Below are 447,939 nucleotides of genomic sequence, written 5' to 3'. Positions count from 1 at the left end.
CCTGGCTTCTGTTTCTTGGTAATGCTAGAGAGAAATGGAAAGTTGGTTGCTTTTATATATACATGCAGCAGATACTATTTCAGGAACAGAATCAGACATGCAAGAGAAATGCTAGCCTACCTCCCAACTCCGCAAAAAAATCGAGAGAGAGAATGTCAGTAAGTAAACGGAGTAAAGATTTGTGTAATTAGACCTTTTTATAACACAGGTTGTAAAGTCCCCAATCAAAGGCTCCTGCAAAAGGTTAAGTAGTCGTGGCATAAGCAGAGACATCCTTTTGTAGATTAGCAAGTGGCTGAGTGATAGGAAATAGCAGGTAGGCATAAATGGTCAATTTGCACAGTGGAAAGAGAGAAACCGCAGGGAGCCTCAAGGATCTATAATGGGGCCGGTGCTTTTTAACATATTCATTAATGAGCTGGAAAAGGGATTGAACGGGGAAGCAGCAAAATTTGCAGATGATAAATTATTCAAGGTAGTTAAATCTAAAGCAGATTGTAAGGAGTTCCATGGGGATCTTATAGCAGTGGGAGAGTTGGGTAATGAAATGCAGTGTTGATAAGTGCAACAAAGTACATTTGGGAGAAAATAGCCTCAGCTTTACATACTTGACTCGCTAAGAGTACAGAATTCCATTTAAAAACAACAGTCAAGCAGACTGGCACTAGGCATGCCAACTGGCAAGTCTGTGGCTGGCTCCAGAAGGCAGCAAGGGAGGATTTTTGCCTGGGCCCCAAGACCAACAGGAGGCCACTGAGAAAGCTGGGCAGACCCTTCAAACAAAAGCACTGCTCAGTTTTTGCTCTCCATAAGGAGAGGGCAAGCAGGTGACGGAGTGGACAACAGCAGCTGCTGATCTCTTGGCTGGCGTTTCTGCCACCTCTGGTCATGATGAAGAGGATCCACCCCAAGCTGGGCTGGGGAAAGGGACACAGGCCCTCCAGAATCCTGGAGCTGGCCAGCTCACTATTTTAACATTACAAAGGTACAGAAAAAGCAACCGTGTGGGTCCTGTGTGAATTATGGAAGTCAAAATACATACCAGGGATAGCTAACCCATGACCCACCCACCCCTATCTCCCATCTTTCCTGACTATTAGCCATAGTGGTTGGGGCTGAGGAAAGTTGTAGTCCAACAATGTCTGAGAGGGTCACAGCTTCCACAGCACAGATAATATGTGGCACAGAGGCCTGCTGTCTGTCCACCTCCCCTGCCATCCTGCCCCAATGCTGTGTTGACTAGAGTAGGCCTGTTCTGCTTGTGACCAACCAAGGCAAACTTAGCCCATCTGGCATTGTACTGTGGCACACTCAGAATTTTAAGGAGAGGCAGGATGGCCATCTTTCAGGGCTGCTATAGTTCCAAGATTCATGATCTGCTCAGAGGGTTGATCTAATCCCCCTTCCAACTCAAATGCTTTGATTCTGAAATCAGGTGCTCAACAACCAGCTTTGCTTTTGCAGACTCAGGCAGGCAACCAAAACAGGAAATGCTGTGAGCCTCTGGTAGACGTTCAGCTTGGTGGGTTGCAAGTTGCACAGGACTGGACTAGCATCAAAACTACGCCAAAGATGTGGCTTTGATTTCTGGCACGATTTCCAAAAATGCCTGCCTGCCACCGCTTTCCAGTAATGACTGTGCTTTGAGATGGGACCTGCCCATGCCTGGGTGAGAGCTTCATCTTGTAAACTGCTCTGAACTTTATAATGAGAGGAACTGGGTGCAATTTTTAAAAAGTCAGTAGTTAATCATGGTTGTGGGTAAGGTGGACTGGACTGTGGCTTTGAACCGCAGTCTTCAAATACATTTTTAACTTCCTGCCGCATTCACAGGCCCCCTTTTTGTGGGCTGCCAAGTTATTTGTGTGTGCGTATCTGACCTTGTCAAGCCAGTTTTGTCAGTGTTTCTATGCCTATTCAGAGGCTGTTGTTGTTGTTTAGTCGTGTCCGACTCTTCGTGACCCCATGGACCAGAGCACGCCGGGCACTCCTGTCTTCCACTGCTTCTCGCAGTTTGGTCAGACTCATGCTGGTAGCTTCGAGAACACTATCCAACCATCTCGTCCTCTGTCGTCCCCTTCTCCTTGTGCCCTCCACCTTTCCCAACATCAGGGTCTTTTCCAGGGTGTCTTCTCTTCTCATGAGGTGGCCAAAGTATTGGAGCCTCAGCTTCAGGATCTGTCCTTCCAGTGAGCACTCAGGGCTGATTTCCTTAGGAATGGAGAGGTTTGATCTTTTTGCAGTCCATGGGACTCTCAAGAGTCTCCTCCAGCACCATAATTCAAAAGCATCAATTCTTCGGCGATCAGCCTTCTTTATGGTCCAGCTCTCAGAGGCTAGAGTTGCTCCAATAGTGTCTCGTGACTTGTTGTCATGTTTAAGTAAATCTAAATTAAAAGCTGGAGGTGGGATTTCCATAGCAAAGGGGATGTTTTTTCCATGTCAAATTCAAAGCAACTTTTAAGAATTCTGCCTCTTGGGAAGATAATATGGTGAAAATTGCAAGATTTGGAAAGAGGATGGCTGTGTTGTGGAAGGATTAGGACTAAAGGGCAAGACCAGAGTCTTCCAGTAGGGGGCACTATATGGATGAGTACAGAGGCATTGCTTGGGGAAGGTAGACCGGGCTCTTGATTTGGGTCTGCATGGAATAGGAGCTGCAGTGCCCAGCAGGCTGAGCCATTTATTTCCTCCTTTGCTGAACTTAAGATACAGTATTGGTTTTCCGCTTGTGCAAAGGGTGGAGCTGAGGGTGGGAGCAGTGGAGAAGAAATGCAGCCCGGAAATCACATTAGATGTGCAAGAATCCATTAGTCCAGCTCTGAGTCTGTGCCTGGCTCCTGGTACCATCGTCATGCTGGGAGCTGAGTGCCATAACATGATTTGCTGGTGCGTGACTGAATTGCCTTGCTGTGGCCTGAGAAGCTGCTGGAGATGGTTTGCAGGCAGAAATTCAATAGGTGAAGCTTTCCTCGTTGCTACTTCTCTGTGCCAGCAAAGATTGCGCTCTTGAATTCCTGTCTCTTGTGCAACTGTTAAAAGCACTGAGCGCTCTCGGTAAAGAGGCTGCAGGAGTCATGCTCAGAAAACTGCAATGACCTTTCATGTGAACTGGGTTTTGTTTGTGAATTTCTCCCTGCCACAAAATGGGAGAGTTGAATGGTGGACCTCACCAGTACCTTCCGGTGGTGTCAGTCTCACTTAGAGGAGTGCATAGACATGGTTTAAATACTTCTAGCAGAAAAAGAGCAAGGTGGAAAAGGCATGACTGCATGGGTTTCTCATGACTTCTGTTTCGCTTTATCCCATCAGAACTGGGGAGCTGGACTGTGAGATGGTGCTTCTTCATTTCATTCACTTTCCTCCAGCTTCAAGAGAAAGCAAGGAAGGGTATCATGTCACACTTGCCAAACACACCAAGTTTCAAGAGCCACCCTAATTTTTCTAATTGTAAGTTTAAAAAACTCTTTAATTATTGTCTCCTAAATTGTCATAACCCATCCTGGGACTTTAGGGTGAAAGGTGGCCTTAAAAAAATTAATTAAAAATAAATAAATAAATAAAATTATTTGTTAATGAAAAGCAGATTTCCTCCCAACTTAGGCTTTAACAGATCCATATGGGGTCTTATTCAATCAGTTAAAGCCTTCACTGGCTGCTAGGCACCACTGCCATCGCCATGTGCTAATGGCACAGGAGTGGGGAACCTCAGGCGCTGGAGCCCAGGGCTGCCCTCCAGCCCTCTCAGTCTGGTGCTTGAAACTCTCTTCGGGCCACACTGTTCCCTGGACCTGCTTTGCATCCTGTGGGTTTTTTTCTGGCCCGAGACTGAGAATGCCTGGATGGAGGACAGAAAAAAGCACGTGAAGAGGAAACTAGCTTAGAGTGCAAAGGTAATGTCTAAATGTGTTGCTTCACCTGCTTTTTGCCTCTGCCCACCTGTGGCAAGTTGCCCTTGAATGATTTTCCAGGAAGGAATGCGACTTTCAGGCTGGAAAAGGTCCTCCAAACAGCAAGGGGTGTACGGGAACAAGAAGAAAGAAGGCCCTTCGGCCTAAGATGCTCCCCAACCTGTGAATCCTGATAAAATTATTGCTGCCCCTTCAACCAGCCTGATTTAAGCCTGATCTTGTTCCCAGATCACGTGCCTTTGCTCAGAGGGGTTGTTTTCATGACCCCTGGCAAAGAGCTCCAGGCAAAATTAGGGCTTAAGCAACACAAGCCCCAACAGGCTTTGCCTTTATGGCTAGGTTACCAGATTTTTTTCAGTGAATCTGGGGACACTTTTGAACTTCAATTGATTTTGTATGGGGACTGATTTGTAAATCCGGGGACTGTCCCCAGGAACATCTGGTAACCTTACTTTATGGTTAGCTTGTTCCTAGCTATCTGCTCCTTGCCCCCTTAGGCTCAGTGCTAGCTCTGGGCTGGATTTGGGCTTCCAGGACTGCTCTGCACACCAGCAGAGGGCGCTGCCACCATAGCAAGCTCTTTCGCTGCCAATTTGCTAAACATTGGATTTCCTGTTGAGTATTGAATTTTACTTACACACTCGCCTGGCACAACCGCCCTTCTTCTCTCTCTCTCTCTCGCTCACGCATAGAACACACCTGCAGACAACCTTGCTGCTTCTTGACCCTCCCCCTGGTCATCCTCTGTGTGACAATTTTCTGGCCAGGGCCGCCACTGGAACATGCTGTCCAGAATGAGACAAGGACACACATCCTTCCTCAGGGACATAGTCCCAAATCTCAATACAGATTAGTCACCCCTTTACACACTTTAACCAGCCCATCATACCCACAATCGAGGTGAGTAAAAGAGTGCTAAAGGATTTTCCCATCCTTTGAGCATATGCTTTTCAGTAAAATTGGAGATTTCAAACTCATGTGAGTGATTGAGAGTATAAAGCCAGGGGGTGGAAGTTATTCTGGATTAATTATCATGGAGGGAAAAACCTGCCACTTTACGTGTATTGTGCTAGGATTTGGGGACAATGTACAGGGAGCTGTCCAGAGCAATTTGTTGCTTTGCTTCTTTGCAAACTCTTTCCACACTGTGATTGTTTGCAGGGGAAAGCATCAAGGTTCAGCGTAGCCTGGGAATGCCCAGCAGAGGCTGCAGGGGCAGTGAGGGGCACAAGTTGAGCCGGGAGGGAAGAAGCATGACGCCAACCCCAGAATCTCCCAGCAGAGGGCATTGCAGTGTGTAGGGGTGTTTCTTCCCCCACCTGGGTGCAATGTAAAGAGACAAATGCCCTTGCCTAGTGTCTGGAGGAGATGATGTCCTTGGAGCTGAGTGCTGCCTTGGCTGCTGCACAAAGACAGTGCGTGATGTCCCGTGTGAGGCTGGTGTCTCTGGGACAGGCACCCCTCTGCATGCTAAGTGGGCAGGTTGCGTGAAAGGATGGCAGGACAAGTATAATAGCTGTAGCAGTGGTGATTGGGGGGAGCTCAGCAAGGACCCTTCCATCAGATCCCTACTTCATTCTGCACATTGCAGGTTCCCCTTTCACTTCTCTGCCAAAACCTCATCCCGCTGAGGCCTGATAAGTACTTGCACCAGAATTTAGGAGGGGGTGTTGTCAAGCAAATAGAAGGCCACATGCATAGGCTTGCAGGCTTTGTGGGAAATTTAGAAGTGCAGGAGGTCATCACGACAGCTCCCATAGTCCAAAAGTTAAGTCAGCTGTGTGGGTCCAGAGAGAGAGAGAGAGTTTACAAAAGAGGAAAGAGGAGTTGTACACAGCATCATACACAATTTACTAGGATCAAGGTGACTGCAATTTTATGCACAGTTTCCAGGGTGCAAGCTCCATTGAACATGGTGGTGCTTATTTCTGTCTGCCTAGGTTCAATTTATAAAACACCGAGCTTTAACAAAAGGCATCAGCAAGCAGAAATGCAACCTTCAGCTTTTAACTCGAAATGCAAAACAATACTGCAAGGAAATTTACCATTTAAAACTGATAGCCTGAAATAGGAGCCCCAACAAAGAAAAGAAATATCCCAGCCTCTGCTTACTTTCCTTATGCTCCCTTTATGCTAATGCGTCATAAAATTGAAAGCCTTGTTATCGCCTCATTCATTTGCCAGAGCAAGGAAACACCGTTGGTTATCCTGACACGCCAGCATATGACATCACTGATCATGCTCTCAAAATGCCCCGTACTGCCCAGCATTCCCCCCCCCACTACACCACTTGGGGATATAAGTTGTGCAGGTCTATACTGTCTCCTGGATGACCATCTTTGACCCCAACTAGCCACGAAAGTTATATACTATTAGCAAGCATTCCTGCGGGCAGTAATCATGATCCCCGCTCCTCTGAGATATAAGTGATTCTGCCCTCCTTTCAGATCTTGCATGCCAGTTCTCTGTCTCTGCAATCAGACAGCAGGCTTCAATTCCCCCACCCGACTCCAGCTTCAAATGCACCTTCCTGTTTCTCTCTTTCTTTCCCCTTCTTTGGTTTCTCTTCAAGGGATGAACCCAGCCAACCCCCTCTGTTCAAGCCCCTTCTCAGTGATGGGCTCATCGGCTGCCTCTTGGCCTCAGTTCCCCAATTTGTAAAGCAAGGCTATTAATAGCCCACCTCCTAGGGATGCCATCAGTATGAACGAGATGAACGATCTCAAAGATCACAAAGCACACACCGCACAGTGACAAAAAATGATAGCCCAAGCTATAAATAACGTATCACCGGGTGGAGACTTCTGGAGTGAGCCCGAGGCAACAATCTGGAGACTGGTGCTCCAGTTGGGGTTGTCTGAACTTGAGGAGGGCTCTGATGCCTCCCATTGCCAGGAGGAGTCCTGGCTGCCTTATGGGATGTGGTCAGAGTGGGGCCTACAGGCAAGGGAACGGACTGTAGCAATATGACACAGGCTGGGGCAGAGGTATTTCTGCTCATGATAAAAGCTCTTGTCGGTCGGGGGGGTCTTCAGAATGTGAGAACTTGCTCGAAAGTGGGATTTCAGAAGATGGGACTTGAAAACCACTATATCCCTTTCCTCATCTCCCTCCTTTCCATCAGCTCACTTCGGCTCCAGGAGTACTCTAATAATATCCTCCTTAATATTGGGAGAGAGAGGAATTCATTATGACTCTGTCCCCCCTGGCAAAATATCTTTCCTGGGCTGGCGTTCCTTGTTGCTGCCTCTCAGAGCTATTTCACATGCTACACAATCCCTACAGATGTAGAACATCCTTTTCATAGGCGCTGCTGAGGAATGACTTAAGAGAACATCGGGTTACGGTGACCAGGCACCGTGACATGCTGCTTTCTCACCACTTTGCAGCTGGTAGGCGCATCCTGGCACACATGTTACAGTTAAGTAGGTGATGTGATAATGTTGACCTTGAGCCAGGAGGCATGATTTCAAAACTGGCCATGACCTTGGGCAAATCAGTCTCGCCTACCTTACAGGGCTGTCGTGAACATAAAACTGGGAATGATTCTAGGTTTTCAACCTTGAGTTCTGCAGAGGGTGCAAATGCCATACACAGACTTGAAGCAGATTTGCTAAGCACAACACATTGTAACATGTCGTAGGTGCCATTTCTCTAGGCTAAATACCACCACCAAAATTTCCTCTCTCATAACACTAGAACTTGTGGACATCCAATGCAGCTTAATGTTGGAAGATTTGGGCCAGACAAAAGAAAGTACTTCACACAGTGCATTGTTAAACTACGGAACTCACTCCCACAGGAGGCGATGACAGCCATCAGCTTGCATGGCTTTAAAAGAGGATCAGACAAATTTGTAGAGAAAGCGATTGATGGTTACCAGCCATAATGGCTATGCTCTGCCTCCGCAGTCTGAATACCAGTTGCTAGGAAGCACAGGAGTGGAGAGTGCTCTTGTGCTCGGATCCTGCCACATAGACATCTGGGTGGTCACTATGAAAACGGGATGCTGTATTAGATGGGCCCTTGGCCTGATCCAGCAGGCTCTCCTTTTGTTCTTTACAGGCAGTGAAACAGAAGTCTGCAACTGCCATGCATCTGGATTGCATGCTATTTCCTACACAGAATCTATGGAGTACAGAGGCAGAGAAAACTTCAGTCCAGGAGGACAGGGAGATGAAACACTTCTTCCAGCCCACAGGATTCAAGTAGCAACAGGAATCATACCCAGCAGCCTGCCCACCTGTGCCATACTAGGGTTTCCCCCAACAGCAGAAAAGGACCCAAAACCCCCAGCCTTCTGTCTCAAATCACAACAAACAGTGTGTGTCCTGAATCCTAGAAACTGCCATCAAATCCCCAAGAGATGCAAGAACTGAACATGGTCAGGAGCTCGCCTGTTGCAGCTCCAGAGAAGCCCAGGCCCTGGCACACGGCCTCCCTGCCTGCAGGCCCAGGGTGTTTCTCACACACACCAAACTCTGCAAGCTTGAATTTGAGTAGGAGTTTGGAGCGACTTTAATTACTGCCCGATCGATAGGCTCTGCTCAGCAAAGCAGAATCCAATAGGCAGCCCCAGAGGGTTGCCGAGGCTGCCGCTAACTGGAGTTGAAGGCTCTGGGGAGCCAAGGGGGGCCGTCCCTCCCCACGGCACAGGCCCTGCAGTGGCCGCTCATGCCAAGCGACAGGCCCTCGCAAGGGCTCCCAGGAGGAGGGACAGAATCGCCCCTCAGCCCCGTTTACTGCACCCACAGACAAATGTGCTCATGGTCAGGACTAAAATGTAACAGCACGGCCCACTGTTCTGAGTGATTCCCCAATGCCTCTAATACTTCTTCCTTCATCTGCTGCAGTGGCGAGAAGGCAGTGTGGTACAGTGGTTAGTGTTAGACATGGGCTGGGGAGAGCCAAGTCCAAACCCCACACTTGGCCATGAACCTCAAATGGGTGAGAATGGGTCAGTCACCATCTCTCAGCCTACCCTATCTCACAGGTTTGCTGTAGTGGGGGTAATGGAAAGTGAAGGCAGAAAATAAATTGCTAGAAGCCTTGGTCTTCCATTCCATTACTGATAAAGGTGTCGGGGTGAGCGCCCGTTGCTCGGTCCCAGCTCCTGCCAACCTAGCAGTTCGAAAGCACGCCAAAAATGCCAGTAGATAAATAGGGGGAAGGTAAACGGTGTTTTTGTGTGCTGCTCTGGTTTCACCAGAAGCGGCTTAGTCATGCTGGCCACATGACCCGGAAAAACTCTCGGCCTGTAAAGTGAGATGAGTGCTGCAATCCCAGTCGTCTGCAACTGGACTTAACTGTCAGGGGTCCTTTACCTTTACCTTTTTAAACTTCTAAGTAGACCAGGTTATTATTGTAGCCTAAATTCATCAGTGATAGTAGGAACCCTATCGATAGCGGGCCCATGTCCAAAGCAGAGTCCTGAGTGCCTCCCACCAATGGGTATATCTGCAGGCCGGTAACAATAGCAAACCAAACTTCCGCCTACTGGGGTGGGGAGGAGAGAGCGCTCCTTGTTTGTTCCGATTCCCCTCCACCATCTGGGCCAGGAAAAATGGCGGGGCCGCGGCCTGTTAAACAAGGAGGCAGCAGGCACGAGGTAAGTAGTTGAAGTGAGGGCCGTTGTTAAACTGCACTTGTTTTACCATCACTACAGACCGGATCGAGTCCGGATCAAGATAGGCGCGCGCGCCTCCAGGCACTCGTGCACCTCTTTGGCTGATCCGCCCTTGCGCGTGTACATATGCGTGCCCGCCCTGCTCGTGTGAACCCGATGCGGCCGGGCAGTGGGCGCGCGCGTGTGTGCCCGGCTCAATCCGTGCGGGCATGTTGCTTGCGCGCGTGTGTTTACATAGCACCGGGTGTAGCGAATGCTGCGTTTCCCAGCTGCTTTCTTTTATCAATACGCCGCACCAGCGAGCTCCGTCTAAGGCTGCCTGGGCTGGGGAATGTTAATGAGGCACCAGCCACTGCGTTTATCTCCCCAGGAATAATTGGGGCGCTCGCGCTCGCTCACAAATAGAGTTCCCAAGCCCAATTCAGCACTGCCGCCACCGCAGGCCGATAAAAGTGCAATTCCCGGCTGGCGCGCGGCACAGAATGCAAATGAGTTTAACCCTTTGGGGCCGGGCAGGGAGCAACCGGAATCCCTGCCCTGAGAGCTCTCTTGACACACCGAGGGGGTGGGTGCGTGAGGGGTCGGGGGCGTTGCAGAGGCCCCATGGCTCTGGAGTTACCAGGCCTCTCCGTGGAGAAGAAACTCGCGTGGGCTTTCCTCCCTTCGGCTCCCCCACCATCAGCAAGACGAGAGATTTGCAGATGTCTCTCGGTGCTGATGAAACAACGGGCCCTGCGGTGGAAGATCACCCAAAACTTGTTTACGGGAGGAGATGCTCGCTATGGCGCCCCCTGATCGATGGTCCTGCGTTGACCCCATTTGCTGGCAGAGGCCCGTTGCCATGACAGCAGGCCGGGGGCATCCGTCTCTGCCTGGACGAGCTGTGCTCACCAGGTGATTTAGCGCGAGTTGCAGCCGCCAATTTAGGTGCCAGGTCAAGGAGCCCAATTAATGAGAGACCGGAAGTGACAAGCACCCTCCCCCCCCCAAAAAAAAACCCTTGACAAAGGCGGGGGGCGGGGGTAGGTTGGTGTGAAACGAGAATCCATCCAGGGAATTGACACGTGTTTCTGGAGTTGCGCTGAGGCCATGACCTCCAGGAGACCTGGGAAGGGGAGCTATCTAGGAAGGAAGCCGAACGACTGGAGGTGCAGTCACAAAGAGCAAAGGCGCCACGGCTCGGGGTAGGAAGGAGGAGAGGCGCTTAGCAGAGACTGGAAAGGCGGTGCCCGCGGAGAGCCTGATCCCGGGAGGTTCCCGGAGCGCTTAATCAGTGGATCTGCGCGGGCTCTCCAAAAAGTTCTCGCCGCCCAGCTGCGCGCCAGCCCGCCTCTCGCCGCGCCAATGCGCCCGCGTGGCCCGTGCTCGCCGCTCGGCCGAAGTCGTTAAGTGAAGAGCTCTCGTTTAATGCTCGCCCGCCTGGTGCCTGCCTTCCTCCGCGCCGAGACTAGGCAACGGCCGTTGCCAGGGCTGGGCCGCGCAGCTGGAAGGCAAATGAGGGGGACGGTGATGAAGGGGCAGGATTAAAAGCGGGGGGGGGGTGGGGTGGGACGCGAAGCCTCGCTGGAAGGGAGGGACGGCTCCCCCCTCGGCGCGCGCCTCTTATTCGAGGCCGGCGCTGCTGCTGCTGCTGCGATTGCTGAGGACTTTCAACAGGCAGAGACTGAAATCAGTCGCTCCTGAGGGAGAGCGAGCTAAGGAGCAGAGGCGTTGCTAGGCCCTTAAAAAGACTAAGGGCACAGCGTGAAATTTGCACGTGCCTATTTACAATATGGGACGCAGGTGGCGCTGTGGGTTAAAGCCTCAGCGCCTAGGGCATGCCGATCGAAAGGTCGGTGGTTCGAATCCCTGCGGCGGGGTGTGCTCCCGCTGCTCGGTCCCAGCGCCTGCCAACCTAGCAGTTCGAAAGCACCTCCGGGTGCAAGTAGATAAATAGGGACCGCTTACCAGCGGGAAGGTAAACGGCGTTTCCGTGTGCGGCTCTGGCTCTGGCTCTGGCCAGAGCAGCGATGTCACGCTGGCCACGTGACCCGGAAGTGTCTCCGGACAGCGCTGGCCCCTGGCCTCTTAAGTGAGATGGGTACACAACCCCAGAGTCTGTCAAGACTGGCCCGTACAGGCAGGGGTACCTTTACCTTTACCTATTTACAATATGTATACAGTAGATGCAAAAAGCCACCCTGCAAGCAAAGCAAAGGAAAATTGTTCTATTTTAAGGGGTAAGAGAAAAGGAACAGGAGACCCAGAGTCTGGTGTAAGAGCTGGAAGATACATAATATTAAAAGCACCACCCTCCCTCAATAATCCTGGGAATTGTAGTCTACCAGTCACAGAGCTACAGTTCCCAGCACCCTTAACAAACGACATTACCAAGGGCTCTTAGGGTGGTTGTAGAAACAAAAGAACAATCCTTACAAGCTCTTGCTACCTGCAGCCAACAAAAAAACGCTGTCCCCCACAGCATTTGATTATCCCAATTTGTTTCCAGCTACTTGGACCATGCAGGATTAAAGGTGGGGAAAGGAGTAGCATACTGTACAGGTTAGTTAAGCCATCCTTGCCTGCAGCTCCTCATAAAGGTCACACCAGGAATTAAGGAAGGGTAAGCTTGAAATATATCCCATTCTGCCCCCCCTTTTTATGCAAGGCCCTTTAGCAGCTTAGAAAGCCTAAATATGCAATTCCATTAGCACACACAACTGCTAATACCGTACCTGCAGTGATTTAAGACCAGCATCAAATTAAAATGCAACATCCTCCATTTACGTAAATGTAATTAAAGTCTCCTGTGATAAAAATGTTTTTAAAATCTTTTTGCTGAAGATTTGCAACACTTTGCACAGACAGGCTTTCTAAGGGAATGGAGTTCCCATAGCAGGCACCACAATCTAGAAGGCCCTGCTCTGTATTCTCCAAGTTTCCCTTACAGGCTAGGTGGAATGTAGACCAAGTCCTCACCAGAAATTATTTGTGGGTAAAGGAATTCATGAGAGATTCTGTTCCCTTGTGCAAAGCCTTCTGAGCCATATTTAAGGTTTGTGCCTATATGCTGCTTGTTTCTTCTGCTCCTGGGAATTGGCTGTGAAGCAGGGATGAAGGATTTATGGCTCTCCAGTTATTGTTGGGCTCCAACTCTTGTCATTCCCCATCACTGGCCATACTGGCTGGGGCTGATGGGACTTGGAACCCAGCAACACCTGAAGGGCACCATGTTGGCTATTCTTAGGACAGAGGGTTGCAAATTTGTAGCAAAAGAGGGATTACGAGTGGGATTGGTTAAAGCGGGGGGGGGGGATTTTTCAGCTCAAGGGCCACATTCCCTTCCGGGGGCCACATGCCGGCGATGGACAGGGTCAGGGGCAAAAGAAGGCAGAGCAATAAATTGGCAATTTATCATTGTACAGTAGACTATTTTCTTCACACACATTCATACCTCACTCTCAATCCTCTTTCCAGGCAAGCAATAAGTATTAGCAAAGTTCGAAGACCTATCCCAGTCAGAGAAACACACCCAAGAAAGGTGCAACGAATCCAGAGGGCCAGATGGTGAGATACGGAGGGCCACATTTGGTCCCAAGCCTGAGGCACCATCTTCCCCGCTGCATGAAAGCATGAGAGGCAGGTACTGAGAGGGAAATTAAATGCCTTTTAAAATGGATATACTTTGTGAACTGAGTCATAAACTATCCAGAGGCAAAGAGAGGAGCTCAGTTATGCACTTTCCTTGCCTGCCAACCAGAAGAGGCGCTAGTCCCCATCCCTAATGCCTTGTTGAGATATAAGAGCCCAAAACTAGGTGTGGATTGTGGTATTATTGGTGAAGAGCTGGGCATGGCAGGGCTAGGTGGGTGGGGGATCAAGAAGGAGAGGCATCCACAAAGCCAGAGCCTGAGGAGCCACTGGTGGCAACAGTGAGGGAGAGGGAAGTGGATTAAGACATCAGTGTGTCTGCTGAAGGATTTTAGCTCCTGCCGTTTCTTCTCATTGCTTAACAGACAGGTTTCTTGGGGTTTTCTAGTCTGCCTTTTTGATGTGGCACCTGAGACTGTGATGAAACCATTTGAAAGGCAAACATTTCCAAAAGGAAAACATTTCCAGTGCCACAGCTGGAGCTGCTCATTGTTGTGTGGCCTAGGCCTCCCAAGGAGCATAGGAGAGCCGTTTTGTGCCCTTTTGGGACAGAGTTGTCTATTGAATGTCCCTTCAGCTATATAACAGACCACCTTAGCAGAGATAACATGCTTTCAGGGAGCGTGGGATGGGGAGAATGATGTAACTTCAGGCATATGAGTGATTTGCTGACAGCTGAGTGTGTTCATAGTGACTTAGGCAGATCCCCAGTCCTTTGGACACATCGGCTGGATCAAGCAGAGAGGGCTGGGGACCAGGACTCCACACCAAGCTTTCCTGAAGTCTCCTTGTCTGCAGAGCACTTTCAGCCAGAACCTGTGGCAGGAGGCCTATCCACCTTCGTAGAAGGGTGGAACGGCAAGTGTTCCCTGCGTGAATACAACACCCATCCCTGAGGTTGGTTCCTTTGGGGCTCCCCCCCCCCCCGGCCCCTGTGGCTCTGTCTCTGCATCAGGAACCGCGCTGGGAAATGTCAGCACTTGACCTTTGCAGCTTCTGGATTAGCCTTTCTAAACAGCGGGAATGCGTTTTAGCAGGGAACAATTACCGCTGCTATCGACTGATCCCAGCGGAGTTAATGGAGTGGCAGCCAGAGGCGGGGAGGGGAGGGGAGGAGGAAGAGAACGAGACGTGGGAGCTCCCTGCTTGTTGCCACACGTCACATGCTCCCTCGCGCTTGCATGACTAGAGCCCCTTTCACACGTAATAGCCGTGCCGAGGAAACCGCTTCCCCAGGGTCAAAAACAGAACTGTATAGGAGAGGCCAGTCACCCCACTTTACCCAGCTGCTTCTTAGGAACATATGATGCTGCCATATTTGGAGTAAGATCATTGGTTCCTCTAGCTCAGTATGGCCTACACTGACTGGCAGCTGCTCTCCAGGGTTTCAAAAGGGGTCTTTCCCTCCCTGCCTGGAAGTGCTGGGGATTGAACCTGGGATGCAAGGCAAATGCTCTGTCACTGAGCTATGGTCCTTCCTTATTCCTTATGCTCATGGATAGGAGAATATTTTACCTCAGGACCTGCCTCAGACCTCCTAGCGCACTCTGATGGATGTTAGAGCCACAAAGCATCTATGTGCGACAAAGCATTGAAACATTTTCAAATAAACTTGGTGCTGTTTCCCCAATATTTCCCCAAGTATTCTTAAGGGGGTCTCTTCTCCAGTCTTCAGAGAGTAGCTGGAAGTGGGGAGGCAGAAAAGGGTCCTCCTTTCCTTCCATTCCGCAGGTTTAAACTGAAATTTTAGGCGCAGTACTGCGCCCCGAGCTCAGAAACTGCTCGCGCTAATGAAATTCCCTGTCACAAAATGCACCTAGAACAACTGGAGTTTTGAACGCTGGGGGTGATCTGTTATTGTGGGAATGTGTGTGTGACTAAAGCAACCAAGTTTTTTGGTGGGGCAGTAAATCTGAATCTGTCCCTCCCCCACTGTCATTGGCTTGACATGCACTCACTTTGATGTGGAAACCGCTTCCATATAGTCCGGTACCCTTCCACCAGTGAATATTGAACCTGGGACACCCATTGCACATTGCGTTATCGGAACACTTACGGCTGCATCTGGTGGCTGGTCTGCAGTGGTCAAGGGATGCATACAGACAAGTTCTGCTCAAGTGGTTGCTCCCAACATGCCCGTTTCTGCAATGTGTGGCCTCCCAAGCCGTGAGCAGAAGCCTGCACACGCTCTCAGACTAGTGTGGGAGGAGCAGCTATGGAGGCAGTGACAGCCGCGCAGATAAAAGGAACACCAGGAAAAAGAGAGGTCCTTTCTGCTGACTTTCCCTCTTTCCTACATCAGAGGTAAGCTCACAGAAGCAGCCACGCACAAGGGGATTTTGCTGTGGGCAGAATGCAAAACCATTTGATCTAGCAGCTCTGGACAACATGGGTATTCTGTTTGATCCAAGGCACATAGGGGACAAGGGGCTTTGCAGGCATACAATCATATTGACTTTGAGTCCTGAAAGACCTGCTCCCTGCCTTGCAGGCCTTTTCCACCTGGCCTGGGAGAAGGGCAGGGCTCTGAATGACTCTTGGGCTAGGGTGTTTTTAGGGTTTTTTATAGCGGGAGTGGGATAGTTGCTGTTCTTGATATTATTTTGTGATCTCGTGATTTATGCTGAAAATGTTCCATCTGGTTGTGTTCTTTTTGATGTTTTGTTTATTGTTTATGTCTGTTTTGTTACATTTGCAATTATGTGGTTTTTATATCTTGTAAGACGCCTTGAGGATGGTTTTAACTTTGGAAAGGTGGCATACAAATAAAATGACTGATGGGTTGGTTGATTGATACAAAGCTGCCTTAAGATGGAGACAGCACTAATGATATCATTGGTCCTCTCAGAATGGGTACGGATGAAGGAATATGGGAATGATTTCTTGTTCCTGGATCTGGGCTGCCACTTCATGGCAGAACAAGGGCATCTGAAGCTCCAGAATCGCAGAGCTAGCTGTCACTCCTGGAAGAAAGAAACATTCCATGCAACAAGCAACTGAGAGCACAGAGGAGACATGCATGGCAAAATATGGAAGCTGGCCATGCCTATGAGATCACTGCAATAGTTTGCTATGCTCTTATTGTGTTGAACAGGTTCTCTGGACTCCTGGAGAGGAGGAGATCCATGTCTCACCTTTTAAAAGAGGGTTAAGAAAGAATGTATAGCAATGTAGCTTCCCATTCCAGCATAGTAAGGACAAACCCTGTAGGGGATTCTTCTGCCCTTGCCCTCTGAGACACTGTACCCAGCAGGAAAAGGCCACAAAGTGGTATAAAGGTGCGTGTTGGGCAGGAGGGAATGTCTCATCCATCTTTTCTAGTGTGATTTCTCTTTGGGGCCTGGAGTGTATCAATGTAGATGAGGCAACAGGGTCGATCCCTTTGGGCTTATTGCCTCTAGGAAACATGTTCTCCCTGCTCCACAGGGGCTGGCAGCTGGCCTAGGAAAGTGGCTGTATATCATGCCAGGCAGGGGTGGGAGGGATGTGTACAGGGAACTACAGCAGCAGGTTTGTTAAACAACTTGGCTACTGGTGCTTGGAGAATGAGAGCTCGAGCCTGGAAACGTTGAGGTGCCAAGGAGGCTGCTGATAGGGAATAATGGGTTTGGGAAAAGATAACCTTCTTAAAGGATAAGAGTTGAGTTTAGATTGGATGATGAAAACAGTGGTGGCTGGTGTCCATTGAGACTGGCAGGCCAGAAAGCAGGGAGACCAATAGGAGGTGGTGCCCGAGCCAAGGAGAGACAGAGCCTGCTCATTCTGGTTTTGTTCCCATTCTTCTCCCTGCTGAGTTCTACAGCAGCAACACTTAAGACTACGGGGAGGAAGCGGACAGGGAGCATCACTTCCTAAAATGCTTGTAAGTAAGAAAGCAGGCAGGTAGAGGCTGGCTGAGGGCAGACTGAAGTTGGTGGGACAGTGCCCCATTTGCCCAAACGGATCAGCTTCTACTGATGAAAAGGTGCCAGGGTGTGTGTGGCTGGCAGATCAGAAATGATTATTGTGACACACGTCCTGAGCATAGACAAGATTGGGTGCCAGCCAGTATCTGGGAATCTCCCAACTCTTTGTTGTAGGGTAGATCTCCATTCTTCTGTATACTGTTTGCAACCTGCTGGGTTGACCTGTGGAACATGTTACAATTGTGCTATGTTCTGTAGATCCTTGACCTCCCATTGGAAGGAGAGCCCATGGGCACATGACTTCCCCATAGAATCATGGAAACTGTAGTATGTTAAGGGTGCAGGAAATTGTAACTCTGTGTGGGGTAAATTACAGTTCCCCAAACTCTCTGAAGGAAGTCATGTGGTTTATGGCATGTATGCAGCCTTAGCTAGTTTGTCTCTGTTGTACTGGTTCTGTCCTTGCAGTATTCTAGTTTATCACCTACATAGACTATTTCAATTCTCCCTCCCTGCTTCATGGCCAGTCAGAAGAGTAGAGTCATGCAAAGTTTCCAGTTCCCCTAATTTATTAGATTTTTCTCCTCTACCCAACTTTTGTCCTTAAGTTTCATTTTCTCCTTCGCTACCAAATCAAGCCTTGGGCCCTACCGCCTCTAAAAACCACACAACCATTTTATAACAAAGAACAAAGCATAAAATGGTAAAACAGTTCCATTTCTTCACATCTGGATAATCGGAGAGAGAAAGAGAGGTGGGGGGGGGGAGAGACAGCAGAAACACTGCAAGTTTTTTAAAAAATTATAAAAACATTTTGACAAGTTTCATGAGAGCAAATAGAAAGAACACAGGAAATTTCATCCAGCTAAACTGAGAGTAGCCTCTTTCCCTGTTTCCTGTCAACACTTAACAGTTTCCAGCCATCTCAAGAGTTCTTCTGATTCCATTTGCACCCTTCTCTTCTTTTTCTACAGGGGCTCCGTCTGTGCTCTCCAAATGCTTTTAAAATAAGGATTGTGCTTTTTTAAAAGACAAAAAAACTCATTTTCACAAACATTTGTTACCTTATTGTTACCCTGCAAAAACCTTCAGTAAAAGTTAATCTCTAATTGCCTTACCACGCTTCCTGGTATATGGATGGTTGGGTGGGCCAGTTTAGAAGTTGCAGAGGTTAAAGCACTGCCTGGTGGCGGCCGTCCGGGAATTAGAAGATTGGTTTGGTGGCAATGGTGAAGGTGAGGATGGACTGGGTTTGCTACCCTTTCTTTCCTTCTCACCCTGTATGCTGCAGCAGCACACATCATCACGGTGTATAGGGACTTGGGGGGGGGGCAGCTTTAAAGAACGAATACTCAGATCTTTATGCTAGGTTAGACTAGCAAAGCTGATAACATGGCAGTCTTGGGCAACCTGTGCTGGCTGAGGCTGATGGGAGTTGTAGTCCAGAACATCAGGAGGGCACTAGGTTGGTATAGGCTAGGATATGGTGATGTTTTTATGGGAACCATTTTCTGGGGTGCAAAGAATTTTAAAAGTGAGGTGTGCCAGACTGCCAGCTCTCCTGGAGGCTTTTAAGATATCAAGGGCAGGCAGAGGATGGGAATGGGGGAAACCTAATGCTTCTATTTTTGAAAACCAATAAAAATATTTTTTTTAAAAAAAAAAGGTATCAGGGGCAATCAATTAGGGCGGCATAGGGTCCTAGTGCTAAAATGTTCCATTTGCCTGCCATTCTATTCCACCACTTCAGCTAGAACACCAGTTATGTCTGCAACTGGGAAAAATGTAAGGAAATGAGTATAAGGGACAGAGGTGGACAATCAAAGCACTAAAGAAGGTGGTGGTTTGCGCTGCACTGCCTTCTGAGTGACTGGTTTAATGTTTTATATATTTTATTTCGTACAATTTATATAGTGAAAAACCCCCACCTCAAGGGGCTTATAAAAATAAAATAAAAATGATAAATGCGGCTATTTAAAAGATTCAAATAATGAAATCAGCAATAAGCTAAGAAAAAGATTAAGACACATGTAATCATTCTACTTATCTGGGTAAGCTTGTCTAAACGAGCTTGTTTTTAGCAGGTGCTGAAAAGAGTATAGTGAAGCCGCCCACCTGATGTCAATAGGCAGGGAGTTATATTTATTTTATACAATGCAAACCCTACACAATTTTATATATTCATCTCTATCTGTCTAAACAATACAGACTGAAACCATCTGACAATTTAAGTTCCAACTTAAGAAACAAGGCAGGGAAAGGATGGAGATGGATTGCTGTTATACACGCACACGGACTCTTGGTGAACACGGTGCTTACAGAGCGGCATAGACAGAAAAAGGGGGAGTGGGAAAGCCGCGTCTCTTTCAAAGGAAAAGCAACAGGGGGAAAGGGAGAGCAGGAGGAGGAGCCCAGACAGTTGCAATTGTATGTCCTGTGAGGTACTTTAAACAGTGAAAATGGGAGAAGGAGCAATAAGCCTGGGACGAAGGGAGGAAGAAATCGAATACAGAGCAGCAGTTTCAGAACTGTGGGGGAAAGGGGGTGATGCAGGACTACGAAATGCGTGGCGCTGGCTTTTGTCTTGCAAGTGTCCTGCTTGTTTCGGGTGGAAGAATTCATCCGGTTCTCTCTCCCACCAGCGTTTTAGCAGGCTCCTTCGTTCACGTCACGGGCACATCGTTGCCCTGGGCCCACCCCCGCCCCACGTTCGCCTCGGGCCTTCCTCAGCCGCCTATTTCGCCTCATTGGCAAATCCCACCCCGCTACTAGGCTGGGGGGAGCGGGCATTGGGCCCCCATCTCTCTTTCCAGGAAACTGAGTGCCAGATGAGCCCGAGAAATGTTTGCAATAAGGAAAGCACTCGATAAAACCGGAGGCAGGTGAATTCGCATAGGAAACAGATGGAGTAATTAGCGGCCGAGCGAGCCCTTCTGCAGTTGAACCAGCCAGCCATACAGCCGGGCGGGCGGGCGGGCGGGCGGGCGGGCGACTGAGGTGAAAGCGGGCCCGGCTTCGCCTAGGGAAGCGGCGGGAGAGAGAAAAAGGCAACTGCGCTTCCCAAAGCAAAGCGGCGGCAAGACGCCCGGGAGCCCCGAGCACCTCCTGAGCAATGTGCAGCCAGCCGTCAGCACGAGAGAGCCGGGGAAGCCCCGGCGGGGAGAACATTTGTCTACAATAAACACGAACACGAGCAAAGCCCCCCGAGAAACCTCCCCCGGGAACTCCGCCGCTTCCATGGCGGCTCTGGCGCTGACAGGATCCTTGAAGCCCCACTGGAAGACGTCCGTAAGAAACCGCCCGGGGCCTCGGCCTCGGGCCCCAAGGACTGAACTTTTATTCTGTGTTTTTTTATTATTATTTCAAGCGTTTACGGCCCGCCCTGTAGCTGAAGGTCTCAGAGTGGGGGTATGCACAATATATTATAACGAAACAGGGAAGGTAATACAGTACCTACAACAAAACCAGTAATAACTTAAATCATCTGGGGGGAGCGTCAGGCCTAAGGGCAAAATGCGGCCCTCAAGACTCTTCCCAGGCCCGGCCCCTGGGCAGGCCTGATCCATACTTTCCTCCTCATGCCTCTCCTTTGCCTGAATGGAGGATAGACAGATGCCTGGGACTGCATGTTGAAACCTCTGGTTTTTGCCGTGCAAAGGTAAGAGCAGAGGCAGATTTAGAGAAATATGTCTGGTGCACCCGCACTGGGCGCTAAGCCAAGAGGGCGCTGCAACAATGAGGAACAACAAAAGGCGGGAATTGGGGGCACACTGGATTTTGGCTTGTTGCGGGATGCCGCTGGAATTTTACAGCGCAAAGTCTGCCACTGGTAAGAGTCATGCCAGTTCCTCCATCTACTTTTGCACCTGCCCATGCCTATCACTGGCATGTGGTCTCCTCTTGGGCTGAAGAAAGCCCCCGCACCCCACCCCACCCCTTCAGTTGTTATTGATGCTGCAGTCCAAATAGCAGGAACTGAGTTTAAACACACAAAGCCCAACATCTGGAACTGCAAGAGCGCAAACATCAGAGATGTTTGGTTTTTGAAAAATCAATAACTTAAGAAAACTCTATGCTCTTTCTAGGCACCTAACCCTGGTTTTACCTGCCAATCACAGCACGTGTTCAGCTTAAAGGCCTGCACATGTTAAGCTTGCAGGCGGGCAAGTGTGTTTTCACACAAGTCAAAGGCACTTTGAAGGAGGGCTCCCTGCTGCTGGGGGTGACGTGTTGAATGTACAGCCATCACTTTAAGTTAAAAGGTTTCAGTGTTGTTTTTAAAAGTGGCTTGCCCTGTTTAACTAGAAGTGACAGTAGTACAAAAGAAATGCGATGCCCATTTCAAAATCACTTGCAACTCTCTGAGGTGTACATGGCCACACCATTACATGCTTTTAAGTGGGCTGTATTTATTTCAGACTGCCTTCTCTTAAAGGAGGCCCCCTAGTACTGCTGGTCTAAAATGGAGCTGTTCTTAAAATGCTTTTAGTATCATTGCTTTTGGGGGGGAATACATTGCTGTTTTGGTAATGTTTTAATTAACTAAATTAAATATATCTTTCATTATTACATGAGCTAACTTGTAAGTGCTGTGCCTCCAAAGGTGGTCGGTCTCTCTCTCTCTCTCTCTCTCTCTCTATTTCTCTAAAACTGTTGTTGTCTTTCCATCCTTTTGTAGAGTACCTCCATTGAATTCAATAAGATAAATTCCCAAATAAATATGAAATGAATCTGGGAGCTGTTAATGTAGAAGGAAGTTTACATTCCATATCTTGTTCAGCTTTATAATGCAACTTTGAACTAGGCACAGTTCCTGTTTTATAAATGGGAAACGGGGGCTGAGAGCCAAGGCTCCCAGAGTGAGCTGGAATAAAAAGTCAGAGCACTTACTGGTTGAATGACTCTGCTCATCCAGTGTCACATCAGATGTATTGCAGGCCAGGTACAGGCCCAGGCCTTTGGGACTTAGGTTCCTCTATCTTCCTTTCTCATACTGAATTATAACTGATTGGGGCCTCGTGCCTCCGCATGCAGCCTAGGAATCTTTGTTTTGTATTTCAGCAATGCCAGCCCTGGATCCTACTCTCAATACTTAATTGATTGCTCACTGGGGAAAGATGCATTCATCTTGACAGGTGGAAGAAAAGTGGTGTAATGGGTCAGAGGTTTATGGGATGAGTGGGTGGAAACCAATCCTGGGACTTTTCTGTCGTTGCAGCAAAGAACAGAGAAGTCAAAATAGAGAACTGCCAAGCAGTTAGCCCAATGTTTCTTGAACTTTGTAAAATTACATCTCCCTTATAACTTTTCACAGAGTAATCTAGTACAAACATAAGAAGAGCCTGCTGGATTAGGCTAGTGGGCCACCTAGCCCAGCATTCTGTTCTCATAGTAGCTTCTTGTGGGGAGCCTGAAAGCAGGACCCAAGTGCAACAGTACTCTTCCTTCTTGTGAGTCCCAGGACCTGGTATCCAGATGCAAATTGCTTCCAACAGTGGAGGTAGAGCACATTTACTCAAATGTTAGCCCCACTGACTGCATTTGACTTACTCTCAGGTGTTTTATATGATTGCAGCTTTATTTGCTTTTACCTGCCCTGGGACTTTATGGTGAAGGGTAGATAAGGAATCAACTGAATCAGTCACCATTGTCATCATCTGTGCAACAATAATGCAAGCTGGAAGCTGCATAGAGGATATTCACTCCAGCTATTTCATAACATTTTCTACTTTGCCCAGTTCGTACACTTCAACATTTCCACCTCTCCCACCTGTAAATCTTGCTCCTTCCTTTCAGCAATCATCCATGCGTTATGACCCACCATTTGGAACCCCCAAGGACTGACTCTTTCAATACCTTTTGCCAATGAGACATCCAAAATGGTAAGTACTGTTTTGTTCCCACAACATGCCCAGCTGCTCTGGTTGTCCCTTGTCTTCCTGGGCTAGGGAGATTCCTTGCTTTGGGAAACAATGCAGTAGTCTGCACAAATCTCTGGGGAAAATGCACATTGAAGAATATGCAAGAACACATGTTTTTCTACAGAAAGACACTCCTTGATATGCTGATGAGAACCTGAGATTTTGCAATTTTTATGGGTAAGAACAGAAAGAAAGCCCAGCTTTCCCATGGTGTCTAACCAGATGCCTCTAGGAAGCCCAGGAACTGCATGTGTTCCCCAGTGACTGATATTCATTCAGATACATGATGTTTCTGAAGGTGGAATATAGCTATCATGACTAGTAGCTGTTGATAGCTTTATCCCCCATGAATGATCTAATCCCCTTTTAAAGGTATCTAAGAGACAAACTAGACTTGATCATTAAAATGTGTATTTGCATTTAATGTGCAGGTCCAAATAACCTCAGCTGGTAGGGGGTGATAATTGCTGAGATAACAGCAGACACTAGAGGGGAACCTGTGATCCTCAGGAAAACTCCTTTTCCAAAGCTAGTGGTTGTACTGGGAGGAAATCCCCCTCCCCCCAATTTGTGACAATGAGGAATTTCCTCCAAAAGTAAAATGAGGATTTCTGCCCCCCCCTCAGGACAGCAAGGGTGGAAAGGGTTAATGTCTTCCTCCATGCCTGCTGTGATGCTGCTAAATATCAGCCAACCCCAGTTGATGCTATTTGCATTTTAAAACAAACTCATACCTTAAATTTGGTGCCCTTCCCCAGGACTTGCTGAGACAACAAATTCTATAGTTTGTAGCTATGCACTGTATAAAGAAGCACTTTCTTTTGGTCTGTCTTGAAATCTCTCCCCACTCAGGTTAATTGGAAGACTCTTCAGGTTTTAGTATTATAAGGGAGAAATTCTTTACAGAGGAGTTGCTCCATCTTTTTGATCATTTTGGCTGCCCTTTTTTCTTCACTTTTCCCAATTCTATAATACTATTTTTTGAGTTGAAGCAACCAGAACTCTATGCAGTACTCCAAGTGTGGTCGCGCCATCGATTTGCATAATGGCATTTACAATATTGGCAGTTTTATTTTTCGATCCCTTTCCTAACGATCCCTAGTGTTTCACAGCTTTCACAGCTGCTGTACACTGGGTTGACATTTTCATTGAGAAATCTTCCATAGCTCTAATATCTTTTTCCTTATCAGCCACCACCAGCCCAGATCTTTGCCTCTCCCAAATCTACAGGAGGGTCAGAAGAGCCCCCAGTACAGCATGTGGGAGGTAGAGAGGAGATATTCTCTTTGGTGAGCAGAAGTGTGTTTGTTGATGGAATGATCTCCGTAGCATGACATTGGATTCTGCCCAGGTTTAGGAGTATCCATATTCCTAAACCCAGGGTGACCTTATGTGCTCTGTTTGAGGTGGCACAGGACTATTAGGCAGAGTATGGTAGCTGCCTGAGGCCATGGATGCTTGGGAAGGAGAAGTGGCAGCAAAATAGCATCAGAGAATTGTAGAATCATAGAACTGCAGAGTTAGAAGGGACCCTGAGGGTCATTTAGTCCATCCCATTGCAATGCAGGAATCTCAGCTAAAGCATCCATGACTGCCATTGAGGACAGGGCTCTGTGTGTGTGCATGTGCCACGTGGCCTGCCCTGCATTCTTTAAGTTGGCGTGCTGTCCTGTCACCAGTGTTGAAGGAAGATTCAGCTGCCAGTCTGGTCAGCTTCTGTGCATGGAATGAGGGAGGTTACTATCTTGCCCCTAAAACAGCCAGATATCTTACCAGTTCTTAGATGGGGGAAACCGGAGAACAAGTTCTAATCAATAAGGAATTCTTGGTGGTGTTCCTGGATGAAATTCAGCTGGTGGCCACAGTGCCCTCTCTGATTACAAATGTCCTCTGAGCTGTTGCCCAACTGGTCACCTAAATCAGCTCTCTGTGGTCTTTCTTTGCTTGTTGCCAGACTGTGCAAGCAATGCAACTGTGATCTTGGCTGCCAAATAACATCAGAATAGATGCAAATATGTTTGATGCAAAACCTGGGTTTTCTTTGCATGCAGTGCACACAGCCGTGATCAGAGGGCTCACCTTAATATCTGAAATCTCCTTCTGCAATATGTAGTGATAGCTTGGATGGCTTTAAAAAAGGACAGGATGTTGGATGAGATGAAGGTTTATCCTGCAGAGCTCTTTTATGTTCTCATTACAGCAGTGACTCCTCCTACCTTACAAGTCTTTTCCAAAGTACTTTATCCTGACCAGGCACACCAAGTATTGTTCTAAGGGCACTTTCACCTCTGCTTTCCCAAAGTCCCAGGGAGAATTCCAGATTTTCCTGTTATGGTGCCCCTTGAAGAATGCACACTGCATCTCACAGGCATGCATATATGAGACCTGGTATAGAGAAATAGCAGTCTCCAAACAGGACATGAGACGTGGGCTCTCTGGAATAGCTTTTGCACAGGCTCAGAGGTGAACTGGGGCCTGAAGCGACAAGTAGATGGTGGGGTGGGGCAGCTGCCTCAGCTCTTGTGGGCCCCCTGGGACAGGGCCTTATGTGTGCCTGGGCATTCCTCACCCCAGCAGGTGCTGGATTAGCTTTGACAGAGACATGCTGCCTCTCTTGTTCACTTTGGCAGCTCCAAGACAGGCAGCCTCACGGGGGAAAGAGTCCAGTTGTTTGTGTCTGCCTGATATGTCTCTTTGCGAAGGGCACCCGGCCTTGATTTGGAGCCTGTGAATCACAGCAAATCCTCCCCTCCTCCCACAATTGAAACAGCCTCCCTCTCTGTTGAACAGCCAGCAAAGTATGTGAATGTGTGTGCGTGGCATGTGGCGTGTGTGTGTGTGTGTGTGTGTTGAAATAGATTGTTTTTTAATGGAAATATCTTCAGCTTTTGGCATTCCCTTCCAACCACTGCACTTCCCTTTCTCCCTCCACCCAGAGCTACTAAGAGTTGGTGGTTGTAGATGCTGGTTAATCTGGGGATTTTAATGGATATATAAAAGCAGAATCAATGTTCCCCTTCCAACCTAATCAGTTGAAGCATCCTTCAAAGCCTGACTTTGTTGGCAATTCTAGCCTCTGCCAGCCACAAGGTATCCTACAAGCTCCCCCAGCTCAGAATTGTCAGGACGTGCTTCAAGGCTCTGAGTCTTTTGATTCAAGCAGAAGGGGCCCGACCCTTTATCCTTGGTGGCTCCATCTCTAGATCCCTGCCAGGTTGCCTCTGGGCTAAAGAGGAAGCAGGACCCTTTGATCTGCAAAGTCCCAGGGAGGATTTGCTCAGTGCTGTGGCTCCATTGCTGCCCAAGGAAATAGCATTTCTCAGTGCACAAATTTGCATCCCATAGTAGCAGTTTTACTTTTGCAGATTAGGATGCTGTATCTTTAACGTTTCAGGGTGTGTGTGTGTGTGTGTGTGTGTGCACAAACAAATGCAATAGAAGGAAGGTTTTGGATCCATGGGTTGCAAAAAAAGAAAAAGCATAGTGTTAATAGATAAACACAGGAGTAGTGCTAAGGAGAGCTGGAGTAATAGGAATGATCTACCCCAGTTCTACACAGTTTGACAACTCTATAGGTGCTTAAAATAGATGCTCTTGCAATTCCATCCCATGGTCTCAGAGATCCAACTCAATTACAGGGAAAGTGTAACCTTTTAATGCGCTATCTTTGCAGCAAAGCTTCCAACTCTAGGACAACAGCAGGATTTGGGCTGTAATACTGCACATACTAAAAGGGACGCAGGTGGCGCTGTGGGTTAAAGCCTCAGCGCCTAGGGCTTGCCGATCGAAAGGTCGGCGGTTCGAATCCCTGCGGCGGGGTGCGCTCCCGCTGCTTGGTCCCAGCGCCTGCCAACCTAGCAGTTCGAAAGCACCTCCGGGTGCAAGTAGATAAATAGGGACCGCTTACCAGCGGGAAGGTAAACGGCGTTTCCGTGTGCGGCTCTGGCTCTGGCTCTGGCTCTGGCTCTGGCCAGAGCAGCGATGTCACGCTGGCCACGTGACCCGGAAGTGTCTCCGGACAGCGCTGGCCCCTGGCCTCTTAAGTGAGATGGGCGCACAACCCCAGAGTCTGTCAAGACTGGCCCGTACGGGCAGGGGTACCTTTACCTTTACCTTTACTGCACATACTTACCTGGGAGTAATTCCCACTGAGCTCACTTCTAAGTAGGCTTGTACAGGATTGCACTGTAAATGGGTTTGGGTGTATATGGGTGTACCTCCACTTTGGCTGCATACAGACATACCTAACACTGTAGAAACATGCTTGCCCCATTTTGTTTAGATTAATGTAGTGTCTGTCTCCCCCGGAGGCAGTTCAGGGGAAGAGAATTTATTGAAATATATTTATTGAAATATTTTAAAATATGTATATGCTGCTTTTCTGGGCAAAGTCTATCCCAATAAAAACTGCAAGTACAAAAATCAGTATTTCTAAAAACAGAAATAAAATAGATTCACAAAGATAGAATAGATTCAGAACTATAACAACATAATAATATCACAGCTTCTATCCAGTGAGCAACATAAATAATATTGCACAGGGAAGGCCAGGTGAAACAGTGAGTCTTTAAGGCCCTCCAAAAAGCTGAAGTATAGCTGCCCAGTGCTGTTCTACTAGGAGGGAGTTCTAGGTGTGGAGCTGCCACAGAAAAGGCCTTCTGTCTTGTGGTCACCTATCCTACAGACCTAGAAGGCAGGCACACCAAGAGGGCCTCCAGTTATTTTAATTGATTGATTGATTGATTGATTGATTAAGTGTACCATGCTATACCGTCAGATCTCAAGGCAGTTCACAGGATAAAATCACAACATAAAAGTACAAAATACACAATCAAAATAAAAACAAAAAGAACTCAATAACACCCCCCAACACATTTTAAACAGGCATTAGGATGTCATTCAGCCAAACGCCTGGTTAAAGGGGAACGAGTTAAGATCTCAGTGTGTGGGCAGGATGGTACAGGAACTGGCAGGTAATTTGAAGGCAAACTGTTTAGGTTCCCAATTGGTTGTCTGCAGACCCCAGACGGTCCATGTAACTCACACATTGGGTCTGTGGGACCATTCTTTTGAAAAGTAGGGGGTTCTGCAGGCACTGGTTCAGGCTCTGAGAAGCCTCCCAGATTCCAGAAGGTGGGAAAGAACTGCATGTTATCAGCACACTGGCGATGCTGCATCCCTGACCTTTGGATGACTCTCCCCCCCCCCCCCAGCAGCGTCATGCAGATGACTAAAAGGCATGGGGGAGAATATAGAAACAACTCCTCCAGCCTCCATAAACCAAAGGCTATGCGGTAGAGCAAGAACCGCCCCCCAGCACCACCATCTGAGGATGCTCATATCAGAAGCACTGCCAAAAAAAATGTTCCCGAAGATCCAGATAGTTGGTATCAAAAGTTGCTGGGAGGTCCAGAATAGCCCTACCCCTGTTCATTTTTTTGGAATAAGGTCTCCATCGGTGCAATGGAGGCCATTTTTTTCAATGAATCCGGGGACACACTTCAACTTTAATGGATTTTGTATGGGGACTGATTTGTAAATCCGGAGACTGTCACTGGGAAACGGGTCATCTGGTAACTTTACCATAGCTGGGCTTGGATGAATTGAGATTAATCAGATAACCAACATTCTCCATTGTGAGGCCACAGCCCACTCTAAGCCCTTGCCGCCAAACAGCAGATTTTGCATGTTCATAGGAGAAGCTGGCTGCACACCATATTGATTTGCTTGGAGCTGGTGATGCCACTGACCAACAACTCCAGTCCCCCTTGAAGCTGTATTTTTATGCTAGTGGATAATGGTTCCCCTGGCTTTGCCAGTGTTATGATCCTAAGTCATGGAGCACTGCCCATGCACACTACTTACAAAATCATGTGTATGATTTTTGCATTTATTTATTCAAAACATTTTTATTCTGAAATTTGCGTAAAAGACCCTGATTAGTGACCTATAAAATATCAGTAGTAAGGTAGTCCTTGCTTACCAGTCAACAGACATGACACATAAGGAAGAAGGGAAGAGGAGGGAGGAGTGGGGGAAAACCAAGCTCATGCACCAGTTCTTGAAGTTGCAGTTTTTTGCAGCAACCAACTGGAATGCAGTGGCTGCAGCTACATCACAGTTGAGACAGGGCCAAAGTAAGTCTCTCCACAGAGGCAATGAAATAGCCCTGCTTCTCCTCTGTACCCAGATGGAAACAATATGAAATGGCAGTGTATAAATTCTTTATGTTCAATTTTAAAATGTGGCATTCATAAGGATTGCACTGGTAACACTGATAAAAGGTTTTCCCTCCTCATATGTGTATAACCAGCTGTCCATCAATACTCCCCATCATTCCTTTTGTTTACAGTGTAGCCTTTATTTGCTAGTGACTCTGATGGTACTATGGAGGAGCAGAATTGTTCAAGCCATCTGCTCCTTTGGAAGACCTTGCGAGGGCTGGCATGGAGGGGTCTTCCTTGCTGACTGAACATGGAAATGCTGGCATTGTGGTATTTTCTAATAGCAGTGAAGCCACTGCACCAGCTTCTGAAGCTGCCTCTCCTCTTCTGCTGCACCTAAGGGATTGGAGTGAATGGCTCTCTCTCTCTCTCACACTAATAATAATAATAATAATAATAATAATAATAATAATAAGTAAAGCTCTATGAGATTTGCATTGCTAGTCCTACTGTTCAGATAAGCTAATATACTCTTTGATCCTATGGAAATATGGCTAATTTCCATATGTTGCAAAGGCTTTAGGGAGGGAGAGAGCAAGCATAAAGCTGGCTTTAATACTTCAGTCAAATCATTCTTAGCAGGCTTGAATTTGCAGAAGCATAGATTAGGACAACATGTTTCTCTTTCTGCAACTTTTGTTCTCACTCCAATTACAGACAATGCACTTAATGATGTTGCTGCAGCTACAGCAGGCTGGCTTGCTTGAGTTCAGTGGAAGCTTGTTGCTTCTATACTACCTGGCCTGCCTCAGCTAAGGGAGGGGTGAATTTTTTTAGATCTCCAAAATACTTCAAAGAAAAGAAGAAAGGGCGGGAGAGTTGATGGCTCTGGTTCTGATCTATGCTTTCTCTTACAAACGAATCCTGTGGAAAATCAAGGCAGCTGAAATGAGCTCTTTTTATATTTTTAACATCTGTGGTGCACACTAAAGTCAAAGGAAGACAGCAATCCTAGCAATGCTTACTGGGAAGTAAGTCCAATTGAACCCAGTGGGGCTTTCGAATAAGTATGTTTAGAGTAGGACTGTAAATGCTGCTCACAACCAACACATCACACAGCCTGTCTCTTCTACAAAGTCCTCAAGTCCTTCTCTGTGAACTTAGGCAGACTACACTTGCCCATCTACCTCACATTTTTTAACTGCACACAGCTACTCTCAAGTTGCCCAGGTGCTGCACCCTTTGCTTAGTTTTTGGCTAATTACCTGCTTCTTATTTCATGAAATTGTTCCCTAAAAAACAGCAACAAGGAACAATCCATTTTAATTCTAAAAAGGGAACCATTTTTTAAAAGAAGGTAGAAACAGGTAGAAAGCCCAAGAGACTCTCCCACTCTTTAAAAGTCCTTCTGGATCAGGCCAAAGGCCCATCTAGTCCAACATTCTGTTCTCACAGTGGCTGACCAGATGCCTGCGGGAAGGAGACAAGCAGAACTTGCCTTTGCGTTTCAAGCAACTTGCTCAAGTTGCGAGCCAAAGAGAAGGTGGATGTCTGCACAAAGGAGGGATGATTCAACTGCTAGTGAAGTCGTTTCTGTAACATTGGAAGGTGGTGGCATCACCTTGTCCATCAAGCAGCAAAATGTCTTGACAGCCAACCCTGCTCAGAAGGCTGGAGTGCTCTATTTGCAGCTTCTGCTGTTTACAGTTTCTTCAAGCTCTGTGACTGGCATCAACCCAGTAGAACCTCCTTTATGTTCATTTTTATGTTCCCTCCAAGTGTCCCTATTTTCCAGGGATGTCCCTGATTTAGAGAAGCCATTCCAGTTTTTGGATTTGATCCCGGGATGTCCCACTTTTCTTTAGCACGTTCCTATTTTCATTAGAGAAATGTTGCAGGGTTTGGAGTTATCTGATCCGAGTCATTTGAAAGCAATCCTATATAGGGGTGTGTGTTTTTTAAAAAAAAAGTTTAATGTTTTATTACATTATTATATATGTTGAAAGCTGTCTAGAGTGGCTGGGGCAACCCACTAAGATGTGTGGGGTATAAATAGTAAAATTATCATTATGGAGGGTATGAGAACACAAGGCCCTATAAATGTTGTAGTACAACACTCATCATCCCCAACCACTGGTCATGCTGGCTGAGCCTGAGGGGAGCTGGAGTTAACAACATATTGTGTGTATCTGAAGAAGTGTGCATGCACACGAAAGCTCATACCAAGAACTGACTTAGTTGGTCTTTAAGGTGCTACTGGAAGGAAATTTTTTTGTTTTGAACATATTGTGGATCACCCCTCCTTTGTGCAGATGTCCACCTTTGCTTCTCTTTGAAATACTGGCAACAAGAGCGGGTGCTCCACCACACCTGAGTGAAGTTGGTTAGTTATGGGGCGAAGACCAAGCCACAAGGCACACAGCTGTGTCCTTCAACAGAAAGATACAGTGTGGCAGAGGGAGGGATTCAGGAGAAATCAACCAGGAGCTGCCCCTGCTGCCCCCACTCCCTGCCACCTGAGGAGGTTGCCATTGACTTACTCTGACTTCTGGTAGGGCTGGCCCTGCTTCTGGCAGGCTGTTGTTGTTTAGGGATCTGTTAAGAAGCTACTGAGGGCTAGGTCAAGGAGAGAGGGGGCCAGGAGCTTCATTTGGTTTGGGTCTCAAGCTCAAAAAAGACCTGAAATGTAGACAGGTTAGTTTGCTGGCATTTGATAAGTTTTGCAACTTACACACATCAGAACAAAATGTGACACACACTCTCAGCTTTGAGCTGCAAATTTGAGCAAACAAGATGTGCTTGGGTAAAAGACTTCTTTTGTTGTGGCGGTTCTGTTAACTGAGACTGTGTATGCATTGCTGTTTACTCTGGCTCCAGGGCGTTTTCACCGCTGGTGTTTGAAGCTGAGTGTGCATGATGTTAGCCACAATCCATATGTATGCTGTAGCTTCTTGAGAAATGCTCCTGTTTGACGTGTTTTTCCTCAAATCACCTTCCATCCAATTTAAAAACATAAGCCACAGTTAAGCTGAAGTGTGTACGTTTGGGACAGCTGTTGAACCTGTGCAGATGACAGCTTCACAAACAGAAGTTCTGTGGGAGGGTGCTTGCAGGTGTGGAGAAACAAACCAGGTGCTGTGTATCAGGTGATGACATCTTCGCCCAGACTGTGGTGTGTGTAGCAAAGTGCAAGTGTGACTTGAAACGCAACAGACAAGGAGGCGGGGGCTCACTGCATTTTAAGCTGCAGGTGTATACCCAGCAGCCTGATACAGGGTTGTATCCAATGAAGTCTTTCTGCAAGTACTTCCACCCTCAGGAGAGGGAGAGAAAGTCCTGTGGAGCAGGCAGAAGTCCTTGTGCTAACGGGACGGCTTTGTTAGATACAAGTCAACCAATTGATTTTGTCATATTAAAGAGTTTAAAATGTTCATAAATATTAATAAGAAATATTGATTCTGATGGCACAAGATTAGACCATGATTAACGTGTTCTCTCAGATCAGCTGATTATATAAACAAATCACTCACTCTTTTTTTCTTTTTCGGTGCCTTGTTTTTGGGTGTTGTCATTAAAATATACATATTATTATGGCTAAAGCCCTAGCTGGAAGTGGCCTGGGCTTCTCTGAACCTCTGAGAGGGCTTGCCTGAACAGCTTTAAAAATCCTCTACATTTTTGTGGTACTCTGGGGTTGTAGCCCATCCTGCACGGCTTTCTAACCACATGCAGGATTACAGCCTTTATGAACTCATTTATATTGCTGGCCTTCATCACTTTCAGGCTCTTTTCAGGCTTTCAGTTTCCAGCATGAAGAAATGCTAAACGTTTCCCATTTGTTGCAGAAAGTCCAGACATCTTCCCTCGAGGCGGCACTCCTGTTGCTGGAATATCACATTTCCCAAGCACTCAAGCCTTAATGTTTTTCAGTGGGAGCTTGTGGCTTTGTCCGCAGAGAGAGGACATCATTTGCAGCTACTGTATGGTGTGTTTCAGAGCAGAGGGTGGGGAAACCTGTGCCCCTCCCGGATGTTGCTATACTCTAACCCCCACCACCCGTAACCAGCATGGCCAATAGGCAGGGATTATGGAAACTGAAGCCCTGTAACTTCTGGAAGGCACCAGGTTCCCTACTGCTGTTTTAGCACATGAGAACTCCCTGTACAGGGCAGTAGCAGTCACCAAAAGGCCACACTCTGGCCTGGCCACTGCTGCAATGCCACATCATCTCATTACGCATTTGCTTTTATTTTATTTGAAGGTTGTGCATTCCTCTCTCCAGCATGGTGCACATTTGCCCTGATATATGTATATGCATATGCATATGTCAAGTAATGTGAGTGGCAATGAACTCTCCCCATCCATTACAACCAAACTGGATATTGGTCTATTGCCCTTGAAGGGGAAATAGCAGGACTACAGTGAAAGGACTAGTGCAGTTGAAACACACACTGATTAATGCAAGAAGAGGGCCCACCTAATTCATCATCCTGCTTCTACGCCAATGCCTCGGAAAAGCCTGTAAGTATGGCATGAAGGTAGCATACTTGTCATTTGGTATTCAGGGTTACACTACCTCTGGACCTGGAGGTTCCACTTAGCTAATAACTGTCATAGACCTGTGCTCCATTATTTTTAATAAGCCTTTTAAAAGCCCCCCGTTACCACTGTTTTCTGCTGTCACCATCAACAGTGATCATGGAGCCCAAGAAAGTAAAATCTCTCACTGCCTCCATTTCTTCCCCTTCTATTTGCCAGGAGATGATGGGACCAGTGGCCATGATCTTAGTTTTTTTGATGTTGAGCTTCAGACCATATTTTTCGCTCTCCTCTTTCATCCTCATTAAAAGGTTCTTTTATTCATCCTCACTTTCTGCCATCAAGGTTGTGTCATCGGCATATCTGAGGTTGTTGATATTTCTTCCGGCAATCTTAATTCCGGCTTGGGATTCATCCAGTCCAGCCTTTCGCATGATGAATTCTGCATATAAGTTTTATTACAGCAGTCTAATAGTACAAATGCAGCAACTGGTCCATGTGCTCTTACAAGGGAAAGAAGTAACAACAAAAAATGTAGTACAAGAGCAAGGGCACAAGGGTCAGGAATTCATGAGCAGCAGCTAAAAGATTGCACGGGCTCCCAACAAGTTTCCCTGCCTACCTGTCAAGGTTTTGAGCAGAGGCAGAGAAAGCTCAGTTATGTGCAAGAACTCCTATGGGAATTCCTGGTCTGCATTTCTCCTGGGATGATGAAGGGACAATCTCTCATCTCTTGATGCCCTGCCTCTCCCTGGGATCTTTGGGCACTCCTCCTGCCTTTCCCCAGCTGGCTGGACCCCTAAACCTCCCACAGAATCCATAGGATGGGAAGGCATGGCTTCTGGGTCTCAACCAACAGCCTTGGAGGAAATAACATATAATGGCTGAAAATTGCACTCCAGAGTTAAAACAGGTAGTTTTGATCATAGAATCATAGAGTTGGAAGAAAACATGATGGTTACCTAGTCCAACTCATTTCAGGAATCTTTTGCCCAATGTGGGGCTCAAACCCACCACCCTGAGATTAAGAATCTCATGCTGTACCGACTGAACTATCCCTTGAGACTATGATGGCGGCTCCCTGTTTTTCAACCCTTTTCCAAATAATTCCTAATGTTGTGTTTGCTTCCACCCCCAACACACACACATTAAAGCAACTAAAACCAGTAGGAGATGCACAATATTTGACAATCCTGCCCGCAGGCTTACAATCTAATTGAAGGTGGCACACATTAAGCGAAAGAACGCAAAAGGTAAAGAACGGTCAGCCCCAAGAAAAGATATTTGTCTTTGAGAGGTGCTGGGAAATTATATTAGAGGAAGGTAGTCCGATATAGGAAAGCTTTCTAATGGAAGGGTGCTGAGAGACAGGGGGGCATTGATGGGGCACAGAGGCAATAATGAGGCTTAAGTAAAAGATTGACATTTGGCTTGTCAGTAGAGCAAAGAACCCGGGCAGGAGCACAGAGCAGTGTTTGAATCATGGAGGAGAAGGCAGGGAGGCCTGTGCAAAAATCCTCAACACTCACCTTCCACCCAACCCCACATCATGTCCTCCTGTAGCCTTCTGAAAATAGGAGTTAACATGGTGGACTGGGGCCTCCTCTGCTCCCCACTTAATTCAAGCACTGGCAGAAGAAGAACCAGGGTGGGGTGGGGTTTGAAAAGTAGAGGGACGAGATCTCATTTGATCACCTGGACAAAGACTTAGAAGCGGAAAATTTCACAAACAAACTCTGTAAAAAAATGTTGCTTTTTGTTGGTTTCAGTCAATCTTGTGGCATGCATACTAATTTCACTAGGTACCCTCCTGTGCCAGCATTAAGTGGAAGGGCAACGATTCCCTCTTCATTATATAATTATGCATACTTCAATCATATCCCTTCCTTTTGGTCTGTTTACCAAGTTGCCATGCTAAATTACTTTGTTCTTGTGTGGATGGAAAATCGATTCATATACCACACTTGTCCATATGTCTGTGTTTGTGTGCTTGTGTACTCACCTTCCCCACCAGATTTTTGAAATGGGGTGACACAAGCTACACAGAACATTCAGTATGGATGCCTATAGATTTATATGCACCCCCCTCCCCAACTGTTTTGAATAGTTTTTTACCTTTTCCTACTATTTCTTACTAGTTCTGTTTCCACTTTCAATGGCAGAAGCATATTATGCTGACGTCTTGCAGGAGCTATCCATTAATAATAAGAACTCTCCCTACCCCATGGGCCCAAAAGCATCCTCCGCCATATGCCATTTTCAATTAAGGGTGCACTGATTTGTTTCCTAAGGATACAATTTTTGTTTTTGGCAGGTGGAGGGCATCCAGAAAACAATAGTAGTTTGAAGGGAGGGTGAACTATGCAAAAGTCAGTTAGGAAAGCACTGCTTCCATTAGCCGTTTTCTCCAGAATAGTTTGCTTACTCAGTTTTTACAAATAATCAAGATGAGATCATTGCCAAACTGTTGCACAATGCTTGCTTTCTGTGTTGACCAACCTTTTTTCAGACTCAGTGGGTTTTTAGAAAAATGTAAAATGCAATCACTGTGCCAGCCTGTCTGGGGACTGACACAGCACTAGTGAGGCTTCTCCCAGCTACTGGCCCTTTAATTGAGGAGTGGGAAACCTCAAGCCAAAGGCTTTTCTGTCTGGCCCTTGAGGTGTTCCCCAGGCAGCATTCATCACCCATGAGGCCACAATCCTTCTCCTCAGGCCACACGCTGTGCTGGCCCTGCTTTGCACCTTCTTTGACTGTGTTTGCCTAGCTGGTATGTGCCCTTGAGCCCCAATCATGCTTCTTGTTTGCCTAGGCCCTAGAAAAAGGAAAGAAGGTGTGTGTATAAAATAGCCAACTGCACAAATGTAAAATTCGCATTTGTTGCATCATTCCATTTGTTGTCTCTGGTTCCACCCACCACTGACATGTGGCCCCCATAAGGTTATCAGGAAGCGACTGAAAAAGTTCCGCACTCCTGCTGTCATTAATCAGTTCCTCATACCTTCCAGCCACAAGCTGCTCTTCAGTTTCTTACCTGTAGCCAGAGCAATCTCATTGGTTGGATGATGATGATGATGTTAATAAATTATTTATAAATAATACAAAATTATATATTATATATTCATATTAGTAGTTTAGTTTTATTTTATTTTATTTTACAAGCAAACAAAAATTGGGGTGGTGGTGATTATGCTTACTTCCAGACATTGGCCAGAGGAGGAGGAGGATCTGTGGGAAACCCTTGAGAGACTGCAGCCCTTCCCACCTGCACAAAACATAATGGGCAAGGGAAAGACCAGCCTGACCTCAGCCATTGGCTACAGAAGCAGCAGTTGCAGGGGAAAGAATACTTGCTGGCAACAGCCACTTACCCCTGGGACTTTAGGAATTTGAGGAAGCCTAATCTGCTTCCAGCCAGGGGGGTGAAGGGTCCTGGGTCAGGAACAACTGCCTTGCTCTGTCGTTGTCAAATCGGCCTCCCTCCCCGTCTTTCCTCTCCACCCTACTCTTTTGTATGCCTTCTTAAGTTTGTAATCTTGAGGGCACGACCTCTTTTTGTAGAAGGGAGAGAATTGCTGTGAACTGCTTGGGGAGATGATATCTGTCTGAAAAGTAGAGTATAATACAGTAAATAAGTAGATATTAAGGGCTGTGTAGAGCCACCATTATAATTCTGCTTCCAGCTGATTGCAGAAAAGCAACACCCTCAACCTCTCTGAAGAGCCTTAAGACTGTGTTCACCTTCCTGGATTACGATGCAACGAGGGCATTCTTTCTTTCAATTTGGATTGAAGCTGGTTTGGGGGGGAAAGCACATCCAAGTACAGTATTTCCTTTAAAAAGTGCAGGATAAATATGGATTGTGGCTAACATCACATGTACACTGCCTCCCGAACCAGTGCTGGGTGTGCACTGGTTGCAGAGTGCACTGAACAGGAGTGTAGAAGCACTGGAATATGATAATGGCAATTCAGGGGGAAGTCTTGAGGCTGTAAGAATAGAATGACACAATGATTTATTTGTTTTATGTAAAACATTTCTACACTGCCCTTCAGCAGTGTTTCCAGGGCAGTTTACGAAAATGAGATGAAATACAAATAAAACATGCGTCCCTCCTTAAAGCTGCAATCCTGAACGCATGTATTAGGGAGTCAGCCTCATTAACTTCAGTGGGACTTGCTTCTGAGAAAATATGCATAGGAGTGTGCTGCAGATCTACCGTACTTTCAAGATCAGCAAATGAGCACTGATCATTCTTTCTTGCACACTTTAGAGAAGCAGATACATTACGTGTTTAGTAGTTCCAACTATGTTATACTTTTGGTGAAATGATCACACAATACTTTTCTTTTAGCTGTTTTCAGAACTAACCATTAATTTGGATTCTGGAATTTGCACTGGGTTTAGTAGAGCCTTAGAGTTATAGGTCAGTTATGCCTATGTTATTTTGATTATCTTTCTACTTCTGTGCAAGCCAGCTGCCAATGGTTTGGGCAGCGTACCCATCAACCTCTGCTCTGCATGCACACATGCACACACTTTCACCCTACTCATTCATGCACACACACACACACTCCATAAGCATGTGCTTGCTTATCTTCTTAGTAAATAAACAAAAATAACCAACCTACACCTCTTGACCTCTTGTCAAGGTTATTTATTGTATTTTGTAACCCGCTGTGTCCTTCTGAGGAAGCAAGAAAGAGCTGGGACCTGCTGGAGAAGGGTGGGTTATAAGAATAATAATCAATGCTTTTTCCTGGGGGGGGGGGATGCAGGGGTATGCATACTCCTAAACATTTTTTGAATCTTTCTACTTTTGTCCATTTACTGTATTTATTTTTCCCAATGTGAACTTTAAATGGTGATTTTCTTGAGTCAAAATGAGAGTAACCCTAAACATTTTTTTAAAGAAAAAACTACTACTAATACTACTACTAATACTAATAATAATAATGAGTTCTGCATGAAGTGACTAGGAGACAGAGTAGGCTAGATGGCACTGACATGGTGAAAATCTGTACCTAACTGCCTGCACTGATTGTTTCTTGTGACTAGTGCTGCAACATGCATTCTTTCGATCCCTCAGTTGTCTAAGTCCCAACCAGTGGCTAAACGAGAAGGATGGAGCTAAGTTTGGGTTTGATTTGTATGTATGTGTTGAAAGAGAGGAAACCTTTAGAAGAATCCTTGTAACAAACAAGTTGCGCAGGTGCATCTCCCATCAGGGCTCTGCTGACCAAAGAACAAGAAAAGCTGCAGCGACGTGAGGACTGGGCTCCACTTTGCAGCACACAGTGCTGCAAAGTATCCCTGAATGGCCTATGCTAAAAGGACAGTGTGGAGGGCAAGAAGATTGCCTGAGTGTACTGATGGGAGCCTCTCACACTTTCTCCCATGTGTTGGTCTCCTGTGATTGCTCTATATCACTACCTCTAGGGTCAGAGGCAGTGGGCTGGGAATCACAAGTGGGGAGAGCTGTGTTGCACTCAGGTCCTTCCTGTGGGTTTCCCATATGCACTTGGTTGGCCACTGTGGAAATGGGCTTCTGGAATAGATAGGCCTGTGACCTGACCTGGTTCAGCAGGGCTCTTCTCATGTTTCTTAAGATAGTTAAGAGGAAGCCGTGCGGTGTGCCCAGGCAAAAGCCGTTCTTTCTTATCAGTCAAGTGCTAGGCCAAGGTGAGTGTCGGCTGCACAGTCTCTTCTGGTGGAGTCTCCTGGCTCGTCTGCCGGTGCCGACACTCTCACTGCTCCAGCGACACAACACAGCACCTGGCTCGTCTCCAAGTGCAATGATACCGGATTATGAGCTAGCTGTTACAAACGAGCCAGTAATTATCATAATCTGGTAATTGAGAAAAATCTAATTATGCAAAGCTAATGGATTTAAAGCCTTGCTTGAAAGTGTGTGCCTCTATGTGTGTGTGTGTGTGGAGAGAGAGAGAGATGGGGAGGTGGATCACGCTGAATCTGAGCATTGCTATCTGGGAGCCTGTGTCTAACGGAGGAGGCTCATTTCCCCATACCAAAGAAGTTACCATCTGCTCAGGGGTAACAATGGGTCTTCTTCATCAGCTTTCTCAAGCAGTCCTGGGGGGGGGGTCGAAGGATGGGAGGACATAATTCCTTTCAAAGGTGTATATGGGAAGCAATTCATAAGACAGCATGGTCAGTCCTAATCCTCTTGCAACCCCCCATAAGTTGTTAGTAATTGAATCACCCATCCACACCCTCATCCCCAGAACGTGAGTGTGACTGAGCAGCAGGTTAAACTGTGGCCAAAGGGAGTATGGGAAGGTGAGACACAGTTATTGAAAACAGCGTCTGTGAACAGTGGTACTGTATTAGGGCAGAAGTCCAGGCTACCACTCAGCCCACTCAGCAGGAGGGCTCCCAAACACAGCTGAATATTTGAACATTTGAAAGTGTGAAGTAGTAGACATTGCCATCTAAAAAAAGGGAAGCCCCTCTGCCCTCCAATACGACCATTGCATCCATTATCTAAAGCAGGCCCTTGGACTCCAACTCCCATCAGCCCCAGCCAGTAAGACCAATCACCAAGGATAATGGGAACTGAAGTCCCTCAACATCTGGAAGATCACAGGTTCCCCATCCCTGGTCTAAAATTCCCTCACTGAAGCACTGTCAGTGAAGTGGGTGTATGGTTGGCAGAACGGGCAAATGGTGTGGGGACAGTGACTGGCACCCTTGAGTGTGGGGGGGGGGGATGACTCCTGAAATTGCAGCCCTTGTCCAGCCCTGCCTCTCTCCCAGGAGACTGCATTAAAGGATCCAGGTAAATCTGGCTTTCTCCCTGATCAGCCTCAGCATGCCTGCACTGTATAATTCTATCTCTGTTTAAATACTTTTCCTCTCAAAAGCTTTTAGCCGTTCTTTCCCATCTCTCTCCTAGGAGACGTTCCTTTACCCCCCACCAGCTCCTAGTTCAAATCAATTACCTTTCACCCATCAAGTGAAAGCTTGTTTGTTCATTCAATTACGGTATATGTCTAGTCCACTGTGAACTAAATCAAATATTCATGCCTTCTACTTTCCTTTATAATCTCCATACTCTGAGTAAGATTCCCAGGTTCATACCCTCATTTCCTGGACCCTCTAATCTGATGCAGTGAGACATGTGTTTGGGGCTGTTGGCAACCCACCCTTTCACTTTTTAACCATCATCATATGCATAGTAGACTGTCCAGAGCAGACTTTGGCCTCTAGATGTTTTGGTGTGCAACTTCCATCAACCTGGGCTGGTGTAGAGGTCACATCTAGAGGGCACAGGGTTGGCAAACGCTGATCCAATGAATCTGGATTTCTCTCCGAAGCATTTTAAACCCTGCTGTGATTACTCCCAAACCCCTTCCCTCCCCTTTTTTTTTTAAGAGAGAGCCCTGCCCAGGCATTCCCTAGTCACCATAACTGTGGCTGTCAGTTTGAATGAGCATGCATTAATCTGCAACAGTTAGAAGGGATTTCTTCATGTCTAAAATTGAGGGACTGAATCTATTTCACCCCCAAGCTTGAAAGCATCTGTCCACAGCAGCCTATACTTACCCATATATGTTTTCATGCCTTTCTTAAACCTTAACACAGGCCACATATTGACCTCGGCCCCATCTGCACTATACATTAAAGAAATATGCTGCCACTTTAAACTGTCATGGCTTACCCCAAAAGAATCCTGGGAACTGTTGTTATGTAAGGGTGCTGAGAGTTGTTAGGAGACCCTTACCCCTCTCACAGAAGTACAGATTGCAGAGTTCCTTGGAAAGAGGGATTGACTGTTAAACCACTCTTGAGAATTGTAACTCTTTGTAGGGGGGAATAGGTGCCTTCTGACAATTCAGCAAACCACAGTTCCCAGGATTCTTCGTGTGTGTGGGTGTGTGAAACTATGACTTTTTAAAGGCAGGATTCAGCTTTAAATGTATAATGCAGCTGGGGCCCTAGAAAGGCTGCTCTCCTGACACTTTTCCACAGGGGCTGCTATGAACAGGGCTATAAGCTGCCTAAGTTCTGAAGAGGTCAGTGGGTGGGCATGGATGTGCTTAAGGGGACAACTTCAGAACTTCAGGGTGTAATTTGTAGAGTTGTGCCATTCACCTGAGTCCTGGCCTGCTCATTAGAATCCCTCAGGCTGATGCTCATAGCCCTAAGGGTAGGTAGGGCTCACACAGAAGTTTTATTTTTAGGTATTTATAACATTTCATTTACAAATTCCTTCCCAGGAAACATCCCAAAGTGATTTAGCAAAAACATGTATAAGAACAATTTGAAATGTTAGTTCAAAAGCAGACTGGAATAATAATAATAAAAACTCTACTTAAAATGCTTGTTGAAAAGACTAAGGTCTTCAGTGAGCCTAAGAGACAACAGAGGTGGTACATGTCTGGCATGTAACAGGAAGGAGTTTCAAAGGGCAGGTGTAGCCACACTAAAGGTCTAATTCTGACATCCTAGGGAGGGGACCTTCTGGTGAGATGGCATCAGCAGGAGGCCTTCTTTTGCAGAGCACAGTGATCATTTGGGTATCTAAGGGGTGAGACGATGTTTTGGGCATCCTCACCTCAAGCTGTATAAGGCTTTGTATATCAATACCAGAATCCTGAACTTTGTGTTGTAGCTGATTGACAGCCAGTGCAATCATTTCAGTTGCAGCACAACATGGTGGCGACATTCTGCCCCATGAGCTGCTGCATTTTGCCTGCAGGGCCACCTTGGTTGGTTGGTCCCAACTCCTTCCTGATTATGGGCATATGGCCCAGGAGGCCATTACCTTTCCCCCTTCCAACTCAAGTATTTATTTTCCATTATACACAACCACACTGAAAGAAGCAGAACGACCTAGCCCTCCATTCTCCCTGCTGGACTGTTCTTCAAGGGCTGGATATGTTTGCTTACCTGCCCTGTTCACTAAGTGCTGTAGTGAATCAATGATGCCTCAGGCTAATTAGCAGCCCCAGTCCCAGGAGACAGAGATGGACTCAGCCTGCGGTTTGCGAGGGACGCATTTGCTCCCCCTCATCTGGCACAGGCTCTTCCGGGATCCGGCAGTGCTAATTGCCCTGGATGAACATGTTTACTGTCTTTCAGCTCCCAGGAGGGGCCCTAGGCAAGGCATGAGGCCAAGCTCCTCCCCACCCCGTGGCTGTTAATACTACGCTGCTGTAAGTGAGCCCTGTTGTTAGACAGAGAGGGCCGCTTCAACACTCAACAGCCCATCCAAACTCCAGAGTTTTCTGATTCTTAACTGCATGCCTTTGAGGGGCTTGTACCTATCCTTTATTTTAAAGAGGGCACTGCAAGTATGCCAGGGCCTACATGGACAGAGGAGATACCCTCCTGGCACAGTTGCTCCCCTCTGCCCAAAGCAGTCCGGCATACTGAGGTGGTTTCCCATGTGGTACACCCACCCACTTCTGCCCCCAGCCTGGAAGAGTTTGCCAGGAGTTCAACGCTCCATGGCATCAGCCACATCTTCCGCCATGGGTGCAACACAGGCCGCAAATTTCTGTGGATCGTGGCCTTCCTGGGCTCCCTTGGCTTCCTCATCCACGTCTATGCAGACCGAGTGGATTTCTACTTTCAGTATCCTCACGACACCACGCTGGAAGAAGAGACCCTCCCCAGTCTGACTTTCCCAGCGATCACCATCTGCAATCTCAACCCTCTTCGCTTTTCCCAACTCTCTGGCCATGACCTCTACTGGGCTGGAGAGTACCTGGGCTTCCTGGATGGCGATGACAAGATTGCTGTGTCCAAGGGTGAGGACGGGGACATTCGGGAGGTGCTAAGTAAGAAGCTAATGCAGAGCAAGGGGGAAAGGAACCTCCCGTTCAACTTCACGGAGCTCCATGACCGCGCTGGGCACCAGATGGACCAGATGCTGGTTCTGTGCAGCTTCGGCAATGAGTCGTGCAATGCCAGTGACTTCGAAACAGTGAGTCTACTGCCACATCGCTGGTCTGTTGAGGATAGTGGGAACACCTCATGGTGATCATGGAATGGGTAGCATGGGTTCTTAGCTAAGCAAGGGACAAGCAAATAACTGGTAATTCTGTTCCTTCTCTTAAATCAGGGCTGAGGAACTTGTGGCCTGCCCAGTGTTGCCGTACAACAACTCCTATCATCCCTGACCATTGGCCGTGCAAGCTAGGGCAGGTGAGAGTTGGAAGGGCCACAGCTTCCTCATCACTGTATTGAGAGGAGAATTTGATCCACACCAAACCTTTCAAATGACTGAAATGCCATATTTAGGCCAAGCTCTTTTTAAAAAGCTCACTAGTCTCTCCTAGGCCAGTGCTCCTCTCACAAACCGGAACTAAGTTCTCTTGTTAACCCTTGTTTGTGTTCTCTGTAGCCTGTGGCCATTGCGGGGATCAGGCACATTTCCCTATAATCGCTAGCTAATGAAACATGCCGGACTCTAGTCACTCTGAGGTTGTATCTTTAAAGTGTTCTTCCAGTGCCAGGGGGTAATCATGCAGATCACTTCTGCCTCCCATTTCCTTTTGGCTACATAGATATTGCTGTTTAGGATTTCACTCAGAAAAGGCTTCAAAACCTCAGATTTCTACATCTCATCGGTGTCCCTGACCCTGGGCTTAGAGAGAACCTGCATTACTTTTCTCATCTCACTGGGAAACAATATTTGATGCTGCAAGTCATTCTTTGGGTAGGGGGTTGTGAAGAGTTGTTCTAGTATGACAATGAATCTGAACATTCTTGGATCCTGGTTCTGTTCACAGTGATAGGCAATAACAGCAGAGCGGCAGGGAGTGGGGTTTGTGTTTGGTTTTCAGTAATGGGCTTTGTAGTAGTGGGAAGAATAGACTGCTTTGGCTGGGATGAGCCAAGGGTCCTGTGTGTTGATGTGGGAAGAAACTTCATGGCATGCTTAGATACTCCAGGCTATACACTGTGAGCAAAGTCTTTTTTCAGAGTTTGGGCCCACAGATTGTGGGGAACCACTTCCTTTCATCCTAGCGAAACAATTAGCCACCCAGAGTCACTGGGAAAACCCAGCCAGATGGGTGGGGTATAAATAATAAATTCTTATTATTACATTATTATTATTAACTAAATCTGGAAAGGGTTCAAACTCATTTGGGATCCTAAAACTGAGAATCTTCAGCTCCATGACTTCGCAAGAGATCTAGGGAAGGGGATGCTGTGCTTCATGCCCTAGCATCAGCCTTCCAGCTACTAAGACAAGGGGTGGGAAACCTTTTTTCAGCTTAATGGCCACATTTAGGGGTATGATTTGCTGGTGATGCAAAGGGCCAGAGTAAAAAAACGGGCAGAACAATACATATGACTTCCTTTTGGACAGTAGACTACGGCTGTGTACACCCTATGCCTTAAAAACACATGCAAACGACGTTTCACCCCTCAAATTCTGGGCACTGTAGTTTACTGCTCACCATCCAAAGTGGCAGGTAAAAGGCAATATTATTCAAGCAATATTATTATTGCTGAGCCACCCGCTCCAGAAAGAAGGGCAAGAAGCCCAAGGAAGTAGTCCTGGGTGTGATCGGTCTCCTTGCCTTGTCCGCCTCTTCTACCTGGGTTGGCCCTGGGAGCTCCTCATTGCCACCTCCTCATTGCCACCCTTAGTGTTGACACTGGAGCGAGGAAGTGTCTGTGTTCCTTTGGATAAATGGTAGGTGTCTGCCTCCTGCTATCTTCCTTCCCATTTGGATGAGACTCTCCCCCCCCCCCATAAAATGGAATTAAGTTCTCTCTCTCTCTCTCTCTCTCTCTCTCTGTGTGTGTGTGTGTGTGTGTGTGTGTGGAGAAGGACTTGATCTGGCCCTGCAGGCAGCCACAGCCTGCTGCAAAACAGCCGTTTCATTATCTCTGCTTGCAAAATCAAGAATGCTTTGGAAGGTGCAAATCTCTGCCAGCATCCGCCAGCCCCCTTCCCAGCTTCCTGCCAATCAGCACTCCAGGTCAGTTAGGCACCACTGGTATGGATTGTGGCATAGCCTCCTTGGCCATTTCTATTGCACACCCCTTCATTTTGGGTTTGGTGTATATAGATACACCTTTAAAATGGGTTCACACTTTTTTCTTCTGTTACAACATAGTTAGTAGATGTGCTTAACTAATCAAATGAAAGTCTCTGACGTCCGTCTTGTGCTAACCCCCAGTCTTCAGGTGAATGTTCTACTTTTTTTCTTTAAAGCACAGCATGAACATTTAGTCAGGGAAACAATTTTTTGACGTTTTGCTGTTTGTTTGTTTGTTTGTTTGCTTGCTTGCTTGCTTGCTTGCTTGCTTGCTTGCTTGCTTCTAAGGAAAAATCAATTATAAAAAGAGTTTCAAAGCTGTTTCAGGGAGGAGGGGCAGTGGGTTTGTGACATCACAAGGCCAACCAATCCACTCTGTTCACGGCCAGATTCTTCTGGAAAGTGGCTGAGATCAATCCGAGTCAAGGAAATGTACTTTTATATTATACAATATGATATGCAAACTTCGACAGCAAGTTGACCACTCAAATATGCAGTTTTTGAGTTGGATGTGGACACTGGCTGGGTCAGATTGAGATAGCACCAGATCACCCTGGGTCAGCCCACCCAGGTCAATCCAGGGCTGTCAGAAGGTGGAACAGCTGGGCAGGGGGAGAGAGGAAGTAGAGGAAGGCAGCCTCTACAGTTTTAAAGAACAACATGGGACTGTTTGCAAAAGGGCTTTTAAAAAGCTCCACACTGTGCTTTGGCTGTGCATGGCTGTTCTCAGCAAGGGAACACACACACAACCCTAAAGTTTGACTATCCGCTTGTATTCTTCTTGCAAAGTACTGACAGTCTGGAGGCACCCTGAAGGGGTAGGAGACATTCTTAAGGGCAGGTAGAGGATGTGGTTCTCAGATCCTATCTACATATAGAATGGAACATCGTCTATCCTGACACTGGGGGCCAGTCGGGCTAGGGTGTGGTTGTGACTGTTTTGTGTGAATGTGTCTTTAAATGGTACATGCCAGTTGCCTCTTTTCTAGACATCAGGGTGCAATTGTTGTTCTTCAGGGTAACCTTTGTGAGCTACAAATCAGGGGCTTGAGCACTTGGCAAATGGCAGGGATCTGGCAGATCCTAGGAGGGCCTGGTGACATGGGTGCATATGAATGTGGCCAACTAAGTGTTGGAAATGTTGCAACTCAGCTTGTTGAGGGATTTGCATGGGATTGAAGCAGGAAGAAAAGTGATTATCTGAGATTCCTAAATTGCCTCACTGTCCTTTTATCTCTATGCTGACCTTTCCTTGATGCTAGACTGATATTTTCAGGTTGCAGCACTTGCTTCCTGCCTCTCTTACTCTTCTCTCTCTGACTTTCTTTGAGAGAGGTCATCTTGCGATGTATCTCTGCTAAGTGCAAGGACCAAGCAGGACTCCATTGCATCTCAAACTTAGCTGTAACTAATAACTCTTTTCTATTCTAGTATGCATATCCTGTAATAAACTTAAGCTTTCTTATTTTCCATACCAACTGTCTCTGTGTGTGATTGCAACTAAAGTAAGCCTGCTCTGCCAGCAAGGATTCAATACACAGACAGCTTTCAAGCTGTGTGCTAACTCTGCAAAGTAATTCAGCAGTGAGGGCAGGCAGAAATCTTCTCTTCTCTTCCCTCCCTCTCTCTCTCTCCCCCCCCCCCCCGCCTATCTCTTAAAGGGCTAATTTGGGGCTGGTACAGCACTTTCAACTGCATGGGGATTTTTTTTTACCCCTAAACAGAACAGGCATGTTATCTCTCCTCCCCTGCAGTCCATTCTACACTTTGCCTGAATTTAGGGCTGTTTTTTCTATATACTGACTCATTCATATCGAAATTTGGATCTCATTCAGGTATGGGTTTAAGCTGGGTTTGAAGGGTTAAGCTGGAATGGAAGCTTTGGTCACTTTTCCCTGTGAAGGGAGCTCTTGCTCCTCAGTCTTGGCGGCTGCGATGACTGTGAGCTTTCCTTGGGGCCATGATCTAGGGTCATCAAGTCCAGGATCTTGCACCTTTAAGAATGCCCCCAGCTCTGGCTTTCCTTCATCACACAGATCATGGGGTGGGGTGTGGGTGTGCGCAGTGTGTATGCATGAGAGCCCTGTTTCCCAGGTTCTGGGAAAGACATATGGCAAGACTCGTTGCTGGGTAGTGGAGACAGCGGCTGCTGCAAGCCGAAACTCAGAGCCCTTGTGGCTGGTGGCTGCTGTGTGCTCAGTGGCTCGGAGCTATGCACAGGAAGAGCCTTAATTCAGTGTGACGGCTCCACTCATTGCGATAATGAGAACAAAGTGAGGCTGCCGTGTGGTACAGTGCACAGGTGTCAGCCGGCTGGCGCTCATTGCATCCCAGTGCTTCAGAGGCAAAGCAAAGGCTGTGGTGTGTGTAAGGGGCGATCAGCAGTTATTTTGGGCGATCAGCATCTAAGGCAGGAATCATCCTCTGAAAAACAATTGGTCTTTAAGCCAGGAGGACCCCGGGATAACACCACCAGCTATAATGTTTTCCTAAGGGCTCAGCTACAAGGAATCTGGTGTGCTCAGGCTGACAGGCATGATTCAGCTGGCACTGACTCTGAGTCCTGGCACAAAAGGGAACAGTGCCATCAGACCCCTGACGCACAGCGTACCCCATGTTGCCACTTCAGCACTGACCCAGATGGAACCCCTCAGCACGTCGCAAACCTGTTGATGCCACATCCATATTCACGCATGCGGGTGCTGCCTTTCTCACAGCATTAGTCCAGGAACATTTCCGGGATGGAGCCGCAGAGAACTTGCCAGCTTGATGGTGCTACTGCCAAATATGAAAGAAAAGGGCACTGCCTGTTGCTTCCAAGTCTGACTTGGTGGGACACACATCAGAAGGTGGAAATTGGGGGGGGGGGGTTTGAACATGAAAGTGTCCTTATGAACTTCCAGTGCCTGTGGAAAGCAACACTTGCTTATACATCTTGCTGCCAGGAATGGTGTATTTTCATGTCAGCCCCTCTCCTGCCCCCTTTGCCCCACAACTAGGCACCTGTCAGGCTGCTAGGAAAGTGACCCTCTTCCCTTCACCACTGGCTTCCCAGAGAAGCTGCCAGGGCAGGAGGAAAAAGGAGGAAGGGCCCCTGCTCAAAGTGCGTAATAACCGAGAAAGGAGTCCCACATTCTGCCCCCTCCTCTGCCTGCCTTTCCAGAGTCAATGGGGCGAGGATTATGAGCCATAAAGCTAGTGATCAATGGATGCTGATGGGAATGTTTCCGGTGAATAAAGCTGGCACCTGGGAGAAAGGAATGGCTCTGTTTCTCTCTCTCTCTCTCTCTCTCTCTCTCTCTCTCTCTCACACACACACACACACACACACACACACACACAGAGCACCATTTCACTAAGGGAAGGTGGAATATGGCATGGCTGGTGGGTATTGCAGGGTTAGACCACAGGAGGGTAGAAGCATGGAAGGCCTTTGCAATGGAGACCTATGGAGGAAATGGAGGAAAGAATGTAAGTAATATGATTTATCCTGCTGAGGTGCTCTGGTACCACGGGTCAAAATAAAGGTGATTGCCACACAGCATAGGAAACCTGCCACACTGAATGCAATTTGCTAAAATAGATCCCTCTGGGACATTGTGCTTGAAGTGTCTTTGGAGCAACTTCCTAGAGAATGCCTGTGTGGGACATTCCTCATGCCCCAGGCCTGTATACCTCTGGCTAGCAGACAAAGAAGGTCTGATGTGGCAAGGGGATTCTCCACATCTGCTATGCAGAGAAGTGTGGAGGACATGATGGGTTGTGTGTGGCTAATGGCTGGGTAGTTGAAGTAAACTGGTCAGCTTTGTGGAGCCTTGGCCATGTAGAAACAGGGGTCCATATATCTTGGCCCACATGATCCTGAAAAACATTCCCTCCTGTTGACAGTTCAGAGGCGTGATTCCACATAATCCAGTCTATAGTCTGTGACATTGCTCTGTGTAAAACTTAAGCTGAAAAAAGTGAAGGCTTATGCCACAATAAATCTGCTATCCTTTAAGAGGGCACAAAACTCTTTGTCGGTTTGGTTCAGCTGGTGTTGAATGGGAAGCAAATCCCCAGCCACTTGGGCCTCACAGTCGTAAACGCAGTCCCCAGTTAGGGTGGTGGAGGTGATAGCAAGGCAAGCGGGAAGGCTGATTGAAGGGGGCTCTTTGAGGAAGGGTTTTATCTCAGGTTGGTGACAGTTAGATACCTTGGAGAGTGGTGACATGCTTTATGTCCTTCATAAAAGCAACAAGGGCACCTGTGTTTTTGTGTTTGTGACACCTTAAAAGCTAACAAATTTATTGTGTCAGAGGCTTTGGTAGTCCGGAGCCCATTTCAGCAGCTTCGTGAAGCACTACCTGCAGTGGACAGTTTTCACCTCTCTCTCTCTCTCCACACATTTACATGGATCCAGACAGATGCATTGGGACAGTGACATTACAGACTGAAGCTGGAAGGCCCAGCAGTGTTTGAGGGGGGTTGTCAATTCAGAGCAAACCCAAAATGGGATCCACAAACAGAGTGAAAAGAATTAGAAGAAGTAGGTGTGCCCCACTCCCAACTGGCATAGTGAGGTGAATGGTGTACTGCAAGTGTGGAGAGCTTTTCTATCTGTTGAAGGCTGCTTTCCCTCAGGGTCAGCCTGTTAGGGCTTTGCATTTGAGTGGTGGGCAGAGGCAGGGACAAAGGTGGATAGAGCCAGAGACAAAAGTGGACAGGAGAGAGCATAAACACCTTAAAGATTACAATCAGTTTGCATACACACCATACATTTAAAGCAACCCCCACCCCTGCCTGATAATCATGGGAACTGTACTTTACCCTTCACAGAGCTACAATTCCCAGCACCCTTAAACTACATTTCCCAGGATTCAGGGTGAGCGGGTGAGCTTTAAATGTATGGTGTATATGCAACCTTGCTTCCTGTAATGGGTTGGTCAACCCCATCTTTACTGAGCTAAGGTCTGATAGTATCAAATCAACAAACAAATGCCTACTGCTTTACTGCTGGAATCCTTTCTGTTGAATTAGTGACTTTCAAGGCTCTTGCAGAATGTCCAGGAAGACTGAAGTGTTCCACAACAAATTTCCTTCATGTTTATTCAAGTCCACTCTGCCTAACAAGCTTGGTGGGCGAATGAGGCCTCTAAGCCATTGCTGACCCAGAGATTGCTCCTCTCCTCCCTCCAGTACGCAGCAAATGAACAGAAAGGAGCTGGGTGGCACTCACAAATCCCCTGAAATCTGAACACAATCTTATTAAGAACCACTTAAGAGGTATCGCAGTGAGCTGTGATTCAAGCAATCGCAGGCTCATCACCTTGACAGAGCCTGCCTTCCACACAGCCCTAATGGTGCCAGCATGGTCCAAATAGCAGCTCATTCCCAAGGCCAACTCATGCCATCAGCATTGTCTCCAGCTCCATGCAGTTGATTACAACAATCATAAAGCTCTGGGGAGAGGAAGGTGGGAGAGAGGAATGACTCAGTGATGTTCCCCCCCCCCCGCCCCAGCAGTTTTCATAGAAAAATAATTTAAGAGAGGGGAAGTTAACAGGTTGCTCACCCATTTCTGGTTGTGTGAAGGGTGTGTGCTATACACTACTGGAGGAAGTTCCAATTTTTTCACTGCAAGGGCTGCATCTGTCCAAAGGCCTGTGTGGGAAAGCACATCAGTACTTCAGCTGCTAGGCACAGAGCTATGAATTCCTGTGTGAGCATAAGTGTCACAACATTTACGCATCTTTACTCAGGCACTGCTCAGGCATTGCTCAGTGGTGGCAGTTAGGAAATGCAGCATGCCCATTATCTGTGCCACAACTGGCCCCTTCCGCCTTGCTTAGCAACATAGGAGCATAGGTAGCTTAGTCAGGTCAAGGGTGCTGCTGTCCAAATCACCTGGCGAGCATCAAGTTGGGGGTGGTTGCTTATACATTGGCATAGAACAGCCTTCTCTAACTTGATGATCCTCAGCTGTTTTGGACCACAGTTCCCATCAGCACCAACCAACTCTGATACCAACTCAGACTCAGCTAGGAGTCTGGGTGGTGTGAAGAAATCTTGGTAATGAGCTGGCTGGTTTCAGAACACACAGGCACCATTCCCCTTCTTCCATACATTCTGAAGCCCCAAAATGGTGAGGAGTGGGAGGGACTTGCTTGAGAGCAGTTTGTAGCCCCATCCCATTCCTCAGAGTGCAGGCATTTGGCACTGACATGCTCCCAACATGCCACGGTGCTTTCTCCAGAGCATGTCCAGGCTCTGACAGGTAAATACCAGGCTATTTTTAGCCGCTCCCCCTGCTGCGTGCTGCAGCTGTTCCTTTCATTCAGATGAACAGATTTACCTCAATTTCACGTCCCACTGAGGCACAAGCCTAATCTCCCTGAAATTAACCTTTCCTGCTTCCCAGAATACCTGTCCCCTGGGCCAGGCCACTTGGGATCAGGGACTAATCTCCTAGTAATGAGCCAGAACCAAAGCTGACTGTCCCCATATTCGCTGGGGCATGCCTGACAGCTCTGCCAGGGGAGTCACTTCCTTGACCATTGCTGATCCCTGGGAGAAAGAGTCACTTTTTCTAGGAGGGTACAGAGCCTCCCCAGATCATGGGTGGCTGGGGGTTTGGAGGATAACAGCAGTGGGTGGGTGGGTGGGTGTATGTGTGGATGGGTGAGGGGGAAAGTGTTGGGTAGTTGCTGTGAGATTGGATCAAGCCTCAGTTCCACCCACCTTAACCCCCTGCTTTGTGCAATGCTGCAAGAATGTGAACTGAACCTGAAAACTTGTTTTTGTTGTTTAGTCGTTTAGTCGTGTCCGACTCTTCGTGACCCCATGGACCAGAGCACGCCAGTCACTCCTGTCTTCCACTGCCTCCCGCAGTTTGGTCAAACTCATGCTGGTAGTTTCGACAACACTGTCCAACCATTGCATCCTCTGTCGTCCCCTTCTCCTTGTGCCCTCAATCTTTCCCAAAATCAGGGTCTTTTCCAGGGAGTCTTCTCTTCTCATGAGGTGGCCAAAGTATTGGAGCCTCAGCTTCAGGATCTGTCCTTCCACATCTGTTCTGAAAACTGGAGGAACACAAGGGCTTTTTTATTAATTTTTGTCCGTGAAAATGTAGTCTCCTGTCAGAAGCAGAATGGTTTTGAACCTATCAAGACTTTGCTCACCATGCCTAGGCATCAAAGTGCCAAATATTAGGGACAGTGTTGGTCTTCTGGCCACCACCCACAGTGAACACAGAAACTGCTCCTCTGATAGCAGGGTGCAATGGTAATGACACCTTCAGGATGTGGCTGTGTATCCTTGTAACTATTTTAGGATGCTCATGAGCAATGCATTGTAATACATTCTGTAATTCAGTCTTGGAGACAGTATTATTCCACCCACTCTGCCACTGTAAGAATAGGTGGGTGACAAGTTTTGGATGACTACTTTGTGACATTTTAAGTTGGTCCTAATAAATGTATTTTTGGATACACCCCTTATTGGGTCAACCTATTTCTTTTGTTATGTCCAACTTTTTTAATTCCTTAAGCATATAGCTTAAGGCTTAACCATATAGCTTTATCATTCTGTAGCATATGGCTAATGTCGCTGGAGAGCACTGTGTTAATTTGGAGATATATACTGTATATATACTCCTTTTTCTGTTTTGACCCCAATGAAGCCAAGTTCTTTGTTATTTTATTTTATTTTAAATGAAATCAAAAGGTTAGCAATGGGCACCCATACTCATTTGGTCACTGGAGGACTATGTAAGTGGCATTCCCGTCACCAATCCATCATAGCGTCAGTGATTTATTGGGACTGCATACAGAATATGACACACTCAAGTGCTGAGAAAGGTAGGACAAGGCCTGCATGCAGCACGAAGCAAGGCTTCCATGTGAGATGTATCTATTCTCTAGAATACGCCCCTTGCATCAGTCTTAGATTGGAGAGAGGCACCTCTTTCATTGTTTGGAGCTGCATAATGGTGATTTCTGGGGCCTCCAAACCTAAAGTGAAGACAGGGGTGCTGGCCTTGGTGCTGGCCTTGTTTTGGTCTTCTGGTACTGTCCAAGGTTCTGAATCTCATCTCCTTTGGTGGTGCTAGCTAATCTATTTGTTAGCTATATGCATTGGATATAGGTGTAAGCCCGACTTTAATGCCCAGAAGAAAACTCATGGTGGATGATGATGAGAAGAAGAAGAAGAAGAAGAAGAAGAAGAAGAAGAAGAAGAAGAAGAAGAATGGACAGGATTAAATACCAATATTCCATTAAAACAACCAACAAACACATCTCAGTGACCTGCAGCATACTGTAAATAAACACATCCTGCCTGCGTGAAAGCTTGCTGAAATAGGGATTTTCTAAAGCTAAAGAACACCAGAGCCCAAGGGCCTCCCCTGGAAGGAACCTCACATTTACAGTGCTGCTACATATATATCAATCACTGACTTTTGTCTTCTGGGTTTCTGGGGGTTTTCCTGTTGTTATTCTGTCTCTCACAGCTACAATAAACCTACCATTAAAATTATGGACTGGTCATTTCTTCATCAGAGGGCAAACGGGCAAATTTAGCAGAGGATCAAATACTTCCCCCCCTCACTGTAGCAGTGGAGATACGATAGTCCCCTGTGACACCCCATAACGTAGCCACCAGGGGGCCAAAAGGCACTCTCCCAATACTACTCTCTGGTTTTGGTCCTGAAAGCAGGATTGCAACCACAGTAACGCAGTGTCCCCAGTTCCCATTCCCCAGAGTCAGTCCAGGGGGATATCATAGTCAATGGTATCAAATGCCAATGAGAGATCAAGAAGGAGGAGCAGGTTGCATATAAGGAATTGCTTCTTGACTGACACTGAGTATGGAGGCATTTTAAGATTAAGACTAGCATCTTGACTCTTACCTGGAAACTGCTAGCCAGTGCAATCTCATCGGCACTGAAGTAACATATTCTCCCTGGTAGCTAGCCAGGCAGCAGTTTTTTTGTACCAGCTGCAATTTCCAAACCATCTTAAAAGAGAGTCCCACAGAGAGGGCATTCAGTAATAGATCTGAGAAGTTCTGAAGGCATGGATGACTTGGGCCATATACCCATCCTTGTGGAGAGGGGAGAGGTTGTGGTTGGCATCTCACCTTAAACAGGTAAAAGAGATTTGGCCTCTTTGCTTTTTAGCATAGTCTAAGATGCTGGGCCATCTCTTGGGTGCTGTGTGAAGTGCTGGAGCTTGACTTTTGAATGCTGTCATGCTTCCCTACCTACTGTGCCAGCTGTGGCACTTGCTGGCTCTCTACCTTGCTGGAAGTTGGTGAGGTAGCGATGGATTTTTACAACAGTGTCATCACAGGGTAGGATAGATCAGGCTTCTGTATCACAGAAGAGCAGCAATAATTCATTACTAGCACCTGCTCCTCAAGTCTTCAGAACTGTTTCGCTCATTGAAACTTCCTCTCTCTGTATGTGATATTGGACTATGTGTGTAGGTACAATAGATGTTTCCTGCCAGTTTATATAGTGGCTGAGAAACTAATGTTATGAGTCAGAATCCTCTGGTTGAAATCTTGTATCTGCCATAAACCCACCACATAATTACTTGCTGAAAAGTGCTGTCCCAGTTTGCATTCTCCACATGTAATAGGAAAATGCATCTAGGTTATCTAGATCCACTCCAGTCTGGTTTCAGGCTCAGTTTTGGCACTGAAACAGCTTTGGCCATTCTGATTGATGAACTCTATCAGGAGAGAGACAGGCAAGTGTGACCCTAGTAGCTCTCCTTGATCCCTCCTTGGCTTTTTACACCATTGACCGTGGTGCTCTCCTGAAGCAACCTAGGGAAGTGGGAGTTGTAGGTACTGTATTAGGATGATTTTTATCCTATCCACAGGATCGCCACCAAAAAGTAGTACTTGGAGATTATTGTTTGGTTTCATGGCTTTGGAGCTGTGAGGTCCCACAATGGTCCATTCTGTCTCCTATGCCATTTAGCTTGGACGTTAAAAACAGCTGGGAACTGTTGTCCAGGAATCTGGAGCATAGTGGCATCAATATGCTGATGACATATTCCTTCTTAATCGAGAGAGGCTGTGGACCAGAGTCTGGAGGCAGTGATGAACTGGATGGGGGCTAATACAGTGAGGCTGCATCCTGATATGATCAAAGTACTGTGGGTGGTTGGTTCCTGTGTTTGGGAATTAGGTGTGCGATCTGTCCTGGCAGGGGTTGCACTCCCTTTGAAAGAACAGATTCATAGCTTGGGAGTACTCCTGGATTCCAGGTTGTCACTAGAATCCCACATGATTCCTGTGGCTAGGTGCACTTATGCCCAACTTAGGCTGATTTGCCAGCTATAGTCATTTGTGGGTCAGCATAGCCTGGCCTCACTTCTCCATGCCCTTGAAAATAATCAGGAGGCTGCAACTGGCACAGAATGCAACTGATAGTCTGGTAAGTGGGGCAGTGTAGTTGGGGCCTGTCTTGAAAGTGCTGCACTGGCTGCTTGTGAACTACTGGGCTATATTCAAGGCATTAATACTAGCATAAAGGTAAAGGTAAAGGGACCTCTGACAGTTAAGTCCAGTCGCGAATGACACTGGGGTTGCGGCACTCATCTCGCTTTACAGGCCAAGGGAGCCAGCTTTTGTCCACTCTGCAGACAGTTTTTCTGGGTCATGTGGCCAGCATGACTAAGCCACTTCTGGTGCAACGGAACACTGACACCAGAGCAGCACACAGAAACGCCGTTTACCTTCCCACTGGAGCGGAACCTATTAATCTACTTGCACTTTTTGGCGTGCTTTTGAACTGCTAGGTTGGCAGGAGCAGGGACTGAGCAACGGGAGCTCACCCTGTTGCGGGGATTTGAACTGCAGACCTTTTGATCGGCAAGCCCAAGGCTCAGTGGTTTAGACCACAATGCCACCCGCATCCCTAGTGCTAGCATATAAAGCCCTAAATGGCTTGGAACTCAATCACCTAAAAGAGCACCTTCCCCGATATCAACCATCTCAGACTCTATGATTGTGAGGCAAGTGAGGCCTCATTGGTGGTGCCCCCACTGGGGGCTGCCTTTTCAGTGGTGGCTCCCCATTTGTGGAATACTCTCCCTGGTGAAGTGCACTTGTTTCTCTCATTGTTGACTTTCAGAATAAATTTTAAAACATTCCTTGTTTACTCAACACTGAAAGACACTGTATGTGGGTTTTTTTTTGTTTTGTTTTTTTTTGCAACCTTGAGATCGCTGGTTGAGCTACTGTTGTTGAACTGTTTAAAGTGTTTTAAAACTGTTTAGATTAATTAAAAAAATTTTTTTTTAAGTTTCATCATGGCTCGTCTTCCATCCTTGGCTCCTTTGCGTTTAAAGGCATGGTATAATGTATGAATGAATACAATAAATAAATAAAACTAACCCACTTTGCATAGCTCTTATAAGGGTCCAGATAATGCAGACGTGGCATTTTGAACACTAATGAATATGGTGTAGTGGTTAGAGTGTTGAAACTAGAGCATGGGAGACCAGAGTTCAAATCCCCATTTAGACATGAAGCTAACTTGGTTACATTGGGCCAGTCACTGTCTCTCAACCCAGCCTGCGTCACAGGATTGTTGTGAGGAGAAAATGGGGAGAGGGAGAACCATGTATGCTACCTTGAGCTCCTTGGAGGAAAGGTGGGCTATCAGTGTAATAATAGTAATAACAATAGTAATAATAATAATAGATTATTATCACTATTATTTATCATGTTCACCATGCAAGTACTATCATCTACAATATTATTGGCATGCATTCAGCAGGGAAAGCGGCTCAGAGCCTCCCAAGAACCATAGCTCTACAAGATGTTCTCCTCTGTGTTGCTTCTCTTCCCCACCCCCCAGGCAACACCCCTCAGCTCCCCACCAGCTGGCAGCTCAGTAGAATTACCCCCATCCTTCATGCCACCCCAGGAACACAGCTGGCTGCAGAGTATTCTGGCACCCATCCACTCCTGCACCATTAATGTTCTCTTTCCTGAGTTTTCCCAGAAGCTTTCTTTCTCTCCCCCCCCCCCCCCCGCCATTGGCAGGCTCCTGGCAACCAGAGCTGCGTGTGGGGAGGGGAGGGGAAGAGGAGCAGGGCTTTCCCCCTTCAGCTTTAGCCACGGCAGGAAGAAGCTGCTATGCAGAGCTCCTGCCGGACACTGTTCCCAAATATAGCTGTCCTGACAGACGCTAGAGGCTAGAGCACAAAGGCCCACTTTGATCCGCTGTCAGCTGAGGCTCTTGTGGGGCTCTGTGGGTCACCTTCCTGTCACTCACATTCTGCGCAGGTGAGGCAGAGTTTAGATAGTTTGGGTTCTTCCCTCAAGGGGGAAAAAAGACAAGTAAGGGGTGCTTGATAGAGATGTACAAAATTATGCATGGCGTGGGGAAAGTGGATAGGGAGATGTTTTTCTCCCTCTCTCATAATGCTGGAACTGGGGGCCATCTTGATGTTGGGAGAGTCTGGACAAATGGAAGGACTTCTTCACACAGCACAAAGTTAAGTTGTAGAATTTGCTCCCACAGTCTCACCTGGGCAATTCTAACTGAACAAAGGAAACAATTGTCCTGTCCACCTTCCTCCAGCAGAGCAAGACACATCAGCAGCAAGGGCACCAATACTTTTAGATAGAGGCCAAGACACCAACCCCAGTGTTGTCCTGCGGCCAGACTCCTTGTTGGGCCCTGTGCCTGGAGCAGAGCTGGCTCCTTCTTCTGACATGTTAACCAACGACAAGGAGCCACTGGCCCATTTGCTGTGACTGCTGCCAGCAAGTGAGTGGACAGTCCCAGAGGCCGCCTCGTACAGGGCTGGAAATATAAAAGGCCGTGGCTAAGAGACGTATATGTCTGGCATTCTCTCCTAATCGCATTTAGTTGGGAATTAGCTCTGTTTCCTGAGGGCTGCAGTGGGGGCACTGTAGGGGGAGGCCATTGCTTGTGGCTTGTACGCTGACAAGGGGGTTGGCATGGCAGGCAGAAAATGCAACTGAGCGATCACATTTATAATTGCAGGGATTGCTGCGAGGGGAGTGTGGCCTGTCATTACAGCAGCACTGCCAGACCATCAATAACCCACTCCCCGGGCTCATAACACAGCCAACTTATTATTTACGCTAACATGTTCCATGCCAGCGACTGCTTGACTACCAGCACCGCTGCCCAAAAATGGTGTTATCACAAACAGCTGGCTTGGAACGTACCCTTCTCCATTCGGCACTGACTATGCCTCTGGGGGTTGCTGTCCTTTTAGGTGAGGGATGCTGCTGTTTCCCATGGTGCAAATGCCTTTCTCTTCTCTTTCTTCTGCTCTTTTCTTAGCACTTTTCAAACTGTGCTCCATGCAAGTTTATCAGGACGTCTTCCATGAACAAAATAGTAATGGCAGACAAGTGGCCCCACAGAACAGGTGGCCCACCACCACCATCTTCCCCCTGCCATGTGCAGCTGCAGGGACATGTTGGGTGTTTTCTAGAACACACTTTCAGTCAGCTGAGGTGACAGCGAGTCCCAGTAAGTCTGGCCAGGCCCAGTACTCCGAGCAAATTAAGTGTATGTACCAGACTAGAATATCTCCCAGGATCCTTTGCAGTATACAGTGCTTCTCAATGATACTTCAGCAGGCAGGCCCTGTGCAAAGGGTTCTTTCTGTGTTGAAAGTCTGAAAGCAACTGTCTCACCCAGAAGGCCCTTTCTAGCAGCATGGAATTCCTAGCTCTGCCTACAATGGAACCCTCACAAGCTCCAGCCTCCAGGATGTTGCCTCCTGTACTGGCTAACATGGAAATGGATGGAGCCATAAGGTTTTGTCTGCTGTGCTGCCACCACTCAGGCACAGCTCTCAGGCCCAAACCACAGAGCCTAGACAGAGCATACTCACACCTCGATTAGGGACAACAGATAACCCAACAACCCAAGACAACGGAAGCTCTTTGGTCTGTGGATGACCTACAAAGTGCCTGGCCATTCACTGAACCCACTCTCATTATATAGGGTTGAACCTTTCCCTTGATACCTACAGAGCAACCCCCAGTTCTTCCCCTCATCACACACCACTGATCATGTTCCAAGGTGACCTTGGCTGTGACTTCCCCATCTCTCCGGTGAACATGTTTTTTTTCTTTCCCCTGTTCTATTAATAGTTTTTACCCCCTTAAATTATTGATCTGTATTTACAGCCAGAGCAAGCACCAGGCGAATGGTGCTTTGTCTGGGAATAAATCTATTTTGACACAGGAAATACTTGAGGCTGAAGTGGTGGGGGCGGAAGGGTGCATTTCAGGGACAAGGAGCATCATCAGCCAAGCTGGGAGAGGAGGGGAAAGCCCCGGGCTGGGAGCAAGGAAGTTGTGTGTTTGGACTGGGCAGCATCAGGAGACCTGAGAAGGAACTTCCAGTTCAATAGCCCTGAGTATTTGGGAGGGGTGTGAGTCTATAAAACCCCTCATTTTTTCCTCCTGATCCAGAACGTGTCCTGAGCGCACACACCCACCCCTCTCACTTTCCTAGCTCCTATGTTTACATCTCCTATCAGGAGCTAGTAGTTATTGGAACCTCCAGTGATTCCATTTCAGGGCCTATGGACCATCAGTGCAAGGTGCCAGAAGGAAGCAGGTTGGTCCTGGGCAGGCATGAGTCAAGTCCCAGTAATGGCAGTCAAAGGGCCCAGAAAGGCAGGTAACATAGTCCAAGAAGGGCAAGAGGTCAGGTTCCAAAGGCAGCAGTGGAAGGTCTGGAGGCTGGCAGCACAAAATATGACAAGGGTCATATTTCAGAGGCAAGTGCCATAGGTCGAAATGGCCAGAGGCAGCTGATTTAGTCAGCGCAGAGACTAGGATCCAAAACAACATAAGGGAAGAGAGCAGAAACTTAGTCAGTTGAGCATTTATCTTGTGTCTTGTGAAAAAAGATATTCAGACTCGAGGAGCAACTTCTGAGAATCGGCCTTTGTGGGGCCTGGTGGACAGGGATTGGCCTGACAGAACACTTTTAGGTGATGGAACCAGTACTGGTGCCTATGTCGCACCCTTAGAGCACAGTGCTTACTCTGCAAGGCACAGGGCACTTGTGGTGTGGGAACCTGACTGCTGGGAGCACTATTTTGAGACGTCTTCTTTTGCTTCTCCACCAGCCAAGGCTCGTGCTTCTTCCTCCAACTCCCTTGGTCCTTGTATACCAAGGGTTTCTTCAAAAACAGCACCATCTCTCCACTACTCTCTTTCCCACTCAAGACAAATGTCTCTCTTTATCTTTTGATTGATTAGTCATTGCAGGACTCATGGTTGGCAACGTAGGGTAAGGAAAAGCTTGTGTTTGATGTTGGGAGCATTCAAGAGAGTTAAGGGTAGTCCGTATGGGTGCAACTCTAAGTCTGGACCCATGGGCTGGGTCTACATGCGTACATCTCGCCTAGATCTGAAGGCTACCTCTCCTTAGCCTCCTTTCCCAGGACATACAGAACCTCCCACTGCTTCCCACCAGAACACGTTTCTGTATCTCACTCTCTTTCCTTCTTCCTTTCCTTTACTCACTGCCAACTCCCAGCCTTCCATCTTACTGTCAGCAACATTGAGCCCCATTATTCCAGAGCAAATGTTCCATTCATTCATCCATCCAGTCAACAGGTTTGCCCTGAATGTATAGCTGGCTCATTAGTTTGAGAGGGAACAGGGGAGTTTGGATGGGGTGTGTGTGTTGTATTAGCACTAAGGGCTGTTGGAAGAGCTAAGGGAGCAGCGCTGAAACAGCCAAGGAAGGATTCTAGGACTTCTGCTTTGGCACCCCACCCTGGATTTGCAACCAATGATTTTGTGCAGCTCCAAACTCCACTTTTCTTCCCTGCTGAGATCTGTCGTCCCACAACCCCCCGCCCAACACACACACACTGGAACAGCCCCAGCTTCGTCAGCCGGCCCCAGGGAAGCTGCTATCTCAGCAGCTCAGACACAGCCTGGTCTCCACATCCAGCTGCCTCCGGGAACATCTGTGTCGGGTTCACGTTGGTGAATTATTTAAAGCTTTCTCTGGTGCGGCGTAAAGATAATAAAGCCGGAAATGAAAGAATCGATAGCAAGAACTGAGGCAGAGCTGGGGACTGCTTCCCTAGTGGCTCCAGGGGGAGGTGGATTTTTTGGCAGGAGGGGAGTGACTGGACTGGCACAGCCTTCTGTTTGGAGAAAACAGGAAACTCCCTCCTGTACCACACAGTGACCTCTCTCATACACTGAGATCTATCGAAGAGAGAACTTCTCCTTCTACTACTCCTCATCTAAACTGCCACTAGGACAGGGGAGGACAGACACGGCTTTATAAAGAGCAGTAGGGGCAGTCTGAAAGTGGTGGCACTGCCATCAGAGAAAAATATACCTTCTGTCATGGGGTGAACTGTGGGGAAAGAGGGGGACAGTTCTGCAGTGTTTCAGTATGAAAAGCGGGACTCCTATTGGCTAGTACCTATGTCAGCACCAACTTATCTTAGCAAATCTTATCTTGGATCCAGAGAAAGATCTGTGTGTATATAAAATCTAGGGATGAATACATAAAAAATGTTTATAAGTGGACAGGCAAGACTGATAGCTGAGTCAGGATTCTCTTTCTGGTGTGCAGATGTGTAAGGCAAGGTGTGGTGCTGGAATTATACCACAGCTAGGATTCACCTTGACCCTCAGGATCACATCACATTACGTCCATCTTCACCCTAAGAGAAGCCAGCATCATGTATCCTCATATCTTCCTGCCAGAAAGCCTTGGGTGGCAATGCTCATCCATTCCTACCATTGGAGGATTAAGGCTATCGGTGGCTATTAGCCATGATGAATATGCTCTATATCGCTGGAGGCAGTATGTCTCTGAATACCACTTTCTGGCAATTGCGTGGGCAGAGGGCTATTGCACTCAGGTCCTATCTGCAGACTTCCCGTGGTCATCTGATTTGCTTCTGTAAGAATTGAATGCTAGACTTGATGGGCCTTTGACCTGATCCACCAGGGCTCTTGTGTTCTTATTACTACCTCACAAGCTGTGTCTGGTGCTTTTTCCAGAGCATAACCTTATTGATCTGGGCCAATGTCATGACCCGATCAACAGCCTGCAGTGCCACAGAAGGAAGTTATGAAGGCTCTCACAGCACTAATCAGTGCTTTTGATTCCCAGCAGGCTGCTTTCCTCTGAGCCATCTAGACTTCCTTTTGCACAGCTCCAGGGCATCTTTGCAGCCAACACTCACAGTGCCTTTGAGCTTCCGGTGCACTATTTGTGTGCATGTGTGTCAATGCTGGGTACAAGCAGCAATTTTTGACAAGACAACATATTTTTGCCAGAGTGAGTATTATATTTGTGTTACATTGGCAGGAAATGAGAAAAGTGCTTTGGTGTCGTACTTGGGAACAACCACAGAAAGAGGAGCTCTGGTTCAGAAGTACACAGGAACATAGGAAGCTGCCTTATAGCAAGTCAGACCAATGATCCATACAGCTCAGCACTGTTTCCGGATAGTGGCTGGTAGCAGTTTCAGCCCTTCCTGGAAATACCGGTGATTGAACCTGAGATCTTCAGTATGCAAAGCAGATGCTCTAGCACTGAGCTACAGCCCTCCCCTGTAAAGTAAAACCAAGGGATGGATAAGAAGGTTCTGCAGCCTTTTCTTCTTGGGATGTATTATTCTCCCACTTGAATAGCAAGGGCCTAGGGTTTGGAACAGAGCCCAGAATCAGGGCCCAGAATGTGCACCTCTAGGTTCTCCTCCTAACCAGATGCCAGAAAAGGAGATTGGAAAGGCCCTTTCTCACCGCACCATGGGAGTGGAGAGCCTGACAGGAGATGTAGTGCTCTTTCATATACACATCAAGGTAAACTGTGGATGATGAAGTAGCTCTAATTCTCATGGGTTCACGGGGCAGTGGTTCCTGGATTTCTAATGACTTTGTGTCTGGAGTTAGTGTGCAGGCAAGGTGTCCAAAAGGAAGAAAACAAATAGTATACCAGAATCAGAAAATAGTGTCAGCTACTCAGCTGAGAAGGTGTCAGGTCACATGCTCCCTTTCTGGGGATGTGAGGGGGTAGTGGAGACAGATGTCAGAGCCACAAACCCACCTTTACAATAACCACCTACAGTACACTTTTCATAACAAAGAATTCCAAGCAGAAGCAACCTTCCCGTGTCAGACGCAGCACGTAGCCGACACTCCAGATGTCACTGTTGACACTCCAGATGCCACAATGGTAACTAGGCAGGTAAATCCAAATCATCATCTCTCTGAAGTCACTCAAATGAGGTCATACAAGAAAAGCATTATGTGTCTGAACAGCTTGTCACCCAGGAGTGAACTTTTCTCCTAATGTTGCTATTCTGCCTTAATGATGGGCACCGGGACTACATAGTTCTGCCCTGGAAAAGAGACAATGGACCCAGGCTTTTCATCTTGGATAACCACCAAACCTTCCGCCACCACCTTTCCATAATACATTTTGTACTCTGATAGCTCAAGGTCCACTTTCAGGTTTAGTATAATTGGTTTGTTTTGAGGGGAGGTGGGGGTCTGGTGACCAATTTGGTTTCCCACTGACTCAACTTCCTTACTGCATTTGTCCCCCCCCCCCAAAATAAAAATAAAAATCTGAATTCCCTTCCCTGGAAGAAATGCCCTGTTGAGTTGCTTTACCCCTAAACTGCTTCCCAAAGAATCTTGGAAACTGTAGTTTGTTAAGGGTGCTAAGAGTTTTTAGGAGGCTCCTCACAGAGCTACAGTATACAAAGTGGTATAAGAGTGCTTGAAATGGAGGGGGTGGAATTCAGTGACACACACTTCATTCCGTCTGCCCCAATGGGAACCATTCACCACTGGTAGCTTGCCTGCCAAAAAATAGGAACTGCACAGAGTGAGCTGCTGGGTGACCTGTGTTCCTTGCTGCAGCCTGCCTTCTGCCTGCTCCTGGGTTTTCTCCCTCCTTCCTATGAATGGGGTATGGCAGGCAGTGAACAGGTGGGGTGAGGGGCTGGAGGGAGAGGAGGCTCCACCTCTTGCTGTTGGTCGCAGTTCCATCTGGCAGGAGATGTAAAATCCTCATAAATATTATAATTTAATTATCGCTATGCAGGCAGCCTGGGATCCAACAACTGGGAGGAGGGGAGACTGCAGGACTTCACTACTCCCAAAAATGATAAGGGGAAAGGAGGCAGGGCATAAGCAGGGCGCTTCAGTATTTTGTGTTATCAAAAATAGTGTGTGACACCCTTCAGTTCTTCCCTCTGTTCCTCCCTCTCCCATCCGATAAACCTCCTCCCTCAAAGTCCAGGTTGCAAGAGCACTCAAAAAGGCATTGCTGGTTCTGCTGCTCTTTAATCTGCCAATGACCAACGCTTCTATTGAACATCCGGGAGTTGTGGTAAAACTAAAAATCTAAGTATATCGATGGAATGTTTTGGATTCAAAGTAGAAACAAGTGAGCTAAAAGGAGACAGAGATGGGTTACACAGACAACCGCAATGTAACAATGCCGTCTTTGGCCGACACTTCTGCTTTCCTATGGAGCTTCCAGATGACCTGGTTACTGAGCATTAGTCTTGATTTGTTTGCAGGGAGATTCAGCGATGTTGACTATTTAATGAGCATTCATTTTGATTTGTTTGCAGGGAGGCTAGATGGCTTTGTGTCAAAAAGTATTATCCTGCACTTTCCAGCACATTTCCCCATCACCTTCCTTATCATGAAAACATGTGCTTTTGAACACTTTTGTTGAGACACGAGCACATTTAAAACTATCTTGAGGTTTCCCATCCACACAATTGGGTGGTGCTTGATGGAATGCATTCCTGTTGTGTGTTGTTGCCCCTTCCCTTCAGTTACTACTTCCCAGCCTTCCAGAAGGTCCAGAAACCTGAGATCCATTGTGGGCATGCAAATAGGTATACTTGTTTACCTCTGCACACAGACTTTATTTTTTAAAAATGTTTTGTCCCTAGATTAGTGCAATACTGAGCTTTCACCAAAGTTCCACACATGTTTCACAATAGACAAATCTGCTGGATCTACACAAAACCTATTTTTGCATCATGCTTGGTACTGCTAAGGGGAGAGCCAGCACCTCATTAAGGACCATCTCAACAGTGTAAAGAACGGCTGGATAGTTGGAAGGCAAGGGCACCTCCAATCTTCAGATTCCCCCCACCAGCACAGAAAGCCACAGTTCAGCTTGGAGAAGAACATAAACAGTATGTTTCACACATAAGCACACATGGAAAGGCAGGATGGGGAGAGTGATTTGGGGGAGAGGAATTTGGAGATGTGTTTTTCTTTTTCCTTGCCTTAACCTCCTTATGTACCCGCAAGGGCCAATTTTAGTTTTGGATTTAATACAGATGTTTAGTGCAAGAGCAATTCCACACAAAACAGTTGTTTTAAAAAATTAAAAAAGATTGCTGTGAACATGCCTTAAGCAACAGCTGGTGGAAACAGGAAAGCTGCATCCTTTCCTGGATGGGTTGAGCTCAGATGACAAGTAAATGGAGTAGGGGATACAGTGGTTGATGGCACCCAGCAAAACATTGACATGCAAAAAAGACCCCACAATCCTGCCCAGACAATGTGCTTCAGTGTGTCCATACTTGGATAGCACACAGTTGTATGTTGGAGTTATGTTGTTGCATTATCCAGGGATTGGGAAAATAAGAATTCAATGGGGGGAAGTGCAGGCTGCCAGTTGGGTGCAGACAACATTGTGTGGACAACACAAAAACCAGTTGCATGCAGTTGCATGTAGTCTGTCCCCATGCTTTTTTTAAATTCCCTCTTCTCTCCAAAGCCATTAATAGTCCAGGAGTTCATTCCAACTCACCATTGGCTGGATTAATGCAGGATATTTTCTTTCTCTGATAAACTTCTTTGACAATACAGTTAAGCAAGATAACTGGCAAAGCAGATGGAGGGGGAGCAATTTTGTGTGTGTGTGTGTGTGTGTGTGTGTGTGTGAGAGAGAGAGAGCATCAGTCTTTGCCTGCTGTTTACAAATAGATCCTGCTTTCTTGCATGGCTTTTGCAAATCCGGAGCCAGAGTGGATCAGTTTGGGGAGGTGGGGCTGGCATGGGAATTTCTTCCAGATGGAGGGATTCTGAGGTTTAAGGATAAATGAAAGAACATTGAACTTTCCCATGGTCCACTCAGCAAGAATATCAGCATTTTGGCAAGGAACAGAGTATTCTGAAGGAGAAAGACGCCACCAGGTACAAGAAAGCAGCTATTGCATTTTTAGATTCTTGAATTAAAGATAGCTTGAAGTTACGCGCAGGCTTCCTTTGCAGCTGGTCCATATTCTCATTACTCTATCCAGCAGTTCTTAAACATTTATGTGCAGTTCTACAACAGGGTGCAAAGTGAGGTGCAGATACCAGGTAGAGAACTGATATGTGTAAGCTGATCAGGTATGAATTACTTCCTCAATATATAAACAATATAGAATATGTAAACAAGGCATAGTGGACATAGGGCTTGCCCACACCGGAGCAAAGTGTGTATTTGTGCTGGCCTGTCTCCCCATTAATGTAAAGGCATCCTCATCCCAATGGTGAACTGGCCATTCCCCTTTTAAATGTGGGTTTTTCGATCCTTGGAAAGTCCACATTGGGAAAACCTGTATTTAAAGTGGGAAAGGTCTGAGACAACAATGGAATGGGCGTCCAAATTTTGGTCCAGTGTGGAGAAGCCCTAACTCAGCACCGAACCAACCACCCATTGCAGGGATCAACAAATTACCCCGATAAATTACCCCTTTTAATGGTGGGTGGATGATGTCTCTATAAGAACCATGTGTTGGTTTCTGCTCTCTTCACTGTGCAGCGAAATGCTTGTCACAAGACAATGTTTACATTCCAGTCAGAGTTGCTGTTGGAGTTTCTCACGGGAAAGGAGACTGGATGTGACGTACACTGGTTTCCTGTTTTTCACTGTTCTCACAGTGTTCTCTCCGTGCTTCAGAGGAGAGAGGATGCTTTCTCTGCTCCGGCAGAGGCAAGATGTTTTTCTGTAATCTACCAGCTTTGAAGTGTAAATAAAGTAATATAGAGTATGTGGCACGTACTCCTCATCATTCCGCTGTGCTTGGGACACTGCAAATTTAACACCATGTGCCCTGGAATAGGAAGCTTGGAGAGACAAGGAATCCTATTCCCTAGTAGCCTTTCAAGTAGCATGTGTATATATACTGGTATATCTGTCCTGTGAAACACTGGAGCCTGCCTCTCTAATCTGAACATAATTGCACCTTTTTTTCACCACCAGTTGCTCCAACTTCCAGTCATTCAGGATCATGCATGCATGACAGTTGCTTGCTATGTCCTGGCTCAGAAAGGTACTTTCCATCAGGGTGGCACCCAGTATGCGATCACTACCTAGTGCAGGCAAATTGTGGAGTCAAGCCAGGCAAGAATGGGAGGAAACAGCTGAAATACAAGCACATTGTGCCTTGGAAGAGGCCATCACAATTGGCCTGCTTTCCCATTAATACTGTTACAGATGGTGAGGACCAGCCACATGTGTGTATGGATGAGGGAGAGAGGGAGAGAGAGAGAATGTTCCTGTTAAGCACACATATTTACACATCTATTATTCAACCAGAAATAGAAGACACTTCCTTCTTCCATGGGCAGAAAACTCCCTTTAGCTGTCAACCTCTCTGTCAGTCCCAGTGGATAATTAATGTATGCCCCACAGTGCAATCAAAGAGAAGGGGGGCATAAAGTTTGTGAGTACTAAGAAGGAGGAAATCTGGTTGAAGAAATAACTCGGAGGCTGGAATGTTGCTTGGAGGAGGAAAAGTCCAAGGTGTCGAGGAAAACCAAAGACCGCCAAGCCTGTAATCCCTCCACCCCCAGACTTGTACTCAGGCTTGCAGGAAGAAGGGCCTTAGCTCAATGGAAGGACATTCCCTGCAAGAGCTCCCAGGTTCAATCCCTGGCTGGGAAAAACTCCTACCTGAAACCATTAAGAGCCACAGCCAGTCAGTGTCAACAGTACTGAGCTAGATGGCTCAATGGCCTGAGTAATAAGGGAGCCCCTAATGTTCTCATGATAGTTTATGATGCTTTCTGACATTAACGTATTTGGGCATCTCAGTGCTCCTTGCTCTTCTGCATACCAGGGTGAGGCCACATAAGTACTTTGAGGGCCCTCTTTGGGACTAATGCATCCCACATATTTGTGTCAGATTGTTTGGGGCTCAAGGTGTAGCAAGGGGGAAATGCACAAGAGGAGCATCAGGTTTGCTGCTCAGAACATCTGGGATGAGCAGTTCTTGCCCAGGTGAATGACTGCAGATTTATTCTGAGCCTTTTATGGAGCTTTGATCTTCATTCATGCTGGTTGGGTGTTAAAGAAGGGGCCACCTGGGTCCAGGGAACCCCAAGGCAATGTTATCAAGTAAAAGTGCAAGAGAAGTTATGACCTGGTGCATGAAAGTCACCTGTTGAGAGAGAAAGTGAACTTGTGCTGATATTGTTACTAATATTTGTATTTCTCTGTGACTGAATGTGCAGCCATGTTAGGACATAACCTCCATTTTAAGTCAGGAGGAAAAACACAGCTTGCCTGCTAGAGTCAATGAGCTATCAGTCTCCTGATATGTTTTTCTTCCTTGGATATCAGGCAAAATCAACATCCTTTTGTTTTCTATTAGGGGGAAAACACCCTTCCAGACAGAGCAAATGTTTTGATTAATGAGTCCTTGAATTCCTCTCCTTCTATCCTGTAACTCCTGGGAAATCAATTAAAATGGTAATTTCCTTTGTCATAATGGGGAGTATGTCCAGCCCAACCACCTGCCTGTGACATCACTGTGGCACTTAGGACTGCTATTGGTCTGTAGACCCTGGAGGCGAGGTCCTCCTTTTCTTGTCCCTAGCCACATGATTTCTTCCCCCCAATAAAGCAGCTCTCTGGGCAGAATAATGGGTGTTGTTGTTTTTCTGCTTCCTGTTACTCTCTGGCTCTGTGGTGCTTTCTTTCTTCTTTTTAGAACAGAGAATTAGGAAGTGGGGGGTGCTGCTGGCCAAGCTCGCCTGGCATTGGTCTTGCACAATGGCCTTCGGAATTTCTAGGCACTGATAATTAATCTTTGCAGCAAAGCTTTCATTTTCAAACTGTCCTTTATCTTAGCCTGATTTCTTTTGACTAAATGTAAGCTTTTGATTAGGAAAGATACTCATTCTGCCTGGATGATTTATAACGTGCTCAGGCTCAAACCCCATGGAGCCTGCCCATTTAGCCTTTGGTGATATTAAAATATGGAGGGGGAGGCAACCGCTCCAGAAGGATACCATGGCCAATGGTACTGGAAACTGCTGAGAGGTCGAGGAGCAGTTTTTGGGTCAAGACCGGCCATAAACCCTGATGGTGATGGATCTAGAAAATTTGTTTCCTCCAAGAGTGCCAGGATCTGGTCCATGGGCGTAGCCAGGGTTTTGTGGGGGAAGCAGACCTTTTGTAGGGGGTGCAGAACCTCAGTTAGCTATGTGTTTTTATTGATTTAGGGGGGCAGCTGTCCCTCCTTGCCTCTCCTTGGCTATGCCCATGATCTGGTCTATGACCACCCACTCAGGAACCTTGCCCAAGAAGGACAGATTGGCAACTGGCTGGCAGGTACTTAGATTTTCCAAATCCAGGAAAGTGTTCTTGAGTAGTAGTTTTACCACCGCCTCCTTCAAGCAAGCAGGGACCACCTCCTCTTGCAGCGCGTCATTGATCACCTCCTAGGCTCAGCCAGCCAGTTTTTATCAGCCAAGAGAGGCAAGGATCCAGAGTGCAAGTGGTTGCCCTGACCAATCTAAGCACCCTACCTGTTCACACACTTATTCATCCTATTTGACACGTATAACAGTCAATTGGATCTTAAGTCCAACAGCATTTGCTATTCTGGGATCTAGGGAAAATGATGAGTATCTGCAGGACAAAAGCACTGGGATATGCTATGCAGAGAAGGAAATATGTGTGGGCTTAAATTCATCCAAAATGGGACAGGGCTGAGATGGCAGTAGAACGTGGGAGCTTATGCATGGGGATATTTCCAAGGTGTGCACTCAATTGCCCCTTCCCTAAATGGTTTTTAAGACTGCAGTGCAAATGCACGTGGACTGCATGAGCAAAACACTTGGATTACCTTCTAGGTAGCATAAAGACTCTACTTAGTTGTAAATCAACATTTTTAAAACGTTTATATCAGCCAATTAGTATGCATGTTTGTTTAGGAAATAGCCGGAGTATAAATGGGAAACTTGATTTAAATCAATGATTTAAGCCCATCTCTTCTCTTGGTGATTTAAATTACTGATTTAAATCGCCTTGATTTAAATCAGTGCGGCAAAGCAATAATGCTGGGACAGGAGAGCAGGGTGGATTAGAGCTTTGGGAGCAGAGCTGACTGGGAAGGTGAGAGGAACAGAAGAGGAGATACTGGGATCTTGAGACCAGGCAGAGGCCAACTCTACCAAGGAACATGTCATAAAGACAAGTGAAGTGGTTCCAGAATCTCTGCTACGTGGGAAGAACATGCTGAGCCCTCTAGTAGGGTGCCACTACAATTGATATGAGACAAAACAGAAAACAATGAATGTAAACACCTGTGTTCATTCAGGTGTCCCTACTGTGAGTTCGGACAGCTCCCTTTACCCAAACACATCTTATCCCACTTCTAAATAACTCAGAGAGAATGTTAGTTTCAGCTTTCTGGAGAATGCAGCATAGGTAGTATGAACCTGGAGATCTGCTAAGACTGGTGCCCCATGTTCTCTATGCCAAGTGCTGGCAATGCCATGGTGTGTTTCCCATCTCCTCATCTAGCTTGGGAAGAAGAGGAGCTCATCCTTCCATGTGAGGTGTCCTTTTTTCATAGTTATGGACAGGTAGCCCAAGGTCTACCTGGGAGCCAGGGGTGGTAAATGGAGCACTGGGACCAAGGACAGTTTGTCTACTAATGTCTTCCTCTAGCCACACTCAGCTGGTAGATGGAACCATCCACAGGGATTCTGTGGGGAACAGGCATTCATTCAGCCTTGTCCATCTACCTGTGGACCTTGGGATACTACCATAGAAAATTGCTTCGACTATGTTGCAGTGGTGTGTAAAGGGCATTCAAGATCCATGTACTGTACAGATTCTTGGCTGATAGACGGAGACATTGATAGGAACTAAAAGGAGTTGGATCACAAGTCCCTAGCACAAATTTGCATATCCTAGTTTATATTATAGGGATGATGATGATGAGTGGCTGGGGTCTCATCAGATGCCCACAAAAATCCTAGGGCTCAGGCCCTCTGGTTGAAAAATAACAAATATAAAAAGAGTTGGAAAATGTTAATACAACTAAACCTCATAGTAACCTAAAAAAGTCATCACAAAAACTATATACCCTACCAACATAAATTCAGCATGTTATCAACAACCTGCTCTTAACACCATATCTGAAGCCCAACTGGTTGTCCTGGGTACAGGTACTCCTTCAGGCAGGTAACCCCACCCCAAACCATTCAGGGCATTAAATATATTTACAAGCAGTTTAAACTGAGCTTTGAAATGCACCATTAAGTAATGCAACTGGTACCATATTGGCATAATATGTTCTGACTATCTGACACTGGCCAGAAACTGTGCAACCACTTCTTGTACCAGCTGCAGTTTCTGGCTGGTGGCTTGTTCCGAGCAAGCCTGGATCAGCCCAGGCAATTTCATCTGTGGAATTCTCCAGTGTCTTGTCAATCATCTCCAGTTTCCAGCAGGCTAATATTTAGTGAGCTAGCGTCCAGGGCCACAAGTGGAATGGGTTGTGTCACCCTCATGTGCACAAGCTCCTGAATTTTCCCTCCTGTCCGAGCCTCACTGCATGAATCCACGGGTATGGCTTGCTTAAGGGAGTCCTCCCTGCAGTCTCCCCCCTTCTGCTCTCAAAGCCCCTTCCCCCCAGCCCCCCACCCCACCCAGTGCCCCCCTTGGTCTCCTCTCACTCACTCCCCACCCCCCAACTCTGCCCGTGTTTCTTTAGAATAACATTCCTGCTAAAGACTTTAATCAGATTAGTAGCAGTGTCTGCAGTGCTGTTAAATCAATGTTCCCCAACACGGCTCGGCGGCTGGAAATCAATTACTGTTTAAGCCGTGCCTTGGTCCCTGGCCTGCGATCAATACGCCAGATGTATTACTCTCTCCGAGTCTTTCCGACTAAAAACCTTTCATTTGTGTAACAGGAGCTTAAGAAGGAAGACCGCCCCACTGCTGCTACCAGGGCCGGCCCCCACTATCTCACACTCGGGCAAAGGGAGAGCTGGGGCTAGGGCGTCCCTGGGCCAAACCACTTGGGAATGTCAGGCAGGAAGAGCAGTGAAGCCAAGACAGCCTCAGGTTCTGCCTCCTCCAAGATTCACTCCTTGACAAGTCTAAACCCTGCCCCTCTTTAGAAAATGGCATATTCCTTCAGGCACATATGTAGGCACAGAGAGAGTTCCAAATCTGCCTGTTCCCAATGGCTGCATACACACCATACATTAAAAACACGTTTTTCCCCCACCGCAAAGAATACTGGGAGCTGTACTTTGTTTATTTAACACAATTTATATACTGCTTGATTGTAATAAGGCCTCTTCTTCGGGTGTGGGGAACCTTTGGTCGTCCAGGTGGTGCTGAACTGCAAGACCCATCATCCCTGGCCATTGGCGATGCTTGCTGGGGTGAGGGGAGTTGTAGTGCAGCAACATCTGGTTGGGTTAAAGATTCCCCACACTGCTCTAAGTGGTTTACAAGGGTGACCTGTGCCTCCCAGCATCCTTTACAAACTACAGTTTACAGGATTATATTTGGGGGGGGGAGTGAGATTGAAATGTATTATGTGTATGCATCCACCTATCCCTAGTTCCTCTCTTTCTTTCAGGTTCAGTGGGCTGACTACACCTCATTTCACCTCTTGGCTCTCTTCCACTCACTCACTACCAGAATCACCAAGGTCCCCTCCACTGCCATGCCCTGGCCAGGACCAGCCCTATCATTAGGCAGGGTGAGGTGGGTGCCTCAAGCAGTAGATGCTGGGAAGTAGTCAGGTACTGAAGGCATGAGCCTGTATGTGCCATACACTGCCAGCCTTTTGCTTCCCAAGTTAGCCTTCCACCCTCAGATGTAGTGGACGATGCTGTCCCACTGTGGGTATTGGAAGTAAGATTCCACCTACCAGTCTGGTTGACTTTTGTACATCAAATGGAAGTCTTTGCAGGGTGCCTTCTTGTCTTTCATTTCAGGCAGTAAAATGCCTTTCTTGGACCAACCCAAAGCTTAGATCTGCCCACTGCATCCTTGCCCCAGACTCTCAGGCTGTGATCTCCATTCCCTCTTACTGTCCTCAGTTCCCAAGGGCCTGTGGTCTCTGATCCAAGTATGTAGAATAAGCTGAATTAGTCACGATAAGAATCTTTAATTAGCCGTGAATATTAATGGCTTGCTCTGTAATTAATCAGGCTCTGTGGGTCAGGGCTGGGAGGCTTCTGTACATACAGAGGGACAAGTTCACAAGCTCCTTCACCAGAGGCTGATACCAGCTCTGACATCTGGCCGTGTGAGTGGGGGTGGGGGTGGGGGTTGGAAATTTGCAAAGGGAGGAAGTGAGGGAGAATCTACCAATGGGTGCAAAGCCATTGTTGTACACGTTACAAGATGTGAATTCCTCTCTAGAACTAGACAAAGCTGTGAGGTGGTAGGGTTGCCAGGATGCAACTGTGCCCCCTTGCTCTGACTTCCCTTCTGTGGGTCCTTGCCTGGCAACCCAGGGGTGGTGCTCATAGCCTTTTCTATCCCTGCACCACTTGTCCAAATGTTACCCTCTGTATTGAGTCTGTTGTACAATACATTGACTAGCAAGAAGTTCTCTCTCAAAAAATCCAAGATCATTAACTCAAGGTGATTACAGCTGCCTGTAACCCTGGCTGATCAATGCATCATAATGCGTATGAAGTATACAAAGGTCATTCTTTACCTGAAATGATGGAAATTAATACCAACACTTTCCGTGATCCCAGAAGTATGTTTAGTTTTTAAAAACCACATCATATCTGATTCTGCATCGACTTGTGTAAATGGAAGACAACCCTCTTCTTTATTATAAAGTGCATGATGAATGCACAACAGAGCTGGAACAGGTTCAGATGGAAAGAAGCCTGTAAGGATAGCCAGGAACTGATCAGGTGCATGCAAATAGACTACAGATGCTGTTGGACTACAACACCCATCATCTTCTGCCATTCTGGCTGGGGCTGATGAGAGTTCAACAACATCTAGAGGGACCCATATTGACTACCCCTGGACTATAATACATAGAATAGCTGTATTCCTTTTGCTGTAGTCCAAGGTTCCAGCATAACCTACCTTGGCATAATTATTCCCTCTCTCAAAGAGCACTGAAGCAGGCCTCTAATGGGCTGTTTTGTTAAGTGGGGTGGGGTTCCCTGGAAGAGACAGGACACTGGTGAACCAATGTTACATGTTTTATTAGTAACTGATTTATGATCAAGACTATTGATTTTCCCAAGTGTAGACCCCATGAGGCTTGCCGAAAGGAGTGGGGTCATAAGTTACTTGTAGCAACAGGCCTGGTTATGAGAGCATCCTGAGTGGACTAGATTATAGGAGTCCAAGGGACAAGTGGCACAGGATCATGGTGGTGGTGAAGCTGAGCAAGAGCAAGGGGTAAGTAAAGGGCTGTGGGAACTTTCTCAGCTCAGAGGCTGAATTACCTTTTGGGAAGTCATGTGCCATTGGTGGGCAGGGCCAGAGGCAAAATTGGGCAGAGCAACAGAGATGAATTTTACCTTCGTACAGTTGACGAGTTTCTACTCACACTTCCATACCTTCCCCATCCAAGCAAGTGAGAAGCATCACCAGAGTTCAAGGGCACTTTCGGGCCAGGTGAAAACACTCAAGGAAGGTCTGAAGCAGGACTGGTGAGGGGGTGTGACCTGAGAAAGGGGGTGTGGCTCAGAAAGGGGAGTGGTCTGGAGAGAGCCCCCAAGGGCCAGATAAAGAGGTCTAGAGAGCTACATTTCGCCCCAAACTTGCGGTTCCCTAACCCTGTGTTAGTATATCCATAATGGTTTCTAGAGTGGGGGAGTGTGATATAGTGAAGTTAAAAAAGGAGCAGGATTTCATAAATTAGAGAAGTGCTTTTAGGAATTTTAATTGATTAAAGCACCCATTTTCCTTTTCAAGTCCTCACACCTCTGTCTCCAAGGACACACCTGCCTGTCTCCATTATGCCTCGAGCAGTGTGTGTGTGTGTGTGTGTTTGTTTGTTCTGCTTCCTTCTTTCTAGTCTGGTAAAGCTCTCGATTACAATCCATCCAACTAGCCTGCTGACCTTGACGTACATGTATCATGGTTCCCAGATCACAAAGATATTCACACGCATTGATTTCCCTCATGTCTCCTGCATGCTGTTGACAATTGTTAATCCACACTGTCAATCCTGGGCCCGTGGTGTGATTAGCAGTCTGGTGGTACCTCTCATGTGTCACAATGACTTTACACCATGAATCAGCATTTTATGGTCTGACAGAGTGCTAAGACATTCACTGTTACAACTGTCTATATAGAGGAGGCCTTTCTAGTCCCCACATCTATCACAGTGGACTGTTCCAGCTATATAAACTAAGGCAGAGCTGAGCAGACCTCAGACTTGCAAGTTCTGCTTGGTGTTATCTACACATACACACACACTCCTGAACCACAAGAACGACCCGCTGGAAGTGGGTGCGAAAGGCATCCACTTAGAATGAAATAAATCTGAGTCCAGGAATTTGTTTTGAATACCAGAATTGAGCAGAACTCGTGGTGTAGTTGCCAAACAGAAATCTGCTCCTGGTCAACACAATCACATTCCCTTGCTGGCTGGGCAGAAGAGAAAATTATTCCTGGTATGATTTTATGTAATGAGAAAAGCTATACTAGGTACAATTTTCCCTTCTGTGCATGCTTTAGGGCCAAACTACATGGTACATACGACATGTTTTCATTTTTAATAAAACTCACTCAGAGGGTGAGTGGACTTCAAATCCCATCATGCCTAGGTATTGGCCATGATGGCTGAGAATGATGTGAGTTATAATCCAAAATATTTGGAGGGCACCAGGTTGGAGAAGGCTATGCTAAAGATAACAGACAGTCACTGTGGAGATGTAGCATCTGTTCTGTGCCGACCCTAGGGAAGGGTACAGTCTGTGGGGCAAAGATTAATCAAACAAGAAGAAGAATTGGATAGTCTTTCTGCTGAAGCAGTCTACCAACATCGTAATTTTGCAGCAATCTGACTTGTAACTGCGTAACTGGTTAGACTTGTTTCCTCTCCCCTCCCCCTGCCATGATTTGTATACTTCTACATTGACAAATGTTAGTTCAATAAACAATATCACCTTGCCCATTTGGTCTCTCTGTGCTCTGGGACTACGACTTATTGTCTACACACCAAGCTATTTTAGTGGTTAGATTAGCAAATTGAGCATTACCTTGGATTTGATTGCTTGAATTAACTGCTCAGGGGGTCATTTAGCCAAGGAGTTGAGAATATGTAGGATGGTATTGTATTTTGATTTACTGTTCCAATCTCCAGTGCTTTGTGGTGCAGGAAACCTTGGATTTTCTTAAGGTAGCACCACAAGTAGCGTGTATTTTCTCTGTGTTGAATAACAGCAAGAACAAGTCCAGTTATGGCCTGTTTATGTTTTCATAAAAATAAAAAAGCAGCCTGCCTGCCTGCAAGAGAGTGGATGTCAAGGTTCTTCATAGATTTTCTCTCACCTGGTGCAATCACTTGGGATGGTTGGTCCACAAGATTTGTTCCACTAATATAGAGCATGGTGGGTAATATATTGGTTGTTCAGCCTGATCCTAAGCCTGTATACTTGCTATGTTTGTCTCCCCTTCCCGCCTCTTGGTTTAATATCTTCCCACTATCAACATTTAGACTCTAAGATCCCAGGAGGCAAAGAGAAGCAGCCACCTCAGGCAGTGAATGCTGTGGAACAGGGAGAGAAGAGAGCTTTTTGTGCCATGTGGCCTGCCCTGCACTCCCTAAGTTAGCCTGTGGCCTTTAGTGCCATGAAGGCCGCTGTCCCACCGCCGGTGCTGAAGCAAGAATCGACTGTCAGTCTTACCTTACAAAGCTCTGTGTACATCAGTGGTCCAGTATAAATAATACTTATGGACATAGGATTGCTGCCTTAATGGAGCAAGTGTGGAGGTGACTTCTGTATTCTGGACCCCTCTGGATTTTGTGCAGCACCCTGGGATAAGGTGAGGCAGATCTCACCAATTCCATATTACAAAATGCTGTCAGAACATCCTGTTTCACACCCAGTGAGCTAGAGCTTGTAATATAAGTGGGATAAATGCATTCTAATAAAGAGCTCTAAAGTATCTGCCAGAGCATAAGAGAACAGCATCTAATCCAGGAAGTGTTCAGATCCCATTGATGGCTCTGAATCGCCTTAGACAGCACATCTAGCCAAATATTCCAAAGAAATGGAGGAGAACACTCGTAGAATACTTTAGGGCACGTCGATCCCTCATTTTGGCCAAACAAGGGCAAGGACATGAGCAAGAAAAATGCCTAATTTAACAAAATTAGATTTTCTAGTAAAAGCAGCCACAAACCATTATGCTATCATCTAACCTCCTGCTTCAGCCTAACTACATTTATCTGTGTTCCTGAGATGCAAGAGGAATAATGTCTGTTCTCCTGGACAGACTCATCCTTCTGTTTATGTTTGCTTCAAAACAAGTGGTGATGCTCGAGTATTTTGCTTGGCCTGTGTTTTGAAACAAACCTACTTCCGATTTGCCCTTCCATGCTTCTCCAAATCTTGCAATATGGTTCTTTATTCAAAAATGTACTGACATTTGTATTTCATGATAACATAATACTAACATGCATATTTTCAGATAAAGTGCATGCAAAAATGTGTATTTTGTGAAAGATGTATGCAAACACAAAGCAAAATTTCATGCTGTCTAAAAAAAATGCAGATTGATATGTAAACAGGACAGGACAGGCTTTTGAACATACATGTGCCTGGAAAGAGAGGGGCAAAAGGTAAGTGTGGATAAGCCTACCTTAGCCTATTATTCTCTCCTCCGACTGGCAGCAGCTCTCTGGAGCCTTCTGCATGCAAATAATATGCGGTACCCATTAATCTAGGCTCCCTGCCATTCTTCACTCTGTAGAAAATTCAGGCTTCTGTGACTTGCCATCCTATGTGTAGATGTGTTTGTGTTACAGCTCAATTGCATAGCTGACACCTTGGTCACAACCAATGCCTACACAAACTTGCCTCCCTCTTCTCTCCTGACCACTTGGCATTTCCCAACATGGCATATGTGCTGCAGTGAGTTGTTGTTGTTGTTTCTTCATTTATATCCCACCTGACCTCCAAGAAGTCCAAGGAGGCATACATGGTTCTCCACTCCATTTTACGCTCCCAACAACTTTATGAAGTAGGTTAGACTTAGAAACAGTGGCTTGTCCCAGATCACTCAGTGAACATTGTGGTTGAGTAGGGATTGAACCCCGGTCTCTCAGCTCCTAGACCAAGACTCTACCCATCACACCATACTGGCTTCACTGCACCATAGCTGTGGAGGTATGATATAAGAGGAGCCTGTTGGATGGGGCCAGTGGCCCATCTACAGTCCAGCATCCTATTCTCACAGATGCCTGTGGAAAATCCACAAGTAGGACCTGAGAATTCTCTCCTCCTGCAGTTCCCAGCAACTGGCCATTTCAAAAAGAGAATTCTAGAAAAGGAAAAATAAGGGTCGCAGCGGGTAAGTCAGGGAAGCTGGAAAAGAGAAGAAGACCTAGTTTCAACATTTAGAAATATGTGATTCTGTCTGTATGGAGAGCAGCTACTGTCCCATGAGAGCTTGAAATGGTGTTATGAAAAAAATCATGTAATGTAAGCTGTTGTTTTTATGTTGCTCAGTGCCTGGCTAGTAGTCATCAGCAATGTCATTCGATTCACATCTAATAAAGACATTTGTGTGGCAATTTGTGCAGTATATCTTGGTTTTTATACACAGGTATGCTGTGCCTGACCTCCGGTTAAGTTTTGCCTTGGGCCTTCAGAACCTCTGGGCAGACATGCAGAGGAGAGGTTCTGACACTTCCTATGAATTGTGGATTGCTGCTTGCCAGGTTGGATAAGTATTGTGTGGACTGACCTGCTCTGTTTCTGCAATCACCGAGGGGAGAAATACTTTGTTAGATGGCAGGGCCTTTTTCTTTTGTACATCTCAGTAAATTCCACTGCTGGGGAAATCTGCCCTGCCCCAAAACTATTAGGGTGTTCAGTTGCTGGCCTGAAAGTTAGGGTGGGGAGGGGGGCAGAAGGAGTAACCCTGCTTGAAATGTTATTGTGGCCAAACAGCCAATTCAGCTATTTCCTCAGTATTACTTCCTTGCCTATAAAGTGCCTAAAATTGGTAACCACTGTGCAAAATTTGAAAGCAATGCGAGCTCTGTCCCCAGGCTTACAGTTGAGAAAAATGCCATCCAGTAAGCAAAAGGCACATACTTAAAATCATTTAACAAGGATTAGTTAACCCTGAACACTATTTAACTACCCTGTGGTTAATTAAATTACAACTACAATTAGATTTGTAACAGAATGTGGGTTATGGATGTGGTGGGGACTTTGCGTCAGCAATTATGGTTAAGGAAACTGGGAAAGGAAGCAACTCCCACATTGTTCACATAAGACTTCTTCCAGCTGTGGTGCTCAAAAGGGCATTACAGCACATAGATGTCTTTTCAGAAGTGAGGCCCACAGAGTTCAATGGGGCTTGCTGCTAGGTAAGTAGGTAGAAGAGTGCTCTGTTAGTTACTCTCCAGTCCTGGCCATGATTCTTTTTCTTAGATCAGGCCCAAAAATATATCTCAGTGCCGTGCTATATCCTCCCTGGGTGTGCTCATTGCACAGGACTACCTGCATAATCTCATCCAACACCATTCAGGCTGTGTGTACACTATGCTTTTAAAGCATATTTGAAGCCCATTCTTTCCCTCAAAGGATTCTGGGCACTGTAGTTTACCTTCACAGAGTTACAATTCCTAGCAACTAGGTTGCCCAGAATTCTTTGAGGGGAAAAAAATGTGCTTTGAACATGCTTTAAAGGTGCAGTGGGTACACAGCCTCTAAGAGTTACCACGATTTTGATTCTGAATGCAGAATCTGTGGTGAAAGTGAGTGAGAGAGTTGTGATGGTGTTGTCTCCCAGATATTGTTGGACTCGCAACTCCCACTGAGCCTGACCTTGGGCTATGCTGATTGGGACTAATGGGAGTTGGAGTCCAACAACACCTGGAAGGTGCCATGCCTTGGAATACAAAATGCAATTAGAGAATCACATCTTCTGCATAGCTCATAACATGATTTGTTTATTGCCATTTGATTTCTCTGTCTTCCTCTGCCCCACTCCCATACAACCATGTAAGAATATGGGGTAAGAGACGTTATTTGAATGCTTGTATTAAAGTGGTTGTTGTATATCCAGCAGATCCATAATGTAATACACGGCCCACTATTGAAATCTGTGAGGCTGTACAGTTGTGCAAAGCCAAGGTAAGGAGAGTGGGTGGGGAAGATACAAATCACAGATTAAAACAACTCCCCCTTGTGGGTTTTTCTTTTAAACTGGGGAATTGATCAGAAAAGAGAGGGAAGATCAAGGGCCAAAGGAAGTAACCCCAAGGGTCTCAACACAAAATAATTACAATTCCAGTTAATGGAATTGTCGACTGCATACACACCATCTGCTTAAAGCAAAGGACTTCCCCCAAATAATTCTGGGACGTATAGTTTGTTAAGAGTGCAGGGAATTGTGGTTTTGTAGGGTAAACTACAGTTCCCAAGATTCCGTGGAAGACGTTATGCGGTTTAAACATTTGGTGTGCATGTAGTCACTTGTCTCATCATGTTTGTTGCACAGTTACATCTAAATTAAGAAATTTGCCCATGCAAACTGCTACAGTTTCCAAAATCTTGCTGTGCAACAGCTAAGCACAGATGTATTCCATACAGGTCAGGTGCACATTACAAATGCCACAGCTTGGCATGGGCTTAGAGTGGCAGACGTGTGGGGATGCCAAGCTTTAACAAAACCATAACAGTGCCATGGGTGTGAATCAGGTGAATGGGGTCTTTGCCTCACTGAAGAAGCTGGAACTCCATAACCTGACTGGAGGCAGGGAAGCCCTTGGCCAGTACCTGCCTCCCTAGCTGAGAAATGGGTCTGACTGAAGAAAGCTGTGCCTATGTTGGCATCACAGGCTCCTGCAAGGAGAGTTTGCTTAAACTGCGCGACTTTAACAGCTCCCATTACCCTAACTGATGAGCCCCATAAAGTTTATGGCTCTGAGTGTGCGGGAGCCATGCTAACGGCCCTTGCCATCTGGAAAAGATGGCTCCGTAGGGGCCATATGCCCCCACCCCCCATTGCCCTGCTACAGCAGGGAGGAGAATGCTGAGCCAGCACCTTAGAGAGAAAAGCATCAGGCATTCAAACCCCCCTCTCCACATGCAGGGTGGTGGCGTCAGCATCCCCTCTCCTGGGGGTGGGGGAGAAAGAAAAGCAAAAGGGAGGAATTTGGCAAAGCTCAGGATCTGGAAGCTGGATGTTTTTCTCCCTGCCTAAATTGAGTGGGCCTCTTCACTGTAGGAGGTAGGGCCACCCCCCAGCTGCTTCTGTGTTTAGAACCAGACACAAGGACCATGCATGAGGATTGCCACTGGGCAGATTTTAAAGTACCGTAATAGATCAGCCTTTAGGCAGTGGGGACTTCTAACGTGTATAAATTGAGACAAACAAATGCACAACACATGACACACACACCCCGGACCTTTCATTAGGAGGACCGCCAATGGAGGGGTGGGGGGGGCAGATGACAAAGCTGGCCTGCTCCTGTGCCTTTAACAGCAGCTTGATCTGCTACAAATGAGCAGGTAAGGCTTTTGAAGGCATAGAGCTCAAGCAGATCAAACTTGATAAGGCTGTGTAGACACAAACCTTTTGCAGCACGAAAACACCATTTTTCTCCATCCAGAATCATCCATGCTTGTCCTTGGCTGTGTGCACACAACATTTTATTCTTGAAGCAATGGAGACTGAGTACTTGTTGTTGTTGGTGTTTTTTTTTTTTTTTTTTGGTTTTTTTGCGTAGTCCACACACAATCAAGATCTACTGCATGTTTCTGCCCTTGCAATGGGCCTCTTGAGGAATGGGTTTCATTCTAAAAATAAAAGCTCATTTCAGATGGGTTCTGCATTGTTCCTCAATGTGTCCATTTGAAAACAGGTAAGAATAGATGTAGGTGGTCCCAGTAATGGAGGGTGTGTCCACACCTGCCAATTAACATTGTGGGTAGGTGCATACCAAGAGCTACTTGTTCATTCAGCTGGGGCATGTGCAGGAAGGAAAAGACATAAATAATCTAATTTAGGGTTTCTGAAACTTGGGACTCCAGCTGTTTTGGACTACAGTTCCTGTCATCCCTGACCACCAGTCCTGCTAGCAAGGGATGATGGGACTAGTCCAACAACAGCTGGAGACCCAAGTTTGGGAAACCCTGATCTAATCAAAGGGAGGGGTTTCAAAGACCTCTCAAGTATAGTAATCACACTCACCTTTGTGGGTGGCAGGAACTAGAATAAATCTAGATTGAAAGAAGCGTGGTGAGGATGATCATGAACGATTCCAGATTGAGAAAAACTATGTTTTTGTGCTACAAGCACAAAACAACGTATCTATTCCTAACATTTACTAAATTTAAGATTTTAGGGGGATCTGTCCCCCCAAACTGGTAACACTTTTAGGGGGACCTAGCCCCCCCCCCCAGCCACTGCCAAAACTCATCCCAGGATGGTGCATACCCAGCAACAAATGGAGTGGTGCTGCTGGTGGTTGTTAGAGGGTGGAGGTTTTAGGCATATATATACAGAGGTATGTGTGTGTTTCCCCTCTGTACTATATCTTCTGGATGGCTGCTTTTTATAATTTTTGAAATGTTTGCAAATAAATATACTGTTGTCGTTTTATTAAAAAAAAAAACCCACACTGGTCTATACACTGTGAGCCATCTGACCTGCTATTATTCAGGGGCTATTCTGTAAAAAAGCAGAACGAATGTGCGCGTTTTTGCTTTAGACACAAATGTGCTTGAGTCTAGTGCAGGAGGACATCACTTTGGTCTTTTGCTTCAGGTGCCTTAAGTGCCAGCATTTTTAACTCCCCTTGCAAAGAAAGGCCTCTGCTTGCTGCCGTTTTTGAGTACATGCCCTCCAACAGTTCCAAGATGAAAACAGGGAGACTTGTAATCCCTCTTCTCAGTATCATTACGTGTTATACGTTGCTGAAGGCTCTTCCTTGCTTGCTGCCCATTGTATTCATTTTACTCTGCCACAGCCTGTCCTGCATCAGCTTCCGAAGCAAGGTCTGTGAGCAAACTGACCAGAACAGATTTCTTAGAATAGTGAATCTCACTGTGGATCTGGCTGCAACTGCAACTCAGACTCAGCAGCATTTATTACCTGGACAGGAACCAGGGGTAGGGAAATCAAAGACAAGCAAAGCTCGTTCTGCATGTATCTGCATGTATGTGCGCTGGAATAAAGTTGGATCATCACTCACTCAATATATTTAGCTTCTAGAGACAATTTAGAGCACAAATGGAGAAGCTGTCAGCCTCTGGCTGTTGCTGAACTCCAGGCTCTCATCACCCCAGTCAGGATGGTTAATGGTCAGGGATGATTGGAGTTATAGCCCATCAGTATATTGAGTGTGGGCACAGGTTAGTCACTCCTTATCTAGAGAGCCAACTTTAAACCTGCAAGAACTTTGGTGTTCCTTGGTGTCAATGGAAACTTCCTTCACAGAACTAACAACAGGCTTTTGGGGGCTGAGTGGTGGTCATCAGGATCATGGTACGGAAGGGAATGGTTAAACCTGTGCAAACCATGGCTATGATGCTAATCACCCATCCCTCTGCCTGCCTGCTGTTTATACTTTTAAAAAAAGGTTGTTTGCATCCATGTTGTTTGCAGAGATGCTTTAGTGCGATATGATGTTTGGCTTCAACATTTCTTAAAATTCATTCCTGGCAGGCAAAATAAGGACATCATTTTACAAGGGACATATACCAGATAAAAGGTGATCCCTGGAAAATAGGAACAGTGAATGGCCAAAACAGACCTGATGTTAAATGCATCTTCACATTTAATATGCACATTTTTAAAAAATGCAAATAGCTGCCATTTGCAGGAGAAGACAGTTGTCAGGATTCCAGCTGGTAGGGAGGGAGAGTTTAACCCTTCCCTCCCATACTGTGGTCCTGCAGAAAATAACTCCTTTGAAGTTGCTATTTGCACTAGGAAGAAATCCCTCCATCAGTACCCTTGGGTGCTTTTTTCCAATACAAATAGCAGCCTTTAAAGGAGTGGCTTTTTTTGTCAGGACTGCAGCAGGAGAGAAGAAAGGGTCAGAACTCCCACCCTCTACCTATTGTGATCTTGAGAATGACTATCCCCTCTCTCTGGCCACTACTATTTGCATTTTTAGCCAGCATGCACATTAAATGCAAAGAGGCATTTTGCATCTCTTAGTTTGGTCCAGAGTATAAGTGCCCATTTCCTGGACAAGGACCAGATTCTAAAGTGGTTCAAATACACTTTCCTTGTGAAGATGGAACCTGAAGTAGCCTGACCTTTAGGAATCGGTCAAGGGTATGGGCTTGGCACCTTGAAAGAGGAGTCAAAGCCTCTGCTTGAAACCAGATTGCCTTGGTCCATTGTTCATCCCAGGGTTCCTCCCCTTGCTGCTCGGTGGCACTTGCCCAGGGCAGGATTTTTGGGCTGGCTTCATGCTCAGTGTGGGCATGAGCAGTGCTCAAGCAGCCATCCAGAATTCATGCAGCTCTCCACGCTTCAATGCCCCTGAATAGCCTCCGCTCACGCTCCTCTATTGTGCCCAGGGAGGGGGCGGTGTGGGAGCTTGGCATAGCTATTAATCCCAACAATGGGCCTTTAATTGGACTCTCCATTGCTCGTACAGAAACGCTGGCACGTGCCAGTTAAGGAATGTCTGAGGCAGCGGCGAGTTCTGTGTATGCAAGGGGGAGTGGCTCCCCAGGGCTTTGGATGGCCTCTCCCTTGGGACGCAGCTGTACACCGATTCACGTCCCATTCATACATGCAGGCCGAGCACACGTGTACATGCAGCAGGCGTGCACTGGAGTACATCCCTTTCACATGGGATGCACATAGGCTTCTCTCCCTTTCAAGCATACATGCACATATGTGCAAACATGACATGGCCAGACAGGCACCTTGTAGGCCCATGCAAGATGTATCTGACTATTCCACTTAGCATGCAAATCGAAATTGCCACAGGAACCCCCTTGCACATACATTCAGCCTTGCAAGCAATGCCCCCACGTATTCAGCTGGATTGGGGGAGAAGCAGCAGTCATGAGTAAGGTATGTCTCTTTGGAGGTGGCTCCATAGTTTGGGGAAAACAGCAGATAAGGGCTTGGCAGGGTCTGTGTGTTCACTGGGCATAAAGTGCCACATTCTTCCAATGTGGGTGGATGCTTGTGGAGGGGCAATGACTCAAGGAGCCGAGAGGCCTCGGCTTAGTCCGCTTCTACTGGACTCCGCAGGGTTGTGAGTCAACATTCTCAGGCCCTTTGTTTAAAGGTATTTATACCAGTTCCCTTTCGGAAGAGGAATGAAAAATCCAGATAATGTGGAGGAAAGTGTTTGCGCACAGGCCCGTGGGCTGTTCTTGTTTATGTTCTCAAGGATTGTTTGGTTTCACCCACACGGTCTCAACAACGGGGATATTGTGCTAGGCACTTCATATGTGTTATGCTTGGCAAAAGTAGGTCCCTTGTAATTGAAGTTTGCTGCCTGAGATGTGGGTAATTTGCTTCAGTGGATATGGGAGTGTAGTTTTTTGCACTGGCTTTTCTGATAAGATCTTGTTCTGCTTTAAGCTGTTGTGTCCTGCTCTGCAGGGCATCTACTTTCGATAATTGGTTCAAGTAAGTTAGGAGGTCATTTTCTCTCTCTCTTCTCCCCCACCCCCACCCCAGTGTGTGTGAGAGAGGGGGGATTTATTTTAGGAACTGGCCTGACTACATGGAGTTGGTTTGTGTGCATCTGTTCCATGCTTACAGGATACACTGAACACAGTAACAAGCTGTCTCTACAAACGTTTAAGTGTTTGTGTGAAAGAGTGTACACTTGTTGATTTGTACAGTTGTATACACAGTTTCACACACTTCACACTCATCAAACATTCCATGTGAGTAACTGTATGAGTGTACAGATCATCTATTGTGTACACAGATTGCACACTCGTTAAACATAATGATGGGTAACAGCTAGGAATCTGTGGCTAGAGGAAATAATACCCATTTGAAACAAATTCTGCTATGGTATTTTTATGGCTTGTTTCATATGGTCATGATCCATGGTGGCTGCCGCCCATTGGGACTGGTAGGGTGGAAAGCAGGGAGCCCACAGTTTGTGGGTAAGAGCCAATGACAGGCAGAGCCAACTTAACTCTTGACTTGTCCCCATCCTCCTCCTCCTGATACCTACAAGCACTACTTGTAGAACTCGGCACTGCTGGGACTAAGGAGGAGGAAGCTGGCAGCCAAGGTCACACCAAGGACTGGTTGTAAGAGGAGGCAGACAGGTGGGACTGGCTGAGGACAGACCCAAGTGAGTGGGGCAGTGCCTCCTTCACTCTAATGGACTAGCTTTCACTAGTCATAATGGTCTGTGTTGCAGTATGCTTATTTAGTGTTTTGTTTTGTTTTTTGTTTTGTTGCCCAGGGCAATAAACAACCACAGCTAAAAATAAATAAAAATGTATTTGAAACAATTAAAAATAATTAAAAGCCTCTTAAAACAATAAAGACAGTAAAACGTTAATCAAGATGAAAAACAGATTTAAAAAGAGATATAGCCAAGGCAGGGAGTTCCAGAGCACTGTCACCCTAAAGCAATGACTCCTTGCAACCAAATGTGGAATGTACATGGTGCAGCATTTGTAGAAGTTCAAGTTCCACAGACTGAGTAGATTGAGTATGTATGTGGTAAGGTGATCCCTTCAGAAAACTAGTCACAAGCCATTAAGAGATTTACGTACTAATAGTAACACCTTGAAGTTGAACTTGGTAGCCAACTGGAATTCTGTGCAAATTCTTGAGCACAGATGTAGTATTCTGACAGACTTTTACACCTGTCAGCAATTGTGCTGCACTATTTTGCAGTTTCTGCATCAAGCACAAGGGAAACCCTGCTTAGAGTGTGTTGCAGCAACCCAGTGCCTGAACCACTGTGGTTAGACAGGATTCCACCAAAAATGTCTGCAGTTGGCCTGCCACTACTGTCTTCACAACCTTCCCTCAAAAGCAGGTATTGGTGACTGGTCGGTAGTTAGTCCAGACTGTCAGTTCCAGAGTTGGCTTCCTTAGGAGGGCCCTTACCACACCTTTTTTCAAGGCAGCAGGGATCACTCACTCACACAACTAAGAGTTTACCATGCTCTAGACCCAACCAATCAAACCCTGCTCTGTTAGATGCAATAAGCTGAATCTAATGTGTGGCATGATTGGGGGTGGCGGTGATATCAGAAGCTCATTTGTTAGCTACAGGGTGTGTGTTTTAGGAAGGTGCTGCATCTGTGTATTGGGCAATGTGTGTTTTGTTTCTGAGCACTGGCCTGCCTCTTTTCCCTTGTGAGCCTGCCACAAACCCTGTGATGCAGATGGATACTCTAAAGACAAGGCCAATTCCAGTTCATTGGCCAGCACAGTGTCCCTTTTGATGGGCTCTTCAGGGATAAAGTTGGTGCCTAGGAGCTCCAGGAGCCTGGAAGAACTCTGCCCGTCTCTCCCAGAGGGTTTGTCACCTTTCCCTTCTGATCAGAATGCTTGTCAGGCTGGCAGCATGATGGAGATCTCAGGCCCGACCTGGTGCTCCCCACCGTGGGAGAAGTCATCACCAAATGCTAATGCAAGCAGACGTTTGTTCCTAGCGGGACACAAAAGGACCTACCGGAGCCCGCCTGCGAGATTGATTTAATGGAGACCAACCTCAGTCGGGTGGAACAACTGAGACGGACCTGGCAGGGCTGTCAGGCACAGGAACTCCACATGTAAGCTTGGGGCATTCCCTGTCAAGACCATGTGAGGGATGCACATTCATGTGCATGTTTGCACGCTGCAGCGCACTCTGAGTGGCTAGCTGACATCATCAACTGGGTCTTTCTGCTACCATGTTCTCTGTGGTTGTCTGTTCTGGGGCACTTTTAGTTGCTGACTGATGGGCCTGTCAGCTTCTAGGGTGAGAACCAGCGCTTTAAGGCTGGAGCAGGTTATCTCCATTTGTGCTTACTTGGGCATCTCTGAAGAGCCAGTGCAGCATGTCAAACTGAGATCGGAGAGACCTGAGTTCAAGTCCCTGTTCATCCAAAAAGCTCCCTGGGTGCCCTTGGGTGCCCCCCCTCTCTCTTTTCCTCTCTTTCTCTTCACCTAAGGTATTTGGGTGAGGGTGAAATGGGATAGCCCCTTGAGCTCCTCAGAGGAAGGGCAAGATACATCCATGGTAAATAAGTAAATCTGCCACAACTCACATGAATGGCAAGCACTTCCTCTTGGACTATTGACCCGGCCTAGTCCTGATAGCCTGGACTAGCATATGAGCCCTTCCACTCCTCCAGCCTCTCAAGTAGAAATGCCTAATGCTTTTCACTGAAGATTATCACTGTGGCATGCAGAGGATTGGTAAATAGTGCCTTACAAAATATTATCGTCCCTCCTGTGGTGGTGCTTCAACCTGCCTGTCCCAGCTCCACTACACCACTGGTTTCTACTGGCAAACTGAGGGTATGGTCACATTGCCACTTACGCTGCATCCAGTGTGCTCCCACTGCTAATTTTAGAAGCATTAATGAGACATTTGCCACACTCCATATTGATCCTGTAGTTTCTTGACAAATGCTGCTGTTTGATGCACGCCCCCCCCCCTTTCTCAAACCGGCTTCCATCCAGCTAGAAAACTGGATGTGGAATAAGTGGTAATCTGAATGTCTGAGGTACATGAGTGTGCATGTACAGATCACAGCTTCATGGAGTTCCAGTAGTAGTAGTAGTAGTAGTAGTAATAATAATAATAATAATAATAATAATATTATTATTATTATTATTATTATTTATACCCCACCCATCTGGCTGGGTTTCCCTAGCCACTCTGGACGGCTTCCAACAAAATATTAAAATACAGTGGTCTGTTAAACATTAAAAGCTTTCCTAAACAGGGCTGCCTTCAGATGTCTTCTAAAAGTCTGGCAGTTGTTCTTCTCTTTGACATCTGGTGGGAGGGTGTTCCACAGGGCGGGTGCCACTACTGAGAAGGCCCTCTGCCTGATTCCCTGTAACTTGGCTTCTCACAGCAAGGGAACCGCCAGAAGGCCCTCAGTGTCTGGGCAGAACAATGGGGGTGGAGACGCTCCTTCAGGTATACTGGACCGAGGCCGTTTAGGGCTTTAAAGGTCAGCACCAACACTTTGAATTCTGCTCAGAAACGTACTGGGAGTCAATGTAGATATTTCAAGACCAGTGTTATGTGGTCTCAGTGGCTGCTCCCAGTCACCAGTCTAGCTGCCGTATTCTGGATTGGTTGTAGTTTCTGGGTCACCTTCAAAGGTAGCCCCACACAGAGCGCATTGCAGTAGTCCAAGCGAGAGATAACTAGAGCATGCACCACTCTGGCGAGACAGTCCGTGGGCAGATAGGGTCTCAGCCTGCATACCAGATGGAGCTGGTAAACAGCTGCCCTGGACACAGAATTGACCTGCGCCTCCATGGACAGCTGAGTCCAAAATGACTTCCAGGCTGCGCACCTGGTCCTTCGTGGCACAGTTACCCCATTCAGAACCAGGGAGTTCTCCACACCTGCCCGCCTCCTGTCCCCCCAAAACAGTACTTCTGTCTTGTCAGGATTCAACCTCAATCGGTTAGCCGCCATCCATCCTCCAAGTGTGTGGTTTGCAGGGGTGAGGAACCCCAAAGGATCCTGCACTTTGGGTGAAGACAGACCCACCCCTTGATGTGAACAACCCTGTGCAAATGCAGCTTGAAACACAGTGGGAGGAACTGACCTTGCTGTAGTATTTTAAGCTGCTAATGTGAACATACCCTGAGTTTTGCAGTAGCACTGCCCTACAGCCTGGAACTAGGGGATTCCAATGCTGGGATAAGATTATGCCTGCGTGACCGGTTTGACCCCAGTGGCTCAGCCTTGGGAGGTCTGTTTAGTCATAAGCATTTATATAGTGGAGGCTTGTGCTGAGAATTTTGGCCTAAGCACATTGCAATGAAGTTGGCGGGGGATGGATGGACACTGTGCTGTGCCAGCTGCTATTTGCCTTGCAGAATGGCCACCTGCAGTGTGATCAAGGGAAGCCCAGCCAGGGTCATTTTGCAGCCACTAATTTTTCATTAATTTGATTCCATGGCAGCATCGGTTCATTAAACCCTTTGGGAGAAAATTGCTCATCATGCAGATTCACAAAAACAGCTGTTCACATCTGTGAAACGAAGCACGGATCTGGCAAGGAACAGGCTGAGGCAAAGATGCTCAGTTGGTGCACTCTGCAACTAGCCTCCTCTCCCCATACACTTTTGGCCCTACCTGACCTTTAGTTAGCCTCTGATCAGATGGGAAACACTTCTAAAATGGTACTGAGCAGTATTGCATTACACACAAGTTTCCTAGAGCACCCATCCTGAAGCCAATAACCTCTGTGCCTTAGACAATTTACTTTAAACTTATTGTATAGTCGCAAGCAGAATTTGCATCTTGTAAGTAAGGGTGATAAGTCACAACAGAAACAGTAAAGAGCAAGGCAAGTTGAGGGGAGCTGGCATTTTGGATGCATTCCAAATCTCACTGTCTTTCCCAGGATTGATTGCCCCAGATTGTTGCCATCATCTTGCTCTGTCCTCAAGAGTTTGCTAATGGATTAGAATCCCCAACTCCATGCTGTAGGGTGCATTCTCAAAAATCATTTAAATGTGGTTGCAAGGAGCAATACATAACAGTTTTATTAATTTATACATTATTAATTTGTGTATTAATGGCTTTCTGTTGCAGCTGCCTACGTTGAGGTTGACTATCAGAAAAATATGTCCCTGCTGAAAAATGTCATTGGGAACAAGAGGCCTGGGCTGTTGTGGAACCACTTGCTTGAAGTATTATGCAAGATGCTACTGCACAATTTCTGGTGAAGTGGGGAGGGAGGTACACAAACACACCAAAATTTTGTGGTTTCCTACCTGATTGGGTTGTACTAAATGTGTGCCCAATAAACTTCCTTGATCTGTGTCTTTGTAACACTACAATTAGTAATTAGGTCTAACCTCTGAAATTCCCTTTTTGTCTGAACAAACAAGGTGATTGGTGTGAGATTTCTCCATGCTTAGAAAGTGTGAAGCTTATAGTTAATCTACAACCTTTCATTACATCCAGGACACAACTCCAAACCCTTAAGAGGCACAAGCTGCAGCAGAAACCCTGAGTCCATTCTAGCCTGCAAACTCAGTTGCTACCTGGAAATATGGTGCCAATTAATTTGGTTGCAGGGTGGGGCCCTGTCTTCTGGGAGCTTCAGTGCCTTTTCCTCATTTCAAGCACCAGAAGGGTTAATAATAGGTGGCTTGTGCAGCTCTGCTTGTAATTATACACATACACACACACACACTGCAGAGCTGGCCCATGGAGTGTGAGACCCAGGAATTAGTTGTGACTGGGAAATTCGCGCTCCATGAGCATCCGACACCTGGTGATAAATGTGGCAGTAACATGTAGGTGGGAGGAAGAAAGAAAGAAAGAAAGAAAGAAAGAAAGAAAGAAAGAAGGGCTTCCCCATGCTTGGGGGGGGGTGGATTCTGGGAACAGGGAGGCAGTCAGTGGCAGCAGCCACTGCCAGTGACAGCCTTGAGTATGACAGCACCCAGAGAGCAAGAAAGAGTCCTCTTCTTCCCTATTCTCACGTCTTTAGTGATACCTCGGTTTTAAACATCATAAATGTCCTTTATATGTCTGCATGCATCTAAAGGCCTGCCGGTGGCATTAATTGCGCTGTCAAATCTGACCCAGGAGCCAGATTTGTACAGGCTCTTCAAGGGGTGCTTTCCATTCATTGTGACTTTTTAATTTGTGCTTCTGTGTTTGTTTCTTTCTCTCTCTCTCTCTCTCTCTCTCTGTGTGTGTGTGTGTGTGTGTGGAAAGAGGGAGAGAGAGAGGGAGACAGAACCCATAGCGAATATGAAGGTGATGAAAGGGTCACCTGGGTACCTCCCCAAGACCCAAATGCTATTTTTTGTGCATGGCAACATGCAAATTTAGCACCAGAATCTGTGACAACGTTCTTAAAAGGACGGCCGCCTCAACCTCTCGTTTGGTCTGACAAGGACATTGGGGTGAAAAATAAGCTTTCAACATGATCATGGGATTCTGCATCTGTCTTGTCCACAATGATACAAAAAAATTTCATTTATTAATTTAGTTCAGCTCAAGTCCTTGCTTCTTCATGTGGTCCCTGTTTCCTTAATCTGGAACTGGTATGCCCTCTTGATTGTTTTCTAAGGTGCTGTCTTTATTTTTTCTGGCAGGGCTCCTGTGCTATATTAACAGCAACACAACAGGCAAAAATTCAACAAGTAAAGATTATCAGAGAAAAGAGAAAAACCAGCTGACCCTCTGAATATCATTCAGCTGTTTAAAATAGATGAATCTTGCCCTGGGGTGTAGAGTTGGAGAAATGACAACTCTATTCTGGCTAACAGCAAGTGAGGTCTAAAGAAACATTAGCTTAGTTCCCTTCCTTATCAGACTGTGTACACACTCCCATTTACTCTGCATTCAGCACTCCACTGTGAAGCCATGTACACACAATATTACCCACAATTCATATCTAATTTCTTGAGAAATAGAGTTTTGATTCAACCCCCCCCAACAACCCCCCCCCCCCCGTTTTGATCCCATTTGAAAAGGTAAGCCATACAAAGACATCCTATACTCCTCCCTTCCCACTAGTGTGGACAGGCAGTGGGCGACATGGAAACACATTGAGCTGTACTGCTGCCTACAATGTGCAAATGTGATTTGAAACACAGTGGGCAGGTGGAATTACCTTGCTGTGCCTCAAGCCTAGGATACATGCGCAGGCTCAAGGGCCAAAAGTCTGGCCCTCAGCACTCTCCGCAGGTGGCATTCCTCACTGGCCCTGCTTTACACCCTGGAATATGTCATTGAACGCTGTGAATGCCTCTTGAATGGAGGCTGGAGAGGGGTGTACAAGGCGAGAGTGTGTATATGCACTGCTTGTGAAAAGAAGGTACTGTGGCCCTGGAGTTGAAAAGAAAAAAAGTTCCCTGCCTGTGCTCCAAGGCTGCAGGAGTGGAACTTGGGAGTCCTACCCCTTCCCAACCCTCTCTTTTTCCACATCAGCTACCCCATACTTTGAAAAATGTCCCACTGTTTGCACACTGACTACAGCCAGTGCTATCTTCACCCCCGCGTAGGGTTCCAGCCTCAGCGCAATCTTGTACACGTCAACTCAGAGGTATACCCCATTGAGGTCAGCAGGGCTTACTTTCAGGGTTAAAACCTAAGATCCTTGTACTGCAAAGGTTCCCGCTTGCCCGTCGGGTTTCCCCCTCGGCTGCTGCTCCTTTCTCCTCTCCCCGGGGGAATCAGCTTGCCTGAGGCCCAGCGCCAGCCGGGCATCGTGCCATATGCAATCAAAGCCCCCAGCCCGGAACAGTCATCAATCTTCCTTGGACGTGGGCCACACGCGGCCCTAAATAGATTTGATGGGGCAAAATATTCAAATTAATTTGGGATTGAGTGGTGGCCTCCCGAGCTGCTCCCCCCCCCCGCCTGCGCTCCCGCTCCATGCATCACCCGGCCGCGGCCCCAATCTGAGCCTCAGAGCAGCTGGGATAAATCACCCGCCGCCTCCGTTTAGCACGGCGCTGATTGCCGGTGCTGGCTCACCGGGGAAATCAGGTGAGTGCCCCGCGCGCTCCCGCGGTCTCGCCGGCGTTTAGGCGAGATTTATTTATTTGATTTTCCTGGCGCGGGGTTGCTTCCCCCTCAAAACGCCTCCGGGGAATGGCAGGCCTCGCAATATTAATGTCGGCTAGGACGCCGCCTCATTAAAGTGTCAGGCGGCAGTAACTCCTGCGGTGCTTATCACTCCCCCGGGAGGCCGAGCTGGCCGCGGGGCCGCCTGAGGGAGCCGCCCTGCGGGCTCCTGCGGCACGTGGACTGACGGGCCTGCGGAAGCGAAGTTGGGGGGAAACGCGGGAAACGCCACGCAGCTCGAGACAAACGCGCCGCGCCCTGGCACCCACCCACGTGGGCGCCCCGTGAACTGTGGAAGGTCCGTCTCTAAAAGGAAGAGTGCTGGGGTTTGTCCCTGACGCTGTGCCCCTAACTCTTATATCGGGTGAATAGGAGCGAGTTGTGACTGAAATGAAAAGAATGTACTCTGCACATGTTCAGAGTATGTTCAGAGGGCGTTCTTTATTATGACTTCGCATTAACTGGAAAGGAAAAGAAACGCCCCAGAACTGCCGTCTGGCAGCATTGGTGTGAGAGGACAGGAATAAGTTGAGAGAATAAGCCGCAAAGGAGAGATGAGCCTCTTCGCCTATAGGCTACTCCCATCAGTCACCCTTTGTGCAACTGCCTTTTTTATTGGAATAAGTAGCATTTCAAAGAGAGGGAGCAATAATTCTCCTCAAATGGATCTCTTCTTTGAATTTATAATGAGGCAAAAATAGATGTTGCACAGTTAGGATAAGGTTTACTTCAAGGAGGAAGCTGCTGCACTTTAGCAAAAAAAGAAAAAGAAAAAAGGGAGATGTTATGGACAATCTCCACCTAAGACCCTAAACTTGCCTGTAAGCCGTTCTTTCACTGTTTGTGTGCAAATGGGAATGATTTTAACCGCTGGGTAGAAAATGGAAGAAAGTCATTTTAAAATCAAATGTAGGTTCTGGTGAATGTATGTATTGCATCGGAATGACAAGGGAAATTCAAAAACCAAGATGCAAAAAACATCACCTGTGACAATGGCCTATATATTATGTGTTTGCAGGCTCAAAGATTAAAGACAAGAAATGCTGCAGCCTCTAGAGTCTAAAATGGAGAAATGAGGTATGAACAGTGCTCCCTAACCTTTTTGAGCCCATGGGCACAGTTGGGATTTTGAAGTGTGTATGCTGGCACAAAACGGCTGCCATGGGGAGGGGAGGTATGACCCTTCACCAAAGGGTGGCTGTGATGGGCATGGTCAGTTGGAAAACAGTTTCCACAGAAAGCAATCTAGTGAGGGTAAAAGACAAGTAACTTGCCAAGAAATCACTATGAAGCAAAGATAGGGTCAGGACAGCCCCCAGGCACAAAAGCACTCCCTTGACTGCCCATTAATAGGAAGATTATCCACAAATCAATTTCCCCCCTACACACTCTCTAGACTGCGAACACACACAACCCCCCCCCACTTGCCACACCTGAAAGTCCCATTCTCTTTGCTTTCTTTCCCCACCCACGTCATTGGGTTGTTTCCCCGCCTTTCCTGTCCCCCAACTCCCTGGCCACTCCACCATTACACCCACTCACACACCCATGTTTGCCAGGCAGCTGCAGTGAAGGAGTCTTTGAAAACAAAACTACTGCTTTGCCAGGCAGTTTGGGTGCTTGGGGCCCAGAAACATTCTGTGGAAATTCAGCAGGCTGGAGGCTGGCACTATGCTTTGTAGCATGCTTTGGCCACCAGATTAAAAACTTCTTAATAAGGGAGGGAGGGAGGACCTCATGGGCACTGAGTGAGATGTCTGCAGATGCTGCCTAAGGGGACCCCAGAGTCTGAGCTTTATCATGAGATGCAAGAACGCTGTCACTTTTTCTTGACTGCAAACCTTTTAAAGGCATGTTGAATTCACCTTCCAATAGAATCTGTGCATAGACAGTAGTCTTGCACAACTACACAACTGTTGCATTGTGTCCTTGTACTCTACTTGGCTTCGTTTGCATTTCAGATTCCCACCTCACCCCCGCCTTTCTGGCTTATCTGTTGTGGGATTGTTCTGTTTTGGAATGGCATATGTGCACAATATTGCAAGGATTAATTGTTAGAGGGGTGTTTGTTTCTTTTTTAAACCAAATTCCTAATTGCTGTCACAGCCGCCAGCTCTTTAGGAGTTTGCACAGGGATAAATAAGCATTTCACATTCTTGGGTGCCACCAGTGTTTGGTGTTCTTTCAGCCCTTTGTAGGAAGGCCATTGGGCTCGTTATTAGGTGTTAACCAACCAGGGTTGTAAGTCTGACTCCAACAGAACTGTCTTGAGCAGGGCTGAGTTGAGTTGAGAGGCTTGTCCTCTCCCTTCTGCCCCCCACTCTCTCTGGGAGATTCACTGTATATAACCCACAGACAATACACCTTGCAGCTTGCATGAAACATGCTGTAATCATTTTTTCCCAAGGCTTTCTCCACCTCCCGTGAAGGCTTGAGATGTGTATGCGTATGATATATGTGAAAGCTGTGATTCTCAGGACTTTAGCACAAGCCCGGGAGCCACTAAAAAGTATTGGACAATAGATAGATGTTGAGAGAAATGGTTTAGAGACCCGCAGAGTGTGAGGTTGCATCCTCTGGGCTGCATGGCTAATACTAGTGCTATCTAACCAAATTTTTATGACAAAAACCCCTACCCCACCTGCTGGCAGCAAGGGCCTTGTGGGGATATATAACTTTATTTTGTTTGTTTGCTTCTTTTTTGAGCAGCTGCAGGTGGAAATTTCATCAGATGCCCCCCCCTTTGCATTTTGATTATGTTGAGGCACACAATGTGTATGTGTTTGTGTGTTTCTACTTAACAGAATATTGTGATTCAGTTAGGGAGGGTGTGTGTCTGCGCACACACACAAACACACACACAGCTGTGCTTGTGGGCCAGGGGTGAGAATGAAATGTCTTTCCTAAGGACATGGGTGTCCCCTTGTGATTTGGACATAAATTTAAATCCTGGATCCAGTGCATGCTAACACACAGCTGTGTGATCCCATCTCCCGCTCTGAGCCGGAGGGCTCTCTCCTACCCTGTTCCTCTCTCCCTGCCTCTGCTTCGCATTTCCTCCATCCCCCCCACCGACCAACATTCACTCCCTTGAAAAGGGCCCATTTGCATTTTGATACATTCCTGACCTGCCTTTCATTTCCTGGGCAGGCGGCTCTGATTAATCATGTTCACCGGGGCGCACAAAGCCACGTGGCGCGTCAGACCCACTTGTAGTTGGGACCTGTGATTTGGGCACAGCCTGGCAGGTCTGGCAAAACTGTACTCTTAAGAGCAACCAGAGTCAGGGTTTTCTCAAGAGGTTGACAGAGGATAGCAGAAACAAGGAAGCTGGTGCTGCTATGATGCAAAGAGGATCTCCTCCCTCTTTTTCTCTTAAGCAGCCTAAAGTGGGAAGAGCCAGTTCAGGGCTCTATGGAGCAAGGAGAATCTGGATTTTCCTGATTGAGACATGAGCAGAGGTAAAGAGGGAAAATGGCTTGGAGAGGGACAGGACAGTGTCTGTCTTAGAATCTCCTAGTTGCAGTTAAGGGAGTGTGTTATCCTCGGCTTTAACATCTGATGTGTGTTCTAAGAGAGTCTGTGTACTGGTCCAGTAAACGCTTCCGCTGCGCAACCAGCAACAGTTCTCTTTGCAGAGCATTAATTAAGTCCAGTGCAGAGATTCTTATTGCAGTACAAGCTTCAGAGTCTCAGCAGCAAAGAAATAACGACACAGGGAAGCCTGTCTTTCCAAAGACAGGTTTATTACAGAAAGATAACAGAAACACCTCCGGAGCTTTCAGACATTTTTGCTTCACGCCCCCCACAGACAGAGAAAACAAACACTCTTTATATAATGAGCAACTTAACAACTTAACGAGCTTGACTACTTAAAGTCACATGACATTGCTAACTTGCCAGCGTCTAAGGTTTCACACCCTAACATGTTCAGAAGTTGTCTACGTATGTCCGGGATGGGGAACCTGGAGACCTCCAGATGATGCAGGACTGCAGTTCCCACCATCCCTGACCATTGGCCACACTGGCTGGGAATGAGTTGTGAGTCCAACGATATCTGGTCATATGTTCACCATCCCTGGTGCATGTGCTCATGCATTGCCCATGGTTCGCCAGCTGTCAAACGTAGCATTGTATGGAACAGAAGAAAAAGTGACAGGGAGGGTGTGTGGCTCAGGAGAGTGTGTGGATTGGAGAGAGCCCTGAGGGCCAGATAGGAAAGCCTGAAGGGCCACATTTGGGCCCCAAGCCTTATGTTCCCCATCCCTGCAGTAAAGGCACTAAGTTAGTCTTGCCAGTGCTTATTGATTAACAGCTTGTGGAGATGGTGGCCGGGTACAGCTCCCTGCTGAAGTACAAGAGGCCTCGTCTGCACTGGCATTCTGTCATCTTTTGAAGACACGCCTGTTTACAATGACATTCGCTTGATCTCTTGACCTGCCTCTCCTTTTTTAATTATTGTGTTGTTGTTTTAATATTTTTATTGGTTTTTCTATGTATACATCCTCTAACAATATTTCTCTAACAACTTTCCATATTTCCCCTCCTCCTCCTAATTACTGTGTTGTTTTAATGAGATAGTTTTATTGCATGTTTTAATTATGGATGTTTATATTTTAACACTTGTGTAATTGGTTTTTATACTTGTAAGTTAATTTTGCATAAAAGTGGTATATAAATTAATAAACAATACTAAGTTCAGTACAGTGGTACCTCGGGTTATATACGCTTCAGGTTACATAGGCTTCAGGTTACAGGCTCCGCTAACCCAGAAATAGTACCTCGGGTTAAGAACTTTGCTTCTGGATGAGAACAGAAATCGTGCTCCAGCAGCACGGCAGCAGCAGGAGGCCCCATTAGCTAAAGTGGTGCTTCAGGTTAAGAACAGTTTCAGGTTAAGAACGGACCTCCTGAACGAATTAAGTTCTTAACCCAAGGTACATTGTCCAGTGCAGCAGGAGAATCGAAGGGTGCAGTTATAATCTCTTTTTGGGGAGCAAGCAAAGGGGACAGGAAGGGAATATCAAGGGTAATGAAAAGTAGGAGGAAGAAGAGGCTTTGTTTTCGTTGGGGATTTGGGTCAAGGGGTTGAGTTGTCAAGAAGAACTAAGGGCAAAATTCCAAAGATGTGGGAAAGCTTCAGATTTCTACTAACCTACTAACTATCAGCACATTCCCTTTTATTCCAGTAAGAGTTTGTTCGTAATGAGGAATCCTCAAAAGTTCCACGGGGAACCTCATGCGTTTTGCTTCAGTTCTTAGATGTTGGTACCCACTGTAAATCCAAGAGACTTTGACCAAAGCATGCAGTGCTTGGGTTTTTTTTATTTTCTTTTGCTTGCTTTCTGAAATTATCTGTTAAACAAATTCCTCAGGTATTTTTAGTTTTATTCTAGACCGGTTGCATGCAAGGTAGTCTTTTGTGGGGAGGGGGTTAACCATGGGTCTGGTTCCAGTTTCCCCAGTTTGCATTTTAAATCCAGCTTTAGTCTTTGCCAGTGGTCTATTTAAATTTGCATAGATTTCCATGGAAAACCAGATGCAGATTTATGCAAATCGGCACTGAACATTCACATGAAATCTGTAGCTGTGGATCCATGTGGGGTGGGTGAGGAAAGGAGCAGCAGAACATTGTGTGGGAGGGGGCGGGAATTCCACCAATGACTGTGGATCATCCACGGTTCCAGGCGTAGAACGGGACCAGTTATCATTAGTGCCAACATTATTACCATACGAATTGCATCGAATACTTTTCTGCTGCGCTGAGGAGTTAACGCTTGTGGTTGCCACATTGTTCCCTGTGCTGCGTGCTCCAATAACCCATCTGTGCGGTTTACTGCACACTTAGCTGGAAAATTATCCAGCTGCTGCATATCCTTTCCCTGCAAACCCCCTGGGAGAGGGGTTGTCATCACTGTGCAGCTGGGGGAGGTCATAGCAACAGCAGTTAAAGAGATGGCAACAACCTGAACAGGGGTGGAAAGGAAAACAGGGCAGCTCTGAAGAAGTAGAAGAAGAAAGGCCAAGGAAGCAAAAAGAGACTCAAACCAGTGACTCATGGAGTGCCTATTAAATGGAAATGCCCAATATGCTTTGACAAATATAGTTACTTCCACACTAGCCATTTTCTCTGGAAATGCCATTCCTTTCTTGCTCACCTTCTATTGAGCATCCCATCAGTCATGTCTTCTCATCCCATAGCATTCCAGTGTTTTTCTGTAATTCTCAGCTGTGTTTTTTAGACCTGATTTTCTGTGTTTGGTGTGGAGGAAGGGTAACAAAATCCAATTCGAATGTGGACTGGCAAAGCATTATTAGGTTTCTTCTGGTCCCCTTTGCATTTAATTAGACACTTCTGGTTTGCATGTTAAACCCCTTTTGTTGCTTCCTGATGAACATGTGTGGAAGTGGGTGGGTGGGATTAGTGATAGGCCTTCGCTGTTGGGGAAAGGAATTGCTAGATTATAATGCTTATCTGGAACGCCTGTTTTTGGTTCAGCTTTCAGCAAATATTGTTTATTTAATTGTATGAATGGCATTTGTAAATTGCCCCATAACAAAGTTCTTTGGGCAGCTTACTGCAAACAAATAAGAAAACAAGACACAGAACTATAAAAGCATAAGCAAAATAAATACAAGAAAACACAACACATTGAAATCCCAAGGTTAAAACACAGATTTTTTTAAAAGTGAGAGGCTATGTCAGTAAAAGACATAATCAGAAAAGGAATTTCCTCTGTAGGGTTAAAGGACTCAAGTGTGGAAGAGGATTCTAGTGTGGAAGCAACCTATTCTGTCTTGAAATATAACAGTTTTACATGTTCTCCTATTTCAACAGGGTGCTGTCTGAGTTGTAGTTTCCGAAAGGATTCTCTTTTATTGAGGATTCAAATGCCCAGGATGAAAGTGGGCATTTTGAATTAATTTTATCACTTGACAGCAGCCTGAAGTTCACCTTGTGCAGAGGCTCACATTTTCAATTGGTTTTGGAAGTGGGATTTGATTCCCAGACAGTTGCATCCTTCTGAGGGGTCTGTCTGCCCCTGATCTCTAAACTGCAGTCAAGTATGGCTCCATTTTACAGTCTACTTTCCCCTCCTGTTACAAGGTCCCATCATAAACCTTCCTCCAACATCCCTCCAGCCATCTAATCCCATTATCCATTTCCTTCCTGAGTATTTGCAATCGCTCTGTCAAGCTTTGTTCCCCTCCACACCCTCTACTCTTCTGGTCAGTTCCTCATGGTATCAGGACCATGGGTGCCTTCATGTGGTATTCAATGAAAAAAGGTGCCTGTGCTAAATTTGGTGAACTGTATATCATCATCATTATCATGCAGCTCCCCTGAGCTAGATAGAAAAAATGAACACACATAATCCTGCCTAGCATCATCATGAGAACAAGCAACATGGAGTTGGGCCTTGCACAATAAGTCTGATGAAGCTGTGTGAAGATTCCAATAGAGGCAAAAGTTCAGCACAGCCTGCATGGTTGTTCTCTCCTCCAATATTCTAGATGTGCTAATTATTTTTTTAAAAAAATTGGTGGAACCTCTTACATTTCCCACCAAACCACTTCTCAATTTTGCTATTCTTTGTGTAGGGTCACTGGAGCACACTTGAGTCTCCAAGCATCTTAGTCTCCTGCTGTGGCCTCTCCTCTTCCATCTCTCTGTCTCATAAGCTCACAGCCTGATGCTAACTGTAAAACATAGAATGCATAATAAGACAGGAATACCAGACGTAAAAAGAGGGGCGAGTACAGCACACTGGGGAGAGGCTGGAAAAATTCAAGGCTAAGGGCACATTTCAGTGCTAGGGCAAGAAGGCAATGGGAGCTGAAGCAGCATATTATCTGCTCTGGTCTATAAGGTAGAAAGGGGACTTGGTTGCTCGCATGTAGCAAAGTCAGTCACAAGCACCAGAGCCCTGTGTCTCATAGAGGCAGAATATGGACCCCTTTGGCCGAAAATACATCCACCTAACCTTTGAATGGTTCAGGGAGGGTGAGGGAGGTGCCCAGTTGGAGAGATCCAAGTCTTGTCTTCAGCTTGAAGCAGTGACTGCCTCCCTACATGGGATGTGCAGATGTGATGGAGATTTAAGGCAGACCTCTATACATGGATATGCAGTGGTACCTCGGGTTAAGTACTTAATTTGTTCTGGAGGTCCATTCTTAACCTGAAACTGTTCTTAACCTGAAGTACCACTTTAGCTAATGGGGCCTCCTGCTGCCGCCATGCCGCCGCCGCACGATTTCTGTTCTTATCCTGAAGCAAAGTTCTTAACCTGAAGCATTATTTCTGGGTTAGTGGAGTCTGTAACCTGAAGCCTATGTAACCTGAGGTACCACTGTAGTCAGTTGCCCAAGGAAATTGCCCAAATTTCTCTCTCATCTACTTTCAGAATGTGTTTTGACTGGGCTCAGAACCTTTTGATTTAAATGTCAGTGTAGGGCTCAGTAGAGCTATCTGTCATCTGGGGTTTTTTTAAAGGCTTCTTGCCCTGTCAGCTTTAAGCCATCTGTGGATCCATGTTGTCATGCACACAAGCCAAGGTGATAAGCATTTGTTAGTACTACTGGCTGCTATTAGTTTAGAGAGTGTGAAGACATGTGTGTGCCTATGCTTCCAGGCATTGCGACACTCTCTGACTGCCACACCTTTATTTACAGTCAGTCCTCAGCTGCCAGGACAATGTCATCTCTGCACCAAGGTGAATTAACACTGTGGAACATGATACTGAACATAAATCGCACCATCTCCCAGTCCTTTGGAACGTCCAAGTGTGCTGACATGATCCATGCTTATCCATAAACCTGTCCCTATGGGTCATTGCCACAGCCAGTAGAACAACTGGGGATTTGACACTTGGTCCTCCAGCAGTTATTACCTGGAACAATTTAAGGATGTCTCCTATGGCCTGGGGGCCCTCTAAGCCTCTGAGAGCAAGAAGTGGCTAATTGTGCAACCCTAACTGAGATTCTCCTGCCTTCTGAAGTGTCAGGCATTGCCCACTCACTGCCTATCTCCACCCCTCTCCATTTCAAGTACAATGATTACTAAAAGGTGGGTTGCTTTTTGGTTTCCTCAGAGGACAAAATTGCCAATAATCAGGAATGATGGGAGTTGTAGTCCAGCAACATCTGGAAAGCCACACTGCATTGCCCATCCCTGCGTTAAAAGTAACTGTCAGTCATGTTCCTGAGCAATAGTGGGCAAGGCCTTAGCCGGTTCCTTTTGTTCCTCTCCCCTTGCCCACGACTGGCCACACACATGCAAAAACTGAGATCCTTGTGAGTAGCTTCCTTCCACACTCCCAGACCATGAGTGCTCTGATTCTCTGAGACCCCACTGTGTTCTCTGAGAACACGCAAACGGCACACACAGATTTTTATTCCACATTAACATAGCTCCTTAAATGTTCCAAGTGCAGTAAAAAGCACAGCTAATTTTCCCAGAGCTATTTTTTAAAGCTCCTCATTACTCTTAATTGTTCAAACTTCTTTTCTTTTCTCTCTGATTAAAAGCAGATTTTAAAAGAGCGATTCAGCACCACAGCAGTTTCAGAGTCAAATGAAGCCAGCCCCCTCCTCAGTTATTAATAACCCTGGTGCTGCTTTTCCCTCAGGTGTTGCTGGTAAAAGCTCTCAAAGAGTAGGAGGTGACAGCAGCTATCTATCCATCTATAGCGGTGCCAAAGCGTTGTCAAAAAATCCGAGGTAAAAATATGTAAAGGACACCTTACACAAAGGAGGTCTGTTTTCAGGGGGAAATCAAAGGAGAAGTTGGAGGGAACAAACTACTTACTGCCACAAGATGCTGCCTGATCTTACTGTAGAGCCCTCGATCTTACTGTTTAGCCTCAGGTCTGCCCGTAATGGGTAAATGCAGCTGAGGGGGGCTAAGAAGCCTGAGTGAATTGGATCTTAATCCTTTAGGGTAGCCTGCCGCTTCTTGTCATCTCTTTTTATCCAGAGTTTGATGAGATTGTTCGTATTTGCTGTATTTATGCCACGCCATTCACCGGGTTACCTACAAGAAGGCTGTGTGCGCCAGGGGTGGGGAACCCTTTGCAGCCTAATGGACAGCCACCTGGGGTTGGCCTGCCAGCGTTGCATGGGGCCGGAGACAAAAGTAGGCAAAGCAACCGATGCGACTTCTTCTAAATTTGTACAGTAATCTACCTTCTAAACTCACCTCCACCTCCATTCTGGCAAACAAGAAACATGATCTTCATTCAAGGACATGTTCCAATCGGGCAGAAGCACCTGAGGAGGACAGGCAGTAGGGCTGGTGAGTCACTTTGCTTGGAAAGTCTCAAGGGCTAAATATAGAGACAATGGGGCAGCTTTTGGCCCACAGGCCAGAGGTTGTCCACCCCTCTGACTTGGGCTACAGCAGGATCTTTGGGTTTTCTCCCTTTTAGAAATATGCAATAAACACTTGCATTTTAGAGCAGTGGTGAGGGACCTGTGACCTTCCAGATAATGTTGGACAACAGCCCTTCCCATATCTGGCCATGTTGGCAGGGGCGGAAGGGAGTTGGGAGTCCCATCACTGTCTGGAAAGCCACTGGTTCCCCCATCCTTCAGAATATACACTCTGCATCACTGTAATGTGTCATGGTTTTTAGCACCAGGGCTTAATATTTGAATTTCTAAGGCAAATGCAAAACTGTATAGGAAACAATTGCTACACACCTATACTACTTTTAGTGACAATTAATATACACAAATATTCCCTAAGCTAGAATTGTGTAACAAGTAGCATCCCAGACAGATGTGGTGTGCCTGTTAAAAGAATCAGATTTGTCCATAACCCAGGCCTGGCCCTTAGCAAAACTTCCTATTTTTAAAACGCCTCCCTCTGCTGCACCCCGCATGGGTTGAGGGCCAGTGATAATGGAGCTTAAGAGTTTTCAACCAGTTTTTCTTGACAAAAGTGAGGTGTTTTTTGAACTTTATCACAGGCAGTTAAGTATAACAATGATAACAGACTTCGGAATATGTATTCCCCTTCCCAGCCTAGCTTTGGCAGGGCTCAGATTGTGCAGAAGGCTTTGTACAACTTCCTCAGAAGGAACAGACTCATTAATTAGGTAATCAGCGTTCTTTCTTTGGCCATCAAGAAACGCTTATCAGGCTGGCCTTTTTGTCGTTCAAGGACTTTGATGCTCTCGTACCAGGAAGTGGGCAATTTTCAGGAGACAAAACTCCTGGGTTGTAACAGGGTTCTCTGTGGGATGGAAGGCTACCTTTCAGATGCAGATTGTTATGCATGGAGTTTTAATGCTCTCTTGGCTTACCGCTCTGAAAATTGCACACCCGGCCACTGAACGAAGGAAGTGCCACAGATGCTCTTCAGTTTTATAATAGTAGTTGTATATAAGAGCTCCAGAGAGGACTCTTTTATGAAGCAGGAGGAGGCAGTAGAGGAGGAAGCAGGGGCTGAGAGTGAAGCTTAGGCCACAGTTCCCCAACCTGGTGCCCTCCAGGTGATTTCAGTTACAATTCCCATCAACCCTAGCCAGCGTAGGAGTTGTAGTTCAAAGCATCTGGAGGGTACCAGGATGGAAAAGGCTGGCCCTAGACCTTCACCAGTTACAATCCAGGTCTCCATTTTCCAAAGGGAAGGGGTTTACAGCCTAATCATGCATGTTTACTCCAAAGTACACCCCATTGTGTCTAAGTCATTCTGCAGAGGAGTGCAGCCTTTATCACCAGCATACCTTGCTTTTGGAGAAATGGGCAGATCCAGATTGGGGGCTGTTTGGAAAGGGCACTTTTCTGAGCAGAACCTGTGCAGTGGCTCGATGCAGTTAATGAGGACTTCTAACATAGATGGGCAGAGCAAAGGGGTTGAATGGATGGCTTCTCTGAATTCTTTCTGCCCTTGAAGAACTTGACTGTTTGACATGCTGGTGTCTTCCGGCTCAAGCTGAAAGAGGAGGAGGAGGGAGGCACTGGGCTCCTTTACAAAGCATGTGCGCATTGGGCAGCGAGTGCTGGGGAAAACAAGAGCTAGATTCCCTCCTGGGCAGCTTGAAGGCCTCCTGGTTTCCTGCAGGCCTCTGTTGGGACCAGCAGCATGGTGGGGCTGATTCTTTAGCAAGGCTTCTTCCATGATCCCTAGCCAGCTCTGGCTGTTATCAGCCTTGCCCAGCTGCCAGCAGCACCATAGGCTGTGCTTTGGGGGATTCACTGACGCCCTGACCTTGGGATAATCTTCAGAAGGATTAAGAGCTTACACATATCGGTGTAATTGGCGGACTCTTTCCTTTTGCCTCAGCAAAGTGGCTGGCCAGACTGCAAGCTCCCTTAGGGCAAGCCTTTTCATGCCTGCTGGGGGTGGAGGCTGCTCCCAGAAATGCACCCTTCCCCTGTGGGCACCTCACAGCTTATGCTATGCATGGGAGGGGGGGACTGAACAAAAGAATGGCTAGCAGCAGCTGCCCAAGCACGAGTCCTGAGCTTTTGAGGAGTTGGGGTTGCTAGCTCCTGCAAACAGCATCCCTGTACTCCAGCACACCCCAATCCCTCCACCACAATGGCGGCATATCTTGATCCTTTGACTTTGCAGGTTCACTAACCATTGCACACTTGCATATATCCATTTAAATAGATGAGGTGTATTTGTGCATATTTCAAGGGATGGAAGGGGAATCTCCCACTTAAAGCATTTTGATTCTGGCTGGCCCTCACCTACCCTTCTTCACTTCCTTTGACAAAGGAACACAGGAAACTTCCTTATACCAGGTGAGGGCTTTCATCCATCTAGGATGGTATTGTCATCACTAATGGAAAACAAACTGCCCTGGTTTTCAGGTAGGAGTCTCTCCCATGCCTACTGGGAAATGCTGGGCATTGAATTTTCGACTTTCTACATGCAAAAGAGATGCTCTGTCACCCAGCAAGACCCTTCCCCAAGTGACTTGGGCTTCTAATGTGGATTGGAAATATTCTGAGCAGGGATGCTGTTGCTGCTTGTTATTCTCTGTAGGCAAAATTAGATGAGAGTGATTCCCCCCACCAGTCCCTTTTCCTGATGAAAATCTCCTCCCCCATCTGTTGTTTACCCGAGTGGGGGGGGGGGAACCCCTTTCTGTGCCTGCATACTTTATCTTCCTCTCTTATTGTGTGCGTGTGCATGTGTGCACTGCTCCTGTTGTACTACTTGGGGCTAAACAAATGTAAAAAAACTAGGAGGCTCGACACATTTAGAACTGGTGTACATGGAGGACTTCGCTTAATTTTGGCCTGAGTGGCTGATGCATTAAGTTACCAAAGAACCGAGAAACATTGTATGTATAAAATTTTTGTTTATACATGAATTGGCCATAGGCAGCATTGCAATGAATTTGAGCTGGAGTAATTTTGTTTATTGCAACAGTCAGATGCGGGGAAACCCAATACCTACTGAAAGGGAAAGCATCTCACTATAGTCAGCAATGGGTCTTCCTTTGACACAGAACAAATCATGCAGGGACCAAACTGATGCACAATCTTCATGGAACTTCTGTATGGAATGAATTTTGCCAGGTTCTGGTACACCACCTGTTCTAGGGGACAAAAATTACGATAGCTTTGCAAATCTGGATATATTGGCTTATTTAAATGTATGCAAATATAACCTTTTGTCCGTTGTATAACATTAAGGTTCTCCTTTGTAGCTGATGCTCCAGGAGATCTCTTCCTGCCTCCCACCCTCATGTCTATGCTCCCTAGAGACTGTAGGCTGTACTGGAATTACATGAATGCATTGGTGGCAGATACTATAGAACCTTTCACCCCCTAAATGTAATTGTGCTAATTTGGGTGGGATATATCCCAAATAGCAGCTAACTAGTGACTGTTTGCATGCTGAGCTGCTATCTGCTGGGGGTGAGGGGGAAAGCGACTGAATTTGTAACCCACGTGTCCCCAGAGCAAAATTGTGCTGAAATACATCAAAACAGCTCAATCTATTATCAACCTTTGACTTATGGTTGCATGTTAAGTTAAAGTTATTGTGGGGAAAAATGGCTCTATTTTAAAAAATTCTTGACAGGGAATTCTTCATGGCATGGGTTCTGAGTAATTATCTGGGAATCAGAGGGTTTTAACATCTAATCTAATACCCAGTTGTCAGATCAGATAACCCTGAAGTGAACAAGCACTGGGGAAGCCTAATTTTAACTAATAGCCTGACCGTGTTCCTGCTGACTTAAAGGAAGCCCTACTGATTTCAAAGGGATCTAACTCCCAAGTAACTATGCACAGAACTGGAGACTTATTATGAAAGGTGACTTTGAAATTGCCATGGTTGTGTGCTTCAACTTGAGAACGTAGCCCAAAGGTGGGGGGAGAATGGTAGAAGCCAGGAAGGTCCTCTCCTTTAAGCCAAAGTTGATTGCTGCTGGTCTTGTTGACCATCTGGCTGAAGGCAGTTGTGTTTTATAAACCAAGGTAGTGACATGTTACCAGTGTTTAGACATTGCCCTTATCTCACAACAGACCTGTCTGGCAAGGGGAGTTTCAGATGCCATTGGTTTGTCCTGGGGTAATTCCCATGTAGGCCTCAAATCAAGCCTCTTCTCTTTACCTGAGTGTATGAGAGTTTGCTGCCCTTTTCTATCTCTTTTCCCACCTACACACATACACACAAGCACACCTTGTCTAGCTAATGGTCCCTGACATGCCAATGAGATTTAGTGCTGAACTTGAGCACTGAATATTCATGAGGTGCCGGCCCCTGACAGACAGCTTCGTGCTGCGCCGCATTGGCCTGCTCCTACGATTCATAATTTGTTTTTCCATTTAATGTAAACCTTACCTGCACTCACTTCATGGGGGGCTTAATTCACAGCCAGGGCCTCTGCATCCCATCTTCCTAGAAAGAGAAGAGCGAGAGCCCTGGAGCCCTGGCCTGGTTTGATACTCTAACCCACAAGGCCCCACTTCCTTCCCTGCCCCTACCCCAAGCTGGAAATTAAATCCCCCCAGGGTTTCTGATCTGTGGATAGAACTCTGGCATAAGAAGAGCCTTGCCAGATCAGGCTCAGTTAGCCTAGCATCCTGTTCTCACAGTAGCCAAACAGATGCCCCATGGGAAGGCCACAAGCAGGAGCTAAGCACAACTACCACCTCCCCACATGTGATGTGTGCCCTGACTCTCAATGCCAAGTAAAGAACTCAAACCCCCAGCTCTATTGCTGCCAAGGGCTTTAATGCATGAATTAAATTGGTTCATAGGTACAAGGTGCAGCTAGTCCATAAGAGGCACATGGCTAAGCGTAAGCTAAGACATAGATTCAACAGGCAACATGCACCCAGCACCTTCCTTTTGAAGTGCCAGGTGGGTACAACTCTTAGAGTGGCAAGTGGCCAGAGTCTTGGGACAGGGAAGCCAAACACACCCTCTTTTGAGTGGGGTGGATCTGTGAGGCACTGGTGTCTCCATGTCCTTGGAGATGAAGGTGGTGTTGGTGCCACTCAGCATCCAGTTTATTCTCAGTCGCCTCTGTTCAAGGAGGAGATTCCTCACTAACTGGAGGAGGTGCCACAGGCAGCTCTACAGCAGGAAGTATCTGACATGGGATGTCTGATTTCACATGGGTGGAACATTCCTCTGTCAACCTGCTTGGTCCCTCCCCTGGATCCAGCACTCCACTCCTGGACTACTGGCCTCCTCCTTGGGCTTGGAGAATTCTTGGGGTCCCAATTTCACCTCCTTCATCCTACTAGCTCCAAGACCCTGAGCTCTCCCCATTCCTCCTCAGGATCTGACCATCCCCTTCATATCATCTCCATGGGGCTAAAGACAGTACCTGAGTAACAGGTATACACACACAGACAGTTGTAGTGTGTACGGAATTGTGAACAGTAAGGTCAGAGGGAAATGAAATGCAGAAAGTATAGAGACAGTGATAATTGTGTAATTACGGTGATCATTGTAAATGACCACTGTTAATTATATGATTGTCACTGCCTCTGTTTTCTGGATTTCATTTCCCTCTGACCTCATTATTTACAGTCTCCCGCCACCATGTGACTCAGGATAACACTTTGTGCATCTGATGAAATGGACTGTAGTCCACAAAAGCTTACATCAGAACACATTCGTTCATCTTTTAAAGTGCCACAAGGCTCTTGTGTTAGCTTGCTGCAGCAAAAGTAACAGACAACTTCTCTGGACAATGTTTTGTGTAGACTTAACAAAAAAAAAGATGTTTCTACCTACACTCTTCTCCTTCCTGTAAGGGACTGAAATTTGTGTTTTTTAGGATGTGAAAACTATGGTGGTGGTTCTGTCTCATTGTGTGTCATAATTGTTAATCTGACCTTGGATATTCTGTTGAGTAAGCATTTGTTCATTAACACATCACTTTTATTATTATGGCCTGGTAAATTTCTTTTCAAAAAGAGTCTTGGATCACATCTGCAGGTGTTTGACAGGGATGTTTGACAGGGAAGCCTCACCAAATAATGAAATCACAGTCACCACCTTGTTAAACACCAGTTGTAGGTTGAGTTTTGTTTATTCCTAGGATTTGTGCACCTTTTGGGGCTGGGTGGGGGGTTATTGCTCCACTTTTCCTGGTTGGGCAAGATGGCAAAACTCTGAGTGGGTATGTTAATGTTTTTGCAAACTACACAGTATTTCTAAAGCTGGGCTGGCTGTTAGCTGAGTCAGTGCCTGCAGGGCTGCCATGAACTGGCTGGTTTTCTTCTAGTGGGCTACAAACTGGTTATAGTCCTGTAGAGAAGCATTTAAGGGATGAATGTGTACTGTTTCTTCAAGAACCTTCTCCTTCAAGAACCTTCTCCTCTTCCACTCCCAAACAAAGTTGTTTATAACTCCCTTCCAGCGGTTCTCAACCTGTAGGTCCCCAAATGTTGTTAGACTACAACTCCCATCATCCCTGAACTCTGGCCTTGCTAGCTAGGGGTGATGGGAGCTGTAGGACAACATCTGGGGACCCACAGGTTGAGGAAGGCTGCTATACTCTCCTTTGTGATAGGGCATATAGAGACCTTTTTACCAGCCTTCAATGGACATTCTAGTCTATCCATGCCATTCCCCATGCACATTAGTTTCTTTTTTTCCAATATAATTTTTATTAACAAACCAATCAAATCACATTAGTTCCAAATTACACAGCCAAATTTTTAAATTTTTGTTGGGGGTACCCATGCTTCGAGCTCAGAAAGGGATCCAAACATCTCTCTTGCTGCTGCTTTAATGTTCACAGTTCTTTCCAATAGTATTCACAGTTCTGTTCAATCTTCTCTATATTATTTTCCTCGTCTTCTTGTTGTTGTCATATATCCCCATGCACATTAGTTTCAACCTCTTTTTCACAACCAAACCCAATACTGTATAAGAATTTTGGGACTTTTAACAATAGCGCACTAGGCAGAAAATTAACAGGTAATTCCTTCCCCTATCTATACAGCATGCTGAGAAGAGCAGCACCTATGTGATTTCTGACTTAATAGGCAAAGGAGCCCTTCCAAAGAAGTGGACACAGTTCACTGTTTTCTCATGACTGAAGCACTGTAGGGCTCTGTAGGGCCAACTTCACTGTCCAGGCAGGTAGCCATGTCATACAACCCTCCATCAGTAAGCTGTGCATGGACTTTTGGGGGAGTTGGGGTTTATCTTTGGTGTATGTGTGTGTGTTTCAAGCAGGAATTCAGCTGCTGGCTTTATATAATAATAATAATAATAATAATAATAATAATAATAATAATTTATTATTTATACCCCGCCCATCTGGCTGAGTTTCCCCAGCCACTCTGGGCGGCTCCCAATCAGTGTTAAAAACAGTACAGCATTACATATTAAAAACTTCCCTGAACAGGGCTGCCTTAAGATGTCTTCTGAATGTCAGGTAATTCTTTATCTCTTTGACATGGAGAAGCTTGTAAGTGGGAATGTTTTTGTATGTGTGTGCGTGCGTACGTGCAATACACACCCACCCTGCCCATGCCATGTGTGAGGGAGATGAGATGCATCTCCTGTGTGCAAGTGCCACAGGGAGCCTTGGGTGGGGGTAGGGCTGTGCTGACATTTCCCATTGCGCTCGCGGTGGTGTTGCAGCTCTGGTGGTTCTGCACAAATTGCATAAATATTCATTGGAAAATGTAAAGAAATTTGACTGTCCCAAATGATTACACGCGCCTGCCCTGAAGGGCGCGATTACTCTGAGCCTCGTGACTTGGAGGGGCTGGGGCCCACCGCTGAGAGAGCTAAGGCTAGGCAGGTTAATAAAAGATGCCGTCCAGGTGTGGGGAGCAAGATCTCAGCAGGGGCCCAACCTAGGCATGAACATCCCAATGAGATTGTCTTCTCTTCCCCCTTCCCGCCCCCCATAATCCTTATATAGGGAGGAAGGACAGTTTGGCAGCAGAGGAAGGTGAACCGCTGCATAAAACACTTGCATGCCGATAGTGAAGGGGGTCAGGGACTCAAGTGTGTTTAAAAGAACATGGTTTTGTGTCTTCCTTACAGTACCTTTCTGTACTTGAGAATATGTTAACTAAAGATTGTATGTAATAGAGCCCTGACTTCTTTCTTTCTTGAAGGAAGGAATTTAGAAGAGAGGAGCCACAGATGGGGAGGGGTACTTAACTCTTTTTGTCATTCTCTATTGCAATTTGCCAAGTTCCCACCTGCCTGGAGGAAGGAGCTATTTGGAGCAGAGAGCTGACAGGTGGGGAAAGCGTTAAGCTACCTTTGCTCTCAAAGATCCTTTTATTAAGCAGCATCATGCTTCTGTTAGATGTATGTGTAGTTAGTCTATTCACTTTGCATATGCTTTTATGTTCCTGCTTTACACTACTGAGTATTCTTTTTTAGATAACAGAAGGAAATGACTAAGAGCCAGTGCTATGCTTGCAGCATGCCATGTATGAGAGGAAAGGGTCTTCTCTGTGGCTGTCCCTAAGTACTCGTACACACTATGCTAATAACACACATTTTAAGGGCTTTCTTTCCCTCAAAGAATTCTGGGCACAGCCGTTTACCCCTCACAGAGTTACAGTTCCCAGCAACGCTTAACAAACTGCAGTGCCCAGAATTCTTTGAGAGGGGAAATGTTCTTTGAATGTGCTTTGAATGTATAGTGTGTGTGCAGCCTACTAGAATGTGGAACTCTTTGCCCTGGGTTGTTTGACCTGTTCCCTCTCTCATGGTACTGTGCTATGTGGCAAGAAACTTCCTCTTTGTTTAGGGGTTCAATTTAATGGATAAAGAAGTGTTTATCCAGTGCCTCTGTTTTATCTGCTGCACCTTTCTCTGTTTTTATGATGGCTGTCTGTCATGGATGCTTCAGCTGAGATTCCTGCATTGCAGGGGGTTGAGCTAGATGACCCTTGGGGTCCCTTCCAACTCAATGATTCCTATTTTTTAATTTAATTTAATTTTACAGTTGATTTTAATTATTGCTAGCTGCCCTGAGAGCAGGATATACACGTACGTGTGTGTGTGTGTGTGTGTGTGTGAGAGAGAGAGAGAGAGAGAGAGAGAGAGAAGTATACATATGTGTAGAGATTTTCTACATTTCCCTTCAGAACATTCACAGGAGTTGACAAGGAAAGTCGCTCCATACTTTATATGGGAAATGGTGACTTCTTTAGGCATCCACACTTTGTTTCTGAGGCGCTCACCAGGTGAGTATTTTGTACACTTGCACAGGATTTTTAAAAGGCATCCTTGAGACTTCCTTGCGCTTTTTATTCTGTGTGTGAATTCTGCTGCTGCATGATAGATAGACCAGTAGAGAAACTGACCTCCTTCGAAGAAAGGCAAGCTAAAATGTAACAAGTCAGGATAGGGACCCCTACACCAGCTAGGTACTTGACTGTGGCCTTTTTCTTTTCTTTTTTTGAAGGGGAGAAACTGATTTAGATGTACTTCTATCTATCTATCATCTATCTATGTATCTATCTATCTATCTATCTATCATCTGCTTACTTGCTTACTCATTTTTATATTTCATCCTTCCTCTCACTGGAGCACAGTGGTCATCAGGTAGTGACTGCAGATTTGTAAGAATTTGCATTACAGGACGGTTTTTTGCTGCCCCGCATAACAGCGTGTGAGCGGCATTCTGCACTAGATGTAGCCTCTGGACTGTCTTGAAGGGAAGTCCCATGTTGCATAGATTGCAGCAGTCAAAATGAGAGTTTATTAGAGCACAGGTCCTCCTCGCTCCCCAAGTGTGGTTGATGCTCTTTGGTGGTGCTTTGCTTGTTTGTAATTTTTCTCTGGTCTGTGTTCTATCACTTATTCTTCCAGTTAAAAGGAAAATGCATTAAACAACAACATAAACACAGAGCCATTCTGGGTAGGAGAGAACTGGGCTAAACAGTCCAATCATGTGGATTATGTGATGGTCTCTTGCTTCTGCAAACTGTGCACTGCCTTTTTTTAAAAAAAGCATCTGGCATTAGCTGTGGACAGCACAAGCACTGAGATGGGAGAGAGGAAGAGAAGGGCTGGACTCTGTGGATTAATCCTAGCAAAGTTGATCAAGGTGGTGGGGGAAGGATGGAAGGGAGAGGCAGGCAGTTTCATTTATTCTTCCCTTTCTGCCTCTCATTGGCACTCGAGGTTCCCCACTGTGTCCTCAACGACCTCATGCATAATAGCAAGCCCAATCTTATTAACGCCGCCCCACCATGCACTCCCTGCTTACCGCTGCTGCTCGCCAATGCAATTTCCCCATGATATATGGGGGAAATAATTGAAGTATATTTGAAAATGTATTGAGAATTACCACATGCACAAGCCAGGATTTATTGAGGATATATATTTTGCAAACAGGCAGTGCAACGCCTCTGGGGATGCCAGCAATGGTGGGACTACCCTGTGTGTGTGTTCCAAGGGATTCACCCAGCTGTGGGCACTGTGCTTGGAGGCTAACATTTCTGGGTGGAAGTCACTGCCTTTAGCCAGCAGCACAGTTACTCCTAGGTCATTGAATACCCTGCAGCTAGACAAAGGGGGGACGACGACAACTAGGTTCTACATTAGATTTCTGTTCCCTTGTACAAGGCTGGGTGTCATGCTCCAATCTGTGGTCCATATTTTTAAAAGCGTATGATCTAAGTGAATAAGTGAGGCAGGTCTCAGGCACAAGAAGGGAGCCCTCTTGGCAGTGTTCAGCCTGAGCAACACACTACAGCCAAATTTCTCTTTCAAATGAGAGGAGATTCCTTGGCAGGGCCAGGAGGATCCCTGGAGTTTGGCCACCTTGCTGCACATTGACAGCACCATATACACAAGAGCTTAGATACAACTTCGCAACATGAACTGACAAGACAAAATCAGAATTAATTCACTTTTTATATATAACCACAGCTTTTCTTTTTTTAAAGACACCCTACCCTATTTCTTTTCTGCCTTTAGGCTCTAAAAAGAGCTTCCAAGGCTGTTTAGTTCCTAGAGGGAATTCAGTAAGTATCCTCATTGTTATCATTGCTAAAGTTTAGCTTTGCTCATGTGCCCAGTTCCACCAGTCTGGTGTTTGCAGAATCAGAGTGGAAGGCACCTTTGAAGGGCATCTAGTCCAGCCCCCTGCTTGATGCAGGAAATCCAGAACTAGAGCATCCCCAACAAATCCCTGTTTGGTCTCCGCTTGAAGACTCCTGGCAAGGGAAAGCCCCACTCCAACCACTTCTCTTACCAATAAGGCCAGGGGTGGGCTAGATGCAGACATTCAGGTCTCTCTGTCTGGCCCTTGGAACCCTCCGCAGGTCATGTGTTTTTGCCTGGCTGGAACGTACCTTTGAACTTTGATCATGCCTCTTGCTTTTCTGGGTGAAGGATAGGGATGAGTGTGTAGAAACTAGCCTATTGCGCAAAGGTAAAATTCACATTCATTGCTCCCACCCATGTTTGCATCTGCCCTGGCCACCACTGGCACATTGCCCCCAGAGGTTGCCCAGAAGGGAATGCAGCTCTTGGGTGGAAAAGGGTCCCCCACCTCTGATTTAATATTTTCTTACTAATGTCCAGTCAAAACCTATCCTCCTGTGACTTAAGCTCATTAGATTTAGTATTTATCTTCTCCTGTATGACAGCCCTGCAAGTATGCTACCATTTCTCTCCTCAGTCCTCTCTTTTCCAGGCTAAACATACCCAGTTTATTAATGTATTTATTTAAAAGCATTTATCTACTGCTCAATATTTCAAAAAACCCTAAGGTGCCTTCTACCATTTATTTATTTTTAAGACCAGTTTCCCATGCTAACCATCTATGTTGCCTTCCTCTAAACCTGTGCTGATTTGTCCATGTCCTGGACACAGAAACTACAAGAAGGTAAGGCTGGTGCAAAGTGGAACTATTGCTTTCATGACTTCAAAAATCTAGTTCTATTAATGCAGTCAAAAATTGCATTAGACTTTTTTGCAGCTCATTTTTTGTGTGATCAGCTACAGTCCCCAATACCTTTTTAAATCCCACTACCACCAAGCCAGGTATTTCTTATCCTGTACCTGTGCATTTGATTCCCACCCATCCACATTTGTAGAGCTTTGCATTCGTCTCCGTTGAATTTCATTGTGTTTTAGCCCAATTTTCTGTTCTGTTCAGGTCATTTTACATTTTATTCCTGCCTTCTGAGGGGTTAAGTATCTCTCCCAGTTTTGTGACATTTGTAAATTTGGTAGATATTCCTTCTGCTTCATCTTAGTTAGTGTTACTTTTTTTTTGAAGCGTACAGGTCCCAGGACAGAGCCCTGTGAAACCTCCTTAATCCTGGTGAGAAACTATTGCGGAGCAATCTCTGCGTAAAGAGTGTCCGGCTTAGAATCTACCCGACACCTGAATCTAGTCTACATTTAACTAGCTTGCTAATCAAAATACTTGAAATCACAGAATCTCCACAATCTACCAAATGAGTAAAATTTAAAAAGATAAAAAAATCTGGCAAGATTTATTATTGAGAAATGCATAGTGTTTGCTACTAATTGCTGCATTGTTATTAAGATGCATATAATTTAAATCCTTCGTAGTCTGTTCTCTGGTGTTGATCATAGTTTGAAATTAAACCATACAGGGGCTGTTTCACTTTGAAGTTTCAGCAATTATCTGATAGCCACACACAGCTTCTTGCAAGCACCTGTGATCTGCCCATTTAGTTTCCCCCAGATGTTTTCTGCACTGGAAAATATTTGTGCCGGGATACCGGTACATGTTTTTGACATATAATGCTTTTCTTCCTTTCTGTTTTGTATCTTTTATTTTTTAATAACTGATATCATTCGGTTGCTACATTCCAGTTATACTCCTGCCTAATTTTGCTCCCAAATGCCATGAGACCTAAGGTAAGGGTGGGAAACCTCCAGATGGCAGCCCTAATTAGGCCCACCAGGCCTTCCCATTTGGCCCACCATGCTATTTTGGCCAAGCCATGCACACCTGACAACATATATAGTGTGGGACAGGTAAAGGTTGGGCTTGGACAAAAGGAGCATTGCAGGCCCTTTCAGTTGATCAGTGTTTGTTGCAAAGCTCCTTGCACTGTGCTTCCAAAGTGTTGATTATTAGGTGGTGGTTGGCACTTGGAAAGTGCTGGGCACACTTCTTTGCACATGCTTTTTGATTTCAAACTGTGCAAGCAAAAATGGAATACCTGACATCATTGTGCCACCAGGTTATTGACAGGTGGGTAGCCTCCAAACAGTTGACCCATCAGACTTTGCCCATGGACGTGTGTGAAGAAGTTGATCTTCTGATATGACTGACAAGCAATTGATCTGCCCTGTTTGCTATGGTTCTGATAGTTGCACAAAATCAGCTGTATGAATGGGGTATAAATGTTGAAAATTTGCCACAGCAACAGCTCTGTGGTCTTCACAAAATTCTGATAATCACCTGCCCATTCATGCCAAACATTTTTTTAAAAAGGTTTTTAAAGATAGCAAAGATAGCTATGCTTCTTATGGATCCATCTTTTGTTAGTATAAAGTTTGATTTCAGCACATACTCATATTACACAGAGGTCCTCCATTGCACTGGTAGCTCACCAAATAGAGCAAAATAACTTACTAATGCAAGTATAACAAATAGACATGCTTCCTGATTTCCCTCTGGAATCGGCAATTCTGATTTACCTTATCCTGGTCATGGAGTGGCATCAATACATTTGCTTTCTGTCATTCTTCCAAATTGGATTTTGGAAACTTGTACAGACCAGTGTGTGTGCAGCTTTTATTTCATACTGCCCTCCCCTCCAGCTACTCATGTGCATTAAAGCTTCACTCATTTGTGTGTGTGTGTTTTGAACGTGTGATTGTGTGCACTATTACATCAGCGTTGCTTTCCTGCATTTCATTTCATTTGACCTGATCTTTCTATTGATCAACAGCTAGTCCCCATTGTCTGCTGTCTCTGGCTTGCCAGTCTCATTGTAGGTTCCCACTGCCATATCTCTCTGTCCACCTCTATCCACACACAGTGATTGGAACACATAGAATCCCCATGCTCACTCTTCGCTTTTTGAAATTACGCTTATGTGCATATCCTTCCTTTTTGTAAAAAGAAAATTTTAATGTTTCCATTTGAGGGAAAAGTTGCTTTAATTGTGCATGGTTCCCCACTGAAAGCTTTGAGCAGCTTGCTAATAGTTGGTAATGGTGATGGGAACCTATGATGAGCACTTGCAAGCCCACAAAGGCCTTGAATGGGGAACTACGTGAGCATTGGCAAAATGACCAGCTGAAAGTTTGGATAAAACAGGAACTGCCAAGGAATGTTGATGTGGCTATGTGCAAGATCACATCCTCAAACACAAACTAAATTATGCAGTGCATGATGTGCACAATCTTTCATGTGCATGGCTTAGCTGATGATGGGGTCACTTTGGAAATCGGGAGAAATAGAAGTAACTGCAGTGCAGGAAGAGCACATACTGTGTGCGCACCAATTCCAAAATTCATTATGGAAATTCTGTACAAGCAATTGAAAGACAGGTGGAGTGGAACATGGGGCACTGCCAGTCTGTAGAAGACTTGTACAATGGGAGTAAAATCCACGCTTCATTTCATATCCCTGTAATCAAATAGATAATCCCGGAACCTTAAGCAGCATGTGACAGACTGTTGAAATGTCTTAAAAATCCCCATAGCTTTTCAGACCAGAGACTTATGCTCAAAAACTGGACTGTTGAGGGTGTTTCAACAGATGCAGTTAGATAGGTAAAGTTACAGCAGCTTGGAGTTCAGGAACTGAGCAGATGACACTTTTCCTTGAGTGCTGATTCTATGAAGGCAAGTCACATTTTGGTTGTTTAATTTCTGTATTTCTGCCTGTTGTTTTAAAGGCACAGGAGCAGGCCTGCCTAATATGCTTGCAGTCCTAATATTTTATAGGGAATGTTTATAGGAGCTTGTTTGTTGAATTGGTGATCTCCCTCTCATGCCTGCTGGCCTTAAGATCTGTGACTCTCCCACATTTTCCCTTGCGTGCTCCATATGCAGCACATTTTAAGGCAAGTATAATTTGAGAACACCTGATGTTCCAGGGATACATCAATATGCTGCTTATTTCAGGAGTTGCATGCAGTGTGCATAACATCCAATCCCTGCAGTCAGCTCATGCCGGGTCTTCAGCCCACTCTTTTACTCCACAGCTGGTAGGGATGATCAGAGGATTAGTGTGGGCTGTGCACTTCATACAGCAAGCTTCCTACTATCAGCACGGGCTCTATGTGCACGTGTTTGGGGGAAGTATGTACCTGCCTCTTCCATGGCTGCTTTCCATTCTTTGCATTGTGCAGAATTTTGGAGTCCTTGCTTGAGGCTTTGCTATGTTTTAATGTAAGGCAAATGTAGCCATGAAAGCCTGTGGCTGACATTAATTAATGAATTAATTAAATGTATTAACCCCCCCCCCCCCCCGCTTTCTCCCAAAGGAGCTGATGGTGGCAAACACACACAAACATGTACAATTAAAAATAAAACAACAAAAAAGTATTTAAAGCATTCAAAAGCTGTTAAAACCACCCATACAATTAAACACATTAGAACATTCAAAACAAATTGAAAAACAGATGTAAACAAACCATGTGCCTGGATCAGCCTGCTGAAACGGAAAAGTTTTCAGCAAGTTTTCAAAAAGAGGACAGTTCTTGCCTAATATCAATAGGCAGGGCGATCCAAAGCACAGATGCTGTCACACTTAGCTTCAGTTCCCTGCCACAACTTGTGCTTTTAACTGGTACCTTACACCAGCTTTCATTGGAATGACACAGATGCCCTTTGATCAATGTATGGAGAGCTGAGGGAGCTTCATGCACATTAACAGTAAATCTGTCAATCCACCTTCAGCGATATGTTGCTCATCCTCTCTTATGCCCCTGCCTATTTATTTTCTCTTGAGATCCTTCTGTTGGTCAAGATTCACTCAACTGCTTTAGTTTACAGGCACACTCATGCGTATATCACCCACCTATATTCAGTAATACATTCAGGGCAAACTGGGCACTGAGGCTCTGGAATGAGAACTGCAGTAGTGACAGCCTGCTGGATCCCGAGGTGCTCCTTGCACCATCCTCTCTCTCTTCTCTCTGTTCCACTGCCCACTCCCACATGCAGGACCTCTCACCAGCTGCAGGAAGCTAATTGATCCAAACTGGATCACTCCCTTCCCTTACCAGGTTTACAAATACTGGGAATAGATATTGGGGTCTTGTAGATGGTCCCCACTTCCTCCTTCACACATTTGTATCAAAGATGCCAGCATTAAGGCAATGTGGGTTGGACTGGGGAATCATCAGCTTGTGCCTGAGCTGGGGGCACAGGATATTGAAAGCAGATGTAGCAGAAGTATAGGGAAAGTGAGGAGAGTGCTGTTGCACTCAGGTCCTGTTTGTGGACATCTGGCAGGCCACTGTGAGAATAGGATGCTGGCTATGATGGACATTGCTAACTTGGATGCTTGACAGAGCCACAGGCTCTTATTCACATTCAGCCTCTTCTTCACATGTGCTTCTTTTGATTACTTTTCACATCCGCACTTGCTTAATACTGTCCCAGGTTGAGGGTTGGAGCCCTCTGGACTTTATTCTTCTCCCATTTGCCATGCTGAACACGTTCCACCAATGAGCGAGGTAGAGGGAGGCAGCAGGTGAGGTCACTGCTTGTAGGTGTTGTTGGAAGCATGAATCTTTCATTTCCTGTCAATATCTCTGGCTGCTATTAGATGGCGAAGAGTGGCGATGGCACTGAGGTGCAGCTGATGCCAGCTGCGATTACAGGGGTAGTGGATGGACTCAATGATGTCTCCTGCTAGGATCATGTCTCTCCCACGTCTGTGGTGAGGAGCAACATGCCTCAAGTCTTATACTCCTAAACCCAATGTACAGGGCTGGGGTCAGAATTGAGGGGCAGCTGTGAAATGGTTCTTGCAGGAGGGCTGGGATCTGGTTGCAGTGGGGCATTCTGGGATGATACCATTCTCCTGCACTTGAGTGTCTTTCTTAGGGATGGTGTGGGCCTGATTCCAATTATTGGAACATATTGTTCTCCCATATTGACACCTGCCCACCCCATCTCATCCAGTTGGGCTTATAACATTTGGCAAAGCATCATGGGAAATCCAAAGTTAGGCTGGCAGATCTCCAAGAGCTGCTCTCCTAGGAGTGACTGTTATGCTAAGCATAGCTTTAGCCCAGCCTTTCATGCCTTGCTTCATGGTCGCCAGGTTGGCAGCACTCCAGCTCAAATAATCTTTTTCATCTCTCTTTCCTTATTCATGTCTTAATTCAGTTAGCTGTGCCTTATGGACGTTGGGTATCCTGGGGCTAGCGAGGGACCTGAAGTCCGAAAAGGAGGCTTAGGGAATGAGGAGTGTTTAAAAACTCAAGTCTTGATCAAATGTTTTAAAATGCAAGTTTGGAGTGTTGTATTGGTACATTTCAGATAACAAACATTGTGAATAGTTATACTGTAATAGTTAAAACAAGCACATCTGGATTTCATTGTTCCTTTTGTCGTTGATGTAAGGAAACTTGAATGCTCCTGTTTGATACTGCACAGGAATATGGTTTGGAGCCCTGGAGCTATGACTGGCCTACTTGATCTCAAGAGTGATTGCATCCTGGCCTGTCACCCAGCACTAGCAGCCGTTCATATCAGACAGCCAAAGTCTCCTTCATTCTACTGCATGGTCCTGTTTCCCAACTTAGTTACTATTTAAAAAAAAAAACTTTGAACTGGAATTTTATCTTTAGCATGCAGCCATGCCTTCCTAGTTTGCATCCTAAAGTGTTTGGTATAAATAGTAATTTCTGTGTTTTTTTTATTTTAGAGAGTGATAATAATACTAATAAATAAACGATTAGGTGGGTAATGATGTAAAGATACAATTCAGAATGAGAGATGTCATCTTCAAAGTGGCTGAATGCAGAAGGGTCTGAATATAACAATATGTGGGCTTTTGAGTTAAATGCAGACATTGCATTTCTGCTAGAAGACTTCTCCGTAACATGCATCTTTTGCATATTGTCCTGTCATTAATAGGTCATTTAACAGAGGGCAGACAGTTGTTCACCAGGCCCACTAAAGATAAGACAAGAAGAAATGGATTTAAAATTAAAGGGTGGCAGATTTATGTTCAGCATTGGAAAACAAGTGCCCAGCATTTTAAGAACAATGTTCAATAGCAGGGAAACAAGTTACCTCTAGAGAGTTGTGGGATCTTTGTCCTTGGAGGCCTTAAAAGAGTATGGCCAGTTGTGAGGCGTGATGGGAGTGGTAATCCAACAACATCTGGTCGTCCATCCCTGGGTGTCTGGTCTTAGAACAGAGGTTGCATTTGCTGTAATACTGATTTTAGTAACAAAACTGGGAAGGCCACTTCCCTGGCTAGAGTTCTTCTTGGTTTTGGATTGATGAACTTGGTATGATACAGATGCCACCTCCTATGTTTTATGTTCTGTAATCTCTGGTAAACAGTGTTTTTGGGGTTTTCAGAGGCCTGTAAAGCCTGTTTGAAAGTAGAGAACAGTGGGGAGAAAGAAGTGTGAATCATGGTTGAGGAGGCCTCTACCTTGTACCACCTTCAGATCTTCTTAACTCAGAGGATGCCACCGACTACTCAACCTGTGCGAGGGTGGCCCAACCACTGTCCTCTGCTTCCAAGGGTCTCCTTCCTTAAATTTCTGCCCATTTCCTCTTCCGCTCTGCTCCCCTCCCCTTATGCCACCCCTTGCAGTTCTTTGCCATTCGCAACACGTCCCAGTTCTCCCTTTAATTGTCTCCACACAGCTGTTATCTTTAGTGGCAGGAATCAGATCGGAAATCAGGCCGTGGCTCTGCTTCCCTTCCTCCACCCTCCTTTTTTCTGGCATTTTTTGAAAGCAGCTATAAATACCAGCTCTCACCTCTGGTGCTTGGAGCTGGGCGGGAGCAGCCAGAGACCTGGCATTGATCTTGGCACTGGGCATGCCACGCATGCGGCCCTTTGTTTGTGCTAGCGACAAAGGGATGATCACAGAGCTGAGGCTTGAAAGGGCCAAGAGGGAAGAGAGGGAGTTTGCTCCAGAGCCAGGCATGCTTCTGGGCCTTGTAAGAAGGAAGGAGTTTCCAACACATGGCTCAGCTTGGCAGGTGCTCTTCTTCCCTTCTCTCACAATGCAACAGCCTTCACTTGCAGTTCTTCCTACATGGTGCCCCAGATAGGTCAGGTTATCCAGAACTGGGAAGACAAAGGGTGTTTTACCAAGAAGTGGTGTGATTATGGAGGAAGAGGGGTGGCAGAAGCATGTAACCTGGTTGAAAGGGCACATCTCAACCTATGGGCAATGATTACATACATGGAGAACCACTTCCATCTATTGCTACATGGGACAGTCTTCCCCAATCTGGTGCCCTCCAAATGTTTTGCACTAGTCCAACATCCTGTTCCCACAGTGGCCAGCCAGATGCCTTTGGGAAGCCCATGAACAGGACACAAACACTCCCACTTAATCTCTCCAGAAACTGGTATTCAGAGGCATATCTACACAGCTGCCATGACTAGTAGCCATCAATAGTCTTATCCTCTATGACAGGCATAGGCAAACTTGGCCCACCAGATATTTTGGGACTACAACTCCCATCATCCCTAGCTAACAGGACCAGTGGTCAGGGATGATGGGAGTTGTAGTCCCAAAACATCTGGAGGGCCGAGTTTGCCTATGCCTGCTCTATGACTACAACTCCCAGCATTCTCAGAAAGGCATAGGCAATGGTCAGGGATGATGGGAGCTGGTCCAACAACATATGGAGGAAGCCAGTTATGGGAATACAGCTGTGCAGGCTCCAAACAGTTGCTGTAACATATGGGATGGGATGCTACCCCATGAAATGTTTCCGTAGTTCTGATCCAGCAGGGAAAGGATGGGTCTGGAATGAAGGTGGTCCACAAACTAAAACTGATTCACATGGTATGTCCAGAATATTGAGGTGGCCACATGGAACTGCCACTGTAAGGCAACTGAGGCACCACTTGCAGAAGGAGATACTGTATGGGGCAGGATTTGACTAAGTTGTTGCATACATGGAATGAGGTCTGCTTGCTCAACCCTAAATCTCCTCTGGAGGAGGAGAGGAGGGAAAGTCCCAGTGCATGAGTGGACCTTGTTCTGTGTGTGTATATCCCGTTTAGTGCTATGTCACATTCCACCCATAGTGAGGAGGGATTTAATGCACTTCTCGCTTGAGTCTAATGAGTCATGTTGTTCATAAAATAAGCAGGTGTGGTATTTGCCCGAAGCTGTGTGTATGTGCGTACATATGGTGCAAGTCAGCTTGCCATCTGTAAAATGGGGACATATTTGACTTAAATCTTAGAATGTTTGTGAAGAGGAATGAGATGATATAAAGCTTTCTTTACTCCAGCAGTACTCCAGAAATTATTGGAAAGAGCGCAAGAAGACCAGTGCCTGTTGTTTCTCCAATATCTCTGGGAACTAGTATTCTGTGGATTATTGTAGGTAATAGTAATAAATAATAATATGGTTGCATTGCACTTTCAAGAGTTCAAAGCTCTTCATGTGCCTTGTTTAGTTGTAAGTTTACAACAACCTTTTGAGGTAGGTCAGCAGTATTATTATCTCTCTTGTTTCCAGGGCAGTAGAATGAGCCTGAGAGAGGATGGCTTGGCTAAGACTATCTAGGACAATGATGGCCAAACTTGGCCCTCCAGCTGTTTTGGGACTACAATTCCCATCATCCCTGACCACTGGTCCTGTTAGCTAGGGATGATGGGAGTTGTAGTCCCAAAACAGCTGGAGAGCCAAGTTCATAGCTAAGGCGATATTTGAACAAGGAACACCCTGGTTTATAGCTTAGTCCCTTCACAACTAGGGTACACCAGCTCTTGCGTATACCAAGAGCTTTCATCTGCTTTTCATCTGTTCCCCATATTTTAGAGGGCCTTTAAGAATGACCATTCTGATTAACTTTGAAGTGCAACCCTCCAGGCATGGTAACTGGATTGGAACACAGCTAGATTCATGGTGTGTGTGTGTGTGAGAGAGAGAGAGAGAGAGAGAGGGAACGAGAGAGAGACGGAACAGAGACCCAACAGAGGATTTGGGTGCAGAGCAGCATTTTCAGGCTGTGGATGTGGCAAGGGTGGGGCCAGTGATTCCTTAAGCACCCCCAGCCTTGGCTTCCTATTGGAGATGTTCTTGCCAACCCCAGGGTGCTAACAAGCTGCCTCTGGATCATACAATCCTGCAGAGGACTATCTTGCATCCTTCCATATTAAAGGGGCTTGGGGCAGGCAACAGTTCTGTTGGGGGGTGGGAGTTCCCAGCATGCCAAGAGGCACTTGGGCTATAAATAGCTGCGCTGGTTTGTGGGGGAAAGAAGGTGTTTGGGAAATGGCTTTGTGATTAGGACAAAGAGGCGGCGGCAGCTTTGCGCTCTCTCTTCATTAGGGAGGACTGGGCCGGATGCGCTCTTGCAGCTGCTGGTGTCACAGGCGCTAACAAAGCGGCTGGAAATAGCCCAGAGTCCCCTTTGAAATCTCAGCAGGGAAAGGGTGGGCAGGAAAGTGGGAGTGGGAGGGCGTCCACAAAGGATTGCAGCAGAAGAGAGCAGCTCTCCTCCCCAGGATGGCTGGGAGGAGAAAAGCTCAGCACACTTTTCTCTGGCAAAACTGGCCCCTCTTGGCATGTGGTGGACCTGAGGAACTTGCAGTGCTTGCTCCACACTGCCCAGCCAAACCAAGACATCCTCTTTCAGCCCCCTCTGTCACACTTAGCTGACCTGCTTCAGGCTCATGCAACTTTTTAAGACTTCTGTGCAGATGGAACCAGTTAAGTTTTTCTTTCCCTTGCTGCATCTTCCAGGGGCATCATCTCCCCTACTTCCTTCACATTTCTGGTGTTGCATTGAGTCAGTTTCATGGGAAGGAGACTTGGGGGGTGGGAGAGGAAACATACCTTGATGCCCTGTGCCATCAAGTGGGAATCTTTGAGATGTCTGCACTCTAGCTGGGACCCCAAATTGGCAGTGGCCTTATTTTTTTGACTCACTGGCTGTGGTGCCATTGCTAAGCCATCGCTGTTCAGGACATCTGAAGGTCTCTCCTATTATTTATAGTGCAGAGTCAGATTTTGAAACTCCCTCCTGCCTGATTCATGACACACTCTCTACTTTCCCTGGTTTCCTGAGTGTTTTTTTAGGTGTGGGGTGAAATCCACTGTATGATAAATCTTCATAAGACCTACCCTTGCACTAGGACAGCCTGAGAGCTGTTTTAATCAATCAGTCAATGGATCAATTAATTAATTTCTTTTATGAACACTTCCTATGAAACATACTGAAACTAAAGCATATTAAAACAATTTCAAATCCAATACAGATCAAGCCGGGGACAAAAATTTCCACCTTTTAGGTGTGTTGAAAAAGGGAGGTCTTCAACAGGTGCTGTGGTCCCCTGGTATTGCACATGTATGTAGGGGAACACACCTGTCTAACCACTTAGTGGGCATGCACCGAGGAGCAACAGCCAGTAGCCAAGAGTGGGTTTCTGAGAGCTGAGTGACCCAAGTCTCTCTGTGGTTTATGTGTTCTGTCATGTCAAACTCCAGCGTTCACCAACATCTAAATGTGGAGAAGCCTTGATGATGCAGTTTATTAATTTCAGACTCTGGACTAAATGTACTGCTGGGGATGGGGATATTTTTTAGAAGATAATACATGTTCCTTCACTCACTTTAAATGTGGTAAGCTAGCCATTGGGGGGACTTTCTGCACATTCTGCTAGTGAAACCCTGGATTTTGGCCCCAAAGTCCTGGAAGCATCCCTCAATTCAGCCTGAGCCACTCATTGAAGACATCTTTGACTGCCCCTCCCCTCCCCTCCCCTGAGGTCTCCTCTGCTCAGTAGTTCATACCAAGAATTTTTCCTAATAATTTGCTAAAATTGCCCGTTCTGCTACATAATTTCTCCTGCCCTTTTGTGTTCCTCTTGGGAAGCCGGAGAGAAAAAGATCCTAATTTTAACAAATCTACTTGAACAAATGCTGCCTTTCCCCACTTGCTAGGCACCGCCCCCACCACCCCCTTACCATCCTTCAAGTCTAGCTCTCCTCGCAGCTCTTTCTATTTAAAGCCCAGGCTGCTCGCCATCTCTTGAATCCAGGCCTTCTGACCTTCATTGTCTTCCCTGTCATATGAAGGTCTGTCATGTAGGGCATAGAGATGGCCCAATGCTGTACTTTGTAGCCAGGTTCAAAACAGGATTTGACAAGTTCATGAAGGAGGGGAATGCTGGCAACTATGAGCTCAGGTGGCCAGAATAATGCTACCTCCTGGCAGGTTGTTTCCTAAGCCTTAAATTGCTGGAGGCTCGAAGTGTTCAAGAGGGATACAAATGCTCCAGTAGCGCTTTGGGCTTTTCCTGTGTAACTTGATGCATCCATGTGTGTTGCTGCCGCCTGAGGAAAAGCAAAGACAAAAGAGGGTTGGGGCACCTCAGGCTATATCCAGTCCTCGCAGTTTTTCTGTAATCCATATTTGGAGCTACAAATAATGCCTTGCACAGTCCACACTCCATTGTGTGACCAGACCTCTCCCAGTTAAGAGTGTGTGTGTGTTTGAAAGTACAGTGGTACCTCGGGTTACATACCCTTCAGGTTACAGACTCCACTAACCCAGAAATAGTACCTCGTGCTCCGGCGGTGTGGTGGCAGCAGGAGGCCCCATTAGCTAAAGTGCTGCTTCAGGTTAAGAACAGTTTCAGGTTAAGAATGGACCTCCGGAACGAATTCAGTACTTAACCTGAGGTACGACTGTATTACTCTTATCTGCATTCCTTTTGCTTATATGGAAAGGATGTCTCTCAGTGTTGGGCCCACCCCTCCTCCTACATCAGGGGTGGGCATATTAAAGGTCACAGTCCATCACAGGAGGGAGCAGCCTGTCATTTCCTGCTGGGGCAGATACCCTTACACCAAACTCTGTGAGCTCTCTGTTTTGGTACAGCTGCTTGTGGGTTTGAGCCCTCTGAGAGTCGGATATTAATTGCTGCTCTGCCCTCTGAAGCATCAGAGCAAAAACCACTGTGGAATTTTTTTCTTTCCAGGTCCATGCCACATGACTCCCTATGCATTCTTTCTACCACCACACACATACCCATAAACACTTGGCATTGTGTGCCTCCCCATGCTAAAGCAGGCCCCTTTTGCCGCAGCCCCTGGAGGGTTGGCTGCAGCTTGGCACCGAGCTGCTCCATGCCCCGTGAAAGCTGCATCGGCTCAGCATCGGGCGCCTGCGGGGTGGGTAATGCAGCGAGGCAGTTGGATAGGGAAATGGCTATGTCAGCTGAATGCTTGTGCATAGGGTGCACAGAGAGGCTCACTGCTGACGAGAGCAGGAGGGTGTGGGGAGCCCTTGCGAAGGAACAGAGAGCAGCTTCAAGGCCTGTCCTTGGGTCTTCAGTCCAGCCTGCAGCTGGCATTACAAAGCGCTTTGCCATGCTCACTCTCATATTTAGCATGTGTGATACACACACACATGTGCATACATAGGCTCTTTCTATTCACCCTCTGGCACACCCTTTCCCCTAGTCCTTCCTTGTCCTTTTTACTTCAATTTACCCTTACGAATCCAAGGCCCTCACTTCCCTCTCATTCAGAATTGGTAACTTGAGACAGAAAGGAAGGATGTGAGATTGAGAGAACAAATCTTTATTTTGTTTGTTTTCTTTTCATTATGAATGAAAGCATAAAACCATGCCAGCCACACCTAAAATTAGGGGAGGGGAGACAGTGCTCATCCTTGCCTTCCACCAGAGATGCAAGTGAGTAGGGAAGCTAGTCGAAAAACGAAACGAAATGAAATGTGTGGGGCAGGAGCAAGAGGACTTCTTGAGGAGTTTCAGGGAATTAAAAAATAAGAATTGTAATCAGTGCAAGAAATACCAGACAAACAAGCTGCCCATTTTCTGAACTGGTACAACCATGGTGCTTCCTAGGATGAGTCAGGGCAGGTATTGTGTGTCCTCAATAAGGAAGCCTCTTTTTTTGTTGGCTGTAAGGGGATTCAGGAATTCCAGAAGGACACTCCGGTTTGGAATTGGCCAAGGGGTGGGGGAACAGTGAGGGCAGGAGTGGTGCCAGGGTGTTAATGGAACAGGATCTCTGTGTCAGTGGGCTCCCATGCTAAAAGATACCAGGAGAGAATTTCTCCCATGCTTTTATGAAAGGTACTTGCTTTTGTAGTCACCCAATGCTGTTCTCAGGTGTCTGTGTGAAAGATCCAAATCTGCTTCAGGTTGTCTCCTGGTTTGTACTCTCATCTGTATTTCTGAGTTGGTGCTTGGTGAGATGTAAATGGTGTTGAGATAATTTTCAGGGCAGAGATTTGGTCTTGTTTGTTCCTAGCTTTGATTTGCTGTCCTGGCAACTGGAATATCATCGTGATAGATGTCACTCTAATCTTTTGCCTCCCCAAGGTTTCTGCGTCAGTTGTTATCAGCTGGGGCACATAGAAGGCTTATGCTAGACATGGGTGGGGGAGGGGGGTAGAGCGAAATAAGCCTGTTTTGTAAAGCCCTTCCAAGTGGAATCCAGCAGAACTGGCGGAGGCCCAGCTTTGAGGCTCTGGGAGGCTGTGCAAGAGGGACTGTTTTTGAGGTCGCATCCACATTCTTCTAATTTTCTTCCTGCTCACCAGAAAGGGTGTACTAACTCTGTAATGGTCATAGTTAGGAAGCAGAGCAAAGGGGATATAAGCAGGGCTGTTTCTTTTCTGCACTAAAAATAAAATAAAATTCTACACCCAGAAGAACTGAATTCTGTAGCATGCATAAATTAGGCGAATTAAAACTCGTTCTGCATAATTTTTTTTCCAAAAGGCCTTGGGGGCTATGTAATGCAAGATACTACAGCCCTGCTCCCAACCACTGGAAATCTTAAATCATCATTTGTCTAGCTCCTGATATTTCTACAGGCTTTGCCTGTATGTTTGAACATACATTTTTGCACCCATGAGCACTATAACACACTTTTTAAAGAAGAGATTCTTTGGAAGCTTAATTCTGTACCCCATTTACCATCTTCAATACCTCACTTCTGTCACAGAATATAACTCTCCCATCACGTTCAAGTGAGGAGGTGTATGCTCCCAAATCTAGGGCTGGATGACTTACCTGCTTGGTGTCTATGTAGTTGTCTCAGGATAGAAATCATAAGAAATAGGGAGGTATAGGTGATAATGGGGGGGGGAGCTTCTAGCCTGTGAATTCAGAGGTGGGTGTTATTTGTGGTTGGTGCTTGCTTGAGTCACCCTCCCGTCTTAGTACCTTTCTGCAGGGCTTGTGTTCCTTGTGCTTATGGCTCTCTGGGGTCTGGATAGAGTAGGTGGCACTTGAGCAAGGCCAGCAAGACACTTTGCTGGCTAATGGGGGTTGGTGGTGCGCATTAGCCAAGCTCTTAAAACAACACAGCACCCAAGACAGAGAGAGGACAGCTCTGGCCCGCGGCAGGCGCGATGTGACTCGATTAAATGTTCCTCTTTTTTTGTGCACATTTCAAGAGCATCAGGGAAAATGTCATATTTACATAAAAATGATACCGCCTCATTGGGAGAACGCAGGCAATTACTAGCCCATTGCGTCTCTGGTGCTCACAGGCGGTGGGCAAACGTGCCTAACCAGTTTCAGCCACTAAATCTGTGCCGATGCATTTATTTGGTAGTCATAGGTGCAAATAGCCTGAGATGGGCTTTGCTGTTTTGTGACACCCACCAATGTCCATCCCTAACATGGGGTTCAGATTCATAAGGGGACTGGGGCGTTATGATTGGTTTAAATTTGCTGACTGACACAAGTTTCTGGTATCCACATAATGCACAAATGGCAAGGGCATGTTGATGCCTGGGTCGTTTCTAATTTTTATATATTTTGGTGTTATATTAGCAAGCTGCTGTAAAGGCCTGATATAGATTATTAACAGGGACATGTGACCCAGGCAGAGTTTGCCAGCATGGCACCTACAGACTGAAGTCACTGGTACCTCTTACGGCTCCTGTGAAAGGTCTCAGTAAATGTCCCCTTAAAAATCCACTCTGCATCCGAGACTGTCTGCTGTTCCTGCTCAGTTTTTATCTGCACTGACTCAGCCTTTCCAACTTAAAGCAAGCCTACATTTAATTGGTTGCCAGGACTGGATCCCCACTCTCCCTTCCATTCTGAACACAGCATAGGTACAAAGAACTCCTCACTGGGTCTGGCAGTGGTTGATGTAGATGCCTCCCCCCCCCCCGCCCCTGGAGGGCTGGATGACGGTTGTGGGGAGGTGCTCACCCTATTTTGTGGGCCTGTCTTTTTTCTGCTCTTCAGGTGCAGCAGTCATTTTTGTTAGGTCACATCCCCACAACAGCCATTTTGTGGCTGAGGCCCTTGGCACTTTCTCAAAAGATGCCCACTGCCTTATCGGCTGAAGTTCCCTGACACACATGAACAGTGAATTCTGAAAATAAATGCCAGCCATTTGCAATCCACATGTTCACCACAGCAAAAATAATACTAGCGAAGCACCAGTACAACCACAGCAAACACAACTGCCATCTTTATGAAGTGGGAAATACGGAACTCTTCTCCCATCTCTGAGGACATGCCAGCCCTTGTCTCAAGCAGATGTTTTCCTGATAGTACTGTTCCACCACCTATTACATCTACCTGTTTCACCCCATCATCCCTCTCCTACTTTGGAAATACACACAGCACTGTCCCAGGGATGGTATGCTCAGTATCCTGCTCACATTGTCCCCTTTCAGATCCCAGTGCAGTTCAAAATCATGGCAGCTAAGAGAAGAATCTAAGGTTCAGTAGGAAGAGGCCTTCTACTCTGCAAATTTTGGAACTGAAAGAGCAAGGGGAATTTTGAAGAGTGATGAAGTCAGTAAGCTGTAATGCTTCCGTGCCCCTGCTCTCCCAGCACAAGTCCCATGTGTGGCTCCAGGATTTAGAGGATGGATTACACCAGCTTGCCCGCTTGCAGTCTAATGACCCTTGCACATTCAGCGGCACTTGTGCCCGAGGGTGGGGGGTGCTTATCCTAACTCCACTCCCTTCAGAAGCAGCAAGGGGTAAAATCTGAGTTTTCTCTGTTCAGAGAACCCCTGAAGCCAAGCAAGCAGCCAGAGCAGATGAGGCGACAGTGCATAGTTGCTGCTGGGAGAGGAAACGCAAACAACCATGTGCAACGGCTGTGTGACAGGCAGCCGAGCTATTCGGCCATCGTGCTGGGGGGAATCTGCCTACATGTGGGAAAGAGCTGCTTGACATAGTGGGCTTAGCAACTGATGGGGACTCCCCAAGAACAAAAGCTGGACAGTCATCTCACCTCCTCACAAACAAATCAGGTTGAATGCTCATTAAATAGTGTTGTCTAACTTCCCTGCAAACAGTTCAAAATGAATGCTGAAAGCGTCCCTGGACATAACAGCTCTGTATGTCCCCTAGGGACTAATGAGCTAAAGAAAAGCACACCAGTGTCTGCCACTGGCCAGGAGATCCAGGGCCACTGGGAAGCTGAATCACCACCCACCCAAAAACATGGTGGCAGGAAGGGGAAGACGCAGCCTGATCTTCATTCACCAACTAGAGAATTAAGGTGTGTCTGTATGAGAGAGAGCTTTGAGGGGGGTGTATTATAACAGCCTGTTGCTTGTAAGCCTCTTGTATAGAATCATTTGACAGTAAAGTGGGAATATATATATAAAAATGGAGGGTACCCAAACACATGGGGAGGTACGGTCCAGGAAAAGCTTTGCCACTTGATGCCGCTGAATGTGTAAATGGGTGCTGTTAGTCATCAGTGGGTGCTTTGATTAAGTAGCGGGGACTCAAAACAGAAATCAGAAGCTGGGAGCTCAAACTAAGCAGATTTCCTGTGAGAAATCTCCCTCAGAAAAGAGGCCTGGGAGCCAATTTGGGGGTGGGGTGGGGGGATGTGGTGGCATCCTCCTGGGATCGACTGTTCGAACATTCCTCCAAACTCCTTGCCTGTGGAAGATAACCAGGTTGTGGAGGAGAGGGGATTGAAAGAGATTTAATTAAGCAGTGGGACAAGCTACCTAGGTAAGAATTTAAATATCCCTTGCATTCCCCAGAGATCAAGTCAGGCCTCCCACTTCCAAGCCCAAACAGCTTGATGGGAGTCATAACTGGAGCCCATTCTCGGGCTAAACTGAAACCAAACAAGGGTCAGGCCAGATGGCACATCTGCAATAACTTAATCAAAAGCAAGCCAGCACTTTGGCTGCTTGGATAGCAGGAAGGTTTCATGCAAAGTCCCGACGCAGCAGCAACGTGGCCATCGTGTGGCGCATTTTCCTGGAAGGGACCACTCTCTCCCTTCCCTCGCCCCCAAGATGTTGCTGGGTCACTGGTGTGGAGAAGAGCAGGTTGCGGAGGGAGTTCCTCATCTCGCTCCTCTCCCGGCTGCCCAGGATTTATTTCCTGCCCTGCAGCTCCTTCCCTGCAGCGTTTATGGTTACATTTCTATCCGTGCATCACCCGCGATTGATGTCCCCCTGTACGCAGGCAGCAGCCGTAACTCACACCCGTGACTCGGGCTCCCGGCTCGTTACTCACAGGTTGGTGTCAGCCCTGTGAGTTACAGCCTCGCTTTGCTGAGAAAAGTGCGTGGAGCAGGCCGGCAGCCGGCCGAGGGAGAGAGATGAACCAGGCCTGGACAGAGGAGAGGGGAATCCTTCTTGTCTACCCTCTTCTTGCCTTTTAGCTTTTAGCCTGGATAGCTAGAGGGCTTGGAGGAATGTATGTGCCCGCAGGTCCTTCGGTCCTTGCCAGTAGGTCTACGATTGCCAGTTATCCCATCATTTCAAGGGGAAGTCTTTTTATTACAGGTGAAGGGTGCTTGATATAACTTAATGCCCTTATTTCAGGGTGATGTGTGTGTTGTAGCATTCCTTGGAATAAGCACTACAAGTCCACAGCGTCTCATGGAAAAAATTCAGTTTGGCAAACTTAGTGAGATTTTATAGGCAAATAATTTTCTCATGTAGTTTTTGACCCTGGTAAACAAGCTACTCTAGAAGAGTTAGTAATTAGGAGTAAGGTTGTAGCTCAGTGGTAAAGCACCTGCCTTGCCAGCATAAAGTCCCAGGTTCAATTCCTAACATCTCTAGGTAGGGCTGGAGGAGGCCCCTTCCTGACACCCTGAGGATCCACTTCCAGTCAGTGTAGACAATACTGAGCTAGATAGAGCATTGGTCTGACTCAGTAGAAGGCAGCTTCAAAGTCCCAGGCTACCCATTTTCCTGTGAACTTCTTCTCACAGCTGACATAACTAGAACTGGCCCTACCATCAGGCCAAATGAAGCACCCACCGCAAGCAGCAATTGCTGGGGGTGGTAGTCATGATCAGGAGTTGGAGGATAGAGCTTTGTGTGCCACTTAACATCCCATAAGTGAACCTGCTGGCCGCAGGTTCCGGGCTCCGTTACTAGTGTTGAAGTAAGATTCAATTAGCAGTCCAGTTATCTTCACTACTTGGAATGGTGAGGGAGAAGGGCATTTTGTCCTTTGCCTCAGGCAGCAAAATATCTTGAGCTAGCCCTGTATATAACTAAGCATGTGAGTTCCAACCAGAGCAGTGAAATCAGTGCATCAAGCTACTGGTTTTCAGAATGGAGCAGGGGCCAGAGGAACAGATGTGCAAAGCCAGAAAGGAGTTAGACGAAGCTTGATGGGCTGCTCCTTCTTTGGCGATCACTCGTAGGCGAGTAAGATTGTCTTGCATAAACACGGTTTTAACAATGAGTCCGTAAGTGACAATGGAGGCCAATTCTGGACCCACACGTCCTTCCACAGTGGGGACATTGGTTCCCTGGCAGGAGTTGATCACAGTGTGGATTTGCCAAGCGTGCCTTCCTCCTAGCATGTTTCTCCCTTGCATTCTGAGTTCGGGTGTCTTCAAAGTCCATGACACCTTTGGTAAAGGCTGTTCTCCAACTGGAGCACTCGCAGGCCAGTGTTTCCCAGTTGTCAGTGTTTATACTACATTTTTAAAGATTTGCCTTGAGACAGTCTTTAAACCTCTTTTGTTCACCACCAGCATTATGCTTTCCATTTTTAAGTTCGGAATAGAGTAGTTGCTTTGGAAGATGATAATCAGGCATCCGCACAACATGACCAGTCCAACGAAGTTGATGTTGAAGAATCTAAACTGGCAGATTTTGTTCCCCCTTGCCTCTCTTCTAGTAGTCCTGCCCCACTATTATTATATCAGTGCCTGGCAATGCTGAAAATGAAACCAAAAGTGGGGGGAAAGTGGTGTGAAGAAAACAGACTGTTGGTGTTTTCATAATTCTATTAATTCAAAAAGCTAAATAATACTATTAAAACACACCATATGGGGCTATTTTAAGACTGAAGAGTGGGCTAAGTGTTGGTGCTTTGTTTTTGTTCTGCTCAGTTTGTAACTTCTAATATTAAACAGTTTACAGCTGGCCACCTGCAAATCTTATCTTCCTTAAGTCTGCGGAGAAGCACAGAGCTCTTGCACAGAGCTCTGCTTTGATCTTGCAGCCCAGGTCCTCCAGATCTTCCTCACACTAACCACAAATGATGAAATAAATGGTTAGGTAGTATGCGGATGAAATGGATGAGAGCTGAAACCAACTTCAGGATGTTAGATAAAATCCAAAAGTGGGTTGGGGAGGGTAGCTTGCCCTTATCAGAGGAGTCTACCCTGCATCCTAATGGAAACAGCATGTATGCAGATTGGTGGAGAAAGATGGTGTGCAGGAGGCTTGGCGGAAAGAGCTGAGTGCTAGATGGCATCAAAGGAAGATAAAGTCAGTGCAAGATCTCAGAAAGTCCACATGAAATGGCTGGTCATGGGGAAAGATGGGGTGAGTTCAGAGCTCATTAATTTTCAGGCTAGCTCTGCTCCTAACTTACCTGGCAGCCATCAGTTGTAAACCAAGCCATCAGAGCAAGTGGCCATGTAACTCAGATTTCCCAGCACTTTACCTGGAGGGTTTTGCTACTTGTAGCACAGAGGAAGCGAGGGGTATGTGTGGAAATGCTGGCAGGCTGTTAATTACAGGTGCTGCTTGGCTGGCGCAGCGATGTCCCGTTGCTCTCCTGGCAGAGCTGCGTGGCGGGTGACAGACTCCATGATAAATTGATATCCCGTTTAGCATCAATTTTCCCTTCTCTGGTGGCAGACAGCTGCACTAATGGGAAGGGACAAGCGCGAATGAAATAACAGGGGCTGATGGAGCAGGTGCCCCTTTTGCGAGACAGACACAGGGGTGCCAAGAGCTCTGAGCAGCTAGCAGGAGCTGGGGGGGGGCAATGGGATTTGCTTTCAGTAGCCCCTCAATTCCCGTGTCATGGGTTTGCAGGGAGCACTCTCTTCCCTGAGATTTTTGAAGCTGACCTGAATTTAGCATCTTCAGGACAGACTATACCCCAAAGATACCACCTTTAGCTTATCCCTTTCCTCATATCTGCACACACAGTGGTTTCCATTTTATAAAAATAAAACAGATACAGAATGTAAGAATTGCTCAACTATATAGTTGAACATGGATCTTGTGCAATTCGTGGATGGTCAGGAACTTCTACAATAGAACATTAGTGTTTATTGACGACTGGAAATCTCCCTCGCTTGTCTTTGGAAGGCAAAATGCTTCAGCTAATGGGAGAGGCAGGGAAAAGTGTTGCAGTTTTGAACTGGGGGTTGGTGAGGGTGACAGCCATGAGTTGGCAGAAAGTTAATCACATTGGGATGCAATGGCAATCTGGGAATTCAATGCAGGATCAGTGGTTTTGCAGTCTGTTTAAATTGTTTACAGTGGCTTCCAGACAACCTGTTTATTGAGCATTCATCCTGATTTGTTTGCAGGGAGATTAGAAGACACTGGTTATTTATTGAGCATTCACCCTGATTTATCTGCAGGGAAGTTTTATGACATTGCCTGATGCAGTTGTCACCAACACTCTCCAGTGCATTTCCCCATCACTTGGCTTATCGCAAATAGATCCAGTTTTAGGGGACAGTGGGTTTGTTGCACAAGAGCTCCAAATCAACTTTAATTGTGAAACCTGATTTTGATAGTTTGTGAAAGTTTATCCCACCCCAAATAGCAAAAGTCTGGAAGTACCCTAATGTGGCTAATATTCTTTGTTTGAATGTTTTTTGCATAGGTTGGTGGTTGAAACCCTCTTTTGTGATTTGTAAGTAGAGGAAAGGAGGTTAGTAATTATTACAGAACATGCCCAAATAAGGCTGCTGGCACACATGGTGGAAAAAGGTACCTTTGAGACTGTCTCTTGAACTGTCGGTGACCATGTGTGACTGTTGTTAATGTGGGAGAGAAAGCAGAAAAAGAGCCCTATTAAACTGAAGTGTTTATCCACACTTACCTTTTGCCCAGCTCTTTCCAGGCACAGGTCTGTGCTTTAAAGATCCATGTCTGAGTGCTCTTACCCCACCCCACCCTGAGTTTTCCCTGCTCTTTAAAGCTGAAGCTCAACAAATGGCAGTTCAAATGGCAGGTTTCTGCGGACTGCCGTTTCCTCTGATTCAGAGCTAAAGAATGGGTGCAGAGGAAATATAAGTGTGTACATTCCAGTTAGTACAGTTCATGCATTTGCAGTACAGATGCGTGAAATGAAAAACCACCGTTGTTGTCATTTGTGAAAAGGCCGTAAAAGGATGTAACGATTTTGTATCTGCATCTCGTGCGTTCTCTCTTGCTCCAGAGGGCATATTGATGCTCTGCTAAGATTCCCTGTCACATGACTGGAATTGGCAGAAACTAGTTAGCAGGGCATGTGTGAGAGGTTACTTTGCACAGCGCCTCCTTGCCTAGCTTCACAGCCAGGCGGGGGCAGAGAGGTGTGGGTGTGACCACGGCTCCCGGAGGCTTAGTTAGCCCAAGCGCTTGAGATTACTGTGACGGGCACCGAGCCTCTGTGGCTGCCGGCTTCAAATTGAGGCTTTAATCACAGACGCGTCAGGCAACTCAAAGAGATGGTTCCCGCGGCGATGCTAACTCTGCCCCGTGTGTGCCACGATGCCTGGGTGCCTTGATTGGGCTCCGTGTGCCACAGAGCTATGGCTGTTCTGGGGACCATATCTTTGAATTTCCCAGCTTGCGTACATTCAGAATCCTGGCTGTAAATGCAGCATTAATGGAGCTTTATTGTTTTGTTTTGTTTTGTTTTGTTTTGGGGGACAGGAAGGAGTGAGTGGTGGGGAATTTATGTCTATATGTATGTGTTAGGCATAGAGCAGCAAATGTAAAACTGGCAGGAGGCATTGTTTTCGCAGGAAGCGTGTGCGCATGGTTACATGCACACGCGGCGTGCTGGCTGTGTTCCCCTGCACGCCTTTCTTCTGCCAGAAAAGGCAAGCGGGGTCCTTCTGATCAACTCGATCCGCTCGCACTTTCTCCGACGTAGCCACCACCCCAGCAAAGTCCCCATCTGGAGTGTGGCGCACAGTCTGGCCCCTTGAGCTCCAGCATAAGAGCATCTGAGCAATTCTCCCACTGCACGCACTGCCTTGTGCGCTCACGCTCTGCTGGCTCTGCTCCATCCAGCTCCTTCCCTCCTCTCCAGCCCTTCTGTAGGAGAGAAAGCAGGCAAGGGAACCCAGGAAGCAGCCGTAGACGAAGTCAGGCCACCTAGCTCAGTACTGTCTACACTGAACAGCTCTGGGATTTCAAGCAGGGGACATTCCCAGCCCTACCTGGTGGTGCCTGGGATTGAACCTAGGCACCTTCTGCATGTAAAGCAGGTGACATTCCACTGAGCTACAGCCCTTCCCCAGGAACTGGAAACAATAGTTCCTATTTGGGCCTGGAGGTGGCCACAACAGACCGAAAGGGAGATTTGCAGCACCTTAAAGCAGGACTTGCCTTCACCTGTTGTTGTGTTAAATTCAGGCAGTCACGCAGTACAGGTGTTCATTAGCAGGGTAGTGTAAGAGAACCAGGGAGACGTTGTTGATAAAGCAAACAGGTTTATACTGAACCCCCTGAGCTAGCTTTTCTGTTGAGTCAACATAGCAAACATCAGTGAAAAGCTATGCGAACAGCTTATGACACCTGCTGAACAAAGGCTCAGTGTTGGCGCATCTCAGGTTCTTTGTCCAGGGACCCATTTCTGGTATTTAAAATGTGTAGATGCCAAACTTGGAGCACTCTCCTGTCCTCAGTGATTTCATTCCTTTCTGGCTGTGTGAAAGTAGCACGGATTTGTGGCGGGGATTGTCACAGGTAAATCAAAGGGCTGGCAAGGAAATGACTTTCTGGGGCTTCCCTGCCCCTCTTAGCTTTACTCTGTTCCATTCCCTCAATGGCATTTATTCTGAGAGGGGAGGAGGGAGTGAACCCTCTTTCCCTCCATGCTGCCATCTCCCTGATGGAGTGCCCTGCTCTCCTGCCAGCCTTCCCCTCCCCTGCTGGTGACTCAGCAGGTGCATAATAAAAGATTCATGTTTCCCGTTGGTCGATTCCGTTTCTCCTCCGGGGTCTCCCTGGTCAGACCCAACATTGCTCGGTTTATGAGTTCTGACAGGAGAGAACAGCCCGAGGTGGGTGGCTGCAGGCAGATGACCTTTCGAGGCACAGGTTTTGCAGCTGAGGGGGGGACTGTTTTTGCTTGAGCCTCAACTCTCCCCACCCGCACCAGCTTGTTTTCACTCCTCTCCTCCACAGTCCCTTTGCACTCTGGGCCTGTACACCCCAAAACAGACAGAGATCCGGGGCTGGCAGACTAAGCAGTGTGGGGGGGGAACCATTGCTTCATTGCAACTCCCCAATCATGTATGCATTCTGGCCTGATCCATGCTGCTGCAGTATCATTACAGAAGTTTATGGTGCTATTAGCTTTAAAGTTTTATAAAGCACTGTGCAGGTGACAAGTTGAAAAGTAGGCAACACAGAGGGAGGGGCGTGTGCCACCCGGCAGCCTGAAAAACGAGTGCTCTGGTATCAGCAGAGTTAATTGTGCACAATTACCTGGCTGATGAGATGCAGAAGGATATGGACAACAACAACAATAGGAGATGTTTTGTGCTGAGGCTCACTTTGCACCATTAACTTTTTCTTTTAATGTACACAGAAATACCTGGGTTTGGATGTAAATCATGTTGCTTGTGCACCCATGCTGAACACATGCTTGCAAATGTATGCTTTGGGGTACATGCTGATGTGTCATGTTAGGAGCTGTTGTGGTGTGAATGCACATTCACCATGTGCAATATCTTAATCTGTAGTGGTGTGCCCTTCCAGCAGTGGATAGTAGTGGTGGGGAGGAGGAGACATTTACTGTACCTGACCTCCTGGAACATGAGCCACTGTTGCTTACCAGGAGGGGAAAGGCAACAAGCAGGGTGGCATGGTGCAAACACACTTGCAGGAGCACCAGATGGGCTCCGTAGGCGCATGCTGACCTTGCTGCTGCTGTGTCCCACCCAGTAAGTAGCAGCAATACATCCAAATGGAGCTCAGTAGTGCCACCCCACCATACTTTCTGCTGCTGCTGACTAAGATGCAACTAAGTATTTAAGAAAAGGTATAGCTGTGGTCTATTTTTTTCTGTGCAAAATACTTTTTTAATTTGTGTTTTATTTTGTTGGTTTGGGGGGTTCTGTATATTATTATTTGGGTTTGTTTGTTTTTTGTTGTTGGCTGGTTTGTGATGTAGTGGCTGGTGTGTTGGACGAGTTGCTGATGGCCCAGGGTTCGAATCCCCACTCAGTCATGTAACTCATTGGGCCTTAGGCCACTCACTGCCTCTCAGCCCAAGTTACCACACAGGGTTGTTGAGAGGATTAAGTGAGGTGGAGAACTATGTATGCATGCCACCTTGAGCTCCCTGGAGGAAAAGGTAGGATACAAATGCAAACAAACAAATAAATAAATGGTTAAACTGTGCATGTTGTTAATGTTTTAAGCTGCTCTAGATTCTCCTCCTTTTTGGGGTGTGTGTGGAAAGGTGGAATATATGTTTGCATGTACATACATACCCAAAAGTGTATACTTCTCTGCTAATATCGCCTTTCATTTTATTTTATTTTTAAGTCTGCAGTGGCATATGTAGTATGACATGTAAGAATGATGAGATCCTGAGTATTAGGCTGAAGAGCAATTTCAAAGGGAGCTGAACCAAACGTATAGAGAAACATCAATGCTTTCCAGAAAGCCAATGACCGGATGGCCCAGTGAGGTTACAGGCGCGCACACAGCACCAGAGTGCCGTACCAAGAGCAAAACCCTGAAATGAAATATCCAACGTGTCAAGGAACATAATGCGAAATCCAGTAATGGCCCCAAATGACACCCAATTGACAATCAACTTGATTGCTCTTTTTGGAGCAGACATGAACCAACGCCACTGCTGACGTTTGAGAACTCCGAAGTGGAGCCAGCAGTAAAAGCTCAAGCCATAGGTCTAGCCTTGCCATTAGGCAGCAGGAGGCAGGTGCCTCAGGCTACAGGTGCAGCAAGGCAAGGAGCAGTGCACCATAAACTAGCCTGCTTCCCTTCGTTGTGGTGGAGGACACTGCAGGTATTCCTGTAAAATTCAAGTGTACATGGAATGGGGAGGGCACTATCTTGCCCTTTGCCTCATACAGTGTGTTTGGGGTCACAAACCTCCCTCCCTAGTACAGTACAAGGCTTCTAGGGACTCTTTGGTCATGACATTGTGGCTTGACTTATGGAATTCTAACTCCTTTTGGAACAGAGCCGATTGATTTCTATATGTTTAGGTACCGTTGACCCTTTTATCATGATGCTAGATAAGGTAGAAAACGCCAACCTATTTGTTATGTTAAAGAAATCCCTCACCCAGCCCACAGTGTGGGAGACATTCCACTGGTTTTGTTTTGTTTTTTGCATTAGTACAAAGATTAGCATTAGCACAGGGAGATTTCCCTCTTCTCCTTTCCCCACACATTCCTCGTGCCCTCCCTGAATCTGCCCTGGAGGATTAGGTGGGTCCAGGGGGAGCAAAGGGAAAGATTGTTCTGTTTTGTATGGAAAAATATGCTTAGTACTTCAACCCTACATATATCAAACCACATTTGTGTATTTCCATTAATCCCACTTTCCTTTTGCTTAATGAGCTTTACTGCTTTGTCTTGTTCCGCCTACTCCTCAGCTCTGTGCCTCTAATAAAAGTACTTTGCAGTCACCAACTAGTGGTATAAACCACTAGTTTGAGTCCCTACCTCAAATGATAAATGGCACAGGGTCAATGGCAGTGCACAGTGCTCATGCCTTATGTTACTTCCCAGCCAGTCTCTTTTGCTTCCCAACTTGTGCCTTGGAAGCACAAACTACAGGAGCAACTCAGCGCATGGTACATGGTTCCTCTTTCTTATCCAGAAGCAACCAGATGTTCAGCAAGAAGAAGGGGCTGGTGATTCAGCCCCTCTTTCCCACCTACCCATTTGTTCCTCCTTCCCTGCATGGCAGCTGATTGATGGCATTTCAGCTTTCAATAGAAGGAATTCATATATTTCCCTGCCTCCTCTTCGGCTGGGAAAACCCTGTTGCTGGGGGGGGGGGGCACGCAACAAAAACCAAACACCCACCCACGACTGTTTCTCTTTCTTTCTGTGGCATCCAGTCCTTTGTTTACAAACCACCCACACTTGTGCTTGCTCCAGTCCCATGGAAAATGCCCGGAAAGTGCTGCAAATTTGAACTTGGCAAAATGCTACAAGGTTGAACTTGGCTTTGTTATGAATGCCTGGGTAACCTCAGAAGTGTGTCTTAAGCCAAAAAGGCAGCCCATCCAGAAGTTCCTTTTCCTTTTTTTTCCTTTTTTTTCCTGTGACCACATCTCTGGGTTCATTTACTCCTGTGGAGGAATATTCACCTGGAATATTTCTGTGGCCACTGATAAACACAGAAAAGGCCAGAAGAGCAAATTCTGAATGGGCGATCCTGAAACCTGAAGACTTAGTGGATGTTTTCTTTGGAGTAGATACAGGCATAACTCGGATATACTGCGGGTTCAGTTCCAGGCCACAGCAATAAAGTGAATATCACAATATAGCAAGTCACAGGTTTGTTTGTTTTTTGTTTCCTAGTGCATGTAAATGTTACGGCTGAAGGGGCAGGATGGGCAGTGATGGCAGGAGGCTTCTTTCCCCTGGAAGCCTTCAGCTATACCCACATCCTCTGAAGGAACAGTATCTGCAAAGCGCAATAAAGCAAAGCACAAGAAAAAGAGTTATGTCTGTACACGTGGGGACTCCCCAGTGCCCTCTGAGCTGGCAGCATTGTTGACTGTAGAGTGGCTGACTGCCCTACTGACCAAGGGAGGATGCACTTTTGGAGTTGGCAAAGGCAACCAATTGCAGAGTTGAAGCATGGTGGAAGACGAGAAAGAATCCCTGGCTATGGCAGCACAACAGCTTGAGCTGAAAAGTGAGGCTATAGGCCTGAAGAGGCTGGCAACCTGCTAAAGTCTCTTGATTTGTCATTGTCAATTAGAGAAAGACCAAGGGGCCAATCTAGTTGCTAGTGAGGCCAATGCTTTTTCTCTGTTCTCTTGTAGCAGCAGAATTCATTCAGGGTCATGCTAGCAGGTGGAATGAACTGTGTGGAACCCAAAATTCAGTTTCTGTTGCTGCATATCTACAGCACAGGAGCAAGAGGGTGCAAAGAAATCCGGCCAATGCTAAAAAGAGTCCACCCATTTCCCCTAATTTTAACCAAAAAGAGGAAACTACAAATATGTATTAATACCCCCAGAGGTCACTTCTGTCCCAGGAAAAGACCAGGAAAATACAGCCCCCAAATGAGACTGTGATTATGCATTGCTGTATATGAACAAACATTGCTGCTTGTGTTGCTGTATCTGGTGGCAGGCAAGAATTGATTGTTTAGTTTTATATATGTGTTTCTTTTTCTGTTCATTTTGTATTGGGGGTTTTACATTCATAATATGTTTTAGTTTGCAACATTGTGCAATCATCTTTTTCACAAATCTTAATAAAAAAACTGTGGGGGGGAATTGAAGCATAACAGGAGAAAATATATAAATGGTTTATCATAACTGCAGTTTAGAATGAACACTTTTTTGTAATAAATGGTTTATGCAAAATAGAAATCCGACTAGGGTCCAGTAATAAAAAGCACATAAACTCACATAATCAGGGGTCACAGTGGGCATGTTATAGCCTAAGTTTAGCACTTTAAAGCCCCATTGATTATAATGGGAGAAATGTCTGTGTACTCATTAAGTTTCCTTGATTGTAATGGGAGGAGTTAACAGTGCTAGCTGTAGTCTTGATTGTGCTCAATATTCTGTACTATTTGGGGGGGGGGGTCTGGCAAAGAAAAAACCCTGTTGTATGTCAGTTAGCTCCACTCACTTTTTTGAAAATAGAATTTAAAAGTTCAAATATTATTCTATTATTATCATTATTTATAAAATTTCTATACTGCCCTTCATATGAAAATCACAGGGTGGTTTACAATGTTAAAATACAAAAATACCACTGTCTCTTTCAAGCAGGCAGGGACCACCACCTCTTCAAAGGAGACATTAATCACCTCCCTGGCCCAGCCAGCTACCCCATCCCTACTAGTTTTTATCAGACAAGATGGGCAAGGGTCCAGAGAACAACTAGTTGCCCTGATTGATCCAAACACCTTGTCCGCATCCTCGAGCATTACTAACTAATTTGATGTATTTTTAATCTTTGTTGGAAGCCGCCCAGAGTGGCTGGGGAAACCCAGCCAGATGGGCGGGGTACAAATAAGAAATTATTATTATTATAACTGAAACTCATTCAACATAACAGAACTAGACAATGCTCTGGACCCCTGTTGAGATTCATCTACTGTAACAGTAGAGTCAAAGTCCTGGTGGATTCAAGTGAATCTATCCTCAAAATGCTTTGCAAACAAATCAAAACACTTTGCAAATGATCTACCATTGGTTCTGCCACCTTCTTCGGGTCAAACTGTAAAAGGCCTCGCACTACCTAGAAAAGCTTTGCTGGACAGCACAATGACAGCACAATGAGGATGCAATAGAGGCAGCAAAGTATGCCTTCTATGCTGTCTTCACTACCACTAGGTAGGCTCAGTGTTTGGTTGCACTTTTCCTCCACTCACATTCAAGTCATTTCCCAGCTTGCTTCCTTCTCCCAAGCTTTGCAGTATATCAGGGAGCTAAACAAATTCCATGAAGTAACAGAGGGTGCTCAGGAGCAATTGTGTCAATGGCCTGAGCCATTCAGGTGTTCCAGAGGTTGGCCAGGACTTCAACAGGAGCACCAATCATATCAGCCAGAAGATCCCCCAGAGCCATGTGGAAATCCATTTGATCCATCAGCCTTGAGGGCTGACCGTCAAAATAGGTCCCCTGCCTCTGCACAGGGGAAGAGGTGCTGAAAGTCTAAATCTCAACAGGAAGTGATTTGATCATTAAAAGGTATTGGTGTCAATACCCCCTTCTTCCAGATCACCCTTTTCCTGCACAGTTGAGAAAACAAGGTGCATTAGGGAGGTGACATGTTGGGGCAGCCCCATTATTGCCATGGCACCCATTAAGTCTTGAGCCACCCCAGAGCCAGTCATCTCAGCATGGATGCTGAAGTCTTCAACACCACCTCTGTCAGCTCAGGCAAGGAGGTTGCTGGGCAGTGAGGCGTGCAGTAAACCAGCAGAATCCCTAATCTGTTCTGGTTGTCAGATGCCAGGAACACACACTCTAGACCCCCCGCCCCGCCCCGCCCCGCCCCGCCCATGAACAGAGAGCCTGGAGAGTGAGAAAGATAATTTATGTAGACCACACTAACTCCTCCTCTCTGATCCTCAAATCTGCCATGATGCAGCACCCAAGTATCCAGGTGGGCACAGCTGGGTGAGTCCAGCACCCTGCTCACCCACCCAGGTCTCAGTGATAAAAAGTCATTGTTAGTGAGTTTGCTTTACTCTCTGTAAAGAATTTTTATAAAAGTTCTTTAAATATGTAATGGGTATTATTGTTCCCCTCTCCCAAATAAGTGAAACCAAACCATTCATTCCTCTGAATCTTTTGAAAACTGAACTCCCAACATCAGTAAGTTGATTTGGGTCTCAGTGACCACAAGACAGTGGCTGAAGTGCACCACTCCCCCCCACCCGCCATTCCAGAAAGTTCCTTATACCCCATTGGTGTGTGTGTGTGTGTGGAGTGGATAGAGGATAGAATGGAGAATGTTATCAATAGCAAATTGCAGGTTCTGAAATGTGCTCTGTACTTTCCCAAGGGACTTGTTTTAAAAATTCCCTTCTGTTCAGTGGTTGTTAATAGTGCTCTCAATTTCTCAGAGCACATGCTTCCCTCCCTTCACAGTTGGAGAGCAAATTAACCCCCCCTCCCCCCCCAAAAAAAAATCACGTCTAGGATTATGGAGTAATGAAGCCTTCTGTCAGGATAACACTGAGCATTCCGGTGGACAGTTCCCTTTTACTGTTGCCTGTGCTGGTTTGGCTTCAAGGTGTGCTGGGAGGACATGCCTGGGAGTGCCTCCTCACCAACATTTGGGGACTTATGATGATCCTTGGGCAACAAGAAATATGGGGCTTGGTGAAGGTGCTTGTAGGGGCATGGTAGATGCTATTTTGGTTTAAAACAGCTGGGGCAAAAAAATTCAGTTGCTCATCACTCTCCAAGCAAACTCCCTTCTGGTTCCTCCTTGATAGACTGGGGATCATTGCCACCCAATTCTGGAGACTCAGGAGAAGAAGACTGGATACCTGCAATGTAAGACAGCCCGGCATTATTGATTAACTTTTTAAAAAGATGTTGCTGGGAAGTGAAAATAGTTCATCTAGTTTAAATATTAATTCTTCTGTGTGAGACTTACCTACATGTCTGTCACTAGGTTTCCCCATAGCTCTTCATATTTGACATATATTGCAGTTAAACCTGGGGTGCACACTTGCCATGGCAGAATTGCACACTCACTCACCACTAATATAATTGAAAACATGAACCATGTTTTCTGTACGTTGGCAGCATTTCAACCACAAGCCACAGGGTACCTTTCAGTACCTTTCATGTTAATGTTGAAATTGCCCTAAACATACCTACCTCTGCCCATTGCATCAGTCAAAGCTGACTGGTGCGTAACCCGAACATCATGGGACTTAGTCATCCCAAGAATTACCCCTATGAAGTGACCAGTCTGTGATCATATGTAACTTCCATAGCAGTGGAAAATAGTACTCTAATGCATTGTAGGAAAATGGTGTTGGCAAATCCAGTGATTATTGGTAGTAAAAAAGATATAATAATTAAACTTGGCTTATGCCAAGTAAATAAAATGTGTTGTATTCAGTAATTTATGTGATCTGTTAGAAATTAACGTTAATTTGTTAAACATACTTAAATTGAGAATACAGAGGATATTGCAGAGAGATATAGAGGGGAAAGGGTGGGGGAAAAGGGGTGGCAAGAAGAGAACAGCTCCATCCACCTTGCAGCCCAGAACAGGCCCTCAACAGAAAAAAAGTTTGACCATCTCTGACCTCAGCTGTTCTAGCTGCAGAATGCCAGAATGATCAGAAGGGCAGTTTCTTAATTCTTGTTGCTAATTGGGAAGGTTTAGAACACAGTTTTCAAAAATTTTCATGTTGAAGACACACTTTTTAGACATACATCATTTTCACAACACAGTAATTCAGTTTTACTAGCAAACCGGAGGTTAAACTAACCCCATTCCAGCCCTGGGAGGAGTGCAGGAAGCATTCACGCAACACACCTACACAATGCAGCCGTCACACTAATGTTTCGCGACACACAGTTTGGAAAGTTCTTGTTTAGAATCTGTGATCCAGTGGAAACTGATGTAGCAGAGTCAACAGTCTCTGCTTAAAGTCACAGCTCTGCACGGAAACATCTTTGGTCTCGGAGGAGAAATATTAGCATTTGCTGTCTGTAGTGCTGAAGGAAATGGTGCAGCAGCAGGTACAAAGGATATAGCCATGAATGTTCATAAATGGAAGAACACCATATTGTGGGATGAGCACGTGAGCCATAGCAAGAGTAGAATAAGATCCATTGTTACAATCCAGAAGTGTAGCACAGTTGCTAACCATAATGAACAATGGAGGGAAGGATGGGTAAACATACAAATGATGGATGAATATGTGGATACATTTACATTCCATGAGAATTCAAATGAAATCTCACTGGCTTATTATTAATTAAAATATTTCTTAAACATCCTTCATCAAAAGATTCTAAGAACAGTGTACAAAAAGCGTAAATAAAACAAAACCACACAGCAAGAGTACAATTTAAACCAACAAATAAGTATAACAAAATAGAACACAAAACACCAAAAGCTAACAAACAAATGAATCACAATTCCAAAAATTGTATATGATTAAAATACCTGGACAAAAAGAAAGGTTTTCACCTGGTGCCAACCCCCCCCCCTTGGGGAGGTTATTCTAAAGACAAGGTGCTACCACAGAAAAAGCCCCCTCCTTAGTAGAAGCATAGTATACCGCTGCTAAAGGGGGAAGGGTCTTTCTGGAAGATCTGGGTCCCAAGCTGTTCAACTGAACAGTAGAGCAAGTATAGAACCAACATTCCATTGATAATCTCTGTAGATGCAAAACATGCCTCTTTGGAACTGGACAAGCATGTTGTCCCTGTGTTCAGCTCACTGATGTGAGCAGATGAAGTGCATGGATTGCAATTTTGCAGTAGGGTGCTGGCTGTCCTACTTCTCAGGCTATGAGGCTGGGTTTGCACTGGGGTCAGAAAAACTGCACTGTCTTCTCAAAAGACAGACGTAACACCAGGCTGCTGGAGTTGCTCATTGTTCCCTGCTACCTACATGTGTGAAGCCGACCAGTGATCTGACTCAGATCATCTGGACCAATATTGTCCCTTCTGATTGGTAGCAGTTCTCTAAAGCCTCAAATTAAGAATTTCCCATTCCTGTTACCCAAGATGCATAAAGGAAAATGCCAGGGATTTAAATTGGGGCCTTCTGCTTGCAAAACATATTCTCTGCCATGCAGCTGTATCTCCCCTGCCCCTGGAATGAAAGAGCAAAGGTGCTGAATTTCCCTACATAATTCTGACACCAGAATTCAGGGTGTTTCTGTACATCTATATTCTGTACATCAATACACTTTGTTGTGTGCTTTCACACAATACCTGACTCTAGTTTGCCCTTGGCTGGACTTTGAAAGATGGAAGGAAAGTGGAGGAAACATTGAAGTAACTGGATGTTTTCAGAGAAGGAAATAGAAATATTTGAAGAAGACTGTGCTTTGAAATACCTTCCTGGAGAGAATATGGCAGGCACGAACTGTGTACTCCTTTTGGCTAATATGTTTTTATCTGCCCCGGCTTTTATGCAGAGGTAGTCCGACACAGTATCCTCCAGAAGTTTTTGGACTCACCTTCCCAAACACCTTCAGCTACCCCAATCTACTGCATCATGTTAGTTGGTTAAATAGTTTCAGGCTTTTTACTTTTAAACAGTTAATTATATGGTTATGATATTTATTGCTTGTTTCAATATTGTACGGTTATTTGTCTTTGTATGTATGTTGCCCTGTAATTCATGTGTGTGGATGAAGGTGCAGTTTAGCAATTTTAAATATAAAAACACTGAGCAATATGTCTTCAGCTAATAAAAGGTTTGCAAATGTTCGAGTCTACCCATAAAGCCTATTGATTGGAAACTGCAGGGAGACTTAGGGCTTATCCAAACTTACTTTTGCCCCGTTCTTTCCAAACACAAATCCATGCTTAAAAGCTCCTTTTCGGAATGTTTTTGTTGTTGTTCTTTTTGCCCCAGAGCATTCCCCACAAAAACCTGCTCTTTAGCACTCAGAGTAAATAAATGTCAATTCGGGTTTTCCACAGATTTTTGTTTGCTCTGACTGAGCTTTAAAGAGCGGGTTTCCACGGGGAAAACTCTGGGACAAAAGATGTCACATTTGGACACTGAGCTTTTCAGTGCAGACCTTTCCTTGAAAGAGTGAAGGAAAGGTGTGGATAAGCTCTTACATTTAGCACACACTAGAATAAACTTTGTACCTGTTGAAAGACCTGGGAACAAGTTTTCCAGGGAAGATCTGGAGACACATCCTCAGGATGTGTGGATGATAAAATTCAAATGAATATCTAGCCAGTGTTGTTTTAGAGTTTTGCTGAGTTCTGGGTCCATGCAGGAGATGTAATTATCTTTAAAGAATTGGTGGACTTATTTATGTACTTATTATGGACTTATTTCATGCCATGCACTTTTGATCCCAAATGACCTCCTCCCCATGCAGCTTGTAGATGCAAGCAAGAAATAATAGAGCAATACAACAGTATCTAGTAAAACAGTTCCGAACAACATCACCACCACCACATAACTTAAAAAACATAGTGTCAGCATCCAAAAGCATCCTTAATGAGCCAAGTTAGTGATGACTGGGCCAGGTGGGCCCACCGCAGAACAAAATTAGAAGAGCCATAGCACAATAACTGAAGAGGCCCTGTCTCATGCCACACAGAGAAGATCCTCTGACACTGAAGGCACAAAGAGACACATGTGGGATTGTGAAGTCCTTCAAATATCTTAGTTTCAAACAGGTGTCAAGGACTACTCTCTGGTAATGATCCTATAAAACCTAAGCTGTGGTATGGTAGTTCCTTAGTAAAGGTAAAGGTAAAGGGACCCCCGACCATTAGGTCCAGTCGTGGCTGACTCTGGGGTTGCGGCACTCATCTCGCTTTATTGGCTGAGGGAGCCAGTGTACAGCTTCCGGGTCATGTGGCCAGCATGACTAAGCCACTTCTGGTGAACCAGAGCAGCGCACGGAAATGCTGTTTAGCTTCCTGCCGGAGCGGTACCTATTTATCTACTTGCACTTTGAAGTGCTTTCAAACTGCTAGGTTGGCAGGAGCAGGGACTGAGTAACGGGAGCTCACCCCATCGCGGGGATTCGAACTGGCGACCTTCTGATCGGCAAGTCCTAGGCTCTGTGGTTTAACCCACAGCACCACCCGCATCCCTAGTTCCTTAGTAAGCAGCCACTATTTTTCTTTAAGGGTGTACGGAGTAAGTAAGCTGTTGTTGCTCAGTGATGACAGAAATGCAGCCTGTGTATGCCCAGAAGCAATTTTATTGTAGACTCAGCTCTAGTATTGGAAGCAGATTCTTGGGTTGCATTCTGGCATAGGTGAAGCCCTGGGCCAGTTCTGTTTTCCTCTGTACGGACTGGATTTTTGTTGGTGGGTTAACTTGGATGGAGGTAAATAGGCAAGGCTGAAGAAAGGATGGAGTACAAGAGGACACCCACAGTATGTGAGATATCTATCCATCTACCTACTTACTTACCTACCTACCTACTTACCTATCTACACACTCACACTCCACTGTTTTAAGTCCTTCGTGCCCTATAGATATGTATGTTAGATGGATATGTCCAGGCTGGTATTGACCCTAGTTCCCCCACTCCATTAAATATGTTTGGCCAAGACTTCTTTACCAGGATTCTTGTAAGAATTACTGAAATTCATATATGTGAGCAGTTTTGAAGATTTAAAAATTATTATATACATGCTAAGTGCTCTGATCATTATTTGTGAAGCATCCATCATCCTGAATTGGATTTTGCAAATTGTGAAACCAAATCCACAACTTCCCAGGCAGCTTAACCAATGCATATTCCCTCCCCATTTTTATTTTGCACTGAATCATGCAGGGCATGACACTTTGATTGTATCCACATTCTTTGGAAGAGTAGCTGTGCTGTTTGTCTAGTAATGTTTGCGTGGTGTATGTGAGTTTTTGATGTTTTTAAAAAAGAGAAACCCCATTGCCTGACTAACGTTGCATGGGGCCTGGATGTATTGGGTGCTCCCCCCATTTGCCCTCTCTGCTGCCCACCCGGCTATGCACCCGTCTGCCTGCCATCCCATGCTCCTTCCTCTTAGGCTTCTCTGTGTAAAGAGTTGAACAGCCTGCAGAGGAACCAGCCATGATGGCTGCACCAGCCCCTCTGGCGGCACATGTATAATTAGACTGGACATCTTGTCATCCCGGATCTCCCCAAAGCAGTGCTGCCTGCTGCCCTCATTGAGAGCCTAACCTGCCTGTGATAACAAGCACTGCAGGAGGGGCACCAACCAACCAACCCTTCTCTCTCTCTCTGTCTCTCTCTCTCTGCCGCAGGTTCAGGAGGCTCTGCTTGGCATGAAGCAGAGAGACTCATGCTTCGACCAGCTGGGCTCTGCAGCCACATTGCCTTCAATTAGATCAAAATTAATGATAACTCCCAGATTTGAGCCCCTTTAGGCATGGGGCTGAGCATGCAGCTGGCATGGTCTGAACCAGGGCAGAAGAGGGACCTGGGAAAGGGACGTTGTGCCAGCTTCAGCCAGGATGGGGCCAGGATCCAGGGACCAGCAAGCTCCCAGGGTGGCTTCTAATTCATTGCTGCTGCCACCTGCCCACAGTCATGATGGGGCAAGGATGTCACCCAGGGGAGCGGCTCTGCCTGAGTCAGCACAAGGGGAGCAAAGTTACTACCTTGTCAGGCTTAAAGCTGGGTTACTTACGGTAATATTTCCTTAAGATTAAAATAAAATAAAAATCTTTATCTGCCACCTGCCTGCCTTTTCACCTGCTACTGGCTTGCCTACTTCATCACTCTCAAACTCTGGGAAATGGTAAGGCACGGCTGTTATTAAAGTGGGGCATGTTTATGCTTCACAATGCCTCTTTGAGGATACTGCCTCCTCTTGCTATGGGATGCTCGGTCAGCAGGGAACAATAAGCCCTTTTGCTGGCAAGATCCAGGGAGTGTTATCAGGTTATTGTTTTTATTTTATTTGTTTTTATTTTGACTTTATATATTGTGATCTTTTCTATGAACGGCCCTGAGACCTTCAGGTATAGGGTGGTATATAAATTCAAAAAATAATAAAATAATAATAATAATAATTCAGCACTAAAGAGCAGGCTTTCTAGGGGAAAGTGGTGGGGCAAAGTTGGACAAATGGATGTGCGGATGAACCCTAAGTGGCAGCCTGCACTTCTCCCTGCTAAATTTGGATTTTCCCAGTCCCTGAATAATCTGAAGGGAGGAGGAGCCACTGAAGCACATAGTGTGGGTGGACATTTTTTGGGTTTTTTTACATGTGTGGTGACATTTTGCCATCTATTGTCTCACCCCCTACTTCCATTTTGCTTCCATCAGCCCAAAGGAAAAGATGTAGCCTGCCTTTTCCCACCAGTTGTTGCTGAAAGCACATTCCCTGTATTTTTTAGATAGCTTTTTTTGTACAGAACTGTGTTTGAACAAAATAAGTGTATTAACAGCAAAATTAAAATTTGCGCTTGTGAGTACAGAAGAGTCTGGACTCTCAGTCTAGACCAGCAGTCTTAAAGAGACACAAACTGTATTTAGTTTTGTTGTTGTTGTTAGTTTATGTTGTTATTGTTTTGTGGATTATGAGTGCTATAATGCTTTGTGAATTTTATAATATGACTTTTCTTGTGGTTGTGCTGCTTACCCTATTTTTTTAGTTGTTTGGTAAATAGAAGGTGATTGTTCTACTGATTTGTAATTGTTTTACTGATGATTTGTTAATTGTTTTATATGACTTACGTTATAATTGTGATGTTTATTATGTTATTATTTATTGTTTGTTAGCTGCTTTGTGACCCATCTGAGTGAAAAGCAGCATAGAAATATAATGAATAGACGAATGTGGGCTCCAAAAAAGGAAGGAAGAATTTGGGGCGGGGGTGGGGAGAGAGCAGCATGTAAAGGAGTCGGCATCACCCGTTCCTCCCGTCTACCCCTCCACTGACTTCCAGGCAGAATCCTAGCAGTGGATGTAACCCTTACCCGAATCTTTCCGTCTTTCTTCCGTCTCTGCATTGATTAATCGCCTCTATCACCTCCTGACACCGTACTTGGCACTCACTGACTAGAATTTTCGCAAACGTTGAACGGATGGAAAAAAATGCATTGTTTAACACGGTTGTGATAAGGCAGAGGGATTAAAGACTGGTAAGGGTTAACTCATCGGCATTAAGGGATTCGGAGCCGGGGAGGCCAGAGAAGGGGCCCTCAGCCCGCTCCCCGCCTCTGAACCAGACTCTTTCTGCATGTCTGAACGTGGCCTCCAAGAAATAAACTTGAGCAGTCCGGGAAGAGGGGACGGTGCTTCCTGAAGAAGGTAGACGGGGTCGTCCCTCCGCCCCACCCCATTGATTTAGGACCCCCGCCCTCTCCCGTTATTAATATGGTGGTTCCCTCCCTCCCTCCCTCCCTCCCCCCCCCATTTATGCCCCCTTTCCCCTGCCTCGGTGGTTTCCCTCCCCGTCCCCCGTCGCCCTCTCCTCCTCCTCCTCCTCCTCGTCCCGCTGGCCTGGAGCCACCTTGGCCTTCCGCCCTGGGCATCGATCAGCGCCCGCTGCTCAGCCAGGAGAGACCTGTCCTTCCGTATTGACCCGCGGGAGGGACGTGTGTATTCCGTGCCAGTCGATTGCAGGGATCGAAGACGTGTGAGCGCGGCGCTCCTCGGTCCGGATTAGCCCGCTGGCATCGGCCGGGCGGAGTGGAGGTCGCTGTGACCGGCTGAGCCTCGGGGCGGGGGTGGCAGGGCCGCGGGGCTTCCCACGGCCAGAGTCCGCGCGGTTCCTGTCTCCTCGCAAGGCGCGCCCCCAACAACAACATCCCCTTCTCAGGGAAGTCGGACCCGGGTCTTGCCCCAGCCAAGCTGGGAGGGGGTGGGGGTGGGGGGTTGGGGATCACCCTCCCCACAGCTGAGAGAACACGCGCTTGGCCTGCAGAAGGGTCTCCGGGCGCAACCCCCGGATCTCCCTAGCTGAGCAGCTGCCAGAAGCCGCCGAGAGCGACGTGGGCCGCTGGCCTGGCTCCGCAAGAGGGCGGCTTCGCAGCAGCGAGCGCAGCGCGTGGGCTTCGGCTTGCCGGCGAGAACTTTGCTGGCTTGAGGCTCTCCGGAGTCCTGGGCTGCCGGCGCTTCCTCAACTGGGCCGCGCTGCTCCCCGCCCTCCCCTCGCAGTCTCGGCCCCCTCTCCCTACTGGGCACCCCCAGGCCGCCGCCGCCGCCGCCTCCTCTTCCTCCTCTGCCCGGCCTCCCTGGTCCCGCGCCAGCTGCAGTTGCCGGTGGGGGTTTTCCCTGGCCCTGATTCCACTTTGCCAGGCGGGGCGGGAAGGAGGCGGCGGCGGCAAACAGACCCTTTTGCAAAAGCAATTAGAACTGCCTCCCAAGCAAACGGGACTGAAGGGAATCAATGGTGCAGGGAAAGCGGCTGCGCTGCAGGCTGGGTCTGGGCAGTGCCGCGGTCCCGGCTGCGCAGCCTTCATTTTCCTCCAGAAAGCACACACCACACACACACCCGGACCCGCTCCTCCCCACCCCGGACCCCCGCGCCCCGCACGCCTGCTCCTGCCCTAATCCCCAGCAGCTGCGCTCCCTCCCTCCCTCCGATCAATAAGCCTTTCACTTTTTGCCTCTTGTTTGTTCCGTGGGGAGCGGGATCGATGGGAGGAGGGGGCGTCTCCTCGTTTCCGCTCCCCCTCGTTGGCCGCTCCTTCTCCAATTAGTCAGCCCTGGAGCCTGCGGGCGGGGGGGTGTATTGCGTGTGAGAGCGTGTGCGTGTAGGGGGTTGTTGTGCCGTCGCTGCCCGTTGGACCCGAGCACCAGCCGACGACGCGGGAGGAACGCAGTCCTCTTGTCGTCTTCTTCCCTCTCTCAACTTTTTCCTTCCCTCTCTCGTTTTCCTTTGCTTTCCTTTTGCATCTTTAGCGAGCAGTTTTTCAGATCAGCGGAGATGGAGGAAGGTAGGAATTAGGCGGGGAGCTGTCCATGGGCAGCTGCCTTGGGCACTAGCAAGGGGTACTCACTTGGAGGAAGTGGGTGGCAGGCAGGGAGGCGCAGAGAGAGAGAGAGAGAGAGAGAGAGAGAGAGAGAGAGAGAGAGAGAGAGAGCCTGCCCTGCCTGAAGAGCTTGAGCAGCCCTGAGCAGCAGCAGAGGCTGCCTTGTGCTGCCTCCTTTCCTTGGCACAGACTTTGCCAGCTTGCGAGCGATTCAAACAAGTGGCTCCAGCATCACTTTGGAGTGGTGGCTCCAGAGAGCGAAGAGGCTCCCGCTGCCCGGCTCTTCCTTCTTTCCTTCCTTCCTTCCTCCTTGCCGCTTGCCTGTCTTTCGCGAGCTTCCCCCGCTTCTTCCTCCCTCCTTCTCCCGCTTTTTTTTTTTTTTATTTGAGGATGAAATAATGTTGACATGCCTTGAATTATTAAGTATCCCCTGGATTTTATTAGCACACGATGCCTAAATGCTGCCTGTATCTGGTGGGGTCTTAACCGGGTGTGCAGAGGAGCGGCAGCGGCACACACAGCGGCACAGGGAGCGGCGGCAGCGGCGGGCAGCTCTGACAGCTGGGCTTGTGCAGATAAGCGGACGGAAGCACCAGGAGATCACTAGTGAGACAAGGCACCGAGGCAGAGCCCTCAGTCTGGGAGCTCCCAAGAGGCTGGGCCAGGCTCCCCGGTCCTGCTTCACCTCCTCAGCTGGGCTTACTAATTTAGGGGCGTCCTGCAGCAGCCAGGGGAGAGCGGCCGGTGCCGGGCACCCCAGGCTCCCGCTGCCTCCCCTCGCTGGGGGGGTAGTGTGCTGCCTGGTGCCTCAGCACAGATGCCGATTGAGATTGTCTGCAAAATCAAATTTGCAGAGGAGGATGAGAAGCAGGCGGCGAAAGAGGAAGGGGACAAGGAGAGCTTGCTAGAGGAGCCCAGCCAGCCACACCACCGTGACTTGGCCGCCTTTGCCGGGGCCAGCACCCTGCACGGCCTGGGCCACATTTGCCGCCCAGGGCAGCTGGGGGTCCGCCAGGCCCTCTGGGCGCTCGCATTTGTGGCCTCTCTAGCCTTCTTCCTGTACCAGGCGGCCCGGTCGGCGCTCTTCTACCTGGAGCACCCGCACGTCACCACCCTGGATGAGGAGGCGACCCAGAAGATGATATTCCCGGCTGTGACCATCTGCAACATCAACCGCTTCCGCCACTCGGCCCTTACTGACGCCGACATCTTCCACCTGGCCAACATGACTGGGCTGCCGCCCAAGGACCGTGATGGACACAAGGCCTCTGACCTGCTCTACCCCGACCCTGACATGGCCGATATTGTCAACCGCACTGGGCACCAGCTTGAGGACATGCTCAAGAACTGCAGCTTCAGCGGAGAGAACTGCTCTGCAGGGAACTTCACGGTGGTGAGTACTCATTGTGCCTTTCCTGCGCTCTCTAGGCCCTTCCGTCAAACACTGGTTGGAATGAATGCATTGCTGGTACCCATGTTTATGCTAAGGTTGAGTTTGCGCCTCAAGTTTCACTGTGGGAGAAAGTACAGTAATATAGGAAACTGCCTTATATCGAGTTGAGACACTTGTTCTGCCTAGCTTAGTATTGTCTACACTGACTGGCAGCAGCTCTCTGGGGTTTCAGAGAGGAAGTCTTTCCCAGCCCTACCTGGAGATGCCTGAGATTGGATGTGGGACCTTTTGTGTGCAAAGCAGATGCTCTGCCAGTGAGCTGTGGCCCTTCCCCAAAGAGCAGATTTTGTGGCCCATGAACAGCTCTAGAGCATGGGTGATGGGACAGCAAGTGCGTCGGGTAAGATGCAGGCAGGGAATACCGCTGTATGCAAGATATATGAGGGAAAAGAGAGGCATGGAGATAAGCAGATCGGGCACTGAAGGAAATGCCCACTTCTGGTCTGGGCAATTCTTTTTCTCTTGCTAGAGTAGCTTGAGACAAGGAAGAGGGGATAACCCTGTAAGTTACGTGAGGAAAGCTGTAAGTCTGGTCTGGGGAACCTGTGGCCCTCCGGTTGTTGTTGGACTCCCATCATCCCTGACCATTGGCCCAGCTTTCTGGGGTGGAGGGGAGCTGGAGCCCAACAGTCTCTGGGGGTTTGCAGGTTCCTGCAAGCTTGCCACAAGCTCTCCAGGTGCTTGGAGAAGATGGGAGCTCCCTGGGCAGTGCTGGCTACACTTGGTGGTTCCAAGATTTTGTCTTTTGTATCCTCAGAGATGCCGTTCTTTCCCCATTTCCAAGCAGACTGTGCCCCCAGCTTGGTGCCCATGGTGGCACTGTCACGGTCCCGGCCAGGGTGGCACAGCAACCACTCCACCTTCCTCTTCATGGCACTTTTTCTGGCATGGCTGTGCCTGTACTATCAGGGAGGCTTCCCGCCGGGTGGAATGAGCTGGCCCCGCGCTTGCTCTAATATTGAGTCTGAAAATCACAAATCCCCGCTGTGGTTTGGGGAAATAAATGTGCTGAGCAGGCGGAATACCTGATGGGACCCTTTTCAGACCATAATGACTCTGGAAATGAGCTGCTTCTCTCCTGCGGACATTGGAGGCTGCTTCGCCTTCTGATCACTGTGTGCGGAGGGGCGGGTGGGGGGGGAGGGTGGTGCAGGGCAGGGAAAAGCTTAGAAGGTGAGGCTGAGAAGAGAGAAGATAGGGCCATGCATGAGCACACACGCCAAGTGGATCTAAAGACCATCTTCCTCTCCGGGGCCTGCCACAAATGTACTCTCTTGTCCCAAACACTGCTATGGGGGTGCATGTCTGGCATGGCAGACCCAGAGGAAATACACGGCTCAGGACCCAGGAGCACACCACACCTCCCCTGGGCCCTATGTAAAACCTGCCCCACAGTTGACAGGGGTTGTCTGCTGTCCTTGGTCGCATGAACCCCTTGCAGGCTGTGTCAGAATGCCAAGAGAAGTTTTGTGGGTCTGTGCTGCACTCAGTTCTTTTTCTTTCTTTTTTTTTTTTTTGCTCAAAATAAACACTGAGAATTTTCTGCAGTCTGTAAATATTGGACAAATGAAGCTGTAACCCCTGGAAATCCTGCTCTAAGTAATACTGCACACCTCTTGACTTTGTAACCTTTTTGCTGCTGCTGTTACTGGAATGTAGCTACACAGGGCTTTTCTTCGGAGCAGCAGGATGGGGGTGTCTAATATTCCCCTCCCCTGTGTTGTTTTCTTGATCCACACGTGCCCCCCCTCCAGCTGCTGTTTGCTCCATTAAGGGAAAATGCAGGACAAACAGCAGTACAGGAAGAAAGGATTTTTCAGCAAAAAAATGATGCAGCAAGAAAGGGTTAAGCACCTCCCTTCCCTTCCCACCGCTGAAGGAACTGGCAGTCCCCTGTGACTGCATTTTAGTAAAAATCAAGGAAGCAAGCAAACAAATGCAAATAAATAAATGTTGGAAAATCCAGTCACAATTCTCCCACATAAGTTGTCATGGACCCCAGAATTTCACCAGAAATTGCCTACATTTTCAAACAAAATTTTTGTCTCATGGAGGGCTAGAAACTTGATTTTTTATTGTTAAATGGAAGATTTTATTCCCCCCCCCCCCGCATGCTAAATTCTGGCCCAGGACTAAATTCTGTGGTTATGGATGGATGGGGGATGCCCCTCCAGTGGGCACCCAGTGCCAGAGACATTGCTTTGATGCGTGTGGTTTCAGGAGGGATATCCCGCGATGGCCCCTTGGGGGCAGCACACTTGAAGGGCAGCGGGGTGGGGGAACAGGACCTAAATCTTCACTTTGGGGCCGGTTTTGTTAGTAGCGTGGGATATTCCTGATCTCTGATTTTAACCACTTTCAGCAGCTGCAGCTCTGGATTCTGAGGAATCCACAAAAAGGATGGGAAAAGGGGCGTGGGTGGGGTGGGGTAGGGTGGGTGTGTAGAAATTAGGGACTAAGTGACCGTGTGGTTCAGAAGGGCCCCTGAGGAGGCAAACATAGTCACCGTTCTCCTTTGGAAGGAGCTGCCGCCAGCGCCTGCCCTCGCTGTGGCTGCTCTCCCTTGCCTCGGCTGCTGAGCTGCCTGCCGCTCGCGTCGTTGCATCGCATGATGAATCCCCTTTAAAGATCCTGTAAGTAAGAGCCGCGCTCGGTAAATGATCTCCCTCTATTTAGCGTCACAAATCCACATTCTTTATGGGACGGCAAATTAAGGGGCCGCCGGGAAGATTCCCCAGCGTAAGCATCTCGTGTGCAGTAAAGCCCGGCCAGCCTAGTAAATCTTGGTGGGCCGTTTGCTGAGCCGCAGCAGCGAGCCTCCCTCTGCCCGCACCGGCCCCAACTCCTGGGCACCCTCTGCTCTGTTGGAGCTGGGGTGGGTGGGAGGACTTGCCTTGGTGAGTGGGCTATGCACACAGGAAACGTCTTGCTCCTCCACCACCTTCCCTGCAGTGATGGCCGCTGAATGTGTGTGTGTGTGAACCCTGTTCCTTCGGCTCAAGAACAGCCCCCCCCCCCTCCATCACTTGAATTGTGCAGGGAAAATCAATTGGCTCTTTGTCCTCTGCTGGACAGGAGATTCCCCAGCAGCCTTGTCCTTCCCTTGCACTAGCTGAGCAGGGTGGGTGGGAGGGAGGGATTGGCAGGTTCTGCTTCAGCCCCTTTCCTTCCCCAGTATCTGCGCAGGGGGAGGGGGCATGGAGGGGTCACGGCACTTGCCTCTGGGCAAAAATGGGATGGGCACTTAACTCCTTCGGCACTCATCAGGCTCAGTAGCAACCCCTAACCAGCCACTTGGGCTGGACCTGATGCTTTGTGGCTCAGTTTGTCCTACCTTGGCTGTTGTGGGTGGATCTGGACCCCATTGTCCATAAACAGAGGGGGTCCTATTCTAGGGCTGCCAGGGACAGCCCCCTATTTACAGGGCCGTCTGCAGCTTCCCATCAATGCCGGCCCTAAAATTTTGGGCCCTTTCTCGCATATGTTTATGTAAAGGAGTGCAAGGTGCAAAGAGCTTTTCAAGGATAAGAGGTGCGGTTGATGGAGAGGTTATGAAGGGAGGACAGAAGGAAGTTATGGGGAGGGGCTTTGCTCTGAGGAGGGGGGGCAATGGAAGCTTGTGCAGATCCACGGGAGGGGGATATGCTCAGGCACACCAGTGTGCACACTCAGAAGAACAATTACCCAGCTGGCACCTGCTCTGCAGGGGTTCCTCTTCCAGCACTTGTAGGGGAGGCTAATGCATTTCTAAAAAATTGGAATCGATGTCAAAGGTGGTGTGTTTTTTGGTTCTTCTTCTTCTTCTTCTTCTCCTTCTCCTTCTCCTTCTCTATTTCTTATTATTTTAAATCCCTTGCTGCCAATCTCATCATCCTGGTGTTTGTGTTTTTTTTTTTTTTTTTTTTTGGGGGGGGGGAGAGCATTCTGGGGAAGGTTCCCAAGTATTGGTTGTTGTTTCTATTTCCCATCTGATCAAGTCTCTTTTCTTCAGTCCTGGGGAATTTGTGGGGCATTTGGAAGGCAACTCTCCATGGGAATAGCAGGGTCTCCGAGCTGTAGCCACCCGTAGGGAGATTGGAGTCGTGTGTGTGTGTGTGTGTGTGTGTGTTTGTGGAGGGAAAGGTGACGTGGGTGTGCAGACAATTAAAATGCTGCAGTTGTGTCTTGCAAATCATCCAAAGAATTAGAGGAGGACGTGTGGATGAGATAGTGCGGGGAGAGCAGGAAGGGCTGTGATCCTGATTAAAAAGTGCTGCCTAAGAGAGGACTTTCCTGCAGGTCCACATTTTCAGAGGGCTTTGTGGATGTGAGGGTGCTTCCTGCACTAAACTGCTTTGCTTCAGCTTCTCCAAAGTGGTTCCTTGCCTGGAACTCAGGGCGTTTAGAGGTGAGAATGAGCCAGGTTCAGAGAGTGTAGGCAGATGTTGATCCTAAGGCATCCCTGGCTCTACACAGCAGGGATCCCTGCCTGGTAGACTGTGGGCTCAAAACACAAAAGAACACATGTGTTCTCTCTCTCTCTCTCTCTCTCTCTCACACACACACACACACACACACACACACCACCCCCTCCCCTAAATTGCTGTTGCTCAGCCTGGCTTTGCCGCCTCTTTCCCCAGCTGTATAATCAGTGGCACCCCGTCTCGGTGCTGGGGCTGGCGATGACCTTTCCTCCACAATCGTACTTAATAAATGTCACATTTTCCAGCCTATTTTTACTCTGGGTAAATGAGTTCCCTGCGCCTCCTCCCCCTCCACCTGCCACCTCCTGCCTGCCCATTGGTGCAGCTCCCCGGCCACCACTGTTCAGAGGCAGCCGTGCAATCCATTTCCCTAACCCCAGCCCCACAATGGAGAGAAGTGAGAAAAGGAGGCTGCAGGCAGTCCCAGGCAGTCCCGCTAGTGTTGGTGGCTTGTAGTTGGGAGGTAGGTGGCAGAGGGGGAGAGAGGGAGGATAGCCTGCTTCCTGCCTGCAGAAGGAACATGGGTCCGCCTGAGGAGAGAACAAATCCCAGAAGGATGTAAGAGTGGGCAGAGGCAATTTCTGCTTTGTTAAACAAGCGGCTGGATTTATGTGGCCCGTGTCAAGCATTTGGACTTGTTGGCAACCCATACATTTTGGCATCTCACAGAGGGGAAAAGGTGGGGTTGGGGGCTGCCTTTGCATACAAGGGTCATCCTCCCTTTCTTGAGCCCTCTTGCCTCTCCACCATCTTTTACTCTTCACCCCCAGTGCAAATTGCATCCTCTGATGGCTTAAGGAGCTATCATTGCCACAGTGCTTTTTCATGCTGGCTGCACCGCCTCTTCTCTAGAGTTCCCTTGCTAGCCCCAAAGCCAGCACAGAGTGGTGTCTGCATCTGTTGCAGATGACATCTCTGTATCCCATCCAATTTGATGTTTGCTTAGCAACATAGGAAGCTGTCTTGTACCAAGTCAGAGACTTGGTTCTTCTAACTCAGTATTGCCTACACTGATTGGCAGCAGCTCTCCAGGGTTTCAAGCAAGGGGACTCTCCCAACCCCATATGGAGTTGCTGGGGATTGAACCTGAGACCTTTGGAATGCAAAGCAGATATTCTGTTACTGAGTTGTGGATTTGCTTCTTTGTTATCTATTCCTCCTTCCTTCCAAGGAGCTCATGGCAACATAGGTGGTTCTCTCAGTCTTCCCAACCAATTGTATCCTCACGGCAACCCTGTGATGTAGGTTAGGTTACAAGAGAGTGACTGGTTCAAGGTCACCATCTTGTCTTGTGCTAATGCTGACATATTCCTGAAGGCTTGCTGTGTTTGGGGTGTTGTAGCAAAAATGATAAATGCCAATTTACAGACTTAAAAAAATTGTTGCAGCACAATATCTGCTTCATCAGTTGTGTGGCATGGAGCAATGCACGTATCCGATGAAGGCAGACCACAAAAACTTCTTATGCCACAATATGTCTTCAGCATGTCACAGGACTCTTCATTTCTTGTGCTCATACTGGGGCCCATAGACTGCCTGGAAATCCATGTGGATTTTAGAACCAATAATTTGTGAGTCACCCTGTTGCTCTAAGGTGAGAAGATGGGAATGTACCTCCCCTTTTCCATAAACAATTTTATTTTGAACACCCATAAGGTCATTTGTACATCTCTGAGCTTGTTCACACATGTAAATGTACATCATTGCTTATTCAGTCCTTGATGATACTCAGAACATGTGAAGTCTCTTGCCTGGAAACAATTCATTCAGCCTTGTGTGATATGCAAGGTCTGTCTTCTACAATGACTTCATTCACACAAGCAAGTCATATTGACTGTACAGTCAGCGAGTGGTGGTCACACTTGTGTGCTGTTCTTTGGCAAGATAATGACTTAAAGGTGTGTATACAAGTAGACTCCCCACAATTCCTACCCCATTCTAGTTTTACCTCCTAAGCCAAATCCCTCTACCTATTGTGGGGATTTCCCAAGGACAGACCAATCTGTTAACCCACATGCTCTGCTACTTTGCGACATGGAAGAGAAGGAGAGGCCACCCATCCCTGTTCCTGGGATCTGGAGGCTCTGTAACTTTTCTGTTCCAAAGCCGCTAGCTGCTCTGGCATGGGGGAAAGGGTAGCGGAAGGGATCAGAGTGGAGCTGTAGCCGCAGAAGGGTTGTTGGCCTTGGCTCTGCAGTGAGAGGAGGCCGATGCTGTGCTCCATCCATCAGAGCTGCCCGCAGGCTGGAAAATGCTAATAAGCAACCAGCAATGAGAGGGAATCTGTGTCCAAAGCATCTGAATAAGTAACCAGTCCCAGGAGCCGATGCAGCCTCCAGGCCTCTGCACCCCTTTCTCCATTCAACCAATCAATTCTGGTTCTGTGCAAAGCTACTTTCTTGGCAGGGTATGCTTGCTGCTCTGAGTCTTTCCTGGATGATTTGGCCCTTTTTGTGACTCCACAAATTGCAGAAAGCATACCTTCTGTAGATACAGTGTCCCCCAATTTTGGCGTCTTTTTGGCTTCAGTGATGCTTTCTCCATCCTGCCAACCCAGAAGTTGTTTCGCATGTCCCTAGCACAAGCAGACTCTTTGTGAAGGTACTCCAGCCAGAGATGATGAACCTGTCATTCTCCTGATATTGGTAGACTCCAGTTCCCATAATCCCTGATCAATGGCCATACTGGCCAGGACTGATGGGAGTTGGAGGCCAACAACATCTAGAGGGCTGCAGGTTCCCCCATCCCTGACATCAGCTCTTGGTTCAGGCTCTGCCCAGGAGAACCTGGCAATCCAAACCTCTTTTTTACTTGCAGTAAGACCAGCTAACAGAGCATCTTCAAACCTTACCTATACCTCTTGGGCAAACAAGCCCTAAAATACTAACATTGTGTATGACTCTCAGTGTCGGTCACTTGGACAGGAATAGACAGGTCCATTTTGTCAGGATCCAGTATATCTGGAGTAGTCTTTGGTTGGATGCAAAGCCCGCATCTGTGCTACCTAAGCATAATTAATGGGGCTGCCCTTGTTCTGTGGAATAGCATTTCTGTAGAGATACAACAGGCGCCCAGTCTCTTCACTTTCTGGAAACAATGGAGGACATTTTTGTTCCAACAGCTTTTCCCAGCTGGATAAAGGGGTATTTGCCATGAGTCTTTATTTCCGTATGGTGTCAGTTTTGTTTTAAATGTATTTCCTGAGGGATTTTCTTTCTTTCTTTTTTGGCATGCTTTTAACTGTTTTAAATGGTTTTTATTGTGCATCGCCTTAAGATGGTTGTATAGAAGACAATTAATAAATTAATGATCATCACCATCATTATCATCATTTTGGGCTTCCTTTGATTAGATGGATTTGGAAGCCGGGAAGCCTGAGGGTGACTCAGGCTGATCTCCCACTCTTTGGTTGTTTCCATAGTCTGCACTTCTACATATCACAAGGCAAAGGGCAACCTAACCGTAGTTGTGTTTGCTGCTACAATTGGCTGAGAGCCTATGCCTCTTTCTGGACCTGCAAGAGAACCGGTTGCCATGGGCAATAGGCAGAGGCTGAGTGTCACAACATCCTCAAGGCTCTGCTGGGCCCACTTAAGAGATACAGTATCCTTGACCAAGCCTTGTTGGTACCCCCCCTGCCCCCAGTTTAGCATCAGCAAAAGCATGCTATCTGCAGGGTAGAGAGCTGTCTCTAGAGTCTGACCTTCAAGGTGTATGGGACTGGCTGGGCTCCCCTGTTCTGTCCCCCCAATCGCTGCTGAGCAAAAACTTGGCAGAGTGGCTGGCATGGACCCCACATCTCCTGACAGATATTAATTGTTTCCCAGGAGAAGTTAATTAACTGGGGCAGGAGCGCAAGCAGCCTTGGGAGAGCGGAAAGCCTCATTAACTCCTGTGGGGGTGGGGAGGAGGGCAGTGAGAGGGAAGGAAGCAGTTAGATGGAAATGCGGGGGCATTCTTCATCCAGAGTGTGTGTATGATGAGTCAAAGTAGGCCCTGTTGGGCAGGAATCCAAGTCTTTATCCCACCCACCAAGAGAGATAAGATAGCATTGCTCATTGTCTCTCCCCCATCTGCTTCAGATTTTATCCCAGAATGAATAAGAAGTCAGCCACACTTGGAGAAAGTCAAGCCTAGGATAGCAACAATGGAGTGTCAGGTAGACTTGAGTCAGAAAGGGAGCAAGCAGCCCATGAATATTAAGGGAGGCCGACAGCAACCCCAAATCAGATAGGAGGGCCTGGTCTGGTCATTAAATGTTACGGACACCCCATTCCGCTAACACCAGGGCTTGGGGAGGGTGTCAGTGTAGAGCGATCTCGCTTGCCTGGGAATGGTGGCACAGCCCAAGAGCAGTCGCAGTTGGGAGCAGAGATGCCGTGGGGGCCAGCAAGCTCGGCACCGTCGCCGTGATTGAGATCAGATTGCTGCCACGCATAAAAAAGCTATCTTCATAATTATATTTAATGAATTGACTTTAAAAGCTCTTACGCTCTTATCTGGGTTAATTTAATATTACACACTTAATAAGCCTGTCTGTAATACTGTCAGGGTATGCATGAGCGCTGGGCCCAAGGAGCATCCTTCAAGCCACTCTTCCCGCTCGGCGCATGAGGGCAGCAGGTGTATGTATGTACCCGGGTCTGCCTATACACTGGTGCCAAGAAACAACGTAACCCTCTGGTTTGGAGCCTTGTGCCCCTGACTCTGCTTTCCTCACTGTGGCTTTGAGACTGGAGCATAGTTTCCATTTCTGTGGGGAAGCAACTCCTTCAGTTACAGGGGACAAAAGATAAGAAGGGAGGACACAGCAGCCAAAAGGAGCATGTGACCAGAAAGCAGCTGAGCCTGGGACAGCTCTGAGAAGATCCCTTGCTTGATCCCTGCTAATCTGCAGCAAGATCCCTCTCTGATGGAAAATATACTTTGGGACTTGCCCCCTGCAAGTGGGATAAACTGCTCAGAATCCTTTAGAGGCTTTTCTTTGTTGAAGTCTTAACTGTTCCCGCTCTGGGATTTTTTCCATTGCCTATAGAGATAGTGTTGGGCTTCCTACAGGAATATCATCAGGCTCCATCCTTTGGGTTCACAGCGGACCAAGGAATTGGGTTAGGGCTGCTGGGCTGAGGAATCTCTTTCCTGCAATTCATTCCGGATGGTCTTCCATTTACTTCCATTTACCAATCCTTTCCTTTGCCCTAGACATAGGAGATAGAGAGAAGGGCCACAAGTGTGCTCCCTGTCTGCTTTGGAAAACCCCTCCCTCTCTCAAGCCCTGCTATTCCCATAAAACAACAATTCTAGCAAGTCTGGAAAATGCCTCTAGGAGCCATCATCTTTATACATTGAGCGAAGTGTTCCTGCTGGTCTCTTTCAGCCCAAATAAATGCTTTGTGGAACCAAGAGTGGCCTTGGAGCAACATAAATACCCCCAGATCTCTCTCTGGATCACTTACAAGCCTGATCTTTCTTTAACAGAGCAGCATGCTTGCTCACAGACACTGGTTTCTCACACAGACGGAGTCTCTTTCAAGCTGCCAGAGGAGTGCATAGCTGCTCTGTTTTTCCTGGCAGCTGGGTGCTTTTCGAGGTCAGGGCTCCAGGACACAGAGATACTGTCCTTGCATCTCCTCCTTTGTCAGCTAGCACACGGCAAATGCCATAAAAGGATGGACAGTTGTTGCAGTCTTGCTCTCTGAGAATAATGATAAATATTAAGGCAAAATCTGCTTTTAAAAAAGAGAAAAAATGCCAACCTTTGTTGGTGTAGCAGTAGGCAAGCTTTCAAGTTACACTGAATTCATCATCAGGTGAATTAGAAAGCTTATTCCAAATACAGTAAAACAGAAGAGCCTGCTATATAGCAAAGTGATAGCCTACTAAACAAAGTGTTAGGATTTGTTTTTGTTTTTTAAAAAGGAGGGAGGTCATAGTCCCTGTGAGATAAGAGGCCAAGCCAAACACTGTGACTCTGGAAAGTCTACAGCTCCACTACCTGCTTCCCTCCCCCTTTTTCCTTCCTGCTCTGGAAGATTCAGTGGCAAGTGCCCTGAGCATGCCCGAGGGGCCTGGCTCTGCCATATGGGGATTAGTAGCTTCGGAGCTGCCAGCTTGATTGAAGAAAGAATTGTGTGCATCCTCATCAGCCTGACCAGACCTGGAAGAGCTTAAATGGGGCAGAATCCTACAACACCTCCAGCCATAAATTCCCACCCACCCTTCACTTTCATAAACTGTAAGCGGAAAGGGTTGATTCACACATCCTTACAACTAAATGTGTGAACTGCCTCCGTTGAAGGATATAGTGTCTTGAGGCAATGTCAAGTCAGCGATATGAAAGCTTTGTCTGTGGTCGTGGTTGTTTCATGCAAGTGAGGCATCACTAGATGTTGTAGTTTCTGAATTATAAGCGAGCCCATGTGAACTATCTCTAAGGTGAGGTGGAGCATCCACGTGGAACTCTGTTTCCTTGCATGGAACAAAGTGTGTTTCCATGGTTGGTTTTCTTGGTTGTTCTGGTAGTGTAAAACTAAACCATGACTGGTGTTTGCACATTCCCTTCTCTCCCTTCCCCTTCAGGGTTCCTTCCCTTTTTGGTTTGTGCCATGTCACAGTTGTCCTTTCATCCAAATGCCATTCGCACTTGTCGTGCAGTCCAGGATTGGAAACCAAGGTTTGATCTCTGATGGACAGAAAGGAAGGGAGGACTGTGGTTTGAACTATGCCATAGAGTTAGACTTCACTGGCTGTGGTAGACTAAGATGAAGTAGTATCTCTGTAGTTTGGAATATTACTCAAATTCCCTTTTGGTTTTACAGCAGTGGTGAGCAACTCACATTTCCACTTGTGGCCTTCAAACTCCCATCAGTCCCAGCCAGCCAGCATGGCCAGTAGTCAGAGATGCTGGGAAGTTGTAGTCCAACAACAACTGGAGGGCTAGGGGTTTCCTATCCCTGGTTTAAAGTAATAATGGCAATCAACATTTAAGGGATCGGCATCAGTCACACAAATTGACTGCCCAGAATGAGAGAAACTTACATAATTTGACCCCAGATATGTGATGCAAGGCTTTCAAACTTTATCATAGCACTGTTGAGTAAAGCTATACCCCTGCTAGAATATATAAAAGGCCCTTTTGCAAGGGATCAGTGTTGTGCTGGTACATGCATGCCCATATTGGTGGGTGTAAGCCTGCAACTTACGGGTGATGTTGGCTTGCATATATGTCAGGAGAAGTATTTGTGAAGAACTGTTGTTTCCTGTTCTTGTCTTGTGGTAGGGCAGTGGTACGTGATTTTGTATGACCTCATTGATCTGCCTCTAAATCCAAAACTGACTGATGGGACTTATTCAGTAGCTAGGATAATAATGATACCATCATGTACCCCAAATAAAAGAGATGCTCGTTGTATTGGGAGGCGGTGGGCACACCTTAATATAATTAACACCAGGTTTAAGTTAAAATTTAGGTGCAGAATACTAAATCTTTTAAAATATGTTAGAAAGCCTGGGTGGAGAAAAGGTGTTTACTGCTGAAAAGATGTCGTTGTAATCCCCAGACAGGCCTCTCTCTAGGGTAGCATCACCACTGAAACTGTCCTTTTAGGCAAGCATGGGGAACCTGTGGCCTTTCAGAAGTTAACTGGACTCCAGCTCCCATCATCCTTGACCAGTGACCGGTGGTATCTATGACCAACTACCTTTGGAAGGCCACGAGTTCCCCATTTGCTCGAAGGGTTGATCTCCTGTTCTGCAGGAGGAGTAGCAATCTGCAGCTTACAATCCACACTTCAAAAAAAACCAGGGATTTTTTGGTGACTATTACACCTCAAAAGCAGCCATAGGAAATGGCCCAGTAGGAGTTGTGTGAGCAGCCATCCCTCTTCCACTGTTTCACAGAACCACCGTTTTTTTTAGCAGACTGCGTGAGGGCAATAAATGGACGAAGCTGTCACAGGCTCTCATAGATGCCGAGACAGTGAAGAAGAAATAGGAAAATAGAGGGGGGTTTACAGAGTTATGACCTGACGGAGAGAGGAGTGAGTAGCCTGCGTGTCACTTTTTTGGGGAGGGGAAGAATGGGCATTGAGAGATGTTCTCTGAGAGTGTATCTGTATTGGATTGAATGTGTGCCAGATGTTCCCAGCTGCAACTATGGGCTGAATCTTTGGGCTCGGGGGTTTCCTGGCAGTACAGTCAGGGTATATTCTGGTGCCAGGTGCCACCAGTCGTCGATGTGTGGGAGGCGACCATATTTACGCGCCGGGGGTTCCCGAGCTCCCTGGAACAGGGTTTGTGTGACAGTGCCTCTGCCATTAGGCACTCCACACGGTTTAGCGTGGAGAACAGAAGGTTTACAGAGCTGCGCTAAATGACGCAAATGGTTTGAGGGCCGTAAAGAGGGACGGTTTTATGTCAGACGACTCTATAAAGCACGGCTGCTCTGCCATTGATGAGATATTGGGCTTTATTTATAGAAGGCCCTGATTACGCTAGAGGCCGGCATACTCTGAACGCCAGCCAGGGCCTGGGGATAAGAGGGCGACTCATTTCCATGCAGCTGCCGTCTCCGCTTTCACACATTAAAGGGGGGAAATTAACAAGTTTGCAGCCAGTCAGGTGGAAAAAACAATAATTGTTTAAAACTGTGTTTCCCCCTTTCTAAACCGCAGACCGCCTGAGACTCCCAACACGCGTGCAGCACTGAGATAACAAAGGACCAAAAGGTCAAGTCAGGCCTAGCAAATGAGAGAGGGAGGGAGCCTGGATTGTCCCCTTGCCGTTCTGCATTGAGCTTGTGTTGGGCTCCAAGAGTCTCTGCCTCTTTGGCAGCCCATATTTAGTGCCTCTGCAGTGGAGGGCAGTAGAGGAAGAAGCACACGCACACAACACGTTCCTACATGTTCACAGGGCCCTAATGGCAATCATGTTTTGTGAAAGGACAACAGCTTGGGTGTACCCGGGAAACCAAAGGTCCAGCAGCATTTTGTGCATATGTTTAACAGCCTTCCCCAACCCAGTGCCCTGCAGGGGTTGTGGGACTACAATTCTCATCATTCCAGGCCATTGACCATGCTGGCTGGGGCTGAGGGTTGTGGGTTCAAGCCACATGTTGGGCAGAAGATTACTGTGTTTCCGGGGGTTGGACTAAATAACCCTTATGGTTCCTTCCACCTCTACAGTCCTGTAATTCTATGATTCTATGAATACCTGGAGCCTGGCCACAGGCTGCTAGGGGAGGCTTTTTTAATACATTACCCCTCGAACACCGATTAGAGAAGCAATACAGACAGCTCCAAGAATCAGAGTAATGGTTTTGTGTCTTCATGACCTGATTGTGACATTTACAGTCAGCTGAAGGAAGCTTCATATGCCGCAAATACTGAACAAAGAGGGCATGAGATAGAGAGGTATTATTATCGTTATTTATTTATACGGAAATTTCTGTCCTGCCCTTTTGGTGCCTACGCACCACTCAGCAGCTAACAACAAATAAAATCAAACATTAAAAATACTGTGTATGTGTATGTGTGTGTGTGTGTGTGTGTGTGTGTGAGAGAGAGAGAGAGAGAGAGAGAGAGTGAGTGAGAGAGAGAGAGAGAGAAATTCAACAGATAGGTATTCAGCCAAAGGCTCTCTTTTATCTGTTTAATCACTCCTTAGAGATTTTGTAAACTATTTTGTGGTTTATAAATGGATTTAAATAAATAATCGAAGCAAATATGTGAGCAAACCAGAAAGCTGAGTCTCCCAGGGCAAAGAGTTCCACAAGTTAGGTTTAGTCACAAGGGAAGGCCTTTTTTCTAGTCCCCGTCAGCTGAGCCTCCACCATAGTCTGGACACAAGGGTCTCTTTGTCAAATTTTAGGACATGGACAGGCTGGTATGGGAGCAGGTGGCCCATGAAGGCCAAATTAGACAATATATTAGCTTTGTATTTGTGTTTCCAAGTACAGGTTGTTGTTTTTTAAAGAAAAAAGAAAAACGAATTGCTAGTGTGGTTGGCTTGATTCTGACTTAAACTTTGGTGCAGGGATAGTTAATGTGATGCCCTCCATATGGTATTGGACTCCCAACTCAAATTAGCCCCAGCCAACATGGCCAATGGAGAGGATAGGTAAGAGTTGTAGTCAAACTGTGTCTAGGGCATTTTAACCTTTTGCAAGGAGGTCCATGGTTCTGCTCTGCATTGGGGGCCCCATGTCAACAATTTACCTAGCCCTGCTGCACTTCAGCAAGGTGGCTGCATCATGTATCTGCCTTCAGGCAATGCTCCGTTGTATGCATTTATGCATTTATTTATTACATTTTTATATCACCTTTCCTACAAAGAGCTCAGAATAATACATGGTCTCTCTCACCCCCAGTTTATCTTCCCAAGAACACTATGCTGAGAGAGAGAGAGAGAGAGAGAGAGAGAGAGAGAGAGAGAGAGAGAGAGAGAAGGGAGGGGGAATGTGAATGACTGCCCTAAGGTCACCTAGTAAGGTTCATGGCTAAGTGGGGATTTGAATCTAGACCTCCCCGTTGTAATCCAAAATTCTAGCCACAACACCACACAAATTTTCTCATGATCTCTCTCTCTTCCCCCCCCCCCACTTCTTGTGATCCTACCTGCTCAAAGGAGGAGACGAGGCAATGTAATTATACAAATCAGGTTTACTTTTGTACATGTTACGCAGTTTACTCCAGTGAGCATTTGTGTGCAGGGCAGGGATGGGGAACAGGGCTGTGGAAACTGTTGGAAGCTCTATGTTAAATGTGAGCCTTTCCTGGAAGGAACTGAGAAGGCGAGGTGAAGGGAAACAACAAGATGGAGCAAACTCACCAGTGAAGGGGCAGGGAAGCTGCTCCAGTTCCACCCAGGTTCTCCCACCTATGCAGAATGAGTGTGGGATTTGACCTCGTTGCATTAAGAAGCCTGGTCTGATAGGAAAGGAGATTGTTGCCCCAGCTCCCCAGCTTTGACCTGTAATCCCACCTCATCTGATCTCCTAATGAACTGAACAGCAGCTCAGTGACCCGTCCAGTATGTGAATGGCTTGGCTTTCATGGCTGAAGAGCTGCACAGCGCTGATAGGAATGGAAGTTGCAAGGGATATGAGCCCATACTGCAAAAAAAAATAAAAAAAAAATGATAGAAACAGAATCACTTTTAGATCCATGTCTGTTCAAGCAGGTGTCCCATCTGCAACAGTGCCCAGCCCTGACATTCCCGTGTTGCTCATCAAAGCTTTCTGAGCAAATCCCTGTCCCCTCTCTGTCCCTTCCCTCCCTAAAAACAATATCTGTCATTTCTCAGTAATGTTAGTTGTCCTGTGAATGTGTTGTATCAATTGGAACTCATTCACTGGGTTTTTAAATTGTTATTCCCTTCACAAGTGAGCTTCACAGTTTGTTTGTTTTTGGTTATAGGGTTGGATGGTTTCTTTATTTTTAAAGTTAAATGTGTGTGAAAATTCCTGCCTTTTGTTTCCTTTAAGACTGCCGCCTCTTTACATCATCTCATAGTTTGCTGCCTTTTGTATTGTACAAAGTATTTCACAGCAATGGAAAACATAGAGGGGGAATCTCATTGCTTGGTTAGACCATCTGGGAGGTGTGTAAGCTCTTGGGATTAATGGAGTTCTTGCTCAAATAGAATAAAAATTAAATGAAAACTGATTACCATCATCTCAGGAATTATGAAAATTATAACAATATTGTGGCACCTAGAAGATTTGCACATTTATTATGACATAAGCTGGGGGGCAATCTTTCTGGGCTTGGGGCACGTTTGGAGATCTAAGAAACAGATGTGGGCACCACAAAATACTAATTTCATAGTAGAGAAACTAACAGTGCTCAAAGACCCTCACAAAACAACCAGGCAGAACAGCTACACACACCCCAGAATGAATAAAATACAAATGAAAAAACAGGGACACACACCCAACAACAACAACAACTCAAATAAATAAATAAGTCTCAATTTAAAATAGAAAGGGTGGAATTGTGCCGCTCAGTGATGAATGTTCTATCTATGCAAGCATTGCAGCTTACCACATGCAGGGTTCCCACTGATAGAGTTCCTTAGTTGAATACTGCCTAAAGATTGGGAGGGGCAAGGAGCTTTGGTGGGCACTGATGGGGTGTGTGTATCAGGATGCCATACTCCCCACAAGCGTCACACTGAGGACCCCAGACAAAAGCTTTTGTGGACTACAGTCCACTTCATCAGATGCACAAAGCAATCCCAAATTGGAAGATACATGTGATTGCCCACTCAGGATTACACTTCCTACATCTGATCTTGTTTATTGTACTGTATGTCCTTACTATATATATTTTTATCTTAAGTCTTGTACCCCATTCTGGGATTCCCTGTGGTGATGAAGAGCAGGCTAAGAAATATTTTATATAATTAATAAATATGTAGTGAGAGTCTTATGACATCTTAAAGACTAGCACTGCCAGAGGCGCCAACGATTGAGGGGGCCAACATCGCGCGCATGATGTCACATGTGTGATGCACGACATGTTGTGTTTTGGGAGGAACCAGAGGGTGGAGCCGAACACTCTGGCGAGCTCTCTCACTCTCAGCCTCTGTCATGGGCCAGGAGGAGGAGGACGCAGCCCTCGCTCTCCACTTCCCACTGGTGGCAGGACACATGCTGAGATCTCCCTCAGGGTTGGCAGATGCGGAAAGCCCATGGTTTAGGGCCGAGGAGAGGAAGGGAGGTGGAGGCAGGTGTTATACAGCAGCAGCAATAGCCATCACGGCCTCCTTCTGAAGCCACCTTCTTGTGGCCCTGCAAGGTGTCAACAGAGAGCAACCACCTCCTTTTCCCAACTGGCTGGCCAGCCAATGGCTATTTTGCACGTGCTTGTGTGAGAGGCCCCACCTCAAAATGTATACAACATATACATGATATATATACACAGTTTAAAACTTTAGAAGTGGAAACAGCATTTCAAACAGAGCTCATTAAAATAACATACTAAAAAAAACCCCGAACAATTAAAGCCCGTGTTTACAAGAGCTATGACTGAGAGCCGGCACATCCAGCCCCCTTGGCTCATGCCCAGTCTTCCCTAAGCCCCAACAGAGCTCCAGTGGGTCAGAGGGGGAGAAAAGCTGAATAGGGTGAGCAAGTGCTGGGTGGCAGCTGTATTCCCCGTGCTTTCTTGCAGGAACAGTGCCCATCAACTGGGGGGTACCTCAAATATTGTATGTTTGGGGCGAATATTGTATGTTTGGGGCCCTCAGCCCCTATGAGCTGGCACCTATGAACACTGCTGCTCTTCTGGAAATATACACCTTGTATTGAATTTTTTAAAAATGCATGTCTTGACGCTAAAATTCAGAAACCTGGTGGATCTTGAAAATGCCAAAGTGCATGTAAGCCTTGCTTCCCTGGGTCACTGGGACACATTGTGACACCTCCATCCCTCTCTTGACTTATCTTCTATTATTCCCGATTGATGTGTGTTAAAGGGTACTTAGCTGCTCCTTCCTCATTGTGTCTGAAAGATCAAAGCCTTGCCAAACTTGTTCCACTTCAAGGTACTCCTTTCCCTACTTTGTCTCCTCTGTTAATTATCTTGTAGCAGTTTCATCCTCTGTCTTTGTCTCCTTTATAAATTGATGTCCTAATATTATTATTGCATCTTCTGCGGTATGGAAATGTTGCCTCCCCTGACTGTTTTGATTCAGCCTGTCTGTGTGCTGAATCTTTTCCAGTTCTGCTGTGTCTTTTCTTCCTACCTTTCTTTCCTCCTTTTTTCGTAGGTAAGGGGTTACCAAAGCTGTGCATGGGCACCCCTTGTATGCGCATGCCATTGGCTTATAGAAAAGTGGTGAAGCTATTTTCTGTATTATTCGCTTTCTATCCCTTTCATAATTGCTTCTAACATCTCGGCTGCCTTTTGACAACTGCAGCCCATTGATCTGGTGTTTTCCGGGAGCTAGCCACAAGGACTCCCTTAAATCTCTTTCCTCAGTGGGAGCAACCTTACACATCATAACTCTTAGCCCAAAAAGAAGGGTTGCTTTTCCCAGGATGCCTCACTTTGCACTTGCTGGCATTAAATTTAATCTCCCATTTCATCGTACCTTTTCCCAATTTTATGGGATCCTTTGGGAAATCCTCCCAGTAGCCTGCTTTAGACTTAAATGGTCTTGAGTATCAACTGCAGGCATCCCCTAACCCTGCCCAAACCTCTGCTTAAATGCCCGTCTTTTTTTCTCAGTTCCTATTGAACACTCCATTGTTTACTTCTCTCCAGGATGAAAATGGACCACAGATCCTTGCCCTTTGTGTCTTATCTTGTAATCAGTTGCTCATCTATGAAAAGCAGCCCTGATCTTATCTCACCCAGCTACTTAATTTTCTTAAAAGCCTCCAGTTTCAGTACTTGTCAAGAGAACTTCCGAGAAAATTGCTTCCCTTGTACCCATATTCTTATCTGTTTTCTCTCTCTCCCCCCCCCCCCCGCCCTCCCAACTTCACTTGGGATCTTCCACATCCCCTTTTTGCCTTCTTTTCTCTGTTGGTGGTTCTGCACATCCTACGAGTAACTGTTGCTGGTGCCACAATGGAGGGAAATTCCTTTCCACCTAAGTGCTAGTTGCCTTACTTAGCATTGGGGGTGGCACTATATGACTGGAGTAACACTCTTCTTGTGTGCTTTGGTGCAGTCCTAGCTCAGTCATTGCAACTGATACTACTGATCTCTGTGCTGTACTGCTTTGCAAATGGGAGAGCTCTGGAATTCACAGAAGGATTCCAGTTTTTGCAACTATGATGAAGGCCACATTCCCTAAACTGGAACTAGTTTTACGTATTGGGGGGGGGGGGAAATCCCCGGCTTGGCTTGGCTTGGCTTCTATTGGCTTGGTTTCTATTCTATTCTATTCTATTCTATTCTATTCTATTCTATTCCCACCTTTCCCACAAAACTGGGACTCAAGGTGGCTCACAAAAATTCTAACAAATGCAGACAAAATGCATTTAGTTAAAAACATATTAAATGTTCTTGTTAAAAAACAATTAAACTATCTTTGAAACCAAAACAACATTAAAAAAACACTATTTACTAAGAAGCAGATGGGGGGGGGGAGACCCCAGCCAAATACTGTAGCACACTATTAGGAGTCCTTTCCTTAAAAGCAATCAGTTCTCCAAGCCTGCTGGAATAAAAAAAGTCTTCACTTCCCAGCAGAAGGTCAACAAGGAGGGAGCCAGTCTAGTTTCTCTAGGAAGGGAGTTCCAAAACCTGGGAGTAGCCACCGAGAAGGCCCTCTCCCACGTCCCTACCAAGCATGCCAATGAAGGCACTTTTAGTGGCTTTTTGTCTTGCACAATTAGGGAAGTTTAGCTCAGCTTTTTCTTTTCAGGGATTGACAAGGGAAGGGGATAGATAGTGGAATTAGGGTTGCCATATGTCCTTTCCTCCCCAGGACACGCCCTCTTTTTCATGGGTAGTCATAGCAATCCATAGTTAAAAGTAGAAGTTGGCCAACGGGTCCTCTTTTTTGCTTGTCAAAATATGGTAACCCTAGCTCCAGCTTTTCTGTTTCCCATATCCAGGACATGCAAGTGTGGACAAGTGGTGGGGGTCAGTGCCAGATAGGTGGGAATGCGGATAGGTATTCTGACATGGAAAGAGGAGCTCCATCTATCAGCTGTTGGGATACTTTGGCTAATCCTACTTGTCTTCAAAGAAGTGACTAGGTGTGTGATGAAGAAGCCTTGATTTACAATCCTAACTAGCTTCTAGGGCTAAGCTTATGTCTGGGAGACAGGCGGAGTGAGCTCAGCACTTCTTTCCCAGTCCCATTGCATTGGAATGGGGTGGCATGTGATGCAGAGGGACTGCAGAGAGGTGTATGGGAAGAACGTCCACCGGCCTCAAGCTAAGTATTGGCTTGTGACCCCTGTGACTGAAGGTAGGCCCATCTCAGCAGCTGCCAGTGCCCTTGGGAGAGGGGTGGCAGCAAAGTGATGTGAATGGGGCCCTGATTGATGCAACTGCTCATTATCCCCTCTCCATCCTAGGCTCTCCAGGCCACGGATGCTGTCAAAGTAGCCTCAGCAAAGGAAGCATCCCTGCTGTGACAGCAGCTTTGCGGTGGCTGTGCCCCACCATGGCCCCTGACTTCCTGCTCTCTCCCCTCCACCCTTCCTCCCCATTTGCCTGTCTGTCCACAGCCTGGGAGCTACTAATAGCCAGCTCTGTTGTGCAGGGAGCGCAAGGGTGATAAATAATCTCCAAACAGAACAATTAAGGCTGCATGTGGCGGCCTCTTGCTCCCCCCATCTCCCCCCCACACACACACACACTTGTGCACTGCGTCTGGGACTCCTAAGGCGGCGAGAATCCCTCTTCATTAATCAAAGATCAGCTACAATTACACTCACTAATTATTTGCAAAGACTCTTTTGTATTTTCTGTCTCTCCAGCAAAATGCTGATTGGACTCTGCAGAGGCTCCACTGCCCTTGGAGACTGAGGGCGGGGGGAATGAGGATGTGGGTGGAGGAACACTCCAAAAGAGCCCAATCTTTGGCCTTAACTATCTATCCAGCATCGCCACTAAGCAGACAGGTCTGTCCACAGTGGCATGGGGAGATCATGTCCATGCAGTACCCAGAACCCACAGGGGCTGCAAGCTAGGGTGAGATTGGGATCACAACCTGGCAGGGGTTTGGGGCATTATACAAATTAAGACAAATCATAGCTGTTTCTTTGGAATAATTCTTTTTCTGCTGGCTGTGCAGGAGGGCAAGTAATATGGCAGATGATCCCTTTGTCAAATGAAGATCTTAAAAAGGTAAAGGTAAAGGACCCCTGACAGTTAAATCCAGCTGCGAACGACTCTGGGGTTGTGGCGCTCATCTCACTTTACTGGCCGAGGGAGCTGGCGTTTGTCCACAGACAGTTTTTCCAGGTCATGTGGCCAGCATGACTAAGCCACTTCTGGCGAAACCAGAACAGCGCATGGAAACGCTGTTTACCTTCCCATCGGAGCGGTTCCTATTTATCTACTTGCACTTTGACGTGCTTTCGAACTGCTAGGTTCGCAGGAGCTGGGACCGAACAGCAGGAGCTCACCCCGTCGCAAGGATTCGATCCGCCGACCTTCCAATCAGCAAGCCCAAGGCTCAGTGGTTTACACCACAGCGCCACCCGCGTCCCAAATAATGAAGGTCTTGCTCCGTCCCTTTTGGCTCCTGAAATGTCACTAGGCAATACGCACACACTTTCAAACTTATCTCCACTGTTATATGGGCTAGAAGCTTCCTTGCTTATTGAAATAAAATCTGAGGCTCTTGTGGGGTGTTTGTGCAGTGTTGCTACATGTCTGCATACATATATGCACTGCTTATCTGTGTGCAGGAATGCATGTTATGTTTTTGCAACCTTTATAAACTAATTATAATAGAGTAGAAAGGGCCATCCAAAATGATCAAGAGCACCTCTGTGGAAAGGCTAACTCAGAGGCCATGTAGTGGGCCCAAACCAGTAGAGCTCACTCCTAACTGAGAGTAGACAGGCATCCTCCTTGCTGAACTTCAGGAGCATGGCTAAGACTTTCTTGTTCCAGCAGACATTTTAAGGTAATGCACAGTTTTATGATAAATTTTATTGTTTTATTGTCCCATTTTCTGTGCATTGTTTTCATGTGCACTAGTAATGCAAATAGTTGTTATATAGGACATTCTCTCTTGGGAATATTGAGTTTGAGATGACAATGAATCATCCAGGCAGAAATATCAGAGAGGCAGTTGGAGGTTAAGGCCTGGACCGAGGCAGCTGTTCACATGCAGAGAGATAAAGTTGGGGGTCATCTGCTTACAGCCTTGCGGGGACAGTTTGTGGGTAGGGCCATCTCTCTAGATAGGACCAAAGCTATGTGCTAACCCCTTACCAGTGCTAGGCATGGAGAGAAGTAAGGGGAAACTGGAGAAAGTTCAGTGTATCTCTTCTCCCCTTGCCCAAGTTGGAGGACCACAGATTCACATGGCAAAAGGCCCACTTTCTCCTGAGCAGTGCTTAAAATAGGAGCAGAACCGCAGATGAGGGGCTGTTTCCCATGAGATGTAGGTGCGCCTGGGGCAGAAACAAAGGTCCTGTCTTCCTAACCCTCCCTCTTCCCCATTTCCCACTGGATAGTTTTATGCTTGTCTGTGACCCCTCAGTGATGTACATTGTGCTCCGCGCTGGCCCTGACAGCAGCAAGGCCGTGCACTTGCTCTGTTGTCTGGGAGACTCTCCATCACTCTGGTGCTGCTGGTGCCGATCGTATCTCTCAGCACTGAGCGTTGCAAGGATGTTTCCCTAGGAGAGCTCAGCTCGGCACCATTGCCTCCTCCCTCAGCCCAGAGCCCCCCTTCCCCCCCTGCTTGCCTAGTTCCTGCTCCGACATCCTGTTCTCTTATCGCCTGACATGGCCTTAATTAACTCTGGCCTGATAACGGGCCCAGCTGCTTCTGCACAAACCCCATCCTAACACACACACAGAGACACTGACACACACTACTCAAGTCAATCATGTGATTGTGCTCAGAAAGGTGAGTGTGTATGTGTACCATCATGGTTGAGTGGAAGGGGTTAGTGTGTTTAGAAGTGGTGCAAATGACCCCTTCACTTAGGCACAAATATAGCAAGTACACATTTGCCAGAATTGTGTGTGTGTGTGTGTGTGTGTGTGTGAGAGAGAGAGAGAGAGAGAGAGAGAGAGAGAGAGAGAATCCACATATCCACAATTTGCAAATAATATGCAAAATAGAAGACGTGTGACTAAAAGCCCTCATAACTGGAATTCATGGTGCAAACACACATTTTTAATTGGTTGTACTAAAGCCAGCTAGTACATTTTGAGCAGGCCTCAATCTCCAAGGAAGACGGTATGAACCTTTGTCAGTGGGTGTAACTTGGAAAGCAGCATGTCTGAAGTATATTACATCCCTTCTGCCTGCATCAGCCTGCAAATGGCATTCCAGAACCTAGGGATCTTAGGGCAGCTGTCCGTATGAGGGGGCAAACATGATTGCTGTGCGCACATTGACCTTTCCACTGCAACATGGATTATGTATGTGTCTGGGAACAGCCAGTGCTTAAGCATTATGCACTTACATATGTGTCGTCCACACAGCTATGGTAATCACCATTGCAACTTCAGTCCAAACAACATTTTATTATGCAGGAAAGGAGAGGAAAAAGGGGCCCTCCAGCTGCTGATGGACTCCAACGCCGAGCATGGCCAGTGTTCAGGGGTGGTGGGTGTTGTAGCACAGTAACATCTGGAGGACCACATGTTCCTCACATTTGTTCTAGACAACATTGGTGAGATGAGTGGAGCCCTTTAAAGTGATTTTGTTGTGGATGCCTTTCAGAATGCTCCTAAACGCATCTAAGAGCTGGTCCTACGATTACATATAGGTGGCTGCCTAGGGCAGTGCTTATAGCAGTGAAACACATTCAGCAAATGATGAAAGGATCTTCCCTCTCCATTTGCTGTCTAGGAATCAATGTGCTTCAGTGGCTCAGTGACAACAGGCAGTGAAGGAAGGACAAAGCCTGAAGCTAGAATCAGGCAACAGGGTAAGGGAAGTGGATATGCAAGCAACCAAAGCAGCCTAGAGCTTAAGTCAGGAATGAGAAGCCTGGGGGCCTCCGGATGTTCTTGGACCACAGTTTACACAATCCCTGACCCTTGACCTTTCTGACAGGGACTGATGGGAACTGGAGTCTAGCAACATCTGGAGGGCCACAGGTTTCCCCTTCCTTGGTCTAAGGAGACAAATTGTAGCATGCAGCGTGTTAGGACCTAAGGACAATAGTTCATTCTGGGGTGCCAAAGAAATTGTGTGAGGCAGGGCTCACCATAGTAATAGAAACATAAGTTTGTAGAGTTGGAAGGTACCCCAAGGGTCATCTATACCCCTGCAATGCAGAAATCACAGCTAAAGAATCCCTGGCAGATGGCTATCCAACCTTTGCTTAAAAACCTCCAGTGAAAGAGAGTCTACCACCTTCCAAGGTGGCCCATTCCACTGTCAAACAACTCTCACTGTCAGAAAGTTCTGGTGTTTGCCTGGAATCTCCTTTCTTGTAATTTAAATCTGTTGGCTTGAGTCTTATCCTCTGTAGGAGAAAACAAGCTTGCTCCATCTTCCATGTGACAGCCCTTCAGCAAAGTAGCCATCATATCACCTCTTCTCCAGGCTAAACATACCCAACACTCTCAACTGTTTCTCATAAGGCTTGGTTTACAGACCATTTATCATCTTGGTCACTTTCCTCTGTGCACACTCCAGCCTGCCAATATCCTTCTTAAATGGTGGTGCCCAGACTGGACAAAGTACTCCAGGTGTGAGCTGACCAAGGCGGAATAGAGTGATACTTTTACTTCTTTTGATTTGAACACTATGCTTCTGTTGATGCAGCCTAGAATAGCATTATGGTTTTTTGCTGCTGCATCACACTGTTGACTCATATTAAGCTTGTGGTCTGCTAAGACCCCCTAGATCCTTTTCACATGCGCTACTGGCAATCCAGGTGTCCCCCATCTTGTATTTATTTGTGCATCTGGTTATTTCTACCTTACTGTTAGAACCTTACGTTTGTCTCTATTGAAATTCATTTTGTTTCTGATTCTTAACTCTTCATTGGTGACAGTAGATATGCCCAATATCCTTGTTCCCTTAACCAATTTCTAGGCTAGGGAAAGGGGTGGTTTGGATGAATGCCCACTTTGGGCACCTGCCCTTTGGTGGAGACCAGGGTTTATTCTGCCCCTCAGCTCTCCAGCCTTCCTTTTCCCTGTCCTCAACGCAGTCAATTATTATATCACTGAGGTGGCAATTCAAATACATTCCTAGCAGTTCATCCACAGCTCTTGGCAAATATTAGCCAAAGGGAGATTATTCCAGAGCAAAGTTTGCTGATGGGTATCTCTGAATGTTTGATCTCTTCAGACTCATCCAAGTCACTCTGCCTACCCTCCTCACTCCCTCTGCTCAATGCCAGCAGCTCCAGTACAATATGTGGGTGCCCCCCCTACATTATAGGGCACACGTAGACCTATTACCATCTACCACTTCTATTTTCCTGGTTTGAAAACAGCAGTCAGTTTTCATGAATTTCCAAAGGCATTATAGACCAGATGCAACATTCAAATGACCAGTAAGGGTCTCTGTTGTTGCTATCCCTTCTCCAAGAGTGAAAATGTAGGTGGCATCTTGGTTATGGTGGAGAGGTGCTATAGGGTAATTGGCTTTTAAAATGGGGAGGTTGGGTAAATTGTGACACAGCAAAGGGGGAGATTTGTGCCCTGTACCAACAGCAATGGGAGGGGACTCCTCTGGGTCTGATGGATCTTTCTTCAAAGACAATGGAAGTGGTGGGTGTTCACATTCTGTTTTGTTTATTATTGGATGGTATATACTCTGTTGATGTGGGTTGGGGACTTGATCAGTGCCTGAAGGGGAAACAGCTTCATGCACACCACTCTTGCACTTTCTGAAGAGTGGAATATAAATAAAATGATAGGATAAATAAATGTTTATATCCTTACTTCAGCGCTGGAAATAGGGCAGGAGAGTGTGGGGCGGGGAGCACAAAATAGGGCCAATGCAATGCAAGGTGTATGTGTATGTGCATGGGGGGGTATTTTTCAGGTAGTATTTGCTCTGCCTCACCCCTCTTGTTCTACCTGTGGCTGATCTATCTTTAGGGATGGTCAAAACCATTTTTAAATGGTTATTGTTGTTGTTGTTGTTGTTGTTGTTATTTTAATGTTTAAAAATACAGTTTGCATTAATACAAATGAAGAGCACAAAACAAATCTAAAACGATTCATAATATTTAATAGTTTCAGTATTCTTCAAACTTTGCAGAACTTCCAGAAAAAGGAAACTTTGCAAGTGTGAATCAGCTAGCAAAAACACACACACACATACACCTTGCAAAATGAATTGTATCCTGGCCTTAGCCAAAGATGAGCAGCACTCAGGGGGATGCGAGTTCCTTGATGGAAACAAGCTAAGCCTCATTGCAGTGGTATTCATGGACAATCCTGGCAGAAAAGTTGTCACCCGTTCTTAACAGGCTAGTTTGGATAGGAGATCTCACTGCTATTAAGGAGGTTGACCTAGAGGATCACTTCCATATTCAGTTTTTTGCTGTAGTACCACCCTCAATTAAAGGCACACATGGTTGAATTGCAAAACTATTTTAGTGTGGTGAACAGTTGGAATGGCAAGGTCAGTGGTGAATGCTCCAGAAAACTGCATTTTAATTGCTTCACTCAATAGATAGCTCATGACTAAACACAGTTTTAGAGCTTCCCAAAGCAGGTTGAACAATAAAGTAGCAAACAACAGTCTTGAGTGTGTGACAATGGCTGCTTTATACAGATTTGACTGCTCAGTCACCCCGTCACCTGCACCACGATATTTAAAGTAGAGCCTGAATCCACATTCACATTCTGGGCTGGCCCAAGGCATTTTGCTGCCTGAGGCGGAGCCCTCCCCACACCCGCAAGATCAGGTGCATAATATCCAATATTGACCAAGTCATTTTTGAACCTGAAGCAAATGATCCCACAAGTGCCTTTCCCCCTCCCTGGCAGTAAAAATCCAACAACAATAATAGCTTGCCATTTGTCGTCATTTCAGAGCACCCAGAATCAGCTGCTTCAGCTGCCATCTCTCTTTGCCTTATGGTAGGGCTGGCCCTGCTCACATTCTCCTGGCTATGAGGTTGCCAGCTGCCCTAGAGCTTGCCCAAGCTAGGCTTGCAGGCGCTTCTGTGGGAGTCACTGTTGCCTTGGAATGCCGGGTCCTATCATGTCTGTTTCATTGATTTAAGCACCGCCGAAAGGGTTTTAATCAGCCGTTAGCTGCCTGCTTAGGCATCAAGAACAAACCCATCAGCCAAGAGAGAACCACAAAGGGCCAGGCCCAGGGCTGGAGCAGTCCCAACTCTTTAAAGATGCAAATTGGCAATCAAAGATCAAAGCCGTGAAGTTGGCATAATCTCCCTTAAAAGGGTTCCATTATTAACGAGCTGGGCTTGTAGCTCACCCTACTTCACTTGCAGCTTCTGATGAGGCTGCCAGGCTGTGCCCTCCCTCCCTCCCACCGCCTCGGCTGCAGGGGGAAGGATGAGAGGCAAAGGAGTGGGAAGGTCTCGCCCTGTTTGTTTTTCTCTCCTCTCTAATGTGTTGGTGTCAAATTCTCCTTGGCAGAAACTACAAACCCCCGGAATCGAACCACAGGGACAGGGGGAGAGAGGAAGAGAGATGTCGTATCTGAGAGAGAGATACAGAGAGAGGAAAGAGTGGAGAAAGATTCTTGTATGGTGGGCTAGGTTCTCCTGCGTGGAAGAGAGGATTTCAGCAGGGCAAGCAAAACCTGCCCAAATCCCCTGTTCTATACACAAGTATTAAAGATGCAGCAGAGCCTTGTTTTCTTTCACATCTCTCTACCCCACACCCCACCCCCAATGTTAATGTGCTCATCAGTCCCACCATTGCCGACACCCTGGCTGTCCCTTCTCTGGGCATCCTTCTCACACAGAGACATGCATATCATCTCTCAGTTTTTTTCTGATGCTCTAAGGTCCAGCCTGCCAAGACATTTTGCTTCCTGTAGCAGAGCAGCAAATGGTGCCTCCCCTCACCCCATGCCATCAAAGGCTGGGCAAGGTACCATATTTTTCCGTGTATAAGACGCCCCCATGTATAAGACAACCCCTACTTTTGGGGACCCCAAAATTAGGAAATAGGCACATGCACTATCTGTGTATAAGGTTCCCCCCCCCTGATTTTTAACCTTATTTTAAAGTAAAAAAAACCCTAGTCTTATACACAGAAAAGTACGGTAGTTTGATTCCTGAGACAGAAAATCGCAAAAGGGAATTTCCCTCTACCTGGCAGAAAAGGTATCAGCAGCATCATTATCACATTGCTGCCTTTTCATAACACCGCAAAATCTGCTGCCTGCTTATGGCAGCTGCCTCACTCTGGTAGGGCCAACCCTGTATCTTCTTGGCTTGCCTCTCCCCACTCCCTTCCTTGCTTTCCTTATGAAATGAAGGGGAACATGCCTTTCAGCCGCTGGGCTCTGGAATAAGGAACAGAAGCCATAAAAGGACGTTCACTCAAAAACACTTGGTAAGGGTTGCTTGCCCTACCATTTAACTCGTCCACCCCTGTGATCACTAGCCATGCAGGGACCCCCCCCCCTTTCTGTATTGTGTGTCTGGGCAAACTGGGGGGGGGGGTTTAATCCACAGTAATGATTTGCATGGAGTCAGGAGGTGTGGATAGTTAATTTCATGTTAATTATTTTGGAATGCAACAGGGTGATTTTGTTTGTGCTGCACAAATGAGCTGTGATTGGAGAGAAAACACCTGAAACGAGGGATACAATGAAAGGCAGGCACCCAACTATATAGAAACAATAAATAAATAAATAAATAAATAAATAAATAAATAATAGAGTCAAATTTAATTTATGGAGAGCTGTGTATGGGAGAGTGGTATGAGGGTGTGAGTGAACTGGGTGGGTAGAGATGCTCGAGGGATTTGTTCTCTCTGAATTCTGGTGTGAGCTGACCTGATCCGCCTTCTCCTAGGCTATCATGAAGATCTGAACACATAGTTATCCTGCAGAGTTCGCTCTTTGAATTTTATGGTGTAGTTCTCAGCTCAAAAAGCCTACTTGTTTTTAATTGTTGTAAATATGTTTATTTTATTTTTAATTGCATTGTTTAATCCCTGAAGTGTTTGCCACCCACTGGGAGAGCGAAGGGTGGGATAACCATTTAATAAATATAAATAAATAAATAGTAAAGATTTTAGGGTGAAATACATTTGAAAATGCATACTTTGAGAGAAAACAGATTTATAATTCTGTATCTTATGAGAAAAAGCATTCAAATAAAGTTTTAAAATGTATATTTAATTATGGGGGGGTTGGTGTGGATTTTGTATTTAAGAAAGTTTGCAGATTAATGCAGAAATGGGGCAGAACAGGCTTATGAATGATCCTGTGCAAAAGTGGCATAGAACTGGAAATGAAGTGATGTAACCATTCCTACTGATGTGAGCTGTAAGATTGGGAGGAGTAGCTGGTGATATGCAAGTGAGGAGCTGGTCCTGAGCCCATTCTGCCATCCATAGTAGATTACCGTGGCCATCATTTTTGTCTGGTGTTCCTGATGCTTCTTCCTGAATCACTTCCTTAGCAGATCTGAGGGGGTCCCTTCAGTAGTAATGATAATTATGGCACACAGCAAAGTAGCAGTCCTTAAGACCAGCGTGGGGCGGCGCCGTGCCCTGTGCCCCATGGTGCGAGCCAGGGCAGGACACTCCGCAGGGCCTCTGAAGAGTCTGCCTGCCTCCTCCCACTCAGCCACCCTACAGCTGAGGGGGAGGCGGCAGGTGGACCATTTGGGGCAGCGCGGAGCCTGTGGGCGCCCAAGCCACCACGTCACCCCCAGGAGAGACGCGTGGCTCGGGCACACTGCAGGCCCCACAGTGAGTGCCACTCGCCATTGTCACCCCCCCCAGTGGTGACACCCAGGGCGTCCTGCTCCCCCCTCCCCCCTGCTTAAGACACTATGGTTGCAAGCAAATGAAAAACAGAAGAGCACTGCAGATGAGAAACAGGGGCATCAAAAGGATAATTAAAGACTCAGGCCAGGGCTGTACATGGCCATGGGGTGAATGCAGACATTTACCACATGAAGACAGGAGTGCCTGGCGTGCTCTGGTCCCTGGGGTCACGAAGAGTCGGACATGACTAAACAACTAAACAACAACAACAAACGTGGGAAAACCTCAGTGCTTGATAAAGTCCCCACTGTTTACCATGGCATTACAATGTGTGGCATGAAGAAACAACAACAACAAAACACCAACAACAACAGTTTCCTTAATTCAGAAGACCAAAGTAAACCATAGTATAAAACCTCATACCACTTGGTGAGTGGGTTACCAATATCGAAACAGCGTGGAACAGTGAAGAGGAATGGAGATTATGAACTGTGCAAGGGAGGGCCCCACTCAGAGTGTCCTGCTGATCCTTCACCCCATTGCCCCCAAATGCACTTGGCAGTCTTGACTCCCAACACAGCAATTTGCTTCACCCTGTGCTCTCACCAATTCATTCACCCCATTGCATGTGTGCCAATTCTGCAGCTACAATTCAGGCAGGCACATCCCTTGATAGGTCCAGAAGGGGACCAACTTGGCCAGATAGGGAGCACTCACAGGGCTGCCTTGCCTGTCCTAACCCTGCTGGTACTTCCCTAGTTGTGTTCCCTAGTTGGCTGCATGTCCATCTCAACTGAGCTCCCTGTATGCACACTTTATGGCAGGTGTGGGGAGACAATCAACCCTCCAGATGATTTTTTGGACTACAATCCCCACCATTCCTGGCCACTGGGAATGCTGGCTGGGGCTGATGGGAGTTGGAGTCTAACAACATCTGGAGTGCCATGGAGGTTCCCTATCCTTGCTTTATACCCTTGACCATGGTGAGGTGACAACACCTTGGAGGGAAAGGATTCTGGATTTTAGACACAAAAGCAGGAGTTACAAACTCATGATCACTTGCTAGGGATTTTGATTGCCCCATGTCCCATAATTTCAGGCTAGTTGCAGTGTGAAGCTCACTCCCTTCTGATTCTGGTGGTAGAAAGTGATGGTGAACCATTCTCCCACCCACCCCCACTGCCCTTGGTACTTGCAGAGGAAGATAGATGGGGCAAGAACAGGGAAGCCCTCTGAACTACATGGGAAATTTCCAGTTCCCTTGAACTGGAGGAAGGAATAGGGGATGTAAGTGGATTTTCGTCATGAACAGCATATGATTTACTGCTGAACTATGACACCCATACCCAAGACATCTCTTGCCTTCCTTTCTGAGATGCTTGATATTTTTAAAAAGTCATGTATGCACACCAGGGGGACCCTGGCCAGTGGCCAGTCCCCTGGTACATGTACAGATTATTTTAAAAACCATATTCATCTTCTGCACTACCACTACACATGCTTGTTGAAACCTAGTATGTGAAGCAGCCCTGCCAGGTCAACCTCTTGCCATGCAGGATTTTCTTCCACTTCCCAAACCATTCTCGAGATTCTTCTGTATGGCTGCCCAGCTGGCTTTAATTTCCAAGCCACCAGGGCCCATGACGTGCCCCTGGGTCCCCTGCGAAAAGCCGCTTTTTCCGATGTTTCCTGCCGAGCCGACTCTGAGAGCTGCCTGTGCTGTTAACCAGGCATGGAAATTCTGGCACCATCATCTGGGAGCTGGTGTGACAATAAATCTTATCAGCAGAAGCACATCCTCTCCCGGAGAGATAGGCCCTGCTCCGCACACCCTGGAACACAAGTCTTGCATCTGCACAATGTCACCGTGAAGGATTTTGCAGATAACACCACGGCTGGGTAGGAGATGGATTCTCTACCAGCGCCCAGAAGTGCGATAGGAGATGAGGCCTTTTGTCTAGGTCTTCCCTCTTCCTTAAATCTGCGATGCAGCCAGGCTATTAGCAGGGGGATGGGACAGTGGAAAAATTAGTTTAGGAAAGCTACAAAGACACAAAAAAGACAAAGGCAAGTCCCTGCTCCACAGCAAGCCCCCAGAAAGACCTGGTTCCAAATGCACAAGAAGTAAGGCTGTTGCAGGTTACTGACTTGTATCTTGCAATGTCTGAATCTCTTAACAAAGGGTAAAGCGATGGACTCGCTTTCTTTTTTGTGTGATGGCAGAGAGAGGCTGGGCAAACTCGGGGGGGGGGGGGGCGGGTCTACAAACTACTACATGGGGGGGGGGGCAGCTGAGAGGGAAGAAGTCCCAAATTCCCAGTGTATGCAGATGATCATGTTTGGTGTAACATGAGGCAGAGAGTACAGAAGTCAAGTCGTTTATGTCACAAAACCTAGCTCATGCATTTGTTGGGACAGGCACAAAGACAGCCTCAGAGTACAGTGGTACCTCGGGTTAAGTACTTAATTTGTTCTGGAGGTCCGTTCTTAACCTGAAACTGTTCTTAACCTGAGGTACCACTTTAGCTAATGGGACCTCCCACTGCCGCCGCGCCACCATTGTGCGATTTCTGTTCTCATCCTGAAGCAAAGTTCTTAACCCGAGGTACTATTTCTGGGTTAGCAGTGTCTGTAACCTGAAGTGTATGTAACCCGAGGTACCACTGTATATATAACATACCATGACTGCGTGATGAGGTTGGGCTGTGTATATTCCCTAATGCTGTAACCACTGCTTAGAAAAGCAGAACTGGGGCTCAGGATTTTTGTTTTTATTTTAGGCAAGGTACTAGTCCTTACAGTTGTGAAAATATTCTTGTAAATGTTTCTTGCGAGAGAAGTCAGCCCAGCCCCATTCACACAACCCACACCGCCCTCTTGAGTTGGGTGGATAGGAGCACCCGTGTGTTTTCTGCACCACCAGTAAGCATAAGGGGTGCTTGTGCTTTTCCCTTCCACAGCAAACGGGAGAACTCGGGCGTCTCTGGCTTAGATGTAGGCATAAAGTGTGTGTGTGTTTCTTTGCTAAATAGAGGCATGCAATATTTGTGCGTGTGTGTGTGTCCCTCCCCAGCACGAAGCGCCTGTGCCAGCGATAAGCGTGCCGAGGGCGCTGCTTTGGCCTGGCAGGCGTCCGCTGCCCCAGGCAGGTCTTAGCCGAGTTTAGTTTTATACACTTGCTCGCGCGCGCGGCCGGCGCGGTCCTGGGAGCGGTAATGAGATGGAGGCAGCAGAAGGACGGTGCGATAAGGCAGCCAGCTCTGCCCCAGCAGATTAAATGCTGGGATTAAGCAGGCGGTGCCAGCGCGGCTGGCGTTTTATCTCCGCAGCGCTCTCCCCTCTCATTCTCCCGCTTGATAGCGAACATTTTCAGAGCTGTCAAGAGAAGAAATTGCTTGTTAACCCTTTGAGGGCCGATCTTAGCCCCGGAGCGGGGACGTGCAGGGGGTGGGTGGGGAGAGACTCCTGTTCTTAGCTGTCCAGGGAAGTGACTAGACCCCTGCAGGCTGGTCTTTTCCGCGCCGCGCCGACCCCCCCAGCCCCTGTCCCGTTATATGCCTTAGCTGGAGGGAATCGGTCCTTTTTTCCCCTCTTCCCCCCATGCAACCATCCAATTTAGGGCTGCAGCAGCAGCACCAATATAATTGTGACCTTTTGAACAGAGCAGGCTAGGAGAAGCTGGTGTGCATCTCTGGAGACTCCAAACAGTAGCATCTTGTGCAACGCTCCCCCCCTCCAAGGGGGAAAAGAAGTTTTTTTTTTCTTTACTCATGTGTCATACCAGCCCACCCCCTCCAGTCCTCCTAGATCAGAAAGAATGTAGTTATGGCCAAAGCTTTCATGGAAAAGGAAGACCCACTTCACACATGGTTTGTATTGTAAAGACATATCTTTTTGCCCAGGCTTCCCCTGACCCATGGGATGGGACCCTCTTTTATTTGTTTGAATTCTCAGGATTCCCATTTCTATTTGTTTGTATACACAATGACTACTGCTTTACTGGATTTTGTTGTATCTTTGTTTTAACGATATTGTCTGTCGGCTTTATGTTGTACACTACTGCAAGATTTAAAAAAAAAAATAGTAAGCAGCTTATAAGTGTATTATAGAAAAGAAATAAAGTGTTAGTAGATACATTTCTACATGGCAATGGGGCCCTGAGGCCATAAAACACATGAGTTATAGTATGCAATATTTGTATGCAAAGCTGAAAGGCAGGCTAGCGCCACGCGCACCCCCTGCAAGCCATTAATGCTGTTAGTTCATTGCTGCCCCTCTAGTCTAGATGTGATACCATTCATGCAATTAGCACTTTTGTGAATAGCTCTTTTGGAGTAAATAGCAGGATTTGGATTGGGACTGCAGAGCGGAGCAAACGGTTATCTCTCTCCCCCCACCCCCCTACCCCATATTCAGATTTGGATCAGGGGGACACACCTGCTATTTACTCCTTTAAAAAACAATTCACAAGGTTGCTAATTGCTTGAAGGGTGTCCCACCCACTGGATCATGAGCACCTTGTCTTGATGTCAGTTCTGTTCAGGGAAACGGAGCATCTTCTTTTCTCTTGAGTAGCTTTTCTCCAGGTAGCTGTTCAGAGATGACCATGATCAAAACCCTTATCTGGTGCTCTTTAAGGCACTTCCTGTCAAACTCTTTTCCCGCCCCTGTGAGCTATCCTGATCACTGCTGCTTGTTCCTTGCACTTTAATTGGTTTCCCAGTTTGATTCTTCATCTACTGCTGCTCCTTGCTAGGCAGGAGCAGGTTACCCTATCCTGTTACCTGAGAGCCAGCAACCAATCCCCTCTGGAGCCACACTTTTTTGAGCATACCACTAGCTATTCCATCTGAATCTTCTCCTGTGACTTTTCCCATCTCTCTTATGGATCATTTTACCTCACAAATACACAGCCCCCCCTTTCTGCTGCTCTTCCGTCTCTGCTCCCCCCTCCCACTGCTGCCTTTTTAGATACTGGAGCAAACCTGGCCTAGAGTGGGCTCTGCTGGCATCCTTCTGCCAGGCTGAAAATGGACCATTTATCCCTGTGTTTATCCCTCCTCACTTTTCTGCCTCAGTGCCAGTTTGTGATCCATGACAAGCCTCTGCTTCTCATCTCTAGATGGCTCCATTCTCTTCACAGACTCTGCCGAGGAGAGACATTTGTCAAAGGCTTTGTTGAGAGTCCCAATAAATTCCTGTTCCCCTCTGTGCAGAAATCATTCTCCTCAGCTAAGGAGGGCATTGTTCTTTTCTTACTGGGAGCAGAAGCTCCTGCAATGTGCCAGGCTCAGTTGCTGTTCCTGATCTTGGTGAGGAAAGTGTTGGTGGCTGCCTTTGTGCTTCTGCACATTTTCTTTCTCCAAGATGCTTCTCTGTCTGAATTTGCCCCTGCTGTCCCTGTGGAGTGGGGTAGGGGGGAAGAAGTAGGGTAATTGTATGAATATTAGGGTACAGCTCTATAGCAAATGACTATGATCCCACCTATCAAAATTGTGTTAGGAAGACATTGCTTGGCTCTCTCTTTGCTTTCTAAAATGGGCCGGAAGTCTTAAAACCATAGCCCTATTGTAAACAAATGGGTTAAAAACAACAACATTACCCAAGATTATCTCCCTCCTTTATCGCTGCACATTTCCCCATAAGGCTTGGGGCCCATAAAGAAAGCCCTGCTGGACTAGGCAGTTGTGCATCTAGTCCAGCTTCCTGTTCTCTCATGGGCCAACCAGATGCCAATGAGAAGCACCATCTCTTCAAAGAGGAAAGTGAGACTTAGCTAAATTTCTGAAATCCTGACCTTAGATATGAAGGTGCAGGGCTGGTGCCAAGTCTTGGCCATCCAACCTCTGCTTAAAAACCTCTAAGGAAGGAGAGTCCACCACCTCTCGTGGGAGTCTGTTCCACTGCTGAACAGCTCTTACTGTCAGAAAGTTTTTCCGAATGTCTCCTCTTTTTCAGGCTAAACATACCCAGCTCCTTTAAGCGCTCCTCATAAAGCTTAGTTTCCAGACCCTTTATTGGTTGCCCTCCTTTGCACATATTCCAGCTTGTCAACATCCTTCTTAAATTGTGGTGCCCAGAATTGGACAGTTTTCCAAGTGTGGTCTGACTAAGGCAGAATAGAGTGGTACTATTACTTGCCTTGATCTGTTGATGCAGCCTAGAATAGCATTAGCTTTTTTTGCTGCTGAATCACACTGTTGTCTCATGTTAAGCTTGTGGTCCACCAAGACCCCTAAATCCTTTTCACGTCTACTGCTAGTAAGCCAGATGTCCCCCACCCTATATTTGTGCATCTGATTCTTCCTGCCTAAGTGCAGTACATTACATTTGTCCCTGTTGAAATTCATTTTGTTAGCTTGTACCCAGTTCTCCAATCTGTTAAGGTCATTGCGAATTCTGATTCTGTCTTCTGTGGCATTAGCTACACCTCCCAGTTTGGTTTCATCTGCATATTTGATTAGCATCCCCTCAATTCCTTCATTCAAGTCAGTTATAAAGACGTTAAACAACAACGGGCCCAGGACACAACCTTGCGGCACCCCACTTGTCACTTTTTTCCAGGATGGTGAGGAATCATTAATGAGTACTCTTTGGGTTTGGTCAGTCAACCAGCTACAAATCCACCTAACAGTTACCTCTTTCAACCCACATTTTACCAGCTTCCTCATAGGAATATCACGGGGGACTTTGTCAAAAGCCTTTCTGAAATCAAGATACACTATGTCCACAGCATTTCCATGATCCACCAAGTTTGTAATTTCATCCAAAAAAAAAGAAAAAAAAGAAAAGAAATCAGATTGGTCTGGCATGACTTATTTTTGAGAAACCCATGCTGGGTATTAGTAATCACAGCATCCTTTTCTAAATGCTCATAGACCACCTGTTGAATTATCTGTTCTAAGACCTTCCCTGGTATTGATGTCAAGCTCTCTGGTCAGTAGTTATCTGGGTCTTCCTTTTTCCCCTTTTTGAAGATGGGGACAACATTTGCCAGCCGCCAGTCTGTAGGGACCTCACCTGTTCTCAGATTTGCTGCCTCTGTGTCAAGCTCATCCGCATTTTAGCCATTAACAACATGCTTTGTGGGCCAGTAGCTTCTCTTTAGCACACTGCCATCAAATGTGCTATGATTTCTCCTAGAAAACAAAGAGGAGGGCTAACTGATAAGCCAAGAGATGTAGAAGGGAGCTGCTGCATGTGAATTCCTCAAGCAAAGAATGACAAAGAAAACTGGTCTCAGGAGAAGAAAGAGAGCTGGCACCGTTCTGTGTAAACAGTGATGAAGGGTAGACCAAAGAGATTCAGACCCTAGCTGCAGAATCTTGATTTCTTCCTTATCCCCCTACCTTGGCAAGCACATAAGAAACAAGGTCTAGTTCTTTGAAGAAGAGAGGTTGGTGTTCCAAGGAGCCAGGAAACCATGCTTTCTGACCAGGGAAGCCCTGCCTCCCATTGCCATGTGCACCGCAGCTGTCTCAGATCTACTTTCTTAGTCATGAGGGGAAGAGTTCCATAGTGTAATGCTAAATGTTTCAAGTGCAGGAGCTCATCACAACAGCCCCCAAAGAGAGATGCAGGCAGGTATATTGATCAGTTCACACAGATGCATACACCAGAGAACATCAGTACATAGCATAATATCCAATTCCTTAGGATGAGCATGACGGCTATGCATAGTTTCCAAGGAGTAAGATGTACTTTGCTTTTTATTTGCATAGGTTCAACCTGTTAAATACATTGAGCTGTATCAAAAGACCATCATCGAGCTGAAAGGCAATCTTGAACTTTTAAATGGAAATGCAAACGATCTTGGAAAGAACTGTTGCCATTTAAACTGCTAGCTTGAAGTAAGAACTCCATCAAAGGAGAGGAAAGAAGTCTCCAACTCTGCTTCATTCTCCAAGGGTTCATCCACGCTTCTGCTTGTCCCGCCACTTTCTCCCAAGGAAACCTGCTCTTTACCGCTGAGTCAAAGCAAACGTCAATCAGGTTTTCTGGGGATTGACATTTGCTCCGATTCAGTGGTAAAGAAGTGGAGCAAACAGAAAACTGCTCAGAAAACCTGCCTTGAAAGCATGGAACAAGTGGCAAACCTCTTGGACTCATGATTTTTAGGCACGGGAAAAGCAAAGTGTGGATGAGTCCTTTATGCTGATTTGTCACAAACTTGAAATAGTTGTTATCACCTCACTCATTTGATGACATCACCACACTTGTTCTGAAAAAGGTTCCAGAAATGTACTATGGAAGGCACCCTGCCCATTCTTAGGGGCACTTTTTTGTTGTTGCTCAGGACTAGCATCCAAAACAAGTTGAATCTTTACTCAGCTTCAGCCATGCTTCCTAAGTGCCCTGCTTCCTAAATGCATGTATACTTGCTTTTGCCAAGAATGTATCTTTGAATCAAATTAAATTAATTGTGTGCAACTCAGCAGGATGGCTAGGGAGGATTAATTAGCGTTATATCATTGGGGTACAAATTTCTTGGGATTAAGAGACAATTGCCCCAGGCTTTCATCCAAGGCTAGGCAGTGGTCCTGTTGCTCAGGCACAAAAGCCAGTAAAATTGTTAACAAGCCCTAAAATAAATTTCATGCAAAATTTATGTAAAAAGAGTGTGACTTGGGCTCCATAGTAACATAGTTCAGAAAATTAGGCAGGGTCTGCCATCCTATCCAGCCACAGCCTCTCTGCCCAGCAGAAGTTGAACCAAAACGCCATGGAACAAGAGTCCTTTATGTCATCGGACTGCAGGGTTTTTAATGGGAGGAAGGGGTGAGTGAATGGCTACAGAGAGAGGAAAGAAGGCCAGCTGATACAGATACCTGAATAGTCTCTTTGACAATCTGGTGTGCATGAGGATGGAAAAAATCCCCCCCTCAAACAGGTGAGGAGGCTCTGAAAGGGAGCAGGGAGAAGCTTTGATCAACACCACAGGTCCTCATTTAACCATTTATTTTGTACACCATCAGTTCTAAAAAAACACACCCTTGACTCCAAATGGACTGAACACCAGTCCCTTCACTTCCTAATACCCCATTTTCCAGCTGTCCTCTCAGAGTTGCTGTTCTCTATGACACAATGCCACCAGCATTGGAACGTCAGGCATAGGAGATCTCTTTTTTTTCTTTTAACTATAACTCCAGGATCGATTAACCAGAACCAGGTGCAAAAGATATACTCAAAGAATTAAAAGAGTTCTAAGCCCAGGAATTTGCAGTGAAGAACTGAACTGAGTTCACAGTCTTTCCGTACAGAAAGCCATTCCTGGAACACCTTCACCAGCATACAAAATTTTCTAACCGGGGGGCGGGTGGGGTGGGTGTCGTTTTGCAGCTGCTGATTTTAAACAGTTGGGATTCAGATACCCTTGCCAATCTCTCGGAGACCTTCCATTAGATCCTGATCTACCTTCTGCCCACACCTAGCATGCAGCTAAACAAGCCAGGCAGATCGTAAACATGCTTACTCTCAGGTAGGTGGAAGACTTCTAACGCCTTACTATTTGCTAGGGGGGTGAGATTGCCAAATCATGTGTTATTTCTTGTGGTGGAGCTCATATGTAAGATAGGAAGGTTAAACCCCATGTACCACGGTGCCTATACTGATTGTGTTCTCCCACAGTTGTTTTTTAATAACTCTTCCAAAAACAGATAACACTCATCTAATTCAACTCTTTTCTCTCCCCATATTGCAAATGGTGGCAAGTTAGGGTTGAAACTTGAGTGATTTTCCCAAGTTCTCCCACTGAGGTGAAATCTGAACCAGGAACGCTCCATCTCACATATTTATCCTCTCAGCCACTACAATATTATGCTCTCAGTCATTGCTTCTGCAGAATTAGTCCCATTCCACCCTCTCATTACTCCCAACCTTTCCATGCTGTCTCAATCACTTTTCTTCCACACTTCATGCACAAAGAGTTTCCCGCACTGCAGGGATTTCTGGTTCATGAATCTCAATGGGATGTCTTCTGTCCTGGTGGCAGGATGATAGGCATGGTAAAGGCTCCTAGTTCAGATCTTTGCCAATGCGGGGGTTTGGGGTTTGGGGTGGGGGAGAGGAGAATATTTAATAGTAGGGCATGGGTGCCATCTGGTTGGGTTCTCTGGTGCCAGCAATGGACACAGTGTTATGGGTAAATCAGGGATCAGGAGGCATACTGGAGGGATGGAGTCTTTTTTGAAAACAGCTCTGGGAGCCACAATCTTAAATTGTGACTATGCTCATACAAGCTTGTTTTAGGAAAGGCTTGCTTTAGACCCCAAATGACAAGTCTGTTCCCTCTGCCTCTTAATCACATCCAATGCTTCTAACAGAAAACCTAGCCTGGCTTCCAAACCTTGCACATGCCTGGCCTTTCAGAACCAAGCAGTATGAACCAGTGACCAGTGCAAGAGTGACACCCTTCCTATTGGTGTTGAGCCACTCTTGCCTTGTTTGGGGACCTGCCTGCCAGGGGCTCACCAGTGCAGAGCAGTCAGCTCCAGATCAAGCAATAGGAAGCACTCTCTGTAGCAGCAGCCATGTTACAAATGGCTCAGTGGAGCAAATTCGTCTGCAGTGGAGCTGCAACCACTGGCACAAGTTAACTGAAACCAGGAACAAGCAGCAGAGAAACATGTCCTGTATGCTGTAGTCAGACATGGCTACAGTGGCATCCCTAAGAAATGGCAAAGGCCAGAGAGTAGACTGAGAGAAATGATGAAGTGGGTGACCCTACAAGACAGCTGCTGCTGGTAGAAGAGAACAGTAGGCCTGGAGATCCAAGGCAAAGGCAGGAGCTGAGCCAATCTGAGGGTCTGAAGTAGGCTGTTTGGTCTGGCAGCTGATTAAAAGCAGCAGGGGCCCATGGATGAGAGGCTGTTGTGCCACAAGTGTAAGAGGCATGCAGTATGCAGGGGCAAGATGAAATTCAAGTTGTCTGGGAAGGGGCTCAGGACGAGGAGGGAAAGGGAGGGGGAAGGCAAGTGAGAGGGAGGGAAGGAGGTATCAGAAGTGAAATCCTATCCCACTGGGTCAGAAAATTGCTGCAAAATCAGGCTTGAAATGAATTGAAATTGCTGAATCCAAACGGATCTAATATCCCAAGCCAACAGCAATAGGATGCTGGTATCTGCGCTGTGTTTCCCTCATGGAGCAAACAGGTGGAGGATGTTGGTATGCATGCTGGTGTACATTCTGGAGGAGGGGAGGGGAGTTGCAGCTGGGAAGGAGGAGAGAGGGGGGACTTCAGGAGGAGGGGGAGAGGAAGACTGAAACTGTGGAGATCCATGGACTGCAACAAAGGGCATTTGATGAATATGATTTTTGTGTGTGTGTGTGAGAGAGAGAGAGAGAAAGAGAGAGGGGGGGGGGGAGATGCATATGGGACAGTTGGAAAAAGCTCTGACAGCTAGGAGCTCCATCTCTGCTGGACACTGACTTTGCTGAGGGAGCTGATGTCCAGGCCGTGCCCCTGCTCTGACATTGCCACTTACAGAAGTTGAAACTTCTGCTAGTGTCCCCGTCTCCCTGGGCCGTCTCCCTTGGCAACGGGCACTTGTGTGACTCCGGCTCAGCACTCTCACTTAGCAGGCAAGGCTTCTGATTTCCACGGCTGCTTTCATGGATGCTGCGTGCGCTTCCTCTTCAGCCCCCAATCTCTATGCGGCACCCGTAGACAGGAAACCACACGTTCCTGGTGCCTAGAGAACCTTTGGGGCCCTGGGATAACTGGGTTAGAGGTGGTTTTAGGGTAGCATGACCAGTTCGGCTTCACTGGGCACCACCGCTGCAGGTGGTGCCGCAACAATGATGTAGAACAGAGTGTGAGTGGCAAAGGCTGCCACTGTAAATCAAGAGCCCAAAGTCCACCACTGACCCACAAATTCTCCCTGTGTTAACCTGCCTTTGGGAATAGGATGCAACACAGTGTGTAGGGAGGCCTATTTGGCTGCTTTAGGCTCTTTCTCCTGTGTGAAGCGTTGTAGACCATGCCGTTCGGTTGATGAGTTTGGTAGCCAGGTGGTAGTGAAGATGGTTGGAAGATGACTTGGAGAGAGAGGAGATCATGCAGTGAGAACTGGCAGCGAGGCCGCAGAAATACTGGCATGCAAGTGTGGTAGGAAAGACTTTTCCTGAACATCCAGGGACTGGACAAGTGGTACAGCAGCTGTAACAAAATCCTGGAAGAAACATGAACAGGTTCCAGCTTTCAGGGCTGCCAATTGAGCTAATTTGCCATGAGCTCATTTCCATGTAGGCTGGCCAGTATCTGTGCCAGGGCTGCAGGTGATCCAAGTTATGAGGAGCCACAGACCTCTGGGTACCTCACAACAGCTATCTCATAGGAAGCCAGGTATGGAAAAAGGGGTCGTGGTTGACCCAAAATGACCTCGCAGGCCAACCTCTGAGGCCTGACAGGGCTAACTAGGCCCATGGGCAGGAGGTTCCCTACCAGGGCTCTAATGTAAAGTGGTGAGCACAACAAAACAACTTTCCCCTCTCAGTGTGGCTCCCAAAACAGAGGAAAGCTACGCAGGAGTGGAGTTTTGTGTGAAAAAAACTGTGAACTCATTAAAAACAAATTCCTAGGCTCAAAATGTGATAACAGGCATCCTTTTCTTTAATTCTATACGTCTTTTGTGCTTGGCTCTGATTGGTAGCACTTGAGGTTCCAGTTCTCTGCTACACTGTACACGCATATGCGTCAGTAAAACCCTTAAGTGCTTTGGAGCGAAACTGTCACTGAATCCACATGTACTAGTCTTTCAGGCAGCCTTTGGAAAGACAGACTAATCACGGAGATAGCACATAAATGCTCACAGATTAATTACACCATTCAGTAGTGTGCCCCTTGGGGTGACCTCAAGGGGATTATTTCCATACATTTGAGTGAGCTCTGTATCCTCTGCCACTGCCTGTTCTCCAACTGCTCCCCTCCCCGCCCCATAGCCTTCTCATTTGTGACATGTACAAAAAGGATATGGTGAGTCCTATAAACCTATTTACTAGGGTGTCACATTTGTATCCATCCACCATGAAAGAGACATTGCTTCAGAGAGGGGGCATAGTTCAGTAGTATAGCACATGGCTTTTGAGTAGATAACAGTGGTGAGGGGACACCCCCATGCCACCTCAATGTTGTTGAACTCTAGCTCCCATCAGCCCCAGGCAGCACAGTCAGGGTTGGGGATGGTGGGAGCTGCAGTCCAACAACATCTGGAGGATTACAGGTTCCCCAGCCTTGGCGTAGAAGGTCACAGGTCAATCCTTGCCCCTAGCTGTTTAAAAAACATCTCAACCAGCCTGAGACTGGAGAAACCCCTGTTTCCCAGAGTTGCCGACCTTTTTACAGTGCTGGCAGCTTTGCAGGGCTGGAGGAGGTGGGCAGGGGCTGGAGGGCAGCTCCTCTGGCAGGGAAGAGGTAGAGGATCCGGGCGGCACTGCTTCAGCGAGGCAGGCAAGGGCGGCGAGCTGATGCTGGGAGGCACCGTGCTGCACCCAGCCTCTGTCTCTTCTCTGGCGCCCGTGCCGTGGTGGCCATGGCAGGCGGAGCCTCTGGGTGCATGGCGGAGGTGGGCGAGGGCAGCAAGCTGATGCCGGGAGGCACCGCGCCCAGCCTCTGCCTCTTCCTTGGTGCCCTCCAGGATTTGGCACCCTGGTGCCTCGCGCCACTTGCCTCCGTGGGCAAGACGCCCCTGTATGTAAGCTTCATATGTTAATATGTCATTCCCTGTCAGCAGTATATAATTTAGGATACTTAATTTAGAACAAGAATAGCCAACAAGGCGCTCTCCAAATATTTTGGACTTCAACTCCCATTAGTCCCCCAAAGCATGGCCAATGTTCAGGGATGGTGGGAATTGTAGCCCAAAACAACTGGAAGGCACCATGTTGATTACCCCGATCTAGGAGCTGCCATTTATTTTCTTTTAAATTAAAGGATTTGACTTTGGTAATAGTAATACAGTGGTACCTCAGGTTAAGAACTTAATTCGTTCTGGAGGTCCGTTCTTAACCTGAAACTGTTCTTAACCTGAGGTACCACTTTAGCCAATGGGGCCTCCCGCTGCTACGCGATTTCTGTTCTCATCCTGAAGTAAAGTTCTTAACCCGAGGTACTATTTCTGGGTTAGCGGAGTCTGTAACCTGAAGCGTCTGTAACCTGAAGTGTCTGTAACCCGAGGTACCACTGTACATACAGAGCTTCTGTTTTCAAGTCGTAGAATCTTACATACCGATCTGTAGCATTTGTGGTGAAATGTTATTGTTACAAGCAATATGGGTTTGTGAGGTAAGAGAAGTGGGAAGAGAGAGGGGAGGAAATGGGGGAATAGTAAAATTTTATTATTTCACATAGTATGTGAGCAAAGCTTTTATGCCAGTGTCATGTGAGTGGTTAGTTTATTTTTGCTAGCGATGCTAGAGACCAGAGGTCTTGGTTGATTTCATTTGGTTAATTGCAGTGTGTTTTGTTGGTGTGTAGTGGGGGGTGTTGTTGGATCAGGTTAACCATATCAATTCATATGCTGTTGGTGGGGTCATGTCTTATTGGCTTGTATATTTCACTTGGTGCATGTGTAGAGCTGAGATGAGGTAGGAACAAGGGAACTCTACTACTGAGGACAAAGCAGTCCACTGATTCTGCATCCTCATGGAGTAACCCGAGATCACAGAAAAGGGCCTTGGAAGTGCCAGCCTGGGTCTAGTGCTTCTCAGTAGTGCCCTTCCTTGAGCTAAGCTTCCTTTCCTCTATTCACCCAGTGAATTCACCCATTTAGGCTCGAGGCTTCCCTTGGGCAAGCTGGGTGCTAGCCGTGGCAGAGAACAGTGGGAAAAGATTGCCCTGCTCATCACATCTCAGAATGACTCAGAAGGCAGGTTCCCATGTCTCCCATTCCTTTTCATCTTCAGTGGACGCCGTCACCAGCAGAGTGGGGTTAGCAGCTCTGGAGAAAAGAAGAGAAAACCCCCGCCGGGGCTGAGAGAATGTTTGATGATGGCGGATGATATAAAAGCTGAGCTATTTCTGTCAAGGTCAGAGTGTAGCCGAGGTGGCACTGGCAGCAGCGGCTTCGTAGAGCAGGGAAATGAGGGATCTCGTCAGGAAATTACCCTGCTAATGGGGTCTCCCTGGCACACAGCAGGCGGGAATCCCAGACATTCTAGAGCTCTGATGGAAACAGAGGCAAGAGACCAGCACAGGGGTCACTGAGAGATGAGGGATTGGACTGCGAGCTGGAAAAAGAGCACCGATAAACTGAAGGGGCAGAAATGAAGGTCCCCAGGGAGAAATATTAGGGCCAGCTGTTGGGTGGTGCGTGGGTACAGCAGTATATTCCGCTTCCATAGAGAAGGGCCTTACAGTTTCAAAAATTTAGAATGATCAGGGTTATATCTATACATGCTTTTGCCAATTTACTTTGGCCCATCTTCACTACACAGTTAAAGCATTATCATACCACTTTAAACAGTCTTGACTTCCCCAAAATAAATCTGGAGGCTGTAGTTTGCTAAGGCTGAGAAAGTTGTTAGGAGACCCATTCCCCTCATAGAGCTACAATTTGCAGGTGCTTTAACAATCAGTGCCTCTTCTCAGGGAACTCTGGCCACAGAGATGCCAGCTAACTCTGAACATGGTGGTGCCCCATTTGTGTTTCCCTCTGCATTTGGACATACTTTCACCATCACCATCATCATCCTTTAAAATCAAATGAGGAACCTCTGCCCTGGGGTCTGAATATGACCCTCCAGACCTCTTATCTATCCCTCAGGACTCCCCAGTCTACGCCCCTTACTAATCTATTCTATCCTGGCAAAAGCACTCAAGGAGGGTGTAGAGCAGGGCTAGTGAGGGGTGTGGCCTGGGGAGAGGGGGTGTGGCCTGCAGTAAGTCCCAAGGGCCAAATAGACATGCCTAGAGGGCCATATTTGGCCCATGGGCCTGAGTTTCCCCACCCCTGACCTAGATCTTATTTTCCCCTCACACTCAGAGCCTCCAGGCCAGTCTTTCCACATATATCAGGCTTTCATTGACCTACTTTTCTGTCATATTCAGCTTCCCAGGCCCCTGTCCTCGTACACTCAGGTGCTCTCATTTCTATTGTTGTCCCTCACATTTGTCTTTGCTCCCCTGGGACGCTCCCTAGTCCCAGGTGCCCACAGTTACGCAGTTTTTAGCCCATTCCCTCCATAGCCTGCTTTTCCTTCATGCGTCTTAACAAAGGTTTCCCCCTGGCTGTATAGGCCCCTCACCTCCACCACCTACCACACTCTCCAACTGCTAACCCTGAGGTTTGTTTCTCCACATCCCTTGTCTCCCCTCTTCTGCCTGAGCCCCCTCCCTCTCACCTGCCAAGCTCCCTGGATCTATGGGCTACCCTTGTCGGACATAAATTTCCCCTGGCCATTCCCTGCCCATAAATCTTCCTGCTGCAGCTCCCCAAGCGCCGCACTTCCTGACACCTGCCCTGCCCTGGACCATCCACACCCCTTGATTTAATGCCAGGCAGATTTCATTACTGCTGTTTGCTCTCCTCCCTGGGTCGTTAATGAAGATGTTAAAGGAGAAAAGCCCTGCCCCCGACCCTGTGCCCCCACTCATGTCCTGCACTCAAGTGCATCCGCTGCAACTCATCAATCTCTGCCAGCATCCGAACTGTTCACAATGGGTGTCACCGCAAAATGTAGTGTTGTAAACCCTCCCTCTCCTCCGCCATGCTCAGGTTTCATAAGCTCATCTCTCACCCATGGGCCAACAGGCAATCCTGTCCTAATCCCCCTGCCAGGGGATGGAAAATTTGGGGGAGGTGCCACCCCTGATTATTCTAGTGTTTTTTACAATTTGGGGGATGTGGAAAATTGGGGAGGGGCTGGCTCCTCCCCCCACACATTTTTTCTGGGTGTTTTCCAGGCCTTCACATCTCTAGCAGGCTCTGTCTCTAGCAGGTACCATGCTCTTCTTTTTCTGGGTGTGTTACTGCCTCCTCATCAGAATTCAGTTCATATATTCAAATGATGTGTTTGCCTTCAACTAAGCTAGGTGCTCCCCCACTCCTCCAAAAGCAGCTTGCAGAATGAACCCTATACAAATGCGGTACCCCTAGGTGAGCTTGCAAGCTGAGCACAACCAACACATAGGCAAGGTATAGTTGCACACTAATCCTTTAATAAACCTCCTTTTGCGGCCTGCTTATACCCCGTATTCGCATAAAGGGGGTATCATACGAGTACACTGGGGGGGGCACACTCCTGCCTCTGGCATCAGATATGCCACCTGGCCCCATTTTTAGATGTTCGTATATTCACTTAGGGACGCGGGTGGCACTGAGAGCCTAGGACTTGCCGACCAGAAGGTCAGCGGTTCGAATCCCCGTGACGGGGTGAGCTCCCGTTGCTCGGTCCCTGCTCCTGCCAACCTAGCAGTTCGAAAGCACATCAAACTGCAAGTAGATAGATACCGCTCTGGCGGGAAGGTAAACGGCATTTCTGTGCGCTGCTCTGGTTCGCCAGAAGCGGCTTAGTCATGCTGGCTACATGACCCGGAAGTTGTATGCCGGCTCCTCGGCCAATAAAGCGAGATGAGCGCCGCAACCCCAGAGTCGGTCACGACTAGACCTAATGGTTAGGGGTCCCTTTACCTTTACTTTATATTCACATGTCATGAAGGGGGCTCTTGAGACTGCTAAAGGCAGGACAGGGCTGTGAAGCTCTTGGCAGACATCTCAGTTTGGTAGTCCACAAGTTTGGAAGAACAAACTGCTGCTACATGTTTGTATGCTTTACACAACCTCTTTGCTGTCCCCACATGGTGCATGGCCTGCCTGTCCTTCCGTCATGTACTTTCCAGCATATTCTGAGACCCACAGGAGAAGCTCAGCTTTGTGCTCTGCTTTGTTGAAAAACAGATTAGACATGAGTTGGGCTTTTTCTGTCACGGCACATACTGTATTCTGTGGATCTCTCTTCCTAGAGTGGCCCATCTGAACACTTCATTAAAGGTCAAAGTGGAATTTAGACTAGAAAACAGTATTTCAGAGGATCTGGAGATCAACAACAGAACATCTGCTTCATCCACAGCTCTGCTGGTTCACTCTGGCCAGGTAGAATCATAGAATTGTAGAGTTGGAAGGTTTGGAGGTGGGTTTTCCAGGATTCTCCCCACCCTCTCCTGGTTTTTAACTTTTTTTTCTTCCCATGGTCATTGAGGGGGGTGGTCCCCCCCCCCTTTCCTGGAGGGTATCAGGGATGCTAAGTTTTGGACCCTGCAAATCTAAGATCACAGCCAACACATCCCATTGTAAAGTGTTCCAGTCACACAGGACCACAGACTGAGCAGTGGTGGTGGTGGAGCTTCCCACTGTCCATGGCAACAAGGAGATCTCCACCTGTGGATCTTACTTTCCACCTGAAGAGAGGGAAATCCACAGCATCCAATGGCCCCTTTACTGCCCTCCTCAAGAGTTTAGGATCACTCCCTTAATATTATTCTGACTTTATTATGTTGTTTTAAAATTATGTTTTATGGTAGGCCACCTTTGTTAAAATTTTGGGAGGTGGAAACGTGTAGTGTTTGTTTGTTGGTTGGTTGGTTGGTTTGTTACTGCGTGTATTTTTTAAAAAAACCATTAGTCCCCTTGATTGCCCTGATAGAACAGTGAGAATACAAATGCTTTTAAGAAAGTTGTAAAAGAAAATAAATACAGTTTAAAATAAAGACATGCAAGAGCACTGATAAAAGGGAATATGGAACATGCCACAAAGCAAAGGAAATTGCTTTTCACATCTCCATGCCCCATGGCAATGAGTGCCACCACAGAGTTGCCAGGTTGAAGCCCACCTTTTCATTTGCTGCTGCCTCTGGGGATGGGGCAGTGATGGTTTATCCTGCCTGCTTCTGCCTTCCTCCACCTGCTGTGCAGCACACCTGAAATCTTGTTCATTACAGCAGGCGAGGGGAGGCAGGGGACATGCACAACAGGGCGGTGGGAGGAACGGATAAGAGAAAATGCAGCTGCCTTGCTTCCTGCTGCTTCAGGAAATTTAAGACTGCAATTCTATGCACACTTACCTGAGTCTAAGTGCCGTTGAGCTCAGTGGGTCTTCCTTCCTGATAAACAGGCTGCACTGCGTCAGAGCAGATCTCCAGATTGTGTCCTGACAACCCTAGTTCCACAGGCCCAGGCGGACACTGGTACCCAAGCATCACTTCTCTGGACCTGTATAAACTTGTCCCATGGGCCCCCCTTCTCTCCCTCACAAAAGGCTTTGTCTGTTTTGAAAAACGGGAAGATCATTTGGTGTTCTTTCATGTTTGTAGGTTACCCCAAGGGTAAGAAGTTCCCTTTAGCCACTGCTTAATGTCTGGGGGATCTAGTGTTAGTTTGTCCATATGCTTTCTGGAGATGAGAAGCCTTACTCCCATATGTTTTGAGGCCTGTCAATCTGCTCCACAGTACTGGCTGCCAGCGTCCATGGAATCTCCATGCCCCTGATTAATATGATGTTTGTCCTTCCTGCCTTCTTATCAGTCAGCTGCCACACCATCTTGGCTCATCCTGCTTGTGAAAAGGAAATACAATTCCCACCCTCCACGGTTCAGGATGTTGCTTGTTCTGTTTTAACTCTTCTACTGATTGGTTCTAAATAGTAATAATAATAATAATAATAATAATAAGAAGAAGAAGAAGAAGAAGAAGAAGAAGAAGAAGAACATCTCAATACAGGGCAGCCTTCAGATGTCTTCTAAAATTTGTGTAGTTCTTTATCTCCTTGACATTTGAAGGGAGGGCCTTCCACAGGGAGGGCACTACTGCCGAGAAGGCCCTCTGCCTGGTTCCCTGTAACTTCACTTCTCACGGTGAGGGAACTGCCAGAAGACTCTCAGAGGTGGACTTCATGAGATCATAGGAGAAGTGGGCTCCCTTTGTAGATATAGGCAAATAGTTTGCATAAACCACCTCCAAGTGTGATCCTCAGTTAAGCTAATCTCTCCCCCCCCCCCCGCTCCTCAGACTAGGCCTCCCTGGACCTTTGGGCCCAGTAAAGTATTTTTTTCACTCACCATGCAAATAATTGGGCTTTCAGTAACACTGGAAAATGAAAGTGAGCTCAAACTGGAGGTGCCATCAAAAGGAGTATTTAAGGGGGTACCATTTTATCCACATACTTTCCTCAAACTAAGCAATGGCAAATGGATCATAGTTGGACTGCCCAGTGGCTATCTCTGAAGCATCTAGACTGGGCCCAGTCCTATGCTTTGCAGAACCTCTGTTGCTGAGCTCAGTTTGTTTCCATCCCAACACCTAACCTATTGATGCAGTTTCCTCTCTCTCTCTCTCTCTCTCTCTCTCTCTCTCTCCCTCTTTCTCTCTTTAATATAGACACTTTGCACAATTCCTGGGTAATTAAGGAAGGGCCTCCCCACCATCCTGGGGAAGAAAATATGCCTCTTTCTCAATATTTCCATAATCACAGGGACTTTCAATATCAGCACGAGAGAGCAAGGATGGATACAGAGAAAGAAAATCCCCTAGTATTTGAACATCACAGAAAGGATATCAACATCAAGACAACTGCTATATAGCTGAGGGGAGGGGTAATGGGGTTTTTTTTGGGGGGGAGGAATCAAGGATTCTTAGAGCTTTCAAGGCTTATCTAAGCACTGTACAGGCATAGAGTTGAAAGGGGTAAAATTAATTTTGAGGTTAGTCACAAGCTATGTCAACTGTCCCATCTCACACACAGTGCAGCTGACCCCTCCCCACTTGCCCCCATTATAACTGGCCCACTTTCCACCCAGCCATGAGGCCATGTTTGGGTAGGCACGGCTGCCACAGACATTGCACATTGGCAGGGTTAAATCAACCTATTAGGCAGAAGCTCCCAGCAAAATGACATTTCCTCTCGCCCGGCAGAGCCAGGAACTACCGTCCTCAGCTGTGAGAAAAACTAATATAAAGCTGCCCTTGTGTGAAGGGCCCGATGGTATCAGGGAAGGCGCAATAAATCTCAGCAAGGAACACATTCACTGAGACGGGCACAGCCACACACATACGGCTACCACACACTCTCAGAGACTCATACACAGATATCTCCTTAGGAGACCCCTGGGTCTTTCTCTGTTGCACACGACACATCACCCTACACAACAAGCACATCCAGCTGCCATGGGCAGGAGCGTTGTTGGCCCCAGAACAGGTGCATGTAGCTGTTCCTCACACACACTGCTACCCTGCTGCCTGCTGTACTGATAACCCTCACCTACAAAACGAATATATCCTTCACCATGTGTTTGCCAGCCTTTTTTGAGGACAGAATCCCTGTGTCTATGACAGTCACAATTCAACAAGTACAGCACAAACATGCAGTGATAAGGAAAGGCTCACCTGTTGATTTCTTGACAGCTATGCAGGTGCTTGTGACATGCAACTTGTCGACACAAAAGATGGCAACCCTCACTTAACCCTCATGCCTGAGGCATATGGCTGCCCCTTAGAGCAGACAGGCCCCAAGTATTCATCAGAGAAGGACACAATTTTAGTCTCACATTTCAATCCAGAAACAAAATGCATTCATATACGGGTGTCTCACCAGCATGGGCACAATACAACTGGCCATTACCCCCCCCCCAAGACACATATATACAGAAACAGAGCTATTTCTCTCAACACATATGTACATGCACTTGGGCATCACTACCACAGACAATAAGAAGCTGTACCCTATAGATATAAACATATCAGTGCTCCCTCTTACATATCCCTTGCAGACTGACCTCTTCTTGCATACTGCTTTTGTCCCATCTTAGACACTTCCCCCTGTGTAAGGTTATATACATAATTTAAAGTGCACATGAATGCAGAAAAATTCCTCAGTAAGGAGAAGTGAACCCTAGAACCAAAGAGTACTGAAATAGGAAGCAGACCCTAAAAGACCTCATATTTTGTCAGTGCACCCACTTATTCCAAAGAAGTTGAGACTGTTGCAAACGCTGAGGTTATTGGTGAAATGACATTTCCCCCTCCTTGGGCTCCCGGGGATTTGGCTGCAACTGTAGTGTGTACAGTGGCCCTGTCTAATTCAAGATTCTGGACTTAGTCCTCTTAGCACCCCCTCCTCTTTAGAAGGCCATGCCTTACTTCAGTTGTGATGCACAAAATATTTTTCCTCCTTGGCACCATTCTTGCTTTCAAACAGCTTCTACATTTCTGATATGTTAGAGCAGGGAAAAAAAGCCAAATGAAAAGACCAGTTTGCCAACCCTATTATAAGAAGGAATTCTTATAGCATGTGCAGTTGCACATTTTTAAAAACAACAACACTAAAATCACAGCACTACAGAATAACATGGTGCTTTTCTTCTGCTGCCTGGATGCTAAACACATTTGCTTGGGAATAAGTGCACCATTTCATTGCAAAAAGGGGAAATATAAATTCTAAGTAAAGAAATAATTAGATGATCATCTGTAATTGTGACTGCCCCCTGACTGTACAATGTTTTTAAAAATAAAAAGAGAATGTTGTGACCAGTGTCAGCCCAGTGGGCCCCGGTATGTCTATCTCAGCCTAGGTGCTGATGCTGGGCTTGTTTACTTCTGCCTCCATCAGCTGCTCGTTGGGTGGTTGCGTTGTGTGGCTCTGGACTTCAGTCACAACGTCCAGCCCTAGCTGAACAACCAGGTGAGCAGTTGGAATGGCTCAGGGATTGGTAGACACACTCCAGATAGGGGCTACCGATTGGGCCAGTGACTGTAGCTGAGGGCCATTTGTTATAATTTAAGAATACGCAACATGGATACATGTGGCGGACAGAATCATGTTTTAAGTGGCCATTTGTGACAGGGAGCCACATCAATGCAGCTCCACGCAAGTGAAATAAGTGTGAGCAGCCATTTTAAAACCAGCAATTTTAAACATGACACTCCTTATACACACAATGTACAATCATAATCCATGAGGGTTTGGAAGTTGGGGGGGGGGGGGGTTAGAGAGGGAATCTGTCCAAATCTTAGTCACTCTATAATATGTAAATAGACAGTTGCCATCTCCTTGCAAGTGCTGCCACCTGCTGACTAATTGGAAACTTGGTGCTATGAGCACAGGCTGGTTTTGCTGAACTTTGAAATAAGTCCAGCCTTGGCTGAAAATTTTGCTAATAAAGGTATTCAGACCAGCAGTTTAAGGCTTCTTTGTTTTTCATGATCGTGCAAGGAAGTGCCACAGCCTACTCTGCATTCTATCTTTCACCACTATTTGCACCCACTCCCTCTTTTTTTCACATGAACATTTGTGCTTTTATGTCAGAAATCCTTTTGTTGTTTTGGGGGCGTCAGCTCTCTCCTCACTTGGCCAAGCTAAGGGTCATTGCCACCTCCAATATTTATATGTATATATTCTTCAGAAGGCAGCTATTGGTGAGAGATTTTGGAACATTGCCATCGGCATGAGAGGAAAGAAGTCCAACTCTTTTTCCTGTGCTTGCAGCCACGGTCCAACACCAACACAGCTGGAGTTTCTAATAGCTGTGGAAAGGGAAACAGACAGGCTCAAACGTTTAAGAGATTCATGGCACATTTAAAGTACTTATCTATGCTAGGGTAACAGCTTTAAGCATAGATGCAGATTTAGAAATCATTACTGGAATTTAAAGAAATACGATGCATCTTGCCATGGTGGGGAAGGCCATGTGTGTCTGCTCAGTCTGCCATTCACATGCTGTGTTGATGGACAATTTCAGTGCCCTGGCTCACTTCCTAGGGTTATTTAGCTTTAAACTGGGCATGGAGTGGGCAACCCTTCAGAGAAAAGACTTTAAAGTAGGACAAATGGCCACCCTCATGATTCATACAGGAATCCCAACAACCTGATGTCACTGCATCTTCCTCATGTGGTACTTCTCTGCTAACAATCCATGGCCTAACCACACTGATGTACAAATGCATGTGTAGGAACCAATATTCAAGGTTAACAACTCCACCCCCACCCCGGCCAAAAAAAAAATGACCTGGGAACTCACGGGACCCTACCAAAGTAAATGCCTTATGTGTGCTTAATCTATAGCTACATGTGATAGATTGTTTTAAAGAATGCTGGACTCAGTGAATAGATGTTATTCTGCCCATTTGGGCTTCAGCAGAGTTACTGTCAACTTCAGATTGGAACAGAGAGCAGGCCCAACCAGAGCCAGAGTGCAGTAATTACTCTGGATTGAGGTCAGAATCTGGTATTTGACCCTGAGATAATCTTATCTCTTCAAACTGTTATTGGTAGCATAGAACATCTTGCTATATCGGAGTATGATTTATCAGCTGTATTTTAAGGCCTGGAAGATGTATGGTATATCAAAAGAAATGAGCAAATGTATGTTTAAGTAAACTTTCTAGTTTAATATAGAAAGCAGAAATAAAAAGTCATAGGATTAAAGAAGTGTGAAAATTAAAAATAACTACATGCAAGCTGGCTGCCGCCTCCTCCTCAGTTTAGTAGTTTACTCATGTGCCACTTTTCCATGGTGAACCATGTTCAAAGCAGCTTGCAGTAGCATCAGAAAAGTTTGCATAATAAAATACAGCCAACATTTCAGGATCATTCACTAACCTCAAAGCATTATAGTTAATAGTCATGTAAATATTAAAAGGCCAAACATCTCCCATTAATATGTACTAAGATTAAACAACCCACTAATAATTCATACCGTGGCCTAACAATAGAAAGACAAAAATACAATCCAAACAGCAAAAAGAGTACATTTAATCCTAAACTAAATGTTGCCCCCAGCAACAACCCCCTAACAATACATTCCAGTGGATGTTTGCTTAGAAATATATTCCATTGTGTTATGTAGTACTTTCCTAAACCAAATAAATGTGCATCGGGTTGCAACCTACGTCAGTCAATGCAGGCCCGGCTCTCCCAGGCCAGATGGAAATAAGCCAGAATGAGAAGCAAGATCCTAATGAACATTGGCAAGCGGTGACAAGGCTTGACAAGGCAGTAAGCTTCCATTGCATTGGTACAAGAGGTTACATTTTCAAAGGCCAGAAATCCAAGTCCAAAGCAGCTGCTTCCCACTTGTAGTTCCAAGTCACATCATGGATGCAAATTGACAAGAGTCTCTTCCAGCAAAGATCCATCATAGACACAGCCAAGATCCATCTTTTTTCCTTTCTTTAATACAAGAACCTCCTATGTTTTTTTCTAAAGATCTCAAAATCTAGTATTGCATTAAAAAGTCGTAACCAATCACAGCCTTCATTCACTGTAAATCAGCTATTCAGATTACCAGGATGTAAAACAAAAGCCGGTTTCTGAAATATCACATTGAACAATAATCCAAGTAAGAAATCTTGCACTACAACATCAAAAAGAGTTCCCTATATCCAGTAGCTGGGATAATGTTGGGATAAAGTTTATAGCTTTGCCATTAAGGTAAATGAGCAGATCTTGTATATAGCCAGTCTGTAGTCATTCACATATGGCACAGGAAAAAGGAAATTCCACACCAAAAAGGGCTATATCCATATTAATTAAATTTAAAGCCACATTGAGTGTTGATGAGCTTTCTTTTCTCAGCTATTGAACTGGGTTTCTTAAACTGGTCTATTCTATTGTGCTTAGCATAAAGGCATAAAGTTGACGCATCATTAAAGATGTACAAACCTCCCTAACATTGGTTTGGCTAGACATCTTGTACTGCCCTGCTTCCTCATCACTTTCCCATCCCTCCTCTGTCCTTGTTATTTTTTCACAGTGGATTTCTGTCATTGTACCTGTTTACATTCAATAACCTAGATATGACTTGATAATTTTAAAAAAATATTATTTAACAAAAGGTAATCCTAGCTACTTCCTGATTCTGGAGCCCAGCTAGTGTCACATTGTTGTCTCAAGGCCTCCACCCCTTTCCTGCACAACCACATCAGATTCATAGGTGTGGTTATGAATGTTCTGGTACAAATGCACAAACTCCATGGTTTATAATAAAAAAATTAAAAGACCAAGCTTGCAGTTCCAGGACAAGAAAGTAAGTAAAAATTGTAAACACATAAAGATTAGTACTTGGAAAGCTAAGGGTAATAAAATGAAAATGGAACTAAATGAGACAGGATGCACCATAACAATTGTGCCAGTTGGCAGAATGGGCAATAATCATGAATTGGCTAACATTAGCATAAGCTCACAGAGATAGATGATAGATAGATAGATAGATAGATAGATAGATAGATAGATAGATAGATATAGAAGGATGGGTGGGAGGGACACCACTGCTGAGCCTTGCTAGGGTCTGACTCAAGGAAAATATTAATTAGGTGGCCCAAATCTTGGGTCCCGTTCACACATTATGGAGAGGCAAACCCAAGTGCATGCTCAACAGGAAGCTGTATCAAATTGTGGACCCTTGGCATGTATCCTTGCATGCTACATGTAACCTTCATGCTGTACATTATTTTGTGCACACTAAAGACAGGTGTGCCTCTAAGAATGTAGTGTGTGAATGGGTCTCCTTCTTTTAAAGGTGCTGAGAATACACTTGTGCTCCCCATTTGATAAGGTTTCTATTCCTTATTTAGGATTCTGTGAACCGAAGTTGGGATTGTGACCTTTTGCTCCTGATATGACTACATGGCTTTAGCAGCTACATGACAAGATCGACAGATAAAACTGTTAAAGGCACAAGAGCTCTTCCCGAAATAAAAGTTGGCAACCCTAGCTGAAGGGCCTGAATAGTTGGCAGCCTATTAAGCATAGAGCAGTTTTCCAAAGCAGGCCTGGGCCTATTTGACTGCAAACACCATACACTCCTTGTTAGGGGATAAACAAATCCCAAAGCTTAGTTTGCACCCTGGCACCCTCCAGCCTTCAGGATGCGGGGTTTTTAAATGCTGCCTCCCACAGCCTTGAAGGGGAAAGGAAGGTCAGAAACAGAAAAAGGCTTGTACCTCCGCAATGCTTAATTACTGAGGGAGATCAGCTCCAATTGTTGGCTGTAATCAATATTTATTAATTACCACAATTAATTGTGATGCAGAATTAGGGCGGTAATGAGTGGAGTGTGTAATCAGGAAGGGCTTGTTAGGCAACCTGCAAGCTAGACAGGGGGCAAGCTGGCAGGCAGCCACTCGAGAGCCTCTGGGAGTGACAGGAACAACTGAAACAGATAGGAAGGGCTTTGAGGGGGAGGAATAGGGCAGCACCAGCAGGCAGGTGCATAAAGAGACTGTGACAAGTGATGTTGTGGGTGCCGGTGTTCTGTGCCCTGTGGCAGGCCCAACATGTCTTCTTCATTAGTTTTGTCACCTCCTTAGCAAATGTGGATCAGGCCAGTGTCCCACCTAGCCCAGTATTCTGTTCTCACAGAGGCCAACCAGATCCCTATGGGGAGAATATGAGCAGGACTTGAGTGCAATGGCACTCGCTCTCCACTTTTGCTCACCCGCAACTGGTACCCAGAGGCATACTGAGTGGAATTCAACTAACTAGTCCCACTAGAGCAGGGGTCAGCAACCTTTTTCAGCCACGGGCCGGTCCAGTGTCCCTCAGATGTTGTGGAGGGCCGGGCTATATTTTTTTTGGGGGGGGGGGGGGGATGAACGAATTCCTATGCCCCACAAAGAACCCAGAGATGCATTTTAAATAAAAGGACACATTCTACTCATGTAAAACATGCTGATTCCTGGACCATCCGCGGACTGGATTTAGAAGGCGATTGGGCTGCATCTGGCCCCCGGGCCTTAGGTTGCCTACCCCTGCACTAGAGGAAGCCAGGGCAAGGACTTCCATTGGCTTAGTGGGGCTTCCCCTCCCCCTGCACATACAAACACACACACAATTGGTTCGGGGGTGGTCAGGAGAACCCCCAAAACTGCACATCGGGGGTGGGGAGGTGGGGTAGTGTTGTTCCATCTGACAAGCTGAAAAGCTTACATTGAAAGAACAATTGCCATAGTGTTATGCTGAATTCCTCCTGCTGTTTCCAACAGTGGAGATAGAACATAACCATTGTGGCTAGTAGCTTTATCCTCTTAAAATGGGTAACCAATACCATTTCTTGTGTGAGTGTATTCCTAAACGTAACTGTAAGTGCTGTGTGAATAAGTATTATTTTTTTAAAATGTTTGTCCGGAATCTTCCATCATTTAGCTTCATTTGAGGGCCTCAAGTTCTTGGAGATGACATTGCAAGGTGAGCCATTGACATTCCACTGGAACAGATTAATATTCACGTGGGAAGCATTTAATATGCCCTAGGAAAGTCTTTGCCATTGTCAGATTGCTGGTGGACATTGTCTCCCTCCTCATTTGTGTGGCAAGTGGATCTTCTGAGCCACAGACCCTTCCTTACCCAGTGGAGTAGGAATTGTCTCAGTGGTGGAAGAGGGGGTGCTATATTTGGGGATGGAGTCAGTATGGCCATGTTTGAGAGAAACTGGCAGTGTATTTTACCCCACACCAGAATCTGGCAGTGAACTGAGCTGATGTGAACCCTCTTCACAATTAATCATGAGAAGGTGATGCACCCTACCCCCCACCCTGGCCCACCCTTGACGCCTAAGGGTTCAGCATAGATGCCTGAAAAGGAAAAGTATATGTATCTTCTTGGGAGCAGTACAGCTTTGTAGAAGTAAAGCTTAGTTCACAGAAGCAAGGAGCTGGGGTGGGAGGAGAGGAAGAGAAGGAAAGGGAGGGTGGGAAAACTTCACAGAATGGCATCAGAATGGGTTCAGACTGCTGGGTTAATGTGGTAGGGCGGCAGAGAAGGAAAGAGGCATGGAGCCATGACAAGACAGCCTCAGGCCTGTACGTTGCCATTGCCTGTCAGGCATGGCCATAGAGAACTTTGATACAGCATAAAGTTTGATTCCTGTTTTTCTCAGCTGGATTTGAAAAGAGGGGTTGGGGACTTGTCGTCTGAATTATTCTGTTCATGATACCCTTACTGCCTGTTCTGTGAAGCCAAGTGAAATGTTCTAAGTCTGAGCAAAAAAGGCCTCCCAAAATTCTCCTCTCTATTTGCTGGTAGCAAAGTTGGAGGGAACGCATTTTGCTGAATATTCTCCCAAAGCAGAGCGGATTGGGAAGGCAGAATTCCCCAGCAGCTGAGGAAGCAACCCGCCCCCAAAAGCAGTGGGTAAACCTGGGAAGCCAGTATTCAAGTCCTCTCTTAGCCAGAAAATTCACTGAGTGACCTTGAGCCAGCCATAGTCTCTCAGCCTAACTTACCTCACAGGGTTGTTTTGAGGATAAAGTGGGGAGGGGGGGGACTTCTGTGTGCGATTTTGAACTCCTTGGGTGAAATAATAGTGAGAAGGACTAGAAAAAGCAGGAGCCAAGCCCATAGCTTCTTACAGTGATATGAAAACATGGTGCCATCACCTTCAGTTCTCCACCTATTCATGGGCGAATTAAGGTAGGGATGAGGGACATTTCATTGAATATTCCCTTGGGGGAGTATTCTCCAGCAATCAATCAATTTCCTTTATTGGCATAAAAAAGTGCATCATATACATGGATCAGAACACAAACACAGTTAACGAAACGTAGTGCGTGGGGGGGGGGACAACCTGTGGACCTCCAGATGTTGTTGGACTACAGCTCCCTCATTCCTGACCAATGGCTATGCTGGTTGTAACTAGACAGCATCTTCAAAAGCAGAAACATCACCTTGCCAACAAAGGTCCGTATAGTAAAAGCTATGGTTTTCCCAGTAGTGATGTATGGAAGTGAGAGCTGGACCATAAAGATGGCCGATCGCCGAAGAATTGATGCTTTTGAATTGCGGTGCTGGAGGAGACTCTTGAGAGTCCCATGGACTGCAAGAAGATCAAACCTCTCCATTCTGAAGGAAATCAGCCCTGAGTGCTCACTGGAAGGACAGATCGTGAAGCTGAGGCTCCAATACTTTGGACACCTCATGAGAAGAGAAGACTCCCTGGGAGGGCACAAGAAGAAGGGGACGACAGAGGGCGAGATGGTTGGACAGTGTTGTCGAAGCTACCAGCATGAGTTTGACCAAACTGCAGGAGGCAGTGGAAGACAGGAGTGCCTGGCATTCTCTGGTCCATGGGGTTTACAAAGAGTCAGACACGACAAAACAACAACAACAAATGGGAGTGGGAGTCCAACAATATCTGGAAGGCACCACCTTGGCTACCAATCACTTTAAGAGTGGGGGTGGTACAAGCCGCTGTGTTCCTGAGATCCACACCACACACTCCTGGGCTACTCAGCTGAATGGACTGTAGTAGTTTCAGGGGCCTCTGAAAACTCAATACTCTGCTGTGCTTGATGCTGGGGAGGACACCCTGTAAAACTCTTGTCACTGCATCATACTAGCAAACGAGGCTTCTGTGTTGCCAAAGTTTCTGCAGTGAAATGACAGTGGTTCCCTTTGAATGCTGTAGACAAGCTCCCCCTCCCAGATAGTGGAGGCCGTATTGATTAAATGGTCCTGTTGGCAAGTGGTGCAGGTGCATAAGATTGAGGTGGAGGAAGCATAGAATCCAGAATGTTGTGGGTTCTAAATCAAATTGCAGGGAGGGGAAGATGTCAGTGGCAGACCTTGGGTTAAGTACTTAATTCGTTCCAGAGGTCCGTTCTTAACCTGAAACTGCTCTTAACCTGAGGTACCACTTTAGCTAATGGGGCCTCCTGCAGCTGCCACGCCGCCAGAGCATGATTTCTGTTCTCATTCTGAGTCCTTAACCCAAGGTACTGTTTCTGGGTTAGCGGAGTCTGTAACCTGAAGCGTATGTAACCCGAGGTACCACTGTACCATAGTTGCGGCACCTCCCAAGGCTTTGCACTCAGTGTGACTGAACTGGTTGCAGTCCCCTAACTCTGTCTCTACAGATGTATTGGGGTTGGCTAAGGGGTCAATCACACTGGGTATAGGCCCAAGAGATTTGATTTTGAGAGGCAGACACAGAATCCTTTGGAACCGGCAAGCAGAGGATCTGGCACACAAACCTAGCAATTTACACACAACCTAGAGGGTACCTCAGGCTAACAATGCCTAGGGGCAAAAGTGCTCTGTCTTGAGGAGGGGTCCTGACTAGCAGGTAATTGCTGAGTGCGCTGGCCGAACACAAGGTTACTGTAGGCAATTTTTAAAAAAACAAATAATGTGAGGTGATGCATGCACACACACCCCCCGTCCCCAGGAGATGTGACAGCACCTTCAGCCCTCTCTTACCTGAGATAGAAACGGGTGTTTGAAGTATTAAGGGCAAAGGGAGGGGTGTTGCTGCTGGGATCCACCCCTTCCTTCGCTCATCACAGAGCAGCCAGTGGCATCTGACACAATTGGCTCACTGTGGTGGAGGGGACGGGGGGCTCCCTGCAGAAAGCAAAACATTGCAGATGAGAATATTGACTTCCCTTGGGTGGAGCCCCTGGGAAGATCTAGGACACTCAGCCTCAGGGCTCCGCTCTGCCCAGCGTCATCCGTTGAGCCGGGGGTTTCTCAGCTGTGGTGAAGATGCCCTTGTCCTGCTGCCCAGATGGGTCCCCTCCTGTGCCCAACTTGGACGGCTCCCTGGCTCAGCTCACCTCACGCTTCCTGCGTGCGACCAAGCTGCACGGGCTGCACTACATGGGCTCACGCCAGCAGTCCTGGGCACAGCGTCTGTTCTGGAGCGGGGCTTTCTTGACATCGCTGGGGTTGCTGTGCACATGGTCAGCCAACCGGATACAGTACCTGCATGCTAAACCGGTGCACACCAGAGCCCGCATGAGCTGGTCCCCCTGGATGCAGTTCCCAGCGGTCACCTTCTGCAACCACAACCCAGCACGCTTCCTCCAGCTCACCAGGCCGGATTTGTACTCAGTAGGACACTGGCTGGGGTTGACCTACAAGAACCACTCCCTGCTTCCCAGCGTCTTGGAGGAGTTGCCAGAAGAGCAGCGCCCCTGGCTTAGCCGCCTGGCCAACTACACCCGGTTCCTGCCATCACGCCTCTCTCCACATACAATGGAGAGTTTCTTCCATCGCATGGGACATCAGATTGAGGACATGCTGCTGGATTGCCACTTCCAGGGCAAACCTTGCGGAGCCCAAGACTTCACCCCTGTGAGTGGCTTCCGTTCTGCACCAGGACCTGGGGAGGAGGGGTAAAGAGGCTGCCAGGATGAATAGTCAGGAAAACAGATTACATCCTTCTTAAAACACTTGGAATCAATTTTTGTGTGTATATGCAATAGGGAACAGGGAAGAGTTGGAGGATATGTTTGCTTTTTCAATGCATGTTTGAATAGCAGTGCAGCAGCTCTCATCTGCATTAGCAGCTTGAATTGGTTGGTGGTAGTCATTTGATTTTAACAAATCAATCCAGAATTAAAAGGTTTCAACTTGTGTGCCCTAAGGGTGCAGATGCAAGGGAGCAAACTGCACCCTAGATGAAGATAGAGCAGAGCCTCCGTCAGGGAAACTCATGGTCCATTCGCTTTGACTCTGCAAAAGTCCCTGGGTTCAGTTCCTTCCTATGTTGTGGGGAGGCAACATTCATCCGCTTGCCAGAGACACTGTCTCAATCTAGACTGTTGCTGCTTCTCTTTGATCATCAGGCAATTGGCTTCAAGATTTGTGTTGCTGAGCTGCAGAACAAACATGGCACTTGCAACAGCCAGGAACTGTTGCCATGAAGGTATTTGCTCCCCTTATCCTCTTAGTCCCATTTGACTTGGCAGCTGGTCCAAAGTGACTGTGACAGTCAGGGGCGCGCGCGCACACACACACACACACACACACACACACACACACACAGGCTTCTTTTGGGATTGCCTGCATCTTGGAACATGCTCCAGCATCTTTTGCAATGTGTAGGAGTTCCATGGCAGCTGCTGAGAGGTTCCATGGCAGATGAATCACTCTGGAAAATATCTCCTGCAGGGTGGAAGTCTGAAAAATACTCATCGAAGCCATACTTTGTGAATGGGTGCTAATCACAGATAGGGAAAGTGGATAAGCTAGAGTCACCTGCATGTGTCAATTGTGTGAATAGAACATTGTGCAATTATTGGAAAGCAGCACAATATTGCTGGTCCTTCCTCCGCCATCAGGCATTCTGTTGGTCCTGCTCCAGGATGGCTGTTCATAGATATAAGCATTGAAGAAGCCTACACATGAGCAGTTACTGGTGTGGAGGCTTCCAGGTGATTGGCACTTCCAACCAGAAAGGTGTCCCAATTATGAAGAAGAAGATGATGATTATACCCCATCCAAGGCGGCCTTCTGCATCAATAGCACAAGCTCTCACGAGGAGGTTTCTTCAGTACTGATGTCCATGCCAACAGAAAGACTTTCAGGGGCAAGCTCAGCAGTGTACCCAATGCCAAGCAAGGGCCATCAACACAGCCCTGCTCCCTCGTTATTGTGTGATGCCCTAAGGTGGCTTAGGCTGATGGAATTTCATAAGAGAGAGGGCAGGGAGACCTCATGGGGCAACCCAGAAGGAGGAAGAGAGAATTACAATGCTTGAGGCAGACAAGGTAAATGTTTGGTGGCAGTGGATGGTTGTTTTTCTGCTGCAAGTTATGAATCCCACTGCAATGGACTGGGGTACTATGAAATCTAAAGTTAGATCTAAGTATACTGGGGGTTGGGGGGTTGGGGGGGGATGTTTGAGAAAGAAATATCGGCTATTTTAGTTTTGTTTTCCTGCCAATCAATATTGCTTCTCCCTAGTGTTTTTAACAGCATTCCTCTTGTACCTATTATCATCTCACTTTAAAAAACTACTTGCTTGCTTTGGCACAAACTGTTAATTTCTGTGTGGCTTAAGGTATTGACCTAAGACGGTCAAATTATTGTGTGTATCTGGACACTGTAGAAATAAACCAATCCTAAATATTGCTGATGGATCCCAAAGGGTTCAGTACCACCAGAATAGTAGTGGCCAAAGAAAGAGTTAGTTGCTGTAGAGTGATTGGGGTCAGTATCCTGACCCAACCTGGTAAACACAAAGCGGGAAGTGCTTGTCTCAGAATGATTTGAGGGAGCAGCTGGGCTTTTTGAGGGTCCTTGATGTGGGAGGGGGCGCCATCACAGCTTGGGACCAACATGGGTGACGTATCAGACGCTGACTTTGAGGTTTATTCCCCTTGGTTATTTTCAGTCCCAGCCTTGTCCTGGGATGAAGTAGCCCTGCTGGTATATTCTTTTTTTAAAAAAAAAAAAATATATTTTTTATTAACCGGCCAATCAAATCAAATCAAATCAAATCACATAAATTCCGAATTACAAAGCCAAATTTTAAATTTTGTTGAGGGAACCCATATTTCAAGATCCGAAGGGGGATTCTGATCATCGTCTTGCCACTGCGTTAATGTCCAAATCAGTCCAAACAAAGTTCATAATTCTATCCAGTCTTATCTTGCTGTTTCCACATCACATCTTGTTCATATATTTTCTCTTTTTTCTTTATAATCTCTTCTGATAGTCTCCTTAAACCGATAAACACCAATAATAATCCTGTGTGAATTTTTCCGTTCTTCCAATCCTCAAATCGAGATGGTTTCCATATATCATCGCCTTCATAGATAACAGCGCTCTTTCCATCATTAATTACAGAACCGTCGTTCTTAAGTCCCACTGAGGAGTTTCACCCACAATATAAAAACAGCTCTATTTCTCTATTTCTCCTCTCAGACTTAAGTCCTCCGACAGAACTTCCCAATATGGCGACGGAATTTTTAACTGCGTCATTCCAAAGCCCTTATACATTCCACGCTCTTCTTACAACATGCTTTGGTTCAAAAGTTTATCTCCACACAGCCTTAAATCCACAGCTTAAGTCCTTAAAATGACATTTCTGACTTGTGAGGGGGGGGGGATTCTTGTTTAATCACATAAGGGAAAGAAAGTAAAGTTTTTTTCCCCTCCCCCATCAGTCCCTTTGCCATACCGAGTCTTGGCATATCTTCTCATGATTTATACTTGTTCCTCCGACTCGTCTTGTTTTATCAGAGATCTCTTCTGTTAGCAGTCTTTACTCCCCCTTCTTCCTTGAAATATGTGCATTCGCTTCATCCAAATTGTTTCTTTTGAAGTTCTTGCAGCTAGTGGCGCGGATCGGAGATGGCGTCCAGGAGCGCCGAAATCCCACAGGAGGGCATTGTGCCTAGTGCCCCCATCCCCACAAATTCGGGGGTGGTATAGGGCACAGCAGGCAAGGGCAGTCCCCCACCACAATCCTGGGGGGGTAGGGAGGCTATTTACTCCCATCACAGCCTCCAATTTACCTTGTGTGGGTCGGAGAGATGTTATTGTCAGCCATCTTCTGATGCGCCCCTAGTGGTCCCTCGCCCTGCTGGTATATTCTTTGCCTCTGTAGCTGTATCTCCCCACTACTATCCTGCCCCCGCTTAGTCTCCAGGGGTCAAGTACCATTTATCCACTTATTTCCTGAAATACAATGTATACTATGAACTCACAAGAGCTCTGCTGGATCAAATCAAATGCCTCTCTCTAATCTTGCTGTTTCTCACAGTGGACAGCCAGTTGCCTTTGGGAAAACTGCAAGCAAGACATGTCCTCTGACTCTCTGAAGAATCTGACCCTCTTTTTCAGTTGTGTGTTTCTCCCTCCTTCCAGCTATATGGTGTATTGGGTTCAGGCAGGATTTTTATACCCACCTCTTTCCTATGCCAGAGAAACTTCTCCCCCAGTACCTTCTAGGGCTTACAACTTAGGCAGGCAGATCTCATAGATCTTGTCAGGGGAAGAAGCCGTGGTAAAATGGAGGTAGAGTAAAGGATAAGCCAGAAGCTGGAATAGCAGAGAAGTTGTTCCAATTCTGGGTCAAAGGCCTTGGCAGAGTTGAGTGGGGAAGCTTCCTGCTCCTTCTGGCTACATTGGCACGCACAGTATTTGTTGGGCTTCTAGGCATGACGGGCACTTTCTCTAATCTGCCCCTTTCTCCCCAGGTCTACACACGCTACGGGAAGTGCTACACATTCAATGGCGACCGGAACAAACCACGAGTGACTCGCCAGAGTGGGATGGGCAACGGGTTGGAGATTATGTTGGACATCCAGCAGGAGGAGTACCTGCCCATCTGGAGAGAGACCAGTAAGAGCTGGGAGAGGGCTGGGAGAGAGGAAAGGACGCAGAAACATAGGACGCTGCCCTACAGCAAATTAGACAATTGCGCCTTCTAGCGCAAGGGGTGTGTGTGCTCAGGCCTGGGGGCCAATTGCAGCCCTCCAGGCCTTTGACTGTCCCTGGGATTCTTCCCAGGCCACATCCCTCACAGCCATGGTCCATAACCACCTTCATTTCTTTTGCTCGACTGTAATGTGTCCTTGAACTGCAATAATGCCTTTCGCTTGCCTGGATGGAGCGATGAAGGCGTAGAAGCCTCTGACTTATGTGGGACTGGACTTCCGTTACCCTGCCCATCACTGGCCTGCGACACCGGGAAAAGGTTTCCCACGAGGCAACAACCATCAGGCTGAAAAAGGCTTCCCATGCCTGATACAGTTTATTATTGCCCATTCTGAATTTCAGAAGCCCTGCAGGGTTTCAGAGAAGGGGTATTCCCAGCCTTGCCTGGAGATGTCAGGGATTGAACCTAGTGCCTTCAGGATGCAGAACATGTGTTCTGCTACTGAGCTAAGATGATGGAGTCACTGTGCCAGCAGCTCTAATCTCCTTGCTCCCCAGCTCCCCTTCTCTCTGCCTACCTCAGTCCTCACTCTCCTGATAACAGATTCCCTCTTATATGGCTCATTGATGGCACTGTCTACCCCCAGAAGCCAGTGGGAGTGAGCAGGAGGGGTTAGCTGCAGTTTTGTGAAAGTAACTAGAGGTTCACCAACATTTTTTCAAGGGAAAGAGCACCTAAAAAAAACAAGTTCTACACCCTAATCAAAGAGTTAGGAAGGACAATAAGAAAATTATTCATTACAAATATACAAACATAAAAAGCATTCATCAAACAACCAGATGCCCTAATTGCTATACTGTATATTACAATTAAAAAATATATCACCAGGATCACCAGTTTGCACATACTATCATTTAAGACACTGATGTGCTGGCATATTCAAATGGATGCTCCTGGCAGCACATTTGTGATATTTTTAAAAATTATAATACATAACAGTAGCCAGAGCTGTTTGTCCCCACTTGATTAGGCATCAATCAGCTGCTCTGCTCACAACAGTTGGAAAGGACAGGGATGTATGAATGCAAAGGATAGACATGACGATCTCATTAAATTACATGGCTAAATTTATTCAGCTAAGGTCTAGCAAAACCTTCCTTAACTATGGCCTCATTCCTTCCCCTTGCAGATGAGACATCATTTGAAGCCGGAATTCGAGTACAGATCCACAGCCAAGATGAGCCACCCTACATCCACCAACTGGGGTTTGGAGTCTCTCCAGGTTTCCAGACCTTTGTGTCCTGCCAGGAGCAGAGGGTAAAGACCATGAGACAAGGGGAGATGAGTGCAGGGCTGGTGGGGTGGGAGGAGAAAAGGGCTCCAGCCTTTCGGGAAAAGTGAGACTAGAGATTAATGATAACAGTAAGGGGGCATAGAGAGATATGCCTCTGGCAGGGACAGGTAGATGCAAAATGTCATAGCCACATTGAGCAAAGAGGTAAGGATTAAGCATTGCTCCCAGTCAGTGAATGTTTATCCCTAGAACCTCCCTATGAGCTGTTAGAGAGGAGGACTAAGCAGTGGCTTTAATGACCTGTTAGTCAAAAGGATCTGGACTTGAATGTCAGTGTAACAGGCATTTGATAGCCTAGGACCCAGGACTCTTACCTGGTCTGGTTCATTCAGGCTAGTTGGAATGAGGAGAATTGGACAACCTCAACATCTCTCCCACCAGACCCTATCCTGTAGATAGCAACCAGATGTGATGCTGTTACAGTGACCTCCACTTAGCAGGCTGGACCATGGGTCAACCAGGATTTTTAAAAAATCAGATCATTGCTTGCAGAGAAGTTAAATATAAATGATAGGTCTGCTTGCTGACATCTGGAAAAAACCCCAGCGGCACAGCACATCTTAATGCTATTCAGCAAACTCCACAACTTCTCAGCTAACTCTAATGCAGTTTGAATGAAGACACTGAAGTGTTTACAGATCTTTTGCAGGGATTGTTTTGTGCTTTCTAATGAGGAGAAGCAAATCTATACACTTAAACTGGTTTAATGGTTATTCCATCTTTCCAGGGAACCGTGACATTTGTAATTCAATAGAATAATAAGGATCTTAGGAGAGAAAAATCTCAGCACCTAACCAAACTACAATTCCTAGGTTTCTTTGGGGGAGCCATGAAAGTTAATATGACATAAAAGCAATATAAATCTGTAGTGTAAATACAAGGTGCTGATTTCCTCAGTGCTCCGGGAAGAAATGCCTAAATCAGGAGGGGGCAGCCTTTTTGGTTCATCAGGCCAGATCTTTTATCTACCCCTTCCCAACTGGCAATCTTTGTCAGGTGGGCAGGACCACCCACACATCAATCATATGGTGTCATAATGATGTCATATGATTGATGTGTGGATTGTCCTGCCCACCTGTCAAGGTTGGCCCGCAGGGTTGGGGGAAGATAGCAACCAGGCAGGATTGAACTCCCCGTGCCTCAGTCAATGTGTGATGAATTTAGTCCGGCTTTCTGCAAGGTTTGGGTGCACCATTGAGTTTCCCACCTTAAATGATTGTTTCTTCACAGGCATTGGAATCAGAGGGAAAATCTGAAATGGCAAAACACAGTTCCCATAATCAGAATGAATTGCAGAAGCTTATTTCAGACCCCTAAAAAATGCAAGACAGCTGCCGTCCTTTTAGAAGCATTCCTTTATCAGACGTTACATTAATTGCATTGAACTGTGTCAATTTAGTGCCTCATTTCCTTCCTCCACCATGTTCAAATTAAACTCTACCTAGCTTTGTTTTAATTTTAGCTCCGCTTCAGCACAAGGCAGTGAGCAGTTTAAAATTTTTCATACATATCAATGAATTGGCATATGCAGATGAGCAATCCTCGTTCCATCTAACCGGGTGGCAACTCTGATTATTCATCAAAGAATTCCACAGCATTACAATGAATGAAAGAAAAAATCACCGTAAAAAGTGTTAAATCAACATTTGTCATTTGAAGGCTCATTTCTTTGCATTCTGCCACCATCTGCCAGAAAGAAGTTGATCACATCACATCATGTAGGCTTTCTCATTAGATATTAATCTTGAAATACCACCCCCCTCACACACCAATCACCTGCCTTTGTAGGGCTTATGCTTAGTATTTATATAGCACATTTCAAGTATTCAAGGTACATGTTATTGATACTGTAGTACAAGGTACTGAGCACTTTATCCCGCTAGCTCTTACACAACATTCCTGTAAGTTGGGCTGGTGTCTTAATAGAGCACATTGGAAGGGGGAAGAGTGCAGAGGCTGTGAGGACAATGACTTCCTTATGGGAGCTTGTTCTTGATTTGAGATTTGAACTGCAAACTTCCTTAGCCACTGCACTAGATCTGTATGAAGAACTGCCCTTTTCCATGGCTCAAATGAAAACTGTGTTAGATTCATTCTGCAGATCTGTAGTGAGAGTACAAAGTGTGCACACTCCGAAATGTCAAGCGAATCTATAAAATCTGATGCAACTGTATTCCCATTAATACAGAGCTCGCTGGTGGTGCCTCATGCATGGGTTTGAACTTCCATGCTGATGGGGGGCAAAAACCAAGCACCACCAGGGAGCTCTGTATTAATGGGAGCGGATGGGATCTGGAGAGCTGAGCTGGGAAATGGGCTTCAGTGAGAGCAAAACTCCCTGCCCCAGAGCTGCATTGAGAGAGGCATTCTTGGTCCCCCAGCTGGCCAGGGCGCCACTTTCTCTTGGCTCTTAGCCTGCCCGCCTTCTCCTGCAGCTGACGTACCTGCCCCAGCCCTGGGGCAGCTGCCGGGCCAGCGTGAAGGGGGAACAGGTTCTGCCCGGCTACGAGAGCTACAGTATTGCTGCTTGCAGGCTGCAGTGCGAGAAGGAAGCTGTGGTGCGGAACTGCCAGTGCCGCATGGTGCACATGCCAGGTAAGGTGACCCACCACCACCCCTCCCCTTAAGTCCCACGGACTCCAGGACTCTCTCCTTTTGCTGCCTCGTTGATGTGCTGGAATATGAATTCATTTCTGCCATGTGCTATTTTGACACTGTTGTCATTTTCCTGGACTGCTCTTGTTCCTTTAATGGAGCAGCCAGACATTTGGCAGCCAAGCAAGTGAAGCTTTCCCCATAATCCATTTGTGTGCCAGGAAATTTTTGTGTGTGTCATACAGTTATTAAAGAGACAGGAGCTGGGGGAGACATAGAGGTAGCACTCCCACAAACCCATCCTGCTCTCAGCCTCTTTGCACTGCCATATTCTATGCCTTCTTGGGTATTAGGATCCCTGACACACTCAAGTTACTTGTGGGAGAAGAGACTCTCTTGCATAAGCCCCTGGTAATTGTGAGACAACTTGCCCATAGTGCAGATCTTTGCCCTGAGATCTCCCTACTGGAGCAGAAGTGTGACCCTCCATAGTGACTCCATGCAGGCATGTGAGCACCTTAGGAAAAGATCATTCAAATTATGTCTCCTCTGGCTGTGTTGGGCTGGCTGTAGCTTTTCCTTGCCTTCCACACCAGCAGCTGTTCTGCCTCCTTCAGTCTCCACCCCCCCCCCACAGCCATCTGCCACCTTCCAGGGCATCTCATCACATGAAGTGGACTGAAGTCCACAAACCCCCATCTAGAGAGCAATCAATCTGACAATGAAGTCCTGGGAGGACTTGGGTATGTATGTTTAACGTGGAGAAGAGATGATTAAGAGGTGATACAATAGCCATCTTCAGTTATTTGAAGGGCTGTCACATAGATGATGGAGCAAATTTGTTCCCTGTTGCTCCAGAGGGCAGGACCCCAATCAAATTACAAGAAAGGTGATTTCAACTAAATGTTAGGAAAAACTTCCTGGCTGTAAGCACTGTTTGAGAGTGAAACAGTCTACCTTGGAAGCTGTGAGGAGAAGGGCTCTCCTTCATTAGAGGCTTTTAAACTGAGGTTGAAAGGTCACCTACCAGAGATGTCATAGATGTGGATTTCCTGTATCCAATGAAGAGTTGGACTAGGTGGCCACTGAGGTCCCATCCAACTCTAGAACGTCTTATCAATACAGGAAATTTACTACTACACTGTCCCTGTTAAGTTTCAGTCCATCCTCAGCTCAGGACTCATCCAGACATCATTTTGTGCTGCATTTCTAGGCTTTAAAGCTCTGTGTCCGAGTGGTTTTGTTTTGTTTTTCGTCTCTGCACTTTCCCTGGGAAAACCCTTGTTTTTACTGCTGAATCAGAGCAAAGAGCGAAGCCCTTTCATCAGCAATCCTAGGCAATTGCCTATAATTGCCTAATGAAGTGACCAACCGCCTCTCTTAACACTACCAAGTAACAGCATGAGCTTGAATTGGGGTAAGGAGAGAACCCAACTCTGTATCTCACTAACCAGGTCCTTCTCCATCAGGTAACGAAACCATCTGCTCGCCCAACGTTTACATTGAATGTGCTGACCATACACTAGGTAAGTGTTTCAGCAGATACTGAGCAGCCCATTGAGGGACCTGGGGGGGGAGGATCTGGCCAGCCAGTAGAACGGAAGGGGAACCCCTATTAATTGTTGTAGACACAGCTGGGTGTTTGATGGCTTAAGCCATTAAGCGATAAGGCTGAACAGTTTTTTTTTGTTTTGTTGTTTGTTTTACAGTGTTTATAGTGTGCTCTTTGTGAAATATTTTCAATCCCAGAGCAGGAAAGAAAGTAATAAACAGAGGGGGAAAACAACAATATACAACATTATAAAAACTGGTCCAATAAAAACAAATTAACAGTTCTATCATAAGTCAAGCAAGTTTAGTATGGTAGTTTTTGAGGAAGAGTCAGGGAGGCTAATACCACAATCCCTCAGCTGGGGTCTAGCGGGCTGGTACAGAGGAGAGGAGGGCAGCTGTCACCCTGGGGTGTGATGGAGAGGCATGATGTTGTTGGGCTGTGTCGAGGGCTCCACCGACCCTCTCAGACACATGTTCATATCCCAACAGGGGTCCCAAGAGGATTTCTAGACCATGAGACATTGCCTCAATAGGCTGCAGGTCTTTTGCCATGGCAGGGATGAGCAGGCAATGGTTCGTTTGATTGCTGTTCCAAAGTGTTCTTATCCTGCCTGACGTGCGACTATCTGCTCACAGATACAGCAGTTGAGGATTCCCAGGAGCGCTGTGTCTGCCCAACGCCCTGCAACTTGACCCGCTATGGCAAGGAGATCTCCATGGTGCGCATGCCCAACAAGGGCTCGGCCCGGTACCTTGCTCGCAAGTATAACCGCAATGAGACCTACATCCGGTGAGTGCCCTGTTGCTGATGCGCAGCCCACAGGCTGTGGGAGAAGCACCAGAACATTATAAACAAAAATGGGCTAGGAGGGAACTGGGTTGGAGAAATATATGAGCCGGCTCAGCCTCTGAATCCTTTCTCTTGCCTCCCCAACTCCCCTTAGGGAGAACTTCTTGGTGCTGGACATCTTCTTTGAGGCACTGAACTATGAGGCGATTGAGCAGAAGAGGGCATACAACCTGGCAGGGCTTCTCGGTGAGTGAATCTGCTCCTCTACCTGTCACCTTCCTTTGGTTAGGGCTAGTGCTCTCGAGGCAAAGCAAGCTTCGAGAAGGAAGCTACACAGGCAGGCAGGCAGGCAAATGGGCAAGAACCTGTTTGTGATTCACACCTTATGTTGCTGGGACGGAGACATGACGTGGGCTCACCAAAATCCCAAGTTTTTATGGCAACACAGGTGTCACCTCATTGGCCTTTCCCTGTCATCTGACAGCATCTCTGGCTGTTTGCTGCTGTACTGACTTCTGGACTCCATCACTGGTGGTGCCAGCAACGCAGGCCCAACAGCAGTTCCCTCTTTTGACAAGCTGCCACAGCAAGAAGGCACCTGGCCTGGACTTATAGAGTCCCACCCCCCTTCTCCCTGACGCATCACACTTCGGGGCCTGAGCTGCCTTACTCCCTGCTGGGCACCCAACCAGTGTGCAGGGAGGTACTGCTCCCATAGTAGCTGTGCTCACACGCCTACATCCTCTCCATGAGGTCTTCCTCCAACCTCTTCCTCCAGTGCTAGAAGAGCCCTGGTGCCCATTGCTTTCAAAAGGAGCAGGAAGCTAACCCTGAAGGAAAGCAAAGCCATACCAATGCTCCTGCTGCTCACTCTCTTGCCTTTCCCCAGGCCACCGCATTCAGTCACCATTTCTCCCTCTCCCATTCCCTGATACTCAATAAAAGCAGCAGGGATCCTGCCTGAGGCCCGGTCACCCTCCTCCCTGCAGAGGCCTTCCCAGTGCTCAGGGTCCAGCAGATGACTTGCTTTTCACCATCGTCTCCCTTGCCCTAACTGCCTCCTTTTCTGCCAGGGGACATTGGAGGCCAAATGGGCCTGTTCATCGGGGCCAGCGTCCTCACTGTCCTGGAAATCTTGGACTACATCTATGAGGTGAGGGCCCACCTAGGGGAGAAAGAAAGGGTCTGGTGTTGCATTAGTTGTGACTTTGTACTGGGCTGAGCTTAGAGCTTGTATCGAGGGGGGACCTATAGCTCTGGCACCCCCCACTAAGATAGTGCTGTACTGTTAACTGCTGGCACCTTACGCAGAGCTGGCAAACTCTCCATGTTGTCCTAAATTCAATGAGTTTACCTGCCGTCAGCACAGGCTATGCTATCCCCCCAAAGTGGTAATAACCAGCACCTGGACCACTTCTAGAGCAAGGATGAGGAACAAGGGATACTTGGAGTTGGGAGTCAAACAACAGCTAGGGAGCCACAAGTCTTCCCTGCCTCCAGTACTACAGAACGAGCTGGTAACATCTGCTGCATCTGGACAGCTTCAGCGAACTCCAGCCACAGTCTGCATGATAGGTGCTTGCTATGGTCCATGTAGGATGCCTGGCTGTTCATGACTACCTGCTTGCAGGACTTAGGGCCTCTAAAGTTGTTTTCCAGGAAGAAATCTAGCTCGATGACATCATAGGGCGAAGTGGGAATAGAGCAAAATGCAAGTTGGCAGGAGTTGCCGTGTGTATATGACACACGTTCCCTACTGCAAAGTGATATAGGAGTTTAAACACACATGGAGCTGCCACTCTCTGCCTTTTGCTGTGCCCCAGGTGATCCGTGACAAGGTGGCCCATGGCCTACGACGCCCCAAGCCCCCTCTGAAGAAGCCTTCAGGCAGCATTGCCACCCTGGGACTGGAGGAGATCAAGGAGCAGGTACACTTGTTTCCCTTGCCACCCAGACTATTTCCTGCAGCTGCCATAAAACGGGGAGTGGGGGGATCGCTGGAAGGAAGCGAGGTGCAATTCTTTGCCTTTCCCAGCTTTGAACCTGGTCAGCTAGAGAGTGGGATGGGGAGGGTAAGAGAGAACAATATTCTATCTTTTTGCATATTTGTATTGGGTAGATCCACACAATGCCCACCGATATGAAAAATGATGTTGGAGAGTTTGTGTCATTTAAGCATGAGAGCCTCGTTTTGTTTGTGGACCACTGCATGCTTTGGGCCATGTGGGCTGCATGTGATGTGTGTCTGTATTTCTTAACAGCGTTGGCTGGAAAAGATGCACGTTAATGTGACAGCTGCTGTGCGAATTCTGTGTATTTATTTATGAGATGATTTACAAACTGCTAACTGAAAGAATACATCAAGGCAGTGTACAAAAAAAAGAATTAGAAAACTATAAAATTATAAAACCGTAACATACAAAACTCAGGGATGGCTCAGTTGGTGGAGCATGAGACCCTTAATCTCAGGATTGTGGGTTTGAGCACCATGTTGGGCAAAAGGTTCCTGCATTGCAAGGGGTTGGACTAGATGACCCTCGTGGTCCCTTCCAGATCTGTGATTCTAAAACAAATGGCCAGCACTGAATCAAATTAATTCTCTTAGAAATGCTTGGCAAAACAAAATGTTTCCAGAATTGTCGGTGCCTGTTTGATTTCAACAGGAACAGTGTTGCAAGTTACTGGTACCACCATGCTGAAAGCTTGAGATAGCTATGAGACAGTAAGTTGGGCTTCTCCAGATGGGCACAGTTTTCTGGCCAGTTTATAAAGCACGAGGTGGTCCTTCAGGTAACTTCAGGTTAGGGCTTTATACACTGAAGTAATACCTTGAACTTTGTTTGGTAATGTGCTGGCTTTCCACACCAAAATGCTGATGCGGAGCTGCTCTGCTCAAAAACTGGACTGCCGCATTCTGCACTTGCTGCAATTTCTGAACCACCCTCAAGGGTAACCCAATGTAGGTGACACTGCAGCAGTCCAGTCTAGAGGTCCCCCAGGCATGCAGCAGCGTGGCCCATGTATCCCTGCCCAGGAACGGCTGCAGAAGCCATACAAGCCCCCGCTGGAAAAGGCATTCTTAGTCACCAAGCACCCAGTGACAGTGATGGATCCAAGAGTACTCCCATGCTATGTACCTGTACCTTCAGGGAGAGTGCAACTCCATCAAGAAAAGGCAATTTCTGAAACTGCCCATTTCTGAAACTTGGGAACTGCACACCCACAAAGCTTCCATCTTACCAAGCTTCAGTGTGTATCTGGACCTGCTAAACAGTGCATCGCCACTGTCATATATTAAAGTGCCTCAACGCTGGGTGTGACTTTGTGTAGTAAGCAACAAACGTTCCTTGAAGTCTTACAGTTCTGTTTGTTTTTTTGTGCTCTGGACCATGAGAAGAGCCCTGCAGAATCAGACCAAGGTCCACCTGGTCCAGCACCTTTTCCCCACCAACTGTGTCAAGCTAGATATCCCTGGAAGCTCATAGGCAGGACATAGATTTGATGGCTATCTAGTGTTGAAGTTTCATCCTGCTGAAGTTTCATTTAGCTATCATGTTGACAGACCAACATGACTATGCTGCTGCAAGCAGTGTGTGGACATGCTCCTATGAGTATATTTTTATATATTTGTGTGAGCCCATTGTGATCTGGGTAGACAGCGCCTATATACCAATACATACCTGTGTGCATGAATGTATACATATGCACATACATATGTTTCTGTTTGTGCATAAAAGAGGCAAGACTGCTTGTGCGATGCCCGCAGAGAAGGCTTTGGTTACACCTGTGAACCTGTCGTAGTTAAAATAGGGAATTTACTACAAAACCATCCTGGGCAATAAGTGTTTTACAGTATATAAACCCAGAGAGCAGTCAGTGGATGAAAGCACCTCCTGGCTCAGCTTGAGCATCTGTTCACTCTGCGTCTCTCAAGTGCAGCAGATTCAGTGTGGCCAGACAAGTGACAGCTCCTCTCTGCTTTCCTCTTGCTGCATCCCACCTGACATGGGAAACCTACAACAGGGACCAGAATATGGAAAGCTGGTACTTACGAAGAATATGAGTTATTGCCTAGTGAAATTGACAAGTGTACTTTCCAAAGGTTCTGAGAGCTAAAGGAGATGTTAGGCATGTGCTTCTAAAGAAACCAATCTCCAATCAGGAATGATTTCCAGGAATGGTGCTTATAGAAGGTGTCAGCAACTGGAAGCCTTGAGCCAAATCTGTCCCTCTAGGCAGTTGAGGAGTGTGAGATGGTTCCTCCACTTAGAGAGATGGAAACCCACCACCTTTTACAGCAGTGGAGGGGAATCTCCAGCCTTCCAGATATTATTGGACTCCCAACTCTCCTCAGACCCAGCCAGCATGGCCAACTGTCAAGGATTATGAGAGTTGCATTCCAGAGACAGAATGTCTTGCTGGCCCGGGAATTTACAAAGATAGCCTTTAGATAGCAAATCTTGCCTCCTTGCAAATAAATAATAATCTTAAAGAGAGTGTAGAGAGCACTTCCACAACCGTGATAAAGAGACAAAAGAAAATCAAAGATGCACACAGGTTTTTTTTTCTGGAATAGTTTTTGCAAAAGAATTGACCTACTTTGCTAACAGTTAATGAAGCAAATTGGTAGGGAGAGGAAAGATGGCAGGATATAACAGAACAAAGAAATCTAATCTATAATAGTAACTATTTGAAAAACAAAAGATGTGACCTGGCACTGTACCACAATGACTCTATTTAGCTTTAAATCAGGGAGTTAAGTAGTGTAAACATTCAAAAACCAACACTGCACCCTGAAGAAAGAGAGGCCCTGATATCTGCCGGCTGTTTGCTCACCTATGGAAATGAATTGTTTAGAAAATGTGTATCTAACAAGATGCTGATAAATCTCAGACCCCGAGCAGGAAGAAGCTGAAAAGGCCATTCAGCTGCAGAAAGAGTTGACTGGGAATACATAAGATGTAAATGCAAGCTAAAGTTGCATCAAAGAAGGATCCAGACTATATATATTTTAAGAACTCCCCCAAATCAAGGAACCTGACCCAGTGACTTCCACCCACAGAAACAGGCTTTCACATCTAGATCAGCTGCCATTTGGAAGGAAAAGATGGTGCCCAGAATGAGATGGCTGAAAATAGAACTGATTGAATTACCCCCTCCAGATCCTTGTGCTGAAGCAGTTTCTGAGTAGCTGTGAGTGCAGCTCTGTGCAGATTTATGTAAAGATCCTGGTGCCATAGATCAGAGTGAAGAGGTCTAGGAAATGGTCTTTGCATTTTTCACTTTTCTAAAAGGTTACACGTATGAATTTGAAAGCAAAATCATTGTTTGCCTCTGTTATTTTATTGCACAAATAATAATAAGGATGTCAATTAAATTAACCACAGGCCTGGTTAAAAAGGAATGTTTTTGCTGGGTGCCTAGAGGGGTATAATGAAGGTGCCATGTGAGTTTCCCTGGGGAGCCACTGCAGAAAAGGCTAGTTCTTGTGTTACCGCCCTCCAGACCTCCTGAGGTGGCGGAATACGACCAAGGGCCTCAGAATATGATTTCAGGGTCCGGGTAGGTTCATATGGAAAGAGGCAGTGAGGTATTGCGGTCTTGAGAAGTTTAAGGCTTTATAGGTCAAAACCAGCACTTTGAATTGGGTCTGGAAATTAATTGGTAGCCAGTGCAGTCAGACCAGGATTGGTGTAATATGATTAAACCATCCTGCTACAGTAAGCAACCTGGCTGCTGAATTCTGCACTAGCTGAAGTTGCCTATCTTCAGAGACAGTACAACGCATTTCAGTAATCTAACTTTGAGATTACCAGAGCATAGACATAGTAGTTAGGCTATCCCTGTCCAGTTAGGGGCATAGCTGGGCCACCAACCAAAGCTGATAGAAGGCACTCCGGGCCATTGAGGCCACCTGGGTCTTGGGGAATAGCAAAGGATCCAGGAGTACCCCATGCTACAAACCTCCTTCAGAGGAAGTGTAACCCCATCAAGAGCAGGTGACCACCCACCCATCTGGTATAGGGTACCACCCACTAACAGTGCTTCAGTCTTATCTGGATTGAGTTTCAGTTTGTTGGCTCTCATCCAGTCCATTACCAAGGCAAGCACACTGGTCTAGCACTTCCACTGCCTCACCTGCAGAGGTAAAGGAGAAATAGAGCTGAGTGTCATCAGCATACTGCTGACAACTTACTCCGAACCTCCTGATAACCCTGCCCAGCGGTTTCATGTAGATGTTAAACAGTGAATGTAGAATCCTGTTTTTCTTTTTAAATGAAAAGTGAATGTAGAATCCTGTTTTTCTTTTTAAATGAAAAGTGGGCGTCTCAAGACTTCCTCATATAGTTAGTCAATGGTATAATAATGGTCTTGTGCCTTCCTGGGCCTGTTAACTATTATCATTAAAGAGAAACCAGTCTTAACATACCTGTCCCCAAGTGTGCAAAGGAAATGCTACCAAAAATTGAAGAGGGCTCAGGCCTAGCTAGCCTTGGTCAAGTGCAGCACTTTAGTTTTCACAGAGGTGTAAAGAAGACCAGTACCATTTTTCTAGACTATGCAGAGGCTCCTGCTCCTGTGAACCACAGCAGACACCTACTGAAAGGAGAGAGAAAATATCCAAGACCTACCAGATTGTTTGGTTAATGGCCTCATTACTACATATCGACATTTTTTCACCGAGATGAATGGGAAGAGAAATAGATGGCAGAGATGGAGAATGAGGAACCATTCGCGGATTTAGGCACCACGGTTTTTTTTTTATAATTTCTTTTTCCTGCCTCCACAGAAGTGTCTTTGTCCTGATAACCTCTGCACCGTTAGTCAAGAAAAGGAATGCTTCAGATCCGTTGAGTAGGAAAAGGTGTGCTGCAAATTCCAGCTTGTGACTTTCTCCCCTGCAATATGATTATAGCTGCCGGAAATAAAACCCCTTAATACATTACTCTAGGGTAACTGGCCTACTTGGAAATCACACTAGGCTGTTCTTCCTTGTTTAGGGCACAAATCCCAAAACCAGGGAGGAAAACCAACAGCATAGTGTGGTTGGGCTTCAGAAGCTGGCAAATGTGAAATGGTACGCAGATGCACAAATGTAGCAGCTGTGGCTCTGCTGACTGTTATTCCCTGCCTGGTACTGCCCAGCCCATGCAAGGAAGATCAATGTGGAACTAAATTGTATCTGCTGTATCATTAGTGGGACCCTGAGACCAACACAGATGCGCAGTTCTTTGTACCAACTTGGAAGCACTGCCCCACCATCAATCCACTGCAAAGTAGCATGTCATCGAGGACACTGGAAACAGATGGAGGATCCAGGTCACCCTTTGTTTAGACATGAATGGATGGCTCGGAGGCTGAGATTCAGGAACAGATTCAAGGACACAGAACCCGGAGAGGAGAAAATTTAGAGACACGTGGAGGACTGGGAAGGTGGAGGAGAGTGGAACAGCCCTCTCCAGCCACAGGCTACACAAGAAGGCAGCGATAACATGAACAAAGTATACTGAGAGCTGCTGGTGCTGGGCGTGGAGAAGCAAGGAATAAGTGGTGGCTACCAAAGAAAGGCAGCCGCCCGTATGGGACGCAGGTGGCGCTGTGGGTTAAAGCCTCAGCGCCTAGGGCTTGCCGATCAAAAGGTCGGCGGTTCGAATCCCTGCGGCGGGGTGCGCTCCCGCTGCTCGGTCCCAGCGCCTGCCAACCTAGCAGCTCGAAAGCACCTCCGGGTGCAAGTAGATAAATAGGGACCGCTTACCAGCGGGAAGGTAAACGGCGTTTCCGTGTGCGGCTCTGGCTCTGGCTCTGGCCAGAGCAGCGATGTCACGCTGGCCACGTGACCCGGAAGTGTCTCCGGACAGCGCTGGCCCCTGGCCTCTTAAGTGAGATGGGCGCACAACCCCAGAGTCTGTCAAGACTGGCCCGTACGGGCAGGGGTACCTTTACCTTTACCTTTTACCAAAGAAAGGCAGCCGCCCGTAGGGTGAATCCATGCAGTCTGCATGAGAATACATGCATTGGAATACAAACAGGTGGCTTTCTAAATGATGGGCTGGTGCCTCTACCTAAGCACATAAGAAGAGTCTGCTGGATCAGGCCCAAGACCCATTTGGTCCAGCATCTTGTTCTCACAGTGGCCAGCCAGATGCCTGGGGGAGCTTGTGCACAGGACTTGAACACAACAGCACTTGTGGTAAGCCACTCAAAGATACAGAGTGGAGGAAGACTGGGCCAGCACTTCTATTCTGGGTGCCGTTTGCCATGTAGTCCGTTGGTTCCTTCTGACCAAGCCTGGATACAGATAATTTCAGGTCAGGGCTGAGTCTTTTTTGCGGATAACAGCCCTCCCACTCTGTGTTTTCCAGCCTACGTTCCCTGTTTCCGCTGCTTGACCTTTGGAAAGCTGGAACAGCTTAAAGGCCACAGGTTCCCTCTCTCTCCCCTTTAAGCATTATTCCCTGGTGGCTTTCCTGTGGTGCTAGAATGATACAAGATTTGGAGCCCTGCGAACGACCCCCCCCACACACACACAAATGGGTGTTCCTGCTGAAATGGTCCCTTTCACAGTTGCCTCCTACCTAACCAACCTCTAAAGGCAGGAATCACCCTGAGAAAGGTCACAGAGGATGCTCTTAACATTCAGGCAGGTCTGCATGGTCATGCGTATACAGCAATATAGTGTAATCAGGGCAAGCTGTAATGGTGCAGTTGGGCATTTCCTGGGGCCCCAAGGCCAGCAAGTGACTTGCTGCCTCAACAGTAGTGCCATTCTCATGTTACTTGGAGGATTCAAGAAGATCAGAGGCAGCATGACTTGAATTCTAGGTTGGCATGGCCCATAGCATCTAGGCTCGCATGCTCCCCAAATCCTGGAGCTGGCACTGAATTGTTTGTGTGCATGTGTGAGTGAGCATGAGAGATAGGGAGAGCTGCATTGCCTGCCTCTAATCTCATGTGAGCATCATGGTGAGCGAGTGACATATACCGCATGCCTGTATTACGGCATGAGCGGGAGCCGTTCTGCTGGTGCATTCAATATCCCAGGAGCCCTGATGTTATATAAAGATAAAACACAGGAGGCAGAGCCAGGGAAAGCCCATCAAACATGCCAATTTTTGGCTGGCTCTGGAGCCTTTGGACAAGGAATAACTAATTAGCAGCTGAGTTTACTTTAATTTCCTGCTGCTGCCAACATTTAAGTCAATAGAAGCTAGGGCTCCTTGAAATTCAACCTGGCTGCAGCAAAGGGCTGTAAATAAAGGTGCAGACAGAGAACTACCCAGACTGATCTTCGTATCGTGGCCGTTCCAATGCCGCCTCTGATGAGTTGGCCAGTAGGGCACTGAAGGCAAAAGAGGCCCATGTGGCTGCAGCAGGACCTCTGGGCATCACCCCAGCAAAGCTGCGCTCACTCCTAGCACACCAGTCAAGATGAAAGCAGCATTTTGTATTCCACTTGAGTGGTTGTGGATTTACAGGCTTAACTCTGGACCCAACCCGCTGAAGGAAGTCCTTTGTTCTCATCTTGGCTTTCAGGACATGAAAGCTGCAATCCTGAGCCATTAAAATCAATGAGGGTGTTGCTGTCGATGTCTCAAGATAGCAGCCAAACATCCCAGGGTTACTCCTGGCATGGGATATATGTCTTTACTGCAGTAGACTCAGTACTGTCCACTGCACACTGGCACACTCCATGAGGCTCAGGGTTGAATTTGGACATTGGCTCCTTAACAGCATTGTTTGTTGGCACAGAGATGAGCTATTCTGGGCCGACTGAGCTGTGATTTCTCGGTTCCTTCACTTTCTCCTGTTTATGTTTTTATTTTAACCTCACATGTAATAACCGTGCAGTTGCATATTACTTTGGTTTTTATCACAGAGATGCACAATAGCACACATCAAGGGGATGTGCCCTAGATACAATGCGAAGTACATACCATAAGGACATACGGAGAGCCTACCAGGTCAGACCAAAGGTCCATTTATCCCAGCATCCTGTTCTAGCATTGGTCAGCCAGATGTTCAGGGAAAGCCCACAAGCAGCACCTGCATTCAGCAGCACTCTCCCCTCAGTTGCAAGTCCAGCAACAGATATTCACATGGACCACCCTACGTCTAGTACTTTCTTGCTTAAAATCTCAGGCAACTGTGCTGGGAGAGTCCTTGGCCCTACACCCTGGACAGCCACTTCCATTGAGAGCGGGCAGCCCTGAGCTAGTTGATGGTCCTGTGTTCCCACCTAGTGCAAGGCAGCTCCTTGTAACCTAAACCAGCCACATAGTAAGAATTGCAGTTGCATCTGATTTTTTTTTTTTTTTGGGGGGGGGGGGAGCAGCTGTGAAGTTGTTCTTCCTGCCCATACCTGTTGTTTGGACTTAAACCCAGGTGGGCTGTGGGAGGGCAGCAGGTGGGATGGGTAGAAAGGGTCTTTTAAACAGCAGAGAACATCAAGAAGGAGAGAAGGAGTGCTTACAGGATAGAGGAAGATTACAGTGGTAGAAGAGTAGCAGGAAAAATACCAGAGAAGGAAGATTCCTCATGCCGGCTGGTATGCAGGAGGGATAGGCACTCACTCGTAGGATGAGCTGGGGCTCTTTGGTCCAAGAGCAGAAACCAGGAGAGCAGATATAAGCCCTGTCCTCTGACATAAGAGGGGATTGAGAAGAATCTGAAAGGACTTGTGGAGAACACCACACTGTTTTTCCAACTTCTCATAGTGGAAACCTTATGAGAAAGTGTTGATTTCTATTGTAGGGGATGGATTAGAATCTCCCCCCACCTCTAAAAACAATATGGGAGGGGGGTTTGATGCCAAACACATTTTCAGCCACAGAAGCAGGGGAGCAACATACACCTTTAGGACATGCCACTCTGCTCCAGCATAGGGTCTATCTAAACAGAAGCAAGAGAGATGGATGTTGTTCGTGGTCCCTCCAGGTTAGATGCACGCAACAGATGCCTCCAATCAATACTCATCTGTGGCAAACAGCTAGTGCAAAATAAGCTCCAGCTGTGTTGTCACAGCACCACCTTGCGGTCAGAATCATTTTTTTATGAGCAAGTACTATAGTGACAGTTCATCCTTTCCTGCTCAAGCACCTGGAGGCCTTGTCTTCAGGAAGGATGGTGGCAAGTCCAGTAATATTATCATGTAGTCAAGGGAGGCTGCCTTTTCTCCAGGAACTTCTGGCTTTGCCAGGCATAACATGAACCCAGCAGTGGCACAGTTAGGTCACCCTGTGCTGGTAAGCTAATGAGCACATGGAGGGTGGTATTCAGCTAAGTTTTACTCAGCGAAGACCCATGAAATTAACAAGCATGACTAAGATAAATCTATTCTGAGTAAAATTGAGTTGAACACGATTTAAACACACACACACACACACACACACACACCCCTCATTCAAGCCATTCTCTCTTTATCCACATTCCATGAAGTGCATGTTTGCGTGTTTGCTTGCCTAATGTTTCTTGGAGATGCTGTACAGTATTTGAAGTGCAAGCTTTTGTGTGTTTTTGACATGCTAACTGTTTTTCCTGTTTGTGAAAGGCATTTCATGCTGTGCACAGGCTATGCTTTCTGAAGACCCATGGATGCAACTTCCACCTTAACCTATAATTAATCCTGATCCAGCAATGGCAGCTTTCTAGCGCAGCAGAAACATTATCCATGGGGTGTAGAACCTCGCTGGAGAGAGTGGGAACCTTTTTCTTGTTTCATAATTGCAGCCGTGTCTGCCCTGGTCCCTTACCAAGGGAATATTGCAGTGAAATGGATTAGACCAGGGGAATGTATATGGAATGAAAACAGAATATGTAGTTTAGACAATGATATTGGCACATAGCAGCTCCATGCCACTGAAGAAATATCATCTGTGTGCAGCCTCGGCTCTCCGCATTAAAATTGCTAATGTACCTAGAGACCTCCGGTGTTAAGGACCTGAAATAAGTTTCCTGCCCGGGAATCCCACATTTTATTAACATTGGAATTACTACTTAATCAACATGAATTGTTCCCCTTCACCTTATTTATACATGCAGCAGCTAAGAACCATCTCCCTGGTCCATTTAAGAATGAGATTGGACATTCTAATCTCTCTCATAATTTTCTCTTTGAATAATATCCACCCTAAAGCATGATTCCTGAGCTCACAGAGCCTCTCTGAATTTGATGGTGTGAAGTATACCATGGTACAGCTTTACCCTCGGGAGCTATCATTTCATCTCATTCGCTAAATCACACAGGGCACTGCATGTTTCTAACAGCTTTATACCCACAGCTGTAATTATATTTAGAGTCTTGATCTCATCTGACATGGTTGAGTGTGGCATCCCTCCAAGTGTAGATTCCTATTCCATGGGGTGAGATTCCCCCCCCCCCCACATCCCACCTTTAAGGGTGTGGGAAATTTAACAGGGCTACAGGCAGGGGGTCAAAAGTAGAGCAGGCTCAAGAACTTGCATTGGAGAGGAGTTATATTGCTGTCCAGCAGTGGAAATGGGGGACTAGACAAAAAAGGCAGGTGACTGTCAAGTAGGTAGGGACTGCCTAAACCTGGCTTGGTACATGGGATGCCTGGAGAGAGTGAGGTTGTCAGAAGGTGATGGAGCTGTTTAAGGAAGAGCTGAACAGACAAAGCCTGTGATAGAGATTCCGAAGGCCCATCTCAGAGAGCAAAATTTAGGAGTGGAAAAATATTGCCATTCTGTGCCAGCCTTTTGCTACCACCACAGAGGAAAAGAGTTCCTGCTAGTCCATGTTTCTTCATCCTGCCTCTTTCTCATTTCTGGATGCAGCAGACAGTGTAATGTCATCACCAGGGCCAGGCTATTGGCACCCTAGGCAAGGCTAATTACTCACACAACACCCCCCCCTCCAATAGCTAACTTAAAATTTTAAGAACAATGTCCTGCAGAAATAAAATTCTCCAAAATATTATCAGAAATTTTTAAGATATAACAAAAAATAATTGAATAAAGCTGCCCCTCAAATGTCAGTCCTGCACTCCTCTGAGGCCTGTGCGCTGGACAGCTGCCTAGTTGGACTGATGGTAGCACTGCCCCTGGTCATCACACTGTGGAGCTGGAAGGGGCAGGGCAAGGCATAAATAGCATGCTGATGTTATATCACTTTGCAAGAAAGCGGAGGTGTCTCTCCATCACTTCTTGTCACATGCAGCCTTCCTGGAGGTCTCCCTCTAGGAAACCTCAGCAGAATGCTCATAGAGCTATGTACCACCCACCCATCCAGAGGTACCAGCTGTTGTGCTGACCGTGTTTCTTCTCTTTCTTTCTTTCTTTCTTTCTTTCTCAGAGCTCCTGTGAGAGCCTGGGCCGCCACAACGAGGGCAGCTACCCCACAGGACTTCTGCCCAACCACCACCACCGCCACCACTACTCGGGCCAAGGGGTCTTCGAAGACTTTGCTTGCTAAGCCAGCTCGTGCGCTGCTCCCCCCAAACAGCAGCAGTGCCTCTGGAGCAGCTTGGGGCACAGCAGGCTCCGGCCTGCGCCAAGAAGCCCTTTCCAAGTGGCCAGGCCAGGCCTTCCTCCCACCTCCAAAGGCTTCCAAAAAGCACCGTGGTGCTTTTATAGCCCCCTCCCTCCTGTAACTAACCCCCTTCCCCAGTCCAGCTGGTCCTGCCCCTGGCCTCCAGGGCTCAGCACCCCCTCCCCCAACAAACCTTCCCCATACAGAAGCACAGAGAAAGACCGAGGATCAGCTGTCAAAAACAGGGAGGTGGAATGGACTCTAAACTGCTCCACTGATAGGAAGCAAGGCTTGACTGAGGCAGGCAGCCTGCCTGGAATTTCACAAAGTGGGAGGAAGGGGGACATGGAGCACGCAAGGGAGCAAAGAGGGCGTCACCAAAGGTAGAGGCAACTCTCTCCCAGGGCCCAGTCTATAACACGGTAGCACCACACAACCAGCTGCTCACACAGCCCCACGTGGCAGCCTCTGCCACATACTCTGAGTAGCGGGAGCCATGTTCCCTCCAACACCTCTCACTTTGTCCTGTCTTATCATTACTGTTCCTACTTACACCTCTTCCCTCAGCCTCCTTACAAACATACATTTCCATGTACCACTATTTTACATGCACACAGGGGTGTCTCAGGGCAGGAAAGAGGTCCTGTATCCCATTGGCTGCTGCTGCTGTTGGGCAGTGAGTGCCATGATGTACCCCATTGCTCACTTGCTGCTGCCCCCCACACTGAGACTGTGCCCACAAGGAGGTTTAAAGACCTGCCATTCTGCCCACGATGTGCCCCTTTACCATATGGGTACAGGCCCCTCACCCTCATGGCTGGCTAGCCGTCACCCATCCCTTCTTCCCTCAGAACTGTATATTTGTACATAACTGTTTTGGGTCTGTGGTTTTTAGCCGGCTACACTCAGTCTTTCGTTGCTGCAGCTGGCCCCTGCCGACATCGCTAAAAACTGCTGGTAAGGCTGGACACCACGACATCGACGTCCAATCTCAGGTTCCCTCCCAGCTCAAGTGCAGAGGCCGATGCTGCAGGAGGCTGCTGGCACCAACAAAGCCCGAGTTCCCTTGGGGCAGCCCCTTCCCAGATGTACAGACACCCCCCTTCCCCACATCGTCCACCCTCCTCCAGCAGTATTCAGGGTCCAAGCCACACAAAAACACCCCACCATCAGGAGAATGAGCCTTATGGGTCCCACACAATGTCAAGGGGAGGATAAGGAGCCCAGGCAGCCCCCCAGGACTCAGATCCCTAGGCTGAAGCACTTAGTAGCAGACTTGCCCAGTGCATCCGCGTGTGGGGAGTGTGCGTGTGTGCGATGACTCCTCAAGGGCAGCAGGGGGAAATGTCAACTTTCTCTTTGCAGCAGGGCCCTCAGTAAAGGTACAACAGGAAAAAGCCAACCAACCTACCTTGTGCTGTCTTGATGGGACAAGGGAATATCCCAGAACCCAGCTGTGGTCCTCAGCCCTCCATGTAGCAAACCAAAGGGGGCTCCAGCATGCACCGTCGAGACACTGCATGGTGTCATGCCCCACACTTAGGGAAACGTGCCTGTAATCCTGGGGGTGCATTTTCAGGAAGAAAGGTGGCACAGGAATATGCTGCAAATGCCCCCCCTTCCTCCTCCAGTGACAACACCAAACTCTTGCATACACCACCTTCAAGAGCCAAGAGCAGTCAAGGCATTTGACTGCTGCAGAGGGAGTGGGATATTGCAGATCAAATCCGCCTGCCTGCTGCATATGTGTGTGACTCCAAGGGTGCAGGCTGCAGGAGACTCTCGACTGGGGCCCAGCCAGGGATCTTCCCAGGAGGGGGTCTGTTAATCCCATGACTTTACTGAGCGCGAGTCGCTGTTTTACAAATGTACAAGTTTCTCCCAATAAAGAGGCACAAGTAGAACTCCAGCCTTGTTTCTTGTGTCATCAGTGATTCTACCCCACTATTATCTAGCACTCCATCCTTCCTTGGTTTCTTTCCAGCTCTGCTCCTATCAGGAAAGGGGTGGGGGAAAGGCACTGGACCATGTGAGATAACACTTGCATTGAGGCAATGTCCCCCTGCCAAGATGTCCAAATGAATGCTCATTAAATAGCCAATACTGTCTAATCACAAACAACTCAGGCTGAATGCTCATCTGCAGGCAATCAAAATGACACCACCCCTGGCTGCTGGAGAAAGGCAATCCTTACACTCATGTAGCCAGCAGACCAAACTAGAAGAAATGGTGGGAAGCAGATCCCATAACTGGATTTCTTACTGGTCGGTTGGTTGTAGCGCAGGGAGTTGGACAAAGCAGCCATGGAAGAACCCCAACTGAGTGGGATGAACAGAGCTGGGGAAAGGTATGTTAAATTCTTTCTCCCATATATGCAAGCTTCCCAGTAATAAATCCATAATAGGCTAAATCTTGTACAAGTATATGTTAGCTGCGATACTTGCATTGCAGGGGATTGGACTATATGGCCCTTTGGGTCCCTTCCAACTCTGCAATTCTCTAATTTTACGAACATAAAATGCGTTTGACACCAAGGTCTTCATCAACTGCCTAATATAAAACAAAAACAAATTAAGTATCATGAATCAACAAGCTTTACCTCACATACTCACAAGAGGCTTCAAGTCTGGAAAAAGATGATAAATTTGTATGGCGGCGGCTGGTTATATTAATTGGCCCAGGAAAGTTTGCTTTGATGAACAACAATTCATTTATCCAGAATGGCTATTTACACTGCAGATGTGAAGTAATTGTTTCGCCTTCCTCCTACAAAGTTTAACATCCAAGAGTCAAAGCTTATTGATTTGCTATGTTTATGGTTTCATTTCATTCATGTTATATTAAAGTACTGCTAAACAGTTGGGGGGGGGGGTTGCAACCCCACTGAAGAGCTGGGACAGATAGGATTCAAAAGCATCTTACAGAGGATACTGTCTTGAATGTGTGTGGGTGCGTGATTTCAGATGGCGTAAAGCTTAATAGCATAAAGCTTACTGTGGGGGTGGACACTCTCATTCCTTATTCTTTTCTACATATTTTGGCTATTATTGACAGCAGCCTGGTCCCAAGGGAAAGAAGATTCAACACCATATTGCAAAGAACACAATCCTGGACATTGGGCCCATCATTTGGGGTGGTCCAAAGCTAACTGTGGAGTGCACCCTCCCAGTTACTCCTTTGTAATTGTCGTCTGGGCTCACCACAGATGACTGGCCATTGTCCCAAAACTATGGCTTTGACTGGAGGACAATTATTGCCCATCTTGAAGAAGACAGTCACCCAGTCATGATGTGTACATATAATATGGAACAGACCAAAGCTTGTTTTGGGGTTCAGGGGCATATAAACTTTAGGTCCCTTAATAATAGTTCTGACTGAGCTTTGTTTTGAACTCTCAGTGCAAACAGAGAACTAGTAACCAAGTTCAAGATCAACCCAGTCAGTCTCCTTGTCCACTAGGCCAAACAAGGATCTGCAACCCCGCACCCAAAAAGAAAGAAAGAAAAAAGAACAAGAAAAAGGGATGAATTGACACTACTCTTTGTACATATTAAAGGCAGCGTGATAGCAGATTTCAGATTTGCCTGTGGTGAACAATTTGGGTGAATATGTGCACAGTGCAAGTACTCTGAAAACTCACAAGTTCACACAATGAAGCCAAATGCCATTCTGCACCACCCAAGCCCTCCTAAGTGGTCCTGGATACAGAACCATTGTTACAAGCTTGGCTGCATACAGAGCAGCCAGCAATAGCTGCCAGTTTAGCTCTTTAGGTTTCTTAACCAGTATTCTGGAGCATGTGACTCCCCTGTTGTACCATCAGTTTCTAGGCTCAGCATAAAGTGAGCTGTCAGGAAGGACAGAGAGATGGTCGGGAAGAAAAACTGGGAAAACGCTGCTCTTTCTTAATAGGCAATAATTCTTTCGAGCTACAGGCAAATAGACACAACAAAATGTTAAACATGCAAGTTAAACAAAAGCCTCCCTTTTCTCGGCTGATAATTGAGCTGAGCCACTTCAGCCAAGGCATTTATCTTCCCAGCCTACGTTCTGATAACCCATTTTAAACAAATCCACCCTAACTCAGCATGTACTCCCACTGCTAGATAAAAAGTCGGGTGGAATATATGGGAAGTCTTATCAACAAAAATAAACAAAGTTGACAACAATATGCTAAAAAACTCTGCCTATATAAATGCTGCTGCTAGCACCTAGGACTTTTTTTCAGCCAGAACTCAGTTCCGGACCTCTCAGGTGAGTGCCATTGCTATTATAAGAGAACAAGGGAGGTATTCATGGTGAGTTTCAGCACCTTTTTTTCTAGAAAAATAGCACTGCTGGCACCCATTAGTAATCTGTACCCCTCATTCACCTCCAGGGATTGCCCACCTTTTTTACACCTGGAAGAAGCATAAACCAAGTAACAAGGCTTTCGAAAGCTAGAACACGTCACCAAGTTATAGTAGCAACAGGTGAGTACAAAATCTGGCTCAATGTGTTTACGCTCCCAGGTAGCAAAAAAATGATGGGTTGACTTACTTCCTTTTGTCCTAGAATCTGATTTGCAAAAGAGAGTAGGGCTCCAGTTAATTAATCACATCAATCTTATTAGTTGCTCATTATAACAAATTATCCAAGTGATGTACAAAAACATTCAGAGCTGAAAAGGCATAAGGCATTTGCTAGCACTGTGATCACTGTTTCCAGCTGGGTCAACAACACTAACACGAAACAAGTGTAAGTGCACTCCCAAGTGTACTTAAGATTAAGTCCAGAGTTGTTGCTCCTCTGGTCAGTTCCATAATCAATTGTTCTATGTCACAGTCAATCGGAGTATCTAGACCTCTTTGTCATGATCAGATCACACATGTACACAAGTCTACGTGAAGGTAACTGAAATTACACATCACAATGGCACTTCTTCCTTTGAAAGCTTACTTGATTTCATTCTCCATATAAAGATCACCTGGGCATTTTGGTTAGGGAGACAACATTATGTTCCCAGTACTAAATTACTCTTGGGGTCCAGTATCTCCACCCACAGCAATTCTGTGGAAGAGTCTGCTTCTTTGGGGATTTCTGCTTTGCAGAACTTTAATATACAGAGCAAGACCACCTCTGGTATATGGCTGCCGATCCTTCCTATGTAGCCTGTATCCAGAGATGAGTGTCCCGTTCCACTCTTCCGTCTCTCCATTCCACCAGGTTTTGATTATGCCCACTGTGCTCTCCTTTGAGATGAAGCCCTCCAGTTTGCCCAGCTTGACTCAGAGGCTTCAAGTCTGGGCATACTAAGATTATGTACTGGGTTTCTTATGCACCCTTCACTACAAGTTCCGAGGGCAAGTTACAACATTATACAAAATAATAATAATAATATTAGAAACGGTTAAAACAAGTTACTACAGTCAGATGAACTGGGTGGATCCTAAAGTCTATAAATCTCAGGTATCAAAAGGCCAGTGAAGAGACATGCCTTCAGTAGATGAAGAACCCTATAGAAGGGAGGGGCCACACAAACCTTAGTGGGGAGAAAATTCCACAAGTTGGGGCTGCCACAGGTAAGGCCATCTCTTTGACCTCCCCCTCAAACCCACAATTGCCCCACCTGCTGAAACACTGCCCCTGCTTCTGAGTGATGGCTGAATCAGGAGAAGTGCAGTACCTCGCAGATTTACTGAATTCCTGCCCAGGCGACTCTGTGGGCAACCCTATTAGCAAGGACAACATTTTCTTGGTTAGAAGTCTTTGGGGTATCAGGCGAAAGTCCCAGTTCACTCTTTGCAAATCAATTTTGTGATACAGAGCCCAAATTATATAAACTGATTAATTTGCATTGAATGATTGTGATTTTATAATGTTCTAATTTAAACAAGTCAAGCAATTTAAATAAATCATAGTAAAGTTTTAATTTAAACAAAAGTGTAGGAGGACCCAGCTAAACATCAGGGTGGACTCTCTTTCCTTGGATGACTTTAAGAGGTTGGATGAACATCTGTCATTTATGATCTTGCTGAGATTGCTACATTGCAGGGGGTTGGTCTAGATGACCCTTGGAGTCCTTCAAACTCTACAATTCTGATTCTATGACCTAGCATCAGGCATATGAAAGGAAGATCATAGTTTTAATTTAGTTTTCATTCTTGCTTGCCTTGCCCTCACTCTAGCAAACTGCTTTCTCTCTCTCTCTCTATCTCTATCTTTAACCATTAAACTGTGCTTTATTGACTGCAAGTTCCCAATTCTCTAGCCTTTTTTAAATCTTCAGTTGTTTGTCAACACACATCAAAGTGTCCTTATATATTTCAGAAAGGATTAGGAGAAAGGACACGGGCTGGATTAGAAGGGGTGAGAAACGGATGTTCATTAGCAAGCAATCATCTTCTGGAAAGAAAAAAATAATGCTTATGATTAAATGAACAGAATTTGAAGAAGTCAATTTTAAATCTAGCTCAGAAGCGCCAACGGATCAAAGGAGGGAGTGTAAATATACCCCTTAGGCCATGACTTGTTTTGGAAATTCAGAATAACCTATTTCATTTGAAATGCATGGACCTCCCTCAGCTGAAATCCTCTGGACCAAACCAGTATAAATATCAGACTGTGGACTCTCAGCTGCTCTTTCAATAGCACATCATTGGCATTTCTATGGGACAACTGCTAGCGACTGTGGTTGAGAATCTGACTTTGCAGGCCCCTTCAATCTCATCTTGTCAGTTATGTGTGTTATGCTCTGCATTGTTCTGTCTGGTTTTATGAAAGCAGAGCAATAAATTAAGCAATTCCTGCCTCTCAAGTTATTTGCTTTAATTTAAATGACAACATATTATACCTTTGCAGCACATTATTTCTCTCAAAGAATTCTGGGCACTGTAGTTTCTTAAGGGTTGCTGGGAATTGCAACTATGTGAGGGATAAACCACAGTACCCAGAAGTCTTGGGGGGATGTGCTTTGAATGTACTTTGTAAATACAGGGTGGGGAACTTGTGTTGTATTTCCTCATGGAACCCTCATGGAACCCTCTGGTGCCAGTAGTGGACAGGGCCACAAGCAAAAATGAGCTGGGCAGTGGATATGACTCTTACCTTTCTACAGTGGGCTACATTCCAGCCAAAGGTTTCCACAACACACACACCCCACCATCCAGGCAAGCAAGACCCATTCCCAAATATTCAAGGACACCAGTGTGAACAGGGCTGGGCAAAGAGTATAGCGAGAGGGCTAGAGAGCATCATTTATGCCTTCAACCTGAGATTCCCCATACCTGATCTAAATACTGAAGGCATAAAAACCATACGTAGGGAGCCTCCGCAACACTAATCAATTATGTCATTTCTGGTGGAGTAGTGAATTTGTAATAGAGGAAATCATTAGGCACATTTTACAAACCAATCCAATATTGCTCCTCTTATGAATCTATGACATGGCCCTGGAGCCCTTATTGTATCCTGTCCATGGCCTTCGCAAACCTGGTACTCATCGGTTGCCATCAACGCCAGCCAAGACGGCTGAATAAAGACTCCACAGTGTTGCTATTGGTTGCAGCCAGTCAGGAAACAGGCCTGCACTGCAACACATCTATAGCGTGCTGCATAAAACTCATGACACAAACCACCATGGAGAATTGCTTTAGCTGGGAAGCCCACTCAACAAAGTAATCTTTCTGAGGGGCAAAGCAAGAGTGACAGGTTTCAGGAGACATGGCAGCTGGTTTCCCCCCTCCCCGCTTTATAAACAAATGTGAAAATCATGTCTGTCGCACATACTGTGTGAATCTTTACAGAAAGACATTCTGAAGTCATCTTCTCCCTTCCTTGATAGCATTTTATTTCTTACCTTCAACAATGGTGCTCTTGATTTTTTCTCTTTCCTGCGTTGCATCCATCAGCCTCCAGAGTGTAACATACCATTTTGACATTTTCTGGTATCTTTCCTATGGCTCTGATTACTGATTTGTATCCTGTAAAAACACACACTGCATTTTTTTGTTCCCAATTTGTAATCACAATAATAAAAAGGCTGTTCTTATGTGTGTGGAACTAGTATGAATATACAGCGAACTGACTGGCCATGTGGTCCAAGAGCAAAAAGAACAGCATTGATTTATATTTCACTTGCCATTTTTCTCCTGGTGCAGCACAGTCGCATATTACATGCATTTAACTTATGTGATATCAACTATAGGCAGTTGAATTCCCACAAGTTATAAGCGGAGTTGGTGAGTGGAGAGGGCCTTGCTTGAGAAGCAACAGTGAGCTTAAAAAGCTCACTGCACTACATTTTTCTGGAGCAAAATTTAAACTCCCTACTTTTGTTTCCTGAGCAAAGCTCCCACAAGATCTCACAGGAACTTGGGCAGCCCCAAAAGACCTCGTGAGAGCATCCTGGGTCTGCTGGCGCTCGCACAGGGGTTGAGTTCTAAGGGTTTGGGTATTACGCAATTTTGCATATACACAGAACCCTTGGAATTGAACTCTGCATAAGAAACAACAGCAGCAAGGATACTTATCGCTAAGCACTGGAAAACCCAAGATCTACCCACACTGGAAGAGTGGCAGATGCAGCTGATAGACTATATGGAATTAGCCGAGATGACTGGCAGAATCCGAGACCTGGGAGAAGAGAAGGTTGAAGAAGACTGGAAGAAATTTAAGATTTATTTTAAAAAGCATTGTAATTTGGTTGAATGTTAAGAAGGATGCTAGATCATAAATAATTGACCACCACTAAAGTAGATGGAATTAGGACGATAAGTAGATCAAGGAAAATATAAACCATTTGGAGAACGATTAGATTATGTTTAGAAGAATGGGACCTAGGAATATAAATAAGATGATAATTTGCTGGTTAAAATTTAAGACGATGTAAGTGGGAGCGGGAGATGTGAGGGAGTCCAAAGAGGTTTTGAAAATATGTCATGATATATGCTATATTGTTGATTATTTTTGCATTTGTATTTAAAAAATTTAATAAACATTTATAAAAAAAAAGATACAATCATACTGTATTATGTGCTGTCCCACCCACCCCAGACCACATTTTCTTTTGAGCTGTAAACATGTGGCCTGCCCTGCCCCTCAGCATCAAGAAAGATTTACATTTCTTTTAAACAAAACAGAACACCGACTGCTTAGGTGTTCACAAACATGGGCCATCACAGAAAACACTCACAAAATGTAAGTAAGGATCGGATGCTATTTCATCAGAAGTTCAGAAACTGTTTGCTCTCAGGGTGAAAAGGATCGCTCTGTTAAGGGGTTTCTGCATCATTTCTTTACATGACTTATATGCCAACACTCACCATTCATGGTTGGAGAAAACTGACCCGAATCTGAACCACTTTTTTATCTGGGCTGGCTTTTGAGCATGCACAGAAGTGAGAATTTTAATGTTATGATTATTTATGGTGTTAAAATGTTGCGCCATTTTAAGTGGCTGGCTTTTTTGAACACCATCTCCTGTCCATTACATGTATGGGGACAATTTGATGGGTGCTGCTCCCACACCCTTCCATTTTTTTCTATCAACCAAAAGGAAAGGGTGCACTTTTCCCACCAGTTGGTGCTGAAGGCATGTTCACAGAGCAGAAGTACTCTTGCCAAAAAAAAGAAAAGAAAGAAAGAAAGTTAAAAATAAAAACAAAATTTGCCCTTGTAAGTACAGGAAGCAGGAAAGGAAAAGGGAAGGAATGCTTGGCTTCCAAAGAAGGAAGGAAGGAAGGAAGGCTGCTCTTTTGTGCAAATTGGCATATCAGAAAACCTGTATTTCAAAAATACCGTTTCTAAAAAAAGGTGTGCATGCACAACTAAACAATCTTTGCCTCCACACCTACAACAGATGTCAGAGTTGCTGATGTATTTTTTGCAGCTCTTTTATGCAAATCTCATAGCTAGTATTTTTTTAAAAAAAATACTTGTTTTAAGGTGAATGCACACAGGTAAACATACCAAGGCGCATGCCCACAAAAGATCTCTGGCTCCTGGAACTTGTGGTGTGTAGGGTGCACTCATTGCGCGAATGGAAGGACAACACACAGTGCTACTGTATCCCTTCAAGCATCACCCACTAGCATGAATGGGAAACAGACAGGTTTTGGAGGCATACAATTGAAAGCACTCGTGTGGAGGAAAACACACATGCACATTAGCACCCTAGTGTGGACACAGCTACCTAACTACTTGTATTACATTCCTTGAAATACACATCGTTGCTTTCTTTTCGTCTCCAGGGAATCATAGGTTCCAATACATAAATTAACTTCTATCGATTCCACAATCTCTCTCCATCATACAAACCAGGCATGCATACAGCCTAGAACAGAAAAATCATAACCAAACACTTTATGCTTCGCTCCAGTTTATTAAAATGCAAAACAACATTTTAGTCACCAACCCGCCCCAAATCCAAGTTAAATATAAACCCACTGGAGAGCCAAGCTCCAACTCCTTCTCACACGTGCACACACACAACTGCACCCTTTCTGGGCCTTGTCCTGGTCCCAGCGCCAGGCTGATTGACACAACCCGCTCTGCTGAACAGTTCTGGGTCAACCACTCATGGCAGCAAGATTGGCGAAATCTACGTACCTTCAGCCCAGCGGGTGGCAAAAGAGAGGGCAGGCAGCCCCAGAAATACTGTTCATCCCCACCGTGCCAGAGCCAGCCTGGCACCAGGGGGCTGCTTGACTCTCCCAGTGAAAGCACCCACCAGGTCTGTGCCACCCTCTTGCCCCTACCACTCCTAATCTGAGGCTAAAGCAGCCCGAGTCACCGTTTCCAAAAGGAGCAACACCGGACAAAGAGAAAAAAAATAACCAACCAGAATCCCTCTGCCCCTCCCACCCACAGAAGATTATCCTGCACCTACACCTGGAGTGTCCATTAAGACCCAAACTGCAGCAAGGGGACCAAGCAGTGCTCCTGAGGGGGCAGTTTCTTTCCTTCCTGCCTCTACTGCCCCAGAATCCAGAAACCCCAAGCCAGCCTCCTCGGCTTCAGCCCACCCCACCCTCACACAGAAGCCTCTTCTAAAAGCCCTGGTGCCACCAAGGCAGCAGCCAGATTTTCGAGGCAGAAGTCCCACAGCAGGCCCTGCCTGCCCTTGCTCGGTTGGCACTTGCAGCTGTTAATCCTGCTGCCCGGGGGGGAGGATCTGGGCCTGCATGAAGGGAGCAGAGCAAGGCAGAAGTGGGACTGGATCCTGACCACCTGCCAATACCCGCTTTTGGTCCACAGGGCAACCTGGACAGCCAAGCAGAACCGCTCCCTTGAGGCCCAGCCTGAGCCATCTTGGGCCGCCGTCCTCTGCCGCTACAGGGAAGACGCGCAGGGGGAGAGGGGAGGTGGCAGGCTGGCCCCGGCCCCGGGCTCATGTGCTGTTGCCCTGCTCCTGTTCAAAGAGCACCATGGCCAGCTGCGCCCGGGAGCCCAGGCCCTCCAGGCTGCTCTGCACACAGCGGTGGTACTGCTCCTCGCTCAGGCGCGGGTTGCAGCCGTGCGGCCGGTAGCGCTGCAGGAGGGCTGGCTCCACCGCCCGGAAGACATGCAGGTTGGAGTACTTGACAAACAGGTCGTAGATGTCCAGCGTCTCCAGGATGTCCTCGTTGTCCTGGGCATCGGCAGCCATGCGCGTGCGTGCCGCCATGTAGTCGGCATTGTAGAAGCAGGCTTCGCTGAAGGCGTCGCGGTCAAAGTGGCCGGCATCCCGCACCAGGTCCAGGCCGGACAGAGGCGGGGGCTGGTTGTGGAAGGCGATGGTGGGGTTGTAGCCCTGGAAGTGGATGGGGAAGAAGACCTGCCAGCTGTTGATGGTGTTCATGCGGCAGCGGTTGAGGAACTCGGCCGTGACCTCAGTGCCCACACCAGCCACGAAGAAGAGCGTGTCCACGGGGTGCTTCTTGGAAATGATGTCCATCACCTTGATCTGAGAGGGAGCATCTGTCTTGACACTGATCCAGGGGATCTTCACCTGTGCATAGCGCCGCTCGTACTCCGCAATGCGCGCCTTCACCGCCCGGAAGACATCATTCTGGGCCACTTGCTGAGCCTCAAAGGGGTCGTAGATGAAGAGGAAGGTCAGCACGGCGTTCTCTGCATTCTCAAAGGCAGCCGCAGCATAGACCTCCAGGAAGTGTGCGGCATAGTCTCGCTCCGGGGCTGTCAGGGGCAGGATGATGTTGACCCGGCTGGCCTCTGTCACGTAGGGCATTGGGATGATCTCCACCTCACTGAGAGGGCGCAGCAGGTGCACCCGCTTGGCCAGCGACCGGCTGTGCCCCTTCTGGGTCACCACTTCCAGCTGCAGGTCCAGGGTGTACTCCATGCCTCGGGTCGGGTCAAAGCGGCGGTAGCCGTTCAGCAGCTGCTGCTTCCGGATGTGCAGCACCGGCTGGTACCGGTGGTTTAGCTCTTCCACAGCTGCAGCCACCACGTCGGCCACGTCGGCTGTGTCTGCACCACGCAGCTCGCACTTGGGAGCTCCATCCATGCAAGAGAAAGCTGCCTCTTCCGTGAAGTAATCCCAGCGAAGCACCTCAAAGCGGGTTTTGGGCTGGAAAGGGGGAGCGATGCCAATGGGCCAGGTGGCACTCAGGTCGCCATCTGCAGACAGGCTGCTGGTGTTCTGGATCTCGAGCTGCAAGGAGAGGGTGCAGGCAGAGTCAATGAAGGCTCAGAATTTAGTTTTTCACAACTCCCAGCAGTTCCAAATGAATTAAGAGGCACACACAGAAACACATACACACACTTAAGGCAAACTTTCCCCATGGCTAAGAGCAGCTCCCCTATTTACTTGGATATTAGTCCTTCCTTCCTTCCTTCCTTCCTTCCTTCCTTCCTTCCTTCCTTCCTTCTCTCTCTCTCTCTCTCTTTTACACACATCCCTCTACCTTCCAGGTAAATCTACATTAAGAGGACCTGTGGTTCTCCAGATGTAACTGACTCCAGTTCCCATCATCCCTGAGCACTGGCCACAGTGGCTGTGGCTCATGGGAACTGGAGCTGAACCATAGCGTCCCCATCCCTGCACTACAGTCAGGTCAGGCACATTTCTTTAGCTAAGTACTTCCACCCCTCCAATGCTCCCCAAATAGACAAAGCATCCATTACATGCTTGATGACCATTAAGTTTGACCACCCCTCCAGCATAGCTACCCCGGAGCAGAAACCAACAGGGGCACTGCCAGCTAGACCACAAGAAGTGGCGAGCCTGCAACAAACTGCATTGGGGCACCAGACCTCTCCATATGACCCCAGATGAACTTCTGCCAACCCAAAGAGTAGCGCATTAAACAAGAGCAGGATCAGCAAGCAGCAGGGTGTGCCAAGTTATACCATCCAGCCACCTGGTGGCAGTGTGGTCCTACGCTATGAGCCCAGCTCTGGGGCTAGCTTACCTGCACTGTTTTGCCCCACAAAGTAAAAAATAAAACAGTATTGTGGTGAAAGATGGGCCACATGGTTCAAAGCAGCCTGTATTTAACCAGTCTCCTCACATGCGCCTGTATATCTCACCACACCCAAATACTCAATCCCATTCTTCAACATTTATTGCATTTAAATTAATTAAATTAACACACTTTCGGTTTATATATTGATCCCTTTAGAAAATTCTCCATAAGCTATTTCCAATTTTATTTCTGGCTTTCAGTCAGGAAATAAAGTGTTGGGTCTGCCTTGCCTAATGTGCCTGCAGTATTGTGTTAACAGTAGAACCTCGGTTTTTGAACATAATCCGTTCCGGAAGACCGTTCAACTTCTGAAACATTCGAAAACCAAGGATCAATGGGCAGTTGGCAAAATCCATTGAAAAAATGGAGAAATGCCATTCGACTTCTGAGGCGCATTCGAAAATGGAAGCAATTACTTCCGGGTTTTTGGCATTCAGGTTCCAAATTGTTTGGCTTCCAAGATACTCAAAAACCAAGTTTCCACTGTACTTTCTTATATTTTTGGGTTGAGCTGTTAGTCTTGGGCCATAAATTAACTCTGGGATTCAACAGTCCTGTTATCAGGTTGTTTGAATATACTGTTTCAGTGCTGCCATTTTTAGATGCTTTAATTATTGATTGCATTTTTTTCATGTTGTGCACTACCCTGGGCTCTCTTCTGAAGAGGAGAGGTAGAAAAATGAAGTTCAATTAATTAATTAAAATCAGAATAGACATCATGAAGCCCCTAAAGTGGCTGGTAACCACATCACCCCCCAGTCTGCGAGAGCCTTCAACCCAGCTCTCCCCATTGCTAGATGACGATCCAAGTCTAAAGAGGTGGAAAAGGCAGCTCCCCTCAGTTTAGGTCCCAGTCCGTAACAATCAGGAGTTGGTTTGGCAAAGGAAGCAAGTGAATTTTAAATACATGTAATTACAGCTTTTACCACCTTTTAAAATGTTTTCATTGGTTATGGAAAAGGTTTCATTGCCCTTTATTTATTTATTTTTGTGTCCAGATTAATATACTGACATTATTCAAGAAAAGTTCCATTAATTCATAGCAGATTGCAATGGATTAAATATAGTTCGCCTGGTCAAATTATAATTACCCTAATTAATCTCTCTCCATTGTTTATCTCTACTCAGACACCACCTGCTGCTCAAAAAAATGACACCTTATGCTGGTGGGCAATTGAGCAAAACACTTTACATTTGCTTCCTCTCCAGGGAGAGATCTCTGCCCCTCAGGGGCTCCACACTCTCTTCCCCTCCAAGCAAGGCTTGCTCTCTCTCTCTGTTACTCCCCTTTCAAAAAAAGCCCCCAGATACATTTGCTGTGGTTGTCATCAAGTCCTCCAGGATCCATGGGGGAGGGGGTGGGAGAACTGACCGCCATGTCATTCCCCCCCCCCCCACCAAAAAATATGCTTTTTCTTTTTCCCCATTTCTCTCTTTTTTAAAAAAGTTATTTTAAAATGGATTTTCATTTTTTATTACACACATTACTGCATATTACTTTTATGTCATAGTCCCCAAGTGCCAACTGGCAGGGGCACTATATAAATAAATCACTTTAAAACTTATTATAACCTAAGGCAATAGACTCAAATATTAATTTACAGCAGTGCAAAGAAAAGGAAAATCCAATGTGCAATAGCAATCAGTGTAATTTAATGTAGCTCCTGAGCACCTGTATGCATTTTCGGTTCCATATTTTACAATTTTTCAAGTATGTTTTCACACATCTCGATATTCTGCCGATTTTATTACATGAACCAAAAGGCTAATAGCGGAACCTATGAAGGCATCAATAACGCCACCCAGCTTATAACACGCAGAGTTGCAGCCTATGAGTCAGGGTCCATTGTGGTAGCCAGTGCTGTGCTCAGCAATGAGATTAAGAAGCAGACAGCTGTCTGGACTGGTCTGGCATTTCCCCAAAAGCAAACCTTCACTTTGGAATCTAGGAATTGCCTTTCTTGGCTGACCAAACATGCAAGCTTGCTGCCTAAACTTCCAAACTTACGACTTGGGTTAAGACCTTCATTGAAGGAAACCCACTGCAACAATGCACACTAAGATTCAGCTTAAGGTTATCTGGAATGCACATACAGTGGTACCTCAGTTTTAAGAACAGCCCTGTTTATGAACGATTCAGTTTACGAACTCTGCAAAACCGGAAGTAGTGTCCTGGTTTGCGAACTTTACCTCGGTCTAAGAACAGAAGCCGAATGGTGGAAGGGCACCGGCGGTGGGAGGCCTTATTAGGGAAAGCGCATCGCGGTTTAAGAACATTTTCGGTTTAAAAACGGACTTCTGGAACCGATTAAGTTCGTAAACCAAGGTACCACTGTATATCTATTTTAAAAAACAAACCTATTAACCAAAAATTCTATATATTTTTCAGTTTCACTAGTGCACTCTTTATTTTCCCAGTAAAAAGTGGTAGTTAATAATTCGGCGTATTGAGGGGTTGGAACTGCAGCTGGAAGAAATGGGTTTGGAATGAGAGAAGCAGTGGGTGGGGAAAAGGTTAAGTGTACATGGAAGCAAGCCAGCACACGCACGCACACACCATCACCACTTCAAATTCAGCCCTGCCCCCTCCCCAGCCAATCTCCAGTAGTGAAGCTACAGCCAGGGGTCAGAGCTCAGCATGTGCTGCCAAAGATGGAGATTTCAGAAACTGCCAATATGAGGGTTGCCACAGTTAAGCCCAAATCCTTGGGGGGGAAAGGAAGGGTATAGCTTCAGATTCAAACATCCCCATCAAATGGATTGTCCAACAAAATCCAGAGCTCCCCAGATTCCCCATCTCCGCCCTAGAAGACATCAGAAGTGAAATAGGCTCAGTTACTTTCTACAGCTGAGCTACACTGGAGAAAGCCAGTGTGGTGCAGTGGTTAGAGTGTTGGATTAGGGCCTGGGAGACCAGGTTTCAAATCCTCACTCACCCGGAAGCTCACTAAGTGATCTTTGGCCAGTCAAAGTCCCTCAACCTAACCTAACTCACAGGGTTGTTGTGCGGATGGAACTGGTAGGGGAAGAGGAGTATATGGCAATCTTGAGCTCCTTGAAGGAAAAGGTGCAACATAAATGTAAAAATAAAGAAAACATGGCTGACTTTCCTATAGCTGGTAAGCAAATGTAGTGCCACAATGGAAACTGTGACGCATGAGGAGAATGAACAGAGTCCCCCACTCCGCTCAGCCAGTTACAGATCCAGATCCAACGTCCGCCCTGCCTTACCTGTAGCTGCTGGATTTCCTGGTATGTGTGCTCCAGTTCCACACGAGCAAAATATCTGTGCAGCCGGTACATCTGGACAGGGTCCAGCACAGGGTGAACAGTGAAGGCTGTGTTGAATCGCTGGTCGCTCTCTCTCTCAGGGTCAGTGTTCTTTCCAAGTTCAAAATACTGGTAATGCAGGCCCTGGTGGGGAGAAGGAATAAGAGTAGCATATCTGACGGGGAAATCCAGGCCATCCATGTTAGTACATATAACCATGACATACAACCAGCTGGTATTCCCCTCCAGTTGTAAGGGAACAAAAGCATGTCGGAAGAGGAAGCTCAGCTTTCAACTGGGTTCAAGAATTCATCCTGCAATATTGAGTGTTTGGTTCCTCCCCTTAATCTTTAAAACACATGATCATGTTCATTCCACATTTGCAAGGATATCAGTCCCTTGGCTTAGCAGCACCTACACTGCAACTCCTTGCCCCTTCATATTACACAGGTGCCTCCGCCATATTGTTTTTTGTACCAATAACATTTCCGTATATTGTATGTAAACCGCTTAGAGTTTTTTTATGATTCAGTAGTATATACAAAATAAGTTAAATAAATGAACACAGGAGAGGGACACTACAGTGCAGCTGGCCCTCCTTACCTCACGCTCTGCCACACAATCTACACCAGTGTAGTCGATGATGCAGCGCCCCAGCCACTCATCGGGATGGGCACTCAGGATGTCGTTCCGGCAGCTTTCCAGGTGAGGCTGCAACCGCAGGAGAAGGGCCCGGGAAAGCAGGTAGCCGAAGCCGCCATAGCAGTAGCGCCCTTGCGTGTCCCCACCAATGAACTCCTCTGGCCGGCCCATGTAGAGCAGAGTGTCAATGCTGAGGTGAGAGGCCAAGTGGTTCACACGGTGGGCCTCGGTGTAGGTGTCGTCCTGCACCAGGAAAACCCAGTCGAAGTCAGCCACGTAATGGTCCAGCACATACTTGACAGTCTGGTACATGTTCCAGATGGGTCTCTCGTCGCCGTGCGTCACCACCGTCATGCCGTGAGGGACCTTGCGCCCCCGGGTGCCTGTGAAGTAGACCAATCGCTCCAGCCGGTGTCCCAAGGTGCGGTTCACCGCCACTGCGAGGGAGTGCAATGTGTTCTTCGAGGTCAGCACGCCCACAAAGAGGCGCTGGCGCATGCCCAACTCCGTGCTGATGTATCGGGTCCTTTGGGGAAATGGAAAGGGCAGGCAGAAAGAGAGAAGGTGAGGAAGTGAAGGAGGGGAAAAGGAGCCTCCAATTTTCCACCACCAATATCCCCTACCGACTGAGGAAGTATCATCTCAGCCCTGTGTTTTTGAGCATATTTGCAAACACCTTCTGGAGCATTTGAAGAGTGGGATCTGCTGAGACAAGGCTTTGCGCTGCAAGCTGTAAGCAGCAAACAATCATTTCTCCTCAAGCCCCCCTTTCCCCATAAAATGACCACAGCACTTGCCCCACTCGCACATGCCAGCACTGGTGCAGGAGCTGCTTCCATGTGGTGCAATCCCATGCAGCTGCTGGGTGTCTGCAGATGTGAGAATGCAAGTGTTGCATGACTGGGCCTCATGGCATAAGCCTTCACTTAGCCGGGAATGAAATTTACAAAGGGGTGGGAATGGCCCATGAGGTTCCACGCAAAAAAACCCTACAGCAACGTGGGACTACAACACAAAAAAGTGGCTGGCATGTGTGCGCATGCGCATGGACAAGGGGGTGTGTGCCTTAATCTGTAATCAAAATGGCATCTTAAGTGATACATTTGTCCACACTGCTCTTTTGCTACCTTTACCTCTCCAATCCCTCTCTGCTTTCTCTCGCCACTGTCATAGTTTAGCTTGCAAGGTACACCCCCAGAGCGAAGGAATTGGTCCTCTCTTTTTTTGGCCTGTGCTACCCTGTAAAGCCTGTTGTCTTTGTCCATGGAGTTTTCTTGGCAGGGATACTGGAGTGGCTTGCCAGTTCCTGCTCCAGGTGGATCACGTTTGGTCAAAACTCTCCACTATGACCTGTCCGTCTTGGAACAGACGAAATTAAAAGATGCCTACTTCTTGGGAGAAAAGCAATGACAAACCTAGACAGCAACTTAAAAAGCAGAGACATCACCTTGCCGACAAAGGTCCGTATAGTTAAAGCTATGGTTTTCCCAGTAGTGATGTATGGAAGTGAGAGCTGGACCATAAAGAAGGCTGATCGCCGAAGAATTGATGCTTTTGAATTATGGTGCTGGAGGAGACTCTTGAGAGTCCCATGGACTGCAAGAAGATCAAAACTATCTATTCTTAAGGAAATCTGCCCTGAGTGCTCACTGGAAGAACAGATCGTGAAGCTGAGGCTCCAATACTTTGGCCACCTCATGAGAAGAGAAGACTCCCAGGAAAAGACCCTGATGTTGGGAAAGATGGAGGGCACAAGGAGAAGGGGACGACAGAGGACGAGATGGTTGGACAGTGTTGTCGAAGCTACCAGCATGAGTTTGACCAAACTGCAGGAGGCAGTGGAAGACAGGAGTGCCTGACGTGCTCTGGTCCATGGGGTCATGAAGAGTCGGACACGACAAAACAACAATACCCTGTAAAGCACCATGTACATTACTGTTATTACATAAATAACAGCAGCCCTGTATATTCTGTAAGTGTACTACAGATCCTCAGGTATGTCCAGCATTTACAAATGCTCAAGTCCCATTTGTTTCAGTGAGCACCTCTATTAGAACCGTACAGGAAATAAACAGATTACCATTTCTGCTTCAGAATACTGTGCCAAGGGCTTATTAATAGAGCTGTGCTGTCCCTAATGCACCCAAAATGCTGAGACATAAAGAGTAGAGGGAATGCACAAAAATTTAAAATTCCTAGTCCTTTCCAAGATACCCTGGGGTCTTAAGTGAGTTGCTAAATCAACAGGACACCACATTTGGGAAACCTGTGGATGTCCATTTCACACACACACACACACACACACACCCCGGGTGGGTGGGTGGGACACATACCGGGACAGGGGTAGCACCAGGGACGGGGGTAGATCAGCTGTTAAGCCCATCATTAATCCAAGCATAGCTAGCAGTAACCTGGCGATGGATAAGGACCCAGCATTCGGTCAAGGGCAAGATGAGCTAACTCATATCAATGAGGATGCCAGATCTTTCACAGACATCAACATCAGGGCAACCACAGCCAGGGCTGTCTTAAGCATATGCAAAGATCCACCCAGCGCCCCCCCCCCCCAGGTTGCCCAGACATGTTGAGCTTTTTTTAGGGGGGAACCCCAAAGTTGTTAACCTTTTTTTAGGGCTGGCCAGTGAGGTGCGCATCTCAGCTACAACAGAGTAGCCCGAGGAGGTGGTGGCGGCAGCAGAGCAAGGCCAGTACAGGAGCCGGGGGGGGGGGGCAAGCAGAGCCCAGTGCAACAACAGTTAAGCCCGAGGAGGCGGCACTCCGACGGCCTCTGCTCCGCTCGCCAGTGGCTGTCGGCTCTTCCCAATCCCCGGACTCCAAATCTCGGCCCCAGACTCTTGGCCTGGCGCCCCTGAGAGCCCTAGCACCTATATGTAAGACGGCCCTGACCACAGCAATAACCAAGAATGTGTTCTGCAACTTCTGTAAGAAACTCAGACTCTCACACAAAGCAACAGAGGATCCCAGAGTGAAACCTCATTGCCTCTGAAATCATTTCCGCATTATTCTCCAGCATGAGGCTCAGGTTCAGCATCTTTCTGCATTGTTCTTTCCACTAAAGGAGATCTGAACTGGTTCCCCAGCTCAGAAACCAAGTTTCCATGTCCATATATCTGAGTGCAACCCCTACGATTGACAGATTCCTTGCATCTCTTAAAATATTGACTCTCACTAAGAGAGCAAGAAGAATGTATATTTAAAGAAGAGTAGAAAATATTTATTTAATATATGGAAAATAATTGTACACAGCTGAAAACGCTGTCAGCATTAAGATAAATTCAACAGAGTAAACAATATTTGATTGATGTAAAAAGTGGAAAATTGGATTTGAATGGTTATAATAAAATATGCAGGAACGTATGATATGTAAGATGAACCATGGAAGGAGAAGAAGAGAAGTCATTGGATATTTTAACGTTTTTAAAATGTTTATTTTGAAATGTAGAAAAATGAAAACTATACACACACACACACACACACACACACACACACTCACGTGCCATTTTAGACATGCTGCAACTGAAGCCAACCTGCAAGACACCCAGATGGACAAATTAGCAAAATGCTAGAGAGGGTAGCCATGGCTGAGCATATCTCACTTGGCTGAGTCCTCAGCTTCCATGCTAGACGGCCCCCTAAGGAGCTAATCATAATCCCCAACTGAGTAGCAAGAGGAAGGAGCAATAGTGTAAGGCTCAAGAGTGTGAAGAGAAGGGGAGGGTGTCAAGACTAGAATCCAAACGCCTAGGGAATTTAGCTTCCCACCATAATTTGACTGCTGCAATTGTGAATCTGGAGGGGGCGGAAAGACTCTGACATCTCCCAGTTAGGTAGGGGCTGCGTTAAGAAAAGGGGGAGGGGGGTATCTTGCTCCCTGTGACATTACAGTTGGTGTTAGGATGCAGGTGGCCTGTCTCTTACAATAAGTTTCAGGTTTTAATTATTCAAATGCAGCAGGAAACCATTCCTTCCTTCCTTCCTACCCACCCACCCACCCCCATTCCACTCACACAGTGGGCTCATTCAGCCCCTCCACTTCCTGCCCATCCCACCCACCCACCCTCACTCACTCACTCCTGGGGACAACACAGCTCATTCAGTCCCTCGTCCCTAGGCCCCCAACCCCTAGCATTGATCTCACCAGTTTTTGAGTTGCGGGCACGCAGGAGAAAGGAAGAGATGGTAATCCTGGTGCCAGGGATCAGAGGGGGAGAAACAAAGCAGAGTTTCTCTCCCCCCCCCCACACACACACACATCATGACTGGGAAGGGGGTGGGGAACAGGGATGAGGGGTGCTCATGGGGCTCACTTAGACAAGCAATACTCCCAAGGCTGGGAAGGTGAGAAATAAAGGGGCCAACACACTCTGCAGAGAGAGGCAGGCAAGGAAGGAGTGGTGGTGGGAGAGAAAGCAAACACAGAAGATCTGGCACAGAGATGCTGAGAATAAAGGCTTGACATAGTTAAACCTTGTAAGGAACAGGACAATTCCCTGAAAAGGAGGGAGGGAGGGAGAGACAGAGAGAGAGAGAGAGAGAATGCAGAGAGATAATAAAGGCAAGGCAGTCTTTTGAACTGCCAGCAGGCAGTATTAACCACCAGTAACCCCAGCAAACACAGACAGACACATGCACACACTGAGAGTGGGAAGGAGCAGATGTCACTATAAATTGTCGGAATAAATGACACTTAACTAAAAAGAGCAATGAACTGGGCAACCAGCAAACAGAATGTGTGACTATAGGAGCAGCAAGTCTCCTGATTCCCTTTCCTGGAAACACACAAACGCATGCACACACACACCTCATTCCCATCTCTGGGGAAACAGTAGCCAGGTATGCATGATCAAAGCCTACCTTAAGTAAGCCAAGTTAGGTACAATGTTTGTGCAACTGCACGCACCCTCTGAGTGCCCACACTACTTCTCCCTTTCATGCAAGCAGCGAAACAAACTAGGAAGCTACAGTGAGTCCACCATGATTTAAAGTAGGGCTCTAAATCCTGACTTGTTTGGAAGCCCTTAAACACATTTCCCAAATTGCAAAACCTGGGAAGGCATGGTTAACTGCAGCTTTCTGGCTTGATTCTGCACTTGCACAAAGGGAGAAATGAAGAGAAAAATGGCTGCATTTGAGAGCACAAAGCCTGTGTCTATCCTGGCTCATTAAGCTAGGATCTGATAGTCTAAAGCAGGCCAGAAACTTTAGAATGTGGTTCTTTGTCACTGTTAAAGCTCACTATGCCTGTGCCTTTGGGCTCTCCGCACTCCAGACCCAAAGGGAGAAAGTGTTCCCTGCCCACATGGAAATCTCTGCATGGCTCTGATTTCAAGAACTGAGCCTGTATCCTACTGGGTTACACAGAGTTAATGGGGCCACTACAAGACTACAAGACGCGGGTGGCGCTGTGGGTTAAACCACAGAGCCTAGGACTTGCCGACCTTGGTGGTTTGAATCCCTGCGATGGGGTGAGCTCCCATTGCTCGGTCCCTGCTCCTGCCAACCTAGCAGTTCGAAAGCACGTCAAACTGCAAGTAGATAAATAGGTACTGCTCCGGCGGGAAGGTAAACAGAGTTTCAGTCCACTGCTCTGGTTCGCCAGAAGCGGCTTAGTCATGCTGGCCACATGACCCAGAAGCTGTACACCAGCTCCCTCAGCCAATAAAGTGAGATGAGCGCCGCAACCCCAAAGTCAGTCACGACTGGACCTAATGGTCAGGGGTCCCCTTTACCTTTACAAGACTATACAGGCTGCAGAGACTGCGATTTTTTGTGCCTGGAGCATCACAGGTGGGTGGGTGGAATGGACCTCTTTCTGAGGGATACTTTCTACACTCCATTTTGTGTGCTACAGAACTCAACTATGCTCATAGAATGCTGCAAGAAGGATATTCCCAGAATTGGACACTGCTGATCACAGACCATGCAGAATGACCTCAATCTTCCCAGAAGCAAATTCAGATAAGACAAGGAGTGAGGAAAAGAAGCTCCAGCAGCTGAACCAAGAGATAAGAGGCAAAAAGCCCATCATCTAAGGGGGGGGGACTGCCATGCTCCCTTAAAAACCTATTCTCCTGACCCTGAACCCACATACTTAAACCATTAGCCTCCTCCTTCATTTCAGCTGTCATTAAATAATAATACTGCAAGATGGCACTGTGCTTGTTTTGTTTTAAATTGTGTGGATTTGTTATAATCTTGCAAGTTGAGAAAGGCATCCAAGAAGTGTTATAAATAATTATTATTCATAGATCACTACCAAGCATTAAGGAGCTGCCCCTCTTGCTTTTCTTTCATCTCTTCTCTGTTCACCAGCACATCCTCCTTGAACCAAATAGGCAAACCATTTTGGAACTAAAATATCCGCCTAATGAAGTTAAACAACAGATCAACAAAGCCAGACTGATACTCAGAGAGAACTTGCTGCAAGACAGACCCAAAAGAGAAAATAACAGAACACCACTAGTAATCACATACAGCTCCCAAGTTAAAACAGTCCAACACATCATCAGAGATTTACAACCTCTCCTGGACAACGACAGTTCTCTTTCCCAAGCTCTGGGAGGAAGACATTTCATTGCCAACAGACAGCCACCCAATCTTAAACAACTCCTCACCCACAATAATACAGCAAGCAGACTTAACGTGGACACTGGTACCAGAGCCTGTAATAAACCCAGATGCCAACTTTGCTGCCACATACACCCAGACAGCACCATCACTGGACCCAACAACATCAAACATACCATCTCAGGACTATTTAATTGCTCATCTTCTAACATTGTGTTTGCTATCAAATGCCAACAGTGCCCTTCAGCTCTCTATATTGGACAAACAGGCCAAACCCTATGCCAAAAGATAAATGAACATAAATCTGACATCAGGAATCACAAGACAGAGAAACCAGTAGAACACTTCAATCTCCCAGGACGTTCTATACAAGATCTCAAAGTAGCTGTCATATTACAAAAGAATTTCAGAAATAGACTGGAAAGAGAAGTTGCTGAATTACAAATTACCAAACTTAAAACCATGGAGAGACCTGGTCTGAACAGAGACAATGGATTCTTATCACATTATACATGATAAAACTATTTTTGGCCATCTCATCCCTTGCTTTTTCCTGTAAGACCACACCTATCAACCAATCACCCATTCCCACTACCCTTCTGAGTAATACCCCTCCCCACGCTCTCACTATATATAAAGGTCGGGTGACTTCTGTTTCAGTGTATCTGAAGAAGTGGGCATGCACATGAAAGCTCATACCAGCTCATAGAGCTGGTCTCTATGGTGCTACTGGACAAATTTCTTATTTTTTAATATATATTTCTTCTAAATCTTGTGTAGTTCTTTATCTCCTCGACATCTGATGCGAGGGTGTTCCACAGGGAGGGTGCCACTACCAAGAAGGCCCTCTGCCTGGTTCCCTGTAACTTTGCTTCTCACACTGAGGGAACCAGCAGAAGACCCTCGGTGGAGGGTGGAGACACTCCTTCAGGTATACTAGGCCAAGGCCGTTTAGGGCTTTAAAGGTCAGCACCAAAAATTTGAATTGTGCTTGGAAACACACTGGGAGCCAATGAAGACCCTTTAGGACTGGTATTATATAGTCCCAGCTGCCATTCCCGGTCACCAGTCTAGCTGGATTAGTTGTAGTTTCCAAGTCACCTTCAAAGGTAGTCCCACGTAGTGCATTGCAGTAGTCCAAGTGGGAGATAACCATAGCATGCACCACACTGGCGAGACAGTCCGTGGGCAGGTTGGGTCTCAGTCAGCATATCAGGTGGAGCTGGTAGACAGCTGCCCTGGACACAGAATTGACCTGTGCCTCCATGGACAGCTGCGAGTCCAAAATAACTCCTAGGCTGCACACCCTGTCCCCCCAAAATAGTACTTCTGTCTTATCAGGATTCAACCTCAATCTGTTAGCTGCCATCTATCCTCCAACCGCCTCCAGACACTCACAGAGGACCTTCAATGGTTCTGATTTAAAGGAGAGGTAGAACTGGGTATCATCCACATACTGGTGAACACCCAGCCCAAACCTCCTGATGATCTCTCCTAGATGTTGAAAAGCATTGAGGAGAATACAGAGCCCTGAGACACCCCACAAGTGAGAGCCCAGGGGTCTGAACACTCATCCCCCAACACCACTTTCTGGACACCACCAAGAAGGAAGGAGTGGAACCACTGCATCACAGTGCCCCCAGCTCCCAACTCCTCTAGACGGTCCAGAAGGATGTCATGGTCAATGGTGTCAAAGGCCGCTGAGAAATCCAGCAGAACTAGGAAACAGCTTTCACCTTTGTCCCTAGCCCACCAGAGATTATTGACCAGCGCAACCAAGGCTATTTCAGTCCCATGATGAGGCTTGAATTCCAATTAGAAGGGATCCAAATGGTCCACATCCTCCAAGCATGCCTTGAGTTGTTCAGCAACCACCCACTCCATCACCTTGCCCAAGAATGGAAAATTTGAGACCGGGCAATAGTTGGCCATATTGGCTGGGTCCAAAGATGTTTTTTAAGAAGCGATTTAATAACCACTTCTTTAAGCAGGTCTGGAAAGACTCCTTTACAGAGGAAGGTATTCACCAGCCCACGGAGCCCATCACCCAGCCCTTCCTGGTTCGCTTTTATGAGCAGGGCAGGCAAGGATCAAGGAGACAGGTGGTCGAATTCACTCGTCCAAGTAGCCTGTCCACATCCTCAGAGGTAACAGACTGGAACTGACCCCATGCAACTTGACTAGACAGGACTCTAGCACTCTCCTGCCCTGGTCCCACCACCATGGTGGAGTCTACCTCTTTCCGAATCTGAGTGACTTGATATGCAAAAAACTTTCCAAAATCACTGCAGGAGATCTTGGGGTCCTCACCAGGCCCTGACAGCAAAGGTGGTTCCATTAGATTGTGAACCACCTGAAAGGGTCTCCTTGTGATGGCCTGGGAATCCGATTGAGGCCAAACCGGAGGAATTCCAGCCTGCACAGGAGTCCCCGCCTCCAGGGCCGGCTGAGCTGGGGCAGGGCCTTAACTCTGAGGCACCTGCACCTGTGCTGGATCCTCAGGAGCAGGCACCAGGTGAATCTACTCTGGCTCCGAGGTGGTTGAGGACTCAGTGCCTACAGGTGAGTCTCCCCCTGGGTCCAGTAACTCTTCAGCCTCTCCTGAACTGCAGAGGCTCAGGGCAGAGAGGCGGAGAGAACTGGTTTCTCCCAGGAGGAGTGCTCGCCTTAAGGCCAGGAGAGGCGGGTCTCCTGGGGGCCAGGACCGCCCCTGGCCTCAGAGAAGATAAAGGCCAGTCAGCCCAGTCCCAGGTTGCGGGAGCAACGTCATTGAAGAGCTGTTTCGGTCAGCACCCAGTCCGGTTCCCCCAGAGTTCCTGTCCTTGCCCGGCTCCTCGCTGTGGACCCTGCTTCTCCCGTGGAGGACTGTCCGACTCTCGACTCAGGTCCTGGACCTTGCCCCACGGTACCCTCCCGCCCCTGGACCAGCACACTCCTGCTGCTGTTTCCTGCAGATACAATTGAGGCGACGAAGAAGGTCCTCTTCACCATCGCTATCGCCACTTGGTAGGCTCAACGTTGAGCTCTAACCCATGTTTGGTTCGATTCAGAATGAATTTTCTGCCCCCGGCACTCTAGCCGTCTCAGCAATTGTTTAATTGTCCTCAGGAAAACCACAGGGCCGTCCAAGCTCCATGCAATCAGAGAAGGTGCTTCAGAGCCAGACAGTCAATGGCCCTGTTTAATTCCGCATTCCAGCGGGCCACCAAGAAATCAGCTGAAAGGCCATGGTTTCTCCCAAAGAATAATGGGAACTGTAGTTTGTTAAAGGGTGCTAAAAGTTGTTAGAAGCCCACTATTCCATGGATTGGGGGCAGAGAGTTGATTTGATGTTATCTACTGCTAAAAAATGGAAAGTGATAAATACATTTTTTAAAAAAAGTTAGTGGGTACAGACAACTCGGTATCAAAAACTTGAGTAGCTTGGTGTGTGATATGACTTCTCCCTCCTAGCAGATACGCAGCAGTGTCATGTCCTTTGCCATTCATATGTTCTGCTAGGGACAACCATTCCTAACACTTGGTGAGCAGCAAGTTACAAGGACAAAATTAACTAAGTATTAAAGTGCAACCAGGGTGTGTGCCCAGACTTCAGCTGCCAGCACTGCTGGCTGCATATTCTGGAATAAACTGGAAATGTGGAAAGAAGGATCCACAACAGTACAAAGCTATGCAATGATATCCTATATCATCTCCATTAAACACAGAAAGCTGGTACTTTCCTGGTCAGCAATTTGGACTAAGGGAACATTCCACACAGGGAGAAGGAAAACCTTATATGGTGTGCAGGACTCAAACAAACATGCCAAACAATGGCAAATCACAACTGACATGATCACATTTTGGGGCTTTTATACCATTTGCACTATTTTTGTCATTCTGGATTAAATAGATTTGTACCGATACAAATGTCCAAGTGCCCCATCATCAATGAGGACCCTTATAGGAAATATTTGAATGCATGCTTAACTATCAATATGTGTTGACTATTCACACGCATGGACAAAGGGAGCCACAGGACTTTACGGAAGCATAGCAGCCAGCCCTTTCCTGGAAATTACTTGTTTTCAAAGTCTGGAAGAATCACCCACTCAAAAAGCCATAGACTATGGAGAACACAAAAGCAAAACCACCTTTTCTGCACAACTGCAAATTAAGTTTTTGTGGGCATGGTAAATCAGGATCTGAGCATAAGGTAGAGCACTTAGAAGACTCCACCATGCTCTCAGCATATTTGGGCTGCAAAATAATAATAATAATAATAATAAAGGAGACAGGGGAGAAACCTATCTAAAACAGTCAAAAGCATTTTTTGCCTTTGTGGGATATTCCTAGATGGAGCACTGTGTGGTCCATAAATAATGGACATTGCTGCAAGAAAGGAGGTCACTTTTTTAAAGGAAATAAGCACTTCTGTGCTAGAAAAGTGAGACCTGAAGAAGTATAAAAAGGTTTTTTGAGAAAATCTTCAAATTGCAAGGCACAGCTAAAAGCAGGCAGAGAGGAGCAGTCTTTCTATAACTTTGTTGCCCCAAAATATCCATGCTGTGGGAAATTGCAGTCAAACAAAACAAGTAAACATAGGGCTAATTACCGTATTTTTCTGTGTATAAGACGCCCCCTATTTTGGGGGACTCCAAATTAAGAACACACCCCTCAGCACTACCCATGTGTAAGAAGAAGCCCAATTTTAAACCTAATTTTTTGGTTAAAACACCTAGTCTTATACACGGAAAAATACGGTAATGCATGAAGGGGTTAAGACCACAGTTCTATTGCTAGACTCAGTTAGGTCACACCCCCTCACCTTTGGTGAGGAAGTGAAGCTTCTTTCCTTTCCTTACACCACAGGTGTCAAACAAAAGGCCCGCGGGCCGAATCCGGCCCGCCAGACCTCGTCATGTGGCCTGTGTAGCCGCCGCCGGCCACCAGCCTTCACCTTTTATTCTCGTTTTTTGGTTTTTTTGACACAAGAAAGCCGCCTCTTCAGCGCATGCACGGCCTGAAAAGCAGGCAGGCGGGTGGGCGGAGCCTCCGGGGACGAGGCTACGCCCCCACTACCGCTTTCCCTCAGCGGGGAAAGAAACAACGAGCCCGGCTTTTTACCTGCTCCAGTAAGGCCCGCAAGCGGAGCTCGTGCGCGCAGCGCCCCTGCGACCCCTCCCACAAGTAGGCCACGTTCACGAGCCACTCGCTGGCCACGAAGTTCTCCGTATTCATGGTGGAGGAAAGCGAGGGAATGATTTTTATTGATTTAGAGAGGGGCAGCTGCCCCCCATGGCTACACCCATGATGCTAAGGCCTGGGCGCCTCCGGTGCCAGCGCCGCGGGCCGGGGACCGGACTACAACTCCCAGCCGGCTCCGGGGCAAAGGCGGCCGGCGATCAGCTGGTGTTAAAGGGGACGCAGCCCTGGAATTGTGACTCGGGGGGAGGGAGGGGGGAGAAAAACAAACCCACAGAGCGAGCCCATCTCCGAAAGCAGCCGGAGGTGGTTCCCTGGTGATGCGCGCCGGCTGCAGCAAAGCAGCTCCTGGGGCGCTTTCCCTCTGCACCACCAAATCTGGGTTTGTTTGTTTTTTTGCAAGTGGGGCGCTGAAGGAAAAGTGGGGCGTTGCTATTATTATTATTATTATTTGCACCTGGAGAGAGAAGTAAGTGAACGGCCGCCTCCCTCCCTCGCTCGCTTGCTTGCTTTCTTGCTCGCCTCCCCGTTTTACGCAATGGTAACGCGCGCATGCAGTGCGGAAGGTTCCCCTGTGAGGAAGCACCACTGGGTTTTGCAAGTGGGAGGGGAAATTGCTCTCAGGTAAATGGGCGCAGGGTGGCCTCATCCGGTCCTTCGGGTTTGGGGAGCTTCCTTGGCTCAGAATCTCCGTGCGAACCCCTCTTTTTGACCCTTCTTTCTTCGTAGAGTTGGAAAGGGACCCGACGGGTCATCTAGAGTCTAAGGTTTTCCATTCCCTCCCCCCATTTTAATTATTAGTTTTGTGCATCCCCTCCCTTTTTTGCTATATTTTTAACGACTGGACATTAAAATTGTTTTAAAGTTGCCCTAACCTTGTTTTCTTGCATGAAATCAAAGTTTTGTTTTTAGAATTTGAAGATCTGTGGCCATTATAATAATTTGACAACATATCATGTAGAATTGATGTGCTCAGAATTTAGTAATGTAAATATATTTGTTTTCAAACAGGAAATATTTTTGCTTCATGATGCTGTTTATTATTATCAATAATTGAATGCAGTGACAATAATTTATGATAATAAAGAGTGGACACAGATACAACCAGCCCTTTGAGGGCGACCAAACTGCCGATGCGGCCCCCGATGAATTTGAGTTTGACACCCCTGCCTTACACTATCTTTGTGCCATGTAATTGACCAGGAAGGACATGTCTGAACTTGCTAAGACTCGGTGTTTGAAGCTAATTATCTGTATTTTGTACCCAAGAGCATTCTACCTGTGTTCTCCGTGCTGCAGCATGGAATAATGCATGAATTTGGCATTTGGGTTTGCTCATTGACAGAGCGGTAAAGAGAGGGGCAAGTGCTGTAAGCAGATTAAACAGGATATGAAATGGGGTCTAACAACCTATATCCCCATGCTATGCTGCAGCTTAACTCTATGACTGTTTTAAATTTTGCTGGAGGTTCTCCTCCGACGGAGTGTGTGTAAAGTCCTGTGTTTTGAATCTAGGCATCCAGCTGGTTCTTTTATTAACTAACCCACACAAGGGCAACATATCTTATTTTCCTCCCACACATGCAAGTACTCCTTTCTTTTACTATTACAGGAGGAGAGTGCAGAATCGCCAATACATTTTACACATTGTTTTTTAAAAACACACAGAGAAAATTCATTAGTCAGTGCAACATGTGGTAGATTGTGATGGGAAATGCACTTTCCCAGTGACAAAATACAGCCTTTTGGAGAACTAGAAAAGTCCAGATCCCACCTTTATTCCATGGAATTCAAGGTGGTAGACATATAAATGCAGCACCCCAAAAATAGGAGGACTTTCATAAAGGAAAGTGCCAAAATCACCCAATAAGCTGTACAGAGATCTGTAGTATAACAGCTAAGAGAATGAACTATGAATAAAAAGTCCTTGGTTTAAATCTCACCTCTACAATGAACTTAGGTCATTGCTTTTTGAAAAGAGGCCTTGGGCCACTTTCAGGTGGGCCTCAGAACCACAGACTGCTTAGTGCCTCCTCATTTGCCTGTCCAGCCCCCGTAACCACAAGCCACAGCCTTTCAGTTGGACCAGTATCAGCACAAGCAACTCCTTTTGCAAGATGAGCAACGGTGACAAAGCAAGAGAGAAGTTCAGGAAGAGTTGGAGGAAAGGAAGTTCTTCCTCTGAAGGAAAAGGGACAGGGGGAGGTGTTATTCAAGGGAAATGAGATAAAAGGTTAATATTTTTATCAGTGGTAATAGAAAATAGTAAACGAACAAATTGAACATAGAAAGGAAGTGGATAGAAAGGAAGTTTAAAGGAGGAAGAAGTGAATGTAAAGACAATAGAGGGAGGAAAGAAACTGGTTGGGGGGCAAGGGGGTAAGTTGAGTATGGAAGAAGAATGGATGATAAAATTACTGGAGATGGGGGTAAAAACCTCTGAAAGGCAGGTAGCGTGAGAAGGGCGGAAATATAAAAGAAAAAGCTTTCTCCACTTTGTCTTTGGATCAACCAAATCTGCCTTAAATGGGGAGGTTGCCAAAATACCTCCAGAGCAAATGCCTGTACTTCACTTGAGGAAAGCTGAAATACCAAACTCCATATCACAAAGAAAATGCTGCAAGGAATGCAGCATTTTCCAAATTTAAGTTAGATATGATGTCAGTAATTGCCAACTAATGCCAAATTCTGCCTATTTGCCACCATTTTGTGCCTGCCCCTGCAACTACACTTGGAAAGCCAGTGTGGTGTAATGGTTAGGGTGCTGGTCTGGAACCTAGGAGACCAGAGTTCGAATCCCCACTCAGCCATGAAGCTCAGTGTGTGATATTGGGCCAATCACTGTCTCTCAGCCTAACCTACCTCACAGAGTTGTTGTGAGAGTAAAATGGGGAGGAAAATAATAATGCAGCCCCCATTGAGCTCCTTGGAGGAAAAGGTAGTATATAAATGTAATAAAAATAATAATGCACCACTATTGTTTGACTGGTGGGCCTCAGCAATATTCAGCCACTGCAAGTAGGTCCTAGGGGTAGAATATGTGAAATCCTCTGCACTAGGTAGCCTTAAGTACTTCATTTATCTCATTCTCTGCCCGCCTGCTAAATCAGTAATAATACTGACTTAGCTTAAAAGGTTATAGTAAGGATTACAGAAAGATAAAATAACATCCAAAGCGCTATAAAAATTAAAAATATTATTACATTTATTAAGGGAGGAGAAACAACTGTGTTGAAAGGTTCTGCAGAAGCCCAAGATATACACTGTTGTTTGATTAAGCCCTCATTCAGCTACCTCTGGAACAGCAATAGCCATCATTGCTTTTCTTTACTCAAGCCCAGTGCTTTTTTCCTAGAAAAATATGGTAGGTTCTGGTACTCACCATGAAGTTGTTACAGTAAGTGCCACACTTTTTAACACCAACAAAAAGAGGTGCAGTCACTGTGTACCCTTGCATACCCCCTGAGAAAAGCACTGCTCAAGCCCATTTCCTTTCAAAGGAAACTATTTGTACCGAAAGACTTCCTGAATAGGAAGAGCACGGCCCCAAGCTTTCCTGTGGGATGTCATAAAAAAGGAGGGCAGCAGTCTGAATGACAGAGGCAGAAAGAAGGGGGCTCAGAGAACCATAGCACTCCATGCCCATGATCAGGGATTGGCTCTATTGTACCATGGCCCTCCACAGCTTTTTCATCCAAGGCCGAGTCTTCTCAAAAAGCAAGTTTCAAGCTTTGCAGAATATCTTACGGAGAAGAAAAGGCAAAGGAGTAAACCCTTAGGTTGCTTGGCATCTTGTATGCCTCCTTCCAGCAACTACTGCAGCCAGGTTAGTGTCAAACATATTGCTCTGCTTCCTTTGGACCACATCAGTGAGGCCGAGAGGGGGGTCTTCTTGTCTGGGCAGCCCAGGACCTGCCGTACATACTGCCCAGGCTTGTGCCCCTGGGAGGTCACTTCAGTGATGCCAACACAGTGGTTCGACGTCACCCGTGGAGGCACACCTCTATGTCACTTGAGATAGGTGGATGCCAACACCAAAGCTCTCCCCCAGCCCACAGAGCCCTGAAGACCCTTAACCAATCTCTGACTGGAACCACCACAGGAAACAGCCCATGAATCTGCACGTTTGTTCTGAACATAGGCCCACTATGGATGCGCTTACCACATCTGGATAGGCAGTTAGGTGTTGCACATGGGAGGCATGGATTAAAGTCCCACCTATATCAGGGTTTAACTGTGTGGCCTCGGGCCAGTCACAAGTCCCCAGTCACCTACCTCCATAGGGCTGCTGTGAGGGCGAACACTATACTGATCGAATGTTATACTGGTTTCATTCAGCATTATGAAAAGATTGCTTACATACAAATATTTATGTCCACAGGCCAGCAGCTACATGGAACCACTAACAGGTCACATAATGTGGCATATTCCCATCACACAACCCCCGCAGTATAACAAAGAGGCCGCAAATTACACCTACCTGTGAGCCTCTAAAGTCCACGGGAACCCAAACAGTGGCCAGATTACCTTGCGATTACATTTGAGCCAAAGCCCATTTTCCTGTTCCCTTTTCGATACACACCCTTTGCTCCCCCAAGCCACCCCATTTCCTCCCCCCCCCCATACCTGATAGTTTTCTTGGCAGCCTTGCCCGGGTTGGGAGGCTTGTAGGGCAGGACGCGGGGCTCCCAGCTCTGCTCAGGCTCCGTGCCCATCCCTACAGGGACGGAGTTGGGCTTGCGGGCGGCGTTGCCCTGCCCGCCTTGGTGCTGCTGCTGCTCCATGCCCCCATCTCGCAGGCTGCCCTGGCTGGGGCCGCAGGGCTCCTCCACCCAGGTGACGCTGAGCAGGCTGAGGGTGAAGCCCAGGGACACCCCGACCACCACAGGCCCCACAGGGCGTAGGAGGGACAGCACCAGGGAGAAGCGCATGGCGCCAGTGCGCTGGGGAGAGGCTAGGGCACCTGGACACAAGCAGGGCAGCGTGGCAAGGGGGGGGGGGGAGAGCTGTCTCGAGTTGAAGGGGACACCGGGAGAAGCGCCTCGGTGGCCAAACGGGAAGGGGCTCAAGGGCGTGCCTTTAAACCTCCTGAGGGGAAGGGGGGAAGCTGTGGGGAGTCCTGAGGCCAAGGAGCCCGGGGGCTCTTGCCCACGAAGGTCACCAGGGGGTCTCTCCGGCAGGCCCAGGGGTCATGGGGGTCGGTGGCTCCTGCCAGGAAGGGCCGCTCCGACGAGGCGCCGGAGCAAAGGGGGGGAGCGAACCGGGTCCCGGCTTCGGGTCCTGGAAAGGGGGAGGGGCCGCCGCTGCCAAGCAACGGAGGGGGCGGGGCGGGCCGGCCCAATTCTCGAGCACTTGCGGGATCCGGAGCCTTATTGGTCTAGAGCCGCCCCATCCCGACCCGAGAGGGAGCAGAAGGGCGGAAGGCGCGAGGGGCGGTGGGCAGGGGAGGCGCCGCTCCTGGGTTGTCTCGCAGGAGATCCGCCGCCGGCGCCGTCCGACGTGTCACCCCCGCGCAATCCCCGCCCCCTCCGCTCGACGTCACTGGGCCGGCCGCACCCCCAGCCAATGCCCGCCCGAAGATGCGCGCTCGTCAAAGCCCGCCTTAGGTTTTCTGGACCGTTGATTGAAAGAAGGTGCGGCGAGAGCGGGCGGGGGGTCCGCGGGCCCAGCTGTCCCGCGTGAGCCAGGCAAACTTCCGCTGCTGCTGCTGCCGCTGCTTGTGATGATGCTGCAGGGAGGGAACTGGAGCGCAACCCGTTCTCATGCTGCTAGAGGTGGAGGCCTCGCGGGGCTCCCAGACCTCGGAGGGGTGCAGTTTTATGTAGTTTACTTTTTGTTATACCTTGGGAATTTCTAACAATGTTTAGCTTTTATTTTGTGCTTTGAACGCCATTTCTCAGAGCTCAAACTTACAAAAATTGCATACGCTCAAGAGTGTTTGCAAAAGAGACCTGTTGGCTTGGCAACCGTATCAACTGAGCATGCCCAAGCATCACTTGACCAGAAGGATTTGGTGGCAAAATTTGCAAAGGAGTGAGATTTTGATGTGCCTGAGACTGAAACTTTTAAGAGACTTAAAATTTAACATCACTCTTCACAAGATTGTTCAGAATTATTTGTGTGCCAAAACATTTTCTTCTGGTATTTGAGAAAAAATGATGAAACATTGTTGTATCATTATTGCAATTTAAAATAAATTTAACAGTTTCAAGTTTTGTGTTTTTCATTTTTTCCACAATACATTATCCATTTTTGAAGGTGCAAAATAGCACAGCATAGCACACAAAATCAGGCCCCATGCAAGCAGAAAACTACTGGAGTAGGGAGGCACCTTTTGTGTTAGTTACAGGGGTTGCAGCCTACTGTTGTTGTTTAGTTGTGTCTAACTCTTCATGACCCCATGGACCAGAGCACGCCAGGCACTCCTGTCTTCCACTGCCTCCCGCAGTTTGGTCAACTCATGTTTGTAGCTTCGAGAACACTGTCCAACCATCTCGTCCTCTGTCGTGCCCTTCTCCTTGTGCCCTCCATCTTTCCCAACATCAGGGTCTTTTCCTGGGAGTCTTCTCATCTCATGAGATGGCCAAAGTACTGGAGCCTCAGCTTCAGGATCTGTCCTTCCAGTGAGCACTCAGGGCTGATTTCCTTAAGAATGGATAGGTTTGATCTTCTTGCAGTCCATGGGACTCTCAAGAGTCTCCTCCAGCACCATAATTCAAAAGCATCAATTCTTCGGCAATCAGCCTTCTTTATGGTCCAGCTCTCACGTCCATACATCAGTACTGGGAAAACCATAGCTTTAACTATACGGACCTTTGTTGGCAAGGTGATGGCTCTGTTTTTTAAGATGCTGTCTAGGTTTGTCATTGCTTTTCTCCCAAGAAGCAGGCATCTTTTAATTTCGTGACTGCTGTCACCATCTGCAGTGATCATGGAACCCAAGAAAGTAAAATCTCTCACTGCCTCCATTTCTTCCCCTTCTATTTGCCAGGTGATGGAGCTTCAGACCATATTTTGTGCTCTCATCTTTCACCTTCATTAAAAGGTTCTTTAATTCCTCCTCACTTCCTGCCATCAAGGTTGCGTCATCTCCATATCTGAGGTTGTTGATATTTCTTCCAGCAATCTGAATTCTGGCTTGGGATTCATCCAGTCCAGCCTTTCACATGATGAATTCTGCATATAAGTTACCGTAAATAAGCAGGGAGACAATATACAGCATTGTCGTACTCCTTTCCCAATTTTGAACCAATCAGTTGTTCCATATCCAGTTCTAACTGTAGCTTCTTGTCCCACATAGAGATTTCTCAGGAGACAGATGAATTGATCAGGCCTACTAGGCTACTAGTTACATTCTACAGACGGGAGTTTATTTGTATATGGGGCAGGATTCAAATGCAATCTAATATATTTTCATTTCAGGGTCAGCCCAATAGGTGAAAGGCAAAATGGTGCCCACTGCCCACACGGAAGCATGCAAGCCTGGCAGCAGAATCTCACTTCAACAACTAGGGATGAGGTCCTCTGCTGTACCTAAGCCAGTTTAGAGAGGACAGGAGGGGTAGTACTGAAGCATCTGTCATCCAACAGAGGGAAATAGATCGGAGACCTGAGAGGAACAGCCATTGTTGCCCCCTGCCCAGCCCCAGCTGTTCACCTTAGTTTGCCTAATCTTAGGGCTGGCTTTGCTTACATCATATCACAACAGGTCTTTACTACCATATTCTGCTGTATGTATAGATCAGACCTCATACGTGTTGGGGAAGCCATTTCACATACTGTGGGCTCCTCCAGACAACCTGTTTATTTAGCATTTATCCTGATTTGCTTGTAGAGTTTTTATACCCCTTCTTATTAACCATTACCCTCTTTTCAGTGCATTTCCATGTCACCTTCCAAACTGCAAAAAGTCTAATTCTTTTTTAAAGTGGATTTGTTGCACTAGGGCAATGGAGCCCATGGGTGGGGGCAGCTGCCCCCCTAAATCAAGTAAATAAATAAAAATACTTAACTGACCAATTGCATGGTAGATTTTTTTTTTTAATAATAATTTTTATTAGTTTTCCAATTTTAAAACAAAACAACAACAACAACATAAAAACATCAACCAATACAGACAAACACACAAATATAAATTCTTAACCTCATTTTCATAAGCCTCCTTTCTCGGACTTCCCCATACCTCACCCTTTTTGCATCCTTATTTTACAGTTTTTCAGCAACCCTTTTAGCCAATTAAATTTAAATTTATTATCTTTCTCAATTTCACCTTAAATCCTCAAACATTTTCAGCTGCAATTCTCAATTGCATGGTAGATAACTCAGTTCTGCCCCCCACCAACATAAAGCCTGTCCCCCTAAAATAAATCCTGGCTAAGCCCATGATGGAGCCCTTCAGTGGACCAGCAAATCTAAAGTTCAAGCATACACTTGTATCCCACCCACAAAATAGTGACAGGAGGCATCATTTGTGGCACGAAAAGTTACAGGATTTTAGCAGGAAACTACATGATGCCCAAAACATTTTGCAGGCACAAATTGTTATGAAAGCACGATTGTGTATAATCGCCACCGAAGATCACAAGCATAAATAATGATGAATGCTTAATAAAAATGATGCCTGAAGGGGCCCGTCATTTAAGAAACAACTTCCAAGGAAGGCGATCCCACAGCTTGTACTCGTCAGGAAACTAATTTCATTAGCCTAAATCTGATGCACTTAATTTGACTCACTTGCAGCTTGTTTTGAAAATGAACTCAGCTGCAGAAGAAAATAATATGGCCTGTGGGTAAAATGATTTTGTTGAGCCAAGGTAGATAGGATCAAGCTATCTAGCATTCCCATTTTAGTGTTTTTCTTACCAGTGCACAGTGCCTTATTTTTGGCTTTGTAAAATTGTTATCATGGTCATTACAATGCTCAAAATTATTCATGCATTAATCCATTAATTACTTTTGATTAAAAACTAATTCTTCACCTCATTTACAGTTGTTCCTGTTGTATCACCTGAAAATTAGCTGCAAAGTCTCTTTATTTATTTTATCTAGTCATTAATGAATATATTCAGTGTTGTGACATCTAGGGCACTCTTCTCAGCTCCAATTTTGAACTTGATTTATTGTTGCATTTATGTCTAAACCCTACTTAAAAGTAATTTGGCTTTTCATTACAGAGCCTCATAGATCAGCTAAAACCATGTAACATGCACACACAATATATATCTACAGTATTACTTTTACATTTTTCATATAAAACCCTAGTATTAGAACCTGTGATCCAAGTACAGTGGTACCTCGGGTTAAGTACTTAATTCGTTCCGGAGGTCCGTTCTTAACCTGAAATTGTTCTTAACCTGAAGCACCACTTTAGCTAATGGGGCCTCCTGCTGCTGCTGTGCCGCTGGAGCACAATTTCTGTTCTCATCCTGAAGCAAAGTTCTTAACCCAAGGTACTATTTCTGGGTTAGTGGAGTCTGTAACCTGAAGTGTGTGTAACCCGAGGTACTACTGTACCTTCCACATCATTTTTCAGAAGGGTTGCAAAATTGCACAACTTTAGGCAGATCCACACCATCCACCTAGAACAGAGCTTTCCAAGCATTTCATGTTGGTGACACACTTTTTAGACACGCATCATTTCGCGACACAGTAATTCAGTTTTACTAGCAAGCCCTTTCCTGCCCCGGGATGAGTGCGGGAAGCATTCGCACCACCACTGCAGCCAACACACTAACGCACCATGACACACATTTCGGAAAGCTCTAATTTAGAGCATATCCAACTGACATTTAAATCGCATGGCACCCCCCAAAGAAGCCAGGGAACTGTAGTTTCCCTCACAAAGTTACAATTCCCAGCATCCTTTACAAACTACAGTTCCCAGGATTCTTTGGGGGGAAATCATGCCCTTTAAATATGTGTTGGATATGCTTTAAATGTACAACAAAGAAACACAAAACTAGAACTGCCAGATGGAAAAGGGCACAGGGCTACTGCAACTTTAACAGCCACACAGAAGAAAATATGCTATCAAGTGTACATTGCATGACAAGCAACACCTGCTGAAATTCCCTTTTCCACATAAGGTGCAGGAGCCCTGTTATTTCCAGCTGGCCAGACTACATAAAAAACCTTATTTTTATTCCCCTCCTACATCATCTTTACAGTGCCACCCCTAGATTTGGCATTAGCCTCAAGCTACTAGCATTTCATGTACCAGATCTTTAATGAATCAGACTGCAATCTTAAACACACTTACTAGGGAGTAAGTTCCATTAGATGTAGTGGGACTTCTGAGTAAACTTGCATAGGATTGCACTATCACACACTGACACACAAAGGCTATCTATACCCAATAAACAGCCCCCCAAAACCCTCTCTTTTACACACACACACACACACACACACACACACCTTCAAGCACATTATATTAAAGTTTCATTAGAATCCAAAAACAATTATGAGTCTGATATTCATTCAGTCTTATTATTTTTCTCAGACTCACAAAACTGATTTAATGTGAAAAGCCTCGCGATTTGCTTTAGAACTCACACTCAGCCTTACATTTGAGCTGTTGTGTGGTAGGCATAGGCAACAAGTAACTGAAAGCAGGCAAAGATTTGGGCTGGTGGAGAAGGGGTACCCCATCCCTTCTCTAATGCCAGCAGAGAAATCAAGTGGGCTGCTGCATGGGGATAGAAGCGCCCCCCCCCCAATCTTTGTGAGCAGCATACAAATGCAGCAGGTTGCTGGAGAAGGGACCAAGCTCATTGTCCTTCATCAGCCAACCTTCACTAGCAAGTAAGCACACCACCCTTTGCAGCCTAGTAACTTTTATGGGCTTATTTTCAGGGTGGTTGTCACGATGTATACTTTGCAGCTATGGTGGGCAAAGATGGCATTCTGCATTTATTCCTTTGCTATTAATTGGCTTTCTCTCAGCCCATTTACCCTTGATCCTCCCCCCCCAAAAAACAAATTCCTTTGATATATGTAACTTGGTGCTTACTGCACTTGGATTTGTGCCATATACTTCAAAGAGGTAGGCTGGTCTGAGCTGAAACTCAGTAGGCCTTGCGCTTTAAGGCAGCAGGAATATGGCTAAGAAAGGTTTGGTGCATCAGCTGCTTATCCCCATCCAGATAAGTGTTAAGCTTGTGACAGGCTAAGAAGACTGCTTTACTGGCCAGAGAGACTGGGATTAGGGTTCTGATGCCCAGACAATTAAAAAAAAAAAATTTAAATGGTCTGATGTGCTGACAATACATGGGTGACATCACCAAGTCTTATACAACCACATAACCTTTGGAGGTGGATATGCATACATATGCATTTCTGCTTGACTATATTACTAAGACCTTTAAATAAAGGTTTCTCTAGGCTACAGGCCAGAGCTAATCACCTAGCACAGCAGAGGAGGATCTAAACTGTCTTAGCTGCTAAAGGCTGAGAGTGGGAAGGGAGGAGATGGCAGTAGGAGCAGCAGTGCCTCATCATCATTCCCACACATCCTCCTCCTCCTTCTCATGACACAGGGAGCTCAGCAGATGGTAAGTGGGATTCAGCCTTGAGCAGTTTTGATGACGTGCCTAAGCCAGTGGAATGACTGACCTCTGGGGTTCAGGGATATCTGACTTCCCTGCCAAGCTCATATCCTTCCTGTAATCCAAATGCAACTGATTTGGCTACTGTCCTACATGTGAGGGGCAGTATATAAAAATCCAGCCCAATGTGGACACGGGGCAGCTGCAGTTCCTGGACCACATGGCAACGAGAGCTAGAGATTTCTGTGCATATGGTCAGGCCACATTAACAGTTCAAGCCACGGGTCCCCAGATGTTGTTGGACTACAACTCCCATCATTCCTAGTTACAAGACTAATGGTCAGAATGATGGGAGTTGTAGTCCAATAGCATATATATATATATATATATATATTGTAATAGATATTTGCAGCAGCAACCTGTACTTTGGAACTCTCTGCCTATCAACATTAAGGAAGTGCCATCACTGCTCCTTTGGACACCTGCTGAAAACTTTTGCTTCAGCAGAGCTATCCAGACACATCAATTGGTTATAGCTGTTCTTAAATTCGCTTCAAATGTTTTATTGCGTTTTATTGTTTTCTATGTGTTTTTAACCGTTTTAAAATGTATTCAGTTGTACTGTATTGTTATTACCGAAGTGTTTGCTGCCCTGGGCTCCTTTGGGACGAATTCCAGGATACAAATTTAACAAAGAACAGAAAGAACAGCCAGAATATCGGCCCACAGACAAAAGTGGATGGAGCAATGGAAGTGATTCTTACCTTTCTTCAGCAGGGTACATTCCAAAAAAGCAAATGTGAGATGTCTCTACACACCCCGACCCCCATCTCTTCCTCTTCCAAACAACCAAGCGAGTGTAGAACCACACACAAAGAGGCATTATCAGACAGAGTTCAACTACCCATTCAAACCAATAATGCTGGAGGGGGGCACAGAGCAGGGCTGATGAGGGGGCATGGCCTTAGGAGAACATCAGTCCTCAGGCAAGTCAAGGCAGAGACTCCAAGGTGGTGGGGCTGCATTCACCCAAGACTGGGGTGTCTCAGCACATAAAACATTGTTTACATGGTGTGTCTCTGCTAGTAGAAAGCTTTTCCTAGACAAAAAAAACTAAAACAAAACAATTCTTTTTTCTAAATGGAGGTCTGGGAAATTCACTGTACAGTACTAGAGCGGGGAGCGATGCAAACAATAGTTGCAATCCAGCCAGAGGTAGACCGACGAAGCCGCTGGAGCAATGCAGTTGGGGGCGGGGCAGAAGTGGACAGTCTCACAAGGTGCCATATGGCGAAGGAGCCAGCGTAGGCTGTTCGGCAAGCGGGCTTGCACAGTGGTGGTGCACAACATAGTAAGGATCTCAGGTAGTGCGATGCGCGGGGGCGGGGAGGAAACCAAAATCGGAGCGCGAGGCGGGGAGCGGGGGAGGGGTAGAGAGATCCACCAAGGCGGCGATTGATGCAGTGCCATGACAATAGGGAAGCGCCAAGGGCCCGCCGACGCAACGCACTGGAAGCGGGGGGGGGGGGGCGGGATGAATGCCTAACAAGTGCTCCTTGAGCGGATAGGATCCCGCGGAGGAGGCTCTGCGGGTGTGCGTGCCTGTGTGACACACGCTCGCCTGTGCGGAGCCCCCGCTACCACCGCCGCGCGCTCTAGGCCCTAAGCGGCGCGGGGGATGAGGAGGGTTGGGGGCGGACGGCGAGGGAGGAGCTGGAAGGGGAACGGAAGGAAGAAGCAGCGGCAGCAGCAGCCTATTTGTTGTGTCCGCGGCGCGCGCCTGGCTGCATCCGCTCCAGGCAGCCTTTCTCGGCCGCCGCGCGCGCGAGGAGCGGCGGAGGAGCGGGGGGGGGGGGGGCGGCCGAGGGAGAGGACCTGGGCGCTGACGTCACGCGGAGCTGTCCCTCAGCACCGGGCCGAGCCGGGCGGGCTCTGGCGGGCCGGGTTCGAGGCCGGGCCGAGCAGGTAGGGGGGAACCGCCGCGGGGAAGAGGAGAGGGAGAGGGTTGCTGGCTGGGTCTGCTGCTCCTTTGCAGCGCCCCTTGCCGGAGGAGGAAGGGAGACGGAAGGAAAGAGGGAGAGAGAGAGAGAGAGAGAGACGGTCGCCGCCACCGCCGCTGGGCTGGGAAAAGGGAAGGAGGACTCGATCGCGGAGCATTAAATGAACGGGATTGTTGGAGAAGGAAAGAAAAAAAGGCGGCGCTGAATGACTGGGAAGCGCACAAAGAGCGAGCTGGGCGCCTCGGCAGCGCTGGGTAAATGCCAGCGAGAGGAAAGCCATGGATGGCCGTGCCTCGCTGTCTCTCCTGCCCGGGGGCAGCAGGCAGTGGGAAGAAGTTGGAGAGGCAGCGGGGTTGAGTTCACGTGGACGCCCGTCACCCGCGCAGCCATGCTAAAGCAGCCCTGAAGGCCGCCGAGCCAGGGGCATGAAGCGGGTAGCGGACGGGTGCTATTCCAGACTGTCCCCCACACATACCCAACAGGCTTCGCCCGTCCAGGGCTGCGGTGAGCCACACATCACACTTTGCCAGGCTCAGGGATTATCAGCCTTCCCTCACCCCGCTGGAAGGGTAGTTCCAAAAAGTGTGTCTGCCTGAAGCCCCTACTTCTGGCTTGTGTTGCTTAGATGTGATTCCCCGCAGGGAGAACAATAAAAGCCCAGCCTTCTATTTCTAGTTATTAATTAGCATAAACCTATGTCAACAAAGGCTGAGTTTAAAAGAAACAAAAGCAAAATCCTCGATTGGCTGGATGAAAACAATCCTCCCGCTTCAAAAAGAGAACCATTGTATCCTAAGTCAAGATAGCTATCTGTAGGCATCTCTGGGTCCACCAGCCCAGGATCCCCTGGGGACCCCCTCTTTCCAAACAAAGGAAGTCTGGTGGGCTCCCCAGAAGTCTTTGCAGCTCTGTATCCTAGCAACTCTGCAGCTTCCCTTATGGGATCTGCCAGTCCCAAACAAGAATGAAACCTGGTCCAGCTTGCACTAGTGGCAGGAACAAGCTGATAAGTAGATGGAGCAGGCTGAGTTGTAAATGGATGAACAAAGCCAGGTATGTGTCAGGCAGGCAGAGGGGGGAGATGGAATGCAGGCTGGTGGAGCTAATCTACACCAGCCACCATAATGCCAACACAGGAACTACTTCAGAAAAGTTGTGCTTCCTAGAGAGGGGTATGAGTGTGGCTAATTTAGAGCTATCACTGCAGCATCACATTTTCCAGTTCTGCTTTCCATTTGAATTGATAGCAGTCAACATAGGGAATGGGTTTTCATCATACTCAATACTTGCAAAACAAAATAAGGAACCCTTTCCAGAAACACCTGCAAGTCCAAGGTTGGATGGGCAAGTTTTGTGCTTGGGAATAGAAAAGGTCAGCATGTCTTGCTATGGAATGGGATAGAGTCTGTCAACCAGATTGCAGTAGAGGGCTGGCACTGCATGGAGCCAGGCAATGTGAAGAGAGGCTATGGTATGGCCATGTGAGATTTGCACGGAACAGGAAAGCATCAGGTTCTTGCAACCTGGCTATGCCCCAGTAAAGTGCATTTCTCCTTTGAATCTGCCCCATGCTTGATATCCTTCAGACACACTAGCTACAGGGACAAAACAGCCATCCTATGCTAGGGCCCTCCAGTCGGCCACTGAGAGGAGCATAGACAGGAAGATCCTGAGCTAGTCCTTCTCTGGAGTCAAAAATTCTTAGGTGCAGCCCACAGGCTCTGGGTAGTGTGTGTTTATATGTGTGTAACGCTTGCAGCTGACTTTTGTACCAAGTGCGGTTGATTTAGGTGCTTTCCAATACAAGTGTTACAAAATCTTTTTTTTAAAAAAAAAACATTCCTAGAACATAATATAAATACCTTCTTGCCACCTCTGTGAAAACTCTGCACAGTGTTTCCTTAGAGCACAACTAGTGCAACTAGGAGTACCTGAAGGACAGGGGCCCTGTCCTGCAGATTCTCCTCAAAGTACTGCCACTCCCCTGGGTTACTCCCAGGTTAATAGGATTCTCTCATTAGGAGCTTTTCAGCAAGCTGTCACAGTAATCCCAGTGGCAGGAAGAGGATAAGGTGCCAAGGATTCCCTTCCATATTGCACACAGATCCTATCAGAGTAGGTGTGCCTAACCCTAGCCCAGAAGAAAAGTTCCTGGCATAACATTGTGCCCTGGCACTTTCCCCTAAAATAGGAACAGCTTGGTTATTCATGTTTCTGTATCCTGCAGCAAAAGGTGAGGCAGTGTCTTCCTAGTCCTTCCACAACTATCCTTCCCCCACTCCTACTAAGTAAGAATCCGCAACATGCTCTCATGCCTTCCTCATAGTGTCTTCTGTTGGTCTAGACCTGTCTTTCTTTCCTAAAACTTCATATGCAGAATCTACATTGTCACAACCTTTTCTTATCATCTCTCTTGCTGAGAGAACCTAGGATTGCAGTATTGGGCACAGCTCCTTTGTGGAGTGGCCTGGTTTCCAGGACAATCCCAGACATACTCCAATCAGGTTTCCAGGAAGTGGTATAAAGAAAGTTCCTCTGCCTCCCTATTCCTCTTCCCTATGAAATAATCAAGACTACATTTTTATGAAATGGTCAGTCTCCTTGCTCTAGTTGAGGGCAAAAGGGTTGTGTAGGCACACGTGAAGAGAGCCTGTGGGAAAGTGGGCACTCTTGCCCTCAATCACTGTGGAAGAGGATTCATCCAATTCCTGGACTGCAGTTGAGCCAGTTGGCCTGGAACCCATAGCAGGGTCATGATTCTCCTCTAGCTGCCTTGGGGGTGGGGAGCAACACTCAAATATATTAAACACTAAAAAGTATCAAGGTTTGAGTTTCCCTGCTCCCACAGAGGAGAGGAAAGGTCACAGGCTGTGGTACCTGGTGTCAGCCTGGGCAGAACCTTGTTTGTTCAGATATACACTTCTTAACAGGGTTTACAGATTGAGAGCCCCTCCTTACAGAACAGGTATCTGTGTCTGTATCAGAGCTACTTCTGGGCCCATAGCAGGCATTAGCTAGCTGTGAACTGCATTGGCCTTTCTTCCTCCCTAGGCAACAGGACCACGTGGAAAGAGGGAGATTAGAATAACTGGCAGGGATTTGGTGCGGAGTGGGGGGGAGAGAGCTGGAAAGACTGTGCCACAGAGAAAAACAAATTGGAGCTTGCCTAGAGATAAACTGTTAAGGGCTGGATTTTCCACACTTAGGTTTGGAATGATTTTGGCAGATAGTTGCTGGCATGATGCCAAATGTTGCTGTTTGGGAACAAGAGCATGACAGTTTGTTTGTGTCAGCTCCATGGATCTGTGTGATTTTCAGAGATATAAACTAGGTGAGTGATTTCTTTTGATTGAATCTTGTTATTGGTAGAAATGTGGAGGATTTTGAGGTTCACCAAGCTTCAATTATGCAAGCTTACATGTTATACAGATATGACTAGTTGAACATCTTGCATATTGCCATACCAACAAAAAGTTAGTTAGAATTGGACTAGATGATTCTCAGGAATCCCTTTCCAGCTCTATAATTCTATGATTCTACTTTGCATTTAGTAGCAATTTTTTGCTCTGAGACCCACATGGTGGCAATACTTTATTGATTTTAAAGTTGCCATTCCATGTGCACTTACTTGAATTAAATGGGATTTCTAAGTAATCACTCATTAGAGTGGACCAGAATTCCAATCCAGGAGCAAAGTGTTCAACAAGAGATCCTGGCATGAACTATGTACACAGACCAAGCATTTTGCTCCCACTTTCCCCAAACCAGCTTACATGTTCAGTGGCAGCATACCTCTGAACACTCTTTAAAAGATTAGACAAATTCATGGAGGATAAGGCTATCAGTGGGGCATAGCCATAATGGCTATGATCTTCCTCCGCTGTTGGAGGCAGTATGCCTCTGAATATGTCACCAGGGAGCACAAATAGAGAGGGCACTGTTGTACTCAGGTACTGCTTGCAGGCTGCCCTGGGGCATCTGGATGCTGTACTTGATGGGCCTAAGGTCTGATCCAGCAGGACCGCTCTTACATTCTTAAATGCTAGGAATAAACAACAGGAAAGGGCTGTTGCCCTCCAGTTCTGCTTTGGGGCTTCTAAGAGGCATTGGCTGGCCACAGGATGTTGGGATACTGTAGATGGAGCTTTAGTTTAATCCACCATATGTCTTATGGTCTTACATTTTCAATTATATTTAGAAGCTGTTTTTAATGACATAGACTACAGAAGCTTGTAGGAGGAACTACATTGGCCACAGTTGTGGCTATTACTCCATCCAGGATGCCTGGATTACCTGGCTCAGTTACAATGTTTATCATGGACCATTCCTGATTGTATGGCAGGTGGGTGTATATTAACCCCCCTCCAGATCAGTCAGTTTCCCACTGATGTTACTTGATGGAAAATCCTACATGGCACCTGGTATTCTGAAGATGTTGGGAATGAGCCCAGCACACCTCTAATTTAAATCCCAATGTGTGGCTATTAACTCTGCATTTGTTAAGAGCCTGCATTAATTTTGCCCATTTTACTGCTGTCAGGCAGCCCTCTGTTTTCTGCAGAGACAAGTGGGAAAGCAACTTTCTGATAGTTTTGCTTATCACTTCCCTGTGAATGATATACAGTATTTACTTTGCATCTCTTGATCCAGCTTGTCTGAATACTGTGTGACATGATTCACTGATGTGCAGATCATGAGGCGATGATCAACCAGATAGTGATGATACAGGGGGAATACATATGGCTGTGTAACAATTTACCTTGCCAGTCATCTGTGATCTTCTACCAGGTGGTGAGGAGGGTCCATTATTCCCATTGCTTCCCTAGATTTCTGACAGGGAATGGATGTGGGGGGGAATTGTCTTCACTGATAGCATAAGAACATAAGAAAAGTCCTGCTGGATCAGGTCAGTGGCCCATCTGGTCTAGCATCCTGTTCTCACAGTGGCTGATCAGATGCCCATGGAAAGTCCACAAACAGGAGCTGGTTGCAATAGTACCTTCCCCACTTGCGATTCCCAGTGACTGGGATTCAAAGGCATATTGTCTCCGACACTGGAGACACAACACGAAGCCAGAAGCCACTGATATCCTCCATGGATCTGTCTAATAACCTTTTAAAGCCTGTGGCAGGACGTTATGGATGACCAGCTTGTCAAATGGTTACATGCCTACCGCAGTAAAGCTTCCATTGGCAAATGATGAACTATGTTCTCCATACAGTGGGCAGCTTTGACTTGAGGTGACAACAGAAATTGAAGTTGCTTTGTCTTTGTGTGTTGAGCTGTGGAGGGGGAAAGTCCAAAGTTCTTAGTGTCAGCCGTTCTTGGTGTAACCCACATACCTAGAAGATTTACTTGCTGACATCAAATATTCTATATGTTGTTGTTGTTGTTGTTGTTGTTGTTGTTGTTGTTGTTGTTACGAAGTAAACCTTAGATCCTCCTAAGAATAAGAACTGGGCTAGCACAGTCCTCCTCAGGCAGTGCTTTTTCTGGATCTGTAGCTCCCAAACTTGATGGCAGGCCTTTCCATGCCACAAGGGTTACCAGCTCCTGCCAAGCCAGGAGCCACTTGGGAGTGGGAAGCAAGTGGCACTAGGATGAGCTGTTCTGTCCTTCTGTGACACAAGTTGTGTCTGTGGTTGCACTAATAGTGTGTGCATGATAGCCCCTTTTTATCTCTGCCAGTTGTAATGTGGGGGTTTCAGGGGATGTTTGAGGGCTATCAAGTGTCTGGGGAGCCAGCAGGGCGGACACATATTTGGAATAAGGGCCATTGGCACACGGCTTTTTTGGGGGGGAGGGGGGTTGCAGGTGGGATAAAAACTGAAGAGAATCAAGGGGGGGGGCGTGAGAGAGAAGTAAAGCCCCATTCCAAGAGCAGGCGGGGCTTCGTGAGGAAAAAGCCGAGTTGCTGAAACAAAGCGAAAAAGATATAGCCGAGGAGAAGGCCGGCGTTTGGTAATTTCTCAGCATCCAATGGGAAAATGACTTGTTTTCCTTAGCAACAGAGAGTGCACCAATCCGCAGGCGGCATGCTTTCAGTACTAGCGGCCATTGGTGCTGGCGTCAGCGGGGAGGGGGGAATGGCAGACAGACAGACATGCAGACAGACAGAGGCGGCGGGGAGGGGGACGCGCGCACGTTGGGATGAGATTTCCCAGGCTCCTGACCTGCTTGTGGGCTACATGTCTCCAGCCACGCTTTCTTAAAGTCTCCTCACCCATCCCCATGCTACTGAGCCCCTACCCTGCAAACACAGCTGTTCTGTGCTAGGGTGTGAAAGGGGACATTAGCAGTAGTAGTAGTAGTAGTAGTAATAATAATAATAATAATAATAATAATAATAATAATTTATTTATACCCCACCCATCTGGCTGAGTTTCCCCAGCCACTCTGGGCGGCTCCCAATCGAGTGTTAAAAACAATACAGCATTAAATATTAAAAACTTCCCTAAACATTAGCTACCATATTTCCAAAAACCTCACCTGTCTGGAAGTGGCTTCAGAAACACCCCACCTCCAACCCCTGTTGCATGATTAGAGTGTCTGGAGTGGGGAGGGCTTGGTTGGTGCTGGACGGATCTGAGCATGTGTGAGCAAGGGAGAACTAACACAAAAGGCTTTTCTCTGTTGTGCCTTCCAGCCTGCAATCCACCAGAAATGAGGAAATGGGGAGGGGTTGGGGGGCAGACAGGGCTCTAGCTTACAACAGCACTCAGGGACTCTCTAATCCGCACTTGCAGCTGCTTTCCAAGGCTGAACATCAGAGGTAAAGAAGAAGGAAGATGCTTCAGCCGACTAACCAGTCCTCCTTTGTCTTCAGAGCTGCTCTCAGCCAGCCAGCCAGCCAGCCATCCTGCACATAGGGTTAATGAAACTCAAATCTCTGGCAGATGCTTTCCCGAACTGCTACATCTCCCTCTTTGGTGACTCATTCTCCTACCCCACAGGTTCTTTGAGGAAGAAGGTGGGGTGGGGTGGGGGTGAGTGTTGGAAGTGGGGGAGCATGTGCGTTGCTAAAAGTATCATCTGTTCTTTGCTCGGTTGCCGTGGAGACCATACGGTGGCGATTCTCTTTATAGCCACATTTCTCCCCCCCCCTCCCCGCCGCCCCGCTTTTCCATTTTGGAAAGTTGTTGTTGTCCCATCCCTTGCTCAGCGCCCTCCTCTTCCTCCCAGCATTGCTCTGATTCCATTCCGACATGGAATATGCTGCTAAGCTCCCTGGCAGGCTGAGGCTGGGGTGACTCAGTGAGATTGGTACTCCTGGGACAGAGGTGAAGAAAGATCAATGGGAATCCTAGAGGCCCAGCTAGGATGCTTGGTCTGCTCTGCCCCTTGCATAATATATTGCCAACACTCAACCCATCTTTTTGCCTGCCAGGAATGACTAGTTGGACTTGGCTTGGGGCCCAGGGAGTGAGTGGGTGTTCCCATCTCTAATCTCGTCACTTTTTTTAAAACCCTCATTACAGCCTCCAGAAAAGTGGGAGTTGTTTCTTAATGAGTGGAACAGCCCTGCAGAGTGCGGAATACATTATGCCTTCAGGTCTCACCTTTTTTGTCCCATCCACCCTCAATCTCTCTCTCTCTCTCTCTCTCTCTCCACAGATGGAAGCAATGCCATGAGACAGCATCCCCCGCAGGTGACGGGGAGGGAGTGGGGAGCCTGACATTGCCCCAGGAGACCCTGAAGAGCCATGACGTCAACAGTACAGACCCTGCGTTTCCCGCTGCTGCCACATGTGCCAAACCAAGACCGGACATACAGCTGTGAGGAGGAGATTGAGCGGCGCTACCAAGTGGTACCCTCGGTGGTTTGCGCCATGTGCTGCCTCTTTGGGATCATCTACTGCTTCTTTGGTGAGAAAGGGTTTGGGTGGGTCTGTGTGCTGTCCTAGGTGCCTGGAGGACAGTTTGAGCTGAGGCATGGGGGCAAAGGAGATCAATGAACTCAGTGCCCTTATGAGGCCCAGGGAGCCCATTCCACTCAAAGCCAACCCTGTGTCACAGTATGTCTGCAACAGGCATGAAGTGTGACTCACGCTTGAGCTTGCACTCAAAACTATGGGGGCATTTTTGAATATGCATGTTTAGGATGAGGCTGCTAGGGAGATGGAAAAGGCAGGTTCCCAGTTTTTGTAGCTTACTGCTAGCTTGCTCTATTAGCCCTCCCCATTCAACACCTAATGCACTAAACAAGGGAGGGGGTTGATTTGTATTTTAATCATTATAATTTTGATATGCAATATGCTAACAGTTTGATATGGAAAAAAATAAATAAACCTAATGTAATTCCAAGCTGTTCCAACAGCAGAGAGCTGTGTTAATGCTTTTGATTCTACAGAAGACACCCAAGTGGGTGCTTTAGCCTGTATGGGTCCTTGCCAGTCCATGTGACTTACAGGAACTAGCATTAGTTTTCCAGACTGCATAACGGGGCTCCTTTGCTGACTGCATCAGCGTCCCAGGAGAAAAGCTAGCACTGGCTTTCCCTGAGACACTGCTGTGCATCCACTTATGCATTACACAGATCAGTTGGGAGTGTGGTGAATTCTCATGTAAGGCAGCATGCTCTTTGAAGCCCTGGATATTAGGACTCCCCAGCCTTTGTGATATAAGCACAGAATAGCTTTCTCTGTGTGTAAGTGTAGGACATTGCGTAGGTATTCTGCATGAGCCTCCTAAGTCAGAGGCCAGGACTTTCAGTGCAGGTGGCTCAAAGGAATGTGGATAGCCTGCCCTGCTCAACCAAAGAGATGGGCGACCCGTCCTGTGTTCCTGACTGCAGCAACAGCCGCTAGCATCCATTTCTTCCTTTCCTCAGGGTACCGATGCTTCAAGGCGGTGATGTTCCTGACAGGACTGATGTTTGGCTCCGTGATCATCTTCATGTTGTGCTACAAAGAGCGGGTGCTGGACACCCAGCTGAGCGTCGAGGCCTCCGTGGGCATCGGGCTGGGCATCGGGGTACTCTGCGGGCTGGTGACCATGCTTGTGCGCAGCGTTGGGCTCTTCATGGTCGGGCTGCTGCTGGGGCTGCTGCTGGCGGTGGCTGCGCTGGTGGTGATGGAGCAGTTCTACCACCCGCCTACCGTCTGGATCCCCATCGGTTTGCTGCTCGGCGTGGGCATGCTGTGTGCGGTGCTCACCTTGCAGTGGCAGCGCCTCTTCACCACGCTCTCCACCGCTGTCTTTGGCAGTGCCGTCATGACCGCCACTGCCGACTACTTTGTTGAGCTCTTCCTGTTGCTGCAGTACGTCTACGAGCGCGTCAAGGTAGCTCCCGCCCGGCCCATCTGCTGGTACAGCTGGGTCATCTTGGGCACTTGGCCAGTCTTGGCATTGTTGGGCGTCCTGGTGCAGTGGAAAGTCACGGCAGAGGGATATTCCCACACGGAAGGTGAGTGCGGTGCAGCAGGGTGGGTAGGAAGGGGGGTGGATATTGGTGTAAAATTTGAACTGTCATCTTCACTTGCCTGTGGCTCTTATTTATTGCCAGAAGGAAAACATTAGTGATTTCAGCCAGGAAGACAGGCTGTGGTTATAAACTGGGAGCCATCTTGAAGTTCCCTTTTCCACAAATTTGGCTGAGAGAGAGGGGAGAAGACACACAAGTCTGCCCCCTAACAATTAAATTGAGGATTATTTTTTATCTGTTGTTAAGAATTTAGCAGAAATTAACCAATTAATGCTTTGAACCCTTATTCTGAGTTACAGAGGGTACATTCCAGAGGGTACACCTTTTCTCTGAGGGCTAAACTACTACATATTGCATCCAAACAGTAGTTGCAACAAGCCTGTTAGCAGGTGATGCCTTGTATGAAAAGCATGAATCATGCTCAGCCACCTTGAGATTCCTGCTGTAGTGAAAGGAGGCTAGCTCCCTTAGGTAGCAAATGCTGCTATGTGCTGGCACCTCATTTATCTCAGTGGCAGCTTCCTGGAATAAAAATGGTTTGGAACTTTGCACCTTGAGGCTACAGGTGCATTCCCCAGTCACCACACCTAATACTTCATGTTGGCTCTGCCAATTATGAATTTACCTGGTTATGGGAGGTGGTATCCCAACTCTGCTTTTGGCTTTCACTTCATCCCACAGCAAAGCATTCCATTAGTGGCATCTGCTTGGTACCTTGGGCCACCCCTTCTGACCACACCCCCTTCTCTTCTCTCTCCTGCCCCCCCCCCCCAGTGATTATCAGTCGGCAGCAGCGCCGTGTTCAGCTGATGCGGATCAAGCAACGAGAAGAGCGCAAGGAGAAGAAGAAGAAGAGGCGGCCACACCCCCATCCCCACGTGCAACACAAGGCCCACCCACCAGAGCCTGCCTACCGTCGCAAGCCTAATCCTGTGCGCCGATTTGATGGGGATGTTCTCTCCCCAGTGAGTCAATGCCAGTGCCCTCCTGCACAGGGCTAGGGTGGTGGGACTGTATGTATTACACTGCAAAGAATCCAGTTCCCTAGGGGTAAAGACTGATGGGAGTCAACTTGCTCCCAGTTCTATTCCTCCAGGCTTTCCTGCTGTTTCCTTTGCTTTTGGATCATCAGTGACACACTTCCGCCTTAAGAGCCAGCCCTGTCAGTCATGCTTCCCACATTCAGAAACCCATCTGTATAGGACAGAAGTGTCTCTGTATGGAATTCCCATAGAGAGGAGCAGGGAAACAGTTCGGTGGGACTCCCAGCACTGTTGGCCACTCCCACCCCCCATTGATGCCTCTATATGCAGGAAGCCCACTGCGAGACAAGAACACCATGGCATAACATATATAGAGGGAAGATGGGTAGAGAAACTTTGTCCAAGTTCTGCTTTTTGCTCTACATTTGGCAGTTTCAGTTAGGAACCAAAAGCAGAGCTCTGTGTCTCCTAACATTTTCTTCATGTGTCTCTGGAAGTTCTGGAGGATTCTCTGCCTTGTACAAATAGTGTTGTCTGGTGGTCCTTGGGGAGCTTTGCTAATTGATGTGGGGGAAAGGCAGTGATTTTCTCATGACATAGCAGAAGAACAGGGTGATCTTTAAATGAAAGTGAACATGCTTAACTATGCCAGCCAATGCATACATCCAGTAAGTCTCTCATCAATTCATTCCCAAAGTCTTCCCAAGTACAAATAGCCTGGGACAAGCTGTGCTCTGTTGTGGCACCCTCCCTGTACTAGGGTGTTGAGCTTCATAGAAAACTAAGGTATTGTGATCTGTTCAAAATTGCAAGGTAACAGGGCTCTGACAGTGCCCCAGTATGGCCAATATGGAACGTGTGAATGGCAGACACGCGTTCTTAAACTTCTATGGACAGGCACCATAGAATATTGAATGGCTGTCTGTGGCTTCTGGACATACGCAGATTATCTGTCTAATAATGCACATCTGCAGTTCACACTTTTACTGTTCACACCTCACTGCAGCCCTTAGTTTTCCTGATCACAGCACAGAGAGGCAAACCTCAGCCTCCCTACCAGTCATTTCCAGCAGGACCAGAAGCTCCTCCTACCCCTACCCCAGGAAGCACTATGAGCCCTTTCCAATAGATGTGGGAGAAAATAAATCCTATTACATCTCAAGGCATTTTGTGGAAGAACAGCTGGTTCTTGGTTACTTGCAAGGAGAGGGTGATATGGCAGCCATTAGGAAGGGCCTTGTCCCAGGAATTGAGGTGGGAAGAGGCTGGACCTGCCCAAAGCACTCAGGAGCAAGTCACAGGCAAGTCCTTCCACACAGGGAAGTTTCAATCACAGATGGGGGATGGAGGCAGCACCCTCATCTTCTGCTTTCCTCCTCCTTGTAGAGCTACATACAGAGCTTCCGGGAGCGGCAGACGGGATCCTCTCTCAACAGCCTCCTGGCCAACGCTCATGCCACCATTGACATTGACTATGACTGTGGCTCCACCGTGCCCCTGACAACGGGCTCTGGCCCTGCAATGCGGGTATAGTGCAGCACCTCCCGCCAGGTCACAAGGACGCTGCCCTCGCACGGTCACGCAGGTCAGGCTGTGTGGGCTTAGCCTAGTGCCTGTGTTCCCGTGAGGACTTGCAGATACTCTTTGCTGGCATTCGTAGACCTGGCCTGGACATGCAGTTGTAGCCCAGTTTCTCTCACACTGCAAGGATATGCGGAATTCTCCCCAGCGCAACTCTGGCTCCAGCTAAGCTGCCCTGCAACAAGGGGCAAGGAAAGCGTACATGAGCAGGTGCTTGGGGCAAAGGGCTGAAGAGAGACCTGGTTGCTAACCCACCCGAGCCAGGACTGCGGAATGCAGTGAAGGGTGAAAAGGAAAGAGCCAATCGCCTGCATGAAAATGACAAGGAACTGTCAACATTCCCCACCCACCACTGTTGGAGTGACTCATAGATGGAGGGGCCAACGGGGTATTCCTGTGCTGTTGTCTTGCCACACGATGGACCCACTCCTTGTCCTGGAGCTTTGTCTTTGCCTGAACTGACCCCCACAAGGACTTTTTCAGGGCACAAGTGGTAGGATTTGACTCAGTTCACTCTAGTCTGGCTGGGGCAGCCAGCTCAGGGAAATGGGGTCCTCTGGGCCCCGGGCCCCTTGCCCATACCAGTGCCTGGCATACTGTTTGAATGGGCAACTCAAGGAGGGAAGGGAGGAGGGAGGGGTGGGCATCTGGGCCACCTGGGCTGGGCTGTCTAATTGTTGAAGTGTGCAAGTGTGAGTGTGTGAGCGTGTGTGAGGTGGAGCTGGAGCAAGTATGGGGCATTCGGCTGGTATCCAGGCAATGAGCCTTTTCGATACCCCCCTTCTACTTCCCCTTCCCCCTGTTCCTCATTTTGGTTTGAGGGTCAGGGTAGTCAGGGGACTGGGACTGGGGGGAACATCCATGTACATATTCTTGTTGCAGTTATTTGTATTAATTTATTATTGACAAAGAGTTGGGCCTGAAGAGCTCTGCTGGACCCGGGGTTGGGGGGACAGGGTCCTGCAGTCTTCGTATCTTTCCCTTCAGGCCCATGCCTGGGGATGGGTGTCACCCTTTTTTACCCTACCTAGCCTCAAAGAGCTGGGGTGGGAGTGTCCCCCTGCACCGGACCCTGTCAAAGTGTGGTGGCCCCCACATTTGGAGCTTGTCTCCTTGTTATCTATCATGTGGGAGGTGGGGCTGTGAGTCTCTTAGTGTCTCCTCTTTAAGGGGACAGGAGCAGGGAAGATTCACCACCTGTTTCAGGATGGGGGCAAGGGAGGGTCCAACACAGCTCAGAAAAGCCTCTCCTTCATGGAGAAACTGCATGTTTCTGTCACCAATCGCCACTGTTGTCACCACAGAAACCTTGCACTCTCGTTTTTCTTTGTTTTGTCCTCTCTTTCTCTTTGTATATGTGCCAAACGCTGCCGGGCTGCGGCTGCGCAAGTAAAAAAAAAAGCCTTTCAGAGCAGCCTCTCCATGAATGAAATGGGCCACAAGCGTTGGACTACGGCACAAACACTACCACACATGCATGAGCTTGGATCTTGGACATGGGCATGAGGCAAGCCTGGACTGGGCACAGGAGAATGAGGGTGAGGAATGGGGTCCACAACTTGAGGCAGCATGTGCAGCAGACCTTTAACCAGAAGAGATCCTGAGCCACCACTTCTTTCTGCATGGCAGTAGCATGGCAAACAATGGGTCTGTGCACATGGTGGTGGTCGGGGGGCATGAGCAGAACCTTGTTTGGAGGAAAGAGACCAGAGGAACATAGAGACCCCACTTGCAGAAAATTGGTCCATCTAGCTCAGTACTGTCTGCACCAATTAGCAGCAGCTCTCCAGAGTTTCAGGCAGGAAGTTCTCCCAATCCTACTTGTGGATGCTAAAGCTTGAACCTGATCCCATCTGCACATAGACCCTAGGCCCTTTCCCTGTGCTGTGTTGGCTGATGAGAGTTGTCGTCCAAAACATGGACAGCATTCTGTTGGGGAAGGCTGCTCCAGAGCAGGGAGGCAAACGTTAAACCATAGTTTTAGTTACACCCCAGACAATCCCTTCTTTGCACCCCCATCTGTGGGCTCTCTTCACAACCCATGGCCCTTCCTTCCTCTTCTCGGACTTCAGGTTTTCCCAGAGGGGTGGGGCTTAGAAATACATATGCACACACCTATCTATGCTGCCCAGTGTATGCGCCCTGGCATGGGGCTCTTCCCACCTCTTTTGCGAAGCCGGGTGTTGCCTCAGCCTCTCTTCTGCAATGGGGCATTGAGAGAAGGAGGAAACAGCAGTCACCTGTCACAGCAACACACCCACCTACTCGCCTGTGTTTTCTAGATATTGCAGGGGAGCTGTCCCTGCAGTTTAAAAAGCCTTACACTGGAGCGTGCTGAAGGGTGTGCTCAGGCACAGGTGGCACAGCTCCAGCGCCTCACCATCCTTCTGCTTGTCTAGGCAACTGATGAGACATCCCGCCCAGAAGAGTCATCTCACCTACCAAAGAGCACCAGCATAACAACAATAATAAACAAACCAGGAATCATGAGCATTTAATAAAAGCAGATCTTGCTTCCCTTGTCATGCAGAAGAGGGAGATAGGAAGGGGAATTTTCTCTCTTTGTGTGTGTGTTCATTCTTCAGGCTGTCCATGCAAGTGTCAAACATGCTGTCTCCACCTTCCCCTGGTAGCCCCAGGGCTTTCCATGCTCTTTTGCTCACAGGGTCTCCCTGATGCTAGCGCTCTGTGGAGAGAATAAGGCATTAGAGAGAAATGCTATCAAGGCAGAGGCACCGTTCAACCACCTCTCCTTCCCTCAGTGATACTGCTTAGACCAGGGTTAGGGGACCTGTGGCCCTCCAGGTGCTCAGTCCCAGCCAACGGGGCCAGTGATGCGGGCTGATGGGAGTCCCAACAGCAACTGTGGGGCACCACACTGGCTACCCATGGCGTACACAGTCTCTTGTTGAACCCAAGCACACAGCCCAGCTTCCCCTTCTTCATTTTGTCACCCAGCACCAATGTGTCATCTCACTGTCTTCTTGTGACCCAGCTAGGTCACAGCAGCGCCCAAGACCATGCAGAAGGACTGGTCTTTTTCTCCCATGGTTCTTTCTACAGGACAAGGGTTCACCATTCCGCAATTTTAGGATAGAAAACAGCTTGCATTTTTATGTCCTGGAACACACAAACACACATACCCTCTTCAATTTCTTCCCTGCTACCAACCCGCTCTGCTGCCAGGCATACCTCGGACTGTGAGGTGGGCTTTAGAACGGGCATTGCCAATAGTAACTTTCACCATCCCACTCATGCCAGGGGTTGTCTGGCAGAGCCTCAGCCTGTGGATATGCCCCATGCTCTCCATGCGCACTTGTGAGCTGGGCTGTAAGTCTTCTCCATTGAGACTCCACTGCGGGCTGTATGCCGGGGGAGCAGAGATTTCACACTCAAACCGAGCCTCTGCGGGAGCCACCACATCTACGTTCCGCAATGCTCGCACCACCTGGATCCCTTCAGCTGCAGGGGCAGAGAACAGAATGAGTTTTCCATGTGACACAGCAGCCTGCCTGTCCCCCTACAGTGGCTCTGCCTGCTCTTCATCATTATCCCCTCTAACCTGGCTAGCAGACAACTTCATGCCAAATCCATAGCATTGTTTGCCAACTCCCCTCTGGGCCCACCCATCTCCACCCCTCTGTAGTTCTTCATGGTACTTGCATGTTCCCCCTGACCTTCCACCAGCAGACGGGCCGTGGAGCGGTCGTCCAGTGCATCGCATGTATACAGGCCCTCATCTGCAGGCTCAACGCTGTGGATAACGAGGGTTCGGTAGCAGTCCAAGTTGCAGATTTCGTACTTGTTGCCAGCAAAGATCTCTGTGTCCCCACGGAACCAGCGCACTCGGCCACGAGACTGAGACACTGTGCATTCCAGCGTGGCTTTGTGCCGTGCGAGCACAGTCTTGTCCCTCAGCGGCTTCACGATGCGGATAGGCAGTGCTATGGAAGCAGCAGACACAAGCACAAGTTCCAGTCCCTCCAGAGATGGTTGGATCAAAGGCAACCTCCAAAGAGGCTCAAGCTGGCTAGGGATGGAGCCTCAAACCCCACACAGGCACCAACCTTTGTCCTTTGCTAGATACGATACATGCCCAGCAACCTGCCTAACATGCAATCCTACCATTCATCAACACAAGTTGTGTGTTCCCTTAAGTTGATACCAACTCATACATGCATCCATTCATAGATCTTCCCAGATACAGGCCTGCTTGCCCAGACTCCCCACATCACACACACACTTTGCTACCACACCTGCTAATCCCATTCTTCCCACCTGCCTATATTTAGAGTTCTTTATTCTATTTATGTTGCAGAGTATATAGGCTGAAAAATGTAGAAGATGTGGCAGAAAGTATCTTATGGTTGGTCAGGTTGAGATTATGCTCCTAACCTTGTGTAATGGAAATCTCTCTATATAATAGTACAGCCAGTGACCCAGAGTAACAGAGACCTCCATTTATCAAAACACTGTGAATCCATAACATACATTGGGTGGCATCACACTTCTCCTGCAATGGTCAATCACATCAATTCATGTTTGCCTATCATTGCAATCCATTCTCACATGATAGCTGAGGGCCAATGGTGAAGCAGCTCCCTTACCCTCCACTTCCAGGCGGGCTTCAGAAGCAGCTGCCTTTGCCACAAAGCGGACCTGGCCCGAATCCTCAGGACGGACACAGCACAGGAGCAGAAAGTGCCGGGTTCCTGTCAAAGACAAGAGGAATGCCATCATTCTTAAGGGGGCAGGAGGGTTTCTGCTGCCAGCCCCAGGGAGGACAGGTGTGTGTTGCAATGGCGGTAACTGGAACTACAGATGCTCCACATATCAGCTGTGCTGCTTATTGAGGTAACTATGTGCGTGATCCTATACTCAAGATCTGCAGGCTGATGGGCTTTAGAAAGTGGTGGAAGCTCATCGGCATGACACATATGCTGACAAAACTCTTCCTCTCATATGCTGATGGAGTCAAGGGCTGAGAGGAGCATACTTGCATCAAATCCTATATAGCCAAACCTTTGGTTTTTGAACATCTCGGCTGCCGAATGTTTTGGAAGCTGAACGCTGAAAACCCGAAAGTGAATGCTTCCGTTTTTGAACACGCCTCGGAAGTCAAATGGCTTCCAAGGTGCGTTTCTCAATTTTCCCCATTGAACTTGCTGACAGCCCTTTGATTCTTGGTTTTTGAACGTTTTGGAAGTTGAACAGACTTCCGGAACAGATTATGTTCGAAAACCGAGGTTCCACTGTACTCCTACCATAGCCAGGCCAACACCCTTGGCTGTACAACTTCACGTTAGTACCACTTTCCATGGACTTCAGTGTGACAAGGGAGGGGAATAGCTGCCCAGCCCCACACACCTCCTGTCCCACCCATGTCGGTGTGGCAGTACATAGGACACAATGTAAGCCTGCAGCCCATCCCACCACCACCAGTATATAAATTTCATGCAGGCAGACAACAGCTCAAATGATAGGATATATAGCCTAGGTCTGTCTTTTTCTAGCCTCATGTCATGCACAATTAGAGCTTCCCAGAAGGAACTCTGGGGATAGGAAACACTCTGATAGGGTCTTCAATTCTGCCCCACCCATGTCCTTTGTCACATGTCATGTCTGAACTGTCCAGTTCTGACACCCTTCTCCTCCAAGAGGAGGGAGCAGTGTCTTCCACACAGGTGGAGGCACTCACTCCCACACTTAGGTAAGCATTCTGTTGGCAAAGGCCAGGCAATCCACTCTAACCATTGCAAACACTGATCAAACACTCCTGAGCCCTTTTTCCTTGGTGGATCATGTTACGTAGCTCATTCCAGAAGGGAATCTGCATGCATGGGGAAGGTGATTGCCCGCAGAGAGCTATGGAGTGGAATGGAAGCAAACTTCAGTCAAGAAACTGGCTCATGGTATTAAGCAGACGGGAAGGTCTGTACGGATGGCAAAAATGCCTCTCGCTGCCTGGACTCTGCAATGTGGGGAGCAAAAATGCTGACAAGGCCTTAGTCAAGTTAAGACAGTACATCAGTACAGAGAAGATACGAAGATTTGTTACTCCGTTTGGCTAGCAGCACTAGACGACCTTCATGATTCTCCCTGCATGAGAATATATCAATCCCATAAAACAATGGTAAACTGTTTCTGCAGATGTCTGCCCCATGACTTGCCAGTTACGAATACAGAAGAGATTTTATTTTTTGTGAGGAAAAGTGAGGTGACAACAAACAATAAATCAAAAGGCAGAACATTTGGGGTGTCAATGGTGGATCAAAAAGAGATTGTGCTTAGTGCTACAGATCACTTCTTTGCTTTATTTTATTTTGTTATACTTCTTTTCATTTCAATTTATGTTTAGCTTAGCACCAGTTTGCTAATATGCCTTTGCTTATTCTGGGGCCTTGGGAACCCAGTTTACCTTTTCGCCTTCTCTTTGAGAGAAGAAAGGATTTCTTACTTTGAAACTGTCCCTTCTTTGGTTTTGAAGAAATATTATAATAATATTCCCCTAAACTAGCCCTTTGGGTCTGGATCTCTGGCTTACAAGCAATCTTGAGCAGATTTAACTTTTAGCAGTTTTTATATATACAGTTTTCTTATTTAATTTTTGCTTGTTTCCTGGTGAGGGTTAAATGTCACAATTTTGTTTCTCAGACTTTCCCCTCCACTTGGATTCTTATGAATCCTACCAATTGGATCCATCTTCCAAATCTCCCCTAAGCCCACAGTAACTTGTTCCTTTGCGGCCCTGCTTGGATAGGTAGATATACTTTCATTTCTCTTTTCTTAATATTTAGACCGTAAATACTAGGTAACATAGCATTAGATTGAACTGGTCTGGTGCGAGTTTTAGGTGAGAAATGAAAGTAGGGTTGGTTTAAGTTTTACATGCCAAAATTTTTGTTTGCCATAGTTGTTCCATCAGATTTTTTTATATATATTTTTCTTCTGTCTAAGTAGAGCTAAATTTAAAAGGTAAATTTTTATTAATCCCAACACAACATAGAACAGTTATTTTACTTTGGGGCTTCAGATTGCATATTCATATCCTATTTTGGTTTTTTTTATGTAATCATTGTATTTTATTGTATTAGATACACTGTTCTTTATATTATCCTTTCCTTCTCAAGGTTCATTAATATATTATGTGCTTTTAATTTCTCTTTAATATTCTTTATGCTTACATCTTTTATAAACTGAAACACATTCTGCTGATGCACTTCAAATACATTTCCCGGGCTCATTTCAGGCTCTGGTCTCTGGCCACAACCTTCTTGCCAACTGGGGCAAATTAAGGACTCTGCTTTCAGAAAGCAGCACAGATGCATGAAGTGGAACAAGCTGTCACTGTACACTGAGTTCCACTGCTACCCCAAAGGGGAAGGGAGTGAGTCTGCTTATAGTCAGGACGCTCTCTTTCTCTCCTCCAGTGATGGGGAGGCTGAGGCATGATCACTGCCTGGGCACTCAAGTGGCACCACTCTCTTAACTCCTCACAAGCAAACACATGGAGACCTTGAGACGATGTCCTCCAGTCATTGCTGTCTTCTTGGGCCACCCTTTACTCTCGGCGGGCTGTTTTCCTATTGCTAAAGGATCTTTTCCACACCCCATTCTATGCGGCCTAGAAGGAGAACAGTGGCTTTGGGCTTTTAATTTCAGCAGCCCCTTGTGTGACCCCAACATTCAGCACCCCTCCACATCTCACTTTCCATTGTTTGTCATTGTTGCAGCGCCCCCTGTAGTGCCCTCTCGGCTCAGCACTCAGTGTGGGCAAACCAGTTGCACTTCCCTACATCTGCCTCTGAGGGGGAGCAGCAAAAAGACCAGGACGGATGTGCCTGACGTTTCCTCTGTGGGGCTGAAATCCTACTTTTTCCAGGAGTTTCCTCTAACCTTGCACGTTCTACGACAAACAGCCAGCAGGTGAAGAAGTTTCTGGGGTGAAGCTAAAGCCATAAGGATACTGCACCAAATGTGCCCTGCTGGGGTGACAATCCCACTCAGGCCAGAGACCTCTTTGGCCTTCTAGACACTGTTGGACCTCAAGGCCAGTGGTCAGGATGGTGGGAATTGTAGTCCAAGGACATGTGGAGAGCCACAAGTTCCATTTCCATGCCTTTCAGGATCCACTACATCCTGCATGCTGGGCAATACATGCTTTGCCTTTGCCACATGAGTTGCGTCTTTGTTGCTAGGGTGTGGTGGGTTGAGACCCTTTTCCCATGCCCTCATTTGCTCTGGCTGAGGCTGGTCTCAGAATGGGCATCTAAAGCAGAGGGGCTCACTCACATGCCCTTGACTGAGGCGGCAGATGCCTCTGGGTGCACAGGTGGGGTGGGTGTTGCTGCCAGGATGTGTGAGGCAGCCAGTCGGAGGAAGGGAGGAGGGGGGATTGATGAGGAGAAGTAGGGATGAGGAGGAAGTGGAGTGGGGCTACAAGTCCTGTTGGGGTGCTACCAGGCAAGGCTGGCCTATCAGGCAACATGGGGGACAAATGGTCATGTGGGATGCCGACAGAGATGGACCAAAATGGCTGGTTGTCCTTTGCAGGAGCCATTCTATTTGCCAATGCCATACACCTGTTGATTGGGCCCAGGTATGTCTGCATGTGGGAGTGTCCTCCCTGCTCCTGTTTAGTTTTGGGGGTCACCCCCTGAATTTGAACCAGGAACCTCCAACCTGTTAAACATGAGCTGTTCCACCTAGCTAGGGCTCCTCCTGCAGCTCTTGCACTCATGGTACCTAGGAATGGGTGTGAGGTCTGGGGGACTGCAAGTGCTGCATCATGGTTAGGAAGCTGTTCTTTGATGTCTGGGTTTGAGCACCAGGAACTCCCTCTCTGATATATTTTGTTTTAAACCGATAAAAATATACATTCTATGGGTGGAACTCAATGTCGCGCTAATACAATTGTTCCGTCAGTGCAAGCATTGCTGCTTGCCAGACAGAATAAGCTTCCCTCCCCGCCTCCTGCTCTGCCAATTTGGGGTGAGGGTCAGCAGGGGGTGGAGAAGAAACCTCATGGCACTAGTGGGACTCATTGGCTTGGCTCCTGCTGGCACAGCTGTTTAGTTGAATCTGGCCATAAGCGTCTCCCAGGAATAATCTATGCAACAAACAAGAGACCCAAGTAGTGTAATCCAAAAGTATATTTCCTAATACAAATATACATCCATATGTACTTGTGGAGTGAATACTGACAGCTCATATGTCTTATAGAAGCAGAGTTGGTTACAAAATGACACAGTGAGCTTGAAGAAGTGCACCTGATATAACTTTCTTGCAAAACTAGTGCTTAGTAATAATTCAAGCTGGAATTTGACAAAGAACTTTCTGCCAAGGAATTAGAAGCTGTCAATTATTCACAGGGGTGTCATTGAAACAGACTTTTTAGCCATGTTCTGTAGTGAGGAGTCATAGTATTAATTTAGTTAGACTCTTTTACGTGGTCGTATGCCTGCATCAGGTAAAATACAGATGCAATCTGGATATACTACTTGGTTGTTATATTAAAACAAGGCATGCTAAAGCTGAGTGGGGATATGTTGCTCCCTTCCCCTTGCTGGGGCTCAAAATCCCTTCTGGTTCCCAAACCTTTGCCTTCTAGAGTGAGCCCGCGGAAGGATGCTCTGGGGTATGCCTGGATCAACATGAGTCCTTTGGCTCCCTTGTGTCCAGATGAACAGTGGATGTCATTGCTGGCACAGTCCCTGACTGGTATATTGTGCTAGTGTTTCCAGCAATGCTGGCGACATGCCTGTTGTTCTCCCACTGGTTTCTATTTCCTTTTTTAGTATTTCCCCCTACACTTCTCAGGATTCAGTGACTGGTCCAACAGCACAGCAACAGGCTTGGCATGAGGTAAGTTTATGTCAGGGACTGGCAGGGCTCTGGTGAGTGTGTGGTGGAGGCAGGAGGCCCAGGGATTAATCCAGGAGAGGAGACCAGAGATTTATGAGGTTTGGGCTGGCCACGAGGCAGGACCCAGGACGGGCGGGGGAAGAGGAATAGAGATGGGCACGCAGGACATGTTGGAGGAAGAGTCTGTTCAAGCAAGGTAGGGGCCAGCTGAATCCCCACCACCCCCTGCTCTGCTGCCTCCTAGAACCAGGAGAGGCTTGAAGAGGGAACAGCAGTGGCAGCTTCTGTGTAGGAGAAGCCTCAGGCTGCTCACCACCCCCCATCAGATGAGGGTACATAAGCTGGGCTGGGGGGGGGGTGTCCCACTGTTGCTGTAACTGCTCCACACGGCACAGACCTGGGGACAGATGCCTAGAGGCGAGAAGCATGTGTGCATGTGCATCCAGGGCACAGTGGGAGTTGCTGTAAGTGCATGTGCCTTCCTTGGCTAGGGGTGCCTAAGACAGTGCAGGATTGCTTAGCCCAGGCCTTTCGACATTTGTGTGTCTGTTTGCATAAGAAAAAAACGGCTGTTGCCTGGGAGCTGAACATCTTTTGGAAAGCGGAGTGTCTGTTTCAATTTCCCAATTGTTAAACCACAAGATTCAGAAGCTGCAGGAGAAATTCTTTCCCCCATCCCCATCTATTGCAGGGGTGCGGAATTGGATCTGCCCAACGGGCCGGATCCTGAACTCCCCTAGCCACCACGGGCCACTGTGATGGTGGGGACCTATCAATCAATCAATCAATCAATCAATCAATCAATCAATCAATCACTACATTGGGTGATAAAGCTTCAAATGAAATAAATGAGAGTATTCCTGGTTCTTCCTCTCCTCCTTTGCTGATGTGGTTTGATTTCAAGCCACATTCAAAGGAAGATTTTTGAAATCTAGCTGTGGATGCAAAAGAAGAACATTCAGGGTAACAGAGAAAAAGGCACCAAATTTGAAAAGTGCTGACTTTTGGCTCCAAAGGACAAATGAAGAACGTGCTTTGAGTGCTCTCCCAGTTCTTCCTTTTAGCCACAGCTTGAAGTTTCCCACTCCTGTCTTCATGACATCAGGTCAGGGAAAGGTAGGTGTGGTTTCCCAAAATGGCCTTGTAGGCCAACCTCTAAACGTAGTAGGCATAATTAGACCCATGGGCTAGATGTTCCCCACCAGTGATCTGTTGCAATGACAAATACAGGTGATCGGGTAACGCCCACGACAAGTGACTTGGGCTCCCCCACCCCAGGCATCCTGTGTTCTTTTGAAAGCGGGGCACCAATTGCTCCAACAGCCTTTCTGTACAAACAGTGCAAATCCAGCTACATGCCCCATTTATTCCAAAGACAGAGTTATCCATGTGCTTAAATCTGCCATTAAAATCAATGGAACAGAAATGCATTTTACATTAGTGGCAAATGCACATCCACAAATTTATCAGAAGGAACACAGAAAGTTGCATTATTGCTGCATCTGGTTCAGTGTTGCTACACTGACTGGCAGCAGCTCTCAAAGGCTTCAGGCAGGGTTCTCTCCTGGCCCCACCTGGAAGTACCTGAAATTGAACCTGAGACTTTTTTGATGCAAACTGTCTGTTCTGCCACAGAGCTGCAGCTTTCCCACAGATTCCTCTCACATCTCCTTTCTCCTGTGCTGGAGCACACCTCTCTTCTGAAGAGGATATTCTTCTGTAGCAAAGCTATTTTATTATTAGCAAGGCTGCCACATCTTCAGGCATTACAATAGGATGGGATACTATGTCCCTGGTGCTGGATTTGGGCTAGCATGACTTCCACACGCAGACCAAGGACCACATTTCGGTGTTCTGGACATGCACTGCAGGAGAGGCCTATACTTAGGATGAATACAGATGTCACTTTTCACAGCGGCAACCCTAAGTGCTTGAACCATGGTGTGAATCTACCCTTGCAACTTGCATTACAGCTGAACATGGGATCAGCAATCAAGCTTGCTTCTATCCTCACCTTCCAGGGCGACTCAGATGCCATAATAAACCACAGGTATATTGTGATGGGAATGAGCCCACCCCACAGCTCTCCTCCTCCAGTGTGACAAATTATGATTAATTTTAACTATGGTTTGTTTTTGAAACAAGCCCATTTCAAATTATGGGTTCTGAAGCTAGTCTGTTTCAAGCAATCCATAGTTAAAATTAGCCAGTTTAGGGTTGGGATGCAATGCTAAACTAGTTAATTGAAACGGGAAGGAAAAACTTTCAATCTCTTCCTTGAGGCTGCGCTTGAGGAGGAGGGAATGGAGAGAGTGGCTTGTCCCCATCACAATAAACTAAGGTTTATCATGAAGTCCTAATGTAGCCATTGTCTCACAATTTGACTTGTCATCAGTTGTCCCTGAGCAGCTGCAATTCTTGCTTGCCTCGACCCAAAGTTAGAGGGGATCACATCCCAGCACCATCACAAGACGGAAGGGGTTCACTTACCTTCCTGCCGTATTTTCACAATGCTGCTGACTTTGATTCTTTCCCCATCCCGGAACCATTCGCCTTTCACCTCCTCGAGTGACACCTCACACATGAAGACAGCATTCTCGTTCTCTCGCACACGCACATCCTCCAGCTCCCGCACAATCTGAACCTGGCGTTCTACAGAGGGGGAGAAAGCCATGAAGTTGGGGCTGAGGAGTGCCTCCTACTGGGTGCCATATGGGCTTACAGGGTCCACAGAGAACACTGCATCTGACCTGTTTCCACCCCTGACCCTGGGACTCCTTCTGGTTATTACTGGCCCAAAAAGACTGATCTCATCCAAGCAAACTTCCTTTTCCATGAATGGGCTAATTTGATGAGAATCAGTAAATACATTCTCTCAGACTATAGAAAAGAGCTGGATTAGACAAAGTGCCTCCCTAGTCCAGCATCTTGCTTCCCACAATGGCCAGTCAAATGCCTTCAACAGCAGCCTCTGATCAGGGATTTTCCATTTAGTGCTGCCCTCCTGAACATCTCCCCTTGGATATACCTGCCCGGACCCTTAGGTCATCATTGGAGGCCCTCCTCTTAGTGCCCCCTCCAGTCAAAGCACAGAGAAAGGCTGCAGGAGAAAGGGTCTTTCCAGTGGTGGCTCCCTGACTATGGAATGCACTCCCCAGGGAGACCTGCCTGGCAACAACTGAGCCAATCCGATTTGGAAACTCCCAAGTGGCACAAATCCCATAAGGGCTTGCATGTGGGACCACATTTTTAAAAGTTCCATATGCAAGCCCCACTTGTAGAGGAACAATTAGAAATGTGCTTTAAGGCTCCCCGTTGTTCTTTTGCAGCTGCATCTTTACCTGCTGTCACCTAATATCTAGTGTGGGGCAGCTAGCCACAGATGGGGGAAAACAACCTCACAAGCCCAATTAGGACCCTGACAGGCCTAATTTGGCATGTGGGCCAGATGTTCCTCATGTTCTGACTTAAAGAATTCACCATTAGTATTCACTACCTCTGTCTTCCCCTACTTGGATCAAAGAGCTTACAAGTGCCTAAGGAGCTTAAGATACTACCAGGGTTTCCTAGTCTCCTAAGGGATATTTACACTCCAGACAAACTGGTTTTACATCAGTTTAATGTTCATAATGTTCATTATTTCCTCCAAAGAATCCTGGGAACTGTAGTTTTGTGAGGTGGATTGAAATTCACCTTTCCCACCATAGAACTACAGTACCTGGGGTTCTTTGAGAAAATGTTTTTTTTAAATCAATTTAAGTCTGTGTAACCCCAGTCATTACTTTTTCTGGCAGGAGCAGCAGTACTTAACTGGTCACTCAAGGGTCAGGTATGCCTGGAAATTATACTGTCTGAATTAGGGGGGGGGGGTGTCCCCGACTTCCTCATTCCAGTTGTGCGTGAGAAAGCTGGCTGTCCTTTCTTAGGGACGAAGGACAGCACTCTGTGCTTGCCCAGAGACATCTCTATCATTATTATGGTGTCTTGAATGTCAAGAGATATCCTGGCATTAAATCAGCTTTCAAAGCTGAGCCCTGCTCAGATTAAAACTTGAGAAGCTAGAGTCCCATCCTCCCCACTAATCCCCTCCAGACTTTCCTGCACAGCTTGCTTTCTACCGCAGAGCTGGGAGACATCATCACCCAACAAGTCAATCCACTTCCAGCCCAGTTCCTAGTTCTAAAAAGGGATATCTATGCTTTTAAAGCAACCTTGACATGAGGCTGTCAAATGTTTTCTTGAAGGCTTTTAAGGAAGTACGATTCCTCTCCTGGGCATGCTCTTCCATTGCTGAAATGCTATTATAAGTTAGAAAGATTTCCTTTCAAACCCAGCACTGAATGTTTATCCTTAAGCACGGCTTCCTGTACAAGCTGTACAAGCTTCAGGAACAAGACTCTGAGTCACCACGGTGTAGCCGATCCCAAGTCTACCTCCAAGGCACAAGAGAGGCAGTGCCAGGAAGATGCTGACAGGGGGTGAGTCGACAGCATATGGCAAAAGGGAACAGCAGACAACCCCCCACCCAGAGAATGTGGAGTTAAAGGGCGCTTTGTATAGCCCAACCCTCTTCCTCGACCTCTGATCCCATATGCAGCCCAGGCCATTCATACCAAAGACCCTCAGTTTGGCAGAGGCACGGCAGTCACCAGCATCGCATGTGTACTCGCCCGCGTCTTCAAGGCCACAGTGGCTGAGCTGTAGGAGGCGCCGGCGTCCCACTGAATACATGCGGCAGTTTTGCCCTGTCTGGATCTCTTCCCCATCCTAGGGCAGCCGGGGACACAGAAAAGAGAGGCTGGTTAAGGGCTGAGCAAGGCAGCAAGAAGGAGAATGCCAGAGAGCAGGGGATTGGGTGCTGCTCTCGGGTTCGCTAAGGGCACAGTGGGGAGATGTGGAAGCGGGCATCGCAGAAGTACTGGCTCACCCTGCCTCAAGCCACGCTCTTTGGAAGGAAAACCACTGCTCTTGGGAGCTCCGGGGAGATCCAGGAGAGTTAAAGGAGGGGGCAATGCTAGAGATAGCACCCTCACCTTGTACCATTTCACCTCAGCCAGGGGCCGGGACAGCTCACACTCAAAGGTGGCTGAGCCTGTCTCAGGGATGCCCATATCCTGGGGAAAGCGCAGCATAGTAACTGGCGGCTCTGCAGGGACAGAGACAAAGGCGGGTGCAGGTGGCACAAAGATGTATCGACTTGGAGACGGAAAAGATCAATGAGACAGCATAATGCTCTGCTTAGTCAAGACAGGGCACTCCCTGCAGCCCTTACCCAAGTTCAGTGTGGAAGGCACACACTCGCCCATCTTCCTTACCTCTTGCCTTCACCACTCCCAACCTGACCCCACGGTTAGGTGCTTCGCACTTGACACAGCCCTGCAGAAATAAGGAGCTTTGGACATTGCTCCATAGGAACATGTAAAAAGAGACCTGCTGGATCAGATGGCAAAGGCTTATCTTGCCAGCACCCCACCTCCCACACTGACCAACCAGATGCCTCTGGGAAGCCCACAAGCAGGACATAAGGCAACCATCCTCTCCTGCTGCCATTCCCAGCAACTGATATTCAGAGGCAAGGTGCCTCTGATACTGGAGGCAGTACACCGCCATCATGACTAGAAGCCACTGATAGCCTCACCCCAGGTGAGCTTGCCATTTTAATGCTACCTAAGCTAGTAGTGATCACCACATATTGTGCCAGCAAATTCTGTATCAACTGAGAAGTTTAGTGTAACTGCAAGTGCTGTATTGAGTGTAAAGCAGCTCAAAGCAGTGACAGGTTGAGAGTCTTGTAGGACTAGTGCAGGGATGGGGAATCTCAGGCCCTTGAGGCTCTCTTCAGGCCACCCACCCACCCCACATCTCTCACAGGCCCTGCTTGGCACCTTCCTTGAATGTTCTTGCTTGGCTGGAATGTGCCCTTGAGAACTCTGATAATACCTTTTGCTTGCCTGGATGGAGGATAGAAAGGGGTGTGTGAGTATGTACAGAAACTGGCCCATTATGCAGAGGCACAATTAACATTAACTGCTCTGCCCATCTTTTTCCCTGGCTCTACCCACCACTGGCATGTGACCACTACCCCAAGAAGGCTACCCAGCACAGAATGTGCATGGCTGAATGGAAATGATGCTCCATCCCTAAACTAGTGCTTGTTGTGGTCAATGCATGTGAAGGGGAGAGATGCGCATCTCCTAAAACACAGTGGACATGCCCCAGGAGCGGGGGGAGCTGCAGCCGAAAGAATGCATTTGCTGCTTGCAGAAGAGAGTATTAAACACAGCATTCTATGTGAGCTGGCACTTCTGTGTTGGTGCTGAGGATAGTGGCATTGGATGCGTTTTGTTTTTGCTTTGCTCAGCTACTGAAGAGCCCAGACCCAAGGGTCCAACTGGGCAGCAGGAAGTATCATTACTGCGGTTCCAACCCCAGACAGCTGCACATGGGAAAGAAGGAAGGAAGGAAGGGGCATGTACAGGACTTTCCTCACCTCAGGGCCATTCCAGGCACTATCCCCATTTGCATCTCCTTCCCATCGCTTCCCCTTGACTGCCCATCCCTGCTGAATGTATTAGGTGGGGCTCATCTAGCACAAGACAATTCTGCCCTTTGCGCATGGACTGCCTTGCCCCAGTACCTTGGACAGTAAGGCGGGCACTACTTCGCACGGTGTCAGCGGTGAAGGCCACGGTCCCTGAGTCGTCCAGCGTGAGCCCCAGCAGTGTCAGGCTATGCACAAAGCCCGTAGCGCTCACTCGGCAGGTGGAGCTTGGCTTCACACGGATGCCATCGCGTGTCCAGACCCCGGCCACGTTGGCATGGGACAGCTCCAGCTCAAACGTCACGGTCTCCTTTTCAAAAGTCTCCACATCCAACAGAGGCTTCCTCACCGTCACTCTTCGGGCTGAATTAGTGGGGAAAGAAGGTTAAGAGATTAGTGCAAGTTCCATTTTGGTTTTGTCAAGAAAGCAGCCTGCTCCCCAAGAATAATGGCAGCTGGCTAGGAATGTTATTGATGTATTCCATTAATTCAAAAGCATTTCTAAACTGCTTAATTAAAAAAAAAAATGGCGCACACTACATACAATATAAAAAAAATCCATTAATCTTCTCTGAAGCCAATTTGACTTGGACAAGAATAGACCAAATTTGGATTACAAGAGGGATGGCGCCCAAAATTCGAAAGGTGGAAATCTGCCCAAAAATCTGCTCCGACCACAACCCAGTGAGGATGGATATGAAACTAACATCGACTGGTTCCTTTAGATGGAGAATGAATGACACCTTGTTTAGAGACTCTGAAATTGTTAAGAAGGCCCAAAAAACTTTGAAAGACTATTTTGAAATAAATTTGAAGACTACTGTGGAGAAAAGAGTAATCTGGGATGCAAGCAAAGCTGTAATGAGGGGGTTTTTGATTCAGCAAAATGCTATAAAGAGGAAACTTCAAGAGGAGAAGAAAGAAAAGATTTTAGAGAAAATTACAGAAGGTGAGAGGAGATTAAGGATTAAACCTAAGTCACAAGATATCCTACGAGAAATTAAACTACACCAGGCACAATATCTGAAAATGGTTAATCAGGACATAGAATGGAAAATTAAACAAATGAGACAAAAAACTTTTGAATCGGCCAATAAGTGTGGAAAGCTGTTAGCTTGGCAGCTGAAGAAAAGACAGAAATTAAACACTGTTACCAATCTTGAAGTAAATGGAAGAAATATACAAAACCCACGGGAGATTCAGGACTGTTTCCAGAGATATTTTAAACAATTGTACACACAAGGGCCACAGAATGAAAGTAAAATTGAGGAATTTTTGGTAACAAATGGACTACAAAAAATATCTCAAGAGAATAAATTAACACTGAATGACAAAATTTCTGAACAGGAGATTGAAGGTGCCATCAAGAATCTGCAACTAGGCAAGTCTCCAGGCCCGGATGGGCTAACCTCCAAATATTATAAAGACATGAAGGACTACTTAATTCAACCTCTAATGGAGGTTTGCAATGAAATTATGGAAGGGAAAAGAGCGCCGGAGTCATGGAAAGAAGCTTATATCACGCTTATTCCGAAAAATGAGACAGAAAAGACACAACTCAAGAACTACCGCCCCATATCCCTACTTAATGAGGACTACAAAATTTTTGCTGATATTTTGGCTAAAAGATTGAAAATTTTTTTAGTAACAATGATACATAAAGACCAAGCGGGCTTTCTCCCAGGTAGGCAACTGTCAAATAATACGAGAAATTTAATTGACATTTTGGAAAAATTACAAGTTAATATAAATACAAAAGCTGTATTGATATTTATTCATGCGGAGAAAGCCTTTGACAATATTTCTTGGAGCTTTATGAGGAAAAATCTGCAAGGGATGGGGGTTGGAGATAGGTTTGGAAACGGTATAGGTGCGATTTATTCAGAACAAAAGGCAAAATTAATAGTGAACAATGTAGTTACAGAAGAAGTTAAGATTGAGAAAGGGACACGACAAGGCTGCCCAATTTCCCCTTTGCTTTTTATTTCAGTCCTGGAGGTCTTGCTGAACATGATCAGAAGGGACCAACAGATTCAGGGTATACAGGTCGGAGTTAAACACTATAAACTTAAAGCCTTCGCAGATGACCTAGTACTGACATTACAGGAGCCAATCCCTAGCTCTAAAAGAGCTTTGGAAATAATACAAGAATTTGGTCAGGTGGCAGGTTTTAAATTGAATAAATCTAAAACTATGGTTTTAGAGAAAAATTTAACAACAGCAGAGAAGGAAAGGTTTCAGGAAGAAACAGGTTTAACATTGGTGAAAAAAGTGAAATACCTAGGGGTGAACTTGACTTCGAAGAATGTAAATCTATTTAAAGATAATTATGAGAAGTGTTGGTCAGAAGTGAAAAAAGACCTTGAAATTTGGACAAATTTGAAGCTTTCCTTACTGGGTAGAATAGCTGTTATCAAAATGAATGTATTGCCAAGAATGTTGTTTTTGTTTCAGACGTTACAAATCATTGACAAAATGGACTGCTTCGAGAAGTGGCAAAAAGAAATTTCTAGATTTGTCTGGCAGGGCAAAAAGCCCAGAATAAAATATAAAATTCTTACTGATGCAAAGGAAAGAGGAGGGTTTGCCCTGCCGGACCTTAAGTTATATTATGAAGCAGCAGCTTTCTGCTGGTTGAAGGATTGGCTACTTCTTGAAGACACGGACGTTTTAGACTTGGAAGGATATGATAATGTTTTTGGGTGGCATGCATATTTGTGGTACGGTAAGGCTAAAATTTATAAAGCATTTAAAAACCATATTGTCAGGAAAGCATTGTTTAATGTCTGGATGAAATATAAAGATTTATTGGAAAATAAAACCCCAAGGTGGCTTTCACCTATGGAAGCAAAGGCCCTGAAAAAGCTTAATATGTAATCTAATTGGCCAAAATATTGGGAAATTTTGGAGCAGGAGGGAGACAAAGTGAAATTGCAGAGTTATGAGAAACTTAAGGACAAGGTGCGAGACTGGTTACATTATTTTCAAGTAAGAGAGGCCTATCATTTTGACAGGAAAATCGGTTTCCAGGTGGAAAAATCAAAGTTGGAAACAGAATTGTTAGAACCCAATGCTAAGATACTGTCGAGAATGTATAATCTGCTGTTGAAGTGGAATACTGAGGATGAAATGGTAAAATCGGCTATGATAAAATGGGCACAAGATGTTGGTCATAATATTATGTTTGTTGACTGGGAAAAGTTGTGGACCACCGGTATGAAATTCACGGCATGTAATGCCTTAAGAGAGAACATTATGAAAATGATATATAGGTGGTACATGACCCCAGTCAAACTTGCAAAAATCTACCATTTGCCCGATAATAAATGTTGGAAATGTAAAGAAACTGAAGGGACATTCTTTCACCTTTGGTGGACGTGCCCAAGGATTAAGGCTTTCTGGGAGATGATATATAATGAACTGAAAAAGGTATTTAAGTATACCTTCTTGAAGAAACCACAGGCCTTTCTTCTGGGCATGGTCGGCCAATTGGTGCCAAAGAAGGATAGAACTTTCTTTATGTACGCTACAGCAGCAGCAAGAATACTCATCGCAAAGTATTGGAAGACACAAGATCTACCCACTCTGGAAGAATGGCAGTTCCATAGACTATATGGAACTGGCTGAAATGACCGGCAGAATTCGAGATCAAGGAGAAGAGCAGGTGGAAGAGGACTGGAAGAAGTTTAAAGTCTATCTACAAAAACACTGTAAAATCTTTGAATGTTGAGGACATTGAAAAGGAAAAGAAGGGGTTCTAGTGACTGAGTTAAATAAGAGCACAAAGGGAGGGATCAAGAATCAAAATGAACAAAGATTGAGCTTGCTGAACTAATTATTACATAGAATACAAGATCGGGAGGCGGGTGGAAGTAAGGAAAATAAGGTTTTGAAGGTTATAATTGGAAAGTGAGTTTTTTTTATGTTAAAATCTCCTTTTTTCTCTTCTTTTTTTGTCTATGTTTTCTTTTTCTTTTGTAACGTTTGTGAAAATTTGTTTTTTTGTTCTTTTTTGTGAAAAATGCAATAAAAAATTATTTTTTTAAAAAAATCCATTAAAACAAAACTACAGCCTAAAATTAAAAAAAGGTATTTTATTAAAAAACATATAAAACAGATTCAGGGGATTCATACATAAGGTGGGTTCCAATCTTATGAGTTTGCCTGGGCCAAAAGGTAAGTCCTTACAAGTCATCCTAAGCAACTGATGGTTGCTGCTTCACATTTGGCAAAGGTAAGGACATTTCACAGAACAAGGGCAAGAGCTGAAAATGCCTGTTTTCCGGTATGTAGAGTTTTGTGTTTGTGACACAAACCAAACCTCCTCCAACATGCAGAGGAGCCTCCTCTGAAGATCTTAAGGTATGGCAGGTTGGTAGGGGGAGGGATGCTTCTTCAGATATTTGGGTCCAAAGCCGTTTAGGACATTAAAGGTAAGCTCCTTGTATTGGGCTCAGAAACGAATAGGCAACCAATGTAACTCCTTCAGCAGCAGTGAATTATGATTCTATATGGCTACACCAGTTAAAATTGTGGCAGCCACACAACAGGGCACCATAAAGTTAGCGGAAAAGATTATGAGAATGAGTGAATTTCATGAGAAAGATAAATTTTGAATGAATATCATGTTAAAATTAGGTATCCAGGATTTTGATAAATATATTCAAAGTTAGGGATAAAATATTGGAATTGTGTACAATAAGAATGAAAATAAGGTGATAAGTTGCTGGCTAAAGTTTTATTAACTTGGAATGTAGGAGCGAGAGACGTGAGGAAGTCCAAAAGGGAAAAATGAAGAAAAGATGGTTATTACAAGATGTAAAATCTTATGTTTGTTTTATTCTTTCGATGTTTTCTGTTTATTCTGTCTTTTTTTCTTTATTGTATTATTAAAACTCTTAATAAAATTTTTTATAAAAAATAAAAAAAAATTGTGGCAGCCACAGATAATCTACAGCCAGATCAGAGAGACAAAAAAGGATGGGGAAGAAGTCAGAGGTTGGCACCTACGTTCTACACTCAGCCTGGCTTGGGTGCGGTCATGCAGGCTCTCACAGCGGTAGGTGCCCCGATCTGCAAGCTCAATGTTGTGGATGGTAAGGGTCCGCTGAGGCCCACATGCCTCCATGGAGTATTTGGTGTTCTGCTGCAGAAGGATGCCTTGCTTCATCCATTGCACCTCTGCGCTCTCCAAGCTCAGCTCCACTTCCAAGCAGACGTCTTGCCCTTCCTCAGCCATCAAGTCACGCAGTGTCTGCACAAATATCACCTGAGCCTCTGCAGGAAGAAGTCAAAGATTTGTCAACTACAGTTTCATATCCTATCCTGGCATGTTACCAGGCCATGCCCCCTGCCTCTCTATCAGGAGAGAACCATGAACCATCAAGGTCCAGGTGCGTTTGGCATGCTGGTTGGAACAGAATTTGGTACTGGCTACAGAATCCAGCACCCTGAGAATCTCAGTTTCGCTGCTTGAAAGTGCAAGGACCTGTAGAGCTACAGGGGATTTAAAAAAAAAAATCAATTGTGCAGCAGCAGGCAAAATCTCATAAGACAAGGGGTGAGGGTGAGGTTTAGAAGAACTTCCAACAAAGCTTCTATTGCGAGCTCTGCAGGGCTAAAGAAGCAAACTATATCATGCCAAATAAGCAAAGACTGGCAATTGTTCTTAATTTGTTTACTTTATTCAGACAGCAGAATTTGCATTTCCTTAATGCACAGTTCAGAAGCAAGGTGGGGCACATGATAGATAGGGTAAATACAGGTGTCCCTACTCCTGCTTACTACCAATACGTGCCACCGCCCGGCTACTTAGATGCTCCTTTGTGTTGAATTTGCAGTGTCCCAAGCACAGCGGAATGATGAGGAGTACGTGCCACATACTCTATATTACTTTATTTACACTTCAAAGCTGGTAGATTACAGAAAAACATCTTGCCTCTGCCGGAGCAGAGAAAGCATCCTCTCTCCTCTGAAGCACGGAGAGAACACAGTGTGAACAGTGAAAAACAGGAAACCAGTGTACGTCACATCCAGTCTCCTTTCCCGTGAGAAACTCCAACAGCAACTCTGACTGGAATGTAAACATTGTCTTGTGACAAGCATTTCGCTGCACAGTGAAGAGAGCAGAAACCAACACTTTGATCCATCCCAAAACCACATGCTAGCATCGCCTTTCTTCTTACCTTGCACACTGAGCCTGGCTGAACTCACCAGACCTTCTGCGTGGACAGTGACTATGCCAGTGTCACTCAGCCGGCACTGCTGTATGGTGAGGGTGTGGCACAGCCCAACCCTGGTGGTGGCGAACCGCTCACTGGGCACTATATCTTGGCCATGGTGCTGCCACTTGAGAGCCACGTCATCTGGAGACACCACAGCCTTGAAGGTGGCATCATCCCCCTCCAGCACAGTTAAGTTGTGGAGCTCGGAAATGATTTCCACTGATCTAGGGACTGGGGAAGAAAGTGCTTAGAGTCAGGGATGGCTAGGCCTGTGCTGGGGGGGGGGGGGCCTGGCTATCCCAGAAGCCTATTGATACACAGTATCTTGTCAGTCCAGTGGGGGTATCCCAGCACCCAACCCTCATAGCATCTCAGTGGCCCACAATAAAAATGTATGTAGGATTATGGACACAGGTTATTGGAACCAGAGCAAGTTGTTCCATGGGAAATAATATAGGTAGCTGCCTTATATTGAGTCAGACCATTGGTACATCCCATTCAGAACTGTCTACACTGACTGGCAGCAGCTCTCCAGAAATCTGAAAGGTGTCTTTCCCCATCGCAGTCCTATCTGGAGATGCTGGGGATGGAATGTGGGACATTTGGCATGCAAAACATTGAATGCAAAACCACTGAGCTCAGGCCCTTTCCCCAAAGGACTCACTCTGCACTGTGAGGATGGCGAGGGTGCGGTCATCCTTGCTTTCACACGAGTATTCACCAGCATCCTCAGGCCCTACGTGTCTCAGGGTCAAGGAACGTTCCCGTCCCTCTGCTCGGATCTCCTGGTGTTCGTTGGCTTCCAGCTCCTGCCCATCTTTCAGCCAGAGGACATCGCCTTTGGTTTTGCACAGCTCACACCAGAACAACACTGTCTCCCCCTGCAGCGCCAGCACATCTGAGAGACCCCGAACAAATTTCACTGGCAGCTCTGAGGAGGGCAAGGAATATTACCACTGAGGTGAGAAGGCAAAAGGCAGAACACTTGCCGTCTTACATACTGCGAGTAGTGGTGGTTGTCTGGAAACCTGCAGAAAATCCTGATCATGCAGCAACTCAGATCTTTTGCAGAAGCCCAAGACCCACAATTCTTTCTAAATTTCCAACCTTCATGAAAACAAATAAATATTTGAGGACATAATTTTCTGAAGAAACCCAAAAGATTGAGGAACGGCTTTCACTAAGTTCAGAAGGAAAGGCTTCTGAAGTAGCACTCTTCACTCACTCTTAACTCTTCCAAATTGCTGAATAAATAAGGAACTTATGTGAACACATGCAAACATGCATTATTTATGCCAGTCACAGAATTTGAGCACAGGGAACTGGACTCCCTGCTTTCCAATCTTGGCTACAAAAGGGCTGGACTGTTCCAAGCTCTACACCAAGCCAAAATATAATATGGCAGATAAATGATTTTAGTTTTTTATGTAGAAAGTACAAGCTGCTTTCATAAAAGTGGTGGCAGGGGTTGGAGAAAAAATAAAAATCCTGTGTATATGAAGTTGCCTTATAGTATACAGTACCCACCCGCCATTGAACCCAAAGTGTTTTAACTACACACAAGTTTAGCTTTAAGCGCCACCTCCAGAAAGTAACCCCTGTATAAGTTGTGGGCTTACTGTACTGAGTCAGGCCAGCGTCGTTTCCTCTGCTTAACAAACCAAAGTCTCTTGCACTAGCTTTCCTGGCCCTCCACTCTAGAATCCCTTTAACTGGAGATGCCAAGGACTGAGTCAAAGAATGCTGGACATGCAAATCCCACGCTCCACCACTGGGCTCGGGCCCCTTCAAAGCAAAGTCAACTCCACAATCGCTAAAGTGCAAACCCAGATTAGGGGGATCAAAGTGGGGATCCAAATAAGAGACATAAGCATACAGACGAGGCCTGTGTGCTAGAGCTTTGGTTGCTACTTATTGTCATAAACCATGAACTGCCTTGTTGGATCAGAGCAGAGCCCTTCTCACCCCATATTGTGTTTTCTACAGTGGCCAGGCAGATGCCTCTGGAATTATACAAGAGCATCGCAATGGGGATCATCTCACTGTTTGCCCCAAGCACCTGGAAATTAGGTCAATATTGCCTCTATGAATAGAGACAATCTATTTAACTATCACTTCTAATAGCCACTGATTGTTCTCAGTGTGTGGAGGAAAAAATACAGGCTATTTCTGAAACTGGCCGGAGGTCTGTCTCTTCTAGATCAAGAGCTACCAAACAGATAACACCAAGCAAAGCTTCAACTCCACCTGCAGTTCTCTCCTGCTGACTGCCCCTGTCCTTCACTACCTGAACAACACAGCATAGCTATATAAAAGTGAGCTTTTAGGCTATCATGTGGCAGGGAGAGGCTCACGGTTTTGTGCTTGCCACATCCCTTGTAAAGAAAGCCGTCAGGTTTGGAATAAGACTAAATTAGCAATTGCTCCAGGCCAGCCTTCTCCAACTTGATATCATCCAGATGTTTCAGACTACATTTCCCATCAACCCCAGACAGCATGGGAATTGTGGTCCAAAACATCTGGAGAACATCAGGCTGGTGAAGGCTGGACTAGCCAGTAAAGGTGCAAGGCTCACTGGGAATAGATACAGGTTCACTGGGAAATACAGAGACTTTGGTGAAGCAGGCTCCTTTGACCATTGTGTAGAAGGGAGAATTTCAACCCATGTGGCTTATCCCAGTAGGGTAGAAGCTGGCACACCTGCCATAATTCTCCCTTTAACAAAATCATTTGATGCAGGCTTCCCTGTGTAGTGGCGTCCAGCTGAGGCTGATGGGAGTTGTAGTCCAAAGCATCTGGAGGCCACTATGTGGGAGAAGCATTAAATTAACAAAACATCCTCACTCCATTTTGAGTCTCACAAGCCATCCTAATGGGACTTGCTTCCTTTTTGTTCAGCCCATTCCACAGAGCCCCGAAGTGCTGCCAGTCTCATATAGGATTGCCTCCCGTGTTCCCCAACACAGACCTCTCACCTTTGACACTCAGCTCAAAGCGCAACTGGTCATGATGGGAGTGGCATATGTACTCTCCAGCATCTGCTTTGCCCACGTTGCTCAGCAGAAGGCTGTGGACCCGGCCCTCTCTGCGCAGCTGGCACTGGTCGCCCGCCACCAAGGCCCCTCGAGGTCCTTCCCACCTCACCATAGCTGGCTCCTTGGAGACGATGGCAGAGAGCACTGCACTGCCACCCTCCAGCACCAGCACCTTCTCTGGATGCTCTGGCTTGGGAACAAACAGCACGGGGGCCTCTGGCGGAAGAAGAAGAGGATTAGAGAGGGTAGAAGGTGGTCAAAATGGTCTCCAAAATCTGCCCAGCTGAGCCAAGTGGTTCCTTCAAATCCCCACCCTACACCTTGTCGATTGATGCAGCTAACTCCACTTCTGGCTTTTCTCTTTAGTTGTTCTATGTGTGTCACTCCAACTCTCCCTTGTTACTGGGGAACACAGGAGACTTCCATCAGACCTTGATGTTTGGTCCATGAGTTTCCCCCTTGCCCCACACCACCACCAGGGAGGAAATACCTTTGCAAGGAGGATATTGTAGGTTGATAGTTCACACATGGGACCACCCTACAGCTCCTAGCACCAAACACATGCTCCTCCTGCCACAGCACCTTGTGATACCACACACTTTTCCAATCCTCCTCCCACTGCCAATGTCACAGAATGGAACTGCCACAATGGCTGCCACAGGCTTCCAGAAACATAAGGAAAATGGAGGAGGAGGGGGGACTTGGTTCTGGAAGCTTCTCTTTGCTACTGTCGCCCCATCAGGCCTAGAAAGGGAACTGGTGGGCCCATCTTACCTTGCACATACGTTGTGAAATGCAATTCATCATCCCCCGTGTCACAGGTATAGGTGCCACTGTCACCTGGCTCAGCTTGCCTGATGGTGAGGCTGCATATTGCCCCCTCGCTGCTCACCACCAGGCGTGGCCCAGGATAAAGGGGCCGCATGTTTTTCAGCCACCGGACAGAAGCTTTCTCTTGGGAGAGACGGGCAACCAGGGTCATGTTCTCCCCTTCCTGGACTTCCAAAGGCACATGGGCATCGTTCTTGTTCACAATGTGCACAGGGGGTGCTGGTAACAAGAGATAGAAGACCTCCCTCTTAAGCAAGGCAGGGGACATTTTGCTGTCCTGTGAAAACACAGCCAACCCCACTGCAAAGCAGGCAGGCTGGTGAAAGGAGGTGGTCTTGGACTTGTGCCAATAAAAGGCAAGAAATTGTCAAGGGTTGCTGTTTTTCTTTTTTTAAGCTGTAGCTCTACAGCTACAGGGGTTGTATTTTACATAAACCCCAACTAACATATTTTCTCCTGGATCATTTATTTTGTGATAGCACTTTAGTACATAATTAAGATTGCCTGGCACAAATTCAGCATTTCTAGACAACAACATATGTGGCTTCCTTCTATTAAGTATGAACATTTTGTTTGCAGAAAAGATCCTAGAGAAAAGAGGTCCAGCCTCTCAGATTATAATAATCAAATACAACAGCATCGCTGGGAAGTGCAATTTGGATTTTCTGCCCCAGGAGTCAAAATTCCTGACATCCTCTGTGCATAATTTTCTGTTTTCGGGTGTAAAAATGGCATCGGGGGAATTTTGCCAAAGTGGCAAAATGTCAGGGAAAACCTGGATGTATGGCAATGTGATGGAAAAGGCAGTGGAAACAGCTCCAAAAGCTTAAGATCACTATTTTGGGGGGAGCTTAATAATTTGGGTTTGTTCCCCAAAAAAGCTCGACATTTTTGAGGTCTCAACTACTTTGTGGGTGTCAGGAATTTTGCTTTTTGAAATATGGCAACCCTAACATAGGCAATGTCAGGGAACACTTAATCCAGAGGGAAACTAAGTAGGACTCAATAGTCAGTAGCAAGACTCCATGGTTGCTCTTGTTGCTCCCACCCCTTCTTACTCATACCCATTTCAGGAAATAAAATAAATCATGTGGGGCAAGTGCATGTCAGCAAACTTGCTTCGTTTATATGTGGTAGCAAAATTTCACTGCTTTTGGTGAGCATTTGTATGTTCTAAGTCCTGAACTGCCCTGGCAGTGGGTGCCACAATGAATGGAGCTGAGCATTTGCCTCAAGACAAAATCCACAGCCACTCTAGAAATGTGTCCTGCTGCCCCCAGCACTTGTTTTTGCTCTTTGGCTTCCTCTTCTCCCAAAAAGGCATGGTGCCCAGTCCCAGATGCTGGAAAGGCCACTGCTTCTGCCTGCTGGCACCCTACCTTCTTGGCAGAGGCCACTGGGATTACTTCCCTGCCTCTCCTCAAAGCACCTGTCCTGGCCTGGTGGGGGCAGCCCTTGCCAACTCCCTCCCCCTCACACTTAAGAAAAGAAAAACAACCTCCAGTCAATAAGGCCTCCCTTGCTTTCAAGGAGGGCAGCATTTGTTGGCAGAAGGTGCAGAAGCAGTGGCGCCTGAGAATCGGCCGAAGTTAAATTTAACCCCCTCACTGGCAGAGTGCAGATAGAGAAGCAGCCTGAACCCTTCACTTGTCACCTGCCGCGTTCCATTACTAAGTTCCTCTGAGCCTGAAGGCGGGAGCACAACTCCGGCTCTCTGTACTAACCTCCCAAATGCTATCGATGAAGCAGGGGTCACCACTGTGGCACCCAAGGGCATGCATGCACCCCCAGAGGACTTCCCTGGTGCTCACAGGGTCCCCTCCTGTTGAATTTAGGCTTGAAAGAAGCATTCTTTGTAGCCAGTAGAATAGGTTATGGTGTGTACTTGGCTGTTTGTGTATGGTGCCTACAACATGCCCATGGATCCAAAAAGGTTGGCAACCCCTGCTACAAAGCAAAGAAACCAGCCAAGGCTGGCCCAACCACTGGACAGAGTGAGGCAGCTGAGGCAGCAGATTTTGGGTGTCATGAAAGGGCAGCAATTTGTTAGCTTGCTTTTTGACTACCTCTGGTCCAAGCAATTGCACGACACCAGCTCCTGAGTTCTCCATCCAGTGAAGAAGGAATGGGATAAGCAACATTTCTGAGCCGCCCACCTCTCTGTAACCCTGACTTTCAACCCCAGTCATGGCTTGCCAGTTTTCTCACTTTTTTTGACGAGGCCTCACCTGCCACTTTAACTATGGACTCCATTCGGTCAGTGCCTGCATCACACACATAGGAGCCTGAGTCTCCCGGCTTGGCTCCAAGGATGGTGAGTTGGCGTTGTCTCCCATGGGCTTCAATGCGCACACGCTTGCTGGGTACCAGCTCCTCCCCATTCCGTAGCCAGCGCACAGCAGCACTAGGCGAAGACACCTTGCAAGCCAATACCAGAGCCTCTCCGGACACCAGCGAGTGGTGCTCTGGAACCCCTGTGTTTCCCACAATGGAGATGGGAGGTTCTTAGGAAACAGAGAAAGAGACAAGGTGTCACAGCGCAGGGCACAGACAGGGCCTGCAGGTCTACAGAAAGAAAGGCACACACAACCATCTGCCATCCGGTAGTCATAAAGAGCCCCCAGAAGGTGAACACAAGCACCAACACAGATAAGATGGAGCAGAGGGGGCACAAAGGAATACCACACAAAAAGGTGGGGAACATTGTGCTTTTCTGACCCAACAAAGGATGAGGCAGCAAATTTCAACCCTATCTCACTTCCTTTCCACCATGAAGCAGGCCCAGGTTTGGGGGAGGGGAAAACTAGAGATTCCTTTAAATGGGCAGAACCTTAAAAGCTCAGTGTATTCACATGAGACTGATTTCAGAGGACACATGAAGGACTGATAGGCAGTTTGCTATGAAACATCAAACACCAGCGCATTAGAACTCATACACTGTGGTGTTCTCACTGCCCACCACTTGCTGCCCTCTCAGTGTCCAGTGAGGCCTGTTATGCTGTCCACAGATGGAGTGATTTCCTTGGGTCTCTTTCCTGGGTGGGCAGCTGTAACAACACCAGAGGAGTCCTGCTGGGTCACACCAAAGACTTCTCTAGTGCAGCATTCTGCTCTCACAATGGTCAGCCAAATGCCTAAGCAAAACACAGGTGCAATTGCCCACTTCCCACTTGTGCTCCCCAGAAACTGGCATTCAAAAGCAGACTGTATGGAATATACTGGAGGTAATATACAGTGATCAGGATTAGCAGCCACCAGTAGCTTTATGACCTGCTCCAGGTCACTTCCAGACAACCTGCTTATAGAGCATGTTTGCACCAAGTCTGCGGGGAGGTTGTTTATTAAGTATTCATTCTAATTCCTGGGGAGATTATACAATTCTGCATCAAGCAGTTGTTTTCTGACCTTTTCCAGTGAATTTTCCCATCACTTTCCTTATCACAAAAGGTCCAGTTTTTGGGGAAAGTGGGTTTGTTGCAGGACAGCACCAAATCAATTTACTTTGCGTAAAAAAACTGACGGTTTGGAAGTGCCCCCTGACCCCAGAACAGAACTCAATCTGCCAGGGACTTGTCCTTTGTACTCTTCTGCCACAGCTACTATCTGTTCACAGGCACCTTCTGAGTTTCCACATTAAGTGGTTAAAACCCATCTCTTAAAAAAAAAAGATTTTACTATATGATTTTATATTGTAAAACTCTGTGATACAGCGGTATCTAAATATTTTTATATATAAACATGTTCTCAACAGCAGTTGGAGATGAGGTGCTAGTATTCTCCAAAACCACCAGCATTCTTGAAAATAAGCAAATAGATATGCATTTGCTTAGTTTTCATAAGTAATTCATGTAGAATACAGCTTTTTTGGTACTGAATGTTTATTGTTGTTGGGCTGCTGGTTTTTTTTAAAGCACCAAGTATCCACAACTCTCATTATTACTGCAAACATCAATAAGAACAAGTTTTAACTCATAAAATCACCATGGATGATGGGAGATTATTTGTTGCAGAGATCCCACTTAACAGGTGCTTTGAATGATAAATGTTACAAGATGTTATATCAGTGGCATTTCATATAGAAGTTGGAGATGCAACAATGAAGGCAAGCTAATTACATGCATGTTGGTGTCAAGGAGAAGGAACTGAATGCTATTGGCATAAAGAAGCCGAGGCAATAAATTACAGGATATGAATTTCCCACTCTTTCTTTTCCTAACATTATGAGGATCCCTCCGAGATTCTATTCAAGAGACACTGAGAATTTGTGGGCAACATTACAATAGCAGCCAGAACTGTAGTTGATGGAAACACGAAACAAAAGGTAATGACTGTGAATAAGTTGACCTTTTGCAAATGTACGTGGGAGGACAAATTCCCATCGAAACCTTTTTATCCCTTACTGAATTTAGATTACTGAAATAATATTGAAGCAATCTGTACACTGGGACATGATGCTCTTTCTGCTGTGAGACTGCATTCTTGCCTTGAAAAAAATGATATTTTTTTTAAGGTTCTCAAAAGCGGCCCCTCTCCTTCCAGGCCCAGATCTTACCCTCTACTGTGACGTAGAAGATGAGGCTGTCATCACCACTGTCACACAGATACTCTCCTGCATCACAGTGCTCGGCTCCCAGAATCACCAGCGAATGGCACGCGCCATCCTGCTCCAGACGCACACGGTCTGTGTCCTGCAGCTTCTCTCCGTCCTTGTACCACTTCACCTCTCCTTTAGGGCAAGACAGCGTCACAGACAGGGTCAGGTCCTCCGAGGTCAGGCAGCGGTGCTGAGTCTGCAGTTCATCACGCCCCACAATCCGCACTGGGGGGTCTGCCAGCATAAACAAAGGTTCTGTTAACTTTCCACTGCTTCTCAATCCAGTAAACATTTTCATAGCGCTCTTAGTGTGCAAAGCATTCTGCAATCCATATTGTGTTCATCCTAACAACAGCCTCCCTACCCAAGAGACTATTTTTTTCCTGGTTGTACATAAAATGCATCCTAAGCACTGTGCTGTTTAAGAGAACTGGAATGAAATGAAGTGTATCACTTGGGGCACCTAAATTCCATGGGTTTAACCAATGTTACATCATTCTGAGGCTATGGGTCCATTTGACTTGGGGGATGACTTGCTGCTTAGGGTCAGTCCCAGTGACTTCAGTTAAGCACCAAGAAGGCTTGCTCACAACAGTGTCAGGTAGCAAGAGTCCTGGGCACAGCAAAGAATATAACAACAATTACTTCCATTTTCTATACAAAAAAAATGTGTTTTGGGCATTTTGAGCCAATGGGCAGGTTTACAATGTTAAAGGAGATTAAGATCAATTGAAATAAGCTGGGCAAAGGAGTTTAAGTGCAAGTGATATGGAGGGCACTGTCATTTTCACATGTCAAGTTTAAATTGACTTTGAGCCACCTGTCTCAAACTAGCTATGCTATATCCAATCACTGCTCCTGCAGAAGAAAAGTGGAGGATGCAAATGATGTGAGCATCCGGGACACTGTAGGCTTTATATGCCTAACTGAAGCAACACGTGAAAACATATCTTATCCTCCTCTTACAGAAGCCTCCCAGGGGTCTCTCCTCCAAGAGGCTGACCATGTCTACACATACACCTTCAGCAGCATCACATACGTGTGCGTGTGTTTTGGGGGGCCCTTAAGATGCCCAATTGCCTTGGAATTTTGCTCCTTTTGTTTCCTTGCCTTCATAACAAATTATTTTGGCTTGTGAGACAAATTCCCATATCAAATGTGCATCAGGGCATAAGTTTCCCTTAGCTGTGTGTAACCAGCACGCTTCTCGTGGGCCATGCAATCTTTCTCCATCTCAAGTTTATTAATTGACGGAGTTTTCCTTTGGGGCTGCTTGCTTGCTTCTTTACTTACTCTCTCCCCCCACCAAAAAAAGTCGAAGAACATCCTGTTTCCTGGCCTCCGTCCCGTCATTTGGATATGAGTTCTGAGAAATTGTCTGATAATCACTTACGTGCTGATTCTACTGAAAACAAATCCACTGCCAAGACTACACCACACTGCCACAAATGCAGTGCCACCTAGAGGCCAAAACTATAAAGCACAGCAGACATTTCCCCCCACTCAAGACTCCTTTTGTTCTCATCAGCACACTGGGTTGTGTACACACTCCCATTGACTCTGCATCCAGGGCACACTCACCACTGGTTTGGGAAGCTGTGTACACATGACATTAGCCACAATCCACATCTATCCTGCAGTTTCTTGAGAAATACTGAGTTTTGATGTGTTTTACCCCAAAAGAGCTTCAATACAATTTGAAAACATAAGTCATATTAAGCCTTCCGCGCCCCCTCTCTGCCCACTGGCATGGACAGACAGCAGGCAACCTGGAAACACATCCAGCTGTAATGATGTGTATGACAACATGCAACTATGATTTGAAATGCAGCAGGGAGGAGACCTTGCTGCATTTTAACCAGTAATGTGTACAAAGCCCAGCTCACTTTTAATCAGTTCTCATCAAAGTGTTAGGGGTGCTGTTATGTACTGAGTTGAATAGGATCCAATATGCAGCAGTCTGATTGGTCCTAGAACAATAGGATCCAAAATACAGCAGTCTGATTGGTCCTAGAACAATAGGATTCAGAATGCAGCAGTCTGATTGGTCTGCAGGAGCCACCTAATCCGGCTCCAGATGGAAATGAATCCACAACCTGATTGGCCTACAGGAGAATTCCGGAATTAGCCAATCACGTGCAGCCCATTGTGTAAATAATGTATATAAAGCAGATACTTTGAGGGGACTTTCATTCCTCCTCACCACTATGAGCTGAATAAAGAGCATGAAATCCACTCTCGACTCTGAGTATATTTCAGGTGCCAATGCATACTTTATGGAATGGCCATGTGTCTTGCTTTGCAGACAGCATTCCTCTTTTTGAAGGAGTTCTTTGTCTGAAGGGTGGTCCAATCCAAGTAATGTTTTAAAAAAACCGAACCCTGAGAAGGGAAAGCAGCGGGAGGGTCGGGCGGGGGTCTTGACGTTGCCCATCAACCGTGAACACCTGAACAACAGACTGAGCAGGCTCATAGTCACCCTGTGGAACGCCCTCCCATCAGATGTCAAGGAGATAAATAACTATACAACTTTTAAAAGACATCTGAAGGCAGCCCTGTATAGGGAAGGGGTTTTTTATGTTTGGTGTTTTATTATGCTTTTATTTCTTGGAAGCTGCCTAGAGTGGCTGGGGCAACTCAGTCAGGTGGGCAGGATACAAATAATAAAATTATCATCATCATGACATGCAAATCTGTGCCCTCTTTTAGGGGGACCCTCTGCTAACACCACTGTTAACTACTCCAGCCTCTATGGTGACTGATAGCATTCCTGTGGCTAAGCATTTCCCTGGGTTTCTGCTCAAAACATACAAGATGTCAAAAAAATGTGTTGCAGCTATCCTCAATTCTTCATTTCCCTATGTGGAATTTGCATTCCTCTGCCATCCCCAATACTGTAACTATAAAGCCCAGCTTGGAGAACTGGCTGTGACAAACCAATAATAAGGGAAAGGCACTTTCTTTATGATTGGCAGGAGAAAACAGAGAAACCCTTGTGCCAAAAATGACAACTGTCCCTCTATACTCCTGTGACCAGAAGTACCATTTAATTAAGTACTTCCTGTTGAGCTTCCTGTTTGCAAGCTACTGTTGCTTATTGGTGTGATGTGGGGTGGAAAACATTTTTGGCACCAAGAAGCTAGGGGTTTCTATCTGAGGAGAAGACCCCTGAATCCATGCTATTCAGTATTGTCTTGCATTAACCCACCTTAATCGTGCCAGATGCACTCATAAAAAGTTTTCATTTTACAAAGCTAGCAACAGTCCTATTAAGAATACCCTTCTCTAAGCAAAGCAGCAAGGTGATGGGATCCAGTTTTCAATCTCAAGGAAGTGCAGAATGAATACTGTTCATCTCCTTCACATTATGAACCTCTACTTCACTGGTAAATCATAAAGACACCCCCCCACCCATCACCCCACAAGAACATCATACACTCCTACTAAGCAGCTGCTACCTATCTAATAAAATTTCAGAGTAATCGAGTCTTAGGGGTTGGACAAGACCAAAAGTCTTCTTCAGCTTCTCCTCTGTGCCTGAAATGAATCTACAGCACATAGCAACCTCTTCCCCTGCAGTTTTAACCTTTCACATAACTAAGACTAAGAGAGTGCATCACAATCAGAGAACATGTCTCACACCAAAAGATAACTGCATGTAAAGAGTAGCTCAATAAAGCAGCCTAGACAGGATTGCTACCTTTGCAATGGCCTTCAACGGCCACAGCATTTCTTATCACTGCAGCTACATAACAAGATAAACTTCAACTGTTGGTTTCAGCCTGCCATTCCACTGCTATAGGCATACAACCTCTGTTGGTAAAATACTGTGGCAATCCTTAAAACCAGACAGTTAAAGCAAAAGAAATGGTCCACTCAGGAACAGCAATAGATCTGAACTGGTATCAGGAAGAAGCAGGGCTTCAAATCCCCTCCCAACCCAACACAGCAGTTCTTTGGACTGGGTAGGAGAAACCTTGGTATGTGGGCCATATTAGAACCGTACTATCTACAATGTTCCAGGGAACCAGAGAGCATTTTTATTCAGTTCAGCTACATTTTTATGGGTTGTCCATTTTAAAAATTGAGTTCTGGCAAGCGAGCATAGCAAGGAAAAATAAGTTTCTTCCATTCATCAAAGTGATCTCCCCACTTTTCTGCACATGCTTTAAATAAGCTGATGGTGATGATGGAGCAAAAGGGGATCTTGTGTGCATGAGGAAGAGTATTTTCAAATCACTATGTATGAGATGGAACACATTGTTTCTGTGATAGAACTCCATGAACCTGACGTTTGTGGTTTTGGGTCTTCAGCCTTGAGTGTGAAGCCAACTTCAAACCCCAAGTCTCCCAAGCCTAAATCTTCACCTCGCCACACACAACATGCATGTCTGTGGTTGTGGCCATCTCTGGAGCCTCAGAGAAATAAAAGGGCAGCACAAGTCACTTTTGTGCCAGGTGTAGGAAATGCAAATGGTGCTCCCCATAGTAACAGAAGGGGGGGCACCCATATCCCTGAAGAAGAGGAGCCTTTTTGCTGGTGGTGCTCCAGCTTTGAAACTCCTACATTGTATTTTATATTTTGGCTCCAGGTTAAGATGTTCTTCTTATTTGCCCTGGCTTTTAAAATGTATTGTATTATTATTTATTGTATAGCTGGCTGCATGGGTTTTGGTTTGTTCATTTTGATCTTGCATGTAACAAATAGCTGGTGATTAGCAATAACCCAAAATCTGCCACTAATGATAGGCCTGCATTTGTAGTACGTGGAGTGCTTACGAACTCATGCTCAGAACAACATGCACAAGCTCTCTCTGGACAATGAATGATGTGCAAACATACTAGTGGGAATGACAGCATCAAGTGGTACAAGAATGCAGAAAACACAAAGAAAAGTCAGCGCACTTCTAGGCAAGCCAAGGAACCAGAAATCCAGGGCAGAAGATCACAAAAAGCCAATGTTTAGAGCGAACACTTCCCGTGGACTTTAATGGTCAGGGGTCTTTGTTATGAGTCTACTGGCAAAGAATGCTACCAAAGTCATATAATACCAGATTGCAGGCTCAGTTCTTTAGGAAATAATACTGTTATGCCTCTGCTTTCATTACCAAATTAGAACCTGTCTGGATTTAGGAGATAAAGTCATGCTGATGCCCAGAGCACCGGCTCTGGGGAATGTACAGCCAGTCCTCATTAATAAGCTCCAGGACAAGTTTGCTCATGCTCTGTACAGAAGGCAGTGCAAGGAATGTGGCCGACAATGAGAGTGTCTGGGGTCTGGAATGGGTCAGTACATGAAATCCATCCCAGCAACATTGGCTTGGAATTCCAACACCCCCCTGCCCAAACTACCACCCACCCACACTCTTTTCTCAGCTCCCTTCCCTGGTGCTACCAGGGTCCCTGAGCACTGCACTCACCAGACACCTGGACGGCGAAGGCCATGGTATCATCAACAGCGTTGCAGGTGTACTTCCCAGAATGCTCTGGGCCAGCTGCAGGGATGACCAGACACCGCCGGGCACCCTCTTCCTCCAGGATGAGGCCGCTGTTAGCCTCAAGCGTGACACCGTCCTTAACCCAGCGGACTGGCGCATTCCCATGAGAGAGAACACAGGTCAGGGTCACTGTCTCCCCCGTTGAGGCCTTCAGGACAGAGGGAGTCCTGCGGGGCTGCACGATCTTCACAGGGGGCTCTGGAAGGAGAGGGCAGGCAGCCCAGATATGAAGCGGCCACAGGCAACACTGCTGTTGCTGGGCCACACCCACAATTTTTTCACTGGAGGGGCATGTGGGAGAAACACTGAGGAAACCCTATGAGTAACTGAGTATCACATACAGTTTGGCCTGACTTCCCCAAACATAGGTCATTCCAACAGTTCTCCAACTTCCCTCTCCAGGAATTATTTTAAAGCCATACTTTTAAAAGGGCTGCTAGAACTCAAAGCAATGCTGGAGGGTGTCTGTACGGTTAAGAGTGGTTCCCACAAATACACCTGGGGGTGGTATTAGGCCTTTTTGCTGCAGCGCCATGCTAGCAGCTTATGCCCAAACATTTGTAGCTGGAGTCCTCTGTGCAGAGTTCAACTCCTTCTACAGGTTTTGCCAAATTTATATACTGGTCAGAATAAATGTTTGAGAGCTGTTTGAAGTGCAGCCATAGAAGGATGCACTCATGCAAATAGCATTGTTGGATCCCCAAACGACAAGGGAGATTCCCTATTTAGGTAGATGGCCTATTTATTTACTGCTTCCTTAGAAACACATTTAGCAAAGCTCTGGCATTTCCACAGTACGCAAAGCCAAAGCTTTGGCCAGCAAAAGCTCATACAATGCATTGTAAACAAATGTTGGTCTAAATAAGAGTTATTATTTTACTGACCCTGTGAATTTTGGCCAGTGGGGATTCCCAAAACACCACTAGCACTATGGAGGCCAATCCCTAAGAGATGGGATCTCACGGCGAACACATAACATGCATGCACAGAATGACAATCCCTCCTTTGTATTGATTATTTGAGCTCTCTCAGGGTTTGCCTGCAAGAGCACAATAAGTTTATCTATAAAGTAAAAGGTACAGTGTCTAGGGCTTTGTAGTTCAGAAAAATAGTGAGAAAGGGGGACATGACAGAAGTACATACAATTATGCATGGTGTGGAAAAAGCGGACAGAGAGAAGTTTTTCTCCTTCTCCTACTAGAACCTAGTGTGACCCAGGGAAGCTGAACATTGGAAGATTCAGGAGGACAGTCAAAACTAAATACCTCTTCACGTAATTAAACTATGCAATTCACTGCCAGAAAATGTAGTACTGTAATGGCCACCAACTTGGGCAGCTTTAAGAGGGGTTTAGGATAAGGCTATTTGTCACGATGGCTGTGTACTACCTCCAGTGAGAGACACAGGATGTCTCTGAATCCCAGTCACTGGGAATCCCAGGCAGGGAGAGTTCTGCTGCACACATGCCTGATTTGTGGGGCTCCCCACAAGCATCTGGTTGGCCACTGTGAGGACAGGATGCCAGACTAAAAGGGCCTTTGGTCTGATCCAGCAGGCCTCTTATGTTCTCATTAGAGAATACTGTAATAATCTGCTGGTGTAGATTTAGTTGGCATAACGCTTGCTGAACATTTCTGGGCGTCAATGTAAAGGTAAAGGTAAAGGGACCCCGACCATTAGGTCCAGTCGCGGACGACTCTGGGGTTGCGGTGCTCATCTCGCTTTATTGGCCGAGGGAGCCAGCGTACAGGTCATGTGGCTAGCATGACTAAGACGCTTCTGGTGAACCAGAGCAGCACACAGAAACACCGTTTACCTTCCCGCTGGAGCGGTACCTATTTATCTACTTGCACTTTGATGTGCTTTTGAACTGCTAGGTTGGCAGGAGCAGGAACCGAGCAACGGGAGCTCACCCTGTCGCGGGGATTCAAACGGCCGACCTTCCAATCGGCAAGCCCTAGGTTCTGTGGTTTAACCCACAGTGCCACCTGCATCAGTGTAGGTACTTCCAATAATAAGTTCCAATTGCACTGTACTGAAGAGGGACGAGCCCCTGCTAAAATTTAAAAGGGCATATATGTTTGTGAAGGCCAGAAATTGTCTGATGGGGATGGAAGACCCACAGCACAATGAAACTTTCTTTGGATCACCTTATAAGAAAGGGTATAAAGAGACACAGCATAATGGCACCTCTGTGTCTCTTGTACTATTCCATTTGTCCCTGGCATTAATTCTGTTTCCAGAGATTTTATGGATATAATATACATTGTGAGTGCTTTAATATTAATTCTGTGCCCAAATCTATACACTAATATATAAACCCAGATTTATGGCTGGGACTAGACCAGGGCGAATAACAAATGACCTTTCATCTGCTGTTGGGACTCCACTAGCATGGCTAATGTCAGAGGCCACAGGTTCCCCATCCCTGGACAGGAAAGGCTTCATTTACAGATTAGCCAGTTGTAACTCAGTCTGGGCTGTGTTGGGACTGGTGTGCTTAGAATTTAAGTTTCTGCGCTGGTTTAAAGTTGAAACTGGGTTAGGGCTTTGGATGCTTTTTCTCCTACTTCTTCTCAGAACTGCAGGTTCAAGATCAGAGTGCTCACCTGAAACTCTGACATCAAAGGAGACAGACTCATCCTTGGTCTCGCAGATGTATTCACCAGCATCTTCAGCACTTGCCTGCAGGACAACTAGGCGACGCTCAGCACCTTCCATTTGAAGCAACAAGTTGTTTGTCTCATCCACTTCCAGGCCGTCCTTGAACCAGCGCACAGGGGCATTGGGAATGGACACCTCGCAGCTCAGCTCCAAGCACTCAAATGCCTGTATATGCTTCTCTAGTGAACGCTCCACTGGGTGCAAAATCTGCACAGGTGGCTCTACAAGACAAATGCAGGAATATATGAGTCTTCATCCCCTGTGTGATATGACTTAGAGCCACTTCGTTCTAGGAAGCTCTGAGATAGAACAGAAAGGAAAGGAACCAGAAATCTCAAATATGGCTTCCTCTAATTAGCAAAGAACGAACATCATGGTTAGTAGCAAGAGACAGAAATCCATACCCAAGTCAAAAAGGAAGGGTGAATTTGGGCACAAGATCACTGGGACTGAACCCTGGAGACTTGCTTACCTGTGACAGTGACATTGAAGAAGACAGTGTCGCCCTCAGTGCCACATGCAAACTCCCCTGTGTCCTGAACCTGGGCCGCAAGAATAACCAGACGGCGATGAGGCCCTTCCCTCTCCAACAGGAGGCCATCCTTTTCCTCCACCTCCTCTCCGTCCTTGTACCAGCACACAACGGCATCAGAGCAGGACAGCTCACAATCCAGCACTACACGCTCTGAGACCCGATAGGCATGGGCTGCGTCTGCATTGGAGTGCAGAACTCGGACAGGCAGCTCTGCAGGGGAGAAATTTATATATTTATTATTGCATTCATATCCCATCTTTTCTCCGAGGTGGTCCCTCCCCTCCATCTTATCCTTATATCAACCTTGTGAGGTTGGTTAGGCTGAGAGATGGTGATTGGCCCAAGATCACCCAGGGAGAATCATGGTTGATTGGAAATTTGAACCTCGTTGTACCAGGTCTTAGCCACTACACCACACTGGATTTCCATCATAATACCACCATAGCACAGAAATGTCATAAAAGCATAGAATAGAGAGTGAGGTCATCATTTCTTATGTGAGTTGTTGGGAGAGCAATGGAACAGGAGGCTCAGTGCTGTGCATTTCACTGGAGCAGGAGATAGTGAAAGGGACCTCTTGGATGAGGTACAGGTGGGAAGCAGGGATCTTGGTGTTTGCAGCACGCCTGCCGTTTTAGAGGAGACTGGTGCTGCTGAGGTTATTAATTACACAAAAATGACAATGAAATAATGAGAGCATGAAGAAAGGCAGAGATATGGGTGGCCTCAAGTAGATAAACTTGGTTCAGGTCCTAAAAGGGCAATGAAGAGAGAGACTGGGCAGCTGTTCTGAGAAGTTGTCACCAGCTCCTGAGTTTTTTCAGCCAGGAACAGCACTTTAGGTCTAATAGCATTTTTGATCTTCAACTGGTGGGTTGGGACCCTAAAAGAGGTCATGACCTAACATACAGTATGCTGCACCACCATACAACTAGATGGTAAAATGGGGGGGGGGATAAATGGGTCCATTTGAGTTAAAAATGCATCTCAGGTTTGGGAAAGCTGGAGACTACTGGTTTAGGGCTTGCCTCATGCACTCCTTTGACATTTCTTTGACTCAACTCACCATCCACCATCACAGTGAAGTCCACAGTGTCATCAGCTGCGTCACATGTATACGTCCCTGAATCCAGGGGGCAGGCTGAATGAACCAACAGCCTCCGAATGCAGCCCTCTGATTGCAACGTGATGATGTCATGGTCCACAGGATTTCCATCCTTGAACCACTGGACAGTAGCATCAGAGGCAGAGACTTCACACTCCAGGAGGAGAGGCATCCCAGTCAGGATTGTCTGGAGACACTGGGCCTCTGACACTGGAGCGATGTGCACCTTGGGAGCTGAAGAGAGACATTGTGAATGGGTGGAGCACCTTTGTGCTCCTGTGGCCACAGGAAGGAGGACACATGATCTCAAATTGACCTACAGGGAATCTGTGCTATGGAACAAAATATCCTATCTCAGTTGCCCCTTTGATTTATAGAAAGGGCTCAGTTTCTGAAAGGAGAAGTGGGCTCAAGAATAACTAAATGTCATATCTTCTGACCTGCAATGCCAAATGAAAGGGCCTGGTAATTGCTCAGAGATGTGGGTGTGGGGAGACACTTTGCACATGCTCAGAGGCACGTTGTTTTCCTGCTTCCTAGAGTTCAAAACAGAGCCCTGGTTATGAGCACAGGTGAAACAGAAAGCCTTCCAAGGGGTCCAAGCCCCCTGGCACTTTAATTGGCACTTCCCGTTTTCAACTGAGTATAACCATTTGTATGGCAACCAATGGCAGACAAACAGGATATTACTCTGGACTCATGTGTGGGCAAGCAACTTCCTCCTTCATAGTTCTGCTTCTCAAATAGTGGCTTTGAAACAGGGAGCAGGAAGTGAACTCTATATGTTACTCTTGTCTTTTCCTCTTCCCGTTTCAACAGGCTCAACTTATACCAGAGGTGCAGTTGAGTGGGATGTGTCTCAAGTTACAGCAATTTGTAATGTTGAACCAAGACTTTTCTCTGAATTGTGCCTTGGAAAAGATCCAGAGCTGAACTCCAGTTCCCTGATGAGGAGCTTATTGGAGTGCCCGTGAATCTGACAGACAACCGAAGAAGTTTAAATTAACTTTACTGAGAAGTTAAAATGAAAGCACAATATGTAATTGAATCGGTATTGAATGAAGAATTGATATTCAGAGGGGTATGCAGAAGGTAATTCAATTTACAACCAGTGATAGTAACTTTTAGGTGAGCCGTAATTCTCTTCTCTGACTTGATCGCCCATTGGGAAAGAATTTGCTTTGATCATTATTTTAGATTTTGCTTTTATTGTTTATTATAGCTATTGGTTGTTTACTGCATATATTCATTATATAAAATATATGTGGGTGTAAGTGCGTATATAATAATGTTGGAAACTGTGAAAAATTGCAGAGAGCATTAGGTGGGCGGGAGAGAGAAGGACATCATCAATCAGTGGGCCACTGTAGCCCTGTTAATGTTTCCAGTGCATGACTAGCCTCATCCAACAGATTTGGAGGAGGATGGATTCCCACAGGGGTCCATAAAGTTGCTGGGTAAACACTACTGTCAGTGGAAGCATTTCCGCCTGCCGGGAGGAACTATCTCTCCTCTCTTCCCCTCTCATGCTGTTCTAGGGGATCTCCTGACCCTGCTGAGTGGATCTGGGGAGGGAGGGAACACATGAGGAAGGAGTGGGGGAGCACAGGGGGGGGCGTTGATGGAGGAAAATCCTATTGCACTAATAAGAGCTCTTCCATTGGCTTCTGCTAACACAACAATTTAGTTGAATCTGGACCAGTATCTTGAATAAATACAGATGGGCAAAATTTTCAAGTGTGAAAACCACTGCTCTAGTAGGCAGCTAGTAGGCAGGTTTGCTGGGCAGCAAAACAGCAGAGGAAGAGGATAGGAGTGTGAGGGTCTGTGATGAGTCAGGAGGGATGGAGCAAAATCTTGGTTTGTTGAGGTGGGGATGGGGGTAAACCCTGCCTCTACCCAAACCTGCAGAAATCACAAGGGGGTGAAGGCCATGTTGCTTTCATGAATGCCAGCGAACGCTGATAAGGGAGAGCAGTATAGAGCTACAAGCCCTCAGCCTCTGGAGCCAGGATTAGGGTGAAAAGGGAAGATAAAGGCTGGCCTGCCATATGCTCCCTTCCCACCTCAGCTCCTGCTTTGTGCCAGACGACAGCACTTTTAGTTGCATGAATCCTCACTGGATCCCCAAAGCTGCAATGAGAACTTTGTTCTCTCACACAAGACTGCAGGAGCGCGATGGGGGCGGATGGGAATGGCCTTTTTAAGATAGTGAGAAAATTCCACCCATTGGGTCATGATGCAGTCGAAGCTGGAGAGTGGCTTGCTGTGGCCATCCTCTAAGCGGGGGGGGGAGGTTCCCCACCTCAAGCCCAAGAGCCAAATGTCGCTCTCTGGTCTCTCTATCTGCCTCTCAGGGTTCTCCCCAGCTACACAGCCTCTTTCCAGGCTACCACACCCTTCACTGGTGCTGCTCTGCATCCTTCTCAAGTGTTTTTGCCTGGCTGGGACCTTGAGAATTCTGATAATGCCTCTTGCTTCTCTGGATGGAGGACAAAGAGAGTCCTGTGAATGTGTGCAGAAACCAGCCTACGGCACAAAGGTGAATTTTGTATTCGCTGCTCTGCCCACTTTTCCTTCTGCCCACCACTGGCATGTGGCCCCCTGTAGGTTGCTTAGAAAGGAGTGTGGCCCTTAGGATGGAAAAAGCTTGCCTTGCCCTGCCCCAAGGCCAAGACACACCTCCACAAAGATCCAGGGCTTAAGCATGAGAAGCAAGCCCACAGACACATACCTTTGGCCCACAAAGCCATGACAGGATCTCCACAGCTACTGCAGCCCCTGGCTCTAGAGTTGGGAAGGGCTTAGCTTGAGCACAGAATCTGCAGTAGGGCTCATAGGGCTCAGCACCATGGTTTGGCTTTGGGAAAAGCTAGGGCTGGCACAGCCCCTCCTAACTAAAGCCAGACACTCACATATGATGCAAATGTGCAGCATGGCACAGGATCCATGTTGTGCAGAAAAACCAAGTGTTGGATGGGAATCTAGGAGAGACATTTTTGTTCATTTCTCTGGGTATCTTGTAACCCTCTCTGAGCCCACTCAGATATGGTAGGAAAGACAATATATACAAACTGTATTGCTTTTCGCTATTTTCAGCGTTTCTTAATTTCATTTTCTCATGAACATCTATTCCTCTTTCAATATATATTCAATTACATATTGTACTTTCATTTAAACTTCTTAGTAAATATCATTTAAATATCTCTGCTTGCCTCTAAGGCTCAGGGGTGGCCCATGGGGGGACAAGAGTTGACTTCTGTCTCCTCCCCACCCTTTCTAATACATAAATCAATTAACAGAAATCTGAATCCAGGCCTGTCAACTTCCACTTTCAAAAGCACCCACTGGGTGCAGCTCTAGCTGGCTTCATTCGCTGGCTTCTGCTCTAACGACTGAACCCATATAGCTCTGTTGTGGAGCATCCGTTTCACATCCTAGGTTCAATTGCCAGTGTGTCCAGGTAGGGTTTGAGAAAAAACATGTCAAACTCTGGACAGCTGCTGCCAGTCAGTGTAGGCAACACTGACCTAGATGGACAGGTTGTCTGGCTCAATATAAGGCAACTTCCTTAGAGATTTTTTCAGGACGTAGCACAGGAAAAGCTCAAACTGGCATTATCTCTGCCATATGGCTCCACAGTGAAGTGCAATACAGATTATAGAAGCTAAATGCAAATCTGATCCCTGGAATTTGAGCTCAGGTACCCGTGCCCTTGGAACATAGGAAGCTATCTTATACCAGGTCACACAACTTGTAGGTCTAGCTCAGCTTGGGGAACCTTCAGTTTGCCAGCCAAATTAGGCCTGGCAGGAGTCCTTATTTTCCCCCAGCCACACCCTCCCTCCCACAGCTGACATTCGCGGGTAAAACTGAGGCTACTAAGGAACAATTGGGAGCCTTAAAGCCAGCTCCCAGTTGTTCCACTGCAAGTGGAGCTTCCCTTCAGTGCCTTCTAAATTTTCAAGCAGAGTCAGTCCCTGCTGCAACTGGAGCTTACATTTGCTGGTGATGAATTTAAATTCAGTGCTGAATGCCAGCCTGCAGGGATTAGCTCCAACAGTGAATTCAAGCTGGTGTACAAAGTGAAATATTTCACCTGATGGCATGCTGACATCAGTGATTGGCAGGTGGGTGGGGCTGACCACCTGCCAAAGTGGCCCATGGAGGGTGTGGGGACATCAGAATCTGGCCTGTTGTCTAAATCCAGTTTCCCACCCCTAATCCAGCTCAGTATTGTCTACTCTGACAGAAGCTTAGCAATGGGCTTCAAAGTGGGACTCTGAGGAAATGTATGCCATGTATTAGAGTGGTCAGAGGAAGAGTCCTAAGGAAGGCGCCACTGTACATTTACTAACCTGCAACTGTAACCACAAAGAAGGCAGAGTCAGTCCCAGTGTCGCACACAAACTCGCCTGAATCTTGCACCTGGGCTGAGGCAAGGACAAGGCGTCGGAGGGGCCCTTCGTTCTCCAGCAGCAAGCGCTCTCCCTCTTCCACTTCCTCCCCATCCTTGTACCAGCGGACAGGGGCACTGAAGCAGGACAGCACACAGGACAGCACCACACGTTCGGAGGCCTGGTAAGAATGGGACGCATCTGCGTTGGAGTGCAGAATCTGCACAGGTGGCTCTACAGGGTGCGTGTGTGTGTGAGTGAGAGAGAGAGAGAAAGAAATTTCAGGAATTAGAAGCAGATTTGGAGAGTGTTGGGGCCAGTAGTGTAGTAGCAATATCAGAAGTGCAAGGTCCCTTCACAGTTATGTGTCACAGCCACATACACTCACAGCTATGCGCCTGCTAAGGGTATGCAACTTTCTAAGACTAGACAATAATCTTATAATTATACAATAATAATAATTAAAGATACATTGCAATGATCAATGCAGGTCTTCATTTTAGTTAGAATTACTATTTTCTGAATACATACATGGAAAATGATTTGGAGTGCTTCAGTATCTTCTTTCAGGGTAACAGCACACCATTCTCCTGAAACTGAAGCACCTTGTGTTTTCAGTGTTCCTAAATGTTTCACGTTGGATCACAAAGTGGCTAAAAAGCCCCCCCCCCCGCCCCTTCATGCTGATTGGGTGGCTCTAGGAGACTGGAGACCCTGCAGGAACCCTGCTGCAGAAATAGTAAAGGTAAAGGTAAAGGGACCCCTGACCAAAGGTAAAGGGACCCCTGGCCGACTCTGGGGTTGCGACACTCATCTCGCTTTATTGGCCAAGGGAGCCAGCATACAGCTTCCGGGTCATGTGGCCAGCATGACTAAGCCGCTTCTGGTGAACCAAAGCAGCGCACGGTTTACCTTCCCACCGGAGCGGTAGCTATTTATCTACTTGCACTTTGACATGCTTTCGAACTGCTAGGTTGGCAGGAGCAGGGACTGAGCAACGGGAGCTCACACCGTCGTGGGGATTTGAACTGCCGACCTTCCAATCGGCAAGTCCTAGGCTCTGTGGTTTAGACCACAGCACCACATGCGTCCCTTGCAGAAATATAGTGGGGTCAACAACCTGGGAAGGTAGCCCATCTAGGAGAATTAAAACTCTGATCCTAAACCTTCACTGCCTCACTGCTATACTCATTCAGAAAGGTTTTAGGAGTAAATCCTGAGGAATAATCTGTACCTGCTGCCTTGCAGGACATCTTTGGGAGAAGAAAAGTCTAAGGAGTAAACCCTATACAAATCCGGACAGGAGTCCCTAAGGTGGTTGGATGGCGTCTTGTATGCCTCCTTCTGGCAACTCCTGCAGCCAAGCTGGTGCCAAATGTATTGCTTTGCTTTGGATCACACCAGTGAGTCTGAGAGTGGTGGTCTTGTCGTCTGGGCAGCCCAGGACCTCCATACAGACTGCTTAGGCTTGCGCCCTGAGGAGGCCACTTTGGTGCTGCAACGCAGCAAAAACTACATAGGAGGCAGCAATTACAAGTTATCAGCTCGACCTGATTGGCATTAGGTATAAACACTATGGGTTGTCTTCACCAATGGGAGAAATCATTGTGTCTCACCGGTCAGCTACTGCCTGCTTCATAGCCGGATAGCCCCTGAACAGTAAAGTGCTGACCTGTGACCATCTGCCTGCTTCAATGGGTGCTTTGAACTCAAAGTATCACATGACAAGCAGAGTGAACTTCTTCAAATCCATCCACCACCAGCACTCCGCCCCCCCCCGCCCGCCCCCCGCAACCTTAGACCACTATACCACTAGCTGGGGGAGGATGCTTGGCAGGTTGTCTTTTTTCCTAACCAAAGTGAAAATCAGTGGATCAGGAACCAGATAGCTAAGTGAAGGGGGCAGGAGAAACCAATGTGTCATGGGAAGCATAAGTGTGGGGGCAGAGTGCATGCGAAAGAGAGAGGGAAAGCTTATTGAAAATGTCATCTCAGCGTGCTGCCACATTTTTGTTTTTTGGAAGGCAAATGCCGTGCTAGGAATTTTTGAGAAAGTGCCTGAAAATAAAGTAGCAAATAACACAACATCCTTATATAAACCTGTGATGAACCCACATTTATAACAACAGTTATGCATGCCTGGATTGAGAGGGTTCAGGGGTGCAGTGAATGAGGACTGGCTGAAGCTCTGTTTCCTTTCTAAGGAGGTCACTGGAAGCTTACTGGAATGTATAAATATTTGCAAATTTAAAGGTTGAACATAAGTGGCAATTCACAACAGACACTGCTCCTCTCTTAGGTTATTGGAAGGCAGCTCCTAGGATCTTCAGAGCTCCGCATAAAACCTATAGGTCTGACCTTTTTCTCAATTTGACTCAGTCTGAATTCAAAGCTCCAAGCTTAGCTCCATTTGCCCTTGACATTTGGCACTGATCTTAATATTGCCATACTTGAAGGAATGAACTACAAAGAGAGGCTGCAGCCTGAAACTGCTGAATTACAATTCATCAAGGCCATCAATTCTATTCAATTGTTTCCCTTCCCACTTCAGATGTTAATTAACTCAGCATTGTCAACCTGATTATCACCTATCACTGCTTTGTAAAGGGTCACTGTGCTTATTTTGCATATATTTCAGCTCTAATTGTCATTATCTGTACTTTTTGCATTTCATCTGTCTCTGACCTCACTGCTTCTAAATCCCCCTCTTACAGTCTCTGTGTGTGCGTCTCTACGTATCTGCACCTGAGGATTACACTTCATGAATCTGATGAAGCGGACTGTAGCTCACAAACACTTGTGCCATAACTTTTTAGTTTTTAAGGTGTCACAAGATTCTTTGTTGTTTTTGCTGCAACAGACTAACACAGATACTCCTCTGGAAGTAGCAAAGCAAATGATGGCAGAAAAAGGCAACTAAAAGAATTCAGGAGATCAAGTATCTTTATTGTAAATGAAGTAGTTTGATTTTATTTATTTTTTTAGCTTAAAAAGAAGAAACACCAATGTCTTCTGAACAGAATTCACTAACGGCATGAAAAAGAGTGAATAGGAAAATATTATTCACTCCCACTCAAGATGTATACTGTAAACTAATCCACTGAAATGGATAAGAAGTGGGAGGTTTCAGACAAACAAAGGAAAGAACCTCTTTGCACAAGGTATAATCAGCTTATGATACTGACTGACACAGGATGTTGTGATGACAACCAACATAAAGTTTTGTCAAAGGATTAGATAACAAATGAGGATAGAGTGGCTTACTACTCAGAACAGCCCAAAGTGCAACTCCTGTGTTTATTCGGAGTCAGTAGACCTCTAACCACCAGTTTCTATCAACAGTGAACATTAACTTCCTTCGTGCATCTGTCTGATAAACACAGCACAAAACAAGCACAAAAACAGCACAAAACAAGATGGACCAGTACAATTTATGCAGCATGGCAGTTATGCTCCTCTCCCTGTTGGTTCTGACCAAAGTACACCAATGAGGCCTTTGAAGCACCATGGACTGCAGCACAGAGAAGAGCAAAGGACATGGGTTTGGGAGGGGACGTCTCTCTACGAAGATAAATTGATTAGTTCTCTTACCAGTAACAGTGATGTTGAAGAAAACAGAATCACTGCCTGCATCACACACAAACTCCCCGGCGTCCTTCATCTGCACTGAAGGAATGACCAGCCGTCGGTGGGGTCCTTCGCTCTCCAGCAGGAGGCAATCACTTTCTTCCACTTCTTCCCCATCCTTGTACCAGCACACGGGAGCATCAGGGCGGGACAGCTCACAGGCAAGCACCACATGTTCTGCAACCTTGTAGGTATGGGCCTCCTCAGCATTGGAGCGAAGAGCCCTCACAGGAGGTTCTGTGGCAAGAAGAGACATTCTATAGATGGGGATCAGTAGAAAGAAACATGCCCTCTCCACCAACACCACACCAAAATCTTGGGAAGTAGAACAGAACCATATAAAATAGGGCTGGGGGACTCTGGACCCTTCAGATATTGTTGGACACCAAGGCTGTGTACACACCATCCATTTAACACACACGGCTTCCTCAAAAACATAATGGGAACTGTAGTTTACCTCTCAGAGCTACAGTTCCCAGGATTCTTTGGGAGAACTCGTGTTCTCATCAAACCCTTTGCCAACTCTGTAATTTATACTGGACATATAATCTAGATTGCCTTTAAAACTGAGAAATTGTCAACAAAGTGTTTTGGAGGAGAAGCCATGTTTGTCTGCTGTATCAAAAGCCACCAAGTTTTTGGGCACTGAAGAGAACTGATAATTAACAAAGCGAAGTCTCCCTAGATGACAAGATATATTCACTCAAGAGTTCTGAATCTGAAGTGGCTGAATTGCCTGCATTAAAGCTATTCAGCAAAGACCTTCAGCAAAATTCAGTACAGGGCAGGAAAGTGTCATGGAACAGCCACAGAGAAGAGAGGTTCAGAAGAAATAACCAATGCTTACAAAGGAGAGAGATAAATAAGAAGTTCTCAACCACATGCTCAGAAACAATCGCTAATGACAAATAAAGGGGGCAGACTGAATCCTCTTTTGGTATCATTTAACTCAAACATGGCTATGAAAAGTTACAAAAAGACTGCATTGTCTTGAGTTTTAGAAGTGAAAGGCTCTTTAGCCTTAAGATTGAGGACCATTATTGGCCTTAAAATGCATGTCTGGGGAAAAACAACAAATCTCACACTGACCTGTAACAGTAATACTGAAGAAAACAGAGTCGCCACCTGCATCACACACAAACTCTCCTGTGTCCTGTACGCAAGCTGAGGCAATGACCAGCCGGTGATGGGATCCTTCACTCTCTAGCCGAAGTCCCTCACTCTCTTCCACCTCTTCCCCATCTTTGTACCAGAGCACAGGGGCATCAGGACAGGACAACTCACAGGACAATGTCACACATTCCAAGATCTGATAGGTATGATCTTCTTCCGCGTTGGAGCACACAACGTGCACAGGTGGCTCTGTGACAAAAAAGAAGTGTCACCTTCCTTGGAGGTTTATATGCAGTGGCTGGATGCTTTAGCTGAGATTCCAGCATTGCTGGGGGATGGACTAAAACTTCCCAATACAGGGTTTCCTTCAGATGTCTTCTAAAAGTCAGATAATTTTTTATTTCCTTGACATATGATGGGAGGGCGTTCCACAGGGCAGGTGCCACTACCGAGAAGGCCCTCTGCCTGGTTCCCTGTAACCTCACTTCTGGCAGTGAGGGAACTGCCAGATCTTCAGAGATGAACCTCAGTGTCCGGACTGAACGATGGGGGTGGAAATGCTCCTTCAGGTATACTGATGTCAGAGGTGCAAAGGGGAAACATGGGGAGGCTTGCAAAGCCCTCTGCAATCCTCCTGCAACCCTCCTTTCCACCCACAATGTCAGAGGTGCAAAGCATGGGGAGGATTGCACAGGATGTTGCAAGTCTTTCTGAGGGGCTCCCTTTGCCCTTCTATGTCAGAGGTGGAAAGGAGCTGCACAGGGCACCTTTAAGGAGCAGTGCTGGGGGAGACAAGTTCTCCCTCAAATGGTAACCACTTCTCCCTCCCTGAGCACCCCTTGGCTGTCAAGAAGGCAAGATATAAATAATGTATATTTATGTAATGTATATATAAAATGTATATATAAAAAGTAATGTATATATAAAAGTGGGGAAGGACAGGGGACAGCTCTCACCTGTGATGGTGATGTTGAAAAAGGCAGAGTCACCGCCTGCATCACATACAAACTCCCCTGTATCATGGATTTGTGCAGAGGCAATGACAAGGCGGCGGTGTGAGCCCTCACTCTCCAGCAGGAGGCGCTCACTTTCTTCCACCTCTTCCCCATCCTTGTACCAGCGCACAGGAGCATCAGGGCGGGACAGCTGGCAGGCCAGCACCACACGTTCAGAGTTTCGGTAGGCATGGGTCTCCTCAGCGTTGGAGTGCAGGATCCTTACAGGAGGGTCTGGGGGAGGGGAGGGAGAACTGCACCATGAAAAGCCTATTACTGCCCCAGAGCCTGTTGCACCCCCACTCTAAAATTGGAAACGAACTCAAAAAACTGTGAGCTTTATGGAAACAAGAACCAGTGTAAGGGAGAAAAGATGGTGCAGTGGTCAAAGTGTTACACTGGGACGTGGGAGAGCCGTCACTGCCTCTCCATCTCACCTGCCTCGCAAGGTTGCTGCGAGGATAAAGTGGAGAGAAGTATGCAGATCACCTTGGAGGAAAGGAAGGGTGCACAAGGAGGCCTGTTTTCAGTGACAGAACCTTGTGCCATCGTATCTCCCATTACTAAGAGGTCAGCTGGTTTAGAAGACAGAAAGATGAATTTGTATTTGGAAGACTTGGATTTCAAATGTCACCTTTGCAACAGACTCTTTGTTTGGCCTTGAGCAAACCACTGTTTGTCAACTTCAGTTCTCCCATCTACACACAACAGAGATAACAGTGACCAATCTTGCAGGGTTGTTATGGAATGGGAATTTGCTCACTTAGCTAACAGTTAAAGTAATTTAGAAATTATAAATGCCATTAACATGTAGGGCTTGGAGACAGAATGGCCAACATACAGATTCTGACTTTGCCATGAAACTCAAACTGCCCAGCCATTGGGCAAGTCTCCCTCTCTCAACGAGGGAGGGTGTTTGAAAAAGTGTGAGAAGCTGCCAGCTCTGCAGGCAAACAGGGTGACATAACTGGGCTCCTGAGCCCCACAGGGGTGCTGCAGAAAGAATATGGTTGGTAAAGGGAGTCATGGACTCAAAAAGGTTGAAATCCTCTGCTTTAGGTCATTCACAGCAGCTACTTCACTCAAGCTTCATTCCTAAGCTTTAGGGCCAACAATGCTGTTGAACAGGTTTCTTTTCTTTTTCTGGAATGGTGACACCAGCAACTTAGCTGAGAAACAACGAAAGGGGAGGGGTGTGTTTGAAATACCCTCTGAAAATCTAATTGTGCGTTTGGAACAATGAAGCACCAGTAGACAATTTCAGAAAAGGTCAGCATTTCAGGTTTAAAGAACAGTGATGGAGTGGCTAATTCAAGAGTGTGAGTGCTCTTCATGATAACCCCACAGCTATGCCCCTTCTTAGACTATACATTTAAAAAATGTATTTCCCCCCTCATATAACACACACCATCTGCTTTGCTTAACATTTAGCCTGATTAAGACTTCTTGTGGACTCAAAAGCTTGCTCACTATTTTGTAACATTTTGGTTAAAGGAACTTCAAGGTTTTTTTCAAAATAAAAGATCAACTTTCAGCCTTAGTCATGCACACTAATGTAGCCTACATCTTCCTTGGCTTAACTTATTTAGTGAGTTTCTCTTGGTGAGAGGCCTCATTTATTTGACATGAGAAGGACTGGCAAATAGTCCCAAGAGATCACATTGTTATTAATATTAATATTTCTTACCCTCCTTTCACTATAAGGTTTAGGGTGAATTAGAAAGCTATTTTAAAACACAGAATTAAAAATGGATTTAAAAAAGCAACAGTCACAATAATAGGGTGTGTCTCCTGAAAATATCTCTCTCTCAGGCCCGGACAATGAGGTGCATCTTCAGCATACAATGAAAACTACATGATGAAAGTGCCAGACACACCTCTGTGCGCTATTGTTCCTGGTCTGCTACATCACTGTTGTAAAATCTTCTGCAACTTAGGTGCCAGAGTCCAGATGGCTGAGAAGAATGCTCCTACTCCTCAGAAAAAGGAGCTACGTAGTCTGCTGTAGAAAAAAAATTAAAACCCTACCCCAAACTGAAACATGTGGCACCTTAAAGACAAGCTACTTAATTTTGTCATGAGATTTGATAGACAAGAGCCTATTTCATCAGAATCAGAATTAAGGATAATTATGAAAAATGTTGGACTAAGTGAAAAAGGATTTAGAAATATGGACAAACTTGAAGTTATCATTGTTAGGCCGAATTGCTGTGATAAAAATGAATGTGCTGCCAAGGATGTTGTTTTTGTTTCAAACATTGCAAATTTTGGATAAGATGGATTGTTTCAAGAAGTGGCAGAAAGATATTTCCAGATTTGTTTGGCAGGGCAAGAAGCCTCGAATAAAATTTAAGATATTAACTGATGCTAAAGAAAGAGGTGGATTTGCCCTGCCAGACCTTAAACTATATTATGAATTAGCTGCTTTTTGCTGGCTGAGAGAATGGCTGCTTCTTGAAAACACTGACGTGTTGGATTTAGAAGGTTTTAATAATGTATTTGGTTGGCATGCATATTTGTGGTATGATAAGGTAAAAGCACACAAAGCGTTTAAAAATCATATTGTTAGAAAAGCATTGTTTAATGTGTGGATAAGATATAAGGATTTGTTAGAAAAGAAAACCCCAAGATGGTTGTCACCAATGGAAGCGAAGGCACAGAAAAAACTCAATATGGAGGCCAAATGGCCGAAATATTGGGAACTTTTGGAACAAGATGGAGACAGAATAAAATTGCAGAGCTTTGAAAAATTGAAAAATAAAGTGCGAGATTGGCTTCATTACTACCAAATAATGGAGGCATACAATTCAGACAAAAAAGTTGGCTTCCAGGTGGAAAAATCAAAATTGGAAACAGAATTGTTTGATCCAAAAACGAAGCGTTTGTCAAGAATGTATAACTTGTTGCTGAGATGGAACACTCAGGATGAAATGGTGAAATCAGTTATGATTAAATGGGCACAAGATGTTGGACATAACATAATGATGGCTGACTGGGAACAGTTATGGACCACAGATATGAAATTTATGGCATGTAATGCCCTAAGAGAAAACAATGAAAATGATTTACAGGTGGTACATGACACCAGTCAAGCTTGCAAAAATTTACCATTTGCCCGATAATAAATGTTGGAAATGTAACGAGTCTGAAGGTACATTCTTTCACCTTTGGTGGACATGCCCAAGGATTAAGACATTCTGGGAGATGATTTATAATGAAATGAAAAAGGTATTTAAATATACCTTCCTGAAGAAACCAGAGGCCTTTCTCCTGGGCATGGTCGGCCAACTGGTGTCAAAGAAGGATAGAACATTTTTTATGTATGCAACAACAGCAGCAAGAATACTCATCGCAAAATATTGGAAGACACAAGATCTACCCACCCGGGAAGAATGGCAGATGAAGTTGATGGACTACATGGAATTGGCGGAAATGACTGGCAGAATCCGAGACCAGGGAGAAGAGTCGGTGGAAGAAGACTGGAAAAAGTTTAAAGACTATTTACGGAAATACTGTAAAATTAATGAATGTTAGAAAAATGTTGGAATGAAGTTATTTGGCTTTAGCAGAAATGTTATAAGGAATTAAGGACAAATAGATTAATAGAGTATTAAAGGGAAAATAAGGTTAGAATGTGTTAAGATAATTATAGGATTAAAAATAGAGGAAGATGGAAAGGAATTGCTGAAAGAATTAATAGAAGTGGAATACAAAAAGGGAGGTGTGAGGAGGTCACGGAAATAAGGGAATGAAAGATAAGATATTGAAACTATTTGATGTGTTTTGAATTGTGTTTGTTTTGTTTTGTTAGTTTAATGTTAGTGGTTTTTTTCTTCTGTATTGTATTGTATTGTGTTGTATTGTATGGTTTTCATTTTTTGTAGTGTTCAAACTGTTGGAAAAGGTAATAATTTAAAAAAAAAAAAAAACAGAATCAGAATTAAAAACGGATATCCACCATCTTCATTGTCCATGCATTGGATGAAGCAGGCCTTTCCCTATGAATGCAGATATATATTCCTGTATTGTTTTTAAGTGCCACAAGTCTACTTGTCATTTGTCCCCTTATCTGAGCCAGAAAAAAAGGTTGTTATCTATCTGATTCTTTGTACCAAGCTATCAAGAACTGAGCAGGAAGGGCATGTTCAGATTGTGGTGGGCCATCATTTGGGGGAAATTACTGACCTGTAACAGTGACGTTGAAGAGCACAGAATCTCCACCTATTGAGGCATCTGATCAAGGCCTGTATTTTAAAATGAGCTTAAATATATATTTGCAAATGTTTGTATGTTTCATGCCAGGCAGAAACCAGCTGGCTAAGTACTTTGGCAGTTGTTTATCTTCCTGCTATCCTGAACAAGGGCCCCCCTGATTTATAGCAGTAGCAGGAGACAAGTTTCTCAAAGTTGTAAAAGGGAATTACAGGCTGGAAGCAAATGTTACACTGACCCTACATATTCACAATCAAGCTGCAAAAACATTAATTAAGAGTTGGTAAATAGTAAGATTTATTGTTTAACAGAAAATAATACCATGTGCCTCCCATCAGACTCTAGCCATAAATTTTGGGAAGAGCTAATGGGAAAAGTAGCTGGCTGGGAAAAGGAGGGTGTAAACTGAAGAGGCTTCTTTTGAAGCTGTTTTTTACTGAGTTCCTTTTTTACTTTGCAAAGGCCTTTTCTTCTAAAAAGCTATCTATGTTATGTATGAGATTTGTTGGCTTAATGTAATTAGGCAAAGGATTTAGAAAGTAAGAAATGTTAGATTCTTATGTTAGATTCTTATTTCATTGATGGTGTGTGAGAATGTGAACCCAAGATCTCTGTTTAGATAGACTTTAATACCATGAGCCATTTGTTTTAGCTATTTGTTTTGGAATGCAGGGGCAACAGGGGCAAAAGGTGATCTGGTAATTAAGGTGCCTTGTCGAGGCAAATGTAAGATATATGGCTACTTGTCTGCCATTTATGGATAGAAGGAAATATAGCTCTTTGTCTCCCATAAAAGGTAATAGGAAATGGGTGTATCTTTTATGATTGGTTCTAGCAAACAGCCAATAGGAATTTCAACCAGGCTGATTGGACAGAGGCAGCCAAAGGAGGAGCAAGGGGGCTGGGCTGAGGAAATACAAGTGCTGGCCATCAGGGCTGGAAGGGGCAGAGCTTTGGTAACCATATACCACTGTGCCTATCATTTATTTGTCTGACAAATAAATTATTATTTTAATTTCTCTATTGCTGCGTTGAATATTTCATTCCAGCTAAGCGTTAACCACAAGCAGGGTGCTACACTATGTCACACACAAATTCCCCTGCATCCTTCACCTGTGCTGCAGGAATGACCAGGTGGTGGTGTGGGCCCTCACTCTCCAGTAAGAAGCTGTCACTTTCTTTCACTGCCTCCCCATCCTTGTACCAGTGCACAGGAGCATCGGGGTGGGACAGCTCACAGGTTAGCACCACACGCTCTGTGACCTGGTAGGTATGGGCCTCCTCAGCAATGGAGTGAACAACCCTCACAGGAGGCTCTGCAACAGCAAAGAGTTACTATAATGGCAGAAAAGGTAGAGAATATTCAGGGGATGGAGCGCATTTTTTGAGTTGGGGGTGGAAAAGACTGGGCTGCAGGACAAACTCCTGCTGGGACCGGATGGCAGAAATCTCACAGGTGCCCCTTATTTTAAGGGACCCCTTTAAATTAATAGGTTAGACCTTATTCTAAGACCTTACGCTAGCAAGGGTTGCATAACGTTTTTTTAGGCCCATAGGCATATTCGGTTTGTTGAGCAAATGTTGTGGTTGCCACCCATTCTGGTCTCTTCTCCCTCCTCTCCCCTGGACTATTCCTCCTCCTTGCCCTGAGACAGAAAGAGAGAAGGTGCGCGCGCACACAGTTATGTTTTCAAAGGGATCTTGGTAAAAGTCTGACCCCGTACAATTAATCTGAGCCTTGATAAGAACATAGAGTTGAAAGAGGAAGTGGGAAAGAGTATCAGTCTTCCAATTTCCTCCTTCATCTCTATGTAACTTGCTTTTCAAGGAAGGAATAGTTAACTATCCTAACCCACCATGGCCAAGATGACAGTATTTGGGTGGCCTCAGAGGGTTCACAGGTGTCAAGGAAAGACCTCAATGACACCCTTTTGCCCACAGCAATGGCTCCATTGGTGACCCAAGTAGAACTTACACTAGCTGATTCTCAAAACTAGGCCAACTTCTTTTTCCTCCACTCACCATCCACGGTCACAGTGAAGCTGATAGCATCATCACCTGCATCACATGTATATGTCCCAGAGTCCAAAGAGCAGACAGAGGAAATCAACAACCTGTGGATACGGCCTTCGGTTTGGACACCAACGCGACTATCATCCAAAGCCACAGGATTCCCTTCTTTAAACCAGTTGATGGGGGTGTCAGGTATAGAGACTTCACACTCCAGGAGTAGAGGCATGCCAGCTGTGAGTGTTCGGAGTCGCCTGGCCTCAGGCACTGGGGTGATATGTACCTGTGGGGCTGGGGAGACACAGCATGTGAAACCTATGCAAAATGAAACATTAACTTCACAGACAGAACAGGTGATGCCACTTGAAAACACCAGGTACACCTGTGAGAGAAAACCTCTGTCCAGTGTCACATGTGAAAAGCACAGTAGTGACTACCTTGTGGTAATAAGTTGTGTGATAACCACAAGAAATTGCTGGGATGGAAGAATCATCAGGATATCTGTATTTAAACACAACTCTGAGTGACAGATATGAGGCTTGTGTTGATTTGTTCCATCTTTCAACACAGTTGGTGCCAAGGCAATGGATCCATAGGCTTAATCCAACTGTTCATAATCTCCTTTACTCAGAAGAATATTTTGACAGTTCCTGCTTTAGTAACAGTGATTCAGATTAAAAGCCTTCCTTGGGTAATCCTTGTAAATAACTGAAATGCAATGGAAAGATCCTTTAATCATGTCACGCCTCATACACATATTATACAACAGCAGGTATGTTTATATCTATTTATGCACAATGAATTGTAGCCTTTATAGTATAGAAAAAACATTTTTAAATGGCAATAAAAATTAAAACGTACAGACAAGGCAAACAAGAAGACAAGCTTCCCATTTATTTTAATTGCCTAAATTGTCACTACCTCTGCTTATCTGATTTTTTGTTTTGTTTTTTGGATTGCTGTTTTACTTGTTATGCAATTGCAACAGATGTATTTTATGTTCAGTTGTATTTATGCATGCATTTATGTATTTTAGCTGTGCTATATGTTTTTAATCATATAGGGGAGATGCCTTGGAGGGCACAGAGATCTTGGAAATTAAATAAATACATAAGACAACATAAGTTATGACTGAGATTTCAGATTGGCTGAAATGTATCATGTGCAGAAGGACATCTTATCTACTAGTTTCGGCAGAACTGGATTGTGCCAATTTGGCTTTAGTTTGTGCAAAGACTAGTGCAAATCACAGAAACTCAAAATAAACAAATGCAATTCAAAGTAAACTGTCAGAGGGGAGTTTCAAAGGGATCTGATGCAAATGCCTTGAAGCCAGTTGTTGTCATTTACAGCTATAAAGATTCCAGCTGCAAGGAATCCAAGCTGAATAACAGCTGGCAGCTTGGAGGGCTAGACCACATATGGCACAGGAATTTCATGATCAGATCTCCTGCTATATTTTTTTGTTTTACTTGAAAATAATTGCAAATGGGGCTCTGGTTTTGACTGGAACAGCAACACCTACGGAAGAGGTTTTTAAACCTTAACCTCCATGCCGTTATTTCCATCTAAATTCCATCTAAACTATTATTCTCACAGCAGAACAATCCATAGGCCCAACCTCTGTTCTTCTGCCGTGGGTCCGTAGATGTTGTTGGACTATAATCCAAAGCAGGCCTCCCCAAGGGTCAGGGTTAAAGTCCAACAACATCTGGGGATCCAAGGTTGAACACTGTTGTATGTTATGGGCAAAGCACTGCTCTTTTCATGGGATGGTTGCTTGCATGTAATCATTTTAGGTACAGTCGACTGATTCCTGGCCCGCTACCTAGATCCAACCAAAGCCTCACCTTGTACACATAATGCAGCGCATTCCTTCACACCATTAGCCTGAAATTGCACCTCAGACCCATTGGCTGCTAGCTGCACTCCTTTAATCCGCAAAGCATGGTCCAACCCACTGTGTGTGATTTGGTACTGCTGGCCTTCTTCCCCCTCCTCCTCTTCCAGCCTTTTCCCATTGAAGAACCAGCAACCGCTCTGAGAGGCTGAAAGCTGCACTGAAAAAGTAGCATCCTCTCCAGCATGAACCTTCACATCTTGCAGTCCTTTTTGTATACGAGCCCTGGGCACTACAAAGGCGGACAGAGATGAAGGAAGTCAGCTCAAAATGGGTGACGCATGCATGTATACACACACTCAACTGACACACACAAATGGGAAGGAAGGAGTTCAGATTGTGGAAGAAAATGATTGGGAAGCATTCAACTGTCTGAGGGTACTTCCAGATGGACAGTTATTGTGGAATTGGTGCTGCTCACATCTGAAGGTGGGTTTGGGGGGGGGCAGCACCCATATGACGTCACCATCATCAAAATGATAGCTTGTATTTTTTATATATTTAATTTAGATTTCTGCACACTGAGAAAAATCCAATAAGTGAAAACAATCCATTATTGTGAAAGCTTGTTAGCGCATTTCTCACGGTGGATGGTTTGTCACATCTGTGGTGATGCTTCAGTGGGTGGCTTGTATTGCCAGATTCCACTACTGCAGTTTGCTCCTCGCCTGAGCACAACCTAGCCATTTTGTTTACAGAGGCACCAGTACCAGACAAAAGGCATCTACTTCCATGGATATGCCACATGCTGGAAGCAGGCCTGGTTTGAAGGAGATACTGTCACAAGATCGCCACACAGTATATTGTGAATTGCCTAAGGTGGAGATAGTAATCACAGCACATACACTGAGCTTTAAAATAAAAAGGAATAGGGAGGTCTCAGACAAGACAAAAAAAAAAAAGGAAATGAGCATTCCCACCCCCCAAAAAAAGAAAGAAAAAGAAAACCACAAGCTTCCAAAGCTGACTGCAGGAAGCTCATACCAATAACAAACTTAGTTGGTCTCTAAGGTGCTCCTGGAAGGAATTTTTCTATTTTTTTCGACTAAAGATACTGGCTAGTTAGTAAGAAATAGCCTAGCTAATTTAGGTGCCCTGCTGAGCAAATATAAGCAGAAGGTATCTGGACAGAGTAGTGCTCCTTCCCTTTAAATGTTAAGGGTAGTCTAGCAGGCAGGTGGATCATCATGGCCCAGGAAAGCAAGGAAGTGGCAACACTTATAGTGTTTCCACAGCTGCAGAGGCCAATGGCAAAGGACAGTGGAAGAAGAGAGTGCCCAGTGGTTCAATAATAAAAGGTCATAGATCCTTGCAATGCCCATGCTTGAATAAGGGACAGTGTCCAGTCACTATTAGGGGGCAGAGAGGCTTACCAAGGTGCACAGTGCCTGGGAATTCCACATGGCCACTACTTCCATACTGATTGGCAGAACACACACGGAAACGGTAGTCAGCCTCCTGAGGCACACCATCGCCTGGAACTTCAACCATGCTGGCAACATCAGTGGTGAGGCAAGGCACCCACTCAGCTTCTCCTACTGCCTGCCTCTCAAGAATGTAACTACTTGGTGGGCTGCGGTGAACATCAGGTGGTGGGCACCAAGTTAGGAGGGCAGCATTGTTGCGTGACATGCACATCCTTGCTGCCACGGGCGCACTTGGTGGGATCCTCTTGGCACCTAGAAAAAATAATTCAGTTCTATCAATTTTCCATCTTATTAACCTGGGGCATAATCCAGAGCATGGATAATGGGCCAGCATCTGTCTGTCTGTCTATCTATCTATCTATCTATCTATCTATCTATCTATCTATCATCTATCTATCTATCTATCTATCATCTATCTATCTATCTATCTATCTATCTATCTATCTATCTATCTAATCTAAGGCCACAGTTAGTGCACAAGCTTAAAATGATGCAAGGCACTCCTGTCAGATGACATTATACAATCAGCGCATCCTGTTAGTGCAATAGGACCCCCTCTTCCTCCTGCACTCTTCCTGAATCTGCTCCAGGTTATTGGGGGAACCCCTAGAACAGAGTTAGGGAGGGCCCGGAGGAAGAAGAGGGGAAGGGAGAAGGGTACATGGTTCTCCAGTAACAAAGCTTGTGAGTTCGCCAAAACTACAAACTTGATCCTTAAGTTTAGAGGGGTCACAAGCCCATTCAGTACAAACTGAATACCATGAAGCCTCTTAGACAAATTATTTAACCTCCATCTTGTTAGGATTGAGTTTCAGTTCTAGCCCCTATCTAGGCCATTACTGGTTCGTGGCAATGTGTGTGCATCAAATAGCAATAGTCTTCTACAGCTCTTCATCACACGTGCACATGGCAGAATAGACACTTCAATGTGATGTTGCCAACAGCATGTACATTTACACAAATTCAGTTTACACTCTTAAAACCCAAAAAGTGATGTCTTGGGAGGGAAGAAAATCCTCAATCTGCCTATCTGCTTGATAGACTTAGGGCCAGAATATACATTAAACAAAGCTGTGTGTCCTTTCCACAAAGTATGATTTTGTTAGTTTTTTCTGTTTTAAACAGAAAAGCAGTTCTGAGGCTGCAATCAAGAGTGGAAGAGTGATAGGGTGGCTTATTTAACCCTTGTCCTCCCTCCCCCATTCCAGAGCATGGGAATGAAGCTTGAGGGAATGGGAGAGGAACAAACACCTAGATAAAATATTAAGCAGCCCTTGCCCATTCCAACTACTTTTGCATGATCAATTGCAGCCTCTGAAACTGTTAGCAAAACAAACCATCAAGGCAAAGAAACACACAATTGGGGCATACGTCAGGGAGCAGGGAGCAGCTTAGATTGTTGGACAGCAGGAAAAACAGAAAACAAAAACAGCTGCTGTCAGCAAAGCCTTCTTTGTATGATTAATTTTGTTCCTGGGACGTTTCAAGTACAATAACTCTTTATCAAGGGTTATTCATAGATTTCAGCTGTAAAGTCTCACAAGTAGCTAGTTTGTAGCTTAGCTGCAATTTCTTTCTCTTGTGATTCTACAGCAATTTGATCCTCATTTGGCATAGAGGTGCTCAAGGCTCCTCTAGACAACTTATTTATTGAGCATTCATCCTGATTTGCTTGCACAAAGCTTACATGGAGGTTAGATTATATCTGGTCTTTATTTAACATTCATTCTAAAATGTTGGCAGGGTGGTTATACAACAATGATCATTGATCCTCCTATTCATCCTGATTTGCTTGCAGGGTGTTTACTACACAACTTTCCATTAATCATTCATTCATTCCACCTGCTTCAATGCAATTTCCTGCCACTTTCCTAACACAAAAAGTACATTTTTTTTTTAAGCGGGTTCGTTGCACTCTGGTGACATAGCACTTTAACCTACTTTAATTGCACAATCCTAAATTTCATGATATGTGCTTGCATCCCTCCTGCAAAATATTGGCAGTCTGGTGACACCCTCTGAAAGGCAGAGTGTGACCTTTGAAGGGCTCTCATAGGAGAATGGATAAAAGACAGCACAAAACCAGAACCTGAGGTCAAAAGAGGGGTTGAAATGTGTTCGTCATTATTAGAATATTGGTTTAAATTTCTGTGACAATTCAGTCATGACCCGACTCCACGTAATTCAGGGCAGTCTCAATCAGGCTGGATCCAGGCCTGGCCTACCAACTAGAACACTACAGCATATTCCTGCACTGCAGGGGGTTGGACTAGATGATCCTCAGGGTCCCTTTCAGCTCTATAATTCTATGATTTTATTATTCATTATGGGTGAATCTAGTTTGGCTCTAGAGTGGGATATGTAAAACCTATTTTCTGTGGGATATCAATTCCAATCCAGTCCAGGATGAAAGATAGGAAATAATAAACCTTTCCTTTAGTGAGGAAACTAACGATTGGAGTTTGTGTCAACGGCCAAATGTAATGGGTTTTGTGGCTAGCTGAATGCTCCTTCTCCTGCTGCAACTAGCCCCATCTCTTCTCTCCACTCACATTTGACACGGAGCTGTGCAGAGGTCTGCGACTCGCCCGCCGTGAAAGTGATGACCCCAGCATCGTGCCGTGTTACGTGCACCAGGACCAGAAGATGGGTTTTGCCAAAGCTTCTGATGAGCGTATGTGGTGCCTCCACCAGTTCCTGACCATTACGGCCCCAACTCGGTGCCTCCACAGGTTCCCGCGTCTCCACATAGAAGGCGGCATTCTCCCCTTCCATCACATCCAGCTTCCGCGGCAACCGCTTCACAATCAGACCTGAAGAAAGAGTTTGGACAGTTAGCACAAGAAGAAGAGCCTCTATCATAGCCACACATGACTCCAAAACTCTCCTCACCTTGCACTGAGAGCTCCCCAACGCTGCGGCCCTTGCCCTCCATCTCACACAGATAAATGCCATCGTCGTCAGCCCGGGCATCCCGCACTGTCAGCCGCCGCAACAGGCCCTGTTCCTCCATCAGGTACTTGGGGCTGGGCTGCAGGCGCTTGTCTTCAAGATACCACGCTGTAGGGATGGTCTCCAGAGGCACTTGGCACTCTAAGACTGCATCCTGGCGCTCCAGCACTTCCACATCCACCAACGGTGCCTGGAACCGCAGTCGGGGTTCTGTGAGAAAAAGATAAAGACGGACCTGAATGTATGTGGAAACCTGAACATAAGAAAAGGCCCATCTCCACAGAGACAACTGAATTTTTCAGGGTCCCAGAGCTGAGGAAAAGTCAGGGTGCTGGGATCCAGAAAATATCACTCTTCTCCCTCACAAAGGTCCATTCCTTTGTTGTTACCACAGCCCTCCTGCCTCAGCCCTCTGACTTCCTTGTGTTTTGTTTCACAACCAACACAACTGATATTTTCACCTCTCCATTTGGCTGGGCTCCTACTTCAACCATCAAGCACATTTGCAGCCCAGAAACCCCTATCTGGTTCTTCTTTCTAGAGCTTGGGAAGACCAAAGAGCTGAACACCACGTCACATTTTCTTGGTGTCGTGATACCCACTGACCCCCCCCCCATCCATCATGAGAAAGTGTCCGTAACTAGCTAATCTCTTTGGGGCTTTGCCACATGGAATAATCAGTAAGATGAACAGAGGCGTTAATGAATACTGAATCTCAACATTTACAAATGCACAAGCCAGTTTTAACAAACATGATAGTAATCTCCCCGGCCTATGTTCTTTCTAGAATATTTTGTCATCAAACCTTGAAAGGGAATATGAATGTAAGGGTTTAAGCATAATTGTTTTAACAAGCACTAGTGGTTATCTCCTGCCCACATTCTTTCTGGAATGTTTTGCCATCAAACTGAAAAAGGGACTAGATAAACATGAAAGGTTTAACTCAATTGTTTGTAAAGCTGCTGTGGGGCCCTGAGGAAAGGTATTGAGGAATATTCAGCTAGTACCTGCCCTTCATTTGCCTTCAGAATTGGAATGTAGAACTGGGAGGCAGAATTGGGGGGAGGGCAGCCAGGTTCTCCTACCAAGGGTTATTCTGAGAAGCGGCAGAGTGCTAAGTGGGTGGCATGTGGTATCTATCACACTGAACCTCTTTGCTTTCAGCTATCCGGGTCCCAGTGCAAAGGGACACCTGCCACCCACACAGCAGCCCAAGGGAATGCAACACAGAGATGGAAATGTGGGAAACAGCAAGGGCAAATTGCTCTGGGAAGAATAGGCAGGGGTTGCTTTGATGGCACAGCTGAGCTCAGTGATTAATTTCAGGACAAAAAGACGCCAGGCTCAAGTCAGTCTGGAAATAATATCCTTTTGTCTGGAAGTCCTTCCCCTTAATCTCGAATGCATGGGGTTTCTATAAGGTTACTCAGTGATAAGATTAATATACTTTGCACCCAATTGGTAAGAAGTTTCATCTTTTCTCAAAGCAGCACTGGATTTAGGGCGGTGTGGGTGGTTCCCTTGCACAGGGCGCCAAGCTCAGGAGGCGCAAAATAATAATAATAATATTGAGAATATCTATTTAAAAAGTAACTGTTGCAAAAGGAATTATTGTGAAAAGATGAATTATTTGGGAGGGGGTGCCAAAATTTGTCCTTGCTCAGGGCACCATATTACAAAAGTCCACCCCTGCTCATAGCTCAGTGGAAAAGTATGTGCCTTGCATCCAGAAGGCCTCCGACTCAATCACCCGGAATCTCCATGGAGATACCCCTGTCCAGTGCTCTTTTTTTAATAAAAAAGGTACCAGAACTCACCATGAACGCCTCTCTTGTTCTCTTATAATGGCAAAGGCCCCACCTGGGAGGTGTTGGAACTGAGTTCCGGCAAGTTCCAGCTGAAATAAAGCCCTGCCCCCGTTTGAAATCCTGGGAGACTAGTTCTAGTTAGGGCAGATTGTTCTGAACTAATGGCCTGTCTCTGTATAAGGCAGCACCCTATATTCTTATTCTTATTATTTATTAAATTTGTATATCGCCCTTCATCCAAAGATCTCACCGCTGAGAATAGATGTCAGGACTGAGGCCTAGCAAAGATTAAGCCCTGGATGAGAAGACATAAGACAGATAACAACAAATAATCATTTAAAATGTGTGTCATGTTTTAAAGGGAATTCCCCCTAGAAATAATGTTCTGGTTGGTCCAGGTCAACACAAGCAGTGAGGTGGTAAAACTAATTCTGATTGAGCCACTTCAGTCAGGCAAACCCCCACCCCTCCCACACCCAAAGATAGCTAGCATTTCAGGGGAATTGCCAGGCTGTAACACTTTTCTATCATGTCCCATTTTCTATGAGCAAAGAGTGCTTTATATAGTTTTTATGGTTTTATTGTATGGTTTTATGGTTTTATTGCTGTAAACTGCTTTGATTTTTTTAATGATATAGCAGTATGCAATTTTAAATAATAATGATGATGATGATGATAAAATAAACATTTAATTCAATCTGAAGGGGTACAGTCAGGGAACAGTTGTACTGCCTCATCTGCTATTTGCTTAATCTAGGCTTTAAACAATCTGTATTCTGTTTCCCTTCTGTTTACCAGCATGCCACAATAACTTATTCAACTTCTTATTAATGGGCCACAGTTGGCCCACTTAGTTCCTCTGTACAACTAGCCATCTCTCTGTCTCTGCTTCTTCTGAGGGGATTTTTTCTTTCCATCCTTTATCCACTCAGGCTCCCGTCCTGACAGATGTTTCAACTATTTAAAAACAAAAAACAACAACACGAATGCAGGCACTTCAAACTCTCTGGGTAACATGTTCCATTGTGTGGCTATTCTTATGGACAGAAAAACCTTCCTGGTATTCAATCCCTCACCCCTGCTCCCACCCCCCGCCTTGTAAAGCCCATTTCTCATCTTGCCTGACCCTCAGTAGGTTCAGAGAACAGTTGGTTCATTTCTTATTAAGGACAGCCTTTGACGTATAACTGAAGCCTGTTATCATGCATCCACCTCCCAGATTCTGCTCTCCAGGCTAAACAAAAGCGCACAACTCAGCAAAGCCTTTATCATCATCTCCCTTGATCTCCTTGGAACCCTCTTCAAAATTAAGGGCTTCAAGCCATCAAATAATGGGCCCATCCATAAGTGCTGTCACACTTCGAAAAACTTTTTTTTAAGCACCCCCCCCTTTCTCCCCCTTGTCACACTTTGCCCTCATTTTAGCCAATATGACATGCATTAGTATGAATTGTCCCATACCAGTCCACAAAGGTCCATGGGTGGGCAGCAGCTTCTACAAGGAATTCTTATTTCTGCTGCGGCAGCACCAAGAACTATGGGCAGCCCAAGGCCAAACATAGCCCAATTTCCAGGTCTGACAAAGAGCGGGCTGTTGTTGACCCTGGCACTGGCAGACCTTTCCCCTCAACATCCTTTCAGAGGCAGAAGTCTAGTTCAACAGCAGGGCAAAACAGTAAAAACCACTACAAACTGCAGGTGGAAGATCACATGACTAAATGTTCACAGCACTGGATTAAACCCTGTGGAGGCCTCCAGGGCCTAGGCAGTCAAACAGGGGGTGGGGGACCCACAAATTGTGTCCTAATATGTTTTTGTAATTTCCTTTCAAAATCAAATCAATATTATTTTGATCGGTTGTCACAGGGCCCCTAAAAGGCATAGGCCCATAGGCCAGTGCCTACTTGGTAATCCGGCACCGAATGCTCATCCATTTTTATTTTTTAAATGGATTTAGGAGCAAGCTGGACATTAATTTTTCAGCTTGACACTAGGGTTGCATGTGCAATAGAGAAGGACTCAGTCCTGCAATCCCCACCTACAATCCAGGAGTATTTCCACCTCATCTGCCGTTGTGTAACTAGGCCTCACTATCCTGCTAGCCAGCAAACAAAATCTCCTTCAGTTCTCTGAGCCACCAAAAGCCTCCTTCACTCAACAAATTGAGTAGAATCCATTGGTAAAAGAGGGGATTGTGCCCACTGCCTTCACACCCACTCAACTTCTATGTGTTGATCAGTAATTCTGGAGAGAAATCCCATGGGCTTATAGCTTGTAGGCACATAACTCCGAAGATTTGTCAATGTGCAGTTATTCAAGTGAGCAGGCACAAAAGCTGCAGATATTATCCTACCCCCCTGCCCTACCTACACACACCTCTTGATTACTTGAGTAATTTCTGCACACATTCATTGTATGTGTAAAAAGGGCTATAGTTCTTGCAAGATAGAAGAATATCCTGCCAAGTTATGTTCTAGGACTGCTATCTCACATGCCATGTCTCCTTCCGGATTGGAAATATTTCATGTTCAGCCCTGCACTTGGCATCTGACCTGGTCTCTCTGGCTACTACCCAAACTACTCAGCACTTCATAGGCACTGTCAGTGGCGAGTGGCATACACTCCCCATTCCTGGCAAGGCTTCCAGGAATGTGCCAGAAGGGTAACCCAGACACCTCAGCATAAAAGCAGACAACAAGCAGGGAGCAGTACCCACCACCCTTACAGTGGCCTTTGAGTCTGCTACTGTCTCTCAGGCCCAAAAAGAGAAGGCCATAGGAGTTCCATATGAGACCGCTTTGGCTCCAGGCCTGTTCCCCCTCTGGCAAGTGAACTGCCAACTCTGGAGCTTGTACTTCTTTATTGCATCACGGTTCTTATTTTACATAATAAGCTGTCTGTACTCTCCCAGCCTGGAGCAATTGGCTGCTTGGTTCATCATTCCCATTAGGGCAAGGGTGGATCAGAGGTCATGCAGGCATAATGGGTTCCATAATCTAAAACCAGACCCTCCAAATGTCCCTATTTTCCAGAGACATTCCCAGATTTACAGAAGCCGTCCCAAAATCTAATTTGATCCCAGAATGTCCCACTTTTCCTTAGGATGCCCCTATTTTCATCAAAGAAATGTAGGAGGGTATGGAGATATGCGATCCCCATAGGCAGCCCTGTATAGGGAAGGGTTTTTTAATGTTTTATGTTTTATTATGCTTTTATATATGTTGGAAGCTCCTCAGAGTGATAGGGACAAACCAGTCAGATAGGGGAATAATAATAATAATAATAATAATAATAATAATAATAATAATAATAGAATAGGACATCTCTATTTCCAATAATAGAATAGGACATCTCTATTTCCATCAGAGAAATGTTGAAGGGTGTGTAAGAGGAAGGGTTTACTTTTAACTCAAAACTCAGAATTTATGCGGTAACACCCACCACTCCAACCTGTCTCTGCTTTTCTACACCTTCAAGGGGTTGTCCTACCTCTAATACTTTAATCCTGTTGAAAACAGGCTCCCCTGTTTTCAACTAGATCAACTACTTCTTCTTTCCCTTAGAGGCGCCCATAATTGTTCAGGCTTTGCCCTCCCACATGCCAAGTGCCCTTCTCATTCTGACTCCTGTATTCAGACACCCTCCCCTCTGTCCCCCCTCCCCACAGTGTACGCACCTTTGACATGGAGGCTCACAGCGCTGAGTGTCTGGCCAGCAGTGTTGCAGGCTGTGCATACATAGAGGCCACAATCCCGAGCTGTGCAGTATAGCACCTTGAGGATAAAGTAGCCCTCTCTGTCCTCGTAGAGCAAGTGTCTCCTTCCAGGGGACAGGACCATCCCATCCTTCTGCCATACAATCTCTGGCTTGGGCTTCCCGGTTACATAGCAGCGAAACTTGGCGTGCTTCCCTTCATTGACGGTAAAGGCCTTTGGCGTGGGTGGGCTAGGAAGCACTTCTCCGTTTTGCCTGGATTCTGACGACACCTTTTGCCCAGGATGATGCCCCCTCCACTTTTCATCTTGTGCCTCCAGCTGCTTCTTGAAATGGCTGTTCTGGGGTGTAAATGCGTCACTGTGGGGAACACATGCTACAGAATCCACCAGGAGCACAGCTGCAGCCATGGTTTCTCCAAAACTGTTCTGTGCCCGGCATACATAAACACCGGCATCTGGGAGACGGGTGTTATAGATGTGCAGAGAGTGCCAGTCACCAGTCTCTCTGCCCACTTTGTAATGGCTGCTCTCAAAGATGTCTGACAGTTTCCACCCATCCTTTTCCCACTCAAGCTCCCCCGAGACCCTGCAGGCAAAGGTCACATCCTCTCCCCTTGTCACGCGTGCAGAGACCGGCCTATTCAGGAAGACCGGAGGTTGAATGTCGAGCTCTCCTTTGGGTTTCAGCTCTGCTGCCTCCACTTTGAGAGTAGCAGCCGCGTAGGTTTCACCCACACTGTTCTTAGCTTTGCACACATAGCGCCCGCTGTCCGCTGGACCAGCCTGATACACCAGCAGGCTGTACGCATCCCCATCAGCCTCCACCAACATCCGCCCTGATGGCAGGTCCAGCACAGAGCCATCCTTCTCCCAGGCAACGCTGGGACGTGGCTCACCAGCTACCTGCCATTTCAGGACCGCATTGGTGCCACTCGGCACTGTAAAAGTACGGGGGTAGGTGAGAAATCGGGGAGCTCCCCCAAAGGCATCCATGGTTGGCACACTCGGAATACAGCTGAGGCCAGGGACCTACAGAGATCAAGAAAGAACCATTGCTGGAGAAGCTGGGGTGAAGGACGGGGAAGGAGACCTTCCCTGCGATTCAGTTCACTCAACCCAATGGTGATGTTTAAGTGGATCAGAGCTCAGTTTGGCATACAGGCAAGTGGCCATGCAATCGCTTATCCTACCCATATTTTTATCACACTGCTATCCAACCTTTCTTCAGCAGCCAGTAAAACTATCACATGGCAGATGGAGGCCAGAGGCATTCAACCCACCCATGCTGCTCTCACCACCACTGGCTTCCTTTGGTTGTGCCTCCAGGCCAATCCCACCAGATAATCCCATTTTGTACCAACCTGCTTCAGTGATGCTGACCCTTTTGTGCCCTGTGCTAGGCCTGTATAGTTTAGGTTAGCCTGTAGGGAATTAATGAGCAGAAGGTTTCTGCTGTAAGTAGGACAGGGTACTGGACTACCTTCTGGCTCCTATGATCCTGTGGACAGGTCCTCTGGACAAAATAAGACATCAACAAATGCTCTTAGGGCAGGCGGAGTCCATCAAATTCTCCCCTTGCCCTAATCTCAGCAGCTGCTCCATTCTGGCAGCAGGCCAAGGTCAGGGGCAGACACATGGTCTCGGTGTGCAATTCTACGCCTTCTGAAGAGGTGACCCTTTTTCCTTTCTGCAGTTGCACCCACCATGAAGTGCTGTCCCATCAGACTTTTATTCTGCTCTCTCTTTGGACATCTCAAGATCGTTCACACATACCGTATAATGTATATGTGTCAATCAGAGGGGAATGAATGGAGAGACAGGGCTACATTGCACCTTCATTTTGTGGGTATTCATAGAAATCTGGGAAGAAGCATCATGTATACATGCAACTCTATTCTGCCCCCCCCCCTTCATGACCCCAAGTCACACAAGTCATGGGAGGGAAGACCCAGGATTCCCCACTCTGGGCCAGGATGTCTATGAGACAGTTCCAAGGCCACCAGTCCATGAAGATGGGGATGATCATGTTAAATGAGGCTGATTATTGCTTCATCCAACGTATCTCTAGTGTTTTTGCCATCCACCAACTATAAAGTAGGTCAGTATTATCATCCACACAGTGTGGGAGGGGAGGGGGTGGAACGGAGGCTAAGAGGATAGTGGATTCTCCAGGACCACTCAGAAAGAGCATAGAGTCTGAGGCGAGATTTGAACTGGGCACCTCACAGCTTGCTTTCTGTGCCCAAACACCACGCCAGCCCCCAAAGGGCCCGCAATATGCATTCCTGCCCTATCCTATTCTGTGTAATGCTTCACTGATAACAGGCTGACACCCCATGGAGCGGGAGGGAGGGAGAACATTCCAGAGAGCCTTCTCTTTTCCTCCAGCTCTCACTCAAAAGGCTCCGGTTTTCTGTGTGAACATCCTCCTCGCACAGAAGGAGCTGGGGAATGAGAAGAGAATGTCTGTGTGCTGTGTACTTGAGTCAGTAGCAGGGACAGGATGGAGAGAAAGGGTTTGCTTCAAAGCAAGGCTCTGGGTTATTATCATCACCTTGTGCAGCATGCACACACACCACCTCCAGGCTTCAGGTTAGCCAGGCTCTTGGTGCTGCGGTTTCTGCTGGTATCCCAAAGCCAGCCCCAATACTTTCTCATCTTATTCATCCCTCAGTGACTAGGATCTTGGAGGAGCCATCACCACTCATAGCAGCTCCAGAGTACCACTGCCACCGCCATAACTTTGCCTCCCTCCAGCTCCTTCCCCTTTATCCCCAGCATGACACTTACCTCGTAAGGGGCTGTGAGGGGACCGGCCTGCCTTCCTCCCAGCATTCACTAACCTCAAGCCACCTTGTGCATCCACTTTACAACTGCCCCACTCTGTCAATCGATCAGCTCCTCCTCCTCCAGTCAGACGATTTCCACTTGCCCATCCATCCATCTATCCTCATGCCAGCTGCTCTCCTTCGTTCTTCTCTCTCTTTCTGTACCGCGGCGCCCCAGACTGGGCATCCCTGCTGCCGGTCTGCCAATCCTGCACCACTTCCCCACACACCTACCCTCTGCCCCTCACATGCTGTGGGTCCCTGGCCTCCTCCTCCTCTGCCCCGCTCACCAGGCGTCTGAGAGCAGGGACTCGACGTTACAAATGCCTGCAGCTGCTGTCCCCAAAAATACCCTCTGATGACATGGCTGGGCTGATAAGCGGGGGCTGGGGCTTGGCTAAGTATAGAGCCCAGCAGGGAGGAGCACAAAGGCATCCCTCAGCCCTGGAGCTGCCTCAGGCAGAACCCACCTCAGGGGACGGGGAGAAAAGGGTCACCATGGCCTCAAAGCAGGGTAAACCACCCCTCAGGGTAACCCCTTCCCCCACAGGCTGCCTGAAATTTTGGTTCTTGTCACACCGCAAGAGTGACTGGCTTAAAATGCTGGATAGGAGGTCTGGCATCAGCACCTTGTACTCCAGGGCAGCTGCTGGGACCCCAGAGCCCTTATAGGGCCCGCCAGCATCAACACCTGTCCTCCACATGAGGCAACTGGGTCTGCCAGCCTCCATCTTAATTTCCCCAATGCACCAAGGTGACACTATGTTGGACATTCCAGGGCATTGTGGGAAATGGAAATTTAGAGAGCTGTAAGCCTGAAGGAGCCTATCAGCAAAAAGCGGGTGGGGGCACAAGAGGACACTTTGACTGGGGACCCCTTTAACCTGGAGCCATCTCTGCTGCTGGATACTACTTTGGAAGTAAAATCAGAAACCAGGCTACAGCGCTGGAAAGTATTTTATCACTGAAGACTGGAATGGGGAGGTGACAAAGGATATGGCAACATCAGCCAAAAGAGAAGCAGAAGGTCACAGGAAAACTCAATATTCTCTCACTGCCACCATTTCAGCAAGCACTGAGCTGTTAAGTTGTTTTTCTCCCCATAAACTGCATTTTTCATTTGCTTTCCATGTTACAAATATTATCAACAAACAATACTGGTGCCATTTAAACACATGCATCATTTTCAGGATAATTTGCAACTTCCCCCATTTCCCAAGAGATTGGCCTCCTTCTTTCCCAGGAGGGAACAACTGGCAGCCTGCTCTCAGCTGAGAGGTTAAAAAAGAAAAGAATGGAATCCAGGGTGGGGGCCTGAGAAGGAAGGAGCCATAGATCCTGCAATGAGGAACACATAGCGGTGGTGGAGAGGTCAGTTTACAACAGCCTCTGCCAACCTGGTGCCCTTCAGATGTGCTGGCTAGGGCTGATGGGAGTTGTAGTCCAGAACATCTGGAAGACGTCAGGTTCGTAAATGCTGGCTTATCCATTCGACAGAATTAAAGGGGGAACTCCCCCCCCCAACTGTGCTATGAAAGGCTCAAGTTCGGGGCTTACATGTCGTAATGCAATTCAAAAAATAAACAAATCCCCATACTTAAAAAACAAAACAAAACCTGTCAGCATACTGCTGAACTGTAACAGAGATGGGGATGAATTCATTAGCTTGCTCAGAATGCCTTGGGATGTGGCAGACCCTCCTTCCTTAGAGGTTTTAAAGCAGAGACTGGGAAAACAGCTGTCAGGGATGAGGCAGTGGCTTTCCTGGATTGGCTGAGGGTTGGACTAGATTATCGCTGAGGTCCCAACCACATGATTCTAATACCACTATTTATTCTGCTTCATCTAAACTGTTCCAACTGATGCTGTTTTGTTGAGCACCGGGAAATTAGGCCTGTACAGGGCAGCAAGGGTCTTCCTGGATTTCTGAAGAAGGTGGGAGGGTTTTGTGATACAAATCCAAGATGACCCCTGGGCTGTTTGAACATGAATACTGCCAAGGGATTGAGCTACTTATTCTATAACACAGCAGGACACCCACACACCCATTTCAGTTGCCAACCTCTTTCATAGAGCCAGATAGGCATACATCACTGGAAACAAAGTCAGATGAGATGGCTTTGGCAGCAGTTTCACCCCACCCCAGAAAATGTCCATGCCAGACTTGCTTCCTTATCCTTTGGGTCCAGGAATCATCCCCACCAAATCCCTACTGCCAGTGTGAACCGGATCACACCACAGTTTGAGAGTGCGTTGAAATTTAACCTCAGCCAACAGATGCCGGAGCAGCAAGATGTTCTGAATTCTTTGATACGTGCTTGAAAAATTACATTCTTTGTAGTCTCTCCCTCAATCCATGAGCTATTTGTCTGTGTTTGAATTCCGGTCACCACTTCACACATCCTGTGCCCCCAACCCTGGGATGTAGGGAAGGGGTTGTGTTTAGCACTATGAGCAGAAATCTGTGGTGTTGGTTCCCGATTCAGTCAGCTGACCAGCTCTAGCTGGGACAGGGCTATAGCTCAGCAGTAGAGCACATGCTTGGCATGCTGAAGGTCCCATGTTCAATCTCTGGCATCTCCAGTGAAAGGGATGCCTCTTCACCAAGCTGAAAAGGAGTTTGAGAGCTCCTGCCAGGCAGAGCAGATGGCACCAAGCGAGATAGACCAAGAGTCTGATTCATTGCAAAGGCAGCTTTGTATGGTTCACTGGGCTAGGAATTTTTTCCCCGGTCATGCAGGGGCAGCCATGGATTTAGTTTCTTTAGGATTGAAAGCCTTGTAACCAGGCAGGCGGGACGCGGGTGGCACTGTGGGTTAAACCACAGAGCCTAGGACTTGCCGATCAAAGGGTTGGCGGTTCGAATCCCCGCGGTGAGCTCCCGTTGCTCGGTCCCTGCTCCTGCCAACCTAGCAGTTCGAAAGCACTTAAAAGTGCAAGTAAATAGGTACTGCTCCGGCGGGAAGGTAAATGGCGTTTCCGTGCGCTGCTCTGGTCTGGTTTGCCAGAAGCGGCTTAGTCATGCTGGTCACATGACCTGGAAGCTGTACGCCGGCTCCCTTGGCCAATAAAGCGAGATGAGCGTCGCAACCCCAGAGTCCGCCACGACTGGACCTAAAGGGTCAGGGGTCCCTTTACCTTATTTTTAACCAGGCAGGCTGGTTTCTGGCAAGCCCATCTCCGAAATGCGATCCAGGACCAAGGAGCAGGGAGCAGTGGATGGAGCATCCTTCCAGGTGGGGACATTGTTTAATCATCCCACAGTACTCACAACTAAACAAAACACAATTAGTTACCCCTTCTCACCACCCAATATGTCTGTAATAAAAGGGTGCGACTTTTTAAAAAACTTTTTAATGCATGTTTAAAGGTCGTTTTAATCCACTCCAATAATTCTAACACATCCTTTTGGAGACCTCGATCCACTTCAGCACCTGTGAATACCAAACCAATGGGTTGCAAGGTGCCATGCGGTTGTGCTCTTTTGTGTGCGATATCCATGCAAGCTGCCTAGTGAGGCCTTTAGGAATGCAAGATCCTGGGTTGCACGGCAATATTACAGTGCAATCCAATACCTGGTCACCCAGAAGTAAGTCCCACTGAGCTCAAGGGAGCTAAATCCCAGGCTAGTGGGTATCGGATTGTAGCCTGAATCTCCCTAATGATTCCTGGGATTGGTCAGATTGACTAGCTCTGATTTTAGTAACTCAAGAACCAACACGGATCTCCAGGCCGTTATTGAGGGGAGGGGGAGAAAAACTAGGGCGCATTTGCCTTCTTGGTCTCTGCTGTGCCCCATTGCTGCCACCCCAGCCCTCAATTGCCTCCCTCTCTCCCTCAGAGTACCCTACCCTAAAGCCCTGTCCCCAGGGCAGCACTGTCCTTGCATTCCAGACGTCTCCTGTGTTTTGCTGCCCAGGAGATAATATTCATGGCTGGCAGACACTTACGTCAGTGTCAGATACAGTCTCAATGCCATCCTACTCCAGCAAGGGAGTCAGGAGGCAGAAGGAGCCCGGCAAGTTAGATGCACAGGAGGAAACAGAGGAGCAAAACCACATCAGAGAACGCATAGGACCTCTGTGCATGCACAAACACACACGCATCCCTTGGACCACAAACCAGCTCCTGGCCACAGAGACTCAGCTCGCACCCTTACAACCACCCAGCAGCAATTTTGCACACCCTGCACATCCTTCTATTTGCACATGCTGGATCAGAGTTCTCTGCGCACACGGACCCTCATCAGCTCCATGCTGGTCCTGCTGCTGGCTCCGGGTGCCGTGGCTGGCTGCAGCAGCGGGGAGGTTGACAGGCAGCTCATCCTGGAGAAAGTCAGGGCACATTTCCTGGAGTCCCTGGGTCCTGCTTTTCAAGGGGAAAGGGTCCAGGTGGGACGAAGAGGGATCCGCCGGCGCCATGCCTCGGACACACCAGTTGCTCAGAGGTGGGAGGAAGAGGATACATCCCAGGTGATCGCCTTCCCCTCCAGAGGTAAGCAAACCCATTACTTGAGGGCTTACTATGGGAGTTAAGCCACACACAAAGTAGCAATTGTGTGGCGTCTTAAAAATTGACTTATTTCTCATGGAAGGAATTTCAATCACCGAGCACCCACTGCCTCAGATGTAGCCCTCCCCAATCCAGTGCCCCCCCCCAGATGCTTCAGACTACCAACTTCCATCTGCCCCAGTTAGCAGACCTTACACCTGACATATTTGCTTCCCCCAGCTAAAGCGTTCCTCTCCAGCTCTAGAAATCCAAAACCTTCCCCCCAAAAACCAGAGTCCTTTTCGTTGGGGATAACCCAGACTGAAATTCCCAGGTGCCAGAAAAGGTTATTTATGTATGCAACAACAACTGTGGTCTGTGTTTTGTTAGCCCCAAAATGGAAAGTGAGCAAGGTCCCAACTTAAGAGGATTGGCAACTGAAGTTGACAGAATATGCACAACTTGCAGATTTAACATAGAGAATAAGAGAACAAGAAGAACAAACGTTTCAAGAAGATTGGAAATGTTTATTGAATATATGGAAAATAACTGCATACGGCTGAAAACGCTGACAGCATTAAGATAAATTCAACAGAGTAAATAATTTTTGATGGATGTAAAAGTGGAAAACTGATTTGAATGGTTATAATAAAATATGCAGGGATGTATTATATGTAAAATGAACCATGGAAAGAGAAGGGAAGTCACTGGATATTTTAAAGTTTGTAAAATGTTGATTTGAAATTGTAAAATTGTAAAATTAATACAAAAATTATATATATCCACAACCTGCAAATGCTGCTGAGCCTTAAGTTCCTCTGTTCCTCCAGTCCAAACTGGGACTCCCACTGAAGTTCAGTATCATCTGAACATCCCTTCCTTTTTGTAGCTGTGCAGCCCAGTTCTGAGTTTGGATATCCAACTGAGTTTAAAGAGACTTTGCAGTGCAAAGTATGCAATATTTCCTGGAAGTAAGTGAATTCAACAGGACATACTTCTGTACAGGCACACCTAAGGCTGCAACCTTGTAGCCCAACCTAGCACATATTAACTTAGAAGCAAGCCCCATTTTTTCCAGGGTGCTTCACTGGCATTGTGCATAGGACTGCAGTGCTTATTGAGCATTCTTTGAGACAGATACGGACTTTCCCTATTCAGGATTGGCAGACTGGGGAGTTTCCAGTTGTGCATAAGAAAAATGGGAAATTGGTAATTTAAATTCTATGAAATATAGTAATTATTTACAGGAGGTGGGGAGGGGACTTTAAAAATTATGTTGTTTTTTATGGCTTGACTAGCTCTTCTGCAGCAACCTAGTCTTCGTATACAGATGCTGGCATGTTAAGAGAAACAAAAATAAGTCTGCAGTCTTTTATTGGACCCAACTTCCGCTGGCGCAAGGACATGCAGGCTCTCATGTGACACTGCCCATGAGTGTTTGCTTACCCTTATCCCAACCAAAGTTAATTGGTCTAATAAAAGAGAACACCTGACTGAATTTTGTACCACTTTCCCAAGTATGTCTGTATAAATATATGCACCTATGACATTTGCCAGGATGTAGCGAGGCATGCAGGAGACAGGATTGCATGCATACCTAGGGCAGGGTGGAAGCAGCCAACTGGATTTCAAAAGGAAGGGTCAGGAGGTAGCACACTGGGGTGGCATTCAGTGTGTCCCATAAAGCAAAATCCAACCCAGCCACTAGGGGGTGCTGCTCAAGAGCCACACATTTGATACGCAAATATCAGCACATTTTGCTATGGCGTGTGAGTGTAATCTTCACCCAGGTATACTCCAAGTCTCTAGCAACAGATGTGGTAACGGTGATGAGATCTATCTCCAAGCTACATCACAGGCACATTTATTTTAGAACAGGAAAGTGGGCAAATTGTAGGCAGATTCAGTACAACAGGTACAAACATTAAGGCTGGAATTAGGAAATGCAAGCCCAACATAAGCATGCTAATTCCTGCTCTTTTAAGCTCTTCAAAGCCAGTGTTCCATTTTAAAATCCTAGCCCACAGTTGCAGGGTAAAGAGTAAAACGAGGACCCCACGCTTTTGGTGCTGGGAGGAGGAAAAGCAAACATTGTCTGGGGACCAAGATCTCATGCTTTTAAAAATCTGTTTAGAGCATGAAGCAGGCAGAAAGTGTGTGTGTGTGTGTGTGTGTGTGTGTGTGTGTGTGTGTGTGTAACAAGCCAGAAGGGAGATCTGGAAACCAGCATTTAACTTTTCTGCCTATAGGTTTGCCTATATTAAGGGTGGGGAACATCTACTCCTCCCCCCAGTGTTATCAGACTCCCGACTCCCATCATGGCCAATGATCAGTTATGATGGGAATTGTAGCCCAGCACCACTGGGGAGGCCACAAGTTCTCCATGGCTTATCTACACTGTTTTCTGTTGCCTTTCCCAGTTTGGGCCCACACGGCAAGCAAAGCCCCTGCTGACCTCTCTTGTCCTTTGCAGACGTGCCCTGTGGGCCACCTCAGCCCGATGAGCTTCCGGAGGACGCGGGAGTTTTCACCTACATCTTCCAGTCCTCCAGCCACACCCTGAGTCGTGTGGTGACTTCGGCTCAGCTGTGGTTCTACACAGGCCCCGTGACCGTTCAGAGCAGCAACCTCTCAGAAGCAGCATCAAATGGCTCTGAGACACAGGTAGAGATACTCAAGCTCTCTGACCAAGGCCGGGTACCTGTGGCTACCATGGCAGTACCAGCCCCCGAGGGCTGGACCGTCTTCCACTTTGGGGACTCCTTCCTGCCCTACATCTCCCAGAAGATATTTGTGCTGTTTGTCCGTTGCCCTGGCTGCCCTTGCGTGGCGGATGCCGAGAAGATACCCTTCCTCGTCACAGCAACCAAGCCCAGAGGACGTGACCGGGCCCGGCGTTCATCCGTGGTGCCCGGGACACCAGCTGCTTTCAAGTTACTTAACGAACCTTCGGGTGGCAACTGCCATCGGGCCTCCGTCAACATTTCCTTTGAAGAGCTGGGCTGGGACAAGTGGATCGTGCACCCCAGCAGCTTCGTATTCCACTACTGCCATGGGACCTGCTCCGATGCCCAAATGTTCACCCATAAGCCCAATTTGCAAATGTGCTGTGCGGCTTTGCCAGGCACCATGCGCTCCCTGCGGGTCCGCACTACTTCAGACGGTGGCTACTCTTTCAAGTATGAGACATTACCCAACATCCTCACCCAGGACTGTGCCTGCCTGTAGCAAGGACCTGTCTTCAGAAGAAGAAGAGGAGGAGGAGGAGGAGGAGTTTGGATTTGATATCCCGCTTTATCACTGCCTGAAGGAGTCTCAAAGTGGCTAACATTCTCCTTTCCCTTCCTCCCCCACAACAAGCACTCTGTGAGGTGAGTGGGGCTGAGAGACTTCAAAGAAGTGTGACTAGCCCAAGGTCACCCAGCAGCTGCATGTGGAGGAGTGGAGATGCGAACTCGGTTCACCAGATTACGAGTCTACCGCTCTTAACCACTACACCACACTGGCTCTCAGAAGAACTCCTCCACCCCCTCCCCATGCACCTTAAGCTGTTGAGCAAGTTTCCTTTCTGGTTGGACCGGTGACTGAGTCCATCTGCCCAAACCCAAGCCGATTCCCTTTTAAGTGTCGTGTTTTAATGTGTTTTGTTTTAATGTGTTGTGTTTAGTGCTGTTTATAATGTGTTGCAGTGCTGGGACTGTAGAGTGATGGGAGGGTAAAATAGTAATAGTAATGATGTTCATTATCTACCCACTGTAAAGGTTCTCCAGACAGCCACTGGGCTGGCAGGGGGTGGGGCGGGTTCAACAGATCTCATGCAGCTGAAGTTTTAGTCCCACGTTAATTTATTTTACTGAAGAACATCTTTTGATGTTACAACCGAGAATGGGAAAAGCAGATGTTGGGCAGAGATGCTGCTTAATAGTTTCCTTTCCTGCTTCCCTCCTGTCAAAAAGGCATCCCATCTAATTTCCCTCGCAGGAAGAAAAGCAAAGTTTTAGGGAGGAATTTAGAGCAGATAGGCAACAAGAAGGGGGAAATGATTAAACAAACCCTTGCCCTGCCCTTCGTGTTCTTTTGATTGTAGCCGCCAAGGCTGCTTTTCAGCAACCATGTAAATTAGATTCCTGTGGGGAAACAGATAGTTCTGGATCCATTTCTCTTGCTAGAGCCAGAAACCAAGCCTTGTTTCCCAATGCCAGAGCATTATTTAGGGCAGGGATGGAGAACCTGACGCTGCTGACCATTCAGCCCAGCTGGGTTAGCATTGCAAGTACAGACCACTTCTGTCACAAAAGGCATCAGACTGGGACAGCTCTTTGGATCTGCAATAGCGTTCCTGCCTGAAAATATAAGCAGAGGCTTGTTTAGCCTGCCAAGCCTGCTCTTCCCTCACACATGTGATCAATCTGGCCCTTGTAGCCAACTTGCCCAGCACGTTTTCTGGCCTCCAGGATTCTTCATAACTTGGCCTCGCCCCAACAAAAACAATGTCAGGAGATCTTTTTAGTTCAGTCTGAGCAATCCAAAGTCTACCCATTTTTGTTAAAAGTCCTCAATCCCAATACAGTGGTACGTCGGGTTACATACACTTCAGGTTACATACGCTTCAGGTTACAGACTCCGTTAACCCAGAAATATTGCTTCAGTAAGAACTTTGCTTCAGGATGAGAACAGAAATTGTGCTCCGGCGATGCGGCGGCAGTGGGAGACCCCATTAGCTAAGGTGGTGCTTCAGGTTAAGAACAGTTTCAGGTTAAGAACGGACCTCCGGAACGAATTAAGTACTTAACCCGAGGTACTACTGTATGTTGCCCTCCTGCTACCCCAGCTCTTTCTAATCCAGTATCCTTCAAAATCTAGCCACATTGCAGAATCGTAACAACGTAGAATTGTAGAGATGGGAGGCTCCCCCAAGGATCATCTAGTCCAACCCCCTGTAATGCTGGCCCAGGGTGATCGAACCTGCAACCTTGGCCTTATCAGCACCACATTCTAACCGAGTTGCCTTCTCTGCAAGGATCAGGAGGCATGGGCAGCCCAGTCCTTAACCTAAGCAACCCAAGTTCAGGGCCTTCCCTTTTAAGTGCCGAGATGTACCTGGAAGCAGCACAGGGCGGAGGGGAAGTGAGAGGGATATACTGCACTGTGGGATCAGCAGGGTTTTCTACCCAGCCTCTACATTCCTTATAGCTCCTACCAAGAGGAATGCTCAAGGGAGCAGGGAAGTAGGACCTAGAAAACAAAAAAACTTATCCAGGACACAGCCCCCAACAGCAATAAGCATAGTCCTGCCTGCTCGAGGATTGGGGATGCCCCTTGGCCTGACATCGACAACCAGTGTTTAAGCTCCACTATTAGAACTGCTGCAATAAGGGGAAAGCAACTTAGCTCCTCCTCTTGCTGGCCAGAGCATCTGGGGGTGGGAGCAGAAGGCAACCCAGAAGTTTCCAAGTCCTGCTGCTTGCAGCTGTGGGATGCTTGTAATCAGAACACTGCGTGGCAGCCAAAGTGTGGGAGTCTCCTTGCTTTGTTGAACTTTGTATTTTAACATCAGCAGTTGAGCTGTAAAAATGGCTACGTAGGTGTTTCTGAAACTGTGCAAGATAAATAAACTTATTAAAAAAAATCTGCCTGAAACCTCAGTACTATCTTACACCTTTAAGAGATGTTTATCTTGGGATATTCTGGACTCACCCACTTTAGCGAGCAGACTGAATAAACAGTATAGTGGGGAAGGGGAATGATTCACTTGGCTTCACTTGTGTGCTTGCAAATAACTTTTTGCACATGATGTAAAGTACACAGCAGCTAGGTAGAGGACCAGGTTGGTCTCCAAGATAGCACAGGCAGGGTGAGAGCTAGCAGCTGTGTGAAAACAATCTCTCTCCACACCACACAAACTGTAGTAATTTCTGACTGCAACACAAGGTTTTGATCAGCAGAGGGCAGCAAAATACTCAAGGTAGCCAGCCAGCAGCACAAAGAACATGGGTCAGGGCTTGCTTACTTTCAGGCTGAGATTGACTTTCCTATTTAAACCAGCTCACCTCTCCTTGAAGGACTTCAAGAAGAGAGGCAAGGCTGACTGCTTGCATTGAATTGTTCAGAAATGTTGAGGGAGGAGAAAGGAAAATTCTCTCCCCCTTCCTCTTGTGTTTCCACATACTAGTCATTACACAGATTTGAAGACGCCTCTCTGTGCATTCCTTAAAAGGGTAACTGGGAGGCAAGGAGTGTTTCTATTCCATTTATCAAGGTGCAGGGGTCAGTATGAAGGGGTTGGAGAAGCCCAGTGGCACAGTAGGCAAAGGCATCCCACCTCCCCAAAAACCAACCAAGCCCTTAGCCATCCTCACCACTGCCCACTCCAACCACCAGAGACTTTCTGCTGCATATGGTCAGAATAAGATGCTCCCTTACCATGAGCACGAAGCAGCATCCAGAAGCCATTTCCTTTCAGTACCCTGGTTCAGCTCTATCCATGCCCAATGTGGGTCATTGCAACACAAATTTTATTAATTCAGGAAGTCTACCCCACACTTCATAGAAGCTTTTCTCAGGGATGCTTTACAAGATGGGGATAGCTCAGGGGCTCAGCATCTGCTTTGCATAAGGATTCGATCCTGGGTACACCTTCAAGAAGGGCTGGGAGACTCCTCTGAAAACCTTGGAGAGCTGCTGCCAGTCAGTGTATAACAATAAAACAATGAACAGAATGGTGATACAATGACTACTGCAATCGACCCAAGATAATATCCTCCTGATGGAAACATGTAGGTAGGGACAAGTAAGTTTCTAGAGAGATTTTTTGTATTAGCGGGACTGGGGGTATTAACTACCGTACTTTTCGCTCCACAGGACGCACTTTTTCCCTCTTAAAAACTAAGGGGGAAAATCTGTGCGTCCTATGGAGCGAGTGCAGGGGGGAGGCAGGCAGGAAAAGCTTTGCGGGCTTTTGCTCCGGCTGGAGAGGCTGCGTGTGGCTAAAGAGAAAGCCAAGCCAGCGAGCGGGATGGATCGCGCTCGCTGCCTTGGCTTCTTTATCCACACTTCTTTAGAGGGTTTAGCTCCCGGATGGAGAGGTTGCACGGCTATGGCAGAAGCCAAGAGAGCCATCGGGATGGATCCCGCTCGCTGCCTTGGCTTCTTTGCTCTTTGGGGCTGGGGAGGAAACCCGGGCTTCCCCCGCAGCCCTGAGAAGCTCTGGGAGAAGCGGACAGGCTGTGTGCAGCCTGTCCGCTGCTCTTTGGGGCTGGGGGGAATAATATTTTTTCCTTGATTTCCCCCTCTAAAAACTAGGTGCGTCTTGTGGTCCATTGCGTCCTATAAAACGAAAAATACGGTATGTGCAAATAAACTACTTTTATTATTGTAGAGGTACCCCTGCTTTAAGTCATTTACATGCTGTCTTCTCTTGTATATTATTTACTACAAAGGTATGTCTTAATTATGCATTCCCAACGTATTTTTAATTTTCCTTATTCTACTTGTTAATTCAGTGCAATTCTGTTACAATTAATTTTGACAGCTCGATGACTAAGCTCTTTAGCGGAACGATGTCTGAGCACTGAACCACTGGTATATCACAAGTGAACTCTTTATTTACTGCGTTTGCAATTAAGATAAAACCTATTTCGGAAGGAAACTACTTTTGCCATGGGGGGGGGGGCATTTATTGTTTGTTTACAGATAGCGGCCTTGGTGATATTATCTTGGGTCGATTGCGCAGCCAGTCATTGTAGGCAATAGAGCTACAGTGGTGCCTCGCAAGACGAAATTAATTCGTTCCACGAGTTGCTTCGTCTTGCGATTTTTTCGTCTTGCGGAGCGCGGATTTCCCGGCTATTAACGGCTTTAAGAAAAAGGAAGCAAACCCGCAAGATGTTTTCGTCTTGCGAAGTAAGCCCACAGGGAAATTCGTCTTGCGAAGCACCTCGAAAAACGGAAAACCCTTTCGTCTAGCGAGTTTTTCGTCTTGCGAGGCATTCGTCTTGCGGGGCACCGCTGTATAGCGCTGTTCCTAGAGTGAGTGGACCAATCCTGCATCCTCTCACTCTTGCCTTGCCTGCACAACCCAAGTCCACCAACCCAACCCATTTGAGGATGTGAGGATAGACTGTTCAAACAACCCTTCACAGGAGAAGTCAGTGCTATAGAACACAGCATGAATCAGAACAGTGTTAATCTCTTAGGGCTTGGCTGAGCTTACAAACCACGCAAGTACAACAGGATGTGTTACTGCAGAGGCAGGGGAGAGACAAGGGGCCACAGTAATGTTGCAGAGCAGTCAAGATGGGAGTATATGCTCTGCCATGTATAAAGATCCCCAGTTCAGCTGAGGAACCCTTGGCCTTCCAGATGTTGCTGGACCAAACCATCCAGCATCTCTGCCCATTGGCCATGCTGGCTGGGGCTGATGGGAGTTGGGACTGGAGAGTCACGGTTTCCCCCGCCCTGGTATAATCCCTTCCCCACATACAAATGTGTAGGACAGTCTTCCACAACTGGGTGCCCTCCAAATGTTTGGACTACAGCTCCCACCAGCCAGCGTGGCCAATGGGCAGGAATGATGGGAGATGCCATTCAAAAACATCTAGAGGGAATCTGGTTGGGGAAAGCTGGTGTACTGAATGTGTATCCAACATCTGAACATCTGAACCTTAAGCCTGAGGTGGTACAAACCAGCAGCAAATACACCATCTGCCTCAAAGTGGGGGGAAAGGCTGGAAAGAAACCCATGCGATAGACCGGAGGTGTTGCTGCCTGTGGGGATGTGGTGAAAGGACTTCCTAGGGACTGCAGGTTTCAGCCTGGGCTTCCTGCTCAGAGGTCAGCTTGAGGGATTAAACAGTATCATTTTTCCCTTCCCCTCCTACCCAGCCTCAGCTTTCAGGGAAATTCTCCCTGTCTGGCCACCTCTAGCCTTTAATGCTTGCCTTTCAACCAACACCCACTTCCTGCTTCCTTCTCAGTTCCCTTGTTTTCACTACTGTTAACTTGCAGGACTATGGGACACTTCTCCAGTGCCTGGCAACTGGACCCGATGCCCCTGTGAGAAATTTCCTGTGATTGGCAGAAACACAAGCGAACATACCCATGGTTGTCATGCCAACAGGGTGACTGGCTCTTGCCTTTCCTTAATGGCCTGGACTTTCCCTGCCTTGGCTCTAAGGCCAGTCATCCAGTGAGACACCCAGTGTGTTAAATTGATCCCTTCCCATCCAACTCGCCTAGTCTTGGTTTCATGTGGTCAGTGAGGTTTTTAAGACTGCAGTGAAGGATTCATACGGGCACATCACTGTCCAAACCTCCCTCCCCTCTATGGACGCAAAAAAAGAGTCAGGAACTCAGGATTCCTATAAAACAAATCTCCTGATTTATACCAAATATATATATATTCATATAAAAGAGCAAAAAAACACAATTTCATTAACTATTTCCGCAAATTATAAAAAGGCAAAAAATACAAACACAATTCATGTTGATCGCTGAGATGATCAAAACGTGACTGGGGTCCCGATGCAATTCAGTGGGGAACCCAGCACGGCACCCCATAGAGGGCAGGAAGGCAGATGCCATTTAGAAACTGGCATCTTGGAATGTAGTACAATTATCTTTGGCCCAACCACCAACTGCTTGCAAAATCTGGTGTCGGGGGAGAGAGAAAGAGAAAGAGATGACCAGGTTGTGTGCGGCTGTGTAGAGAAGACAAGAAAGTTGTGGACATCTCATTCCTCTTTCTGCTCTCCCCCCTATACAGTAAACCCCAACAAAAACAGTGAATGCTGCTATATAGCTGCCTATCTCTGTCCCACTAGTGCAGCTTTCGTCACCTGGAGTCTTCCAGATGTTTTGGACTATCAATTTCCATGGCCATGCTGGCTGGGGGCTGATGGGAGCTGGTAGTCCAAAATACATGGAAGACTCCAGGTTGATGAAGGCTAGACTAGAGAAAACATGGAAATCCCTCCTAAGAGGAGACAATCAGCAGAGGAAGAGAACAAAATAGTACCTTTACCACATGTATAAAAGTAAAAAAAATAGTGTCCCTTTTAGAACCTTTTTAAAAAAAGACACTCGCACACTCACATACATACATACATACATACACTGAGCTAGACTTCCAAACGTGCCCCTCAGGAGGCATGGATGAGGAGGCTTTCATCATTTCCCTTCTTTGCCCTCAACCCAACAAAAATCAGAGAACATCCTTGTCCCTCCACCCACTCTGTCCGGGCGTTTCCAAACTTCAGGCTAGGAGCAGACATTCACACACTGCCAATTTCTCCACAGACACTTCCTGTTGTCATCTGTGCAGCTGCCCAGTGAGGCCCAGTACTTCAGAGGCCTGGAAAAAGGAAGGAAAAACATGTTAGTTTCTCAGTCCAAACCTGCACTTCACAAATGTGTTTGTATCCCAAGAAGGGTGGCTGAGGTCCATCACTGAAGAAAGCTGTGGGCTGGAGAATGGACAGTGAGCTTAGTTCAGTTCTAGCACTCAGGACCATTTCCCAGGCTTAGAATTCTTTAATACTGTGTGGATGTGTTTTGTACCTGCCTCCAGGTTGTAGATCTCGGAAGTTCTAGCAAAAAAAAAAAAAAAGGTGTGGGTACAGTTTGTCTGTTTTAGGGAATTCCCCAATTGTTCCCCGAGCGTCAAATTTCCTCACTGTTGATGCTTGCTGCATCTGGATGCTAATCATCAACTTTCATTTAATCCAGCCTATTTTCTGGTTGTCTCTCCCAAACACATTGCCACAGGGCAGCATCCGTAACCATATTGCACTTTGATGTAATCCTTCACAAGGCTCACCTCAGAACCTACAGGTGGCAGCGGGAAACCCCAGCCCTCCATTCTACACTAGCAGCTCTTTCAAGCTTAATCAGTCAGCACCCGCTAGACGGCATCATGATTCTGGCTCTTCCAAGCTGCAACATTCAGCCTTTGCGGGCATCCTAGGAAAGCCTAACCCAGGCTTCACTTACCAGTCGGTCGCTCACAGGCTGCGCCTTCCTTCTCATGTGCTGAGTTGAGGCGGTTCTGTTCTGCAGCCAGCCCGTTGGACTCCGGGCTGCTACTACGAGAGGGGCTGGCCGTGTCCTCCGGCTGCAGGTGGAAGGCCATTTCTAGGTGCTCTTGTGCCATGCGGAGGTGTTTGCGCAGTCGCTCCAACTCATGGCTCGGGACGGTCGGTGCGACAGCATAGCGGTTGGCGGCCAGCCCAGCCAAGCTCTCTCCACCGTAGCCCAACTTGTCCTTGGCTAGCTGTCTCTTGGAGGTTTCCTTCTTGAGAGAATGGTAGGTCGGGGGTGCACTGGGATGCTTCTGGACATACTGGGACCTGGGGGGGTCACCACCGTCCTTACTATCAATGCCGCGTAGGGCATCCCGAATCCCACCAAAGCCCAGGTGGAACAGCTCACAGACATTGAGCAGGAGACAAAGGCAGCTCACAGCATACATAATGAGGAGGAAGATGGTTTTCTCCGTAGGGCGGGAGACAAAGCAATCCACTGTGTGAGGGCACGGGCTGCGGGTGCAGACGTACGAGGGCATCACCTCGAAGCGGTACAGCACGTACTGCCCCAGCAGGAAGCCCACCTCAAACACCGAGCGGCACAGCAGCTGTAGCACGTATGCTGTCATCAGCCCGTCCTTCTTGATGCGCCGGCGGCCATCATGCTTCTGGCTGTTGGGCTCCTTCACCTCCCTCTCGGGCTCCACCTCCTCAAAGATCATGGGGTCCTCCTCGCCATTGTCCTCAGCCTCCTCGTAGTCGCGGCCTGCGCCACGGTGTACCACGGGGGCGCGGCTTTTCTGAGGCGGCTGGCGCGAGAGGCGGTGCAACGCAAAGCCCAGGTACATCACCGAGGGCGTGGCTATCATGATGATCTGGAAGATCCAGAAGCGGACGTGCGAAAGCGGGGCAAAGGCGTCGTAGCAGACATTTTCACAGCCCGGCTGCTGCGTGTTACACACGAACTTGCTCTGCTCATCGTAGTAGATGGACTCGCCGCCCACCGCCGTCAGGACAATGCGGAAGACAATCAGCACAGTCAGCCACACCTTCCCCACAAAGGTCGAGTGCTGGTTGATCTCCTCAAGGAGGCGGGTGAGGAAACTCCAGCTCATCTTGGCTCAGCACACGCCTGCAGTCAACAAGCACAGTAGGCAGAAGGTTAAACTGAAGTAAATGTCATCCGATTTCCCCACAAGCTTCCAAGTGAACTCCCCAAGACCCCACAAGGAGGAACGTACAGACTCCAGTCCCACAAGATGTCTAGGTTTTTTTTTGTTTGTTTTTTAAAGTGAAGTCATGGGTGGGAACCAGAATTTCTGGTGGTGATGAGAATTAGAATTTTTTTGGGGAAACTAACAAACATTATTATAATTTGGTGTGTTAAAGTGTCCTGTTATATTTGGGAAACGTATCCACATGAAAACCACATCATGTCAATTAAACAATAAATAATCCATCCTTTAAAACATTGCCATCTCAAAACAGATTTTCTAGTAAGGATCAGTTTCAGACAAATCTAAAGCTTCCTATTCTCAACTTTCATTTTTATCCCCATGGGCTTCAGAAAGTTTGCATGGATTGGTGGGGGGGGGGGAACCCTCTACTGTTTCACTTGTTAGCTTGTTTCTTAAGTTTAGTTAGTTTTTTTAAAAAAGAAAATAGCCATAGCCCTTTGTAAACACTCCACTCTTCATTCTAAAAGAGAAAAAATATATTAAGGGGTTTTTGCAGGGTTATTGTCAATTTTTCCACTTAGAAATTGACAAAATCCTCAGGCAGAGGAGAAATGGGGGTTCCTTCCCATTTTCCCATGTAATTATGTAAGAATGAGCTCCACAAAAACCCTGGAGCAGGAGTGAATCATAGCTTAATTCCACTCACTTTCCACTCACTACAAAACGACTTGGCTTTTGCCATCATACCCATGGTGACTTCCAACTGATAATCGCATAGCACCTACAAAAAGCAACAACTGAGGACCACTTAAGAAACTGCTCTTTTAAAGATGTAGATGCCAACTATTTTATGTATATACATACTCAGCATGTGTGCAACAAATACATACTTGTAAACACATGGATCATACAGGTAAACAGGCAAGAGAACTCAAGTTTGGCGATGGGTTCTTGCCACGTTTAAATACATACACTTCCTGCTTACTGTTAGAAAGCCAACCAGTGACTCACAGCCCAATCTTTCCATACCCAAAAAGCACAACACAAGTTTCTAAGACACTTGATACTCCCCCTCCCATCTCCGGAGTCAACTCAGGGCCAAACTAGACTCATGTCCGAGAAGCGTGAACGCATCTCCCAAACAATTTGTGTGTGTGTGTGCTTGGCCAAAAGCAGCCACAGTGGAGACCATTTGGATTTGAAATCCAACATAGGCAGAGGGAGGGAATAACCCTTTCCCTACACTGTGGTCTTGATCCAAACCACTCACCGCCAGAACCATTAGCTGAAAAAGTAAAATGCAGTGTCTGTATGTTCCACCATGGGGTGGGTGGGTGTGTACATACAAAATTGCCCCCCCTTTTTTTAGCCCTACCTTATATAAAGTGATGAATTTTACAGCTTGCTGACATCACATTTCCTTTGACCCTCCTCCTGAGAGGAAACCCAATTCTGCTTGACTCATCTCATACACATATTGTAACAATGACGCGCGCGCACACACAGTGACAAAGCTGAATGGAGATGAGGGCTGGCATGGGATACGAAGCCAAGTATCTGCCTATACTACTCATGGGGAGGGTTTATTCTCCCTTGCCTCCTAGGAACACTCCCTGCTGTCAACTTAGCCCTGAGATCAGTGCAGGAGATTTGGCAGAGCAGCTGCTTCTGGGAGTCAACTCAAGAGGCTTGCCTCAACCTTTGGGTGGATGCCACGTCCTGGTGCACCTGGGGCGGGTGTGACGCCCCAATGCTCACATACAATAAGCATCCTGGAGTAAAGGAGGCACCCCAGCCAGCCCCAGGGTAGAAGTTTGTGCTATGCTCAGCTTCTACAGGGCAAATGTTTAAGGGTGCTCAATCACCTCTGCTTCCTGTTCCCATCACCATGCCAGGGCTTAGCTAGCGAGGTCCTCCTCCCTCTCTTAGCTGTTTCAACAGTACATGCACAACACACCCAAAAGTGCTGAGGCTAAAGTCATGCAAAGAGAAGCAAAGTGTTTTATTTCTCCAGCATTCACACGCATGCTGTAAGCAGGGGAATAGACTATTGTTTTCCCTCCCAAGCAGAAGATTGCATCATTGATGCCGACAAGGGAATGAAGATTCCCACCCACCCACTTTGCTCTGCTTCCTACACCTGCTATCTCCATTCAGAGGTGGGTATCACTGGAAGGAAAAAAGCAGAAGCTACTCCAATAGCATTCTTCCAACGTATGTGGCAGGCGTTTGCTGTGATCTAGGAAATAGCCTGTAATCCCCAACTTTGAGCTGTAAGGGTAACACTTCTTAACTAAACCACCAGTACTTTAAAAGTTGTTAGAACTGCAACCTGCAGAACAGCCTTGTGGGGGCAGACATCCTTCTCAGTTATTCCCAAAGGTGTTCTCTGAACATAGTCAAGAGTTCAAAAACCATGACTGCCACAAGGAGCAATATGGGGAAGAAAAGTTTCCTTCATTTTCTTTTTCTGCAGGAACTTTCCCATTCCCCAAGTTCATTAGTAGCAATAACTCAATGTGAACTGGAAATAAATATTAGGAAACCGTGGCAATTTCAAGGTTTATAGCAGGTGTATACAAGGGAAACAAAACATGCTACATCAGATCACTTCCTAGCATATCAGAAAATTTCCCAAGCCAAACTGAAAATTTCCCAATGCAAATTCCCCTAATTTTCATAGGTTTTCCCAGAACTTTTTCCAGCTCACAATTTTCACTGACCACAAGCATTGGTTTGTTTTACTCACATAAAGGAGAAAATTGTTATTTGCACACAAGCATCTTGTACTCAGTTGATTAAACTGACATAAAAAAGACATGAGAAACAGCCACTAGTGTGCACTGCAAAGCAGTTTTAGAGCACCAGTCAGGACAGTGTTACTTCAGTTTAACAACCTTACTCAGTCTCCAACCTGCCTGACACACACACACACTTCAGAGCCTGATAAACTTTAAAGGAGACCTGTGCTCGAGGGAACTGCTGCCATCAAGTCAATTCTTTGCAGCTGAGAGGACTGAATACTTTGCAGGATTGGAAGGTCCACACCCTAGGGAAGGTGGTATGCAGTTATCACACAGGTGAAAGCAGCCTAGACCAGTCTTTTTCAACCTGGAGCCCTCCAGATCTTGGAGACTACAAATCCCATCAGCCCCAACCAGCTAGACAGTTTATGAAAGATTTTCACCCTTTTCTCTAAAACTACCTCTTTATTCGCATTCCCAGCTAACGGCAGAATGCCACAAGGGAGGGCACAGTACACTCACAACTTACACACATTTAACTTGTGCACATTCTGTTTTATGCGTGAAGCAAAAAAACAACAAAAAACCATTTTTTTAAAGGGAGTTGAAAGGGGGCAGATGTCTCAAAAAGAACTTGGCCAATCCCACCCATCACTGCACCTAATATGTTTTGACTATGCACAATTTTGGCTTTAGGCACTATCCCAGGAAAATCCCCACTCCTTGAGGGCTTACTGTAGTAATCTTAAAACTGAATGGAGGCAGCCTAATCTCGTGTGTGTGTGTGTGTGTGTGTGTGTGTGTGTTTTGGAGGAGTGATGTAATAGTTGTGCTAGCAGACCTCACCTTACCCATTCAAAGGTTTGCAAATAAATTCACAAAAATTACTAATCCATATGCTCTTCTAGCCTTTCCCTTCCATGTAAGGATATTTCTGGCACAACATACTGAAATGGGGGTGGGGGTGGGGTGGGGTGGAGGACAATTTTCTTCCAACTTACAAAGGCTCCCTTATCTGGTTTCAGAATGCCATAGGTGACAGAAATTTACAAGTCTGTATTCAAAGGGAGTGATAAGAGCAGTTAGAAGGCATGCTAGGAGAATGGGGGATTTACTTCATTCTTCTGGGTTAGTTCATTTCAATTATATTCTGTAATGCAATGCAATGTGAGTAGCAATGCAACTGAGCACCCAGGAAAAAAGTTTTGCTACCTAATACCATAGTAGTTATTTATTTCTAATATGCCATTTTTTACTTGTGTTATAAGAATTCTAAGGACTCAAATATAGAATGGTCATAAATGTACAAGGCAAACACATACATAAGTATATAAACCACGTGTCTGAAATAGTACAGGAGAGCAATCCTGAAGCCATGTTGACTCTCCCAAATTGACCTCAAATATTTCTCTGCTGTAAGAGAGGAAATGGGAAAAGCTTTCAAATTATCTTTGGACTGTAGGAGCTTACACATTCCTGCAAATACAGTCTGGCAAGTATCTGTTAAACTGAGCAAACTATCAATATGTGTAAGAGATTTAGGAAATAAAGTATTTACTATCTCAAAGAAATGGCCAGGCTACCCAGAAAATGCAATGAAGTAAGGCATTATCAGGTATCCTGGCAGACAGGAGAGAAGCAACACTCTCAAATTTCTGCTGGAGAACCCTCCTTCTGTGATGTATGAATGTTTTTTTTTTTTTTTTGAGGGGGGTCTTGCGGTACAGGGTGGGCAATTTCAAAAGTCCTTATAGGGGCTTCGGCACCATTTTTCTGGGTCTCTCCAACGACCTTGCAAAGGAGGGGAGCCAACTCTGTTGCAACAGAAAAATAAAGACCTGCCTTGCTTTCTATGGATCTTGCCTCCATCCATTTATCTCTGACCAGTCATGGACTTAGGGGACCATGACTCAGTTAGGCAACTCAGTTGGGCAGCAAAAGCCAAACTCCCTATTTTTTCTATAACACTTGTCAAGAGAGATAACCACAAAGCTCAATTACACACTAGTTTTGGCACCTCTACAAACAGTGCAAAAGTTGTAGAACTCCTTTGAATTGGAAACAAGACTACCCCCCTCATTACCTGCATTTTGCTGCCAAATAAACAAGTTTTTCTTCTAACAAGCACTGAGAGGGTGGATTAGCTAAGAACTGCTTATTCATTGTGGTTGTATACATTGAAGTTAGAATTTTTATGGCTATATATTTATTATATATTTATTTATATTTATTAGTTGTATTATTAGTTGTACACTGCTTTTTTTAAAACCCTCAAAGCGGTTTACAAAAAGATAAGACAATAAAACAAAGGAAAAAATAAAACTCTACTTTGAAACATATGAAATTTAAAATACTACACACACACGCTACTATATTTTACAGGTGATTGTACCCCACTCTTGGATCCTTTTGGGATGATGGAAGCTTTATTATATAATACATAAATAATGATGGACTAATGCTACCAGAACTCCAGGCAAACAGAGCACCAGGATTGCCTTTTGCTTAAAGTTACAATTTTCAACACTGGCCATGTGCTTGGAGACCACATGCAGCACAAATCAGGGAGCCAAGCTGACTTTGATGCTACTCAAAGGAGAATGGACAATGGAGGAATTCACAGGAATTCCCTACCATAGAAGAGTCAAGCTAGACAAATCCCTTGTTGGGAGTTGGTTGTTTGGGTCTATGTCCACCCCTCCATGTTACACTCCAACCAATACCAAGCCTGTTCTTTTCAAAGGACTACTGACCACAAGACTACTTGGCACAAATGTGTGTTTACCAACAAAGGAGCATTTCCTGGGTAAATGGGACAAATATCAGCTGCCCAACGAGCACACCTGAATAAAGCATATGCTTGAGCACATAGGGCACTTTAAAATATCATGGCCAGCCCTAGCCCCCAGGGTGTGTTATCCCTCCTTGAGTTAAGTACTGTACTTCTGTCCCTGTATTATGCCTCAAAACCAACTTCTGCCTCAAAGGGGGCAACTGGAACAAAAAATACGAGTCACAAGCCCGCACGGCCATATGTAGATATCTGCCCCCTTGGTTCAAAACTCTTATACTTCGCTAATCTGGGGCATATGCCCCAAATCACTCAACACGGTCCTCGCTATGCACACAACCAGGGCGACCTGAAAATGGATCCCCTCTCCATTTTTTGTCTTGTTGGGGTGGAGGGGTGGGTTTCTAACCATTATTATGGGTATACCATATAAATCACGGCGCGGTTAATTAATCCGCAATCAAGACAGAGTGCTCTTGCGGGCAGCGCAGCGATAAGCTATCGGTGCCCGGAACAATGGGAAGCTCCGGGAGTAAAAAAGATAGCATTACCTATCACAAAGAAACCAAATTCCTCGAAATGCATAACGTGAGAATCTACTTTTAGCTCTTCCTCCCTCGCCGGGGCTTGCCTGGAAAACGCTCACATCCAGAAGCTTAGGAATGGGAGGGAAGGCCATGAAGCGAGGATGCCTACCCTCCTGGCCCTGCGAAACCCTTCGTGTGGCCCCCTCAAATTCCACCTTCCCCCCACCCCAAGTCAGGCACCCAATCACCGAGCCATTTCTCCATGAGCTTCAGAGGGTTTCCGAAGGCTCCACACGACCTGGCGGAGCTCGCCGGGGAAGACGCGCGCTCAAGGGGACAAGGCAAAGAGCCCCCAGCCCCAAGCAGCCTCCCCGCCACCCCAGTCCCTCCTCACTTACTGTACTCTCGTCCGGCGGAGCTCACAAAAGACTCCCGCCCCGCTGCACTCGCTCTTCTCCCGCCCGTCCGAACAAAGGGGCCCCAGACCGTCGCCGCCCCCCGCCCCCTTCGGCCACGCCTTGGGAGGGACCCCCGCCCCTTTCCCCTCCTCCTCCTCCTCCCGCCTCCCTGCCGGGGGCAAAACCCAACGCTGACTACTGTAAGGAGAGACTGGGGATGGCGGGCAAAGAGCCCGCGTGTCCGAACGTGTGCATTACACGTCGACACCCATTCTCCTCCCCGGCTGGGAGCGAGGCGGCACACGGTCCGCCTGCCTGCCTTTCTCCTGCCAGTGGCGCGGAGGAAAACAAACTTTCAACGCTAGGAGTAGGTCTTCCGAGTTTGGCGGAGCCAAGAGAGAGAAAGACTCGGATCCGTGGCCCGATCCCAGGCACGTCTTTTCTCGGGAGAAAACTCCGCTTACTTCATATATTCGTAGAATCCCTGCAGTGGAACTTAAGTTCCAAGGAGCACGGAAACATTCAGAGATGGGATATCCCTGGATGTGAATCATACCAGCCGCTCGCCGGTACGGACTAAATGATTAAACTTGGGCGGGCGTCACAGGACGAGGAGTCATTGCAACAATCAGTGAAAGTCCTCCCGAGACATTAATCAGAGGAAATTCGTCTATCATCGTCGTCAAAATGCTTGTATGGTTTGGGCGTCTGTCGGGGGTTCTCCCCATGCCCCGCAAAGCCTTAGGAATCCCTTTCCCCTTTAAAAAAAAAAAGAGAAAAACACAGTAAAGTAGTGCGGCTCGGGCCTTTTGCTCCCCGCCCTCCCCGATTCATTGGTTTGCTTGCTGCCCATTACATTTCCTTACTGCTTAGGCAGAGGCGATCCCTTTTGGATTGCGCGCTGCCCTATCGGTAGACGCCTCGCATCTTAATGGTTGGAACGTGCGCCAAGCTATTGCTTGGAATTTAGTGATGTGGTTGGGCCTTGAACCTCTTCGCCCGCCTGCTTCCCTGGCGCAGCGGGAAGGGAAAATGAGAGCACCCAAAACCCGGTCTGGGTTACTTGCAAGGGTTAATTTGAGGCGGGGTTCAGTCCCCACCCTATTCCAAATGCAAAGTTTGCTTCTGAAATGTATAACAATAAAAATGCCTCTGGCCACGTACAGAATGCATCCTACCAGCACTGCATACCTGCAGCTGCTCAGATCCATGCATTTAGGATCAGAGGGCAAGCATTTCAAGCAGATTTGAACTCCCAGACTTACCCCCACCTCCATTTTGTAAATTGACTGCTGGTTACTTAAGTGTTACTCACCCCTCAAGACAGCCTGGAAATTAAAAGTAATTTATCAACATTCCCTCAAATAAATCCATCTAACACCTTCCTCAAAGGGGCCACAGATTTATTAAGAAACAGGGAGCCTGAGGGTGTGACTCTTACACCTTAGTAACCCGCAAAACCCGATGCCCAAGGTCACAAGCAGCTTCTGGGGACTCCTGGGGACACAATTATGTGGGCCCAAAGAAACAAGCCTGCATGGTCAGGGCCTCATGTTATCTCCATAGACTCCAAAGGATACCAAGGCACTCAACTCACATAGAGGCCCCTGGGTGCAGTCCCCTAGCTTTCATTTGGTATAAGGCCTTGCACTTCTGCAAGCAAGGCCATCACATAAGGATGGTGAAATTGAGAAGTTAGGTCTAGAGCAAGTTCACTTCTGCAAAATACTCCTTTTGAACAGCAGCACACAAGCAAAAACCATCTGTCAGCTGAAAAGGCATGCCTGCATTGCATCAATGGTTAAACCATGTGCATGTTGACTCAGATGCACGTTACCCGAGTCCACTATAGCTGACTCCGAAATAAGTTTGCATGAGCATGCAATAACTTTGACTTATTTTTCTCCCCTGCCCCTGCAAGACCCTGAGAAAGTGTACTTTGCAATCTAGAACACTAAGTTGTTCACTGAGATTGTACAGTTTTCATTACCGCACCCCTTGCATGCATGTTCAAAGAGTGCCTTCTCCCCTCCCCCAGTGCAAGCTGACATATTTCAAATTCAAAGCTCTACGGACCAGTTTGTAAACATTAGCAATTTCCACATAAGTGTGTAAGACTGTTAAAACTATTGCCTCACAATGACCTGGAAAAGTACAGAGCTAAAAAAGAGAACAAGATAAAACTGTAAAATTATGCTCAAGTGAACTGCTTGACAGTGGGATGGACTCCCTCAGGATATTGTTGGCTCTCTTTCATTGGAGCTTTTTAAGTAGAGGTTGGATGGCCATCTGTCATGGATGCTTTAGCTGAGATTCTTGCATTGGACTAGATGACCCTTAGAGGCCCCCTTCTGACTACGATTCTATCAATATGTGAACACAACACTGACCTAGAACATGGTTATGGCAGTAACCTCTGCAGTAAAAGCACTTGATTATTTAATGGGCTTATACAACCAAGGTTGACCCCACTTTTTGATGAAATTAGTTTGTCCCAGCTGAGAAGCAGGGGCAGAAACGGCCCTTTACCTGCAGCAATCCTAAACACAGTGCAATGAGATTTACTCTACAGTAAGAGTAGAGCTGTATAAAATTATGTATGGGATGAAAAAAACGGACAGAAGTTGTTGTTTTTCTTCTTTTTCATGCTAGAACCCAAAGCCACCCAGTGAAGCTGAATGCTGTGAGATTCAGGGCAACCAAAAGAGAATGCTTCTAATCAGACTTTCGAATTTGCTACCATGAGGGGATTAGACAAGTTATTGGAGGATAAGTATCAATGGCTATTAGGAATGACAGGTATGTAGTTACCCTCAGTATCAGAAGTTGTAAACCCCTCCACAGCAAGCTGCTGGGGTTCAAGAGTGGAAGAGAGCTATTGCACTCAGGCCTTGCTTGCAAGATGCCCCTAAGCATTTGGTTGGCCACTGTGAGAATAAGATACTAGACTAGATAGCCTTTGATGTGATCACTGGGTGGTGTGTTTTGTTTTGTTTTGTTTTGTTTAATCTTACAGAATTAAGCTGCCAATATAGAGATCTTTAATTTTATTTCCATGCCTTGATTTTTGATGTATTTTATTTGTTTTATACTTGTGAACTTTTAGCTATATTTTCAGATGATTTGATTTGGGGTAGGGAGGACATTCAACAGTACAGTACTCCTTCCACTGTAGTGGCGTGCTCTGGTCCATGAGGTCACGAAGAGTCAGACACGATTAACAACAACAACTCCTTCCACAGCTGTTGTTGTTGTTTAGTCGTGTCCGACTCTTCGTGACCCCATGGACCAGAGCATGCCAGGCACTCCTGTCTTCCACTGCCTCTGCCTCCCGCAGTTTGGTCAAACTCATGTTGGTAGCTTCAAGAACACTGTCCAACCATCTCGTCCTCTGTCGCCCCCTTCTCCTTGTGCCCTCCATCTTTCCCAACATCAGGGTCTTTTCCAGGGAGTCTTCTCTTCTCATGAGGTGGCCAAAATATTGGAGCCTCAGCTTCCAGATCTGTCCTTCCAGTGAGCACTCTGGGCTGATTTCCTTCCACAGTATCCTGCAGCTATTTGAGACAATAGGCCTGATATCTTCTTTGACACCAGATTATTCTCCTCCCTTCTCCTTTTTCCGTCCATTTGTGTTTTGTTATTTAAATTGTTATTTAAATTTATATTGTTATTTAAATTAAAACCCAGGAGCGGGTTTTAATGTTAACACAGCAAGGCTTCCTGCTCTCCTAGTTGCTAAGGAAAGCAAACAACAATAAAACAGTCACAGCTCATGATAGTTAAATGCTTGCAGCTATGCTTGCCACACCAAGGGACAGGTTACTACAAAAAAACCTTCTTGATATAATAGGCAATTGTCATTCCCTTTCCTATGAGATATTCTGAGCTTAAGTATTTGTAAGCTGTGGAAACAAAACAAGACCGCTGTTGAATCTTTCTACCCTTTACAATCATTCTGTTGCCCCTGGGAAGATTTATGCATTACCTGCACCTATAATGAAAGTTATAAACCAGGCATGGGCTAGAATGCACATTCAATTCTAAAAAGGCTTTTTTCTGTTTTCTACACTACATTCACATGTACGCACAAATAGTACAGGCAAATCTGAAAGCAATCTTTCCAGCAATGTGCCGCTTTCTATTTTGTTTTTATGCTAGGGACAAATTGCCCCTAAATTCTAAAAGGGTAGTTAGGCCCAACCTGCAGACATAAAACAAACCCAGCATGGCTTATTATAACATTATTTTCCTTTATTTGTGACATGGAGTTATGTGTAACAGCCCTTCTTCATTAAGTCTCCCCCCACCCTTGCTTCAATTTCCATTCTATTCAAATAACAGAAAATGTTCTATTTCTGACCCCTTTATTTGAGCATTAAAATAGGTAATTTAAACACCTTGTTAAAGGGTTAAGGTTTTTCTTTGATGAAGCCTTGTGTAGAGGTGCCCTCTAGCGCCCAAGATTTTGGGTGGGTGGGTGCGTGACATCATACGTGCGACTTGAGGATGTCACTATTTGAACCCAAATCATATGCTCCACCAGAAGACAGTAATAGTACAAATAAAAATAAATAATACATTGAGCGCTCCACACAGCTTTGGTTATATCATTGTTTGCAGGTAGCGACCAGAAATAGAAAAATGGAAAAACCGGTTGCTATCAGAAACTGGATACTGGGCTAACAGATCTTTTATCTAATCCCATTAGGTGACAACCAAGTACAGTGGTACCTCGGGTTAGCTAAAGTGGTGCTTCAGGTTAAGAACAGTTTCAGGTTAAGAACGGACCTCCAGAACGAATTAAGTACTTAACCCGAGGTACCAGTGTAAATCATGTTCAGAGTAGGCCCATTTAAATCAATAGGCGTTTATTTTATTTATTTAAGTCTATGAGAAATGTTGGCTATCACCTATTAACAGTTTATTTTTATTTTTTAAGTTAAATATAAAGCTTTTCTATATTAAAAAAGACATTTGAAGATAGCCTTTTAAGAGCTTACAATTGTATCCTGAATTCTTCAGAATGGTTGCAAGGAACAATAACACAACTAATGCAGGGGAGGGATGAGGTTAGGAGAGATTTGCCAAGGCGTGGGTCAGGTAGGGTTGCCTGCATTTACTTTTAATGTCATCACTGAGACTGCACAGGACCAAATAGGGTGCAAATGAACCCTGCAAATCAGGATAAGCACATACAAGAATTCCCCAAATAAGACATTATAATCTTACTACTGATAACTTAGCACACCCTGTGCTTATATTAAGCTTCTTAAGTTAAAGTAAGTGTGTGTGTTTGACACGAACTGGTAGGACTTGTGCTGTTTGCCAACAGTGCAGGCATTCATACTATGACATTCCAAATGACTTAAAAGTGCTATTTATGAGTCGGCCACAGACAAACGTGTTTCCACATGTAGAAAGTGAGGAAGCCATTTAGGTGCTCTGGCACCAGATGTATGAACTGAAGGGAATACATTTGGCTCTCCACAACTTAACAGTAAAAGAGCATTTCTGACGAGGCCCAAATAGCATTTGAAATTCTGAAAGCAACCTAGTTCCCATCCACACACCCATCACACCAGCATTTTAGTCATGGGTCTGTTGCCCAGTCATTCTGGCGAGTGTCAATAAATAAATAAATAGGGGCTGTAACCTTAGGAGAAAGTGTCCATTCCTCATTTCCGATGGCTGCACTGTGGCAAACCCCTCACTGTTGTTCACAACGAAACATCTGCTTTTTTAAGCTGCTTGACAGCTGCTTCCAGCTGTTTGACACTGAAAGCTGATCCCCAGAAGTGTAGGCGCCATTTTGTTTGTAACCAACTTTGCCTCTGCCCTTTTAAGATCAAGGCTTGGATCAAAGAGCTTCACCTCTAGCCCAAATCAGTTCAGAATTGAAGCCCTCGGCAACCTGGCAATAAAGATTAGCTCTTGAAGATTTAAAAAGGATTGTGAATCTGGTCAGGCAAAGGGCTCTTTTCCTTTTTAGCATTAGAAAGCACCAGAGAAGCCCACAAGGACTTCAACAGCAGAGTCAAGGAAAGGCCAAATGGAAGCCTGTTCTCAGCCTGGCGTTGTTCTGAGGAAGCGTTTAAGGGCAGGGATGTTGTTCTCCAGTTGCTGTACACAGGGAAGAGAGGACATTCCTACAAAAACTCAAGACTGACAAGGCCACAGATAGTTTGCTTCTTGGTAAAATCTTGGCAGCTGTTGTGGTCAGATACAATGGCAACGCAAGTCTGTGATGCTGCGTAGGCAAGGCCTGAGGAAGGAAATGCTTTTCCACAAAACCTCTCCTGTGGGACTGGATGAAAGGGAAGCAGCTTTTGGGGGTGGGGGGAATGGAAATTTTAAAAACAGGCATAGAAAGAATGATAGGTCTGTTCTGACAGAAGAGAGATGTACAATAAAGGAATGGGAGAAGGGCAGGAGGGGAAAAACACCCTGTGCTGAAAGGGGAAGTGGCTTCCTCATTTCTTATCTCCCAGAATCCTGCTCCCACAGGCACATTATATACAGTACAGTACTCAAATTCTGCCGGAATGGGGTGGTAGCAGAGCTGTGTGTTATCACAGGAGTGAAGTGGAGTGTTTTTTTTTGTTCTTGTTATAACCCTAATAGCAATAGGGAGGAAGGAGGTGCCAGACCCTCTTTGCCTGCCGTATTTGACCTCACCCTCAGCTTTGTTCTTTTTGACTAGGGTTAAGTGGGAAATATGCCCCATACAGAGAAATGGGACGGGGTTGAGGCTGTTTCAGGACAAAAGTGGTGGAGCAAGGAAAGGACTCTCCTGCTTAGGCCTCTTCTGTTTTAAAATCAGCCTACCTCCATCTCCTACTTTACAGCTGTGTGTGGCATAAGCCATGTTCTAAGACACAGGTCATGCCTCAGTTCTTGACTAGCCAGGACTTCACTCAGGGCAGAACTATTGTGTAGTAGTTCTGCAATGGATTCTTCCTTCATTGCCCCAGGGTTTCCATTATGTAAAGCAGCTGCAGATGGCTTTAGATTAAGGAGGGAAAGGCAGATACTGTGTAACCCCTTCATTCCCAACAGCTGCCTTTGTCTTCAGAGGTAACAAGAATAGAAATACAGATCCCAATACCTGATGATTTGCCTGAGCAGACCTGATGCCATCTGAGCAAAACATCGCACTTGGGACAAAATATTGTGTTAGTGGTTCATATAGTTGACTACCTGCCCTAAAGGTATTAGGTGGCAAAGTGCTTACTCAAATGCTCTATCCTGTTGAAATCCCTGGGTCTCTGATATGAAATGGATTAAACTTTTGGAAACTAGAATAATTTTCTTCAGATTATACTCTCTACCATCAGGAATATCAGCAGCTCTTGGCACAGAATCAAGGTGGCCAACAATTAAGGGAAGAGCAGACTGCTCTCAGTTAAAAAAAATTTTTTAATGCTATTTGGCATTGTCATGTACCAGGGGTCGGCAGAGTTTTTGTGGCTTGGGCCAGTTCACAGTCCTGCAGACACAACAGTGGGCCGGAGTGCATGCGCGCACACACATGCACAAACGCTATTTTTGGCGCTCCTTCCAGCGCGGAGGCATGTGCAGATTCCCATTGGCTGCAGGAGCTTCCTGCAGCCAATGGGAAGCCAGCCAGTGTCGTGGAAGGTGGTCCTCGCTCTGCTCTGTGCCAGTTTAGCATGGCGCACAGGAGCCAACTGAGCGGGCAGCGGGGGTCCATAGGCCGGTTAAACGACCCCTATGGGCCACTTGTGGCCCATGGGCCTTAGGTTGCCGACCCCTGTATAAATGTACTGTGCTATATATGATTGGGTGATAAGCAACTCTGGAAAGCAACTTTTCAATATGTTTTTAGACTGTTATTATTTTCCAGAACTGAGCTCTGCTTTGACCTTGAATAAGTGTCAACTAAGGGATTGGCTCTTCTGGATAGAATCCAGAAGGCACCTACAACTAATTAGAAACACAAAAATTTCCCCTTGGTATCCAGTCTTGAGAAGAGAGCATTTTAGAGCTAGTTATTTATTGAGCTGCATTTCCAAGTGATGCCCATTGCATTCTTGGATGGCCACTACAACAAGGTCCCATATGTAGACGGATTTTGCATTTGTGTTCAGCCTCAGGTGGAAGACATCTTCTTTATCTATTAGCCTGCCCCTTATATAGAGATTGCTTTCTGATACCCCCTGCACTCATCTCTCTCTTGCGCAATTAGGGTCTTTCCTCTGAAGTAGAGGTGGGTTTACCCACGGTGTTGCTAGGCACTCACAAAACAAGAAAAAGTTGATGTGGGCCCATGACAAATTGCCTTTGGGATAATTAAAGAAGTGGGTGGCAAATGTCTCACCACTACTGCTTTGCAGTGTATCCAGCTGTTTTCTAAAAAAAATGGTTAAAGTGGGAGAGGGGAGGGGACCAATGATGCAGGGTCCACTGCAAAAAATAATAATTTGGGGCTCTGGCCCCAGCAAGCCACCAGATCATCCCTGGAGTTTACCAAATGAGTGGAGAGGTGGCTCCACTAGCATTAAAAATGGGAACAAATGTAGATTTCATTCCATTGTGTTGCGTAAGATAACAGTACAGAGGCACCACCCTCAGACAGGAGCCACCCTTGTTGCCTCATGAGATGGAGGCTATGTGTCATCAACATCCAAGACCCCACTGTGTTCTCTTGAGTTTGAGTAATTTACAGTCACAATTCTGATTATGTTTCCGAGCACAATTCAAAGAGTTTGTGCTGATCTTTAAAGCCCTAAACAATTTCAGCCCTGTATACCTGAAGGAGTTTCTCCACCCCCCTGGTCCAGCCCAGACACTGAGGTCCTGCTCCAAGGGCCTTCTGGCGGTTCCCTCAATGCAAGAAGTTACAGGGAAACAGAACCAGACAGAAGGCCTTCTCGGCAGTGACGCCCTCCCTGTGGAACACCCTCCCATCACATGTCAAGGGGATAAAGAACTATACAACTTTTAGAAGACAGGAAGTTTTTAGTGTTTGATATTTTACTGTGTTTGATGTTTTCATTTGTTGGAAGTTGCCTAGAGGGGCTGGGGCAACCCAGTCTGATGGGCTACATATAAATAAATCATCATCATCATCATCACCACAGACATAAAGCTTGATGAGGGAGAATCAGTTCAGCTGAAAGAGTTCCTATTTTGCTGGTTTTGAGAAGGTATCAGGCAGGAAGGACTAAACTGAGATTTCCCTTCATTATGTGCAGTCCTTTGAATTGTTAATATTAATGTTCATTAGCCCACCCCACCTGTCCCCACATATACCAATATAATGCATGTCACACTTGTGGTAGATGAAACTTTTTTACACCTTTACACGTACCTTGGTTAGGATTAATTTTTCTGTTATAAACTTAGTATGCTATTCTCTCATAGGCTGGGTAGAAATAATAACTGAACCCCAAATAACATCAAAAAACCACACACACAAAACACACTCTCATCTTGAGGCAGTTCCAGCCATTCCTTCACGTGACAAGGAAGTAATAGTTGGCTGCCGTTTACCAGAAAATCCTGTGGTTAACTTTAACAGAACAAGACTACATGAGCACAAGCTTATGAAAGCAGAACTACTGGACCACACTAATTCCACTTTAGCTATCTTTCCAGTTAAGCAATTATCTGGAAAAAATGTTGTCAGTAGTAATTTATGCATGCATACTAGACCAGTGGTTCTCAAACCTTTCCTCCCCACACACCATTTGAAAATTGCTGGGGTGGGGGATTCTTGGAAGACAACTGATAACATTCCCTTGTTTTAAACACCCACCCACCCCATTTATGTGTGTGGCGTGGAAAACTCAAAAGTGGTGGTGGGGGAGAGACCTGAAGAGCCTCAACAAAACCCTGCTGAACTTCTGACTCATGAGGAGACCCTCCCCAAAACCCTAAGGAGACATCGTCTTCAGGCTCCAGGGAGGGTCTCCTCACAAGCCAGAAGCTCAGCAGGGCTTTGCTGAGGCTCTTCAGCCACTGGGCTCAGGAAAGTGGTTGTTACTGCTGCACTTTCCCTTGTGTCAGCTGTTAGCCAGAAAGCCCTGGTGCACCTCCGGCTCACGAGCAGACGCTCCCTGGAGCTTGAAGAGGATGTCCTTCTTGGGTTCTGGAGAGGGTCTCCTCATGAGTTGGAGGCTTGTTGAGGTTTACTCAGCTGATGCATGGGAAAGCTTTTCTGTGTCAGCTGCATGGCTGAATGAAGCCCTGCTGAAGTGTGGTGAAACTTTCCCACACATTAGCTGAGCAGCCTCAAAAAGCCTCTGGCTCGTGAGGAGACCCTCCCCAGAGTCCAAAGAGTATGTCCCCTTTGGTCTCGGGGAAGTTCTCCTCACAAGCTGGAGGCACAGTTGGGTGCTCCCCATTTACGCATATTTCGCTTATGTGCTCAGGTGGGCAGAACGTAACCCCCATGTAAATGGGGAATTAGCAGTATAAGTTTCAGTAGGTTGAGAATGTGAGATAGCCAGGCTCATATATAAGCAACATGCTTGAATCTAATTAATGCATGAAGGATTAAGACTATAGAGTAAGCTGTCCTGCCAGGCTTAACTCACCTTGGGAGGGACTAGGTAATCAAGCGTTTGTTCCCTTTCAGTTTGCCTGAGTTCAATGTATGAGGAGGTCTAAGCTGGTTGCCCCAAGCTCAGACCACATGGCTTTCAAAAGCCACTCTTGAGTTCTTTTACCAGTAATTTAGAAACTTTTACCACTTTGCAGCTAAGCCCAAGTTTTATTGCCTGTGCAACTTCTGAATGCTGTATGGAAAAGTACATGAATCTGATATTTGGAGAGGTTGTAAGTAAACCATTTTTAACTTACCAAATGTGTGGTCTTTTTCTATGCTAGGGGAAGTGGGGAACTTTGGGAGGAGCTCACAAGGGCTTATTTTAAAGGTCTAACAGCCCATATTTCCACACTTCACTTTGCCACATATTTTGTGATTTTTAAATATTTGCTGGGGTTCTTTCACCAAGGAGTACTTGCCCCAAACCTGGACTTTGGCATCCAGTGAATTATCCTTTATGTTGTGATAGGAATTTTGAATATTGTAATGTTCATAAGTGTACCAACCAAGCACATACATAGATCAGCACAGGAAGACCGACCTGAAACCATTTTGATTCCCAAACTGACCAAATGTTTTCCCCGCAAGGAGGGGGGGGTCAGGGAGCCTTCCCATTGTCTCAGGAATTGAGTAATCAGCATTTTAATGGGTGACAGACTATCAGGAAAGGCAATCAGATAATGGGTGACAGACTATCAGAAAAGACAATCAGGAAAGGCAATCAGATAACCTGGCAAACAGGAAAAACAACATTCAAATTTCTGTTTTAGACCGCCTTTTCTGTGATGTATGTATGATGTTTCTGGGGGTGGTCTTGATCTACAGGGGGGCAATTTCAAAACTCTATATAAGGCCTTGCGCGCCATTGTTCTGGGTTCCTCCTCCATCCTGCGTTGTGGTGAGTGAGGACCCTGTTGCAACAGATCAATAAAGATCAGGCTTCCTAGCTGCTTTGCTTCTCAATATTCTCTGGTTGGCCTCTGTAATTTTCCCTTACCAATAGGGAACCTATGTAAGGGCTCTATATGGGTTCTTGGATACCCCATAAGGGAAAAGGGTGATTTTTGTTTACAACACTGTATATTATAATTTTTTTCTCCTGCACCAACAGAGAGGACCTCCACCCACAGTAGTACCATAAAGTAAATGTACAAATATGCATACCTTTTGTTTTGTTAAGAAAACAGGGCAATAGACCTGTTTTGTAACACATGCTTTCCGAAAGAAGCGTTTGCTTCCTGCCCAGGAAAGTCTGTGCCACAAGAAAAGACTTCTTTAATTCCCAGACAAATCTCAATTGTTTGCCTTGGGTTTAAAAAAAATAATCATATCCTGTATCTATAAATTAGAGGGAAACAATTGGGACTTCTTATAAACTTCTGGAGAAGGGGTAAGAGAGTATGTTGCCCAGAGCCTGACCTCTGCAACTTAATAGTTTTGGACGGCAAACCAATATGTCAAGACATCATAACAGGGAACAAGAAGAGTTAGATTTATTAAGGAAGCATTCTTACATAAGCAGCCAAAGAGAGTCAGCCCAAAGTGGAGTTCAAGATAGCCGATCAGGTTCTCTGGACAGAGAGATAGATGGACTCCAGATGTTGCAAGTAAATTCAATTTCTACTGAATTCCTTATTTTATTCTCTTCTTGGAGTCACGGATAGTTTGGAAAGACATGCGCCTTCTTGACTTCTGAGCATTTTCCTAAGCAATAAACACTAGGAGAAACTATCTTTAAATCCAAGCACAGTTCCAAAGTTAAAATAGAAGCTTCTCCTGCAGACACTCTATCAATCTTCAGACACCTAAAAAAAAAGGACTTTTTTGGAAGGCAGTAAAATCTTGTCTGTGTGATGCAACTTCCAAGCAATATATTTTGATTTAATAATGAATTGACAAAAAACTGCATTTTCCTATAAATGGGAAAGCCCAAATGCTTCTGGCTTAGGACAGCCAGGTTAAAAGGGAGGAATCACAAACATTTTATATCAAATACAATCCAGAGCTATATGCCTGCTTTCTCTGTTGTTTACTCACTTTCTATTGCATATGCAACAGAACTGCGATAGTAATGTTATGAGTTTGTGAGTGCCAGACCCCTTTAATTAATCCCTGGATCCAGCAAGTGTTAAAATCTAATCAAGCCAAGCTAGCTTCCCATGAGGTGATAGCCTTGGTTATGAGCTATTAAGGGGCTTATTTGCAAAACAGCAAATGGGTGGGAGAGGGACCCTCCCTCAACAGATAAAGCCAGAGTTTAGTGGTGTGACCTAGAAGCAAATTAGCAAGCAGAGGATCAGAGAGCAATGTTTGATTTCTGTTTCAGGACAAGGCTGCAGCTATGGGAGAAGAACAACTCTTTTGGTATGTTGATGCTGTGAGCCTCTCCACCACAGGCTCAGGTTGTATATATGTGTAAATAAACCATGTATCATAAAGACACCACAGTCTCTGCTGTGCCTCATGTCCAAGAACCTTGGGTAAGTGCCTGGAACCCTTGCAGTCTCTCACCACTCAGAGATTGAGGTGGCTTACAACAGTAAGGTATCTACTAAGAGTGGGGTCCACAAGCTTTCTAGGCCCAGGGGGACATTTGGAAAACTAAGAAATTCACAAGTACCATAAAATACCCATTTCACAGAAGAAAAACAGGCAATGCTCTCTCTCTCTCTCTCTCTCTCTCTCTCTCTCTCTCTCACACACACACACACACACACACACACACACACACCATAAGTAGGCAAAACATCTATATATACCCCAAAACAGACAAAAAGAAGTAGGCAACATCCTCTAAAAAACAGGCACCCAACCAGCCCACCCACCCCCCGCAAACAAACAAACGAAAAACAACTGCAAGGGCACCAAGGGTGTGTGTCAGAGAGCACTATAGTGCTCACATGTACCACATTGTGGATGCCAGCACTGAAGAGATCAGGAATATACTGTACTAGAACAGGGATTCTCAAACTTTTCTATCCTGTGAACCCATGTGAGAGGACTGAAAATTACTGAGACCCACAAAACGGTAATGAATGGACAAGGCTAGTCACAAAATGGTGGCTCATGAGGCAGAAATTGGCATAGTCAGTTGTTAATTACAGTACAGTTATTTTCCAGTCATACTCCTCACTGTAAAATACTAAGTTCTTTGCCACAGAACTTCACTTATGACAAGGAGTTCCATTGTTCAGCTTTTCTCAAGCTAAGTACCAGGCATCCCAGTTTTAGGCATAAGTTGGCATTTGAAAAGATCTATTTTCCCTCCCACCATATTTCATATTGCTACCCAGTTGCTGTCATTTCTCTTACCCTATTCCCACCCCAATCTGTCAGCTTATTTCATCCATGCTACTTTTTTACATTCAGTTCTTCCTCCTATAACAGCTTTCCTCTCCATGACGTTTTAAATTTATTACATAATTATTATCCTATTGATATTTTTTCTCATTTTTTCCTTCAACGCTTCCTTTGGCCCTCTGACACCTCCAAGGCTGGAGACCTCTTTTCCTGAAATCCTGCTCTTGGCCACCTTTAGCATGTGAGGAATTGCTGGTGCTGGCTGGCATTCATTCAACCAAAAAGCTAGGCATAGCCAAGGAGTGGAGTGGGTGAGTGGAAGCGGTGCTGGGTGCGCTGTGGCACTGTAGTGTGCTGAGGCCATCCTTTGAGAAGCACTGCCCAAGAGAGAGTTTGGGCTAACTGTGCCTCATGTCTTAGTGGGGTGTTCATCATAAGTGCACATAAAAGCCACACCTATGTATGTCATTCATGCCAATTATAAAGCAGAGGTCAATGGTGTTGAAGTCTGTTCCTTTGTTAGCATGCTGATTCAGGAGGTATATGATCTTTGATACCAAAACATGGCATGTTAAAGTCCACTGCAGCTACTTGGCTGATTATTTCCAGAGAAAGCCTAGCATGGTACAAGCAGAATTCCTCCTCCTGCAAAGAACTTAAGTCAGGAGGAGGAGGATCAGAACATCACCCCCAATCCGTGAAGTACAATACCAGGAAACAACTCTGCTTATCAGAGCAGACCGTAAAACTCTCCCAAGACATTCCGTTACCTTTGTATACAAATGTACCGTATGTATTTTTCCACTTTCCTTAGAAACACCAGTACTTCCTCTCACAAACAACTTCTGCATTTTATTTTCACTTAATATGGTAAACACATTATGAATACAGTTCAGGAAACTTCTAGAGGCCAGTTATAGCCTTTGAAATAAATGCCTGGTTTCAACTTCTCTGGCCCCACCTACTGAAAACAAGATACAGTATAAGATGCTCATCAGACCTGAACACAAAACCAATTTTAAAGTTCAACCTATTTTCTAAAATGCCATCCTAGAGCCCTCCAGATGTTTTGAACTACAACTCCCATCAGGTGTGCTGGCTAGGACTGTGTGATGTCCTGGTTGGGCCTTTGACTATGCCTGGAGAGTGTCAGCTTGGAATCCCCACTTAGTCCGGCATTTCATTGTCTTAGGCCAGTGACTACCTCACAGGGTTGCTTTGATAAAAGTGGGGGAGGGGAAAAGACCTCCATATACCATCCTGAGCTTATTAAAAGAAAGATTTTCTGCCCTGGGCTCATTTGAGAGGAAGGGCAAGATAAACATTTAACTAATAATAATATATTTATTTACTGGTTGGAACATAACTGTTACATCATGGAATAATGTGGTCCAGGACTTTAGCTACTCCATTTCATTGTCCCTGTCCCTCCCCATTTTTTGCTCCAACGACAAGTCAGCATTCTGTGTCCAGGTTCCAACTTTAGGCTTGTTGTTTGTACTTTTGCAAACTTTGGGGCAGCCCTCAGCTTGCCAGTACCTCACTTTTTGCACTGTGGGTGGTGTCATTTTGGATATATAAGCAATGGTACCCAAAGCCTGAACAACAGAAATGCATAGCATCATCTGAACGAGCCATAATGATGGCACAAGGGGGGCATAGTAGGAGAGCAGCAAAGGGATGGCCAGTTTATCAGGTCCTGATGTCAGGTCCCACCTTCCATGCCACCACAAATCTACTATAGCAAAACAGCTTCTATAAGTCAATGCACACCATAGAGCAGAGGTAGTCAGCATGACACCTTTCTGATGTTGTTGGATTTCATCTCCCATCAACCCCAACCAGTATGGCCAATTTTCAGGGATGATGAGACCTGAAGTCTATCAACATCTGGAGGGCACCATACTGGCTACTCCAGCCATATTGGAAATAAAGAGCCCATGACTATGAGTTATCTATAAGCTGCCTTGAGTCCTGTCAGGGGAAAAGGTGGGGTATAAAACAACAACAGTAGTTCCTAGGAGTTTAGTCTTGGCCACACTGAAAGACAGGAGATAGTAGATGTGGGGAACCTGTGACCCTCTAAATGTTGCTGAACTTCAACTCCCATCTGCCCCAGTAAGCATGACCAATGCTCAGGGATCATTGGAGTTGTAGTCCAGCAACATCTGGACAGCCAAAGATTCCCTGCAGCTGGGATACAGACTTATTCAATAGACAACCCTTACCCAGATTCAGGAGTATAATCCACAGCAAGGAAGCAGCTTACATGTGAAGACCATTGACATGAGCTATTATCACTCTACCCCCATGTCTTTGGAGCAAGGAGCATGTGTGAGAGTGTGTACTAATAATCAGATGCCGTATCACCAAATGCCTCATTTGACTAAAGAGCCAACAGCTGGTGGAGGGGGTGGGGAAGAAGGCCAGATGAAAAATTGTCTTCTTATGCCCTCTTACACATCAATATTTTTTCATTGGAGGAAGTTTGTTTACAGACCAATGTACAGGCAATGAAACAGCATTTCCGTGGAACTTGCAATGTCACACATAGCAGTTCCCAGAGTACAAGGTTACATACAATAATAAAATAAAATATGACATTTTAGATAAGTGGGGAAGGGTGGAGGTAAGAAGCAAGTTGTTTTCTAGGCTTTGTGTTACTAGGTCCAAAGTTGATAATTTGAATTTGTGACTGGAAAGCAGGGGTATGTCCCAGAATATTTCTGTGGGTGGTGGCTGCATATTCTCTGGAGGTATCTGAGCTGTCTGGATTCTCAGCGCTCTCAGGTCTCCCAATAGACCTTGGCATCCACCTGTGGGGAAACTCACTGGGCTTGTTGGCAGCATGGTATTGCCTCTGGCCCTAATACCATTGGAGGAAGGCCAAGAATCTGGGGTTTCCCACTCATGGAGGAGGAGGAGGAGGAGGAGGGACCTGTTTGTGGCTCACCTGCTGTGAGTATAGTGGGGTGAGCCTGTGGTGGCTCCCCTCTTCTGGGTTAGGGGGGCAGGCTGTTTATTCAGAGTCTTCATGGTTTCTCCCCACAGTGATTGTGGGGGATAAACTGTTTGTGGTTCCTCCCATTCTAGGGTTAGAGGGGCAAGCCAGCAGCTCAGACTGATGGTGGCCAGTAATGTGTTTAATGTATATGTCTCAAAACAACCAGTTGGCGACCGACACCATCATCAGCTTGGTATAGTGTTTACGCACATCACAAGCTGACAATACAGGCTCCTTGTCAGGGTCCCAGCCTCCAGGGTGTGGGAATGTTGAGGGTGGCAGGAGAGGATATATTTATTATTAATATCCTTCCTAACCTTATGGTTTCTATGTTTGGACATTTAATCTTAAAACCAGCAATCTCATTTGGACACCTATTTGGATATATGGACTGTTTATATTTATTAGAATTGGATGGGCTATTTTTATTAATGTGGGCAGATGTTGTTTCTTTTTCTTTCCAATATATTTGCTATATATTAAACCCAAAACCGAGGTACACAGCAAAGAAAGAGAGAGGAGAGGGGAAAGCTCAAGGGAGAGTTCTACTGCAGCTTCCTGTATTGGATGGGTGAGTTTTGTCTTAATTACTACTGCATTCCCTTCTTCAATAGATGTGTCACCCAATGCAGACTTCATGGGGAGCATGCACAATGGAAAAGAGGCCTCTCTCAAGTACTCATCCACCAGCCCCCTAACCTTAATGAGCGTCATGTCACTAGACTTATTAAGGTGCACCTGCTACCCCTCACTCATTATAAATCTCATCTCCCAAGATGTGCAGAGGCAAAGGTTTGCCACAATGACCAATGGCAATTAGTGCTAGGGGAGAAGTTGCCACCTTTTTTTGTTTTGTTTCTGCAGGCAAGAAATTAAAATAAAAGTTCACTATGCACTGTTGCTCATAAATACACTCTTTAAATCCTGTCCTCTTCCCATAAAACCAGACCAGGAGAGGGCAAAGTAGGTGGTTGCTCCAGGCTACAATCAGATGCTTGCCCATAAAATGGTTTAGAAGTTGAGTGTATGCCAATAGCACATTAGAGACAAGAATATAAGAGCACACCTTTAAAGGCACCTGCACTCCAATTCTAAGAGGCACAGGCTTTCCAAAACACATGCTTAGATTTCTGCTGTATATCGAGTTCTCTCTCTCTAGACTATATTTTTGTACGAAAAGTTGTTGTCATGCTGCAGTTCACATGGCTGCCAACAGACGGCCATGCCAGCTGCAACATGACAACAGAGCAGCGAGCAGCGTGGATGGCAGGCAGCCCAGGCGAGCTGCTGAGGAAGGAGCAATGTTCAAAGGAGGGTAGAAGGAGCTCCAGAGAGCAGTTTGCTCTCTGAGCCCCCCACTTGCATTAAACATTACTGGAGCAACATTTAAGGGAGTGTGGGGGCACTTCAGAAAGTGGTTTGGCAAACTGCTCTCTGAAGTGCCCAACTGTCTATTAAACAGTTTAATGAGGGAGGGGAGGGGGGTTGGCCAAGCTGTGATGGGCTGGGTGGGGCAGGTGTAACGGGAAGAGGTTGCCAAGAGTGGGAACAAGGGGGCTGGGGGCACGGGCGTAATCAGGGTTTTTGTTAACAGGGGCTAGGCCTTTCGTTGGGGGGGGCAGAACCTCAGTTTGCTATGGATTTTTATTGATTTGTGGGGGCAGCTGCCCCTCCCTGCCTCACCTGGGCTACACCCATGGGTGGGGGATGGCAAGGGGAGCAAGATCAGACAGCAGCCCCTAGCCTGATAAAAATTATGTACTGGTTGATTGTAAGACAATCTCTAAATGGTTTGCGAAAACATAAAACACTGAACGTGGTTTTTTTTTTTTTTAAAAAAACCCAAACAGATATAGAATAACCAATCTTTGCCAGAGTATAAATATGGACAGTTTGGAAATCTATCTATCGTATTTTTTGCTCTATAAGATGCACCTGACCATAAGATGCACTATGTTTTAGAGGAGGGGAACATGAAAAAAAATATTCCCTCCCTCTCTGTGCAGCGCCCCTTTAGCAAAGCGGCAGGAGAAACGTTTCTCCTCCTGCTTCACTGAAAGGGTGCTGCGCAGAGAGGGAAAGCTGTGCAACGCCTCTCCAGTGAAACGAAGCCAGGAGAGCAAGAGGGATCGGTGCGCACCGATCCCTCTTGCTCTCCTGGCTTCACCGAAAGCAACACGAAGCCATGGAGCCTGCATTCGCTCCACATTTCCCCTTTTTAGGAGGGGAAAAGTGCGTCTTATAGAGTGAAAAATACGGTACATTGATATCTCACTAAGATAATGTAACCATACTTTCTTCTTCCAACTCTCTATTCTCACTTCTGCCATGTTCATTTATAAAATTCTCTGGTTCTTATGAATCATTCACTTAACACAGGCAAGCTCCTTGTCTCCACTTGTTTTATTGTCAGCTTGAACTCTGGAGAGTTTCTGCCTTTACAACAGGGGTGGGGAACCTGTGACGATGCTACAACTCCCATCAGCCCTAGCCAGCCAGTGTGGCCAATGGTTGGCAGCGATGGGAGCTTTAGTCCCCCAAGAACAGACTCCCCACCCATTCTCGCGTTGCATATTCGCACCAACCATTTCAACAACGCGCGTTCCATTGTCACTCCAAGAAAGCTACTCCAAAAAGATGCGATGAGCAACCACTAGCTTCTTTCCCAGATCACAGTATACTAATTTACTGTGCCCTCTGACAACAAAGTGAATGCCTTGCTCTCCAATCCCTAAAGGCCATCACATTCCTGTTTCTGAACAGGTATTTGCACGCCCTTCGCGCAAAGTATTTGGCTGGAGCGTCCCTTTTCCGATTGTCTTAAAGAAGCCCTCTCTCAGTTGATTCAGTCCCAGAAGAGCCGCTTAAGGGAACCTAATTTCTCCCTAATCCAAACTCTCCAGACTGAAGTGGCAGATGGGCCCACAAAGGTCACACATACGCATGTGCCTAAAAGCTGGGGAGGGGGGAGGCCTTAAGCTAGTGGCTTCTTCTCTGCCAACAATGAATTGGCCCATTAGTAGGCCAGGGAGGCAGCTTAGTCCTCTTTAATTTTCCTTAGAGTAAATACATTTCATTGTTTCCCCGCACCCCAACATAGCACCAACTATTCCACATGGTATGCAAGAGTCAGCTTGGCCACTGCCAAGACCTTCAAAGCTAGGAAGCACAGCACACATCCCAAGAATAGGGGAGGATTAAAAGAAAGGGAGCAGAGAGGTGTTCTCTGCACCCACCCCTGTTGCCCTGCTCAGCACAAGGCTCCAACATACCATTTAATATGCCATTTTTAGAATGAAGTGCCCTTGGCTGATCATTGTTCTTTGAGGTTGAAAACTTCACTTGCTTTAATTGTTGCAGACTGGCCAGGTTTCAATTATCCCCCCCCCAAGTATTTACATAAGACAGAACCACAACCCACAGAAAAATCTAAAGACAAAGTATTTGCTGTGCAGTGTGTGTGGAGTGGGGAGAGACCTCCGTTTTTAAACTGTAGGGAATACAGATCCCCCCGAAATAAGTGCTGCCTTCCTCCTGAACCTTCCAAGGCAGGGGTAGCCCAAGCACCATCTGGCAATCAATCCATGACTCTTTACACTCAGTGGCAGATCGTATGCACCCGAGGTTCTCTCTGCGTTCATCTGTAAAATAGATCGTGAGGTTAGTGCTGGATTGGGAGCCCCAAGAGTTAGCATAAGCTTAGAAGGGCAGGGAGACAGACTTGAAAATGCTTTTGAAACAAATGGGGTATGGGGAGGAGAAAACGGAGCGAGGGAACTGGTGGCTCTCCAGATATTGCTGCTGAACCACAAACACCCAGCATCCCCGAGCATTGGCCATGCTGGCTGTGGCTGGAGTTGAGCTTCAAGCTGTCAAGTTAATTACCGGTAATTAATTCGTATTGTTATTGTATGGATTTGTTTCCTGTATCTATTGACATTATTATTCTTTTCAATTGTTCTTAATTTGTTTTTTGAATTTATTTATTTTTGTTATCGTTCATGTTGTGAGCTACTCTGAGCACCATTGTGGATAAGGGACAGGCAACCAATGATGATGAACACCTGGAGGGGCATAGGTTCCTCATCGTCAGTTCAGATAATCAGTTTCCAGTGCATATTGCCACAATTACTATGGAAATTTTAGAAAGAACATGGGCTAAGGAAGGCAGTGTTGCTTTTCTGTGGTCAACAGAGCACCCAGTGTGGCAGGAAGGTCATAAACATTCAAGTTGGGTATTTGGTAAGCCTCAGATTTCTTGTAAGCTCTGAAGTTTACTGGATAGCTTTGAGAAAGCCACTCTAAATCTAACTTGCTTTAGTTTCCACAGCCGGTATGAGTTTTTGGTGGGAGGGCAGGATGCCAGTATAGCAAATAAAGCAGACTCATTCATCACTCAAGTAGGAAGGAGCTTGTTTTTGCAGTGCTCCATTTGCTTTCCTCAAGCAGCCTCCTAGCAGAAGGCTTAGAATGAAGTTAACCAGAGCCATTGTAGAACAATGGTAAGTGGGTATTGGGTGAGGAGGAATTAGCTTTGCACCTAGGGCAGCATTTAAGCCACTTTACTCAATAGTCAGGTGGAGAACTTGAGGAATGTGAGTTTTTTGTAATCTCCCACATGCCTAGTTGCTGAGTGTATACTACTGGGGTTGAAAATGTGGGATTTCACAGGGGAAAGAAGGGATTGCACTGAACACCAATGTGGGGAAGGCAGCTAGATGCCAACCCTGCTGTTCCTGATGAATTGAGAGAGATCTGAGAAATGCAGGATGTGCCGACTCAGGCTACCTTTGGCAGCAATTGCTTTGACCTCCTAGATTTCACTCCACAGAGTTGTCAAGGTTTAACAGGAAGTGTCATGGTAGCAATTACTGGATAGTTTTGGCATTGGCACTGGCTTACTTTGCAAGGCCATTGTGAAAGGATGTAAAAAGCAGGGTCCTAGCCCCCCGCTTCTGTTAAACCTAGTAAGGTGGTGTTGTTGTTTTTGGTAAAGAGATAAAAAGAGGTTCTGGCTCTCAAGACACTGGGTGTGTCCCCCAAACAGATGCACACCACAGAGGCCTCCTCCCTAGCTGCTGGCCTTTTTGCAGTGCTGTCACAGAATCCACAAAAACCTCAATTATTGCGATATAACTGCCTCTGCTTCAGTCCCTTGTTAGTGTAGGACTGCTGATCAAGGCACGCTTTGTTCTCCGGAACGCAGGTCAGCTAACTGGTCATGCAACATACCCCAGTCATTTCTGTGCTCCAGGGCACCCTGGAAGAAGAACAGATCACACTCTTGCCAGGAATGTCCCGGGACTGATTCTGGAAGAAACTAGGCTCTCAGCTAGCTTGGCATGCATGGAAAGGAACAGAACCACCATGAAAAAAGAGGAACAAGGGGTGATGAAACTGGGGGTGGAGATTGCATAATTTCCCTGGTCTGCTCAGCACAGTGTCCCCTACACGTTTCCTCAGATTTCAGCCACCTAGTAGAAGGGAAGCCCCCAAAGAAGGGGGCAGCAAGCCTTGACAGCTTAACAGGCCTCTGCAGAAGGAGGTTTCATCAATGACTATGAAAATAGTTACTTGAGGTCTCCTGGGGACACAAAGATCACCACCAGTCTTGCTACAACACTCTGTATGTTGTCACTGGAGTACCAGGCAAAAGTGTAAACCCTGCACTTTAATCTCCCTGCACTCCCCAGAAGTCTGCAACTGAAGCACTTTTATTAGACCAGTGTTTCTCAAACTCGGGTCTCCACTTGTTGTTGGACTACAACTCCCATCATCCCTAGCTAGCAGGACCAGTGGTCAGGGACAGTGTTAGAAACTGAGTTATGAAAGCTAGGAGCTAAATGGCACCTTAAGCCTAGGTTATGGGTACAACAACAGAATGTCTAGATGCGCTTTTTTATAACAAGAATACAAAGCTGAAAATAAATGAATTGCAGCTAAAATATTATCTTCGTTTTCAACATGGTCTAGTCATTCCCTGGCCCATCCCCCTAATATTCTTAAGAGGGAGGGTCTCTTCTCCAGTCTTCAGAGAATAGCTGGAAGTGGAGAAGCAGATTAAGGTCCTCCTTTCTTTACACTCTGCAGTTTTAATCTGAAATCTTAGGCACAGTACTGTACCCAGAGCTCAAACTGCTCACACTAATGAAATTCCCTGTTGCAAAATGTGCCTAAAAGGCTGGGAGTTTTGAACACTGGTCAGGGATGATGGGATTTTTATTCCAGCAAAAGTGGAGAGCCAAGTTTGAGAACCCCCGTTAGACTGTGATGCCACAGCCCATCTTAAAACTCAGTATTTTCCTATGCAGGGCAACTCTCAGAAGAACAGCAGCATCAGCTACTTGCAGAATCGAAGCCAGTTAGGAATTTGCATCATCTCAGCAAGGGGGAACCAAAAGAAGTTAAAAATCATTTTATTATTAAACACCAAAAAATAAAAGTTTCACAGTTAAAATTGTCCCAGGGAAGACAGTAGCTTCCAGTGTGTCATACCCTGAGTGCCCAAATATCTCCACATCCACAAAGTGTAGGAGAGAGTTCGCATATCCTTGTGCCCATAGCTAAGGCAACCCTTAGGAATGTTTGACCAGCACAGGGACAGATTTGCAGCATATGCACCTGGCCAGTCTGGAAAGTGAGGCCTACACAGCTAAGCAAAGAAGGTCAGACAATTTCCCAAGATCCGCAGTGAGAGTGCCAGGCCGCTACCTGGATCAGAACAGTCCAGTTTTGTGTAGAATCCAGGAGAGTTAGGATCTCCAGTAGCTGCTACCCAAGAGAAAGTGACGAGTGCACATGGAACTGCTGTGGAAAGCTTAGTCCTGGCTTTGGGGCCACCCTGAAGCTTCTTCCAGTCTAACAGGAAGTAATATGTGGTCAGACTGCGGCTGGCTCACCTCTTGGCCCTGCAGGAAGTGACCTACACAGCCACCAAGAGGTCTTGCAAATGGCCAGGATTCTGTACTGTCAAAACAGAAGGCAGATGCAAGCTTTCCGGTTACAGTTCCCAGATGCCGCTGCGATTTGCAACAGCCGCGAAGTTCAAAATGGTGTCATGCACCACATTCTAGGAAGTGGCTCAAAAAAAGAACTTGTCCTTCCAATCCGTCAGGGACAGAAACATATTAGTCAGAGCTTCTTTGATTCAGTCCAACACCTCAAGAACAGTCTTCTGGAGAGCAATGGAGAACATCTCTTCCCAGGGCACACGCAGCCATTCTACCAGATCAGCCAGCAAGTCTGGACATTCTGTTCGCAAATGCCAAGTGCTCTCCACCTTCAGGACCTGCAGAGGAAGAAGGCGCAGTTCAGATGATCAGGGAATGGGCATACCCAGCAGTAAGGCCCTGGACTGAATTCAGCTAGCAGTACTAAGTATTGCTAGGTCTGAGTTACACCTCCTGACCAAGCAGAATTGCCCTTCCTTCCTCAGACCAGAGATGGTCACCTGCTTGTGCAAGGAACCAGTAGATTTAGCTACGAGCAAGAGAGCAGTCCTGCAATAATGCCCACCTTTCCCAAGGAAGCATTTACCCCCTTCCATACAAGCATTTTAGTATCCCGGGAAAAAGTGCTGATGCTGTGACTTATACCTCATCGTAAAGTTGCAGCTTCATGTCACAAGGGGAGAAACGGTAAAGTATAACACCACAGATGCTGCTGATTGGTTCACTCCCTTTCAGCCGGGAGCACTTCTTTGTCTGCTTCTCAGCGCCAGTGTCTGAGGCAGCAGAGGGTGGGATGTTTTGCCACTGGTGATCTTCTTCCACCAGGAAGATATTTTTATGGGTGCTGAGCACAGTCACAGGAAAGGCAGAAGCCCCTGGGGAAAAAGAGGTTGGACAGTCGGCTTATGCAACAGAGTTATATCAAGCCACACAAGGGTCTTGTTGAGGCTGAAAATGACTCCAGGAACAGCACATCCATACCTTGAATGAGGTATGCCAACAGGTAGAAGAAGGGTCTGGCCAAGCCACGTGCAGCTTCTTTTGCTAGGTCCTTTTCAATCAATGGCCTACAACACAGACACAACATGACTGAGGCAAGTCCTCCACCAAATTCACTTTCCGTTGTTGTTCCTATCCTAGCCAACCACTATTCCTTGCCTGAATAACTTACAACTTCCCACTTTGTGTCCTTGTCACGACAGCACCACCTGTAGGCTAAAACCTCACTTACACTGTATAATGGGAATAGGCATCTTACCACAATGGATGCTGTGGATTCATTTCCTCCACAGTAACGTCTGGGATTTTCCTCCTGATTTTGGCCGGCAATTCCTCTTTGAGATCTGGAGAGGACATTGAGGGAAGTTATGATGCAACTGAGATACTTGGGTGGTTTCAAGGTAAATTTCCAGGGCAAAGGTCTAAGCCAGCAAGGGCCAATTCTCAAGACTAAATTTTGCTGCGTCAGTGAAGAGAGCCCTCCTTCACATAGGGCTTGGATGGGTGGGTGGGAAACCAAAGCTCACACAGCAGCAAGCAGGGAAGAGTCAAGTAGCTAGAGTTGGCTCTCTAAGACCATCTGAGCAAAGACTACAAGGCAGTTAAGCCAAACCAAAAATAAGAGGAATTCTATTGTACCACACTGTATTAGCCTCTAGTCAACAGGCTTAGCAGAACTGCACTTGTTTGGGATTGTAACACAAGCCACCATTATTCTGGTCATTATTATTCCCTGTCAGCACAGAGACAAGATCAGGGAAGCTTGTACAAATGCACACACAGCCCCATACACCCTCTTACATGTCAGGCACTGGAGAAATCTTCTGCAGTGACTCTGGTTGCGAAGCAGCAGGTTATAGGAGGCGCAGGGATTCGCAAACTCCATATGCAAGCTTTGATGGCACAGCCCCACCTCGAGGCAGGACAGGTCAGACAGGCAGTGACTGTCCCCCTTCTTCAGCCAAGCAGACGGCTGTCCCCTGGTGCAGAAGAACCAAATGTGTCAAGTCAATGCAAGGTAGGGCCCACCTTACCCAGCAAGCTCAAGGAGGGTTGTTTTTTTGGCAGAGACTAACACCCAGAAGGGATAAGAGTTTTCTCAGTCAGGAGCACAGAGCTCAGGAGAGGAGCACATGTTTTGTGTGAACGAATATCCCAGGAATCTCTGGCTAAATGTTTTCAGGAAGCAGGTGATGGAGGAAGTCCTCTGCCTGGGACCTCAAACACCCACTTACTAGTTAGGGTAGAAGACAATGCCGGGTAACATGGGTTGAAGGCGTTATATGATTTTAATAGAGGTCTTTCTTTATTCTGAAGGCTCTCTTTGCTCTAGCCATATCAAGTGGATGTCAAGACAGGAAACAGAACACAAATGAGAACTGCTCCAAGAATAGCCCTTTTCACCTAATCCGTCCTGTAATCTCCAGCATGTGGAACTGGGTGTCTGAAGCCACAAGGAGGGCCAAGAATTCCCCAGGTCGGCCATTCTTCACAACAGCCACCTAGAACAAACATGGCAGAAGGCATGGTCTTATGAGCCTCAGGAAAAAACACCAACCTACATGACTGTCAATGCCTAAGTTAAATCCAGATGTGTTCCCACCCACCTTAAATGGTCAGTATTGTGGAGAGCTGCCTTTCTTACCTTCAGAAAGCATTTGAACTCCTCTGCCCTGTCAAAGACCTCCATGTCCAAATAAAGCTTGAGCCGATGATCCACAGAGGAGAAGTCCTGCATGTCCATAACACTGTGGGTGGCTGAGGGGGCAACAGAGTTTTTAAAAAGAAAAAAAAGTGGGGTTGTGCAGTCAACGGCAGCATTTTAACTTTGCAACCAGGTAGTCATTGGTGCCTGTATCAAACTAGAGCTATTGCTGCATCCAGACTGGGTTTATTTCAGTTACAAGGTCATACCTGAATTGGTCACAGAGTTTAGAATCCATCAAAACAGAGATTGTTAGGCCCATCTCTTTTGAAGGCAAGCCTCCCTCTGCTAGAGTATGCTTATCATCTGACTAGGTCCCAAGCTACATAGATCAATGGAAATGTGGACCACATTCCGAAGGTTGCTAATGGGCTTCCCAGTACCAGATCTATGCAGAATTCCCCTTCTGTGCCATGTAGCTTTCCCAGAATATATGTCCACTCACCCAGATAATATTATGGTCTATGAAACCCAGCTCTAATAGAAAGCCTCTCATGGCTCTTCTACAGTTGAAGTAGGGAAAAGGCACAGATTAGAACCAGGGTGGGAAACCTGTGCTGTTGGGAGCACAACCTCTGACCATTGGCCATACTGAGATATGATATCCAAATATCGAATGGGCTGTCACATGGAAGATGGAACAAGCTTGTTTTCTCCAGCACTGGAGGGGATGGATTCAAATTACAAGAAAGGAGATTCTAACTAAACATCAGGAAGAACAGTGGATCAGACTGCTATGAGAGGTGGTCAACTCTCCTTCCTTGGAGGTTTATAAGCAGAGGTTGGATGGCCCTCTGTCAAGGATGCTTTAGTTAATATTCCTGCATTGCAGGGGGTTGGACTAGATGACCCTAGGCACCCCTTCCAACTCTATGATAGGTAACTTCAGGGTCACAGATGCTCCTACACAGAGATGGGAGTAAGCTGGCAACAATGGAGGTTGTTGGTAACACCCCCCCCCAAAGAGCTCCATCCCCAGCCACTCCACTTAGGCAGGCCTGAATTAAAGCAATCTGTCTGCTGTCACCTTACTTTGGCACTACCAATCCAAATGCAGCCACCACCAAACCTTTAGCAGACATTTGCACAGACATTAGCAAGTCACCTCCTCTTGGCTGCATTCAAAATTGCAGCTGAAAACGAAACAATTCAAATAAATAGCCACATAGTGCTCTTAACAATCAGCAGATGGAGCTCCTGCTTCATTTCTGCAGGAAAAAAACAACAATTCTATTTATAGGAATACCAGCCTGGGCAGTGGCAGTTTCAAAGATATTAACTAAGGTTAATACTGAGTCTTGGGGCAGAGGATGGCATTTCTTTTAGTATACCTCTACCCCCTCTAACTGTGCAGAATTCAGTGCTCCCCTTGACTTAGCAGACCCACCCCTACCAGGTTGCCAGCACTCACGGGGACTCAGATTCCAGTGTTCCTCCTGCTCCATGCTCAGGGAGAGCTGGGGAGGGGTGGGCCCACGGGAAGGGCCATACTGATAGCTCCCCAACAGGCCCCCGCCATTGGTATCCGTTTGGCTGAGGAAGGAGTAGCGGCCCCTGGAGCTCAAGCCACTCTTGCTGCCACTGCCGTCCGCCCCTTCCGAACTGCGGGAGCTGGAATGGGCAGCACTGCCTTGGTCACTGCTCAGCTCTTGGATCCGGGGACTGGAGCCGGTTCCCGTTTCAGAGGTAGTCTCTTCGCCAGTGTAGAACTTTCCCGACTCGGCCTCCTGCTGGCTTTCCCCAGGAAGCAATGGAGTGCTGGAACGCCCCTCGCAGGGCAAGATGACCACATGGTCGCTGGAGCAGCTGGGGCAGATGGTGGGCTCACTGAGAGCAGTGGCGCCTGAAGGGGAAGAAGAGGAACATAGCAAAACCTGGTCTGGCAGCCGCAGTCCTAGTTGCAACAAGCACCAGGCTCTACTCTCAGGGACCTGAAGTCTAACATGTTAGTCCCTTGCCGTCCTGCCTTCTCCTTAAGGGAGTTTCCATGTGCATCCCTTGATGCTCTGGTCTCGCTGGCTAATTATGCTGCAAAGCACTGTATTCATCTCTCATAATCAACCTTGAAAAATGTAAGAAAAGCAAAAGTTGAATACTTTGTCAATGCATTCCCCCACCCCAAAGGAATTCATCCAAATAGCTAAGACAATGACTTATGGTTAAATAACACAACACTCTCACAAAGATGGAAAGCTAACTAGGAAAAAAAAATCAATATAATTCATAGCATTATAGAGAAATTTAACAGCTGGGCAGCAAAAGTCCTACCATAGAAACATGCAGATGTAGCAGAGGACTAAACACATCTAGGAAGAAGGCAAAGTAGCTGCAGTAGCCAATTTACTCATTCAAAGGCTCCAAATCCCCTAGACACAGGTTCACGACTAAGTCCCAAAGAGAGCTCAGCCTACTAATCCATTTTAGATCTCTCTTCTTCAAGGGAGAACAAATCAGATTGTAAGTGGTCAACCACAGTGTTTTCACATTCCAATGAGTGCTTTGAACTTAAAGGGCTTTAGCACAACCCAGTAGGTATGACCCCCATTTTGCAAATAGGAATATACCCTGTTCATCCCATACCTTGTTCAGAGAAAGCTGAAACGTCTATAGTGGAGCCTGGATTCTGCCGTCCAAGTGACAAGAATCCAACAAATTCCTGTTTGCATTTTAGACACTGGAGCTTTGAACTTCCCTCGGCCTTCTTCTGGTTTTCCTCCAGGGTGGGTCCCAGCACCTGGAGCAAGTCCTTTAAAAAGAAAAGCAAGAAAAGGGCAGCTGCAGATGAATGCGAGGGCAGCTGAGATACCACTGCCTCCCTTTACAACAGAGTGAATATCACAACTAGCACCTTTCTTAGCCTTGGGCAGAGAGGGTGGGAGGCCGAAAACACTGGAGGAAGCACTGCGCATCTCTCCAAGCTGACTAGCAGCTGATTTAGGACAGATAAGGTGAAATGCAAAATTTATAGAATTTGTTGCCACAAGATGCGGTGGCTCAGATGACTTTAAAAGGGGATTAGACCTTTCGTCCCTGAATTTGTCCAACTCAAGTGCATATTAATCTTGGCATTTTGAAACTCAAGGTTTGGAAGCCGTATGTCACGGAATGCCAGTACCTGGGGAGCAGGAAATGATCATCAACTTCCATACCTTGCATTTGGGTTTCCCACACTCATCTGGTGGCGACTGAGGGAAACAGAATGGTAGACTAGATGGGACCATTGACTTGTTCAGACAGGGCTGCTCTTGTGTCCTTAAGAGTCAAGCTGGCCCCACCTCTGAGACAACATCCCCCCTCTAAATTTGGGAAGCTAAGGTTCTGCAGGGGCAATCTCCCCTTCCACTCCAATCTGAGCTGTGTACCAAGCACCTCCTCACCTACCTGCACACACCGCTCAGGGTGGTCATCCAACACCACGTATCGGCGCTTCCGGCGGTCCTTGCGGATGTAGCTGAAGTGCAGTGTGAGAACAGGAAACACCCGCTCCAGGTCCTGCCAGGAAGAGATAGGTTTCTGGTTGGAACAAGCTTCCCCAATGAAAAGAAACCTGCCCTGCTCGCACTCTCTTCACAGGCACACTGCAATGGAGACTGCTTTGCCCAGCCCCTTTAACTTGGACCAACCGGCAACTGCAGCCACTTGCTGATCTAGCACAGGTTGTGTGTCTCTGCATTAGGAGTTCCTCAAAAACCTCTCTGGCAAGATAACCCAATAATTTGCATCCCCCCGTTCTGTTAGCTATTGGGTGGGTGGGGGGGAGACAAGGAAGAGCTACAGAGGACACTGAACGGCTCACCTGCTGCTACTAGCCATGACTATGATGTACCTCCACAGTTGGGAGGCAGAAATGCTTCCAAATACCAGTTGCTGGAAACCACAGGAGAGGAGAGTGTTCTTATGCTCCTGTTCTGCTCACTAGTTTCCCACAGGCCTCTGGTTGGTCACTGTGAGAACAGGACGCTGAACTACATGGGCCATGGGCCTGATCCAGCAGGCTGTTCTTATGTTCTGAGATTTCAGCAAACATCGCCCACATATTTCCAAGCTCATCTTCACACCTACAATGACTAGCAACTTGTTTGATCCAGATGGTTTATCAAGACGCTGAATTCTGCAACCAATGTCAGACTATGCTTGCATGGCTGAAACCAATCATGGAATGTAAAACAGCTGTAGTGAAGTGAATATAGGGAACCCACTATACCCCAGAATGCCTCCTTTGAAGAAACTGACAGAGCAGACCCCAAATACACAGTGGGGTGGGAGTCATGGATAGAGCCCACCACAAGGCTCTCCTGGATATTTATATCCCAGTGCAATGCTGCTGTGAATAGGGTGGTTTTCTCCTCTGAGTGAGTTTTTTTTTTTTTTTTAATAATTTTTATTAACAGTTTTGTTTAAAATTACAATGCCAATAAACAATACAATATAACATCTTTTGACAAAGTTCTCTTCACTTCTTTGGACTCCCTCACATCTCCCGCTCCTGCGTTCCTGTTTATAAATTTTTTTCCAGCAAATTTATCCCCTTATTTCTATTCTTATTATCTACTTTTCCAATGTTATATCTCTGATTTTAACTATCCTTTATTCGAATCTTAAAGAATTTAAATATAACCTACAACTTCCAAATTTTTTTATCCTTTCTTAAGTTTAGCTTATCTTCGTAATTCACTTCATCTAGCTTAATGGTGCCAAGTTGTTTATACTCTCGCATCCTTCTTAACATTCATACAATTTACAATATTTTTGTAGATAAATCTTGAATTTCTTCCAGTCTTCTTCCACCGTCTCTTCTCCCAGGTCTCGGATTCTGCCAGTCATCTCAGCCAGTTCCATATAGTCTATCAGTTGCATCTGCCATTGTTCCAGTGTGGGTAGATCTTGAGTTTTCCAATGCCTAGCGACAAGTATCCTTGCTGCTGTTGTTGCGTACATAAAAAATGTTTGGTCCTTCTTTAACACGTTCTGGCCGACAATACCCAAAAGGAAGGCCTCTCGTTTCTTAGGGAAGGTATACTTAAATACCTTTTTCAGCTCATTATATATCATTTCCCAGAAAGCCTTCACTCTAGGGCAAGTCCACCAGAGGTGAAAGAATGTTCCTTCATTTTCTTTACATTTCCAACATTTGTTATCAGACAAGTGGTATATTTTTGCAAGTTTGACTGGGGTCATGTACCATCTATATATCATTTTCATAACATTTTCTTTCAAAGCATTACATGCAGTAAAATTCAGCCCAGTAGTCCACAACCTCTCCCAGTCCTCAAACATAATGTTATATCCAATGTCTTGTGCCCACTTTATCATAGCCGATTTAACCGTTTCATCTTGTGTATTCCACTTCAACAGCAAGTTATACATTTTTGAAAGTAGCTTAGTCTTAGGCTCTAACAGTTCCGTTTCTAGCTTCAATTTTTCCACCTGGAATCCTAACTTTTTATCAAGTTTAAAAACTTCTTTAATCTGAGCGTAGTGTAGCCAATCTCACACTTTGTCTTTCATTTTCTCCTGACTCTGCAATTTCCAATTATCTCCATCTTTTTCTAATATTTCCCAATACTTCGGCCAATACTCCTCTGAGTGAGTTTAGCTAAATATTGGGCAGAAGAGAACTTTCTCCTCCACGTACTGTTGAGGTGCTCCCTCTACATGCACTACCAGGTACTGGTGCTCCGATTTCTGTATCATCTGAAGGCAACCAAGCAGGCTCAAGCTACCACAAAACCTTAGATGCTTAAAAACAAGGCTGACACTGTCGTTGTTGGGAAATAATAAGTTGTTGGGAAATAAGAAGAAAGCTGAACCCAAGGCCAGCAGCAAGTGAGAGGAAGGACTGGTTTTGTCTGGGGCTTTCAAATTCCTGCAGCCATAAATGCAGAAACTGTGCAAAATGGTGCCAGCACCAGCTACCACTCACCCAGCTGTAATGTGATCATGTGCTTTATAGTAGCAGTAGTAGTAGTGGAAAAAAGAAGTGGATTTGAAGCAGAAAGTATGGACAAGAGTAAGCAACTCTGTTTCAGGAAAAGAAAATAATGTACTGTACTAAGTTTCCTATTGACAAGAATTCTCACTAGCTTGGTAGATCTGCCCAGCCTGATCTACACGGTATGTCACACCCGAAATAATCTAATATACCTGTGCACTGCCTGAAGGAAAGCTCATTGGAAAGAGCCAGCCAATACTCACACACAATCATTAGACAATGCTATACTGGAGTTCATGGTGGTCAGTTTACTGGAAACCCTGTCCCCCACCAAAGCAACTGGAACTCACCATCCTTCTCCACTGCATCTCTGAGGTTTCTATTTTCCGAAGGCTTTTCAGCTCCAGCTTGCGCAAAACCTTGCCTTTTCTCAGCTCCACCTCCATTATGTGTCGGGAAGTGATCCGCAAAAAGATCCAGTCTGGTTCTGGGTCACAATCTTCTTCTATCTGGCTTACCAGCACAGGCTGATAGAGCTCCACTGCCAAGATAAATGAGAACATTAGTCCCTACCTCTTTCAGCATCCAGAGTCCCAGCAACAATGAAAGTCTGCAAATCCCCACATATTCAAAGACTGCCTATGGAAACTGCAGGGTTGCAAAGCCCTCTGAAAGCAAGAGACAAGTTATGGCAATGCTTTAACTAAAGCAGGTATGAAATTAAGGGCACCACATGATGCAAGCAAAGTAATTTTCTTGGAAGAATCTTGTCACATAATGCAGTCTGCCCTAGGGCTGGAACTTGGACATCATATACCTATAATAATATAATAATAATTTATTATTTATACCCCGCCCATCTGGCTGGGCCTCCCCAGCCACTCTGGGCAGCTTCCATAGAAACCAAAAATACACTAAAATATCACACGTTAAAAACTTCCCTGAACAGGGCTGCCTTAAGATGTCTTCTGAATATCAGGTAGTTGTTTATCGCTTTGACATCTGCTGGAAGGGCGTTCCACAGGGCGGGCGCCACTACCGAGAAGGCCCTCTGCCTGGTTCCCTGTAGCTTTGCTTCTCGCAATGAGGGAACTACCAGAAGGCCCTCGGCGCTGGACCTCAGCGTCTGGGCAGAACAATGGGGGTGGAGACGCTCCTTCAGGTATACTGGACCGAGGCCGTTTAGGGCTTTAAAGGTCAGCACCAACACTTTGAATTGTGCTCGGAAACATACTGGGAGCCAATGTAGGTCTTTCAAGACCGGTGTTATATGGTCTCGGCGGCCGCCCCCAGTCACCAGTCTAGCTGCCGCATTCTGGATTAGTTGTAGTTTCCGAGTCACCTTCAAAGGTAGCCCCACGTAGAGCGCATTGCAGTAGTCCAAGCGGGAGATAACCAGAGCATGCACCACTCTGGCGAGACAGTCCGCAGGCAGATAGGGTCTCAGCCTACGTACCAGATGGAGCTGGTAAACAGCTGCCCTGGACACAGATTTGACCTGTGCCTCCATGGACAGCTGTGAGTCCAAAATGACCCCCCAGGCTGCGCACCTGGTCCTTTAGGGGCACAGTTACCCCATTCAGGACCAGGGAATCCTCCACATCTGCCCGCCTCCTGTCCCCCAAAAACAGTACTTCTGTCTTGTCAGGATTCAACCTCAATCTGTTAGCCGCCATCCATCCTCCAACCGCCTCCAGACACTCACACAGGACCTTCACCGCCTTCACTGGTTCTGATTTAAAAGAGAGGTAGAGCTGGGTATCATCTGCATACTGATGAACACCCAGCCCAAACCTCCTGATGATCTCTCCCAGCAGGTGCATATAAATGTTGAAAAGCATGGGGGAGAGGACAGAACCCTGAGGCACCCCACAAGTGAGAGCCCAGGGGTCTGAACACTCATTCCCCCACCACCACTTTCTGAACACGGCCCAGGAGGAAGGAGCGGAACCACTGTATGACAGTGCCCCCAGCTTCCAGCCCCTCAAGACGGTCCAGAAGGATGTTATGGTCGATGGTACCAAACGCCGCTGAGAGATCCAGCAGAACTAGGAAACACCTCTCACCTTTGTCCCTAGCCCGCCGGAGATCATCAACCAGTGCGACCAAGGCAGTTTCAGTCCCATGATTAGGCCTGAATCCAAATGGTCCGCTTCTTCCAGGCGTGCCTGGAGTTGTTCAGCAACCACTTGCTCAATCACCTTGCCCAAGAATGGAAGATTTGAGACTGGGCGATAGTTGGCCATCGTGGCCGCATCTAAAGATGGTTTTTTAATAACCGCCTCTTTCAGCGGGTCTGGGAAGGCTCCCTCACGGAGGGAAGCATTCACCACCCCACGAAGCCCATCGCCCAGTCCTTCCTGGCTAGCTTTTATAAGCCAGGATGGGCAAGGATCCAGGAGACAGGTGGTTGGCTTCACTCATCCAAGCAGCCTGTCCACATCCTTGGAGGTAACATTGGAATTGATCCCACGCAACTTGACTAGACAGGACTCTAGCACTCTCCCACCCCGGCCCTGCTCCCATAGTGGAGTCTACTTCTTCCCGAATCTGAGCGATTTTATCTGCAAAAAACTTTGCAAAATCATTGCAGGAGAACATGTGGCCCGTATGTTGCAGGTGGTTCCGCTAAATTGTGAACCACCTGAAAAAGTCTCCTGCTGCTGTTTTCTGCAGATGCAATAGAGGCGGTGAAGAAATTCTTCTTCGCCGTCGCTATCGCCACTTGGTAGGCTCGACGTTGAGCTCTAACCTGTGTCCGGTCAGATTCGGAATGAGTTATCCGCCACTGACGCTCTAGCCGTCTCAACGATTGTTTCATTGCCCTCAGATCCGTGGAAAACCACGGGGCTGTCCGGGCTCCATGCAATCGGAGAGGGTGCTTCGGAGCCAAACAGTCAATAACTCCACATTCCAGTGGGCCACCAGGGAATCAGCTGAAAGGCCATCAACATGGGATAAAGCATCCCCTACCACTCTCTGGAAACCATTTGGATCCATTAAGTGGCGGAGGCGGACCATCCGAATTGGTCCCACCTCCATGCAGAAGGGATGGGTCGCAGAGAAGTCCAGTTGCACCAGGAAGTGATCTGACCATGGCACTTCTTTCGTTTCACTTTTACTTAGTGTCAGATCACCAACATCCATAGAGGTAAACACCAGGTCCAAGGCATGTCCGTGACTATGGGTTGGGCCAGACTTATTCAGGGACAGCCCCATGGAGGCCATGCTTTCCACGAAGTCCCGAGCGGCCCCTTGTAAGGTCGTGTCGGCATGGATGTTAAAATCCCCTAGGACGACCAAACTAGATGTCTCCAAGAGAACATCCGACACGACCTGAAGCAGCTCGGGCAGGGAATCCTTGGTGCAGCGGGGAGGTCAGTACACCAAAAGGAATCCTGTACTGCCCCTATTGCCCAACTTCCAGAACATGCACTCAGAAAACTGGGTCTTCCCAATAGGACGCCTGGTGCAAACTAATGACTTCCTAAAAATCACTGCAACCCCCCCTCCCCGCCCACATGACCTGGGTTGCTGTGCGTAAGAGAAACCTGGTGGACAAGCAGCGGCAAGGACAGGCCCATCTGCTTCATCCAAACAAGTCTCTGTTACACATGCCAGGTCAAATCCTCCATCCATGATCAAGTCATGGATGGCAGTGGTCTTATGAATCATTGACCTGGCATTGCACAGCAACACCTTCAGGTCATGTGGGTATCCCTTGCTGATTCTAGTATCCATCCGGTCAGGACCAGACCCGGAGGCAGGAATAGTCCTCAGACAACGACTAAACCTGCCCCCTCTGTAATGACATGGTCTAGTCTTAGCGTAACTCCTCCTCCTACCCGTGATCACTGAGATCGGTTGTCCCAGTGCATCCCCCCCTGTGGAACATGCCCCAGCCATTTTGTGGGCTGGGGCCCACTCCGCGGCAGCCCTGACCCCTCCCCTTAAGAACACCTTAAACAAACAAACAAACAAACAAAACCAATAAAACAATACAAACAAAAAACTGTAAAAATTACAAAAACAACAAAATCAAAAAAATTTCCCAAGCCCAACCAAACATCCACCCCACCCCCACCCCCCACATACAAAAAATTCAAAAGAATTTGTACCTAGCTTGAAATCCTGGCTCCGTGGGCTTTCACATGCCCATCACTCTCAGCCAATGATACCTCTCAGTCCAGGAGGACTTAATGTTACTCTGAACTCCTTTTGAAAAAGGAATGCTATGTGTCTTACTGTCAGGCACAGAGGGAGCCAGGATTCCCAATTTCTGTATGGTATGACGAGATTTGTCAACACTGAACAGGAAGTATTCCCCTTATGAAAGATCACAGATATGGCATCTGGTTGGTATTCAGTGGTAGAAAGTAAACACAGAGTTGTGAATTGTTAACTATTAACAAGAAAATAGCTTTCAGCACCCCAATTCAAGGTGTTGTTTCTCGGCAGCGGCGGGTGGGTGGGTGGGGAGATTCAGCCTCACAGAGAAAGAAAGGGTTTGCACCATAAAAGTTACCCAGAAGGTAAATAAAGGTCAAGCCCAAGCAATTTGGGATCTCCTTTTTCCATCAGTAACATGCCAAGGGCTTGCTAGCTTAGAATGGTATTACCTTTTTGCATTTTCTAGGAAGAAGAATCCTTTACTTAAATTGGGGGTGGGGAAACTTGTGGCCCTCCAGATATTGTTGGCCTCCAGCACCCATCAGCCCCAGCCAGCATGGTCAACAGCCAGGGCTGATGGGAGTTGGAGGCCAACAGCATCTGCAAGGTCACACATTCCCCACTGTTGATATGAACAAAGCATACTTGTCAACGTGTATCCACACCACAAATATGGTATCACAATACCCATATTTTAAGGCAAGACGAACTTGCATGTTTTCTGGTCATTCAATTGGTTTTTAATTTTAGGTTTTTTGGCAACATTACGAATTCTGCCACCACAGATTAGGGATGTAACAGAAGCTAGGACTGAGCACATTTAGTATTGATTAAGGGAGCCCAGGCAGGGCCTCTGCACATTGAGACAGACTTGATTTTTTATTGATTGATGGATTGATGGGTGGATGGACTTTGCATGAAACGTTATCAGACACTGTGCTCTACTCACACCTATGCAGAGTCCAAGGCCATTCAGTAAGCTGCATATGAACATGTTCTAGAATAGGGGCAGCCAACTTCCGTCCCATAGGCCTAATTAGGCCCAGCAGGTCTCCCCATAAGGCAGTTTTATTGAAGCCACTGTCCTATATTATGTCAGATATGGGGCAGGTAAAGACACAAAAGGGGCTTGTAGGCAATGGACAGGTGAATGGCTCCTCCTACCTATCCAATTTGGTCCACAGGCAGTGGGGGACATCAAGATCTGGCCCACATTGGCCAGCTCCGATTCTCCTTCCCTGTACTGGAGGGTTCACTGAGTCCCCTGTTCCAAGAGGAAAAGGACTACACGTGGGCATATTCGCAGCTTAAGGCCTTGCAGAACAAAATGCTTTAGCCAGGGATAGAATGCAGGCAAAGACACAGGCAAAGGGTATAAGACATGACGGAAGTCAGACAGGAGGGGAAAAAGAAAATATAAATACTATAGATGTCTTTCACCATGGTGGCATCTTTTGAGATTTCAGCACTAACCGTATGCCAGCCCAAATGCCCACTGCCTCTCACCTTCCTATGGAAGTGGACAGTGAGCTAAGAGCAGAAGCATTTACCTTCTCGTTTTTCCTCCTGGCGTTTATCTTCTTTAACTGGCATCTTCTCAGTTTCCACTACTGCCTGGGGGCCTTCTGCCAGGATTGCAGGCATAGGCAGCTCCGGTTCCTTTTCCTCTGTGGCCTCAGGAACTTTTTGTTCCTCCACGGTGTTCTTGCTTTGTTGGGAAGCCTCGCCTGAGCTGCCCAGATATTCTACTGTGGGGCTGCCAGAAGGGGTGATGGTTGCTGCCTGTCCATCTGCTTCCAGGTGTCGCCTGTACTGGAGCCAGCGGGTACCAAAGCGATCCCGGAAACTGTCCATGCGCTCCATCTCTGCCTGGTGCTGCCGAACTATACCTGTGGGATGACAGACAGCCTCCCAAGTTTGCAACGGTGTCTTGCACACACCCAGCCCCTGGTTATAGCCCCGTTGCCATGTGCCTCACCTGCCGAGACGGGCAGGCTTCTGTACTCATGTTCAGTATCGCTGGGCTCTGAAATGCTGGCCCTGCGCACTTTCACTTGCCCCTGAAGGAGAGATAAGCTGTTAAGTTTAGGCTGGAAATGGCTCTCTCACATTCCTTAATGGTAGCATTACAATACCTTAATATTATCATTAATTGCTTCACGCCTTTGGAAAGAAGGCTTTTTTAGAAGTGTCTAATTAAATGTGTTTTTGCTGAAAACCTTAAAGTGTTTTCTTGGCAACTATCCCCCCATTTCCACCACATTTCAAACAACGCCAAAAAAAAGAGAGAGCTTGGGATGCTGCACAAAGTTACTAGATCAGCGTTTCTCAAACTTGAGTCTTCAGTTATTGTTGGACTACAACTCCCATCATCTCTGACCACTGGCTGCTGCTAGCTTGGGATGATGTGAGTTGTAGTCTAACAACAGATGGAAACCGAAGTTTGAGGAGCACTGGGGATGGATATTTGAGATCTTCTTCCATACTGAACTCGTTCAGACAATGCTGAAGGATGGGGAGCCTGCAGTTCTCCAAATGTTGGAATAGAGCGCCATCAGCCCCTGTCTGCATGGCCAATGGTCCGTGAGGATAGTTGTAGGAGTCCAACAGCATGTATAGGGCTACAGATTCCCTCATCCCTGTGCTAAAATATAGTTTATTGTTACAAGGATGAACCTAGCCTCCCCCTGCAAGCTGCTGCACTACCTCCTCCTCTGGCATGGTCATGAGTTCCATTTTGGATCAATAATGCTGCATCATCTAAACCTGGACAATCCATGTTTAATCTAAACTATAGCCAGTGGAAACAAGCCAACCACAAACCATGGTTAATGAAACTGGCTTGTTTTCAATAGTCATAGTTAAGGTTATCCATAGTTTAGGGAATTAATGACACACTGAACTGCAGTTAATCTAAGAATGGAAGCAGAAGCTTATTACCTTTGTGTGGCTGCACTGGAAGAGGAGTGGGAGGGCATTCAAACCATAGGGAGGCTAGCCTCATTCTCATAATGGTAAACCACATCCAAAGCATTGCTATTGTTTATGTTCCTGCAACTCCTCCTGAACAAGTTAATGCGAGTGATCACATGGTACACAAACCACCAGTAGATGAACAGTCTCCTCTCTCCTCTCCTCCCACAATTCCTGAACACTCCAAGCAGCAAGAACACCTTATTTCTCTTCCGAGGGGGTAAGAGGGGTGGTCTGCTCTCTGCAGGGGACTGGCTGTCACTTTGGTCTGCAGCACATGAACTTTCCAGGGCACTGCGGTCTGTCGGGGCCCTCTCTGAGACTGAGGTGCAGAGTGATTGGACAGCAGCCTGATCCAGCTTTGAGAGGTGCTGAAAGAGACAGAATGAACCCAAGAGAAGTAAGAATGGCAGGTTTGAAGACTTCTCTCTTCTTTCACCCTCTACCCTCCTCTTTGAGAAGTGGCTAGCCTGTGCTGTTTTAGTAGCCTTACATGACGATACATCCTTCAGGAGAGGCTTCTGGATAAGCAATAGTATCTGAGCCAACAATACCATTATTGGCTTCCCATTATTCTGAAGGATCAATATATTCTAGATCACACAGAGGATGAGACAGTTTCCAGCAGCAAGAAGTTCTGCACCCCCCCACCCCTTCTTCTTTCCACTGCAACACCTAGAAAAGTAATACTTGTATACCCTACTCACCCTCAGGTCAAAAGCAGACAATGGCTCTTCATCAAGAAGGAACTGGTATTAGAACAAAACATGACAGTTAAGACACCAATAACCCCATTTCCTAGTCACTCACATAACCAAGAAATCAGAAAAGCCCCATGCCATAGCAAAGGAGCCACATAAAATACAGATATAGCTAGATGGTTGGCTATACAAAATACCTTCTAAGAATTACAATTAAACAAAGAAAAGAGTTAAAAACTGTCCTTGAACACAAATAAAACATATGAACGAATGGGCTTTCTTTACCAGGCATTAAAGAGGTTAGTCAGATGGTAGATCTTATTCTAATTGCCCCAGCTAAAATTTTTGCCATGTTTGCTGCAGATGGACATGGAATTCTCAGGCTCATTCCAGGTATCTTTACCAATAGAGCATGTGAAGTCAGGAACAGGAAACTGAGCTTCTGGGCTCAGCAAATGGCTAAATCAACATTACCCCTAGTTGGAGAGCAGGAGATGGTTTCTCTTTGTACAACAGGCCCAAGTGATTGACACCTCTTATGCTGCCTCCCTGTGGTGGAAATGCAAGTCCTGCATCCTTTTATATGGGACTGAGTAGCCAGAGTAGCCAACAAGGAGTTCTGGAGCTACAGACCCCAACTTTAGTTCACAGATGGAGAAGAACATTTTGGCAAAAAGTGGGGAGCAATCTTTTTTGGTACACATTTTACACACTAGTGTGTAAACACACACAGGGTTTGCTTCCCATACAAAAGTATTTAAATAGGAGTAGACCACAGGAAAGTGTCTACAATGCTATGCCATTTTTGCATCTGAGTTGGGATGACCAAATATACTCACATTGCTGGAGATAGCTCTAGGAGACAAGTGACTTATGGTCGCAGGCCGATGGTGCTGATGGAACCCTAAAGGATTCCCCTCCAGGTGCAGCTGTGAGGGGTGGGGTGGGGAGAAAAAGAACAGTTATGTTTTATTTAACAAAACAACACTACTAATTGCCAGAACTTTGTCTACTTCACTATGGATGTAGCCAGGATTTATGGGACAGAACCTCAGTTAGTTAAGTATTTATTATTGATTTACTTGATGGGGGGGGCAGCTGCCCCCAGGATATGCCTATGTACCTCACTGCCTTTCCCCTGCACTCTTGCTAGGAAAATTTGAATTCTACTTTCCAGCTTCCTTCAAGGAGTTCCTTGACCTCTTTTATCTTATAAAACAACCCTATGGAGGTAGGTGAAGCCAAGGAGGTGGGAAATGGCCTGAGACTGCTTAGCCCTGAAGAGTTCACTAGAATTTGTACTCAAGTTTTCTTAGTCCTGTACCCTAACCATTATACCACACAGGTATTCAGAACAATTCCCTCCCTACAAGACAGGGAATCCATTGTAAGTTGGAGAGCTATATGTTAGGAGTGTCAAAGGCATCTACTGTCTACTATCCTTAAATAACAAGGCCTCCTTCCTCAAACAAAATACAGTCCTATAATGTTGTCTTACTCAAATGCCCAAACCACTAAACAGACACTAATAAACTGACCAACAATCAGAACCAGTGAAGTGCAGTGGTTATAGCATCGGGGGAGGCCTGAGACACCAGGGTCCAAATCTCCCCTCAGCCATGAAGCTCATTGAATGACCTTGGGCCAGTCACCCACAGTCAGCCTAGCCTACCTCACAAGGCTCTGAGGATGGAATGGGGAAGGGGAGAAACACGTGCATTGCCTTGAGTTCCTTGGTGGAAAGCTAGGGCATAAATGCAATAAATAACCAATCAGGTTGGTTGCTCACTCTTCTCAGGTTGTGCAGCGATGACAGTGGTGCCAACGCAGTATGTTCCAGCAGCAGGTTATAGGCAATGTCCAAATGCTGAAGGCTTGGAAGCTTTTCCACACCTATGGAAAAGGAAGTAGAGTAATGTCGGAAGAGAACCCTTCTCCCCAATACTGTGCCACCCTGTGGGCCTCCTTTCTTCAGTCTGGTACAATGCGGCATGACCTAGTTTCCAGGCTACCCCTCATATCAGCAGCTCTACTGCAGTCTTACCATTAATGCTATCAAGCTGGTTGTACCGCAGGATCAAGGTCACCAGTTTAGCCTGGCTGTGTAGCCCAAGTTCAGGCATCTTGGGCAAGAGGTTATAAGCCACATTTAAATATTCCAGCTCTGTCAGCACCTGTAAAGAAAATAAGGCAGTTCTCCACATTGCTCATCCATGTTCACATCCTCCCTGCCACACTGAACAACCTTCAAAGTGAACCCCCAGCCCCGAGAACATATTGTTAACGTGAGGTACACATGGCAGATCAAAAGAGCAGAACCCAACACACTCAGGCTCATGACAGCACAAAGATTAGAGAGTTCTTGGCAGAGGACTTCTTTTGCTTAAAACTGTTCAGGAAATCTGCCATGGCTGCACATGATCTCAACTCTCCTCTTGCTCAGACAGCCACATGTGGCACTGGGGGGGGGGGGCGGGGAGGGTAGGAGAGGCAGCAGCATCACAGTAGGAGGAGGAAGCCAGCACCCAAGGAGGACTGGCAGTTCTCCCAACACAGACATAGCTACCCATTTGAGAAGCACTTGCTGTTAATTGCTAATTTAGGTTGTATACCATTTGCATTTTTATGCTGAAGCCGCCTTCAGTTTCTAGTAGGAAGGCAGGATCCAGACTTTACGCAGAAACAAAATCAATCATGGAAGGAACACTTGGGAACTAGAAGGCATCTATTCCAGCCCTGGCAGAGGGGAAGGCTCTGCCACATAAACAGCCCCTGAAAGACTAATAGTATGAAAAAAGAAAAAAGCCAGGGGGTGGTAGAATGAGTGCACAGGGTCCAAGATTCCTACTGTAAGAAGAATTATATAGTATAAATAAAGCAGCCTCACATTTAAATATACAGTACACCAGAAGGTGAAGTCTCCTCTCAGGCTCACAAGAATGTTTTACTTCAAGATAGGGAGGGAATGCTACTCAAGTATGTGGTTTTGTTAAACACAAAGTAGGAAATCCCCCATCCCCTTTCTACCACATCCACAGTTCTCCAATATATGTTACCAAGGCTTGAAAAGAGTCAACCCAACAATGAAGGAAGAAGAAAGGAAGTAGTTGCTAACTGCTCATAATGGATTTCAAAAGAGTGGTATTGAGCCCTCTGCCAGATACTTACTGTCAGGTAGCGCTCACAGTCCTGGATGAGATTATGACTGAGATCCAGAGCTTTAAGGGCATTCAACAATTGCTTATCAGAAACAAGAAAGAAGGGATAAGAGGTTAGTGATGGCAACTGAATCAACCCCATAGAGCAAGCATCCTCAAGACTAGGTGGCCAGTTATGGCACAGCCATCCAAAAGTCCTACCTGACCTACTCAGAAGGACTAACACTAACAAGAGGACTGTCTGAATGAGAAAGCCAAGCTGCCAGAAAACAATTGTACAAATACCCTCTGTTTCAGTATTCCATTAAGGAAAATGCCATTCTCATCACCTACTACATCTCCCCCAATTCTCAGTTCTCCAGCATACCAGTGAATCATCCAAGGCTACAATGGAGTTATAGCTGAAGTTGACAGTCTGTAGTTCCAGCCATGGAAGGGCAGAACTTAGATCCCCTCCGCATGCAGAGATGATCTCCTGCAGGATAAAGCACAAGTTGACAAGGAAGAAGGAGCTCCTTTGCATCTTGCCTACCATCTTATGAACTAGCTCCTGGAGCAAGGTCTAGAAAAGCAGTTTGAGCTACAGCAACTAACAGATGTGTAAGCCCCGCTCAATGCTGTGAACAGCTTCACAAGCTAATTCCTGCACATCAAGCAAAGGCTCAGGAGCAAGCCAGCTGGCAACTCTACCTGGCTAGCATACTCCACAGGAAATTTTGAGGTACTAGGTTTTAGTTAAATCACTCCTGACCTGAGATTTAACACAGCATATAGTTTTCAGGGGTAGAGGGGACATAAATCTTTGGGAGCACATTCATGCAACTGAGCAGCATGAACAGTGTGAATCTGTGACAGCCTCTCTTGAAAACAGCTCTAGCACCTTCCCTCCTGAGGCAGAAAGCAATCAAGTTAGGCATCTTCACTCACCTTCAGAGAGTTCACACATTTGGAACAGGTTAAAGCCTCCAACTGAGAATAGACACACCGCAGGCCCCGCAGATAGTGCAAAGGAACACACTTCAGCTAAGGCAAGGGAGAAAGCCGGGAGTCAGGAGAAAAGAAAGAAGAAGAGGGCAAAGCACATAAAAAGTCACATAGGCCTAAGGGCTCTTCTACAGAAAAGGGCACACATACTTTTAGGCCCTCATTATTTTCCCCTTGAGACATTATCCCGTGCATTCCTTTCGTTAACCAAAGACTTCCCTCGCCTCCATGTAACAGCATGGCTAAATTCAGTCTTGATTCCTATAAAGGCCATTTCTCCAAATCAAATATTTTGATTCTAGATTTAGAAAGTCTTACTTTAGTCCAAAGTGCAGGAAAATAAAATTGCTTGGCTACCGTGAGAAACTATGGAACTCCCACTCTAGTCCCAACCACCATTCTGTGCATGCTATGGACAGCACAGCTTCTCACCCCACAGCAGCCACCAGAAATAGGCCAAGCCACCATCTAGCCCCTATTCCAGAGGCTCCTCACCCCAGCATCTGGGACTCACCTCTAAACGTCGCAAAGACTTGAAGGGGAAAATCTTCACATCAATTGGCAGGGCATAATCAGGAACATGAACAAGCTAAAGCAGAAGGAGTGAGGGAGAGTGATAATGAAGAAAGGAGTCACCCACTAGCAACAGGAGTCACCTCTAGAAGTCCATTGCCCCACCCCGCAGTATGGTAAAAGGTAAGTCCAATCAAAGGCGACTATTGGGTGCGGTGCTCGTCTCGCTTTTCAGGCCAAGGGAACCAGCATTTGTCCACAGACAGTGTTCCGGGTCATTTGGCCAGCATGACTAAACCGCTTCTGGTGCAACAGAACACCGTGACGGAAACCAGAGCGCATGGAAACACTGTTTACCTTCCTGTTGCAGCGGTACCTGTTTATCTACTTGCATTGGTATGCTTTCAAACTGCTAGGTTGGCAGAAGCTGAGATAGAGCAACAGGAGCTCACCCCATCCTGCGGATTGGAACCGTCAACCTTCCAATCAACAAGCCCAAGAGGCTCAGTGGTTTAGACCACAGCGCCACCCGTGTCCCTGCAGTATGGAGTGCCCATCCCACACCCCAAGATTCATGATGCCCAATACACAACTTCAGAATATAACATCTCTGAAGTTAATCCCCATGCTCTACAAAAGTGGCAAATGAAGCAATGAACAGGCACCAGGGTAACATGTTCTATTATATATAACTTTGCACCCAACACAAAAAACTACCAAAGTTCAGATACTGAGTGGCCATAGCCTAACAGCATGCCACATGCCATTTAAGGGCATGAGAAAGCAAGTCTTGTAAGGAGATTGATTCTCTCATAGAGATTAGGCTATATCACAGAGAACAGTGCTTAGGTAAGCAATAGAACATAGACCACTCGTTCTATACTTTCGTGACACTCTAGATCGGTGATAGCTAAATGTGGTGCCCATCAGATGTTGTAGCGTAACCAATCGTGATACCCTCCAGATATAGTAGAGTACAACGCCTGTCACCTTTGACAACCACAGACCATGCTGCCTGGAGCTAATGGGGACTGTCATCCACAGCATCTGCAGGACACTATATAGGCTGCTGGTGCTCTAGATTCACACTTATTCAGACCATAGACACCAACTCTCAAATGACAAGCCTTGGATATCTGAAGCTCAGAAACAATGGTTTTAAGGAGCATTGTATTTTATGTTTAGATTTATACCCCACCTTTTATCATTTCTTTCTTTCCTTTATATACTAAAGATGTATATCCAGGGAGACAAGAAAGAAATGGAAAGTTAGTATTCATCTACACTTCCTCCTGGATTCTCCAAACAGAAAAGTGCACCTAGCAGAAGATGTGCACTAACAACTATTCCCCAACACAAAGCCCTCCCCACTCCTTGTTGCAGGGGCTTTGCTTACTAGCAGTTGCTGCTTTAGAAGGAGTTCCAGGAGTGTTGTCCCAGAAGCTTGATGGATGCACCTGTCTCTTCCCACCCCCACCCACAATTCAGTTAACCGGATTTAACAGGAGGATCAGAATCATCCTGGCAACAGTGCAATATAATAGATGAAGTGTCTGACTTGGAACAGCGAAGACTAGTTTTGAGTCCCTGCTGAACTATGTGGCTCACTAAGGGCCAAGCTGGACTATATGCCAGAGAGCTGCAATCAGATGGTAAAGGTAAAGGGACCCCTGACCATTAGGTCCATTCATGGCTGACTCTGGGGTTGCGGTGCACATCTCGCTTTATTGGCGTGGGAGTCGGCATACAGCTTCCGGGCCATAATAATAATAATCTGGGCAGCTCCCAATCAAGTGTTAAAAACAGTACAGCATTTAACCCACAGCGCCACCCGTGTCCCGCAATCAGATGGTACATCTCTTGAAAACTTTTTGTTAAAAGCAACTGTAGAAGATTGGGACCTCAGTGCTGAGGGAATAGGGTAACATTTCCCAATTAAAATTGCCTCCAAAAGTCACTATTTGCCTATTAGAATCAAACAGAAGCAAGGTGGGTGGGTATCTCCCAGCAGCTGCTTTGTACAAAAAGAAAAAAAAATCAAGACAACAGATTTGATCATGGCTCTCTAATGTCTCTGCTTAACTATCACCCAGAGTGGGTGTAACAATAAAATGGGGGTCTGAGCTCCCTGAAGGAAAAGAATTGAAAAAATAAAACACACAATCTTAACAGCATGGTCAGAGTAAATGACAACTGATTCTCCCACATGGTCTTGCCAACAGCTATCGCCCTGTTCCTCATTCCCCCCCCCCAAAGTAACCCGCTACTGTTCCCTTCACTGTAGAAGCACTATTATTAAACCAAATGCAACTGCAATCTAATCCAATATAACAGTGAAATTCAAGAATTGGTATCAGCTAAGGATGTGGGCCTTTTGCCCAGATTGCTAACCAAAGCCCACATTAAAAATAGAACAAAGCCGGCTATTGCACTAGTAGATCACATCATAGTAGCATGTGTGAAGATAGTGAGAATCTAACCAGTAACAACAGCCACAAGGCAGAAGCTAGAGAGGTTCAAAGTCACTCAAACAAATGACAGTGCATGCTGTGCAAGGAACATAGTGAAGCAGAAAACCACCTTTAAATACTAAGCTGATTTAAAGTTTCTCAACACAAAGGGCCCTATGGGTCACACATAAGGATGGACCTATACAGTATAATAATCAAAATATGTTATCTGGCAGTGTTGGGTAATTACAAACGTCAGAGTTTACACTAGATTAGGGAGGAGGAAAAGGCATGCAGATCAGATACTGTAGTGATGATAGGCTGTCACGAGGGTTTCAGATACAAATAACAGATCTGTGGTTGTATCCAGTGCGTAGGGCTACGTAAGTCTCCCATCACTGCAAGGATTTTCACTTGCACAAGAGGGATCTCTCTTTTCCCAATATGCACCCCACACCTCTGTTCTGAGGCTTTCCCCTACCCTCTGGATCAGATGTGGTGAGGGGGGAAGAGTCCTGTTGTGCAAGTGGAAATCCTGACACTGACAGGATGTGTTCGTTGGATACTGCCCATGGCCCCCAATGGGAATTCTGTATCTGACAGATATCATTGACCATTCTTGTTGGCTACCAACAAGCACAAATCTAAGACCCTGCTCAATATATACAGGCTTCATGTGTCCTCACAGAGCATCTGTTAGGAATGAGACTGCATCAGCAGCTTCCATGTAGATGCTTTAAAGAATTCTCATATCCCTTTTCATTTAAAAGGTTAATCTGGAACTTGGATTTTCCAAACTTCAAGACAAAATATCCATCCGGGTGATGAGATTTAATTTATTGCACTAACTCATGCAAACACCAGAGGCCCACAGCATAGATAACAAAAGTGGCAAGCACATTTCAATCCGTATCTGTGTGTCATTGCTGCTCTGGCTAAAAACCTCATGACCAGCAGAGCAAACATACCCAATGGAAACAACCTGAACAATGACCCTAGAGATAAAACCCAATATACACAACTCACCTTGAAGGGTAAAAGTCACAAACTAATGAAGTTGGTTATTGATACAAATCTTATTTCACAGAAGGAAGATTCTACACAGCACCAAAGAGATTCTTATTAGCATCTATCATTGACACAAATCTGACTCTACCACATCCTTTGCCCTTCTTTCCTGCCGCAGATATCACTTGTTAACTATTACATTATGCATTTTTTAAATAATATTTATTACATTTCAATGATATATTGTAATTATGTTTCATTTTGATGTATATTTATATATTTTGATGTTTTGTACACAATTGATTTTTGTGATTCTTAGATGGTATACCTTATATATATTTAGAGAGAGATTTAATTTGATGTTACTTACGATGTGAAATGGATGATTAGGAGGAAGAATATATGCAATTTGTATTGTATTTCTTACATAGATTCCTTTCTGTAGGGATTTATAAACTGCTTAGAAAATTCTGTGGGCATTTGAAACAGTATGTAAATTAACTAAATAAAATAAATATATATAAACTGGTGTGCATACTGAGTGATTATACAGAAACATTAGTACTATCTCTCTCTCTCTCTCTCACACACACACACACACACACACAAAGAGAGCGCGCTACACTGAAGGGATGTAGGTGGTACCAAGTTTGGTTGAACTGTTTTCAGACTTCCTGCCTCCTTCCAAGTCTTTGCCCTTCAGAATGCCACATATTCTATCAGTGAACAAGGAGTATACAAATATTTTGCCCCTTCCCTCTTCTCTGCCACTAACCCCTGTGAATAAGGAGAAAGGAGGGGAACAGGAATATCCTAGACTGCACCATCAGAATAAATCTGCAAGTCAGGAAATGGATACAAATATTCCTACTTAAATAACTGATGCAAACAGACCTGAAATTTGTAATGCAGATCAGCTGAAGACTTCCTGTCTCCACGCTTTAACTTCAGTTTATCAGCTAGATTACTTTTCATATTGCCTTACCTCTACCACTATGTATCTCCTCAGTTATTTTAAGACTAAATTACTGAGCATTCTTGAACAGCAACCACAGTTCATCCCAACTCCCTCAATCTGTTTTTTGTCTGCTTGAACAGACGGCACGAATATACGTTTACAGCCAAGAGGAAGCTAGTTCCTTTTCCAATCTTCCACCACCCCCTCAGCCTTATGCCAGTCAGTCCTGGCTCATTCTGCTGTTGCCTACACCCTAATCTCCAGACAAAGAGTAGAGAACACTCGAAGACATTATGTTATTTTTTAAAAATGGGAATATCAGCATCTTACACACTTTTTGTTCTGGTTGGTTAAACAAACTCATCTGGAGGCAATATATAATATTTTTCTTATCAGGTCTGTCCTGAATCATGCAAAACTTATTAAGCACACCATCAGACACAAAATGCTGGAGGATACTGAAAGTATGTGCTGCTTCTGTACCAAATCACATGGCTGCCTGTATTCGTAAAGAGGTAAGAATGCCAATTTAGTAAGGAACTAAGCCATAATTCAACTGGGTTTGGCATCAATTGAGAAAAACCAAGTTTCCCAATTAAGACAGACTCTGACCAAGGAATCATGTAAAACATTAACAGCATTGGGGGTTCAGCAGAGTAGTAGGGAGGGGCCATAGGTCAGCAGTCAAACTAATGTGTTGCATGTACAGTGCTACCTCGGGTTAAGAACTTAATTCGTTCCGGAGGTCCGTTCTTAACCTGAAACTGTTCTTAACCTGAGGTACCACTTTAGCTAATGGGGCCTCCCGCTGCTGCCATGCCGCCACCGCATGATTTCTGTTCTCATCCTGAAGCAAAGTTCTTAACCCGAGGTACTATTTCTGGGTTAGCAGAGTCTGTAACCTGAAGTGTCTGTAACCTGAAGCATCTGTAACCTGAGGTACCACTGTACTAAGGTGCAGGTGTGATCCTGGGCATCTCCACTTAAAAGCATCTGAGACACCATGCTTTCTGGAGCTCTTGGGGAGCTGGTGCCAGTCAGTACTGGGCTACATGGACCAATGGGCCAACTCAGGCCAAGGACAGTGCATTTAAAAAAATAATGCCTTATAATCATATTTAATTAATTTATTTTTATTTCTAATACTTTTCTATTACCTTTCAGAGTAAGTCCTCCCAATGTGACTGATGAAATAAAATACAACTAAAATAATTTTCAAAACTATCATCTGTATAAAAAAGTGAGAAATATAGCTACATCAACACCAGTATCTTCACTGCAAGATAAGGCAAGAAGCATAGACCCGCCGCTCACAGACTCCTACTTTGGCACGTACCTTCAGAGAGAGTGTCTTTTGCAAGACATCAAAGAGAAACTGGGCTTGAAGGATGGCAGATGTTTCAGCAGGGTGTGATGAGAGTGCAATGAAGCCATGGTTCTGGTTTCGTGGTAATAGGTGCTGCTCAAAGATCTGAGTGAGAATCTGCAGTGTGGAGGTGAATAAGGTCAAGGTGCTAGTACCATCCAGAATCAAGTCTCCTGAAGAAAAAGAATAAGTAGCATTAATAAATCCATAATAAATCCATATGTACTCCCTACCATCACAAACCACAGAAAGAAAGGTTCATAAGAACATAAGAGCCCTGCTGAATCAGACCAAAGACCGATGTAATCCAGAGTCCTATTTTCTATACTGGTCAATGAGACACCTACAGGAAGACTACAAGGACTGGAATTTAGAGGTCTGCCTGTATGTGGCAGCAAATTCTGTGGTTTAACCATGTGAAGCAATACCTTGTTGATGCAGCCCTGAGTCTTCCACTGTTCAGTTTACCTGGATGACCCTGAGTTCTAGTATTACAAGAGAGGCAAAGAATAATTTTGTACATCTCTATTGTGTCCTCCCCAACTTGCCTTTTTTCTAATCTAAAAAGCCCCAAATGTTATAACTTTTCCTCATAGGCAATTTGCTTCAGCCCCCTTATTGTATGTCTGCCACCATAACTCCACAGTCTTGTCACACCTACTGAATGTGAATGAAGTACTACATGTTACAGTATAGTTATTTCTGATGCAGCAGTCTTAGTTCTGTGCTCATCGCATAATCTTTAAGTACTGGACATTCTTGACTTTCCTGAACCATCACTACCTCTCACACAGACAGAAAATTCCAGTTCAGTGGAACAATATGAAGGGCTTCCTACTCTTCTAGGCTACTCCACCCACACCCCAATGACTTGCAAATCTCTCAATACAGTTTACAATAAAAAGAAAGGACATCAATAAAGAGCTGGTTCCTAGATTGGTATTACAACCAACTTCCTTTACTTGGACAAGAGTCTTAGGACAGGCTGGAACCCTGCCCTACTAGAGTAATAACCTTATAACCAACCACAAGAATGGAAGCATGATTTCTCTGAAGAACTTCCCTCAGTGAATACAGGTTGAAGAACACCCAGCATTTATCCAAATAAAAGTGGCAACATCAATCACCATTTTGCATGTTACATTTTCACTGCATACACATGCTGTGTTTTATGCACACATGTTAAAGATATTAACATGGTGCTTTACTGTGTATGTTAAAGATATTAGCACATGCCAATGAATGCCCCCCATTTAACCTGATATATGCAACAGGAAGTTGGATTAGCTGCATTACCCACCATAAGCATGCGCTGTGAGTAAATTGATGCAGACAAACAAGATGTGAAATGGCTCTAAGGCATTACTGAATAATGTCTGTTAATAAAACTGTGGCATATTGTTTTTTACTCCTTAAAAAAGATAACAATGTCTACTGCAGTTCATCCCATGTAGTTCCTATATTCAGTCATTACCACCAACTCTGGCCCCAAAGCCAAAGTCACACCCACACCATACATTTAAACCATATGGCTTTCTCCAAAGAATCCTGGGAACCATAGCTGGAAATTCTAGCTCTGTGAGGTGTAAACTACAGTTCCAAGGATTCTTTGCAGGAAAGTCATGTGCTTTATGGTGTAGCTGTGACCCCAATGTATGGCCATTATATTACCACCTAAAACAAAGCAAAGAGCACACTTTAATGTAGAGGTGCTTCAAACCACCAGAACCTCACCAGACTCTTGCAGTAAATGGGCTAAGCTCTGGAGCATTATTTCCTTTGGTGTGCCAGGAGCCATCTGCAAACAAAAAGATGAGAACCATCACTTGGGAACCCAAGAGTCCATATCACAGTTACAAGTATCTCAAAACAAGGTGCTGTAAATAACTCACTAGTTCACCAGCCAACCAGAATTCCTGCACAAGAAAGTGTCTGAGCCCACTGGGCATAGAGATTTTTACACTAACCTCTCAGGGCTGTGATTTTTTTAGAGCCACAAGTTCTCGGGCCAACCTAGTGCGGACACCAAAGTCAGCAGCTACGGTGCTCGCACACAGGCACGTGACAGTGACAGGAATTACCCTTATTTCAGAAAGAGGCTGTCCTTATTTCACACGACGACGCCGACGACGCCCCGCCTCAGACAGTTTAAGGGGCCTTCTCGGAAGCCCACTGGAGAGAGGAGAGGCGGGGGACAGGGGAGAGATGACCTACCCCAAGCTGGTCTCCAAACCCCAGAGACTACCCTATGGAAAAAGCAAGCAGCGGGCACATGATACAGGGGAGCGGCTGCTTGGAAGGAAGGCAGTAACCATAGCAACGCCCACGCAGCCTCTCGTACCATACAACCCCCACCCCATTCCCGCGCACACACACCCTCCCTTACCTGGAATGCCGACAGCCGGTTTCTTACACAGCGTCCCGACCATAGACGCAAGACAAGCTCCCGAATCTTTTACTCACTTCCGCGTTACCATAGAGTATTTAAAGACATACGAGCTAGAGCGTCCTCGGCTGGCTTAATAAGCGAGCCGGTGCCGCGCCTTCAAAGCTCCGCCCTCTCTTTCTACGGCGTCGCGCTTCGCCATCTCCTTCACTGGGTTGCAGAAAGCCCTTCCTTTTAGGGAGTGCAGTGTGGCAGATCTCATGAACTGTTAGCAAGCAGGGCTCCCGAAAGCGGGGCGTTTTTGTCTACTATCTTACGCTTCGGAGTTGAGGAAACCTGTAGCTGCAGGTATCCTTGGACTCCAGCTCCCATCAGCCTCAGCCAGCATGGGCAATGGCCAGGAGTGGTGGGAATTATAACCAACAACATTTGGAGAGCCGCAAGTTCTCCCCCCCCCCCCCGCACTACGCTTTC

General features: G+C 46.5%; 7 protein-coding genes and 2 long non-coding RNA genes across 30 annotated transcripts; 4 read left to right on the top strand and 5 right to left on the bottom strand.

The window, feature by feature from the left end:
* The first annotated feature begins 43,000 nt into the window (after nt 1–43,000).
* Nucleotides 43,001–251,438, top strand: ASIC4 (acid sensing ion channel subunit family member 4). 8 transcript variants are annotated; one of them, XM_079947133.1, is made up of 11 exons: nt 43,001–43,648; nt 224,685–224,829; nt 226,056–226,183; nt 228,656–228,815; nt 230,285–230,341; nt 231,006–231,159; nt 231,314–231,405; nt 232,233–232,312; nt 232,983–233,087; nt 249,027–249,120; nt 250,962–251,438. In XM_079947133.1, exons 1-11 carry the CDS (start codon nt 43,016–43,018, stop codon nt 251,048–251,050), a joined length of 1,737 nt encoding a protein of 578 aa, XP_079803259.1. In that variant the 5' UTR covers nt 43,001–43,015; the 3' UTR covers nt 251,051–251,438. The 8 variants fall into 8 exon arrangements, with proteins under 8 accessions (XP_079803259.1, XP_079803258.1, XP_079803262.1 ...); XM_079947132.1 differs by having other exon boundaries at nt 250,958–251,438; XM_079947135.1 differs by lacking the exon at nt 43,001–43,648 and adding an exon at nt 156,923–158,702 and having other exon boundaries at nt 250,958–251,438.
* LOC307199498 lies at nt 179,679–186,676 on the top strand. The gene is made up of 2 exons (XR_013831988.1): nt 179,679–179,813; nt 186,463–186,676. It is a non-coding gene; the product is annotated as an uncharacterized lncRNA (long non-coding RNA).
* On the bottom strand, nt 233,094–250,965 carry LOC307199492. 2 transcript variants are annotated; one of them, XR_013831986.1, is made up of 4 exons: nt 250,257–250,965; nt 247,248–247,414; nt 235,050–235,173; nt 233,094–233,722 (listed from the first exon to the last, which is right to left on the bottom strand). It is a non-coding gene; the product is annotated as an uncharacterized lncRNA (long non-coding RNA). The 2 variants fall into 2 exon arrangements; XR_013831987.1 differs by lacking the exon at nt 233,094–233,722 and having other exon boundaries at nt 234,732–235,173.
* Nucleotides 251,439–254,984: 3,546 nt separating the features above from the next.
* CHPF (chondroitin polymerizing factor) lies at nt 254,985–279,881 on the bottom strand. Its single transcript, XM_079985717.1, has 4 exons — nt 278,407–279,881; nt 261,970–262,534; nt 261,328–261,510; nt 254,985–257,282 (listed from the first exon to the last, which is right to left on the bottom strand). The coding sequence occupies exons 1-4, from the start codon at nt 278,709–278,711 to the stop codon at nt 256,017–256,019; spliced, it is 2,319 nt and encodes a 772-aa protein (XP_079841843.1). The 5' UTR covers nt 278,712–279,881; the 3' UTR covers nt 254,985–256,016.
* A 6,682-nt stretch (nt 279,882–286,563) lies between these two features.
* On the top strand, nt 286,564–300,721 carry TMEM198 (transmembrane protein 198). Of its 6 annotated transcripts, none has more exons than XM_079986415.1 (5): nt 286,564–286,674; nt 294,939–295,190; nt 296,155–296,730; nt 297,523–297,713; nt 299,118–300,721. In XM_079986415.1, exons 2-5 carry the CDS (start codon nt 295,028–295,030, stop codon nt 299,262–299,264), a joined length of 1,077 nt encoding a protein of 358 aa, XP_079842541.1. In that variant the 5' UTR covers nt 286,564–286,674; nt 294,939–295,027; the 3' UTR covers nt 299,265–300,721. The 6 variants fall into 6 exon arrangements, with proteins under 6 accessions (XP_079842541.1, XP_079842539.1, XP_079842538.1 ...); XM_079986413.1 differs by having other exon boundaries at nt 286,566–286,687; XM_079986412.1 differs by lacking the exon at nt 286,564–286,674 and adding an exon at nt 286,779–287,288.
* Nucleotides 300,722–301,793: 1,072 nt separating this feature from the next.
* OBSL1 (obscurin like cytoskeletal adaptor 1) lies at nt 301,794–371,511 on the bottom strand. 5 transcript variants are annotated; one of them, XM_079986360.1, is made up of 32 exons: nt 371,151–371,511; nt 368,321–369,389; nt 362,777–363,046; nt 362,437–362,697; nt 359,831–360,136; nt 358,408–358,689; nt 356,570–356,848; nt 355,631–355,863; nt 354,521–354,560; nt 350,297–350,569; nt 349,317–349,589; nt 348,192–348,464; nt 344,562–344,834; nt 340,165–340,437; nt 339,036–339,308; nt 338,509–338,784; nt 335,822–336,097; nt 330,360–330,635; nt 328,036–328,311; nt 325,751–326,026; nt 324,917–325,192; nt 322,606–322,872; nt 321,903–322,172; nt 320,728–320,994; nt 315,814–316,080; nt 314,210–314,322; nt 313,790–313,943; nt 311,667–311,828; nt 303,920–304,024; nt 302,990–303,256; nt 302,505–302,774; nt 301,794–301,998 (listed from the first exon to the last, which is right to left on the bottom strand). In XM_079986360.1, exons 1-32 carry the CDS (start codon nt 371,193–371,195, stop codon nt 301,991–301,993), a joined length of 8,229 nt encoding a protein of 2,742 aa, XP_079842486.1. In that variant the 5' UTR covers nt 371,196–371,511; the 3' UTR covers nt 301,794–301,990. The 5 variants fall into 5 exon arrangements, with proteins under 5 accessions (XP_079842486.1, XP_079842487.1, XP_079842489.1 ...); XM_079986361.1 differs by having other exon boundaries at nt 371,204–371,511; XM_079986363.1 differs by lacking the exon at nt 335,822–336,097.
* Nucleotides 371,512–374,659: 3,148 nt separating this feature from the next.
* INHA (inhibin subunit alpha) lies at nt 374,660–380,122 on the top strand. The gene is made up of 2 exons (XM_079947356.1): nt 374,660–375,682; nt 378,153–380,122. The coding sequence occupies exons 1-2, from the start codon at nt 375,397–375,399 to the stop codon at nt 378,905–378,907; spliced, it is 1,041 nt and encodes a 346-aa protein (XP_079803482.1). The 5' UTR covers nt 374,660–375,396; the 3' UTR covers nt 378,908–380,122.
* A 4,913-nt stretch (nt 380,123–385,035) lies between these two features.
* LOC307199459 (gap junction gamma-1 protein-like) lies at nt 385,036–395,366 on the bottom strand. 2 transcript variants are annotated; one of them, XM_079947330.1, is made up of 3 exons: nt 395,205–395,366; nt 386,669–387,832; nt 385,036–386,030 (listed from the first exon to the last, which is right to left on the bottom strand). In XM_079947330.1, exons 2-3 carry the CDS (start codon nt 387,813–387,815, stop codon nt 386,023–386,025), a joined length of 1,155 nt encoding a protein of 384 aa, XP_079803456.1. In that variant the 5' UTR covers nt 387,816–387,832; nt 395,205–395,366; the 3' UTR covers nt 385,036–386,022. The 2 variants fall into 2 exon arrangements, with proteins under 2 accessions (XP_079803456.1, XP_079803455.1); XM_079947329.1 differs by lacking the exon at nt 395,205–395,366 and adding an exon at nt 394,339–394,435.
* A 22,246-nt stretch (nt 395,367–417,612) lies between these two features.
* STK11IP (serine/threonine kinase 11 interacting protein) lies at nt 417,613–447,589 on the bottom strand. 4 transcript variants are annotated; one of them, XM_079947120.1, is made up of 25 exons: nt 447,466–447,589; nt 446,814–446,877; nt 445,050–445,252; nt 439,299–439,373; nt 438,728–438,823; nt 438,168–438,275; nt 437,811–437,882; nt 436,687–436,816; nt 436,432–436,535; nt 435,482–435,571; nt 434,649–434,690; nt 434,142–434,312; nt 432,947–433,028; nt 432,519–432,857; nt 427,149–427,339; nt 424,248–424,358; nt 423,447–423,612; nt 422,278–422,709; nt 420,807–420,919; nt 420,566–420,663; nt 419,963–420,141; nt 419,421–419,505; nt 419,144–419,229; nt 418,808–419,037; nt 417,613–418,500 (listed from the first exon to the last, which is right to left on the bottom strand). In XM_079947120.1, the coding sequence occupies exons 2-25, from the start codon at nt 446,875–446,877 to the stop codon at nt 418,360–418,362; spliced, it is 3,408 nt and encodes a 1,135-aa protein (XP_079803246.1). In that variant the 5' UTR covers nt 447,466–447,589; the 3' UTR covers nt 417,613–418,359. The 4 variants fall into 4 exon arrangements, with proteins under 4 accessions (XP_079803246.1, XP_079803247.1, XP_079803248.1 ...); XM_079947121.1 differs by lacking the exon at nt 447,466–447,589 and adding an exon at nt 447,294–447,389; XM_079947122.1 differs by lacking the exon at nt 447,466–447,589 and adding an exon at nt 447,161–447,238.
* Between the last annotated feature and the right edge of the window lie 350 nt (nt 447,590–447,939).

Source organism: Podarcis cretensis (genome assembly GCF_951804945.1).
Source record: "Podarcis cretensis genome assembly, chromosome: 1".
Taxonomy (NCBI): Eukaryota; Metazoa; Chordata; class Lepidosauria; order Squamata; family Lacertidae; genus Podarcis; species Podarcis cretensis.
The sequence above is the reverse complement of the archived record's forward strand: the minus strand, read 5'-3'. Positions and strand labels throughout refer to the sequence as shown.

Coding starts and splice junctions, on each gene's coding strand:
- ASIC4 (XM_079947132.1), top strand. CDS start 43,016: ATGCCAGGGCCTACATGGACAGAGGAGATACCCTCCTGGCACAGTTGC. Junction 232,313..232,982: donor TCTTGGACTACATCTATGAG/GTGAGGGCCCAC, acceptor GCTGTGCCCCAG/GTGATCCGTGACAAGGTGGC. Junction 249,121..250,957: donor CCAAGTTATAGTAGCAACAG/GTGAGTACAAAA, acceptor TATATATTTCAG/AAAGGATTAGGAGAAAGGAC.
- CHPF (XM_079985717.1), bottom strand. CDS start 278,711: ATGCGCTTCTCCCTGGTGCTGTCCCTCCTACGCCCTGTGGGGCCTGTG. Junction 261,511..261,969: donor ATTGTGTGGCAGAGCGTGAG/GTAAGGAGGGCC, acceptor TCTCCCCACCAG/GGCCTGCATTACCAGTATTT. Junction 257,283..261,327: donor AGGAAATCCAGCAGCTACAG/GTAAGGCAGGGC, acceptor CTCTCCTTGCAG/CTCGAGATCCAGAACACCAG.
- TMEM198 (XM_079986415.1), top strand. CDS start 295,028: ATGACGTCAACAGTACAGACCCTGCGTTTCCCGCTGCTGCCACATGTG. Junction 296,731..297,522: donor GGGATATTCCCACACGGAAG/GTGAGTGCGGTG, acceptor CCCCCCCCCCAG/TGATTATCAGTCGGCAGCAG. Junction 297,714..299,117: donor ATGGGGATGTTCTCTCCCCA/GTGAGTCAATGC, acceptor TCCTCCTTGTAG/AGCTACATACAGAGCTTCCG.
- OBSL1 (XM_079986360.1), bottom strand. CDS start 371,195: ATGCTGGGAGGAAGGCAGGCCGGTCCCCTCACAGCCCCTTACGAG. Junction 363,047..368,320: donor TGTGAGCCTCCATGTCAAAG/GTGCGTACACTG, acceptor TTTTTCTCACAG/AACCCCGACTGCGGTTCCAG. Junction 362,698..362,776: donor TGGGGAGCTCTCAGTGCAAG/GTGAGGAGAGTT, acceptor CTCTTTCTTCAG/GTCTGATTGTGAAGCGGTTG.
- INHA (XM_079947356.1), top strand. CDS start 375,397: ATGCTGGATCAGAGTTCTCTGCGCACACGGACCCTCATCAGCTCCATG. Junction 375,683..378,152: donor GATCGCCTTCCCCTCCAGAG/GTAAGCAAACCC, acceptor TGTCCTTTGCAG/ACGTGCCCTGTGGGCCACCT.
- LOC307199459 (XM_079947330.1), bottom strand. CDS start 387,815: ATGAGCTGGAGTTTCCTCACCCGCCTCCTTGAGGAGATCAACCAGCAC.
- STK11IP (XM_079947120.1), bottom strand. CDS start 446,877: ATGGCTCCTGGCACACCAAAGGAAATAATGCTCCAGAGCTTAGCCCAT. Junction 434,691..435,481: donor CTAGAGCTATCTCCAGCAAT/GTGAGTATATTT, acceptor TTCTAATACCAG/TTCCTTCTTGATGAAGAGCC. Junction 432,858..432,946: donor AAGCCTGCCCGTCTCGGCAG/GTGAGGCACATG, acceptor GTCATCCCACAG/GTATAGTTCGGCAGCACCAG.